The sequence below is a fragment of the Lutra lutra genome, chromosome 11 (genome assembly GCF_902655055.1).
Source record: "Lutra lutra chromosome 11, mLutLut1.2, whole genome shotgun sequence".
NCBI classification, from domain to species: Eukaryota; Metazoa; Chordata; class Mammalia; order Carnivora; family Mustelidae; genus Lutra; species Lutra lutra.
Window position 1 is genome coordinate 60,427,561 of NC_062288.1, and position 576,716 is coordinate 61,004,276.

Consider the following 576,716-nt stretch of genomic DNA (forward strand, 5'->3'; position numbering starts at 1 on the left):
GCAAATGCTTGTAGGTTAGCCACAGATTCAGCTATCACCTGCTTTCTAGCTCTTACAAGCTCAATGATTTGTTTATCCTTCCTTTCTTATATAGCTCAACTATTAAAAAAGATGTTGATAAGTCAAATCCAGCATTTGCAGTATCGGGTTCTAAATATTTCTCCAAACAGAACTTTTTCATTATTATTATTATTATTATTATTATTATTATTATTGATGAAGAAACTAAGACCCAGAACAGTTCATTGACTATCAAAAGGCACAGCAAAGTGGAAAGTAAAACAGCCTCTGAATTACTTGTTCACACTACTGGTGTAGATCACACAAAACAGCTCTTAGAATTGGCATTTATTGTGTCATTTCTAGTAACTCTGGAGATTACCCTGAAGCCAGAAGTCAATTCTCCCCAAATTGTGATAACTTGCTAAAATAAGTTGAGATTAAATCACTGTCACAAGGTCATGCGCTATATTCTAGTTGAGATAAGAAGTCTGCTTCTGACTTCCAAAGCTGTAGTGACACGAGGAGAAAATCGAGTCCTAACAATTTCTTCGGGCAGATTCTGCCTTCTGAATCTGAATCTGAAACCACCGATCATGGAGAGGAACTCTTTGTAGTTATCAAACAGCCACATTTTTAAGGATTCATATAGATGTATCTTATCAGCATCAGGACTTTCTCACATGAGGAAGCCTCCAGTTAAAAATCTTTACTGATTATTAGAAAAATAAATATAATTGGAAAGGTGCATACACTAGTTATTAATGCATTCTTCAAAAAGTGAACTGTTTGCATCTTAAAGGGAATCTGATGAGTAACACTGTACAATATTGCAACTAGCAAATTCAGAAAAGGGAAAGCTAATATACTTTTGAGATTCGAGTATAAAGGAAAAAAGACACATTGTGGATTTCAATGTCCCTTTCTTCAATGACTGAGTGTTAACAAACCATTACCACCACCACCAACAACAAAAATACCTATATGCACAGCACAGAGTAACATAGGGCCACCAGCTGTGGTTTTGTTTTGCTTTGTTCCAGATTCCTAAATGTACACATGAAATGGAGATGTCATCAACATTTCAGATTTTTCTTCAATTTATTAATTTTATTTAGTTTTTCATCTTGTGTCAGATGATGTTCCCCCTACTTAGCTTTTCTTAAAATGCAAGAAAACTAAAGTTGTGGGCTTGAAACTTCCTGTAGAGGGCGCTATTGATATTGTCAAGTATACCAAACATTAAAAAAAAAAAAAAAAATACATGGTTCATAAACTGTAGTCGCTGCTGAGAAGTCATTAGGTTGCTATTTGGGAGAGTTGAATGAAACCAAAATCCTAAGCAGACTAATAACTCTTAAGCTGTTTAATACTTGTGAAACCAGCGTCCCTCCGCTGCTGGCTTCTTGAACGCCGAAGTCTGAGCATTCCCTCCCCTCCCCCCCTTTTATTACTTAATGAACAATTCCTCTTCTGGTCTGTATTAACAATGGTGCTTGGAACTCAGCATCGATAACACACTGTATGCCCTGTTGTGCTGCATGTTGAATGATTTGTGTGTCTTTGAGAAAGTCCAGCTTCTCCTCTTAATCTGGTATCCTGGAGGCTCTGTAATTTACTCCCACAGTTCCCTGCCATAACATATTTCATGTCAAGTGGGAGGGTTTAAAAAAAAACCCTCTTAATAGAGATATTTTCAAACAAAGACAGAGGGCAAAGAGAATCTTCTTAGGATATTAAATGAGAACATAACCAAAGCTTATTTTTCTTTTGTATTATTATGAAGCAATTGATGATTGCCTGGGGCTTTGGGGATGAATCAGACTTTTAATAAGTTTCAGTGAGAACAGTGTTCACGGAGATAAGTTAATTAATTGCTGTGCTGTGTGAAAGCTCATGTAGATAGTGTTTTATTCTACTGGGTAGACTGTTCATAAAAAGGCACACCATTTTTTTTTTTTTTTACCACACTAATGCTTATCGACAAACCTTCACAGAACACATTCCTTTGCTCTTTTCGTTAAAAAAAAGCAACTGTTAATAACCTTATTAAACAAGAAATGAAATACATCACTGATCATGCTCCAAAAGCGTCACCAGAAAGAAAATTTTCCTTTTGGAACCTCTGATGTTTTTCATCTATTGTTTGCAAAACTCTCCTGGATGCTGACAGACACCTCTCTCCTTATTACTTTTAAGCTTGGAGTTTTGGCAAAGTGCTTCTTTTTCCTCTGCATCATTTGGTTGACTTTAAAGTAGAAGAGTTCTCTGTCCCATCGTTTACCCTGTTGGTATGGCAGCATTATAAAGGATGGTAAGAAAATGACTTTGAAAGCATCACTGGTAAGTGCAGTAGGTTTTTTTCCTGATGGCTACAATTTACATGCCATGGGCCCTATAAGCCTTCCAGCTTTTTCTTGATGCTATGAAGAAAAAAAAAAAAATCAAACAGTTTCTTAGAGTCTGGAATGCTTTCCCTGGCAATTGACAACAGAGTTCAAGTCAAGTTTATGATTTGGACTTAAATTTAGACTTTTAACTCTTTGAAAGATGGGTTGACTATAACATGTATTACATGCCTCTTGCTATATGTGTTTCATTGTTGACTGAATTTTTGAAAGTCTTGTTAATAACTTTTTCAGATTTTGTTTTTAAAATAGAGGAAAGAAAGCAACCCATTCAGAGTCTTATCTATTACCTTATAGCATTAGCTGTTAATTTTTTTCAGTTAAAAGTTACTCATAGAATAATTATATTTGTTTGTATCATCACTGGGTTATCTGTTCTATTTCAGATGTAGTACTATATCATAATTTTATCAAAAACATTTTTTCCCCATATGTGTTGGTACGGTCTTCAGCCCTTGTGCAGATCTTGGGAATTTATATGTAATTCTTGGGAATTAGGAATTGTCCTCATGTGTAAGAAGTATGTAATCATACCTCCCTTAAAGGGTGATGTGAGAACTAAATGAGCCTATCTGAGTCACCTAGCACCATGCCTGGCACATAAGAACTCAACACATGTTTTTCATTTTTCTCCCTCTTCTTTCCCTGATCTTAATTGGATTTCATTTGTCATTACTAATAGGCTATTACATGCTGTAGAATGAATCTTTTTGGAAAACAATTATATAAGCAAATAAAGCCTGTGTTTAAAATATTTTCATGCTTTCCAATAAAACTATAACATGAAATTCATGAAATCAGATCAACTGGCCATTGAAGAATTGCTCTGTGAAGACTGTGCTACCGTACGTTTTGGTGAGGTATGAGATCTGCTCCAATCTGCATTGGGCAGTCAGCGCCCCCTTTGGTGACAGGTGCCTCACCCTCTTTCAGCTCACCCTGAGTATCTCCGTGGTCTCCAGGAGAGATTGGCTGTGGTTCTTCTCATTATATATCAGAACAAATGAGGCTTCCATCCCTGTCTCCTTGTTTTCACTTCAGTTTCTCTACCCTGGTGTCCTTTGTTCTTCACCTGCTCTGTTCTAAGAAGAAATTTTATTTTCTATGTTTGGGGTCTGTTTCTCAGTAACTTTAGCATTTTTTAATAAAGATTTTATTTATTTATTTATTTATTTGAGAGAGAGAAAGTGGGAGAGAGTATAAGAGGGGAGACGGTCAGAGGGAGAAGCAAACTCCCCATGGAGCTGGGAGCCTGATGTGGAACTCGATCCTGGGACTCTGGGATCATGACCTGAGCTGAAGGCAGTTGCTTAACCAATTGAGCCACCCAGGTGCCCAACTTTGGCATTAAAAAAAAAAAAAGATTTGTTTCAGAGAGAGAGAAAGAGAGAGTGCATGAGTGGGGGAGGGGCAGAGAGAGAGAATCTTCAAGCAGACTCCCCACTGAGCATGGAACCTGCTGCCAGACTCCATCCCATGGCCCTGAGATCATGACCTGAGCTGAAACCACAGTTGGACACCCAACCGACTGTGCCACTTGGTGCCCCAGTAACCTTTGCATTTCTAGCCAGAGTCCATCCAGAGGACATCCTTCTTTTCCAAATATGGCTGTTTTAAGAATGTCTAAATAGCTCTCTTAGTCGACAAAACCAAAAGACAATTGATAGAATGGGAGAAGATATCTGCAAATGTCTTATCAGATAAAGGGCTAGTATCCAAAATCTATAAAGAACTTATCAAACTCAACACCCAAAGAACAAATAATCCAATTAAGAAATGGACAGAAGACATGAACAGACATTTCTCCAAAGAAGATATAAAAATGTCCAATAGACACATGAAAAAGTGCTCAACATCACTTGGCATCAGGGAAAATATAAATCAAAACCACAATCAGATACTACCTCATACTGGTCAGAATGGCTAAAATTAACAAGTCAGAAAATGACAGATGTTGGAGAGGATGCAGGGAAGGGGGAACCCTCCTACACTGTTGGTGGGAATGCAAGCTGGTGCAGCCACTCTGAAAAACAGTATGGAGGTTCCTCAAAAAGTTGAAGAGAGAGCTGCCCTAGAGCTGAGCAATTGCACTACTGGGTATTTACCTCAAAGGTATAAATGTAGTGATTTGAATGGGCACCTGCACTCCGCTGTTTATAGCAGCAGTGTCCACAATAGCCAAACTATGGGAAGAGCCCAGATGTCCATCGACAGATGGATGGATAAAGAAGATGTGGTATAATAGAATACTATGCAGCCATCAAAAAACCCCAAAACTTACCATTTGCAACGACCTGGATAGAACTAGAAGGTATTATGTTAAGCAAAATAAGTCAGTCAGAGAAAGACAATTACCATATGATCTCACCCAGATGTGGAATTTAAGAAACAAAGCAAGATCATCAGGGAAGAGAGGAAAAAAAGCAAAACCAAATCGGAGAGAAAGACAAACCATAAAAGACTCTTAACTATGGGACCCAAACTGAGGGTTGCTGGAGGGGAGGGGAGTGGAGTATGGGGTAACTGGGTGATGGCATTAAGGAGGGCATGGGATGTAATGAGCACGGGTTGTTATATGAGGCTGATGAATCACTGACCTCTATGTCTGAAACTAGTAATACATTATATGTTACTGAATTGAAATTAAAAAAAAAAAGGAAAAAAAAGTAAAGAGCCCTCTTGTTCTCCCCATTGTCCATCAGATGAAGGCTGCTCTATATTTCAGAAGATCCTGGCCTCTGGGACTCTGTGCTGTGGTTGCCTCTTCTTCAGTTCTCCTTAAGTGCAAGTTTTATTCTACATCCCATGGCTTTGCTTCTAGCCGACCAGGATTATGTGAGACTACACTTTTGGGTTTTATAGTATTTCTCTTGTAGGCTTTCATCCTTGGGTCTTTCCAATTCACTCTTCCTCTTAACCAATGATAGATCAATATTTCTATTGCAAATATACCTGACATAGGGTCTTAGAGGTTCAGAACAGAGTGATCTTGTAGTTGATCTAGTCAAAGACCTGTTTTCAAAGGTGTGGGGAAGGAATCTGGGAGAATGAAGAGATTTTTCCAGGTACAAGTAATATCTCAGTCCCATAACTGAGACCTTGTCTGTCTTGTGACCACATTTCATCATTAGTGAGTTCAGGCTTAGTGCTGCCTCTTTGTTTACTCATTTGTCCTTTTTAAGTATAGCAATCTTTTTCAGTCCATGAGGTAATGATGCTTTTTAGCAAAGAAGCATTAAATATTTCTGTTGGGTCTGGCTCTCCTCTCAAAAACTTTGTTTCCACAGACTGCATTTCATAAAGCAACAAGCTTAAAGCTTTAGATTTTTCATATTTCTTTTTATTCCTTCTCTCTGCTATATTTCCACCCATCTCCCTACTTATTTCAGCTTTTTTGGTTACTTTGATATTCTGATGATTGATTATGGATTCTGGATTGATTATGGATTCTGGTTTCATTGCTGTTTCTGCTGGATCGTAATTAGCCTTTCTCTGATCTCTCCTGGTCTCACTGTGATGTAAATTAAGGTTGACTTCTGGGTTCCAGTCCAATATGTAAAGAGCTTGGAAGTCATCAATTCCACTCTCACAGCTGAAAATCAACAACTATCTGACAGAAAACAGTTCGTTCAAATTAATAATAGCAACAATGTTTTGGGTGATTATATTTTATGAATAAGAGAAAAGAAAGCAAAGTTATAAGGGATGGGAGGAAGGAATTGGAGATTCTCTGTTAAAAGTACCTGGTTGGGGGGGGGCGCCTGGGTGGCTCAGTGGGTTAAAGCCTCTGCGTTCAGCTCAGGTCATGATCCCAGGGTCCTGGGATCGAGCCCCACATCGGGCTCTCTGCTCAGCGGGGAGTCTGCTTCCCCCCACCCCACCCCTGCCTGCCTCTCTGCCTACTTGTGATCTCTGCCTGTCAAATAAATAAATAAAATCTTAAAAAAAAAAAGTACCTGGGTTATGTCTGAGGGAGGATAGTGTTGAAGTGGACTTGGATTATGATGTAAATGTATATTGCAAATTCTAAGAGATCACTGAAATATTTTTAAGAAGAAGTATAATTGGGGGCGCCTGGGTGGCTCAGTGGGTTAAGCCACTGCCTTCGGCTCAGGTCATGATCCCAGGTCCTGGGTTCAAGCCCCGCATCGGGCTTTCTGCTCAGCAGGGAGCCTGCTTCCTCCTCTCTCTCTGCCTGCCTCTCTGCTTACTTGTGATTTCTCTCTGTCAAATAAATAAATAAAATCTTTAAAAAAAAAAAAGAAGAAGAAGAAGTATAATTGATAACTTAAGAGAAGAGAAACGAAGTCATATAAAATGTCAATTAAAAACAGGGAAGTCAGAAAAAGAGTAGAAGACAGAAGAAAAAAACCCCAAAAGAATAAGGGCAACAAATATGAAATATTTGCCAATATGATAGATATAATTTCAGTTACATCAATAATCACTCTAAATGTAAGTGGTCTAAATACACCAGTTAAAAGAGGGAGACTGTCAGGAGGATAAAAGAAACAAGACCAAACTATACTATATGTTGTATATGAGAAATGTACCTTAAATGCAAAGACACATACAGATTAAGAGTAACAAGATGGGGAATGATAAACCACACTAACATAAAAAATAAAAGAAAGCCAAGTAGCTCTATTAATTTCAGATATATTAGTCCTTAACACAAGTAACATTCCTCTGGAGAGCCAGGTGTTTATCAGAGCCTTTGCTTTCTTCTCATATAATTCATATAAAGAGAGTCCCCCATATTTCAATATTTGGCACAAACTTCACCCACATTTGACTCTGCCCACGGTAATTCAGTGATATGCCTTGCCTGTTGAGTGTTGGAGCTGATTTGGTTTTACCTAAGATAGAGCAGTGTTGCTGAAAACTTTGTCATGAAAAGAAGCCTGTTTGCAAATTCATTTTCCAACCCTTGCATTTTTATTTTATTTTTTTTTTTAAGGAAGAGTAAAGGAATTACTGTACTTTGCTGTTTTGCTTTAGCACACCTGTTGGTCTTATGCCTTTGAATGAGAGTGACTTTTATGTATTTGGAAATGTTCATCAAAATTATCTTCCATCCTACTTTGAAAGAACACAGCTTATTTCTCTTTCCTGAAGGAGGAAAGGAACTGTAGTTACTTCCCTTAGGGGATTTAGGAGGAAACTCTTTGGAGGTTTTTAGATGAAATTCACAATGTACCTGAAAATGTTTTCAAAATTTTTGTTGGAAAAGGGCCTGTGTTAGTCTCTTCTCATGGAAGATGAGAGCTCTTTTATATTTTAATTAATTAATTAATTAATTAATTTTATTTTATATGTTATGTTATGATGTTATTTTATTTTATTGTTTTGATTTTGTTTATTTGACACAGAGAGAGACAGCCAGAGAGGGAACACAAGCAGGGGAGTGGGAGAGGGAGAAGAAGGCTTGCCCCAGAGCAGGAAGCCTGATCTGGGGCTTGATTCCAGGACCCTGGGATCATAGGACCTGAGCCGAAGGCAGACACCTAATGACTGAGCCACCGAGGCACCCCTATTTTATTTTATTTTAGAGAGAGGGAGAGAGAGCGCGTGCATGTGTGCCAGTGGGGTGGGGAGGGGCAGAAGGAGAGGGAGAGAGGAAAGCTTAAACAGGCTCCCTGCTGAGTGTAGAGCTGGTTGTGGGTCTGGATCTCAGGACCCTGAGATCATGACCTGAGCTGAAACCAAGAGTCAGACACTTAATCGACTGAGCCACCTAGGCGTCCCATGAAAGCTTTGTTAAATGACATCTGCTAATTTTGTCGTAATCTTAGTTTCTAAGATTCACCTGGCTCGGGGTACTCACCTGCTCTTGAGGGGAACAAGCCCATTTCAACGCAGGATATAGCCATTTCCATCAGTGGTCAAGGACAGTTTCTCTCTATGCTGGTTTTGCAATATGAACTTCCCTTTTACACAGGCTCCGTTCAGATGACATGATTTAGAGTGGATGAGGGTGAACATTTGTTAGGAACAAAGTAAAGGAAGAAAGAAGGGCCCTGCTTTCTCACTGATCTTCCTGATGTTTCTGTTTTTAATTTTCCTTCATGCTATAGCCTTGGTGCATGTCAGGACAAGGTTGATGTTAACCCAGCTTCCCCCCACCCTTTTCTTTTTCCAACTGGCTCCCCTGGGTAGCAAATATCTGACTTGCACTCTTCTCCAGGTTGTAACAGGTTGGTCCACATTGTGGATTATATGCAGGGGGGTGTGCTCCAATTACAGAGGACATCCTAAGCATGTCTTCATTTCAATAAAGGCACAAAATGCCTTTTCCCTAATGGGGCTAAGAATCTTAAGCCAAAGGAGGTATTCTATGAAATGGTCTGAAAGGAGAGCAAGGAGTACCCGCCATTTTTTTTTTTTTAATTTTTCCTGTAGCAACTCTAGGCAAATTCCTCAGAAATCAGATTGGCAAGGGCAAAGAAGGGGTGGGCTGAAACTCTGGAATTTGGGCTTGCTGAATGCATGCCATTCCCTTGCCACGTAGCACAAATCAGTGCCAACTGTGGAAAATAAAGATCTAAGTCAGAAGTGTAATGCAGGCACAAGGCAATCATCAGCTCAATTAAACTGGTTATTCCACAAATAACCTAGAAACAGCAGGATTGCCAAACAATCTTCAGCCCCTGAAACATTTGCAAATGAGCATGACAACTGAGATTTTTCTTTCTTTGTAGCCATACACTGTCACATTTTAATGATGGATTATAGACATGGGCTTTTGGCAGCAGACTGTAGCAAACATGATTCTACACTTATTTTCTTTTAATCAGAAAATACAAAGGCTTATAGATATATGGCACTGTGCCCAAGAAAGAGTTAGATAAAGCTCTAGAAAGAAGAATGTGGGATAGTGGGAATACATATATGCAGACATACACACACACACTTGCCCTTCTTTTTGGATGTGAGACAGATATGCTTTTATTTTCATAAGATACACTTTTTATTTTTATTTTAGGTGGTATTTTCCTACTCTTGGGGATGTTTATAACAAAATGTAAAACTAGCTGATATAGCTTATGTATCTAATTCTGTAACATATACTAATCTGTATCAGTGCTATTTAAAAATTAAACATCTTTTTTCATAGGCCAGTAATCTCTTGATGTCATAAATATGAAAGTAACATGTTATTTCTACAGTCATGATGTCAGGAAGATATTATTTAAGTATTTAATGGGATCAGAGGCTTAGTGCACAGGAAATATATTTTTTTCTATATGTTTCCCGTGTCTGTTTTACTTAGTTTAATCATTTTAATTGCAATTTCTTTTTATTTTAAGACAGGACCATAACTCTTGGAAGCTATTATTTCTTTTTCTTTTTGGCAAGTTGAGGAATACCAGGTAACTGTAAGAACAAAGCTATATCTTCTATATTCTTCTGCGTTGTCCCTGTCGTGGTCTGTACCTGTCTCCTTTGGCTCCTTCCCCCTTGTCCTCTTTATATTTTGGATTATTTAGCCTTTATTCATTTCACTGGGCTGTGAGTGTAAAACAAAGAAAAAAATCTGGGGCTCCTTCTGTGAAGACAATTACTTTATAATACGTTCTAAACACCCTGAAAATATACAGACATTTTCTTGAGGTGTTTTCTTGTAGTGGCCTGGATTGGAGTGTTAAAGGATATGTGGAAACAGATTTCTCAAGAATTTGTTCAAAAACAGCAGTGTAATAAGTTTAAAATACAGAGAAAAAAAATCCAATATGTGGATTGGAAAAAAAAAAAATCCATAGCTCTGCTTTAGGTCCCATATGTGTGGATGTGTGACATCCATCAGTGGGATAAACAGCACCTGGTGGCTGATTTACAGAGTGGTATTCCTCCAAAAAGGAAGCCATTCAGTCCTTGACAACTGAATGAGTGATGGCAGCTGTATTCCAGAAGGCTCTATTTGGGAAAGCAAAATTTAGGATAGGGTGGGATCAACATAAAAAGATAAGGAGACGTAAGGATCTCATCTGTCTGGGTCTCTTGGGTTGGAGCCAGCCCCAGGAGGACACAGAATCTCTCTCTTCTTCCAGACTGTGGGATATTGAGGATTTGCATTGAAGAGATCCCTACGTGCCACAGCCACCCCCTTGGTCAGGCTATTTGGATTAGTCAATCATGATAAAAATTGCTCTTCCTTTTATTAAAAAATGGATTCATCAGCTTATCGTAAAACCTTGGCCTTCATGATTAGCAGTTAGAACTACCACAGACAAATTGAGGAATAGTTCAGTCAGCAGTGATAAGGCTTGACTTGTGCCTGGCAATCCTTCCTTTGCCACAAAGTCTCCCATGATTCTGGAAGTATTCTATGGCTGCTATTCCTTTACCGCGCAAGGACCTACTCATGAAAACGGGAAAACCTGCGTTTAATTCAAATGGACAATGAGGGAGAAAATGGTGGAACCAATCAAAGCAATAGATCCTGGTATTTAAGTGTTGGGCTTTAACCTCATGTTTCATGAGCTCAAATCTCAGTGCCAGGGGGAGAGGAAATGAGGACTTACTGTTTAGTGGGTACAGGATTTCTGTTTGGGATGATGAAAGCATTCTGGAAATACATAGTGGTGATCGTTACACAGCAGTATGAAGGTACTTTGTGCCTCTAAATTGTTACTTAAAACTGGCTAAAGAGTTAAATTTCATTTTATATGTATTTACCACAATAAAAAAAAATGAAGATAAGAATTCCAGTTCCACCGCTCACTAGCCATGCAGGCAAATTACTCTGTCTCTCTCCCATTATGTTCCTTCAGCTGTAGAATGTAAGAGGATGATAATAATGATACTTCCTTCACAGGGTTATCCTAATTGAATGAGATGTGTGGTGCAGACTTACAGTAATTCAAAATAATCAAGGTTAGCTGTTGTTCCAGTGATTTATGAGTGTGAATTCTGTGGCTAAAATCTCTCACATTTGTTGTGTAGTCCTCCCTTTGTAGAGTTCTCTGTAGAAACCACCAGTTTCAGTTTTGCTTATAAGATAGACTTTCGTCTTTTTTGATAATCTCACGTAAGACTTTAACTCTTAAGACATGCACCCTGTTGGCAAGGGTGCGGGCACCCTTGCTCATTGCAGTTTGGAGAATTGATGGGCTATCAAGCAGTATGTAACAATATTTAAGACAGGCATAGCCTGTGACCCCGCAACGCCATTTCTATGAAAAGTAGTCACATATGTTTGTACAAGTTCATGGACAGGTGTCTACTCTAGTACCGATTATAATAGCAACAAATTGGAAACTACATGAATATCCATTCCAGTGAATTGATTAAACCCAAACAATGGAATCCTATATAATCATAAATAAGGATGATGGCAGATTATAGCATTCCCACAGATGGATGTCCACAATAAATTGTGCAGTGGGAAAAGGCAGATTGGGAACAGAATAGGTTGATCACAAGCATGCATTTTATGTTTATATGTATAATATAATTTCTGGAAGAATATTCATCAAATTAATAGTGGTTATCTCTGGATGGGATCATAAGAGGTTTACTTTCTATGTTAAACATTTCTGTTGTACTTGAGGATTTTACAAGTGTGTATTACTTTTCTAATCTGCAGAAACAATAAAAAGATTTCTATTAAAAAAAAGAAAGAGGGGGTGCCTGCATGCCTCAATGAATTAAGTGTCTAACTCTTGATTTTAGCTTAGGTCATGATCTCAGAGTCATGAGATTGAACCCCATGCCAGGCTCCATGTTCAGTACACAGAGTCTGCTTGAGATTCTCCCTCTCCCCCCCCACTCTCGCACATGCTCTCTCTCTCTCTCTAAATAAATACATAGATAGATAAAATCTTTAAAAAAAAATGAAAGAGAGACCATCAGGGGTCTCTCTGGCTGTAGAGAGGAAGAGCAATTTCTTGTACTTCTCAAGGTGTTATCCTAATTTAAACCTTTTATTTTTATGTAGCATCCTCCAGATCTGAATCCATAAAAGGAAAATGGATGAATGACTATTGCAATGAAAGAAATAAACAGGACTCCAGCAACCTTAAGTGTTTTTGCATCTGTCTTCTTCTGGCAAATTCAGTCAATGTTTTGAGTCTTCCTCTAGCCTCCATACCAGCCACCTCTGCCTTGTCTGCTTTCACTGATTTGTCTTGTCAGTGGGGCTAAGGTCAAAACTATGTTTATAATACTCTCATGGTAAGTGCTGTGGGAAGCTGCTGGCTCCTTAGACCACAGTTCCCCAAACACAAACAGGTTAATGATATACCTAGATTACTTGTCCTACCCAAGATCTTGTTATGCAGGGTCTTCTGCCCATCATCAAATAGGTCTACTGTGCTCCCCGCCCCCCGCCACCAAACACAGGACTCAGTCTATGAAGGGATTCAACTCCCAACAAAATGATCGCTGAGAGGCACAGCAGTTTCTAACCTTTGCTTATGTATATATATATATATGTGTACACACACACATACACACACACATTGATGGGTTGCTCAACAGAATGGTAAAATCTTATGCAGGAGGGTTGAAAGGAGAGATGGAGTGTCTTGAAATAAAGGCTGCTGTAGCAGGATGGGATGGACAGTGGGGATTCTGGGGTCAGACTAGGTTTGAAACCTAGTTGCCTTATTTATTAGCTGTGTGACCTTGGTCAGATTACTTAGCCTCTCTGAGCTTCAGTAGTCCCATCAATAAAATAGGAGTAATAACCTCTTCCACTCAGAGTTGTCAAGATTAAATGAGATAAAATATATAATGGGCTTGAACCGGAGGTGGTACCTACAAATAATGGGGTTCTTTCCTTCTCCTCAGACTTTGGCAGCAGTCCTGAAAAATAGATGGTTTTTCTAAACAGCACAATGTCCCAGTGTACTGTTTGTACTGCATTCTCTTTAAGTGTCAAGTAAGGGCACTGTTGTGAAAGCTATAGGCAGAATATTTTAAAATCAGGGTGGGGGAGGAGAACAGGGGGATAGGGAAGCTTTCTATTTTCTGACTTCTTCAGTGGATAATTTTCATGATTTGAATGAGGCCGAGAGTAACTTTCCAGGTTTTAAATATTCTATATCATGTAAGAATGAGTAGGAATTGCTGATCAATTAGGTTTAAAAGCTACTGAAATTCTCAAGGATCATTTAAATAAGGTACTTAGGAACGCCCCTAAAGAGACAAGGGTAACCTTCCACGTCAGCGGTACATGAGTTAAACATGTGGTTCACGATGATATAAAAAGAGGTGGTATGTGAAATATCAGTTCATGTGAGGTGACGCTCAATACTAATTTATGGGATATCAATACTGTTTTAGTCTAAATGAACCTTCCCTATATATAAAACACTCTTAATTATTGTAAAACTGTTACTTTCCACTTACCATTGATCTTAAGGAAATGACTAAAATTTTTGGAGTGTGCTGACACAGCACTATTATTCTGGGTCATTATTCAGAGCAGGTGCCAATCTCTTTCACTTAATCTCAAGACAGGAAAAAAAATGTAGTTTTTCATTTAATCAAGTCTCTCAAAAAAAGGAAAGGAACACATTAAGATAAGTATAACTTTTATAGGGATGTTAACACTAATACACTTTGAGATAGGTGAAGCTTTTGATTTTCAGCCAGGTTCAAAAAGAAAACATTAAGTTTTATAAGGTGGTGAATACCATAATTCCCTACAGGGATAGGTCAAGCCATCAGCAACTGATAACCTTCTAGATGAGGTTCCCCAAGCTTGAGTCAAGTGGGTGGGCTGTCTCTTTGTTACACATTTCAGAGTTGCTATGCACTCTCACCTCCAATGCAAAAGCATGGCAATTTCAAGCTATACCTGTTGGGATTTTAAGGAATTATTCTAGAAAATCTAAACCACATAAGTCTTGATATAATTACACAACTGTGTGTGTAAAATGTTTGCATAGTGACCTATGAGAAGGGAAAGTTGTGATCGCTTCAACTAGAATGTCAGCTTGTATAAAATTGCTCTATTGTCCGCAAGCTCAGGACAGATTTGTGAATGTAACTGTACCTTCTCCTTCGAATATAAGCGACTTATACTAAGACCCTTAATTTGAGGACTAATTGGATGGGTTCCTCCATTCTCATGCACAGAACTTTAGTATTATAGCTTTCATGCAATTTTATGGAACATTGACTGAACACATTCCAAATGCTAAATAGGGCTAAGCACTCGACATAGATTATTTTATTAAATTCTTCCCCAAACCTCATAAGTCATAACAGCGTCTGACTTTGTTTTCAGTTATTATTGTGCACCAGACTTTGTTTTAAGCACTTTACATATATTAACTTACTCAGTTCTTGTAATATCCTGGCAGGTGTCTTAGCTCCATTTTACAGATAAAGAATCTGAACTTCAGAGAGGTTAAAAGACTGGCCATGGTCACAACACTAAGTGACAAAGCTGAGGCTATTAGACCTTCTCTTCTGCTTGCCTGTACTTTCGCATAGTGAGCGTGGATCTGGGGGCATGATGGATAGCACCAATTATTTGTCTGTACTTGGAGCTGGCTACACAATTCTTGGACCCAGTGCTAAAGAAAAACTCAAGGCCCCTTGTTCAAAAGACAGAGGGAAAGTGTCATTAAAGATATTAAATAGACGGGTGCCTGAGTGGCTCAGTCGGTTAAGTGTCTGACTCTTGATTTCAGCTCAGGTCATGATCTCGGGGTCCTGAAATCGAGCTCTGCCTTGGGCTCTGCACTGAGCATGGAGTCTGCTTGATATTCTCTCTCTCCCTCTCCTTCTACCCCTCTCCCTGCTCATACTCTCTCTCAAAAAGAAAAAGAAGACATTAAATAGAAAAGGTTTTCCTTGCTTTCAGAGCTAATCTCTCAACCTGTCATTGTGTTTTTAATTTGCTATTTAATGTGTCATTCTAAGCAACACAAAATTTAAATATTAAATTATTAGCATTCATTTTACGATTATTCTATTGTGCAATGCAATGCCAGTGATAAATGTAAATATAAATTAACTTGTATGTGGAATCATGGAACTCACACAATTTGCATTTCATGGCTCCTCTGTGTGCATGTATTTTGTTCTTACCAGAGCAGTGAAAACACGGCGCAAAATGGACTCCGCTGCCTTTATTTCAGTTCTTGATGTGTGCGCATTCTGCCAAAACTCTGCCTTCTGTTTACTCATGAGTAAGGAAAGACTGAAAGGAAAAGGAAGTGAGGGATGCCCATGTTTCCCTTTTCTTTTATGTCATCATTTTCAGTATATGTGATTTATTGGTCAGCACAGTGATGTCACATGAGTAAGACAGGGTTCCGTGTTTCTTCAAATGCCATGGGCTTTTCTTTCTGTGTTCAAGAAAGTTCTGGTTTGAAAGGAAAGCATGGCCTCTCAGGGATGCCTGTGCCCACCTCTTTCTAGGCCACTCAAAGTGGACGAAACAGGTTTACTTCACACTCGCTTTGGGTCTCATCCGATGTCCAGGCAGCATGAGTAGTACTGCATGCAAATAAGGTGGGAGGGAACAGTGGGAACACTGTCCAATCTCGGCTTCTGTACATGCTTCATGTCCCATCAGGCTTTGGCAGGTGCTGGTACTGGTACCAGTGTTCTGGATCCCTCTCCCATTTTGGCCACACCCCAGATGTGCTCTCCTGGGCAAGTTACTCGCTGCTCTAAACTATCTTCTCTATCTGCTCTAAACTATCTGGTATATATGTGTATATATATCCGACGGAATATTACTCAGCCATCAGAAAATGAAATCTGGTCATTTGCAATGATGTGGATCGAGCTAGAGTATATTATGCTAAATGAAATAAGCCAGTCACAGAAAGACAAATATCATATGATCTCACTCAGATGTGGAATTTAAGAAAGAAAACAGATGAACATATGGGAAGGGGGGAAAAAAAGGGAAAGGGAAACAAACCATAAGAGACTCTTAACGATAGAGAACAAACAGGGTTGATGAAGGGAGGTGGGTGGGGGATGGGCTAGATGAGTGATGGGCATTAAGGAGGGCACTTGTTGTGATGAGCACTGGGTGTTGTGTGTAAGTGATGGATCACTGAATTTTACTCTAGAAACCAATATTGCCCTGTATGTTAATGAAAATTTAAATTAGAAAAATAAATAAAACTATCTTCTCATCATAAAATGAGCATGGTTCCAACCACCTCATAGGGTTATTGCTAGAATAACTAAAAGAATACACATAAAGAGTAAATGCCTGTTAAGTGTTAGCTAGCCATGTTGTGGTTGTTGCTGCCTCTGGATACATTTTGCAGGTCCATTTGTTTGAAAATCTTTACCCCTTCAGATAAGGTAATGAAGCCACCGCTGGGTGGCTCAGTCCGTTATGCTCTTGATCTCAGCTGAGGTCTTGATCTCAGGGTTGTGAGTTCAAGCCCCACATTGGGCTCCCAAGCTGGGTGTGGAGCCTCCTCTAAAAAAGAAGAAGATAATGAAGAAACCTGGTAAAGATTCGTCTTAGAAGAGAGAGAGAAACTTTCCAGGGGAACACGGCTAGGGATTTCATGACAAACCTGACATCCTTTCCACTACCACTGCTAACTCAGTTAAAAAACAAAAAAACAAAAACCTTGAATAAAAAAATAAATGGGAAAATTCCCTCTGAGTGGGTGTGTGTAGAAGGGACGAGATGAAGCCTTCTCTAGGAGTACGTGTGTCTTTATGGGAAGCAGCTACAGGATTGATCTCACGTATGAGCCCGGGGTCATATACCTATTTTTTTAGTATTGCAGGTGGCAGACTCTTCTGTTCCCTCCCCAACTTTCTCCTGGGTCACAGCCCATATGAATTCACTAATCCAGAATCCCGCAGAGTGGGGTCCCAAGGTGCTTGCATCAGAATCACAAATGCAGAATCCTGAGCCCAATGCCAGAGCTTTGAACTGAAACTCCTGGGGAAACCTCAGGAGTTTGTTGTCCAAGTATTGCTTATGCTATGAAGTTTGATAACTTCTTCGGGAATCTAGAAACTCGGAAGAAAGAGATCTTTTTCTTCTTTTAATCCCTAGCACTAGAAAGACCTGCCACCCTTTGTTGAATTTGGAGAAATGACTGAATCCAAAGCACAAAGCTAAAGGATTTATTTTCTCATCTGAGGAATGGCTCTATTCAGGCCTGATATTCAGGAGGTAAGCACTTGGAAGGTTGCAAATTTATTAAAATATTAAAATTTCTACATAGGGGTTCGTAGATAACCACAGTTCTTGGCTCTGTAGTATCACACTGGCCGAGCTGTCCAGGCTTCTCCCTTGGACTGTCCTCTGATCCAGCAACTAAAGGATTAACCCTTTGTCTAGCGTGGTGTTCTCATCTATTCTCACTGGCCAATATGGGTGCCACTCAGCCCCTTATAGGTCCAACCAAAGTGGTGTTTTACCAGTGGGCCTGTGCCTATGCCCCTACCCTGGAGAGGAAGGTGGGATTGGGAAGGAGGACCTAGGGTGGGCAGTACCTAACCAGTTTCCCTTGACCCTGTTATCAGGATGCTCCTCTCCACATGTCCATGAGGCCATAATTTATGGAGTCCTACTGGGTGAAATGACATTCCTGGAGGTGGTGCTGGCACCCCAGTGGGCAAATGTCCCAGGTTATGGCCACTACCAGTTGAAGTACTACTCCTAGAGATGCTCTTCCATGGCTGCTTCTGGGAACCGTAGCCTCTGAGGATCTTCAACTCTGAGGAGTCCTGAAGGGACTGCGTGAGCAGAGCCATGTAGGAATTTGAGTCTACATACATGAGGGTTCTGTAGGCATGACTTGACAGATGAGAGCCTGTTTGGTACAGATGGTACATGCACGGGTTAGTGTTGGGGGGGGTGGGAGAAGTATGGGGAAACGGGTTCTCTTTTCATTTATTTGGTCAATTTCGCTAAAATCACTGAATGCCCAACTATCATGGCATTAGCCACGTTGCTTTTATTAATAAAAACGAAGGCAGGTATTCACATAGCATTTGTCCTGTGCAAAGTGCAATTCTTAATTCGTTTGAGTTACTATAATTATCACCATATTACATAGATGAAGCAAATGAGACCCAGAGGTTAGCGCAGGCTCAAGTAGCAAAGCCAAGATTCGAACTCCGGCAGTCAGACATTAGAATCCAAATTCATAAACACCATTTCTCTTCTTCAGTTTACATTCAGAAGGTTTTTTTGTGTGTGACTTAGTTGGTAACAGAGGTCTGTGTGTGTACACACACACACACACACACACACACACACACACCCTGTAATATAATGAATGGAAACATTTTGAATGAAATTGCTGTGAGTTCAGCAGATGCTGAGAGAGGGTTGTGCACATGAACAATATTGCTGATATTAAGAGAAATTCTCTACCGAGATTCCATGTAACCTCGTGATTATCAAGATAATGGTAAAGTCCCTGGAAAAGTTCCCTGTGTGTTTCTATGTCAGCCATGGCTCAGACAGGCATTGTTTACCTGGTGCAGCATGTCAAACAAAAGTTCAGCAATCATTTTTAAAGATCAATAAATGATTTGGATAGTATTAGAAATTGATGAGCTACTTGCATTAAAACTCATCTATATATGTATGCTTCTGTTTAGAGAATACTGGGAATTAAGTGTTTTAAATTTATATGTTGATTAACTACTTACACGGTTTTAAATATTTTATCACTTCATCTTTGCTTATTCAATACTTCATTTTATTCCTTTAGTCCACACTCGTCAACTGGGCGGGGGAGAAGATTAGCTCTCTGACTTAGCTCTGAGATGTTAAGCTGTATCTGTTTTCTGTTTCAAGTTTGTTCCCTGTTCGGCTCACACATCTTTGCGAGAGAAGGAGGTAGGCTACGTGCTTTAGGTGGAAAAGCCTATCCTCATTATTGAGTGGGAATGCAGACAAGAAGTCTGTTCCTTAGTCGGCTACTGCTTCCTTCTCTAAACCCAGCTAATTGAGCTGTCATATTTAAAGTTTTATTGGTTAAGATTTCAAGTTAGGGCTGGAGCCCTTCTTTTGCAGTTCCTTCAGGGCTACATGTGAAAAAGAACAAATGGAAAACTCAGTGATGAGCTCTGAATAAGGCTGTAAGAAATAGAGTTACCAGTCCCTGTGGTCTCAAGGAACACTAAAGGGCAGGTAGTTGTTAAAACACTTAAAAACAGAAAGGAAATACAAAGCTCTTCTATTTAGTAGGTCAAAATCAGCTCAGAAGTAGTATGTGACGATCTGGGCAAAGCATTACAATTCCTAGCCAGCCCAGTCATGATTCTCTGGCAAACTGCACAGTCATGGTTATGATGCATGGGATAAGAGGTGCTATATAAATGTTAGATATTACATAAATGTCAGGAATGATCATTGTTTGTTAATGGGGTCTAAACTGTTCCTAAGCAAAACTCTGACTCCAGCCAACACAGCGGTAGTAGAGATTCTAAGCACCAAATAACCCACCTGAACGGAATGCTCACCCCTCGTTCTAGAAAGGAGACCAGTTGGGATCTGGGGTTTGAAAACAGGGAATGGGGTGGTCCCGGTGCTACCACCTGCCCAAGTGACTTCAGGCCAGCTCCCCAACCTCCTGGAGTATGCCTTAGCTCACCTGTAAAATGGGGATAATAATAACACCTGCCCTACTTCTTCCTGTGCTCCGTGGTTGTGAGAATCAAGGGCATACATGTGGGTACCAGTGCTTTGTTAAGGGTGAGACACTGCAAGGATGACCATGGTCATCTTGGATCCTCTGGAATTTGGCCTATGCCTCCCTTTGAGTCCTGCTCACAAGGAGAAATCCGAATGGAAATTAAACTGGGGGCGGGGATGGTGACTGGCCCATGCTGAAAACGCCAGGCTCAGGAAGACACTGCAGACCAGGCGCCGGATCCTGCATTTCGGCTCTGGCTCTGCCACTTGCCAGCCTGTGAGCTTGGGCGAGTTACAGAGGAGGCTCTGGAAGTGATCGCCAAGGGCCCTTCCGGCTCTGACGCTGAGTCTAAATCAGGCTCATCACTTGGCTCTAGCTGTGATTCACCTTTCGCTTCCTGGAGAAACTCCCCTCCAGCTTCTCAGACGCATGAAGCAGGGGTCTTGGAAAAGGTGGGGGCCATGTATTCCATGTGAGGGTGCACAGTAAATAAGTTATTCCTTTGGAGGTGAGGTGGGGTAGGGGACGGTGGAAAGGGGTGCTGAGTATTCTGGGAAGCCAGGATTCAGGGAACACTCTAATGAGGTCACGACTGTCGCAGGCGAACAGGAGCTGGACATCTGCTGCTGGAGGAAGGGGGGGAGCGTCTTGCATTTCGGTTTGCAGAAAGTCTTCATCCCGCACCCTTTAGCACCCCCGTAACCCCCTACCCCTGTCCCCATCCCCACACCTTTCAAAGGCTACCAGGCCTTGCTAGGAGGACAGCCCGTGTCTGTGCCTCCTCCGTGGTCCTGTCTGAAACCGCGAGGATTGTTTCCAAGCTGACTCACACCACTAATGTCAGGGAGCCGTGTCACACGGCGCTGGGCTCTGCAAGCTGTTGCTTGCGCGGTCGCCGCCGCGGCCGCCGCTCCCCGGCGGGTGCATCAGGGTCCGCTCTTGGGGCGGGGGCGGGGGCGGGGCGGGGCGGGGCGTGGCCGGGGCGGAGTCCGCCCCTTCGGCGCGGCGGCCCCGCCCCTCCTCTTCCTCCCCCGCGGACCGCAATGATTTAGAAGTTCAGGAATCCCACGTGACGTCACCGGGGGGGTGATGTAATGCACTCTAAATAGAATGTATTGTAATCTTTGCTCAGTCCAACGTGGTCCCTTCACCCGGGCTCCGCTCTTGCCTTCTCCACACTTGTTTGGTAAGTTCCTAAAAATATGGCTCGGCCACTTCTGGGGCTTTTGCATTTAGCTACTTTTGTTGCACTTGCCGCGGGAGCCATCTCGGGAGCGTACTTGGTTTGCAGGGGTTGGTTCTCGGCAGCAGCCGCGAGATTACTTGGTCCAGTGGGCAGGTCACAGGGCAAGGAGTAGGGAAGATGCGGTGCATTTTTTTGGAGGGTGATCTATGTTTGTAAACACTTTGGCGGACCAGAGGGAAGTCCGGCCCCAAAGGCTGGTGGACTGTGGAATTCTGCTGTGTCCTGAGGCCACTCCAGAGACCCTACGCCGTGTCTGTTCCGGAGCGCGTCTCGGTGGCCGCCGCGCCGTGTGACTGGAGGGATGCTAACGTGGAGCGGGCGCCGTGTCCTCCCCGGCGTGATGCGTGTGTGGGAGCGCGCGTGTGTTTCCCTGACACGGGGAACAGTTATGAATCGGGGGTGTGTGTTTGCCTCCAGAGACCTGGCAAGGTGCGGAACCCTCCAGAAGTGCGGTCAAGCGGCGGTGGCAGCGGAGACGGCGAGCCAGGAGCCTCCCCCCGCGTCCCCAACTTCCCGGTGATGCGGCGGAACCCCCGGAGAAAGTTTGCAAACTTCCAGCGGGCGCGGCGAGGACGCCGGGTCACCTAGGGGGCGGGCGGGCGGGCGCGGGGGGCTCGCTCCCTCCCGGTGCCGAGCCTGCCGCTGCCACCTCTCCCGCAGGGCTGCCCGCCGCAGCTGGTGGGCGCGCGCGCTCGGGGAGGGGACGTGGCCCTTGAAGGGCACTTGGCTTTCGCTCCAGGCGCAGAAAGCTCGAGAGTGGCACGGCTCTGTTCGCTTTCAGTCCTGCAGCCGTCTCCTGCCTCCGTCCCGTTCTCGCTGGCATCATTACCTCTTCCCCGCCGCTGCCCCAAATGACAGCTCCCGCTTTTGCCGCGGCAGCGCGGTGGCAGTTCCCAGGACCTGGCGGCGGAGCCTTCCTCTCCTGCAGATTCTCCACGCAACCGCTTAAACTTTTCACGAAGTTCTTAGAGGGGCAAGACGCGAGAAGGAACCAAGGACACGTTTTCTTCCGGCAACTGCATCCCACTTCTTCTTTGCCGTAGAATTATTTCGGGGGGCGGGGAGAGGGAGTATCCGGTAGATTAAGCCTCAGAGCTTGTCCACCCCCTCCCCGACTTGGCCTGAAGGGGTGCCACCCCCACTTGATGCGTGTTCAAGGCCAGGAACTGGAGTGGGCTGCTTGTATGTTGCGTTGTCAGAGTCCTCAGAGTGTGTTTGATTTTTATTTTTCCCTCCCTCTCTGACATGTGTCAAGGAATAAAGGCTGGATACAGGTCCATTACGTCATTCTGCAGGCCAGCAAGTGTTTGATTAACAGCTTCAGATACTGAAGAGTTCGGGGTTTAGAGATGCTGACCAAGCAACTCTGCTTTCCATCCCACCCGCAACATACTCGTACAGTCGCCCATTCCGTGGGCATCTTTATTGCCCTCTCCTGCCCGGACTCCTCCTTCTCTACCCCCTCTTCGGCCCACACCGTAATCACTCTGGCCCCGCCTCCCCCTTTTAGTGCTTTCCCTGGGGCGATCACTGTCCCCGGAGTGTGCCTAAGAGCTTCTGGTGTCTGAGGAGAGCACGGTACCTGATCAACACACACACAATCTGCCCTTTTCTATTATTTAAGAAAGGCACCAGCGAGCCCTCTTCTCCAGGGCGAAAATGCTCCGTCCTGACAGAAAAGGCGTCTCAGGAAACAGAGTCCTTATGATAATACCCTGTCCCTTTGGTGACTTAGGAAAGCAACACACCCACTGCGAACAAAGTACTTAATTTGACATAGCGCCTTTCTCCAGCCGAGTAGCGGAAGAGGGAAGAAGTGAGGATGCTGATTAAATCAGATGTAGCCAAAAGAATCAAGATTCGACGTTTCATTTACAAAGTGAGGGAATGTGAGTCGTTGAACCCAAAGCACCTTACAATAAATTGATGTATATACTTCTTTCTCTTAATCTGAAGTTTCTATATTTAAAGAGGAAGTTGAATACCTAAGTTGTCGAATTGAGTCCGAATCTGCCTGTCTGGCAGTGGAAGTGGAAACACTCTGTGTGTGACGTGTGTAAGAGATAAAAGTAAAAAGAACTCTTAGTGGGGGAGGGTGCGTGCGTGCAGCAGAAATTTTAAAAAAAAATCTACTGACAGAGTTTTGGATTGAGTGGGGCAGAGGATTTGGGTGCTCTCTGATTTGAAGTTGGCGGAAGCTAAATTAAGGAACATTTATATTCTGAGTATGTGGGAATTTCGTGAAGAACACATGTTTTGTTATAATCAGATCTACTTTCTTCCAAGTGAAACAGCCTTGCTGTGGAGTAGGCATTTGTGAAACTCCTGTCTGGGGTCTAATTGACATCCTTCCCCAAGTTTGTGGCAGTATTTATTATTCATTCACATCTAAAGATGAAATAGTATAACCCCTGCAGAATGCATGTGCTTCTAAAATGTTAAACTTCTTGTTTGCGATGCATAGTCCTGAAGGAAAAAATGGCCTGGGTCACCAGCACGGGAGAGCGTGATTAATGATCAGTGATTTAGTGATCAGTGATTAGTGGTTTTATTCAAACTGTTACCTCTGACCAGAAGCACACATCAGAGGATTAACAGGCTCTTTAGATAAATGCTCATTAGTGGAAGGGGAAAAGCAAAGATAATAGGCATGCACCCAGGGACAACTTTCGAAGAAAATCATTCCCCGTCTTCAGAATAATAAGCTCTATTAACAGAAAGCCCTTTTAATTTAAAACTTGCTTTTATCTTGTAAATCAAAGTTAGATGTAAAAGTTTGTAGTGCCATTATAACCTAAATTTTCCCATATCCACTCGATGTGGATTATCTCAGTAGCGATATTTTTTTTTTATTTAAATAAACAATTGGACCTTCAGAGTAGCTGAACCCTGACAAGTTCTTAACTCCCAGGGTTTGAAGGTGTCCCCCCTTCGAGATCGGAGAGTGCAGCTTGCTAGCTAGATGGCGCACTGTTCTTTGGTGTTCTGTGCCGTTGAAATGCAGGCGTCTCAAGGAGCAAGTAGCTGCTTGCGAGGTGTTCTTCCTCACTTCCAACAAAGTTGATTCTGTGTAGGGTTGGAGGCTAGACAGTTCTACAAGTTTTTAGTCACATTTTCCATGTCAGTTAAATCTGGGGAGTTCAAGGCTACTGGAAAAATTAGTCTCATTACTAAAAGAAACTTAGCGAACGAGGGAGGAAAGGAGGTACCAGAGTCCAGGAGGTACCTCTTGGTTGCAGAAGTGATTGTAAAATACCAGACCTGTTCTTCTTCTTCTTCTCCTCCTCCTTCTTCTTTTCTTTATAACTCAAGAGCTAGTTTCATGATCTTGTGGTCTGAAATTGTGAAGCAAATACTCAAAGATTTATTTTCTTCCTAATCTTGCTGGTGAAAAAGAAGTTACTAGAAAGAAAGGAAGAAAAAAAAACCTGATTTGGTGACTGCAAGAAACAACACGTTGCTGATTTTATTCTGCGAATAATGGTAAGATGATGTTTCTTATGCTTATGAAGCAGAAAGGAACTTTGCAGTTAGTTAAATGAGGCCGAGCTTATGTTTTCATAGATGGAATTCAGAAATGGAATTCTTATTTCACACTGAATTTTAATGTTGCCTTTGTTGGTTTCCTGGGACTTGGTAGCATTTTGTATAGAAGGTGTGGTGTGTGTGTGTGTGTGTGTGTGTGTGTGAATAAGACCATTATTTCCTGGGTAAAATAATGTTCATGGGCGTGTGAACTGCAGGGGGTAGCTATGAAGCATGTTAAATAATGTGTCAGGTAAGAATTCCTTTTTTCACAGGCCTTCATGAATCACTTTAATAAGTACTTAAGTTTTAATAAGGGAGGCATTTAAAAAAAAGAAAACTAAAAATGAAAATAAAACAAAAAAACCATTCTCCACATCCAGACCTCGATAGGTATTCCCCTGAAGTAGGGTGCTGTTGATTGAATATCAGTTATTACCTGAGTTTTAAAACTTAAAAAGAAAACAATCGTAGAACTCACTGGTGCCTCCCTGTAAATGTCCTCATTTTCCTTTGCATCATTTTATATAGATCTGTTATTTTAAAATCCTGACTGAGGCAGAACGACTTGTATTTTTCAACTTTACTAAGGGTAAACATGTTTGCTCAATTGATAATATCTTCAGGCTGTTTTTGAATATAAATTGTTGATACCTGTAAACTGCCTGTCAATAAGAAGTCAGTTGTGATCTTATGTAGTTTCTACATGAGTAGGTAGTTTATTAGAACATTCCCACAAAAACATGGGCCCATCTTTGTGACATTGCAGCTTTGATTTGAACAGGAGGTTAATTGAATGGTAGTTTGCCCGAGAGACTTTTTCTCTATAGCTCTTCAATTACTGTAGGCTGAAGATTATCATACAACTAATTGTCAGTTTCCCACACCTTCGGATTCCAAACCAGTCGATCATGGCTGTTGGTACCACTGTCAAGTTCCTGGTCTCCTGATTTCTTACTATAATTTGCCTTTTAGCAAGGATGCATCACTTTCTATAGTATTTCCTTAGCCTTGGAGTTTGTTTCTTATTATGCTGAAAATTGTTTCGTGGGTTGGTGATGTTTGCTGTATCCTGAAGACGTGAACTTTGTGTTTGTAGTTGGTTTTCTTCTGATCGTGTTGTTAGATTAAAATTGGGGATTTGAGCAGACTTATTATGTTTGTCATCTTTTTTTTCCCCCCTCCTTCACTTCAAAGCAGTGCTGTTAGTCACAAAATTAATGTGATCATGGCTGGTGTTTCCCATCTATACACTTCTTTTGCTTCTTACAAATTGGATTTCTACAGCAATTTAAGATCTTTTTTTAGAGGCAGCTTTCTTGGATGAAGATGGAGCAATGATCTCAGTCAATTCATTATCTTGTCCAGTTTGACTACTAGCTGTATTATGGGAATCTACCAATGCTTTTTATAAATTAGTGCTTAAAAATGTATATCCAGTACTATCTCTCTGAATGCTATTTAAGAAAATTATGCAACTGAGATAAGGTAATGAACTGGGGGGGGGGCAATGGCCTCAAACATTTAAGTGTAAGAAGCACTTTCTGATATGATAAACAGACTTAAAGAATCTTTTTGTATTGTTATTTGTAAACTAAATAAGCTATCTATTTTGTGGTATTGTTTTAAATAGAAACTCTGACACTTTAAAAATGACATCATGTTAAAAATTCTTATATTTTGTAATTAGGGAAAAAATGGGCAATTAGTGATTTTGAGGATCTGTTAGTATTCCATTGTTGGAAATCGCAAATCATGGACTTAACATAAGAGAAAAAAGAACAAGAAAGCTTTTACAAATTTTCAGGTAGTGATAATAGTATATCAGAAATAAGAGTAGAATTTTTGAAGCTCATATTGAGACTCTGGGACTTTCAAAATAAAACTTACATAGTTTGGATAAATTTCGGAATGTATAAGATGCTTCTTTGGCATTTCTGTATTTCTTTCTGTCAAGCTCACTCTATTATTCATTTATATTTTCTGAGAACTAGATCAGAATCAACTTAACACTTTAAAAACACTTATTTTAGTTGCTTCCTTCTGTTTCTTCAAGGTTTACAGTTCTAATCTCTCTACCCGAAAATTAACAAGGATTGAAAACTACCATGTTGGCGTTTGGCTTGAATTCATCTTGGAGAGGAAGAATTCCTTTTGGACCAGGGATTCTGATGGCGAGCTAGAAAGGCTTGCTATCGTGTATACAGAGTTGGAGCTAAGGAGGTCTTCTCATTGATAGACTAACCTTGTCATTTTGCAGAGAAGAACCGAAGGCCTAGTTGTGTCCCCTGGCTCACTGAAGCCCACAGCTAGAGAGTGCCAAACTGAGCTGAAAAGCCAGGTCCCGGCCTCCAGGTCGGGTTCTCTTTCCATGAGCCAGGCTGCCATAAATGGTCATGAATGAGACATAACCCATGGCTTCAGAGGCTTTGTTCTTTTCAAACCTTTTGATCACTAACCTTTCACAGACAATTTTTATCAGATCTTTTGAATGAGTCCCCTGACCATAAAACTGTAGTTTCTATTCTGTATATTCTGATATATTTGTAATGCTAATTTTTTTTGTGTGTCGACCTCATTATTGGAAAGCCATTCTTCTTATTCTCCTTCATTACTATTAGACATGCCCTGTAAAACAGCACCCTCCAGATTTCATTTGAGACTAAAATCAGACAGAGCTTAAAGATGTTCTAAAAGACCTCTCTAGGATAAGGCAGGAACTTTTGTTACTTCCTTTCTTTTCTTAATCACCTTTGAAGAAGGGATCTGAAAAATTATTTAAAGTTAAAATAAATCATCTTTCTTTGTGTCGAATAGAGCAACAAGTGTTACTTTTACTCTGGCAGATGTACTTGTAAAGCCCAGAGTCTGTCTCCAGTGTTTTATCTTTCCAGGTCCGTGTATATGAGAGAGTTTGGAGGGGAATGTTACTGCATCAGAAGTGAGTTGAGTCTAGAAGTACGCTATTTGAGGTTTGCCTGGCAAAGTTGACTAATCATAACTAATAGAAATCATGCATGCAACATAGGGGGCTCCTGAACACCACACATTTGATTTAAGATGACATCTTGGTTATGCTGTATTTAGGATGGGGAACAAGAATATCTCAATAGAAATCTTGAATTCATCTACTGTATGTGTTATTTGGCATGACCCATAGTGTTCCTTTCCAGCTCTTTGTGTGAACACTTTATATCAGAATTTAGGTCTCTTTCATTCTCCTATTACACTGAGGAGCCCCTGTGTTGCATGATTCCTCAACTACAACACATTTCAGCCAATTTTATGCAGTTCTCTCTCTGCTGGCTTCCCAAGGGGGAAAACCACATGCAACAAAAAACATCTTTGTTTTTGTTTGAATTAGCTGATTATAAGAAGAAATACATTCATCTCCCATTGCCAGATCTGGTAGGACCCTTTTATTTTATCAAAACAAGATCTTCTTCTCTAAGTAAGCGATGATGCTGTTTGGCCTCTGAATGACCAGGTCCTAATCCTTGCACCAGAGGGGAGAAGGCATTGAAGATGAGATCTGTTTCCACCAGGGTGGCTAGGCGTGATGTGGCAGGCCCTCATGAAGAGCCCGATCTGCCTTCCTGCAATGACAGCGTTGTCCAGAAAAACACGGCCTTCTGGGAGGAAGGACAGTATTCTCAGTTCTCGAACTTCTAAATTCTGAGCAGGGACTGTGTTGAAAATGGCTCTCAGGATGCAGAGGGTTGTCTGAGGTTATTTACTAAACTGCAACATGGTAAAACATAAGCCAGAACTTAAAAGCTTTGAGGGGCTTCTTCATTCATTCTCTGCATTTACCTTATACCGATGTTTTTCTAGATTTATTTTAAGTATCCATTCTGGTTACTCTGCTTTCATGAGTGACTCTACAATAACAAATCACGAGTGTGTGCCTAACGGGGGAGGGGACATTTTTCCATGAAGGAAAACAGATTTTAATATCCAATCGTAGAAGAAATAAGTAGCAAGACAAAAGAGAGAAAGGTTTGAAGTTGAACTGATGGCATCCCAGGCTCTGCCGTAGCTCTACAAAACCGTGTTGTTCATGGCCACAGGAAAAGACTAACTAGAAGAGTGAATCCTCAAAGTGCTGTCTTCAACTCCTAATGCTTCTCTGCCTCAATTTCTTTTTTATTTTTAAAAATTTTTAAAATTTTTTTATTTTTTAAAGATTTTATTTATCCATTGGACAGACAGTAGTAGTAGACACAAGTAGGCAGAGAGGCAGGCAGAGAGAGAGGAAGGAAAGCAGGCTCCCTGCTGAACAGAGAGTCGGATGCGGGGCTCGATCCCAGGACCCCAAGATCATGACCTGAGCCGAAGGCAGAGGCTTTAACCCACTGAGCCACCCAGGTGCCCCTTTGCCTCAATTTCTTATGAGTGATAAAAGAATGCACTGTCCAACAGTGGGAGCCATAAATACAAGCCACCCATGTAATTATAAATGTTCTAGCAGCCACATTAAGGAGGTAAAAAACGGTTAATTTTAATAACATATTTTATTTAACCCAGTATATTTGAAATGGTATCATTTCAACATATAATCAATATAAAAATGTTGAAGTGATACTTTGTGGGTTTTTTTTTTTTTTTTTAATTGTTGTTGTTGTTGGTCCCAAGTCTTTGAAATCTGGTATGTAGTTTACACTTAACATGAGTTACAGGTCTCAGTTCCGGCCAGTCGCGTTTTTCAAGAGCTCTTGTGGCCACATGTTGGCCAAGTGACAGTGGTGTCAGGCAATGCAAATATACACTCTGGTCCAGTGGTTCTTAATCCTGGTAGCCCAGTGGAACCACCTGTGGGGTCTGTAAAAAGTACAGGTACTCCTCCCCATGCCCGATTCTGATCTGATCGGTTTGGGGTGGGGACCTTGCCTTTGTATTTGTAAAAAGCTCCGAAAGTGTCTCTAAAATATAGCCAGGTTTGAGAACTGCAGTTGTAACTGATCTCTATGGTGTCTTCTGCTCTAACATTCTATGACCTATTGACAGAAAGGGATTTCAGGAAAGCGTTCAGAGTTCAAGAGTGGTAAGTGGTTGCCTTAGGGATGCTGCACACTATGAAAAATATTTAAGGAAATATAATCAATAAAAATTAAAGTGCATGTGGGGCGCCTGGGTGGCTCAGTGGATTAAGCCTCTGCCTTCGGCTCAGGTCATGATCTCAGGGTCCTGGGATCGAGTTCTGCATCGGGCTCTCTGCTCAGCAGGGAGCCTGCTCCCTCCTCTCTTTCTCTGCCTGCCTCTCTGCCTACTTGTGATCTCTCTCTGTCAAATAAATAAATAAAAAATCTTAAAAAAAAATTAAAGTGCATGGATTGAATGATTTAGAACACAACTCTTTGTGCCACAGATGAACTCTGCTTTGCATGACTTTCAAATATTTTAAAGGGTTTTAAATGGCTGGCTTCCCCCCAAATCTTAACATTCAATTTGATTTGTATGCAGCCTCTCTAGAAACCCTCCCTGCTGGAAAAGGTCAAGATAGCCCCATTTCGGTTATTTTGCTAGTTTACTTCTTTGCCCCAGGTACTACTTGACTTTAGCTCTTCTTGGAGGGAAAAATCCTACTGCATTTAAGACAGCTGGATCCCCTTGTGTTTCCCACTAAGCTTTTTTTTTTTTTTAATACAATTTTTTTTTTTTTATTTGACAGAGAGAAATCACAAGTAGGCAGAGAGGCAGGCAGAGAGAGAGGAGGAAGCAGGCTCCCCACTGAGCAGACAGCCCAATGTGGGGCTTGAACCCAGGACCTGGGATCATGACCTGAGCCGAAGGCAGCGGCTTAACCCACTGAGCCACCCAGGCGCCCCCCCACTAAGCTTTTAACAAGCTTTGTGTCACTGCAGAGAACAGACTTGCCCTTTGCTCACGTCAAGATGTTAGTTACAGCTCCTTGACTTAGTTTATTCTCTCTGTCATCCTGTAAAATATTAGAAGAATCAGTGTTTCTCAATGCCCACCAGAATGTGCTCCTTTAATACATTTTTAACAATATGCCAGTTTGTGCATTCAGTACAAGGATGCAAAGAACCAAAAATTTAAAACAATGATTTCTAAACTCCTCACCATCTTCTTTCCAAGTCAACAAACAGTCTTGTTTATGGAGGGGAGAGATCTCGAGGATGGTCCCTTGTGACTTTGTGCTGCTGAAAGCCTCTGCATTCCCGAATCTGTGAGTCATTCCACCCTGAACCTCTCTCCTTATCCCCTGCATCGCAGTCTGTTTCCAAGTACATGTCTATGTGGCCATGTGCTTTTTAAACATAACTTACAACCATCATTTTTAAGTATAGAATGGCACATTTCTGTACATTTTGTGGTGAATATGTTTGTGTCTTCTGCCATGTTATTCACCGGAAAAATTTTAACCTCCATTTAATAGAAGAAACTGAGGGGTTGACAAGGCAAGGCATCGTGTTCATTAATTAGAAGGGTGTGAGACCAGGGCTCCCGTTTATTAGTGCCTAAAGATAAGCACGACTTCAGGTGGTTTCCAGGTAGGGATTTTCCAATTGTGTGTACAATTGCGTCTGTCTTTGAATTTACAAATAACATTTTTTCTGATGCTTTTGCATGTATTATTTGCACTTAAATGATTTCTCTGCTAATAACTCTTGCTTCCCAGCTCCAGGCTACATGTACCTGGATTGATGAACAAGTACATCTGGGTCTATCAGCCTCTTCACGTGGGAGCTATTTTAAAAGTTGCATGGAGACATCTGTTACAAACCTGTGTTTTTAGTGGTATCTAGGGAAACTTTCTCTAAGGCTACTTTGTGATCGACTGTTGAAGAGTTGGTGGAAAGACAATGAGATTAAAGATGTAAATTTTTCAACTCTTTTAGGGATTGAGAGTAAAGGGTTTGGGACATTCATTCACAGAGCAAGATAGAGAGCTTCTGAATCATCTTCAGGAAAACATTTTAGGTCTTGCTTTACTGATGTGCTGTCTTCACACTTGGCCTGGAGTCGTCATCTGCTTTTGAGTATTTTGTCTTTGTTTTCTCCTAATCATGACTAGGGTTGAACTTAGCTACGCACAGTTTCTGTCCGCAACTCTGGGTCTTCCACGCACAAGCTAGAAGCTATGATTAATCATGCAGTCTGTGACCTGTGCCAGGGATGGGTTAGTTCGGGGAGGCTTCTAAGCATTATACTAAAGTTAAAGCAATTTTAGTATCCACACATATATGTGGTTATGGTGGTTAAGCTTGTATAGAAATAAAAACCTTGGCCAGGGAGGACCCAGATGTGACTAGCATATGTATTTGCAAATGTGATTATCGTCTTTTTAAGGATGCCCATGGATGAACTGTTCTTCGTTTGAGCAGGCGTCTATTTGTCACATTGATTTAGATGTACACGTTGTTGATTGAAAGATATTGCTAGATTTAAAAAAAAATTGAAACCATATTTGAGACACTCTTCTTTTCTAATATGGCCTGGTTAAGCACACATTGTTTACAATTTCATCTTCCAGCTTTGCAAAGCCGGATGACTAACAACCACCATTCTTAGTGCCGTGCTGGTGGACGTCATCAAAGATGATGGCGCACAGTGTTTTGGCACCGTGAAGCAGCGTGTAATTTGAAATTGTACTTTTTGTTAAGTACCCATGCTAATCTCCAAATCATTCAAAACATTACAAAAAACAAAACAGTGATGTCTGCTCATTGGATGGAGGCAGCACTGGCAAAGATGAACATTTTTTTTTCCTCGTGCCTTAGTAACACTCACAAAAATCAGGCATTTAAAAAAGAATTATACGTAATTATTTGACATGCCCTTTGGGAGGGACAGTCTTAAGACAGACAAGTTAACCCTTTAACCCAAGACGTTTTTTTTACCATTTCCAGGAAAGCACAAAGCACAAAAACTATAAAACTATAGTATCTTTGTTTTTTAAATTAAAAAAAAAAGTTTTCTTTTTTTTTTTGAAGATTTTATTTATTTATGTGTCAGAGAGAGAACGAGAGAATGAGCACAGACAGGGGAGCAGCAAGCAGAGGGAAAAGCAGGAGGAGCCCAATGCAGGGCTCAATGCCAGGACCCTGGGATCATGACCTGAGCCAAAGGCAGGCACTTAAGCAGCTGAGCCACCTAGGTGTCCCAAACTATAGTATCTTTAAAGGAAGGTTGTAAATGGGATGCTTATTTAACGTTTCGGAGATATGTTAGGAGGTCTCCTTAGGAAGTCATATATTCCTTTATATAGTTGTAGTTTTTTAGTGTTTAAATCAATAGGAGATTCTGGAGACTGGAGGCACAACAGTGTACATATACTTCACACTACTCAACCGTACACTTAAAAATGGTTAACAGAGTTCATTTCACGTTATGTGTATTTAAACATAATTTAAGAAAAAAGAGAGGGGCAAGGTTTGCCTGTACCCATTTCCCCAGAGGGCAGAATGCCCAGACAGCTTATTCAGACTGAGGTGTAGCAGTTTTAGTAACTTAATGGCAGGAGCAAACATCTGAAGAGGACTTGTGCATTTCTGGTCGATGCAGTGGGATGACGGGTGTGTAATGGGATTCTGATCCGTAGGATAATCAGGGAGGACAACAGTTAGGCACATGGCACTGAATGGCTTCTTTTTCTGGAGACTGGCTTGGATCTGGATGGGCCCTGTGTGTAGAAAGCTGTATCATTTAATTTGAAAAACACACCATGTGGCATTATTTGAACATGTCTATTTGTATTGACTTGATTGCCTTAGTGCAAGGATATACTCAACTGGTATGTTCAAATGAGAAAAGATAGACCTGTAGTTTATGTAAGGAAATATATGAGCCCACACTTCCCTGCCTCCCTCCCTCCCTCACTTCTTTCTTCTCTCCCTCTCTCTTCTACTTTCTCCCTTCCTTTATTGGATATTTGCTGAGCATCTATTATGTGCCAGGTACTAGGGACACATGATCAAAGCCAGACATGGTCCCTTGCCTCCTAGAAATTACCTGTAGGGGAGACACCAAATAGTGAGTGCCACGGAATATTGTAGGGGTGCAAGTCTGGAGGCAGCCAGCGCTGGCAGGGGGCTAGTGTGGTTAGTCCAGGCCGGACATGATGGTGGCTTGGCTCCAATGGTACCAGATTTAAAAAAACAGATCGATGTGACTAGGGGATTGATTCCTGGAAGACGAGAGGAAGGAAGAGGGCCTTACTTATTCTAAGAGGAGAGGGAGCCAGGCAGGAAGAGTTCGACCCAGTACTGAAGCCTGGATTTTCCTTTTTGGTGGTAGAGGAATGGAGAATGTCCAACCCAGTGCCCATGGACATGTGTCTGAGTCCTAGAACGAGAACAGAAAAGTGTGAGCAGATACTCAGAGGGCAGCTATAACTAAAAACTCAGAGGGCAGCCGTCGGGTTATAGGCAGCACAGTCTGGCTAATTTCCATGGGAAAGTAGCCTCCAGGGAGAGAGGCCCTGGCCTCCCAGAGCAAGCACAGCTGAGGCACTCAGCGGGGTCTAGTGCATGGCTAGGTGTGTTCGTTTCCTGCGGCTGCTGTGAACGGCACACCATGAACTGCGTGGCTGGCAGAAATTTATTTCCTCATGGTTTTGGAGGCTAGAATTCCAAAGTCAAGAGGGCAGCAGGGACGGTTCCTTCTGAGGGCTGAGAGGGGAAATCGCTCTGAGTCTGTGTTTGGCTCGTAGGTGGAAGTCTTCTTTTTGCATCTCTTTGCATTATCTTCCTTCTGTGTGTGCCTGTCTCCGTGTGCATATTTCCCCTTTTTGTAAGGACAGGAATCATATTGGATTAGGACCCGCTCCAAGGACCTCGTTTTAACTTGACTACCTGTAAAGATTTTATCTCCGAATAAGGTTACATTTTAGGGTACTAGGGATTTGGGGACAGGGACACGATATAATCCATAGCAGTAGGTAAGCCTTTCAAGAAGCACCCAGGGCATGCAGTAGTGGGATCCCACAAGAGCTGGCAGATTGGCAATGAAGTGGCTCATAACTAGACATTTTTTAACACACAAAATTATTTAAAAATAAATTTCTGATGGACCCCCAGCAAAACTTGGAACAAGTCTTCAGAGTTGGGGGTACACACATTACCAGGTATGAACAAAGCCAACAAATCAAGGCTGTGCCTTAAAATAGATATATACACATTGATTAATGAATTTGCTAACATGGACATTGTCCTTGGTTTGGCCTTGAATTTGTCTTCAGAGTATATGAATGAGCAGTGCCAAAAGAGCAGTACCAACTTTTAACCTTGAGAACAAAGAATTAAATTCAATTAGTTTGTCACCCTGCCAGGCGTAATCATTGTTTTGATGTAATAATGCTTACTCATAAGGACAATAGCCACCAGTTTCCATATACAACACACACACACACACACACACACACACCCAGTTGAACATAGATGTTTCAATGCAGTGAAAAAAAATCAGCTTTTCTAGGTGTGAATAATTTATGCTTATGTGCTATCTTTATTTTATACAATGAAAGCATAGAGGACAAAATTCTGTGTTTTAAAAACATATCCTAATAAATAACAAGTAACCCAGTTAAAAATGGGCAAAGAATCTGAATAAGCAGTTCTACAGAGAAGATAATCAGGTGACCAATAAGCACATGAAAAGATGGTCAGTATCACTAGTTATCAGGGAAATGCAAATCAAAACCATAATGAGTTACCACTTTTGTACCCTGTAGGATGACTATAATAAAAAAGACAGACAATAGCAACTTTTGATGAGGATGTGGAGAAATTGGAACCCACATACATTGCTGGTGCGGTTGCCTAATGGCACAGCCACTTTGGAAAATAGTTCAGTAGGTCTTTAAAAAGTTACAACATAAACCTTGTGACACAGCAATTCCTCTCCTAGGTATACACTTAAGAGAAATTAAAATATAAGTCGACACAAACACTTGTGAATGAATGTTCATAGCAGTGTTATTCACAACAGCCAAAATGTGGAAATACCCCAAAGCCCATTAACTGGTGCATGAATAAACAAAGAGTGGTCCACCCATATATTGGAATATTACTTGGTCCTAAAAAGAAAAGAAGTATTGACACATGCTACAACATGCATGAAACTTGAAAACATTATGCTAAGAAAAAGTGTCATATACAAAGGATTGCATATTGTATGATTCCATTTACGTGAAAAGTCTAGAACAGGAAAATCCACGGAGAGAGACGGTGAATTAGTGGTTGCTAGGACTGAGGGTAGGACTGGGAACATGGGGGTGACCACTAAGCCCTTTGTGATTTCTTCTTGAGATGATGAAAATATTCCAAAATTCTTGTGTTGCTATTTGCACAAATCTGTGAATATTCCTAGGCCATTGAATTGTACACTTGAAGTGGATGAATTGCATGTTATGTGAATTATATCTCAAGAAAGCTTTTAAAAAAAGATAATACATCATGGAGAAAAATACAGGATGCTAAATGTAGTTAGGTTATATGCAAATAGGGTATTTTGATCCAATAACTTCTCTACATGTTTGGGATGAATATATCAAGATGTGGAGAAAGGTTGGTAGAAGCATTATAGATCTTGGAAATAGGAACGGTCAACTACTGAAAGTCTCAGAGCATATGCCATGTGTCTCCAACCCGTACATATATCCTGGGCCAGGAGCCCTGATTTCTAGGTTCACTCTGGACATTTCCTCCTAGACCGACTGCTGCTGTTCCCTAATTTTCATAATGTCCCAACAGGAACTAATCTTTACACCATTTCTCCTTCTGACACACCCATTTGAGTAAGGGCCACCATCATCCTCTGGGTTCACAACTTGAACTTCAGTTGCTGACTTTGTCTTTCCCTTTGGCCATCACAAATGGGTCACCACCAAGTCTTCTAGACCCCATGGAGCAAAGTCCTGTGATTTTTGTCCTTCTGCCCTGTCTCCTTCTCAACCTCTTCCTTCTGAGAACAGAGAATTAAGGGGAATAGAATTATTTATCTAGTGTCTATTAACCTGCTCTCTCAATCTACTATGTCAACCTTCATGACCAACATACCTAGGAACTGGACTTACTCCTTTTTACAGATAAGGAAAGTGAGGCTCAGAGGGTAAGGGAAAAACCAATTAATGGGACAAAGGAAATGTAACCAGTAAACGGAGGAATTGGGGTTTAGAACTGTTTTGTCTGGTCCCTGAGCTCAGACTCGTTCCATTGTAACTATGAAATAAATCCTTCTCCTCTGTGGCTGTAAATGTCTCATTTCTCTGCTCCAGAGCCTTCATCAGTGTCTGCTTTAAGCCCCCTAGGGCAATCACGACCAGCATCTCTGTAGGTATAGCCCATATTCAAGTCAGATCTATAATAAACTCTTGTTTGTGTGGGGTGCCTCTCTGCGAGGTTGAGATTCTCTTCCCTGCAGTATTTGTCTTTGTCCAGCACACCCTTTCCTCCCATCCCTTTACCTTGTGCCTGTGCAAACTCATCTCCTGATCTCTCAAAAATGGAATGCAGAATTAATTCCTTAATATTTTCTTAATATTTTTCTTATGATTAAAAAATATCTTCTACTATAATTATTTTTATATTTGTCATAATTTCCTTCTCTTGGATTATAAGCTCTATAAAAGCAAGAATTGACTCTTGCTCGGTGCTGGTTTCCCTTACAGAAACCTAGCATATAGTTCTTTATATGGAGTAGATAAATAATCTTGAGTGAATTGATGATGGGGTACTTGGACATTGTTCTTTGTCATGAATTTCCTATTACCAGAGGGAGACATTTGATATTTGGCGAGGGCTCCTGGGAGGACCAGCCTAGGGAGAGTCTTTAGGTATATTGATGGCTGTCCCTACAGCATAAAAAAACTACTGTAGTAATATTTCAGAACTTCAAAAACGGAATGAGATTAGGAAATCACAGAGAATTTCACAACCCCAAGGAATCGTTGGTTTTTCATTTTTACATTCTCTTCCATACCTGGTCCAGATAATAATTTTTAAATAGTTTTAATTAAAACATAGACTCCTTTTTAAAGGCTGCTTCCTTCACTTAAAACTATACCACAGGCATTCCTTCCCGTTGCTACGTAGTTTTCAAAACTGTGCTTATGCATCTTATTCCATGGAATTACTAGACCGTAATTTCTTAACTGTCCGCTGTGTTCCACACTGAAGTTTGTTGTGCATTCTTTTTTAGGATTATAAAAAAAACACGAACAATCTTTCAGCAGGGGAAATAGGTACTCTGAAGACCTTAACCTCCTTCTTCTTAGGCTGGCTGAAAATACCTTCCTCGAGGGTTGAGCTTGGGCACAAAAGTGACAGAGCTCCAGTTCGTCCTGGGCACTCTCACACTTTTATTCCTTTTATTTCTGCCCCTCTTCCTCTGGGCACATTCTGTTCCACTCCAGTGCCTGTCAAGGAGCTCTCAACCTGAGGGTCGCCCACCTCCCCCTGACACTGCTCTGTCTTCCACAAACCCTGGCCCTCATGCTCCTCCTCCTAGCCAGATAGTCTCTTCTTCTCTTGCTTCTCAAATCTTGCTAAGATATTAAATAATCTATTTGCTGGGAGTTTGTATTTTTATTACAATAGGACTTCTGGAGATGGTCACGTGGTAGGCCAACAAGGTGCATCATTAAAGGTGTACCTTTGCTCTCTTCAGATAGAACTCTTCCGGGTTCTACAGATATGTCAGCGAACCAACATACAAAATCTCTATACAAATAGGTAAATACATAATTCATCATATAGCAGTAAGTGCAAAAAGAAAGATGAGACTGGGTAAATAGATACCGTGAGCTCTTTCCTCCTTCAGCTGGAGAGTCAGGGAAGGCCTTTCTGACATGTGAGTAGAGAGGCTGGAGGGAGGGGCCCTTCCTGCAGGGGTGTGGAGAACAAACTTGCAGACAAAGGATCTGCTAGCACAAAGGGCCTGGTATGTTCAAGGGGCTGAAAGGATGCAGACATGGTAGTGGTGAGGAAGGACTGGGAGGTGATGGGTGGACTCACAGATGATGCTGTGAGACTTGGATGTTAATTTTAGCAACAAAGGAAGCCACTGGGTAGTTTTGAGAAGAGAATCCATCACTTCTAAGGACCTTCTTTGTGGTCAAAGAGTCGGCTTGTGTAGGCTAGCGTGGCAGCAGAGAGATGTGTTAGGAGGCTAGAGACTGGCAGCTTGGACTGGGTGAGCTGGTGAGAAGGCATTTGGCTTAATTGGAAGGTAAAGCTGAAAGGACTTGCTGACAGGTTGGCTATTAGCAAGATCCTAGGGAGAAGGATGCTGAGGTTATTGACCCGAGACCCTGGAAGGTTGGAGTTCCATTAGCTGAGATGGGGAAGATGGTTTGGTGGGTGAGAAATGGAGCTCAGCTGTGGGTGTGTTACATGTGAGATGTCCAATAGATTGGGGATGCTGAGTCTGGTATTCAGGGAGGGGGTTTGGGCGACAGGTAGAGAGTCAGGATCACAGTTTTGGCATTAGCTAGGCCATGCTCATCTCACAACACACAGTTCTTCATGCAGGGGGCCCCAACCGCATTGGAGTTTTAGGTCCTTGAAAGCACCAAGCCCTTCTCACCTATAGGGCCTTTGCATATGCTGTCCTTTTGCCTTGACCATTCCTGCTGAGACTATGCCTGCTTTTTCTGGCTTCCTAACCTAAATTAGGGTTCCCTGTTAAAAACTCCTGCTACCCTGAACTTTCGCTTCTTAGCATTTATCAGTTTTTTAGATTTCTATTTCTTGAAGTGATTTTTAATTTTTTAAAATTTGAAATCCGTATGTTCCACTAGAATCTTGAATTCTGATCATGCATATTTAGTTTATCACCATTTTCCCAACATCTAGTGCTGACACATAGCAGACAGTTCTTCAATATTTGCTGAGTGAATGGATGCCTGCTATTAATTTATTACTTTACACACAATATATTGCAGTTCCTCTATTTGTAAGCATATGATTTCATGAGTAATCATACCTAATGATTTTATTATCTTCTTAAAACATAGACTAATTGATTACTTAATGGCTCCGTGTGTTTTTTTGTGAAGAAACACTTTATTTGGTGTTAGAAGGGAGTGGGCTGTGGTTAGAGTGAATGATCACTGGACTGGGAGACTTTGAAAAGAAGAGGAATTTAAGGCTTATATAAACTTCCTAATCAAAATACCCCACCTCCTGTTTCCTTGTCAGCCTCTTTGTTGCATTTCTATGGACACCTCTATCTAACATTGCCCGAGGTTATTTTATAGTGACCTTTGACAAGACCTACTACTTCCTCCTCACCATGTTTACCGCCATGTTTATCAGGGAAAGAGGCCAGGCTGGCAGGGGAGGGGTGGGCGTGTGGTGGGGGATGAAGGGATCTGAGCTGGATGATGACTTCCTTTGGTGACTCTTAGAAAGGTCTGCTGTCTCCAGCCTCATCAGGGACAGTATAGGAAATGATATCTGAGGGAAGAGATTTAATTTACCGAGAAAGGGTTGTTCGCTTGTAAAAGAGCTCTAGGTCTCTGTCTTTGGCAGTGTAGAACTGTGTGAAAAACAGGATTAAATTAGAGAATAATCTTTGTACTATGTTTAAAGCTAGAGTTAGCTTTCAGAGGTGCCTATATTGTTTGAGAAACACATACACTGGTTTCATGAGTTACATGGGTCTCTATAGAGATTGATCGATGTGTATGTCAGTTGGGGAACTTTAGGGTCACAACTTTATAGATATAAGGTCACCAACTTTATAGATAACATTGTGGTGAGAAGCATCTACTCAGCAAATATGTGTTGAGCATTTATAGTGCTAGACATAGAGTGAGACACTGGGGAAGCATGGGGAACAAGAGAGAGGTCTTTGCCCTCTGGAGCTCATAAAATCTACTGAGTATCAGTCTCCTCATCTATAAGATGGAGATCCCAGTAATACCTACTTCATAGCATTTGTAAGAGGAGTAAATGGTCACTTATGTGAAAACACCAACTAGACTGAAAAATGGTATATAAATTATGAGTGGCTATTATGGTTGGTATACCAAATATAGTTATTGTTTCTTTTGGGAATAAATCCTGATTCATTATTTCTAGTTTTGAATATCCTTCATCCCTATATGACCAAAGATTTTATTCTTATAATTTAGGGAGCTTAAAGTTTCTTTCACTAACAAAAAAAGAAATGTGAGGTGTGTAGCTTGGGTTATAAACAGTTGTGTTAGTTAGCCATTGCTGTTTAACAAATCAGGCCCCCCGTCCCCAGCATATATCTATTTAAAAAATTTATTTTTACTTCTTATTTTTATTTTTATTTTTTTAGAGAGAGAGAATGTGTATGTGAGTGGGGGTGGGTTTGGAGGGGCATGGAGAAGGAGAGGGAGAATCTTAAGCAGGCTCCACGCCTAGCACAGAGCCTGACGTGGGGCTTGATCTCAGGACCCTGAGATCATGACCTGAGCAGAACTCAAGATTGGATGCTTAACTGACTGAGCCACCCAGGCACCCTTCTCCAACATGTACTTATTAACTCAGAGTTGCTGTGGGTCAGGAATCTGGTTATGGCTTAGCTGGGTCCCCTTGCTCAGGGTTTCTCTCAAGGCTGTAATCAAAACTTTGGCCAGAGCTGTAGTTTTCTTAAGCCTCATCTAGGGGAGGATCTACTTCTAAACTCATGTGGCCATTGCAGGTCTCAGAAGATGCACACCCAGCTCATTTATGTGGCTGCTGGCAGGCTACAAATAAAGCAAGGATTCCAAGAGGTAGAAAGTGAGAAATAAAAATCACAGTCTTTTTTTTTAATATAATCTCAGAAATGACATCCTGTCACATGTGCTGTATTCTGTTCATTAGAAGCAAGTCATTAAGCCCAGCTTGTATTCAGGAGAGGAGATTACACACATGTATTTTAGAAGACTGGGATCATTGGGGGACATCTCAGAGACTGCCTGCTACACAGTACTTGTAAATGATACTTGGAATTAATATTGTATCTATAGCATTAATAATGGACACTATTTAAAATGAAAGACATAAGGGAAATAGCACTATTTCCCTAAGACACCATAGTTAGGGAAGACAATGGAAGCTGGTGTTAGAGCCTTCTAGATTTTGAGTTGTAACCAGTAAAGAATCCTGGTTCATTCTTATACTTTTGGCATGGGCTCATGCTTGGATGTTTACAACCTTTCTGTTTTTTAAGAAAGCATTCGTGAGGCACTTTCAAACATTAGTGGTAAACCAAGGGCAGTCTCTCCTAAGAAGAGTATCAGAGTAAAAATGTTAATTTAAGTTTGTCATTTCACATGATTGGTTTCTCATCTGTTCACTTGATCACTTTTAACCTATACTTGAAAACAAAGCTGGTTCAATCATTTGGAGATTGAGGGGGAGAACATTCCAGGTATAGAGGAGACCTAGTGCTATCGGAATAAGCTTGCCATGGTTGAGAAAAAGGAAAAACCAGTGTAGCCCAAGTGTAGTGGACAAGGGGGCAAATGCTATGGGATGACATTGGAGGTGAGGTGTGCTGAGCCATGTTCGGGGTTTCAATTTCAATCTAAATGCAGTGGAGAGCCATTGCAGGGTTTGGGTGACTGCAAACAGCTATGGGTTATTATGATTTTTTAGTGATTCTGATTGCATTAGTTATTGCATCTAGCTGTTTGTTTTTTTTTTAATACTCTGAAATCTATTAACTAAAAGCCATACTTGGGCAATAATAAAACAAACATGGAAGCTTTGTAATAGGGTGTTATAATTATGCATTGTGTTAATAGAGTTGAAGAGTTGTGTATTTCCACCAGTCAATGACAAAAGCAGTGGGGTGGGTGCACTTGGAATGAGGTCCTCATAGCATAGGGATTCCTAGTATTACATTAGTTTCATGTGACAGAACTTACAAGAAATTCATTCAGAAAAACATTCAGTGTAGGAGTCTTTTTGGCATATTCTGTGCATATTTTCTCAAACAAGAAGCCATCATTTTTCTGTTGTGTCATTCATGGCTGTTGCCTCTATGTCGTCCTGGGGCTTTTTTCTAAGCCGGCAGACACCCAGATTTGGCAGTGTCTTCCAGGATTTTGAAGTTAGAACACACCATTTAAAATAGTGGTCTTGGTAACTTCTCCTTCCTCTAAATTCCCCCTGAAGCTGAACTTGTGAGAAAAATACCCCAAAGAGGAACAAAAGGGAATCTATTTTTCCTGAAATAGTCACTAGGCAGAGTATGTTCCAGAGTTTTAACATGGGAAATCAACCAGTCCTAATGCTCAAATTGACTTCTTGTGTTCCTTTCTGAGTAAAGATGTACTTTAGCTGGCTTGCACCAACATGGCAAAAAAAAAAAAAAAAATGTTAAACTGTATCTCAAGTTTAAGGATTCCCTTACTTTAAAAAAAAAATTTTTTTTTTAAAGATTTTATTTATTTGACAGAGATCACAAGTAGGCAGAGAGGCAGGTAGAGAGAGAGAGGAAGGGAAGCAGGCTCCCTGCTGAGTGGAGAGCCCGATGTGGGGCTCGATCCCAGGACCCTAAGATCATGACCTGAGCCGAAGGCAGAGGCTTTAATCCACTGAGCCACCCAGGCGCCCCACTTTTTAAAAATTTTGAAGAGAAATTTACGGTTTCCTGATTTTAAAAACTCATGGAAAATACAGAAACTTATAAAGAAATTCTAACCAAAGGTAATCACTGTTGGTAATTTTGATGTATAGTCTCATATAATCTATGTCTTTATTCATCCATATCATCTAGTTATAATTCATAGGGTATTTGTAGATTTGTGTTTGGATTTTTTCCTACTTAGCATTCCTTTGTGAACATTTCCCGGAGGTCATGATTTAGTTCTTGAAAATACAGTTTTAATGATGGTATAATCTTCTGTTTGTCATAATGTCCTTAAGATGTTCTATTATTGGACACATAGTCTATTTTGAATTTTTCTCTGATAATAAATAATATTGTGGTAAACCTTCCTACACATAACCCTTCATCTGCTGCATCTCTCATTTTTTCCAAAGGAATTATTCGAACAAGTGGATTTTGATACATTCTGTTAAATTGCTTACAAACATCTTATACCAATTGCCTCATCATCGCCGCGGCTATGCAGAGTACCTATCAAACTTGACCTTTAGCCAGGATTTAAATAGTCCTTAAGAAGGAAATACTTGCCAGTTTGTTAGTCAAAACTTATTTTAACTTGTTTTTATTTGATGAAAAGGAACATTGAACATTATTTCCATTTATTTGCTGGCAATTTGTCAGTTGTCTGTTCACGTCTGTTTTGTGCCTTTGGTAATTTTTCCTCCAGGGTATTAATATTTCAGATATCGAAATGTACATTTTTAATATGCACCCTTTATCCTTAAAACTTAGAGGCACAAATACAGCCGTATACTTTGAGTATAGAAGGTCAAAAACATTTGTGTGTGTAGTTTATATATGAGCCTGCAAATGTGTAAACACATTGCATTTAGAGTCACGTTATTCCTGCTTGTTATAGGTTCAGTTAGAGCAATCTTCCCTATGTTTTTCTGTGCATCTCTCCCTTTCACCTACCGTAATAAAAATCTCAAAAGATTCAGACTTCTACTTATGTCATTTTTTTTTAAAGATTTTATTTATTTGTTTGACAGAGAGATCACAAGCAGGCAGAGAGGCAGAGAGAGAGAGAGAGGAGGAAGCAGGCTCCCTGCTGAGCAGAGAGCCCGATACGGGCCTCGATCCCAGGACTCTGAAATCATGACCTGAGCCGAAGGCAGCGGCTTAACCCACTGAGCCACCCAGGCGCCCCTTATGTCATTTTATTCAACTATACTTTTGGGTGGCAGCCTGCCAACCAAGGAAACCACAGTCTGAGGAGAATCTCATGTGAGAACCGAAGGGGTCCATAGCACTAGCGGAGAGGAGTAGTTGACAGAGGGAGAAAGACAGCTTCCTGTTGATGCCACGGGAAGGCTGAGCTTCCCGATGCCAACAACGAGTGAGCGGGCTTCGCCAGTCAGGCTGCGGGGCTCAGGAATTCCAGGTATCTGACAGCCCGCTCTCTTTTCCTGCCTCTGGCCCGAGGCAATTCGCTCATCTCAGCTCCATCTCTGCTGCCTCATTTTATAATGGAGGTAATCATACCTCAAAGGTATGCTCTAATTAATTACTCTTAGAGACTCTGAAAATATAATTGCTAATTATTATAACTCTTAGATCATTAATTCTTCACTCCTTTTTATAGAATTGTAATCATCTGTCCAGATTCGCACCTGGTGTCGATCCAGGGATTTGTGGTGACCTCGTTGCCAATTTTTTTTCATAGCTTCTTCACGCTCACTGTAGCCCACTCTAAGTGAATTCCTTAAAATATAGAAATCTGAAAGTTGGTTGGAAGTGTTTAGAAAGTTTGGAGTTCTGAGAAGTGGGAATCCAAAAAAATGAGAAAAGTTTAGATCCCCATAGATCATTGTAACTCAGTAACGAAATAGCTAAAAATTGGAGACTGTGGGTTTTAAAACCACGTTAAACTTCTTTTTCCTTCAGTGTGAACTGTATCATCTGGTCACTGATAAATGTTTACACCTAAGACTAGGTATTGCAGTTTACCTAGGTATTCGGCAGGAGGGTCATGTGGGCACAAATAATCTAGCAAATGATGTGTTCTGAACAGCAGCCCTGGCTTTCATTGTGCAGTCTTTGGTTTGCAACTGTGTGTTAACTTATTAGGAATCTTTTTGTCAGTTTGTAAATTCATAAAATTAATGTGGCTCTGAGCTGAAAATAGTGAAAAGAATATACACTGAGCATTGGTAATTTTTTCTCAATGGCATTGTTTAATTTAACGTGTGAACATCTTATTTTTCTAATTAGGTCATGAGCACTTTAGGAGTAGAAACCGTGTGTTATGATTCCTCTAAAAGCAGAGAGATTCAGTGAGTGCTGGCATTATCTCCTAGACCACCTGGTTCTTGACCCTGACTCAACTTATGACCGACTGCGAGTCTCTGGTTACTTGGGTAACTGCATGCTGCCTCAGTTTCCCAACCTATAAATGGGAAAAATACTATTTTCTCAAATGTGCAGGGCTGTCGTGAAGTTCAGATGAGGGGTGCTCTGTAGGAGGGAGTGGATGGTTAAAATCTTCGTGTGGGCTGGTAAAAATTCAGTTCATTCTGTAAGGTGCTTTTATTTCCGGATTGTCTGTGGAGATGTGCCTTTTGACTTCTCCCCCTCCATTCCTGCCAGGGAGATTTTGCGTACTGATAAGAGCTGAGAGTTGACTTAAAAGGAGTTAATACCAGCTGTTTCCAGCTCCCGTGGCCTCTAGCTTCTCCTGGGCTGGCCTTACTATGAATGAGGGCCATAGGACCAGCCTCTTCAAGGTAACATCAGCTGCATCACCTTCATCAGGAGAAAAATTTCAAACATTTATTTTCTTTGCAAAAGGCAAGCTTTCGTGGTGGAGTCAATTTACTTCTGAAACGATCTCATTTACCTGAATGAGGAGCACTTATTTATTTTCAGGGTAACTGGTGAGGTTGTATAATTCTCAGGTGACAGATGAACCAAACACTCCACTGTAAATTACATTTGTGGAGGAAGATGCTCTGGTAGGAAACCACGTTTCTGCCTTGCTTACTTGCTCTTCCGGGGTTGGGGCTGGCAGCTGAAGGATTGGTGACTCTTGGATTTACCTAGAAAATGAGAAGCATTCTTTAGGGAAACCAGAAATTGGTGAGTAATAACATCTCTATGTATTTTATAAAAAAGGAGGATTTGGGGATGTGACCTGGGTCCAGCATCTCTCCAGCCTGGAGACTAGACGCATCACGGAACATGTCAGAATGGCTTGTGGCGTTACAGCTTATTTTCAAAGGCCTTTTGATAATACAGTTAAGCATTTCTCTTTGTTTTATCTGCAAGTTGCCCTTACCAGCTGCATTAATGTGTCGCAGAGTGGGATTTTTTGTTGTTGTTGTTTCTGTGAGCTCTCTGTCTCATAAAAATTAAATGTGTGCATTCCTGTAACCTGATCTGTCCTCTCCAGTGAAAATCAATGCTTCTTGCCCTTGCTGAGCGAGCTGCAGAGGTCTCCCTCTGTAGTCTGTGTGCTTTATGTGCATTTGTGCATATGGCCTTTAGTCACCCGTGTTTTGGGATGTTTCTGCAACATATCGGAGACCTCAGCGCTGCTACAAACAATCTGTTGGCTCGTGACTAGTCTCCTCGTGTGCTTGATAGAGAACAGGAGAGGGTGTGTTTTTCTCCCCAAAGTGTTCGCCTTGGGGAGTGGGCACAGAACGTGGCCAGATTATTACTTATCTATGTATTATTCCTTTGGTTGGCGGTAACAAGAACTTCTGAAGATGGGTTTCTGGAGGGGTAGCAAAATGTTAAGCCATTGAGTTCCTTTCAGACTTGAATTATACTCTCTTAACTATGCTAAGTACAGAGTCTGACTCTCGATGGCCAAGTATTTGCCTGAGCTTAGAGGCAATGATTTTTCCTAACCAAATGGAGTTTCCATCACAGTGATAAGTGGGACCAGCCCAACCACACATTTAAAAATGTGTGACCAAGATGATGGGGTTTGTGGGAGCAGGTTGCCTCTATTCTGCCACATAAAATTCCAAAAGTGGAATTGTGTACTGTGCTCTTGGGGCAACTCAAAGGTTGTGATAAAGCAAATGATGAACTATTCCTAATTGTCCTTGCCTCAGTTTTAGAAGAGTAAGTATGGGAAGGTCTCCAGATTGGTGAAGTCCAGGCATGATTTTATCGTCCCTTTGGCCTGATGTCACTGAGTCTGTAGGACAGCTTCCCTCGGCGAACTCAGATCTTATTCACAATGTTATGTGATCAGCAGAAAGGATTCTCCCTACCTGAATGACAGACAAGCACCTGTTAAGGGGCGTGGCTAAAGACTCCATATTACTGCCTGTTCATGCAGAGGAAATAGATTAATAAATTAATTTGATTAATGCTTCCTATATGCCAGGCATTATGTTAATACTTTAATTACACTGTTCTATTTAGCAGATGGTATTGTCTTTAGTCTGATGGGGAAACTGAAGTTTAGAAAGGCTGAAGATTTTACCCAAGATCATGTGGCTAATAAGTGGCAGAGCCAGACTTTCTGTCATGGGTACCTCCCTTCCTTGTGTTCTTAGTTATCGTACTGTACACATAATTTGAAAAACTTTCCAGGAGAAACCACCATGCCATCTTCTTCAGTGAAGCTATCTGTATGGCGAAAATACCATGGAATGCTTGGCTCCATAGATCTTATCTTATATCTATCACCTTTTGCTAATATGGGATTTTTTTTTAAGATTTTCTTTATTTATTTGACAGACAGAGATCACAAGTAGGCAGAGAGGCAGCCAGAGAGAGATGGAGAAGCAGGCTCCCTGCTGAGCAGAGAGCCTGATGTGGAACTCGATCCCAGGACCCTGGGATCATGACCTGAGCTGAATGCAGAGGCTTTAACCCACTGAGCCACCCAGGCGCCCGAGACTTTTTTTTTTCCTTTTACACCCCAAACCCTAATTTTAGTGGCCATGGATTTCGAAAAGTATAATAAAAACATAGGTCATTTCGCCTAGCAATAGGACACTGAAGGTATAGTTGGTAATATCGTCCAACTAAATGAAATTGTAACTATTTTTGTTATTAGTCATCATGTTATGAATAGTTCTATTTAGAGATCCAGGCCTGTCAACTGTAAACCATGTCATTTCACCCTCCTTCTTCAGTGCAGTCACTCAAGGATGAACATGTTCTGTATTTTTCGTATGGTTGTTTTTGGGCGTACAGTCCTAAATCTGTTCTGGAACAGAAAAGAGAATAGACATTTGCAAGATTAGAATCTGATAACTTTCATGCTCAGGGTGCATTTACAAACACTGGCATTCGTCCCTGTGTGATATTTTCCAGTTATCCAAAAAGGCTTTTATTCAGGATCCATTTGTGGTTGGGATGCATTGTGATGCATCATTTATGCAGCGCCTTAAGTGTTTACTGGGTAGAGTGTGCAAGAGACAGAGCACAAGAATCCTTCTTAAAGGCCTTGCTGTCTAGAGACACATTGACTGTTATGTAATAAAATTTCACCAAAGAGTAGACAGTGCTTAACTCATCCATTTCTCGAGAGTTGATGTTCAGGCTTTCCTTTGACATTTAGATAACCCCAAACGTGCTGAATTGTCTTTTCCCTTCTGATCGACATTCCCAGTAAAGAGGAGGTTTTACACTTTAAAAACAGGCAGGAGGGGGGACGGGAATGAGGATATACTAGCAAGGTCTGAGAACAAACCAGCCAGTTACTGCTAAGGGAGGATTTTGGGACAGACTGGTGAGGATGGACTAGAGACCACTGATTCCCACCTTACACTGTAAAGGACCTCTTCGTTTTCCTTTTTACATTTGACAGATTTTCTCCACTAGATAAATATTACTTAATACATTTTCTTTTTAAATTAAAGCATTTGTAATTGTCAGTCAGAACTTGTGATAAACATGAAGTGACTGATGTTACCATCCTGAATCAAAAATTCTAGCTGGTGTAAAGAAAGTTGACATTTTACTTGGCATGTGAAAGCATTTTTGTGAATGACTAAATGGTTAAATATATGGTAAGCTTTTAGAAATACTGGAAATAGAACTGATCTCTGTTACTACTTTCACAGACTGCCTAGGAATCCAGAGACCCCCAAGTAGGGACCAACTGGACCTAGCAATTGCCGTTAATTCCCTTCAACTTCTAACATTCTGTGCTTTGTGAACACCATTAAAGCTAATAAAATCGACTGGTTACAAATGTACATCCAACAGTGAGTTTTGAAATCCAGGTCCAGCGTTTTGTGGGGATGGAGGAAGAACCAAACTTAGGTACCTCCGAACCTGGAGAGCAATGTAAGGAAGTAGGAATAGTTGTCCTTCAGTTGTGTGCCACAATTTTTCTTGGTAAGCAGCTAAAAGTGGCAATGTCTACTTTGTCATCCTTGACCACAGACAGTTCTACTTGCGATAAAAACAAAAACAAAAACCAGACCCTTTATGTGATGCTTTGTCTCCACATCTGGCATGGGACCTTACCCATGCCAGCATAGGCCCCGCATTAGAGGCAGAATGTTCTGGAAAACAGAGCAGACTGTAACAGATTTTTGTTGGCTGTCAACTGTACTTCTGCTAAAATCTAACCTCCTTGGCTTGATGTAGATGGTCTTTGACAGTATGAACCTAATCTATACCTGATTCCTTTCCACGTATACATTATGAACCTGCTATACTAACATTTTCATCGTAATTGCAGCTATTGGACCTTTCATGAATCCCACTCTTTACACATGCTGTTCTGCTAACTGGTGTACTCTCTCTGCACGATCTCTGTTGGGTAAGTTCCTGTAATATCTGGCTAAGATAGTACCACTTAATATGTATCAGGCACTCATTTAATCTTTACAATGGAAGTGGTTGCCATTATTGGTTGCATTTCGCAGAGGAGGAACCTGACCCAGAGAGGTTAAATAAACTTCTCAGAATCACAGAGCCAGTAAATAGTGGAGTCAGAATTTGAACCTGTGCAGCCTGTTACTTCAGGACTGTCACTCTTAACCCCCTAGGCTGCCTCTCCCTTACAATGGCTCTGCCACAGGCGAAGGCTTTCCTGAATCCTTCAAGTGGTGTTTGCTCTTCCTCTCTTAGGATTCCCAAAGTGCTTCTTAAAGCATCCTTATAATAGCATTTAGCAACTTGCTTTATCATTTCTGTCTTTCTGTGCCTGCGTGAGTAATTGTGAACATCATTCAGCTTCATACACCCAGGACCTCGCAAAATGCCTGCCACCGGGTAAATATTTAGTAAATACTTTTCTTTCTTTCTTTCCTTCCTGCCTTCCTTCTTTCTTTCTTTCTTTCTGTCTGTCTGTCTGTCTGTCTTTCTTCTTCTTCTTCTTCTTCTGCTTTTTCTTCTTCTTTTTCATAAATATTTCTTGAGTGAGTGAATGAATGAATGAATGAACAAACTCACAGGAACACTTGTCTGTACTCAGATGGATTGGGATCATCTTTCCTTCTAGGACATACTTCTGGGATATCTTGAAAAATGTTTCCTTCCAGTAGGTAGACTTTACCTGTCAGGAGTGTGGAACGTTCTAACAGGAAAACTTAGAGCTCTCACTTATCACCGTCACATGACAATAAATTGCTTCCAAATCTTGCAGAGATGCCCATGGATTGTGCTGAGTACCCATGTGGTACTCCAGTCCGACAAAGCTGATTTATTTAAGTATAGGTTTGGTGCCCTGTGAGATCTCACCATCTGCCTAAGTTGTGTTTACTTTAAGTACCAGTCAGCGTTTTCCTGACTATAGAAAAATGGTAGTTGAACTTAATTTTTAAGTGAAGTCTGTTTAAGAATAATTTGTTAATTACCAGTTGGTTGATTCTGTTTCCTTAAATGAAGGGCTTCAGTTAATATCACATGCTTATTATTCCCGTTTGCAGGAAGCTGCTGCAATAGGGCCCACGCTTTCATGACATATTGTAGTCCTTTTCGATGCCAGCCCCTGCCTGGGCTTCTAAATTCATCTTTAGCTAATTTTACAAGCCTGGAGAGTAATCTGATGGTTTACTAGCTTTAGGATTGCAAGTTGGAAGCTTAATTTAATAGCCACTTATAAAACGATTTAGGCAAGGATTGGTTATTAGGCCTTCGATATGATGGGGTGCACAGAACCATTTGATTGAGGCTGATTCTTTGAAACACTGAGAATTGGAGTTAGGACCATTTGGGCTGAAGGTGGTCCCTCAACTACACATGAGACAGGATCCAAACCTGGCTGTGGGGTGGCTTGGAGTCCGGTAACTTTTTTCTGGCATGAAGGATATGTTTGGCAGCCTACTGGAGAGGTCCAAGGAGGCTGGCCATGGCCTTCAGAAAAGAACACATCAAGGTTGGGTGAATCTGGATGTGTAATGGTTTTGTAAATGTTTTGGTTTCAATAAAATCCCAAATGTATTTTATCAATGCATTTTCCCCCCTTAATTTTTAGACCCTTGTGTATTTTAAGGGAAATTCAGTCCATATGTTTTTGATTCATTTATACTTAACTCATCAAAATGTTGTTTTCTAAGAGTCATTTGGTGTCCAAGAAGACTTTAGAGCTTGATTTAAATACCTTCCAATGTTCTTTTTCCCTTCCTTTTTAAAAATAGAAAGCCATCTACTCTTGGCAAAACCTAAATGCAAACACACCAAAAGTTTGCATTTGGTTGAGAGCTTCAAGCCCATAAGGCTGTTAAGATGGGCCAGATGCATTCGCCAGGTCCTGGTAACATGTGAGCTCCGTTACTCAAAAGCACAGAGAGATCTTTACCTTTTGATAATCTCTAGTGGCTGTGCACATAGAAAGAAATTTTAAAAAATAAAATGTCTGCTATTTGCTTAATCTTTGCTCTTGAGAAAGCCATTTAACCTCCCTTAGCTTTAGTTTTCCCATCCTTAAAATTGGGTTCATACCTGTCTTGTCTACCTCCCAGAATTACGGAGAGGGTTAAGAGAGCTAACGTAAAAGTACTTTGGAAAATACAAATAGCTCTGCAAATAGAGTCACATCTCATTTTTTTAAAAAAGATTTTATTTATTTATTTGACAGAGATCACAAGTAGGCAGAGAGGCAGGCAGAGAGAGAGGAGGAAGCAGGCTCCCTGCTAAGCAAAGGGCCCGATGTGAGGCTCCATCCCAGGACCCCAGGACCATGACCTGAGCCGAAGGCAGAGGCTTTAACCCACTGAGCCACCCAGGCGCCCCCACATCTCATTTCTTGATGTCGTTGTTCTCTAAATAAAATAACAGGTGGATGTTTTTTATCTGCCAAACACTGTGTTAAATATTTCACAAGCTGCTATCTTTTTTTTCTTTAAAGATTTTATTTATTTATTTGACAGAGAGAGATACAGTGAGAGAAGGAACACAAGCAGGGGCAGAGGGAGGGGGAGAAGCAGGCTTCCTGCTAAGCAGGGATCCTGACATGGGGCTCAATCCCGGGAACCTGGGATCACAACCTGAGCCGAAGGCAGACGCTTAATGATGGTGTCACCCAGGTGCCCCAACAAGCCACTACCTTGTTTAGTCATCGTAGTACCTGGTAAAGGGTATATACTTTTAATTTCTACATTTGAGAAGATAAAACTCCTCTGCATAGTTTACCCAAGGTCTTATAGTTTGTGAGTAGAAGAATCAGAATATGAATCTGGTTCTTTATGGATTTTTAAGATTTTATTTATTTATTTGACAGAGAGAGATCACAAGGAGGCAGAGAGGCAGGCAGAGAGAGAGAGGAAGGGAAGCAGGCTCCTGCTGAGCAGAGAGGCTGATGTGGGGTTCGATCCCAGGACCCTGGGATCATGACCTGAGCCGAAGGCAAAGGCTTTAACCCACTGAGCCACCCAGGCACCCCCTCTTTATGGATTTTAACCACGAAGTTGCATAGTATGTGGTTGAAACCATATTCATCACTGTACAGTTGGGACCATGTATCAAAGTTTATCTTGAGTCATAACCAAGTCTCCTCATATTGTTATGACCTCTTATTCATACTTTTGATTATATTCTCTTACTGAATAATTGGAGTACATGCATGTATGAGGATATGCTCTTTGAATATATATATATATATATATATATATATATATATATATATATATATATGTATTAAAAGATCATTCATTATATAGGATAGTAATAGAAGCTACTTTTAATTGAATATTTACTTTGGATCAGACACCACAGAGCTTTGTACATGCTTATCTCGTTTAAAGTGCACAACACTATGAGGTAGAGATTGCTTTTTTCAAGAACTATGAAGATCTGGGATTTTACTGTGCATGAAAACTAATCAATCAGCCTGCAAGTTTCCTGGAGGCTGGTAGAAGGGATGAGATTTCTGGGATGGAAACAAAGTTCTTTATTACTTAAGGCAGGCAAGTGGTGGTGGCTTCATCTTGCCATCAGTCTCCCTAGCCCCAGGTCCTGCAAAGGTGACGTGGAGTGTGGCCCAGGTGGAAGCTGAGTGTGCATGGAGTTTAGAAATGCCGCTTGGAGTTTAGAAATGCCAATCTCTGTTGTGGTAAGCCTCCTTGCCTGTCCTCTGCCCCCTTGGGAGAGAATATTTGAATATACTGGACAGTAAGCAAACCTGCTTTCTGCCTCAGAGGGCCACACTAAGTCTACCTTCTGAGACTGTTCGCCATACAAATGTTTTTGAAAAGATTCTGAAACAAAAGTTTCTGTTTCTCAGATGTATGTAATAGTAAGAGATCCAAGGAGAATTTTTTCCCAACAGTTTTTGTCTCCATTTTATGGACAAGGAATAATGTGGGCTTGGAGAAGTTAAGTCATTTATTCACTCCAGAAATGTTTATTGAGCACGTGTGTATGTTAAGATCACATAGCTAAGAGGTCAAGAAGACGCGAGTCAACACAGGCTCCAAGCCGTTAACTTGCATCCTTTGCCTCTTCCAAGCCACGGGCCATCTTGCTTTCCTACCTAATGACCAATGACAGAAAACAGAAATGAACTTAAGATGATAATGACTTTTTGGAAGAAGTGCTTCTCCAGCCATCAGGTTCTCCCTCCGCAGCTTTGACCCAGCCCTAGACACCCAAATGCAGTAGGGTTGCATGCGGTGTGGGAGTGGTAGTGGTAGATTCTCAAAAGTCAGAATGGCATTTTGAGATCATATTTAGTAGCACACAGAAGACCGTGGTGCTGGGTCACTGGAAGTTAGATTCAGTGTGAATAATTTTGTTCTGGAAAATTCAATTTTGTAACTTGGAAATAATTTGGTTTCTGTACAAAATCCAGAAGGTTCTTTTTCCTGGTTGCCCCCTTCACCATTCATTTATCCTTCTTTAATGTTTGTATAATGATACCATTAAATGGCTTGTGGAAGGTTTTTGTAACAACTATGCTAGCTTGTGAGATTCCTCTTGATGTGTGTCTGAATCTATGTATCAGGAAATATTCAGTGATTAAAAAGTTGGAATCCAGGGAGAAGAAAAAGTCTTGGCAACAGTATGACTAGAAGTATCTTTTCAAAACAAAGAGGTCTTCTCCACCCTACAGAAATGCCTCCCAGGCTGCAGATTCTCTTCTCTCTCAGTAGGAGCTCCTGAGGGAACTAGTTTGCCAGTTTTCTGAGGAAAATAATAAAGGTGGACATGGAGTGAAGAGGGTTGGTAGCTAGTTTTGAACTGTGGTGAGGAAACAGTGAACCTTAGCTGGTTAACCACTGTCTCTTTTAACCAAGTATCCTCAGGGGAAACATTCTTCTACTGACATCTCTGTCAGAGGAGAAGCTGTACCTTAAAAAAATAAATGAAGAAGAAGAAGAAGAAGAAGAAGAAGAAGAAGAAGAAGAAGAAGAAGAAGAAGAAGAAGGAGGAAAGAAGCCTGACTTCAGCTCATTTAGCCCTGCCACCTTGTTCATGGATTAACCTAGAATGGTGAGAAATTCTCTCCTGTTGGCCTGCTCCTCAGCCCCTGAAGCAATTGGCCCTATTTCCTGAGCTTATTTCAACTCCCTTTGATGCCAGAGAAAATCTAATTAGTGAAGAATTTGAGAGAAAGAATTTTTGAGAGAACTCTGCCACCCCAAACCCACAGCAGAGTGGGGACATGACTTTTCCCTGTGAGACGATCACTGTCAAGGTTTTTTGTTTTTTGTTTTTTTCCCAAACCCTAAATGTTAAACAAGAAAAAAGGTGATACAGAAACTCTCTGTGATGGAGCCAGACCTCTTTCACAAACAGATGATTCTAGAGCCATCTATCTTGCAAAAGAATTCTCTCTTCGGACAGGCTCTGTCTATCTGATTTTAGACCAGGCTGCAGAAAGAGGAAATTCCTTTGTGTACCTCAACAGCAAAGTCCTGTAGAAGAAGAAAATGAGAATCTTTGGGGAAAGGGTTTTATTTAAGAATGAAAGTAGGCTTCAGAAGCTGGTATTCTCTCAGGGTACTTTTACGGTGAGGGAATGGTTGCCGCTTTGCCCCATCTGCCGGAGGCTTCTGCATGGCAGTGGCAAAACCACCTCAACAAACAAAACTATGCAAAACCCCACTAAGAACACGTGAAGCGTTACTTCCAGAATTCCTCGGTTCTGCCTCTTTCCCCCGACTGGAGCCCTTAGAACCGCCTGGGCGCCTTTCCTTGAGGGAACGATGAAAGATGCCCAGAAACACATGTGGCTCCAAAGGAAACTTCAGTGCCGAGCCTCTTCCCCTCCCACTCAGTCCCTTCCGACGCTTCTGCCCACGGTCTCCTTGTTGTTGTTTTTGGTTGATCTGTTTGTTTTGGGTTCCCCTTCCCCCCGGCTCAAGGAAGCCTTACACACACACTGGAGCATTTGGGGCTGACTTGGCAGGATGATGTGGCTGCCGACAGCTTCCAAAATATGACACCAGTGAAAATATGAACCAAATGTTCCTTGTATGCTAGGGTGTGAAGTCTTCATTGCGCCTCTCTCTCTCAGAGCCGAGAGCATGAAAGAACCAGACAGTTTTGGGTCTTGGTTTTTGCTCTGCTGGGTGACATCTCTGAGCGTAGTTCTTGATAATATAGCAGTCATCTCCCCTGCTTCCTAAGGGTGCCCGTGGAGATAAACAAAGTCACTTACGGAGTGCCTGCCGCCACGTGCCAGGCAGTGTGAGCTGCAGTAGCTTCCCTACTGAAGCACGAGCACCTCAGAGGCAAGGCCGTTCCTTGTTCCTACATGGGCCAGACAGTAGAGTCTGACTGGCTGGGCTTGGGTCTTGACTCTGTTCCTTGCCAGCTCCGTGACCTTGGGAAAGTGTCTAACCTTTCACTTGGGAAAGTAGAGATCGCCACACTACCTATCTCAGGGAGTTCTTCTGGAAGCAAATAAGGAAACACATGTAACCCAGGGCTTGGAAGGCCCTCCTTGAGTGTCAGCAGTGGTTATCTCTGTACGTATAAGCCCGGTGCCTGGCACATGTATGGTTTTTTTAATGAAATATCGTACGTAGTAAATGCTCAACAAAGGCTAGTTCTATTTTCTGTAACCCTTCTTCCACAAGTCTTCCCATTCACGGCTGACAGGTTATGATGGCATGTTCCCTGGCGACCGATCCTAAGAAAGGAAGATAGTGTTCTTCCAGAGGGAGTTTAACCCTGAATGGTCCTGTTATATGGGTTTATTCTTTTTATTGCTATAAACCTACAAAGGGGGAAATGCCGACCAACCAACTCAGTGCCTTAGGGCATTCATCCCCTTAATGTAGCCTTAATGTAGCATTAGTTGAACCTGTCCTCAGTGATCCTTCACCGTGTTTGTGGTGGAGAGAAAACAGTGCCCGAGAATGTTCAGTTGGCATGTCCCTGGAACACGGACCCCACACATGCCCCTGCTGGGGGTGGGGAGTGGGAGGTGTATGTTTGTGTGTGTTTGCAGGAGGGGGGCCTCAGAGCTGGGAGAGCAAGATAAAGAAGTTTATGACTCAAGGGTCTTTTATTTTCCCTGGCATTTCCAAAAGGTGGCTTCTTATTACACAACTAGCTCACATTCCCAGCCAACCTCAGGCACACCTCAGGCCTTCTCTTCTTCCCATTGGCTCCTTCCTTTGACTTGGAGAAGATATTTATAAAGATTGGAATCTACTGAAGAAAGAGACAAGAAGCAGCAAGAAGCCACTTCAGTGAGTGAACTTTTTTGGGGGGGGCGGTGTATGTGTGGTTTCATTTTTATTGCTTCCAACTGTTTTTCAGATCTGCTTAATTTATTGTTGGACACCTCAGAGTTCGTTTGGCTCTGACAAGCTCCCTGGCCCCCAGGCATTTCATTCCCCAGATTACACTTCCCATCTGGGCCGGGGAAGCTTGGTTGGTGATATGGAGCTGGTGGGTTTAGCTGGAGATTTTGCCACCTCCTTCATGTGTCTTTTGGAGGGCTCTTCAGATATTGAAGTGGGCCCTTCACCTTGTAAATTTTTTGGATTGCTTGACTGGTTGCCAGTTAGGACTTCTGACAACATGAGAGCCCTGAATATTTTTGTTGATTGAGCCCCAGCGGAGGGTGTGGGAGGGGGATTGATAAACGGTAGCATTTATCCCTGGATTTGCTTTCAAATCCTGAAACAAAAACAAAAACCCAACAACCAACATGTGAAGTATTTCTTTCAAAATTACTTGGTTCTGTTTTCAGGATTTGAATGGGAACCTAGAAACATGGGCCCTGGGCCCTGGTGGCATTAGAGATGATCTAGGCTAGCCTTTTCATTTTACAAATGTGGAAACTGAGGCCCAAAGGGGTTAAGAAGTAGCATGCTCCTGGTCACACTGCTAGGAACAGAGCCATGGCTGGGACACAGGCCTTATGATCACTTCTTTGGGCTTCTTTCTGCTCTTCTCTGCTTACACACCTATTGTTGGCTGTGGCAGAAATGAAACTTTGGCTTCTTAACCAATTCTTAACCATTCCCCAACCCCTCTTACTTTCTTTAAAATAGCATCTCCCTGCTCTCCATCTTAGCTGAATTTCTTCTTCTTCCCTCCTCCTTTTCCTTGTAATATGTGTATATGGAGGCAAAGTAGAAGAACTTAAGCTAAAAATGATTATTTCTGGCCACTTGCCAGAGGTAATCTTTTTTAACGGGTCTTGTTTCTGTTTTTGTTTTTGGAAATGACTGCCAGACTCGAAATAACACAATTATATCCATGTTTCTTTCTTTATCATCTTTTTACTACATCTATTGAGTTTCTGACTTCAAAATAGGACTTGAGCTCTATCTCCAGTCTTCTTTCAATGTTCCATTATTACATTTACTCCTTCTGTTGGTTGCCCCTGCCTTTAAATTATAACTTGTGTTGTGAATTATAACTTGTGTTGTGATGAGCGCTGGGTGTTGTATGTAAGTGATGAATCCCTGCTTCCTACACCTGAAACTAATAATACCTTGTATGTTAACTAATTGGAATTTACATAAAAAATTGGAAGAAAAAGCACTGTAACTTGCATGTTCCCTTTGTGTCCCATCAACTTTCAATGAATTCCTTTTTTTTTTTTTTTTGTTAAAGATTTTATTTATTTATTTGAGAGAGAGGGAGTGAATATGGGAGGGGATGGGGGGAAGAGGAAGAGCAGAGGGAGAGGGAGAAGCAGACACTGCACTGAGTGTGGAGCCCGACCCGGGGCTCAATCCCACGACCCTGAGATCATGACCTTAGCCAAAATCAAGAGTTGGACTCTTAACTGACTATGTCAACCAGGCACCGCCCCCCCCCCCAAATAATTTCTTAAGTTGAAGCTCTGAGTCCCCTGAGGACCTCTTCCTTATCCTACTCCCTTCCACATTCCACCTTTTGTCAGTGCCATAGTTACTTTCATGTTGTTTGGGTGAGTTACCTTTTCATTCTCTCTTGCAACCACTGCTCTGTTTTCTGTGTTTTTGGTAATATTAAAAGTTGAAAACCAATGAATAGAGTGTATATATTATGACTGCAGTTTTTGTTTATTGCTTGTTCATATTACATATTTGGTTCCTTCTTGAGGGGACTTAAATGTCATTCATTACTCGCTTGTTTGACAGGAATATTCCTAACATCAAGGTCATGATCGCCTTTTTTAAATGTTTCATCAGTTGCTTAAAATTATTTGACCAAGGTTAGTAATTGTCAGTTTCTCCTAAAAATGTTCCTGTCGGCCTTCCCTCTGTTTTGTTTTTTTGTTTTTTTTTGTACCCCTACTTCTTTCTCCTCTCTCCTTCTAACACTTCACAGTGAAATAGAGCAAAATACTGCTGAGTTTTCTTAGACTTTGAAATTGTCAGAATTTAAAGACCTGGTCCTTGAAGTAAGTTCAGCCAGTGATGAGACTGCATCTTTGGTCTTCCTTCAGACCAGTGGAATGAAATCGTATGCGCCCCGCAGTTATAGAAGAAGCTGCCATTTTGGAGAATCAGTTGGTTTTGCTGATGAGCTTCATTTTGTTTTCTATTTATTTATTTTTGGTCTTCTCTTCCCAAAGGAGGATGCCAGTATAGTACATGCTGTTTGTTTGATGGATCCCGTTGCGAGTGATAATAATGATTCTGATGCTTTCTCTTGGCCCAAGATAATAAAAAGCCCAAGGGCATTTGTAATGTGCCTAACTGGGTTTTAAATCAATTAGTGGGTATCTGAGGGCTTTGTATAATACGTCACCAGAAACAGCTACTTAAGGAAGAGCCTGGAAAATCTCAAAAATTATCCTGGTTCAAAAGGGTGATGCCTGCTGTTCTAAACTACTCTTCTGATACTCGAATTGTATGTTATGTGAAATATTAAAAGAGATAATTTGCCAACCTTACAATTTCTCATGCTGAAGAAAATACGCCATTAGGAAATGCCTAACATAGATTAGAAAAGGGTATTTGCAACAACTCAAATGGTTGACGTTAAATCATAATTTCCCCCAGATAATGGATTGCCGTGGGAGCTGAATTTGCTCAGCCAGAGCCCCACCTCATCATTGCTTTCCTTCCCCTTCTTCCTGCCTGTCTGTGGACCTTGGATGAGGGACGAGAAACCTGGGGAGCAGGAGATGAAAACTGGCCCTCTCAATTTGTCTCAAGTCTTAGTGAAGTGTTGAAAATGGGTTGTAACATCTATATTCTGCAATCAATCTGTCCCTTTGAAATGGTAATTTTCTGTTTAATATGATGCGGGATTTGGAGTCATGGATGAGGAGGTAGGTTTAGATCCCTAAGGTGGTATAACCCTGGGAGCAGGGAGCCCCTGCTATGTGGTGAGTAGACACCATTTGTGACTATAGCGAATGCCAGGTCTGTAAGGGAGAACCCAGCTCTTTCTTTGTGCCTCCAATCAGGATGATTTGGACAAAAACAGTAATCAATATTCCTATTATGCTTCACAAGTACTAGTACTTGCTGTGATCTGGAGACCTTTATAGGAGTCCATGGCACGGGTGTGGGGTGCACAAAGGGAAGAGAGGGAAAAAATCCAGTTGGGAGGGCCCTTGTCTGGAAATCTCTGTCCAAATTAAGGGAACTTCCCCTTAATTTGTGCATTTATTAAATAAATATTTATTGGAAAGTAACTAATCTGTATTGCGGCTGACATCTAACATTCCTCAGAATTAAAGTTATAGCAGCTGTGTTAGGCTTTCTGTAAGCCTTTCTGTGGTTTGGGCACAGACAAGTAGGACCCAGGCTGTTCTAGTCTTTTACAGTTGACCTGGATTCCAGCCACTTTTCTGGGGTGCCATTGTGGTACTTTGCCAAAATACGTGTGTGTGTGTGTGTGTGTGTGTGTGTGTGTGTGTGTCGGTCTGTCTGTCTGAAAAATTAGTATTAGGTGAAGCTGGTTGTGGGGCTGTAGCTGAAAAATAGTGGGATCTGAATTTACCCAGAGGTTTCACGGTGTGTATGTGCATGCAGGTACGATGGCTGTACCTCGACAGGGCCCAAGGGGGGAAGTCAAGGTTATGTGTGCACAGAGTACTGCATTCCTATAGGAGCATCCCTGTTTGGGTACCAGTCTCTAGAGAGTGTTGCTAACACTTTCCATCCTGGGTCCTGGGAACTTGAATATAAATAAGGATTGGCTTTAGATACAATTCAGTTGCCTTACTTTAAAAAGAACTGATGGTTTTGGGAGGATCCCTGAGTTGACGTTCTTGACTCACCTTCATAGGGTTTCCCAAACAGATCATGTATTTTGATGTCTACACATATGTGAATATACACATCTACAGCAATTCCAAGTTATACGTAAGTGTCGTTGCTGCATGTTCTGTTGTTAGCTGCCAGTTCCTCTCGACACGGAAATAGGTCTCTGCCCCCACCTTCTGCTTTTCTTGCATCATCTGTTGGTCTACCTCTGAGTCACTCCAGCCCATTTTGGACCCGTGATTTCTTCCTGTCATGGATGTTAGTGTACGTGGTCCCAGCTCTTTGCCTGCTGTTGCTCATCATTTTCCCTCATTCCACATCTTCTTTATCTCTAGCTCCATCAGATCCAAAGGATCCATCTTTAGAAAAATACTTTATAATAAACTGTTACAATCTTTTCTTTTCCAAGATTTTATGTATTTATTTGAGAGAAAGAGAGAGAGAGCACGAGAGGGGAGAAGGTCAGAGGGAGAAGCAGACTCCCTGCAGAGCAAGGAGCCCAATGTGGGACTTGATCCTGGGACTCCAGGATCATGACCCGAGCCAAAGGCAGTTGCTTAAACAACTGAGCACCCCAGGTGCCCCTAAGCTGTTATAATCTCGAAGTGAATCTTGTAAATTATAAACCTACCTTAGGGAGGCCTGGATGACTCAGTTGTTTAAGCATCCGACTCCTGATTTTGGCTCAGGTTGTGACTGCAGGGTTGTGAGATCCAGCCCCATGTTAGGCTACACACTGGGTTTGGAGCCTGCTTAAGATTCCTTCTTTCCCTCTCCCTCTGTCCTTCCCCGCCCCTCTATCCCTACTCTCTCTCTCTCTCGAGAAAAAAATAAAAAATTTGAAAAAACCCCATCCTAGACACATGATTTTAAAAAATGCCCTAAATATAAGGTAATAGAGACATGAAATAAATGTAATTTTAATAAAATAATATGTATTTACAGCATTCAGGATCCTAACAGGAAGGAGATGGCATGGTAAAGAGTTTAACTGAAAAAACTTGAAAGTGAGGACAGGGTTATGGGAACCAGCCAAAGATAGTGAGGGACCAGAGACTAGGGACAGGTAGAAGCTGTTTTCACCCCTAAGCCTGCAGATATCCTGTGAGCTGGAGCTGGAAGATGGGAGGAAACAATGTCCAGACCTTAGGGTGAGGAGAGAGAGAGTGAGGAATGTATACTCTTTCCTCAAACCCTCTGATCTCTTCCCACTGCCTCTCATTGGCTGAATGCTGGAAACAGAAGGCAAAGGAGCCTGGGAGATGCAGTCCATCGAGTTCAGCTTCCTGATGCAGGAAAACAGAACAGAGAAAGGCAGACAGTGGATCACTGGGGCAAATGGAGAAAGCAACACAGCATTTTGGTGCTACTACTCTGGAAGACTTAGTTAACAGAGGGTCGAGTCCTTGCACCTTTGTGTAGGATTACCCTGTGCATACGGGAACGTGACAGATGTATGGCCTTCTGCTGGCAACTCTGATGTTCTTAGGTGATGAACAACTTACAGTAAAATTCCAAATGAAAACAATCTTCTCTTTCCAGGTTACATTTCTAAAAATGCCAGCATACATTAAAATCATACAAGGGGCACCTGGGTGGCTCAGTCGGTTAAGGGTCTGCCTTTGGTTCAGGTCCTGATCCCAGGTTCCTGGGATCAAGTCCCATATTGGGCTCCTTGCTCAGCGGGAAGCCTCCTTCTCCCTCTGCCTGCCACTCCCCCTGCTTGTGCTTGCTCTCTATTTCTCTCTGTCACAAATAAAATCTTTAAAAAAAATTTAAAAAATCATGCAAAAATACATTTAGTTCATACTTATAAAATGGAGTTAGCTTCTCATATAATTTTCAGTGTCTTTTTTTCTACATGAATGGCATTTGAGAGTTGGGTGTGTGGGTGCAGGGCGAGGAGAGTCTTGTCTATTACAGGACAGTTGGCTTATCTGACCCCTACCCAGTAAATGCCCTCAGTTTTCCTCCAGTTATGGCAAAAAATAAAACGAAGCACCCAGCAATTTTCAGGAGCTCGAGGAGTAGGGCCTATCCTGCTATGAGCCATTACTCTGGATACGTCTGGTGCCATTGACTAGGTCATCACCCATGAGGCCCTTAGGGGTGCAGGTTTCCTCCAGTGCAATTGGAGTAAAACAAAAGAAAAGCTCTGTAAATGAAAATGCCACCTTCTTCACCTTGCTGGGTGGGGTGAGTGGGGTTTTGTAAACCTTCCTGGGAGAGGATATGGGTCAGGCTAGTGGCTGAGATGCTCCTCCACTTCCTGTTCCTATAGAAACTTCTAGATCACGTCTCTCCTAACACGTTCCCATCCCACACCCTCTCCCCCTGTGGTTGTAGCTAAAGTGGCTCCACCCCTGCTTCTGAGGCATTCGATTAGCCTGAAGGTAGGCTTCTGACACTTGTGATGACAGGTTCCAGCACTGGAGTCCCCGCTTCTCTGTCATCACTGAGCATTTCTCAGGCTTCTCCCATGACTGCTCTCTGACATTCTCCCTCCTCATCTGTGTTGGCCGTGTTGCCCCCCGCTGCCACCTCACAACATCTGTGGCTACCACACCTCCACCTGAGCCTGAGCAAAGGGGCCAGTCTTTGTCATGATTGGTCATGGACCATGACCAGTCTCCCTGGGACTCCTTCCTCCCCTTATTACTATGACGCTCACTCATCAGTGTTTGTGTCTCAGGGTCTCCAATCCCACTGGAGTGAATCATATTCTTGACAAATGCTGTTAAGCACGTGAAGTTCCTTTCTGGAGGACTGAGATGCCAATATGCCAGTACTGTTCTATAGTTTGAAAGAGCTGGAGTGCCACCTCAATGGTATTTTCATCCCTGGGAGGATCTGGCCCATTATAGTGAAATGTGTTTGGACATAGAGTGGGTCGGCCACAGAGGACCGAGCATACTGGCTCCCACTTCCACACTCCTTTCTTCATGGGTGCTGAAGAGATGCCCTTATAGTGGCTTTAGCACTCCACCTCGCTGGTCTGCAAATGGGGTTCCCCTGTAGTTGTGCAGTGGCATCTGACCATCCCACTAACATGCATCCAGACATACTTTAGTTCTTTTATTTTTCAAAAAATTTTAAAGATTATTTATTTTAGAGAGAGTGAGAGAGAGAGTGTGTGTGTGCATGAGCAGGAAGAGGGCAGAGGGAGAGGGAGGGAATCCTCAAGCAGACTCCCCACGGAGTGTGGAGCCTGATGCAGGGCTCAGTCCCAGGACCCCAAGACCATGACCTGAGCCCAAACCAAAAGCCAGACGCCCAGCCAACTGAGCCACCCAGGTCCTCCCCTCCCAACTTAGTTCTTTTAATCAGATAATGAACAGCAGCTTTAAGCATAGCATTTGATAGAGGAAGCACGTGGGAGGTAAACCTGCCTCAAGTCATCAGTTATGTGTGTTGGCATTAAAATTGTTCGCTTACTAGTAGGCATCTGTCAATCCTTTGACGTATTTGGAAGTGCCTATTATGTGGGCTAAACTCCATGGAGCCACAGAGATGGACAAGGATGAAAGTGCTTCCAATCTGGTGGGGGAATCAGGTGAGCAGATGGAGTGAGTGTTTTATTATGATTTGGGAGTGGACAATGGGGGGCATGGGGAGTCGAGGTTTTCTTGTGGTGACATTTGAGCCAAGCCTTGAAGGTAGAACAGGATTGTAATCAACATAGAGAGAGCAAGGGACGGTACCGCTTACAAGCATGAGAAGAATGCCGTTTGTAAATTAATTGCTAAAAATGCGTGGCAAGAGATTCAGGATTGCAGAGACATTGGACTGATGCAACTATGAGCCTTCAGGGGGTGAAGGTCAAGGCTGGACAGGAGGAGAGTGGATTGACTGCCCTGCTAAAGAGCTCAGACTAGCTTTGAGGTTTTGATGCTTCAGGTGGACATTGAAGAGGGGGCAAAGCACTGTCACGCCAGGGTTCTAGCACTATCACGCTGGGGGAGTGTGAAGGAGGGATCCAGGTGGTCAGCAGTCAGGAAGGAGATGTTTAGTAGGCTGTTGTAATAGCTCTGGCCATGAGGATACAGGCTGGTGGATACCAGTGGAGAACTGTGTGCATTTTATTTCTCTGTAATACTGGAGGGATGGCCGATGCCTATGTAAAGGGTATTAATGATCTGGTCAACTTTGAACCTCCACAGTCTCAGTGAGGCCAGTCCACACAGAGGACCCCATTTCCTGTGTCCTCTCGCTGGTGTTGGGGAGGAGGATGGGCTATAATCGGTAGAGTAAAACCATCAGTGGAATTCAGGTTGTTCTTAGGCAGTCTGCTGACTTAATGTTCTTTACCAATAGCTAGAGTTTACAGTCCCATCTTGGGGGGGGGGGGGATAATTTCTCTCCAAAGTGTGTACTAAAGAGAAAGGCTGAGAGGATTGATTTTTTTCCAAAGAATCCATAAATATTTACATAAGTGCAAGTTACAAATCTGTGGCTTTGAGATTATTGAATTTCACTGCTTTTACACCCACAGCATATAAATTTCCAGCAGGCATTTGCTGGTGGTGAATGCTCAGTCTTTGGAGAATTGTCTCCTAGTTTGTTTCCTTCACTCTCAGAAAACAAATCTCCCCTGTGCTGTGCTGTTTTAATGCTCTCACTTACGGTTATGGATTGGTCACTGACAGCCGTGTGACGATGGCCCTCGGTGGAGGGAGCGTCACTGTGATGGACTGCCCACTAATGGGGGCACTACTCCCTGAGCCAAGAGGCTGCTTTTAAAGACCCTTTTGGTAACACAATAATTCACCCCACCAGAGAGCCCTAGATGGTGGTATAGTTCCGACGTCTTTGTGCGGTTCTTGGGGAAAGGGGAAAAACTCTAAAGATCATGTCCCTTTAGCAGAAAGGCAGGTGAGCGGGTCTTTTGAATATATGGGTGTTGCGTCTTCTCTCTTCCACATGGTCAAAACTCACCTATTTTATTCTCGGGCCTCTCTTAACAGAACTGTCCCGGGAACACGCTCTCTTCTTGTTTGGCTATAGCCAGAGCAATCGCTGCTGAGTAAAGCTCTCTGTTTTACGACTGCTAGATTTTGGACTGCTCTACTGATCTCAGGAATGCAAGTCTGTCTCTGCTGACTAGCAGACTGCTGAGCGTGCAAGGGACAGGGTCCTCCTCTGTGTCCTGCATGTGGCAGACTGTCCGTACACCTTCATGGAATTGGGCACTCGTCGGCCCGAGAGTAGTTTCTCTCTGTCTCGTGCCCCTCAGATTTGTTTTTCAATTTGAGAAGGTGCTACACAAAAAGTAAACAAAATGAATGAAAACTATTCCTGGTAATGGATTATGCTAGGGACTGGATTTTATGTGCATATGCCTGGGTCTGTTAGATACATGCAGAAAAATTTGTTTGTAGAAGACTGGCTTTCAGCCAGAGAAACAAACGGGCCATTGCTTCTTGCCCTGGGACTCTGCTGAGTACAACCTAGTCACCAGCAAAGGTGGGATCGGTGGCAAGTGGGCTTAGAACTGGGGTCGCATCCTGCCAGTCCATTGAGTGAATGGGAAGCCTGGCACTTGGCACAAACTGGTCACCGTCCTCATGAGAGATTTGCAATGGGGACCCAACCTGTGGGGGCCGGGTTTCCCAACAAACAGGCACACTAGGACTGCGGAGCGGATGGTGGCTGTTGCATCAGATTTGGGGCTATTGGAGAGGACTCCAGGCCTGGAAAGGGGGCGTGAAAGGGCACACACAGCAAGACCCTGACCTTGAGAGGAAGCGGTGTTACTAATTAGGCCACTAGAACAGGGAGACAAGACTTAGAGAAGTCTGGAGTTGCAAGTCTTGCTTTCTGGGCATGTAGAAGCCCTGGTATTACACTAATAAATACCAGGGATGGAAGATTAGGACACGGTAACAGTGAGATGAATGAGACATACTTAGTTCAGGGGATAGCTCCTTAAAGAACCATTGCATCAGATCAGGCTTAGCTTTGGGTCTTAGAGGAAGGCCTGAGATCGTGTCTTATTTATTTTGTATCCTCTAGCATCTAGCAAGATGCCTGATCGTATAGTATCCACTAAATGAGTATTAGTATTGCAATGAGGGTGGCTTGGGTGGTGTTCTAAAAATTAAAAAAACAAACAAACAATGAAAAGTTATGTAAAGCTGGATTCAAATTTACAGGAATATTATAAAAAAAGCCTTTCACTCCTGTTGAGATTGTATAATTCCGAACCTAGGCAGACAGGAAAGGGTATTGTCAAGAGAGAGGTCCTGAATTTATTTGGGAGGCTGGGTAGCCCGGTAGAAAAAAACACACGGGCTGTGATCTCAGAGTGACCTGGGTTTGAATCTCAACTTTGCAAGGACTGTGTAATCATGGACGATGACTTCACCTCTCTGAGCTCAACTCAGTCACCAGTAAAATATGGATGCTGTTGCATTCCTGGAAGGGATGTTGAGGGAATTCAGTGAGTTAACACGAGTTCAATACTTAGGTGGTGCCTGAGACCTAGTGGCCACGGGAATAACAATTCTCATAGAAAGGCCTACAGGAACCGCGAAGGAGGGAGGCAAGAGGCTTTTAATGCCTTGCTGTGGGATGTGATGACCCTGGTGGGCCTGGTCCTTATGCTCCCTGAGTGATGCGATTCTTGCTGAGGTAATGGGCTGGGTCGATGTCATGCAGATCTGATGACAGGACACCCACACCCTGTCACCCTCTCTGCCAAGATGGGCTGTGCTCATTCAAGCCTCCACTCCCTTGCTGACTGCTCTGCGTGAACACCCCAATGGAATCTGGCTTTATTGGCGTCCTGAAAAAATGAGCATGGGTGTCTTGCCATGGTCACGTTTCTAGAGAGAGGCAGCCCCTCTTTGGACCTGGCATTCAGCCACCTCTGCAGTCCCCACCCGTCTCATCCCTCATCCAGGCTTCCAGTTTTCCTGTTTCATCAGTCAGAATCTGAGCTTGCCTCTTGATGATACTTTCTTTCGTCTGTTTGGAAGAGGGAGAAAGCACTGGAAATAAGAATGAGGAAATGGGGCCTTTATTTTTCCCTTGCCAGGGCCCTCAAGAAGTGAGATTCATTGTTGGATCAGATCATGTAGCACTGGTGTTTCTCATCAGGTCGCCCGTAAAGGCAAGGATCATGGGCAATTTTAGGTCCTGAAATCTTATCATCATGGGTTGCATTAAATTCCCTCTTCTATGCTCCTATCCTTCCATTCCACTACCCCCCCCCGCCCCCCGCCAGGCAAAGCAGAGGGCAGGCCCGGTACACATTTTTGGATGAGCTGACTGATGTGTTCTACTGAAAACAAGTCCAGGCAATGTTCAGGTGGGAGGGCGGGCTGTCGTGGTGGGAAGTGTACAGTCCAGCTTGGGTTTGTGTTTGGCCTCCCCTTTGACCAGCTCAATGACCTTGTCCCTGTGGGGTCCTGTTGTCATGAAATAATTTTTACTGGGTGTTCAGTAGGTTCCTGGCCCTGAACACAGATACTTTACATACGTTATTTTGTTTAAGACCGTTGCAGTCTTATAAAGTATATGTCATTATCCCCACTTTATGGTAAGGAAAATGACTCTCAGAGAAGCAAAGTAAGTGGCTCAAATAGCACTTTGAAGATGATGATTTTTCTGTAGCTGTAGTCTCTGCCACTGATGCTGTGTCTTCTACTGCTGTCGCGCTTATGAAACCTGACTACCTGCTAATTACGATGGTTCCACTACATTCTTGGGACTTATAAAGACATCTAACCTCTCTGTAAAGTAAGTAATCTGTTCTGCCTATTTCACGGACTGGCTTTGAGGATGAAGAATTTTGAAAAAGATTAAACATTTTAGAAATGTAGGGAAATCACACTAATATGAAATTTATACATAGAAAATGAAAGTTTGCAGGAATCATAGAGACAGAAATAAAAAAAGGTTAAGAGGGGATAATAAGGAAAAGTTTTACTTATTTTTTTTAAAGATTTTATTTATTTATTTGACAGAGAGAGATCACAAGTAGGCAGAGAGGCAGGCAGAGAGAGGGGGAAAGCAGGCCTCCTGCTGAGCAGAGAGCTCGATGTGGGGCTCGATCCCAGGACCCTGAGATCATGACCCGAGCCGAAGGCAGAGGCTTAACCCACTGAGCCACGCAGGTGCCCAAAGTTTTACTTATTGATGTGTATGCTTACCGTGTATAATTGCTTCACATGTAAACCTTATAGCAACTCAGTAAGGTGCATACTTGTGCTGTTATTACCCCGAATTTACAGATGAAGAAACTGAGGCACAAAGAGGTTAAGAATTTTGTACAAGGTCATCTCACTGGTAAATGGCAGGACTGGAACTGAAGGTGAGCAGTCGGAGCCTGCAGTTTTAACTCTGACGATTCGATGTTCTGCCTTCTAAGGGTTTTCACAGGGGTAAGGATGAGGGGCTAGGGAACCCATGAGAGGATTTCTTTACTCCTTTTTTCAGGTGGAGTGTCTCCTGTGGAGGTGGTGACAGCTATGGGGGTTTCCAAAGCACTCATAAGAATTGGTAATAAATAAGATGGGAGGGTTATGGAAGAACATCATCAGGAAGAACATTATTAAAGGGCTCATACTTTACCCTAGAGTGCAGTGAAGGGTCGTATGCAGGAGAGTGCTGGTTTCAGCTTTGAGTATTAGAAGCGTCACTGTGGCAGCCATGTTGGCCATGCAGCAGGGCTGGGGCAGGATGGCGAGATAGGCAGGACTGAAGGCCACGGAGTCTGACAGACTCAGCTGTCAGCTGGGTGGGGAGGGGGGCTTGGCAGCTTAGACTGTGTGAGTCTTGATTTTAAAATGGAGACTAGTGATAACCCTTACCCAGTAGAGTTACCCCGAGGAAGAAATGAGAGCTGTTTGGCACAGTAGGCACCTCATAAAGGTCAGCTATTCATACTGTGAACTGTTCCAAAAAAGCAAGTGAAGCTGATGATGGTTTGTCTGAAATGGAGGCAGTGGGAGTGGAGAAAAGTGGCTGGATTTAAGAGAAGTGGAATTGAGAGGATTTGACTATGAATCAGATGGGGTTGGGGAGAGGAGAGAAAGAGCTGGAGGGGGAGGAGAGTGTCAGAGAAAGGATGAGAAGGCATGAAAGAAGTGGGAGGGAGGGGTATCAGGGAGATGCAGGTCCTATAAAAGTACTCAGTGTTAGCTGAGGTGTAATCACAGGAGAAGATGTACAAAGGAAAGACAAAAACAAGAAGGAAGACTTAGCATTTGATGAGGGAAAAAGCCATGTATTCATTCAGCCATTGCTTATGGAGCACATGTTATATTAGACACCAGTCAACAAAACAAGATGTTCTGGTTACTGCCTGTTTTGGATGGGTATTTGCTCTAAGACTTGGTGCTTGTTAAATGTTCATACTCTGAGTTTAGTGTAGAAAATAGTGATATTTATTTTCCTGCATAAACACCATTTGGTAGTCACAGTTTTCCATTAATTCATCATGGCTACAGTCTAGAAATTAGTGTGTTTTTTGAGTGGTGAAATACGTATATTTCATGTGCACTGATGGTTGATCTATATGAGCCCCTACCTCTAGGATTTTCTGTGACAGCTTCAGTTTTGTGTCATTGTAACATATTCCCAACAGATTTATAAAATGGCTCGCTGTGCTTGAATATGTAGAGTTTTCATTTAAATAAATATAAAAGCAAATACCTCTCATGTTAGAATGTGTCCTGATTTTGTTTCAGAAGGCATGGACCTTAGAAAGCTTAACTAGTAAATCCACTGCCATTTTCTGAGCTGAAAAACTGGCATAAAATGTAGTGAACCCACTTGTAGACTTAAAGAATATGTAATAAGCTTTATTGTGATATAATTCACATACATTTAGTGTACAGTTTTTGAAGTGTACAATTCAGAATTTTTTCTAGTATATTCACAGAATTGCACAACCATTACCACTATCTAATTTTTGTACATTTTCATCACCTCCAGAAGAGACCCCGTATCCACATTCTCCCTTCACCCCAGCCCCTGGCCACCATGATTCTCTACTTTCTATCTCCATGGATTTGCCTACTCTGGATATTTCATGTAAATGGAATCATATAATACATGGGCTTTTGGGTCTTTGTTCTTTTACTTAGTATAATGTTTTTAAGGTTAAACCACACTACAGCATTTTTTTTTTTAAGATTTTTTTTTTTTTTTATTTGAGAGACAGAGATACACAAGTAGGCAGAGAGGCAGGCAGAGAGAGAGGGGAAAGCAGGCTCCCCGCTGAGGAGAGAGCCCGATGCGGGGCTTGATCCCAGGACCCTGGGATCATGACCTGAGCCGAAGGCAGAGGCTTTAACCCACTGAGCCACCCAGGCGCCCCTGCAGCATTTTTTGGTATGTCTTTCTTTTCCATGGCCAGATAATATTTCAACATAAGGATATACCACATGTGGCTTATTTACTCATCAGCTGATAGGCATTTGGATTGTTTCCACTTTTTGGCAACTATGAATAATGCTGCTATGAACATTCCTGTATGGGTGTACGGGGTTTTGTGTGGACGCATGTTTTCATTTCTCTTGGGTGTAGACCTAGGAATGGAATTGGTAACTCCATGTTTAACATTTTAGGCACAGCCAACCTGTTATTCAGAGGGGCTGCTTCATTTTACATTTCCCACCAGCAGTGTTCGAGAGGCTGTAATTTCTCCACCTTACTAACACCTGTGTGTCTTTTGGTTCTAGCCATTCTAGTAGGTGTGATGTGATATCTCACTGTGCTTTTGATTCAGTTATCCCTAGTAACAAATAATACTGAAGATTTTTCATGTGTGTTTTGGCCATCTGGATATCTTCTTTAGAGAAATGTGTATTCAGAACATTTGTCATCTTTCTGATCAGGTTACTTTTTAATTTTCATTATTGAGTTGTGTTGTAAGAGTTCGTTATTCTGGATACTAGATTTTTGTCAAAGATATGATTTGCAAATGTTTTCTCCCATTGTGTCATTGTCTTCTCACTTTCTTGATGATGTCCCTAGAAGGACAAAAGTTTTAAATTTTGATGAGTCCAATTTATTTCTCTTTTGTTGCTCAACTTTTGGTTTCATATTTAAAAAATCTATTGCCAAATCCAAGGTCGCAAAGATTTATACGTATGTTTTCTTCCAAGAGTTTTATAGTCTTAACATTTTTTAAAAAGTTTTAACTCTTATATTTAGTTCTATGATCCATTTTGAGTTAAATTAAAAAAAAAAAAAGATTTGAGGGCACCTGGGTGGCTCAGTGGGTTAAAGCCTCTGCCTTTGGCTTGGGTCGTGATCCCAGGGTCCTGGGATCGAGTTCCGCATCGGGCTCTCTGCTCAGCAGGGCTCTCTGCTCAGCTTCCTCCTCTCTCTGCCTGCATCTCTGCCTACTTGTGATCTCTGTCTGTCAAATAAATGGATAGAATCTTAAAAAAAAAAGATTTGATTTATTTATTTGAGAGAGAGAGAATGAGGAGAGAGCATGAGAAGGGGGAGGTCGGAGGGAAAAACAGACTCCCCACCAAGCAGAGAGCCTGATGCAGGACTCGATCCCTGGACTCCAGGATCATGACCTGAGCTGAAGACAGTCGTTTAACCAACTAACCAACCAACTAACCAACCAACCAGGCACCCCTTGAGTTAATTTTTATATATGGTATGAGGCAGAGGTTCAACTTCATTCTTTTGTATGTGGATGTCCAGCTGTCCAAGCATTATTTGTTGAAAAGACTAATTTTTAAAAAATATTTTATTTATTTATTTGACAGAGAGAGAGAGAGAGAGAGATCACAAGTAGGCAGAGAGGCAGACAGAGAGAAAGGGGGAAGCAGGATCCCTGCTGAGCAGAGAGCTAGATGCGGGCCTTGATCCCAGGACCCTGAGATCATGACCCAAGCCGAAGGCAGAGGCTTAACCACTGAGCCACCCAGGCTGCCCAAAAGGCTATTTTTTTTGTACATTGGAAGGTTCTGGAATTTTTCTTGAAGATCAATGGACCATAGATGTAAGGGTTTATTTCTGACTCTTAACTCTATTACATTGATCTGTGTATCTTATTTACTACTGCTTTGTGGCAAGTTTTGAAAGTGGGGTATATGATTCTTCCAACTCTGTTCTTTTTCTAAAAGATTGTTTTGGCTATTCTGGGAGCCTTGCATTTCCAAATGAATTTTAGGATCAGCTTGTCAGTTTCTGCAAAAAAGGCATCTGGGATTATGGTTGGAATTGTATTGAATCTAAATATCAACTCTGGTAGTGTAGTCTTTTAATAACATTAATCCTTGCAATTCATGAATTTGGAATGTCTTTATATTTAGGTGTTCTTTAATTCTTACATTGGATGGGGGATATCACACAGAAGGTTTTGCAGCTGGATCCAGGGCAGAATGTTCTGCAAGGTACTTGATGCTATTTCTTCAGGCTCCACAGTGAGAGGACAACTTACTCCCCATCTTTGGAAACACCCAGAGCCTAGGGCCTTCTAGAGCAATACTTGCGTATTGTGTCATTGGTGTATTTTTAGGACTCACTGGCACTTAGACTAATTCCCCCAGGTGTAGAAACATCCCAAAGCACTGGCAAATTGGTCGCTCTGCTCTGTTCTAAGAATATCTTAGTGTTTAGGAGTAGGGGGCCCGAATTCAAGTCCTAGCTCTGCTTTTCACAAGTGGTGTGACCTCAGGCATACTACTTTCCCTCTCTAAATCTCAGATTCGTCATCTGCAGAAATGAGAAAAAAAAGTACATCCATCTCATAAATCATTCCAAGAACCAAATTAAATTAATGTATGGAAAATGGCTTTGTAAACTGTTAAACTCCACAAAGGTTAACAAACAGCTCTTTTTCTCCCCATTTGGAAAAAGCCACTGAATGAATAATCTCTTGCATGAGTGTCCATTTATGTCAGCCTGCTGAGGTCATATGGTGTGGCTTTGAAGTGGAGAAAGTGTGACTGTCAGGTTTTAAAAAAGAAGCGGAGAGACTGTGTTTCTCTTCCCCCTGCATGAGCAAGCACAGCTGTAAAGGTGATGATTTCACAGAACCTGCAGCACCTCACTGGGCAGGAACAGTCACAATAAGGACAACTGAGAAACCAGACTCGGGCAAGTTGAAGAAACGAAATAAAAACAGACCTGAAGGGCATCATAGCACCTTCATCTATAATAAGCATTAGTAAAGTCAATAGGTTCTTATGTTTCTTTTGTGGTCTTCCTAATAAATTCCATCTAGTGATTCCCCAATCAGTTTTATCTTAAATAGATGAACTGAAGGGAAAAAAAAACAAAAACGAAAACTCAAGAAGTCTTTAGCTTGGTACCCTCATGAAAATTGAGAACAATCATGTTTCTCAAGATGAAATCAGATCTATTGTGGACTGTTAGGGAATTTTCACTGATTATTTTGGGAACCTTTCAATCCGAAAGAAAAAAGCGGCCAGGGTGTGGAAGACGGCAGGCAGTGGGGTTGGCAGATGCATGTTTGGTTCCTGGCTCCCCTTTTTCTAGCTGGGTCCTTGGGAAGGCTATTTTCCTCGGATTTTCTTGTCGGTAAACTAGGGGTCATAAAATACCTTTTTGATAGGGCTGTGATGAGGACTAAATAAACAGCAGTAAATCTCTCTTGCCTTCCCTGGCTTCTTCTGGGTTTAGCTTTCCCATATCATAAGGCCAACGTCTCTTAATGAGGAAATATTTGCAAACAAGTTCTTCACCTCATTCTAAGTACGTCCTGAATGGTCTGACATTTCTTGTCCTGGAACATCCAGATTCCGAATGCCATCTATCTGGCCCATTGACTCCCATAGAGAATCCTGAAGCCCTAGGTCAAAGCCTTGAAAACCTAGGCATAGGAACATGATGAAAGGTTTTCTCAAACTGAGACCGCTGTGTCAGGCTAGGTCCCTGCAGATGGCGCTCTCCAAGGGATAAGGAAAGAAAATGCAATGAAGGAGCTACTTTTAGAGCTGTGGGTAGGCCAACTAGTGTCTAGCCATAGCAGGGAACAATTCCCAGGGGGCCAAGGGCAAGAACCCACTCGAGAGGTGGTTGCCCGCCCCATGTGGAGACACCACCACCAAACCCCAACAGAGAGGCGGTATAGGCAGTAGACACCTGATTTCTCCCCTCTTCCACCCTCCAGCCAAGGGAATCTGGAGGCAGCCTCCTAACACGTGTAGAGGAGAGTCTGGAGGGGCAGAGGAAGACCATCCGGGAGAATTGTCCTCTCAGTGAGGAAGGGTCATCAGGACAGGCTGTGGCATTATACAGACTAACTCCAGTCCTTGGAACCACAGGACAAGGGCACTACACATAAACACAACTTTTTATTCTACCCTTTCATTTTTTTTTTTTTCCCTGTCCTCTAATACATCTAGAAAGGAAAAAAAGATCTAACGTGTCCCAGACTTGGTTCTGAGAAGTTGTATTTACTGTTTGCTGTGAATTCTTGGGCATAACTCTGGCAGTAGGGATATCAGAAGATGGCACCTGTTCATGAAATCACGCTGGCGCTGAGGACTTATGAAAATGGAGGAGTTACTGCTCCCGGTAATGCCTGCAGTCTTTCCTTTCCTTCTGTAGACAGACGACAAGTTGCCCTTGTGGGGGTGATACGAGGTATGCAAAAGTCCCTGGAGCTTCCATCAGCCTGCCTGTCAGAGTTTCCCCTCATGGCTTTCTTCTTGGGGGCCGCTCTGTTGAAACTGTTGTGCAAATGCAAACGTCCCCTAGGATGGGTGACAGGGAAAAGCCATCATCATCCTGACGCCTGTATCAAGTTGGCGTCCTAGGAAAGAGAGCACCCCACGAGAAGCAGCAGAAATGACCTGGAGGTGTTTGGTCTGTTCAACAGGAGTGGGGTGTGGTGAGCAGTTCTGCACGGCCTGCAGATAGGTGAAGCTCTGTCACTTTGTCCCGATGGCCCTGAGGATGGGAATGAACCCACTGGCTGCAAGTTACAGGGAGATGGGTTTAGTTCCCTGTGAAGGGGAAGTTTGTAAACAATGTACACAAATGAAGATGGGCCAGTGGCCTTAGAGGGTCATTCAGTGCTTGTGAGAGGGGCAGTTTATTTCAAGGGTTGGAATTCAAGAAGCTGTGGCAGAGAGTAGCTCCAGATACAGAGCCTGGGAACAGAGCCTGGTGCCCTGAACAGAAGTCATGAGTTGCAGATTAGGAAAGCTTCCTTTCAGAATTGAAATGAGGCCCCAAACTGCGATGGCAGGCAAATGACGGGCATGGGGTGCTGGGCTCATTTTTGGGATTGGAAGCCCATTTCTGGACTCAGTTCTACTCTAGGGGCCTGGGCCAGCGCCTGTCTGCTAATGCTGCTGAGCCCAGTGGCTCAGAGGGCAAGTTCACCATTATTGCAGGTCCTCCTGCTGGATCAGGATGATGAGATCTTTGGGGTGTTGTTGAATAGACTCCAGCATCAGAAAAGATAACCATGACCATCTCATTCAAGGAAGTCTGAGTAAGCTGTGATTAGGTCTGGGTCTAGAGACATAGAGTCAGGACCCTGAGACAGTAGCATATCTGCTCAACTGAGGATCATGGGCAGTGGGTTGGACAGACTCCAGAGTGGGGAACAGAAGGTGCTAAGAATACTAGCTTGATTCCATTTTCCTAAACTCTGACTCCTGCAGGTAAATTGAATCACTGCCTTTTCTGTGCTCTCAGAGTCTTCCTTAAAGCTTGATCTCACTTTCACATAGACATGTGGTTACCAGCTCGTGTCTTTCCCCTTTGAGACCATATAGCAATAGTTCACTCTGTTGAGAATTCACCATGGGCTGAGTGATTTATAGGCAGCCTCTCTCATTTAATCTTCATAACAAACATATACGATAGTTATTATTACTTATTGCTTATTTTGCAGGTGAAGGAACTGAAGTTCAAAGAAATTACCAGTGTGTTCAAGGGCACAGAGCTATTAGTGTTAAAGAGTAGAAGGACAGGGGGAGGACCAGACTCAGTGCTGTGTTACTTTGAACTCTGACCACTGCGTTATTGTCTGGGGACTACTTCTTTTTCATCTAGGTCTGTCCAGTGCTTAGCATGGTTCCAGGCGAGACAGGCTTCCAATAAAGATTGCCATATTCTGTGATTACACCCTCTAGCCAGTATGCATGCAGACTTACTGAGGGCTGTTCTGCACTGGAGGAACAGTATAAAGACAGAACGATGGCAAAGAAAATGCTCATTGGAGAAATTAGCTCAGGCAATTAAGAGTGTGCTGAGTAGTCCTGAAATTATAGCTTGTGTATGAATAGATAGAAACAAATAAGAAATTAGGACCTTGATTTTTTTGGACACATAAACATAACAAGTTCATACATGAATAAAAATTAGTGTCTCTGCCAAAGAGTGATACTAAAATACCAAGCTATTCTTGCTTGTTATTTTTGTCACCATAAAATAAACCATATTTACATGATTGTGTAACCATATGCTTTTCAGAAGTTTTAGATTCAGATTTCATAATAGTAATAAGAACTGGCAGTTACCACAGCAGTTACCACGTGCCAGGCGCCATTCTGAATTGTTTACATATGTTAACTCCTTTAATCCTCATAGACTCTTATACCCTTATGAGCCAAGTGCCATTATTGTATAGTATGAAGAAACTGAGGCACAGAGAGGTTAAGGGACTTACCTAAGGCCACACAGCTAATCAATGAATGATCCAAGATCTGAACCCAGCTACTCTTAAAGTCTACATCGTGCCAGGAGTTGTGATTTACCGAATCTTCACCATATACCTCATTCAATCTTTACCACAACCTTGAGTAAAAAGGACCGCTTTGTCCATTTCACAAACGAGGAAACTAAAATCCAGAGAGGAGGAAGAAATTTGCCCTCGATGGAACAGGTAGCTGCAAAGGGCAAGGCAGGCTCGTGGACTTTTGACAGTATCTCTGCCATCCTCGCAGGCTTTCAGATATATTATCTTACACTGATTTTTTGTTTTTGTTTTTGAAGATTTTATTTATTTATTAGAGAGAGAGGGAGAGGGAGCATGAACAGGGGGAGAAGCAGAGGGAGAAGCAGACTTCCTGCTGAGCAGGGAGCCCGACTTGAGGTGAAAGCAGATGCTGCACCAACTGAGCCACCCAGGTGCCCCTTTCACTGAGTTTTTGATTTATTTTGTTCACAACCGATGTTCATGATAGAAAATATATAGAGAAATACAAAACATGGAGGCACCTGGGTGGCCCAGTTGGTTAGGTGGCCGACTCTTGATTTCTGCTCAGATCATGATCTCAGGGCGGTGAGATGGAGCCCTGTGTTGGGCTTTGCACTCAGTGCAGTCTGCTTGAGATTCTCTCTCTCCTCTCTCTCTGCTCTTTTTCCTCCTCCCCCGTGCTCACACTCTTTCTCAAAAATAAATAATCATTTAAAATAATACAAGAAATGTATAACCTCATTGCCAAATGCAACCACTGTTACTCTGTTAATGTTTTACCATCTATCCCTCAAGGTATCCTTTATGTATAAATTCACAGCTTGAGATAAAACATGATTTGTCAATTGCCATAGTTTTCTTGACCAACCTTCAGTGGATAAACTGAGTTTTTACATTTAAAATAATTACTCAGCTCTGTAAAAACCGAACCCAAAAAACAAATCTAACCTACTGAGAGATAAAAATTATATTTGATGCACTTTCTCCATGCCAGTGAAAATGTTCTTTTAACCAATAAATTTAAAATATGGTATTTAGTAGTCCAAGTGAAAAAGTAAATAAGGTAGTTGAGATTGTCCTAAATTTGGCTATATGGGACTGAAAAGGCCTCAATGTCTTTTTTTTTTTTTTAAGATTTTATTTATTTATTTGACAGACAGAGATCACAGTAGGCGGAGAGGCAGGCAGAGAGAGAGAGAGCAGGAAGCAGGCTCCCCGCTGAGCAGAGAGCCTGATGCGGGGCTCTATCCCAGGACCCTGGGATCATGACCTGAGCTGAAGGCAGAGGCTTTAACCCACTGAGCCACCCGGGTGCCCCTCAATGTCTTTTTTGAAAGACAAATCAAAATTAAAAAAAAAAATTAAAGGGGTACCTGGGTGGCTTAGTCATTAAGCATCTGCCTTTGGTTCAGGTCATGATCCCCGGGTCCTGGGATCCAGCCCTGTGTGGGGTTCCCTGCTCAGTGGGAAGCCTGCTTCTCCCTCTCCCTCTGCCCTTGTGTTCCCTCTCTTGTTGTCTCTCTCTCTGTCAAATAAATAAATAAAATCTTAAAAAAATTTTTTTAAAAAGACAAATCAGAATCCCTTCTGATAGGAAAAAAAAAGTAATTATTATTATTATAATTACAGCTAATAATGTTTATTCAGTAGATACCAGAAATTATTCTATATTCCATATAGGATAATGAATGATTATATATTTATGTTGTATCTACATATAATCTTTAAAACAGGCCTATGAAGTAGGTAATATCTCCACATACAGGTGAGGAAACACGCACAGAGAAGTTAAGTTTCTTCCTCAATGTCACAGAGCCATGGTTTGAAACCAGGCGGTGTGATCTCAGGCTGCAACTAAAATGGTGACTGAAAGAATTAATCCCAAGGTGGGCTCTTTATTTTTTCGTGTGTTCTCTCTACCTCTTCCTCCTAGGACAATATTCTTACCTGGGGGCGGGGAGTCTAGTCTTCCTTGATGCAGGAGCAAGGCTGTGCTGTTTAGGTTATGAGAAGCTTAGCAGCTACACTGTTTCGGCCTGTGTCTTGTCCTGGGATGCCTTTAACCCCCGCCACAGCCCCAAAGTAAGTTATTAGGGTCCTCATGTTTCACGTAAGGATTGAGGAGCAGAAAAGTTAACTGTGTAGAGTCCCTCTCTCTATAGCCTGGAATTCTTCAGCAGTTTTCTTTTACTCTTAGAATAAATCTTATAAATCCTACCCTTGGCTGATTTGAGGCCCGTCTGCTTGTCAGTGACTCTGGGTCCCTCTGTCCCTCACCAGTCACCCTGGGGCGTCACGAGCCTTCTTCCAGTCCCTCAGACTCGCCAAGCTCTTTGCTTTTGCAGTCCCCTCTACCTGGAACTCCCCTCAGCTTCTCTCCTCAGGCTGTTCTGGGACATTCTTCAGCACCCAGGTGGTCTGCTCTGAGAGACAGACCTGAGTGTACCTCCCAGAAAGCTTTCTCTGTCCACCTTTCTGTATCAGATTGCTCTCTAGGTGTCTCTCAGCGGACTTCCCAAATGTGCAGCTTTTCACTTGCTTGTTCACTGACTTGATTTGTGTGCTTGTGGTTTTTGCTTTCGTTTGCTCTGTGAGCAGAGGGACCTCATCTGGCTCCATTCCCACTCCTCCCCCACCCACACACCTAACGAGGTCCTCCAGAGGCATTTGCTGGAAGACTGACCAGTCTCCTGCAGGAAGACAGGGGAAATAACGAAGGAGGGTGGCTCTTGCAGCTGCCTTAAAACCCTAACCCCTGCCCTGGGCTTGGGAGGACGAGGCTTGTGCTCCGTGGTCTGCGTGAAGCAGCCAGACCAGGGACGGGAATCTGGGGTCATCTGATGAGGGAAGACAGAGGCCGCTGTCCATTGTCTGGAAGGGCCCAGTGCTGGTTTAGTAGGCCAGATGTTCTTGGGAGTGTCTCATTGTCACCTTTGGGTCCATGACCCTGGCCCATGGCAGGGGAGCCTGAAGATTCCTGACGATTGCTTTGGGGTGTGCTTTTTAAGTAGTTTGTGTGTACTGTGGGATTTGGCTCCCAACAGCCTCATTTTTAAAGGGCTATCTGGAGCTGCCTTTTGCCGTTTGTTTTTCTTTCCTTTCCCTGTCTTCGCTCACTGAAGCACTTGTTTCAGGGGCACGTAGACGTCCAGGTTGACTCACTGCCTCGCGCTGACATTGAGCAAATTCTTTCGTTCTGCAAAGTCCGCGCTGGCTGTTGGTGCCTAGGGGTTAAGCCTCTCTGAAGAGCTTCCTCGCTTATGCTACTCCTCTCTGAGCTTTCTTTGGTACGTTATTAGCAGGAGCGGCCTTGCAGAGATGGCTTGGCTGTAAGTACCCGTTTGGGTAGGAAAGCTAGAGAATCAATGAGCTTGGACTTCGGGGCGCATGCCGGCAAATCCTGACCTCAGTGTCTGCAGGCGTTGATGGGTAACTCTTGGTTCCCAGTGAGAGAGGAGAGCCTAAATCTCGTGATGTGTGGGATGTGCCCCGTGGGGCTGTGTTTTGCAGGCAGTGAAGTTAAGGCATGCCCAGAAAAATAACATGTTTTCCTTGCCTGGTGCTTGAGCTGTTTGCCTGGTGACTGGCTGATTGGCGGTTTACGGGAAGGAGGGAGACTTTGGTTAACTTGGGTGTCCAGGGAATATTGTGTGTGTGTGTGTGTGTGTGTGTGTAAGTGGCTGTTTCTGTTTCTTTGGAAACAGTAGAGGACCGATAAAGAAATAATGATGATACTATTACTTTCAACTTGTGTTCACGGTCTTTGAGGCACCTTACAAACATTAGCTTGATGTCACTATTTAAATAATGCCTTCACTTAGGAAAGACCAGAATGTAGGCATGCAAAGGTGGATGGGAAAACTGAGGGTTTGGGAAATAACTGGGAATTTTGCCATCCTGATGCCTATTTGAACTAGTTTATCCGGCCATGTTTCCTACAGAAGTTCTCAGTGGAGAAGATAAAGCAAAGCTATATCTAATCAAGGCTTTCTTTTAACCTCAATGGAAAATGCTTTTTTGAGATTAAAAATGCCTGCCCCCCCAAAAATAAAAAAATAAAAAAAAATAAAAATGCCTGACCCATTGTATGTAGTGGTACACAGGAGAGAGATTTTCATTAAATAAAATTTGACTGTTCCCAAGCATTAAACAACTCAAATTTGTTAAGGTTTCTACAGTTTCTACACATACAGACCTTTCCACATTGGGAGGTGACCACCTGCTTTCAGGGACAGAGGTCTCAGACTGTTCATATCAGACTCCCCAGCATCCCAAGGATAGGAAATGTTGCTGTTACTGAGATATCATGTGTGCACTTTCCAATTGGATGAAATGACCAGATTTTTTTTTCCACAGCTCACTTGCACAGCCTATGCCTTAGTCAAAGTACTTCTATTAAATAATACATGGGGTAATTGGGGAAGGAAAAGGAGAGAAGAGAGAGAAAGTAAGGAAGAGAGGGACTAGGAATAAGCAGTAAGGTGATAAAAAAAAAAAAAAAAAAGACGTGACCTGCAAGAGAAAATTTAATAACAAAAAGAAGATTCAGTTTCTTTTTTGATAGTCCAAGTGGAGAGGGGACAATACCATCATCTCTCCTCGTCTTATTTCTAAAGACTCCGGCTCAGCCTATAAGCACCTACTGACAAGGAGGTGCTGAGTTTCCTGGCTTACCCCAGGCGCCTTCCAAACTCCACTCTTCCCTGCCTTCAGTGTGAATGGAGTCTGGACAGCAAGAACAGCATTACCAGGCACAGATGAAGGGGTGCACTTGCCCAGCAAAGGTCTTTACCTGCATTTCTGTGGTCGGGAGCAATGTTCCGGGGAGATAAACAAATTCATATGCAGTCTGGCTCTGGCTCTGCCAAGCGCAGGGCAGGGTGTCCGGTGATTTGCTCTGCCAGCAATACCCAAATTTATCCCAGAGTCAAGTGACCCATTGCCCAAGCTCATAGGTCAGCTGGTATGTCGCAGAGCTAGGGTTTGAGCACAGACCGACTCCAAAGCGTTTCTCAGCATCTCTAACTTTGTTTCCAGTTAGAAGACAAAGAAAATAATTCTACCTGGGAGCCTTCCCGTAAAAGGCTCATAGGTAATGTTTTGCTTGATAATTGCTAGATTATCAGAGAATTGTAGAAGGTCAGGCTGCCTTTAATCATCACCTTCAGAATCTTTCATCTCTTTACACGTGCTGTCAAGTGTCAGTGTAACTTTGCACCGACTGGTAACCCAGCAGGTCCATGAGCTTCCTACGAGGTGTGATGAAAACAGTAACAGTTTTTAATATATAGCGCTTTACAGTTTATCAACTGCTTCCCCAGATATCATCCTTTGGATCCCCCCAGAGTCCCTGTGAGGCAGATCATGCTGATACTATCTATAATCTCTTTTTTTTTAGTGAGAAAATAATGTTCAGATATCAGTCTGATATTCAGAATAATGAGAAATAACTTGGCTGGCTCCGTAGCTCAGGGGTTGGAGGGCCGGCCTTGTACCATGCACTAAGCTGCCCGAGATCACACAGCTGGTGAGCAACAGAACTGAGATTTCATGATCAACTTTCTGATGTGAAATCTGGTCCCCTAGACACATTATTAGGTTTACCACAAATAATACAATATTACTCATCAAAACTAAAAGCAAAAGAAAGCCTAAGTTTAAAAAAAAACACAATAAAAATTCTTATTCCTAGTTAAGAGATCACTCCATGGTGTGTGTGTGTGTAATGCACATGCATGTTTAATTGGCATTCTATTATGAGAAATATTTAGCTGTGAAAGGAGATGATATGGTGTTTGATGTAATTAATGAAATAGCCTTGTGCTCTCACGGTCTCACGACTCTCATTGAACTTTGCTAAAACGACTTTTTGGCTTCGAATTCTACCTTCCTCTGTAGACGTCCGGGCAGGTCTCACCTTCCTATTGGGTGGTCAGGGCTCAGTGGACAGGTTATTTTGGCGGAGCCCTGATGCTCCTAGCTTGGGGCTTCAAGCGTGGTAGGTTCTCAGCAGCTGTGCGAGGAAAGAATGAATGAATGAGACCAGTGTCCTCGGATTCTGATCCTACCCCCAATGCATGCCAAGGTTGAATCACTTTTGAACAAGCTCTCCGTGACAGGTAATCAATCACTGTCCACAGGCCACTTTCCCTGAAGCAGTCTGTGAACAATGCTTTGTGAAGATCCCTCATCTCTGTCAAATAAATAAATAAAATCTTAAAAAAAAAATCCCTGGATTCCTTCCTGAGCCACTGTAGTTTACCCATGTGGATTTGGGGACTTGCCCCTCCCCTTTCCCCTTTCCCCAGGCTTTCAGTGCAAATGTCTGATCGGCCTCCCTCCACATCCCCTCTGGGTGCTGCCTGCACCCTTTCCACCTTTTACTTTTTCTCTTGGAAGAGTCAGGTTCAGGGTATTTCCCAGGGCCTGACCTACACCTCCTGAGCAGAGAGACCACATTCATGCTTCAGGAGGGGCCCTCAGTTTTGGAGAGCGGGGCATTCCCTTTCTGTGCTGATTTGGAGTGTTGACTGAAAAATGGTGCTGTTGTCTGGGGCCCGAGCCCTGGGGGAGAGAAGTAGTTGGCCCTGCGTTTGTTTGTGAATGGCTCGGACCTTTTGATGAATTGGGAGTCTGGTACAGCGTAACCTCTCGTGGGTGGTGGTTCAAGGAAAAGGCCTTTTCTTTCCGTGTCCTTTTTCCAGGGAGTTTTAGTGGATTTGTAGGCTTTAGTGAGTGACTCTTTTGTTTAATAGGAAGTTGAGAAAGGCATTAAGGACTTTTCTAGCCCATGGAAACGATTTAGTGATCCTTAAAAAATACAGCTTATTTCTGTACTTCTAAAATACAAATTTAATGATCCTTAACTGTGGTGGCCTTTGTGCTGAGAGGCGGACTTGGATTTTCTTATTCTGCCCCTTGCGAGCTCAGTATTCTCCTCTGGATGACATTAGGGACAAGGCATCGGTTTTGAGGGTTGAAGCAGTTTATGGGGATGAAATCATCTCTGTAATGTGTTTATGAATATATACATATAAACACACACCCCAACTCCTCAGTAAGAAAATAGGCCAAGAGAAAAAAAAATTGTGTGTGTGTGTGTGTGTGTGTGTATTAGGCTTATTAATTCATTTTCTTAATAGGAAGTTGGTTAGGAGGCCAGTGTTCCCTAGTAAGTGTGCTGTGAGCTGATGCTGATGGTACCAGCAACGTGAAAACAGAATCTAGAAGCTTGTGGTGTTCTGTCCTTAAATTTTAAAAAGAAAAGAAAAACATGCTCTTTTGGATGGGACTATCCTCAGCAATAATATAAAATCAACAGGCAATTATCAGGAGTGAAAAGACATCTGAGCAAGAGCCCTGTTTCCACCTTGGGCCAATGCTTTATTTTGCTTCTGTTGAGTCAACACTACTTAAAATGGTGTGGTAAGTTAACTGGAGAGTGGGGACTGGAGGGAGCCAAACCAGGTACTTTATTAAAAAACAAACAAACAAACAAACAAACAAACAGAAAAAACCCCTCGGCTTTTTTTTTTTTTTCTTCTACCAGCTTACTTATCTGACTGCTCTGTGGATTGAACCTGAAAGGGTATGCTTATGCTTCGTTCAAATTTCAGCAACAGTCCCCACCCCTGCTTCTCTTGGAGAGGGAATGAGAGTTTCACACACTTTTTTGAATATTCATAACGTTTTCGTTGGCATCGAATTTAGCCCCATCCTAAGCGTAACTGTGTTTGAGTTCTTAGGAGCTCTTTGGAAAGTATAGAGAGGTGGATATGCATTTAGTCCCTTGTGCTCATTTCTTCTAATGTGTGCTGGGTTTGTTTTTATCGTTCACTCCTCACTATTCTCTTACCTGCTTTTTATCTGTGGAATGGGGGTGGCGTGGGCCAGGGGGCCGTGGTGCTCATAATATTGTTACTCTCGCAGAGCCTGCACCGTCAGTGTAGGGTCGGGAGACTTGAGTGCTGTCCTGTGCTATCAGATCTGCACGTTGCAGAATATCTCCGAGCCTTGCCCTCCACCCGTTAAATGCCAGTGGGGACCCCTAGGAACGGTGGCAACTGACAACTGGCCTCATATATTTCTGCATCCCCTCACCAGACCATGCAAAGAAAAAATGCCTTCTCTGGGAACACGGATGAAAACATGCCTTTTGCTAGTATTCAGAAAGGCACCCCTGTTAGAGTGATGACAGCACCGTCAGCTGACATTAGGGTTTTGCCTTCACATGGCCTTTAAGTGACCTGCTAGTACTGTCAAATGTTTACAGGCTTGACATTTGAAATACAGTGTGTTAGGAATCTGAAGCAAGTCTCTGAGCGTATTTTGACCTTGTATATGACACCGTGAGATGTGGTGGGCTCTGCGCACAACTGCTGACCCCGGGGGAACGCCCAGCTTTCTGCTGGAGTCAAGGGCAAAAGTATCTCGTTCCATATGGTCATTCACAAATGTCTTTTTTTTTTTAAAGATTTTATTTATTTATTTGACAGACAGAGATCACAAGTAGGCAGAGCAGCAGGCAGAGAGAGAGGGGGAAGCAGGCTCCCCGCTGAGCAGAGAGCCCAATGCGGGGCTCCATCCCAGGACCCTGGGATCATGACATGAGCCAAAGGCAGAGGCTTAACCCACTGAGCCACCCAGGCGCCCCACAAATGTCTTTTAATAGTAGGTCAGTAGTTGTAATTTTATGATGAAACAGCCTCTTGCCAGGCCCTGCAGAATGTAGAGAGGTCTGGCGTGACCACCACTGTGTTTATATACAGTCTCACATTTTGTAGTTCAGATTCATGCACAAGAGGGAAGCTCAAGGTTTCAAGTATTCAGCTCATACCTCAGGTGGACTAACCCTATAGTATTGCTTGGAGATGCAAGGATACTTAGATAGAAAAGAGATACAAAGGAAACTGTTCTACCCCGTAAAAAATCACTTGAATGTGAACAAAGAAAACCAACTAGAAATTTGTGATTTTCTAGGCTATTTAAAAATATTCATTGTTTATAAAAAGTTTAAAAACCAATGTACCCAGAATGTCTTAAAAACTACCCTGAAGCGGAGCAGAATTATTTGGGATGTGCTCTAATTTCAAAAAGGCAGATTTTACTATAGTAGAGCAAGAAAGGAGCAGAAAAATCTATACTGCTTTTTCCTGATTTTCTACAGGCAAGCCGCTTTTGATTCACAGAAAAAAGAGATCCAGTTTTGCATTTAATCTCTTTCTGTTAGAGTTTTTCCTTTCAGGATTTCAGGGGGCAAGTGTTTTTAAATTGTAGTGGCAGACTTTCTGGAAAGGTAAAGATGACAATGTCAACTAAACCCCAGATCACCTCGCATTCCAATTTAACTTTTTTCCTTCTAGTGCATTCATTCATTCATGGGAGCAGGTAAAGAGGAGGAGTTTGCTGCCTTCAGCATGTCTTCCGAGGAACAAATCAAGTGATTTGGTTACATTTAATATTTCCTGAGAATCTCTATCCTAGTGTTTTGTTAACCACATGCATGCCAAATACCTTTTTTTTTTTTTTTTTTTGGAGATGGAGTTTGTCCTGCAAAAACAAACAAAAAGCCAAAAAAAGGAAAAACAACAACAAAACATGAGAAAAAACAACACATGTGCAAAAGCTCTGCTTCATGGGAGCAAGAAGAGGAATAGGACCTAAACTCCCACTCTCAGGGACAGACACCCACACTGCAGTGTCTTATTCAGCTCTGCACGTCTATGCCCAACACCGAGGCTTAGCAAATACATTCTGACCTATTGAACCCATAGATAGGAAAGCTGTAAGACAGGATTGTGCAAAACGTAAGTAGAAATTAGCCAGCAACTATGAAAAGAGGCCTCATATCCAAAGAAACATATGGAAGACTTGAAAAAAAAAAAAAGAAAAAAGAAAGAGGAATCTAACATATGAAAACCCAATCCCACTGGAATGTTTCTTCATACACAGTATAAGCGCCACATAAATAAAACCACAAACCTCTTCAGAAGTCCATGAGAGGATGTGAGCCCCCAACACTCTCCTCGTAGGGCCTCCTTTGGGAAGTAAAGCCTGGGTGAGTTTCCAGAGACAAAAGCTGTTTGGAAAACTTCCTCCTGGAAACAGTGGACCTAGTTCAAAGGGGACTTTGGACAACCCCTTAGCGTAGCGTGATGCCGTTGTGTGAAATAATCCTAACGAAGTTTCTGATTCAGGTTGTAAGATCTGAACTTTGGGAGGACCAGTGGATGGATGGTGAATGTCTTTTAAGGGCGGTGATTTGCTGGTTTGAATGGAAGGGTAATATGTAACCGGGGCAGTATGTGTCAAGTTTAGGACTTCCGCGGAAGAGTTCTAGCTGTAGACCGCCCAGCAACACATCTGAGTCTCGCCAAGTTCTGTTGAAATTTTCACGTAGAAGGTATGGTCCCACCGTCACTCTTGTTCCCGATGTAAATCTGGTTTGAAAATTGCAGCATTCAAGGCGTTTCAAGCTTGAGGGCTGAAATGTCACTTTAAAAGCGGGGGTGGGGGGGTGGGGGGGTGTGAAAAAGGTCACACAGCTGCAAATAATAATAGCCCAATGAAATTCAGATTCTAGCTGCAGCCCACTTCAAGAATAACACTGAGACAGGAAACAAGCGTACTAGATCTTTTTACCAGTGAGGCTATGTAAGAACACATCTGATAAAATGTATGTGCGCACATGTTCATGTGTGTATGAGACAGGCACACAAAGAGAGACAGCGAAAGATGTACGTAACAAGACAAATAGAGACGCAGAGCAATAGGCACAAAAAGAGGGTTTTGGAGAACAAAGATATACACAGAAGAAAAGAGAGATACACACGAGGCACGGAGAGAGATGCAAAGACACACAAAATAATTGATTTTCTTGGACTTAAAGGGTGTTTATTTTTCTATTTGAAGTTACGATATTAAGGTTAGAAAACTAGAAGTATATTTGAGATAAAAGGATTTACTTTAGTATCATTTTGCAGTTAGCTTCCGTAGCTTACTTTTTCCAACGATAGGTCTTTGAACGGTCTGATTTTACAGGGTTTTACTGAAATGGTCCTGTTTTACAGATGAGTGAATAAGGTAGTGAAAGATAACAATGTCCCTCACAAAGAAAGAAAGTTCTTACCCCCAAACTGAATATATAATTCCCTTCCAGGAGCTAGGCAGGCATTGGGAAAAACCATCCTGCCTCCTTGCTGTTAAAGTAGAATCAGACATCTCAGAATAAAATAATTTAGAGTGCATTTTTGGTGCATTTATTATTGTCATGTGAGGCTGTTTGCCTTTCTGGCCAATACGTTGAGAGAAATATTTGCTTTTTTCACTCTCAGAAACACAAAGTACAAATTTGCTGTGCAGTTAACTAATTTAGTTAACAAGCAACTTCTGTTTTCAGGAAAAAAAAAAAAAAGACTGATCTGGACTCCCACACAGTGTGACTAACTCAGGATGCTCCTGTTTGTAAGCTGTCCTTGGCACTTTAGGAAGGACTCATTTTCCCCTCTAGAACCCCTTCTGCAGTCTCGTAACCTTAGCAAGGTAGTGAGGTCTCTTTCACATGAGTCCTGACAAGAAGGCTCTTTCCACACTCATAGTAGGCCAATAAATGCTGACAGATGTTGTTAACATCATTCTTAAAATTTGAGCCGTGCCCCCTTCAGATCTATCATGCATTGATGGTCAGCTTAAAAACGGCATAGCTGATGGGGACTCGTCAGTATTATTATTAGTGCTCATTTATATGCACAACTTCAGTTTGTAGCTTTGAAGTTTCCATAACTTTCTGTGTTGACAAAAGTGCATAAGGATTTTCAGGTGAAAACAACAGTGTTAGTGTCTTAATATTCCAAATCCCGCATCACTGTATGACTCCATCTGCTGTTTTCAAAAGAAAGTTGTGCCGTTCTAAGATTGGAGATCAAAGATTGGAGTTGGATGGTAACTAAGGATCAGTAACCGCTTCCAATGATGTAGACAGGGAAGCAGCGCTCCTGGCTGATTTCAACAAACCGAGATGATGGGGTTCTTTTCCTTTTGAGCTCTGTTGTTGCCCTTGTTTAAAATACATATTTACAGTATTTGGTGCAGACTCTCCACATTTTTAGTAACATTTGTTTTTTGCAATATTTGCCTTTCATGAAATGGTAATTCCAAGTATATCTCTAAAGGCCCAGCAAAGCATTTGAATGGATTGCATCAGCCATTGTGGAAGATTTCCCATTTTAGACCAGGAGGAATTTGTGGGGTCAAACGCTGAACAATGAAAGAGATTCTTGCTCATTTCAAGGCCAAGGAATCCAGTGGCAGTTGAGGGTTTGAATTGTAAATCAAGCCTGTCATCTCCTTGTCAACTAGGAAAAACCTCTACTCACTGTATGCACTATTAGGGTTTGTTATTCGGGTTTTGTGTTGTTTTCCAAAAATTTGAAGGGAAATTAGACTCATAGGCATTTGGTCTAAGTGAGCATTGAATCTGGACTTTGGAGAAGAGGAAGAAAAAAATAGAACTATTTAGAAACTCCTAAATGATTAGACAGTGTCTGCCACAATTATGACTGTATCTAACCAAATGTATGGGGTCACTCAGTATTTCTCAATGGGTGCTCTGTGGGGATCACAAGGAGCCAGTCCATGGCTAACAGGCTGGACTTTACTGGCTTCACTGTCCATGGCAATACTAACAGACTGAATTTATAATGAACGAATACATTTGCTCGTGACATTTAATGAAAACTAGCCTCGTCTCGTTGTTTTCACCAAAAGCCATTTCAACATTTTTTTTTTTTCCCACAAACTCTGGTGAAACTTCTCTGGTCCTAACCAAGAATGGGGGGACTAAGGGGTCTGCACAACCTCTTGCCTTGCTGAAAACTTGGTTCTGGGCCAAAAAGCTTGAGAACCACTGCCTTAGGAGTGGAGAAAAGGCCCGCTGTTTGGGGTGGTTTATGATGATGATTCAGGATTCATTATCCATTCCACAAATATTTATTGAACGCCTACCACGTCAGCTCGATGCAGTGGAGCCTGGGATATGGCAATTGCCAAACAAAACTCCGTCCATTAAAATGTCCCAGCTGGTAAAACAACAGAATGGGAAATCAGAGGATGAGGCCTGACTTCTGAGGTCTTAATGTGGAACAACGTGGCCAAAATCATGGCTGGGGGATTTGCCCCACTTGATGGATGATGCAAGAGTATTTGCAGGGCTTTCGGAGGAGTCTGTTGAGAGAATAGTTATTACACTATTTGCTAGGAAAGAACTTTAATAATAGGCCATAAAAATAGGCCAATGGTCCTTCACTAATACATCAGACCAGATCGTACTAGTTGATAAAAGTAATGAAACCTGTGTGGTAGAGTGGTACCATTTAGTAAAACTATCGCCAACACCCACGCGGCAAGGAATGAGCAAGGGCATGCTGTTTGCAGAGGGCGAAATGTGGGAACCGCAGTGCATCAAAATAAAGCAGTTGAGGTTCACACACTTATATATACACACCCACTCACCTCAGACTTTATTAATCGCTTAAGCCCATTTTATTTTAGCAACTGCCGTTTTACCTTAGGACTTTTATTCCAACACTGTGTTGCCAAAGCATTTGGTTCATGGCATCCGTAGCATGTAATAAATGGATACCAATTCATTCATGTTTAAAAAATACAGTAGTAGGTAGGGGCTCCTGGGTGGCTCAGTCGTTAAGTGTTTGCCTTCAGCTCAGGTTATGATCGAGCTCCCTGCTCGGCGGAAGCCTGCTTCTCCCTGCTTGTGTTCCCCTCTCACCGTGTCTCTCTCAGTCAAATAAATACAATCTTTAAAAAAAAAATACAATAGTAAAATGACAGTGATCGCTCAGCTGAATATATTGATGACAGAAATCTAAACTATTTGAAATCTGACTATATTTCTCAGATTAGTCATATTCCTCTAAATGTATTATCATACTCTGAGGGCTCAGTAAGGCAGAGTAAATCTGCATGCCTGGAGCTTATTCTTTCTTCAAGCATCAACACTGTAGAATAATTTGGTGGTATTCACTGCAGCTCATGTGTACATTACACCGTGGTTACAGCCCATGGTAACCAATAATTAAGATAAAGCAGCTAATGTTGATATCAAGCAGAAATGCTGTACTCCTACCATTATAGGCTTGGATTTATGGGGAAAGTCAGCATTTTGGTGAAGTAGGGTTTGGGGTAGAGTTGTGATTATGGTAGAAAAATGCTTTCTTTCCACCCTTACCTGGCAGGGCTTGGCCGAGCTCTTTCCTCACTTTGGATTTTTGATGAATCTCTTCTAACCTTCAGTAGTGGTACTTCCAATCTTGACCACTTCCATTAATTAGGCACTAATCTAATTATTATCACTAATTACTACTTTTAGCTGTATACCATAAATGTATTTATAAGGAACTTTCCCATTTTACTATCAGGTAATCTTAATATTGGTGAGTAATGTTACTAATGTTGGCATTCTTTGGTTACGTTAGCAACTAAAACTCTTCTGTGGTAGCTGAGAAAGACTCACCTTATAGCAAATTCTCTTTTTAATAGGGAAGAGTTAATGTTAGTACTGGTAATGTCAGTACTGGTAATACTTGCTCACAGAACCTCCCCCGCCCCACCTCCAAACACCACACACTTAAATGTGAAGACCTTTCTCCTTAATCCGGGCATGTCTTACAGGCCTCCGAACTGACCAGTGTGATTTTATGCTAAGTGAAATAACTCAATCAGAGAAAGACAACTATCATATGATCTCTCTGTTATGAGGAATTTTGAGAGGTAGGGGGTCGTGGGGGATAGGGAGGGAAAAAATGAAACAAGATGGGATCGGGAGGGAAACAAACCATAAGAGGCTCTTAATTTCAGGAAAAAACCTGAGGGTTGCTGAAGGGGAGGGGGATGGGAAGGATAGGGTGGCTGGGTGATGGGCATTGGGGAGGGTATGTGCTGTGAATTGTGTAAGACTGATGATTCACAGACCTATACCCTGAAACAAATAATACATTATATGTTAATTTAAAAAAAAAAGAAATGAAGGAGCTGAAGATTATGTTCATAGGCTTATTGTAAAGAAGGGGAAATTGAGGTTGAAAGCAGTTAAATGACCAGGCAGTGTAGTTAAGCAGATCATGGTCACAGAGACAGAAATGTTCCAGGAAAGCATTTAAAAATTTACTAGAAAAACAAAGCATATTTAATTAATGGATAACCCAGTTACTCTGTTTTTTTCTATCTTGGATCAAAATCACTTTCTAACCCTTTATTTTGAGGCTTAGATGTAAGCCAGCCTTCACGGGGGAGAGGAGAGATGCTTTGTGATAAGTGATGGCAAAATCAAATGAATAAAGAGATTTGAGAAGTTATTTTAATTACTCATGACTCTCCTCAGACAAGGACAAGTGGGAAGCTTCTAAAGATATTTGTGTTTTTCGCTTATTCTAAATGTAATAAAGTAATTTACACAATGTGTGCCTGATCCAGGAAAGCTGTAAAATTATGCTAAGTTACTGTGTTGTTAGGTGATGGGTGAGTGGGCTGTCATTCCAGACATAGAGTGGAAAGGGTCGTACTTAGTAAAAATTGTATAATGAGGAGGCAGCGTGAAGAAGAGTTTGCGTGTGTAAATTTGTTTTGTTCTTTAATATCTGACTAGGAGTGTTATCTAAGGCATGTCTTTTTGCTTTGCCTTTCAGGAAAGTGAAAGCATGCACCTATTCCCCAAAGAAAGTCTGTTAGTGTTTGGGGGAAGGGTATAGTGACGACAGAATAGCACTGGGGTTTTTTGCGTGACAGTAAAGCTTCCTTGGAGGAAGGGTAGCTATTTCTTGAGTAGAAGCAGAGTTCCCTCTTTCCAGGGTGAAGGTGACTTGCGATTCCTTTGGTATCACCTACAGACATCATTTTAAGGAAGCAAAATCCTTCCTGTGCTTCAGAGATAAAGCAATAGTTTTTAGTCCCTCGATAGAGCCATGTCCCACCAGCAGCCCATGTAGCTTATTTAAACTCAACTGTAAAATTAGCAAAAAGTAAGATTTAGAAAATGGTTTAAATTGTGAAACTTAAATTTCCGTAGTATTTTGTGATGTTTAAAAATTTATTTATGTAAAAAAACCATAAAAACCTGTGAACATCTCTGGAGTCATTTGAGAACGTTCCTATAATGAACGCCTTTGTTTTGTCAAAAAGCATTGTTTTATGTTACTGTAGGTTAGTGACCATGAAACTGTGTGTGTGTACTTATGTCAGTTTTAGGGAAGACTTGTAAAGGTAATTTTGATGACGCTCAATTTTTGCCTAATAAACTTACCTTAGAACCTACTCCCTACATAAGAAGGGAGCACACTGGAATGTAACATGGGACAGAGACTATAACATAAGGTTTCTCCCCACATCCCAAAGACTGGCAGGGTGATCGTGGCTGAATTATTGGACCACTGCTCAGGTTGGTCACCACACTGGTGCTAACCCTGTTTATTGTCCCCTCCCTTGCTTTTCTAAGTAGCCAGCTCCAAAGGACAGGTGTGAGCTTTGCTTTGGAATCTTCTTGCTCAGGTGCAGTCTTACGGGTAATAACACAGTCCAGGTGGTTTTCCAGAGGCAGAATTTCTGCTGCAACAGCCCCATGGCATTTTTCTTCAAAGTACAATAAATCTACACTCAGGCAAACAATAGGAGCGCAGACGGCAGAAAGCCTGGCAAACTTCAGCAAGGCGGGACCCAGGCTTGTGTTCATGTTTATCTTGTCTAATTTGGGGATTGGCATAGAAAGGGGCTCCGAGCAATTGCCTTTCTCAAGTTTCTTAGGTAGAAGCAGGGGATATTCATGGATTTCTGTTTTCCTTCCTCTCTCTCCCCCTGTCCCTACAGATTTATGAGGAATCCAAGATGAATTTAGAGCAGGAGAGGCCATTCGTCTGCAGTGCCCCAGGCTGCTCTCAGGTGAGTGTGGGGATCCTTTGGTCTGTTCTGCCAGGGATGTAGCTGCCTTTTGACGGGGAAACAGCTCTCACTGGGCAATCTCGCCTGCTGTAGGCTTTGTTTCTTCACTAAGTTATTGTGAGAACCCCCTCCACCATCACCACCACCACCGCCGCCATCATCTTCATCACCATCTTCCTCCTCATTATTACTATTTTCTACTTTGAATAGTTTGAACTGCTTCCCTCACAGCCCCTGAAATACATCAGCATTAGCCATTTCCATCCTTAACTTTTCCCTTGGAAGTCAGCCAGACACATCCTGCCCACCAGATGTTCAGGACTGTTATTTCAGAAAGGGGAGGGAGGATGCTGCTTTTACAATAGTCACTTGATACGGGGCCTCTGGATTACTGGTGAAACAGCTCATCATCAGAGTTGAATTCTGTTTTTTGTTTTGTTTTCCTCTTTGAGAACAATAAGCCCCCTGTAACTTTTCTAGAACCCACAGTTTTTCCATTTATCTAAACTTTAAGAGGGGAAGTCGGCATGCCGTGCTAGAGAGTAAACCTATTTGCCTCCAAAGGCTCCCATCAAGTGGAATCATTGCGAGGATTAGAAGAGATACTGCACGTATTTCATGTAAAGACCGCACATAATAAATGCTCAATTAACATTCATCATTGTTATTATTACTGCTGCTGTAATATGGGCCGCGCGGCAGAAATTCCCAAGCTTGGCACTGGTAACTCTTGGGGCAGAATAATTCCTCGTTGTGAAGGGCTCTCCTGGCATCACAGGATGCTTGACAGCATCCCTGACCTCTACCTTCTAGGTCCCAGGGGCCACTCCCCAGCTGTGAAAACCAAAAATGTCTCCAGGCATTGCTAAATGGCCCCCAGTTGAGAATGACTGCCGCCTGATGATTTTGTGTTTTGATTTTAGTTTTGCTTTTTTAAAATCCCTTCTCCTTTGGGGGGCCCCCTGATTTTTAGCTGATGCTCTCCCATTCCATTTTATGTGTTGCTGTAAGCTCTCTTTTCTCCTGTTTGGAATCAGGCAGGGTATAAATAAATAATGTCACAGACATGTGGTCACTGGTGTCAGACGCTGCTAGAGCTGGGACAGTGAGAGACTGAGCAGAAGCTGTTGGGTTTGGCAGTTGGGTCCTGGCGGGTGACCTATGAGAGAGGAGTCCGGGTGGGGGCTAGGTTGGAAGGGATTAATGAGTGAGTGGGTGGTGAGGAAGTGGAGGTGGCCAGCATAGAGGACTCTTTCAAGAGCACTAGGGAATGATGGGAAACAGTGATATAATGGTAGTCTGGGAAGGAAGCAGCCTTCATTTTTAAAATGAAAGGCTAGCTGGGCGGGATTTAGTCAAGGGCAAGGAGAAGTGAGCATGCTGGATTGAAGATCCACAACCAAAGCACAAACCCCCAGAAGACAAGGGTGTGCAAGAGCCCATGAGGGAGAAGGGGGTGCTATTCCTCTGAGGCAGGAAGGAATGGAAGCAGCACTATGAAGTTATACGCAAATTCTGAGGTAGAGACGGTAGTGAAGGTTGAGGAGTGCATTTATAATGACCTTGAACTCAGGGAAAGAACAGGTCATTTCCTTGAGAAGGCTGTGAGTGAACTGGTTGGACAAAATGAGAATTGAGGATTTCCATAGTTTCTTGGTTTTAAGGAAAAACTCCAAGCCTTTCCCCCCAACCCCTTGTGAAGCTGCATCTAAAACTTGATTTTTTTTTTTTTAAGGTGAAAGTGTTTCTTTTTCTGACAAGTTGGTTAAAAAATGTGTGCATCTTTCAATTTGAAGATGCATTAGAATTGAGGAAATGTAGCAGTTGACTAGTGATTCCAAGGGTCTCTTGGTGGGGTGTTAGCAAATCACAATTAAGTCCATTGTTGTAATCATGGCATTTACTGTAGTGACCTTCCAGAATCTGGGGACCTGCATGGAGAAGAAATGATGGCTGGGGATTGGGAAGGGGAGTTAATGTGAGTTACTAGTGTCTGTGCTACTTTGGCAGTGATGGAAGGATATTTCCCCCTTTTTCCTCATGGAGAAGCTCTGTGCTATTAGGAATGGTCTACAATACCAGGAAGTTTTTTTGTATGCAGCTTTGTTCCAGGAGTAACGAGAAGCTTCTCTTGCTCTTCCTGAGCACACAGAGTCCATTGTTAATTTCACCACTCCTTTGCCCTTGGCGTGAACATGCTTTGAGTTCAAGGGGTCTCTCTCAGCTGTGTATCTGTCATAGACTGGACATCTTGGTTACATAAAATTTGCTGCTCTTTTCCTGCTAAATTAAAAAAGCCCTGTGATGTCCTGTGTTGTCTCTGAGGAGGTATTTATAGTTAATATGACATATTATGGAAATTATTGTTATTTAGTAAGTAATCAGGTTAATATTCTGTTTTAGGATATTATTTTATGGAACCAAAAAGTGGCTTACAAATACGAAATATAGGATACTACCATGTTGTTTCTAGATTATATATAATCCCAATAAAAATTATAATATGGATTTTAACAGAAAGACTAAGAAGTTTAACTTGTCTCTAAACCACACATGGTAGTGTCCTATTTTTGATGTAGTCATTATAAGGTGTGATAAAGGAGCAAGAGAATAGATGAAGCTGCAGCAAAACCCCATGTCATTATAAATCAGACTTCTAAGTAGTTAGAACTTGACATTGTTGCCAGGCTTTGCAGAGTCTATATGCTCCAATTTATATGATACAAATGACAAATAACTAGGTGATATTTATTCCCCAAACTACTTCCAGAATATTCCAGAGGATTTAGCCCAGTGAATTCCCTCATTCACATGAACACAAATCTGTACTATTTGCAGAGAAGATTTCTACCACAGTATATAATGGTAATTGGAACTTCTAATGACTATCCTGAGGAAATGCGAAGCTCTGGGAGACTTTCTAAATTGTCAAAGATTCAGAAATGTTCAGCAGAGTTTATTGTCTTTTGTTGTGTTTTCATTTGACCTTGGTAAAGCAGATGCTCTGTTAAGTTCAGCTATTAAAACCTACCAGCCTGAGTCAGGAGAGGCTAGGATGTGCTACAATAACAAATCAACCCAAAGCTTCAGGGCTTCAAACAGCAAAGTCTTATTTCAATTGCCAGGCATACATTTCTATTGTAACTTGGCAGGACCCTCTTCGTAATCATCTAGAATTCAGAAATGCTCTTTGTAAATCTTCAAAGCTTTAGGATAATTGAACAGTCACTATTTCTAGTATTGTGAATTGCCATGTTAAAGGGGAGAGGGTCTTGCACCAGGAATTAGGTGCTGACATGTGAGTGACATGTCACTTCCATTCATGACTCCATGGATAGTACTAGTTACATGGCCCCACTCAACCACAAAAGGGCCAGGAAATCCAATCCTACCATGTGACCAGAAGCCAGACAACTGAAAACATTCGAGAGCTGCATTTTATTTTTTGATTATTTTTTTAAAAGATTTTATTTTATGTATTTGACAGACAGAGATCACAAGTAGGCAGAGAGGCAGGCAGAGAGAGAGGAGGAAGCAGGCTCCCTGCTGAGCAGAGAGCCCGATGTGGGGCTGGATCCCAGGACCCTGGGATCATGACCTGAGCTGAAGGCAGAGGCCCCAACCCACTGAGTCACCCAGGCGCTCTGAGAGCTGCATTTTAAACAACTGTAATATCACTCTCCAAAAATTAAAAATAAAGTGTTGGTTTACTACATGGTACAGAATATAGAATACTAAAAATTCTTTGTCATATGACTATAAGTCATCTGTATACTTCTAAAAGATCACATAATGAGTGTGGTGTGCAAGGCCTTCATGAACAGAACATACTATACAAATGTTACAGGCATATTTGTAGGTGTTTATGTCAAACAGTTAAGCATGACATGTAATTCTTTCCCAATGTCTGACATGAATCAAAATTCTTTTCCTACTTCATGCATTTTTCCTACTTCTGGTTAATCTATAGATAACATCTAGCATATTTATTATGGCTTAGACTATTTCATACTATTTTGTAGTATACTATTTTATATGTTTACATAGAACAGTAACTACAAGACAAAAGTTCCAAATAATCTTGCGAAACTCCAGTGCTACTTAGGTCTAAATTCATTTTTCTATTTGGACATATTTTCTTCTCATATATAGGTAAAAATGAGAGAATTTACTTTGTCATGATGTCACCGTTAATTTCTTTGTGAATATATATGAGCATTCATCCAAACACTCTTATTCTTCGAAGGTATAGCATAGTTCTATTGTATAGAATATTTGAATACTTTCAGCATTGCTCATTACCTTTTTCTCGCTTATTCTTTAAACACAAATTTAAAGTCTTCCCCAGATGCAAACCTCTAGTTCCTAAGGAAATACCCAGTTGACTGATGAGTCTTCACAGCTGATGATATTCAAAGACTATTTAGGAAGTCGAGGCCTTTGCAAGGAATTCCTGGGGAAGGTGTGAGGAGTCAGAGATGATGGCAGGCAAAGGTCTCCTATTTCTTATTACTATTCAGCCAGATTTTACTGCAACCTATTTAAGCCCCTGGTAAACTGTAAAGGAAATAATGATGCATATATTTGGGTGCAATTCAAAGGAACATCTCGGCACATTTGCTTGCAAAAAATAATTTGGCATTTAACTTAGCAAGCTTTCACACTTTTTCAGAACTGATTTTTTGTTTTGCCTGTCACATGTGCAATGCTGAATACAACTTTTTCTCTGTGATGGCAAATATGCATTATAAAACTGAATGGCTCCTTTCCCCTCCCCCACCCCTTTTTGTTTCTATTTGTCTGACAGCGCTTCCCCACAGAGGACCATCTGATGATTCATAGACACAAGCATGAAATGACTTTGAAGTTCCCCTCAATAAAAACAGACAATATGTTATCAGGTAAGCAGCCATCAGGCAAAAAGGCTCTGGGTGAGCGCATCAGCCACATGGGACATACTTGTTCTTACGATAACATGATTTCCACTGGCATATTCTGTGCCTTGAAGACATCTATTTCGAAGGTACAGCAGAGGCTTCAAATAATGGTAAGCAGAAGTGTAATCAGCTAATGTGGTGTTCACTCAAATAACCAAAGAGCTGTGATTTCTCATTTTCAGGAATGTAAAATATTTATTACTGTGGAAGTTGGCTCCATATAAGTATTTCTTAAAAATCACATACCTGTAATCAGTCAAGCAGAACATCTTCATTGAGCATCTGTGTTGCATACTGTGCTGCTCCGAGTAGCGTGGGAGATGCAAAGATTGGTGTCCTTGCTGTTCTTGAGGACACCACAATGTAGTGTACCTGTGGAAATGTAGCTAAACTAGAGGATGGGCTAATATCTATTTTGCATGAGAATTGTAAGGAAAATGGTATGTGTAGTAGAAGAAGCGCGCGTGCTCTCTCTCTCTCTCTTTTGCAACAGAGGTGATCAATGAAACTTTTTTAAAGAAACTATACCTTCCTCCTAAGTGGGAGATTAAATAAGGTGATAATGTAGGGAACCAAAGCAAGGGTTCAGCAGCTGTGAGCAGAAATAAATCAACATCACAATTAATCCATCAAGCAATTGCCATTCCTTCCCATTTTGATAGGTGGTGCAGTGAATTAAAACAGGGGGCAGGGCCAGGAGTGGGGAAACTTGAACTCTAGCATGGGGTCTTTCCTAAATGACCTTGGGCTGTGCTAGTGAACAATTTGTTTCCTAATCCCTGGCAGAGTAGTTGAAGCATTTCCTGTTACCCTTCCTAGGCTAGGACTATTTCATGAAGCCACTGTCTCCTTGGCATCATGAAAGAGATAATACACCCGTAAATATGCTTTAAATGATATCAGAAGAGAAACGGACTGCCCTGGCAGGCCCGGCTCATATAATTTAGCATTTCTATGGCACTTAAATTTTACAACTATTTTATTATCCTTATTATTAGTAAATCCTGTAAGAGTTTTGTCAGGCAGGTTAATATTTTTTTTTTTTAAGATTTTATTTATTTATTTGACAGAGAGATCACAAGTAGGCAGAGAGGCAGGTAGAGAGAGAGGGGGAAGCAGGCTCCCTGTGAGCAGGGAGCCTGATGCGGGACTCGATCCCAGAACCCTGAGATCATGACCTGAGCTGAAGGCAGAGGCTTAACCCACTGAGCCACCCAGGCGCCCCCAGGCAGGTTAATATTACAACTCGTATTTTACTGATAGAGAAGAAGGGGCTTAGGGTGACGGAGGAGCCTCCCCAAGCTGCCCACACAGGGCAAAGATGAGGGTCCTTGATGTGGAGTCCTAGCCCCCTGACTTGCTCAGCGGAGGCTGCCTTGTCCAGTTTCAGCAGTTGATACGCACGATCTCATACTTCTGGAGACAGAGCCAACCACACGTCTTCACAGTCCCACCAGTGACTTGTTAATGGTGCAGGTGTGTTGTGGTTTGGCAGAATCTCTAGTTGAAAGGCAGCCTCTTCCTTTGCCTCCCCTGCCACCTACCACCTCTCTCTCAGCCTGTTTGTTTGGATTGAACTAGTTGGCTCTTCAGAAATAGTTTTATCTTCCTTTAAGTCTAGAAACCGAGATGCAGAAACTTCAGAAAGTTCTGTAAGAATTATAAAAACCCAGCAGTGTTAGGAAGGATGGTCCATTCTTTCCATTTTATCATTGAGTTTTGTTCTATCATTTACAATGTGGTATAACTTCATAGTTAAACAATGAGCAGATATATATATGCAAGTAGGAGGTAGGAGGGCTGTAGACTGTGCGGCTCCTAGTATTTAAACTTATAAGTTCGCCTTTTATTTTTCCCAAATAGAATTCCAAAAATAGGCTCCTTGGTGGTAGGAGAGTGGGAGGTGGGTGTTAGGTTATGTGGAGATATTACTGCTTCGTAGTAAGTACCAGGCAGTATCTTTCAGGTAAACGGCTGGGGTGGCCCTATAAGGAGCCCCATCCAAAGCTCTGAAAAAAAAGGAATTAAGGATGTGTGAACACTTCTGTGTGCTGCCTATAAACAGGCTTTTGATTAAGCTCTTGCAACTTTTCAGTTGTTCTTAACCAGATCTTTGTTAGCTTGAAGACATTGCTGCCAGTCATTGTAGTGCCAGCTGGGAAATTATTGAGAGGAAATTCTCTCTAATTTTTATTATGCCAAACTTGGAATAAGAAAATGAAGGGAGAAATAAATATAAGGGAAAATAGCATGAATAAAATAATGGCGCATTTTTCTTCTGCTTTCTCATGGTTTGTGTTGAAGCTAGTATGAGGCCATTTCTTACTCTGAGTGAAATTAGGTGCTACATTTTTAAACTTTCTGTCCACTTTCCATGCTTGTAGTGTCATAGAATTTTCTTGCTGGAAAACAGAAACAGAGCTGTCCAGTGCGGCTCATTACTTAGCATTTAGGTGACAGAGGTCTACATTATGTCACAGGCCAGTGTTGTCCACACTACACTGTAATAGGCTGTCTGTTGGACATTTTTGCTTTGCTACTTTTTTCCCCAAGAAAGATTTTGATGTATGTATTTCAAATCTCATGTTAGTTTTAGCATATTAGATTGTGATTACAAATGTGACTGAAGTTTTACTTGTCTTATATCTTGATTTATTTAGATTTGAATTTATCAAAGGCTCCAAAATCTACTAAAATGTCTTTTAGAATTTTATTTCTGAATCTACTTTAAGCTTATTTTGTGGTCTATCTTAAGGATGAAAGATTTCCTACAGCTTGAGAGAAAGTAACAGAAACAATAAAAAATAATATAAATTAAACCTGAAATCAGCAAGCATCAGTAGAGCAAAAATCTTCAAGTCCCTTTTAGGCCACTTTTTTTTTTCCCCAAGCAATATTCAATTACACAAAATTTCATTTCGGATGAATTGCAGTTTGGCACATATTATGAAGAGGAAGTATGGTAGGAGTGTTCATTACTAATTTCAGGATATCTGGTTAACTTGTATTTTGGAAAATTACTTTGTCTTACATTAATTGCAAATATTTCAGTCAGCAAAATAATTAAGATGCCACAGACAGACTTTTTGAAGGTAAGTGTCCAAAGAGTTATGAAGATCTGAAATAATTTCCTAGCTTTGCCATAAAGTCCACTTTATTTAGACCAGGTACAATTTACAACTCAAAACGATTGTAAATGATCTTTGACATGCTGTAAGGCAGAGTAGTAAAAGTGACAGTCACAATGTTTCATTAAGATGAGTCTGCTCGTATGGATAGAGAGTAACCATAAAACCTCATTCCAGAGGGACAGCACTAGTTGGGGCATGAATGGGGTGGTGATGGTGGATTCTGAGGACAAAGACTTCTAGCCCCTGCCACCTTTGTCCTTCCTTTCTTATTTGGTCCTCGAGGTACATTTTCAGAGTCCTGATATGATGATGGGCTTTAGTCTTTCCCTTCAGCTGTTCTTTTTGCGACTTAAAATCATTTCAGTGTGTAAACCTGGCGATTCACAGACCTGTACCCCTGGGGATAAAAATACATTATATGTTTATAAAAAATAAATGGTGAGGGAAATTGTGATATCAGAGGTTTTAGGTGCCAAGTTTGAAATGGGAACCCACTGAGGACAATATACTTTACCACACAGGTTGCAAAATTATCAGCCATTATGTGAAAAGAGATCTGTTTGGTTTGAAAATTATGATCAAATTTTTGTACTAGAGCGAAACAGTATGGTATTTGGGTCTATTTTAATGGTATCATTGCTAGGTATTCAGGAATTTCCACATCTTGACCTGTCAGAAATTCCCACCCCCACTTATTGACAGAGTTCCCAAGTTCTGTACAGGAAAGAACCAGGATGCAAATCAAAGTGCAGTTTTATTTATAGCCAGACAAGCAAATAAGCAAAAAATCTAAATGAGAAGAATATGCGTGTGTGCCTCTGTGTGGTGGGGGTGTATGGTGGAAATAGTGATCTAGAAGATGATGAATTTTGCTTCATGAAAAGGAAGTGAAGAGTGTTGCACACCTTTCCTCAAAAGGTTAAACCCAGTAAACATCTCAGGTGGGAAGCCTGAGAAGGGGATGCATGAAACCATGCCTTCAAATACCTAATAAATCACACCAGACATCACAGCCCAGTTAATGCTGAAGGCAACTGGTGTGTGCTTGGAGGGAAACGAGGGCAGGCAGCAGCCAAGGTGTGGGAAGAGGGGCTGAGATTGCCCATCCATTTACACTTATTTATTCATTCAACAAACACTGAGCGTGTCTGCAAAGATCCTTTTGTGCTCGGTGCTGGGGTTGCTGCACTGACCAAGACAGATGAGGTCACTCTTCCATGGAACTTACTATACTCTACTAGAGGTAAGGAGGCAAGCAGAGAGATCATTCACAACACCCCTCCCCTGAGATTAGTAAACAAGAATGTATGAGTTAGTGACAAGTGCTCTGATGAAGATGAACATGGCAAGGTGAAACAGGTGCCCAGTGAGCTGCTAAAGGAGGTCAGGAGAGGCCTCTCCGCATTAGCAGCATTTCAACAGAGACCTGATGCTCAGCATGGTGGGTTCAAGTGACCTTTCTCCCTGTCTTCTGAATGAAGACTGAAAGCGGTGACGCCATCCCACCGGACATGGTGTAGCTCACACACAGAAAAGATGTGAGAGAGACTGGCATCCTCATTCCATCTTCCTACTCCCATCTGATGCCAAGCATCTATCACATATGATAAAATAGTTCTTCCTCTGAACCCAGTTGTGTCCCTGGATTAAGTCTAGAATTAGGGACTCTCTCTAGTTCCAGGCTCTAAACCTAATTCTCGCCATGGAGAAAGCAAGATTGTTGTTCAGTGGAGTAGAACACTTGTCTTCCAAGAGACTGATCATTATTAATCACATAATTTCAGAACCCAGAGCCATTGCTCATGGCTGTTTGCTACAAACCTACTTAATAATCTGTGGACATTTTATTTTTTAATTGTTTTATCATTTTTTATTTTTTCAGAGAGAGAGGGCAAGGAGGAGCAGAGGGAGAAGGAGAGAGAGCCCCCAACACAGGGCTTGATCTCACAACCTGAGATCATGACCTGAGCTGAAACTGAGTTGGATACTTAACCAACTGAGCCACAGAGATGCCCCTATCCATGGGCATTTTAAAGAGGAAGTCAGAGAAAAGGTGACATATCTCACTCCACATTCATTTTGGAATCCTGACTAAATAAATAAATCTCTCTCTCTCTCTCTCACACACCCACACACACACACACACACACACAGGGACCATATTTACCTCCTCTTCCATTGATGGCAAATGTACATCGTGATTTCTCACTATCGAAATTATTCAGATCTTTATGGAACAGAGGGTGGTGGAAATGGCTCACACCAGAGGGCAGCATGATAATAATCGTAGCTACCATTTATTGCCTTATCTTATGCCTATAATCATGCCTCCTGCTTTATATACATTATGTCATTTAATCCTGGTCACTCTTTTCATATGAGGAAACAAGATCGGGAGGATAAATAGTTTGTGCAAAGCTCCTGTCTGTGTATAATTTTCTCATTGTACATCTAGATTTGGTAAGCTCCATGTACTAAGAACATGTGTTAGTGTTAGATGTATGTTTGGATATACATCTATGAACTGTTTTCTCTTCTATTACTGGCATATTTATTCAAGAGTCATCAAATGGAAAAAAATAGTCAAAGGTTTTCAGAAGGAGATTATACTGACACATTAGCATATAGAGGAACAAAGAGTGAGTTTTTATATTTATTTATTTATTTATTTTAAAATATTTTATCTATTTGTCAGAGAGAAAGAGCAAGAGAGCGCATAAGCAGGGGGAGTGGCAGGCAGGAGGAGAAGCAGGCCCTCTGCTGAACAGGGAGCCCAATGTGGGACTCAATCCCAGGACCTTGGGAACATGATCTGAGCCAAAGGCAGAAGCAACTGACTGAGCCACCCAGGTGCCCCAAAGAGTGTGTTTTTAAATCAGATTTTTCCCTCCATTGTGACAAGTGGCAATCGGCATTTATAGTTAGCTTCTATAGAAGTTATAGAAGTTAGCTTCTCATTCATGTTTCTAGATGGTCAAGTAAAACTGAATTTCTTTTAACAATTCACCTGAACACCTCAGAGGCCCTGATCAGAGGCCTTTTCATATAGGAAAACCTGGCTTTCAGTCTATTCCATCTGGAAGGCAATCCTTTTTGACAAAGGCAATTAGGGAGTAAGTGGAAATTTGAAGCTTTAGCTTCCACAGTCCAGGGCAGGGCTTGATAAGAGATTCACCTTGGATCCCCTCTGTTCACCTAGCTTGCAGAGACATGATCTCAGTGTTCATAACCCTTTCTACTAGCTCAGCTCCTCTAACGTCAATTAAAATTGTGCTTTGATTGTTGTTGGAACACTCTGGCTAGACCATGGCTGACAGTGAGTAGGGGTGGATTATTTACCTGATTAATTTGAATCTCAATCTGTGTCTTCTGGAGCCATGTGTCATAGGAGATGCCCTTGTCAGAGAATTTTCTAGTTGACTCAAGGCCCTCTTAAGGGCATCTAGTCTGCCAGCTCTCCATCTTGACCATAAGTGGATTGCAGCGTTCTATTCCAAAGTTCTGCCAGTGTGTCTCATCTCTCAGGGACCTGGATCACCCAAGCCATGGGCAACCCTTAAACATTCCACAACTATTGTTTAAGAACCCGGAGTTGCCTTGGTTTGTGCCATGGAAGCACTGCCTCTTGGGATAGATGCAGGGAAATAGTAACCTCAGTGTTATGGAGAGGACCCCATTGCTCCTTTGTGTATTCACAGTCAATAAGAGGCACATTTATTGTAAAGGAGCCTGTCTACAATTCCATGGAATTCTGTCAGTAAGTGATTGTGCCCCTTATAAAGGAGGGTGTGTTTTAAAATTCACTTAATGTAGACTTTCCTGATTAAGACTTTATTAAAATTCACACAAGGATAGGAACTAAGGAAATTTTAAAGAAGGCATTTGCTGAAAAATTCACAGGATAAATGTAACTCTAGAAAGAATATTAGAACTGCCTGAGAAAAATGCCTTTTCTGAGAAGCCCAACTCTTAACTAAAATAGATATGCTAATCCCAATACTTTTCTCTATTGATTTGAGCAGCATTCTTGAGGAATTCCATTAAGCTGCATTTTGTTGGTTGAATCTGAGTCATGCAAATAATAAAAATGCAATACCTTTAAAAAATACCCTATAATTAGAATGGTCACCAATTCAAACTGATCTTTCTTATAACTGGTATGAATTAGTAGGGCTTTTATAGTATTCCCAGTCACTGTCAATTTAACACAAAATGATGTAAAATTACCTAGCATAGCCCTTTAGTGATACCACTGAGAATATTAGATCAATGGGAAAGAAAATTCTGCTTCAGAAGTTTGCATTCTTCTTCTCTGGTATATTATGAGAACTCTACTTTTACTTTTTTTTTTTTTTAATTGATGACTTGTTGCCTTGCCTTTTTATCATTGAAGAAAATGAAACATAGACAAACATGTAACTCAAGTGCAGCTCTGAAACGGAATAAGGTAGCAACCTATTATTAAATGTAGAGCAGACTAAACACTTTTTAAAAGAAGAATCAGGTTTCAGGCTTTAGCTTTGTGCTTGTCATTTAGACTTTGGAATAATCAGACTTGCTGGGGCTGAAGCACTTGACGCTAGGCAGACTAGGGACTGATTAGAAAAGTTAGTGAGGTTTGTTTTTTTTTTTTTCCCCCTCTAATAGCTGTAGCCACATACGTGTTGTCCTTCCCAGATGTAGTGGGGTGCAGGATTTCCTGTTGAGTAGCAGGTGGGTGAATTTCTAAATCATTACGTCAAGCTTGTAGCACTCTTTCGGGTAGATACACAAGTGGGGTCTCTGCATGGCAGGAATCCTCTACCTAGCTATTTACAGAGGCAGCAGTCTGTGAAAAGGTGCTCCTTTTTTGAGGTACAGACTCACTATTCCAGGAAGGGAGCCAGATATTGAAATATGACAACATTTGCAAGGGATTTTAAAAAAAAATCCCTTTTGCTGCCAGTCTTGTCTGAGCGGTAAAAGAATCCTGAGGACATATAAGACAGGTAGAAGTGGCTAAGCTGCCTTACTTGCACGGGTCCCAGCTGTCTGGGTGTCTTGAGAAGCAGCTGTGCTCTTTGCAAACTCCCCGCGAGAAAGCAGCCTGCAGGTTTTTTTGCAGGGCCAATTCTTGCGAAGGTAATAGCAGCAAAGTACTTTCAACTTAAGTAAAGCCCAAACTCAAAGTTATAAACTTTGAGTTTAGCTTGAGATTTGGGGTTCTTTGTTTCTCGCATTCAGATGGTCCTCACGCAAGTGGAAATACTGAAAGAAAGGTGAGCAGAAGTCCTCCAATGAGTATCTGGGCTCTGAGTTCCCACTGCAGCCAGTTCCTGTAAGTCCTTGGATGGGGCCTGTTACTACTGAACACACCTTAGATATTATCCACCAGTGTAGCACCAGCCCCTGTTACTCACCATACAGAAATGGCTGTGGCTGTGGCTGGTGCTTGCCCTTGGTTCTAAAGAAGGTGAGGTTTATCAGAATTTTAATTTATGGCCATGGATATTACTCACCTACTTCAGGTCTAATTTCAGCTGGAATATTTATTTGACAAAGCATCCGTGTGGCTGAGAAACTGACTCTTTTATTTAAGCTGCTGATAGATTTAACTGTCCCCTTTTTGAAGATTGGCTCATTTCCTGGCTTACTTGGAACTGGTACCATGTGGGATCAAAGACAGCTAGAGACCTTGTATTAATTCTATAAATGTTAAAATAAAAGTTAAGCTCCACTTTCTGGTTCCTGTTGTAACTGGAAAGAATAGTTCATTCACAAGAAGAAAATGAATTAAAAATTAAGAACAGTGTGCCTTATCTCTTCCAAATGTGGATATAGATATGTTTTGCTTTCCCCTTGTTATATCATACAGCAAAGAAAGTTGCATTTAGTAACAACGCCGTGGCCTCCATCTGGGTCTTCTGCTCCAGGGATAGGAGGGAACCAACTCTCTTTAGGGCCTATGGCTCCTGTTGCTTCAGGGATAATTTTGCTGAGAGAAGACAGAAGACATTTCTCAACTTCCCTGGGGCTTGGCCACCAAATGCCAGTCTGAATTCAATCTGATGGCCCATCTCATGAACTCATCTCAGAGTTCAGGAGTCCTATGGACCCCACTAGGATGACTGTTCTCTCTACCTGGAATCATGGCCCTCAACCTGTAAATCTCCAATGGAGAAATATAGAGGAACAGAAGAAAAATTAAAACCCAGCAAACTAAATCCCTACTGATGACCAAATGGTCTAATATGGCAGTTCTGTCCTGGGTTGTTTTCTCGGGTTTTTTACTCACAAAATGACCTGCGAGATAGTAGAAGGTCTGTAGGATTGTAACATGCTTCTATTATAGGGGGGATATAAATGATTCCAAGATATTTTAAAAGAGCCAGGGAGGGTTAGGATTGTCAATTACTGATACAGTTATGTGACTCAGTTTCTGAATGGGGCCTGGGGAGAGTTTTAGTTTCCTTCTAAGTAAAGGGGGTAAAAAGATTTCTTACCAAATGTGGTTGGTATGAAAATTAATGAGATGATGAATCATACACAACTCTTAGCATTATGCCTGACATGGAATAAGCACCCAATCGATGGAAGACTATGTACACACACACACACACACACACACACACACACACACACACACACATACACACAAATGCACACATATCCCTTTATTTCCACTCTCAGGTCTTGTCTGTTTACACATGCTGTTCAGGAAACTTTTTTTATCTCTCCATCTGGCCTTTACCTCTGGCCTAATTTCTAGTGTCTAACCAGCTGTTCCAGATGTTCCCATTAAGCTGTCCTTTATTCGGTCACGTTTCTTCGACCTACCGTGATTTTTAAAAAATTTAATATTATTTTTTCAGTGTTCCAAGATTCGTTGTTTGTGCACCACACCCAGTGCTCCATGCAATACGTGCCCTCCTTAATACCCACCAGCAGGCTCACCTAGCCGCCCACGCCCCTCCCCTTGACCTACATACAGTGATTTTTGAAGAGAACCCATCACGGTGGTGATTTTAGGATTCATAGAACCATGTAACTTTAGAATTTTATTTGAAAGATGAGGAATATGAGGTCCAGAGAAAGTAGGTAATTTTCCCCAAATCACGCAGTTTTTCAGGTCTAGATTTCTGGGTTGTCAGCGTGGTCTTTTCCTTCAGACCCAGAGGAGAGTCTGGGCAAAGCATAGGATTTAGATTGAGAAGGGGTTATGTCTGAAGGTGAAAGAGGACTTAACAGTGATAAAATGTTTACGAATTGTGACCTTGTGCAAGGTACTTATCTCTCCATTTCTGAAATAATATGTGCCTACTTATCTCATCAGATTTTGTGAGATCTAGACTCTAGACAGGCTGGGTGAAAATATTTGTAAACTGCAAAATGCTTGTAAATACTAATTTTATCTTTTATAAGCACATAACACACTATATATACGCATATGTGTATAACTATATATATGTATTATATGTATATTGGGGCATAGCTATATATGTGTGAATCTTAATAAATTAATGTGCTAAAAAACCTTTTTCAATCAAACCCAACTTTTGCATGGCTTTTATCTGTAATGTCTGATTTATGACCATCTGTGGTAGGCTCTCTGTATATTGAGGAAGAGAGCTCAGTATCTTGGAGTTCGGGCTAAGAAAATAGGAAAGAATGCAGAAGGGGATTTTTGCTGCTTTGATATTCAAGTCAACCAGCTAGGTGCTTAACAGGTAGAAAAGCCATAGGGAATCAGAAGACCTTATGTTAGAAGGGCTGACTATATGAGCTATCAAACTATTTTGAGCTTCATGAATATTAAGCTATTTCTTTGAATCTCAATGGATAATTTACTGGGATTAACTGCTCTCTGTATGAATTAGGAAAGTAAATACGATTCTAGTTCTTCGTCATGCGAGAATGTATAAAGAGCATGCAGAAATGGCACATTCGTTTCAACTAAAGGACACTCTTCAGTTGCCTGGTAGTGATGTGTTCAAGAACTAAGAAGAAAGAGATTTGGGGACTGAGTATGGCTCTAGGTGGACAAGTGCCATCATCAGTCTCACTGTGTGTGCTGTTGCCTTAAGTGGGAATAATACATGTGCATATTGGAAATGGTACCAGGGCTTTGGTTATAATCCTGGTGTCATCACATCTACCTGGGAGACCTTGAATGAGACCCCGAATCACACAGGACTTCCATTTTCCTCATTTGCAAAATGATTGGCATGGCCATCTGCTGTTTCTGAGACAAGGACAGCATACAGTGTTATTCAGGAGAGATAACCATCCTTAGTGATTACGAAGGTGTAATTCTACCCCATTTACCTGACAGTGTCTTGTGAGATCTAGATTATGGAGAACATGTGTGAAACCATTGTGTAAACTGCAATATTTATGTGGCAAAGGCCACATAAATATTAAGTCACCCCCCTGGGGTTAATAATACATTATATGTTTATAAAAAAAAATTAAGCCACCAATAGCAGCTTCAGATCCTCCACTTTCCTAAGTAGGCTGGTTAGACAGTCAAGAATATGAAAGAAATTCTATTCCTTTTAAAGAGTTTTCTCAGAACATTCCTTTGGCTATAGCAAAGGAAAATAAAATTAATAATTATATTTTTAATGGATGAAAGCTGAATGTGTTTGACTTGGAAACATTCATCATCCTCTGTGACTTTCAAAATGAGAGAGAAAATTGCTGTATTTTCCTTTTTCATTAAGAGAAAGGAATTAATGTGCTTGTTTGTTTCTTTTTGTTTTGATATAAACACTTACAAAACCTTTTTTTTTTAAACTCCCAGCCCCCTGAAATCAAGCTTAACATTGGCCCAGCAGATTTTTTTGGCCTGATTTTCGCTAAATCATGTTTTTTCTCATTTTTGGAAAAAAAAGTCATTCCACACATTGCAACATGTGTTCAAGTGATAGCAACCCCAGAACGTTGATGGTGGGCTCTCTGGCAATTGTCTGGTAGTTTGGAAAACCCTTACATATGCAGCTTGCTACACGTTGTATTCCTCCTATGAGATTTGTGGTTTTATTTTCTTCCATATTGTCATCTTATTTAAAAGGGTGGAAGATTAAGGATGACGAGTTGGCATCTTAATTAAGTTGAGGGGAGGAGATTTGTCAATTGAGCTCATGCTGGCTCCTGGCTTTTGAGGAAAGGAACCCACGTATGATCACTCGATCTCTGTTTTCAGATCAGACTCCGACTCCAACGAGATTCCTGAAGAACTGCGAGGAAGTGGGGCTCTTCAATGAGCTGGACTGCTCCCTAGAACATGAGTTCAGGAAGGCTCAGGAGGAGGAGAGCAGCAAGCGGGTAGGTTGGCTTGAATGGACACCTTGTAAGGTGCCTCCCCTAACCCCTGTGAGAATCTTCTGTGTGGAAACTTCGAGGGCACTGCAGATCGGTGCAAATGTCACCCTAAAACAGTATTTTATCCATTTGCATGTATTTGTCTGGTTTTTTTTTTTTTTTTTTTTTTAAGATGAATCCCTGATTCTCCATCATGGGAGAAACAGACATCTGAAATAGGAAATTCAAGCAAAAAAAAAAAAAAAATTACCTGATTCTTGAACCTTGAGTTGGATAAACACACAGACTTTTTGTATTCAAAACTAGTTGTTTTACTTTGCTAAATATTTCGTAGGAAGCCTTACATGGGTGTTATCATGTTAAGAGATGAGGTTTTGTCTGATTTTTAGTCCCAGGTTTTCACTGTCCAATTTCCATAATCTTCCCGGTAGACCTTCGCCACTTTCAGTTATGTCCCAGTCATATTACTGAACGTCTGTTATTATTGGGACAAATGGTTTAAATATACGTGTGGATTATTTGTTCTTTTAAATGTAGAAAACCCACTTTATGCATGCCTCCAGAATATATTCAATTTCTCTTAATGTTGTGCTTGCATTTTAAAATTACTTTGCAAGATTAAGGAAAGGAAACAGGGTCAAGGTAAATGTGATAATGAAGCTCTTTAGCATTTTTTCCATTGTTACCATAGAGCATTACTGAATGCCCACAATGTACCAAAGAACAAATTAGACACATTCCATGAACAGAGACTTAAAATGCGGAAGTGGGTTGAAAGGAAGGGCTGGTTAGGTTGTAATGGACTCTGAAGGTCCAGCTGTTCCATCTGGAGAAGATATTTTAAAAGGCTCTGATATTTCAAAACCTTCGAATTTTCCTCTACGTGAAATTATAATAATCCCTCTTCCACCAGATTTTTTATGTCGCATTCCCACATTAAAACAGTCAAGGGCTTGCCCTGAGTCTGGGCTGCTTTCGGAAAAATCATGATAATTGGTGGAGGATACAAGAGAGGTATAAAACCTCAATCAGTTCATTTTATTTATGTATAATTAATTTATACAGCCACTTCCCCCACTCCTCAAGTGACATGAAAGGCTTTCCCCTCACCTTTTTAATTTTTTTTTTTTTTTTTTTTTCTTTGACAGAGACAGATCACAAGTAGGCAGAGAGGCAGGCAGAGAGAGGAGGAAGCAGGCTCCCTGCTGAGCAGAGAGCCTGATGTGGGACTCAATCCCAGGACCCTGAGATCATGACCTGAGAAGGCAGAGGCTTTAACCTACTGAGCCACCCAGGCGCCCCACCTTTTTAAATGAATACTTTTTTAGCACTTACTTGCCAGGCACTGTTCTGAGCACTTAAAAATTTAACTTAAAAAAAAAAAAAAAAGGAGGGGTACCTGGGTGGCTTTAACTGGGTTAAAGCCTCTGCCTTCAGCTCAGGCCGTGATCCCAGGGTCCTGGAATCAAGCCCCGCATCAGGCTCTCTGCTCAGCAGGGAGCCTGCTTCCCTTCTTCTCTCTCTGCCTGACTCTCTGCCTACTTGTGATCTCTTGTCTGTCAAATAAATAAATAAATAATCTTAAAAAAAAAAAAAAGGGCGTACATTCTACATTTCACTGCAATAGAAACGTATTTTTTAAAAATGAAAATTACAAAGACTAAGAAGAACCAAAATGTCTAGTAAATTTTCTCTGAGTTCTACATTTAGTTCTGGTAGATGTGGTGTATGAAAAAAAAATGAGGGATTAAGTACGTTCATTCCCTCAAGATAGTCAAGGTTGGCTTCATAGATTAAACTGAACTGCAAGGAAAGTATATGCTTGTTTCTACTGGTTTATATTGTCTTCATTTCTGAGAGAATGGTTTTAACTGAAGTGTGTGTCGTTGATTTTCCTACATTTATCAAGGACAGCTTTAGGAAGCCCACAGTAGGGGCGTGGTTTTAGATGTTCTCCTTTACGTGGTACTCATGATCTCCTATATGAAGCCCCATGGGAGGAAATTCTTGCAGATCTGAATTCCAGGAAATCGTTTACTTCCCCGAAGGAACTGAAATATTTTCTCTGTGTGGACACGAGAATCATGTAACTGGTTCTGTTTCTCTTTTCGCTTTGACTGCTCGGTTAACAGAAAGCTGAGTTTACTGCTTAACTTTGAGAACTTTTTAGAACACTGTGATGAACATATTTTACTTCCCTTCAGACTAGACTTTCAGTTCTTGTTTATTATTTCCTTTGGTCCTGATTTTTTTAATTTAAAAAAAAATTTTATGCTCTACATTTTTTTTTCTGAATTGCTTTTGAGTCCTTGTGGGTTGAGAAAGAGTATAAATAAACTTTATAAATTAAAATAATCAGGCAAGCAACATAGAGAAAAAAGATAAAAATTACAGTTGTAGAAATACATATTTTAAATACGTATTAAAAATATTCTTTAAAAAGTATCTTTTGAAAGTTGCTTTTATTTTTTTATTTAAATTTTAGTTAACATACAGGGCAACATTGGTTTATGAAGTATAATTCAGTGATTTATAACTTAAATACAACACCCAGTGCTCATTACAAGTGCCCTTCTCAATGCCCATCACCCACCTGGCTCAGCCCCCACCCACTTCCCTCCATCAACCCTCAGTTTGTTCTCCATCCTTAAGAGTCTCTTACAGTTTGTTTTCCTCTCTCCCTTTCTTCTTTTCCCCCTTTCCATAAGTTCATCTCTTTTCTTTCTAAAATTCCACATATGAGAGATCATATGGTATTTGTCTTTCTATGATTTATTTCACTTAGCATAATGTACTCTAGCTCCATCCATGTCATTGCAAATGGCAAGATTTCATTCTTTTTGATGGCTGAGTGATACACACACACACACACACACACACACACACCACATCATCTTCATTCATTCGTTGCTAGACATTTGGGCTCTCTCCATAGTTTGGCTGTTGTTGATAATACTGCTGTAAACATGAAGGAGCATCTGCATCCTTTGAATCTGCATTTTTGTATCCTTTGGGTAAATACCTAGTAGCACAATTGCTGGATCGTAGGGTAGTTCTATTTTTAAGTTTTAGGAACCTCCATTTTGTTCTCCAGACTGGCTACACTAGTTTGCATTCCCATCAACAGTGCAAGAGGGTTCCCCTTTCTCCGCATCCTTGCCAACACGTTGTTTCTTGTGTTGTTAATTTTAGCCTGAATGTTGCTTTTAACCATATGCTGGTTTTGTGACGCGTATTCGGATGGGGAATTGGGAATTCTATAGCCAGCTTCCCTCGTGGTTTTTGGGTTGGGTGTCTCAAGAGATCACCTTCTCAAAACCCAACTTTACTTATACACACTGAAAACTGGACAGCATTGAGGTTGTTGAGGTATTCTCTTTCCTCACATCTTTTAAACCAGCAGCCAAATCAGCCTTTGGTGGCCATAACTTCTTGACACCTAATGCACAATGACTTATCCTCAATGGGCTGTGTTGGTGGCTTCTGCCTAGCATTTCTTTGGAAGCCACAAATGGGTAAAGGAAAGTTGGGAGATACTCGCCAATCTACCATCATACTTTTATCTAAACTTTTGACCACATTTCTCTAACTACCAACATCCCTGGCACACTGCCACCCCCTGCTCCTGCTTCATTTAGTCATCTTCTACTTGAAAAGTAGGAATAAAAGCTCTCTACTCAATGCATACCTTATTATTACTGAATGCTGTCTCCCTCCCTTCCTTTTGCTCTGCATTCAGATAATTATTTCTTTTCAATTCTCCATCTCTAACTTTCTTCTAATTTCTTTTCCTCTGAGTCTAATTATTTTATTTTAAAAATTGTGGAAAAATTATGCTAGTCCTTCCCTCCATCTTTAACTTTCTAGCTGCAGCTTGGTCTAGAAAATTCTATTGATCCTCACTTAGCCCTCTTGGTTGTCGATTGGGGAAAATTCTGTGGACGATCTCTAATCCTGATACCCTCAGCTCCTGCTTCATTTATTCATCCCCTGCTTGAAAAGTGGGAATACAAGCTCTTTATTCAGTATATCCCAATGTATGTATAGAATGAGGACAGGCTAGATGCTAGTCATGACAATGGAAAAAGCCTTAATATCTGTATCTATATTACATATAGAAGGCAACACATTCCACAGTTACCTCATTCTTCCACAGAAGTATAATAAGCTCATGGTTTCAAAACTCTTTAATAAGAGATTTTTTTTTTCCCTTGGAAATGCACCCATCACTAACAAGCATCACAAATCTCAGTTTGTCTGTGGCTTAGAAGTCAGGCTAGTCCACATCCTGAAATAGGTGAAAAACTTGTGGTCCTCATTTATTCATTCAGTAAATATTTCTGAGTGCTCATCACATGCCAGGCACTGTCCAAGCCATTGAAGAATACATTGTGGACTAACGCTCATTAAAAACAAAACCTTGCCTTCAGGTAGGTTACGTCTCGTGGCAAGACAAACAAGCAAGCAAAAACCGTAAGATGAATAACATGTCAGAAGGTGATGCGTGTTCTAGCAGGGAAGGGGCAGAGGCAGTGCTGGGGATGCTCAGGAAGGGCGCTGGCGCTAAGTGGACAGGCAGCAGAGGCCGGAAGCAGGAGAGCAGAGCTCTGCGTCAGAGCAGGTGTGTGTTGGGGAGAAGAGTGTTCTGAGTGCAGAGAGTAATAAATGCCAAGCCCTAAAGCTAGAGGATGCTCTGTGGGTCCAAGGAATCACAAAGGGGGGTATGTAATAACGCGGAAGAGTGGGCACGGGAGGGCAGAGTCCGGAAGTGAGATGGGGAACCAGAAACAGTTTCAAGCAGAGGAGTGATAGAATCTGACTTATATATTAGAAAATTCACTTTGGCTGCTGAGTTGAAAGTCAGTTGTTGGGGGACAGTAGCAGAGAGAGAGAGAGAGACCAGTTCCGGAGGCTGATGGAGGAATCTAGATTGAAGATGATGGCAGACTGGTCCAAGGTGGACATGGAGGAGGGGGTGGTTGTTGCATTCTGGGTCTGTTCTGAAGATAGAGCCAGCAGGATTTGCTGATGAATTAGATCTGGGGAGTGATAGAAAGGATGAAATCAGGAGTGGACCAGGTGTTTGGCCTAAACAACTAGAAGGATGGAGCTGCCCGTGGGAGGAGCAGGTTGGAGGGAAAAACCGTGGAGACTGTTTCTTGACTTATATCCATTGAGTGGGCACATGGATATAGTGGTCTGTAAATCAGGAAGAAGTGACCCATCTGGAAATATAAATTTGGGAGTCACAGGCTTGTAGGTGGTGTTTCAATATATGAGACTTGATGGAATCCCCTGGGCCTGGAATGAATGAAGATGAAATTGAAAAGAGGTCTGAGCATGGAGCTTGGCAGACCCCTCCAGAACCTCTGAGACAAGAGTATTCAATTCTCCTTAGTGACCAGAGATGACACAGAAGGCCCTGAGGTGTGAAGAATCAAATCAAGTGTGGCGAAGCTAGTAGTAATCCTCAGCAGAACCCAGTAACCAGCAGTCAGCCTGCTGATTTCATGTTCCACGTCAGAGGAAACAACAGAAACAAAAACAAAAAGATTTTTAAGAAGAAAAAGCAAGAGGAAGGTGAATTGACCTTTTACATTTGATTTTTTTTAAAAATAGAAGAAATAATGCTTGTCCAGGAAGTAGGATAGAGCTTCATCATATGATGGCAGTGGTGTGGGAGTGTGTGTGTGTGTGTGTGCGTGTGTGCATCCGTGTGTGTGTGTGTGTGTGTGTGTGTCTGTGTAAGAAAGGAAGGGCAGTTGAGAGGACTAGAAATGAACCCCTTTGTCTTGCTGAGAGAAATATAACGTTACAGCCTAACGTGGTTAAGGACCCTGAAGATGAAAAGCACGGTGTGGAAGTGCTGAGTGCTGCCATTCTCCCATAGGACCTAAATTTGACTCATTATGCTGATGGAGCAATAGCAAATGAGGACATTTCCATGCTCTAGAATTCCTACCCAAATGATGAAAAGTGCAATGTATTCCCAGAGGGTACTGACTGTTGAACACAAGGGAATGAGGGACAAGCTATAATCTTAAGATCTTGGATCCCAGCTCAGTAGGAGTCACGGAACAGGGCATGACCAGGTCAGCCTCAGCTCAGAAACGTAGGCTGCTCAATCTGATTAAATTCTGTACCTGGAAATCGTGTTACCTGACACCACCAGTGACTCGTGGACAGAGGGTACAGAGAGGGAGGCCTTCTGCCTTCATACACAGTCTAGCTCAGTTAGTCCCTAGCTGGCACGCCTGCCCTCTGGGGAAGGCATGAGCAACGCTGAATGGGAAAGGAAAGATAGAAAAGATAGAGAGTGGAGCAAACTCTCAACAGCTGCTCTGTTAGCCTGTTGCTTCTATGGCATTGGTGTAAAACAGTCCATCCCTCTTGCGGAAATCTGGAGAAGAAAACTCTCCGAAACTTAAAAACTTGGTTTTATTCTGGTTTTGAAAATGTCATCATGTTTGCTAAATCCTGGGAGATGAAACAAACTGGTTTTGATCTTGGCGTGTTTTGTTTTGTTTTTAATCAGCATGACTGAAAGGAAACACCCACTAGCAATGCTAGAAGAGATAACAATCTTATTTCTTCCCCCTGGAAAACCTAACCTTTATCTTACAAGGTTTATTTTTGTCCTCCTATCTCAGGACATGCCCAATGTAAAGCTTTTTTTTTTTTTTTTCTTTTCTTTTTCTTCCCAGATTTTTCCTTCTAGGTTTACACTATGCTCTCAGCTTGAGTAGACTTTGATACTGGAAGACAACTTGCCTTGGTCTTTGCATCCCACTCAGGGGAATGACTAAACCAGTGGAAAAGACCAGAAGCTGTTTCATGTGTTCTAGCTCCTAGAATTTAGGATTAATGTGTGCAGTCTTACCAGAGGTTATTTAGAGTTGGTATCTGTTGCCATGTGTGTTAGCAAATCAAGATGTGATCCGAGGCTCTGCCTCAATTTTAAAATGGAGTGGGAAATAAAAACTTACAGGGTTTTTTGGGGGCAAGGCGCCTGGGTGTCTTTGTTGGTTAAGCAGCTGGTTCTTGGGTTCCGCTCAGGTCATGATCTCAGGGTGCTGGGATTGAGCCCCACAACGGGCTCCGTGCTCAGAGGGGAGTCTTCTTGAGATTATCTTTCCCTCTGCCCCTCCCCCTGCTCACCTTCTCTCTCTCTCTCTCTCTCTAATAGTAAATAAATAATTCTTTTTTAAAAGACTGATAGGTGCTTTATTTAAATTGTGTGTGTGTGTGTGTGTGTGTGTGTGTGTGTGTGTGTGTGTGTGTGTGTGGAAAGTCAGGGTATCCTCCAAGTGGCAAATGCATGGTCTATTGCCTTGCAAAGATTGAGTACCTGATATCAAGTGTATTTGCTGTGGATGATGAGGGCGGGCCCATGGTTTGGAGGAATAATGACCTAGAGGGGTGCCAGGGGTTTGGTCATCTCTTCCCTTGGAGAATTTATATATTTGGATAATTTAGACTCAAATGGATGAGTCCTCACAACCTAACTTTCACACTGAGGAGAAAAAAATACGTTATCTCTTAAAGCTGAGGATCTAATCTCTAAAGCTGAATTATTTGGCAGTTCATGGCTCTGCCTCTAGCCCGTGTTCTAATCAGAATTAAAAGGGGTGACGGCAGTGCACAAATTACAGATAAATGTCTCAGCCTATGAGTGGCAGGTTTTATTGTGCTCTGAGTTCAGTACGAAGCATTTAAGTTTTTTTTTTTCCCCATAGGTCTTATTGGTACTTGTTATCCCATGGCATGTGTCCCGGCAAGAGAGAGGTCTTTGCCTGATGTCTTTTGGAGAACCGGTCACAAGGCTTCCACAGGCTAAAGCTAGAACAAGAGAGGGTTTGCACTCATTCTGTGCTGTGACAGGGGGTCTCCTATGAGGTACTCAGGTTTCCACTCAAAGCTGCAAGGCGGAAGAGATTGGGAGGCTCGGACGCTGAGAGCAGGAAGATAGGTAGAACTTTAAGATAGAATAGGAAGGTCACTGTTTAAGATAGAACAGGAACATTACTGGAGAGAACTGGGCATTGATTTTGAAAACTGCTACTTGTGTTAGGAATATCGTGGAATAAAATAGTATTTTCTTGCACCAGGATTTCCTGTTCAGTTGTGACAGGCTACAGTAATGATCAAAAAGTACTTATATATTCATGAAGTATATTCAGGCCCACGTATGACATTTTGGGCGTGTTATTCATGATCATCTGATTTCAGTCCCCTTCGTTCATGGGGATTAATTATGGGGGGTTATACCAGTACTATGTTCCCCATCGAAGTGCAGAAGGATGAACTATCAAGAGAGACAGAGTGTGGCTAGGCCCCACAGTGGGAAGCCGGCCGAAGGGCTTCTCTCCCACCTCCCTGTTTTGTCTCTGCCTCCTTGTCTACTGGCTGCATCCACTCCCAGGTGGTTTCTGTTTACACCTTCTTTTCAGAAAACTCATAAATTCTGACTTCGTAACAGCCCCTCCTGACAGTTCCTTCAACTATACATATAGTCTTCAGACTTGAATATTAGCCTCTAATCTCCAGCTGGTACCCACATTCCCATCTAATATACCTCTGCTCCTCTCAACTGCCCCCAAACTGTGCTCAGAGCTTCCCTGAGCCAAGCTGCCGCCTAGTCCGTCAGAGGCATGTTTCCCTTACCGCAGGAGTCAGCTCTGCCTTCCCAGCCTCCTCTGCCCCCTTCACTGGGTTCCAGCACCTTTCTAAGGAAAGGGACCTCCTTTCTTTATTTTCCCTTTCTGTCCCCTCAAGTCTAGACCATCATCCCTTCCTCCTGGGTTATTGCTGTGAATTCCAAGAAACTTTTTGACCACTAACGTAACTCCAGTGAAATACCTAGCATTAAGTCTTGAAACATTGAATGCATTTTTTAAAATACGTAAAAACTGACCAAAATTGTTCTTGCTGCTCTTTTGCTTCTGACCTGTGGTTAAGTCCGAAGTTCCTCCAGATATTGCCATTGTTAAGAGGGAGAGGGGTTGGTGTGGGCGGTCAGAAATATAGAAAGGTGTGCATTAGGAGCTGTTAGACATAGTCCTGATTCTGTGACCTCTTGTGCATGGAATGCATCTAAAAGGACCAAAGCAGGGATGGGGAAGCTCTGAAGGGATGATGAAAAGAGGACACCAAAAATAGCCCCAAACACAGGAGAGCCCCAAAGGTCCCCAGGCACAACCATCAGCCCAGACTCGGCCGTGAGGATGACTTGTTTGCCCTGCCTTCCCATCAGGCGGCCTTCCTGTAGTTGAAAATTAGCCCAATTGAATTATTTGGCTGGAAGGCCTCTCCCTAAAATGATTACGAAGCTCAGCTTTAAGGGCCCAGAAAAGGACAGCTTTTCCCAGCAGGAGACTTTCTCAACAGGGTGAATTTTCTGTTCCAGGTTGGGTTGGGTTCTCAGCGAGTTAAAAATCACTCGTTACCTGTCAAGCCCAGCAGAATCACAAGTGACTGGATGCCCTCCTCTGAAGGCATCCGTTTCCAGCTGTGAGTAATTCAGGCCTCGCCACTCGCCATACAGGCCTGGGGGAGGCTGGTGCGTACCTGGGCACGGGCCGGGGGGGGGGGGCGCTTTCTGCATCTGCAGAGGAAGCTCACACTGTCCTCTGGGAGGCCCTGCATGAATGCTCCCGAAGGCAGGAAGGAAAACAGAGCTGTTTGCAGGGCCGGATTAAAACAAAATGACTTAAAGATGAAGCTTCCGTTCTAGGCAGAAAACAGCACTCACATTTGGAAAATTGGCCCACATGTTAGACTCTGTGTGCATCTGTAGCTATGAATGACCTACCTGGGCCCCTCACAGAGATGTGAGAAAAAAAAAACTGACATTGTAAAAAGAGAATAGGAAAATAACATAATGGTTACAAGCGTCTGTGCCTCCATCATCTCATAAATCCAGGTGAACATTAAGTATGGTCCGGAGCAGGTATGGGAGTGATTTACTCTGGGAACCCTGCTTCAGCATTCGTGTGTTGTTAAGTTATTTCCATATTGATAAGGCTGAGGCCAGGAAGTGGCATTCCGAGCATTCCTCCTGTCCATATTTCCAGCATGTTGGCTGTCAACTCAAGCCTGTGGTGCAAGTACTGATTTTAGCCTCAAAACCCCCTAAAAGGACATTTTCTTTGTTCTTTACCCAACTACCACCAAAGCCCAAAGGCCTAGGAAATAGTGAGGCCCCCCCCCAACCTTGAATGACTTGTACCATGTTCTTACATTGTTGGGAACTGGCTATTCTGGTGACCCAGCGGGGCTGACCAGCTGGCCGGATCGGAGAGGTAGTCCGGCTTCTCTTCCGTAGGCACACAAAACGTCACCTGCCTGCTCCTTGATATTTGGCTGGGTGATCTTCACACCCCAAATATGATGGGATATCAGCCGCCGTCTTTTCCAGAATATCGCAGGGCTTCACTTTGTTTTTTGTTTTCTGGGATATTAGAGGCTATTTTTAGCCTGTTTGAACCTGTGACTCTTCCGTGTGACGAGGCCAGTTGTCTCATTTGGCTCTAGAGTGAACTGGAATGCCGAGAGGCCTTACCCTCAGCATCTCCTCTGAGCACGAATTTTCTAACAAGATGCACGCACACTGGCAAAATCAGACTGTTGTGTATGTCGAAGACATTTTGACCTTTGTCCTGAAGGCGAATGTGAGCTGTTTCATTTGATAATGTTGGAGCTAGAAGAAGGGATAGTCCCACCTGCAAGCTCTCCCTTCTTTGTCTGGCCCTGTGGGGGTGTCCCCAGTTCTCTCCGTGGAGTGGGCGGATGAGCCCCACATTTTGAATTTAGTGCGGCTATAGTCACAGCCATCTCTGGGATCTGAGCGATGTGCAGAGCATACCATCTGTTACATGAAAACTTAAGAAGTTGATCCTGGTGCTGTCTGAGCCCTGCCTGAGCTGGCGCCGGGCCCCGCCCTTTTCTGTGGCTTCATGTTTGGGTGGGGGGCTGATTTGGGCTCTGTAAGCAGTCAGGTCCCCCAGAGAAGAAAAGCAGTCGTGTTCCGTGTGGCTCTCGTGTGGCATGACTGCTGATGATACGGCACTGGGCGTTGTGAGTGGCAGCCCCTCTTGGAGAACCCTTCCTGGCTTCTCTTGGTGTGATTTGTCATGCACAGAGCTCAGGAACTTTCCCAGAGGATTGACAAACGTGAGGCTTTTGTTGGATCTGTTGGCACAGGGAGGAGGAGAGGCAGGCATTCCTGGGGCGCATGTGAGCTCCACCCTTCTTGCCCCACTTGATTGGTCCCCAAGAGGCAGAAGGGAAGAAGACAGCCCAGAATTCTGGTGAGCCCTTTTTGGTATGATGTGCCAAAGTGTGGTGTATAGGGTGGGAGTCGTGTGCTGCTGGTCCACCTGAAAATGGCCTCCCAGCACTCCCAGTGCTATTCCTAACAGCCCCGGCGTGGGTGGAGGAGAAGTAATGAATTCAGAACGGGGGCAAGAAACCCGACTCCGTTCCATCACTCTCTAAAAGTCATGCATGACTTCATTTTCTCAGTGCTAAACTGGGCCTTCTGACAACTTTGGAATTATATGCACACACATAGTTCGAACACAAAGTCTGGAGAATTAAAAAAAAAAGCTCATTCTTAGGTACATGGTGTTAGATGCACAAGTCACTAGAGCATCTCCCCTTGAACCTTCTTTCTGATGTTGATTGAAATAAGTGGTCAAAAAAGGGTTCTGGGACCAGATCTGCCAACTCCACATTCACAGAGACAGCACCGCATCAGGGACGTTGCTTCTTGAAGAAGCTTCTCTTTCCTGCACAACGGGGTAGGGAGGACAGTTTTTTTTGTTCTAGGTCTCTGCTAGATGTTTTTGTCTTTATCCATATCATAGTAATGCACACATATGTGCGTACTTGTTTTAGACAAAGTGGGCAACCCAGGCTTTGGGAATAATTCCTCCTCATTCTGATTAGGAGCTAGAAATGCCTACAGGGTCCAACACTGGCTTTTACAGACATTTAATGTCCAAATAGATCTACCTGCGGCCCTCCGATTTTGAAGAGGGCGCCACGGATTTGCCCACCAAGTGTGAACCTAAGAGCGAATCGACCATTCGTGGTGATGGATTTGTACAGATCCACACACACGTGCCTTCCCTTGGACCCCCCCACCCCACCCCTGTAAGCAGAGGTGCATATTGCCAGACAGCTGGCCAGGGCCAGGGGTGCAGGCTGGAATCGCAGGGGAGAGGAGCTGCTCTGACCCCATTAGCGCGGTTCTTCTAATGGAGGACTTACGGGCACAGGCTCGGGTTCCTGAGGCTGCGCTTGATACGATGAGCCGGTGCCTCTTAACAGAAGAGCAGTTGGGGAGACTGTCCAAACACCCTTCTCTTTTCTGAGATTTTATATTTTGCCCTGTGACACAATCTCACAACGCTACTGCAGGGCCTGCCTCAATCACATGGCAAAGAGGACTGAGAGCTCCCGTTTGTGCTGCCGTCACCCTGCGCATGGACACGTCGGGCGGTGGCACTTGGGAAGCTCAGAGGGAGAAAGGGGCAGATGTGGCTGTGATCTGTGTGTGCGGGTCCGTGCGAGCCATGAATGGCGCTTTGTGTGCACGCGGGGAAAGGCTTGAAAGGGTCTTAGCCACTAAAGCCCTTGGCTTGGATGCTTTGTGGGATGGACTCACTGGCTTTTTATCAAAGAGCACATACCACTCCAGCAGAGCCATACCCCGTGAGTGTAAAATGGTTGACTCAGTGCAGTTTTCAAACATCCGTTCCTGACTTAAACGGCGCTCACATGTTTTGACCCGGTTCCTCCTCCTCCGTTTTGAAGGCACGGCTCTTACTCCCTCATCCCCCCTGCTCAGGGTGTCTGCGGAGACTTTTTCTTTCAAGTCTGCCGCCGAGACCGTTTGACATATTAGCCAGCGGGAGAATGAGGTCGGAACCGAGATGACTAATATTTGCATTTGCTTTTCCTTGCCGCACAAGAGAAGAAAGAGACCAAGTCTGATCTTTAAAGTGGTCCTCATTTTCTATAGTCCCCCTGGCAGAGGGGACCTGCCCTGAGTGCCAGATGCCTTTCCCAACAGCTGTTTGGTGATTCCAGGTCACCGGGCTCACTGCAAAATCAGGCATAGCCTTTTAATTACCTGTTCATGTTTTAGCCGTGCCGAGCTCCATGGCACAGAGAGCGCGGCTAAGCCTTCATTGTAATGGATTTTTAGTAAGACTATCTCTGAGATAAGAGTCCTAAATCTTGGCAGTCTCTTTAGAGCACACACTCTGTGATTGCACACAAATTCTTGGCTCCCCAGAGCCGTGTTGTAAATGGAGTGCGCCGCACAGGGCTGGGTAATAAGATACTGCAGATACGTTTGAGAGCAAGGTGCACTTTTGCTTTATTTATGAAGATAGACATGCTGGTTGAGGGCTTAATCACAGCTGATAAATCATTTTAAGAAAGCCTATTAGAACCATATGCTGATTTTTTGCATTAATATAGTGTGTCTGTTTCCAGTCTAATAAGACAGGGTTTTCTCGAATGCTCTCTGTGTCTCTCCAGTGTGGACTATTTATCTGTTTAAGTGGTATCACTTGTGTGGGAGCATTTATCTCTTTAAGAGCTACCATTAATAAAAGAAGGTGAAAGGAAAGGGGGAAGGAAAAATGAGTGAAGGTGCCCTTCACACAATGCCTGTGTGTGTGTGCACGCATTGCGTGTGTGTGTGTGTGTGTGTGTGTGTGTATGGTATTACAAAGGAAAGAGTCCAAAAGCTGAGAGCAGGAAACATCTCAATTAGAGTTTCGGAAGACCATGGGTTGGTCTTCACTTGGCATAAGGTAGTCATTTCAGCCCAGGTGGTTATAATACCGTAGGAAAAGATTATCTGAATATGGGTGTATGCGCGCATGTGCATGTGTGTGTGCGCGCGCACACACTGACATTTTGGTTACCTCACTCCTCCCCAAGCTAGCAGAGGTCTGGCCCAGGAATAGGTCCCAAGGCTCTTTAATGAGAGCCATATTGGGGCTCCAGCTCCGAGCCAAGTTCTGTTGATCACTAATTGCCGGGGTGCCTTGCAGATCTTTTCTATTATTTCCTGAGCATACCCCTGCTCTTTCTATTATCTTGCCAAAATTCAAACAGTCATAATTGCATATTTATTGTTTATTTATAATCTCTTCTACTGCATCAATTGCTGTATTTAATAGATTTTTTAAAAAACAGCAAGAGCTTTTACCAAAAGACTAGATCTCTTTTACCTTCCATGGAGAAGTCATGTATCTCTGCATCCCACTTGCCATTCTTCAAAGCGCATCCACGGTACTCCTCCAGAATCCTGTTTCTTACCATATAAATAAGGGCTGTTTTTTGGTGCACAGAAAAAGCTTGTGCGCCAGAAAGATGTTTTAGGGAAGGATGTTAATTTATCCTTTAGGATTGCATCCAGGTTGGGTTATGGGACTCCTAAGTTTCTTTCCAATTCACAGTTTCCAAGTTTCTATGAAAACAGAGTTTAGAGATAAAGTTGAAAATCCCATTTTATACAGATTTAGAAATATGACACCAGATCATTAGAGGTGGTGATTAGAAACTAGTAATAGTCAAAATCACCACCGTTCATCGGGTTCCTGCTGTTTGTTGGGCACAATGTTAGAATCTTTAAAAAGATTTTATTTATTTGTTTGTTTGTGAAGGAGAGAGAGAGCCTGAAGGGAGAGAGAAACAGAGGGAGCGGGACAAGCAGACTCCATACCGAGCGTGAGCCTCATGCAGGGCTCGGTGGAGATCATGACCTGAGCCGAAATCGAGAGTTGAATGCTCAACCGACTGAGGCCCCCCTCACCCCAGGCGCCCCACAGTGGTAGAAATTTCATTTATATCATTTTATGATCATCCCAACAGTCCTGCGAGATAGATGTTTTTACCTTCATTTTCCATAATAAGAAGTTAAGGCTTAAGAGTGGCAGAAAGCCACAAAGCTAGGAGGTTACAGATCCAGTATTTGTATATAGAAGTGTCTGCTGGAAAGTTTCATGTGCCTCTTGCTACTTCAGATCACCTTTTCCCATCTTTATTTCCTTATGGTGCTTGTACATTTTAATATACATGTAATTTGCTGCTTGAAAACTGTTCACTGGAAGCTTTGCAAAACATCAAGCTGTGCTTGACCTTCACAAACACATGAACGACTCTGGGATGGACCCAGTATATCCTGGTCTTTAAGTATTCTAATTTAGACTTCCAGTCTCAGCTCCAGATTCTGCCATGTTCTGGGACTACAGACAGTAGGCTGGCCCCGAAACTTCAAGGGCACACAGTCCACCGTGAATGCCCTACTCACCGAAACCCATTATTCCAGTTCTAAACCAGGCATGGGACAGTCCTCTCATCTCTAGCATTTTGTGAGCAACGTCCTCTTGCTGTCGGGACATTTCCTTCCGTGCCTGGTCCAAGTGACCACTCTTTTCCCAGAGTAAAATGAACATGTGTCACATGGAGATGTACTTGGAACGTACATTAGATTTTAGTAAAGTAATATGTACTCGAACTACCACCTCTGAGAAGAGCACACTTAGAATGCTGTTATGGTCTCCCAGGGCATGCCTTGAGATTCAGGGGGTTGCTTATGCCATTATTTCTGGTGTCATAGGAGTTTTGACAGTAAGATAAAGAGTAATTTCTGGGCTATAGACTATGGGCAATATTTCATATTTAAACATTGGATTTTAAAGGACAGCATTGCTATGTACCTTCTCTTCACCCTTAACTTCCACCACTGGAAATGTTTCTATTATGTCCTCCCAATTCAATCCAGCAGACTTTTACTGAGGGCTTAATATGTCCCAGGTGCTGTGCTAGGTGGCTAGGTGCCAAAGCCGCATTCTAGTGGGGGAGCTGCTAGTTTTGGGGTCTGAGGGAATGTTTGGATTTCTTGATGGGTTCAAAGCACCTTGGGACTGTGTGTATGGCCAAAATAGCAATGGCTGTGGCTCCATTCTTCATGATTTGACCCTGACTTCATGTATCAGTTTTCTCTTTTGTGTCATTTTTTTCTCTTGTGTCTTTTCTGCTCCAGGAAAATGGACTTTGTCTCCCTTCCCTAAACCTATCTGTGGCCTCCCCACCTCGGTGTACTTGCCCATATAGTTGTCTTCACTGGGAAGGCTTTCCCCTTCCCCTCTTCTTTGACCAAATCTAATCCATCCATGAAAGCCTGTGTCAAGTGCCACCACCTCTGTGAAGCACTGTCTGTTTTCCCCTCGCCTGATGCAACCTTGGCCTCTCCTGAATCCCCATGCTGCTTTTCAAGTGCTTTTCGTGGCCTTCTAACTGCCTGTCTTGTGCTCTGGTATTTGCTGTGTTTTCCTGTCTCCCCCTGGACTGTAAGCCGTGCTCTTGCAAGGCTCTCCCTATCCCCTTGTATGGCGCCCACACCATCACCATACACACAGAAGAAACTCCATGAAGACTTGTTGGGAGTGGGTGAATGAAGGAGTGAGTGGATGTCCTTGCACATATGATCACATTGCCTGGTTTCTCTGTGCAGCAAGGAGAATGGAAATACCTTCTACCTCCAAGGAGAGGTGCCTCTTCGAGTTCTATTATCCAATTTCTTTTCAAGAAATGCGTTCATTCATGATAACTGAGGATACAAAGTATCTGATAATATGGTTGTCAGTTAATAGCCATTCTGTGCAGAGAATCTTGAGTTGAAAGCAAGAAGGCTTTGAATGAGAAATTCTTCTATTCATTCAACAAAGTTTTATATGTGTCAGTCATTGGGATACATTAAGATATCACTGAAAATGCCAGCACTTATAATCAAGGGTAACAAACGTCTTTGTGCCATAATGGTGTAATAGGGATAAACTAAGGATTTCCAAACCCCCATTACTCTGTGTGTGTGTGTGTGTGTGTGTGTGTGTGTGTTTGGTGGGGAGAATAGTAGGTGTCAGTGGTAAGTCTTGGTTAAGTGACCTAACATTATGAGCCTTGATCATCCCATCTTTTTTTTTTTTTTTTTAGATATTTATTTATTTGACAGACAGAGATCACAAGTAGGCAGAGAGGCAGGCAGAGAGAGAGAGAGGAGGAAGCAGGCTCCCTGCTGAGCAGAGAGCCCAATGTGGGGCTCAATCCCAGGACTCTGGGATCATGACCTGAGCCGAAGGCAGAGGCTTTAACCCACTGAGCCACCCAGGCACCCCTGATTGTCCCATCTTTAAAAGGGTGATAAAACCCAACTTGTGGGTTGTTGGTGATGATAAAGCAAAGCTCCTATATCAATTGTTGTAATGGATATGCAGCGGGGCTCGATGATTCTTGTCCTCTCCTCCTCGCTCTGCCTGCACCAAAGGATCAGAGGCTGCTGAGACTTTGATGCCAAGCTGGAATGGGAAATTAAGCAAATATTCTACGCCCATAATTTTTCCTGGATTTTGGGTGGCAGTTGTGACTCAGAAGTCCCTTTCACCACTGCAGTGGGCCAAGAGACTGAAGCCTTCCAAAGGTTTTAGTCACAGCTCAGAGGTGGGTTTAGGGTCTATGATCCATACCCAGTGGGAGATAGTCTTTCTGTTGTTACAGGTGATTCTTATATAAATCAGAAGTCTCAGGGCTTCTCCAGCATTTCCTTTCACAGTCCAGGTAACGCAGGATACCAGCTATTAATTTTTAGGAAGATTTGGCAGATGTTGGATAGGCCGACTTCCAGGTCAGAAAAAACGTCCAAGAACGAGTTCTTCAGAGCAATATGATAGAAATTCCTATGGGACAAATCGAAATTAAAGCATAACATCCTCAGAGCGCACTCGCCTCTTCCTCAGTTTTGGCTCCTGCTGGTACCATCTCATTTTGCCTTCTTTGGCATTTGAGTCACTTCTGGGAAAGACATCCTTCTTCTGGTGTCTGGGGTGTTTAGGACTACCAGAGTTTTGGTGACTACAGAACATTGTTGGGAAAGAAAAAAATAAACCCTCTCTTTGGGTACATCCACTCTCATGGCTGAGTTCAGGGTTTAGGCGGGTTTGGCCTGATGGGAGAAGAGCGTCTCTGCAGCCACGTGGGCTAGCCACACTGGGAGTTTCAAGGCCAGGTATGCACAGGAGAGGTTCTGCCTGCCTGTTAGTCCTGGTCCTTCTGGTGTTAGGGATCCAGGCCAGGATACTGGTCCACGCACAGGTCTACGCTAGCTTGGAACATGGGCCCTGCACCATACAGTTCATTAATTCTTATTTTCTCTTTTGTTGCAAATATTACAGACTCCAGGAGGCCCTTTCTTCTGTACTTAAGATACCTAAATCATCCGTGCTCTATTATACCTGTGATGACAGGTGCTTGACATTTAGACACACACTCTGCATCCCTTACCAAAAATGAGAAAATTATGAAATATTAAATCTACAATAGTGGCAGAATATGGACTTTTCCCGTTTGTATCAGATGAAGGCAACTTATCGGGAAATTAGAGCTGAGATATGTGTACACCCTGCCCTTTTGTGAAAAATCTGATTAGTTGCAGTGACGCATGCCTACGGGGCTTTCCAGTTTTCAAGAATGAGTTAGGGACCACCACAAGCACAATTGCTAATATCCCTTCCTAAGTAAGGCGGAAAGACCAACTTTCTGCTCCAGTAAAAGCCTGTCCTCTTGTCTTTCCATTTGCGGCTGGAACCAAATATTCAAAGGTCAGTGCCACACAAGTATTTCTATTCCAGTGTTTACCAAAATGACTTCCTTGGAAAATTTCTCCCGAGAAATATACTGCATCGGGATCACCAGCATCACCTTGGACCTAGCTCAAAATACAAATTCTGGGGCCCCACCTTAGACTGGTTCACTAAGTCTGGGTGTAAGTTCCACAATGTTGCCAATGCTGCTGGGCTGGGGACCACACTGTGAAAACCACTGTTCTAAGAATTTGCATTGTCAGATATGTTCACTGTTTGTTTAGTCCTGTTCTTCTCCTGGGGACTTATAATATACATGGACATTTTAAAGGCCTGAAAAAATGTTACGAGAAAGAAACTTCGTTCAACCCATTATTTTATTTATTTTTCTTACTTACTATTTGAACACAGAACTCTTTTCTTTGTGTGGAACAGCCGTTAACATCCCACAAAGCCATGACCCACTTTGCTTGACTGTAATGGAAAGAGCTTGAGATTTCTAGACTTACTGGTCATGTGCCCTTGCCAGGTTACTTTTCTAAGCCTTCGTTTTTATTCACCTTCCACATTCTTTATTATGCGGGTTTAGGCATAGTTACATGTAAAGGGTCTAGCACTTAACTTGAATATATTTATTCAATATATTGAATATATTGAACCTGGGTGCCTGGGTGGCTCAGTTAGCTGGGTGTCTGACTCTTGATCGCAGCTCAGGTCTTGATCTCATGGTCATGAGATTGAGCCCCGCATTGGGCTCTGCACTCAGTGTGGAGTCTGCTTAAGATTCTCTCTCTCTCCCTCTACTTCTGCCCCTCCCCCCTTCCCCTACTCCTTTAAAAAAGGAATATATTTAATAAATGGAAAGTATGCTTTCTTTAGTTCAAGTTAGAGTTATGTTGACATTTGTCCCACTCTCTTTGACATTTTGGATGTATCCAAAGATTTCTTGAAACTTGAGGCCCATAGTTTCTGTCTTCAAGTGAGTAGATCTTCTTAATACGAGCATAATTGAGTTTGCATTCATTGTTCTGTAATTATCAAGGGGAATGTTTTCATGATGAAGAAAAATGACCGGCAGGAACGTTTTTGAGGATGCCATGACATCAAGAATGTTTAGCATTTTACTTCTAAATTATGTGAAAGTCGTTTATAAGCTTCAATGTGCTATAAAAATGAGTGGCTGATTATAATTATTATACCTTAAAAATGTTTTAGATTGAAAAAAGAGGCTTGCCATTGCGGAATAGGGTGTTTCTCACTTTCCATGGAAGAATGTGGTATTTTTCTCCCTTTTTTGATCATCCTCTGACCATTATCTTTCTGAGAATCTCTTTGGGAGGGGCCTCCATAACTTTAGGGCTGTTCTGGGCCTGTTACTTCAAGGTGGGACCCCAAGGAGGCAATGAGAATATAGTACATCAAATGTCTTTGCGGTAAGTCCCGATAATCAAGGAAACAATCCAGTTGTTTGGAGGCAACAAACCTGGAGGCGGGGGAGTGCGAGTTCTGTGGAAAGACAACAGATTCCTGGTGAACAACACGGGCATAGGCGAGTGACCTTAAAGCTATGGTCTGGCGCATGCAACTGGTTTCTGTGACTGAGTTGTGTGACCAGCTAGCGTCCTGGAAAGAGATCTCCCCCCCAAAATGCAGGGAAGGCATGAACAGACTGCAAGGCTTACTGAAGCCAGAGGCCCAGGGAGTAGATGCTGAGGGCGGGAAGGGAGACTTCTCCGTGTGGCTCCCTACAGGGATCCCTGTTGGCAGGAAGAAAAGGGTGGATCAGGAAAGTAGGAAAGAAGTGAGGCAAGGGGGAAAAAAAAATCACAGATGTCCCAAGTTTCCACAATTTTATCAAAAAATTTTCCATGACTCATCTTGTGACTTTTCCCCAAATTCAATATGATAAAACCACGACTCTAAGTATAATTAAGCTGTAATTACCCAAGAGTAAGAGGGTGGTGCATTTTAATCAACTTCTTCATTCCCTTAACCACCCAATCCAAGGTGGGGAAAAACACAGAACAAAAACTGTCTCTTTTACTTCTTCCATCCTAACTCTCCCTGCTCCGTGGCCCTCTGGGTGGGGTGTGGGGGGGGGAGCAAAACAGAAAACATTCCAGAATACTTTCCTCCCTCTCCAAAGTAGTGAAATAAAGTGAGAGCCACATAGAGGGAGCTGGAGGACTAAGGTTTTCTGCTTGTTTGTTAACTCAACCCAGCTCCAAGCTATGTTTGCCTTCGGTACACTTTGCATTACCTTTCCATACGCTGATCTGCCGGGCAGGTCTCCTTGATGGTGAGGATATTTGGAACCCTTGATAACAATTTGATAATAATACTGCTTACTGAGCATCTATTATCAGCCAGGTGCCTTCTGAACATTATCTCTTATGCCAATATGAGGTCCACAAGCTTAATGGATAAGAAATGAAGCTCAGAAATCCAGTTACTTGTTCTTAGTCACCCAGTGGGAGAGCAGGGATTTAAAATCAAGATTGTGAGATTCTGAGAGTCCTCTCTGACGCTGGAAGGAGCAGTGGTGAAGGGTAACAGGAGCAAAAGCAGTTTGGATACGCTGTTAGCATTCGTGAATGCTTGCGGACTGTTTGTCATGGGCTCCCAACCCACCCAACCCTGTTTTCCTCACTACACCGGATAAGAAGGGTCAGGCTTGACCTGGAAGGTGTTGAAAGACTGGCCACTGCGTGCAGCTCATCCAAGGGGACAAGGTTCACCATTGCTGTGACCTGGGAAGGTGCTGTGGTCCAGCTGGACCCCTCTCTAGCCGCTCAGGGGTGGCTCGGGCTGCTGTCCAGAGTGCACTAAGCCATAGCCAATGTCAAGGGCTCCTAACGTCCAAGCAGGAAACTGTGACTGAAAAGCTGAAAAAACATATGATCCCATAAAAAGCTGCCTCTGGGGAAACAAGCCATTAGTCAGCCTTATTTATTTATTTTTCCTTCTTGCCTCAAAGTTCAATACAAACGGAGGAGCTGTGATTATCATATAAAAGGCTATGCAAAATTGCCCTCCCCTTATGATGCTGAAGAAAACTTTACCCTGGCCGTTGGCCATGTTAACTTTGTTTATATTCCTTAGATTCTGAATGCTTTGACCACAGTTGTGTCGAGCACAAGTGTGTCTCAAAATAAACAAGCAGAATGGGAACTCTCCAGAGCCCCCTCTCATCTCCACCCGCATTTCTGCCTTTTATCCTGTCTGATGACAGAGGCTGGAGGCACAGGGTGGCAGTGGCCTTATTAAGACAAGCTCTCCTGCAGGAAAAATGTGCTTAATGAGCTTAGGAAATACCTTGTGGTCATGAAAGAGTAATAAAATTTCCGCTTTCTTGGGCGAGATCAGGAAACCTTGACTGTCCACTCAGTTTTTGCCAGTTTCACTTGGGAATGTTCTTCTGGAAGGTCAATTTTTTTTTTTTTTTAATGCGTGGCAGGAAAAAAGAACAATATAATAGTTTGAGGAAAGCCCCATGGTCCATCCACGGATGCAGGATAGCAACACCTCCGGTCTTTTAGAGATCTCTTGGTATTGGAGATGTCTGTTTTTGTTTGTTTGTTTGTTTGTTTTTAATCTCTTACATCTACATTAGCTCACTGTCACTACTGTAATAAAGTGCCACAAACTGGGTGGCTTAGAACAATAGAAATTTACTGTCTCACAGTTCTGGAGGCTGAAAGTCCAAGATCAAGGTGCTGGCAGGGTTGATCCTTCTGAGAACAGTGAGGAAGAATCTCCTGCATGCCTTTCTCCTAGCTCTGGTGGTTTGCTCCACTCATGGGATACTCCTTGGCCTGTAGAAGTATCACCCCAATTTCTGCTTGCGTTGTCATCTGGGTTCTCCTTATGGGTGTGTCTCTGTCCAAATATCCCCTTTTTATAAGGACACTAATCCTATTGAGTTAGGGGCCCACCCTGTTCTATCTTAACTAAATACATCTGCAGCCACTCTTTCCAAATGAAGTCACCTTCTAAGAGAGGGGGGCTGGGATGTCAACAAATAAATTTGGGGAGGGACACGATTTGACCCATAACACCATCTGACAGACTTATCCAAGTTCTCTTTGACATAAGAATTCTGAAAATAGGCTAATAAAGAGGGGTGTGTACACACTAACTAAAAACCGAGGTTAAAACTCCATTGGTGGAGAGGGGCCTGGCTGGCTCAGTTGGGAGAGTGTGCAACTCTTCATCTCAGGATTGTGAGTTTGAGCCCCATGTTGGGTGTAGAGATTATGTAAATAAATAAAGCCTACAGAACTTTATTGGGGGAAAATTAATGGTTTAAGTTGAGACTACAGTATTTGCTTGTGAAGCAAGGCATTGTAGGGTTTGGGGGAAGGCAGTGTCATGTTGTGAGGACACTCAGATGGTCCTAAGGAGAGATCCATGTGGTCAGGAACTGGGGCTTTCTGCCAACACAGCTGTATAAATGACCCACCTTGGAAACATCTTCCAGTCCCAATCAAACCTTCAGATGAGTGCAGTCCTAGCCAATGTCTTGACTGTAATCTCATGAAAGACCGTGAGCCAGACCACTGACTTACATCACTATTGAATTCCTGACCTAGTGAAATAGTGAAGTTATAAATATCTATTGTTTTAAGAAACTAAGTTTGGGGATAGCTTGTTATGCAACAGTAAAGATCTAATATAGCACCTGGTACCCCAACCCTGGAAAAACAAAACTGTATTTACTTGGTGAACAGTAACCTGAACAGCAAGATTGTATAATGGTAAGAGCACAGAGTTCTGAGCTAAGATATCTGTGTTCAAATCCCAGCTATGTGATCTTGGGGAAGTTGCTCTACCTCTCAACTTTAGTTTTCTCCTCTATAAAATGGAATAATAATATTAGTACCCATCTCATAGGAAATAGTTAACATGAACAATAATTTAGAACTGTGTTTGCATGTAGTAAGATTAATTCCCTATTTTTGAGAACACAGGGGTGGGAAGATAACACTTAGGACATGAAATGTCTTACAGTTGAATTAGGGTGCGTGTTGAAAGGGATGACCTTTTAGAACTTGCATAATGAAGGTAGGACTGGCTTTCATAACCTACCTTCTTCAACCTTGGCAAATATATGAACATAATAAACATTAGGAGGATAAGTAAGATCCCTTGTTACAGAATAGATACTGAGACTAGATAGCTTGTTCGAGGCCATAACACACAAGAGAACAGTAATTGCAACATTGGTCCCAACCAAGCATCTATCCTTCTTTCCTTTCGTTTATACGTACACTTTATATGGATATGGTGATCCAAATCATCCTGTGGAGAATTCCTGTCAGAAAATGCCACAAGGATTTCCTGAAGGACAACATATTTAACCCACTGAGTCACCCAGGCGCCCCAGGACAACATATTTTAAACTCTACTTGATAAAGAAATTTCCCATTCATAATTTCTAAAAGGCTAAAGGATATATTTATAAGATTTTGAGCTCTGCATTTTACATGACATTTTCTAAGAAGCTTCCAATGGGCTTAGTCCTGTGCTGGGCAGAGACTGCCTCCTCCTCTGTTCTGAAGGACCTTAAAATTCCTACTCTTATTTTTACTTCTTGGAACAATAACCAAAGTTGAGTATATTGTGGGGTTCCCCTCCTGAGCCAAAGCCCCAAGAGGTTCGTGTTCACCCTCTTGCGCCTCCCTCCTCTCCCCCTCCTCCTCTTCTTCTCCCCCCTCTTTTCTCTCTCTCCTCTTCATTCTCTCCCGCCCCTTCCTCCTTCTCCTAAATGATGCTGCTCTATAGGCCAGGTCAATATCTCCTTTAAAAATAAAAAAACGGAGCACCTGGGTGGCTCAGTCGTTAAGTGTCTGCCTTCAGCTCAGGTCATGATCCCAGAGTCCTGGGATCGAGCCCCGCATCGGGCTCCCTGCTCAGCGGGGAAGCCTGCTTCTGCCGCTCTCCCCCTGCTTGTGTTCCCTCTCTTGCTGTGTCTCTCTCTCAAATAAATAAATAAAATCTTTAAAAAAAAAAAAACCCAAAAACAAGTGTAAACATTTAGTGAGTCACAGGACAGGTCACATTTGGGACTCTAACATTTGCTTTCAGCACAGGGTGTTTCAGTTATATTCTGGGGACCCGGTGCCTGTCACTCATCCATGGAAAAACAAATCTGTATCTGCTTTGTGAACAGTATCATCCTGAAAACCTCTGGTGAAAAGAATCTTGGACCAACGGTGCCTTGGGTCTCAGGGATAGGAATTTCTAGAAGAAAAAGAGAAAAATGAAGAAAAAGTCATTTTGATTCAGTTGCCCTTTCATATTATTGTCTCCCTGTCCAGTTTGCCAGAGAATTACCCACTGGCTCTTGGCTTGTTCTCAGATTGGAGTGCAGTCTTTCAGAGATTACTCTGTATCCTAAAAGACAAGGAACTCTTTATTAAAGAGAATGGGGAGCCCCTGGTTTCTAGGAAGGGCAGATGGATGCTCCCGCCTCCATGTCATAGCCCCGCCCTGCTCCTCCCGCCAGAGCCCTCTCCAGGCTCTTCCCTCTTCCCCAGTGGAGGGGAAGGACAGCGTGGACACCTTTACTTTAGGGAAGTGAAAACACTATTTTAAGCTACCTAGCAATTAAGGCAACCCCTCCCTTAACTGGGGGCCTCTCACAGAACTATTACTGCAGCAAGATATTTCCAGTCCCGCGTTCCAGTGTAAGGTGTGTGTTTGGGGCTTACTCCTTCTTGATCCACTTTTCTCCAACTTTGAGAATTTTTAAACAAGAGTAGAATTCTCAGATCATACTTTCTTCTCTTCACGTCCACTTCCTCTTTCGCTTCTCTTGCTTTTCTTCACTTAAAGTTTAACTAAAAGGCCTGGATTTTCCAACACCTTCTTCCTTATCCTCACAACAACCATTTACACAGTTCTTCCATGTGAATTCATTTACTCCTCACAACAACCCTATGAGGCAGGTGCTACTGTTTCTCCCAGTTTGGAGATCCGAAAACAGAGCCACAGAGAGACCAAGTCCTTTTCTTAGGGCCACACAGCTCCTAAGGGGCTAAGTCCACCTTTGAATTTCACTGGTCTGATGTTGGAGTCTGAGTTCTCAAGCCCCCGATGTCCCACGTCACTTCCATTATTACTTGCTTCCTTTTAGAAATTCATTCTTCCCTGACAATTTATTTCTCACTGGAGGGCTTCTGTGTTGAAGCTCCCACTTGAGGTTCCTCCTAGTCTTAGGTGAGTGAGTGAGATAATGGTGAAGCCTTTGGCAGTATCGGGATCCCCTGTCCGTTCCCTCTCCACAGTCACGTGGGGACAGCCATGCCAGAAGCATTGGGTCACTTTGATTTGATAACAAACTCACATCTCTCTGCAGGAATACTCATACTCTGACTGGTGTAGGCTTTGTCCCCTGCTGCCTGTAAATATCCCCTATAGTTAAGCTGTTTTCTTTAGGAATAGACAGGAAGGGAGGAAAGATAAAGGATGGAAGGAAGAGAGACAGGGAGGAAGGGGAAAGAGAAAGGAGGAGAGAAGGAAGAAAGGAGGAAGAGAATATTCACTGACATGGTGACCATGAGTTTCTTTGGAAGGATCTTCTTTCTGCCTTTCTATGCCTGGTCATCTCTGTAGCATGCTTCTTTTTCTTCTGGGTTGGGCCATACTAACTTCCCTCCCACTGAGATTGTACTTTTGGAAGCCTGGTCATGTTCTTTGGATTTCCTGTCTAAAAAGAAGGAATGAGGAAAAAAAAAGTTGAAACACATCAGTTCTACTCAAGGTTCCAAGCCCAGAGCTGTGAATGGGTCCCTCCAACATCCTGAGTCTTTCTTGTGGGAGCCAAAGTGTTTATTGTCGTGATTCACTGCTCACAGAAAGTCTTGATTCCCATCTGTGTTAACAGGCAGCCTGCCGGAGAAACCAGCAGGCCAGTGCTCAGAGAGCACCTGAAGCCTATAGAGCACTCTTTGTAGCTTCCTTCTTTCTATGTCAAAGACACAGAGTAGTTTCAAGAAAAGAGTGGGGAACACATGCTGTAGACTTTGCAGAGGCTCTCCAACATGGCGTCCGTATTTCTCGATCACCTCTCAGGGTCGGCTTCACCTTCCTTGGCTTCTCTTCCACTCCATGTTGAGGTGCGTCTCTCTCTGGCTTGTTTGTTGTCTTTGTTGCTGGCCTGACAAGTCCTGAATTCCCTTCCAGCTCTGAAAGTCCGTAATTCTAGGAGTGGGAACTCCATCTCGGCTGTTTCCAGGCCTGATCCAGCTCAGACCTCAAGTTCTTGCAACAGGGTTTGAACAGCTTCATGAGGCCGCAGTGTGCTGGTCTGACCAGCCTGAGGTTTGTGGAATCACTTAATGAGTGAGGTTCACTTCTGGCATACCAGTTCAGAGACAGTCATCCATCTTAAATTATTAAGGTTATTAATAGTATTAGTACCATTACGAAGAGTGTCTACCACTGGTTTCTTAACATTCCATAGGTACGGAGCATATACGAATTCCTTGAGAGTGTTACTTGTGGCCCATGTCATAGTATTTCATGCAAAATATTGTTTAGTTTCACTTAAATCCTCGTATCGTAGGGTCCTAAAAAGTAGCTACCTCATGCCCATTTTACAGATGAGACTGAAGCACTGGGCAGTTAATTAACTTGCTTAAGGTCAGTCAGTCCACCAGCAAGGAGAGAAATGTGAAGTCGAGCTCCTAAGCCTGGCTTGTTTTTCTCTGAAGCCAGTACTACTCTTACCTACGTCATGGTCCCTTCCAGACACCAGCTGTGTGTTTCATGACTGTGCTGGAAGCTTAACATGTTACACTTGGATTTAATCCTCAGATCATCCTGCAAGTTGATAGGATTAGCTCCATTTTTCAGGTGAGGAAACTGAGATTTAGAGAGGTGGAAGATGACTACTCTGGTGTATTCAGTGGAGTCCAATAAATGTTTAGAATAGCCCTGAATTTCACCACCAAACCACCAAAGGAGTTTCTATAACATGCATTTAAAGACTTTCTGTTTCTCCGCAGAGCAGAGTGTCTGCATTTATTCGGAGCATACGGTTGTTAAAAATTACACCCTGAGACCGCTTTACCGGATGTGGGGGCCTCAGAAGGGACAGGGAGGAGATGCAGTTTGCTGGGGTTACTTGGAGGGGTTTGCAACACGATTTAAAGATGGGCTGGGCCAACGGAGGCAGAACTGGGGATCAGCTTGACATTCCTGTCAGTGAAAAAGAGGGAGAGAGTAGTGAGAGAAACACGAACTCACAGCAAAGGGTTACGTTTACAAATCTTGAGAATTCACAACTCATCTGCTGCACGCAGGAAATACAGACCGTGGTCTGTCTTGAGAAAGGAGAACTGTATCTCAATTTCAAGGCTCCTATGTCACACTCCGTATATTCACCTCCTTCTGTTTCTCATTCAGTCTTTGTTTCGGGTGAGCAGTTTGGGGTCCAGTTTGAGTTTCTAACCATGCATCCCTTACCTTGATGTACAGAAAGGTTTAGACCTTTCACTAATAAATCCCTGTAAATGAAATGTGGCCAAGTTCAAGTAAAACATTTTTAAATGTCACTTGAAAACTACTGGGGGAAAAAAAATCTATATGTCGCCTCCATGGTTCCTTAACTCATTTCAGCTAGGCCCACGGACCCAGCCCCTGTTGCAGTCTCTCACACTGCTGTTTCCTGAAAGTATTTGTAATGGAGCTAACATCATTTGCTCAGCTGTAAATCCTCTATTCTGGGCACTATGTAAGTATTCAGAAAGACAGTGTGGTTCAAATGCCAATGTTTTTCTTTAAAGAACAGTGAGCAAAAATAGACTTCGGTTTTTAAAATTGAAAGCCAAGATAAAGTTGGAGGTGATGATGGACTGGAAAAGGAAAGACGCCTGACAGGTATATCTTGTTTTTTTTTTTTTTTTTTTTAAGATTTTATTTATTTATTTGTCAGAGAGAGCGAGGGAGAGAGAGCGAGCACAGGCAGACAGAATGGCAGGCAGAGGCAGAGGGAGAAGCAGGCTCCCTGACGAGCAAGGAGCCCGATGCGGGACTCGATCCCAGGACGCTGGGATCATGACCTGAGCCGAAGGCAGCTGCTTAACCAACTGAGCCACCCAGGCGTCCCAGGTATATCTTGTTTTTTATCGAGAGCTCAACTATGTGCCCATTAATGTTCTGAGCGCGTTTGTGTTACTTCTCCTAAAAGGAAAAAAAGCAAGCAATGGGGCGTACCTATAAGACAAATGCTGCTTTCACCCCCATTTTACAGATGAGGGAACAGAGGAAGAGATAGATTAAGCAGCATGCTCAGAGTCACGCAGCTGCTCAGTGGTAGGGCTAGGATTTGAACTCAGGCGAGCCTCACTCTAGACCGGACACTGTCTTTATATAACACTGTGAAGGAAAGAAGACCCTTGTGTCATCATTCTGGGCCACCCTTCTCTGAAACCCGTAGGAAACAGCAGTGCCCCAGCCTCAGCTGGCGCGACACGTGGCGATGCCTGCATCAGTTTTTCTAAAAGACCATGCTGACTCTGAATAGGTTACTGACTCATAGAATATTCTAGCCTTTGGGCCCTCTGGCTCTTGGAAAGAGCACTGAATCTGGAACCGGAGGGTTTGTGTTCAAATTCTAACTCCATCCATCACTGCCTACTGGAACCATGAACAAATCCCCTGAATTGTTAAGTATCAGTAATGGGGGCAACAGTAATATTTCTGTCTACTTCACAGAGTCGCCCTGAGATGAAATGAGAACTCTTCTCATGTAAACAAACTCTAAAAACTCTCCCATACTCTACAGAGATTGAGGGAAAAGAGGGAAGTCCAACATCATCGTAGTTCTGAGACCTTATAAACCTTAAAGGGATCTAGAGGCCATGTCTTTCCTTGACATTTGGGGAGAAAACTTAAAACTAATTTACACTCATTGGAGCTAAGGAGAAAACTTGGCTTTGGATTTTAATTTCTTTTAAGTAAATCCAAGTATTCAAAGGTTGATTTTGCCACAGACAGTGGCATGGGAAGTGTTGAAAATGCTTGCATCTATTTCAAATAATGGTCGCATAATCATATTTTAGCAGTGGCCAGATATATTTATACCCCTCCTTGGCAAAACAGTATCTCCAAACACTGCAGGAAGAATGTATCTTCTGTCTCCGTCTGTCAAGATTTTCTATTTTTTTGGTGTCAATTTTCTAAATTGGTATTATCTAGGAACCCATCCCTTTAAATAAAATTTCAAACTTGTTGGCATAAAGTTTTAGAAAATAGCCTCTCTTTATCTTTTTGTTGTCTGTGGCATATGGAAGTAATGTCCCACATTTTATTCTTGATATAATAATTTATGTCCCTTTTTTCCCCCTGGATAGTCTTGCTAGGTGTTGATCAATTTTGTCAGTGTTTTCCAAGAATCAAGCTTTGGCTCTGTCAGTTTTCTTAGCTGTATATTTGTTTATTTTATTGAGTTCTACTTTTATTTTCATTAAATTTCTTCTACCTCCTTTGAGTGTAATTTGCCCTTTTTTGGTAACTTCTCTCTCTCTCTCTCTCTCTCTTTTTTTTTTTTTTTTTAAGATTTTACTTATACATTTGAGAGAGGGAGAGTGAGTGAGCCAGGAGTTGGATCCTTAACTGACTAAGTCACCCAGGCATCCCATTTTTGGTAACTTCTTGAGATGGAGACTTAGATCGTTAAGTTTTTAGCCATTCTTCTTTTCTAATTATATAGCTAAGACTATGTATTCCCTCCTAAGCACAGCTTTAGCTATACTATATCTCACAAGTCCTGATATATTATATTTTTTATTATCATTCAATTAAAATATTTTCTAATTTTTATTGTGATTTTATCTTTAACCCATGAGTTACTCAGAAGCATAAAATTTCAGGTCCAAATGCTTGGGAATTCTCTACTCATCTTTCTGTTATTGATTCTAGCTTAATTTCATTGTGATCAGAGAGCACATTCAGTATAATTTTAATTCTCTGAAATTTGTAGACACTTGCTTTATGGCTTGAAACTAATAACCTGCTATTGCATTTTACTTAAACAGTTTTCCTCTGCTATCTTTTAGTGCCCTGACTGGAAAAGCTGTTGTATATACTACTGGCAAGTTGCTTAACCTCTCTGTGCCTCAGTTTTCTGTCTCTAAAATGGAGATAATAGTAGTGTCTTCCTCAAAGGGGTTTACATTAGATTTGGTAACATGTTAAAAGATTTTAGGATGGTGCCTGGTCCATGGTAGGTACTCAGTAAATGTTAGCAATTATTAATTAATGTGATTACTGGTTATTATGTTGATTTAATATAAATATTCCCTGCCTGTCTGTAGTGCACTGAGCCTGTCTGTTCTCATTTGCTGTTAAACTGTAAGGCATGTGTTTTGAATATTATTTAAGTCTTGCAGCATTCTGAAGTGGTAGATACTATTATTATCTGTGTTTTACAACTAAGAGGATTAAGTGCAAACTAGGTAAGAGACTTGAATGGAAGTCTCTGTTTCTCAAGATATTAGCAACAGCCTGTCCTCTAATTCACATCTATATTCTTAGCTCATATTTTATTCTAAACCAATAAAAGAAGGAATAATTTTGCAATCAAGTGTTTTTGTGATTGACATCTTTGTCAGGCATTCCCCATGGATGTCTCCATCCTTCAGGCCAGAGGGAGATCTTTTCCCTAATTGGCAGATTAGCCTCACCTCAGCCGCTCAGTTTTAGTTGGAGAAAAGGCAGAGTCCCAGTGAGCTGAAAATATGTCCGGGTTCCCAGCCCTTAACACCCTCCAAAGGCAAACCCCACCGTCGTCAGCTTGTGGGAACTCAACAAATGGTGGCTGATGGACCGTCATGGTATCGTTCTGAAAATAAGCACAGACATTTTTGGTTGCCAGTCCACCGTCGCCCAAGTTGTAAAGCAAGTGAAATCAACATTCTTTCCCATTCATTGGGCATAAATTGTTATGGCTGTTTCCAAGGATGCATGGTACACGTGTAATGTGGGGGTCTTTCAGGGAAATTTGACATAAAGCTGAGTCCTGAGAGACCAGTTTGTATTTTCAAGGAACATTGAAGACTTTAACATATTTTTTGAAGGGCATTTCCAAAACCCTATTGGTGCTAGTTTCGCAACCTATTTTATACTATGGAGTTCCTAGTTTCCTACCTAGGATGATTTCAAAGGGGCTGGTATCATTCTTCTGAGTGTCCTAAATCTCAGAATTGGGTGCCCTTTAATTGCATAATTTTAATCCTTTAGCATGTTACCTTGATACATTGTTTATTGGTTTTAATGTACAATCCCTTGGGAAAGACAGCATTAAGTTTCATTAGTTGTTCATACCGTGGGTGAATGAGTTTTTGATTGGCTCCTAAGAGAGTGTTTTGGTTTGGATTGAAAAGGGCCATGGGAGAGGGGGAGGTTATAGGTAGAATGGGCATCTGGGTTTAGAAGGGCTGGGTGAAAGGGTCCACTTGTTCTGAGGCTGGGCATGGGATAGCAGAGGAGGCTTCATGTTTTGCCTGGTGCTACTGTCCACATCCTACCATGCATCCAAATGCCATTTAGTTAGATAATTGTGGTAAGCCTGTAGCGGTACCGCCATCATTGTCATGTCACTAAATTCTGTGTCTATAAAACAGATTGCTTTTCTTCTGGTTCTTTGGTTGCACACAGGTATTCCTTCCTGGCATTAGACAGATCATAGGGTTGTATCTGGTATTAATGGCAAAGAAGAGTTGAGAATGGGAAAGGAAGGCGGGATTTTAAGAATGTCAGTAAGAACTGTTATAATGGAGGAACCTATGGCTCTTTCTCCCTCTGCCATGATACTCAGGAGCACATGGTGGAACTTCCCTTGGTGAACCCATACCGAGCCCAGCTTGCAGATTAACTGACACTCTTTATTCTCTCTTTAAACCAGATCTGCTGATGCCCACAACAGCTCAAATGCTTGCAACCACCAGTTCGTTAGTGTGTGTACCAGATATCTGTTGTATTTGTTTTCAAACTGTCGGTGCTGGTTGTATCTAATTAGTGCCATACCTTAATTAAATAACGTATACATGAATAAAATATGAGCATGAAAGGAAAGACCTAATTGGAATGCTTGCAAAGAATACAGGAGAATCTCTTAGAAATAGTATCAAATTGAGTATGGGCAAAAACTGTAAGAGATTGTGAATACGTTTGGGGAAATACAGACAGGTTCTCCACTCAGACTGTTTCTCAGTGGTCTTTGAGTTCTCACTGTTCTGTTAAAAGTCTAAAACTAGAAGTCATTGACTATACATTCAGGGTGTGGTTTATGTGAGAAAGAATTTGCAGACACCCCCAGCAGACCCACACTCAGAAAAGGCATTGGCCCTACATCAGAAGATTGGCACTGTGTGTGCGTGTCTATACATTTTAAGTTAACAAGATGCTTAAAGTATACACCTATCATTTTCATGGTCCTTCCCACTTTATTCAACTTTTTAGTTAATAAACTACTATTGTCAATGGCTTCTTCTGTAGTTAAAAACCTCCTTGCTTATGTTGAACTCAAAAGTTGGCATTCTCTTGATCCTTCTTTCTAGTTTCTCCTGAGAATCCTGTGATACAACCACGGTTCTTAAGTTGTTAGTGTCTCTCTTAAGGCTATTTATGGTTTTTGCCTATATTATCAAATATGTTTACTTGCTGTCAAATAAAGATGTTAATGCTGCTGGCATTATACTAATAGCCATACTTGCCAAGGGCTTCATTTGTATCTAGACTCTGTACTAAGCACTTGACTAATACTATCTCACTTAATCCTCACAACAACCAAAAATGAGGTTCCATTAGTATTTCCATGCAACAGGCAGTTGAGCATGGAAAGGGAAAGCAGGTCGCTCAAAGTAACACAGTCGGTAGATGGCAGAGCCAGACTCTAACCCAGATATCCTAACTCTGGTACTATTTACCTTTAAGTATCTGAAGTCATTGTTGCTGCTTATTATGTTTATGGTGGCTTTTGGGAGGCAAGGGTGTTGTGGAGCAAAACTGACCACCTGCCAATGTTCTTTTATGTCCAGAAGGTGAGAGAACACTGGTTGTTTCAGACACTGCGTTGTCTGGGACCAATTCTGTTAAATCTTGAGGAAGAGACACTGGAGAACATAAGCATTAAGCACTCAGACCAATAATCATTAATGCAGACGGTCAGGAGTGCATGCGCGCGCACGTGTGTATGTGTGTAAGCATGGGTGTGTATATGTGTCCCCTCTCCCCGCTGCTAATGAGGAGCTGGCATTTTAGTGCCCTTTTGTGCCACCGTGCTTTTAACTGCTGTTAAGATAAGGAGTAATGTCCCTCCAGCTGTACATAATAGTGTTGTAATTCCATCAAGGGGCTTTGATAACTTCATAAACCCTGACAGAAAAGCTTGAGTGGATTTTCATGTCACCATAACACCAAGATGGAATTACAGCCTTAATTTACTGGGTGTACATTTTGGGGGGTACATTACTTAATGTTTAATCCTGTTAAAAACAAATCAGCTGATGCCATCTGGCTATTTCCACTTCAGAGCGGCCTCCCAGCCTCCCCACAATTTTGGATCTTTGTTCTTCTTCAGGCTGCTCCTTCAGATTCTAATTTTCTTCACCCTGGTAATTACTCTGATCGGCGTCATGATGAATATCTCTTGTCCTTACAACTTTCTTCTTCGTTTACAGACCCTTTTCTCAGACGTGGTCCTGTTAGCCTCGTAAGAACCTCAGTACTTGCTTTCTTCTTTCCACTGGAACATCTGAAATTTAGTTATTTGTGTTATATGGAACAAATGTCTGTTGGCCGTTTTCTGAGAATAAAAGCAATGTGTGCACGTTGAAACTTTCAGACAGTGCAGGAAGGCATAAAATGAAAAAGTTTCCTTTCCTTCTGCCTTTCTAGAATGCCTCTCCCCACAGGTGATCCCTGTTAATAGTTTCCTTTTATATCATTCCAAAAAAATTATTCATCTACCATAATTCATAGCATCCCAGGAAAAATATTATGTATTTGTTTGGCTGTCTTTTCATTTATCTCTCTGTTTCTCCCTTTTCTCTTTATTCAAAGGAGATTGTTGGGGCCGTGTCATTTAAAAATAATTATATATCTGAAGCATCGTTCCATATCATTACAAGTAGCTTTCCATCACTCTTTGTAGCAGCCATGTAACAGTGTCAGTTATCCAAAAGTCTGTTTTTCAAATATTATTTTAGGTCATAAAATGTGTGGGTAAAGGATACCTAAGTTTGAAGAGATAGGCTTTCCTTGGTCCCATCTTGTCAGGACAGATCTCAACCCAATCCATCGGAGAAAAAGGAAATGGATTTTTTTTGTACTGAAAATGACTTCCTATATTTTGTGTTTAATATAAAAGTGGATCATTCTGAAACTGTCTTGCAATATGCCACATTCCTGTGGGTCTAGTAGGGGTTGAGACAAGGAATATGCAAGGTTTTTGGGGAGGCACTCTGGAGCAGTGCCTGGAGACCCAGTCATATAACCTGGAGCCTTTCTGGCCCCCCGTTTTGTTTTTTGGGTGGGAGAGGGGTCATTTATCGAGGCCTCAGTTTCTCCATCTGCAAAATCGGACAGTTTGGTAGATCTAATAGAGAGTGAATGGAGGTTAGGAGAATGGGCGTATTTCGAATTCCAGCTCCATCAGTGATTCGCCATGTGGGCAAGTTACTTAACAGATCAGAGCTCAGTTTTCTCACCTGTAAAGTGGGATTAGTCATATATACTTCATATGGGTGCTGTGGTCATTAAATAGGGTGATTATTTTTGCCTTGATAAAAGGTGAGTTTTATGAGTAAGGCTACTTCACCATCTTTAGCTGATGAAGTAACTTTCTTTGGAGGTGGCTGGATTTTTAATGGCTATTATCTTTCCTGGACTTAGCATTTATTGTTGTCCCATAGATTTCAAACTTCTAAAGTAATGGAATTGACGTTGAAAGGTGACTTAGAGAAGCTGGTCTCATTGCTTGATAGTTGCATGTTGTTTGTTATTTTCTCTCTCACAGCTTGGTACAGGGTGGCTGTTTTGTAATCCCGTCGCTCCAGAAATCTGTGAGCTTTGGGTGTTGTGTTGGAATGCTAGTTACAGGAGGCTTTCAGTGCACTCCTGACTTTGGGAGAAAGGTGTACACTCTCCGATGTGTGTTCTGACTCACTTTCCAAAACTCTAGCACGTTCTCTTTTTAACAGAAGAGCAGTCCATTGCAGAGTTCCTAGGAAGCGTGACTTTTTAATTTAACTTTTGCTCTAATAGACTTCCTGGGAGGTGATGCATACTCCATAAACACAGACACTTCAGCAGCCTCATACACTTGCCTACTACTCTGCAGTATGTTAAAAAAAAAAAAAAGTGGCAATAGATTTTCCTAGGAAAACAAGTTTCTCCAAAGGACAGGTCTCCTAAGATAAACAGTGCACTCTGGGGTGACGTACAGGATAATACCCAGGCTCATCTCTGCACAGCCCTGAGACGGCAGAGCTGTCATTTGGAAAGCACACTGTTGCCTCCTGAAGATACTGCTCGAGCTCGAAGCAGAGGAGGGAGTGTGGGGGCGGGGTGGAGAGATCCATTAACCTAGCTGATGTGCAGAGGCGGCAAGACACAATATAAATCTAGAAACTGCTCTGTGTGGTGAATGCCCCTGCAGGAGTTAGAGTAACAGACAAATTAGCATAATGTAATTGGTTGGCAGGGTCAGCCCCTCTCTGTGAGCATTAGCCATGGGGATGGTAGGAAGAAGCAGATAAAGGATTGCGGGGAGGGGGGCAGCATTTTGTCTGTCACCATGAAGAAGGAGCTTTCATTTCAGCACTGCATAGATCAGTTGCTATCGTGGAGATAACTGGATCCTTCAAGTTAGTAAAGTTCTGATCTTTGAAAAATTCCTTCTTTAGAAACAAAATCGAAAAAGTCTGCTTCATTCCCCTGGCCAAAGCCAAAATCCAAACCAAATAAAATCAAACAATGTAAGTTAAAAAAAGAAGAAGAAAGAAGAAAAGGAGAAGGAGGCAGGAGGAAGGAAGGAAGAAAGAACTGGAAGGAAGATTTTTATTTTTTCTTTACTAATCTATTTACTGACTTTTGGAAGCGCTTTCTGGAACTTGGAGGGCTATGTGTTATCTTTTGACTGATATGTCTCTGGGTGATTAATTTGTTGAAATTACTTCACTCATTGCCTACTTGTTGTGCAAGCACTACCTTATCCTTTCCAAGGGAGGCGAAGATCTATTTCTTTTCTTCTGACCTAAGTATCATACCAGCCTATGCAGAAAAGGAGGCAGAAACCCTCCCTTGTTCCCATAGCAGTTTACACCTGGGCCATTCGGCTGCTCATGTGATTTTTAGAAACAGAAATGTAAAAGATCACACTGCTGCTGCCATATATTTTTAAAATTTTCATTTGCTTTCTTTATCTTGAAGTTTTCTTTCCAACTTCAGGTGCAGAATTGAGTTAATCAACATTATTCAGTAATTTTGCAGGTCAGAGTACTTTGTCATCACAGGTTTGGGAAAATCTCCACTTCTGTTCTACTTTCTGTCTTCTGTCTTTAGTTCCCACACCATTCACCTCTTCTTCATAGCAACCCACTCCAAAATATTCATCATATGTTCTTTTTTTGTCTTTTAAAGATTTCATGTATTTAATTTTTTTAAAATGATTTTATTTATTTATGTATTTATTTGAGAGAGAGAGAGAGTACACGCATAAGCATGGGGGAAGGGAAAGGAACAAGCAGACTCCAGACCGTGTGCGGAGCCCAATGCGGGGCTCAGGCCCACAACCTCAAGATCACAACCTGAGCCAAAACCAGGATTTGGACACTCAACTGATTGAACTACCCAGGTGCCCTTATTCATTTATTTTTTTAGAGAGAGAGAGAGAGTGAGAGAGAGTGAGAATGCATGCACATGTTTGGGGGAGAGAAGTAAGAGGGAGAGGCAGAGATAGAAGCTCAAGCAGACTCCCCACTGAGTGCATAGTCTAGGCGGGGCTCAATCTCATGACCCTGAGATCATGACCTGAGCCAAAATCAGAGTCAGATGCTCAACCAACTGAGCTACCCAGGTGTACCATCATTGTATCTTTTTTTAAAAGATTTTATTTATTTATTTGACAGACAGAGATCACAAGTAGGCAGAGAGGTAGGTGGTGGTGGGGGGAGCAGGTTCCCTGCTGAGCAAAGAGCCCGATTCGGGGCTCAATCCCAGAACCCTGGGATCATGACCTGAGCTGAAGGCAAAGGCTTTAACCCACTGAGCAACCCAGGTGCCCCCATCGTATCTTCTTAAATCTACATGTACCCTTATAAAAATATAGTAGTGTGTATGTGTGTTGTTGAATGGTAATACACTATAAATCTTCTACTATTACTTTTCTTCATCCAATGCTGTTTTAAAGACCTATCCTTGTTGTGTACTTTTTCATTGCTTCTAACTGCTATATAGCATTTCATGGTATGAACCCTTTCATTCTATTTATTCATTACCACAGTCAATTTTCAAAGATTTTTATCGTCTCAGGAAAGAAACCTTGTGCCCGTTAGCCATTGTTCACCATCCTCTATCCGCTTGGTCCTAGGCAACTGTAGTCTTCTGTCTCTATGGATTTGTCTATTCTGGACATTTCATATGAATGGACTCATATAATATGTGCTCTTTTGTGACTGACTTCTCTTAGTATGATGTTTTCAAGGGTCATCTGTTTTATAGCACGTATCAGTACTCTTTATGGCCAAATAATGTTCCATTGTATGGATATACCACATTTTGTGTATCTGTTTATGAGTTGATAGACATTTGGGTTGCTTCCACTTTTCAGCTATTATGAATAATAGCGTCGTGAACATTTGGGTACAAATTTTTATATGGATGTAGTCCTCATTTGTCTTGGGAATATACCTTGGAGTAGGATTGCTGGGTCCTATGGTAACTCTATGTTTAAGGTTTTGAAGAACTGCCAGACTGTTTTCCAAAGTGGCTACAACATTTTATAGTCCTAACAGTTTGGGGCTTCCAAGTAGGGCCCATTATTGCAAGGACAGACTATATCACTGAACTTATATGTGGTCGGTGGTCAAGACCTTTGAGGGGTAGGGGATCTCCATGGAGCTTGTGTGTGGGCTTCAGTCTCTGTGTGGCAGTGATTTTCATCTAGAGTCACCTTTTCCCATCTCAGTAGCTCAGTTTTAGGGTTATTTTACAGGCAATTGTCTGATCAGTTTTATCCACTGAAAATGACGAAGCTGTGCAGGATTGGGAATCAGGAAAGCTGAATTCAAGCTCTGATTTTGCCACTTATTCTGTCTTCTCAGTAAATTGTCTGGGTCTTGGCTTCTTCGTTTATAAATTACATGCACATACATATGGCCCTGCCCTTAGCACAAATAGTCAGTGGTTGAGAAGAAAAGAGGAGCAGGTTGGGTATCAGAGCTAGAAACTAGAGGTAGAGCTGCAAGGAGTTGAGAATTGTTCATTCAAACCTGGCCTTCCAGGCCATTATGATTATACATTTGTCAAGATAGGAAGTGAACATACTTAAAAGTTGATTCGTGACTATAAACAATTTAGTCATGTGGGATGTAGACCTCCATTTGTATATTTGCCTTGTACCCTACAAATAGAAGGGCCTGGGTCATGACCATGATGTTTGTATGGCCCTGCTTAAAATTATAGGGACATATAGCTTATGCATATTTAATTCCTTAAATTGATCCTGGGTGATTTCCAGAATGACCACAGAAATGTACACTATGATAGCATATGGTTCCTAAATCCTCATGTCAGCACCAACCCTAGTAATAATCTGTGTTTCTATTTCATGCTGTTCTCATTTTAGTTTGCATTTCTCTGATTACAAGTAAGTTTGAACATCTCTCCATGTATGTTTTGGGTATTTGGGCTTTCTCTTTTTTTAATTCTTATTCATATATTGTATCTATTTTCTACTGGGTGTACTACCTCTTTTTTGTTTATTCTCAGGATATATGCACATAATAGGGAAAAAAAGAAAAAAGTCAATGACTTTTAAATTGTAACAGAGTCAGAAAAAATCCATAGCTTCCTAAAAAAAAGTCAGTGTTACTTAAAAAAAAAAAACAAAAACCCAACCCTATATCTATATCTATCTACCTCTATCTATATGAGAAGTATATGGCAAATTGTCTCCAACATAGATTCCAAGCAGTCTACTCTTTATAATTACATAGATTCAGAATGTATCTTTTTAGATTGCTGCCTTTCAGTTAAGATTATGTCCTTTTTTCTTAGGACAGGTTTGAGACCAGTGTTGCCTGAAACCCATGCAAGTGTGGAGATCATCTCCCTTTCACTCTCTTTTTTGTCCCTGCTCTTAGGAAACAGTGTCTGCATAGGGAGGCAAAGATGCTTTTGGATGTTGTGGGGTACTGCTTTGCTTGAATTCATGGAAGGGAAGTAAAGGCCAAGGAAGCTGTTCGTGGTGGCTGTGTCACCCTGGCCAGAGCTGGAGGAAGAATTCAGACAGAACCCTTCTTTGTATTCACAATAATTCTTTTGACATCTTGAAGTTCTGTGTTTGGCCAACATGACTTCCTCAGTCTCCCCTTTTGGAATAATACTACTTGTAGTGTTTGTCTCTCCCACTTTTTCTTTCTCTTTAGGTCAGGAGGCCACATCTTGGTTTAGTTTATATTGTTTCATCCCTTAACAGTGAGTACAGCAGTGATTAATCTCACCCCCATGGAAGTGCTACCTGATCTTCAAGATCCATCTTTAGTTCCTTGTTGAAGACCTCCCTGACTGCAGCAACCGACAACTGTCAGGGTCTTCCAGAGAAACAGAACCAATAGGAGATATATATCTACCTCTCTATCTCTGTCTCTGTACAGAAAGAGGAGAGAAAGAGAGAGAGATGGGAGAGGGGAAAGACTAGGAAGTCTGAAGCTTATAGAGCAAGCAGGCTGGCAGACTGGAAATTCAGGCAAGAGTTGATGTTGTAGTTTGTTTGTTTAAGATTTTATTTATTTATTTATTTGAGAATGAGGGTACACATGGGGAGGAGATGAGCATGGGGAGAAGGAGAAGGGGAGAAGCCCCAGCAGACTCAACACTGAGCACAGAGCTCAATGTGGGACCCCATCCCAGGACCCTGAGATCATACCTGAGCTGAAATTAAGAGTTGGACACTTACCTGACTGAGCCACCCAGGTGCTCAGTTTTGTGGTTGTATGTTTTGAGTCCTGGATGTTGTAGTTTTGGGTCCAGGATCTGCAGGCAGAAATGCAGATAGGGTTTCTACATTGCAGTGTTGAGCAGAATTGCTTCTTCTTTGGGAAACCTCAGTCTTTGTTCTTAAGGCCTTCAACTGATTGAATGAATCCCACTCACATTATGGAGGGTGATATGGTTTATTCAGTCTTTGGTTTTAATGTTAATAAGATTTTAAAAATGCCTTCACAGCAACATCTACATTGGTGTTTGACCAGACAACTGGTCACAATTGTCTAGCCAAGTTGACCATAAATTTTACCATAACACCTCAGGACTCTTGAACCACTCATTTGGCCTGTAATCATATGCAGGCTAATGACGTCTCTGGCGTTATCTTCTTTTGACATTTAACTTTTTCTAAGTGTGTGAGGTTTGTCTTGCCAACTTCTTGAGGACAGGGATCATATCTTCTTATGGGTGGGATGGTATACATGTTGCACTTAATTTTTATCCAGAAAAAATGAGTGCACAGAAGTGGCTTTTTGAAAATAACATCAAAGTGAATATTTAGAGTTAAGAATTGATCTTTAGTGTTTTGTGTCCTGTACTTTTTACTCCCTAGTTGCAAATCAAAAGACCTCAACAAAGTCTCCAGAAAATTTTTGATTGGAATTTTAGTAGGGTCAGCTTTTTTTGGCCAGGCAATCATATCAGTTCCCTTCTCTGGGAATCAACTTGACTTTAAACTCTGAAACTGGCCTATGAACTTGACACTGTTCTCTTGGTCTTTTTCATGCCTGAAACACCTGGTCATTGGTGTGACATTCTATGTTTCGAAGAACATTTCTCTGTTCCTTTTGGTTTGTGCGTTTACCTTTTTTAGCGTTTCTTAGCGTCCTCTTTCAGACCTTGGACAATTAAGTGCATGCTGGTCCCATGTATTTTGGGGCATTAGATCACAGCTTCAGTGAAATACAATGGACCTGAGTTCTGTGGTTTTCTTAGCCATTGGTGAAATATCCCCTAAGGTGTGTTAAGGCTGTATATCTCAGACTTACATAATAAAATGACTATTGTCATTGACAGATGACCTTCATGGTATAACCCTAAAAACAAAATATAATTATAGTAAGATAACTGAGTGCCAGGACATTTGTAGGGCCAAATGGATATAGAGAGAATCAAACATATGGTCTTATAAGTGTTGGCAACTTGCCAAACTTCAGACCATAGAACTCCCCATGATGCTAGCTAGCACAAGAGATAAACCTTCTGAAACATCTGAATTTCTACTGCCCTTTGGAAAACACAGCAGATTCTTCATATACTCACATGGTCAGCTGTCCTGAGGGCTAATTAACACAAATCATGTGGTTTTTTTTCCTTAATTAACTTCTTTGTTAAATATTACCACACATTATTTTTGCTATCCATTTTCCCCAGGCCAGAGGCTCCCCTACTTTGTCAGAGTTTAGGCACTCTCTGTGTTTCAGTATTCTTTTTACACCACGCCTTGGCCAAAAGAGATCATTCTGCGTAGTAAGTAGTTAGGTCCAAGCATTTTCGTAAGTATATAAACATCTCAGTAGCTATTTGAAATAAATAACATGTACTGCCATAAAAAAGAACATTTTTGTTTCATTTTAAAATAACCATAATGACCTGCTGATAGGATGTGTGTACCTGTTGGGCTCGGTGCAACTTCCCAAACCATCGAATCACAGCATCACCCTTGTTTTCTGTCCCACGTGTGTTTTTGTGTGGTATTTGCTTTTTATCACAGCAACCACCAAAAATCCAGCTTTGCAAAGTTGTGATATAATCCAGAGGAATGCAGTAGGATCTAATGCTGAAATACCGACAGCCTCTGAGTTTGTGCAGTGTCCAGTAAATGTCAAGTATTGCCATGTTTCCCTCAAACTTGAAAAGCTCCACGCAGCACCCAGGGGCTACAAGGCACACGATTTGGGAACTGCAACTGCATTAATTATTAATGAATGCATTAACTGCATTAAATGTGAATTATTAGGTCAAAGGTTAAAATCTGTTAACTGTAGGAAGAATGGGAATTTTTTTTCTTTTTCTTATTAACATGTAATGTATTATTTGCTTCAGGGGTACAGATCTGTGGATCATCAGTCTTACACAATTCATAGTGATCACCACAGCACATACCCTCTCCAATGTCCATCACCCAACCACCCTATCCTTCCCCTCCCCACTCCCCAGCAACCCTCAGTTTGTTTCCTGAGATTAAGAGTCTCTTATGGGGGCGCCTGGGTGGCTCAGTGGGTTAAAGCCTCTGCCTTTGGCTCAGGTCATGATCTCAGAGTCCTGGGATCGAGCCCCACATTGGGCTCTCTGCTCAGCAGGGAGCCTGCTTCCTCCTCTCTCTCTGCCTGCCTCTCTGCCTACTTGTAATCTCTGTCAAATAAATAAATAAAATCTTAAAAAAAAATTAAAAAAAAAGAGTCTCTTATGGTTTGTCTCCCTCCCGATCCCATCTTGTTTCATTTTTTCCCTCCCTACCCCCTATGACCTCCCGCCCTGCCTCTCAAATTCCTCATATCAGAGAGATCATATGATAATTGTCTTTCTCTGATTGACTTATTTCGCTCAGCGTAATACCCTCTAGTTCCATCCACGTTGTTGCAAATGGCAAGATTCTGTTTTTTTGATGGCTGCATAGTATTCAAGAATGGGAATTTCTGATTTGTACTTAAGACTGAAATTTCTGGGCGCCTGGGTGGCTCAGTGGGTTAAGCCTCTGCCTTTGGCTCAGGTCACGATCTCAGGGTCCTGGGATCGAACCCCGCATTGGGCTCTCTGCTCAACAGGGAGCCTGCTTCTGCCTCTCTCTCTGTCTGCCTCTCTGCCTGCTTGTGATCTATGTCTGTCAAATAGATAAATAAAATCTTAAAAAAAAAAAGACAAATTTCTCTTCAAGGGATCACATTCTAACACAATCAACTCTGGGCACCTAGCAGCTCTTCTCTTTCATAGGAAACTGTATGCCTGTGTTCAGGATAGCATTTTCCCCCTCTTCATTCTGTTTTTTGAAATACGCACAACTTGCCATGTTTCTCTTTGGTTCCAATCAATAGTCATATTTGCCAAAACAGCCTGGGGAGCAGTGTTGCTTATTTCATTGGATGCCTTTTGTTTCTGCAATGTCAACTGCCTATTTCATTCTGGTTATTAACCGATATGAAGTCTCCTGAGCATAAGAAACTTAGAGCAGTCCCTCCAGAATGGAAAGAGAGAATGCTGTTTTCTTGCAGAGGTTACACACCACGATACTTGTCACTTCTGATGGTTTGCTCCAGCCTTCAGCCAGCCGTGAGCCAGCAGAGGTCATATGAGCTCAGACCCCAGAGTGTATCAGCCACTTGGTTGGTTTCTTGTGCCTGTGCTCCAGCCTCTGCAGTGGATTTTAATACCTTGGCCTTTGGCTGCTTTTCTGAAGAAGTCTCATGACATCACTAAGTTTCAGGATTGATGATATTGTAGCCTCACTTTATGTCTCTATTTTCTCATAAAGATTTTGCTCCTGCTGCTTTTGCTCTTGTCACTTCTGCCATTGTGTCTCCTTCTTCTCGTCCTCCTCCTTTTCTCTTCTTCTTCCTCCTGTGCCTCCTCTTCCCCTTTCTTAGCCATCTCCTCCATCCTCCCTGGGCTTTATTTATGAACATGTCCACTCTTTCCCTCGCAATATCTTAGCCCCAGAGAAGGGAACACCAAGCCGTTGGATGAGTGGCTACTGCAGCTGGAGGTCAGCGCAGTCTCTCAGGTCCCTTGATCGAGAACATTTTCCCACAGGACAGAGAGGTTAGGAATAGGAGGGCTGCCCAGTTGTGGAGATGGTTTAAATCAATGCCCCAGATGGCCGCCATGGGCATTGTTTTCCCTTTCCAATGTAATAACTGTCAGAGGCTGACCCTGCTCGCTTGCCTCTGTCCCTTCTGCCTTCCCCACCTCCTCTCCTGGAGCGCCACCCCGTTCCCTCTCTCCCACCAGTCGCTCACCACCTCGACTTCTCCGCTTGAATTTTACATTTCACTTTTGACTCCAGCCTGTAAAATGTTCTCGTCGCCGTCCCCAGGCAGGTGGATGCCGCCATAACTCCCGCATGATATCAATAACCCACACTAGTGAAGCCAGTGAGGTAATTTTCCCTGAAGCTCTAAATATAATTTAACAAGTTAAACACTGTAACATTGTGGTGAATGTGCTATTAAGGGACCGTAAATTGCTTACAAACCATCAATAAACACAGTGCCCTAAAGCGAGGGGCTGTTAAGACTTTATAATCTAAAGCAGTATCACCCCGAGGCTGTAGCTTCACGTCAGATAAAAACAAAGCAGCTGAAGTCTTCAGTTGATGCCAAACGTATGGAGGAACACGACAAGCTTTAGGGGGTAATTACTTTTTGAGTACTTGATGTGGGTTTGCTGGGAAGCACATCTGTTATCAAATTTGCCAGTGATTCATAGGATTCTCCCATTTCCCCAGAAAGTGGGGGAAATACCGTTGCCGGTCCTAAGTGCCAAAGCTGTTGGTGTGTGACCCCTATAGAGTCATGCTGTGTCATTTTCTTGGGAGAAGAACAGGGTTTCAGTATGATCTACTGTCACACCTTGGGTTGTACCCTATAGGATTATGTGTGCAGAAAAATATTCTGTGTAATTAAATTATCTTTGGTGTTGTTCAAAAGATGCAGAGTTTTAAAAGTTCAACGCCCTCTGTTGGGAGCGAGGTCATTCCTATTTTAGATTTTGCAAGCCCTAAAGCTTCTTTCCCTTTCCTTTTCCTTCCCCTGATGTGCACTCAACCATAGTCAGATCCTTTCTCAGAACACACTCCTTCTGTAGTTCCTTCTCAGGTTCATATCCTCAGCCAACTGGTGACTAACCCTTTTTGTGTTTTAACTGTTATCCAGAGTATTTGGTTTAAAATATTTGCATTTGAGTTCTGGAAAGCTCTTAGCATTTTACAAATGTTACCTCATTAATCACACAGCCATCAGACTGACAGTGTTTGCCTTATATTAAAAGTGGTGGAAAAAGGAAAGCTCCGAGTGTCCCAGAGACCTGACCAAGATTGCGTGGTGCATTCAGGGTGAGAGGGAGAGAGCTCGCCATCTCCGTCACTGTTCCGTCCCCTAGTCCCTGAACCCTGTCACCACCCAATGCCACTCTCTGGGATAGGGCCTTCAGGTCTGCGCGATCTCAGGGTCACCTCTGGGATTTCTAACTGTTCTCTTCTTTATTCCTGACTAGCTAGCTGGGTTGCATCTTAAGCTTGAACAGAAGCCCCTGAGTAGGATTAAAGGTTCCTTTTCTTTTCTAATCATCAGGGCTCTCCCAAGATTATGGGGGCTTTCTACCTTGTGCCCTTGGGTTCTAGTGTGAGATACTGATTCCCTGATGACAGCCAGTAACTGTGAGAGAAGGAAGCCTCATTGGGCTTCTGAACAACATGCAGAAGGCCCTCTGTTCAGACACTACCATGGCCAAGGAGCAACTCCCCTCTCAGCTGGGCAGTCTTGAGCTTGCCCCCTCTCCCTTTTCAGCCCCATCCTTCAGGCTCCATCCCATGTTGTCTGGGACTTTGTCTGTTCATCTGGATGCATCAGGGTTCCTGCTGCCTGGGCTCATCAGCATGGAGGTTAAGAAGATGGTAGAGGAGGGAGAGGTTGCAGGAATATTGGATCTGGGCCTCATAGTCCACTAGGGATGGCTTTGGTTCTGGGATTTCAAGAATTCATTCTCTGTGGTAAAGTGTGAGGTGGACAAGATCCAGGAGATACTTCTTTTTTATTTTATTTTATTTTATTTATTTATTTATTTATTTGACAGAGAGATATATCACAAGTAGGCAGAGAGGCAGGCAGAGAGAGAGAGAGAGGAAGAAGCAGACTCCCCGCTGAGCAGAGAGCCCGATGTGGGGCTCGATCCCAGGACCCCGGGACCATGACCTGAGCTGAAGGCAGAGGCTTTAACCCACCGAGCCACCCAGGCGCCCCAAGATCCAGGAGATACTTCTTACACATAGATTACTGAAACTGTTTCCAGCTGGGAAACAGGTCACCGGCCAGGAGAAGTTTCCACTGATGCCAGCCATCTGGGCTCACTAGTCATATAGTCCCAAGCATGGCGGGCAAGATTCAGTTTTCTTGCCTGGCTTTCCTCATAACTATAGGATACACTCAAAGTGAGCTACCTACATCTTGAAGACAAATTACAAAAACACTAAGATCAAACAATTGTGTGAACAAGAACAACCTCATCTTATTTCTGAGTGGCTCCAGTTAATTTCCAAAATCTGTAGCAGTGTAGGACACCCCCCTTCTTACCCATCCTTAATTTATTTCTTAAAACACAGTCCAAATATATCATGGGAGATGCACCATAACTTTCCTTTCTTTCAAGTAATGCATTTTTGTGTAAACATGTTGTTTACGAAAGAACCTTTTACGGACTTTTTGTGTTGCCTTTGTGTTGCTCTAGAAAATACATTTTAACAGAATTCTCCCCAGCCTGGCATGTAATGTTTCATTAGCCAACATAACCTTGTTTATTTGCTTTTTAAAATTTTATTTGGGAAAGGAAATCAATTTGCACCCCTGACATGCTGCCAGGTTCCTGTTTATAAGCACACAATAGGCAACTTGGAGGGGGCAAAAATATATAGTTTATGATTTCAGCATTAAGTATGACACAATCTGTGTATGAAACCATAGAAGCAATAGTGTTTTCCTGTCCCTGAAGCCTTGCTCTGCAGGCTCAGCTTTTTATCAGAGTATTATCCAAGTGTGCACAGAATAAATGGTCTTAATTGTGCTGGGCACTTTTAAGTGTGAGGAAGAATTGTCAGGACAAGAGGAGCTCTTTGCTGGTTTTTGTTTTTGTTGAGAAAATATGAGGAGCCACTGGCTGAGACTCATAACTGTTCTGTATTTTGGGGATGCTCAACCTGTTCTTCCAGTGCAATTAAGAGGGTCCTCAGAATTTCTGCTGTCAGGGATTCTGAGTGGCTGCAGGAAGACTGGTGGGGCCTGAGGGCCGGTATGTCCATCGTCAAAGAGAATCTCTTTCCCTTCACTCTAAACGCTTAACGGTCATTCTGAGGAGTTGATGGGCATCTCTGGAGTTGACCCTAACTCTTGCCTCTTTGGGGTGCCAGCTTTTTGTTGCATCCCTAAGTTGAAATAATTACCTTATTAGTCCAACATATGAGGTCTGATTTAAATGCAAAGTCACTCCCTCCATTTCATAGAAATAAAACTCTAAAATCATTTGTCATGGTCAAAATAGCACTGAATGAGGAGTCAAGAGAGCAAGACTCTTGTCCTGCTTTGGCCTCCACTTAGATGTGGGCTACTCTCCCCTGACCTCCATTTTCTTTTCTGTCAAGTCAGGGAGTTGGGATTAAAGGCTCCCTATAGCATCTTTCACATTTAAAGTTCTAAAGGCAGGTACTCAGATGTTTCCTTAAAAAAATCTTTTCCTTGGGGCGCCTGGGTGGCTCAGTCGTTTGGACATCCCATAAGAAGAGGTCTTGATGATTTTAACCCCAGTAAATGGAAGGGAAAAGAGGTGTGTTTTAACCTTGACATAGGCCTACCACTGGACTTCTTCAAAAGTAACCAGACAACATTCAGATATTTAAAAAACAGAGACTTATCTGTGGAGCAAAAATAAACGAACACACATATATGTATTATCAGTTTATGGATGTGAGTATCAACACATAGGGAGAGCCACGAAGCCTTTTGTCCAAGGACTCACTTACTGAAAGCTCCAACAGTATGGGTGTGGTTCTTATCTGGGTCCCTGACTCCCCTAAGATCCCATCTTATCTTTACTTCAGATTTAGAAATATTATTTCTTAGTCTGTCAAATAATCAGTGACTTGTTCCTTCTTGAGATTGTCAGTAGAGCCATGGCACAAGAGGAAGCCAAGAGGGAAAAATATAGGATGTTCAAGTTGCCAAAGACCAAGGACCTGTAGACTTGGCATTCTGATACGAGAGTTGAAAGGTTACTGGGGGAGTTGATCTAGATAGAGACATTTCATTGGCCATAGTGCTTCTATTCAGGAAGCCAGCCCATAAATCCCGACAGTCTAGCGTAGAAAAATGCACCTTCTACATTCTCTCACTTTCCTGCCATCTGACAACTTCGGTGGAACATTGAGCTCAGCGCCGTCACGGCTCTATGGTACAGAGACACCAGGTGCCAAATTCTTCCCTCTGTGACTCCCACATAGAAAGCTGTTCTTATTCCAAGCTCAATTGTTGCACCAGGAGGAATGTAGATGAATTGGAAGCTGTGTCCTAAAAGTGAGACGTTGTTTTGAGGGTGTGTAACTGGGTTCAGAGGAGCCGTGCTTGCCCCAGCTCATCCTTGAGGGGTGGGGCTGGGTTACTTGGGCATACTGTGGGACAGGCTTCGCTCTGCCTTATATTGTTTTTATCAGTCTCATCATGATTTGTTAAGCACACAGATAAATGTAGAGCAAGTTTAGTTAGTGACAATCCTGTCCTTAGATGGTTTAAATTAGAGAGAAAGGAAATAAACATACCGATCACATTTTTTTTTAGTCATGGTAGGTGAAGCACAGACTGGGTCACTACGTCCCACTGGGGTTTCTGATCTTCTGGATCTCTTGCAAATCATAATGTGTGTCCATGTACTATAATGTGTGCATGTATATGTGTGTATATGCATATGTATAGAGAAAATATCTGGAGAGAGTAAAATGTTAGTTTTTTCTGCATGTTGGGATGATGGGTGATTTTGTTCCATCCTGTTTGTTTTGTTTTTTTGCTCCTAAATTTTCTCTAATGCAAGTACATTGCTTATGAAATAAAATAATGCAAGTTTAATCACAATATACTTGTACTGCATATTTTCTGTCCAGACCCATTCTTCCCCTTTTCCACTTTGCTCTCTGCCCTGAAAGGCTTTTTTTTTCCTCCAAGTGATGACATCTATTTATTTATTTTTTAATTTTTAAAATTAACATATAATGTATTACTTGTTTCAGGTGTACATGTCTGTGAATCATCGGGCTTACATAATTCACAGCGCTCACCATAGCACATACCCTCCCCAGTGTCCATCACCCAGCCACCTCCTCCCTCCCCTGCCCCCTAGCAACCCTCAGTTTATTTCCTGAGATTAAGAGTCTCTTATGGTTCATCTCCCTCTCTGGTTTCATCTTGTTTCATTTTTCTCTCCCTTCCCCCCACAACGCCCCACTCTGCTTCTCAAATTCCTCATACCAGGTAGATCATATGATAATCATCTTTCTCTGATCAACTTATTTCACTTAGCATAATACCCTCTAGTTCCATCCACATCATTGCAAATGACAAGTTTTCATGGTTTTTTGATGGCTGCATAGTATTCCATTGTATATATACATCACATCTTCTTTATCCATTTATCTGTTGATGGATATCTAGGTTCTTTCCATAGTTTGGCTATTGTAGACATTGCTGCTATAAACATTCGGGTACATGTGCCCCTTCGGATCACTACATTTGTATGAAAGGCTGACCTTTAACCTGTGTTTTCCTGTTGGATTTGGGCCAGTGGCCACAGAACTACCATCACAGGTTCCAGAGAGGGAGAAAAGGGAGCCTGGGTGTAGTGTCTGTTTTCCCAGCTGCTTCTGTTAGTTGTCTTCTTTGACCAAGGGTCACAGGTCCTGCCAGGTGCGCTGTCCCCAGAGCTCTCCCTGGTGTCCTGCTAACCTCTCTCTCTCTCTCTCTCCCCCTTGAGTTCTGGTAGCCCCTCCCCTCTCTCACTTCTGTATGCCTAGGGACACTAACAGATCCCTACTGAAATTGGCCCCAGGGTACTACTGCACAATGGCTTGTGGCTTCCCTGAACTCTGCCCACACCTTTACAAATAGTTCCTTTATTAATCACGCCCAAGTTATGCAATTTGAGTGTGCTGTTTCCTGCTGGCATCTGGAGTGATACAGTAGTCAAACTCTCTCATTGAAATTGTACATGGGTCTGCAGCAAGTCTGCCAGACTAATGAAAGCATTACTTTCTTTCTGTTTGACTAGAATTTTATCAATGCTATGAGATAGTAGTGTCTGATGGTACAATAGAGTGAAATGAGATTTTAGAAACTAAGGAATGTGAAAGCTTCAAAAGACTGGTATGGGAAAGCAAATTCAAGACTTTTAAAGAAGTATTTGCAAAACGTGACGTCCCAGGGAGAAAGAAATAAAAGGTATTTCTGCTGGTTAAAAAAAAAATGGAGTCATTGGATTTTCTGTGTTTTTTTCTTTTCTTGCATATTGTTTTAAGCAGAGGGATCAGAAGTGGTTTGGTGCTTTTGCATTGGAGTGAGTGAGGAAGGAATGGATGTCATAAATGGGAAAGGATGAGCTAAGTAAGGGAAATATGGATTCAGGCAAGCACAGTTGTAATTTCAGAGTGCCCAGCCTTAGATGTAAGCTCATTGGGAGGTAACATTTGAGCAACCATTTGGAAGAGATGACAGAAGGAACTGTGAGGATAATGAGAAGAAACCTTCCCACTGTGGGGGCGCAGCGAGTGCCAAGGCTACTAGATGTTAGCAGAACATTAGGGAGGTCAGCACGTGTCTAGAACAGAACGAATAAGGAAGGTCTGGTAGGAAGTGAAAATCAGAGTGGTAGTAGGTGGTATCATGTAGGTTTGGGGATATACCTTTATGCCCTGTAAACATAGAAACCATCTCATTGATGCCCATTGTATTTCCTGGATCCCTAAGGATCCAGAGAACCCAAATTACTGGTAGGAATTCTTATTTTAAACATCATTCTTTCCAGAGGCTTCTTTGAGGACTGTTGTGTCCAGCGGTGTCCAGTGCCTCTATGCTACCCAACAAGTGCTGTTTCGTTTGGTATAGTCAGAATAAAAATGTTATCTCTTTCTGTTAGGATTTCATCAAATAAGACAGACTAAATCTCCCACTGATATCCTGTGTTGCATTATGTAATTTGGTTTTTGGTCTCCAACAAACACCGGTAGCTATGATTCAGTTTGCTTGGAAGCAATGGCGATTGAAGTGAACTTGTCTTCCAGTAAAACATCCACTTCCCAGGGTAGAAGTATGCTGCTTAATTAATATCGATCATTAGCACAGCATAGCAATAACTTCTGTTTGTGAGTACCAAACAATTTACAAAGCAAGGCCATTCATGACAAGCCACCTGACGGGTTCCACCAGAAGCAAAACGAAGGGCAAGCACTCTTATTCTCTATTGTTTCAGAGGAGGAAGTCTATCTTGTAGCACATTTTCCTTCCCACTGAAGATCACATTTCTGTTTTATGTGAAGAGCATGCTGTTGCCAAATATTCAGGAATGCAGATATCCAACCAATGCTCCAGGCAGGGGAGTTTTCAAGCAAATTCATCTCATAGGCCAGCCCTACCCTCCAGCTCATTTGGCTTGGAGAGAAGAGCTGGGGAAGCAGGGCTTAGGGGAGGGAAAGGCAAAATCTCCTCTCAGATCTGCAATATATCATTAGCAGCTTTGAAAGAGTGCTACATTTTTATTTCTGGTCATTAAGTAAGTATTTGGTTCTCTTTGAAATGCTGAGGAAACAGACCCTCAGCATCCTTGTGGTGAGTTTTAGATGAACTCTTACTTCTGGTAATTTTACATTTTCTGGGAAGAAAGGAAGAGAGATGTGTTTAGCAATTCTAGAATGGGCCATTTGCCTCTTGTGTGGCTATACCAGGGAAGAAATGGGCCATTTGCCTCTTGCATGGCTATACCTATTCAGGAAGCTTTTCTTCCCTGTGCCATGCAGAAGTGTGAGCCTGGTAATGCCATGGGTGCCATTCACGTCCCTTGCCCATCCCTGTCTTGGGACCACAGTTCCTTCCTTGTTGGTCATCATTTCACTTTGGCTTTTCCTGTCTATTTACCTTAGGCAAGCTTGTCTTGCCTCACTTCACCCAGTGATTTGAATTGACCAAACACAAGGCAATTTGAGGAGACTGCTGTGCTGTTTCTGGCCTCTGTTGGTAGGACTTATGAGGATTCAAATCCGCCAAAGTTATCTCTTTCTATCTCAATGCTTAGGATGACCATGTGTCCAACTTAGACAAGAGGAAGTTGTAAATTGATTGCTCTTTATTCCTGTACCAACACCTCAGAAATCATGATGCATTTCTCCACTCAGTCATTGGTTGTCTAGTTCATTGTTGGCACTGAGCTGGGCACTAGTGATAGAAGAGAAAATGAGACAGACACTTTCCCTTCCTTCCAGGAATTTATCATATGTAACTAGGATCGATAATGGTAAAAATATATATGTATATCATTGGAAATAACCATGATAAACATTGCACCTTCTGACATGCTATAAAGGAAAGGGTTGGGGTGCTGAGGTAGAAAATAACAGGGAGGTTTCTTTAGTTGGGAAGGTGACATTGCGAAGGTGATGTTTAAGGTAAACCTAAAATGAAGAGAAGAAAGCAGTTTTTCCAAGAATGAGGGGATGTCAGAAGAGAGATCAGGAGAGGTAGGATAATCTATATGTTATTAAAGTTCTTTTCAAACCATTACTGTATCTTCACTTTATAGTTCAAAGGAAGCAGGGGCATATTATCCTCATTTGTACTTGAGAAAAACACTATCAACCAATTTTTTTTTCTTTTTCTTTCTTTCTTTTTTTTTTAAGATTTTATTTATTTGACAGAGAGATCACAAGTAGACAGAGAGGCAGGCAGAGACAGAGAGAGGGAAGCAGGCTCCCTGCTGAGCAGAGAGCCCGATGTGGGGCTCGATCCCAGGACCCCGGGATCATGACCTGAGCCGAAGGCAGAGGCTTTAACCCACTGAGCCACCCAGTCACACCCTTTTTTTTCTTTTTGTTTGGAGGATGGGAATTAGCTATGCAGAGAGCAAATTCTGGGCCTGGAGACTGTCCCCGTAAAGGTGTGAAGGGGAGACTTTGAACTCTTGAGTTGTGTAGTGAGTAGAGAAATGTGGCTGAAGTGAGGGTTGGTACAGGGGACAGGGCTGAGGGATGAGGCTGGATATATAGGGTCTTTGAAGGCAAGGCTAAGAGTAGGCTTTGGCGTTGTAATCAATGGGGAGCTCTGGGAGATTTTAGAGCTAAGGTATGGCATTTGGGAAAGTGCTGATTCATACCAGTTCATTGGACCATGAGGTCTGGAGTGGTCTGGGAGGGACCAGAAGGGTGGAAGCCAGGAGGACAGTAGGAAGCTGTTAGCGTGATCAGGATAGGAGGTGATCATCTGGAGCTCATGGGATAGCAAAAAAAAAGACAGATGCGGGGGTCATTATGAAGGCAAAATCAAGAGACTAAGAAGTTGAGCAAGATCATGTGCTTAATGGTGGCGCACACAGGAAAACGCAGACACATTGACTAGCCCTGCACCCTTTAGGCCATGGCTTTATCAACTCTAGATGACGTTGTCTTTCTTTGTCTCTATTGCTTGTGTAAGTTAAGGTAATTTTCAGATTCATTTGTTTTTCATACCCCTTTATCCCTAAATTTCCATATTCTCTCTAAACTGTAGGCCTTCTGGGAGAGTTCTTACTTTTTTTTTCCCTCTTTCCACAGCCCTAGTTTCACTCCCTACATGTTTATTCGGTAAGCCTCTACGTGACAGGTATTTTATTAGGCCCGAGGGACAGCTATGTGAAACCAGACCCAATTCCTGTTGTCAAAGTCTTTACAGCTAGAAGGGGAAGACTGACCTTAAAAATAGGTAAACATACCAATGTGTAATCAGAACTTTGAAAGAGGTATTTATGGGATACAGTGGAGGACAAAGGAATTATTACTTGAGTCTACCTAGTGTAGAGGTGGTGTTGGCATTGGTTGTGATCATAATGGTAATGATAATTATAGTAATGGCTACTAACATTTATTGGACATTTAATGTGTCCAACATTGTACTAAGTTCTGCATTTGTATTACCTAACTTAATATTTATAAAAATCTTACAAGGTACAGTTATTCCTATTTAAGAAATGAGAAAACTGAAGCAAAGGGAAACAATAAATTTGCTCAAAAGCACACAGCTTTCCTTTATTCACTGAATAATTGAATTTATTGTGCATCTACAAGGTGAACGTTAAGGAGCAGACACTGGTTGTCCTCAGATGAACTTGGTGTAATCCTTGCTGGAGGAAACTGTTGTGGAGATAAGTCAGGCTCTTTAATGGTGGTGTGTAAAGAACACTATGGGAGCATGAAATAGGAAAGCTAATGGGGTCAGAAGGAGTGGGAGAAGGCTGCACAGAGGAGGAGACATCGGCACTGGATCTTGGATTGACTGCAAGGAGGAAATATTATGTTCAAAGGTGAAAAAGAAACATGAAATGGTGTAGAATAGTCAAGAAGCATTGAGGTTTGTGTGTGTGAGTGAGAGGGGAGAAGATAGAGAAGATGGGTTGCCAGGAGGTGATATAGGAAAGATTGATTGAAATTAGATTGTGAAAAGCTCGAGTCCTACATCGGAGATATGGCCAGCAAAAGTGTTTAAGTAGGCTGGTGCCGCAGCTTTCTTGAAGAACTCTTGAGAAATGAGGAACTTTACCAGTGAGCTGTGAGTACAATATTTTCAGTGGGAATAGTTTCTAATTTCCAAGATAACTGTAGATGCATCAACCACGAGAATGTGCTCAACTGTAATTCTAGTAACCTGAATGAAGTGGCATCATTTCCTTCCTTTTAACCCATATGATTATACTTAGCAAGATTAACCAAGACAATAAAGTGGGAGGTGAGAGGAGAGACACCAACAGTCCATGGCACCAAGAATCAGAAGAGGAAGGAGCAGGATCTTTGAGAGACACCCAAAAACTGTTTCTCACAGTCCAGGGTGGCACCTGAGAAGACATTTATTGTCTTGAGCATTTTACTGTGGTATTAAATGAATAGCTATAAAATTCTTACAGGGATGGTTCGGGGCTCTGTTGTCTAAACCCAGTATTAGAGAGGATGACAGAGGTCTGGGTTGGAGGAGGAGAGCACAGTCCGGTCAGACTGATCTTGCTGCTCTGTATCCTGCAGACTTGAGTCTAGAACCCCACTTGGAGGCGGGGCTGCTTACTTCCTGAAAACGGGTGAGTAGCTAAAGGCCACTGAGGATCACATCAGTGTACAAGCTGCCTTTTCTACCCACTGTAAAGAAAGTTGCCTTGGAAATTGAACTTGATCCAAACTTTGGAGAGATTATCTCTCTCTCAGCCTATTTCTTAACTCTGGGAACTGTTGACCAAGGTGAACTAAAATCAAAGAATGAGTGAGTGAGAGTTGGTTGTTTTGATAGTTTGATAGAAGTATTGTTCAGCAGTTTTTGAATTACAGCTTTCTTCCCTAATCTTAATCTGCCCTGTTTGGTGTAACCCAATCTAGAAAGACCTATGCAGGCAACATAACCTTAAGATGATCACTAATCAATAACTTCGAAGTGAATTAATGGTATAGTCCCAGGCTTTTGTAGGTATGAAGATGGTGGTGATGACATTGACCCAAGTTAGTGGTATGACTGTAATTCTCAGGATCACATAGCAGCATTAATAACTTCTTTTAATGTCCTTAGAAAGGATATTAGATACAATTTTTTTTTGCCATGCCATTTTCCACTAGAAAATATTTTTACAGTAAGACTGTAGAGGCAGTATGGCTTAGTAGGTAAGAGCCTGGACTCTGAAACCAGATGGCCTGGATCTAAGCTCTTCCACTTCATAGTGGTATAACTTTGAGCAAGTTACTTAACCTCTCTGTGCTTCAGTTTCCTCATCTATAAAATGAGGATTAATCATCCTATCCACCTCCTAGACTGATAAGGATTAAATGAGTTTTCTGACAAATGGCAATGCTGTATGAGCACTAGCCATTATTAGTAATACTTCTGTTAAAAGCAGGCATGGGAAGTAGCCACCCAAAATGAACGCTACTCTCTGAGCTTCATATTTAGAACTATACACTATAGTAAAAGGAGAAAAAGTACATGTATGCAGTCGGCCTTCTGCTGGGGCCTGTGTTATCTCATACAAGACTCCCTACATCCCTGTCCATTAGAGGATAATCTCTATTTTAAAGATGAGAAGGTATGGCTCAGAGAACTTAACATGCTCCGGAGGATAGGGAGCTGATCTGAGCTTGAGTCCTATTCTGGTGCTCATGGTTTCGTCTGTACCATGGTTCCCTTTAGAATTCTTCTGGCATAAGTAGCAAACTCTGAAAAAGCAGAATTTAAATGTACATGTCACAGCTGGTGTTTTCACAATGCTCTGTGCTCTCCTCTCCCTTCCCCTCTTGCAAAGTTTATCTGAGATGGTTTCTTATCTTACGTGGTTCCTCTTTCACTGAACAGCTACACTAAGGAGAGTGTTATGGAGAGAGAGGCCACTGGCATGGTCCCTGATCTCCTCTCCAGCCCCACCATGTTCCCTTTAATACTTCACTGTCTCCTCTGTCATGGAGCAGCCTACTCTCTTAGTAGAATTCAAAATACACTGGTATTCTAGCTCCCAAGAGCATGTGGAAGGAGGAGTGAGAATCCTTCTAGAATCCTTCCTAGACCTCTAGAAAGCTTAGTCTCTTTTGGAAGGTTAGAACTTTTGTTATCCTGTGAATGTCTCAGACACCTTTTGGATGCAATTCATGGATGTTTACATCTGGGAAGTTCTGAAAGTCTTCGTAACTGCCCGGGCATCATTAAGATGCAGACAATTCCAAGATTGCACAACTCGACTTGTAAACGCGTGTCGGGATGACCCTGGCTCTTTATAGAGAAACCCATAAAGTCTCCACAGGTTGGCAGTTGGACAGAATATAGATTTGAAGATAACATTTTGGGACCTTATGGGAATCAACAACCTTTTCCTTGTATGCTCCAACTTTTACTTTCATTTGTGGTCCACTGCCCTTCATCCCTCATTACCACACCCTGAAATTATATAGGTATTTATAAGAACGTATATTCATATACATTGGTTGTTTTTTTGCATATTGTATTCCAAGCCCATGCATGCAGAAAGACAATTACCACTCTACCTCAAGCTCACGGAATATGCAATCAAGGTTCATTATGCCCCCAGTTCTCATCCCATTCACACCCTTTATGTCTCAGAACAAGAGTGAATGGAGAGCAAGGAATATTGCAGGATATGAAGGGAGTGAGAAGTCAAAGGAACATGCAGAGAAATTGGAACCAAAAAGCGAACAATTTAGGTGAAAATAGTGAAAATAGTTTGTGGAGTTTTCATCTTTGAAGTTTGAGAAATTTTACTTTGTGTTGGATCCGTTTCTTGAATCATGATCCCTTGGGTCTGGCATAAAGCTATAATTTTCAGAAGGCTCATTTCTGCAAAAGCTTATGGTTATGGAGAGAAATCAATGTCTGTAGGCCCATGAATCAGAGTCTAAAAAGTCTGTTTGGGTATTTAAGTTCTCATAAAATGTAACATAGAGAGAGACTTGTGGAGTATCTGAGCCGGAAACAATCTTGGAAACAAGGTAGTCCAGCCCCCTGCTTTTAGGGATGAGGCTACAGAGCTGGGGGAGGTTGAATGATTTATCTAGGTCCCATGGCTGCAAGTAAGGGTAGAGATCCAGAACAAGGACAGACCTCCCAACCCCTAAGCCAGTGTATTTCCAACATTATCACACATTACTAATTGTTTGGAAGCACTGAGCCAAAGCATGAACCATGGATCATGTAAGTGAGAGAATCTTAGCAATAGAAGAAACCTTGGAGGTCATGTAGCACCATTTCCCTCCTTGATGCAAAAATCCTCTTGGTGACATCCTTGACAGATGGCCACTAGTCTCTACTGGCTTAACTCTGATGCCAGAAAGCTCAGTGCTTTATAAGACAGCTTGTTTTGTCTTTGGACAAAAGATTAAATTTGTATTTTTAAAGGATCAGTCCAGAAGGAGTGAGGGTGGCTAGAGGTGAATGGCATATTTTTAGTGATGGTGAGGAATTTTACTCTCTTTATCATCTTAAATTGAGGATAAATATGCTGACCCTGTAGTGTCATTGCAAGGATTAGAGCTGAGTTTATAAAGCATCTACCATAGTGGTTGCTTCAAAATAAGAGCTCAAATTATAGTCATCATCGGCTTTTATCATCATGATCCCATTTTTTTTTGAAATTATGCCCTCTGGAGCAGCATAGACTATGTCTAATCCCACAAATATTTGAATGCAGTTAGCATGACCCTCTAAGTCTTTTCTTCTTCAGACTAAATATTCCCTGATTCTTCTACGGTTCTTCCTGTGATGCATTTTGGATGCCTTCATTGCTTTCATTCCCTGCTATTTGTCAATTTCCCCCTTAAAATGTGGTGGCCAAATGTGGTCAGTTCAGCATGCTCTCCAGTGGAATAATTACTTCCCTTGATCTGGACATTGCACTTATCCTATAGTAACCTAGATATATGTTAGCATTTTTGGAGGCTAGATCACAAATTTGGCTCAAGTAAAAACCTGACTCTACTACCCAGAACATAAGCTGTGCCTCCCAACATCGTGTCAACTGTAGATTTGACAAGCATGATTTTTACATCTTTATCCAAGCTGTTGATAAAAATGTTGAACAAGAGAAGGCCAGGGGCTGAGCCTCAAGGAATACCTCCGATCCTTCCCTGCATATTAACCCCCATCCTCTGGTTTGGTGACACTGCTTGGCCAGCCCCAAATCTCTGCACCTATACTAGCAAAAATAACTCTGCAAGATGTGGTCACTCATTGTGTTTTTGAAATTGGATATTTAATTTATCCAGAGGTAAAATGCCATTCTTTTTATCAATGAAGACAGGTTTTGAACCCATAATTGGGAAAATATGAACTCAGAAAATAATTTCATGTTTGAGTTACTATGTAATGTTTAAAGAAAAAAAAAATCTTCTCTTAATATGAAATGATAATGCTTGTCTAATTGTTTATATTTCCAAAACGTTTTGAAATTACTCTCTGGGTCTGGGGGAAGGAGTGTGGAGAATTTGTGGGTTTCATGTGTGGTGGAAAGAGGAGATTATTGAAGAATTTTTTGTTTTTACCATATATTCCAGGGATATGTATGGGTTTGTTTTTACATTTATACAGTTTACATTGCTTGACCCATAAATAGCACTCGTAAGATTAATAGGGCCATAGTTTTTAAAGAGTATTTACATAGCCCCACCATGCATACAGAGCCTTTTTAATATTGAAAAATCAAAAAATTTGAACTTTCCATCACTAGGCAATATAAATTTGACCATCTAAGCTTATAAACCCTGACTAAAATACAGGCAGAGAGAGGAGGAAGCAGGCTCCCTGCTGAGCAGACAGCCCAACTCAGGGCTCGATCCCAGGACCCTGGGATCATGACCTGAGCTGAAGGCAGAGGCCTAACCCACTGAGCCACCCAGGTGCCCCAAGAGAAACAATTCTAAAAGGAAAGTCTGAAGTCCTTCTGTGCCTGAGATTTATTACTGGCAAAGTAGATGACTGTGAGCAAGATGGAAAATTGTTGAGTATCTCCGAGGATCCAAACAACAGAGAAAAAATAAATATTTGTAACTGTTGACTTCATCAAGGCCTCATTAGGACCCAGGGAAATACGTTAAGGCTCACTTTCAAAAGAAGTAACACAATTATCTTTATTTTCATTATTATTTTAGTTCAAGTCTCTAGACCCTATAAAAAGAACTTAAGCGTATCCCTGCACTGCCACTCCAACACAAATCACCATTTTCTTTCATCTTGCTTTGACCAACCCCAATATTTTCCCACGTCAGAAAAACCTTCCAGTGTACAAGAGGAGCCTTTGGACCACGTGTGTGTATTTAAGCCTGTTCATGCCTCTGGGATCCCACGATAACACAGTCAGCTCACAGTCTAAGCCAGGTGCCCAGTTTCCATCTGGACTTCTGACAAACTGTGTGGTCAGGATTTAGAAATCAGAAATCTGGGAAAGGTGCAATGTGATGGACACAGCCACCCCAAATACCATATATGTTATCACCATCATTTAACACATAGTGCAGGAAATCCTGTTCTTTGCAGAAGAACTTCAAAGAACCACTTCTGGTTCTCCTGGGTAACATTTATTTTTTTCTTTGCTAACCCCAAAGCGCAGACAGATATATATTTTCCCTCTAGTAAATTGCTAGTGACACTCCATTTCTTTCCTGCCATCCTCAGCCCATTGTCCAACTGACCTCTCAAATTTCACTACCCTTCTAAGCTGAAGAGCTGTGCTTAGCTGTTTACAGAGGCCCACTTACTTGGCTTTACCCTATACTTTCCCTTTCTTTTTTAGGCTCTGAATTTCTTACCTGTTAGCTCTGCCATGTTGATGAGACTTCCTCTACCCCCATGTGAATCCTCTTCTTTTGTCCCAGTGACTTTTTTTTTTTAATAGGAAGAGCTGTCTTTTAAGACAGCTTGACCTTGCATGTTTCACCTTACTTTTGCATTTTAAACAAAGAAACCTTCATTCATGTCATCAGAAATAAGCACATGATGTTAGTTCCCTTAAGTGACTCAGATGTCTCATTTATGCCTTCACTAGTTTATTCATGCGACGTGTGTTTGTTGAGTGCCTACTGTGTTCCTAGCACCATGAGAGAGAGCTATGAACACAAATATTCTGCATTCTAGAGGAAGACAGTGAACGAGTGAATGAACAAGCAGTCATTGTTCTGTATTCCATTATTCCATTAAAATCATTAGAGATTGATTTTATGGAAATGCAGTAGAAAGTTGCAACTTTTGCTCTTGGCACTGGATTCCAGACACCCAGTCATCTGTTCTCGTTATCCATCCTCACTCTCCAGGTAGCTGAGGCTGGGTCATGAGGACCCAGATTATGATTTGGAAAAGTAGTAGTTTCCTAGGGGAAAAAAATAGCTGATTGGTCACTCTCCTAGGACTGCAAAAGAAACAATAACCCAGTGTGAGTGTCATTCAAAGCAGGTTGCTGAGCAGTTCTGCAGTAAATCATAGTATTGTGCACTTACAATGGAAATCATTTTCAAATGCAGTATATATCACACCAAGTCCAGGAAGATATGCACCAAATGTCTCTGATATAAACCTCACATCAGGATGGCGACAGAGTGATTAGTGAACTTTAAGGTATTTTCTTATATGCTTGACTTTAAACTGTTAGGGTAGGTAGTTATTTTTCATCTGCTCATAGTTGTAAGTTATAACAAGACAGATGGATCCATGTCTTGCCAGAAGCCGTAACTCTTTACTTAGTTGACAAGACCAGATTCTCAATTTTGTCCTCTGAGAGCTTAAGAGCACAATAAGACATTGACTTCTTCTGACCTTCCCCTCTGTCTTCTCTGGGCAGAATATCTCGATGCATAACACAGTTGGTGGGGCCATGGCGGGGCCCGGAGCTCACCAGCTTGGCAGCACCCGGATGCCCAACCATGACACCAGCGTTGTGATTCAGCAAGCCATGCCGTCACCCCAGTCCAGCTCTGTCATCACACAGGCACCTTCCACCAACCGCCAGATCGGGTAAGGAGACTTCCTCGGCTGTCTCTGGGGCCTGGTTGGAGCTCAGAGAATGTTTTGGAGTTTCTCCTTGTTTCTGGTGCTCAGACTGGATGAGACAGAAGTTGGTGTTCCTGGTTGGTGTGAGATCACCTGACATGTAGAATGATGTTTTAATGGGAGAAGGGAGGGGAGTCCCTATGGGGTGGAGACTGTTTTGTCCTGGACTTTAGGGGCCAAAGCAAGTCATTCTGTGCTATCATTTCTTCAGACAAGGTTTGTGACTGTGGAAAGCACCTTGGATGTTATGGAGAGGAGAACATAGTTTTCAGGCCAAATGCTTAAGGATGGTAGAGGGAAGTTTCACGAGTTTACTTCCCTCCCCAAGAGTGTGTCCCTTGGTTCCTAAGATCTGCTGAGCACATCCCCTGGGCCTTTCATGTATTTCCAGTCTTCCTTCCTTTGATAATTCTTCCTTGCTTCTTCTCCTTGTTAATACCTCTTTATTAGCTCTCCCCTTCCTCTGTATTGGCCCAGGCTCATTCCTGGAATAGACAAAACAAAACAAAACAAACAAAAAAGCAAGCCCTTTCCCCCTCATTTATGTAAAAAAGACAATAGTATGGTATTGAGCAAAATTGGCAGAAAGGTCCTGTCAGAATCCCAGACACTCTGTATTATGGGATGGAAAGAATTTTCACTTCTAAATCTCAGGTGACAACTCTAGCCCCTGGCTATTTAGAGTGTGGTCTGAGGACCCGCAGCCTGGGCATGAGTGGTGAGCTTCTCAGAAATGCAGAATCTCTGGCCTGCTTCCTTATCTTCAGGATGATGGTGGTGTGTCTTCTTTCCACCCTCACAAGAGCAGAGTGAAGAGGAAATAAAAGATTTAAGAGCAGTCGAGTTCTCAGGAAGAAAAGGTAGTAACTTAAGCCAAAGACCTCTGATAAATTTATATTGCTGGAAGCTGAGAACGACTTGCGGTACGTTCCCAGAATTCTCTCTCTTTAAAATAGGAAAGTGAACTTGTGGTGTTTGGTATGTTCATCAGAATTTAGTGTGAATATTCAGTTGAATATTGGATATGGTGATTAAAAAAAAGAGCATTAAAAGCTGACCCACAATTTGCCAGTGTGTCTTTCCCCTTTTGTTTTTGTTTTTGTTTTTTAAAGATTTTATTTTTAAGTAATCTCTACACCCAACATGGGGCTTGAACTCACAACCCCAAAATCAATAGTCACAGGCTTTACCAATGAGCCAGGCAGCTGCTATCCCCTCCCCTTCTTTATTAATGCCTGTAGAATTTCAGATCAAGAGCGAGCACCAGGAACGACATTGGCTTCTTCCTTCTTAGAATGCCCTGGAAGAGGGGGTACTTTGTCTCTCAACGTTTCTCAGCTTCCCAGATGGGCTGTGATTTGTGAAGACCCATCTTAACAAATGAATGCTCTGGGCAATGACTGTTTTGTGAGTCTGTCATAGGTACATTTGATTTCCCTTTTAAGAAACAGAATATTACTCTGGCCATTCGAATGCTTAGCTTTGTTGGAAGAAGCCAATACTAAATGAGCTAGTATCCCTGTGAAATATTTCTCTTCTTTTCAAATGACTATGGGAGCAAATATTGCCACCATCTAAAGCAAAAACCTATAATATACTAAGAGGGTGGGGTGGGTTCTTTAAAGACAGCATCTAAATCTCACTGGACTCCTTTACTCTAGTGGCTTGGCTTTAGGCAGACAATTCACAGTTAGGCCAGCTAATGATAATTATTTTATTTTTCTTTCAAGGGGAAAAAACATAAAATGTGTTGGAGTTTACTAGCAATTTTACAACATTCCTTCCCCCCTGGAGTTCTCCTGCCTCCCCCTCAACCCCCAACCCAACTACCCTCTTGGAGGCCCTTAGTATTCAGCCATTGTTAGTACAAGGCTGGGTTTTGTGAAACAATTTTTTAAGGGTTAGCACTCAATTCTGAGATGGGTGTTGACTCTGTCAACAATTTACCCAGCTGGCCCAGGGCTGTATCGTTGGGTGACATTTCCAGGCTATGTCACTGTGCCTGGATGGGTGGGAGTGTTTCTCTGGTACATGGGACCTCCCAACCCACTCCATCTTCTCATTTACTCCCAATCCTGGGGTGCTGTGTGTCTCTCCTGGTGTGTTCTAGGAGATAATTGTCACTTTTGGGACTCTGTGTCATTGCCAAGCTTGAGGGAGGCTGTTTCTTTTCTTCAGATCCTTCCCTGTCGTGCTTACAATGTTAATTTCAACCCACACATCCTGTCATTTCCATTTTCCCCATGTGACCCATGCAAAACCTTGCCCGGATGGCCATGGGGGCTCAGCAAGGAACAACCCAACCCATCTCACCAGTGGATTCAGAATGAAACTCTAGGTGGTAACATTTGGGGATGGTTGACTCTTTTATTTCTCCCAGCAAAGAGGAAATGAGTACTTATTTTAAAACATGAGTTCCCTCTGGAGACTGTGTCTTTAAATGAGCATTTGAAATTGCAGATAGTTTTTTTTTTTTTTTTTTTGAGACTGCACAGAACCATATTGTAGTAATATTCTGATTTTTATCACAACCTCAAATATTTAAGTGTCAAAATCTGGCCAAGCCACCTGCAAATGTTTGCCATGGCTACTGGCCAACAAAAACAGCAAACAGCAATGAAAGTCTTCATTCAGGCTCAGTGCTTAAGCTGCATCCAGGCAGGGAGGCTGGGACCCACCTGTGCCCACGCACAGTGCTTTTTGCTGTGGCCGGTGGGTGTGTGTTCACGACTGGAACTTTGTGGGAGAGGGAGGGGGCCGCCTGTCTCCTGCTCCCCCTTTTTCCTTCCCTTTTCCCGGTGCTTGGCTTCTGCTGCCAACCTTACTTTTGCTTTCTTTTCTGACCCTTCTTTTGTGCTGTATTTAAGCTTAGAGGCTTGTACGTGTGGGGAGTTGGTGTGGACAAGGAAAGGCTTGGAAATGGGAACAGCACTGGTGTCCGGGGAAGGTTTTTGGGGACCGAATTCATGCATTTTTGTAAGCATTTGATTTTTCTACTATTTGAGCAGGCACTGAGCCAGTGTAGACCAAAATGGGTGGAAATGCAAAAATCCAAAGAAAGAAACGTAAAATAGGTCGATAAGCAGCACAGGCAACTTCCGTGCCAGCCCATATCCTCCTCACCCCCTCCACCATGCCCTATGCCCCGTTCGGTCAAAGTAACGCTGTTATCCCGATAGAAACTAGAGGTAAGTATAAATATCCCAAATTGCACTCGTGTGGTTAGGCAGGCTAGAAAAACACACGGCGCTAGAGAGTGTGGGAGGCATCCCCAAACTCGAGACTACTTGTGCTTAGTCAGACTGGCAGACGCTCTGTCGGGAAGAGTGTCTTTGGCTGATTGATGGTAGCATTTTAGGAGATAAGTTTTCCAGATGGGGGGAAAAAAAAAAAAAGAGTCAAGCCATGGGCTGTGGGGGAGACAAGTGAGACAGAAAACAAGCATGTGTTAAATATAGATGAAATCGATTCGGCCTTGGACCAAATATGTGGCAGATTCCAAGCAGGATCTCTAGTGCAGTCATTTTTATTAGATATCATGTGACAGGCTCATTAATTCAGGATTAAGTCAGCAGAACCTGGGAAAAATGGTAGATGGACATGTAGTGGTGATGTAAATTCCCTTTCTCTGTCTCTCACTCTCTCTTTGTCTCTCTGTCTCTCTGTCTCTCTGTCTCTCCCCGCCTGAGATGTTTTTGTAGGAGCCAATAAGCAGTTGAGGAGGTGGCTTAATCTTAGTAGATCCGAGCTTTCCTAAAGAAGCCTATTGTCCTTTATGGAGTAAGTGCAAGCAAGTAATTCAGGCTCACTAACTCTTCCGGAGAACAATCAAGACAGTCTAGAACGTAGAGATCCATAAGGATGGACATGAGTACAGAATTCTGATCGGTTGTGGGAGGCACTGCCACTGTACCTCATACCTTTTCTTCCTGGATTCTTTCTGTATTCCAAATGTTCTACAGATTCTGTTCTCTCTGGGGATTTGGGCAAATAAGCAAGCTTGCCAGTGATTGGTGAAAATTACTCGATCATAATGGTTCACAATATAGAAATGTTCTATGCATAACATTAAAATATACAAGTGTTCCTACCAAGGCCCATATTTGGACAGAAGGTATCTGGCTCATTGTGGAATATTCTAGTTAAGGTATCAGGAAACTTGAAAATATGGTCACCAGCATGCATCTAGGAAGCCATGTATGTATGAAATTCCTCCTTGATTTTACATCACTTATATTCCTGGCACAGACGTGTCCATGTCTGTGTGATATCATAAACCCTATTTGCATGGGCTTGTAGCTGGGCAGTGTAGACTGAATACTTAGCCAGAAATTTACATAAAATGCCATAGAAGGAAATCTTGTTTTATGTAAAAATAAAGAGGAGTCAATACTCATCATGAATTGTGCCTCCTCTCACCCTTTCTGCACTCCTCTCTCTCTTCTCTTTGCAATCCCTGACGCTATGTATCATGCAGAATATCAGCCATAGCTCATTGGACATTACTAAGGAAAATAATAATAGTACCAATAGCAATAAAAGCTTGTTACATCTCAGATGTGTTGCCATCAAAAGCAGTGCTACCTTTTCTACCAGAGTCACATGGCTTTGTTGCAGGAGTTGCTGTTGCTGTTGGTGGTGTCCATTGAGATGGGAATGGTCATCGATCTGAAGATTTTTGTGTCATTGTTGCTCGGGGTGGTGGGGGTAGGGAATGGGAGGTCCATAAATGATGCTGTCACAGAAAAGAGCATTTAAGGAAGACTTCAGTAAGACAGTTTATCTTTCGGGAATGTGCTTGCTCTGTAAATGTGTAGGTGTGTGAAATCACTATTAAGAGTTTTCTTGAACTGGGCATGATTAAGACTACCGCTGCCCACCACAGGCTGATGTTAGTGACATCCAGGCCAGTCTTCTTTCTGCTGGAGGCAGCAGACCAGCAGGTCCCAGGTTGTCACTGGCCCATAGCCCTTTGCCAGGATAGCTTGAAGACCCTCTTGAGGAATTCAGAAGAGAAGCCATTACTTCCTGCTTTGTGTTTTGCTGAGTATCATGGCTATGAACATTGCTTTATTGTTAGAAAGTTGCTGGATCTTTCACAGCCCCAAGAACATTTACGAGGGCCCTTCAGGGGGATGCTTTCTGGGAGGGTTGACAGACTTAACCATATGGCTCCCGTTAAATCCCATGCAGAGCCTTGAGAAATTACCTCTGACAAGGGGGCCAGCAGCCTTCCACTCACAGAGTTTTATGTGTGGAACGAAAAATTAAGTACTGATACTTGAGGAAATATAAGGTTTCTTAACATTCAGAAGTTGTAATACCACATGGTATTGTGGCCAGATGAAGGGGGCAGAGCCAGAATGCCAGAGCACATGGCTGTGTATTCCAAGAGGTAGAAAAGTATCCTTGCTCTTGCCTCTGAATCTGGCTCCTGCCTCGGACTCTCCAGGCAAGCTTTGTGTGTTTTGGTACTATAGCACCTCACCTGGAACATAGCAAGCCTGGTATCTCAGCCACTTTAGAGGGGTAAAGTTAAATACCACAAACCTGGTAGCTTGAACAACAGATATTTATTTCTTGGAGTTCAGGAGGATTGAAAGTACAAGGTCAGGGACCTTGGTCAGCAGGTGTGGTTCTTGGTGAGGACCCATTTCCTGTTGGCAGACAACTGCTGTCTTGCTGTGTGCTCACCTGACCTCTTCTTTGTGCTTGGTCGGGGTTGTGGGGGTGGGGTAGAGTTAGTAAACTCTGGTATTTCTTCCTCTTATAAGGATATTGATCCCATTATGGGGACTCCACCCTCCAGACCTCATCTAAACCCAGTTACTTCCCAAGGCCCCACCTCCTAATACCATCACATGGGGGCGGGGGTTAAGGCTTCACCCTGTGAATCCGGGGAGTGCACAAGCATACAGTCCATAAACAGCTAGTGTTGTTGGGAGAGAACCTTGGAGGTCACTCCTCAATGGCTCAAACTTTTTTGTTAGAAATCTCTCAGTTACCAGGCTCATCGTGAAGACAAAGAAGCTGCCATTTATCTAACATCTGCTATGTGCCAGGCACTGATCTAGCATTGCATTTTGTTTCCTATCATTGCCCAAGAGCCCAGGGAGGCAGACGTTCTTTGCTCCAGTTTTATTGCTCAAAGAAGAGAAGTAACTTGTCGAGCATCATTCAGCCAGTGAGATGAACAGTTTTGAGTGTAGGTCTGTTGGACTCCAAAGCACGTGCTTTCCCTCTACTCCTATGCATAGCTACCCCAGTGCTGTGGAAGACACATGAGCTTATCTGACCATTTGGGAGAATCATCTACCCACAGGAGTTGGCTAATGCTCAGTCTGTCTGGTTCCAGTGTGAAGAGCTTCTGTGCTTTCACACACCTGCAACATGGTCAAGGGCAGAGGGAGACACCTTGAGTCTCCAATAGCTGCTTTAGTCCTCCAGGAGAAAGATGCAGGTGGTCCCTGGCCTCCAAGAAAGGGAGATCAGGGACTGTCTTGGGCACATGGAGCAGAGAGTTGGTCTCTCCTGGGAGAAACCAACTGGCCACATGCCCTCCTTTGTAAGAAAAACCAAAGTCACCACAGAGAGTACTCTTTTTTCATCCATTTGTTTGCTCCACATTTGGCTTCTTTGTCTGAAGGAAGACCCCTATTCCTTGCCCCAATGAAGAATGGCTTCCAGACTTGTTCGGATACCTGCTGTAGATAGGTGTCTTTGCCTGTGACCTCCTCCCCTTGGAGGAGGATTTCATTTCCAGATCTTACGGACAGAAGCCCTGCTCACAAAGTTCCAGAAGCTTCCATTTAAGTCTCTCCATGTGTATCTCCCCCCCACCCCATTTTTAGAAACAGATAGGCACCAATGAGGATCTGCTTCTAGAACAAATAGCCCAGGATCATTTGGTTTGTGTCTATCGTAAATCTGGACAATTGATCTTTTCTGCAGCGTATTGAAAAGACATGCCTGGAAAGCAAGAGCTTCCTCAGAGCTAAACTATGTCAGATCAGAGGAGAGTCTTGGGAAAGTATTGGCCATGAGTTCAGAGGTCACAGGTTTGGGATAGTCCAGGCTCTGTCATTTAATAGGTTTTCAGCCTTGACCCAGTGCTCCACCTCTGTGGGCCTCAGTTCCTTCATCTGTATATGAAAAGGTTAACTAGCTGGTGGTAAGTCAGTCCCAGCACCAAACTTCTCATGCAGTGCTACTTTTTTGTCTCAAATTTATTTTCTCTTTTGGTTTGTTTTCTTCCAGGAGCTGAGTTTGGTGAGAGCTCTACTTACATGTTCACAGATATGTTCACGTCCCGCTGTGGATGAGAACAGAATAGGGCTTGGGAATGCTTGGGAGGAGGGGGCCAGTACAGTCAGACTGCGGTCCCAACATACGTAGCCAGAGAGATCTGATTTCCAGGCTCTGTTCCATGGGAATGAATAGACCCATTTTACATTAGAGTAAAGTGAGGTTCAGAGATTATGTGACTTGCCCCAAGTCATACTGATAATGAATGGCAAGAGCCAAAACCAGAAGCCAGGCACCTACACTGCACTGTTCCATGGGTCTAAGTGAATTTAACTTCCCCAAGATTTGGTTTCTTCACCTGTAAAATAGGGCAGTATCACTAGAAAATTCTTGAAGTCTTATTCTGCACTAAAAAATGTTGTGATTTTCATAACAAGTTTAATTTTGAGAACTACTTGCAAGGCAGTTTCTTTGGAGACAGAGTGATACGTGCGTGGCTATGTGTAATTTCCTCCTTTGCACTAATATTCCCAATAAATTGTTCTTTTGTTGTCACTTTGCTGTAAGTATCTTGTTGTTGGAGAGTGAAGAAGAAAAATACCTAAACAACAGCACAATAGTGAAAGATATAAAACAAGTCTGATGCAAGAAGCCTAGAGCAGCTCTGTGGGAAAATGCAATTCACCGTCTTCTTTTCTAGCATTATCATCATTTTGGAGGTTACTTTGTGGAAGACTTGAAACAGAGGGCTTTAGCTTATATTAATATTTAACGTTTTCCTAGAGGTAAGCCTTGGATAAGGTGCCAAATAACTAGACAACGGGGGTTGAGAGTATATGTTTCCCATAATACAAAATCTGATAATTAACTGTACCTCTATGTACTTGTCTTAGTTTCTAATGGGGATTGGCTCAGTATTTCCTGTTTTGGGGACCAGAAACGGATGCCTTGCTGGCTCATCGCTGTCAGTTTACACGGAACCTGGGATGGTGTTAAAGAGAGTCCCAGGACTATGTGTAATCATTCCGTAGTGAATGCCAAAAGGGGTACTAACATGGGGGAAGTGATTAGTCTTTGCCGTGCTCTGCAAGGTATGTGTGTTAGGAGAAATGAATCTGATAAAGCAGGTCTGATCCTTTGTAACAGGAAGGACACTTCGCTCTTTTGAAGACTGAGCATGTCCACTTAATGTGGCAATGTCTCAAGTAGACATTTCTGATCATTTGTAGTTTTCATATTCTTAAGTCCTGTGCCTAAAGTGTAAATAACTCTCATCGGAACTGATTAACAAGTATTTTCTGAGTTAAGAGGACTGTTCTAGGGACTTGCAGATAGCCCATGGTACCCATTGCATATGCCATGTATTTATGTAACTGGACATCTTGGGATTCAAAAGATTAAATAATTCAATAGGTTCTCTCATGTGTATTTTTCAATAATATTAGATCAAATAGATTTTTCTCTACCATCATTTTTTTAAATATCCTTTCTAATGAGGATTGAGTTAAAGATTACATAAATTCTATGGACCTTTTGCCTTTGGTGGGATAAGAATAACACATAAACAAACACTTAATTTGGTCTTGGATTTTGGATGTAAAGGAAATCCTTGATATAAATTTCAGTTACATTCAGTTAAATTCTGTTTCAGTGAGGCACAGGGGCAAAGCCAATGCTGGAGACTGAAAGCCATGGCTGGTGGGTCTGACTACCACTCACAAGTTCTTTGAAAAGACCCCATGACCTCTCTGGGCCGTACTTTTCCATCTTATAAAAAGAAAGAATGAAACTAGATTGCTTACTGAGTGCCCTCTTCTATCTCTTAGGAACAAATCTGTTTCTTTATCATGACTAACACTCTACCCCAACACTGCTTGGCTGATACAGATTATGGAAGAAGAAACTCCATAAAATAGTTACGTTTAAATTTAGTAGGCAATCTAGTAATCCATTTGCCTTGTATGTTGTGCTTTGGGTAAATATTAACGTGAAATTCCTGTAGAGTAATAAACATTCTTAATGGTACCAGATACGTTTAAAAGAATTTGGAGTTTTATAGTTTCACCCCCTTTGGCAGAGTGCATTTGGGCTGGTGAATAGGGTGGTAAAGCCTGTAAAATGATAGGACCCTTGTGAGTGTGGGATAGAGACATGCCGGCATGTGCTTGGGTTGCTTTTGCAGGGTTCCAGAAGTTTGCAGAGAACAGATGGCCCCCAAACATCTTTGAAATGCCAGAAATGACTTCCCCAATAATCAGAGACCCATCGTATATTGGTTCAGATATGGTAATTCACAAACCAAATGCACAGCACTTCACAGCTGACCTCAAGTCTATTCTAGAAAACCCAGAAACATTTTTGACACAAGAATCATAATGACAAGTGCAACGAGAGACACCCATCATCAAGTCACCAAGCTATTGAACATATGTTAAATGCACAGTTTTGTTCTCAGAATCTGTAGGGGTTGGGAGCCAAGCATTTGGCAAATTCTCAGAGATCACTACGTAGCATGACATTTCTTCTCACTTTTCCCAGTGGCCTGCTTAAACTAAATATCTGAAGAGATAAAGTGTAAGTTGTTAGAGTAAAGAGAAGTAGAGGCTGCTTCCACTTCAGTATCGTTTAGATCGTTTGAATGGAGCCATTCTGATGAACCTGTAAATTTAGTGAAACCAAAGTCTACCTCTAACGTCTTTCTATAACCCTTTGCTGATCCAAGGTATATTTTTAATGAAAAACTAAACAAAAATGCAGCTTTATAGATGCATATTTCAAATTATAGCCTCTTAAAAACATTGGAAGAATGAATTAAGAATAGGGGCACCCGGCTATCTCAGCTGGGGGAGCATGCAACTCTTGATTTCGGGGTTGTGGGTTCAAGCCACATGTTGGTTGTAGAGGTTACTTAAAGATAAAATCTTTTTTAAAAAAGATTTTCAATTGTTTATTTGAGAGAGAGTGAGAGCAAGAGAGATCACAGAGGGAGAGGGAGAAGCAGATTTCCCGCGGAGCAGGGAGCCTGATGTGGGGCTTGATCCCAAGACTCTCTGAGATCATGACCTGAGCTGAAGGCAGATGCTAACTGACTGAGCCATCCAGGTGCCCCTAAAGATAAAATCTTTTAAGAAAATAAAAATAATCCCAACAAAACTGTACAGTGTTAAAGGAGAGGGGGAAATTTTAATGTCCAGTTATATCTAAATGAGATGTGTGTGTGTGTGTGTGTGTGTGTGTGTGTACATTCATTTCATAATATTTTGCTTTATTGGAACATAATTTAAGCCATTTGACATGTATATTATTTTATTCGAAATGCTTGAAGGATTTTTCTGGGTGTGTTCTGTATATTCTTCATAGCATGGTTTTTCATGATGCCCCGAATGTCTCTATCATCTCCTCCTTACATGACAATAAACTATACCAGCACCTTGGAACTGTTTGTAACTAAGAGCCCCAGTGATAGACAAGTATAATAAGATTTGAAGAAGAAAAAAAAACTCACATGGATTCACATTAGTTCCTTTACCTAGTTTTCAGAAAATTGAAACAATTTCCTCATTATCTAGAAAATGACCATTTGGCTGATGGATTACGTTTTCAGAAGGAGCCACTTTTTATTTCTCTGACCCCTTGACATCATTGGCATGTGGGATGAGATATTTAGGTGCTAATGCTGATGTCCCTGGAAGGTGGTGACAGCTGAATCTGAGAGCAGGGGAGGGAGAATCAACTCAGGTGGTGATTCCCTCCATGTGAGGAGGAGGGTAAATATTTCACAGAAAATTGGCTTTGCTACTAACTATGGGTTTGGGGCTTCACCAAAGAAGGATTTGATTTACCTGGAGATCCCAATTTATAGTCACAGTAGAGTGAGGGTGGGAGGGCACTCACCTAGAACCCTTTCTCTCCTTTCTCTGCCCCACCTTCCCTCCCTCTTTTCTCCCCATCTCCCTTAGAAAGAAAGGAGAAGACATCAAATTATTTGTATCTGCCATTTGACCATGGCTCTGGCCAAAGGTCTGGAATTGGAGAGAGTTTAAAACTTTTAACTAAAAGAAAAAGGAGAGAGAGAGAGGTGTCAATTACTAGACATGTCCCAATCCATCCTCATTGTGTGGATAGCTGCTGTTTATTTAACTCTGTAGTCAAGCACTTCGTAGGAAACTAGAGGAGTGAGTTTGTCCAGATCTCTTTTGGCAAATATGTGCGTGTCTGTGTTTGTGTGTGGGAAAGAAAGAGAAAGAGAGACAGAGAGATGGAGGGAGGGAGGGAAGGAGTGGGAGAGAGAAAGAGAAGGAGAGAGAGAGAGAGAGAGAGAGATTTTTATAAAAAGAGTGTGTGAAACTTTGGCTGCCCCACCGAAGCCACAGAAAACCAACCTTATATTGGGTCCACCCCGTTCCATAATTATTACTGCCATTAGGAATAATTATTATTTGCTTCATTGAGTTGGCAGTTTGGAGGCTGCCTGAGACAGAGGCTTTTCACAGGAGCTGTAGCACACAAAGGACCAAGCAATCACCCACAAGTACTTCAACATGTTTGGACGACGTCCTTCTCTTGGTTCACTTCATCGGGTTTCGTACACATCGAGCTTCAAATTGAATGAAAAGTTCATCAGATACAAACCCAGCAGGAATGAGGGCCAGCACCCAGAAAACTTTTTTTTTTTTTTTTTGATGAGGAATTCTTATTTTTCTCAAGTCTGGAGATGAGCATTCCCTTCACACTGCTGTGTTCCTTTACTTAAATAGAAAAGTAAATAATAAGTAGAGTCTTCACTGAGAGACTGGGCTGGAAATAGTATGAAAAGAAAATGTGGAAGAGCAATGGAAAAGCAGCAAGTTTATTTCGGAGGCAGAATCTTCACCACCTTAACGTCATTTTCCCCTGATTTGTTTTCACTCCTTGTGCACAAACTCTCCAGATTCCAGAGTCTGTATGGTTTCCTTTTCCCTTTGCCATATCCTTCTGAATCACCTGTGCTGTGGGCATCCCGCGTACCCTTTGCAGCTAGAATGTGGCCAGGTATTTTGAATGAGTGATGTGCTCCCAACAGAATCTGTGTCTGGCAAAAGGCTCACCGGGTCATTAAACTAAGAAGAGCATGATAAAATGTTCTTCCAGACGTTATTTTTCCCATAAGACTACTTTGGTTCCTTGCCAACGTCTGTACCCATCACGGGCCTGCGGGCACCTAAAGAGAGCAGCACACACCCTCAAGTGTGGGGTGTCTATTCCTTCCCCTTAACCTCTTCCTTGTATAGTGGCTGCTTGTAGCAAAAGCTGCTGATTCAGACCCCTCAGGAGCCTCCTAAAAGCTGCTGATTCAGAAGAAGAAAAAAATCACCCGCAGCTTCCATTTGACACATCAGACCTGACACAACTGAGTGAATGTCAGCTTTGTTTCTCCAGACACCCAAACAGTCTTCTGTCCATCCTGAAGCCAACCAAGATTCCTAGGCAGGGTCAGGGAAGACCAGGGCGACCTTGCGGGGCATGAGGGAGATGCCGTGTCTGTGTAATAAATACTCCTCAGTCAGTCAAGAATGGGAGCAACTGGGTACACACATTCTCCAAGATGTTGTGCCCCAGTGGAGTGAGTAAGAGGAATCCCCTCCCCTATCCTAGGCATTGAAAAGCGACTTCTATTATAACACATCATTAAATGGCTTCCTTGGGTGAACGCCCCTGTGTGAATAAGAAACAAGTCAGTTTCACTGCAATGATTTTCAGGGATTTGTGATCCTGGACATTATATGTACGAAAACTATTTAGAGGGAAAATTTTACAAAGGAGCATTCCTGTCCTGGTTTTCATAAAAGATGGCAAAATAGTACCGTAAAGAAAAAAGAAATCCAACACTTTCTTCATAGTAGTAAAGCTTGTCTTCGGGTAAGTTTTCCTGCTAGGGTAGAATTGCTGCTTTTTCGTTTGTCATTTGTTTTAGGGATTTAGGGGAGAGAAAAACCAGGGAAATGGTCTTCATTGGCATGGATTTTAATAAAGGTGGAACCTTAATTTGTTCATTTTCAGTGGTAACCTTCATGAGGAACCACGTCTTTACAAAGCTTTGTGGAGCGTATTGTTTCTATCAGTCCTTAATAAAGTCCCATTGTTACCTTTTTTATTCAGAGTTCCTGTTGTACCAAGTCTTACCATGGGAAGTGCTTATTTTAAGGATATTTCTGTAGAAAGCATTTGATCCGTTGTGTTTTAGTAATGGATTTCTCTAGAAAGATGGGAGTTTTCTGAAGTCTCATTTTTTAATTGGTTTTTATAGTGGTGGGTCCGATGTTTCTTCTACTGAACGTTGTCTCACCACCTATTGACTTAATTTTAGGTCCTTTTCTAGAGTTAAGCAATGAAAAGAACCTGCACATTTTGTTAATTGTTCCAGAATGTGGTGTGTGTGGTGAGTTTTTAGGGAGCTTCCAAACAGAACTAGGCACTGTCAAAAATGACCGTCACACTAGACAGCAGACCCCAAGGGAGAAGAGGTGACATCACAATCTGACATATGACGACATCAGGGAAATAGTTGTTTTCTCAGCTTCACAGAGATTTTTTTATTTAAAAACAAAACAAAACAAAACCGCCTACTCTAAAAGATGAGCAGGTAGACCCCAGTACATTATAGTGTGATATCTACATGCGTGTTATGAAGATAAGTTATTAGGATAGAAACAGCTAGAATCCACTACACTGGGCCCTGCAGAGCCTGCTCCAGGCTGCCAAGGTTAGGGAGGTTAGGAAGGTTAGGGAGGTGGGGTTCGGCCAGGTAAGCAGGCACCCTATCTCCCAGGTATTCCTTTACCCAGAACACCTCCACATTTTTTCACCTAGTCGAGTTTCTACCTAATCATTTCTTTGAATAAAGGCTCCTGCAGAAAGAAAGAAGTTTGAATGGTATAGAATTAAGAGATCCTTTACTCTTTATGCACTATGAGAGAAAAAGTGGAGTTAGGAGCATGCTTTCATAGGTACTACCCTGAAGACCAGCTTCCTAGAGAAGAAGTGATACCGTCACCATCATGGAAAAGAAATGGGGTTGGGAAAGCCAGCCATGGTTTCTGGAGTGATGGGGGAAGAATAAAACATGAAAGGACTTTCAGCAACTGGTTGGGAAGGAAGAAAATTGTCAAAAGGAAAACATAAAGCCTTCATGGGAATTTGTACATTTTAATCTCTCAGGAAAAGGTAGAACAACAACAACAAAGGAAGTCGGATTGTTTCAATTCATTGTTCCAGCAGGATACATTAACACGTGGGAGCATAAGGTCTGAAGTCCTGAGACCCAGCAGCCGGGAGAGGCAGTGTCACGGCCGGCGGGTGGAGGGGGGGGCTCGGACACCTGGGCCTCACCCTCCATCTTCCGTCTTAGATCTTCACTCTTGCACCGATGCAGTTGAGCTCTCCAGGATTTCACTATTATTTTTCTTCTTCTCTTCACAACCTCACTTTGCCCACAGTCTGGCCTGAACTCTGCCTCTTGGCATCCCTAGAAGGATAAATGTGTGTCTCTGATTTCTTCTCCCTCCACAGGATCAGCAGGTCCGGTGTCTTAGGCAAGATTCAGTGATTTCTATCTTTAGTTACCATACGTGTCCCCCAAAAGATCTGTTGAAACCTTAACCCCCCAGAACCTCTGAATTTGACCTTATTTGGAAATAGGATGTTTGTCGATGTCATCAAGTTAAGATGAGGTCATATTGAATTAGGCTAAACCCTATACTCATTGATGGCTGTCCTTAGGAGAAGGTCATGTGAAGACACAGGGAAAGGGCCGTGTGACAGCAGAGGCAGAGACTGGAGTGATGTAGTTCCAACCCAGTGAGAGACAAGGTTTGCCAACAACAACCGGAAGCTAGGAGAGAACCACGGAATAGATTGTCCCTTGAAGCCTCCAGAAGGAAACAACTGTGCTAACTACCTCAATTTCAGACCAATACCCTCCAGAACTCTGAGAGAATAAATTTCTGTTGTTTTTAAACCATCTAGTCTGTGGCAATTTGTTACAACAGTCCTAAGAAACCAATGCAAGTTTTCATGTAATTACAGACCTATTTGTTTTGCCAATAGAATTGTGGTAAAACAAACAAACAAATAAACAACAACTATCACTTTATTCTCCTTTATTCAGCTGCACCAGATGTGCAGATATAAACATCAAGAGAAAAAAAAATGCTAAGAGTAAAAATTCTACTACTCTAGAGAACTGGTATCTTTGAGTTGAGACCAGTATTGTGGGATACCCTCCAATTCTCCATTTGTGAGGAAAGGGAATGAAGAAGCCTGCTTTAAGTCAAACAGATCTCATTAATGTTTTCTGATGAAAGATGTCGTTAGAGATACATTTTTACCTGGGCTGCACACCTACACAGCCATAAAAATCCACTCTGAGGTAAATGGAAGAGCATGGGGATTTTCTTTAACCATTCTTTCTCCGCTCAGTGGTCTCTGCCGGATTCTGAAGGATGCACTTTTTGTCCATTAAGCTGTCTACCCCCATCATTTGCAATGAATGAGAGATCAACATTGTTCATAGGGGTGAAGCCTTCAAAAATCAACCTTCCAGAAGTTTTTAGGAGCCGGCGACATTCCCTGAACCCTGAAGGCCAGGGTACCAGCGACTGGTCAGAGGAAGGATAGCCCAGGGTGATGGGTTTTGTTTGCGTGCACGTGTGTGTGTATCTGTCTGTTTTCAGACTAATTCCTTTTAGCCCCTTAGCCAGCAGGCTAGTGCTCGTTTTCATGACTGATCATGGTTTTAGCTGCTGTTCTCCTAATACATGTTTTTGAAAAAGGAAGTGACACATGTGGCAGCACTGTTCTTTTGATCTGTTCACTTTTCTAAATTCTTCTTAAAGCATCCTTCTGCCTCCTTCTCTGGCTCTGAGCGATTTAAAGGAAAAACCCCAGAGTTTATATGCTCCGAGAAACCTAATGCTCCGAGAAATCCAATAAAGACTACCGCCAGCATTGTGGTGGGGGGTGAGGGGATACGAGATGACCACCCAGAGCGAGAGCCTGAGTGGGAGCGTGTTAAAAGCAAGTAGACACATACCTGCGTGAGGCTGCCTGGAGGTAGGGGTCATCAGGCTGCAGACACCTGTGAAAGTGGGACTCGACTAACACTTACTTTGGGTGTTAGAAAACTTCATGTTTTCCATCAGGGAAGTCTATTCACCCCTCAGTGAATGAATACAGAGTTCTCTTCTTGCCCACCCCCTCACCCCGCCCTTAGTAGCTTTTGGTTGGAATTCTCACCTCTTAGGAACTTTGTATTTTTGGATCCAGAGCCATCCTGGGTTTCCTTTTTCTTAATGGTCTCATCAAATCGTGATGCCACCTTGATTTCTTTAGTGTTTTTAATAAGCCAGAAAACCAAAGCAAGGCCCCCGGCCAAACCACTGAGCTGATGTGAAGTGACACCACCCAGAGCTCATGCTGCTTGCGGCCTTCATTCTTATTGGCTGGAACTCAGGTTGGGCGTTTTCCAAACACATGTTTCTGTCGGAGTGCCGGGGTGCCGAGTCCTGATGAAAGCGCCATCGGTGAGCATGGTGGTGGCTAGGGTGGGCAGAGAAGGGGAGGACGTAGAGTTCCCCAGAGCAGCTAGAACTCTGGGAGGGATCCAGAATGTTCTTAAGATTTTTTGTAGAATAATAACCGCAAAGAAACTTCCTGCAGTTCAGCCCAGTGAAAGCAACAGGGTCATTGTCCCTGCCAGCCCTCTGACAACTCCTGCTTCTCCCGTGCTAGGATCTAACATTGAACCCTCCATGGGGCTTAGTCTGTCCTTTCATAGCTTTCTCAGTTTCATAAGAAGTAGAGAATAATCAGGGTGAAGAAACAGGGTCAGGATAATTGAATCACATTCACCAGCAAGTGTTTTCCTTTGGCATGATAAAGAGAAGTAGGGCATGATAAAGAGAAGTCATGAATCTCTGACTTTGAAATGACTTAAAAAAATCAACCTAAACACAAAATAAGTTTTAATTTCCTGAGTCTTCTAAAAAGTGGCTTGTAGGCAAACTTCAGTAAGAATCACGTAGCAACACGTGGGAAAGAATGGGACGCCCCAGCGTGGCCTCAGGTGTGTTTGTCCATCCCACAAAACTGCCTTCTGGTTTAGCATCATTCTTCCCACCTGGCAACTTCCCGCCTGACTCATGAGGGCTTCCATCTAGAGTGCCTGGCAGCACGCCCCGGTAGGGCGTTCCTGTTGGGAAAAGGCCAGAGCTGGTGTGGACGGAGTGGTCCAGCCATTGCTTCTGGCAGTGAACCTCTTGGGGCGTCATGAACCCCGATTACAGGACCCACCTCAAATGTTACAGTAAAAAGTGGATTGTTAAATTCATAGGTTTCTAAATATTCAGTTCTGTATTTATATTGGGCTTTATTCCCCCCAAAAAAGGGATTTGAGGAGACTTGAAATACATACAACAAACTTAAATACATGAAAATCTAGGGAAGAAAGGAAGTGGTGTGAGAGAATTCTTAGACTGAACGAGATGGTTTGCTGCTGGTGACCTTTATCATGAGTGCTGCCATCTTCTAAGTAAAATTCGTGTCTGAGTCTGTCTGAGTCTGTCATGAGTCACAGACTTTGAGGGAAGCACTGAAGCTTGCCCAGGTCCTGTGGTGGATTGTTGGGGTGTACGCTCGGGGCTGGGCATCAGCAACACGCCGTTTTGGACCACGTGTTAATGAGCACTGAAAGAGCAGGCCAAAGGTAGCAGGATTCTCCAGGAGTTAAAAAAAAAATCAGTTTGGTGAAACTAAGCAGGCCATTGTAGAGGTGGATCAGGAGGGGGGTGGGAGAGGAGGGCAGACTCATATTAAAATCCTGATATAAAGTTCTAAGTGACGAATAAGAGGCTTAAATACATAAGGAGCAAGGCTAAATTTGGACCAATTTCCTGTGAAATCTCTTGTGTAATATTTTCAATTTGTGCTTGTTTAATGTGGTTTATTTTCCTAAGGTTCACAGTATAGGTTTTAAATTCAGCCTTGACTACACACATGTGTCGAGAGGTTATAAAACAAGAGCCAGCTCAGACCAGTCTCCAACTGGATACCCTTTGGTGGAAAACATTACCTCCTTTTCAGTACCTAAAATTTCTTCACAGGCCCTGAGTTCATCTTTTCCCCATCCAACTCCCCAACTTGTTTTCCGTTACCTGGTTTCACCAGGACATAGTTGGTTTCATTAGTTCACCTAAGGATGCTACAGGCCCCCTTCCATCCCAATCAGGACTCCAGGGTTATTTAGGGAAGGCCTCTGGACCCCTCTGTGAAATGCCAGATTCTTGACACAAAAGAATAATTTCAAAAGAATTTCACCCTTCTAATAAAAGTAGAGAAACTGCCTTAGGCTTTCCAGAGGCCTCTGATTTGTGGTACAAGGTTCATGTTTTGGTCTCTAATGTCCTAGATCATACCTTCTCTAGGATGGGGCCATTACCTGTAGAGCAGTATTGTTTCTGGTGACTTGAATGTAGTACCAAGGACCCGTATTGTCAAAGACCTTAACAAAACTAGATGGGATCTCTGTTGTACATGGCACTTAACTGTATCAGACCTTGTGTTATAGCTACCTGGTGTTCGTCTTAGACCTTAAAATAAAGATCGTGGCATATTCATTTTTATATCTCCTACAACACCTAACACTTTACATAATACGCAGGACTGTATGAGTGAAAGTGCGCTTATGCCTTTGGGCATAGAAGGGTTGAAAAGCGACATCGTGTCTATGCAGATTTCCCTCATTTAAATGGTAAGAGAGCTATAGGAGAGATAATGAGCTGTACAAGTGTTTCTTTCCATCTTTGCAGTGCCTGGGTGGTTTAGTCCGTTAAGCGCCAGACTCTTGGTTTTTGCTCAGGTCACGATCTCACGGTGGTGGGATCAAGGCCCACATCAGGCTCTGCACTGAGCGTGGAGCCTGCTTAAGACTCTCTCTCTCCTCCTCCCTCTGCTCCCTGCCCTCCCCCACCCCTGCCCCACTTGCACATGTGCCTTCTCTCTCTAAAATAAATACATAAATGCATAAATCAGTGTTATTATCTTCTTTACTACCACTCAACAAAATATTTTCATTCTGTCAGTCATTTTTCCATTCGGCAAACATCAATTAAGGACCTGTTTTGTCTGAGGATCCATGAACCTTCCAAGTGTAGGTTGCAGGACCAAAAAAGGACAATTTACAGTTCCAGCTCTCATTTCCAGCTCTGCCTATGCCACGAGGTGCAGTGACGTGGAAATCCTGCCTCTTCTCCTTGCCTCCACTACGTAGTTGTTTCCTCTGGGCCTGAGAGGCTTTCTCAAGATTGTGAATCTGGGCTCGAAGTCATCAAGAAGCTGTTCTCCAAGTTGCTATCTTCCCTAGAAGGGGCATGTAATTACTGGCTCCTGTTGGCTTTCTGACCCCGGATATAGTTTCTCTTTTCTCACCTGCCTGCTCACTTTCTACAACTTAAGTGTGGTGCCAGGAAACCAGCAGCACAGGAACGTGAGCCTCACTCTGTGGTCACTCACCTTACCCCCTGACATTCTGTTGCGAACATTTTCAAATATAAGAAGCTTAAAGAATCACTACTTCGATTCTACTATTCCACATCACTACACGTGCTTTGTCGTATAATTATACACTTACCCGTCCTCCATTCATCCGTCAATCCATCTTATCTTTCGAAACATGTCAAAGTAGCTTGCAGATCCTTACCCCCCGAGCACTTCAGTGTCTGTATCACTACAAGGCTCATGATATGTTTATGGCTCTTTTTTATTGTTCAGGTTTACGGAGAGTGAAGGCACAAATATCCAGTGTGTTCATGGCCACTTTTAATGTCAGATGTGATTTTCTTTCTTGGCTTTTCTCATTATCAATAACTAATCATGAAGATGAAAAATATTCTGTGATGTCTAAAGTTAGCACATTTAGGTGGTGAGTATTCACAAATTTTTTTCCTCTCCCTGACCATGTTTATTCAAATCAGGAAGGAGCAGAAAGAGAACAGGAGTATGAGGCTTGCATGTTCAAGGTCTCGTTTTGCAGACAGACTACCTGAGCTCCTTCTACCATCTCTGTAGTCACCTCCTTTTTCCCGTCTTAAGTCCCTTGTTGCTGCAACAAGAGGAGAGGCATTGTGTGTGGCGATCGGGGACATGAGTTTTGGCACCATAGAACCTAAATTCAAACTCAAGTTACCTTGACCTTGGGCAAGTTACACTTAATCCCTCAGTGCCTCTGTTCCCTCGACTGTTAAAATGGAGGTAATATTGTCATCCAAGGTTGTGATGATTCAGTAAGATAATGGATATAATTTACCTGGCACATAGTATGGCCTCAGTGACACTAACTATTACTATTGCCCTTCAAATATCAGGAAGTGAGTGGTCAGAGGTTAAGTGTATATTTGTGTGTAGTTAATTTAGAAGGGCTTCAATACTTTTCAGATTACCAAAATGAGTCTTTTGAATGATCAATGAACTTCTGAGGAAATACCAAACTGTGTATTCCCCACCCCCACTGTTTTAATGGAAATGAACACTGTGTAACCTCAACTGAGAAGTCTCCTTTTACCTCAGGAAGGAAAACCCCTGGATTTCCTCACAATGTCCCTGTCCTGTGTCCCCAGAGTCATGCCTTAGTAAGAGAAGAGCAATGGCCAAAGGACATCATGTTTCCTCTACATGGTTCCCAGGTCTTCCTTTGAAGCTTAAAATCACAAGGTGGTTTCTTTTTTGCTCAAGCAGCAGGCTTAGAACTCAGGAGTCTTCTTGGCTTCTCCTCTCTATGGTTTCTACTTTAGGCCAGCCACACGTTGGCTGGATTTTCCTCTCTCTTTCCCTCCCAAGCCTCACCTTTCACAGCAGCTTGTGTGGTAACCCTGCTTGTGATACTCAGACAACATTTGTAGATTTCTGTAAGTCTTGTGATTATTTCTTTAGAAACCAATGTGGGGAAAGTTCAGCCTTTTCTAGGAACTAAAAGACAGTTACTTCTTGCTTCCACTTTGCCTTCAGAAATGATAAGGAGACAAGTGTGAAGCTGTGGAAGCTCTTCCAGAATGTGAACAAGGTCCAAGGAAGACTGGCCACAAAGTACCATCAAGAGAGACCCGAAGAGGGACAATCTGAGTCAGAAAAGGACAGATATTAGGCATAATGGATTGTGGGGTATAGGGAAGGGAAAGTTGCAACTCTGACACATCCCTGATGCTATATTAGCTACTTCCCAGCAGTCTGTGCGTGGAACCTGCATGCCCTGCGCGTGCCAGATGCTAGCTAGGTCAGCACGTTGAAGAAGCCCGGAGACCGTGTGCTGCAGTTTCCGCTGAGTTGAGTTCAGACGGTCACACATGGGATGGAGTATAGGACAGCAAGGGCAGTGCTGGTTCTGAAACTGGAGTTGGAGCAATTTGGGTCCCTCAGCCCCTTCAGCTTAGTCTTATCAGATCAGGCCGTCACGGAGCAGATAGACAGGTAAGTCTCGAGGACCTCTGAACCCAATTAAAGTTATACCACAAAGAAATCAAACTCATGTGGTTTGCATTTCAGAAAGCTACATTTGGTGGGCTGTTCCTGTTTTAATTCGGTAACCTAATGCAGACCATGTGAACATTTGAAACGCTTTTAACAGTTAAACCAGCTCAAATAACACAAAACCAGAGCAGCAATAAAGAATGAATTAAAGCTGATTGCAACTGTGGCCAACATAATTTTTTTCTTGCAAAGAACTTGGGCGGCGGTGGAGGGGGGGATAGAATGCAGGACCAGTGGGGGAAGAGTCCAGTACCCCCACTCTCAACTTTGAGTAAAGCAGTGGGCACTTTGACTTCTTTTATTTCTTAAGCAAATGTTTGAAACAGATTAACTTAGAAGGTGTACTTAAATCTTGAAGGGATTTTGGATGAAGGAGCAAAGAGGGGTTGACATCCTTTAGAACTGACAGCTTGGTAGTTAGTAGCCCTGTCTAAGACAGTTAGCTCAGCGGGCAAGGGCACGGTGCTAAGCCTTCCAGAGGTCAAGAGTTCAACCCTGCACGGGTCACTTAGCCTCCTACTGGAGGAGACGGAATAGCAAACCTTTTTGAGTGCCACAGTCTGTACCTCCCACATGTCTCCAAAGGGTGACCCAGGAATGAGAGCTGAGACAACAACAGTACTGTGCCCTTCCACGTACACTCGTGCCGCTTACCTGACCAAGCTGCCAAATCCCTCTGTGTCCCAGTTTTCTCTTCCTTAAAATGGGGATACAGTTACAGTCCCTATTTTAGAGTTGGGAGACTGAGGCACAGGGGAATTAAATTCCTTCCTCAAGGTCACATAGATAATAAAATGGCAGGGCTCGTCTCCCCGCCTGGATAGTCCAGTATGAAGAACGTCAACATGACTGCAATATACCACTCTAGCAAGTCACACATTTCAGGGACAAATCCAGTCACTGCTGATGAGAACAAATGGTATGAGCCTCAACGGACCTCTTAGCCTCTCGCTGAGAGAGCCTTGACCTTGGTGGCAACGCAACCAGACTTACCACTGTGGGCAGCATAGGTGTACAGTTGTTGTTCCCTTCTTGTCGGTTGAGTTGCAATTTGTACACACATAGAAGATACCTCCAGAAGAGTGATCGTGTGCTCCATCAGTGGATGAAGACATTTCTGTGAATAAAATCTAGCAGCAATGGTGACTGTGCATGGGATTTACTTCCATGTAATTCCAGTTACTTGATGGGAGAGCCCTGGAATCTGACAGATGTTGCTTGGTCCCAACCCCATGAGATGTGCCTCAGGTGACAACTGACCACCTGCCACATTTTCCAGAATGTGCTGACTTTGTCAGACATCCAAAGAATTGAGGGAGGAAGGACCCATTAATTTCGGGTCCATTAGCGACTAAAAGCCTGCCAAGCGGGAAGGAGTAAAGCTATAGGAAGAAACTCCATTCTCAGACACTTGAGAGGTTATCCCAGCCTCAGGGAGCCGGGTAACCACTGGTGAGTGAAGGGGCTCCACTGAGCCCCTCAATGCAGGTTCCCTTCTTAGTGGTGGGAAGCCCTTTTGTTAGTCTATTCTGCAGGCAGTGCTGAGTTCACCTGTCTGTCTCTCACAGACACTCCTCTCCTGAGGATGAGAAGTCTGCCAACTACGCCCTTATACAATGGAAACTGGTATCAGTGTTGCCTGCTTGAAACCTTAAACAATATCTAAAATTAGGAAGAATAAATAAAAAGGTAAATCTTATCAGTGATTTCTTTCTCTTAAGGTCAAATTGTTAATTAAAGTATCTTAGACCAGGTAATTATTTTCACAGCCCTGTTCTGTTATTAGTGGGGAGAAGTGGGTTCAGACACTCAGAGAATATGATGCCTGTTTGACTTGAAGGTAAAGGAAAATCTAGTTACCTCCCTCTGCAACTCTGGTTACAAGGATTACAGCCCACTTCACTCTCTTTAAGGTCTGGATAAACATAGACTGCCTGGTCTCCAAAACATTCCTCAGATTATTGGTCTAGTTACAATGAACTTTCTAGAAAAGTTTCAAGTTCTCCTGATTTCCCCAGGCCAACTCTGCCCTCTTTCTGTAGCGTACCTGTATGTCTTTTAACATGTCACTTACCCAGCTAGATGGGGCATGTCATGTACCTGGAGCTCTGTAGACAATAAGTAAATAATTATTGAATAGTACACCTGGTGAATAGAGCAAGGCAGACTAAAATCCTGATTGACTTTATAGATAAAAATCCATTTTCTGCCTAATAAATTTTTTTTTCATCTCAGACTCTATTTCAGCATCCACTGTCAGTTGGCCCAACCTGTGACAGGATCTTCATACCTATGATGCCCAGCTGACCAAATCCTTGATGTACAAAGAGTTTTAAATTACATCTTCCTCCTTATTCTGTTTTCTCTGCTAGAATTTAAAATTTCTGTTAAGCAGTGTCTATGAGCCACTCTAGTTACATAAGGACACAACATTCTCTGAACTTTATATGGTTTAGGAACATGAGTTGCCAAAGATCTCTTTACACCCTACTTTAGTCCTTGAACAACCTTCGTTTTTTTTTAACTTTTGTTTTTTTAGTATTTATCATTCAAAAAATATTTCTTGAGCACCCTACCCTCCAACCCCACATCCAATGTCTATGCTCTCTATGAAAAAATATATTTTATATATTATACATATCTATTTTATATAGTTTTATAGATGTAAATAAATAATTAAAGCATGTTATATTATCTATATATTTATTTGACATTATGTGCCAGGCATGGTGCCAGGCTCTGTGGAAAGTAATGGAGAGAAATATAAATTGACATGATCACAGAATGCACAGTCCCATGAGGGGGTGATGGGCATTAGTTGAGTATTTATACAAATGCCTTAAAATTGTAACCCTCTAAAGCCTGTTGTTATGGAACCATCTAGTAGAGGAGCTTGACTTTGCTAGGAAGATCAGGGAAATTTTTCTGAAAATTTTTGAAAGTTGGGGGTATCACCATCCTATAGTAATCAGCTCACTCAAACTTTAAGGTGGTGTTGGAGACTATCTAAATAGATGAATGGCCACTCAGTGGTATAATTTAAAATAAAGTACTAAATAGTTCAACAGTTCTTTCTTTTTCCACCTCAAGTTGCATGGTATACCTCCTTTCCTTGGTGGGGTTCTGCTTATATCTTGCACTTTACATAGCAAGCACCCAGCTGTGCAAAAATGATAAATCACTTTTAACTTTAGCCAAAGTCTGAACGAAAAGATGCCTCCTCTTTCTACTTCTCAAGCCTTCCCACCAACGTGGTCTTAATTTCAAAGCTGGTGATGAAGATTGAACATGGAAAAAGGTCTGGCTTATGGCTTTTCTTTTGGCAGCAACAACCTTGGGAATAATTTAGAGATCACATTTCAGACCTATTTTGCACACCATCAAAGCAAAGGGGATAGGAATTGATGCTTTTGAAATTGGAGGGGCCAGGCCAGTTTTCATGTTATTCCCGTTGAAGTTCTCTGGCGTCACAAGTTCAGCAGATGGATATCTTACGCCTACCCCTCGTATGGTGTTCTGGGTTCCTTGGGAAATACGATCCTTGGCCTCACTTTCATCATGCCTACCACAGCGTTTAGGCCAAGACCTCCTAAATCACAACGTCATGCAGCCCACTCTAGCTGGTGGACCTAAGCATTGGGATTTCAATGACCCCTCCCAAAGGGCCCACCTTTCTAACTGGAAGATTCCTCTCAGAGATGATATGGTACAGTTTTTATTAGACTTGTGGTGTGCGACAGCTCCATGGAATATGATGAGTGAATGTGTGATGATGAGTGTGCACTCCCCCAAAATTGCTTTTACTAAATATTCAGGCAGTCATGGCATTGGGAGCAGAATAAAGGTGATCACTTCAAAGTCAGAGATGCTCTAAATAAAACAAACAAAAATTTTACTCTTTCCAAAGGGGAAAGAGAGGAGCCAACCGCCCTGAATATTTCAGCACTGAATTTCTTGTGTTGCATATATTATAAGAAAAGTATGATCTACCCTGCAACTTATTTCCATAACAGCACTCTGGGATCCAAAAGAAGTGAGTCACAGATGCTTAGAAGCATCTCAATTGCTCACTTGGAATAGTACATATTAAATTATTGAAAGGAGGATGCACTAGGATTGTTTTTTACTATCACCCTGTCCAGCTAAAGCAAGTTGTTTTGGTCACATGTGTAGTCTTTGGAATAGGTTAAAAGCATGAACTTATAGCAGTGTGGACCTGGGTCTAAGCCCTGGCCTGGCCAAATAACTACTGTATGACTTTGAACATGCTTACCTTTTCCATGTCTTAGTTACATCATCCTTAATGTGGGGATAATAGCAATCAGCTCACATAGCTGTCACCAGAAATAAATGAGATAATGCATATGTAAAGTATTACCATTATGTCCATTATAAGCACTCAGTGGTATTCACTATTATTATTATTATTATTTTTACTGTCATTAGCACAGGATGATGATTTTCAATAGTGAAAAGGATCCCAGTTTGTCTAAGACTTGTAAGTCTTGGCGCCAAGATAGCACTATACTGTGCTGATCCTTGTGTGCTCACTGGTGAAATTTGCACTGGGACCTGGCCTGTGATTTAGAATGAAACCTGAAATGCATGATGTTCTAACTTGAATTCAAGAATGTGGTTAATGGATAGTTGAACCTTCCTGAGTCAAACTCGGAAATTACTGGACCCATTATTTCCTTGGCAGGGTAAGCAGTGCAGCTCTTTTCCTTTCCCGGATACAAAAATAGATGTTGAAGGGACAATCCTGGAACCCAAGGGATGGATGAATATGAGTTGCATGAAGCCTTCCACTTGACCCTCCATGACTGCATTCTGATGAAGTGTAGACATTAGGCCACCAGGAACAGGCATTCTCTCAGGAGCAATACAAGAGAGGAGCACACCTCTTTGCAAATGGAAAGCTGATCTCTTGGTCCTGCTTATTCTATCACAATAGTGTTCAGATGTCCACCGGGAACTCTGACTGATATGTCATTTCCAGTGCATTCTCTACCAATAAAATGTGATAACAATACCTTTGGGAGTGTTTAGAGAGACTTGATGCCAGATCCAGAAAGATAGAGTATCTGGAGGGCCTAGCCTATATGCAAGTCATATTCTATGAAAATAATTTTTGGAAGAATCTATCTTAGATTTGGATGTTTCTTTTAATTTGGTGTCTGACCAGGTGGTATCTGACCAGGGTGGGGTGAGGGGAGTGAATGGCCTGTCCTTAGTCCCATCCGAGGACCACATCAACCCCCACCTCAACTCTGGAGCCTCCTCCATCCCCTGACTTGGGACCCTGATGAACCACAGCTTAGCTGAGGCTTTCTGACTCTGCTTAGAAAGGATTCCCAGCCTGTGTGGGAGTTAGGGTGGACTCTATGGCATGGGAGAGCGAAACAGCAAGGAGAGAAACAACATATCTCATGGGATGGACTGCCTTCCACTGGAGGGAAAGCAGACGATACTTGTTCACTACATTTGAATTCTAAGAAGGTGGGGAAATGAACCTAGGATTATACTTCTTTGGCAAAATGATGTTGACTTCCCTGTGAAGGAAAAGGCAGGACAGAGAGCTGGAAGTAAGATTTATTTATTTATGAACTTGCACTTTATGAGTAATGTCATTTAAAAGAAGATGTGTGAAAAGGATGGGTAATCATTCTGAGGTTTAACGGAACCTTTTGTGTGTGGCAAAAAAAAATTTTTTAAGATTTTATTTTATTATTTATTTAATAGAGAGAGGGAGATCACAAGTAGGCAGAGAGGCGGGCAGAGAGAGAGGGGAAGCAGGCTCCCTGCTGAACAGAGAGCCCAATGCGGGACTCGATCCCAGGACCTTGGGATCATGACTTCAGCCGAAGGCAGAGGCTTAACCCACTGAGCCACCCAGATGCCCCGATTCTTGATTTTGACTCATGTCATGATCTCAGGGTTGTGAGTCGAGCCCTGTATTGGTCTCTGTGCTGGGCATGGAGCCTACTTAAGAGTCTCTCTCTCCTTCTACCCCCCCACCAGATAGTCAATCAATCAATCAATAAAGGGGTCTTGATGTAAAGTAGGGCAGGATTATTTTTATGTTCTATGGTATATTTTAATGGAAAGAAATATCTTCATTTTTTTTAAAAAAGTGAGGGACACCTCACATCATCATTATCATTATTTGTATCTTAAGTGACTTAGAAAAGGCAAATGAGACTCATAGCTTTGCTGACTCAGTATGATCTGATACACAATGTCAACATTCCTTCTCTTTTGTGGACTGACAAATTTTGCTGAGAATTTTCTGTATGGAAAGATGCTTGCTTTCGTACAGTAAATTATGTGAGATTAGAAGCATTCCCTTTTCTTCAGACTGTGTTGGCAATTTGATCTGTAGGAGGTGATTGAAGCTCCCACTTTGAACTAAATTACTAGAGCTTAAGTGTGTCTCTTAAAGTTCCATTTTAAGTTTATTTGAAGTCTATACAGGAAAGATGAGAGAGGAGAGTGATTGAAACAAATATACTGTATTATCTCACATTTTATTTGAGGTGTTCTTCCTCAAACAATGCTAATTAGGAAAGATGTGAAAATAAGCTCATAAATACATATTCTTGGGTTTTATGCTTATCCATTAATTAAAACTCAACTGATGAGGATGTCTAGAAATATTAAAGTAATTTTATAAGATGATATTTGCAAGCATTTTATTTGATGTTAAGCTGAGACTGTATTTTGGGGAGAGAGGGGGGATGCATTCAGGAGGACTTTCACAGATACTTTATCTAGCCAAAGAAGGTGCCCCATTTTACAGCATAGCCTCTGTAAAGATGAGTCCTTAAGTGTATACTGAAAGGTGTCCATAGCTCTACACTACAGCAAACTAGCAAAGTTCTAAAATCTATTTCTATCTTATGAGTGAGGAACTTAGGTTCTTAAAGTTCCAGGGCAGGCCCAGTTTTTCTACACTGTTTTAGTGATAACTTCTTTCTTTGATTAGTTTACTGTCCTTGTAAGCCATTGAACACATCAGGAAAAGTGAGTCAATGCCCGGATATGAGAATCATTCCACAATGATCTTCAAGTTACCTATTGTCTATCCTTTTGTGATGTGACCTGCCTTTATAGAAATGTTACCTACAATTTAATTTCTGTTTCTTGTGATGTTCATAGGGACTCAATAGTTGAGCTATTAAAAGGGAGCATGCTACATTGAGAGGGTCGGGACTGAGGTGTTTGTGACAAAGAACTTATGCATAGGAGTAGGGGTTTGGTGAAGGGTGTAGGTAGCCCTTACATCATACTGATGCCTGCCTCCTCCCTGCCTGTCTTCCCCCCTCCAGTTCCATACCCCACCCTTTACATCTCTGTGTGCCTAGACCTGTCTTGGATCCTGTCCTCCTTGCCACGTGCCTCTCCTTCAGTTCTCTAATGTGGTCTGATTATTTGGAAAGAAAATGCTATTTGCATCCAGGTGATGTTGAACAAGAATTAAAGAGCAGTGCAAAACTACCCTGGCATAGCCTTGGTGTGCCTGGCCAAACACGCACGTGCAAGACTTACCAATCAGAGCAGCCTCATGAGGATGAGCCCATGGGACTCAAGTAATTTCATAGAGGCAGAGTCTTTTTAGCATGTTTTCCTGAGAATCTCTTTGTGATAAAACTCACTTTAGCAGGAAAATGTATTTGTTTGATGTGATAATATAAGAACCAAGGACAACAGTGAGAAGTTACTGGCTAATATATAATATTTGTGAGAGAGAAATATTCTGTAGGCCAGACAATCTTTCAAAGGTTTTTATTTGTTTCAAGATTTGGCGCAAGGCAAAGGGAAACTTTTCATATTTATATTTTATTACACATAAAAGGTAAAATGTGAAAAAAATGTACCACTAGCACTGTTCATATTGTGTGAAAGCCAAAGGTGTGAGGATGGGCATGGGAGCTATCAAAAAAAATTTTCAATACATATCTTAGGGTCTTTAAATATGTTTCTCCTCTAGAGGAGTTGTGGGACTCAATAACACACTCATAAATAAATAGTTCAACCCAAATTAACACATTTCAGGTAAGAGTTTTAACAGCAACAGCCTCTTGCCCCCTTCCCCCCGACACCTGCCAGAGTTTCTGTAAAGGGTCATTTCCACCAACACCAGCTTCATGTTCTTTTCTTTTCCCCTGTCCACTTTCTTCTTGGGTATATTTGATCCAAAATGTGGGAACCAAAGACCAAAGGAAGGGAACATATAAAATCTCCAAGACCGGATTATCTCCCTTCAAATAACCACCGTGTTGGTCTTCGTCTTGGAGGATCCTTAAGACCTTCTTCATTCATCTCTATTTGGGAGGAGAGGAAGTGATGCCTGGATTTACAGAGTAAACTTTAATAGATCCTTTCTATTTTAGTGTATGGGGAATGTAATATAAGAATTGTTTTAGAGACATACAAGATAACAATAAGAAAAGAAAAACCATGAGGGTAGGAGCAATATGAAACAAAAATGGAAGGAATAGTTGGAAACAAAAAAGGGCATTTGGCAAACTAGACAAACAGGGATGCACTCTTCAAAAGTGTTGAAGGTGCAGGTGTTAGAAACAGTCCTGTTGGGTTTGAATCCTGTGTCCATCGTTTGCTAAATATGTGACCAGGAGAAAGGTGCCTCAACCCCTCCTGGGCTGTTTCTTCATCTGTGAAATGGAAATGATGACAGAAGCAGTTTTTTTTTTTTTAAGATTTTTATTTATTTATTTGACAGACAGAGATTACAAGTAGGCAGAGAAGCAGGCAGAGAGAGAGGAAGGGAAGCAGGCTCCCCGCTGAGCAGGAAGCCTGATGCGGGGCTCCATCCCAGGACCCTGGGATCATGACCTGAGCCCAAGGGAGAGGCTTTAATCCACTGAGCCACCCAGGCGACCCGACAGAACAGTTTGAAAGGATATTTTTAATGAATAGAGGAGTTAATCCACAAGCATTGGGCATGGAGCAGGTGCTCATATGCGTGGTATCTTAAGGGCTTACAGTGACAGCAAAAGGAAGACAGCTCTACACTTGGAACTGCTAGTTACAGTGGGCATATTTCAGTGTATAAAATGGTTGACAGATTAAGCAAGGCAGATCAAAACCAGTCAGTACTCTTGGAGATTGTTAATTCAGTTCTTCTATCTGAAGAAAAAAAAAACCCAAACAGCTAATTCTGGACTCTGTGGAGGTCATGGAAGTATTACTGTAGTTAAATGAACAAATAAGAGTCTAGGATAAAAAGGTCTGTTTGGGCAGAAAGTTTTTAATAGAAGTGTTTTTATTCTGTTCTGTTTTGTTTTAAGTACAATAGAATTAGGACACATTATTGAGAACTTCATATGGTCACCAAAAGTAAAAACCATAACTTGAATGTGTAGTATTCTTGTATAATCAGGGATAGATTTGTGAGTAGATTATGGTATGATCTATTTTCCTCCATTAAAGAAAAATCTTTTCCTAATCCTATGAATCTGATTTGTGTCAGAATTCACACATTTGGATTAAGGGTATGTTTCTAAATGTCCTTCAATGGATGAAGAATTAACCAAACTGTGGCACAATTATACCATGGAATAGTATTCAGCATAAAAAGTAATAAGCTATTAATACACACAATAACTTGGATGGATCTCAGAAGTACAGTTCATGAAAAAAGCTAACCTCAAAAGATTGCATACTGTTTGACTCCATTAATACAACATTGTTGAAATGACACAGTTATAAAGATGGAGAGCCAATTAGTGGTCGTCAGGAGTAAGGTTGTTGGAAGGGCTGGAGGTGGCTATAAAGAGGTATTATGAGTAATCCTTAGGGTCATAGAACAGCTCTGGATCTTGGTCATAGTGACAACTATGCATGTGTTAAATTTCACAGAACTAAACACACACATACACATATACACACACATAGACATTCACACACACGATGAGTGTATGTAAAACTGATGAAATGATTTCTGTGGATTGTGGTAATGTCAGTTTCCTGGTTTTGATATCGTACTATAATTATGCAAGATGTTACTATTGGAAGAAACTGGGTGAAGATAGGGATACACAGGACCTCCCTGTACATTTCATGCAGTTTTCTGTGTATCTATAATTATTTCAAAGTAAAAAGTTCAAAAATCAAAGTTATATTTATTTCTTTTTTTTTTTTTTTTTTTTTAGCCATCAGGGAAATTCTTTTATTTATTTATTTATTTATTTATTTATTTATTTGACAGAGAGAGATCACAAGTAGACAGAGAGGCAGAGAGAGAGAGAGAGGGAAGCAGGCTCCCTGCTGAGCAGAGAGCCCGATGCGGGACTTGATCCCAGGACCCTGAGATCATGACCTGAGCCGAAGGCAGCGGCTTAACCCACTGAGCCACCCAGGTGCCCCCATCAGGGAAATTCTTTTTTTTTTTTTTAATTTTTTTATTTTTTCAGCATAACAGTATTCATTATTTTTGCACCACACCCAGTGCTCCATGCAATCCGTGCCCTCTACAATACCCACCACCTGGTGCCCCCAACCTCCCACCCCCCACCCCTTCAAAATTCTCAGATCGTTTTTCAGAGTCCATAGTCTCTCATGGTTCACCTCCACTTCCAATTTCCCTCAACTCCCTTCTCCTCTCCATCTCCCCTTGTCCTCCATGCTATTTGTTATGCTCCACAAATAAGTGAAACCATATGATAATTGACTCTCTCTGCTTGACTTATTTCACTCAGCATAATCTCTTCCAGTCCCGTCCATGTTGCTACAAAACTTGGGTATTCATCCTTTCTTTTTTCTTTTTTTTTTTTTTTTTACAGCTTTATAAACATATATTTTTATCCCCAGGGGTACAGGTCTGCGAATCGCCAGGTTTACACACTTCACAACACTCACCATAGCACATACCCTCCCCAATATCCATAACCCCACCCCCTCTTCCAACCCCCTCCCCCCATCAACCCTCAGTTTGTTTTGTGAGATTAAGAGTCACTTATGGTTTGTCTCCCTCCCAATCCCATCTTGTTTCAATTACTCTTCTCCTACCCCCTCAACCCCCCATGTTGCATCTCCTCTCCCTCATATCAGGGAGATCATATGATAGTTGTCTTTCTCCGATTGACTTATTTCGCTAAGCATGATACCCTCTAGTTCCATCCACGTCGTCGCAAATGGCAAGATTTCATTTCTTTTGATGGCTGCATAGTATTCCATTGTGTATATATACCACATCTTCTTTATCCATTCGTCTGTAGATGGACATCTAGGTTCTTTCCATAGTTTGGCTATTGTAGACATTGCTGCTATAAACATTCGGGTGCATGTGCCCCTTCGGATCACTATGTTTGTATCTTTAGGGTAAATACCCAGCAGTGCAATTGCTGGGTCATAGGGTAGTTCTATTTTCAACATTTTGAGGAACCTCCATGTTGTTTTCCAGAGTGGTTGCACCAGCTTGCATTCCCACCAACAGTGTAGGAGGGTTCCCCTTTCTCCGCATCCTCGCCAGCATCTGTCATTTCCTGACTTGTTAATTTTAGCCATTCTGACTGGTGTGAGGTGATATCTCATTGTGGTTTTGATTTGTATTTCCCTGATGCCGAGTGATATGGAGCACTTTTTCATGTGTCTGTTGGCCATCTGGATGTCTTCTTTGCAGAAATGTCTGTTCATGTCCTCTGCCCATTTCTTGATTGGATTATTTGTTCTTTGGGTGTTGAGTTTGCTAAGTTCTTTATAGATTTTGGACACTAGCCCTTTATCTGATATGTCGTTTGCAAATATCTTCTCCCATTCTGTCAGTTGTCTTTTGGTTTTGTTCACTGTTTCCTTTGCTGTGCAAAAGCTTTTGATCTTGATGAAATCCCAAAAGTTCATTTTTGCCCTTGCTTCCCTTGCCTTTGGTGATGTTCCTAGGAAGATGTTGCTGCGGCTGAGGTCGAAGAGGTTGCTGCCTGTGTTCTCCTCGAGGATTTTGATGGATTCCTTTCTCACATTGAGATCCTTCATCCATTTTGAGTCTATTTTTGTGTGTGGTGTAAGGAAATGATCCAATTTCATTTTTCTGCATGTGGCTGTCCAATTTTCCCAACACCATTTATTGAAGAGGCTGTCTTTGTTCCATTGGACATTCTTTCCTGCTTTGTCGAAGATGAGTTGACCATAGAGTTGAGGGTCCATTTCTGGGCTCTCTATTCTGTTCCATTGATCTATGTGTCTGTTTTTGTGCCAGTACCATGCTGTCTTGATGATGACAGCTTTGTAATAGAGCTTGAAGTCCGGAATTGTGATGCCACCAACTTTGGCTTTCTTTTTCAATATTCCTTTGGCTATTCGAGGTCTTTTCTGGTTCCATATAAATTTTAGGATTATTTGTTCCATTTCTTTGAAAAAAATGGATGTTACTTTGATAGGAATTGCATTAAATGTGTAGATTGCTTTAGGTAGCATAGACATTTTCACAATATTTATTCTTCCAATCCAGGAGCATGGAACATTTTTCCATTTCTTTGTGTCTTCCTCAATTTCTTTCATGAGTACTTTATAGTTTTCTGAGTATAGATTCTTAGTCTCTTTGGTTAGTTTTATTCCTAGGTATCTTATAGTTTTGGGTGCAATTGTATATGGGATGGACTCCTTAATTTCTCTTTCTTCTGTCTTGTTGTTGGTGTAGAGAAATGCAACTGATTTCTGTGCATTGATTTTATATCCTGACACTTTACTGAATTCCTGTACAAGTTCTAGCAGTTTTGGAGTGGAGTCTTTTGGGTTTTCCACATAGAGTATCATATCATCTGCGAAGAGTGATAGTTTGACTTCTTCTTTGCCGATTTGGATGCCTTTAATTTCCTTTTGTTGTCTGATTGCTGAGGCTAGGACTTCTAGTACTATGTTGAATAGCAGTGGTGATAATGGACATCCCTGCCGTGTTCCTGACCTTAGCGGAAAAGCTTTCAGTTTTTCTCCATTGAGAATGATATTTGCGGTGGGTTTTTCATAGATGGCTTTGATAATATTGAGGTATGTGCCGTCTATCCCTACACTTTGAAGAGTTTTGATCAGGAAGGGATGCTGTACTTTGTCAAATGCTTTTTCAGCATCTATGGAGAGTATCATATGGTTCTTGTTCTTTCTTTTATTAATATGTTGTATCACATTGATTGATTTGTGGATGTTTTACCAGCCTTGCAGCCCTGGAATAAATCCCACTTGGTCGTGGTGAATAATCCTTTTAATGTACTGTTGAATCCTATTGGCTAGTATTTTGGCGAGAATTTTTGCATCTGTGTTCATCAAGGATATTGGTCTGTAGTTCTCTTTTTTGTTGGGATCCTTGTCTGGTTTTGGGATCAAGGTGATGCTGGCCTCATAAAATGAGTTTGGAAGTTTTCCTTCTATTTCTATTTTTTGGAACAGTTTCAGGAGAATAGGAATTAGTTCTTCTTTAAATGTTTGGTAGAATTCCCCCGGGAAGCCGTCTGGCCCTGGGCTTTTGTTTGTTTGGAGATTTTTGATGACTGTTTCAATCTCCTTACTGGTTATGGGTCTGTTCAGGCTTTCTATTTCTTCCTGGTTCAGTTGTGGTAGTTTATATGTCTCTAGGAATGCATCCATTTCTTCCAGATTGTCAAATTTGTTGGTGTAGAGTTGCTCATAGTATGTTCTTATAATTGTCTGTATTTCTTTGGTGTTTGTTGTGATCTCTCCTCTTTCATTCATGATTTTATTTATTTGGGTCCTTTCTCTTTTCTTTTTGATAAGTCTGGCCAGGGGTTTATCAATCTTATTAATTCTTTCAAAGAACCAGCTCCTAGTTTCGTTGATTTGTTCTATTGTTTTTTTGGTTTCTATTTCATTGATTTCTGCTCTGATCTTTATGATTTCTCTTCTCCTGCTGGGTTTAGGGTTTGTTTCTTGTTCTTTCTCCAGCTCCTTTAGGTGTAGGGTTAGGTTGTGTACCTGAGATCTTTCTTGTTTCTTGAGAAAGGCTTGTACCGCTATATATTTTCCTCTCAGGACTGCCTTTGTTGTGTCCCACAAATTCTGAACCATTGTGTTTTCATTATCATTTGTTTCCATGAATTTTTTCAATTCTTCTTTAATTTCCTGGTTGACCCATTCATTCTTTAGAAGGATGCTGTTTAGTCTCCATGTATTTGGGTTCTTTACAAATTTCCTCTTGTGATTGAGTTCTAGCTTTAGAGCATTGTGGTCTGAAAATATGCAGGGAATGATCCCAATCTTTTGATACCGGTTGAGACTTGATTTAGGACCAAGAATGATCTATTCTGGAGAATGTTCCATGTGCACTAGAGAAGAATGTGTATTCTGTTGCTTTGGGATGAAATGTTCTGAATAGATATGGGATGTCCATCTGGTCCAGTGTGTCATTTAAGGCCTTGATTTCCTTGTTGATCTTTTGCTTGGATGATCTGTCCATTTCAGTGAGGGGAGTGTTAAAATCCCCTACTATTATTGTATTCTTGTCGATGTGTTTCTTTGATTTTGTTATTAATTGGTTTATATAGTTGGCTGCTCCCACGTTAGGGGCATAGATATTTAAAATTGTTAGATCTTCTTGTTGGACAGTTCCTTTGAGTATGATATAGTGTCCTTCCTCATCTCTTATTATAGTCTTTGGCTTAAAATCTAATTGATCTGATATAAGGATTGCCACTCCTGCTTTCTTCTGATGTCCATTAGCATGGTAAATTCTTTTCCACCCCCTCACTTTAAACCTGGAGGTGTCTTCGGGTTTAAGATGAGTTTCTTGTAGGCAACATATAGATGGTTTTTGTTTTTTTATCCATTCTGATACTCTGTGTCTTTTGATTGGGGCATTTAGCCCATTAACATTCAGGGTAAGTATTGAGAGATATGAATTTAGTGCCATTGTATTGCCTGTAAGGTGACTGTTATTGTATATTGTCTCTGTTTCTTTCTGATCTACTACTTTTAGGGTCTCTCTTTGCTTAGAGGACCCCTTTCAATATTTCCTGTAGAGCTGGTTTGGTATTTGCAAATTCTTTCAGTTTTTGTTTGTCCTGGAAGCTTTTAATCTCTCCTTCTATTTTCAATGATAGCCTAGCTGGATATAGTATTCTTGGCTGCATGTTTTTCTCATTTAGTACTCTGAATATATCATGCCAGCTCTTTCTGGCCTGCCAGGTCTCTGTGGATAAGTCTGCTGCCAATCTAATATTTTTACCATTGTACGTTACAGACTTCTTTTCCTGGGCTGCTTTCAGGATCTTTTCTTTGTCACTAAGACTTGTCAATTTTACTATTAGGTGACGGGGTGTGGACCTATTCTTATTGATTTTGAGGGGGGTTCTCTGAACCTCCTGGATTTTGATGCTTGTTCCCTTTGCCATATTGGGGAAATTCTCTCCAATAATTCTCTCCAATATACCTTCTGCTCCCCTCTCTGTTTCCTCTTCTTCTGGAATCCCAATTATTCTAATGTTGTTTCGTCTTATGGTGTCACTTATCTCTCGAATTCTCCCCTCGTGGTCCAGTAGCTGTTTGTCCCTCTTTTGTCAGCTTCTTTATTCTCTGTCATTTGGTCTTCTATATCGCTAATTCTTTCTTCTGCCTCATTTATCCTAGCAGTGAGAGTCTCCATTTTTGATTGCACCTCATTAATAGCTTTTTTGATTTCAACTTGGTTAGATTTTAGTTCTTTTATTTCTCCAGAAAGGGCTTTTATATCTCCTGAGAGGGTTGCTTTAATATCTTCCATGCCTTTTTCAAGCCCGGCTAGAACCTTGAGAATCATCATTCTGAACTCTATATCTGACATATTACCAATGTCTGTATTGATTAGGTCCCTAGCCTTTGGTACTGCCTCTTGTTCTTTTTTTTGTTGTGAAATTTTCCGCCTTGTCATTTTGTCCAGATAAGAGTTCATGAAGGAGCAAGTAAAATACTAAAACTTCCGGTGGCAACAACCCCAGGAAAATATGCTTTAGCCAAATCAGAAGAGATCCCGAATTGTGAGGGGGGAGAAAGGGGATAAAAAGGGGTTCAGAAAGAAAGAAAAAAAAAAAAAGAAACTATTAAAAAAAGAAAGCCGATAAAGAAAAAATATAAAAAGAGGAAAAAAATATATATATTAGATAAACTATTTAAAAAACGTTAAAAAAAGAAAACAGTAAAAGTTAAAAAAAATTCAGCAGAAGAAGAGAAAAAGAAAAAAAAATTGAAAAAGAAAAAAAAATTAAATTAACTGCAAGGCTAAAAAATCATGGGGAGAAAGCCATGAGTTCCGTGCTTTGCTTTCTTCTCCTCTGTAATTCCGCCACTCTCCTTGGTAGGTGAACTTGGTCCTGGCTGGATTTCCCGTAGATCTTCTGGGGGAGGGGCCCGTTGTAGTGATTCTCAAGCGTCTTTGCCCCAGGCGGAGTTGCACCGCCCTTACCCGGGGCAGCGCTGAGTCATCCGCTCGGGTTCGCTTTCGGGAGCTTTTGTTCCCTGAGCGCTTTCCGTAGAGTTCCGGAGGACGGGAATGAAGATGGCGGCCTCCCGGTCTCCGGCCCGGAGGAGCCGAGAGCCCGGGGCCCCACTCCTCAGTGCGCCCTCAGAGAACAGCGCCCAGTAACTCCCGCCACCCTGGCCTCCGGCCACGCTCCGAGCTGACCGAGCCTGCGACCGGTTCAAGGCAACCCCAAGCTGAGAGTCACTCCTCGGCTCTGTCTCTGCAGCCGGCTTCCCCCTTCTAATACCGGTAAGCTCTGCGACACTCAGACACCCCCGATCCTTCTGCGACCCTGCGGGACCTGAGGCCGCGCTGACCCCGCCTGGGCTTCCAGTTAAGCCTCTGGAGCGATGTCCCTCAGCGGAACAGACTTTTAAAAGTCCTGATTTTGCTCCGTTGCTCCGCCGCTCTCCGGGAGCCCGCCCCTCCCGCCGCAGTCTATCTTCCCGTCGCTTTGGATTCACTTCTCCGCCAGTCCTACCTTGCAGAAAGTGGTTGATTTTCTGTTTCTGGAATTGCTGTTCTTCTTCTCTTCAATCTCCCGTTGGATTTGTAGGTGTTTGCAATCTTTAGATAAGCTATTTAGCTGATCTCCCGCTACCCGAAGTAGTCTCAGCCTGCTACTTCTCCGCCATCTTGACTCCTCCTCGAAGTTATATTTATTTCTAATTTGATTTTAACTTTGTTGATTTCCACAACACTGTCGTCACACGATAAGTTAATTCCCTTACAGGCACCGATGATAATCACTTAAAAGACCAGCTGACCTACAGCTCTGTGAATATGAGCATCTAAGTGGTCAGCAACTGCATACTACTCCAAAATTCATAAATTCACTGTTTTCCGTTGCTACCAGATGAAGATTCAATGACAGAAACCTTTATGTGTAATTAGGCCGAGTCTAAAAAAACATGTAGAATAATTTTTCCACAGCCTTTGAGAACTTAGCCAATATGACCCAATATGTTTTGTTTTGATCACAGCCTATCCACGGAGGCCTTTTAATCACATTTAAGGAGGAATCGGGCAGTCCCTCATCTGAGTCCTTGTTCCATGTAGCATGGGCTCCCTTATCACTATTCCTGTAAGCTTCCTATCTCAACCAGATGGCAAAGCCGGGAGGAGATGCATTTGGCATGTGGTGGACTGTTCAGAACTTGGGCTTCCCAACCAGGTGGAAGTTGTCTCAAAGAAGGTCTTTGTTGGCAGTGGCCGCTAATGAGCAGTGACTGCAGGCTGAATGTGTGTGACATCCTGGTGTGGGAGTTTGTATTTAGCTTGTAGATCTTCCAAGGGGTGTGATGTTTTTGAGGAATAATAACTGATTTGTATGCAGCCCTTTTCTGCCCCTAGTTTGGATTTGGATTTTGGAATTTTTTTTTTTTCCATTCTGGTTCAAAACCTGGGAAGCTTCCATTTCTGGTTCAAAATGCTGATTTATGCCCCTACCTTTTCATTAGTTGGTTAGTCTATTAGTTAGCTGGTAAGTTACAGCCAGATGTGCTTTTAGTTTAGAAAACAGAGTGTAGAAGGTTTTGCTGTAGATTTAGGGGTCTTTAGGTAATTTGTAAATGTATTCACAGAGGTCTAACCATTGTTGATGTAAGGAGGAACGTGTCCTCAGGAGATCTGTGGCTGAGAGCTGGATTGTTCCACAAGTTTAAGGGCAGTGCTGACGTCAGAATCCATGTAGCATGTAGCATTTGTAGAGAGGTGTGCACAAAAGGGTGCTAATCCTCTGCATTGGGTGACACTTCGAAAGTTTTGAAACCATTACATGTGAATCTTTTTGTTATCTAAATCCAGGGAGGGCAGGTATGACACCTTCCACCTACACTTTTTTTTTTTTTAACAGATGCAGAACAGAAGACTGGAAGGGTCATGACTTATTCAAGGTCCCCAGCTCAGGAAGTGAGGAATCAAGGACTAGTTAACCCTTTTTTTTATTTTGGTGCTCTTTTCACCAGAACGTTCTACTTCTGCACCCATCCCGATACCAAAGAAACGTGATAAATTCTGTTTCTTCTTTTTATTGGCTTTAGATATTTGAAAGAATCTGTTTATGATGAGATCTGCGTTTATTTTCTGCCATCAGATACTTATGTGGGTGAGAGATTAGACTTGAGAAGTATTAGTGAAGAGATCATTTTTATGGCCATTGATCTTTTGAATATATGGTTCCCATAGAACTAGGTAATAGAAGGCAAGACTGCATACTAAGTAGTGCTTGGTGCCAACTTACCATTCCAAGAAATCAAACTTTCCTCTTTTGTATATTCACTCTATTTTAGTGGTTTGATTAATCTACTCCTTGGCTCTTTCATTGGTCAGATAATCTGTCCAATTAAGGAACTACTGCTCTGTCTAGGTCATGAATTCAACAGATAATTTGGCATTAATGATAAATATTAAAGGAGTAAATAAATAATAAAATTAGAGAGTAATAAAAGTCATGAATATAGCCCTCTCTGCAGTTCTTCTCAAGATAATATCATGTTGATTGTTTTCAGTTTTGTGCCTTAGTTTTTTTCATCTATTACACCGCCATAGATTAAAATAATCCTATCATTAGGATCAAAATTATTTTATTTGAAGTGGAGGAGTTCTTAATGACAAACATTACTCTTAAATAAATCATTTTAAACTAATTTATCCCCTTGCTTTATTTTTAAAATGATGCAAATTAATGTATTACTTGTATTATATTCCAGGACCCTGGAAGAATTAATATATTTTCTTTCAATCATTATGTGACAACAGCTTGAGGGAACATAGAAAGAACCCAGGAGCTGATGTTTGTAGACAGACTTAGGACACAGGAAAATGAATTCCTTCTCTTATTTAAAAAAAAAAAAGTTGAGATATACAGGAAGTTCTTGAAGAACATCAGGAAAAGGACTAGCCTAATAATTTTGATAATTTGGATTCTTCTAATCCTGGGATGGTTTATATAGAAGAGTATCAGGTCCAGAGAGAACTGGATATCACACACACCCAAAAATACCCTTGAGTGGTCTTGATAAGAAAAAGGAATGATTCATATTTGATGTTAAGTGTTGGCAAGTGAAAATTTCGAATTGTAAACCCAGGAGAATTCTACTTTAAGTGAGAAGAGTATTGTTAGATTCAGAAATAAGTAATCCATAATTGCTTTGTACTTTTGTATTTTGGTCAAATTCTTCTAGATATTGTGAGAAAATACAAATTGCCTTCTGATTTTATCATCAAGCATTAATCTTGCATCTCTTTGCAAGATTTGCATCTCTTTGCAAAGATACAACACTTCCAGGCATGTGTGGGAAAGAGCATCCAAAGGGTCTTCTTCTTTTCTGTTTTTGGCCTTCATGCTTGGAATTCCCTTATTCCAAAAATATCTTTTTGGGGAAACCCAAACAATGTGCTAAAATTAATACCCAAAAGGAAATGAACTGGAGTTGACCTTTGCTGTTTCCTGCTCCTTGTTTCCTGCTATTTTAGCAACTTTCTCAAAAGTGGCATCTGTCCATTTCTGTTCTTGTTATCAGAGTCAAAGCTGATTTCCTGACAAGGAGAGGCAGGAGTGAGGGGCACAGGGATTTGGGCAAAATAGTGGGTTTGGCAAATGGAGATTAGAAATGCCAGACACAGAAGAATGCGTTCGGTATGATTCTACTTCCATGAAATTCTAGAACAAGCAGGATACTCTGTAGAGACAGAGAGCATGTCAGTGGTAGCCTGGGAGAAAGCTGGCAGGAAAGGTGCAGGAGAGAACTTTTTGGGTGACAAAAATGTCATCTTGATTGTGTTAGTTGTGACGTAAGTGTAGATACCTGCTGAAATTCAGAAGCTATACATTTGAAATAAATGTCAAATAAATTTAGATTTAACTAAATCAATTTAATACAAATTAAATTTTCAAAATCAAATAAATTTGATAATATGTCATTTAAATCTCAATAAAGTTGATTTTTTAAAAATTACAATGAGAATGCAATTTGAAAAGCATTACTGCCAATTCCCTGCTAGTCCTCTAATTTTGTCTTTAGTGCAGAAGACATGACAATATTTTGGGGCAATATTTTGATAGTAACACCTACTTTTCATGTTTTATAAGGTGAAGATGTCCATGCGATACCACCAAAAGATAATGTATATCACAAAACAGGATTGTTCTACTTAATTAGAGGTGTTTACATTTTACTCCTCAAGATATCCCTTGCCTGTGGGTAGAACTATTATTTTGACATAAAAATGTTAATATATTAATTTCATTGTTGTCTTGCTAAGGGTGAATAATTACCTAAGAAGTTATCCCCATGTCCTCTCATTGAAATTGCACACCTTTTCATGACCTTTCCGGAAGACACATCCGGTGCACCTGCTCAGCTTTGGTGTGAGAATAGCTAGCTGCTCATCCTCGGAAAAGGGTTCTCAACAAGCAGACTTGGCTCGTGTTCATTTGCCCCCAGCCTCTCCATTACAAAATGTTCCTAGTCTGAACTGGTTCTTTGTAAACCTTCTCAGACGTTGATAGTTGGAGTGTGGTCTTTATGGTCCATATGCCCATTTTCCTCTTTTCTTTTGTCTTAAGAATACCATCTCCTGTTACTCATATATGGTCGTCAGAAATAGCGGTTTATTGGGTGACAAGTTTAATGATCCTTTTGAAAAACTAGGTTATGATTTCTCTAGTTAGACTTTAGAGGCAAATATAAAGTGATTTTCTAATTATCTTGCTGGACCCGTTTCAGGGATGTTCTAGCTACATGACAACCCTTTGACTACTATTTAAAAATACCTGAGGCTTAAAAAGGTATATGCCCCCTTATGTTCATGGCAGCATTATTTACAAAATAGTCAAGACACGGAAACAACATAAGTGTCCATTGATGGATGAATGTATAAAGATACACACACACACACACACACACACACACATGCAGGTACATATACTGGAATGTTTTTCTGCCTTAACAAGGAAGGAAATCTTGCCACTTGTGACAACATGAATGGATCTTCAGGGCAATAAAGTAAGTGAGTTAAGCCAGACAGAGAAGGACTAATACTGTGTGTTCTCACTTCAGTGCAGACTCTAAAAAGGAAAACCAACCCTAGAGATACAGAGAGCAGATTGGTTATTGCCAGAGGCTGGTGTCAGGGTTGGGGAGTAAGAGGGTCGAAAAAGATGAGAAGTGGCCAAAAAGATTAAAAAAAACCTGTAGTGTGAGGATAAAACTAATCTAGACATATGTAAAATGCAGGGACACGAGGCTGAATGTAAGGGGGAATAGGCAGAAGTTGTACAGGGGTCCTTTAAGTAGGAGCAAAGCAGTGCGTACCTACACGGACTGGGGGCATATGAGGCCTTCTAGGGAATTCCAGGGGAAGTAAAATGCCAGGACAATCCAATCCATAATAAGAGCGTGGATTTACTTTTTGAGAAAATAATACCCATTTTAACTGTTGCCTTATGGATCTGGAGACCTTAAACTAGGTGGCTCTCAGAGTTTTAGTGACACACACGACTCTGAGTTACTTGCTCAGAGTAATTCACTTGGATGAAACTCTGGAAGTCTGATGCATCGGAAGGGAAGTGGCTTAATGCCTTTTTATTTGCAAAACCACAAAATGATCAAGACCCCGACTTACCCAAAGGAAGACCAGTGCCCATAGGTTTTTCTTTATGATGTGCATACTTGAAAAGATACTCTCCTTGTTAATGAAATAAAAAAGCCAGACTTGGGATTTGGCTTGCTTTGAGAGCTCACAGCAGTACAGTTAAACTGCCTTTCTCTTCCTCCCTCCGGCTTCCTTTGTTTTTCTCCAGACTTTGCCCTTTGAAACAAACACTGAACAGCACAGGACATGGTATTTCCTGGGTAATGTCATTGGCTGTGAGCTTTGTTTATTAATCATGACATTAGGGCATTGAGAGATCTTACATGGCTTCCTCTTGCACCATACAGACACACACATGCACACACACACATATGCACGCACATGCACACAGGCACCACACGCAAACTCTCAAACTCCTTTGGCCCTTCATGTTTCTTTGTGTCTTTCTTCACTCTTTAAGACAAGGCAGGACAAGGAATGCTTTTTTCCCCCTTATGTATGTTTACGTGTTTCAGCTTTTCTGTTTTTTTTTTTTTCCTCTTTTCTTTTGGTTGTTATTTTTTTCTTTTGGTTGTTTTTTTTCTTTTGGTTGTTATTTTTTGATAGTGGTGGGGGGAGAGGAGTATAGATGGAAAGATAGGACTTCAGCAGTAAAATGCCAGAAAGATCCTTTTGACAATAACATAAATGTTTTATATTATTTATTAAAACAGAGGTTGGTGTGAGGAGGAGAATGTTAAAGGGGAAATAAGATATAATTGAAATTGTTAATTAGCCTATGGTCAGAGCCAGGTTAGAATTTAAGGATGCTGCTCTTAAACTTCATATTAAAGCAATCCCAGTCTCACTGCTTTCTTGACCCCTGTCCTTTCTTCCTCTCCATAGCATAGCACATTGAACTTGCTAGAATCCTGGGTATCAAGACTTACATAGGTGACCTAAAACTATTTTAGAAAATCATATTTCATTGTTTACTCCTTCAGAGGCCATTACAGCTTTTCTTAAAACTAGGGCCCTGAAATCTCTCAGGATAGGGGACAACCTGACGGTTTGACATGTGTTGACATATGAGTAATCCAGAGGTCATTAAAGGTTAATGATAGGGACTATTGGTTATATGTAAGCTTAAGTATGGCCTGGTTCATATATAGAAGAATGGGATCTCTACATTTCCTCTTAAATTAGCTTAACTTAAAGGGGGAGATTTTGTAATTTTTGGCATAAATATTAATTAACAATAATAGTCGTTACTATTCATTCCTAACCTGACCTACTTGTGTATCATGCTATACCTGTGGTTATAATAAGAAAGTCAGATAACTCCTCTTGGAGCTTACCCTCTAAAGTAGGATGTCAGAGGTATGACTTTAAATAGCCTTGCAGATAGTTTTCAAAAAACGTAGATCTGAAGTAATTATGCAACCACTGTGAGTGGTAAGCAGCAATAATGTGAATTACCATGGTAGTTCTTGAGTACTAAGTTGTATGTTTAATTTTTGAAAAATGCATGTTCTTGTGACTCATGCATTTTAGACATGGCTCAGTTTTTTTCTTTATGGGTTCTAGTTCTGTGGGACAGTATGTCTTTGCTTTGAAGCCATTTGCACTGCTTCTAGTGTCTGTCTTGTTGAATTTTTCAGCCCTGACCTCACCTGCTTCAGGCTCTTTAACTTCAGGAGCTCATTTTCAGCAGAATTTGCTTTGGTTGGTAGTTGAGCCCAGAGTGCGTTCTCTCTCTTCTTCAGGGCATATGGGATGGGCGTATGCACACCTTGAGCCTTGGGATGATTGTTACAGTTAGCACGTGCCCATTTAGAATACTATTTGTTAAATAATTGCAATGCCTGGGAGGGATTAGAAATATTTCACTATTCCTTAGCATAGGGAAAAAGGTAGGTTTTTTTTTTTTTTTAATAGAAGCCTGAATTTTCTTTTCTTTTCTTTTCTTTTCTTTTCTTTTCTTTTCTTTCTTTCTTTCTTTCTTTCTTTTTTTTTTTTAAAGATTTTATTTATTTGAGAGAGAGAAAGAGTGAGCAAGAGAGAGCACAAGCAGAGTGAAGGGCAGAGGGAAAAGCAGACTCCCCGCTAAGCAGGGAGCCCAATGTGGGACTTGATCCTGGGACTCCGGGGTCATGACCTGAGGTGAAGGCAGATGCTTAACGGACTCGCCACCCAGATGCCCAAAGGTAGTTTTTTAGAACAGTCTCCTTGCATGTATTTTTACTTTGTATGCTTTTATCTTTAGGTTAGGGAGAGTCATATGAAAGGTTTTTTTCCTTTCCTCCTGCCCCGCCTTCATTCAACGAATTGTTTTTCACCTTTTGGTTCCAGTATGTAAGGAACCAAGGCCAGCTTGTTGAGTTTGATGCCCTAGGGTGTGTGGTGGTAATTTGGTCGGCTGCCTGCAGCTGCGGTGGCCGAATTATGAAGTCTGCGTGCACGTTGGCTGAAGCCCACAGCTGTCGTGCACTCCAGCCTGTGGTCGACTGGGCTCTGGTACAAGTGCCAGGAAGGCAGATGGCAGAGAGGCGCGTACATGAGGTCAGAGGTGGAAGGGAGTGAGGTCAGCTAACAGCTAACGGCCTATAGGTTGTATGAGGTTATCGTGGCGAGGGGAATTTTGAGGGGCCTGGGATCTGTGCCCCTAGTGTCAGACAGTGTTGATTCGGATGGCTAAATGTTAGCATTGTTCTCAACCAAGAGTTGGAAGTCTTCTAAGGGTACCCTAGTAGACCTTTGTTCTTTTCCTTGTCATGAGCATCTCTTCCTTCCCCGGCCTCGAGAGCGTGTAACCCACACTCTTGGGTCTTCAGCTGTCTTCAGGTCCCACACTCAGTCTCTCATGGCACATGTGTTTAAAGGCTGTAGCCGTGTCTGCTAGTGGTTCGTCTTAGGTTTCTTTCTGTATCCCAGCTGGGTAAATGGGGGGAGCTGGCAGCAAGGGGAAGGGGCCATAGGGAAGGTGGTGAAAGGTGTGCTCAGAGGTATCTGGCTTTGGGTTTTTACAGAAGTTGATAGCATTCGGCTTAGTGACCACAATTCAATTATAAGCACTGCACAGCCATCCTGAGTGACTCCATCCTTGCCAAAAACTGCTGTGTAAAGGCGGCTGCATTTTTGTTAGCCTAGCCTGATGGATTTTTAAGTATATTAACCACATACATTCACACGAAGGGGAAAATTTACTGCCTCAACAGAGGGACCTAAATCCCCCAGGCTAAATAAACCCAATGAAAACACAAGAATTGCATTTACGGGCCTCCCGAAGATAAGAATTCAACCTTTAAAAAGGTTCCTTCAAATGAAAAATGGATGGCTGAGCTGCTAATGGCCCGGCAACCTGGGGATTTTAACTCTTCCCTAATGTGCGAGGACCTCGGATCAGTTCCAGCTTCTCGGGATGGGGGATTTTTCATCCCCCATCCTGGAAGGGCCAGTCGTAGCCTTGGAGATTTAATGACGACCTTGGAGGACAGACTGTTTTGGCAGTTTCGTGTGTTGCCTCTGTTTCTCTTGTGTGTGTGTGGGGGGGGTGTATGTGTGTAAGGAGAGAGAGACTGAATATGTGTGTATCTGTGGGGAGAGAGGTGGGGGCCGAGATTGGGAGAGAGTACGTGTGCTCCAGTTTTTCCCATTAGCATTTGGTCTAGGGGAGAAGCTGAGGGGAACTTGGTCTTTCCTCTTAAACTTAGGGGAAGACTAGAGGGCTAAGAATTTACCAAGTAGCATGATCTTGTGGTTCTCTACAGAAATGGGCTATCATTAGGGTACATTTGAGTCAGCTGCTGTCCCCGAAAGGTTCTCAATCTTCTGGTGCTATGGAGGGTCTCTGAAGCTTGTCACCCATAAGTCCTGCCACTGGGTTAAGAATAAGTTACGAGGATGTCCATGAATCGACCCACGGGTGAATTCATGGCTCTGTCTTAAGTTATCTTGGTATTATTTAAAACTAAATATGGTGGGTGGGAGAGGGGTTAACTACAAAGGGGGCAAGACAACTTCTTGAGATGGTGGCACTGTTCTGTGTTGATTGTGGTGGTATTACAGGACTGTCTGCATTTGTCAAAGAGCGAATTTTACTCCCTATAAATTACAGCTCAATAAAACTGACCTCCCTGAAATAACAAATGAATAAGTAAATAATCTGTGAATGAACAAATGAATATTCCTTTCCCTTGTCCCTGGCTGCTTTGCTAGCTAGGGAGTCGTTTAGATAATGCCTCCCTTTCAAAGGAAGGACACCACATAGTCAACTCCAGCCAATGAGCTCATGATGCCAGTAAAGCAGTTCCAGAAAAAGCAGAGATGGTGTGTGTTTCCTCCTGGGGCAGATGACCTAACCCTCCAGGTAGCAATGCCCTTGTATGGTTAGCACAGGTAGGGAAATACCTGCTTCATGCTGACTCACTCAATAAAAAACCATTTCTCTGAATGAGTCAGAATCACAAGTGTGTTCCCGAAAGTCTCGTATGTCCTGCATCGTGAAGGGCTCAAAGCACCAATCAGGGTACCGGCTTGCAGGGTCTTTCTGGCCGTATATGGATAATATCCACAATCTGCAGCTCTTACTTCCAGGTGTGATCATGTTAAATTCTAGCTCATTCCATCGCATACTCAGGTACAGGACAAACTGATTTAAATTTATGTTCTACTAATGTTGCTTGTTCAGTTGTAGGTAAACCTAATAATGGTAGAACAAAGTGCTTCAATGTTAAGTGTATACCTGGACATTGGGGGAGGGTGTGTGTGTGTGTGCATGTGTGTGTGTAAGGATAGAGTTAAAGCAGACTTGGGCAATGTAAAATACCACAGAAAGTAGGGGTTTCCAAGGAAAACATGGGGAAACTCTGTCTGTGAATCTAATGTATGCTATAGCTTTTAAAAGGAAACATTAATAGTGAAACATGCCCTCAAAGGGCAAGCCAGTAATAAATTTCGTGTCAGAAATTACCTGTCAGTAGGATTATGTTAAATAACGTTGAATTGTTATTAGTCGGAGGGGAAAGTGGAGAGTAGCCTTCTCAAAGAGTGTAATGTTTCATACACAAATCCCATTATTGTTTAGTGGGATTTGGGTGCTTAACCCTTCTTAAAGATGTTTTGAAAATTTTGGCTGTTTTTGTTCGTTCCCCAAATGGAATCATTATAGGAAAAGAAGCCACTCTTGGTCTGCAGGAATTTGGGATTACCTCTGATGCCCAGTGGGTCTTATAAGACATCCACTATAGTGTATCCTGATTGGTAAATGTGGGCCTGCTCATTGGAGTGACAAAGGAAACACTCTTCACTCCTATGCCTTAGCCAAGCAATAATGACATAGAGGGATCCCACTATTTCAATAGTTGGAGCGTTTTGCCCATTTTGGCCAAATAACTAAAAATATATGTTTCCCCTTGAAAAATAATCTCATTGCAAATATGTGAGTGCCTAAGAATTTTTAAGACTCGTTGCAAGATACTGGGTCTGAGAATGAGGACACTCCCTAGGCCAGGGCCTAGAAGCCTGCCCTAGATGCAGCAAGGATAAGGTACCATTGGGAACAGAGTGTCGGACACACTGAGACTTCAATGTGAGCTACTGCATTGTCATGAGACCCTTCACAAAGGGCCACTTATGACTCATAGGTGTCAAATCATCATCCCTACTCCCAGAATTAAAGATCATTTCTATTTTATGTGAACTGAATGAAAAATGATGGCTGCATTTGATTGGGTTTTTGAAGGACAAAGGCAGAGGTAAGCTTTGGGATCCCTCCCTGTGCTTTGATTTGACCCATTGATTACTGGTCATTACTTGCCCTAGGGTCCCTTTAGGGAATTGTCATATTTTATGACATATTCGATTTCATGACATTCGGACAAAATCTTGCCAGCGGATGTCTTCGTAAGCACCTTGGGCGTTCATGGGCTTATTTATTTCTTTAGGTTGTTAAATGTCAGTTTTAGTAAATGATCCCAGCAGTAATTGACAAATGGTCTTGGGGGCAGCTTAGTGTCATAGATAACCGTTTTAAAGCGTAAGCCAATGCATCCAAGTTACAGGGGTAGCTTGCAGTCTGGAGAGGCTGTTTGCCAGCCTGAAGCATTCAGATCTGCTTTGGAATGCTCTATCTTGGGGGTAAGGACAAAGGTATTTTAAAGCTCATTCAGATGACAGGCACTGGTGCCCTCCATTTGGGTTTTGATCTTCTGGTTATGGAATGATCTTTTCATTCCATTGCCGAAGACATAGTTCACGATGTCCTGTTCTGAGTTAGTCGAAACATACAGAGGCTAGGCTGCGTTTATTACCCATAATGTAGTGAAACTGAGACCAAGTCTGTGAATCCACACTTTCCCTTGAGATACCACCCTCACTGACAGCAGATCCTGTGTCCTGGTCTAGTCTGGCTTCGGTCAAAACAGACTGGATGTTCTTATTATCGCTTCTGAGAGATTCCTCATGCCCCACTCAAAATGAGGGTCCCTTGCATTTCCAAAAAGCTTCTGAACTTCCTGGGAAATCCCTTCCTGCCTTTCAGGTTTGTTTATCTTTTAACAATGGAGCAAAAGCTATTTTTTAGTTCTAATTCTGAACAAAACCCCTTTAAAATCTTTTAATTATGGAAAATTTCAAACATGCTCTAAGTACAGAAATAAGGATAATGACCTCATAGACCTGTCACCCGACTGAAGAGTTCTCGCCTCACTGCCAGTCATGTATCATTGGTGGGTCTGCCCACTTCCAGCCTGCTGCAAGGCTATTGGAAGCATATCTCAGCTATCATAGCATTTCTCCCCTAGGTATTGCAGCGTGTAGGTACAAAAGTGAGTATTCTTTAAGGAAAAGGAAACACAATACCATTTTTCCACCTACAAAGCTACCTGTGGTTTTGTAATATTTTAAAATACCTTTCAGATTTCCTTGATTGTTTCATAGGACTTTCGCCCTTTACTTTTTTAAAAAAATTAATTCACTTTATGTTGTTTTGTATAAAACACTATAGTGGTAGCCACAGCTGTTGTCTGGGGCCTCTGCAGGGGGACTCTAGTGTGCTTCTGAAGGAAGAGGTCCATTGAATTCCTGATAGGAGACTCAGTGAACACAGTCTTTCCAGAAGTCAGGGGTGAGGTAGCTGCTGGTCTCAAATATTGCATCAAAGGTGGCCTTGATGTAGTTGCCTGGGGTGACAGTGCAGCCCCTGGCTGAGGTGTGACAGTCATCCATGCTGGCCGTCAGCAGCAGCTTCCTGGCCACAGAGGCAGAGATGAGGCCGGTGCCCCCAAGGTGGGGATGAAGTGCTCAGTGTGGAGGCAGGCACCTTGCAGGGACAGTGTGGTACTTAACTGTCTTATCCCCCCAGGAGCCAAGCATGGCCAGGGCGACGGCCCCAAGCACAGCAGTAGGAACCCCCTTGGCGCACTTAACACCAACCAACATGGCCATGTAGTAGTTGCAGATGGTGACAGTTGCCTTGACCTTGGTCCACTGGGCAGCGCACATCTGCTCTGACATGGGCATATCTTCAAAACCTTATCCTTGAGGCACATCCCCAGGAAGAAGCCAGTGATTTTGGACTCCTTGATGGGCAAGAAGAAAAGAAAGATATCCTCTTGGTTAAATAGCCATGTGTTCATGCCTTTGCCCAGGTGACCCAGCTTGGTCTTGCTTCCTCAAGCCCCATGATCTAGGCCACATTGCCACTGCCTCCTACTCCAAGGCCCCAGGAGCACTGGTGTACCTCTGTCATTTGGTGTCTTCTCAGAGGAAAAGTGCCCTTTATTTTAATCAGAACTATTTAGTCCATACATTGAAACTGGTTAACATGTTTCCTAAGACATTTTTAAATCCCAGATCCATGCCCCCCTCATCTTGATTTTCCTTGCAATTGATTTGTTGAAGAGCCTATAGATTTTGTACATTCTGAATATTGTTGATTCCATTTTCATGGTGTCAGTTTGACAAGTTCCTTTGTATTTCTATAAGTTTGTAATTACTGGCTTTCTAGAATTGCTTTAGAGTCCAGTTCAGTTTTTTGTTGTTTTTGGTTTTGGTTTTGGTTTTGGTTTTTTGGCAAGAGTAATTCATGGGTGATGTGGAGTGGTACTTCTGTCAGGAGGCACCAATTCTCTGTCTTTCTGTTGGCAGTGACTGATAACCCTTGTCTGGACCCATTGTTTCTTTAGGGATTGCAAATTGGTGAAGTCTAATTCCATCATTCCTTCTTCATTTATTAGCTGGAATATTTCTATAAAGAGAACCTACCCACAACTCTGTGGCTACCCTGAAGTCTGTTGCAAAACTTCTTAAAGCCTGTGTCCCATTAACTTTAGTGTCCTTTTACTTAATAAGTACCCAGAAACACCTCTTTCCTTACAAAGGGAAGTATCGTGCAGGAGGAAGCACGAGGCCAGTGTCTTGGAGGTCTTGGTTCTACCTCTAAGATCTAATGTTGGACAAACTTTTAATTGATTCCTCAGAGTTGGTGGTCTCCAGGCCCTCACCTATGTGTTGATCAGAGAAGCAGTTTTTTTTTCTAGTGGCATTTGAACAAATCAGACCTTGACTCTTAAAAATTGTGTAGAGGTGCCTGGGTTGCTCAGTTGGTTAAGCGTCCAACTCCTGATTTGGCTCAGGTCATGATCTCAGGGTCCTGGGAATTGAGCCCTGTTCTACAGGGAGTCTGCTTGTCTCCATCTCCCTCTGCCCCTCCTCTTGTCTTGCATATGTTTTTTTTTTTTTCTCTCTCTCTCTCATAAATAAATAAATAAATCTTTAAAAAAAATAAAAAGTAAATAAAAATTGTGTATTAAGAGCTTACCACTAAGGTCTTTCTTTCAACTGAAACATTTTGTGATTTTCATTTAGGATAAACAAAATGTGAGTCCATGTCAGGATATTTAGGAATCAAATGACCAAGAAGGGCTAAAATGTTATCTCTAACAATGCACTGTCTGATGTATCCACTCATTAATTAATTAATTTATTTATTTATTTATTCTTTAAACAACAGTTTATACTATCTAAGTCCCTATAAAGTCTAAAACTTGGGAGTGGGCATTGTGAACAATCACCTTTTTGGGATCTCCTGAGGTACCATTCCTGAAGCTTTAGCCTGAATTTCAGGGAGTTGAGGAAAGGATGCTGGGATTCTTGAAAGTCTACTAAAACCATCCATAAGCATGATTCCATGTACTTGAGAGCCAAATTTGGAATTTTCCCCCATGGAAAGAATGATTCCATGTGCTTGAAAGCTAAATTTGGAATTTTCCCCATGGAAAGTAGTCTTTGCTATGCAGAGCCAACATAGGGGATATTTAATAACATCCCTGAGAGGGAAAAGCAATTTAGAAGAACATCTGGAGAACTCCCATTAGTTGTTTACATGATAAAGTTAATCTCAGATTGTAGAGGAAAAATCCAATCAGTGCTCCCCATTCTAAACTTATCCTTACCTTTTGTTTTCACCCAGTTACTGATTGCGTACAGGTTGGAAGCAAGGATGAAGTCTAGTTACCACAGAGTCCCAGGTTCCAAATAAGAAATGTGGACTCTGCTTTCTCATTGATGTGCCTTATATTCCATCCAGGGCATGGGGAGTAGAAGTGGCCCATGTGGAGGGGATGCTCAGGGGAAGGAAAGCAGAAAACACAATTCCAAAATCCGCCACTTGAATAATACTTGGCATGTGGCAGGAGCAGCACGAAAATAAAATCAACAGTCCTTGCCTCTGAAACTGGGGGCAAATGGGGGCCTCCCTTCTCCACAGTTGCACCCAGTACTTAATCGTAAAAGGTGCTGCTCCCCTGGCACTTAATAATTTCCTAATAGGAGCTGTTCCTGGCAGAGAGTGTTATGAAACAACCTTAAACAGGGATAGGAGGAGAAAAGAGCAATGCTCCATTAAAAAAATTTAGAGCCTTTCCTGGAGGCCAAGAAGTTCTCATTCAATTTAATTTTCACCAACAAATATTTACTTACTCACTTGATGAATATTTATTGAGTGGCTCATTTGAGCAGCGTGTGGTGTAGGTGTCACTGTGACACAGAGATGACTAGAAGCAGCTCCTTACAAGCCAATAGGGTAGAGACGGTTTGTACAACTCATTATGAAACAAAGCAAGCTTTAACAGCCCTGCATTAAAGGTACACAAATGAAAATTTTATGAGGACACAGAAGGAAGACATTAGTTCTGTAGGGAGGATTGAGAGGCAACTTAGTAAAGGAGATGGGCATTGAAGCTGAACTTGGAAAACTGAAGGGGGCAGTCAGGGTACATACAGTAAGCCAGGAAAGGATGCAGAGAACAGCTCTCCCCACTTGGCCTCTGGTCTTCCTTGAAGACATTAGAGCTTGGAATCCATGTGTGTGTCACTGGGTGAGACCAAGATGCTGAAGAAAAAGGAGGAGATATTTTTAAAGTTTCCCCTCATTTGTATCATCTGCACTCCTACTGAACTTGCCCGAAGTTAGCATGTCATTTTCGCAATCTACTGACATCATGAGCCTTTTCCTGGGAGGTGAAGGCCCCATCAAGCCTTGGGTGAGCACCCACCCTGGCCAGACAACACCTCCAACTTCTTGACTCCTGCCTCACAATCTCCCAACAGGGTCAGTCAGGAGATGAGAATATAAATGATTTTCTCAGTTTGATGCAGTCAGAAGACAGGTATAGCTCAGACATTGCAATTTTCTCTTCAAAACAATGGCATTCGTTCTCTAGATGCACAGTGTTTTATGATTGACAAAGACAGAATCTGTTTTGATTCTTGTTACATGATTTTTCCTTCTCAGTTTAGAGGTAAAGACATTGAGGGGCTCATTTGTTGAGATAATAAAAATAACTGCTCTCATTGAGCCCGTTGCCAACTCCTGTCAGGAGCACTTTACATTTATCTCATTGAAGCCCCTAAATTGTCTTGTGGAGTAGACCATTGTTGATCCCCTTAGAAAACAGGCACAGAGAAATTATAGAACTTGTTTAAAGACCCACAGCTAGTGAATTGTAGAGGTAAGATTTGAATTCAGCCAGCATGGCTCGAAGATTGTACTGGATGGCCCCTAATTTAGGTCTAGAAGGGAAAGGTTCTCCAAATCTACCATTCGCCCAGCAAACAAGATGCCTGGATATCACAGGGCACGTTCCCCAATGGCAGGTGTTTCTGCTGGACAATGCCTTCTCACTCATTGGCCTAATATAACAGGGTGAATTTAAAAAAAGCTATTGAGGAGAAAATTGTTTGGTGCCTGTTTATTTTCCCCTGTCATTCTACAATGAGACAGACACCATCCTCTTCAGTGAGAAAACCACATATCTAAACGTGTCTCTGTTCCTCCAGAATGACAGTAAAGAGAACTTTGGGGACAGAGGGCTTTTCCAAGTTTTTTGGGGAGCAGAGGCTCATGAGAAAGCAGCACTGAGCACAGTGCTAGAAAACCTGGATTGTGGTCAAGTGCTGTAAATGTGATTTTGGGCTAGTTGTACCCTTCTGGACCTCCACTGTATTAAATAATGACTCTTCTTCCTATCTCATGTAAAAAAGTTATAAAATTAGTGTTATCTGTAGAACATAATACAGATGTAATGAGTTACTCTTGTCCTTCATAGTTTCTAGCAAGTCGTTATTTTTCTCAGAGCTCATCCTCATGCCTCAATGCAAGAGATGTTTTAAAGAATGAGATTTGACAACAGCTTGTAAACTTCTGCATAATTTAGCCATCATTATAAAATGGACTTGATTTAATGAAGAGACTCAAAACAATAACTTTTATGATGCCACGATAATTCATCCCTTACAGTTTGAGCTAGGGATATATTTAATCTGTATAGATAAGAAAAATAAATTTTACAATCTTCTCATAGATTTTTCTAGAAAATTCAGAATAAGTTACTGTTTCAATGTCTTTAGATTTGAAAAGATTTGCAGTTGAAGAGATTAAATCTTCAGAGACAAGCAGAAGTTCCCTACAGCCAGTAGAGATAGGCTCAGGTGTGGGCTCTACCATTTACTGCTCTGAAACCTTAGGCAAATGATTGAGTTGCTCTTAGCCTTGTTTTCTAACCTCAAAAATGGGTACATAATAATAATTAACTTTATAAGTGTTTATAAGGCTTAAAGGAAATAAGGCGTTTGAAGTATTTACTTTGGTCAGGGCTCAAATATTGTTAATTTTTTTCTGAAAAGAACATGGCTTTGTTGTTGCATATTGCAGAATTAACTTCTTTTTGAAGATTGAATTGTATTCCATTGTATACCACATTTTCTTTATCCATTCATCTGTTAATGGGCATTTAGGTTGCTTCCACATTCTTGCTATTGTGAATAGTGTTACAATGAACATAGGAGTCCTAATATCTCTTTGAGATCCTGATTTTCACTCTTTTGAATAAATACCCAGATGTGGGATTCCTGAATCATTTGGTGGTTCTTTTTTTTTTTTTTTCTTTTTTTGAGAAATCTTCAATTTTTTTAAAAGATTTATTTATTTATTAGAGGGAGAGAGAGAAAGAGCAAGCAAGCAAGTGCAGTGGGGGTAGGGGACAGGGGGAGATGGAGAACCAAGCAGACTCCATGCTGAGCATGGAGCCTGACCCAACATGGGGCTCCATCCCATGATCCTGAGATCGTGACCCCAGCCAATATCAAGAGTTGGATGCTTAACTGACTGAGCCATACAGGTGCCTCCTGCCCCCTTCATACCATTTCCTATAGTAGCTGCACCATTTTGTATTCCCACCAACAAGGTGCAAGCATTCTTTTTTTTTTTTAATTAACATAAAATGTATTATTAGTCCCAGGGGTACAAGTCTGTAAATCCCCAGGTTTACATACTTCACAGCACTCACCATAGTACATACCATCCCCAATGTCCATAACCCCACCACCCTCTCCCTAACCCCCTCCCCCTGGTAACCCTCAGTTTGTTTTGTGAGATTAAGAGTCTCTTATGGTTTGTCTCCCTCCCAATCCCATCTTGTTTTATTTATTCTTTTCCTACCCCCAACTCCCCCATGTTGCATCTCCACTTGCTCTTATCAGGGAAATAGTTGTCTTTCTCCAATTGACTTATTTCACTAAGCATAATACCCTCTAGTTCCATCCATGTCATCGCAAACGGCAAGATTTCATTTCTTTTGATGGCTGCATAGTATTCCATTGTATATATATATCACTTCTTCGTGATCCATTCATCTCTTGATGGACATCTAGGTTCTTTCCGTAGTTTGGCTATTGTGGACATTGCTGCTATAAACATTCGGGTGCACGTGCCCCTTTGGATCACTACATTTGTATCTTTAGGGTAAATACTCAGTAGTGCAATTGCTGGGTCATAGGGTAGCTCTATTTTCAACTTTTTGAGGAACCTCCATGCTGTTTTCCAGAGTGGTTGCACCAGCTTCCATTCCCACCAACAGTGTAGGAGGGTTCCCCTTTCTCCGCATCCCCGCCAGCATCTGTCATTTCCTGACTTGTTAATTTTAGCCATTCTGACTGGTGTGAGGTGGTATCTCATTGTGGTTTTTATAAGGTGCAAGCATTCTTATTTCTCCATAGCTTTGCCAGCATTTGTTGTATGGTCGTCTTTTGTTTTGTTTTGTTCTGGCAATAACAGTCATGACACATGTGAGCTGATATCTCATTGTGGTTCTGATTTGCATTTCCCTGATAGTTAATGACATTGAACATTCTTTTTCATATACTTGTTGGCCATGAAAACATTATGCTAAGTGAAACAAGCCAGTCACAGGAAGACGAATACTGCTGATTCTATTTATATGAGGTATTTAAAAATGATCAAATTCATAAAATTAAAGAGTAGAATGGTGGTTTCTAGGGGTTTGGAGAAAGGGGAAATGGGGAGTTATTAATGACTGTAAACTGTCAGTTAAGTTAGATGAATAAGCTGTAGAGAACTGTTGTACATCGTACCTATAATCAATAATAATGTGTGATAAGGGGCATATTACACATAATAATGTGTAAAAAAGTATAATAGTACACTTAAAAGTGTATTAAGGGGTATATTTCATGTGAAGTGTTCTTACAACAATAAAATAAAAAAAAATTTAAATGGTTGTGAAAATTGGGAAGGTCTGACCCTGATTCTAAATATAGGGAAAAATATGTTCCAATATGGCTATTCATATAATCCTCCCAGAATTGTCTGTTCTTAAGTCTGGTAGGATGTAAGCCTAATAGTACATTTTTAAATTAGATGCAGAATTGGCTAGTGACCTTTTGATAATGTTTAATTAAGAGGCCAAACAAAAGAAATAATTAGAGAGGAAGACAAAGGCATTAAGTTATTTTGTACAAATTTATCAGTAACAGGACCATGGTACCTTACCAGGGGAGTACCCAAATAGTTGGTCTTCTGATAGCATTTGTAGGATAGGACCTCAGACTTGGATCCTGGGAAGCCTCCATCTTAAACTAAATCCTACTCAATAGCAAATAGATTTTGATATTATATCTTAAACTGATGAGTTGGCTTAAATTATTGTTTGATTTAAACAATAAATAAGAGTTGTCTCCATCAAACATATAGTTGGAACACAATCAACGAAAGACTTAAAAATTAATAGCTCAGTGGAGTAGTCAATGCCAAGTCTCTGATTTATTCTCTGTTATTGAGGTAGCAGAATAGAAGGAAACTACTCTTTGGAAATGCCAAAAATAACTATTCCAGAGCACTCTATGTTGATATTGTTTTTTTTTTTTTTTTTTTTTAAAGATTTTATTTATTTATTTGACAGAGAGAGAGAGATCACAAGCAGGCAGAGAGGCAGGCAGAGAGAGGGGAGGAAGCAGGCTCCCCGCAGAGCAGAGAGCCCTATGCGGGGCTCGATCCCAGGACCCTGAGATCATGACCTGAGCCGAAGGCAGCGGCTTAACCACTGAGCCACCCAGGCGCCCCCTATGTTGATATTGTTGAAGTCTTTTTTGGGGAACCATCTGATGAGAAAAGCTGCATTGTAAGAAATTCCTTTTATTTCTTCAATAACTAAATCCACCTGGAAGAGGTGTTTCCATTTATAATGAATATCTCAGTGAGCAGTGCTATAGGAGAACTCTATTTTATTTATTTATTTATTTATTTATTTATTTAACATATAATGTATTATTTGCTTCAGGGGTACAGGTCTGTGAATCATCAGGCTTACACATTTCACTGCACTAACCATAGCACATACCCTTCCTAATGTCTGCAACCCAGTCATCCTATCCCTCCCCCAACCCCTAGCAACCCTCAGTTTGTTTCATGAGATTAAAAGTCTCTTACGGGTTATCTCCCTCCTGATCCCATCTTGTTTCATTTTTTCCCTCCATACCCCCCACAATCCCCTGCCCTGCCTCTCAAATTCCTCATATCAGAGAGATCATATGATAATTGTCTTTCTCTGATTGATTTATTTCATTTAGCCTAATACCCTCTAGTTCCATCCATGTTGTTGCAAATGGCAAGATTTCATGTTTTTTGATGGCTGCATAGCATTCCATTGTGTGTGTGTGTGTGTGTGTGTGTGTGTGTGTGTGTGTGTGTATCACATCTTCTTTATTCGTTCATCTATTGATGGACATCTGGGCTCTTTCCATAGTTTGGCTGTTGTGGACATTGCTGCTATAAACATTCAGGTGCACATACCCCTTTGGATCACTACATTTGTATCTTTAGGGTAAATACCCAGTAGTGTGATTGTTGGGTTGTAGGGTAGCTCTATTTTCAATTTTTTGAGGATTCTCCAAACTGTTTTCAAGAGTGGTTGCACCAGCTTGCATTCCCACCAACAGTGTAGAAGGGTTCCCCTTTCTCTGCATCCTCACCAACATTGTCATTTCCTGACTTGTTAATTTTAGTGTCCCCTTTTTCCATGAAGCCATACCCTCCAGGGCCATGTCTTGGTATCTCCAGGTCTTCACACAAGCTTGGTGACTAATGAAAGATTATCATTGATTCTAGAAAGAATCTTCTTTTTTTTTTTTTTTTAAAGATTTTATTTATTTATTTGACAGAGAGAAATCACAAGCAGGCAGAGAGGCAGGCAGAGAGAGAGGAGGAAGCAGACTCCCTGCTGAGCAGAAAGCCCGATGCGGGGCTCGAACCCAGGACCTGGGATCATGACCTGAGCCGAAGGCAGCGGCTTAACCCACTGAGCCACCCAGGCGCCCCTAGAAAGAATCTTCTTAAGTTATAAAGTTGTTCATAATATTTGACATTTCTAGATAAAATTTATATTTGGCCTTATAGAGAGACTAGGAATCAAATATTCAGAAAATTCCTGTTCTCTTCACTTTTCCATACCTGACTCCAGGCTCCTCCCACTTTGACCCTCTTATTGGCATCCAGAGCCATCATGATCAAGAAGAAGGAGACCAGATTGATCTGTATTCAATAATAAACACTTTAGAGTTTGGAAGTGTCTATAGAGATTGCCGTATCCTCTGCCACAGAAATGCTGTTGAACATGATGTACTTGCTGGCATTAACATTTTACAAAACCAATGAGAAATCCCTAAAATGAATTCCACCAAAACTTAGTCCCAGATTTGGAATTGAATACTAATTGAAAAAGTTATGCTAAATCTCTACTTCCAAAACAATTTCAGAATGACAGGAACATTTCCCTGTCCTAATATGGCAGCATCTTCCGAGAGCCCCCAGAACTGAGTAGCCTTGGAATTGTGTATGGAGACTGGGGAAGCCCCTAGGGATGTCCCGTCTAAGACCATTCATGAGGTCCAATCTAGGCTTAGCTAGCCCTGGGGATTCAGAGGAGTCACAGGGATTCCTGCCTTTTTGGTAGAATATTTGCCTGGTCGGGTGGTGTGTAAACTATTATTGGAATGCAGGGTTACTGAAAAATGCTGAGAGCCAGAAAGTTTGTGTTATGATAGTTACAAACAAAGGAAAGTATTTACAATATCCCTTTTGCCCCAAAATAGATTTTAACCACTATACAGCTACAATGGAATGTGTCCATTCATTTCTAAATGGGTTGTCTCCTACCCCCATGCTTAGGTCATAGTTATTTCTAGACTTCCATGTGATAAGACCTTCACACACCAATTTCAGTAGTGTCACCTTCTGAACAAAGTAGCTGCATGCGCTGTGGTTTTCCCTTGTTTATTTTGTCTTGTTTCGTTTTACGCAGCCTGCATCAGTAGCCTCCCAATCAAGGTCAGTAGATTGAATTCAAACCCATTCACTTAAAAGAGCGATAAATTCACTTCAACACCATGATCTCACCCCCCTGAGTAGCAGAGTGTGTCTGTGGTGTGCAATGAAGTCAACGTTCCAGAGGCAAGTGTCCTTGTGACCCTGGAACCACACCTGAAAGACAGGATGGTGTCGTCATAACAGTGTAAATTCTGACTGCAACTTAATGTATTAAGGGCAACATGTATCCAGAGGTGAAAAGAAAGTGAAAATGGCTGATTTATTGTCTTAGTTGAGGAAGACCCTGTAATCCAAATAAACTATATCAATGGAGGAGACTCGTCCAAATACCAGCGTGCAATTTCCTAACACTCACTGCCAATTCACTATCAAGGAGGGTTAGGAAGTCTCAGGTGGATTCTGATTGTACAAGGGCCAAAGCAGATCTTATTGCCAAGCCGGAGGTCAATGATTAACATTGTGATATGAAGTCATAGTCTTTGCAGTGTAGCTTTTTATGCTGTGCCAGGTTTGAGATCTGTGTGCCGGCAATGTTGACATGTTTGCCTGTGAGTGAAAGTCGGGTGAAGAGGGTGACAAATTCCTCTTATCCTGACATGAATTCTTTCACACATAGACCTTCTCTCTTCCTTTCTCTCCCCCTTTCTGTCTTTACTCCCCTCCCAATGCCCCTCCCTCACTCTCATGTGCTCTCTCTCTCTCTACACCTCCCCGCCCCATACCCTTCTTCCCTCCGATTGTACATCCCTTACTAATGTTCATTACATCAGCTGTGCAGGAGGGGTGAGAGAACCCTTACTAATCTGTAGTCATCCGACATGCCTTGGCTCCTTACAAGACTCTAAAGACATGCTCTAGAAATCAAGGAGCACCCAAAGCAGTGGGAAACCATACCATCCTCTCAATGCCAGGGCTGAAAAGAACAGAATTACAGCTGACATTTCTTAAAATTTTATTATGTGTACTGAGTGCTTTATATGCATCACCTTATTTAAGCCTCCATCAACCTGAGATCAGGACTGTATTTATTTACAGCTTACAAATGAAAATGAGGCTCAGAGATGTTAAATGACTTATTATGGTTAAACATGATTGACTCTAAACTATTGTGCAATGCAAGTCAAAATACTCCCAAATACTTCTTCTTAGGAGCATGTATGGGATAACAACTTGTTCCCCTGCACCGAATATAGTCTCTCCCTACATGCCTAGGATGATGGATAGATCTATAGGAAGTATGGGTCCGAGTGTGCGCTCATGGATGGACACTGACAGCCACGCATACAGTTCATCCTGCTACCAAATGTTTTGACCTTAGGTAGCCTCTGGTCATATTCTAATATAATCAAAGAATCCTTGTGTTTCAGAATAATGTTACAGATCAAACTCTGCCCAACCTGACATGCTTCTTCTCTGTTTGGTGAGGATTAAACTGGTGTCTCAGGCCAGCGCTTAGTTCACATTCTATAAATGGCTCTTATTCCTTGATCTGACTCACTGTATGTATTACAGCAAAGTCACTTACAGATCAATTTATTTTTAGAATCTTAAAGAAACAGATTCTACAGGGAGTGTTTGTTTCTGACCGCAGACTAGTGTGAGTGAAAACATATCTCAGTGAGAAAATTTCTTCTGTTTGATTCCTCTGCCCATGCTTCTGTCTTTACATTTTGTATTAAAATGTTTTGAATTATTTAAATGACAGTATGGCAGAATTTTGTGCCAACATCTTACATAGTAAAGGAGTTTTGTGGTGTGGAGCTGGGAGAGCTTCTTGAGGTATAAGCAAAATAATAAGTCAGGAAAAAATGAACACAATTAATAATGAGAAAAAAATTATATGCCTATTTCCTACTTTGCAATGTTGCAATAGAAATTTTCTCTAAGCCTGAAACCCAGGAATCAGATAAGAACAATGGTGATGATGGTGACTACCACCTTTATTAGTAGGAATTCTATGGATCCACCTATTAAATAAATACGTCATACTGCCCTCTGCAGGTATTCAATCTAAACTGGATAGTTTTAAATTCATACAAATAGAGAAAGCATTCTCAAATACACAGACTAATGCAGAAATGCAAATTGAATATTGAGGCCAGTTAAATAAAAAATCCTTTATGCTCCACAGGTCTAATTTGTCTGAATTCTGAAGCCAGGAAAGAAGCAAGCATTTAGTAACTCATTTATTTTAATTTACTCTTTTGAGTTTTTGAGTATGTATACTTGATGTCAGAATCAGGGAAGAACAAGGGGAATTCGTGGCCTATACACCTGAGAAAGCGAATTGTTGTTTGGTTTGGCTAAACCCTATTGTTTTTTGTTTTTGTTTTTGTTTTTTGCTAATATATTTAAATGAATGGTTAATAATAACAGGTTTGGAAATCTCACCTTTTTTGCAATTCAACAGTTAGATTTTATACTGCATTTTGTGAACATCTTAAGATACTAAACTAACAGCCTTTGTACAAAAAGGGAGTCTTTCTAGCTCCTTCTTTACCCTTCTACCTCTGTCTTATCCCAGTCAGTATTCTTGTAAGTTTAGTGTATAAGTTGAACGTTTTTGTCAGTTTACTCTTTGTCCTTCCTTTGTGGGAATATCAGCCAACAAAGGAAAAATCACTGGGCAAAGAGTCTGAAGGACTGGTTTCCTGTATACTTTCTACCCTCGAATTTAGTTAAGATTAGTTTGGCCTGATGACTGAATAGCTCTTAATTTTATTCCTCTTCTGTTAAAGGAAAGGCAGATTCAGATGCAGAGTCTATTAGTTCTAACTTCCTGGGATTTTGTGATAAGGGCCAGTGAGTACAAAGGGCAGTGGTGATGAGCACCAACTTTGGAGCAGAAGTTCCAAGCTTCCTCCACGTACTGGCTGGGTGACTGTGGGCCAGCCCATAATGTCTCTGAGCCTCGGTTTCCCAACAGCAAAATGAGTACAATAGTGTCTGCCTCATGGGTGTTTCGAGAAGATTTAAAGATCGGGTGCAGTTTAGGATAAAGCTTTATAAACTGTCTCTTCTAATTCCCATGACTACCTTGTAAAGAAGAGGCTGCTATTAACCCCATTTTACAGATGAGGAAATGAGGCTTGTGAAGATTCAAAAACTGATCCCAAGTTACAGGGTTTATAGGTATGGACCTGGATCCAAGCCCAGGCTCAGGCCATGCTTCGAATACTGTGTCTTTCTCTTAGGTATCTTTATCCATTTTCCCCACGTAGGTGGAAGAAACAGCAAAAAGGATGAGTTTCACTCCTCTTTTTAAGATGCCCCTCCCTCATCATTCTGATTTCTTGCCAGAAACTTTGGTACCTCCAGCTATAAGAAGTACAGAGGACCAGAGAGTTGATCTCTGCTCTCAGTGCTTGGTAGACATGGAAAGACTACAAAAACATTCACGCTACCCTGTGGTTCTCAGAGTTGACTTATATAGTCAAAAAGAAGGGGATCCTTGTTAGTGGCTGGAGTTAAAATCCCAAAGCGCAGTCAGCCAAAACCTCATCCAGATGCAAGTGTGTGGTCACTGGTCATGCATTTCTGTTTGCTGAATTCCATACAGCCAAGGCAACTGCCTTGCCTCGCTGAAGATCCACAGGGGAAAAAAGTTATGTGCTCTAGTACAAAAAAACACGCAAGTGGAGTTCTCCCTCATCGTTAGGAATGTTTGATACAGCAGTGTTTATCCCGTGGCCTCCATCCATGGAAAATGTGCCATCAGTCTTCATGTGAGGAAAATCGACTCTGGGCTTCCTTATTGGCCTCTCATTTTGTTAAAATGATGTAGCATCATGGAGGATAATCTATTCCAATCAAAACAATTTTGTGGAATTATAAAAGTACATGCATTTTAGTGAAATAACTACTGTTAGAGTCTTCTTGGCTGTTGCCAGAGTAAAAATGTATATAAGTTGTCATTACCATATGTTCCTTTTCTTCACCTAATTTCTTACATCCTCTGGGGAAAGTTTATGATAATGATATCCTAACAGATTATTGTCTTTCTTCCTTATGGTGTACTCATTTTAGTAGCTTGTTCTTTGGGGGTGCACTGTCTTATATTTAAAATACGTAGTAGCTGTTTTATGAGAGTATAATTCATTATTTTCTGTATATTCTTATTATAGACCACTAGAATAAGTAACATTTGTTGTGTATGAAAAATGACACTCATTTCTGCCTTAAAATATCATTTCTTATGAAAGACTCCATTGGCTTTACTATTTGAGTTGTATGGTTTTTAATATAAAATCCTTGGAAAGAGTATGGAAGGGTTCGAATTTCAGTAGAAATTTCCTGGTATTCTCTTTGATAGTTGCATTAGCTAATCCTCATTGACGGCTCACTATATGCCAGGCCTTGTTCCAAGCATTGTGTGTCTATCCATCAGTCTGCTCAGCCATCCTATGAGATGCATTTTGATAATTATGCCCATTTTACAAACAGGAACACCGAGGCATGAGACATTAAGTAACCTGTCCATGGTGACACGGCTCCTTAGTTCTGTTTCTGGGGTTTAAATCCAAGGAATTGGGTTTTATTGCTTTTAAAGGATGTTTACCTGCTCTTTTTTTTTTTTTTTTTTTTTTAATTTGACAGAGAGAGATCACAAGTAGATGGAGAGGCAGGCAGAGAGAGAGAGGGAAGCAGGCTTCTCGCTGAGCAGAGAGCCCGATGCGGGACTCGATCCCAGGACCCTGAGATCATGACCTGAGCCGAAGGCAGCGGCTTAACCCACTGAGCCACCCAGGCGCCCTTACCTGCTCTTTTAAATGAATACAAGTAGATTGTCATCTTTAGCCAGAGAGAGAAGGAAGAGCCTATTCAAGAAAGGATCTAAATAAGCCAAGAATTAGGTTCTTTCTCCTGTTCTAAGGCCTGGTGAAGGAGGCTGAATGTGTCTTACTCCCCCTGGTGTTCAGAATGGGAGCCTTTGGGGGCTCTCAATTAGACTGGGGGAAAGGAGCCCCAGGAAGGCTTCATTTCCTTTCTGTTCCTAAGCTTGAGAAATGAAAAGCAGCCAGAATGTGATACAAGGGTTTCTCTCCTCATCTGTTTTTGCTCTCAGGCTTGCAGTAAGTTAGAAACAACGCAGCATCCAGTTGCAACCCTTGACGGTCAAGGTTATTAAAATTTCTAATTTCCTAAAATTTTTCCTGTTCCCCACCCTTCTACATTCAGCCACGCCCTTGGCCTTCTGCCAGAGTGTCTGGTTTTCCATAATTAGCATGGCAGTTCATATAATCTTTCTTTCCCTGTCTTTTGCCTCGACTGCTGGGCACTCGTTCCAAAATCCCCATTGCAGTTGCCTTGTTATTGCCAGCTTGGAGTTTCTGATAGCCAGCCTTCAAAATGGAAGATCAGCCTGAATTTTCAAGTCAGCTTGAGCTTCAATCTTTGTATCAGATAAGGTGGCACGCAAGCCGTTAGTTTAAAGTGTGGCTCAGCTCTGGCTACCTGAGGGACTTGAAAAGAATACCAGTGTTTGGGCCCCAACCCCAGAAAGTTTGAATCATTTCTTCTGGGGTAGAGCCCAGGCATCAGCTTGCTTTTCTCTTTTTTCTTTCTTTCTTTCTTTCTTTCTTTTTTTTTTTTAATGTGAGGTCATGGTTAAGAAACACTGGGCTAAATTAATCTTTTGGCTTAAATCTGAATACCAAGACCCTGAAAGGTCTTGGCTCAGAAATATATAAAATTCATGTAAATGGCCAATTGTAATTCCCATGACCTGTCTCTTGAAATGTGAAAAGGGTTTTTTCTATACAGTTACGGTCATCCCCAGATTAAAGGGAAAGGATCAAGTTCATGGCAACTTTGAAGTGCTCCTCAGACCTTTTCTGGCCACATCCTTTGCAAGAGCTCTGTGCTTTGTGGCTAAGATGTTCTGGCTTATCTTCAGCCTGAGGCAAACCAGGGCAATCACCAGAGATCATTTTTACAATAGTGCCTGGTACATATTGGCTGTTTAAGAAATCAAAATTGTAGAGCCTGCTTCCTCCCTCTCTCTTTGCCTGCCTCTCTGCCTACCTGTGATCTCTGTCTGTCAAATAAATAAATAAAATATTTAAAAAAAAAATCAAAATTGTATGTGGCTTAGTATGAAATGAAAGGGCTGCTATTACTGTGTTGAGTTTGGAGATGAGTCTAGTTCTTATCTATAAAGTAGATATACTAATGCTTATCTTCCAGGATTATTTGACCAATTAAATGACACATGAGAAAGCTCCTACCTACCTGCTACCATGCAGCAGTAATTCCTTTCTCTCTTATTCCCTGCAATGATCGAGAATGTTCCCAGTTCAGAGGAGGGACTTTCTCTCATTCTATCACTACTATGATCTTGGTTAACATTATCAACTCATCTCTCAGGGGTGCCAGGGAGGAGTGGTTCTGATATCTCTCATCTCTAAGACCCCAAAGACAGAGACCCACCAGGGACTTTTGTGGTCTGCACTTAAAGTACGTGAGAAAAGACCGTGCGGGTTTCCTGAACTGACTTCTATTTATTTACTGAAACCTGTTACTGCCCAGGCTGCCACAGTAGTGACACTGTTCCTGCTTATTGTCTGTCTCCTGTCTGGTTACCTCTCACAGTCCTGATCTGCTCTAGCAGGCTTAGCATCTGTCAGTCTACTTTGCCCTCAAAACCTTCCAGAAGATGTTTCAGGAACCACAGGAAATAAACAGGCTCCTCCGGAACCCAGGGGACATGGCCAGGAAATCAAGGGGTAAGAGGAGGAGGAGACAGAACTGGACAGAGGGAAAAGCGAATTCAGAGAACATCGTGTCCTGTGGGAAGATGGCTGGGTAGCATGGAAATCGGGGGACATGGTAGTCAGGTGATAGACTCATGAGTCAGTAGCACTTGAGAAATTGGAGATGATCTTGTGCATGCTAGTGCTTTTAGTATACTATTTGTCTGACTTTTCTAGGAAAATCCTTTTAGACATTGCCTCTACTGTGTTCATTGATTCAGCAAACACTGACCAAGTACCTATCATTGGCCAGATGCTCTACTAATAGTCGAGCAGCTGGAAGGACAGCCCTGACTCATGGACTACAGTCTGGTGGGAAACACCAGATTATTAAACAGGTGTCAAACATTGATAGATTCAACTACATTAAGAACAATCAAATTTAAAACAACAACAAAAACTATAAGCCAGACTTCTAATGCCTCTTCTCCCTCATGTCCCACTTTCCCTACCCAATAAGTGGATAGTGGTTAAGAACCCAGACTTCTACATCAAGCTATCTGTTTAAAAGTGGGTTCACCACTTACAACTGTGTGAACTTGGGCTAAATGATACCTCAGTTTACTTCCCTGAAAATTGACATAATAAAAATACTCATCCACAAGTTGTTGAATTAAATTGAGATTGATGGATTGGTAAAGGGGATTAAATGAGATAATATGTGCAAAATCCTTACGGAGGTGTTTAGCACATGGTAAGCACTCGACAAAGGTTAGATTACTGGATTCATCCACTGAAGTATGTTAAGAAAGAGGTGAGGATGGACACACAGAGGAAGTCCGTGTAGGGAAGTCCAAATGACTAATTTATTGCCCTATCCTCCTTTCACCTCCGCCCTTCCCTGGGAGAGTTGTTCTGGAATTGTGGACTCAGTGTACAGGTCAGCCAAGCTCTTCAGCAGCTGCTGGTTCCTGCATTCTTTTTTCTGACTTCTGTAGGCCCAGCCAGAGAGGCAAGGGGGTGGCCCGCAAACAGCTCTGTATCACAGCTGAACAGGCAGCTAGCGAGCAGGGAGCTTCTTTTCTCCAAACAATAGCAGGACAGCCAGGGGCTGAGGGGTCTGTGCTGCTTTCAGAAAACTCGTTGGCCTTCTGGAGTTAGAAAGGGTCCCTTAACTGTAGAGCCGCAACCTCCTCCTTCTCAGGTAACGTTTGCTTAAGAATCACAGGCCTTCTCAAAGTTTCTGAAGAGTTGTCTCAGCTTTGTATAAGGGATGGTGTCTGTTAACTGCAAAAGTTAGTTGTTGTTTACCAGAGATATCATTAACATGTAAAGGCTCTTGGCTATGTTGAATTTCCACCATTAGTCAGGGAAGCTTCAGTATTGAGTATGCATCTGTAGACATCGAACTTTTGACCAGTGATGGACCAAGGAGCATAGATTTGGGAGGATGGACTTCTATGATGCATTTAGAAAACATGGACTCCCAAAGTTGGAAGGACCCTCAGAGGTCTCCCAGGCCAACCTTCTTATCCAAAAGATAACTTCTAAACAGTCCCGACATGTGGCTACCCAGTTTCTGGCCAAGCCATTCTGTGACACTGTGTGCTCATTGGCTTCTACAGCACCTTGGGCCTGTCATGGCCACTTGGATAGCTTCTGTGGGGCCAATTACAGGCATACTTCAGAGATATTGTAGGTTTGGTTCTAGACCACTGCAGTAAAGCAAGTATCACACTAAAGTGAGTCAAGTAAATTTTTTGGTTTCCCAGTGCATATTGAAGTTATGTTTACACTAGACTGTAGCCTGTTAAGTCTATAGTAACAGTACATTTAAGAAAATATATACCTTAATTAAAAAATACTTTATTGTTAAAAAATGCTAACCGTCATCTAAGCCTTCAGTAAGTCATAATCACTAATCACAGATCACCATAACAAGTATAATAATAATGAAAAACTTTGAAATACTGTGAGAATTAACAAAATGTCACCCAGAGACATGAAATGAGCAAATGCAGTTAGAAAAATGGCAACAATAGACTTGCTCAATACAGGGCTGCTATAAACCTTCAATTTGTAAAAAATGCAGTATCTGTGAAGTACAGTATGAAACACAATAAAATGAGGTATGCTGTATGCTTTTCTTTTTTTTTTTTTTTTCCTGGGAGTTCTACCCATAGAACTGAGTTCTACTCATGTGATCTAACACTAAGCCCATTTATGCCTTCCCCCAAATGATAGCTGTCTTACTTCTCTTGAACTTTCTTTTTTTTTTTCAGACTAAACAACCTAGATTGATAGTTTTTAGAATTCATCATGATTCTCTAGTACCACCTGATTTGTGAAAGTAACAAATATTGTTCACTTCTAATATCAGCTAATTAATTACTTATTCCTAACAGCAACCTCAGGGTTGTTGGGAAATTTGATGGGAATGGGAAATTTTCATTTCAGTCTATTCTGTTTGAAAAACTTATTCTCAAATCTGTGCTTTTTGGAAAACCAAGAATACTTGAAACCAAGTGCTGAAAAAACATGTGTTTTTCATTTTCACCTGACATATTGCATCTTAAGGCATCATGCTGGGTGTGCAGCAGCTGAAAAAGTTTTTTAAAATGTAGCTGCTTGAAATTGTAGTGATACAGAGATACGTGGTAAAGTACAATGGTCAATGCATAAAGCAGTTTGCTTTATAGCCTAGGGATTGTAATCATTCTGATGAAATAGATTACCGTATAAAAGGACAATAGCATGCTTAAGAGTCTTAAAAAAATTCCCCGGGTATTTTCAATCATTTTCACCTTGATCCCACCCTGCTAGCTGAGAGAGTGACTTTTTACACGCAGAAGAGATATATCTATAGGTTCCTTCAGTATTGATTCAACATTTATTAAGAGCCTCCGTGGTATTCTAAGCAGAGTCTGTGGTATCAACACTGTGGGATGTGTATGACTATCTTCCCCACGTTACAGAAGAAGAAACAAGGCACAAACATGAATAACTTATCCAAAGTCACACAGCTAGTAAAGTGGTCTCCCTGGGGATAGAACCGGAGATCTGACCCCGAAGTGTATGGTCTCACATGCCACTTGAGACTAGCAATGGGACTTGGAGATATATGGAAGGAAACCTTTTTACCCTGAGCTGCTGAGTGTATCTTAGGCAAGACTGTTGATTCTGGGGCGCCTGGGTGGCTCAGTGGGTTAAGCCTCTGCCTTCAGCTTGGGTCATGATCTCAGGGTCCTGGGATTGAGCCCCGCATTGGGCTCTCTGCTCAGCAGGGAGCTGCTTCCCTTCCTCTCTCATTGCCTGCCTCTCTGCCTACTTGTGATATCTGTCTGTCAAATAAATAAATAAATAATCTTTAAAAAAAAAAAAAGATTGTTCCTCTCTGTGGTAAGGATATTTGCATTTTGATTCCAAAGTATCCTCTGCTTTAATCTGCTTCTAAACATTCTGCACCCCAGTTGCAATGTGTGGGACTTTTCCCTGCACATCCAAAGCAGTTCAGCACCTCCAGTGGGGTGTCCTGCATTCAACTCAATTCTGACACTGTCTACCCAGAGGTAGCATCAGATCCCACAGGTTAAGGGCACAGTCTCGAAAGACTGCCTGGTCCCCTGCCACTTCAGATCGCAGTTCCGAGTCCAGGCTGTCTTCTGAGTGACCATCTATAGATGGGAGGTTCCAATGACCCCCTCCTTGGATTTGATTAATTTGCTAGAGCAGCTCACAGAACTCAAAGATACATTTTACTTCCTAGATCACCAGTTTATTATAAAAGGATATAACTCAGGAATGGCCAGATGGAAGAGATGCTTAGGGCAAGTGCAGGGAGAGGGCATGGAGTTCCAGGCCCTCTCCAACTATGCCCCTTTTCCCGAATCTCCATGTTTTCACCAACCTGGAAGCTCTCTGAAACTCATCCCTTTGGATTTTTATAGAGGCTTCAATACATAAGCACGATTGATTAAATCATTAGCCAATTGGTGATTGATTTAGTCTCCAGCTCCTCTTCCCCTTCCTGGAAGTCAGGGGCTGGGACTGAAAATTCCAAGCCTCTAATGACAGTGTTGGTTCTCTGGACAGCCAGGCCTATCCATAGGTGGGGGTCCAAAAGCTGTCTAATTAACATAACAAAAGCCATCTTAGGAAATTCCAAGGGTTTTAGGAGCTTTGTGCCAGTAACAAGGAGGAAGTCCAAATATATATTGTTCATTATAAGTCTCAATGTCACAGCCTCCTACTGGGATACCTGGAAACTCCACGGGTTTTTGTTTTTTGTTTGTTTTTTAGTGCTCTTGATAGTCATTTGTGAGTTGCTTTCTGTATGGTGTGTGGCAGAAAGAGCCCTGAAACCAAAAGTTGGAAGCCCCGAGTTAGAGTCGCAGCTTACCAGATATGAGCTGTGTGTCCCTGGGAAAAGGAGTCAGTCCTTTGGGATTCAGTTTCTTGATTTGTAAAAACACCCACTTCTCAAGTTTATGGTATAGACTCTTTTATTCAACAAATATGGAGCATCTCGTATGTGCCAAGCATTTGGTAAAGCTTGGGGTATGTGTTGGTAGATAAAGTAGACGTAAGTGCTGCCTTTTCATAGAGCCTGCAGTCAAGTGAGGAAGCGAGCCAAAAAGAAGTAAGCAAACACATGCATAATTACACCTTTGGGTAAGAGTTCCAAAGGAAATGAAAATCCCAGCACTGGGAAATTTAGTGGGTGGGTGTACCTTTGAAATAAGGTGGCTGGGGATGGTCTCTCTGAGGAAGATGCATCTAGGAGACGAGAGGGGATCTGCCAAGGGAAGAGTAGGGAGAATTGCAAGTCTAGGACTGGCATTTTTAAGGGCTCTGAGCTAGAAAATGTGATTAAAATAAAATTTATCCTATATGTGTGTAAGGGCACATATAGGATAAATGAAACTAGACTAAACACATGGAAGTAACTTCTATTGCAAATTAAAAAGAGCGATGGCCCCTTGCAAAATACAGCTACAACCGTGTTCTTCCCATAAGAGTCAAGATTAACATTCCAACCTAGTGAAGTTTGTTCCATTTCCACAAGATAACAGCCTTTATCCCCCCACACCAAAATTTTAGGTGCCTGGACTGAACAAACACAAGCAGTAATGTTTTCCTTGATTTCCATCATCTACCAAGGAGCAGAACTTCCTCTCTCTCTCACTTTTCCATTTCCTCTACCTCCTGTCCTTGCAGATTGGGCAATGATTTCTAAAAATTTCCTGCAGTTGACTGATGACAGGACATGGGTGTCTGGAGTCTGAACTGCCTGAGTAGAGCAGGATGAGATGGAGGAACAGGAGCAGCAAGGGTCCCTCACTATTCTTTGCTCTCTGTCTCCTGTTGGTGCCTTGATTTGGGGTGACTGTTGGAAGGACTGAACTCCTACTTTTCTTTTCATATGTGTTGGTCTTTAAATGTTCTGTTCACTGCCCTTAATTATGTCTGTGGTAGGGGTGCCTGGGTGGCTCGGTGGGTTGAACGCCCCACTCTTGGTTTTAGCTCAGGTTATGATCCCAGGGTTGTGGGATCGAGCCACATGTCGGGTTCCATGCTCAGCAGGGAGTCTGCTTAAAATTCTCTCTGTCCCTCTCCCTCTGCCCCTCCCACTCTCTTTCTCAAATTAATAAATCTTTAAAAAAGTGTATTTATTATATCTCTCTGTATATATATATTTATATCTATTTATTATATCTATCTATTATGGTATATAAAGAACATCGGTGATGTTAAAGCAGAAAGAACCTACAGTAACAGATCTTTGGGGAATGGAGAATACCACAACTTGCTTCTGGTTAGTGTTTCTTGCGCAGGAGATGTGACTGAGGTCTCAGCATCAGTGTCATGAGGAGCGAATATTCTGCCCACCCACTTGAAGGTTAGCCAGCTCCTGACCCCAGCCCGCTTCTATGACATCACCCACTGGCATTTTCTTCATGACAGTCATCATTCTCTGAAATAAGGTTGTGTATTTATTTATTTTGTTTATTATCTACATCCCTCACTACAGTGTAAGCGCAAGGTGCTCATCTGTCTGTTCACCCCATGTCGCCAGTTTTCAGACTAGCATCTATCATGTAATGGGTACCTGAAGGCTGAATGATGAACGTGGTAATAGATCAAATTATAATAATGAGAGCTAATACCTCTGTTGCCCTTATCAAATTCTAGGCACTTCTGCAAGAGCTTTAAAGATATTAATTCATTTACTCTTTATGACAAACACATGAGGTAGGCATTAGTGTTATTCCCGTTTACAGATGAGTAAGCTGAGACACAGAGAAATGAAGTAATTTGCTCAAGGTCACACAACTAAGTGCTACAACCAGGATTCAGACTCCCACTGTCTGGCTCTAGAATCTGCACTTTTACCCACCACACTGATATTCTTCTCCTCCTCCCTCCCCTTTCACTCGTCCTCCCCCTCCTCTTCCTCCTTCGCTCTGTGCCCAGTGTAGAGCCCAATGAGGGGCTTGAACTCACCACCCTGAGCCCTGAGCTGAGATCAAGAGTCAGATACTTAACTGACTGAGCCACCCAGGCACTTTATCACACTGATATTCTCTTGGACATGTTGCTATTCCAAAAAAAAAAAAAAACAAAAACCCCCAAAAAACAAAAACAAAACTGACACTACCAAAACAAACCAAACAAAACTCTTTTACAATGAAATTATTTTCCACAAATGAGAATCTTAGTCTAAAAGGAGGATTCAGTCTTGTGTGTGCATGGGTGTGTGTGGAAAGAGAAGCAACATAGAAAACTTGGCACTGTGAATATTCTTTTAGCCTGAACTCTGAGGTTTTCAGGAGTTACTTTTGCTTCTGTCTGCATCTCATATCACACATCTAGAAAATACTTTTGAGAACACTTAGAGGGAGGGTAAGGAACACATCCCTTCTATCAATAAATACCATTTCCACCTGGTATAACGTGCTCGCTCACATGGTGGTCAGGCTAGGCTGAGAATGATGAGTTGGAAACTTACTGGAATCCTTTTGATTTGCTGGCCACTTTTTTTTTTTTTTTGACAGAGAGGCAGACAGAGAGGGAGAGAGGAGGAAGCAGGCTCGTGGCTGAGCAGAGAGCCCGATGTGGGGCTCGATCCCAGGACCCTGATATCACGACCCGAGCCGAAGGCAGAGGCTTTAACCCACTGAGCCACCCAGGCACCCCTTGCTGGCCACTCTTTGACATGGATTTAACAGTGATGACAGTGATGGTGGGGATTTGTGGTAGGGGGAGTGTGGAAGGAGGATTATGAATGTATGGGTTTTATGAGCTTGTCCAAAGAAATAAATACAGAGGCAGTGGCCCTGTGTTTCACTTTGGGTCCCCTTGGTCCTGCATCTTCAAATCTAAAAGATAATAATCTAGCCTGTCTCCAGTTATTGGACAGCACAGATTCTGTGCTGCCTATAAAATGAGACCAAATCTCTAAATCACTGTTATCTGAAGCCAGGAGTTTGGCTCTTAAACAAAAGAGTGAAAAGAAAATCGATGAGTCTGAAATCTTAGCCTGCCTTCTTGGCTATCTGATCAGTCAAGATTCCCAGAATAAAAAGTAAAATGGAGGTGATTGATAACAATTTTGAGCCTCATCTTTTTCTCTGAGTTTTGTAAGTGTGATCTTGGTGTTTCCCATTATAGCCTTAAAACATGGCAGACACATTTCCGCAGGAATTTCATTTGAGCTTTAATCTACCCATCTAGGCCGTCTCTGAACAGTGACTGGCAGCTCTTGGCTCCAGAGGGAGTTTCTTTTTAAAAAACTATTTTCACCTAACGCTTTAATCATGTCATTTCCCTTTCAGGCCAGTGGAACAGATAAACACATACACATGAATTAAAGTAAACCGATATTTTATAATGGCAAGGGCAAATAGATGCTCAAATCTCCTCACACACTTTCCTCTTTCCTTAAGGAAAAATATTTTAAAGTTTATATTGTTACATCATTTTGACAATTTTTCTTTAAAAATTATTATGAGCTAACGCACTAGGAAAATCCATTTTCATCCACTGCTCGAAAATCTTAAATGGCCTGACTTCTAAGGACATGGCAAGCCCTCTGGTATGTGTCTTGCCTTATTGTCTCAGTTGTCAAACGGGTTCTCCCTAGCGACTAATGTCTAGCACTTCAGTTATGTGGTTCCTCTCTCCTCTTTCCATAAACCAAAATCCTACTACTCATCCTTCAAGCTCTGCCTTCTTTTCTGGCATTTTAGCTCTGGTCCACCTTCTTCTCTGAACTGTTAGAGGAATTAGTCTGTATCTCTAATATCCTCCTTTAATTTGTTGTATCTTCATTTATTTTCTCATGTTTTATGCATATTACTATTGACTTTTCAAAGAGATATAAGTAGCTTAAGGGTAGAGTACTGTGTCCATTAGGAATGCATTTGCCTGCAAGTTAGAAAACACAAAAACAGGTTGTTGTTCTCATGGAACAAGAAACACTTAAAAAGGTACTAAAATCCATAGACCAATCTTGATGGATCTTTCGGTCTTTTCTTTATCATCATGGATCTTTTGGTCTTTATCATCATGGTCTTTTCTTTATCATCATATTTTTTTTTTCTAAAGATTTTATTTATTTATTTGACAGAGAGAGAGAGAGATCACAAGCAGACAGAGAGGCAGGCAGAGAGAGAGGAAGGGAAGCAGGCTCCCTGCTGAGCAGAGAGCCCGATGCGGGACTCGATCCCAGGACCCTGAGATCATGACCTGAGCCGAAGGCAGCGGCTTAACCCACTGAGCCACCCAGGCGCCCTATCATCATATTTCTTTAAGATTACTAGAAGGTTTGGCTCAGCTCTCAAGCTGCAGAAACAAAAAATGTTAGACATTTTGAAACCATAAACTGGCCAAATTAATCAACAATATTTTATCTTCATACGTCTTCTGTGCTTCTTTATCTATCTATCATCATTCTGTATTTACTTTGGTTTAGGGTGTCACTAGGGGTCCTGACTTCTTGATTTTTTAAAAATTCATTCATTCATATTCTCTTCTGGGCCTACTCACATTCCAGAATAATCTGTGTCAGTAGATATGGTGACTTTCAAACCGTTGCAGGCCACCTGAGGATTTTGAATTGTGCCCAAACCATGCTATTGATGCATTTACCTTGGACTTGTGAGCCAAGCTTGCTGAATAGTTGGGCAAAGCATGTCCAGCAACTTGTAAGCTGAACATGCCAAAGGAATCAAATAAAATCAACAAATAATTATTGAGCAAACAAAACAAAACAAAAACAAAAAACATAGGATTGCAGAACTGAATGAAACCCTAGAGATCATCTGTTCTAATTTCTTCCTTTTTTTAAGTTTAATGGACTGAGTTTTTATTTTCATGTATTTTTTAAAAGATTTTATTTATTTATGTTTCAGAGAGAGAGCACAACCAGGGTAATGGCAGGTAGAGGGAGAAGCAGACTCCCCACTGAGCAGAGAGCCCAATGCGGGACACAATCCCATGATCCAGGATCATGACCTGAGCCAAAGGCAGATGCTTAACTGACTGAGCCACCTTGGCATCCCTTTATTTTCATATTTTAATCATCTTTTCTAATAAGCAAATAATTTCTCACATTACCCTTCATTTGACAAAAGGGAACAAAGGAAGGTCAAGACTATACAGCTAGTGGCCAGAGCCATGTTTGTGCTTCTAGCTCATGCCCTACGTCCCTTTGAAGGACGTGTCTGAAGTTCTTTACTGGGAAGGATGAGGGACACAAAGGAATAACAGTAATTACTTTCATCTGTGTAATGTGCTTAGAACATGTTCACATATGATCATTGTCACATACAGAAGGATTGACAATGATTATTAACGTAACATTACTGATGACTTATCAATTTCTTCCTCTTACAGGTTTGCTCCTCCTTCTGCATTCACATACACCTGGTCGCCTTTTTTTCTAGATAGCGTTTACTTCCACTATGAGAAAATAATTTGCTTATATATAACTATTTGTTTATGGTTGCCTCTCTTATACTATAAACTCCATGATGCTTTTTATATCTCCAATTATTTGTTGAATGAATAAATCACTGTAGTCATCCTAGACTCTTCCCTTTCAGCTCTAACATACAACCTGAAAGTTTGTGTTCTATATATCATTTTCCTACTGTGAAAGTCTCATATTTGTCCTTTTGTCTTCACTCCTATCATAACTGCATGAGTTCAACCCCTTATTCCTCCTTCTCTAGTCTCCCACTTGGTCTCTCTTACCCAGCCTCCACAACTCTGCAGCGAGAGCTACTTTTCTCAAATGCACATTGGATTGCATGATGCTGTCTAGCTCAGAATATCTCCAGCATTAGTGGTGCCCTATAACTTTCATTCATTCATGCTTCCACTCCAGATATAGTTCTTGAGAGGCTATCATTTACTAGGCACTGTAGGAGGGACTTCCTAGGTAGAGGTTAGTTTGCTCTCAAGGAACTTACAGACAAGTGAGCAAGATTGATAATAAACAAGTATAAAGTGCATATGTGTGTGTGTATACAATTAAAATTAAAATTTGTGATGATGGTCTGTATGATGGAAACAGGTGGAGTTCTAAAATAGAGATTAATGGAACAGGGAAGGGAGGACAGAGAAAAGAGATGTTTTTGATGGGTTCAGAGGAAATGCATATACATCTGAAACATGACATTACACTTGAGACCCCAAGGATCAGAAAGCGCTGCCATGTGAAGATGCAGAGGGAAAGCATTTGCACAGAAAGAACAATGGGATGAAGGCCCATTGGTGCAGAAGAATTTGCATTGTTCAGTCTGTGAATTAAAGGTGTTGCAAGTCAATCAATCAAGAACTTAACATTTAAACATAAAGCATTGGGTGATTTACAGTTTTTATTTTTATTTTTACTGTGTCACTGTGGTTTTCCAATAACACTTGGTGAATAGTTTGAGCAGAGAAGATAAACAGATACTAGTTTTAGAAATGAAAAGGATTTCAGACAGATCAGTGTTTGAAACAGCATGGTTTTATCAAACTGTAAATTGGTACATCTTTTTTTTACTAACTTCATATGTGTCTCTTGGAATCTTCATTATTAGCCTCATTAGCCACAAGATCTCTTTCCCTAGAAGAACATTGTAAACACTGTTTTATAACATTTAATGAATAGTCTTTCCCAGATTTTCCCAGTGTTTATCAAATTTCTGGGCTTGTGAATGCTGGGTTCTTGTGAGGTTCTTGTGAGGTCTGTCAGCAAAGACATGGACTGAGAACCTATAATATTGCAGCAATCATTATAGTGTTGGTCAAGAAAGTCTTGGTCCAGGCTTCATTCAGCTTACTGTCTGAAAGAAAGAGATCAGCCCCATATAGGCTCACCTCAGACATACTGCAGGCTCAGTTCCAGACCACAGCAACGAAGCGAGTCAAATGAATGTTTTGGTTTCCCAGTGCATCGAAAAGTTACATTTACACTATACTGTAGCCTATTAGCATGCAGCGTCATTATGTCTAAAGAAACCAACATGCATGGGCACCTGGGTGGCTCAGTGGGTTAAGCCTCTGCCTTCAGCTGGGGTTATGATTTCAGGGTCTTGGGATTGAGCCCCATATCGGGCTCTCTGCTCAATGGGGAGCCTGCTTCCCCCTCTCTGTCTGCCTGCCTCTCTGCCTACTTGTGATCTCTCTCTCTGTCATGTAAATAAATAAAATCGTAAAAAAAAAGAAAGAAATCAAATGCATACCTTAATTTAAAAACACTGCTAAGAGAAGTTAACTGTTGTTACCTGAGCTTTCAGTGATCACAGGTCACCATCACAAATATAACAATGATGGAAAAGCTTGAAATACTGCAAGAATTACCAAAATGTGACACAGACATGAAGTGAGCAAATGTTATTAGAAAAATGATGCCCATAGACTTGTATGACTCGGGGTTGCGACAAACCTTCAATTTGTAAAAACACGCCATCTGCGAAATGCAATAAAACGAAACATGATAAAATGAGGTCTGCCTTCATGTGTCATACAGAGCTGGTTGCTACTAGAGTGTACATGTTCTTTCTCTCTTAATCTTAAATAAGAGACAATACAGCAATGCATTTGAGATTATTACAGTTTGTATTAACAATATACTCCACACAGCCTTTAGATATTAGTTCATTTTATATATGAGTAATCTAAGACTGATAATCTACCGATAATTTTCAACTCATATAGTAAATCAGAGAACAAACCCTGGACATTTTGCCTCCCCTGAGAAGGAGGTTCGATCATTAAGTAGAGAATATTTTGTATACTCCTTCCTTAATTCCAAAGAAGTGAAATGCCTACTCCTTCCTTAATTCCAAAGAAGTGAAATGCCTATATTCACTTTTCCTCTGATTATGTATTGTAATAGAGGGAAATTAACACATCTACTTATTTGAAATACATTTTATGAAAAAATTTTAATGGAATATATTGAACTAGCAACATGTAATGCCCACACCCCACCCAGTAACCTTCATGCTATGCTTCATGAGTGCTATATAACATTTGTTCCTCTGAACCCATTGAATGATAATGACTCAGTATAATGATTCCAATTTCCCCTGATACTCAATGAGGGATGGTAAGTTCCTTTGCCTTAGTCTTGTTTCTGTTTGGCCTTTAGCATTTTCTAGAATATGTCTAAGATTCTGATGCAAGCATGGGTCTCTTCTTTTTTTTTTTTTTTTTTTTAAGAATTTATTTATTTAGGGGCGCCTGGGTGGCTCAGTGGTTTAAGCCGCTGCCTTCGGCTCAGGTCATGATCTCAGGGTCCTGGGATCGAGTCCCGCATCGGGCTCTCTGCTCAGCGGGGAGCCTGCTTCCCTCTCTCTCTCTCTCTCTCTCTCTGCCTGCCTCTCTGTCTACTTGTGATCTCTCTCTGTCAAATAAATAAATAAAATCTTAAAAAAAAAAAAAAAGAATTTATTTATTTAACAGAGAAAGACCACAAGTAGGCAGAGAGGCAGGCAGAGAGAGAGAGAGGAAGGGAAGCAGGCTTCCTGCCGAGCAGAGAGCCTGACGCGGGACTTGATCCCAGGACCCTGGGATCATGACCTGAGCCGAAGGCAAAGGCTTAACCCACTGAGTCACCCAGGCACCCTGCATGGGTCTCTTCTTAAAATAAATCAGAATACAACCAAACAAAATTCCTGAAAACAAATGTGCTGTATTAAACTGTCAACAGACACTTAGTTCCAGAGGAGAATAAGCCTTTCAGTAGGTTTCATTTCTGTGTCTCCAGATATGCGAACTAACAAACAGAAATATGGATTTTTCTGGTATTTATTATGTTCTACCTCAACTATACATTTCTTATTTCTAAAAATGAGAAATGAACATATATCCAAATTCAATAAAAGTAATCCATATTTCAATTTTTCATAGTGTGTGACTGAATTGAAAACAAAACATCCATCATTCCTTGCTGCCGGCTTCTCACCAGAAGTAGAATAATGTAAGCTAGTCATTAAATGTGGACTGACGACCATACAAAGCCTTCTCTGATGGTCACCAAAACCAAACAGGGCATCCTGACGTCTTGTCTTAATCTGCTGTGTAGAACCCATTTCTCCACTGCATTTGAACTGCTACAAGCAAGAGGTGGTTCTGGCTGAGGTTCCTTTGCTATTTAAAAGCATTTCAACCCTGAGGCCAACAGTAGTTGTTGTAGAGTTCAAATAGAGGCCTCTCAATCCCGACAGAGACCACAGGGACTCACAACTTGTTGTGTTTGCGGTCTTCCATACACTGCTGCAAAAATTGGAGAGCAGGAGTGTGTGTACACGCACGTGAATCAGTTGGATATAAAAGAGAAATAGAAACCCTTGTTATTTCATACTCCTCTCCACTCCGGATGGAACCTGAGCCCCGCAGGTCTGGGAAGAATTTGTTTAAAAATGTTTACCTCAGAGATCGCCTGCACTGGAACCTCGTAGGCAAGTGAACACAGCGCTCTGTAGTGTCACCACAGCCCCAAATGGTGAGGTTTTAGACAGCAAATCAAGAGCCTGAGCCACAGAGCCTAACTCTCCACCCAGGCTGCTCACACCCAACAGACATGATGGGCAACTGTCACTTAGCCAACACGACTCGGAAATTTCCATTTTTACCACATGAACTCAATGACAAATACCTGCGGGGTGTTTTGACTTTGGTCACATCTGGACTAAAAGAATGCCCAAAACACTTTGATGTTGGTGGAAGGTTTACCAAACATCTTTCAAAATAACAACAACAAGGGCTGCCTGGGTGGCTCAGTGGTTTAAGCCTCTGCCTTCATCTCAGGTCATGATCTCAGGGTCCTGGGATCGAGCCCCACATCGGGCTCTCTGCTAGGCAGTGAGCCTGCTTCCTCCCCTCTCTCTCTCTACTTGTGATCTCTCTCTGTCAAATAAATAAAATCTTAAAAAAATAATAACAACAAGACAGAAGTAACAATTTCAACAACTACCCAGAAGTACAGATACATGGCTCTTCATGTCACCATTTGGGAAAAAGAGAAATGCTCCTTTTACATTATTATTTTTTTTTTAAGATTTTTTATTTATTTGTCAGAGAGAGAGGGAGAGAGAGCAAGCACAGGCAGACAGAATGGCAGGCAGAGGCAGAGGGAGAAGCAGGCTCCCCGCCAAGCAAGGAGCCCGATGTGGGACTTGATCCCAGGACGCTGGGATCATGACCTGAGCCGAAGGCAGCTGCTTAACCAACTGAGCCACCCAGGCGTCCCACCTTTTACATTATTTTTATCAAATGACTATTTGTAACAAAATTGGATTACAAAAAATTAGATTAGGGTCATTCTTTAATTTTATGGTGATTGTAAGGTAGAACTGTGGAAATAACTTTCAGATAGTAAGCTCCGTAATTAAAAGAGATTACAAAATAAATATGAGCTGGCCACATTCTGGAAGAAAATGAGCCTTGAAATTGGGAATGTGACAGGACAACATTTCAAAATTAAATACCCCCTATAAATGCATGAAACTCGTGTCTCCCCTTCTTCAAGCTGATAATTTTTGCATCCTCCCCAGAGCAAGACCCCTTTCCCACAGTACTAGACAGAAAATTATTTCCTCATCTTCAGTTGGTTGGTCACTATAGCAGTGTAGCCCTGAGAAGAGGTTTTAATATCTTGTTCTGTTTTCCCTCAGAGCTTTATTGGCAAAGCTTTTAAAATCAAGTCTTATTCTCGGACACATTTTGCTATTTGTCCCAGTTCTAAATCTTTGATGTAGCTGGGATTCCTTTCGGAAAGTTGTCTTTCTCCAAATGAGTGTCATCCTGAAAGGCATCTCTTTCACCTCCAACCTCGAGTCTGGGGCTGAAATTTCATTATTAGGGAAGGCTCATTCTGGCCTGTAAGAATCCCTAGTGGAAATGCAGTGTTCCTTGAGAGCTGACAACCTCAGGTTAATGTTAGTTAATACCTTGGAGGAGATTATCTGTCTCAGGTGATTTCCACAGAACACAGCACCTGACGGTTAATAAGTTCTAGGAGAACAATCCAGAAGTTGGATGTGAAGGACCATGACAAATATCCATTGGTGATGGCTAGAGTGACCATCTTTGGGTTATGGAAGATGGGTCTAATATTTCAAAGAGAAAAGCATAGAATCAAGAATATTAGACCCAAACAGTCCTCTTGGAAAGTCCCCCTGTTCAGATAAAGAAACTGAGACTGAAAGAGTTCAGTGATTTGGCAAAATCCACTTAGCAAATTTATGATGGGCCAGACCAGCACCTGGGTCTCTTCATTTCCGACCGATCACTTTCCATTCTGCTAGAGAGACTTATCCTCACACATGCAAGGATAGAGGAGTAGCCACATCTTCTTCAGGAAAAAAAAAAATGTACTTGGGGTATCCCGTATTTCTAGCTACATCATTTTCTCTGGGGGGAAAGGGAATGGTGAGTTATACTAAGATAAGAAAAGATTTTATAAATCCAGCTTAGGTAAGGAGTATTTTCATGTCCTTGTTCTTGTCCCAGATAAAATATCCTAAGTCCTTCAGGATTTCTCTTTTTTTCTTCATTTTTTCCTTCTCTGACCTCCACTCCCTGTCTCATTAGTTTTTATGGATGGATCATGGAAACCAGAAATGCACACACAGCAAACACATCTGACCACTGGGTAAGAAGAAAGACATGTGTGTACATGTGTATGTATGTGTTCGTGTGTGCGCATGCCATAATGGGAGGCAAGTTTAAGAGGAGCACCAAAATTAATGAGTTCTCCCACAAATAGCTGGGTGCAAGATGGCCTTTATTCAACCCAGCAATTGTGTTGGAACCCCAAATTAGAGTCTTCATTGTTCTTTGTTGCCTTTGTTTTAAGCTTAACACCAACTTTTTTTTTTTTTTTTGGCTATAAAAAAATAAATCTGAAAACAATAAGTCTTGTTCATTGACATAAACCGGCTGTCGGTTCCTTGTGGGACCTAGGCTGATAAAAACCAGGGAAAAACTATTTTATTTGCAATGTAAAGAATTTTAGCCTGTGGAGATTTTTCAGTTCAGCAGCCGTAAAGGTAGGGACAGCAACCAAATAAGCTGTTAAAAGCTGTATCCCCCACCCTTATCCTTCTCCCAGTCCCAAGAGACATAATTAAAACTGCAGAAAGTGAGAAGCTATTGCTAATACTAACATAAGTATTTAGTGCAACAGAATCATGCATTTACTAACTTCATTTTTTTAAATAGTTCAAGCTGAACTTTATTTTGCTATTTCACATACAAAGGCCTTTTCTCCACGTAAGTGCTTTAATGTGATCTGCCAATCAGCTTGTTAATACTTGTCAAAGGGTAGACATGTTGGTCAACTATGGGACATTACTCATTAGGGCCATGTGCACACTTCAGAGGTGAACTTCACTCCTTCCTCTGAAGATGTTCTAATTGGTAGCTCATATATTAGCCTTATCCCAGGTCTGTTAAAAAAAAAAAAGGATCTGTAACTCTAGCCAACCAAACTATCCTTTGTGAGTTTCTGTGTGCAACCAGAGTAGAGGTAGGAGCAGATAGAAGCATGCGTATGTAATAACTAGCATTTTTGTGGAAGTGGATGAGTTCAATCATGCCTTAACCTTGGCTCAGAGAATACACAGATCTTATTCAACATTTGCCAGAAAGAAGAGAGAATAGATTTTAACCCTTATTTTTCATGTTGGTGCACTATTTTTGAGGGATCAGTTTCCTCCTTCTTACACACCACACCACACACACACACACACACACGCACGCACACACACCCTGGCCTGGCTGGCCCTGGAAGTTCTAGACACCTTATGAAGAAGCCTGTTTTTTCAAGACTCAACTGTGAATTGTCAGGTTCTGGAGGTTTGCAGTAGCAACTGCTTTGAACTTTCAGACTTTATGAACTTTGCTTCTCCATTTATGTAATAAAGTGAGTATATCTGTGAATCAAAAAGTTACAGATCTGCCCTTAGAACCAGCTTTCCTAGGAATTTCTAAAAACACTTGCTAATCCCCAAAGGAATCTTTCAGCTAATTTTAGGACATATTTGTCCAAGGTCACTATAAGGGCTAGAGTCTCTGGGTTGAGTTTCTAGGTGTTTTGTGTATTTGGTGCTCCTGTTCCATTCCCAAGTGACTGGAGTAGAACCTTCCATTCTCCATTCACTTGAAGTGCCCACCCCATCCCCAGAGTGACCTGCAGCCACCCCCTACAAACACACATACACAACACTCTCAGACACACATCTTCTCTAACTTGAATGGAACTGTAATGACCTTAGAAAAGTTACATCCTTTCTGTGTTTGTTGATTGGTAATGGGGATTTAAAAATAAAAAAAGCATCTGTTTCCATAGTGTTGTGGCACTAGATGAAATAATACAAGTAAGGAGGCTGAAAAGTCCTAGCACATGGGAAGATTCAAGAAGTATCAACTTTTACCATCATCATCATCATCATCATCACTATATTGAGCTAGAGGCAAATGCCTATAAGAGAGGAGCTCATATAAAGCAACGCACCGTCTTGGGATGAGCGTATTGGTGGTAGATATGCTGCATACACTGGCCTTGGGCTGACGGATGGCTGATCATTTTTTTTCATGAATGCCTTTCCCTCAGGCTTTCTAGAATAGCATCAGAAAAAAGTGTTTACAGTTTACCAGTGGGAATTCCAGATTATTCAGATGTAAACCCATTTTGCGGGGCAGGCGGGGTGGCTAGACTATCAGTGAAATTGATTTCCATTATGGCAAAAATCCAACTCTATCTAGAAACGTGAGCCTCTCTCTGGCCTGCAACCTTCCACCCTGCTGCAAACTAGGGAACAAAAGATATTATATGCAAATGAACCTGGAGGGAGGACTGGGGTGTGCCAAGAGATTCAAAATTAGGATCTAATTTCAAATTCTATTGGCAGATATCACTGACGGTTAAAAAGAAAAGAAAAAGAAAAGCCAGAGCATTCTAGTGCATCTATCTGCATTTAAATTGTTTACCTAAGATTAAGAGTGCCTACTGACCCTCAATATTAGATTTCTTTTTTTTTTCCCCCAAAAACCTGATTAGTTTCGCGGTCCCACCAGTACCACTTTGCACCATTTTTCTAGATTCCTCTTCCTGTGAATGATGACCACTGTACGTAGCATGCAAAATCCAGGGAGGGTTTTTGCTTATTAGAACACAGACACATGAAGAGACATGGGTGAAACTCTCCCAGCAGTGCATAGCCAACGCTTTGTTTTCAGATGGAAGATCTCTGGTGCCATTTTTATGATGGGAATATCCAGGTCAAGTTCTGTTTCTATGCCAGTTAGTGCCCCTTCTAAGTCATTTAACTAGGTTTTGGTTAAGCCTTTAGGTGGGTAATAAAGAGTAAGCCTAGAAGGAATTGAAACCACAGAGAGGTGGGTGGCTTTCAGAATAATTTTCTATTCTTATCTGGAAAACTATGGATCTCTTGATACTATAATTGCTACATAAATTCCTAATTACTTTTGAATCATCCTAAGGAAGCACAAATGGCCAAAAATGCGATCTCTCTGGATGTTAGCAGAAAACTACAGTTGTTCTGTGGGTGGTGATTTTACCTTCTTTCTGAGGGATGAAGAGGAGGAGGAGGGGAGAATATCTACTCTTAGGATTGTTTCAAGATTTTTGTTTTTCTTGACGATCACAGGGAGAACTGAAATGGCCCATGATCAGCTGGTGATACGAACCAGGACATGAGGCTGCTTCTGTTTGGTGAAAAGTCTCTGCCAGGGACTTAGAAAAACTCTAAACTCCCTCTTTAAGGAGAAACCTTCCCAACCTTGTTTTTCCACAAGCAGTATTTTAGTCCAGAAATCCCAAGAAAACAGAGAGGAACAGAGAAACATCAGTCACATCTTTTTCTGGAGGCCCAATGCTGTCATCTCCTGAAGTATTTTGAGGTAACCCTTTGCGAGGATACATTATCTTTCAAAGCCATCCCCACTTGCACAGGCTTGGGTATGACTGTATTAACAGTGCAAAAGGCCATCCTCTGAGTGCCTTCAGACCAGGATTATTTCATGTGTTTTGAAGAGAGATAGTGCCAGTTACCATGATAGCATTAACCAAGGATGACAGAGAACAAAGCTTTTAAACTTAGAAGAAAGAAATCTTTCAGAGAGGGAAGAATGTTTTTGACACAGAAACCCAAAGGGCAGGTTGGAAGTACCACAAAGAATTTGAAATTGTTTTCTTTATGTTCCCTCATCTTCGTTTGTAGGCTGAAATAACCTTTTAAAAAGTAAGATTTCTTTTTTTTTTCAATTAGGCTTCCACATTATTTATTTCCATTAATTGTGATCGCAGATTTTCTTAAAAAGTAGCCCTTGATACAACAACAACAGAGTCCTTTGCATCTGAGTGTTTCTTGGGTTGAAAACTAGATTAACATGACTCAATTGGAATTGCTAACAGAATTGGGAATAACACGAGTGGTCACACGGGTGGTGTATCAGTGGGGGTTCTTGGTAGTAAAAAGAAAAAAAATTCATTGTTGCCTGAAGCAGAAAAAGGGAACATACTCAAAGGGTATTTGATTTCCCAGAATTAGTCAGAGACTGGAAGCAATCAACATTATAAGGGAAGCAGAGATCAGAGGAGCTCCAGATAGCCTCGGAAACTTGCAACACGAACAGCCTGGCCAGGATATCACTGTGGTGGCCACTGGGCACTCCACCCCCTCCCACCACTGGACACCATCACAGACGAGGCACAAATGATCCACCTGCTCTTTTTTCGCTTGCCCTAGATTTGGAGGCTAAGGTGGATCATTCAGTTGACCAAACTTGCGTACCCTGTGCTCCATCAAGACCTTATTCAACAGGAATTCCCCCCAAAAGAAGAAGGTAGATTGGATGCTGGGCAACTCCCTGAGATGGCATTTGTTGACCATAGCTGTATGATTAAAATTACTTTACTAATTCCTGGCACTGAACATGGGACGTAGAAACTTAAAGAGAAAAGCTTCCTAGCCTACTATTAGAGAGCAGGACTTGCTAATACCAACACATTGTTCATGCTTGTAATTTAAAAGACTAATTTTATTCTAGAGGAATAAAGAACTAGGTCGGTCAGGATAATTCTTAGCTGATATAAATAAATCAAGAAGATTGACTGTCATAACTGCTATCTTGCTACTTTTTCATCTAGATCAGCATGGTCCAGTAGCACTTTTGGAATGATGGAAGTGGAAGTGTGACTCTCAAACACTTGCAATCTGGCTACCGCAACTGAGAGATTGAATTTTTGATTTTACCTAATTTTATTCAGTTTAAATTTAAAAACAAATAGCCACCTATTGCTGGCAGATACTGTGTCTTATGAAAATCACAGTTTCATAGTACAGAACTAGAAGGGCTATTTGAGATTCCTATAGCACATTGGAAGTTTGTTATTTTTAATGTAAAGTATGTTGAGTTTTTCATGTAAAGTATGAAAAAGATGGTAGGGTTTACTCCTGGTGAGAGGGCATGGGAGGATGTAAAGACTCATCCACAGGGGTTAGATAAAAGATAATCAGGATCACAAAAGAATTTATGTTGGGAGGGGACCACAGATTAATACCAGAATGCATGGTTTTTCTTGGTAGTATTTGCTGTAGCAGAGATAGAAGGACGATGGGTTATGACCTTAGAAAAAGAGTGTCCAGTTCCTTTCACAAGCAAGAACACTTAGCATAGGGACAATGAACAAACTGCATTGCTCTCAAAGCTGGACCTCATGAATTAGAAGAGGAATAATAAGATGATAGCTTTGAAAAAGTGCTATTGAATATTTGGCTATAAAGAGTCACTAAAATATTATTGTGAGTTTCTATAATATACTTGAGAATCCTTTTACTGAAAAAGAAACAAAACAGGGAGCCTGTGCTTTTCTGAAGTTTCTCTTCTTTCACTCTTTCTAATTAAAGCTATGCCTTGAATACTTTTGATGTAGCAGCAAAGTATTTGTGCTTTGGGAATCTAAACAGAACACTACTGGCAGTTCCAACCACCAGAGGAAAAGGGACTGGTTTTCAGTAAGTGTGCCGAGAGCCCACAGTGCTTTCCCTGGAAGGCATGGATTATAAGGGTGACTTCACATATGTAGCCAAAGGTGAACTATACACAAAGCAGGTTATCGAAATTCCTGTGATTCCTGGCTACCATCAAGATTCACCAGAGAATGGAAGTCCCCAAAGTGCCTTTCTTCAAGCTAAGGCAGGCGTTGGTAAACTACTGAATTTGTTACCAAAACTGAATTTGGGCCAAATTCAGCCTGCCACCTGTGTTTATATGGCTCATGAGCTAAAAATAGCTTTTACACTTTTAAGTGATTGGAAAAATTAAAAGAAGAATGACATTTCAAAACATGTAAAACTTACAGGAAATTCAAACTTCAATATTGACAAATAAAGTTTTATTGGAATACACCCATGCCCAGTCATTGACATATTATCTTTTGCTACAACATAGAGGAGTTGCAGTAGAGACGGTATGGCCATTCAATGACAAAGGTTGCACTTTCCAGAAAACGTTTGCCAACCTCTAACACATGGCAGGAGGTGTGGATCACCCTTTAAGTCCGTAGGGAGTGTTCAGCCCACTTGGAATGTATTTGACTCTAAACTGAGGATAGTTTTGTTTGCCTTTTCATTCAAGACTTTTCCCTACCATCCTCCCAATGAACTATAATTTTTTGGAGGAATAGACCATGTGTTATTTTCTCTTATATCTTCTGTAGTGCCTCACAAATAGAAGGTAATTAATAGTTATTTGTTGAATGAATAGGTAGATAGATGAATAGAATGATAGATAGAATTTTAGAACAAATTACTTACCTTTGCATTATTGCTGTATATGAATGTCAAAATTATAATAGTCTCTAATGAGCTAATTAACCAGCTAATTACTTGAAAACAGGACAATATCAAGAACAGTAAAGTGTGACAGAAGTTCTGTTAATTGAAAACCATCCCCTTTTAAAACATGGGGACTAAAGGCTATGTCCCACAAAACGTATAAAGCCCGTGTGTAACTTTCTTCAGCTCCCATTTATACGTACTCCACCAGTTGGGTTGTATACAGACAATTGTCCCCAATATTTGTTTATGGTAGTCGTACTTTGTACTAAAAATGCATAATCCAGTGAAATAGTAGAAAATTTCTATGACCAAAATAAAGTGGGAGAAAAGTAACATTTGTTAAACACCTTCTTTTGGCCAGGTGCTGACTTGGGTACTTCACATATACCTAGAAACCCAGAGTCTCCAGAGCAAGATTTCCTGATGTACACATTGTTTGTAAATGATATCTACTTGCAGCCGCTGAGTGGGACCATAGCCTAGCTGATCTCGTTTTTTTTTTTTTTTTTTTTTCTTTCTTCATAAGGAGTATTGATTGCCTTGGTCAAATCAATTGTGTGGCCATTTCCATATACACATCATTTAGCTGCCTGAACTGATTGCTTCTGCCAGGCCACAGTTATGTTGTTTCAATCATGTCGATCCAGGTTGTCTCAAATCCTCCAAGTGGAACACTGAAGCATCAAAATACCAGGCTCTGGAGAATTAGCTGAGCATCCTTTTTTTCCCCCATAGGACATTAATGTTAAGATTCAGAGGAAACAAATCATCAGAAGGTTATATTGTTCCATAATCCAAAGAAAATCAGAAATTTCTGGAATACATATTCCTTAGTTACAAAGAAAAAGAATAATCAAACTAAGTTTTCATTCACCTAGACTAGAAAACACCTTTGGTAGCAGATGGCTCTTTAGATCTCAAATTCAATTATCTTTTTTGAAAACGAGGAAACAAATGGTGATTTTAATCACCTTTGATTACTGGGTGTTGGCATATTGGACTGGAGTTTTCTGATGTGTTTACTGGACTCACATAAAGATGGCAAGGGTCTGGGGCCTGGAAAACAAAGTACCATGCTGAATAGGAACAAAACCCCTTTTGCGGGTTATTTTCAGTAGTGGCAGTAATCCAGAGCTGGCAGTTGTGGTAAAAGGGAGAATGGAAATATAAAGACAGTTCATGGCTGGAGGACATGATTTTGCTTTAACTGTGGGGTTTTTGTTGTTGTTGTTTTGTTTTGTTTTTTTAATTAGTAGGAAAAGCAGCTTTTCACCTCCTGGAAAATTAACCTGTAAAAAAATTATATATATATGTTTTAACAAATAGACTTTAGCTTGGGGCAGGTAAATTTTATTGAAAATCACAGTAGTGACTAGAGGCTGATTTGGAAGAATACTACTCTTGCTGTCTTTCTCGAATGTGGTGGAGGCTATGCTAAAAACAACACAAAGGGCTCCAACTGCATTCTTGGGGGAAGGGGCACAAGGACAAAGAGTGTCCCTCAGTGCATATATTCAAAAAGTAGCCTCACGAGATGGTATATTAAGGTCGTGTCAGCATACGTGTAACAACATAGAGAACAAGCCTCAAATGGACTTGCAACACAAGCTTAGGAAGACTTCTGGGTCTTTCTGTTTCTGTTTCAACTTTTTCTGGTCCTATTTCATCCACCAGGTACTGGGGACCAGCTGTGCCAGAGGTAGGCTTTTGCTGAACTTTCTTTCCTGCCCTCCCAACTGTTGGAAGGTGCTGTTTGCGTCGTGAGCCGTGCCGGTCACATATTGGGACAGAATTTGTTAGTCCTTTGTCAGAAGTGCTTCACCTCTCTCTTGGGCTTTCACTGTTAATAAGCTTACTGTGCTGTGTCCTATGGCAGAGAATGCACTAGGTGGGAGTCCTAAGAGCTGAACAGCAGTTCTCACTCTGGTACTTTTTAGAGGCATATGTCAGAGATACTGCAGGTTTGGTTCCAGACCACCCCAATGAAGTGAATATTGAAATGAAGTGAGTCAAATGAATTTTTTAGCTTCCCAGTGCATATAAAAGTTATGTTGACACTACACTGTAGTCTGTTAAGTGGAAATAATAGCACTATTCTTAAAAAAAAAAAAAAAAAAAAGCAGTGCACATACCTTCATCAAAAAATACTTTATGATTAAAAAAATGCTAACAATTGTCTGAGCTTTTAGCAAGTCATCATCTTTTTACTGGGGGAGTTTCTTGCCTCAGTGTTGCTGGCTGCTGCTGGATAGGAGGTGGTTATTGAAGGTTGGGGTGGCTATGGCAGTTTCTCAAAACAAGATAACAATGGAGTTCAGCACATCAATGGACTCTTCCTTTCATGAACAATCTCTCTGGTAACATGTGCTGCTGTTTGATAGTATTTTATCCACAGGAGGACTTCTTTCAAAATTGGAGTCAGTCGTCTCAAACCCTCCCACAGTTTTATCAGCTAAGCTTATTGTCATCTTCTAAATCTTTTGTTGTCATTTCAACAGTCTTCACAGCATCTTCCCCAGGAGTAGATTCCATCTCAAGAAACCACTTTCTTTGCTTGTCCATAGGAAGCAACTCTTCTTCTGCTCAAGTTTGATCATGAGATGGCAGCCATTCCGTCCCCTCTTCAAGCTCCACTTCTAGTTCTAGTTCTCTCACTATTTCCCCACATCTGCAGCTACCTCCTCCACTGAAGTCTTGAACTCCAAGTCCTCCATGAGGGCTGGAATCAATTTCTTTCAAACTCCTGTTGATGTTGAAATTTTGACCTCTTCCTATGAATCATGAATGTTCTTAATGGCATCTAGAATGATGAATCCTTTCTAGAAGTTTTCCTCTTACTTTGCCCAGTTCCATCAGAGGAATCACTCTCTATGGCAACTGCAGCCTTACAAAATGTATTTCTTAAATAATGAGACTTAAGTGTTGAAATGACTCACTGATACATGGGCTACAGAATGGATGTTGTGTTATTAGGCATGAAGACAGTATTAATCTTATTGTCCATCTCCATCAGAACTCTTGGGTGACCAGGTGCATTGTTAATTAACAGTAATATTTTGAAAGGAACCTTTTTTTCTGAGTGGTAGTCCTCGACAGTGGGTTTAAAATGTTCAGTTAACCATGTTGTAAATAGATGTGCTGTCAGACAATCTTGGTTGTTCCATTTATAGAGCACAGCAGAAGAGATTTAACATCATTCTTAAGGGCAATAGGATGTTCGGAATGGCAACTGAACATTGGCTTCAGCTTAAAGTTATCAGCTGCATTAGCCCATAACAAGAGAGTGAGAGCTTTGAAACCAGGCACTGACTTCTCTTCTCTAGCTATGAAGGTCTTAGCTGGCATCTTCTTCCATTACAAGGCTATTTCATCTACTTTTTTTTTTTTTTAAGATTTTATTTGTTTATTTGAGAGAGTAAGAGAAAGAAAGTGAGAGTTGTGAAAGAGAGTAGAGAGAGAGAGAGAGAGAGAGAGAGAGCACGCACAGGGAGAGGGAGAAGCAGAATCCCCATTGAACAGGGAGCCCGACACGGGGCTCGACCCTAGGACCCCAAGACCATGACCTGAGTTGAAGTCAGTTGCTTAACCAACTAAGCCACCCAGGTGTCCCCATCTACTTTTAAAATCTGTTATTTACTGCAACCACCTTCATGAATGATCTCACCCAGATCTTCTGGGTCACTTGCTGCAGCTTCTCCATCAGCATCTGCTGTTCCCCCTTGCACTTTTCTGTTATGGAGATGGGTTCTCTCCTTAAACCTCATGAACCAACCTCTGCTAGCTTCAGACTTTCCTTGTGCAGCTCCCTCACCTCTCTCAGCCTTCACAGAATTGAAGAGAGTTAGGGCTTTGCTCTGGGTTAGGCTTTGGTTTAAGGGAGTATCATGGCTGATTTGATCTTCTACCCAGACCACTCAAACTTTCTCCAGATCAGCAATAAGACTGTCTCACTTTCTTACCATTTGTGTGCTCACTGGAGTAGCATTTTTAATTTTCTTCAAGAACTTTTCCTTTTCATTCACAATTTGGCTAATTTTTTTTAGTGTAAGAGATCTAGCTTCTAGCCTATCTTGGCTTTCAACATGCCTTCCTCACTAAGCTTAATCACTTCTATCTAGCTTTTGCTTTAAAGTGAGAGACGTGAGATTTTTCATTTCAGTTGAACACTTAGAGGTCATTGTAGGGTTACTGATTGGCCTAATTTCAATATTGTTGTGTCTTAGGGCATAGGGAGGCCCTAGAAGAGGGAGAGAGACATGGAACAGCCAGTGAGAACACACATATTTGTCAGCTGAGCTCCCCTATCTTATATGGGAGCAGTTCATGTTACCCCAAAACAATTATAGTAGTAACATCATCAAAGATCACTGATTACAGATCACCACAACAAATATAATAATAATGAAAAAGTTTGAAATATTGCCAGAATTACCAAAATGAGACATGAAGTGAACAAATGCTGTTGGGAAAATGGCACCCAGTGATTTGCTTGACACAGAGTTGCCACAAACTTTTAATTTGTAAAAAAAAAAAAAAAGAAAGAAAGAAAAAAAAGAGAAAAAAATTAAAAAGCTGTATCTGTGAAGAGCAATAAAAAGAAACACAATAAAATGAGGTATGTCTGTATCTATCTGAGCTTCAACCCTTCATTTATAAAATAAAATAAATAAAATTTGACCTACTTGTTTTTTGTAGTTAAAGTGAAATAATATATTGATGTTATTATTAGGCAAATTGGTAAAAATAACCAAAGTATGTATTTTGGCTATGAAGTAATCTCTCACTCCCCAAATAATTAATAAACAATTTAATCTTAAAGGTAAGCACATAGCAAATTTTATATTAATTTCTCATATCTTATATATTAAATAATTTTGCTAAAATCAAACATATTATTACAGTTAGAACAACTGGATGACATTTCATAATTCATAATTTCACTCCCTGAAAGCTCCCATTTTTAAATTGCTTTAAAGCCATAATGGAAATGTTTTCACATTATGGTTTTAAAGAAATTTATTCTAGTAACCGAAACTCTTAATGGTTCTAATATTATAAATGTCAGAAACATGACTACTTATGGAAAGCAGATAGGGAAGGGAGAGCATCATTCCATGGTCTTGTTTAGACAGCACCTGTATTGAGACAGGTGGCATAGTGAAAAGAGGCTAGCCTGAATTCTGTCTCCTATACTTTTTGTGTGATTCCTCTACCTTCTTTGAACATGAATGTCCCCATGTATAAAATGGGAATAATAATATCTTGTAGTAATGTGGTAAGGTTTAGAGAGAATACATGCAAGGACTTTTGTACACACCTTAGCTGCTCAATAAACTATTATTACATAACTATCCCTCCCACACATCCACCTGGCAATGAACTCTCTAAGGCTTAGGTGCCCCTTGCTAATGGGATAATCATGATGGATTCCTGTGACGCTACCCCGATATGTAGTTTCACTGAAGGCTGTCATGTAAATACAGGGAAAATCTGATTTAATGAAAGATGATTGGTGTCCAGCTGCCTTTGCACACATGCTCAAGAAGTGAAAAAATGTGGTGATAGATATTCCAAATTCAATCCTGCTTCTATCTATGAAAATCCTTTTCAATGAGACTTGGCATGGCATTGGGCCCTGTACCTCCAGACAAGAGTGAAACAAAAATTAGGAAACAACAAAAATTAGAAAGAAACTAAGATCAGGAAAATAAGTAATCCAATGTGTTTCATTTGGCAGGGAGCTAGAGTAATTACCTTGGATAATTTCCATGCAAACTGTTAACATGGACTAGAAAATGTTTCTTGTAATCAAAAGATGTGAAGTTACCACTTTAACAGCAACTTTTATTCTGGAAGAGCTACCCATAAATAATTAAATTAGAGTTACCGTTTGAAGAGTACAAGTGAGCGTTTTCACTAAACTGCTATGAACATGTGCCGTTTTCCCCTTGGAGGCATTTGGGTTGATGGGATTTTGAGGTGTGGGTGATTTTCTCAGGAACAGAAGTAATCCTGTAACTTGTCTATGTGTTGACAAGCCATGCCCTTTCAGATTTCCAGCATGAAGGCAAGTAGTGTTTTATTGAGGCTGACTGAATATGGGTGAAAACATTCATTATACATTTATTTTATTTCTCTAGAAGTTGCTATTTCCATGATAGCCATTTGCACTTTGGGAAAATAGGAGTTTTCCATTCATCCAGGAGAACATGATAGACATCCCCTTATATTGTTTGCCAGCTAGGTACAAAGATGTTTTTCCATAACAACTATCTGTGAATGAATCTATAACCTATTCAAAAAGACTCTTTTCAGAATCCCATAAAAATTAGGTTGAGAGGCAAACTCCACCACCCAGAAGGTGTATAGAAGCAGTGGCGTGTTGGCAAACCACTTTCTGCTGGGCAAAGTCTTCATTTGTAGGGTTTACCAATTTCTGTGCTCCTACTCCAGTCCATTTTAACCTCTCAACAGTTGAAGAATGGCTACAGGATTCCTAAATATTTAACAATTGGCTCTCACAAAGCTAGTGCAACACCTTTAACACACCTCAGCCTTTAGAGTGAGTTTTTAAATCTCAAGACCTGACCATTTGATTTCTTTTGGCTCCAAAGGCATCTTTGTGAGACCGACACGTGCCTATCACGTAGGAGCCTGTGGATTTTTCCCGTTTTCTTGCCTTTACTGCATCGTTTAAAGCTTTTCTTTCCAGTAGCAGATACACGTCACACCTGTGAGGTTTCCAACACAGCAGACTCCTAATGAACACATTGATTTATACGACTAAAAGATTGTCTCTCTACCCATACAGTTAAGAATCTAAGATATACTCTAGTGCACGTTCCCTCAGCCATTAGTCCAGGCTTGCTGCTTCCAGGAGTCGATGGGACTCACTCACTTCTGGTTCTCAGCTTGCTGTGGAGTTTTGCTGACACCACTCTAACAGCCGGGGCTTCTAACTGCCGCCTGTCAATGGCTGGCAGAGTGATTTGATTCCTTTATGTATGTAATACAGTAAAGCGCTTTGAGGCTTGCAAATGGCACTGTTTAAATCAATACATAATGATTTATTACATATTGTGGAGCACTTATAAATATATTATGAAGCCCTAGAGCACAACAGCATCATGGGGTAGTGGGGGGCAGGGCTGGACACCCTCCATGTGGTGTTTTCTGCTAATGAGATATGTATAATGTGTGACCCTGGATAATTCATTCCCCTTTGCTGGACCTCATTTTGTATGTTTGGAGAATGGGGTCACCAGGGATGAGATTGCAAATGGTTTAGAGACATGGGATGGCAAATGGGCAATTTTTTTTACAAACTAAGGAATTACTGGGGCACTTGGGTGGCTCAGTCCATTGAGTGTCCAACTCCTGATTTCAGCTCAGGTCATGATCTCAGAATCCCATGATCTCCTGGGATCAAGTCCCCCATTGGGCTATGCACTCAGCAGGGAGTCTGCTTGGGATTCTCTCCCTCCCTCTGCCTTTCCCCCTGCTCATGCACGCTCTCTCTCTCTCTCTCAAATAAATCTTTTTTTTTTTTAAGCGTTACTTTATTTTTATATCTCTCACATAACCAAGCATCACAATGGATACCAACTAGGCATCCCGGCTAAAAATTAGTGAGAGGTTCAAAAGTACACATGTATGTAGCAAAAACATAAAGACATATAGGAATGATAATCATCAAATCCAAGATGTTCTGACCTCTATAGCTGGTGGAGGGGAGGGATGAGGACCCGGAGGGGGCTACAAGTGAACATCCAACTCATCCAACTCTATTTGTAATACTTCTTAGTCTGAGTGGTGGATATTAGCTTTTTATGGTATTACTCTTTACATTTTTACCTGTCTATAAAGTTACACCAAAAAGTCTTTAAGTAAAATGAAATTTAATGTTTCTGTTAGTCATGAGTTTAGCTTTCATAACGGTGTCATATTTACAAATGAATGAATGGGACATGTGGCTTGTGTCCTTGTTTTACCCAACAGTGCAGTTTGGGAGCTGTCAGTGTCCTCAGTCAACGGAGCTGTGTGTAAAGATTGTAACAGGAATAACAGCCAGGTTTTAATTAATCCCCATTAAGGCTAACAGTTAAATAACACACTGTCAAACATTTTTTAAATGTAGGAAATTGACCCTTACAAAGGGTCTCTATTTCTATTGATTAAAAGAGAAAAGAAATGAGGGTATGTTTAGCCACTTGTCTAAGTTTCAGCCCATCTGTGCCCCTCAGTGGGTTGGTCATATGAAAATATCATGACAATTATAATAATAACCAGTAAGGCATTATGGACAAAAACTGGACTCTCATTAGACATAAGCTTATCTTTTTAAAGTAGTTCAACTGAAATTTTAAAAAAATTATGGAGGTAAAGGTTAGAGAGACTCCTACTGAGATACTATACCTAAAACAATGAAATGTACCCGCATTGACACAGAACCCCTCAGTCCCAGAATCAATCTGGTGATATGATTTAAGCTCTTGAGTCATACCACTGTAGGCAACCTTCCTATGAACAACCAAAAAGAAATCACTCCCATTTATTTGCACCTAATAATTACTTCCTTTGCTGTGAAAAATGCAGTATTCTGAGTTCAGACATTTTTCACAGCAGCATGGTGTATAAACAATCCAAACTGTGTAACATGGGGTCCCAGGCAGGCTGACTGGGCACAGCCTTAGTTGGTATTGCATATACCTTCAGTGGTTGTCAGTGTAAGCTCTTGGACTCGCCCGGGAAGACGGGGTTGTCGAGTGAAGAAATCAGACCTTCCGAAGAAAGTACATCTCTGCTTAGTCATACTTCCCCTCATGCTGGAGGCTTAGAGAGGAAACTCTCATTTTATTCAGGGCACTTTTTTTTTTCTTTAAAGATTTTATTTATTTATTTGACAGACAGAGATCACAAGCAGGCAGAGAGGCAGGCAGAGAGACGGGGGTGGTGGAAACAGGCTCCCTGCTGAGCAGAGAGCCCGATGTGGGGCTCAATCCCAGGATCCTGAGATCATGACTTGAGCTGATGGCAGTGGCTTTAACCCATCGAGTCACCCAGGCACCCCTCGAGGGCACTTTGTTTGTAATGTGTTCCTCCTTGATTTTAAGAAGCCAGTTTTCTCATCTTTATATCTGCATCCAAGAAGATTCTAACTCCTCTTTCAGTATCTACTTTTTTTTTTTTGATAAATACTGCCAGACAGCCAAATCATAGGGCAACACATGAGACTATTTATTGTGGAGGGAAGAAAAATAGGGAAAAAGGAGCTTTTCAAAGAGAATTTCAAATGATGGGATGCAAGGAATATGTTTTTATGCAGATATGATCCCAAGCACACATAATCCCTTCTGAAAATGCACCTGTCCCATCTGTAAGGCACCAGCCCCATTACCCACACCTGCCATACTCACAAAGGGTCTTAAGCATATGGTGGATGTTTTATAAAAAAAAAAAAAATAGTTTTTCATGCCATGCATTGGAGAAGTAGGTAACCAATTCATAGTTTCAGGGGGATGTCTCTGGACAATTGGTTTCTATATACAACCTGTCAGGTCAGGAGGAATTCAGGGACCAAGCCAGAGCCTGCTTTGACAACTCTGTCTATTGGCATTAGTGCTCAGTTGAATCCCTTTTGTCTCTGCAATTTTACTCCTCACCAACCCCCTCCCCACCCGTTGGCCTACAATTAAAAAAAAAAAATTGTCCCAAAGCTCTATTCTAGTCATTGTGTCTCCTTTGTAAAGTAGTGGAACCAATCAGCTATCCTAAGCCAGCTGCTTAGATATATGCCGGCATGGCTCATTAGAGTGCGGTCGTAAACTCATTCACAGAAATATTCTGAAGGATGTTTTTATTGCTTTATTGTGTGTATAAATCTCTTTGTTTGCACACAGAGAACACTGATTGAACAAAATGATGAACTGCTGGTTCCATTTCTTGTCCGCTCACTGAGCAGGCACATTATGGTCTATCTTCTGTTACTCTTGTGTAAACAGTATATTAGTGACTGTGAGCATCATTTACTCCACACCTTTGTCCTCCTTAATGCAGAGCATGCAATAGAAATAAATGCACTGACGAGGGTAGAGCATGGCTTGCACACCAGGGATAATTATGGCCCCAGACAAATGATAGGATGAGTTTTTAATTGCTTTTTGGAGCCATTTCTCCCCTGCATGCCCCAGACTTTTGTTTTCTGAAGAATAAGGGTAAAATGTCCCAAGTCAAGGAGTAAAAAATTCATTTCTTTTTTTTTTTTTAAAGATTTTATTTATTTATTTGACAGAGAGAAATCACAAGTAGGCAGAGAGGCAGGCAGAGAGAGAGGAGGAAGCAGGCTCCCTGCTGAGCAGAAAGCCCGATGTGGGGCTTGAACCCAGGACCTGGGATCATGACCTGAGCCGAAGGCAGCGGCTTAACCCACTGAGCCACCCAGGCGCCCCTAAAAAATTCATTTCTTGACCAACTCCGTGGTGGTGTGAATCCAGAAAGAAACAGAACTATTGGTCAAAACAGTGGCTCCTCTCTACCTCTGCCCATGAACTGATTTGGGTGTTTTGTTTTGTTTTGTTTTGTTTTGAAGACTTCTGTTAGATTGACTTTCATTTGCAATTTCGCACAGGTTAGAGATGCTTAACATTGGTGGAGGAGGCAAGAGTTTCTGTTCTGTGCATACAGCAATTATGTTCATTGCAAGAGAAGTCAGTCCTTACGGCTGCACTGGGGAGCTCAGGCATCCTTGAACAAAGCACGTCTGCACTCATGCACACAGAAACGTGAGAGACACTATCAAATAGACAGCTCGCTGAGGTCTGGCCAAGAAGCCCACCAGCAATTCATGGAGTTCCCAGGAGGATGCAGCCTGGCTTTCTCAGACTCCAAGCTGATTAAAGTAAGGGGTGATGGGAAGGCTATGTTGAGTCTCTAGTTTGGGGAGGGGGATAAGAAAAGGGCTGACAGCTGCTGCACAACTGGAAGCAAACACGGGTAGAGATAACAGCCTCCTGTTGTAGGAGAAAAAAAAATAATAACCCATAGCACCAAGATAGGCTGTAGACTATATGCAGTAAATGAATGCTTTCTCTGTAGTCCCACTATTGGCTAACTCTGGAAGCTTTAAGTCATTGCACTAAATATAATATATATGTTGTAATTTATAATGAGTCTAGATGTCGAGGGACCCCCAAAACGAGCATGAACATTTTATTTGGTTATCTGCCTCAGAACCCTGACCTACTGACTCATTCCTTTCACAAACGTGCAAGAGAGTCAATGTTTTAAACAATCTTCTCAATAAGTGTACTGGGCAGACGAGATTTTTCCTGTTTATTAGACACGCATGAGGAAAGCCTTTGCAGGCAATTATTTAGTATCTGGAAAGTCCCCTTAGCAGCTGGAGTCGGTTCCTGTGGCGCTTCAGAAGATGGAAATGGTGTTTGCAGTTAAATGCCTGATAGGATGTTGGATATTTTAAGCCAAAGAGGGTAAACTGGGCTCCAAATGAGGCAACAAGGCATTTTTCCCCTGAGGAGGAAGTTTAAGGTGTCAGCTGCAGAATGCTTTTCCTAAACCCATTTCCAGAGCTGTTTTATTCTTCTTTCAGTATGCTGTGACACTGTCCTCTAGCCAGATATGACTTGCATGCAAAGAGCCTAAAGCCTTGGACCAACATTCTATTGTTGAGCCTCTTGGTACCCTTTGGCAGAAAGAGCTACTAACCAAGTTATAAATACACATCATTTTGTGACAGCAAATTCTGTCTGCTTTTGTTTTTTAAATTTTTAGGCCGCCTCCTACTTTACATACAGAAGAAATCAATTTCAGTACAGATTAGATCAAACTGAATTAAATTTCATTATAATTTTGGTATCTCTAATAAATGAGTTTGAAATGAAATACAAATGCAGTGATTCAAGGTGGTAAACCAAGTGCACATACCTGCCTCCCCTTGAAATAATCCACATATATGAATGAAATAAAACCCATATATATCTATATACCTATATATCTATATCTATATACATATATATAATTTTACTCATGTATATCTATATCTACCAAGATATAGATAGATATATCTATCAAGATATAGATATATATGAGTAAAATTATAACAGCACAGGGAAATAACAAATGGTACCATTATTGGATCCAAAATTTTGAGGATTTCCTAGAAAATATGATCAGCACAGAGGAGAAAAAGTAGAGAAAACTGCTGCCAAAGACACCAGGAGCAAATGGGTTTTTCCCCAAGTCTCTCAGCCATCCTCCAAACTTAAAGTCAGTAATTCCAAAGAATAGGAATGGCATTAGGACAAAAGAACTGCATTCACATGAAATGAGATTACCCGGGCTCTTCCTTCTCCCTGTTAATAGTGTTTCTTATCCTTACGCTAATGTCAAAAATATGCTATGTAGAGTAACATAGCTGTTATGGCTTATGGCTTACCTATAAAAATAGAGAAAATTTTATAAGTTTTTAAGGGAAGGAAACAGGCCCTGATTACCAATAAAAGAGTAGGATTCAGAATGGCCTTAAACCTCTCATCAGCAACAAAGTACAACTGTCCAAAAAAAAGAAAAAAAAGAAACAGGGAAATTTACTTTGAACCTCGAATTCTATACCCAGCCAAACTATCGTTAATTCATTCCATAATTTTCTTGAGCACCTACTATGTGTTAGACACTCTGTTATCCACAAGAGATATAATGGTGAGCAAAGATAGACTGTTGGAATTGATAATCTAATTGGAAAAGTAAAGATTAATTACATTAACAGATACATAATTATAAACAGGCATAAGTTTTACCATCTAGTACTGCCCACACTGACTTGGAGATAAAATGTTATTTTATTAAAAACTGAGAAATCTTTCCATAAAACGCCTGGATAACTTTGTTTAACCAAATATTTCCTAAACATTTTTTGAATGTGGTATTATGTCTCCTCCTCCTTTTCTCCTCCCTACCCCTTCTTCCCATTTGTATTCTTAAATCAATATTTTTGGGAACTCATATTCCCTACACACATCCTGGGAAATGCTGGTTTCCAGAGGAAGAAGCCATTTTTCTTGGCACTACCTACAAAGCTTTTTCATAATCTGACCTCAGCTTACTTTTCCCCCTTTCTCTCTCTCCACAAAACTTGCCCTTAGCCATTCTCCATTACTTGCCAGGCCTTGAACATGCCAACGGCTTTGGCAGCTCCTTGCCTTCTTCAGTACTGTTTTCTCTGTCCGGATGTTTTTCAGCCCTCATTCATGAGCACCAATTGAGTCTTTGCTACAGGCTGAAATGTGTAATGTGGGAGAGGGTGCCATTGGGGTGTAAAAGATGAAAATATGGCCCTTCCTTCGATGGTCTGATATCTTCTGCTTTTGCTCTGTCTCTCTCTGGCTTCCAAATGTCAGTTCACATGTTACTTTGTCAGCAAAGCCTTCATGAACCTTGAATTGCTTCATTCCTCCTCATCCTTCATTCCCAGTGGCCAGTCTCCTGACACAACCTACTGTGCTCCCAGAGCATTGTATTAGACTGTGATTGTTTATGACTTATTTGTATAATTTCTACTGGAATCTCCGTGTCTGTTTGTTTGTTTTAATATACTGACTGGAGATAGAGATGTTCCCATACCTATTTTCTTTTTCTTTTCCATCCAGCACTCCAGCTTCCATGGAACATGGTTTCCATGTCATTGGAATTGTTTCTCCCTCTTTGTACTTGAAAGCAAAATTTTCTCAAGTCATTATCTATTTTCTCTTAATATTTGCATACCTACCAGCATAAATTACTTGCTAGGTTTAGAGAGACTTTAACTTCATAAATAAAACTCCTTGTCTTGATTGAAACAGAGACACAAAATTCATTAGAATGTTGGTTTCTGGGTGCCTGGGTGGCTCAGTGGGTTAAGCCTCTGCCTTTGGCTCAGGTCATGATCTTAGGGTCCTGGGATCAAGGCCTGCATCAGGCTCTCTGCTCAGCAGGGAACATGCTTCTCCCTCTCTCTCTCTTTCTCTCTTTCTGCCTCTCTGCTTCCTTGTGATCTCTTTCTGTCAAATAAATAAATAAAATCTTAAAAAAAAAAAGGTTGGTTTCTTCTGAATTTTCTTTTTCTCTGAAGTAAGCAACATTGATGGGTTTTTCAAGTTCATCCTGATTCTTTCTAGCTTCAAAGCATACTCATTCACCAGTCCTTAGAGTGAAGATCCCTCTTGGTTCACTGCTGTTCCCTTGCATTTATGCAGAGTTTGAAATCCAATACATTATTTTTATGGGGAAGATAATGAGGATTTAGTATGAAAGTTGCAGACAAATTGTAAACAGTGCAAATGACCACTGCCTCTCCTGTAACAATAGGCACACGTGCCAGCTGTGAAGGAAACTGACATGCTGTACTTGGGCAGAAACATCGTGTAATAGGGAAACACAGTTCTTTGTTTGGATCCATTTCCTATGAGTGCGTTTCATATTAGGTCTGTGCATGTCAGCCCCCGGGGACGATGTGCTTACCCTTTAGCGAACAGCAGGAAAATATGCCGCTCTTCCAGCTGCACACATCTCCTGATCAAGAGGATCTGTTCAGATCACTGCGAGGAAACAAAAGGGTACAAGCAGCAGAAAAGCCGGGTCCATCCTCTGATGATGGTCTGGTGAGTTGAAATGGTGCTTTACTGCTGTGGGTCAGCCACCAGCCTTGACTGAAAAGGGGAGAAAAGAAACCTAAGGCGGTTTGGACAAGATACTGGATGCGCCCAGCCTTTTATGAGGCAGAGACCTCCTGAGCGCCTAAAAAGCTCTAATGGTGAGTGACTTCACCAGGTGGCTTCCCACAGCTCAGTTTTTTATGCCACCGAGAGGAGTTCCAAACACAATGTGGGTTAAGTGCGCTCTGGTGCTTGCCTCAGCAGGAAATGGCGGTGGTTAAACTTGGCCCGCTGAAACCCGTCCTGCACAGGGTTGTTGATTTTTGCTCCCCACAGTCAGTCTTTGGGGGCCAAAGCAGGAAGCTGACTTGTCATCTCGCTCTGAACTTTGATTTAAGCCCTTACCTGCAAACGGTGACCCTCCGCCCTCACGTGCACGTACACAGCACACGCTCACACGTGAGTGCGCGCACACACACACACACACACGGCACGGTGGCCCCCATGAACTGACCTGTGAAGATGCTGTGAGGTGTGCGAAGAGGCTTCTCTGGAACCTTCTGCCTTGGGCCAGCTCTGTCTCTGTTTCTCTTAGGGAGAATAATGAAGGGACAAGAGAGCCTTTGGTTTATGAGGCAGCCACTGTCTGCCTCTTTGGCGGAACTATCAGGTTTCCTATTTAATCCTCATTGACGGATGCAGAGGAGCATGGAGGAGAGGGCATCATTATACTTGAAAGATCACTGTTTCCTCTATTACCAAAAATCCACTTCTTATGTGTGTCAGTATACGGGGACTATGATATTACCTGGAGAAATCGCTCTCCCCTTGCGTTCAAAGCCCAAAAGAGTCTCTAAGGCAAGACGGGACCATAAATCTTGGTTTAAAATTTCATTTTTGTATTTTCCAATTGAAACCATCTCTAGTTCCTAGGCCGAAGTATCAGAGACTGGAAGCCTGTTCTCATAGCTGATTTGATGTCTTTCCCAACATAGTTCTGGTATTTATTTTTCTTCTAGGCATTCAATGATTCGAATCTTCCCTGTTGATGTGTGCGTGTGGGTGTGTTTGTACGTGTATTCGTTTATTCTAGTCTTTTCTCTCATTTGCTCATAATAAACGTGTTTTTCTACACCTTGTCTTAGATTCTTTCATGGACTTTAACAGTACTGCTATTTCATTGAATGAGGGCTACGTAATGACTGTTCCTTCCCAAGTGCAGGCTCAAATCTTTTGGGGGAAGAGTGTTTACAGTGCTTCTCAAATTTAGCCTGCAGAAGAATTACTGGGAAGGCAATTACACAGATTCCTGGTCCCTACCCTCAGAGATTCTGATTTGCAGGTCTGGAGTGGGGCCCAAGAATTTGCATTTCTAACAAGTTCCCAGGTGATGCTAATGCTGCTGGTCCCAGGACCTCAATTAAGAGCTGTACTGCCCTAGAAACCCATCATACAGGACTTTTCTGCTTACTTAGCTTCTACTCTTTTTCCTCCTGAGAGCTCTCAAAGTAGTCATGAAAAACAAGCTGAACCAGTCATCTTGTTGATAGAGGTGGAATTAACATTGTCTCTCAGCTATGTATCAAATCAAGGAGTATCAAGATCATTCAACCCTTCCAATATGATTTGATATTTCAGATGCCAAATCTTTTCCAGTTACAGTTTCTGATAGGAAAGTTTTTGTCTATGGAAAAATGAAAAATATTACCTGTTGTTTTTATCCTTCCTCTCTCCCTTCCTCCTTCTTTCCTTTCCTTATTCTCTTTTCCTTCCTTTTCTTCTTTCTTTCATCTCTCTCTCTTCCCTTTTCCCTTCTTTCCTCCCTCCCTCCTTCCTTTTTTTCTCTTTTACTTTCCCCTTCCTTTCTTCCTACCTACCTTCCTTCCTTCCTTCCTCTGAGGGTAAGGGCTTAAATAAGTGAATTTTTCTGTTTCATTCTTCATTCATCGCTGTTGTGCCTGTCATTTTCCCATCATCCTGATTCCTGTGTTCTTAGGGAAAGAGTGACAATTGAGTTGGAAGACTTGATGCCTGTGTATTTAATGTTTTCTCCAATGTGATAATTGGTGATTTTTCTGAGTCTAGCCACAGAAAGTTATTTCAGTATGTAGTTTGTTTTTATATTCCAAAGATTCACCAAGAGGCACAAAGATTGGGAACAGAACTGTTATAGTCTTCATTAATGCTCTTCTGTGACAAAATGGACAGCTTTTCCAGGTGGGTGGGTGAGGGGCGGGGACGATTAATACCATGGAGAGCGAAAAGGAAAGGAAAAGAGTTTTTGAGACAGTATATTCTCTCCAGAAGTCCTAGGATGTGTACAAATGATGAGAGTTCTGAAAGAGGGACAGATCTGGCTAAGGATTGTGTCAGGAAAGTCTGTGATCTCAGGCTATTAAATATTACCCAGCTCTTTCTGGCTGTCATAATTCAGAACTACAGTGACACTGTGGTAGCTGCAAGTGGTAATCCTGCCTTTGGGGAAAAGACTAAGAGGAAGACAAAAGCTGGGAAAGATCAGAGAGCATATTGGGTTGAGATAAAGAGGTTATCTCATTTTTCTATGAAGTTTCATGAAATACTCAGCTTGACCTCTGCTGTTGGATAATGAATTTCAGTGAAGGAAAATGGGGGAATGCAAAGGAATGGGGGCTGGAGGGTGGAGGAGAGTGGGGGCCAGTGATCAACATTTCCTGGATCTCCTGGAGCCCAGCTAAAAGGACTGGGCAGAGTTGCATTAAACCTGATTGGGAAACTCTGCTTAATCCATTAAAGAAACAACTTGCAGAAACATCTACCTCCCTTCCTTCCTCCCCCAAACAGTAATGAGTCCAAATTGCTAATAAAACATAAAAACTCAAAGATGTTGTGCATGGGCCATTTTTCTGAGCTGGTTATTTTTTATGTCAGTTTTCCCACAGCTGTGAGCATGCTATAACTATCAACTTACCAAATGCCCCAGTTTAAATGAAACTTAAAGAGAATGCGTTTAGGAACTTTATAAAGAAGGTAGGGGGAAAAACAGACAGGCAAGCTCTATCATTTTTTTTCCCCCTTTTGGTAAGAAAGAGGAATTGGGAAGGATATGAGGTGGGGGAATGGCTTGAACTGATAAGTCTCAGCAACTAGTGGTTAAGATAAAGGATAGATTTATTCTTCTCCTGAATAATGGCAAAGACATTATTCAAATTGTGCTCAGCCTGAATGGTGTCTCATAGAATCTCACACATGTTACTGTGAGTGTGATCTAACTTCTGAGGTTGACTTACTCAAGTGGAATTAAGGGGCAGGTCTAAAGCACAAAGAAGAACAAAGAGTGTTTCTTACACCTTAAGCAAATACACAATCCCGTTTAAAAAGGCCATTCCACCCCTGATAGATCGAATGGCCTAAGCTGTCTAAGGAAACATATTTTTTGCTGTCTTTTTCATTTCCGTCTCTCAAAAAATAATAAACATTCTTATTTGGAAGTGCACGAGCATTGTTACAAGGAGCGATTGCCAAAAGTTTAGGAAATAAACAAGAAACGCATGTTGTGGAGATGAAACTTGCATGTTCCCCAGAATTAGAAATTGTGTTCCTTCACTCTGGGTCTCATAGCAGCATCATTCAAGCTACAAAACTCCTTAGGGATATTTAATGTGCTGTGCCCACTCCTTATAAATGTATATGACTCAATATCCCCGGTGAGTAATATGGCCAGCGGCCATACCACCTTCAGCTAAGCTCTCATAAGCTGAACCAGGCTGGGCTGGGTCAGTGTTCTTATGGGAGACCTCCAAAGAAACCTGGAGGTGTCAGCGATGATTCAGTGGGTAGTTCCCTGGCTTGAATCAGTCCCAAATCACTTTTCTTTTCTGGTGTTAACGGGCCCTTTATATATGCAGGTGCAGCTTTTTTTGAGAATCAATCCAAAACCTATTTCGTTGTGTGTTTTTTTTTTTTTTTAAGATTTTAAAAATATAAAATAAAAGTCAGGGGTGGGAGGTGGCCCAAAGAAAAGGAGAAGGACAAGGAAGAGAACAGCTGAAACCAGAGAGAAGGGATCCATTGCAGGCCACATTCCATGTCAAGAAACTCCTGGATGATACCCTTAAGTTACTGGACTGTATCAGAGCGCGGTTGCTTCAATGGAGTGGAGTCATCGGTGACAAGACTTAGGGATCTGCTTTAACATGGAGAGTGAAACAAGGATGGATGCTCTTGGGATCCTGTAGAAAGTTCTGACTTGCCCAGGAATGACCCACTCAACACAAACCCAGCAGATTTGCACAGCCTCATTAAGAGTTCTCAGATGTGTGCTGTCATTGGGTGGACCCATTCAGTCCCAGGGCAAACACTGCAATGCCAGCCAGAGCCATCAAAGATAATGTGGTCTTCAGCGTGTCTTCTGGTAAGCACGACACTGCCTTCCTTGTTGCTGGAAACTGCCGCCAAGTTTTGCTGTTGGCAATTAAAATGCTACTGTCCCCTCTCTAGAAGCTGTTTGGAGGGTGTTTAAACTCTTACCAAATGTTTTGAGGTTTTTGGAGTTGTTAATATGCAAGAAGAATTGTGAATATATTTCCTTTCCTCAATCAAATATAGTTAGGCTCCTTCTACCCATAGTAAACCCAAGGACAAGAATAAATCTGCCTCAATATTTTCTTTGGGATTAGGATCCTTTTCTTAGTAAATCCCATTGGATGATGTAAAAAAAAAAAAAAAAGAAAGAAAGAAAGAGGAGAAAAAAGATGAAACAGTTAAAAAAAAAAAACTTTCCAGTATTACAAAAGAGAAAAAATTATTCTGTTTATTTGTAAACTTGCAAAATATTTCTAAGTTTGCAAATAAAATAAACATTTTTCCATACAATTATTTTTGAAATCACATCCAGCTTGTCTCCCTAAAATGACAAAGCCCAGGAAAGAAAAACAAATATCTCTTCAGTAGACTTGAAATTAGTCCACATTTATATTTTTATTTGAGGGATGTGTTAGACTTTTTTGAAAAACTGCAAGTGGCCATTTTCAGTTCTTTTTTTTTTTTTTAAGATTTTATTTATTTGTTTGACAGAGAGAGATCACAAGGAGGCAGAGAGGCAGGCAGAGAGAGAAGGGGAAGCAGGCTCCCTGCTGAGCAGAGAGCCCAATGTAGGGCTCCATCCCAGGACCCTGAGATCATAACCTGAGCTGAAGGCAGAGGCTTAACCCACTAAGCCACCCAGGCACCCCAAATATTCAGTTCTTATTGATAGAATTTTCTAAGCATTTGCTTTACCTTTAGAAAGAAAAACAGTTATAGTGTGTAAGATAATTAAAGGTTTAAAAACTGCAGGTCTGCCTTGTAGTCACATCAAGTTAATCATACGTCTTCTTACATGATCTCCCCAGCCTTAAATACTGCATAGTCATATACAAAATCAAACTTTTTCATAAAATGCCCTACATTCAGGTTATATCACATTTTATTACATTCATGAGATTTCCCTTCCTAGCTCTAATGCATGATCTCTCTTTACACTGTTCAGCTTTGGTTAAATTTATTTGCTCACTTAAATGTTAAGAGATATATAAGAAAACTAATAAAGAACATAACACGTCTTTTCATTTGCAGAAATTAAATCCATGATCTGCATTCTGATAGGAGAGGTCACATCATACATCCTTTCCATAGTCTGGGTTTTGAAAACATCTCTAGATCTGTCAAACTTTATTTCTTTTTCAGTAATCATTTTTATTATATATCTGTAACTATACAAAATTTTATTGTAAGTATGCAAATACAGAGGTAAAATCATAAAAATACAAAACAATTGCAACAGTCAGTGATACATTCATGTTTTCCTCTGACGTGTGGCTCCAAAAGAAAAAAAAAATGTACTTAAATCACCTTTAATGTGGTCAAGAAAGGAGGACAAAACACAAAAATCTAAACAAAAAGGTTTACAAAGCGTTAGGTTTTCCTCTACATAGAGTTTGGGTGAAGACAGGCTTTATTCTGGTTAATGTAGGGGAATGTTATAAGTAGGAAGTATCCTACTCCTTTTGTTTTATGATATGATTTCACTCTATAGCTGAATCAAATTATATTGTTATGCCTTAAGCATTCTAAGGAGTTGGGTTATACCAGTGGGTGAGAGAGTGTGAAGTTTCTTCTTAAATTCACTGCAATGCCTACCCCCAGGGACTGCTGTTCTCTCCCTGTTGCAAAGGTCAGGGCCTTCTTTCTTGCTGACCCTCAGCTGCTCAAGCCTCACCCCTCCACCCTGCCCTGCTCTGATGTCTCATTTGGTAGTACCCTCCACCAATGCGCAAGCCAAGAAACACACCAATACTTCACCCCGGAGAGTTTAGGCAAGAACGCACACACCTGACTTGAGGCACTAGTAACGTCTTATTGAGGTAGAAAGCACTTGACTCAAGCCTTACAGAGAGTATAGAACCATGAGCCCTGGAAAATGTTTCCAGTAGAGGGACAAACATGAGCCAAGTGAGAGAGGTAGGAAAGATCAGGATATACTGAGAGGCAGCAAACATGGCCAGTTTTGCTCGAGCCAAAACTTATAGGGTATATGTTGGTGAATAGTGGCAGAGGAGTCTAAAAATATAAGATACAACCAAATAACCAAAGATCATTTACTCGAATTTGCAACAGAGCGCTTGTTTTTCCAAGGGAATAAAATTACAAAGGCCCCATTATGGTAGTATCCTGGGAAAAAAGAGAGAGAGAGAGAGAGAAATTACTGAAAAAAATAATAAAACCTATAGCTTAGTTAATAGTATTAAACCAGGAGTGGTTTCTCAGTTTTGATAAATGTGCCAGGGTTAATTAAGAAGCAAACATTAAAGGAAACTCAGTGAAGGGCATACAGGAAATCCCTGTATTATCTTGCAACGCTTCTGAACATCAGAAATAATTTCAAAATAAAAAGAAGCAACAACAAAACATCACTATGGGATTTTCTCGCCAACACAGGACCCTCACATAAGGGATATCAGGGGACAGCTGGCTGTGGCCACAAGCCAAACTCCAGGAACCAAATAAAGCCTTTGTTGTTTGCTGTAAGCTCTGGAAGTTTGTTTCCTGTGTCGGGAATCTTTGTTTCTGTCATTTCACCTGTTCTTCGGGTCTTCTTCCTGTGCCCAGCCGTGAGGGTGCACCTCTCAGCTGAAAGCCAAGGGCTGCCCCTTGGGGTCCCATGTCCTGGGCACATTGTAGAGTCCCAGCTCCCTGGGTCTTCTTTTCTTGCTTGCTTTCCCAGTTCTCCCCCCATCGCCTGTCCTCTTGACATCATTCCTAGTGTTCTCCGCCACACATGATAGAAAATAACATGGTTTTAAGACCCATCGGCATTGAATTTAGAGCACTTATTTGAGTTCATCGCCTTTGAATAGGGGATTTTTAAGGGTAGCCCTCCATTTAGACTATCTGCCCGAGTTTGGGATTCTAGGGGCTACTGTGTGTCTGTCACTGGAAATGTTTTTTGTAGTCATGAGTACAGGCAAAGAGAAGCGGACAGTTTATCCAAAAATAATATCAATGTGTTTCATCCATGAATGCTTACTTGTATACAAAGAGTAGGACATGAGAAAGTATGCAGTTTATGTGAGGTAATTGTTCAAAGTTTGTTTTTAAATCTCCGTATCTCCCATGTGCCATCTAAAAACCTAAGGGTGCACACCGGTAGGAGTCAAAATAGCAGAAGTTCACTGGTATAGAAATAGATAAGTGTGTACATATTTATATGGGTGTGAGTGTGTGTGTGTGTTTCCATCAGTCTCTAGGAGGTCTGCTTTTGTTGATGAAGTTACAATTACATTTCCTATAACAACCTGTTATCCAAAAGTGTGTGCTAGATCGCTTGAGTTATTTAGGGACATTTATTGCGAAACGAGTTCAGACACTTCCTATTTAGAAACGTGTTTCCTGCTTTCCATCATCTCTTCTCAAAAACACGAGGTCCTCTTACATTTTGCTTTAGGATAAGCATAATTTGAATACCCTGGGCCAGTCTTAGACATTGCTAGCTAGCTTTAGCCAGAAGAGAATGATCCTAATTGTTCAGATGGTCAGGAGAGAAGCAAGAGACTTTTGGCCTTTTTCCCCTGTTTCAAGTACTTCTTCTCAAATTCTGCTAGCACTTGAGTTGCTCAGTTGCCCATCAACATGTGAGGGTTCAAAGCAGAGAAGCCAAGAAAGAAGAAATGGGCCTTTCAGTTCTTCTTCGCTTTGTTTAACAGCAGCCCCAAAGGAAAAACAACAAGGTGTGGTAGATTAGAGTGGTGAATGCATCAGTCAGCTGCCTGGGTTTGTGACTTGACTGCCACAGCCAGCTGTGTGACCTTAGGCAAGTTACTTACCCTCTCTGAACTGTGTTTCTTTATTTGTAGGGAAAAAAAGAGTAAGAATTGCAACCAGATTTGCTTTTAGAATTTAGTGGGATATTGAAGATTAGCTCTTAGCACATTGCTTGGCATATAGTAAGGACTTATTAACTTTTATTTTTATAATACTTATCATTACACTTTCTTTGTTCTTTCCTACCACAAAAGTTCAACCATACCACTGCACTGTACATTTTAAAAAGTTTAAACTCTAAATTTTATGTTATGTATATTTTACCACAGTTAAAAAAAAAGAAAAGAAAAGAAAAAGGGAACTCCTACCACCCCAGCCAACCAAATACAAAAATCACTTTCCAAAATAAAATGACACACATTCAGGAGATGCAACAAGGAGAAAAAAATTATAGAAATACAGGACTGAGATGTCAAAAGACAGGATCTAGTTAACAGTTCTGTATTCTTGACCAAGTCATTATACCTTTCTGACCTCAGCTCCCTCCCTGGGAAGGGTTTTAGGACCTCATTTAGGTAACAGATTGCTTTGCAATAGTATAAATTGGCATCGTTGTGACCAGAGTCCTTACTGCTTTTTATCGACTCCTAAGAACAGATCCAGGATGTTGTAGAGAACTGCAGGAGAAGTGTCCTGTTCATAATGCATTTATTTGGTTACAAAAACATCAGGACATTTAATAATGTACTATGAAATAGGCCCTGACAAATTCTGACTGACAGAGTCTGGTTGTCTTGACTCAGTTAAGGGGAAATGCCCTGGGCCCCAGCTGTTGTTTCCATGGGCCATTTCCAGTGCCCCTCGACTGACCTTGTGCAGGGCACAACTTCCACTCCCAAGAGCCCAAATCCAAGAACAAATTCAGGGAATTAAATGAATGAGACCCTCTCTACAATCCAGAGATACCAGGCCTCCCAGGGCTGCAAAAGAAGGAGCTCTGAAATGGGCAGAGGGTCCCAGGGTGATTTTGAGTTAGTGCCACTTAAACTACGCGAGTTTTCATTTCTGCAAAAGGAAGAAAGTTAGACTTTAAAATCTTCGTGGTCTTGCGCTCTATGAGGTTGCGTGAATAAAGGACCTTGAAAATTCTAGAAGATTTTTCTGTTCGTCCCTCCACATTCAAAACAACTATTATAGCGCTTGGCCTCATGGACTACCTTGGTTGCCTGTGCCCCAGCACTCACCCCCATGCTCTTCCCTCCATTGCCCTTTGTAGGTCAGTAGAGGTCATCTTCAGGGGAGGGACAGATTCACAGAGACCCCATCCATTGCTGTTTAGGGAAATTGGGATTGACCTGGAATATAAGGGTCCTCATCAAAATGTCTACAATTTGGCTCTTACATTTTAAAATAAATTATTTAGTTTTTGAAATTTGGGTGGTGAATTTCTCAAGTCTCCCTTTCTTTTTCTCTTTCTAAATCCAGAGCCTCCTGGGCCTAATATACCGGATATCATCACACATTCCAAAAGGACCTCCCATTTTAAAACCCATCCCAGGATCCCTGTGTTCTCTCAAAAATGTATATTGGAAAACGCTTCTTACAACCTATTGAACAGCCCACATTCCCAAACCACCCTGGGACCCTCTAAAAGTGAGAAAAGCCCTAGAGCTATGAAAACCACATACGTTAGTCAAGTTTATTGTTTAAAAACATGCTTTAGAATGTTTTTTTTAGTCTTCTCCCTAGCCTTGAGACAAAAGAAGGTCTCCATTTTAAAATACTCCCACGGGTAATTTCAATTTTATCATTTCTTCTCAATCTCAAAAATGAGAATCACAGCAGCAGCCCTTATTGATCAGAAGTTCATCTCTTGCTAACAAAAACTACACACATTTATCTGGGTGTTAGAGCTGTGTTTTTGGTCCCCCACGAATAGCGATTGTAAAAAGGAAAGGTTCCCGTGCGGTGGTATTTAGACAATTCCGGCCCCAGGAAGAATTTTTTCTAAAACTCATTTTTTGTTGCTGGCAAGTAAAATCCTCCGGTTTTCTGCATTGCAATAGTTTCTCCTGTGATATTTACAACCAGAAGGGAAAAAAAGAGGTTGAGTGTTGGCAGGAAGGTGGGGTGAAAGAGGAAGTGTTCTCTCATTCAGCTGACTCTCCGTGTTGCCTTTTCATCTTTTTCTAGGCAGAACACAGCCAGAAGAGCAGCCGCATAGGTGATTTTTTTTTTAAGATTTTATTTATTTATTTGACAGAGATCACAAGTAGGCAGAGAGAGAGTGGAGGAAGCAGGCTCTCCGCAGAGCAGAGAGCCAGATGCGGGACTCGATTCCAGGGTCCTGGAATCATGACCTGAGCTGAAGGCAGAGGCTTTAACCCACTGAGCCACCCAGGCGCCCCCGCATAGGTGATTTTTAACAAATGGGTACTTCTTGGTCATCTGAAGCGACTCTTGTACTTACACTGACTTCCAGGATTCTCCCTTGCCTCCTTCCTGGTTTTCCTCCCACCTCGCCAGCTCCCCCTCTCCTGCCCGGAACTTACTGTAAGTGTCCCGCATGACTCAGTTCTGAGACTCACCCAGTCTGTGGCTTTAAAGACAGTCAATCAGAATTGATTCCCAACGGATGTCTTCAACCCTGACTGCCCACTGAGCTCAGCCCTTCCTATCCCTCCGCCTTCCTGATTTCTCTGTCTGTGTCACTAGGCATCTCACATTTAACTTGTCCAAAGCAAAACTCTTGACCCTTCTCGAGTCATCTGCAATACTGGTCTTCTTCATCACAGTGAATAGCAACAGCATTAACTCATTTGATTGGATCAAAAATCCAGTGGTCCTGGATTCCTTGTCTTCTGTGCTCTTGTGGCCAACTCCCAGAGTGTGGCTGGGTCTCCCTCAGTGGATCCCAGCTCTTCCTTCCTCTGCCATGCCTTCTGCTGCCAGCCCTGTGCCAGCCGTCATCACCACTTACCCCGACTATTGAAAAATCTCTTCACTGTTCCTCAAACTTGAATCCTTACTCTCGGACAATCCATTTTCCATACAGCAGTTAATGCAATTTCTTCAAAATAAAAATGAGATGATGTCAGTCCTTTCTTTAGACTTTCCAGTGGCTTCTCTCTGCCTTAAAATAAAATAGAAATGCTGTTGTGACCAGCAAGACCCCTCCATACCTTTCCCGGGTTATCTCTTTCCTTTCTACTTCTCTTCCCTTACTGACCTCCTTCCCAGCAGGGAGCACACCATGTCCTTTCCAGCCTCAGGGCATTGGTCTACCTTGTTTTCTTGTGCACACGTCTCCTGGGGTCTAAACGCACACCTCCATATTTCATTATTCAGTTTTCAGGTAAAATGTCGTCTCTTTGGAGAGGACTTCCCTGAACACCTTATCTCAAAGTCTTCATCATACCCACCGTTCCTACTTGGACTTGCACTTTATGAGGTTGTATTAAGAAAGTATCTTGAAAATTATATTTTTCTGCTCATCCCTCCACATTTGAAATAACTATTGTAGTGCTTAGCCTCATGGACTACCATGCTCACCTGTACCCCAGCAGCCACCCTCATACTTTCCCTCCATTGCCCCATAGCAGTCCGTTTTGTTTTCTGCTGTTTCTCTGAAATCTAGATCCTGAGACTGAGCAATATCCTTCCACCAAGATGTTCCCCTCCCACCTTCTGTCCTGGTGTCTCCAGTGACCCCATGACACCTTATGACTTTGCTTTTCCTGGAGTTTTCCTGGAGTTCCTGGAGTTTCCTGGAGTGATACATTTGCCTTTATCAGCTAAAATCTTTTGTGAGATGACTTGAAACTTGTTAAGAACAAGGGGTGTCAGGAAACGCAGAAAGCGATACTGAAAGGGGAGACAAGATGGAAACAAAAGGATCTCAATTTTGCTACGGTTTGGTCGGGTCAAGAGATAGCAGGTGATGCCAAACAGTCTTTGCTAAAATAACAGAAATGTTGACAATTAAAGTGGAGCTGCCCTAGACTAAGTCATGGGGCCTTCTAGTCTCTAAACCATCTCACCTTGCCAAATTGTGCTTCCCTGCACCCGGGAGCTGCAGGCGGAGTTTGGGTAAGGTATACGCATGCCACACGGCGGCATCTCAGGAGTGAGACAGGGAAGGCTCTGGCTTTGACTATGAGAAGTCAACAAGTAGCACTTGTTTTTTGGTGTTTTTTTTTTTTTTTTAATCCGAACAGAAAAGGCAATTTGCTGGCAATTACAGATTATTTATTTCTGAAAATATCCAGAACTTTAAGGAAGATTGGTATCCCCAAACTCTTTTAGTCAAAGACAAGAAGCATTAATAATGATCAGTGTCTCTTTACGCTCCACAACTTGGAGGCTTTCCTCTTCTGTCCACACAAAGCTCCTCTGAGTAAATGGATGTAAAATTTCAACAAGTGTCAGGATGAAAGGGGCGTAATGGCCCCTGGCTTAAAGGGTAGTAAGTGACCAAAGAAATGCTGAAGAGTCATCTTTCCTTTTGTCACCGCCATCACTGTTTTCCGTGTTCGCCGCCCTTTATGTCCTACAACCTTGGTACCTCCTGTCAAAGCATTGTTTTCCCATTTAGCACCTACCAAGGTTTTCCTTTCTGACTGTTCCCTGGACTTACGTGTGGTTTTAATCATCGTTCCCGGGCTCTTGTGCCAGTATTAATATGACAGAGAGTTGGTCAGACAGGAATTATACAGGGACTGTCATTGTAATTCAGACACTTAATTCCTACTTAGCAGTGGAGGCAGCCCTGGATGACTCACAGGTCGTGATCCTCGTTCCCCTTCATCCGTCACTCGAGTTTTTGGGTCTGTGGAAGGACCGGCACTTTCTCTTCTCATGTGGTCATGGTACTTTACAAGGATAAAAATAGAATACTTCTGAAAAACTCCAAAACATCCTTTCGAGAAACAGATGGGTAAAGAACTCTGGAGAAGGATCGCCTGGGTGGCTCAGTGGGCTCAGTAGCTGCCTTCAGCTCAGGTTCTAATCCTGGGGCCCTGGGATCAAGCCCCCTTTTAGGGCTCCCTGCTCAGCAGGGAACCTGCTTCTCCCTCTCCCTCAGCCCTGTACCCCCGCCTCCACTCGTGCTTACATTCTCCTTCTCTCTCTCAAACAAATAAATGAAATGTTTAAAAAAAGAAAGAAAAGAAAAGAAAAGAAAAGAACCTCTGGAGAAGGCGACAGACCCCATGCAGAATTCTGTAGCATTCTGTAGTACACAGAACCAACACTGCTGTTTGTTGTTCAACTAAAGTTCTAGAAGATAACCAAGTTAAGCCAGAGGTGTGGTGTGGTGGGCCTACCCCACTCAGTTGCATTCTTTGGCTACCACTATTATTTCTTCCCCTTCCCCAAAGCACCCACCCTGTGGCTGTCACATGAAGAGACTGGGAATATTGCAAAGTAAACATCTGGAAGCATTGATAGTAAACATAGGAGAGAAATGCCTTGCTAAGCCAGCCACAGGTCAGGAAACTCTAATCTTATCAGGGGTCCTGGGACCTTAATTCCACAGACCATTTAAATGGTGTCATGTTACTGCCAATATGTGTTTTATTTCCATCCATCGTAAGCATCCTGTTTTGGAAAAGACACTACAGCCGATTTTTATAGGCTTGATAATTTTAGGTCAGATTACTAGAACTTTTACCTTAAAAAATAAGACATAAGCAAGATCACAGCTCCTCTGTACCCTGAATTGCGAGGGAAACATACACACATTTAAGTGTGTTTTCTTTTACTTATTAATTTACTTGTAAAATTTCTATGACCATGGGATGACCAGGTAGAATTCAATCTTTTGTCAAGGGTGGTCTGTGGATCACTAGCTTCAAAATCTCTAGGGAGTTTTGCTTAAAAACACATGCTTTGGCTCCTCCTTGCTGTTACAGTCTTTGAGGTAGCACCTGGAAATCTGCATTTTAATCTGTTCTCCAGAGATTCTCAGGTACAGCAAATCTGAGAATGACTGAGCTAGAAAAAGACCTAGGTTTGCACGTTATCGTGCCAGGATCTGGGTCAGCCTTCAAAGCATCGAGATTCAGCTGCCCAAGGCTGCTTTGCTTTACCTGTAAAAGAGCATAGCTTGATGTTTCATACAAAGACAGCATGCTTTGTTTCTGTGGGGATAGTAAACCTGGGGTCCGTGGTTAAAAGGAGGGGGTATGGTTTTCATGAGCATCTCAAGGAGGCTTGTTGCTCAAGAAAGGTTATGTTCCAACACCAGCTGAAAGCATGCTTTCCAGTCTGGGTGAGGGCTAAGGGAAAGGAATTGGGCACTCGGACTCCCCCGGTGGTACTTGAATCTCTCTTTCCTTCCCAGTTCTGCTAATGTCAGAGGAATTCTAAAGCTGATGAAGCATGAGAAAGCTCAGATCTCTCACCCCCAAACTTAAAGACCCTTTGGACATCCTAATATTCAGTTTTGGTCTCATAGGAATGGAGAGAAGGAGACCAAGTTAATTATTAGTCCTACAGTACTATACTTCTAGAAAGACAGAAACATCTACCAGTGCATATGAAACTGTCCCTGTGATCCTTCTCTGAAAGTTTAAAGCTAAATTTTAGCATCAGGCGGGATTAACTGCACCTTTTCTCTTTGGGATTCTGGTGCTGGTACAGACACCGGAGTCGTGTCCGGGCCTGAGAGGGACAGTAAAATGTGGAAGTGGGCTTGGAAACCAAAATATTATGTCAGCAGTTTTCTCTTTCATTTATTCTCTCTTATCAAAACCAACTTTTAAACTCAGGGGCTCTGTTAATGAAAACATAGATAATTTCATTTGGAAGGCCCAAGAGCTTCATGTTTGCGGTTAAAAAAAAACTTCTTTTATCCCCTCCAGGCACAAGTGTTGGAGGGCTTGCTCTCTTTGCAGACCCCCTGAATAAATCAGGGCTGGTGAACCTCTCTGCTCAGAGGACGGGGAGGTCAGTTACTAAATACACACAGAGCCATGCAGCGGGAATCTCTGGGAAAGAAACAAAACCACAAATACAATTCCTGGCTTTCCGCCTTTCTTTTTTTATTTTTAATACCCTTCAAACGTCTCTAAATTCATTCTTACTTTTATAGTTTTTTAAAAATTCATTTAAAGAGGCTTAATCATGAGAACAACCAGGAGACTGTATTGTTCATTGAAAACAACCAGGAGAGTGTTTCCTCCAAACAACTAAGTCGTCTGTTTCAGAAAGTCCTTTTGTGCATCTGCAAAGTATTGGGGGTGAGGGGCAAACATTCAGATCGAAGATACCCCAAGACTTGGAATTTATAATATGCCAAGGCATAATGTCATTATGTGTGTGACCGTCCCCACGGGCTGCTTTTCCAGTTGTGGATACTCAGGAACATGACACTTGGGTTCCGGGAGGCACCCATTTTCCTCCATGTGAAGTGAGGAGCCCCACCAGGAAACATGGAGCTTGGAAACCAGTGGTGTGTGGTCACTTGGGGACCCGGGGGTATAAATTTGCAGTGCAGCTACCAGTTGGGGTCCCTGATGAGATTTCAGGGAGGTGGCGGAGGCCAGGTGAGCGGTCAGAGGCGGGCAGAGGCCTCTCGTTTCCTGACGGGGGAAGCTCCTGCATGTCTAATCCCTCCACGTTATGCCATACAGCTTCATTCTTCTCTGTTTCTACTCCAGGCCTCCTCCTTGGGAGAATTGGATCGGGAGCCTGGTGCTAAAAAGACCCACATTTCCCCTCCTGATTTCCAGGCCCCAGAACACAGCTTCCTTCCGCTCACACAGATTAGCCTGCTCACCAGGAGCATCTGGGTTGTGGAAGGCATTAAGGCATGGATGCAGAACAATCAGCGTCTCATCCCTGACCTGGGCATTAGACAACATTTATTACAACTCTCAGCCCCAGTGTGACATTTAGGCACGCTATTCAATCCCAAGTCACTTTCTTCATAATAGGGGAAAGATGGGAGTGCCTACTTCATAGTGTTGCTGGGTCCTGAGAGGATGAAAAAAATTAATATCTACAGGACATCTAACACAATGCACACACTGAATCAGTGCTCAATGAATGTTGGCTAATGATGACTATATATTTATGCATATATTCATATATATGTAAGTTTCCATGTATGTATGCATCATGTGTGCATATATGGACGTGTGTGGACTCATGAATGTATACGTACATATGTCAGTGAGACATGTATGATAGCTACAGAACTAGGAAAAATTCTCAGTTTCTATAACTTCTTTTTTTTAAAGATTTTATTGATTTATTTGACACAGAGAGACACAACAAGGGAGGGAACACAAGCAGAGGAAGTGGGAGAGGGAGAAGCAGGATTGGGATCATGACCAGAGCCAAAGGCAGACGCTTAATGACTGAGCCACCCAGGCGCCCCCAATTTCTAGAACTTCTAGCAGAGAGGATAGAGAAGGCCACAGTTTTAATGTTTCACACAACAATTAGAATGGGGGAAAAAATAGAACAGCAAGCTAAGTGACATGAAATTGAGAAGGAAGACAGATTAAAGACAGGTGACACTTCCAAAAGAAAGCTCAATCTATTGTAGGCCCCACCTCTCTTCCCCACAGGCGGCCAGGTAGACTTAGAGTTTCTCCCATATCATTTCACCAGTCTTCCTGGTGCTAATGGAGGACAGAGAGGAGTAAATCTCACCAATCAGGGCCCGGACTGAGTGAGGCAAGTGGGGCCCCTGCAGCTTCCACATCTAAGGAGGGACTCAGTCTCAGGATTACAGAATTACCGACCGGCATTTGCACAGCCCCAAGAGTGAGCACCTCCTTAAATTCTGAACCCTGTGCCCCTGACCTGCTTCACTCTAGAATGGCCTGGTCACCATGCTTTGTCAAAGGGACCAGGAGAATTTGGTAGATTACCAGGGTTATCCACAGAGCCTGTGGCAGAGGCCCATTTCTCTCACTTCATCTGGTGGTCCCCCTCTCCCAAGGGGATTTCTCCTCAACCAGTCCATTTCATCTACAATGCCGTGTCCCAGCTCCACTCAACACCGGAATATGAATTCATTGTAGTCAGGCAACCCCGGTAGGCTCTGATCCTCTCTATACTTCTACCTACAAATGTTTGAGTGTCCTTCACCAGTTTTTGGAGCATTCTTCCCAGAGTTCCAACTCTGAGTTGAAGGGACTGCTGGTTAGAACCGACACCACTGCTGCTTTGGGCACAAACAAGTCCTGGTGGCAGTCTCCCTTTCCCCAGGACACCTCAACACCCCGACCAATAGGAAAATAAGCATTCCCCTGACCTCAAGTCTCAGTTCCCCTGGGTGCTTCATAGAGGAAACTGGAGGAAACAGTCTAGTGTCAGCTGCTCTGATAAAAACTTCAGGGTGCAAATTCTGGCATCGCCATCATGCGGATCCAGGAAAAGGGGAGCAAGGAGGATCGAAGGTCCTTCAAGGAGAAATGGCACAGTGCACGATGGAGAAGGCCAACGAGAAGATTTCCTAGGATTTTCTTCTTCTTCCAGGTTTCCTAGTTTCCACATCTCAAGGAAGCCACAGAAAAAAAGGCTAAGGATGCAAAAGGAAAGAGGATTTTTGGGAGGGAAAATAGTCAAGGAAGACAGAGCAGCCTATGCTGTCAACACTCCAGCTGTAGTCACATTTCTTGAAGACCTACTGTGTGTGAGTCAGGTGCTTGCTAGGTGCCCGGGTGCTAATGGATGGATGGATAATCCCGTTTCTGCCCTGAAGAAGCTAGTGACTCATGAGGAAGACAGGCATGGAAATAGGTACCTTCCAGAACTGGCTTACCGCGGAATAGGATCTGGTCCAGGATGGCATGGGAAGCTACAGAAATGGACATCTATCCCAGCATAGTAGTCTTGCAAAGTGTTCATGGAAAAAGTGGTGCCTGAGCTGAGAAGTATAATCATTCACTCACTTGTTCATTTATTCAGCAAATATTAACTGGGTGTCAACTACCTTTCAGATACTGTGAGAAGTTCAAGGAATACAATGACATGTACTTTTGGTTTTTTTTTTAAATGACATATATATTTTTTAGAGATGGAGAAGTTAGAGCCAAAAGGCTCTGAGTAGGCAGAATCAATGATGATATTTTAGGGCCGTTCAAAGGGCTCTCATAACCTCCCAATGCTTACCCCTAAGGCTTCCTGATGCCTCCACCATTAGAAATTCATTCTTTTGTTTGAGCCACTCTTAATGTTGCCACTTCAGAACTTTACAAGTAGGCCTGGACACGGGAAAGGCCAGCAAGTTGCCTGAGAGCACCTGGAGCTAGGGTGGGATGTAAGAGCTGCAGTAGGTATGAGACAGAAGTAACCAAGGACTGAACAGTCTCTTTTTCTCCCTGGGAGTGCTGGGAGCTGGCTCTAACAGGCTCAGCCATCTTAAGCAGCTAATCCTGCTAGTACACACTTAGGATAGCATGCTGCACAGGTTCACCCAGACAGCCCCTCAGCCTCTGTCCACTGTGAAAACACAGGACACCCAAGTTGAAGGGAATGCTGAATGACACCACGTGGGTGTGCCGTGGTCTGTGACCGGAAGGTTCGCTGGAAACAATTTGCAAAGGAGGCCTTAGAAAACCACCTGGATGGTTATTGTAAATTAAAAAAGGAAGAGATGCCACTTTTTTCTGAATAATTTTTAATACTAGGTTTATGGCCGGGTACATATGATAGTCATTACAGCTTATTTAACGCTGAAATTATCTGGCCCCTCAAACTCCACTGGGACTGAAGGAATCATGGGTCAAATTTTAAAAACAACGTCTGAAAGAAGACGATATGCCTTTCCTTCAGGACAATAAATTCAAACCCTTGTAAGAGGAAAAAAAAAAAAAGATCCACTCTCTCTAGGAAGGATCGCTATCATTTCTTCTCTTTGCTGTGTGGGTTTCCATGTGTTTGAGCTCAGAAATTCACCCAGGCACACAGAGTTTACTTTAGCTGGCCCTTGCGCCCTTCAGTCCTGCCATCCAAGTGGTGCCTTTTCTAGTGGGTTGTTTTGGAGATGGTCCAAACGCATTCTGAACTCTGAGCTCAAATCGCGGAGGCTTTCACTTCTCCGGAGCCGAACATTTCATCAGGAGCTGGGAGTCTGGGAGTGAGTTACATGGAACAGCTGTGCGGTACCCACCACCCTCTCCCCAAGGATGACACGTTCTGAAAGGAGGGTGTTGCAAGCATTCCTGAGCGAGCCAGCTAATCTGGAGGCCTAGCCTGCTGGCCGAGAGCTACTTTTAAGAAGGCTCCCACTGGAATTACAGCATCTCACAAGCCCTATCTGCAGAGCCCCCGTTTTTCAGAAGAGCAGCTAGGACATGGAAGGGGCCAGGGGCTGGGAGGGAGGGAGGCAGTGTGGGGAGTCAACGAGAGGGCCAGATGGGTGAAAAAGGAAGCTCTGGAGTCCGGGGGTGAGGGGGTGGGGGGAATTTCCTTTTGGGAACAGGATATTCTCTATCATTAGCTGCTCACAGGAAGGAAAATGGGAAAGCAGGGTTTCTTTTCAAGTGGGGAGAAACCCAGCAGCCAGTGAAAACGCCTGATTTTGAATGGCAGGGAAGGGTACTTCTGTTTGGACCGGCAAGTGCAAATGTAAATACTCAGACCCCTTTGAACTCTGAAATTGTTTCCAACTCAGGCCAGCACTCCAAAGAAGTTTTATTGGAATGTCCGTGTGTCCTGCCCATTGTTGCTGTAGTGGCAGCATCATTTGGTACATCTTGGAATCTGCCTGGGTTCTAGAAGCTCTGAACCCAGTGGCTATACCACTCACTGATCAGAGCCACATTCACCACCTTGGAACCTCTTGGCCCCTTCCTTCTCTTGGCCAGAGCAAAGACGCTGTTGTGCCTCATGAGAAGTCTGTGCCTGGCTTTGGCCAAAGCTGCCATCCCCTTTGTTACTGAGACAGGAACGCTCCTCTTACATCATCTTTACCTACAGTACAGGGTCCATTTTACCTGTACCATTTTTCCACTGAAAAAAAAAAAAAAGGAGGGCAGGGACCCACTTTCTAGCTCCTGAACCCTGTCCCTGTGACTTAGTATAAGAAAAATCACAGAGAGATCATTTTCCCATTAAGGTTACAGGAAGATGTCAATTTGGAAACCGTCTACCACATATCCATTTTGAGATGCCCAAAATAATAATATAAAGAAAACAGTGAACTAAGAAAGCTAAGGCAAGGAGGGGAGCGGGCGGCGGTTTTGGCGGCGGCGGCGGGGGGGGGGGGGGGGGGGGGGTTGTAGGGAGCAGAAGGGGCAAAGGGAAAGTCCTGAGCTTTATATTAACCAACACCATCAGTGGCTCTTCAAAAAGGGAGAGAGTAGTTTATATAAAATCTTGTCAACCTACCTCGAAGTGGAAGGGCCTGTAGGAGTGATTGAAGAGTTTGTTTTATTTATTCCCTGCATCAGAAGAAAAATCAATAGCTGCTTGGCGAGTCAGACGTAAATGAGTTATACAGGCCACTGACATGGTGGACCAGACTTTATAACAACCACATTTGCCGCTGTCAGGCCACGGGCTTCCGTGGCGCCAGCTGTAATTACGGCTGATCACCTTTAATTCGGAGCTGCCTGCCTTGATAAAGGTGTCACTGCAGAAACTGTGGCATCAGCGTCCATTGGGGATGTCACGCTCCAGGCAGACTGCTGGAGAAAGCTCTTCCCCTCCCCACCCCACCCCCGAGGTCAGGCAGACGCTGGGAGCAGACCTTGCTTTTTAGCTCCATATTCCCTGAAGCTGTGATTTAAATTCCAAGGGACTCAGATTAACAGCCCTGTCCCCAGCAGCAGAGATCTCCATAAACTAAGAGATTGGGGAGTGGGGGAGTCGGGACCCTCTCTGCTGAGCTACAGGAGGAGAGGAGACCGATGTGCGAGTAGTGCCTCTTGGTTCCTAGGGCACAGAAGCTACGAGGGGCAATAGTTTGGCAAAAGCTATGATTGTTTTTGGAAACAAAACAAAACCTTGCAACCCCACGCCTTTCTTCTGCTTTTGTGGTATTTAAAAAAAAAAAAAAATTCTAGTCAACTTCCCATTTTTTTGAAAATCACTTTTTTTTTTCTTTTTTAAGGAGGCATTTAACGATGAGGGGAAGATTAAGGGAAGGGGAGGTAGGGTTAAAAAGCTGTGCTAACAGAGGACAGGACTGTTCTAGGTTAAGTCTGAGCAGAAGTGTGAAGTGAGGGGTAGAATCTGCAGTTAAAAGGGTTTCGGGGCTGTTGGCGAAGGGATGATGTTTGACTCCCCCACAACCCCACCCCACCCCCCCACCCCCCACCCCCGTTTCCACCCCAGGCTGGTTTTCCTCACTCTGTAATTAAAGAAGAGACACACATACTGTTTGTTCTCCCTGTATCCTTTTAAACTCACAGACAGCCCCACCTGCCCTGCCCCCCCACCTCAAGCCCACCCTCAGCAGGTAGAGGAATGAACAGCTTGTCATTCATCTTGAGGAGGGACAGGTTTTAATTCTTTCTTCTTTGGACAGCTCACCTGAGAGTGGAGTGCTAATCTCAGAAAGTCAAGCTTTGTGTTTGGAGACTGGGGCCCTTTTCCCTTCCGCCCATTACGGAGTGACCAACACAGGGCCAGAGCGGGGCGAAGCCACTGTGATTGCCCAATTCTTGATGGCTTCAGACGCAGGCGCGTGTTTGGCCCCGAAGTGAGTTTGCCCTTGCTGACAGGGAGGTCAGATGCGAGAAATCTCTGGAGGGCTGGTGGTTGGCATCCAGCAACAGAAAATCCCATCCAGCTCCAGGAAAAAAAGAAAAAGAAAAAAAAAAAGCCTTGAGCAATGGAAACCGAGTCACCTGGTTCTGAAGGAAAGCCCGGGCTGGGGACCTGTCTCAGTTGTTCAAGCCCCATCCTACCAACCTGACTGGTCACCCTTCTGGGTCTTCACCTCTCCTTGTGTCTCCCTTCCTATTTCTGAACACAGGGACTCTTTTTTTTTTTTTAAACCAGCATATTTAAAAAAAAAAAAAATCGGAACCAGTGTACCCCTGCCCACAGAAGCCCCCCAGTCCCTATCTGAGTCCGAGGCAACTGTTGGGCCATCCCCAGGCGGCACTGTTTCCCCCTCTGTTTACTCGTTTCTAAGGGCAATTGCACCACTAAGGCTCCCCGAGTCTGGAACTCGGCCTGAGGCTGTTTTGGTTACATTGAAGTTTTTGCTTCAGTTCTGCCAGATTTAAATGGTGACTTCACCAGCACTGAGCTAAAAAGGAGAAGGGGGAGGAGGGCGAGCCCAGGAGAAAGAGCGAACAAGTGAGCGAGCCGGAGGGAGAGAGCCAGAGCTAGGCGCAAGAGAAGGGCCAGCGCATTACATCATCGCTTGGCCTGGAATCAAGTGGGAAGGATATGACTCACTCAGGCTAGTTAAGCTTTGGCTCAAATTCTACACACACTCATTCCAGAGCTCTCATGTTCTGCACCTCAGGAGGGAATTCAGCCTCAGTGATGTCCATGAGGTTTGTTTTTAATTTTATTTTCTTTTTTTCTGATTTTATAGATTTTTTTTTTTTTTTTGCCCCTACTGCCTTCTTCTCTTCAGTCTTCGTCGTCCTCCTCCTCTTCTTTTTCTTCCCCTTCTCCCCTTTCTGCCCGTCTTTGTTTCTCCTCTTCTTCCTTCTCCTCGTTCCCCAGCCCCTCCGCTCCTCTTCTGGTCCCGAAGAGGCATTTCTTTTCACTTTGATAAGAGTTTTTTGTGCTAGCACAGCGACCTGAATGAGTTGAACCGAGGCCGGGGTTGGGCAAAAACAAAACAAAACAAAAACAAAAACAAGAAAACCCCAGGGCAAACCAGAGCGCGACAGGAGCAAAGAGGCCACAAATAAAAAGCGAAGCGAGAAAGAGCAAACTCCGGCGAAGTTTCTTTGCTGCGGTGTCGCTCCTAATCGGAGGAGACAGGGAGAGAGTTAAAATGCAGGAACCAATCGCTTGAATGGTGATGTCATGCTAGAACCGCAGGGTAGTTAAGTAATGTGAGAGCAAGGGGGTCAGGGTTGCAAAGCATTTACCTGCTCTCAAGGGGTTTTCAGTTTATTATCAATTGCAGTGACTGTAACTGGCTTCAGCCTGCATTCTCTAATTATTCACAGACGCCCCCTTTTTATCTTTTATTATTTAAAAGTAAAACTATATTATGGCATTTTTTAAAAAAAACATGATATTATCACAGCTGTGTATTATTTTCCAGCAGGATTCTCTCTCTCTCTCTTTCTCTTTCTTAAATGGCTCAAAACGGTTGTCTTTTCATAGAAGGTCGGAGCGAAGTGACGGTGGGAGTGGGGGGGTGGCTTTCTGAGTGTAACTGGCGAATTGCAAATGCCTGGAGAAAGATCTGGTGTGGTGTGCTGGTTGTGAAGAAGTGTGCGATGGCGCTTGTCATTGAGACTAGACTGTGGGCTCGTACAGCCCGTGTATGATGAGACTCCAAAGCAGCCGCTTTGCCTCTCATTTCAGCCAGTGTTAACGGCGACTGTGCATTTGCTTGAGAATTGTTAACTTTCTGTTGTTTCATGGGACAATTTAATCCAGTGCTATCTTTGGGACTTCAGTGTTCTTGAATTAATTTGAAGATGATATGCTGGGGTAGTGGGGGAGATGATGAAAACTTCCTGACTGATTCGTCTAGAAACAGCTAGTTAATGTTGGCAAGTCAGGAATCAATGCTAAATAAATGGGGGGAGGGCAAAGGATGGTGTTCTTTATGCTTTAAGGATCTAGTGTCCCCAGAGAGAGACGGATATTTTGAAAATTGCACCACGTTTCTGTGTGTTTCGTAGAAGGTATTTAGTGCTGTGATGCACTGCTCAGGCTGTGAACTTGCTGAAACCAGCCAGCATCATTAGATAGTTATAGAACGCAGCCCCCTGCAGCTTGAGACCTGGCCCCGTGAGAGCAGTCCTGAGTCCGGGCTACTCCAGAACTTCTCTTGCTCTTTTAGTTGTGATCACCATACAGTGAGAGGCATCATGAGGCATGCGGCACATACCAGGAAGGTGTTTATGTTTCTTTCCTTAATGCATGCCTTGGTTATAATTAATCATGATTTTTTATGGATTTCTTTCTCTCCTCTCTACCCCCCCAACCCCCCCCCCTCCCCTTTTTGGGGCAGAGATGGAAGGGGCAGGGGAAGCGGGGAAGCGGAGGTAATTTTTGGAAGAAGCAGCGTGGTGTGATAGAGGTCAAGAGGCCTGAGTGCAAATCCTGATGACCCTGAGCAAATCACTTAAAGCATCTGGGCTTCATTTTAAAATGAGGGAGCAGACAAGGTGGGCTGTAAGCCCCTCCCCCACGTGTGGAACCAATCTGAGATGGTCTCTGAAGTCCCTTCCAGCTGGAAAGTTCTGTGTCTGTGTCCGTGGTCTGTAAAAGTTTTGCTAAGAGGTATTTGGCATACTTTTCAGAGAAAAGTACATTTGAATTCAAGATGTATTAGTGCCTTAAATGAAAGGCGGAGGGCGAGGAGGAACAGGTCTTTCTCTACTCTAAAGCCTGTTTTCTGTTTTTGCTTTTTGGCATGGAAGAGTCCCCTAGTGAAATTCTTAGTGTTCAAATGCTACCTGCAAGGAGTCCTCAAAGAGAGATAATTACGTGGGCGAGTCTGTCAGAAAGAGTGCTGGAAGAGAAAGGGAGAATTACTAATCCAGCACATTTTTCTAAAAGACCCCACAAGTTTCCCAGATGCATAAAATGAAGCTAAAACAATGTCAGAGACATGAGTTTTCATTCGTTCATAATAATACAGAACAGTATTTGTAATGAATTTATTCCCCCAAAAGATCATATGACTCCTTGATATGTTTGAGGAATTTTAAGACAAACTTAAGTTTTTAGTTGAGATCGAAGGCTACATTTTAAAACTTCAAAGAACTTGAAAGGCAAAACTATATGTGCTTCTTAGAAAGATAATTTTCCCAAACAATATCCCTATTCTTCAGCCAAATTCCAGGGTAGTGGCCTTATTGTAAAGTGTGTATTTATGGGCCCAGCTTAATTGTGCATTGGGAGAAGGACCCCAACTCTGCCTATGTGGGGGCAAAAATTACTCTGAGCTGAAGCGAAACCACTCGTGAAGGTTATTAGTCATTGTGCGTAGTCTGATGAGTGCCAAATGTGTGCTTGAGACTCTTCAGGAATAAAGAGGGCATGATTTCTTTTTTTAGAGCATTACAGTTTATGCTGACCTGGCTCTGATTCGTTCACCCATAATCAGAAATGTCCTGCTCACAACTGACAGGGAGGCAGGGCAAGGAGCATGAGCCCAGCCGAGCTCTTAGGTCAGAGTAATATTATTTCACTTCATCCCTGTGGTGGCCTTGGAAGGGTAAGAATCCTCAGCTCCACTGTTTGGAGATTGTTTTGTTGTGTTTGAAGTTTTTGTTTTGATTCTTACTTTGTAACTGATATTTTTACCAGGGTGATTGTAGACTCACATGCATTTGTAAGAAGTAATAGTGACCCTGTGTACCCTTTACCCTGTTTCCCCAATGGTAACAACTTACAAAACTATAATAAATATCACAACCCGAATATTGACATTGCTGTGATCCAGTGCCCTTATTCAGCTTTTTCTGGTTTTATTTGTACTCATTTGTTAGTTTGCATGTGTGTTGTTTTTATCCACGGGAAAGCTGAGGGTCACACCAGCTCTAACCCCTTGTGTTCACTCCAAGCTAGGTCTACCTCGCCAGCACTGACAGACTTGCCATCACTGTTGTGGTGGTCAGGAGCCTAATGGCTGTGTTTGTCAATGGGAAATCTTAGTGATATTGGCCATGTTTTACGTTCTTTGGTGACATGCCTGAATGGCAGCTTTGCCCTCTATAGGGGCCTCCAGGGCCATGCCTCACATGTTAGCAGGTGAATGGGGAGGCAAGGCTTTGATGGGATGGCAGAAGAGGCACAAGCATATTCCTTCTGTCTGCCAGGCAGAGGGCTGAGGAATGCCAGCTGTCCGTGCCTCAGCTTAACCACAGCCAGTGCTGAACTCCGCGCTCTTCCTCTCGCCCTCTCAGTTTTTCTCTGGTGGATACACCTGTGGCACTAGGGGTCAACCATCTGTTGATCAGAGGAGTAGTGTACGGTAGGGTTTCCTGAAAACAGCATGGCCTCTGGGGCCCAAAGCCCCATGTTCAAATCACCCTTCCATTTACCAGTGTCTTGGGGTTAGCCAGTGCACCTCACTGTGCCGTCGTTTCTGTCTTCTATGTAAAATGAGGGTAACCGTACCTACCACATGAGTTGTGAGAAATGGGGGTCCGTTTTAAGCCCCCACCCCCCACCCCCGGCCTATAGTGAGATTACAGGAAGTAAGTTGTAGCTGCTGCTCCAGTGCCAAGGATCCACCCGGAGAAGCTTCCGTGTAGCTAACCAGCCTCAGACCCTTCCCAGGCAGCTGGTCCACACAGCACTCAGGCTTCTACCTTCCCCAGGCTGCCTTCTCTTAGGCTGCTTTTTATCCAGAAAATCAAAGCAGGTCTGAGATCACATCAGGTGTGAGAGAGGTGAAGATACCTTTCTGATTAAAGTAAGGTGAGGACTTGCCAAATTTCCAGCGCCCAGAGTGGAGAGAGATGAAGACGGCAGGTTGGGAAGAAGACTCTTGCATCCACACTCATGCCCAGCTGTGGCTTGGTGAATGGGAAATGAAGTGAAATGGAGATGAGTGACTTCGCTCCTGAGAACCAGCGTCCATTCCTGGCTTGAACAAGACAAGGTTATATTTGCATTAGCATATGTGGGCAACGTGTATCTTGAGTTGGCTGAGGCTGCCTTCTAAGCTTACTACTTCCCCTCATGTATCTTTTCTGGGGGGAAAACTGGTATTTTGGGGACTGAAGGGAAAGGGATTTCTAAGGTGTGGCAAATGGGAAAGTGTGACGATGGTGAGTTTCGTGGAAACTTATAACAGCAGTGGGGCCCAAAATGCACATCAAGGGCTCCATTCTCCATTCACTCGGATCCCCGAGTTTATGCCGGAAACGGGCCCCAGGCTGTCTCAAGTCCAGTGATAGAAACGTCGTCTCGGATTTTACTTAGTAAGCGTTGACCAGGAAGGCCAGGTCAACATAAAGAGGCAGAAATTAGTGTGGACTGAGCAAGAATGAGCACTGCCGTGTGCCTGATTGAAAGTGGAATGGGTGGGTGATGGGCATTAAGGAGGGCATGTGACGTAGTGAGCACTGGGTATTATATAAGACTGATGAATCACAGACCTGTACTTCTGAAACCAATAATACATTGTATGTTAATTTTTAAAAGTGGGATGAGCAAATCTGGAACTGCACTTAAAAAAAAAAGGAGTGGTTTGAACACTGGCTTCTCCTTTCTGCTCCCTTTTTGTGTGGCTTACATGGGCCTTTGACCTCTGGAGGGGAGTCTTTTTGCATTGATTTGCTCTCAGAAAGATGTATGTGCAAGTAGCTAAGTGAGTGATCATAGCTCAGGGATGTGAGAATAGCCAAGAGGAGGAAAGAAAATGGGTGACGTTGGTAAGGGTGGGCGAGGCCAATCAAAATTCCCTGGTCCACATTTTTTGGATTTTTAAGCAAACTACCCTAGGCTTATTAAACAGTTTGCTAATGCTTTCAGAGGTGTGTATTTCATGAGTCTCCCTTGTGACAAGCACAGGTCCTTGGCTACTTTCATCCTTGAAAACTGAAATTGACTTCCTTTAGAACTCCCAAGTCCCTGACATAGTACACATAGACTTTATAACAAGTCCATACATCTTTTCTTCCTGCACCTACTCTGGCAGGAGAGCTTACTTAATGATTGATGAAGCAACACTGTACCCAAGAAGAATTAATCAATAGTCCACAATCATTATGGAGAGCGAGAGTGAGTAGTTGTACAAGAGCTGAAGCCCATCTAACTATCAGCAGAGTCTTCCTTTCCTCCACAGGATACCAAAAATTGAATCCTACCTTATAATTTCTTTCTTTGCTGTCTGAATGACTGAAATAGAACCGGATGTGTCCAAAAAAGCCAAGCCTGGAAAAAATAATAATAAGGCTCCAAAAGAATGCCAAGGTATTTATCAATGCACGCACTCAATCACTCATCTTAATGGGAGGTGGAAATGGGACCAAGAGGCTGTTTTATACCCTGGAATACCTACCATGAGTTACTGTGTTCTAGGAGCCCGTGAACTTCTTTTTTTCCCCGGAAAATCAAAGATCTTTGAAGAATTGAGGTCATTTTGAGCTGCACACATGTTCGTATGGGGGAGAGGCAAGGCAGGCCTTTTCTAGCCTGTGGAGCTGGCTGCCCACTTGGCTGTGCCCCTCTACCCTCAGTGGGGTTCTGGTCACCGGAAAACAAAGGTCAGTAAAGTAGGCTCCTCTGCAGAGGTGGAACCTGTTTATTCAAAATCCAGTACAGCCCACGGGACTGTGCCCCACGAGTCTGCTGGAGTTCGATCTGTGTTCCCACTCTGGCTTTGCCACTTGCTAGCTGTTGAAACTTTCTGATCTGCAGTTTACTTCATCTCTGAGACAGAATCCATGAAATGATAACTGTAAAGCATAGCATAGACAATGTTCAGTAAATGTTAGTTATTTAATAATGGGACAGGATGGGACCAGTTGACTTCCTTGGAAGTCGGATAATGATATATTTTGGGCCTCCGTAAGGTTGAGAGAAATGCCGTCGTTCAGCAATTCCTTCCCAGACAGGTAAACTGAGTCACAGAATGGAGGTGGGACTGTGAGTAGTAGGCGAAGTGAGGAGAGAATCCTATCATGGACCCTGTTCTGTGTGACCAGCTCTCTGCACTAGCCAGAAAACCAGGTCTAGGACCTCACAGTAAAGCAGCTTTTTCAGCACCAAGAAGAGGCGGGTCTTTTTTTTTTCCCACCGCTTTTAGTTAAGTAGTAGGTTTCCTTTTTAGATGGCGTAAAGCAGTTTTCCTTTTGCACCTGTGTCTTCTTGACCTTCTTATTTATTTTAATACTCCAAGTCAGCTCAGCAGCAGTGCAGTGAAGGGCTGATCTCCTTTAATTCCTCGGGAATTAATCATAATAACAGCAATTATGATAAACCCATTTAGTGTAAATGTCGATGTAAATTACTCTGGCGTTGCATGTTCGCCTTCACTCTGCTCTCGGGTAGTATCCACCCTCGGATGATTGCACACTGGCCTCTCTCTAGCCACACTCTTTTTCTTAATTCAGGTCTTGACCTAGCTTAGAACATGGTTGCCCTGTGGCCCTTTCCTTCCATCTGAGGCAAAGAGGAAGCTTCAGTGTGCAGCTCACAAGGGATGCCATTTCATCAGGCTTCCCTCTCACTATCCAGAATTTCCACAGTGACAGAATCATAATCCCATACTTCTAAATGCATCAATAGGGCAGGAAACTTAGAGATCCTTCAGCCCAGCCACTCATTTTACAGATTCAGAAATTGAGGCCACCCAAAGATGTGATGAATTATTCAGTATCTACACAACAGAGAGGTGGATTGGCATAAAGCTATTTGGTGGCAGAAACAGGTCTGGGTTCTGATACAGTGAGGAGCCCATTTCTGTCCTGCCAGGCTGTTGGGCTTCGGGGGCCAGGAACTTCATCTTCTCTCTCAAATGTATGCTTTCCAGTCCTCTTTTGAGTTCTGGCTCCTGGGGATGACAAGGTGAGGAGAGTGCAAAGAAAGACTTAGACAAGCACAGGGGGGGCGGGGGGAGCCCAACCAGCTGGCTTTGAGAAGCTGGGAGTCCTTCAGGCACCTCACAGTGCAGACTCCACCCTCTGGTCTGGGGGGGAGGGATGGGGAGATGGACAAGATAGCTAGCTTTCCACCTCCTGCCAAAAGTTCCCAGGTGTCTAGTTAGTGGGCGCTGCGTGCTGTCCCTGGGCCATAAATGAGATGGGGTAAACGTCCAGGAGTCTGGCACTCTCTGCTTCCCACCACTCTCTCCTTCCTCCCCTCACAGCACTGAGCGCATGTCTGATGAGGACAGCATTTGGAATCCACCCCAGAAACAGCACCCACCCACCTGCAGGATGTGACCTCTGGGCTCTGAAACTCGCTGCTTCCTCCCTCTTCCTCCCCACCTAGGGACCGGTTTTAGACCACAATTCCCAACACAAACCACTTCACACTTTAATCCCAAAGAGACTCAGGCACTTTGTGACCACAGAAAACTTGTCACTTCATTACGATTCTGAAAAAGGAGAGCAAAGGGTCATTCATAGTTGTTTTAATGACTTTGCATCCTTTCCCATGGAGGCAGCTTTCAGCTGTTAGGCACAAAGGATGCCAGCTCTGACATCTCACCGTGCAGCAGGGGCAGCGTTTTTTCATAATGCTTTATCACAAGATTCTTCACAGCCAGTTAACCCAATTAATCTTCCCACAGTAATTATCCAGGTGCTGTACGATTCAGCTTCCCTAAAGTCTCCAAAGCTTTGCTGTGTGTAGATGAACTATTGTGCCTCCCGACCTTGAAAGGATGTTTCTAACTAATTAATGATTGTTAAGTGCTTGGAAAATGCACTTTGGAAATATGCTGGTGCTAATATGCCTGAATCGTCCCCTGTGCAGTTGCGGTGGAGGCAAGCTGGAAATCGTTCCTGCCGTTTGTAAATCACATGAGGATGAAGATGACTCTTTCTTTTCTCAGCCAGGTATCTGGCCCTCCTCCCTTCCCGCCTCCACCACACATTTGTTCCTTGTCCATTTCTCCCAGTCTGTGGATTAAGCTGTCTTTGGTGCACTAGGGCAGTGATTCATAGGATTTCCTCATTGAAGTGAGAAGTATCGTTTGGGCTCTGGTTAGCCACGTGGTCTTTAATGAGGCAAACTGAAAATGGCTACTGGCAGAACTACCAGTAAAAGAAACATGTTTTTCCGTACGGTAAAGTGGTTTTGAAACTTTTTTGATATGAACAGTGGTAAGAAGTATTATTTTACCTTGCAGCCCCGGACACTCGCATGTGTGTGCTTACGTACGTGTGGATGTGTGTGTACATAGTTTGATGAAATCATGCTTAATTTTTACTGTGTATACATTTTGGGGTATCTTATATTCTCTTCATTTTTCTAAGACACTAGTCATGTCAGATTAACTGATTTCACCAATTTCCTGCCAATTGACCCACCAATGAACTCCATCCAAAGTTGGGAAAGCGTTGGTAATTCGGAATCATCGCGAGAATGCAGGACAAGGGTCAGGAGACCTGCTTCATACGGCCAGCTCTGTCCCAACTCTGAGATTCCTTCCCTAAATCTGACGGTCCTCAGATAAAATTAAGGTAGTTGTTTTTAAACTGAATTTACTCTCAGAGTACTTTCTCTAAAAATCTCTTATGTGGAAGCCAATTACAGAAAACAGAACCCCAACTGGCCCATAGCAGCTATCTTAAGTCACCACCCCTCTTCCCAGGAGCCATTGGGACACAATCTGAACAATACTGGGCTAGAAATTTCATAAGTCCCTCTAGTCCTGGAATTCAGTGATCATTTTATCTCCTAGGTTAGATTTATCTAATGGAGCACCCCAGGTTTCACTTCTGTTGATTGTGAGCTAGGATTCTCTATTGGGGGTCTTCAGAATCAATGGGAATTTTTGCTCTCGGACCATTGTTCCTTCCTGCTTCAGCTTTATTGATTGTTCTTGGGCCCCATGGGCTAGGCTTCTTCAGGGAAAGAGGGAGTTTTTGAAAGTTCTTTGGGAGATGCGTGAGCAGGGAGACATGTGAAGACGTTTACTTATGTCATTGTGTCTGCTTTTTCTTTGCCTCCTAAATTCAGCAGGTTCCTGATTTTTAACACAGCTCAAATCATTTGGCTTACAGCTGGTAAAATACAATTTTCTGGTTCTCAGAAAGAAAGACTTTTCAGACTTATAAAAAGAGAAGCTCATAAGACTTCTTGAACATCAAATAGCTCTTACAAAACACCATTTTGATGAGTTAAGTGTAAATGAATCAGAAACATACGGATTAAATTTCCCTTGAAAGACACATGGGTTTAAGAATTAAGGGGGGAAAGTGCTTGGCAAGATGGATTTCAGGTTTTTGCCAAACCTCAAAATGTCTGAAAAATGGTCTGAGACATTTTTACTGAACGCAAAATGCCACGGAGTTCACCCATCCCAGACATAATAGCGAATCTTTTTGACAACAACTTTATGACAAGAAAAAGGGCCTGTGGGGCTTAGCCATTTTTTTAGTTCTCCTTCAATAACCTCCCACCCCCCACCACCACGACCAAAATAAAAGCATTTATGGGACTAAGAGAACTGTCTGATTGACAAACTAAAGTTTCAAGTCAGGCAATTACCAGAAAATAGCCCTACAACTAAAAAATACTTAGATTTTTCCCCCCTATACTACCCAGAGTCAATTATACCATTTTCTAAGTGGAATAATACACTCTAGGGATATGGAGTATTTGATATATTTTATTCATTGGTGTCTAGAGCAATGCACGGTTATTCTAGTCATTTGTCTGACAGTATAATTCCAGCTTCTTTGGAGAGGGGGAAAAGCCCACTAAAAGCAAACAGATTGAAGGGAAATATCCATTGGTTTATTAAAACAGCAGCAGTATGGAAATGCTATATATCATGGAGGCAGGGCATGGGTTGAGGTTTTTAAGTTGCTGGGACTGGTCTTGGAAACTTGAATTCTGTTACATCTTCTTTATTTGATAAGCTGTTTTAGAATTTCTCCATACTTCAGAATTCTTGCCGGCATGAGAGAACTCAGGGGCAACAGATTAAGGACCCAGGGACTGATCTTGGGGGAGTTGTGCATCTTATGGATGAAATGGCCTCCAATTATCTTTTACTGGCTATTCCTGCTAGCTGGTCAGAAGCCCACTGACACTTCTACAGCCGTATTTTTCATATGCAAAAGCACAGAAGGAGTGGGTTTTGAAGAAGTTGCAAGCAAGTGAGAGAAAGAATCTGGATGGGAACGCATGGGCCGGGCCACCCACTCTCTGAAGCTACCTTGTCTCATGCCCTTGTTTCCTCTTCATGGTTAAGCCGGGAGCACCAAGGTTTGCTTGCCTGCTTCCTTCCTTCCTTCCTTTCTTCCTTCCTTTCTTTCCTTTGAAAGAAAGGGTGCATTCAGTGACTGCCAATATCGATTTAGAAACGAAGGGACAACAGTATACTTTTCAAAAGGTTTCAAGTCATGTAGACCCCCCAAAGAACCTCAAAACTGCTAAAAACCAAAACCAAACAAACCCTATCTTTAAACCTATATGTTTAACTCTATGCTGGAAGTAATGGAACAGATCTATTATTTTGTTTGTACAGCATTTGACATAATGCTTTGAGGTAGGACTTCCTCCCTAGGAACCAAAATTAATTTGTTGCAAAAGGAGTACCCAAAGGGAAAGTAAAAGTCACAAAAAAACCCACAGAAAACTACTTTTGGCACCTCCGATGAAAATGCTATGTAAAAGTGATGGTTAAAATATGTGCCCACCCCCCCCATCTTGTGCCCATCTATGTTCATTGAGCTCAAGATAAGAAATGGAAACTAGAAATCTGGGAGAGAAAACTCAAGTGTTACCAACTTTCTGTCTTAGAAAGGGCATCAGAATCAGAAAAACTGGGGCCGAATTCTAGCTGCATTTTTACCTTTTCCAAAGCAATGTAATATAGGATAATAGGGCCAAGAAGGCTCCTTTGATTCTGAAAAAATGCTGAGCCCCCTCCCAGAGCTGCCAGTACCTCCCTCCCACATACCCCGTGCTTCTTTCTCCCTTTATTCCACAGCTCCCTAATTCAAAAAGGATCAAATTGTACAGTATAGTCTATCAAATGGTTCTCATGGTTTGTAACTCAGCCACCTACAGAAAATACTGGAAAATCAGTGTCAAAAATTCTAAATGTATGTATTTCCCAATTTGGCCCCTACAAGGGGATCAGGCTGAGTGAATGCGCATTAGATAGTATATATTTCTACATAGGATTGTTACGTTCTAAAGAGATCGCTTTCATCTCATGTTAAGCTATGAGCCACAGTAATTATTTACTATCTTTTGGCCTGTGTTGATGTACTTTAACAACCTGACTTGCACAGATGGTTAACTCAGCCCGGAGCCCCTACCACCAATATCCCCTCCCCCCAACACACACGTGTGTACATGCAGTTCAAAGCTAACATCTCATCTTTCCTGAAGCAGTTCTTGTGTTTCCTCTTCCAGGACTCACCCCTCCGAAAGCCCCTGTGGTATTAGATATCATTGGGGGGTGTTCTCCCATTACACCCCTGCCCTGACTTCCATGCCTTGTCTGTTTCTTTTAATAGATGATGGATTTCTTAAGGGCGGGGATGATCTTTTATTCACTCTTAGCCTCCATTCCTGAAACATAGCAGGAGCTGAGTAAATGTTTAAAAAAATAAACTTAAAAAATAATTTTAGTTGTGTTTCTGTTGGATCACATTTTTTTTTATTGAAGCCACAGAAAGTAGGTGGGACTGAAATTCCCTCTGGGTTCTCAGTTCTTGTAGAAAAACGCAAGGAGTAAAGTGCAGTGTAGTTTTTGCTCAGAAGAGCTCCCTGCCTGATTTCAACTTTCTCCCCTAACCTATGTTTATCTTGATGGTCTTATTTATATCTATTTCCTTCTGACAAAAATAGAAGCTCAAAAAAGTGAATTTACCACACAAGGGATGATACTTCTGACTTGTGTCTGAGTTCACAGATGTAGTTAAGATGTTGCCCTGTGTGTGGATATCCAGCTAGATGCTCATTTTCTGAGTCATCTGACTTCTGAGTTTTCACTTTTTTAAGAGTATAATTAAGATAGGTTCCCAGGGACTAGGGGAAAAAAAAAAACAACACAACAAACCATGAGTAAAGCAGACAGTCTATATGTTGAGACCCATATAAGGAGATCTGTGGGCACCTGACCAAATTGAGAGAAGCATTAAGAGCTATTCAAAACCTACTGAAATGTCAACACACTTTTGAAAAGCATCCATTAGGGATGCAAATGTGTGGTTCCCTGATTATGATAAGCACGGGAAAGAAAACAGTGAAACCCATTAGGAGGTTTTGAGAACTTGGTTTTGAAGATTGGGGAGGGCAACTCTAGTTTCTGCTAAGGGTTGGGCTTCATTTTTTGCCCCAGTCCTCGTCTCCACTCTGAACCAACAATTCTCATAATTTAAAGGACCCTAAAAATTCCTGCATTTTTGGATAAAGCTAGTTAACTCATATGTGTAAATGAACCAACTTTGTAATTCCATCCATGTCAGATAAAATTCATTTTCATAAGATTCAGTTTCTGGATTACAAACTATAATTTGTTTGTGTAAAGGATCTGACATCAGACCCTTCAGGCTTTTGATGTCTTTTGATTTGTTCTTGCAAAGAGAATTTTCTTATAAAAGGTCAATTGTAATTTAAAATCTATAATTCTTATTAGATACTCCTCTACAAATCAACTCACACTATGGGTGTATTTCTATTTAGTAACCATTAGGGCTTTGCTATGAAAAATAACTGATTAATCTAATCAGAAAGACACCTTTCATTCTAGCTGTCTTGTGTTGTTCACACATGACGTCAAATGATATTCATAGTAATGGATAAATTTTTGTGTAATCACTGTCAGTGTAAAAAAAAAAAAAAAAAAGTAATTGATTTTCCCATCTTCCCTGATCTGGAAGGAATTGTATCAATTTCCAGGACGTCATAAAACAAAATATTTAAAGTATGTTTCAAATAATAAAAAAAAAGAAATACTTAACTTAATAAAGATGTGGAATTCATTTATGAAGAAAAACACTGGCTGTGAACCAATAGGCCAGAAACTTTGCCAGAAGCCTGCTATAGACAGTCATTCCTATATGTCCACTCTCTCCCCGTCACTCTTGAGCCCATACCATATTAAGAAAATGAATTCTCTCAGCCACACTGGACTTTGAAATCATTGATTTTGTTTACTTTGTTTCTGAGTTAAAAAACAGATCTTTTTCCAGTGTTCTGCCTTATAAGGAAAGTAGTCCAAGGCACTTATAACTATAGGTCTTCATGCACTGTTTTAACTAAAGACGTTTTCTTGGCATATATATTCGATGCATGGGAACTTTACATAAAAGTTAATGGGTTTTGACCCTCCTCGAGAGCCTCAACCATTGAAACCACTGGCAAAAATGGAAGACACTTAAGTGTCATAAGAGCAGTTGAGTGTTTCAGCATTGACCTAAGGCAAAAATTATAAGCCCTGGGGGGCACCTGGGTGGCTCAGTGGGTTAGGCCTCTGCCTTCAGCTCAGGTCATGGTCTCAGGGTCCTGGGATTGAGTCCTGAGTTGGGCTCTCTGCTAGGCAGGAAGCCTGCTTCCTCCTCTCTCTTTCTCTCTCTCTCTCTGCCTGCCTCTCTGCCTACTTGTGATCTCCCTCTGTCAAATAAATAAAATCTTAAAAAAAAAATTATAAGCCCTGGAACAGACATTTCCATTTGGCATTTTTGCTTTTGTGCTTTTCAAAAGAAATAGCCTGCAGCTACAGAAAGGCGGAAAGATCTATTACTATTAGCATGTAGGCAAATACCATGGTACTCACTTCTGTTAGATCAATCCTCTTAACTTCTAGAACTCTTTTCAGCTGTATTATGGTATTTTCCTTTCTTCTCCATCCCTATGGGGTAGAATATTCCAGAAAGTAAGCACAGGTTTTCTCAATGGTTAAGAGAAATCAGAATGACTTTACCTCCAGCAATCAAAAGCTATATAGTCCCTGCCATCAGGGAGGTAGGAGCATAATGATAATGATTTACTCTAAATAGAGGTATCTGGGTGGCTCAGTGGGTTAAGTGTCCAACTCTTGATTTTGGTTCAGGCCATAATCTCAGGGTTCTGAGATTGAGAGCCCTGCGCTGGGCTCCGTGCTCAGTGGGGAGTCTGCTTCTATCCCTCTTCTTCTGTCCCTCTCCCCAAGGGCACGTGCTCTCTCTCTCTCAAATAAATAAATAAATATTTTAAAAAAAGATTGACACTAAATAATAATCATACCTATAAACATATTATTAGACATTGCATGAAGGAGAAGCACACAGAGTTATAAGACCCTCTAAATTGGAGGCACCTCTGATTTGGGGTCAGAGAAAATTTTAAGAAAGTGATATTTAAACTGAGATTTAAAGGATGAATAAGAACTGGTAGACAGAAGAGCAGATGGCTAACCTTTCCAGGCAAAGACAATAGGAGGTATTAAGGCCCTGGGGTAGGAAAGAGCTTGGCACATCCTAGGGAATGATTGAATACCAGGGTGGGTGAAGTACATCAAGTCAGATTAGAAAGTAGTACAATAGTCATCAAGAGGTAGAACATTTAAAGGATGATTTTATTAAATACCAGATGCTGAGGAAAGCCATGAAAAAATGTTGAGTAGGGAAACATGATTAGATCATTGGTTCATGGAGATCTTTCTGGCTATAATGCAGAGGCTGGACTGGAGAGGAGTGAAACTGAAGGTGGAAATTGTTGGAAAAACCAAGTGAAAGAAGATTGTGTTTTGGACTAGAATCTTGTTAGTGGAGATGGAGCCAAGTGGATTGATTCCAAGTCTATTTGGGGGGTGGAGTACATAGAACTTAGTGAATGACTGGAAGTAGAAGATGAGGGATGTCAAAGTTAATGCCTAGATTCTACTAATTTAAAGAAATATAGGACACATTCTAAAGAAAAGGGCCTAAAGATGAGTACTGTATTACTCAGGGTTCTCTAGGGGAAAAAAACCAATAGGATATGGAATATATATATATATATATATATATATATATTTTTATATATACATATATGTATATAAAATATTATATATAATTTCTTATACTATAATATATAATCATATATGATTTATTATAAGGAATTGGCTCATGACAATTATGGAGGCTGAGATGCCCTACCATCTGCTATCTGATGGGTGGAGTCCTAGGAAAACCAGAGTGGTACACATTTCAGGCCAAGTCCAAAGGCCTGAGAACCAAGAGCATTGGTGGTATAAGTTCCAGTCCAGGGGCAGGAGAAGGCTGATGTTCCACCTCAATCAGCAAGAGAGAGAAAGAGATAAAGAACTCAACTTTTTTTCCTTTTAAAAAAAAATTCTATTTAGAACCTTAATAGGTTGGGTGATGCCTAGATCACTTGGGATGATGCTCACTCACCCCTTTGGAGGGGGGCAATCTGCTTTACTCAGTTTCCTCATTCACATGCGGATCTCTTCCAGAAATACCTTCACAGACACACCTAGACATGATGTTTAACCAGCCATCTGTGTGCCACATGGCCCAGTCAAGCAGACCATAAAATCAACCATCCTAGGTACCATGGACAGGATCAGCCATGGGGCTTAACATAAGCACTTAGGGAATGTTATCCTAGCTCTTCAGTAGGTAGGGCAAGGTAGAGTTTTCTATTCAGTAGTGAAAATTTTTTTCCTGGCAGCTGTCAGACTTGGAGGACTTTTGTCATTCTCAGAATGCCCAATTTTTTCCCAATCCCAGTGTGCTGGATGGCACCACACTGAACAGATAGAACCAGTTATTTGAGGACCTGAACTAACCTCTCCCAAAGAATGTGATTCTGTTTAATAATAAGTGGCTAACTCTGGTATACAAAGGAGTGAGACCTTTATTTTATGCTAATTAAAGGGATCATTGTTCATGTTTGAGAAGAAACTAGCCCCTCTCTTACCCTTCAGCACTCCTTGTTCCTGCCCTACTTTGTTAAATGTTACAGGTACTCCGATCTGAGTGCCTTTTGTTCAAGGAAAGGGAATGTCCAAGAGAGGCCAGTGACAAGTTACCCATTTGTCCCTACCTTTGAGGAAAACCCACCCCAAACTGATGTGTTGCTTCCCCAAAATATGTAGTTTTGGGCCTCTCCATAAGTCAGCTTACCCACTCACTCTTGATTATACCTGATTATATAAACTTTAGAGTTGAAAAGGTCCTTGCAGATCATTGGCTGAGCCACCTTATTTTATACATGAAGAAACAGAAACTCTGAGGAGGTCTTGAGGACACAACCCAGGATCACGAGGCAAACCAGTGGCTGATGTTGGCTGGGGTATTAGGATTCAAAGCCATACCATGAAGGGCTCAGTTACTTCACTGCATCTTTTTATGATCTTCAGATCGACACATTCTCTTCTGATGAGTGGCTGATATTCAGAGGACTGAAGAGAAACCAGACTTTCGTCATAGACCAGTGAAGGGATTTCTTGGGGAACAGTCAACTATGAGCACGCATAATATGCTTCCCATCCTATAAATGTACTGTCATTTCACATACAATTTCCATTTCTACTAGGGCTTATTGTCGATAGCTGAAATTGACATTTACTATGACCATAACCCTACCACAAATTAAAATCAGATCCTAAATCCCTCTGGGGAAGATGTTTATTAAGCTGTAAGAAGACATCTGAAATGATACCAAATTACATTTTAAACTTGAAACCCCAAATACCACATTTGTTTGGAAGTAGGAATAGGGCTGTCTGGGGAATAATATGGGAAACTGAGCAAGTCACTCTTTCTTGCAAATGCCAGGCCACCAAGGAAGGGAAAAGTGCCTTAGAAGAGATGCTTAATGTATAAACCCCTGTATGTTTAAGCCTAAGCAAAATTTTCTTCGGAATGAACGTAAAGGGAAAATAAGCCCTTTAAAGCTTTGTGTCTTTAAATAACAGACATGGAATTTCCAATTATACCTATATATACACCAAGAGGGGGTTGAAAGAAGTATAATAAAACAAGTCTATCAAAATACCAATCTGCATTCCAGGGTTTGACAAGGCTGATACAGATAAGAGTGGGTTTGAAACAGAATGTCTGTTTATCACTTTGCCTCTTAGCATATAGATGTCTGGGGGTGTCTGTGGATAGTGGGTGTGTTTATGCACATAGTGTGGCCACTGTCTCAATCTCAGAACGTAATAACAGAACCAACTCTGTCCACGGGAAAGCTATACGCAATGGCTTTTTTGCTTGTGTGTCCAGCCCATGAGTAGCTTTGAAAATTGCAAAGCCCTTTGAGATCCTTGGATGCAAAGTGCAAAGTAAATGCCAAGTATCATTATTATGAACTTTATTGCTATTATTTTATTAAGTGTTTGAGATTAATATCAATTTAGCTCATGATAAGTGCTGCTGCAAAGTGGGAGAACTTGAAAGGTAGCTCAGGAAAGGTTGCTCAAGGAGGATACCAGTTTCCTAGAAACTGCCTCTCCCCCCAATCCCCTTGCTCAAGCCAATGATAAGTTGACTGTCCCTTTAGGATAGTGTTTCAAGTTATCATGACCCTTAATAAGAAGCCTGTCATGGATGTGTCATTGGGGTACTACTGCTGCTGGGAAATGAGAGACCATGTACAATGAGGTGACCTCATTAAGTCATTCAACAAACCTCTACAAGGCTCCTATTATGTGCCGAGCTCTGCGTTTTGTGATACTCTCTCTTGCGTCTGATGGAGATACTACCACGTGCTGTGAGAACACAGAGCAAGTTTTCCTGAGAAGATGATGCAGCACGAGACACCAGGTCTCATAGTGATGGAAAAGACACTCGGGTCTCTCAGAGAGCCTGGACATTTCTGGGTCTTTTTTCCAAACTATTTCACCCTAGGATTGAGAGCCATATCATTTTACTTTGTATTGTAAAATGACACTGGCAATAATTTTGTCTTCTAGAATAGATTCATCATCTCTTAAATATAATATACATTGATCATCTTCCAGGGGCCTAACACATATAAGATATTATCTCATCTATGATTATCAAAGCACCCTCACACCATACTTAGGAAGTGGGTGTATAACCCTTTTTTTTTGCAGATGAGAAAACAGAAAAGTTAAATGACTTGCACAGATCACACACTCAGGGGCCATGACAGGGCCAGCAGGCGGCCTGAATGTCAGCCACACAAGGCTGCTTTATTCTATTTACTGGTTAATGATGGCCACCAGCATTATCTCTATCATTTCTGTCAGCCACTCTGACTGGAATAAGTGAAAATAATAGCCCTAATTTAGGACTATGAGAAGTCTGCCAGTTCCTCGTCCTCCTCCCTAGAAACCCTGCCAGATGGGGACGAATCTATTTTTTAAGAGCCTAATAAGAGGAAATTCCAAAACTTCAGTAAGCCATTTAATTGTTTTACACTATTCATTCTTGGGAGACTCTCTTTCTTCTAACGTAAATCCCATGTGCTGCTGTTTTATTACAGTTATTATTCTGCTTTGGTTGGCTTTGAGAGTAACTGGTCACCATTCTCTGAATATAGTAATTTGGAAACTTGAAGCTTGCTCTCGTCATCTCCTGGTCTTGTTCCTTTTACTTTTCCATTTAGGTCTTCCCTTCTGGCCTCTCAGTACTTCTCCCTGCGTCTTTGGAGCCTTCTCCAGGTTCTCTCCTCACTCCCCCTCCCCCTGCCCTGCCCTCTTCCCCCACTTCGTGTTCAGCCCTGTCTGACTAGGCTTTCTCTAGGCTCTCACACCCTCCCCTACAGTTTCTGGTTATTTGAGTACCAGCCATGGTTTAGAGTTTGCGGCTGTCTGTCAGGATATAAGCTGGTGAGGAGTTTGCTGAGCCTTGAAGCAGTGCCTCTTTCCTTGTCCATGTTTCCTGGGAGGACAAGTTAGCCTCTCAGCACTTGTGTTACTTTATTGATAAGAACAGGACCTAAGGAGTCAGGCTCATAGCACTCTCCGTCCCTGCCTGCCACCACAGTCAGAGCCCCTCCTCCAGCATCACTGCCACAGCCCCTCTCCTGCTGTGGAGCTGAGTTTCTAGCTCCTCCTCCTAAGGAGTGAAAGAATCCTGGCAACTGGCTGGGTGGAGAGTGTTTTAAACTGGGTCTCCTCAGGGAGAGGTACTTGAAGACTATCTAAGAGACCCTGCCTTGAGCTTCAGGAAGAGGTTAGGTAAAGGCATTAGTGGGGGTGACCCAGGAGGGAGAACTTGCAAAGTGCAAGGATGGGTAGAGGTTGTCCCGATGATCTTTTCTAGAGCCCTTCTGTTTTTGCTGAAGTCTTCTGCAGTTGGAGCTTTTGTCCATCAGCTACAAAATGATGTTATGTATTTGGAGCATAGGTATGGGGCGATCGTACAGAGTGTGGAGTCCACCCCGACTTACCCATTAAAAGATGGTAACTGAGAAGCTGCAAGTCTAGAAGAAAGCAAAACAGAATTGCTGACTTAAGAGTTGGGGGTGGGGGTGGGTGTTTGTAAGCCCAGGGAGCTCTGCCCCTACAGAACATCCAGTCAAGTGTGTTAGTGAATGTTTACATGAATTATTCATTGATGGGGAATGAATGCAAGCAGGAATCACATGTAAATGACAAGGCTCATAATCAGAGGGCTCCTTATTTGTCCTTATGAAGCAAGGAGGAAGCTTATTAACGACTTAGAAACTGGAAGAAATTTTACTTAGAGATAGCTCTCTATAAAGAAAAAATTTTCCCCAGCCAGCCAGATGTATATCATTTATTTGAGACTGCATTCAAAATCATCATTTATTTCATCTCTTTTGATCTACATTTACTTGCCTTTTCTAAGTGTAACTTTATGAATAATTGATGCAACTGAGAAGTTATTGGCTAATTGAAAAGCCATCTTGTCATGTCTTTGAGCCTGACCCATGGCGAAAGCCAAACTGTTCAGACATTTAGGGTCGTTTATAAAGGGTCTTTTAAAAGAGACTTTAGCTCTTTACAAGGAAAAAATATCAGATTTTGGAATCAGATTTTTTTTTTTTTTTGGTGACAATAGTACATCAGAAACCAATCCAACCGTGTTTTTGGTTAACTTAAATGAATCAGGCTGACTGCATGACTAATTCAGATTAATGGTGCAGAAATCAGTCATTAAAGAGGGGGAGAAAAAGAGATTGATTTAATAGTCTTAACAGAATGGCCATAAATTTACATCTCCCTTTCTATTCTGCTCTCTCTGTTTAAAACACTTGAAAGCACTAGTAAATATATCCTCTGCCTGAGTAGATACAGTGTGTATGCTATAAAACCCAACACAGGCTCCAGCGGGATGCAGCTCTGTTCGCTGTATTACATTTTATGATCACCATTGGCTCTCTCGCAGCCAGGCTTTTATTTAAAGAAAACGAAGTTACATTTCCAAGATATCAGATACTACATCTATAAAATAAATGCAGCAGTAGGACCAAATTGATAAAAAGAAGGCCTAAATTTATCTTGCGTGGTAAATTTAATTTCCGACACCCCTGGTGATAATGATTACAAAAGTGTTCTTGTCAATATCGATAAGTCAGTGCAAAGCAGAAACGAGATGTTTAGTTGACCGTGGTGTGGGTGTAACTGGTACGTCCGGGCCCAGAGTTTTGAACATTACAAAGTACAGCCTTATTGCAGGGCAGGCATCCAATTTTTAAAACATTATATAGATTGGAGACAGATGAGTGTTCCTGAATTATTCTTGGCCTTTTCTTATGAAATGCCTAGAATATAATTTCAAATGGAAATTAACTTAATTGATGCAAAAACAAATGGGTCTAGAACTCATCAGAAAGCTTGAGTTTAAGGGGCATTGCTAAAAAGTACAGATTACCTTGGGGGTAACCATTTATGCTTTTCAAGAGCAGAAATGGGTTATATTAGGCTGTTAATGTAAATTGGAGTTTCACTTATGACTTGTAAATCAATTAAATTCTTCTCACTAGTTAGGAAAGATAATTTATTGAACCCTGTTCTTGCAATGTCTCTTGTCAAAGGAAGAGACCCTTAATATCTCTGTTCTTAAGAATTCGTGAAGTATTTATTGACACCTGCTAGGTACCATGCACTTCCTTACTTTTCTAAAGTATCTGCATTACTAAAAACAGAGCAGACGTAATCTCTCACTGATGCACTTTATGGTCTAGTGGGAGCAGAGACATTTTTAAAAATCACTCAAAATCACTGAAGAATTATAATCGGGGAGCTGAAGTGGTAAATTCCAAGAGACCATGAAACACATCTATTTTGTTTTTCATCAGATTGTCACAAATTGTGAATTTGTAGATGGATTGTTAGGCAAATGACCTAACTTGGCAAACTCATTTTCCACTCTGAAATGAGTGCGTACAGAGTCTGACTTGTCTTAGATACTTAATTTGACTTTTGGTTTATTCATTGATTGAATAAATGGTGAGAAAGTGTTACCAGGTCGAAGAATGCGGGGTGAGCACACTCCAGAAAAGGCCCTGACCTGGTGTGGTTATCCAGAGAAGGTGGTGAGGATTACTTACGTTCAAGGCTGTGGCAGGAAGGAAGGTGGCAATACAAAGAAGCCGGAAGGAAGTCAGCGAGGGCACCAGTCTGGAGCCCAGGGCCATGAGTGGGCAGCAGTGAGGGGCCGCTTGGTGTGATGGCCTTGGAGCCATGTCAAGTGTTGTCACAAGGAGCCAAGCTTACTGGAATCTCTGATGAGCTGGAGAGTTTGCTCTTTTTCAAAGTCAGGCTGTTTTACTAGCTTTTTAGGAAGGATATAGGTATAAAGGCAAAATTCTCTCCCCAGACACCCAAATGCCTGTGTCATCAAAGGAAAGGCGGCAGAGGAGGGAAGAAAGGCTGGGAGGGGTACAAATCATGCAGGGAGGTTCCAGAACTCTTTCTTTTTCTTTTTTTTTTTTTTTAGGGGGGTTCCGGATCTTTACCAGAGGTCCTCCCTTGAGCCTAAGAAAGCTTTGAAATGAAAAATACATATTTTAATTGAATTCTGCTGATATTTTGGTGCCTTTTCTCAGGCTAAATATTTCTACTCCTGTGTCTCAAAATTCCTCATTTGTTAAAAGGGGAAATATTGTCTTTGCCATCCAACTTTAGGAGCTTGGCAGTGAGACTTGGTGCAGAGCATGAGCTCATTCAAAAAAGATACTGGTAATAGGATGTCTTTTAAAATATGGGCCAGATAGCTGTCTTGTTTTCCCAATTATTGCTTCTGTTGGATTTTTGTCATTGTTTTCAGGAAAAACAAGATACTGAGAACCAATCTCTGGGGAACTAGTTTGGTTCCATTTTGAGGAAATATTTTCAAAGATCCTTTCTGAGAAATAGTGTGAATCATTTTGAAATTCTGTAAAACTGTGGGTGAGAGGAGTCCATTTGCCTCTGCAGAAGGGTTTGGGAGTCTAAAGTCAATGGGTTTTTAAAGAAATATCTTATATATGCCAGAAGTTTGGGACACTTTTACAGGCATTTGGTTAGGCTGTGGTTTCTTAATTAAAGTGAAGGATTGGTGTTAACTTTAAGATCCCAGCCTTAAGCCCCAGTTCCTTGATTGAAGTATAGTGATTACTCTGTTGTTTGGTCTGGGTTTCAGAAGAATAATAACAAAAATAACTAATTTTATTGAACATATTCAATATGTAGTTGACTCTTGAATGAGTTTGAATTATACAGGTCCATTTATATGTGGATGTTTTTCAATAAATACAGTACAGTACTGTAAATGTGTATCCCTTCCTTATGATTTTCATAATATTTTCTTTTCTCTAGCTTACTTTACTGCAAGAATATAGTATATCCAAAATATGTGTTAATAGATTGTTAATATTATCAGCAAAGTTTCTGGTCAACAGTAGGCTACTAGTAGTTAACTTTGGAGAGACTCAAGTTACACGTGGATATTTGACTACATAAGGAGTCAGGGTTCCTAATGCCCATGTTGTTCAAGGGTCAACTGTATTTAATATGTAGTAACTCATTTAAGGCCATAAGATAACAATCTCTGTCATCCCATTTAATAGTTGAGAAAACTGAGGCACAGAGAGGCCAAGTAACTAGCCCAAGTTTATACAGCTAGTAAGGGGCAGAGCTGGGATTCCAACCTAAGCAGACCATCTTCTGAACCCATGTCCTTCACTAACCCCATCTTACAATATAATTATCACCCATGGAAGAAATTAACTATATTATCTTCCCATTTCCCATTCTACTTGATTATCCTGTAGTTCGCTTTCTTTACAAAAATAGGAATTTTTAAATTCCACTTCAGAGAAGAATGATAGAATAAGCATTTCTCATTACAAACAGCCTTCTTTTAACATTTAAGAGTCTGTAATCCCGTCTTTAGTTCTTCAGTCTCCCCATCCTAGACAGAAACTAGTGGCCAGGTTAGGCCACAACAGTTCATTTAAGAAGGTGGAAAGAAGGCACATTTCTCTTTAGAAGCAAATACAGTGATCGTGGGCAATATTCTTTCTCTAGTCTGTGTGTGAAATTATGTTACATGTAGATGAGGAAAAGGTATGGACCCCTTGAGATGTTTCAAGCCCTTTTTAGCAACTTCTCTTGCTTTTTAGAGACACTTTCTATTTGCGGTTCATTGAGATTTCAAGTTTATTTTTGACATTAAGAACGAAGTGCTGGGGGCACCTGGGTGGCTCAGTGGGTTAAAGCCTCTGCCTTTGGCTCGGGTCATGATCTCAGGGTCCTGGGATCGAGCCCCGCATGGGGCTCTCTGCTCAGCAGGGAGCCTGCTTCTTCCCCCTCTCTCTGCCTGCCTCTCTGCCTACTTGTGATCTCTCTCTATCAAATAAATAAATAAAATATTAAAAAAAAAAAAGAACGAAGTGCTGTACTGACTCCGTCCCATTCAGTATGGACACTGACCCCCCACCATGTTGCGCGTGCTCGCCGAAGCACTGTGAACTCATCAGTGAGCTGTGAAGAGCTCCCTAATCATCATCGAACATCTATGCCTCATGAGATTAAAAACATCTCATTTTCAAGTTCTAGAATCTGAATTTTAGAGCTTCAGGGCATTTTCAGATGGCCTGTAGTCTGATCCATTCATTAAACAGATGATGACATGGAGAGCCCCAAAGCGAAGAAAGTCTCTCCCCCAGAGTCAGAAACTCTAATGGCAGCGACATCTGGATCCTTTGCTCCCTGCCCACTCTTCTTTCCATCTTATTGCTTTGAAGCTTTTCGTATTATTCTGCACACACCAAGTCCCGCCGATTCCTTTCTGTTGTTATTTATTACGTGCTCACCATTTCTCAGGTGTCTGTGGTTGGATTTTCATGCTAACTTTGATCTTCTAATTCTTTAACCTAATTTTTTTTTTTCACTGCTGGCTTCTTCTCTTTACCTGACCACACACCCATTAGATTTATCTGTCTTGAGTTCAATAGGCAATCTGGGGTGCCATGGACCTTTTGAAGACTTGGGCAAGGAGAACAGTCTACAGTGACCCTCCTGAGACTTCCAAACAAAATCACCAGACCCTCACTCCGTAAAGATAGTTGGGCTTGTCCAAGCGCAAAGAGCGGCAGACACAAAGCTCGCTTTTCAGACACCCCTAGACTGGAAAACATCCTTTGGGGGTAAAAATGAGGACATGAAATCGCTTGCTGTGGTACCTTTCATTCTGTTAAGGACACTGAAAACACAGTCTGTCATCCTTGACATTTTAATTGAAAGAAAAGCTTACATAGATTTCAGCCGTAAGCAGTATGTTTATACAAGTGTATAAAGAGGAATAATCTGTCAAGTTGGAAAACTCTTAATGCTACGGGACTCAGTTTAGTAATTGAACAATCCAACATGAGCTCACACATCTTACCTTGTTCCATGCCTCAATAATTTTTAGTAGAAATACTTTACCTAGAGGCATATGGTTATTAAAAAGGAGGCTCGGCTTGCTCAAAGTCTGGAATTATTAGCTCATGGCAACAAGCCTGCACTGGAGAAAGACTGTTGGGTCTTTGTTTTTACAACTTTGCTGCGATTTGCCATCTTATTTTCCGAGTCTAACTGATGTGTTGTTTGGGAAGTTTCTTGTTGTTGTTTTTTTTTTTTTTTAAAGGAAGAAAGCATAATTTCACATGGATGAGTGACTTCTCATGTTAGCAATACTGCAGAATTTTACTACTTCATTGCCCAGTCCAGGGAGCAGTGTGGATATCAAAGGAAATAGACCGTGAATTTGTTTTAGCATAAAAAATCAATAATAGCTTAGTTATGGGAGCCATCAAGGTGTGATGGGGGAAGCCCTGTGTTGCAAGCTGAATATGAGCCTTGCTTCTTTTCATGACCCATATGACCTTGGGCATATTTAAATGTTTCTGAATTCAGCTCTGAGTAAAATGGGGGTAATCTGACCTACCCACCACATGGCATTGTTTCAAGTCACAGGAAGGTGAAAATATTTTGAAAAATATGAAACTGTATAAGTGCAATATAAAAAGTTTCAAGCAAGTGCAATGTGTTAATAATTATTTCTATATACACAAAGGGAATTAGATAATTAATATAATTGTTCTGATACCACTCTTGCTTCAGTGATCAGGATATTCTGGACAAATGATTATTTATTGGGCCAAGCTACATAATTACCTCAATCTAGTCCTTTGTATACCCCGTGATGGGTAAGAGTAGATTTTTCTTTTCTGTCAGTTTTTGTAGTTTTAAAAGCCCAAGCAAGAAGCACAGAAAATCCCTCAGTTTTGTTCCCAGCAAGGGTTGGGAAAATTATTTATAGAATCTGTGGAGGGGTGCCTGGGTGGCTCAGTCGGTTAGGTGTCTGACTCTTGATTTTGGCTCAGGTCATGATCTCAGGGTCGTGAGATCAAGCCCTCTGTTGGGCTCCACACTGGGTGTGGGACCTGCTTAAGATTCTTTCTCCCTCTTCCTGTGCCCCTCCCTGCTGCATGTGCACATGTATGCATGTGTGAGCTCTCTCTCTCTCTCTCTCTCTCTCTCAAATAAATAAATAAAATATAGATCTGTGTAAAACAATAATTGAGAGTTATTTAGAATCCAAACATGCAGAGTTCTCAAATAGCCATTTCTCTTTCAACTATATATTGTTAATTGGTTTGATTTCTATCATTAGGCAATTATTATTATAATTCCAAGGGAACTCAGTACCCTGGAAAGCTTTTTTAATTAATGAAGGAATGCTTGGTATTTAAAAATCTGGTACATCTATGCATGGTATGGAAGTAAGTGTACCATTTCCCAGCTACTCTGTCCAGCTAGTTTTCCTTAGCTGTGTAAAGAATGAAAAGTCATTTTGAGTTTAATTACTTTTGCATCTTCATTCACAAAGTATGGTTTAATTGATTTCTTTTCTAAGAATGACTCAATAGAAACTGATCACCAAGATTAGCATTAATATATCATGTTGGAAACAAAATGTAAATGATGATAATATGCTGCCGTTTCTTTAGGAGGATGATATGACAAATCATCATTATAAAATGTTTTCAGTTGTCTTTTTTTGCTTGTCCCTATCTATACCCAAAGCATTCCTCCCGGTGACTAGGGGAAAAGAGATATGGTAGAAGGTTGTATGTCTGTACGTTTTGATGTATCTGTATGTATGCATGGATGTATGTGTGTACATCTCCCTGTCTGGGTATCTGTACACGAGTGGATGGATAGATGATTAACAGCTATCTATAGAGATGGTCTCAGTGAATTTTTCTCCTTATAAAACAGGGCAGTTTAGATTACTAACCTTGCACTTGCAGGAACTGACCATTATTAAAGATGACATATTTTGATATACAGCTATTTTCTTCCCAGCAAAGGTCACAAACAAAACATTAAGGCTGGAGAATATAGGGCACCTGGGTGGCTCAGTCATTAAGCGTCTGCCTTCAGCTCAGGTCATGATCCCAGGGTTCTGGGATCGAGTCCCACATCGGGCTCCCTGCTTGGTGGGAGCCTGCTTCTCCTTTTCCCACTCCCTCTGCTTGTGTTACCGCTCTCATTGTCTCTCTTTCTATCCAATAAATAAACATATTTAAAATAAAATAATAATAATAAAAAGACTGGAGAATATAAAGCAAACCTTGTCTGTTGACAGAGCCACCATTTATACCTATCTGACTGGAGCTATCCACCTCTGAATGAGGTAGGCTTTAAGACCCAGTGAAGGTACAACCTACTGTAGAGTTTTGGAGCAACTACAATTGGCAGTTTCCTACAGCTCTGAAAGGTGAAGGACCTTCAAAGACCCTGCTAATCCTATTGTTAATCTATACTCCAGAGGGCCCCAGGGCACATGTCAAGAAATACCTATAACATGCATTTGCTTTTCTGAAAACACTCATTTTATTGTTGCAGGCTACTTCTGGTTGGCCTCTCCGTGTAACTAACTGTTCATACACACATTCTGGTCATAAAGCTGGGTGACATTTGTGTACATCTGCAGGGAGTCTGGGTAAAGGTTTTATATTCTTTTATATTTTCATTTATATAACTTCCTGAACATATAAATATTGACTAATTTGTCACTAATCCTTCTAAAATCCATGCGCCTGGAATAGCTAGCTCTACTCAAAGGAGCTGCTAGGCGAAAAGAGTAGAAAACCTAATCTTTGAGATTTCAGCAACAATGCAAAAGAAGATCCTGTTGGCATGATCTCCCTGTTTCAATCCCCACTTCTCCCCAAGTCAGGCACGGGAGGTATTTGAGGTCCAAAGGAGAGCCTTCTCATGCTACTCTGAATGGAATTGTCCTTCCCTGAAGCTGAGAAAGGCACTGGGCCACACAGGACATCTTCATCTCCAGTCATTACCCAGCACTTAACATGAACAAATCTTTTTTTTTTTTTTTTTTTTTAAGAAAATGCATTAATTCTGGAAACAGTAGCTTCATTTATGGCATTCAGGATAAAGTACTTTAACATGGAAGACTCAGGTCTCTGCGGTGGTGGTGGTGGTGGGGGGGTGTTTGTTTATTGTTTTGTTTTATTTGTTAAATCTTTAATTTAATGGTTTGACATTTATACAGCTCCCCAGAGCAAAAGCATCGGGAGATTGAGAATTTAGCTGAGGAGGTCACTTATTTGCCATTTTTCATAAACACAAATAATTTCCTTTTTCCCTCAGACACACATTCCCTGGCTCATTAAATCAATTTAAAGTTCTAAATTTTTTTTTTTTCCTCTGGCAAATTGAAGCAAAAGCTCAAACTATGTACTCCCCAGAGGAATGCTTACCCAAGTTCTGTGGGTCAGGCCAAAATCAGTTTCTGTCAAACAGCCTAACACCTCCAGTTATTATAAAATGAAGGATTGGTTATCGGGAGCTGGGCTCTGGACTTGTCTGAGAAAGGCTGGCTGCACTGGCATGAACCTCATTCCTGCTACTTTGATCTGTGTCCTGGCTTTGTTTTTGTTGTTGTTGTTGTTGTTATTTTGTTTGTTTGTTTCCACCCACAGTGGAGAACTTCGAGAAAGTCAAAACAGATTTCTATTGGGAATTCATGGATCAAGTTGGCTTTACAATGCAGACAGTGAAAGTGTGTCCAGGAGGGCTTCTGGGCAGAGGCATAGGAGAGTCCAGATGACGTACACAGATCTCAGGGTCTAAGATCCTCCACAGGGCAGAGAATTCTGAGTAAACACAGGATCTCACCCCCAAGTCCCTTCCCTAAGAAGCAGGAGTTGTAGGAGATACGCCGACTTGTTGACTATTGAACATGAGTTAGATAACAGAGGTCAGGAAATGAAGTGGAATTTGGTGTATTAACTAGGAAGCAGCAGAGGAAGCCAGGCTTGTGTTTTATTTGTTATTATTTCCCTAATATCCTCAATTATGTGGTTCCCATCAGAGGATCTGATCTGTTGCTCTTGTAATGGTGTTGTTCCCGCTGGTTCTGGACACGGGGAAGCAGGCAGTGAATCCCCCGCCCCAAGGCATCAGGAATAATGTCTGCTTTTTCTGTGTGTTGCCAGGCCTGTCCCAGGCTCTCTATCTTCTCTGCTACATCTCCACAACAGACAGAGACAGCCCATGCCAGCCTCCATGCCTGGGACCCTGCCCAACCCGACGATGCCGGGTTCTTCTGCCGTCTTGATGCCAGTAAGTGCTTCTCATTGCCACTGAGCCTTGCTCTTTTGAAAGGAGTAAAGGCAAAGCTGAGATCGAAGCTGGAAAGACAGCAACTTCTGGGTGAAGAGCTGAGCTGTGTGCTACTTTGTGGAGAGGGCCTGGTTGTCTGTCCCTAGGCATCCTGCTGGCTCTCCCGCCCTCCAGTGCTCCCTTAGTGAGGCCTGGCCCCATCTTCCTGCTGGTGACAAGCGAGCTTGCCACACCCAGGGGATAGAATTTGTTCAAGGACACAGTGTTTTATGCCTAGCCCAAAATCTATATAGCTTGGGCTCTATACCGAGTGTCCTTAACTCATCAGGGAGTGATCTTGCCAGGACTCAGAGTAACAATTATAATAACAAAAATAATAGCGATGGTACAGAATATCTGCTAGTAGGTGTCCCTGTGTATCATGTTCTGTTACACATGCTCACAACATTTATTAAGGGCTTACCATGTGTTAGTCCCTTTATAGGCACTTCATGAATACCTGAAACAATCCTGTCAGGCACGTGCTATTTCTATCCCCGGTGTCTGAATGAGAAAAGGATGGCAAGTAGGTTGCTTGGCTGAGAAGCAGCATAACTGAGTTCTGATCCCAGGAATCCTGGCGCCAGAGCCCACTGGGTCAACCACCGTGTGATACCACTATATTCTCTGCTTTCACTGTCACAACAAACCTGTGAGGGATATACCGTTATTACCCCCATTTTACAGATGAGGAAGCTGAGGCACAGGAAGCTGAGTAGGATGGAGCCTAAAGATTTAAATGATGACTCCAGGGTCTATGATCATTACATAATATACCCCCCCACCCCTGAAAACAACATATTAGCCTAGAAGGGACATCCAGAGTATCCCAGGGCTAACCTTGCTCTCCTTCCACAGGATCCCCTTCCTGGCCTTGTGTCTTGGGGAGCCTGTCTGGTGTGCTTATTCCTGGGGCCACAGCTGTTCTCAAAAGCCCTAAGAGATGACATGACAATTCCGTGAAAACCCTCCCAAACAGTATCAACAATGCCTGGCATAGCATGTGCACATTTTAAGGAACCGTCTACATTTGTCACTTCACGTTGCTCTCATCGGGATCCTGTGGGAATGGGATCGCGGTAATTACCAACATGCTCATTTTCCAGATGAAAAGCTGACAGCTGTGACGAACCCCCATCTCAACTCACGCTGAGCAGCTCAGGTTCTCGAAGGTTGAGAGCAGTGTGCCGATTTATCTGAGTGGAGGCAGGGGTGGATGAGGGCTGGGAGCCCCAAGTTCAGAGAAATGGACCTGGCTGCTGTAAATATTGGGTTGTCTTGATGAGGAACACAGTCTTTGCAAAATCGGGCCGGAAGGAACAGCTGAGTTGACACACTTTCCCTGCCTTGCTCTCCCGAGACATCTTCAGATGAGCTACGACAGCGCCACCAATGCCACTTGCCCAGGTTTTATTCAGCCCAGCCAGGCGTACAAAGACTCCACCATAAGCATCTTCCTTCAGATGCTAAAGCCCCCTTGTCCCAAATTAGTGTCCTATCATAAATTCTATCCATCAGCCAGAAAAATACTACTTCAGTGACCTTTTTTTTTCCCATTTGGCTAAACTGTACTGTTTCCAGGACAAAGGTGGGACGCGGGCAGAGAGTGCGCAGTGAGTAAGTATCTGGCAGTGGTTTCCGCCATATCCTCTCACCGTACAACTTGGCCTCCTGTTAATGCTTCAGAATAGAAGGAAAGGATCAGCTACACGATCAAGAGCCAATGTAGACTGAAAGTCAAGGTTGCCACCCCCCACAGGATTTCCCCAGCCCATGTCACCGATATGCCCAGCTGCCATGACAATAGCGTCAGTCTAGAGCACTGATTCTCAACTCGGGGCAGTTGCTCAGCACCGTCTGGAATTGCTATTGTTGGTTGTCACCACTGAGAGAAGGCTGCTACTGGCCTCTGTGGGTGGATACCAGGGATGCTGTTCAGCATTCTACAATGCACAGGACGGCCCCCACCAGAAACTAATTATTTGGGCCCTAGATGTCAACAGTGCTGAGGCTGAGAAACCTTAGAGTGACACAAAGGTAACTCATGAAAACTGTCATAAAATCTTTAAAAACAAACAAACAAACCAACCCTAAGAGTTCCTGGTCCCAGAAATCTAGGTCCTTTCCTCCTTGTTATCAAGCTCCCTGCTCCTGGGCTCAGATTTTGGCATTATAAGCATAGTCTTCCTATAGAGGTCCTGCCCTCGGGGAACCATGATTCCCTTGGTAGAAAAGGTCTGTCTGTCTGCAGGCTGAGCTAATATTCTTAACTGATTTGCAGTGCCTGCTACCAGGCCACACAGTTAAATAAAATCCTAGGTCTGAAGCAAATAATGCATCTGTTCATTCTACAAACTTCTGTTGAATGCCTGCTAGGAGCGAAGGACTGTGCGAGATGCTGGGGTTCCGGTGAGCAACAAGGCAGGAGTTCACGGTCCTGTGGTTTCCTATCTTGAAAGTCCAGTGTTTACATCATTTGGGAATACGAACACTCATTTATAATCACAGAAGCCCAGTGAGGCTGTCGAGACTGTAGCTCCCGTTTTCTGATTTGTTTCAGAGGGAAAGGAGAAGCTCATAAAAAGGTGAAAAATCCTTTACCTGGATATTTTACCACCAGGGCTGATGTTGCTTAGTGTCTGGCAAAACCACTCCCATCTTTCTGACTTCTTGGCTCTAGCACCTCAGCAAAGCACACTCATGGGGCAGAACCTTATGCGTAAAAGCCAAATTGTTGCCTTGCAGAGGATTTTGCTGACCCCCTATCATCACTAAGATGGGAAAATGCAATTTTTTTTTTTTAAGTAGAGGAATCAGCCTGTTTTCAACGTTCTGTTGAATTTGTGAGTCATGGAGTAGGAGTAGTCACAGACTGTAACTTTTCCACAGAGTGGGAAGCATGGCTGATTCTGGATCCCAAGGCTGCAAGTAAGCTGCTCGCCCTTCTTTGTAGCTTGTAGCTTTGTACTTCTCAGTGACCTTCCTTCAGGAAACTGAAAGCAAAAGCTCCTTTGGACTTGATCTCCCTCTGGGAGATGGTTACCAGTTGGAATAAAGGGTCAAATGCCTTTCCAGCTCTTCCATCTCCCAGCCTCTGGAAGGGGGAATTATAAGCAACAAGCATTCTGTGGAGCAGTCTTCGTGACTTAACAGTAGACGGACGTACTTAATAGCACTGAACTGTACACGGAAGCCTAGTTACAGTGGTAAATTTTATGACATGCATATTTTACCAGAATTACAAAAACAATAATAAAAAATAAAATACCCAGACTACCTAGAGACTCAGGGGGCATATGGGAGTGAACATTTTATTTTGCTGAATTGATGAGGCCCCGAAAGGTTTTGCTGGCATTTTCTAGACTGTATAGAAAATTCTTCATCAGATAGCTCCTTTTGAAGCATACACTGCCAGATAACTGATATGCTCTTTCAGGCTAAGGGATGGCGAAGGGTGATTTGCTGTGACGGGGATTGTCCACCCGTCACTCGCGTCATTCCGTGAGCACCTCAGCTAACCCGCACATTAATGCTGTAATCGCAACCCCACACCTGGGGCAGACCCAGCAGGGATTGCAGGGTTGGAACCCGACCATGGCAGGGACCCTGAAGGGGCATTTACCTTGGCTTTCACTCTCCATTCTTGCCTGTGAGGTTTCTGTCCTGCGCTCTGGGAAAAGCCCCAGTGATAAAGAACTCCGTATTTATTTCCTCAGCCTCCCGGGGCTAACTTTGAGCAGAAACCGGATTCCCTCAAGTTTCTGAGCCGTTTTCCTTTCCATCCTTCGGCAAGGGGAACTTTTGCATTGAAGAATTTATTTTTTTCCTCTTGAGGAAAGTCTTCTGTGGAACTTAGTATTAAGTGTACTTGCTTTCCGCTAGTTCTTTGAAACATGCTTGATTTCTACTCAACAGAAAATATCAGACATCCCCTTCCTTGACTGAAGGAGAGGTTTTACTGCATTTCCTTTTTAACAGAGACAAAAAGGCCAGAAGTGTCCATCATGTGTGGTATGGTACCCTCAGCTGCTTTCTTCACCCTCAAAGGCCTCGCCTGTGAGGCCAAAAACTGCTGCTGTGTAGTGTCATGACTAGGTTAACAGGGAAGGGGAGGTGAACCAGGGGCAACAGCTCAGGTACCTGTTGGTCAGCTTTTTCTTTCTTTCTTTTTTTTTTTTTAAAGATTTTATTTATTTATTTGACAGAGAGAGAGACAAAGAGGGAGGGAGAGCACAGAGGGAGAGGCAGAGGGAGAAGAAGACTTCCCGCTGTGCAGGGAGCCTGACGTGGGGCTCCATCCTAGGACCCTGAGACCAGGCCCCGAGGTGAAGGCAGACGCGTAACTGACTGAGCCACCCAGGCGCCCCGCTCTTGGTCATCTCGATTGTGTTTATAAGTTACAGTGGCAAGAAGACCCAGTATATTCGAGAGTATTACTTTTTAAGTTAATTTAATGTTTTTCTTATTACTGAAATGATTAATGTTTTCATATAAAATTTAGGGGGGGAGAAAAGCCATGGATAACCTGAGATAACCATTTGGTATATATCCTTGCAGCATTTTTCTATGCATACGTTATTTTTTACAGTTATAAAAAGAAGCATGACTCGTGGCAGTTGGAGTGTTTGCAGAAGTGGAAATATTCCATACTTTTGTTTGTAAATGTACCATGACAACATGGTTCTCGTTGGCATGGGGCATCTCCTATAGCAGGCACAGCTTTGGATTAATTCTTTGATGTGCTGGAGTTCAAGGCTCAGAAGTGTGTTACTTATCCTTCCCCAAACCACAGTCTTTCTCTGGAGTTGTTCAAAGAAATTCTAAATGACCCACTTGAAAGAGAAATGCAGCTTTGTCTGGGACCTAGACCACATTTTTTAGACTTCTGATTCTGTTGCTTTCCTTTCTCTTAGATGGAGAGACAGATGTCAGTGAACTCCAACCTTCTGGGAATGCAAGGTCCAAATCTGAGCAACCCCTGTGCTTCTCCCCAGGTCCAGCCAATGCATTCAGAAGCCAAAATGGTAAGTAACAGTTATAATCATCGTTTTTTAAAATTTCATGAGTTTTTCTTTTGATCTCTACTCTGACTTCCAGATTTCAGTTAAGTCAGGTAGACGGCTTCGTCATTGTTTCAGTGAGTAGGTCTTTTCCGTGGAAAGGCAATACGGAACTTGGCTCTCTCTTTGAGGATATTTGTTATTGAATCTTGGCATCAGATGACCGTGTAATAAGCATTGGATCAGCTTCAGTGGAAGGGACATGTAGGGGTTTGGGGAGATCCATAGGAGTTAAGGTAGGATATACTCAAGTAGGTGCATGTTTTCTCATAATGTGAAATTAACAAAAACAATCCAGAGTGTCTCTTCTTCAAGGTGGTCACAGTTTCACCATCACTCTTCCTGTCCCCATATCCGTGAAAACAGACATGTGATTTTTAAGGACACACTAGCACGGAAATATTTTTCATTTTTTGTTATAGTTGTCAGACGTGACACTAATTCAAAGGATCACAGCCTTGTTTTTGCACAGGGTAATTGCACTTCTTACTGAAATACATGATTTCAGGCGACAACTTTCGGTGACTTTTAACATTTGAGATTTATGTGCAGGAAGGTCAGTCTTTCCAATCGCAGTGAAAGATTTATGCATTATGTTCTATCAAATATTAATAAAAGCAATGCATGTCCATCTTTGCAATATAAAGTAAATTTGCTGGCTGTATTTAGGAGAGTTACTTGAAGTGGGTTGTTCAGTTTTCATATAGTTAAATTCTGGCGTCACAATTAGTAAGGTCTCAGATGGCAACAAAATACACTGTATCAAAGTTTTTAGATCTGATATTGGATCAGGGTAGCTTTGCTACAAGTCGGAGATTTATTTGGTTTCCTGACTGACAGCGTTGGGGACTGTGTCTGGTGGCTGGTATGAGGATGTTATTGACAGTTCTGAAAATCAGCCACCAAAACCAGGTGACTTCATTTTCAAAGGCAGCAAGTTTTTTGGACGCCTGCTTTGGTCACTTTCTCTTGGAAATCTTACTCATTTGTCTTTCAGCTCCTTGATTCAAGGAAGCGCCCGAATCCCCAGTGTTGGCTACCTCGGGCAAATAAAATCTGTGGTTAAGAGAGTTCTCTTTGCTATGCCACAGTCCCTGTGACATGCCAGATGGCACCGGCATCTTCAGCAAAGCTCGTTAAATCTTTTTGGAATTGGCAAATATTTTTTCAACTCAAGCCCTGCAGAGCCAAACCAAATACTTGCTGGCAGAGTGAAGTTCAAACTGGCATCTGTTGTAGAGACCAGAGTAATGCCATTTACTTCTTTTTTTTTTTTTTTTAAAGGAAAATAAAAAATGAACTGTGAAGGTACTTAAGAAAAAAACAAAATTAAGTTATTCATGTGTATGAATAAGTGTTCTGGGTCTGAGCATCCAATGCCGCTCCCCCAGCTGGATTATTTCTGAATCATCTTGTTTGGTCCAGGGTCTGTATCCCTTTTGAGGGACCTCCCAGACAAACCTTAGGTGGATTCTTACACATAGTTCCAAACCAAATTTCCCTGCCAATTGATTTTCACTGGATTATCTGCCACCGCTTGACTCGGAAATGTCCTACCCCTCTCTTCGCACAGGCAAAGAAGGAGAATGCTTCCAAAGGGAGTACAGGTTTATAATTATTTATACGTATGAAAGAAAAACACATCACATGGCCACTTATTGTGACTAATATCAGCGGGAGACAAAAGGAAATTGGTCTGTACCTATAAAATCGTGTTTCCCCACAGATGTTTGCCCAGTTAAATTTACTGAGCAAGCACACAATTCTGCTGATTCACGCTCCGGGTGGATGGATGTGTCTTTCCAGATCCATGATGTCTGGGTTAATGAACTCTATCTTGGAGTTAAGGCTTAGGGAGCATAGTTGTTGTCTCTGTCCTGGGCTCCCAACCCTGACACCATTATTGCCAGTCCGTTATTCCAAGGGGGAAAATGGTGGTATTAGCCATTCACATTTTGGAGAAATAGCATTTACTTAGTAGCCTGGAAAAGTGTTTAGTAATTGGCTTTTAATACATTACTCAGCATTTCTGTTCTCATTCTGCTTGCTTTATTCACTGGAGAAGCCAGTTATTGCCTTCTACTAACTGACAGTATTTTCCAGCAGCTTCGGGCTGCTCAGATGAAAAGCTTTTACGAAACACAAAGTAATGGAGAAAAAAAAAAAATCTTCCATGATTTTAATGTCAGCCAGAGCCTCCCCAGGTTTCTCTGAACTATGGGCTTTGTTGTTCTATGCTTAATTTTCTTCCTGTGTAAGACTGGAATGGATTCCAGATTTCAACTAAGACTCCTGTTTCACTGTTTTCAAGGACTTTTCTAAAGGTCACACATGGGCTATTGTGATGAATGCACTCTGCGGGGTGTGTTCTCGGAGCACACGAGAAACCAGAGAGCGGCCAGGGAGGGTGTCGCCCACACCAAAACACTGCAGACCTATTCTCCTGGGGATGTTGGTGTCAGAGTGTCTATTTCACACTCTCTATTGACCACTGATAAAAGCCATCATCCTGCATCTCTGGTGAAACTTGGAGGTCCTGGAGGTGGACAAAAGCTTAAGGCAGGACTGCTTTAACTCTACAGCTTTGTTAGAAGCTGTCCGAATAGTGATTGCTCAGTAGGATGCATCCATCTTTCTTGCCACAAATTGGTCATTTCTATGGTGGAGGAGAGTAAAATAACTGTCCCCAGTAAGCTGTACAGTGTAATAATCTGGGAAACCCAAATCAAGTAGCACGGTGCTCTTTTTTTATTTAATGTATGTGGACATCAGGCAGTAGACTTCAGTAGACTAAAGTCACAGCTATCCACGCTGGTACTGTCATGATCCTGGCAGATTCTAATTGAGACACATGGATTCTTTTTCTGAAGAATCAAGGCTACAAACCTATGGCTTCATGTTATACAAGTGAATATATGCATATTGGATTTTGTCTTGGAGGTCAGAGGAGACTCAGAACTGTGAGAGCTTTAGCTACTTCTAACCACCCGAAACAATGAGTTTTTCCTCCTAGATTCCTGAGATCAGTGGGTATCTTCCATGAAAGTGGGGTCTGCTAGAAAGGAAGGTCACTGGATATACAACCTTCAGTATAGACAAACTTAGGGAAGCCAAGGGAATGTTGATACCAAGAAAGTACATATACCTGAGACCTGATTTTGCCCTCAGGACAGTGCCATGACAGGGCTGTTGTCCCCATTTTATAGTTGAGACAACTGAAGCTCCAAGAGGTTTAAAAATACTGGCCCAATGATGCATCACTAGCGAAGGCTAACTAACATCTCAGACTCCACCGACAAAGCTTTTTCATCACAATATTGACCCTTTAGATAAAAATATCTACAGCTTCCTGGTAACAGCAACCAGTAGATTATACTAAAATCTTCGGGGTTCATTTATACTGACAACAAAATGGGAGATAAGGATGGCAAGGACCTCCTGTTTAGAGGTTTAGACCTTCAAATAACCTGGAAAAGCCGAGGGGCGGTTGATAGTACCGAATGTCCAGGGCCTCCTTACTGGATTGATCTGGAGCACCTTGAAGTTAACCCTTGCATCATGAAGGTTCCTTGTGCTAAGATAGGCCCCATGATTGAGAACTGAATTTGATCAGTTGAGTTGAGTTGAATTAAAATAAGGAGAAGGAACCAAACAGTAGCAGTGGGAGTGGGGGGTGGGATGGAGTGGGTAAGGGGCAAGGGTGGGTCTCCGAAGGAGAAGATAAAATAGAGAAATGCTAAGCTAAGTAATCAACTAAGAAAGAGTATTTGAGGGGCGCCTGGGTGGCTCAGTGGGTTAAAGCCTCTGCCTTTGGCTCAGGTCGTGATCTTGGGGTCCTGGGATCAAGCCCCGTGTTGGGCTCTGTGCTCAGCAAGGAGCCTGCTTCCTCTTCTCTCTCTCTGCCTGCCTCTCTGCCTACTTGTGATCTCTCTCTCTCTCTCTCTCTGTCAAATAAATAAATAAAATCTTTAAAAAAAAAAAAAAAAGAAAGAAAGAGAGTATTTGACTACATCTGATTTCTTTGAAGGATATCTGGAAACAACCTCTGGCATGTTTTGTTTTTTTTTTCCTTGAAAGAAAAGCAATATATCTGTTACTTAGAACACAGAAGGTGGAATAACACTGACCTCCCAGGAATTGAGAAGGATCAATACTAAGTGCTATTTCTTCCATCGTGATAGGCTAACTGTGCTGTATTTCAATTGTCGACTTGTCAATAACTCATTTATAGTGAGGTTTACAATTTATTGAATAGGTCCATAAATATGTGCATTAATGAGTGAATGAAACAAACAAACAAACAAAACAGAGTCAAAGGCTTTTAGAGGTAGAAGGTACTTAGTGAAGACCTTGTCCAAATTCCTTCTTTCATAAGTGAGGGCACCAAAGGCAAGTAAAAACTTAGGGAAATCAAGCCATCATCTCAACACAACTGGGCCCCTAGTTCAGACTGTCAGGTTTCTACCTAGCATGGTGCCTTTTTCATCAGCTGTACTGATAAATTATTAACAGTGCTTCTTTTCTTGGCCCCTGGTTTTCTGCTGGCAGATAGGCAGACAAGAACTAGGGTGGTATAATGCGCAATCTGTGGTTCAATCTCCACTTTGTTTTGAATGTCAACCTGGGTGTGTTTGTGTTTGCCTTTCCCCTCCCTAATTATCGAGCTGGATAACTGTTTGCCTACGGTGCCCCTTGGCCACCCACTGTCCAACAGATAAATCACAGAGGAGCCTGGCTCCATATGGAGTTGCCTGGAAAGTTTATACACATGAAAAGACAGTCTCCAGGTAACATCTCCCTGACTCTCCTAAGAAATGCCGCTCTGCGATTTGCCTATTTGCTTTAATCATCCCCAGTTTCACTTCCTAAAAGTCCAGGAATAAAAAAAAAAAAAATAAAAAAAAAAAGTGAATGAATGAGCTGTCTGCTTCTCAGAAGCTTTGTGGTGAGGCAGGAAATACTGTTGACTTTAAAGAAACTCTCATTAACTTTTGAATCATGCTAACAGCCATGTGTCCCTCTAACCAGTGATCAAAACATGAGGATGGCCTGAGCCAAGGCGGCCACTTTTTTTCAGAATCCTCCTCCCTCACTGCTATAAAAAACCACTGTCCCATACCCAGATGAGCAGGAATTATGTACAATTCCATGACAACAAAGACAGCAACAAAAATCTACGCCCTCACTAATATGAACAGTGGGTCTCCTGTTAAAGGCACTTTGCTCTCTTAAAACACCCTGGTAGAAAATAGTAACTGTTAACATTAACTAAGCACTTGTATATATAGCTGAAGCTGAGTTAAGCACCTTCTGTTTTCTCATTTAATCCTCATATTAGTCTCATGAGGGAGAATACTGTTCTTACTCTCATTTTACAGATGAATAAACTGAGAAGTTAGGTAACTTAGGGAAGAACATACAAGCTGGTAAAATGTGCGGGGATGGGAACCCAGGCACTGGGCTCTTGGTCTTAGCTCTAAACCGTCATGATTTGCCAGCGGGAGCGATGATCACCCTATGGGTTTCCATTAATAGAGCCCTTTGCAAATTGCAAAGCTTTCTATATTTGGGTATCATCAGAGCCTTGCAGCAACCCTGTAAGGTCAACAGGGAAATAGTACTATCCTCATTTCATAGACACAGAAAAGTTAAGTGGCTTTTCCAGCATTGTTTGGTGGCATAACCAGGCCCTGCACCCGAGTCTTCTTGTGGGTTTTTGTCCTGTTTCTACTTCATCATGCCATCCCAGGTGTCCCTGTGGTAACCTGTCCTGAGTAGAAGCAAGTTCTTACAAAAACAAACGTCAGCGGTAAAAGGAAGATGAGGCTCAGACGAATAGCTCAGACCCAGCTACCTCTTCGCTTACGCCTATTAGACTCTCTAGTTCTCATCAGCTAAACCCAGGAGAGAAGGTTGATCCATATTTCTCTCTGGCCAGGACAAATGCTGAAGGTGAGCTTACTTATGGTTATTAAAGAGTTAAAAGCAGCAGTAGTTCTCTAACAGCAAAAGAAGTCCCAACTCCTTTCTGTCGGCTGAGAGTATACACGTTCATATCCATTGCCACTTCTCATTTAAACTACAGGAAATGTAAATTTTAGGAATATATTGTGTCGTTTTGGGGGTAACATCTAAATGATTCAATGATCAGATCCTTGATAAGAGCTGGCAACCACTTGTTTATATTTCTGTAGAACACAATAAATTCCTACAGAATGACATTTCATGTGCTGATCAGAACCTCAAATACATAGGATTATGCATTTGATTATATTTGTTTTGAAAATAGGAATTTGAGAGATTATTGATTGCCTCTGAATCACCAAATTCCAAAGAAGGAAAGGAGCTTGGAAATAATTTCAGCAAAATCCTTTCCCTTTGAGGAAAAAAGGCCTAAAGTTCAAGTCAGTAGCTTTTCCCAGGTCACATAGCTAATTAGCAGAAAGAAAAGGAATTAAAATTCAGTTTCTGGATTTTCAACTTTATGGAACTTCACTCTCCTGTGTCAGTCAGGAGTTGACAAGGAAAGCCATCTGCTAGCTGCTGTGATAGCAAACTTTCTAAGGGGAGTGTTTCCTGAAGTGTTTTCTACAGTTTGGTTAGCGAGGCAAAGTCCCCGGGAGAAGAGGGTCAATCAGCTTTTCCCTTTTATATCATGTCAACTGGGAACTGAAGCTAACCATCAGACTGCTCAAAAGAATGGGCCCAATTCTCTATAATTCTTCTTGAGACTGGGTGGGGAGAGGAAGGGGCGGGTCTTGATAGGATACTACTAAGCAATTCTTTTTTTTTTTTTAATTCAAGTTAGTTAACATATAGTGTATTATTAGTTTCAGTGGGATAATTTAGTGATTCATCAGTTGCATATAACACCCAATGCTCATTCTATCACGTGCCCTCCCCACTGTCCACCACCCAGTTACCCCATTGCCCCACCCACCACCCCTCCAGCAGCCCTCAGTTTGTTTCCTGTACTTAAGAGTCTCTTCTGGTGGTCTCCCTCTTGGATACCACTAAGCTATTCTTATTCATCACCCAGAGTGTGCATACACACCCAGTATTTCATCTCTTCGTGCTGAGGACAAACTGCCCTGATCTCGTCTGCCACCAAGCAAAACTAAACTTCCCACATCTCCTCTGTGGGTTCCTTGGGCTGTGGATCTTCCACGGGCCTTCGGAGGTCTGTATTGTGCCGGTGCAGAGAGTTGACTGAGCTGGCTTCTCACACAACACAAAGGGGTATTGAAACGCCTCTTTCCATCAGATCCCTTCTCTGGGCTCCCCCACTACCCTCCCCAGCAAACTCCTCGAGCACACATTCAGACATTCTCCTGGGATGCATTGTCTTCCCAGTTTGATTTCTTTCTGTCAGTATCCACCCTGTTTTGGTAACCATGGCAATAGGTGAAACACAATCCCAATATTTGCTCGCCGCCTCTGTCATCCAGCCCAGCACGCGCATTGCCGGGTCTTGTTTTTGTGTTTGTTTCATGTTCCCAAGCCTGAAGTCAGATGCATCTGGCCAAGGACACCGCACATGGTCCGGTTTGGAACACCCCCTCTCAGACAGTTTTCAGGCACGTCTTCTTTGTGTATCTGTGTACGTGTGCGTGTGCGTGTGTCCCTGTCTGCTTTGGAACATTGTACAAATAAGTTCAGTTTCTGTTAGAATAGCCCGGGGCCGGGGGGTGGTGGTGGTGGTGGTGAGGAAATCTTAGAAATCTTGTCACAGGGAAGTTCTGCTTTGCAGAGATATATTTTGGTCTTTTCTTGGAATTTGTGTATCTTTCCAAGATTTTTGCCAACACGACTAATAACAAAAGTTTGCTTTGCACTTTGGGCTGATGGCTCTGCCTTGATTTGGCATTTTATGTGGCAAGTACAGAAAATCTGTCAGAAAATTTGTGCTTTGAAGGTGACGGGAGATGGGACACAGGAATGGATGGAAGAAGTAATGTTTTCCTAAAGTTTTAGGATATTTCTTTTCTTAAGAAATAAAAGGAAGAATTTAATCTTCGAGTAAAAAACTAACAAAAAGTACATTTTCCCTCCTTGTATCCTTTTAAAATTGTCTTTTTTCTCCCCTGTTAGTTTGAAAAGCTGGCCGTACAATGTACTGGTGTACTATTTGACCGTTGTGTTTGCCTTGGTAGAAATAAGATGAATCACTAGCTTCTCAGAATAGTTAAGTCCCACACAATAAAACCAAACAGCAAGTATTTGTGTGTTGAAATGGTATTCACAGTCACCAGAACAGAAGACGTGTTTAAGGAGGACAAGATTTTCATCCAACTGTGGCCTTGGATTGTAGAGATTAAAAGCGCAACCAGAGAGGCAAGGCGTAACGTGATTCCAGTAGACAGCCAGGATCTGAAGTGGAAGAGGGAACAGGAGCATACTGGGCTAGAATTTCAGAGCTGGCACGTGTTTCACTTGCGCCCTTTCCTGGAACATCCTTCTCCCTTTTGGCACTTTGCATGGGAACGCGCCTGTGTTTCCATGGTACTCGAGGGCTCAGTCTGGACCTGTGTCCCTTCTAGCCTGTCCTGCCTGACTCAGCTCTGCACACCAGGGTCACTCTCTGAGAGCCCCTCCCAGGAGGCTGGCACCTTCCTGGAGGCTTCTAGCTCTCTCTGGCTGCCTTGCCTCTCCTATCTTATTCCTTCACCTCTGCAAACTTCACTCCTCCTTCCCCCCACCCCCAAGACTCGGCTCAAATGTACCTTTCCTGTGAAGTCTTCTCAGCTTCTTCAGGTTGGGTGCAATTCTTCTGCATGCCTTCTGCACTCAAGGGTGGACTCCATTTGTACCTTATTTATCTCTTCCTTGGGGAGCTTTATTATGTGTCATTGTCTGCTTTCTGGCCTCACGACCAGCCTATGATCCCTTAGAGCTCAGAGGCCAAATTGATTCAGCTCCTTGTCCCCAGGTTGGCATCTCTCCCGAATGTTCTAGGTGCCCAGGAAATGTTTGTTGCTAGAATGAACAAGGGAAAATCTGATCAGCTAATTTAGATGGGGATGTTACTGTGAATTAATATATAACCCCACCCCACACTGTGGATTTTTTTTTTCCCCTTAAGTTCCAGGAATAAGGTAGGACTTAACTTAGATGATTGATTCACAGTGATAGAATTTCAGGACCTTTGAAAAGTGGGTGGGAGAGAGATATCTGAGCAGGTGAGAATCCTTCCCACAACTCCCCAAATCCCTGCATTGGTTGGTGCCTGGGACTCTGCCAGCCACAGCCAAGTGCAGCTCTGCAGGGAAGCCCTGCACAAGCCCTCGAGGCCCAGTGTGGCCCCTTCTGACAGTTAGATGGCTTTATATTAAGGTGTTTTGATAGTTAAGTATTGAAATCCCCTTGATGTAGGCCCAAGACTTTAGTACTTTTTTAATACATAAATTCATGAATTTCAGGGATGCTTGGGTGGCTCAGTCAGTTAAGCATTTGCCTTCAGCTCAGGTCATGATCCCAGATTCCTAGGGTGGAGCCCCATGTCAGGCTCCTTGCTTAGTGGGGAGCCTGCTTCTCACTCTGCCTGCCTTTTCCCCTTGCTTGTGCTTTCTCTCTCTCTCTCTCTCTGACAAATAAATAAATAAAATATTTTAATGAATAAATTAATTAATTCATGAATTCCAGTGTACTTTTGGTCAAAAATTAATAGATAATGGCAAACTTTTAGAGATACATTAAAATGAAAATATTCTTGTTTCCCTGTTCATATATATAATATATCAAAAATTAGGTTCATACTGAATATATACTTTTTATCCTGTTTTTTAAAAATTTCACATATTATAAGCATTTTCCCATATCAAGTGTGTTTTGAGAACATTTTAATAATTGTATATTTATCTTACAGGTGTCACATAAAAATTTTAACTGTTATTTCTATTTCTGGATATTTAGAATTTCTCAACTAGAAAACCCTTTAATTATAAAAATAAATTTTAAAAACCATAGATTCCCAGAATTAGGAATATGAGGTCAAAGAGAATTAAACATTCATATATATATATATATATATATATATATATATCCAAATTTCTTAAAATTTACACTTATTTTCATTCCTATCTTTAATACAAGAGGATATCTCAGAGCATTTTCAGAAGTGTTCAGCATTATCATTTTTTTTTAAAGATTTCTTTATTTACTTTAGAGAGAGAGAAAGAGACGAAGAATGTGCTAGGGAAGGGGGTTAGGAGGGGCAGAGGGAGAGGGAAAGAGAGAATCAAAGCAGACTCCCACGACCATGGAGCCCAACACAGGGCTCAGTCTCAGGACCCTGAGATCATGACCTGAGCCAAAATCAGACGCTTAACCGACTGAGTCACCCAGGCACCTCAAGCATTATCTTTTAACAAAATCTTTGCCAGTTTTCGTTTGTATTTTTTTACAGTATGGGTCACGTTGCATGTCTTTTTCAATATTTGTCGGCTAGTTGATTTTCATCTTTGATACACTTCTGTACTTTACAGCAATTTTCCTTAATTAGGACTAATATTGGAATCCAGGGGAAAAAGGATAGAGCAGGTTTTCCTCCCTCTACTGCATTTTTCAAATCCTTATTAATTAACTGGCTTTCCTACCTTATTTCACTCATTATACATTTGTTTCTAAGACCTTAAAATGCATACTTTAAAATATAGCCAGTAGTTTTTTGGGGGGGAGGAGGTTGTTTCGTTTGTTTACACAACTCTTTTGCTTGGAAGCACAGTTTTGAGGGTTTTTAAAAATCTTCCTTAAGTTTTCTGGGTTTTGTAGCTATTCAGCTTAATATTGGCTTCCCTAGGAATATAAATGTGGCTCTTCCACATTTTCTGTTTATCTAGCCAAGCCTTTGTCTATTTAAATATATACCTGAGTACCTTAAATAAACTAAAGATATGTTTGTGTCTTTCACAATTACCTGAGGTAGGATTATATGGCTCCTGCTCTTATCCCATTTATGAGAAATCAACCCCTGACCATTTTATTTCACCAGTCACTATGTAAGAGGATGGATTTATATTGATTAAACTTTATCATCATGACTGGATGGTTAAATGTGGCTGATTCCATTCTCAAGCAAGAAAGTTAAACAGAGAATATATGAAAGAGCTGTAAGTCCCATGGGATGATATTAATGGAGTATTATTTTAAGGTTGAGTGAGTCTTCTGGTAACCAGACTGTGACCTCCTCACTAGTGCCTAGGCTCCCCAAAGGGAGGGCTCTGAATACCTAGCCCATAGTTGGCACAGAATATCCCTGTGTCGAATGAACGAATATGAATAATTATATAATATCAAACATACATTGAGTTCTGATCACGGGCCATATTAATTTGTGTGATTAATATGTGATTTCCACGGAGTGAAGACTTAGCAAGGCGCTGTATCAAGCACTTCATTTGGCCTTTCTATGTATTATCTGACTTAATTCTCACACCTGTCCTATAAAAATCGTACCCCTGTTTTTATAGGCAAGTGAACTGCCCAAGATCACTCAACCAACAAATGACAGACCAAGGATTTAAACCTAGCTTTGGGGTCGACCCTTCCAAGCTTTGGCAACCTAAAAACAAAGTGGCGACTGGATTCTAGCAGGGGTGGAAGACGCAGTGAAAATCAATTGACAAATGTTTATCGTTACCATCAACTACACACTAGGCCTCTTTTTTTTTTTTTTTTTTTCTTAAACAGTAGGCCTCTGACATTCCTGAGCAGTTTTGCCTGGCTTTGTTGTGACTCTCCAAACCCCCGCTTGTGGCCCATCATTTCCTGCACCCAGGGCGACAAGCAGAGAACAAAACCAAATTGTAATCCTGACCCTGAATGGGGGGCCAGACTGACTGTTTTCTCCCCACCCAGAGCTGTAGCAAATGCAGGACAAATCTGGGTCCCAGCAGAAGTTCAAATTACTGTCAGTTACGGCATCTGAGGGTTGTTTTTTCATATTTGAAACCTTGAACGTTAAACTGGAAAAGATCAAGTCTTGGTCATTAGTAATAATGTGAATAATGGCTTCTAGCTCATATTTTAAGATCTGCAGAACATTTTCACACCTTTCATATAGACTATCATGCTAGTCTCTCCATGGAGCCATAGCTCTCAAAGGGAATTAAGAATAAGGTGGCTCTTAATTTTTTTTCTTTCTCTGAGTAGCAGAATGAAGCATTGGTTACGAGCAAAGACCCAAGAATAAGACTGTCTGGCTTGAAATCCTGGCTGCATGACCTAGTTGCCTGACCCTTTTGTTCTTCATTTACTCATCTGTAAAATGGAGGATAATGGGAGGGCCTCTCTTAGAGAGTTGTTTTGAGGATTAAATGAGGTAATACAGGGTGATCATTGGGCACAGTAACTGGTACATAGTATTCTCACTCGCTCCCTCTATTTTTTCCCTCTTTTTTTTTTCCTCCTTCTAAGGTTACTTCTTTTTCTTTTATTGGTTTAATTCATGATGTTTAAAACATACTTGTACAAAGTCCATAGTCTCATAGTAAACTGAAACTGAGAGAGATTAAGTACCTTACCTTTGTTCATTCGGCAAAGTTGTGGTGAACTCAGTTCTAGAATTTAACTCCTAGTTTTGATTAATGCACTAAATTACTGTGTTCTTTATAGATACTTGGATGTAGAAAACCATGGGAGTTATACAGCTGTTGCTTCGAATTCACCAACTAATTGAAACATGTAAAAATGAAGATAACTTTAAAAACTGTTTGAAAATAGTTAAAAAATTATTTTTAGGAAACAGAGTTCAGTGTGGCATATTTTCGTATTTCAAACACATGCTATTATTTTATGGTTTGTTAGCTCACAAACACATGAATATGAAAACATTTTATAACATTAAAGTATCAGAGCTGAAATTACACAAAAGACCAAAGGCTCACCACGAAATATATGTTAAATTCCATTGCCTAAAATAGACTTTTACTATGTCTGTACAAATTACTTTAAATTATACAAATATTTAGAATACGTCTAGCCATGAGACTCAGCTGGGTACCCTAAAATGACACGAGCAGTGCCATGCCAACTTCTGGCATTTAATTTTTTCCAAAACACCTAGAGTCATTATTGGTTTGAATGAGAGCATCCCTTATGCTCTGTGAGTGCATTTAGAAGAAGTGCTAGTGAAGGAGAGAAAGAGTCCCTCAGTCCCTTGGGTGAAGGTAGTTGAGTCTCTAGGACATGGTTAAGAAGGCTCTTTGCCAGCATACCCTTTGGAACAACCATACCCGTGATAACAGAGTGTGAAGACCTGATTATTTTCAAATCTGATGAATGAGTCCAGCTGTTCTGCAAGCCAGTATGGGGTATGTGAGAACATGGGATCACAGCAAAAGCATGTTTATCTCACTCCATCATTGCAGTGAACTTTATCTCCTGGGAATTTTCTTAAAGAGCAAGTCTGGGCAGAGTCATGGCTTAATGACCGGGGGCTCTACAAGAGGGTTGTTCCTAAGTTCCAGTTATGCAAAGACAGCGCCTGTGTTTGTAAGGAAAGATAAGCTAAAAAGCCAAGCATGTTCCTCAGACAAAGATAATTTGCCACATCACCACCATTAATCTCTTAGTTCCCAGCTCACTTAGTTCCAAGAGATCTGTTTTATAGATTTATTACATATAAAGCTCAGTCCGCTGAGCATTCCATTCATCTGTTCATCCCTTTATTCAAAATTGAGCACCTCCAAAATGCCAATATTGTACTTGATTTGGGGGGATCAAACTGAATGAGACATAACTCAAGGCTTTAGGAACTTATAGTCCAAAGCAAGAGTGAGATAAATAAATAGGCAACTGAGGATATTGTGATAAATGCTATGATAAAGACGCATACAAAGCATGTGCCTAATTTGCCTGCAGGGTGATGGTTGTGAGGCTTCCAAAAGGGCCCGCAGGGAAGATTTCTCAGATGGAGGAAACTCCTGCACTCTCCAGTAAAGTAGCCACCACCCACATGTGACCATTTACATTTAAGTTTATCAAAATAAAATAAAACTTAAAATACAGTTCTGACTTGCAATAGCCACATTTTGAGTGTTCAATAGCCACATTTAGCCAGTGGCTACCATGTTGTACTACACAGATAAGGAACATTTCTATCATCATAGAAATTTCTACTTAAGGCCCTGGTCTGAGCAGATTGGACTGATGGGAGGGGAAGAATTTTCCAGGGAGAATAAACAGAATGATCCCAAACCTGGAGAAGCTGGGGAAGAAATGGCATTTAAAAATTATCTATTAAAAAATATTTTTTAAAAAAATTTATATATGGACGTTTGTATTGATGCAAGAAACATTTATTATGCTATAGCTGTGATCTTTGCAAAGAGGCATAGACCAAGTGCTAGCCTCTAAATAACTTACATATAAATGGGCAAGGAAGGAACCATACAAAATTACTGAAAAACTTTATCTTGAGTTCTGAGGAGAGACTCATTGATTATTGGGTGTAAAGAAGGACAATTGGAGAGGCAGGCCCGTCTCCAAACCTTCACGAATTTGTTGCTTTTAATTTGGGTCTTGAAGAGCTCTTAGGTTGAAAGGTGGAGTTAAATTCCTACCTGGTTAAAAAAACATTCAAGTTTCGCACAGTTACTCCAGCGTTAGGGTCCAGCAAGCAACTGAGAAGCTGAGGGCTCTCCTCACTGGCATATTCATTAATGTCTTTCTACTAAGACTGCCGTTTATACAATGGGGAGCCTATTTAAAATGGCTGTGCCAACTTACAAGGAATAGTCTCCCTTCTAAATGGTGTTAGCATGGATTAGTTTAGGGAAGCTTGAGCCAGATCTTGTTTGCATTAGGTGGTTGAAAAAAGGATCGGGGCTGTGTGTGGGGGGAGTGGGTATTAAGGATTATGCAAATTACTGGCCAGTATGTAGGCTGGAAACTAGAGACTTCTATAAAAAGCAGCTTTTATGTGCGAATAGGTGAGAGGGCTTGGAAGCAGTTGTAGGCGTATTAATGGGCAGAGGACTTAGGCAGAGCCAATGAAAATATCAGTAAATGCTTATGTACATATATAAATTCAAGTCTCTGAATTGTACAATCAGATCTCATGAAACTCATCCTTGGCCATTTATTCCTTGGAGTTACAGACAATGACCACTTCCCTTTCGTGTTTGTTATTTTTCCTCTGCTGGAAGCATCTACAAAGTGCAATTGAGGTCTTGCTTATCACAAAAGCCACTTGTCTTTCCATTTCTAGGATTATGATGTACTTTGTTGTTTGGGAAACGCCAGTCATAGGACTGTGTGAAGGAAATCTTCCAGCCATCCAGGAAGAGAAGGATTCGAGAGGGTGACAGAGAAAGATCTTCTTAATAAAAAACTGTTCTGATGTGTGCTGAGACTCAGGTTGAGATGAGGTCTTTAGAAATTGTGTAAAATGGTGGGTGAAAAAAAGGGAAAACCAGTTTTGCAGATGACTATTTAGAATCTCCTTTAAAATGGGGAGTAATCCAAGCTCTCTTCTTCATCCTTTGCCAGTAGAAAACCCTTCCAGAAGGTCTAATGCTTTAGAAAAACAGAAAGATGGAGCATCTGGGTGGCTCAGTGGGTTAAAGCCTCTGCCTTCGGCTCAGGTCATGATCTCAGGGTCCTGGGATCGAGCACCGCATCGCATCATCAGGCTCTCTGCTCAGCAGGAAGCCTGCTTCCCTTCCCTTCTCTCTGCCTGCCTCTCTGCCTACTTGTGATCTCTGTCAAATAAATAAATAAAATCTTAATAAAAAAAGAAAACAGAAAGATGATTGGAAAGATAGCATGAACGGTTTGGGAGAAAAGGAGAAATTTTTTTTCCATTATCATTTGATATATAATTTCTGAGCCTTATTTAAATGTAGTTTGATATTTATGCAGGAAAAAGAAATTCAGAAGGACAACATTCTAAGTGGATTTTATGCTTTGAGCATCTCAAGACCAAGAAGACATTATGAACATATTACTTGGATACATAGTGGGCTTTCTCCACACTTCTTAAACTAACTGATTTCTGTTTGGCTATAGGTTGTTGAGTTACCAAAAGTGCTATGGGGTTGAGCAGATTTCAAAAGGTTTTCAGTGCTGCCTTTGGAATTCCAAGGTGGATCTTCTGCAAATAATTCTGTTAAAGGCTGGCCTGACTCTCACACAGGAGTGGTGTTACCAAAGTGTGTTTAAAAGTCAGTCATTCAGAACTCAAAACACAGTTTTCCTCACGAGAAATGTCAGAGATTGTTACTTTCCCAGGGCTGCCCACAAAAGCCTTTTATTCTGTAATATATCTGAAAGAGCCTGTCTCCATGTGTTGAGAAAAGAATGGAGTAGTATGGGACAGGACTCCCCTCCCACTCCCCCTAAGGACAGCCCTTGTTATTTGCTGTGGAGGCGTCCACTGGGCTTCAGTAAGAAGGAAAGGAGGCATGTTTCTCTCTGAGGGGAGCCTATCCCTGAAATTATCCCTGGTACAGCCTTTTGTAGAGTGAACCTTTATTCGTCAAGTTGTACTACTTCTTTAAAATGACAGCACGATGCCTCTGGAATTGTGTTTTGAACTGTGTCTTCTTTATGACTGTGAGCTCAGTGGTAGCTATTCCACACCATCACTAGATTTAGAAACCAAGAGAATGATGATCATGTGACCACGGAAATCAGTGTCCCCAGGATTCATCGTTAGCAAAGGCCCGCATCTCCCACCAACTTAGATAGTGACATTTTCATAGCTCTTAAAAATAGCTGCTGTGTGCTGGTCTCACATTCGATTAAAAATTGTGACTTTTTGTATCTGAGCAATTGATTCATTGATTGATCCTTTTTAGCATTGAAACCAAAGACCAGAGTGATGGAGATGACCTAGAGAAAGGTTAAATCTCTCCCCTATGAAGACTGGGCTAATTGAAGCAATTCTATGTGTTTACTTCTTAGAGAATGAGCACTTAATCTCCTCCTCATCATCAATGGCACTACCATTCTCTAATATTTTTGCCCACCTAGAAAGTATATCTGATTCCTAAAACATGAGTTACTACCCCTGCAAACTTCATTCACCTATAATGATATACTTGGGAAATTTTCAGCCCGTCTCACAGACTATTGCTTTTTCTTGCTTGGCATTCGCTATAGGAGAGTTGAGTTTTGGATGACAAAATAGACCCTAAGGTACACTGGCTAGTTGTCCTAGTAATCAAGGATGTTTTTGAAAAAAGAAAAAACAGAGAAGTGGACATTAGAACACTTAGGAAACTAATTTGCTTCTGTTTTGGTTTGTTAGAGCTGCCATAACAAAGCACCACAGACTGGATGGCTCAAACAACAGAAATTTACCATCTCACAATTCTGAGGACAAGAAATTCAAGATCAAGGTGTCAGCAGGGTTGGTTCCTCTGAGGGGGAAAGTTCTGTACCAGGTCATTCACCTTTGTGATCGCCACCTTCTCCTTGTCTCTTCACATGGTCTTCCTTTGTATATCTGTGTCTTAATCCCCTCTTCTTATAAGGACACTGGCCATATTGGATTAGAGCCCACCCATAGGATTTCTGTAATTACCTCTTTAAAGGTCCTAACTCCAAATATGGTTACATTCAGAAGTACTATAGGTTAGGACTTCAGTGTATGAATTGGGGAGCAGAGGAGGGACACAAATTCAGCCCATAACAGTTTCCAGACGTAATCTGAAGATTACTTAAATCTTAAACAAAACCTATCCAAGACCCCATGATTCGCCTTTGCAAAATCAGATCTCGAATTCCAGGGGAAGGTCTGTTTTGGCCTTTTCAATAAAGAGCTCTCCCTTGATAAACATAGCCTGTAGACTAGCCCATTGCTAAAGCTTAAAAGGAGGGCTAGGACAAGAGAGACCAGAGAGGCACCCAGGGTGCGATGTAAAAAAGCACTCCTGGTCAGTGCTGTGCCATGACCCTGCTCCAACATATTTGCGTGACACTGAGAATGAGTATCCCCTTAAACCTTTGCCTTGGCGTCTCTCCTGCCTCGCTCTAGTCCCCACACTTCTCCGGAGGAAGGCAAAAGCTGTCCATGTGTCATCCACACAGCTCTTTCAACCAAGTTCTGGCAAACACCTAGTATTTAGGTAGCATTAACTAGTGTTTCAGAGATGGCTGAAAGTGTGACAGTGAATGGGTAGAGGGAAGCAGCCTGGGTCCCAAGTCCCTCCCTTGTTGTTAGCGACAGCCATGGAACCAGGAATAGGTTTGAGGGTTCATGTGCCTTATATCTACATCCATAACCCGATGGGGTACTTGCTCCTCTTTGGCTGTATTCTCAACAATGTGCTCAGTGGTCTAGAGGAAAGCATGGAATTTGGGAAGTGGGTCAGTGCCCCATGGCATGAGTCTACGCTCCGGCTCAGAATCGGCTTCAGTCGTCCATATTGCATTAGTGCCGTGATCCTCCCTAGAGTGCCCAGCTGTATTCTGAGAGCTGAGAAGGAACAGATGTACTCTTACCACTGCCTGTGGCTGTTGCCTCTGCTGTGAACTTGAGAAACCTGTTCCTGCTGTGGCAATGCAGAGCTCCCTGGCCCAGAGCATATGTGTGCCTACTGCCAGAGCACGCCGCGGCTCTAGCGTTGGCTCAGAACCATCTAGACATGAGAGAAGTTTCCCTCTTACCCCTGCAGCCATTAATCTGACCACTGAAAAATGATGATGGTTTTCTTCGGAAATGACATGATTGATGGGGCAACGAAGGCTGCTGTTTTCTAAGAGGCTGGAGAGGACAGCTCAGTCCAATGCTTTCAGGCTTCCATTTTCATGCTCACAGGACCCTGTGGCTCTTCCCTTTACCTTAGAACACATACGTCTTCTGAGAGCCTGCATGAGCGCTCCTTTAGGAAGTTCGGCTCCTTGCTAGCTCAGTGCCTTAATGTGAATTTGTAGAGCCTTACTAAATATTTCCTATTCTGAAGGAAAAATAAAAGCTATCTCTGACCCTTCCATCTGACTATTAAAAGTGTCATTGTAAAACTTCCTTAAGAAGTTGGTCTCTAAGGAGATTCAAAACTATTTTTACAATGGGCCCACCTTGTTTTAGTGTTACGGGAAAGTTTCACCATGAATATGAGCAGAAATAAGTTCACTAGTGAAAGGAGGAAAAAGAAATCTCACTTATAATGAAAGTTGGACTGTAACTTTCTCCTTCTAGCACAACACTATGGGAAACAAGGAAAATTATGTTCAATGTGGCATCCATCTGGAGCGCCCATTTTAACACCATGAAGGCTACTTGAATCGTGTCTTGTGCCTAAATTACATAATCTGTAATTTTCAAAGTGGGGTCCCTCAACCTGCAGCATTAGCATCACCTGAGAGCTTGCTGGGGATCCAGGACCTTAGGCCCCACCTCAGACTTACTAAACGCAAACCGCCATTTTCATAAAATCCTTAGGTGGCTCAGAAGCACAGTAAGTTGTGAGAAACACGGGTGTAAGAACTATTGAACCTGAGGAGATTCTGGCCCAAGACAGGAGTATTTGAATCACCTACTCTCCCCAAAAGGGGCTAATGACCCTTAGCAGTTGTGTTACAGAAGGCGGTTTTTTCCTGTCCACTCCTTTTGTGATTGGTTCCTGACTTATCCAATCTTTTTAAGACCACTTCAGTTTCTAATGAAGCTTGTTGATGAGCTCTGTTTGTGAAAAGCTCAGGCCCTAGTAAGTACACACTCCCACTGGGTACACAACTAAATAGTTTATGAGGTAATTCGTATTTTAATGTCTTTACTAATGAGCTCTTTCAGTAATGAAATCTCCTGAGAAAACGTTACTGGTTCGCAGACCTTTCTTAGGATTCAGTAGCATTGGGGCTGATAGAGCCAGAAGCTTAAGGTCCAGTGTAGAAAACAGTTCCAGTTAAAAAAGAGTCCAATTAAAAGAAAAAAAATCAAGTAAGGGCTGTTTTTTGTTCTTTTGTTTTTTAATACTTTATTTTCTAAGCTTCTATCTTCTCTATAATTTTTCATATTAGAAATAAGATTTTCTTTCCTGAAGCAGTTCTGGAACTCCTTACTTCTGCTGTAAGTAAATAATCTGAGAGCTGCCAACGTGTATAATCTTATATGAACAAGAAGGTCAGGTGGAGAGGAAGAGGAAAAGGGACACACACACACACGCACGCACACACGCACATGTACAAGCACACACTCTGCAGCACCTGGTCAGAGATTCAATGGTCTTTCATCATCTGTATTTTAAAGATTCTCAGCAGTATCATTTCTATAACAGATGACGAATGCATCAATCACTCCTCGTTAAGAGTAAAGTCAAAAAGAATCCCATAATAAGAAAAGAGCATTTAGATCTGCAAAGTAACTGAGCAACTTCACTGTTATCTGCAGCATGGCAGAATTCCGACCAAAGGGAGTTAGAGCCAATTCCCTTTAAGTGAGGGAGGAAGCAATGTCCTATGGGCTAGCTGGCAGCTGTCTAGTACCTGTCATGGTGGAGGGACTTACCTTTCTGCTTCCACAGCTGAGCAGAGAGAAGATGCACACACATTCTTGAACCCTAACTTGAAGCTGGACACCCAGGCAAGGAAGACCAGGCTTTTTTTTTTTTCTTCTTTTTTTTTTTTTTTTTTTTTTTTTTTTTTTGCCCTGTTTCTCCTTCTGGGCAAGGCGCAAGCCACTGGACCAGGCTGCTGACATGCTGCCTGTGGCCTGTGCTATAAATGATGGTGAGGCATGGCTTGATCCTACTTCGCATGACACAAAGATCAAAGCCTCCCAGCATGTCATGCATCATAAAAAACAGCCTTCCTTTACCAGTTTTGCCCTTTAATTTGTTAATAGCATCCCTCCCTGAAGGAACCAGCTGGATACAGGAGATGGAGAAGGTCCTGGAAGGTATCAGGAAAACCCCTTTAGAATCGCCGCTCTCAGTGATATATGATGTCTGTTCCTGTAGGAGAAAAGCCAGAAAGATATGACAGAGTCGGTGAATGTATTCCAGTTGGGCCTATGGCCATGTGCCTGGCTTCGGATCATCCCTTGTTACCTGATTAGGTTGGATAAGCAGGATACAAAATAATGATTTAATAGGCCATGTTTTAATAACATGTCTGTAGGTCACTTGGAACAGGGACAGTGAAGAGCTGAAGTGTGGTGTTTTGTTTTGTGTTTCTACAGGCAAAGCCTATAGTGCTTTCTGGGTAGTCTCTGCAAGTCCTGATCTATACAAGCCAAATGTAGCAGTAAATCCCTAGATCTGCAAGCATTTTAGATTTTTATGAATGAGGCAAGCACACAGATGTGTAAGACTCCTTTGAAATCCAAATTATAACTCTTCTTGTCATCAGGAGACAGAACTTGTGTGGGTAGGGGAAATCTCTTTCCTCAAAGCCAGAGTTGGTGATTTCGAGGGCAGAGCCTGCCTTCTGAGCATGACCCTTTGAAAGTAGAGAAAATATGCCCTAGCCAAGGGAGGCAAGGTGCTAGATCTTACTGTTGTGAAACAAGAAGGATCTCAGAGTTCTGGAGAAGACTCTTTAATTGCCTGGAGCAGGCTTTGGAGTCAACTTCATTTTTGAGAGGTAAGACTTCATTATCCATGGAACAAATGAATCTAGAACTTGGCATTGGAGCATATTGCTGAGCAAGGAAGTCTCTACTCAAACAGACTTGACTTACTATAGCATGCCAGTGAGGAAAAGAAGCCTGCCCATGCCCCAGCATGCAATTAGGATTTCAGAGTGGTTTGTGAGTCCTGGCCCTCTGGACATCATGAGCTTGTGTGTCTCTGAGAGATGCTGCCTGAAAAGCAACACAATAAAAGGGGGGGGGAAGAAAATCACAGTACTATTTTTCCTTCCAATGTCACACCACTTCTGTGCAGGGACAAAGAAAGCAATCAAAGAACAGGTGGCTATGATATTTTATAACAGTTGAGGATTTAATGCTCTTAAAAGTTCATGCTTCTACTGAAGCTATCTTAAGCCAGTTGCAACAGTCCTTGAGGAAGAACATTGGGAGGGGGCATTTGTAAGCATAATCTAAGCCTGGCTTTGTAAGGTGCATGTGCTAGCCCCTTATTCTCTGGGTATTTCAGCCTCTATGAAAACCAAGGCCTCAACACAGAGCGGTAATTTCAGCAACTTCCCAAACAGCAATCTGGATGAGACAAGTCAGCTCTTCCCATTTACTTATGAGTTAATTGGCATTTAAACTCAAGTCTCCAGGCCAGTGATTTATTTTAATAATATGTTAGCCCCATGGCAGGCCCATGACTTCATGACTGCAGCAGCGGAGAAAGGGCACACCGCCCTGATGGATGTCTCAGTGCTGCATGTGGCTGATTTACAAGGCACTCCGCTGACCTGACTCACTCTTGCCTCCTCTGCTTCAAGCCCTACTGGGTGGTAACCAGTCATTAGAGGGTCCACCTGCTTAAAGGGACAGCTGGAAGAAGTGGGTTAAACACAACTAACTTGGAGGAAATTATTCTTGGACAAGAAATCGTTGGATACTACAAACTGTGAGGCAGTTTGTTCACTGGTCAAATCTGATCAGTTTTCATATGTTTATTGCATGCTGCCTTTGTTAAAACAGAAAACCATAGATGCCAGTATTACATAGACTTTAAATGATCGTTTTTGAGTTCTATCAGATGTCATCTGCATTTTATAGATCTTATTACAAGTATCCATAATGATGGAATCAGTTGATTTTTCAGGGCAATCTTTAAAGTTATTTTGTGTTTATTAGGTTGCTAGGGGTACCTAATACATCATTATGAGTAGAAGAAGTGTTTAATGCAGTTGCCAGATTTTTGTGCAAGATAAATAGTTTTACATGTCTCAGAAGTAGAATCCAATTGGCCAAGAAGTTGGCTAAAAGCTGAAATTTGACATCATTCTTGGCAATGAATCACTTTTTTTTTCTAAGTGCATAATGTAAAAAAATACCCTGTATCTTTTCTAGATATATTAGACCCCAAAATACAATAATAAACCAATGTATACAAATAATCAAGTACATTTCCTAACTGTTGGTCATAGCAATAGACTGCATTTCAAATGAAAATAAAATTCTTTATTTTTAAAATGAGAATGTATGTCATGCACATGTATGTTACAAAGCACAGTGATATAACAAATATCTGTGAACCCACCACAAAGCCCCAGAACTAGATTGCCTGCCATTTGTAACTATGTATGTGCTCTAGACCATATTCCATTCTCGGACCTCACCCTGGAGGTCACCACTATCCTGAAATTCTTCATCATTCCTTAGCATCTAAAAAATAGTTTTATCATGCATATATGAGTTTCTTAAAAGTAATATTATTTAAGTTTGCTTTTCTTAGAGTTTTATATAAAATGGTATCTTGAATGGAATGGTCTAGACTTGCTTTTTGACTAATGCAAATTTCTGACAAGGAAACTCATGAATTTCATTTAAAGAAGAGGATAGCTGTATATTGATCATGTTAAGTCTATACCATAGGTGTCTGATATATAAGAAGTATAAGAAATACATTTTGAGCCTTGGTGTAAGATACGTAATTCTTTCTTATTGGGTTTAAGAATGCTTGTAGTTCCCCTATTTATATTTTTATTAGGAAATGATTAAAACATATGAATTAAATCTTATTTTGATGTTTCTACAATGTGGTAATTAAACACAGAGAAGATACATTTTCCATGATACACTAACACCTAATTAGTATGTAATAATTATCAAATTAAATACTCATTTTAAATATGTAATTGAGTGTCATGAGTTGAAATCTAATTTTTATGGAACAAATTTATTAGGCAATGAAATTTCAGGTTTCCTTAGCTTTCAGGACTGTGCTAAGCCTACGTCTAATTATCCCTATAGAATCTTTCATTACCTATCTGTTTGAGTGCAGATTCTGAAATTTTTAAGGGTAGAAATGGAATATTTGATAGTCTCATCAAGAATTAAATGACATATCCCTATATGAAAGATTTTGGATTAAGTTCTCTAAGTTACCTCCAAATATCAAGGCAATTTGGTACCTTTCTCATTAGCCAACATGGGAAGCAATTTGGTTGCCCACAGGCCTGGGAAATAACAGGTAGCACGAGTGGACCGAGTGTGGACCAGTGCGGGTGAGTGGGAAAGACAGACACTTCTTGTCCATGTATATTTGTTAACTAAGATGCTGTTCTCAGCATTCTAAGAAAGCCATGACTCTCTGAAGGGATTGCTATGATTATTATTTTGTCAGAAAAGAGAAAACAGACATATCTGGAATTTAAATAGCAATCTCAGTTCTAGCCCATTTAAAATATGGCTCGCCTAATAGGCGTTAATAGTAATACAACTTTTTGAAGCAATGTCTACTACAATGTCTTCTTTGAGGATAATGTATATCTTCTTAAATAACTCATGAATGTATTCTCATTCCTTTATAGGATTAAAATGATAAGTAGAATTTCTCTTAGCCTGGTAGGTCACTGAAAAAAAGAAGCTAGAGTTTATCTTCCACTCTTTGTCCTTTTTTTAAAAAGGGAAATCCTTTTTTATTGTCAGAAATAGATAGAGGGTGGGAAATTTTTACATTTTAGTGGAAAATGTTTTAAGAGATGCTATTCTATAACATACTTAATATCAAAGTAGATAGGCTATGAGGATGTCAATTATATGCCATACATATGATTTCACTTTCTGGAAAACAATCTGGCAAGATGTACCAAGCCCTTGGAAGGTGTTAGCCTTGAGGATATCTGTTCTATCTAAAAAAATTAGTCCTAAGAAAATCATTGCAGACCTACTCAGAGGTTTATGATCAAGGATATTCACTGCAGTGCTATTCTCAAGTATTGGGGAAGTGGAAATTGCCAGTAATAAAGGAAGAGTACAGAGGTGTACAACCATTAAAAGCATCTTTGCAAAACACAAATAATGTCAGAAGAAAATGCTCAGGAGATCACAATAATATACTATGTGGAAAAAATTGATATAGTACTGTCTAGATAATGCATCCCTTCTTTTCTCTCTCTCACATACACACACACCCACACACACACCCACACACACATACACACACCCCACCACTGGAAGGAATATGTCATAAAGTTATCTTTAGGTTTTAGAATAATGAGTGATATTCATTTTCTTCTTTATACTTATTTGTTTCCCAGTTCTTCCATTCTAGGCTTCTTTTATTAACCACAAGAAGATATTTTTGAGAAATTAAAATTAGCATTAATTTCATGGGTGTCCTTTGGGGGGTGGATTCTTTGAAACCTCTTTCCAAGTCCTCTTTTCAGCCCTGAGTAGATTATAGCCTTGAAAGCAGCCAAATGGCATACACTTCCTGAGTTTGTTCTCAGAAATATTTATGTGTCTATAGGCATATGCGCACATACACATTTGGGGAGTCATAACGGATTGCTTGGTTAAATAAAATAAAAGCAATTTTAAAAATTAGATCTATATTTCAAGAAAAAGATTCAGTGTCTATATTTTCTATGATTGACTTTCTAACAGTAAGTAGAAAATTCTATGGGATCTAAGCACTGTGATACAAGAAAGGATAAAAGAAGGGTAACTCTACCAGGGAATAGTTTTCTAGAAAAAAAAAAAAGTGGGAGGGATTTTTTTTCTATTATTCTTTTCAAGGTTAGTCTTTAAAATTAAACTTATTTAAAAATTTTTTTTCAACCCCATCTAATTGCAGAAAGCCAAATATCTAGCTTTCATTTTTAATCAAACAGGCTAAATATTCGTGTTTATGTGACTAAATGAAACTTTTGTATGCCGTGGTCCATTCCATCTGCATGAATAGTAGCATTGTGGCAGGGTGAGGTCACCACAGAAGGGAAAGTGAGGTAAGAACACAGCTGAATCTACAGGCTTTTCTGCTGCAGGGTGCACCAGCTCTTTCTTAAAGCCACAGAACGGCCATTCTCACATGGAAGGCCCTCAGTGTGTTTATGCCGGGCCGCAGCACCCCTTCCCTGTGTGTAGTGATGTACTGTGTATCATGAATAATTCAAGTGTTCCGGGACAGAGCCAGAGGTGCAAGGAGTGACATGTAGCCAGAACGGGGTAGTGTATTGTGTCTTCCCTTTAGCACATGCCCCTTGGCCACCTGCTCTCAAAGGAAAAGACCGCACCTTCTCTTCCCTACTGCTCAGTTGCAAGACCCAGGAGGACCCCCTGCTGTGGGTAGAGGATCCCACTGCACGGCGTCTCCCTCCCAAGCACTGGTAGGCAGACATGTCAGAGCCAGGTCACCAGAAGATAGGTTAAAAAGCATGTCAGTTCATATTTTAACTACAGTTCCTACTAACTTAGAGGAATAAGTCAGTTACCAAGAACTTGCTGGCAAATAGCACTTTGCCCACACCATCTTTACCAAGCTGTGAGAACTTGGATGAAACTCTCCTTTCCCTCCCTTCTTCCCGCCCCAACAAATTCTCCAGGCTTTTAAACTCCTGCTTTATAGTGGAGAGGGATTCCTCAGGCAGCATCCAATTTAAATAATAAGATATTTTAAGGCTAGCGGACACCATGCCTTTGCTTGTATCTGCCTCGGTATGTGCCATAAGAATAACGAGAGCTTTTAGAAGCTCTCCATGAAAGCTGTGTCTCCTGAGGCCTTATCTTATAAACCCCCATTACAGAAAAAGCCCTCCCTGAACATAAACTGTAAGAATAGGTAAGCCTGCTTCTTCAAAAGTATCATATCCTATATATTGCATTTCAGGAATCAGTACTGGGGATAAATGAAAGCTTAAGTTTGATTAGGTTAAGGTTAGGCATTCTGGGCCTCCTGATCCCTGCCCTGAAGAAGCTTATAGGTCTGCTGAAGTTGGGGGTGGGGAGCAGGAAGTTAATTAAGGCAAAGCTGTTTCTGACCAGTGTCCACGGGCGTGCTAGAAGGAGGAAGTGCTCTAGAAATTCAAGGGAAGAAAATGTGCTTCTGGACTTGGTGGACTTGGAGAGAAGTCCCAGTAAAGGAGGCAGGACACTGACAGGTCATTGAGGGAGGAAACAAGCTTGGCTTCTTCAGTTGAGGAAAACAGGATGAAGAGAGAGGTGGTGATGCCTCATTTACAACAGCTCTTCAAGATACCAATTATCAGATAGATAAATCCACCGACAGCAGACCCACTCTGTGTCTGGCCCTCAGTGGCAGATGTATTGACCTGACAGGTTCCATCCGTGTGAGAGAGATGGGAGGTCCAGTTGGCAGCACACTGGGTGCCAAATTAAGGAAACGGTCATTATCTTTTAGGCAAAATGAGTCACTGAGGATCATGAATAAGGGAGGGACACAGTGAAATCAGTTTTTCTGGGAGGTGAATCTGGCAATGATGTGTAAGAAGCACACAGAAGCCAATTAACAAGAAGGGGGAAACCTCACCAAGTCAGGAATATTACAAGTTCCCCTTTGGGCAGCATTACACAGTGATTAAACCATGAGGTCGGCTCATTTCTGTGGAAGGCTGTCGAACAGTGACCCTGACAGCTGCTCACTGTGGAAAGGATGAAATGAATGCTGCCAGCCAAAGACCCAACCACGAGGCAGGGAACCTCTCCAGTCTATATGTCTCAGAGGCTGACGTGCGACGTCAGAATGTCTCGAAGATCTTCGAGTCCATCCATTCATTCATTCATTTAGCAAGCATTTGTTCAGATCTGCTGTGTGCTGGGTGCCATGACAGCCTCTGGAGGTATGAGGTGAAACAGTACACATTCTATCTTCTCAAAAACTTATTCCTAATTGCTGTTGATTCTGCCCACAAATCATAGGAAGGTGCAGAAACCCAGAATTTACAGCATAGAGGATACCACTGTATGCAAGTTAAGACTCCATTATACACTTGGTCAATGAAAACACTAAGATGGTATGTTGACAAGCTGGGATACCTGTGACATTTTTAACTGGGTTTCCTTCAGAATTTTGTTCCTTCTGGTACAGTCAGGTGTGAAAGAATGTTAAATACACCTTGAGCAGTTTAGCTGCCTGTTGGCAAGCACATATCAGCCTTGCCAAGGGTCAGCGACTTGGAGGTCGGGCCTATACAAAAGCAGCATAATGGAAGGCCAACCACCATCATGGGAAGGGCCAGCTGGCTCCCTTTCTCAGTAAGAAGTAAATTGTATCCAAGGAGCCCTTGAGCTTTAGTGGATTGGAGACCTGTTTATTTTGTACCTGCAAAGGAATCTTTTCCAGACACTTTAACTGAGAACCCCAGACTTCCCTGACCACTGTGACTACCACGGGTGTTCCCCAAAATGGCCCTTCCTCACACACCACATGGACTATTCGTATCAGCCACAACCACAGACTTCAAACTCTAACTAGGGCTCTGAGACGTTTCTTGGGAGTTGACAGTAGTTTTCAGAGAGAGAGGTCAGTTGGCTGTTCTTGTGTCCTGTTTAAATTGTGGGTTACGACAATTCCAGCGGTTTTATGGATCATTGGTTCAGCCTTTCTAAAATTGTATGGCCAACCATTAATAAGCGAATTTTGGCAGTCTGCAATATGTTGTTTACAGGCACCAAGTTAAACAGTTCGTGCCTATCATGTCATGTTATTCCCACTTATCAACTACCCATGCTGATTTTTTTCTTCTAACATACCCCTACATAGTATTTTCTCTGAGCCAAACACTGTTCTAAAGACTATAAATATTAGCATGCTGAATCCTAATAATGATCTTGTGAGATATTTACTACTAGCACCCTTATTTTATAGAGGAGGAAACTGAGGCACAGAAAGATTTACCTTTCAAAGGTGCACAGTTAGTAAGGAAGCAGAACAGGATATGTAAATCTAGGAGACTCACTGCTCTAGTTCTTGCCTCCAACTATGATGCCAGCATAATGCTAGGCAGCAATCTGAGGATAGGAATATAGAGTGATAGTATAAATAGTGGCAGTAAGTGGTGGTGATGGTGCTGGTGGGAGTAATGTTGTAGCAGAGATATTGCAGTAGAATCATAGCAGTGGTGTAGCAGCAGGAACAGTGGTAGTGGTATTATAGCAGCATTGTAGTACTGGGGATGCAGTACTGTAGTAGGAGTAATAGAATAGTAGTAGTAGTAGTTGTGATAGTGGTGATGGCAGTGGTAGTATTGTAGTAGCAGGTGTAGAAGCAACTGCATAATAGTACTATAGTATTAGTGGTAGTAATAATGTAATTGTAGTAGAGTATAGTAGCGGTGGTGATGGTGGTGATAGTATGGTAGTAGCAGGAGAAGTAACAACCTTGTAGTACTATAGCATTAGAGGTAGTAATAGTGTAGTAGTAGTAGTAGTAGAGTATAGTAGCAGTGGTAATGGTGGTGGTACTATTGTAGTAGGAGGAGTGAAGCAACCACATTGTAGTACTGTAGTAGTGGTAGTAATAGTATAGTAGTAGTAGTAGTAGCAGCAGTATAGTAGTGGTGGTGATGGTTGTGGTAGTATTGTAGTAGCAGGAGTAGAAACAACCATATTGTAGTACTGTAGTATTAGTGGTAGTAATAGTATAGTAGTAGTAGCAGCAGTATAGTAGTGGTGGTGATGGTGGTGGTAGTATTGTAGTAACAGGAGTAGAAGCAACCACATTGTAGTGCTGTCATATTAGAGGTAGTAATAGTGTAGTAGTAGTAGTAGTAGTAGTAGTAGTAGTAGTAGTAGCAGCAGCGTATAGTAGCAGTGTGATGGTGGTGGTAATATGGTAGTAGTACTACTGCCCGTAGTAGAAGCGACAGCATGGTGGTACTCTGTATTAGTGGAGATAGTAGCGTGGTAGTACAGCAGCTGTCATTTTGTATATGTGCTGCTGAAGCGAGCACAAGCAGCTATCATTTTGTCTCTTGTCCTTGTCAGTGTATTTCCCTTCAGAAACGAGGATTATGAGGCTTAGGAAGGACTAATAACTAGCAAGGTTGGGAATAGGGTTTGTGCCCACGTGTCTCTGTGTCCTCTGTTATCTCTTGGGATGAATACATAAGAGGCAGCAGCCTGCAGAAATCACAGCCCAGATGCGCATATGCCAAGGACAGCATGGCCATTGGTTTTGCGATGGTGCCATACCCTGTGTGGTGCTTGGATGGGTTTGTTGTGCTGGTTGTCCTTGGTTGCAAGACTGTCCTATTCTGTGACCAGTTTGTTGGAGGTGCAGCTGGGAAGTATGAGGGCTGCTATGTGAAAGAAAGGAAGTCTGCTGGGAAAAACTAGTCAAATTAGTTGTGACTGAACTAACTTGTCAGTGCAATAGACGGATCAAGCCAGTAGCCTCATGTGGACACCACTGGGGTCTGAGCCACCAGTCCGTAGGTCACTGACTTGGGCCCCTGTGAAATCCCCCTGCCACTTAGAGCAGTAAAGACTGATTAAACATGTTTATATGTAATTTGAAAATGGTTCTTTCAGGAAATGTGTGGTTCTTTAAAGTCATTTTAAAACCTGAGATTTTACTTTAGTTTATTTACATTCTAGCCAAAAAAAAAAAAAAAAGAAGAAGAAGAAGAAGAAAGAAAGAAAAGAAAAGAAAAAAGCTCAAAGTCCCATGATGTATGGAGTCCTCTAGGAAAATTGTCAGAGCTGTTTTATATATTTTTACTCTATCAATATAGCCTTTCACAGTTCCTAATTAGTTTTGTTAGTTGACTTACAGAAAAGTGTATTTAAAGCACAACGTCAGTAATTCCACTGAGGGAATGGCATTAATGAAAAGCACACACCATCAGGAGGCCAATGAAAGAGCAAATGGTTCGGTTCTGAGCACCCCTAATTTGTACTGGGGTGATTAACTCAACTGTTACGCTTGTTAGAAAACACTTCAGTAGAAACCTCTAGAGATAATTCAGGCAATGGAGGTGTGTGTGTGTGTGTGTGTGTGTGTGTGTGTGTGTGTGTGTAGGCATACTCATACCATGGACATTCTTCTTCTTAAAACCAGTAAATAAGGATTAATTGAGCCTTTGGAATACCTATCAAGTGTCCTTCTGCTAACATATATGCCACAGAGATTGTATTGGAAATGCAACCAAGTTTGGGCTAAGGTGCTGTATAACTTGCCAAGTAGAAAGAAATAGCTCCAAAATAAAGAGAAGGAGCAATAAAATATAAATTTACCCAATTTTGACATTTACTTTTGCCAGATATGTGAAGTCTGACTTTGGTTATTTATACTTAACGTGGGATTTCTTAGATTAATGTATTTGAAGAATGCTGTCTCAGAATTTCAATAGCTAGAGCAGATGTGCCATGGACTTCTGTGGTTTTTACAGTAGATATGTGCAGTCTGCTGGAAATTATAGATGCACAATTAGATTTTTACAATGTACACATTCATGCAGTTCAAACCGTGTTCCTTAAATGAGGGCTTAGTTTTCTTTATTTCCTGCTGAGTTTACCAAGTGGAGAGTTGGCTGCCAGCATTTCTAGCTAAGAAGTTTGCTGTAAAACCATTTCCATTCATTTGTGCTCAGGCCAGGATGGAGGGTCACTTGCTTTTGTAGAGAGGATGGAAAAGAGCAGGGTCATGTGTCATCACTCCAGCCTCTGCAGCTCTGGCGATGAGACCTATTTGGCATGTATAGACCACGCATCTTTTCAGAACACACGACACGCTCAGGTTTATGTTTGTCTGTGGTATGCCATGGTTGTTTATTATGTGGAAGAAATGGAGAACTTGCCAGCCCACCTCACTAATGCAAGTTTGACTAATGACATCAGCAGTAAACTAGAACTTAGCTTCTAACCACATACAAATAGGTCTCAGGCTGCTGGTGATGCTATGATGTCAACCCTGATGCCCCCTTCATTAGCTGATGTGCTTGTCGAGGTCGATGCCAAGAGAAAGAATTTGGTTTTGTTTTCCTAATGCACCAAACATGTTTTGAACAATAGAAATACTTCTCTATCAACAGTTTTCTGGCTTGTTGATTTCCCAACTCTGTTAATTACACCCTGAGTCTGTATTTCCAGGTCTTTATTAGAACACAACATTACCTACAGGAGAGTTGATTTCTAAATCGGATTGAGTTTCCACACACACCTCTCTCTCCTCTCCCTGGAGACTCCATTGGGTATCTACATGTGGTAGCAAAACCAGACCAACCAAATTATTCCACACTCCTGATGCATCATGGCAGGTTAAGACAGTAGCCTAACCAGTGGGGAAACATGTTTACAAGGTCTTACTGATGATACCACCTTGAAGATCCGAGGGAATGATTCAGACCCGCCAGAGTTTTTGCTTCAACCAATGCTGTCTCTGCATGTTTGCATTCATCTGATGGGCAGTCTTGCCATAACTTAGGCATATATTATCATTTGTGGCCGTCTCTTTGTGAATCAGCATTTACTTTGCTGGTATACTGTTTTGCCACACACAACAAAGCTATTTATTAAAAACCATTTCGCTCTAAAATATAGCACTGACTTAGGAATATGTGCCCATTTAGGACAAATCTGGGTCTAGTGTCAAGAAGCTAAATAATTTTTTTAAAAAAGAGGAACCAGCAAAACCTCCCTGCAACTACCTCTCATAGTAATGCTTCTGGAGGCTACACAGCTCTATTTTTGGCACAGAAACAAATACTAAATGAAACTGTTGCTGAACATATAAGAGAGAAGTTTAATTAGGTGTAATAATAGCACTTTTCATTTTCAAAGCACTTTACAAATGCTAACTAATTAATCATCCATAATATTTCCAAGTGGTACGGATGTATATTCTTCTACTTGTACCGAGGGTAGCATGTAGAGGGTACTCACCTCACAGGAAGACCCTCGAGGACTCTGTCAACATAAACTTCCTCCTGCTTCCCACACATTAAGACAAAGTGAATTTTGTTCAGGGGAACTGTGGTGCATGGCAAGACTGATTGGGTTAGAAAGAGAGGCAAAGTGGATTCTAGTGTCCAGAAATTCTAAATAAATTGGCATAAGCCCAATGTTTTCAAGTTCAAGACAAAAGACAAATTACAAGAGAAAGAAATATATAGTTTACATACAGCTGTTTACTGAGGTGTGAGATGTGTTCCTTAGAGCTGGGAAGATCACATTTGCTGCTAACCAGTGGTGGGCCCTGGGGCAGGTTAGTAACTGCTCTGAACTTCAGTTTCCTCTTCTATAAAATTGTGGGTGTCAGACAAAATCTTTAAGGTCCCTTTTGTTCACAGATTCACGGGTCTGTGCTCAAGGCAAATGGTGAGTCAACGGGCATGTCTCCATTCCTCAAAGAGGTCTCTGCAGAATGTTTTCTGAGTGGGTACCTCGTTAGCTGGTGAGCAGAGACATGGTATAAATCTCCACACAGTACATTTATCTAATTAAATTTAGACTCAAGCCTTAATTAAAGATTTCTCTCTCGTGGTGCTATACCAGTATCACAACTACAAATAGGGTAGGGCCTTTTGCAGCTGGAGAAAGTCATATAGTTATTATTTTGTATGACTGGAAGAGACTCCAGTTTTGTTTTGTTTTGTTTTTCCTATCTGTATAGTCACTTTAAACATGTTGGGGATGGGTGGATGGGTGTTTATCATTTGTCTTATGGAAATATTTGCATGGGGGGGCGTAAAATTGATAATTCAAGAAAATAAACCAATCATATATGCCAAGACTTCAGAAGGTTTTGATGACTCCTTACATATTCAAATCATTTTTTGTAATAAAATGATTCTGGTTGTTTTTAGAAGCAGAATAATTTTTAGAAATGAATTTGTGACATCAAGATAAAATAGTGTGAATCTAAACTGTCACGTAACTAGTTGAGGATGAAACTGACTTCATTCTCAAACTTCTTGAGGAAGAGAGTTTGCAGTGAGGAGAAAGGTCAACTTGCCCGCCAAGTCATTTAATTAAAGCTTTATAGGTTTCCCCAAATGTCCGTGCAGCTCTGCAATGATGCAACCCATATTTGTGTTTTAAATGTGGTTACCACATTTGACGTAAACTATTATTTTGATTGTCAGTTTGGGTCAGTGAACTGAAACAGCTCACATTTGACAGAAAACCCCAAGATAAATTCTGTATGAAAAGAACTTTACAGATTTAGGTGTCAAAATGACATGCTCAAATGTTCACATCCCATAGATTAAGTTACTTTTGATTTTAAATGAATTTTTAATATGCTTGGTGGCTTGAATTTTGGGGCAAATATTTATTAAGCAACTTTTGTTGTTCTTATTGGTGTTGATGAGGATTTGAAATTAAACACTCACAATTAAAATGCATGTCTCATGCTGAAACACAAGTCATGCTGAGGAACTTAAAGCAAAATAATGCTTTGATATAATTTTAATGACCGTCCTGTAATTGTTTGTATTTCCATATCACTATGCACCTGGAACTCAGAACCCTCTTGTGCCTTGGACCCTCCTTCCTACACAACCCAAAAGCAAATACAAAAAAACCCCTGATAAATCTAAGTATATTTTTCTTTCCCTCGGCAGAATAGTTATCTACGCTAAAGTCTTGGTTTCTTTTTTTTTTTCTTTGTGAGACTCTCAGTACAAGAAGAGGTCACTCTAGACAGTAAGAGGTGGAGAGACATTACATTTCTTTTCATCCATTTATTTTCTTATACATCCTTAGTGTTTCATTGTGCTTGAGAGCTGAGAGATACAGTAAATCTGTATCTGTTAGAGATTCTTGATTTTAATCATGAATTAGTGTAAATACACAGTCCCAGAGGGTTTTATTTAGGAAAGCATTCAACTCAAATGTGAGGTTTGTGTCTTACCTTCCCTGACTTTACCCAGGGACAATAGAGATTGTTAGGAGCTTAAAAAGGAAGGGAGAAATCATAACAGAAAGGGCCTAATTTTGCTTAAAGGAGGACTCATGTGTTCATCCCCCTTGGAGCTTCTCAAGGCTGATCAGGTCAGAAGTTCTGTTTGTCCTGTGAACCTTTCCTGATGATCTGTTCTGCTCTTTAATATATAACATGCTTGCTCTCACTACCATGAAAATTCCTCACTTAGATTTCTGCATCCTTAGTGCTTATTAACAGGTACTCAAGTTCTGAGGTATGTGTGCATTGTATAAACATATCCATCTCTTTTTAGTGGTGCTGTAAGTGCTATTTCAATGCTTTTCTTTCTATAATTCTTTTTTTTTCTATAATTTGCTTTTCGTGATAGGACACTATTTCTGAGGAGCTTGGGGATGGGGAGAAAATTTTTGTTTCCAGGAATATGAAAATCCTGGGATTGTTGCTTTAATAGTGTCAAAAAATTGTGAAATTCCCCAAGTAATTAAACATCCTCTACCCCAAAGCCCCCATTATCCTACCCACTTTAGCTTTAAAAGCTGCTTCTGCTGGAGGGCAATTTTTCTGTGCCTAGATCCTTTGTAGCATAGACCTGACCACCTTAGAATATATTTCGAGTAGATTCTCAATATTTCTATAAATCATCCTGCTCTTTTTCTGGGATTCTGGGGTTTAGGGATTGATCACAGACATATATCCATTAGAAAGGTTTCTTGAGGGGCGCCTGGGTGGCTCAGTGGGTTAAGCCGCTGCCTTCGGCTCGGGTCATGATCTCAGGGTCCTGGGATCGAGTCCCGCGTCGGGCTCTCTGCTCATCGGAGAACCTGCTTCCTCCTCTCTCTCTCTCTCTCTCTCTGCCTGCCTCTCTGCCTACTTGTGATCTCTCTCTGTGAAATAAATAAATAAAATCTTTAAAAAAAAAAAAGAAAGGTTTCTTGATCTTTTAAAAAATTATTATTCATGAGATTAATTATTATTCATAACAATAAATACTGTTATTATGCATAATCAGGAGTGTGGGATTATTTTACTTGGTGAGGGTAGTACAGAAATACATTTCATGGCACTGGAGAGGTGTCCTTCAATAATCACTCAGTCAGATATAAAAATCATTTTTCTATTGACCTGAAGTAATCCCTAAATTCTCTATCATTTTCTTACATCACTTATTATTTTTAAATATTTCCACCAAACAATAAACGATACAATGTTAACATTATAAAAATTACACAGTGTTACACACAAGCCAGAGCTGAAATTCAGAGAAGGCCCTGATTTTCTTTTAAAAAGACTGACCTAGGGGCGCCTGGGTGGCTCAGTGGGTTAAGCCGCTGCCTTCGGCTCAGGTCATGATCTCAGAGTCCTGGGATCGAGCCCCGCATCGGGCTCTCTGCTCAGCAGGGAGCCTGCTTCCTCCTCTCTCTGCCTGCCTCTCTGCCTGCTTGTGATCTCTCTGTCAAATAAATAAATAAAATCTTTATAAATAAATAAATAAATAAATAAATAAATAAATAAAAAGACTGACCTAGAAGTTTACACTTTCAATCTACCTTTAGCCATCTGGGTTTTGGATGGCAAACACAACACTTTGCCAAGCTGTAAAATTCATGATGTTTAAGAGAAAGATCAAAACTAAAACGAGAGGGTTTATATGTACAAATATTTGCTTAGTGCAAATATTCCTGTTGGATGGTCTTAGACTATTTGATTCTGGTGGGTTAAAAGAAAGTCTGAGCTATAATTTATTTGATTTCTATTTTTATAGTGTGCTTTTCCACTTTTCAAAACTCTTTGCAAATATTACTGATTTATAAAGCTGCTATCTTTCTGTGAGAAAGGCAATCCTTCTTCATAGGTTAACTATTAGATTTTTTTAAAGTTTTACATATTTTAAGAAGTGAGAATTCTTTCCGTCTTTTCCTTAGGGTCTAAATATGAATGTTGATGGTAATTTCTCTTTCTCTGGTTGTAAAGAATCTATTTCTGAGGATAATGAGATTTGGAAGGGCCACTTACATTATGTTGATGTCACATAAATCATCTTTAGTCACCTCAGTGTCTTATCTGACCAAACACAATTTTGCGTTTATAGTCAGCTTCTCTGCCCATACAGCCATGAAATAGAATCTAAAATGTTGGTCATCAAAATGGTGACAAGGATGAGCTGAATATTTCCCTGGTGTTTACTTGAATGATGTTTTTGTTGTTTTGAATTATTAAGTATTGGATAGGATCCCAAAGTGGACTTTAATATAAATTAGGCTTCGAATATTTCACCTGTAGTTGTCACTTGTGTCATGATGGGAACCAGAAAGAGCAGAGACAAAAGTGGGCATATTTACATCGCCTACATCTGGTCTGATTTTCTTGAACACAATCTGAATTTTTTCTTAAAGGTCAGTGACACAGGACTCTACATCGCCAGATGTTTTACTATTGTACAAACCTAGCACTTTAAAATGAGAAAATATTTATCCAAGATTCTTTGTCAACATTTCATTCAAAGAAACTCAAGATGCATCTTAGATGTGCAATTTGATATTTAGCTGTTATTCCTTTGGCATTCCTCTCAAGGAAAGCAAATGCCATGAAATTGCATTTGCCTCACCTGTATCTTTGCATATACATCTATCAGTATCTTTCCCATAGAGCCATGATATAAGCAGGCGAGAAAGAAGAAAGAAAGAACGAACGAACAACTGAAAGAGAGGGTCAGCCCTGGCAGTAAAAAGAGAGGAAAATGTTGGTTAAGACATGAATGGCTAAAAAGAAGGAATCTCTTCTTTGCCAGTTGGTATTTACAGCAGAAAATCTGTTTCTCATACATTGCACCAGATCTCTAACCCAGCAGTATTTATGATGGGTGCACACCCATTTCCTCAGAGAGTAAATGGAGTAAGGCATAGCGTGTGTTTCCAAGTATGGCCCCATCCTGCTTCAGGCTCCCTCTGTCTACCCAGTGGTGGCAGATGGCTGAAGCTAATGCTTATGTTCAGGTCAGTTTGGGAATTAACCACAAATCATCACTGACTCTAATCTCAGAAGTTTTCTTTGGGTGGTATAGCGGGAAAAAGCAAGGGCTTTGAAGTCAGACTAATGTGAGTTTAACACCTTGGACAAGTTACTTAGACTTGGAGCTACAGTTTTCCTGAGTGTAAATGGTAACTCTTAATATACACCAAATAAAAAAATTCATGAGATCATATTTGTATGTTCCTTAGCCTATGCCTGGTGCATAGTAAGATCTCATTAAATATTATTTATTGGTTTAGCCACTAGACTTATTTTCTTTATGTTATACACCATCTTTTTGAACTTACTTAAAAATCATTTGGCTAAATAAATGAGAAATAAAACACAGTCTATGAAAAGAAGAAAATGTGGTGCTTTATGCCTCAAGATTTTTGCTAAATTTCCTGCTTGGTTCTCTGTAAAGGATTTAAACAGAGCTCTTGAACCCTGTTTCATTGCCTCTAGCTTCTTCTAGAAAGTGCAGGAGAAGCTGAATCAGTATACAGCAAACATTTAAGGATCCAGGAGTGGGAATATCAAGTTTCAGCCATTAGAATGAAGAATGTCCATCAGACTGTGGCTGTTGGTTGAGATGGAGACCTTAGGACAGCTTTTATGGATAACTAAGCCTTATGCAGAATAATGAGAAAGATCCTCTCTCAGGCTCTAGATCAGCAAGACTCGGTAAATCTAGATTTTTGGGTCCTCTTGCATGTTAATCTTCAGTGTAAAATATAGGGGCCACCTTGCCTCCTTGGCAAGGTTTCATTTAGAAGATAACTCTTGGAGTCAGGGTGATATCATGCTTTGAACCTCAATAAAGTATGAAGTACAAGTTATTTGTGTACCTGTTGAAACCCAGAGCCTGAATAGTATTTCTATACTAATGACTAGTTCTGCTTCTTTTGTTTGTGTGTTTGTTTTAACAAAGAGTAATACACATTTGGTTTTAAACTGCATGCTAGGAGAAAAGTTCTAGAAGGAGAATCGCTCAGGACCCTATGTTTTGTCTTCACATCATGACTTAATTTTGAAAAATTAAAATGACTTCATTCGGGATTTATGTACCCAAGTAACTTAGCCCATTTTAAAAACCCTCACTGCCCACCCCTCTATTCACCCCCATGTATGAATGGATTTTAAAAACTGTGATTATGTGTACCAGACTTGGCTATAGGCAGTATGTCACTGACAAGTCAGAACGCATGAGAGGGAGGGAGGAAGGAGGATAGGAGGGAAAGAGGAAGTAGGGGAGAGAGATGAATGGAAATTCAAAGATGGCTCAGGGAAGCTCTCTAGTTGCTGTATTCACAACACGTTGTTTTCTTTGTTTGAGCTTTGCTCTGTCCTTTCAGGAATCGTCCTATTAGTAAATATCTTAATAAACCTGGGTTCATTTTGCTTGGCAATGATTCAGATTATAGATGTTGCAAAATAACCATTCAGCCCAACATGGGCCTGAAGACTCAGAGTTTCCAAGATGAATCAGGACAGACATGGCATAGACTGATGAGCATTTTAACCTTTAACCTGAGGGGGTGGGGACGAGAGGCATACTGTGAATTGGCAAAAACCCTTTCTACTGCCCTCAATTTTATTTCTCTGGCTTTTTCCATGTAAAAGAAAGTCACTTTCAAAATTATGAAGTTGCAAAGCATCTGTATCCATCCAGCCTCTGCTTCAAAGCTTCCAGCTAGGGGACAGAAGCAGCTCATTTTGCCTAAAGTCTCTTCAACTTAAAGCAGTTCCTTAAAGATTAGGCCTCTCCTGGGGTGCCTGGGTGGCTCAGTGGGTTAAGCCACTGCCTTCGGCTCAGGTCATGATCTCAGGGTCCTGGGATCGAGTCCCGCATCGGGCTCTCTGCTCGGCAGGGAGCCTGCTTCCCTCTCTCTCTCTCTGCCTGCCTCTCTGTCTACTTGTGATCTCTTTCTGTCAAATAAATAAATAAAAATCTTTAAAAAAAAAAAAAAGATTAGGCCTCTCCTGACCCATCTAAAATTTAATTCCTGTGTAAGGGATTTTGTATCCTGTAAGGTGGCCTACAATACATTAAAGTTTAATTTTATTGTAAAAAAGAAATTAAAATTGATGAAACCTCCCTTATAAAAACCATCCAAATATCCTTAAAATATTTAGAAGTTGCTCAATTGAAAAAGATCCCCACAAGGATAGAAAACAATACTATCACTTATAAAATCGTGGGATTTTGCACATATTGGACTTACTTGGTAAAAATGCAGAACTGAGTCTGAGTTGCATGTGTCATGAAATGGAGGAGGGGATGGGAAAGGAAAAGCCTGAGGGGGAGTTTCTACAGTGTGTCGAGGGCATGAAGTGCCCATGTGGAGGGGAGGGACACTTCCTCCCTTTCCTCAGAAGTGAAAGAGGAAAGGTTAATAAAGAGAAAGACTCTTGAGAGAAGTAAGAGGGTGTGGAGATGGAGAAGATTCAAGCAACTGACTGGTGGCAAGTAGAGGCACTCATATCCCATGCTTTAGTCTTCTCATGAATGTAGAAATGAGATAAAGTCCTTGGGAGAACTTTAACATAACCAAAATTGGTAAAGAATCTGAAAACCTTGTTGCACGAAGAAAGAGTGAAGGAATACAAATATCTAATAAAAATGTAATTATTATCCTCATACATTTGAAACTCTGCAGTGTGGTGAAGGAGTTAGAGTTCCAGAAAGATCTTACAAAAGGCGGGAATAAGTTGCTCTATAGTCAGTGAGCTTTTCCTTTCTGGATCAGAGGCTAAAAGGGCAGCCTTCTGAGGATACTACATATGTGTTTGGGGAAGAGGGATTCCTGCATAAAGTCTCTTCTAGCTCTAGTTCTTCTATGAATAAGTTAAGGTTTTAAGTATTCATTTCTGAATGAGTATCAAGAGAGTCCTGAAGTTTGATCATGAGCTTCCATCTAAGCCTGCCATTTATGACGCCATGTAGAGAATTCCTCCCACCCAAATGAGTTAACCATGTTGGCCATCTTCCCACAAGGAGATCGTTTCAACCCGTTGATAGGATCTGAGTTAAGCAGCATTCACTGTGGGTAGCTTTCAGTCTGTCTCACCCCATCTCCTTCTCAGGCTGCCTCATGAGCAAAGCAGGACCTTTCTCATTCTTCTAGACCATTCAGTCTCTGTCCTATAAATGCACTGTGAGCTATCAGTCTTCTGATACTCTAGAGAAAACTGATCTCTTTGGTCTCAATGATGAACCATTAACCATTAACTCTAGCAAAGAGTTAGGGAGATAGCTAAAAAATGACATTTATCTCCTTCCTTTTTTTTTTTCTTTACTGAAATGCAAACAGATAAATCACAAATCACTTCTGTTTTGACCAGGCCTGTAGCTATAACCTCATTCAGTGGGTGCCTTGTTCACTTATGAACCTCCCATACATGTAAAGGACATGTCCTAGAGCCTCAAAGCATATGTCCTGTTGCAGCTATGGAGTAATTAACTGTACCCTAAAGTGGGTACAGTTAGGTTTCAAAGTTAACTTCTTATTAAGGAGGATGGAGGAAAGCTCCTTGGGTACCTGTCTGAAACACAATTCCTTAGACCCCATACAGTCAATTGGATATCACCATGACCAAAATTAAGAGGTTCATTATTTGGTTCAATAGGATAATCCAGGAAGCTGAAAACTGGGATCAGAGTTAGAAAGTGAATAGGATTTTAGGAGCATTCTTCCAGCTTTAAATCAGGCATTTCCATCACAACAAAAGTTGGGAGGGGGTGAGGGGGGCTATTGCCAATGAAGAAATGAGCCAGTTATTGACAGTAGGCCCCAAAGTTCTGTATAAGCATGCCCAGAGTGGGCTACTGTTGGCCAGTGACAGATGTGGAACCCACTATCAGACTGGGGCAAGGCCGCCACAGCAACTTCTCCCCACAGCTGCATTCTTACCTCTGGTAGAAAATTCTCTCTAGGAGGTGAGCTGTGAAAAGTGAGCTGTGAGGAAGGGGAGCCACTGGAAAGAAGGAGAGAGACTAGAGAATTGCATACAATAGAGCTTCAGCCACCAAGGTCTATTGTCCTGCCTCGAGCAGAACTGTGGCCACCACAAGCTGTTCCCAAGCTTTCTTAGGCTTCTGTAGAAGCCCTTTGTCTGGTGTACTAGAGCATCTGCTTTTAGTTTCTAGTAAGCTTAGTCCCAGCACCAAAGTTGGGAGTAGGGAAAGAGAAACACAACAAAACCCAGAGCATTTGCACATTCTCTTGCAGTCCTGCCAAGACATCTTTTTCATTAGCCAACCTTCCTGAATAAAGGACAAGAAGGAAAAGAATGGAACACTTTTGGTTGGATGTGAGGGGTACGTTTCAGACCTTTTGTCATGATCCCTTTTTTTTTTTCATTCGTTAGTCCACTTACTATTTTGGTTTTCATAACCAGAAAAATAACCCAGAAGAACGAGGGAGGAAAAATCTAGTTATGGTAAAGACAGTCACCCCAAGGATGATACGATGAGCTGATAATCTACTGATGGTTTTGTGAACAGAATGTGGGGGGGACTTAAATTTTGAGTCGCAACATCAGCAGTATGTTTTTCTTTCTCCCACTAACTGGGGTGTTCTCTCTTATGTTAAAAGAAATATGAAATAGTGGCAGGGCCAAAAAGAAGAGCTTTCTTACTAATGAGTTTCTGTCTTGAGTAAATCATCCTACATCTCCACACTTCTCTTTCCTCCTTTGCTCTGTGACAGGGTTTGGATGAACTGATCTCTAAGGCCCCAGGAGTTCTGTAAACAGAAACAAAAAAACATGGGTTTTCCTTTAGGGGAGAAAGACAAGGCTTGAAATTACATGGTCACAACTCCCAGGATTTTTTCAAGGGAAATATTCAGTCGGTTAATGTGGTTTTGTCAAGGAAGCCATCTTAGAATAGGGGGATCCTACTCACAAGTGAGCCTGGGCAAGTTAGGGCCCCTCTTAATCTTTAATAGGAAGATAATGACACCCACCTCCTGGAGGTGTTGTGTAAATACATGAAATGATTCTTATCAGGCTCCTAGCATGTGTTAAAAGCAGGACATTCCTTCTCATCTCATTCTCTCTCTATGTGGGCATTTCATCTAAAGCCATACCCCTTCCAGAAACTTCCAAGTATATTTTTAAATGGCAAGTGCCTAAAACAAAAAAGTATCTGTATTGAGGCCCAGACCTGGCACTTCATAATGTTTAAAGCATTGGCTGCCAATTTGCTGTGCCGGTAAAATATCTAATTTACAGCTCCCTGTAGGTGGGTGGGTGGATGGGTGGGGTCCAATCTCTTAGGAGAAGACATTCTCCTTGCTCGTAACTTTTTTCTTTGGTCATTGAAAAGAAGGTTGAGTGACTGTTCTCCACGGAATCAGAGAACATCCCATCCCTCCTTTGCGTGGTTCATGTGTGAATCTCTCTTTTCTCCTGGCAGTAAAGTTTTCATGAGGAGCAAGTCACCATTTTCTTTCTGGCCTGGTTAAAAGCTAGACAGTGAAGGGCAGTTTTCATTCTGAAACCCACCCACTTTCTTGGGCAGCCACCTACCTTGGTGGCCCAGCCTAGGCTTTAAGGAACATGGGGTAGTTTCACTAACGAAATCTGCTTCCTCAGACAGAAGACACTGGTAGAGTTCCCTGAATTTAGTAGAGTCTCTCTTTAGAGAGATTCCACTTCAGACTGACAGACACTGGAAACTGTGGGCTCAGGTTTAGAAAATGTTCAGGTTGGTGTACCTGGGTGGCTTAGTCAGTTAAACATCCAACTCTTGATTTCAGCTCAGGTCATGATCTCAGGGTCAAGGGATCGAGCCTCAGGTTGAGCTCCATGCTGGGTTGGACAGAGAGTCTGCTTAAGATTCTCTCCTTTTCCTTCTGCCCCTCTCCCCCCTGCCTTGAGTGCACACACAGACACGTGCCCTCTCTCTCCCTCTCTCTCTCAGTTAAATAAATCTATGAAAGGAAGAAAGAAAATGCTCAGGTTAACACACAGAAAGTGTTGGATGCTGGGGCAAAAGAGCAATGGGGGCAGCAGGGTGACCTGGGCATACTAAAGGGACCATCATCTTGGGGGAAAAATAAAAATGGGGTGCCTGGGTGACTCAGACGGTTAAGCATCTGCCTTCTGCTCAGGTCATGATCCAGGGTCCTGGGATTGAGCCCCGAATCGGTCTCCCAGGTCAGCAGGAAGCCTGCTTCTCCTTCTCCCACTCTGTCTGCTTGTGTTCCCTTTCTTGCTGTGTCTCTGTCAAATAAATAAATAAAATATTTTAAATAAATAAATAAATAAATAAAATTAAAATTAAAATGGGGAGCAGGACATCTATGAGGGCCCAAGGAAGTATGAAGCCAAACCCACCAAAAGAGGCTGTGAGTTCAGGATTACCTGAACCTTGACTCCTGGGGGCAGCAGAAGGTGAGGAGAGGTGGGGTTAGGTGCAGAATTTACCCCATACAGAAAACTACCAATTCTCCTTGCCAAATGCTTGAAAAGAAAGAAGCAAGAATTGTTATGAACAGAGGAAACATAGGAAGGTAAATCCTTTTTTAAAGATGTTTTCATACTAAATATAGTAAAATGTCCAAGTATCGGTTTCACAGTAATATTGCTTTTGTAGAACATATCACTCATTGTTTGATAAATGAACTGATAGCTGAAGAAACTAAAAGACTTGTCCAAGCTCACTTAGCTTTAAGATAAGAGAACTTGGTTTTCCTAAGCAAATCCTCCTTCTGTGGTTCCCTGCTTTGCAGGGCACAGTGGAGAATGGAAGCATTTAGCTTTGAAGGTGACTCTGGTGATCTGGTTCTGGTCTCCAATTTTGCTAGAGAAGTGATTATAGACAGCTCTCTTAACCTCATTGATCTCAATGTCGCCATTATAAAATCAACTGAATAATATGTAATGTCTGGGCTATTGTAAGGATTAAATGAATTATTATAAGGCAAGTTGTTAAGGAGATTTAGAAATTGTTACTGTTATTTCCAAGCATATAAATTCCTCTTTTAATCCTTTATTCCAGCATTTCTTTTTTAATTTCTTTATTAATAATCTCTTAAATCTTGGTTTTCAAAAAGGAATCATCTTAAGACTATTTGTGCCGAATTTGAGCTACCTCTATTGTCATTCTTTTGTGCAGAGAAAAAAAAGGACCTCATTTCAAATTTATAGCTCAATTGAATACATAATATAGATTTACTCTTAATTAGGGAAGCAAAAAAAAAAAAAAAGACACAGAGAAGTATCTTTTTACTCTAAAGCTTAAGCATAAACTCTTAATGGTTATGCCCAGTTGGATAGCTATTCTTATAAATTATTACTTTAAAAAGTTTTTAAGCATGAAAGCTATTCTAGATAACTGGTAAACTAAATCAAAAGTGGGCAAGTTGTTTCTGAACAGGGCCAGATAGTATCTTTGCTTTGTGGGCCATGTGATGCTTGTACCTACCCAAGACTACCATTATACCTCAAAAGCAGCCATAGACAATACATGAATGAATGGGCATGGCTGTGTTCCAATAAAACTTTATTTACAAAACCACACAGCTGGCTGGATATGGCCCAAGGGCCAAGCCCTGTCTTAAAGCCATATCCTTCCCTGATTTTCCTGTTTGGAATGGTTTTAATGGATACCCCTGTCCCCTGAGCTCACCTAGTATGGCTCTGCCCAGTTGAATGGTTGGAGGAACTTAGGGAACATTTAAATTCAGAGCTAATTTTTAATGAGGAAGTGAGCCTGTAAAAGCCTTAGTCTCCTAATATTTTCTTAGCATCTTTTATTTCTGTTCCCATGCCAGTGCTTTACAATACAGAGGTGGATGAAGAGTTGTTTTCCAACATGAAGATTTAGGCTGGAGTATTGCCCGGGTCATTTCTCTCATATTTCCCTCTACTCAGAGGTTGTTCATTAACTGATAGACTTCGAAGGGAGAGTTTCGTATTCTTGGTTCCTGAGGAATTCTTTCATCGTTCCTTTTTTTAACTGAAAGCTCTCCAATACTACGGGGTTTGTGTTGGTGGTGGTTTTTTAAACCTTGACTTGGTTTCCATTTCATAGTTGCTGTCAAGATTTGGAGAGTTTTCTGATTTCTATCAATAAGTAGCTTTCCCACTTTGAGAATTTTAACCAATAGGTAAAACCTGTGGCTACTACGGGTAATAGTTGAGAGTGAGTTCAAGTAATAAATAACTCGAGTTTTGTCCCGTTTTTTGGCATTCCTTTTGTTAGGGCCATGTCACCTCATTCATTCAGGTCTTTAGTTTCTGGATGACAAACAGTATTACCAGAGGCCAAACGTCATTCACAAAGGTGTCTCTGGACCCTTTTAAAAGGCAAACTTTCTGTCAGCTTCTCTTCAAAGCTCCTGCGTGTTCTTCCCAGAATTCTGCATTTACAGTATGGGCATTTGTTATTCTGAGACTTACTCTTGCCATACGGTATTACATAATTATTTTCCCTTTAGGTGTAATTACGGAATTGCCAACCCTGCGACTCTGTTTTGCATTATTTCACACGTATTTTCTAGTTTTGATTTAAGTCTCTGCGTGGTATGCCATAAATCAGCAGAGTGGGGGTGGGTAACGAAAGGACATCAAAACACAGCCCCCACTGCTATAGAATGTTACTCAAGTGACACTCCATAATTCAAATACCGAGAACCCCAGGGTAGCCAAAGCAGGGCAGTGCGACAGTATGAGTTGTTTTTGTTAATAGAGATGAAATTATGGGTGTAACTAGCTGGCAGTCCTCAAACAGGCTTCAGCAAACTGTTTACTCAGCTGTCCTCGGGCAACAACTTAATACTTGTGGATAAAATTATTCTCCCACCATCTCCCAAGTGATACATTCCGGGGATCCCAATTTGTTCTCACTGTTAAAAAGAAAGAACAAGTTTGCAAGTCTCCAAACACGGTTTGAAATTCTGGTTCTGTTTGGTTTATAACATATCAGGCTTTTCAGCACCACGATTCATAAAAATCCCCTTGTCCTTTGTGTTCTGCAGTTCAAAAATCCAAAAGAACCTGAGAGCTGAAATGTTTCATGTGGATTTATAACCCTAAAACCTTGTGATTTTAATTTGTTTGTACTATTCCCTTCACCCGCAGTGCCTTCCCTTTCTCTCTACCTATGGAAATCATGGATCCTTTTAGGTCCAGCTCTGGTACCTCCTTCTAGGCGTCTTCCCTTATCCCCCTAGCAATACCCAGTAGAATCCGACCTCTGACTTTTTCCTCTAATCTAATATTTTAAAATTATCATGCAATGTTTAAGACTATAATGCATAAGAAATAATCTAACAATCACTGATTTGACCATCATTTATGGTGCTGAGTGCTAGAAAAAAACCACTGACTTGGCATTTATCATTCCCGTGGAGAGCCTCATATAATTATATATTACATAAATACATTTATACATTATATATAAATATAATTTTATGTACATATAAAACATTAAGGGATCCTATAACATTAATAACGTAGTATTTTAGTATATTTTAAGCTTTTTATAAATGTTTTTATGCGATAAGTCTTTTTCTACAACTTGATTATTTGGGGAGGGCTCACATTTTTACTTATCAGATTTGTCACGTGGATTCTCATAGTTCATTCATTTCCAGTGTTACATGGTATCCATCATCCAAACCTATTTATCATTCTGTTGGTACACAAGGTGTTTTCATCTGAGCCCATAAAATTTTTTTAATTACTATTATGTCATCATTATTGTATCCTAAGATCTATTTCTTACCCTCTATGAGATTAAATGTTTCTTGAGGGCAGAGATTGCCTTTTGCTCATCTTTGTGTTTGCCACAATGCCTACTACAGTCCTGTGAGCCCAGTAAGTGATTCATAGATATTTGTTCTTTTGGATTAAATCCCTACACAGAGCCAGCACTATTACCACCTTTTTACAAATGAGAAAACTGGCACTGTGTTCGTGCCCCATGAACACAGTTTAGAAGCTAGATCTTGTGGTTCCCTGGGTTGGAAAGTTAAATGGGGCTCACTTAAAAGCCATCAGAGTTTACTAGAGAAGACCAAGAAATTTTTTCATCTCTATGTTTCTATCGAAATATATTCACAAAGTCTGAATTTTTTAGTCCAGAACTTGAAAATTCTGTGAAAAATTTAAAAATTGTATTCTCTCTGCTTTTTATTTGGAGGACATACAGCCCATCATAAGAAGGCCAATGAGAGTTAAAAACAATTTTTAAAATACACCATAAAATTTACCTTTTAAAAATGCACTATTTGGTGGTTTTTAGTATATTTACAGAGTTGTACACTTACCAACGCTCATCTCAAACATTTTCATTAACCCCAAAAGAAATTCCTTACCCAATTGAAGTCACTCCTTCCCCCTTCCAGCCCTTGACAACACTAATTTACTTTCTGTCTCTATAGATTGGCCTCTTTTGAATTTCTCCTGTCAATAGAATTATACAGTATGTGGCCTTTTATGCCTGTCTTCTTGCACTTACATAATGTTTCCAGGGGTCCCCCAAGTTACAGTATGGGCCAGCATTTATTCCTTTTTATTGTGAAACAATATTCCATTGTATAGTTATCCCATATTTTATTCATCCATTCGTCAACCAGTGGCCATTAAGCTTGTTTCCACTTTTTGGCTGTTATGAATAATGTGGCATTGAACAATTAGCATACAAGTTTCTGTGTAGATGTATGTTTTCAGTTCTCTTGCGTATATACCTACAAGTGGGATTGCTGGGTCATGTGGTAATTCTATGTGTAATTTTTTGAAAAGCCTACAGACTGTTTTCCAAAGTAGCTGCACCATTTTACCTAGTAGATCCTTACAAGGAGCTCACCACTCCAAAGACATTCCTAGCTTGTTATCATTGGTCCCAGTTTAACGTTCTGAATTAAAACAATGTCTGAACTCTCTATATTATTCCATGTCACTACTTATCACTATGCTGTCTCTCTAACAATTTCATATTTGCCCTTCCATTTGTGAATATGAAATAGTCTTATTCCAGGTTGCATTTATACTGAACCTCAATTTGATACAGTTTCCTTGTAGTGAAAAATCCATAGAATCATTTCCTCCTTAATTCCTTTGATCTTCCAAACTGAAATGGCTCCGATATAAAAAGGTTAGCAGAAAAATACCCCCCCCACACACAGACTTTAAAAATATAGAACTTTTCATGTAACTCACTGAAGTAACAATGTAGGTGATTCATACATGAATAAAAAAAAAAAAAAACAGACAGTGGGAAGTGGGAAGTCCTGTGAGCCCCACCGCAAAACAATCTGAACGAGAACAAAGTAATCTGCTGTCCAGATGTTTGCCCACCGAAAGTTCTAGGACTTGTGAATCATCTCTGTTTTGGAGGCTTTCTCTATTGCATAAATATGTCTTCACACTATTTCTTTTAAATTTTTTTTTTTTGCTTGGCGAATTGTAAAAATTATACTTATTTTTTCTGACTTATTTTTTCTGCTATATATTAATTGCAAAAACCATTTTGGGGAAATGCCAAAAAAATAGAGAGGAAGGAAAAATAAATAAAGGAAAATAACCTGTAACCCAGTTACTCAGAGATGACTACTGTCGATAGAATATTTTCTTTTGGCCTTTTGTCTATGCATAAATAATTCTTTGAAAACATGATTTCTCTGGTTGAACGACATGCCTTCATGTGAATGTACTGTGATTTATGGGGCCATCCCCCTGATGGAGAACAGTTTATTGGTCTTTTCTGTATTGTTTGTTGATGTTTCCATATGGGATTGTGGATACCTTTTACTTGTTTTCACATTATGGTGGGAAAGATGGCCCAGACATACAGAACCTACCTACTCTTCCCATGAAAAGAAAAGCAAACAAGAAAATTTCATAAGAAATTACTGGGAACTTGTAGGAACCAGAAAAACATTCTCAGGTATGTGGTTTTCTGGTTGCACTTTGTAATTTAATGTGCAATTAATAAAAAGTTGTGTAATATTTAAGTGTAGTAGTGACAAGGCAAGAAGTTTTGACTTAAAAGTAGAGGACTATAGTAACTGTGCATAGAAGGAGACCAAATAACACTTTAAAGACTTTTGACATATTAAATATGTTGGGATATTTAGGTGGGAAATTACCCCTACCCCTCCTTGAAGATTTGGCTATCAGTGGTCATTAGGACTGATTATTCTTATAAATCTGTGCTTCCCAATCATGTTGGAGAATGCAAAACTACTTAGATTTAATAAATATCTTCATGCCTTCCCATATGAGATCCACTTATAGATATATGGACTATTTCCATAGGCACATAAATAGTAAGGAGTATGAGTATAAAATGAATTCAAATTGCATTTATCATTATCATTTTCGGAAACTCCTTAAGGAAATGGAAAATGTCGTAGCATATTGCCAAAAACAACAAAATATGACTGGGAGTAGAGAGTAAAGATCACTATTAAAATTAATTAATGGGATCCAGGATAAGAAATATTACTTGGGTAATTAAGTGAGACCAAAAAAGAAAGTTAACAAAATAAACTTATTTCAAAATACTGACTACTTTTTTCCCCTGATTCTTCCTCATGACTCAGACATATCAAATATATTTTGACTTTATGTTAGGATTTAATAGCATATTTTTATAGATTTTAAAACTCATCTCATTCATTCTAAACCGAGGAAACCAATCATTTTTACCGTTGTTGTGAAATACCAGCCGTGCCAAGACAGATTTCTTCCTTCTCAATGCATTTGCAATCTTATAGAGAGCTTCTGGTGACTCAGAAAATCCCATGCATCAATTTTCCAAATTGGATTTTATGTGATTAAAAATAAATTTAAATCAAACAGAGACTTTGGTGTGCTTCTGAAAATTCCCATGTCAGGAGTTGGCAAGTGTCAACTACGTGTAGGTGTATGTGAGCTCACTAATACTGTATGAGCATTTAGGACCTTATTTGAAAAGTTCTTTCCTGGAAGAAGAGTAAAGGGTACTGTTTTGGAACATAGCCTGCTATATCCAGCACTGCTTCAGAGGAAAAGAAAGGGGGGTGGGTAGACACAAAGAAAGTCCACAGTTTAAAAATTAAAGAAATGGGCTCACTGGACTTGTTACCCTGGGATAGTTATTAACTGGAATTCTTTGTTTCTGCATAACCCACAGTAGGTAAAGGAGAAGGGAGGGAAAGGAGTATTCTTACAGCAAAAATAATGCACTTTTCTGAATTACACTCACTCTCCCTCATCCAGGCCTCTTCACCCCAACTCCCTTCAACTGGTGGCAGTGACCATGATTTTCTGTTTATAGGTGACATTGCAGGAACAAAGGCATAGTGAAAGAGAAGGCTAGGCCTACATATGTAATAAACATCTGAGGTCACTTTAAGTAAATAACGAGTCTTGGCAGGGAAGAGAGGAAGAGAAGGGGGATGGACTTCTTTCAAGAAGCTCATACTGGGGGCGCCCAGGTGGCTCAGTGGGTTAAGCCTCTGCCTTCGGCTCAGGTCATGATCCCAGGGTCCTGGGATCGAGCCCCACATTGGGCTCTCTCCTCTGCAGGGAGCCTGCTTCCTCCTCTCTCTCTCTCTACCTGCCTCTCTGCCTACGTGTAATCTCTGTCAAATAAATAAATAAAATCTTTAAAAAAAAAAAAAAGCTCATACTGTTATCTAGATTTCCAAGCTCGTTAGAGGTTCAAGCTTGGAGGTCTCCAAGCTTTGTTAGAAACCTGGAATTTGTCCCCTCGAATCGTCCTAGAAGACGCCTTGCTGTGACTCATCTTCCTGGCCGCTCCAGAAGCTGTCAGGCTCTGTTTCCTTTGACACTCTTTTTCTGTCCCTTCCATGGATTTGCCTGTTGGGCTTTGGTGTGGACACTTTTTGTTCCTCCAACTAGACAGTCAATGTGTTGAGGGTAGGAGCCAAGTCTTCTGCCATCTCCCACAAGCGTCTTTGATTGGCTTTCATGTCTTGGGCAAGGGGTTTCAGTCTGCAGTGTAATGCTCATGCCTGTATTCTTAGGAGGTAAGAAGCTAGATGTCAACTGATGTGTCCGAATAGATAATCCTCTGATGAAATCAGTGTGCTCTATGCCACAGAAAACCCCACTTTCCATTCTGATGGAGGAAATGGCCTTTATCCAAATAATAGAAGACCTTTCACAATTTGAAGCATAATTAATGCTGTGTTAAAATGATTCAAAATCAAACCTGTTTAAATCACCTGGACTTTAATTCTAATGGTTCTTTCAACTGTTGCTGCTTAAAATATACTGGAGTGTCTACCCAATAGACGCACAATGCTTTTCTTCTTTCAGCATTCGGTAGCTGCAAGCCATTCCCCCCTCCCTTTTGCACTGTAGTTTATATTTATGATGGCAGAGTAGTAAAATACATTCCAATGGTCTTAGCCAAAATAGTGCTAGATTCTGAATGCATTTTAAACTGGAACTGGAGAAATAGAATTATTTTATTTCTATAATACTGACCTCTAAGGGGAGAAATATTCATTCCTGTCAATGCTTCTCCAAACACTGTACATCTTAAAGGAGGTGCAGATTGGCTGTGTTACAATGTACAGGAGACCAGAGTGTAGCTGAGGTGACCTTCCTGGGGACAGATGCCCTGGAGGATCCAGAGACAGTAATGAATGAAGCCATTTGGAGAGATCAGTGCCCTTCGATTATCCTGCATTCAGCAAAGCAGATGGGATACCCATTCTCTGGGGAAAGCGCAAAGAGAAATCCTGAAAAATCCTTAATTTGCCTGATTTATATGGAAATTATAAGTCTTATTTGCACAAAGCTGTTCAATAGCTATAATGGGAAAATTAAGAATTGCTAACATGTTGATATGTGGTCTTAATGAATCTATATGAGTGAAATTATCTGGCAGTGTTTCCCTTTCCAAAGGAATCGGGTTCAAAGTGTAAAATTTGTGTTCACGGTGAAGAACCTTCTGGAAGCAAACACCAGAAGTCAATCTGAGAAATATCTATTGGGTTAAGCAAAGCTCTGGGGAAATCATCCACAGCCTTTCCTACCAAACTAAGAAGCCAGACCTACAGTGTCTAGGAGGTTTCCATACAATATAAAGGTATTTCCTTCAGTTTTATATATTTCTCTCACTTCTAAATGTGTATCTTACCATTTGAAATAAAGTGAGAGGCCAGACAAGATAGTTACAAAGAAAAGCTATGAATTCTTTCATGAAATTTCCTGTCAATCAAATAGTCTATCGTTTTGTATAATCGTTTACTTATTTTTTTCCCCTGGAAATATTATATCTAGAGTTTAAACTGTGCTAAAGCACAGGGTTTGGTCTATGATACCTTTTTAAAACTTGAAAATAAACTTTAGTAACTAAAATTTAGTAGAGATACTGCTGAATCCAAAAATACATTAGGTTTCCACAATGTGAAGTTTTAAACTGTGCAGCTTTTCCTATGTAAGTAGGAATCAACTTCTCAACCAAAAATAGATGTATGTACATACCCGTGTATCTGCCTCTCATTTGGGTGGAAAAACAGTAAGAATGTTTTTTACCCAAGACGGCTGAGTAAATTTTTTAAAGGTTTACCCAGAATCCTTTAAGATATAAAAAGTTAAAGAAATGCAAGGATGATCATTCTGTTGGCTCTGCCATCTCCAGATATAATTGTCACACAAATTTTGTGAAGTCTCATTTTGATACATAATCAGCAACCAAAATTGAGACAGTATGCTTAACTGGGAAATTTCAACACATATGGAAAATAGGAAAATACCTAAAGTTAGGTAAGATGGATGGGTTTAAAATTAACTTTTTTTTTTTTTACTTGAGTTGATCTGAAAATAAAAAGAAGAAATGAAAGAAATACTAGTACATCGCCACCTAAAATTTCCTTCCCATTTTTGAAAGCAGAAACTCCTAAGCAGTCACAACTGATGAGGCAAAAGATATTACTAGGAAGAGGGGATTTAATTCCCCTGGATTGAATTCAACTCAATAGACATTTTTTTTTTTAATTGTAAAGCAAGGGTTGAAAATACCATCAAGAAAAGCTCATATTTCTTGGGGCATTTTAGAAATCAGCAAACTGTCAAGGGACTGAGTTCAAGGAGCCAACAACTGAGTCAGTCAATGGTGAAGGAAAGAGGGATGATATAGGTTTGTTCACCGTTTGTAAGGAGCAGACACGCCAAAAGAGCCACAGTGAGGTGACACCGTCATGAGCTGTTCCACACACATTTGCCTGTGCAACTGACATTTTGTTTCACTTTCAGACTTGATATGGCATGAATGGGAGAAGGAAGGAAGGGGAGAAGAGAGCAGAGAGAAAGACGAGGTGACATTTCCAGAAGTTGGGAAAAGACCCTTGCCCCCGTGTAGTTAGTGGTTGATATGGAACAATGAAGAGGTTTAACTCTTAGCAAGATATAGAGAAGCTAACAATATATTCCCAGAATCCCAACATTCAATAGAATATTCAGGCAGGTGTGTTTCTCATCTTTCCCTAGATCCAGCCCTGGTGTAGGCTCACAGATTTCCCCTTAATATGCAATGCCCCCTTAGAGTGGTCATTTTGGTCTTATCATTGACACCATCTTCATGTCACATTTGCTGCTTGATTAACCAGTGGATTCACCCAGATATTTATATTTCTTACATTACTCTTCCTCTCCCTGATTTCTTAGACAGAGTAGCACTTGTTCCAAATTACATGTGAAAATTAGTATCCTTATATATTAGTCAAAAAGTTGTCCTCCTTCAAGTTTATGAAATACTTTGGTTGTAGGGCTAATGAGAGACATTGCTATATTCTGAATAAAAAAAATCAAATGTACACATCAGAACCATTTCTCATGGTGAGGCTGTTTTGAAACAAAACAATAAAACTGTAGACATGTCCTCCTTTTTCTCCCTTCTTTCCTACTAGCCACAATAAGATCAGCAGAAAATGTGTAGTCTGGGTCACCAAGGAGACATTTGGCTTAGATCAGCCAAGAGCAGGGTCAGAGGGAGAGAAGTAGTGACATCGGAGACATCTCATTTCAGATCCTCGGGGAGACCTTGGAGGAATCAATGAAAATTGCTACCTTTGCTGACTCATGGGAAGATAGGCACATCTTACCCACCACACGAGGATCCCGGAGAACCAGTACCCTCCATAAAAGCACTGTAAACAGAGTGTCTGTGATATATGTGATAAGCCATTTACTAAATGAATGAATGAATGAATCACTGAATGAATGATTTCTCTGATCCTGAGCAATCCTGGTCTGGGCAAACTGCTGATACACTGGCAGGCTTGTGCACAAATAACCACCAACCAATGAGTTAAAAAATAAGGGCAACAACCAAAATGAGTCCGGAAGGGATGCTGTGTTTTCTCTGAAAGCAGCCCCTGAGTGGGTGGGAAACACTAATGACTGTCATCACTCGGATGACTCTGTCCTGTTCTAGAGCATCTTCCCACCCTAGTCTTTCATTACAGTTGATGGGCTTTCTTGTCGCACACTGAGCGTTCAGGGTAAACACAGCTAGAGATGCTCCAAATCTTGGGGGTTAAGAATGCGCATCTCCACTTGCCTGCGGGGCCCGCCAGCGACAGCTTGACATGGGTGTCCTTTGGCCTTCTCACCGCCCCTGCTAACCCAGCCCTGATAAATAAGCCAGCTAATTGAATTAATAAACAACTCTCTCTCTCTCTCTCTCTCTCTCTCTCTCTTTTTTAACGGCCAGCTGGCGTGCACCCAAAATGTGTGATAAATTATCTGTCACTGCTTTAACCACAGCAGAGGGAATGTGGAAAAATTAGCTGCTCGAACCCTTTCTCACTGCTTCCAACCTTCCTGCTCAGTTTGCTTGGTTATAGGATTTTGCCCCTCCCGGGTCTTGATGTGTTGGCCAGGGTCCAGGACCGAGTCGCTGTGGGTGGAGGAACTTAGGTGGCGGCCCAATGATGGATTGGTAAGCCGGGCACTGCGGTGGGATGCCGAGAAGTCCGCACCAGCCTGTGGGAAAGCGCGAGTTGTCTGCTGCCCTGGCAGGGAGCGTTGGGTTATGAGTCTGTGGTTTAAGCCCACAAGATTTTCGTTAAGGGAGGGGAGTGTGATGTGGTTCACGAGTGAAGTGTTGTGATGTCTGCTTTTCCTTCGCTCCACCTCTAATGCCAAACAGCTTTGGGACGTTTCTGGAGTGGAGGCTCACCAGCATCTCAGGAAATACGAGCCTCAGCCTGCTGGGCTCTACCCCTCTTCACCCATATTTGCATCTTACCCCCTTTCTTCGGTGTCTCCTTCCACTCTTTTCTCTGAATCTCAAGGCCCAGTTTCATGTCACTGTTGTTAAAGGTAGTGATTTTTATAAGCTGTTTTTCTGGACTGTCCAACAGAATCACGAAACCTGTCAAAGTTTCTGTATAATTTAAGGAGACTTTTCCTCCTTCATTTTTCTGCTGGTCCCCGGGACCATGTCTCAAAGTCAGAAAAATAAACGGTCACCGTCAGGCTCAATGCATGTGTAGACATCATTAGACTTTTCAGAGTCGTCTCATTCTATGCGGAGACCTCCCGGGGTTCATTTCCCCATGATGAGAAGCATCTGGATTGTATGTCCCAGTCTAACACCGTGATTCTTAGAGGTGCTTTCATTTTAGGATGTTGTCTTGTATAATAATATACAGATCATCCGCAGAGAACAGTCTGGAGCTGACAGCAGATGTGGGCAGGCTGAATGTGGGGGTTCTTGATCTGTTGGGTTCGTGGACTTGCAAACACATTCACTGCTGAGGAGGTTTCCCAGGGCATGTGTGCCTTCTTGTCCGAATAGAGCAGAACCTTTATCCCCTACACTTAGCTGGGGCTTGGAGCTGATTTAAAAGGGATGGCTATCTTTTTAATCTTTTAGGAAAATAGGGCTCTTTGCGTAAACTTCATGTAATTGCTTGTCAGACTTTGACCATTACCAAGCAGAAATCAGGACTATGCTCCTTGTTAGTATTTGGTTATATTCTTATAATGGGATGCTTAGTGCAGGTCCTTTTTCTGCTCTCCTTGGCCTTTTCAGTCCCGGCTGAGCTGGGCCTTTCTGTGGATCTAGCAGCCTTCTTAATGGGGATGGGGGTGGGGTGGTGGAAAGAGGAATTAAAGTCATTCTGAACCAACAATGTGAAGTATTGTGCTTGTAGAACTCCAGGACATTCACACCTCTGTGGAACAGTAAGTGGCTGCCCTGGAGAATGCACTTGAAACTCCACGGGACGGAATCCAAAAATTCCAAGGATCCTGTTTAAAGGTCTATAGGAAAATCTCAGAGCAGACTTCTGCATTATTTCTGGGGCCTGGTTCTATGCTGTGGTACCTTCCCCCTCCGCTGTCCTCCTCCATCTTACACACACATTCACACACATGTACACACTCACACTCTGGCCCCATGCTTTGTTCATTTCTTGGTCATGAGGCAGATCAATAGTGTAAGGAGACAGATGGTAATTGTTTCAAGGAGAATCTTAGTGATAGTGTCAGGAGGCTGACAGAGGAGATAGCCAAGTTGTATGACACTTCATGACCACCCATTTTACATGCCTTTCCCCCCAGAAAATGAGCCACACAAAACAGAAAATTCAAACTAAAATATTGTTTCTGTATTTATTTTGCAGATATGAGAGGAGAAAGGAAGTAAAGAAAAGTCTTGTAGATACTTTGATTTCCATCTCCTAGGCCCCTCTTGAAATTCTCTATAAACAGAAGGTAGGATGGGGGTTGGAGGGAAGTCTCCCCCTCCCACCTTTGTTGACTAAATAGATGTCCAGTCTATGTACTAAAAAGGTGTATGAGAATGTGCATTGGAATCTCTGGATTGGGGGTTCATTATTTGAAAGTAGAACTATTAGATTCACTACGTAATACAGAGCTCACTTTTAACTGCTTTTCAGCAGACAAATGGGGCATATGTCTCTTTCCCCACTGTATAGGCTGTATCCAGATATATGCAAAACTAATAAATGACTTAAGAGAATATCAGGCCTGAAGCTTTATGTAATTCCCTCTGAGGACCTTCCCAGGGCTAGAATTGTTTGAGAGGTAAAAATAACAATCCAATAATCATTTTAGGAAGCCAAAGGAAGAAAATTGAGAGAAGTTCCCCCAGCCAACGCTGGTAAAGGAGAATATGGTTATGCCCCTGGTAACACTCCCCAAAAGGTCTTAGGAGCTGCCCTTGCCTTCTAGGTTGGCAGGTCCTACCAGGATAGCACCTGTCTCCAACTGAGGAGCTGCGGATGCCTCTGGGTTTCACAAACTCTGCCCCCGGGGCTCCTTGGTGGCACAGTGGCTGACACTGTCACAGTGGCTCCTGACAAGAAGTAGCCCAGCCTGAGGACACATTGACTGAATGCCATGGAAAATACACAGCACATGGACTAGTTCACATTTTCAGATGTCATTTCTGTTCCTTATTAATGTTCAAGATGGAGCTGAGCCCACATGCATCTCCAGGGTAGCAGAGGAGGACGTGGGCTGCAGGTCAGGAGGCATAGGCTCTAATTCGCTCGCCTTCAACCTTGAACCTGTCACCTGCTCGCAATGGCCTTTGATCTCTCAGACCCTCAGCTTTTTAATCTGTGAAATTTATCTTCATAAATAAATAAATGTTAATGGTTGGGTCCAGGTGGGCTCCGGAACTCTTCCAGTTATCAGAGCCTCTGGTTAAGAAAACTAAATTCTCAGTGTTGTGATTGTCACTACTATTCATGAGCCAAAGGGAGGTGACGAATTTCATTAAGGACCAAGAAGAAATGTTGCACAAAAGATATTTTGTTACTCACTTGGATTCTGATGCAAGCCTATTTTAATACCCATCCAACAGCGGTCTTGGGGTGTCCCCTTCAAAGTAATAAGACAGATAACTGGTAAGTGCCATTTAGTCATGGTTTGATTAACCCGGGGGTCAGGTTAAGGCAAGGTTTCTCAACCTTGGCATTAGTGACATTTGGGGTTAGATAGTTCCTGGTTGTGAAGGACTGTCCCATGCATAGGATGTTTAACAGCCTCCTAGGCTCTACCCACTTGACATCATAGCACCTCCCTCCTAAGTTGTGACAATCAAAAATGTCTCCAGATATGGCCAGATATTGCCAGGGACAGGGGTAAAATCACCCTTGGTTGAGAACCACTGGCTTCAACCATAACTAAAGTCCCAGCGTAGGCCAGGCGAAACTACATGTATCTGATACGCCGCAATTTAAGAAAGTCGATCAGCCCCGGAGCAGTAGCAATCTCTATTTAATTCACTCTAACCCTGAACTAAAAAACCTCACTAGAAATAGCCCATTTAATCTTTAATGTCATAGCACCTCACAGACGATGGAATCTCCTAGATTTCAAGCTTTTGGGGGGTGAAATGAACAGTATCGGCTTCGTCTTTGTATTTCTTACTGTGTACGGACTAAACGCTCAGTACATTTGTGTTGAAAGCATGAACGCTTCCCTCCAAACATCGGCCAAGTGCGGAATGAGGAGCTGCACCGTGCTCAGCCAGCCATTCTGCATGATCCTTATTCTACAGGAGGAAATGAAGCAAGCGATTGCCAGTTGGAAGCGTAGAAGGAATCTTTGGGAGGGAGGCTGCCATTACCCTAGCTGAAGTGGAGCCAGGTTAAACTTCTTCTGGTTAAAAAAAAAAATGTCATGGAACATTTAATGGCCAGCCTTAGTGCATCAGAGCCCCGGCTGTGTACATCACCCACGCTCCCCAAGAGCATAGAAGAGTGAGCGAGTCAATTACTTGAAGTCTTCCATATTCCTAAATTGGCATCTGTTTTGGCAGTCCGGGGTGTGGGAATCTCAGATGTGCATCTGACGTGTTAATCTCCCTAAAATGGTAGCCTCGCTGTTTTTCTAGTGTACTTAAAGAGTATGACTTTAAATCGCATTTGAAATGTCTCACTCAGTTGTCCTGACAACTGTATTTTCTCAAAATAAACAGAATCCTCCTATGTCTGTTGCTGGAGACGTGAGTACTACACTGAGTTTGTCTGCGTGCATGCTTAATGTTTTATAGGTATTCTTTGAACCAGCCCTGAAACTCAGGACAATGTTAAATCTAAATCTGAGTTATGTCTGATTCATGATATTTGTAACCATGAAGTTCTGAAATGATCACAGTTTGCTTAACGGGCGATGTTTGCCTCTTACGTAGGTAGTTACCGTCATTTAGAAGGAAATCAAGTAGGCTGATGCTGCAACCCTATCATCTAGTCACCTTACTACACTTCATTGGGGGGTGTCTCCATTTTAAAATAGGTCAATCTTACCAACAGATCCGTTCACTCAATTCAAATGGCCAGTGCTTTGGAAACACCACACCTTATTAGGACCAGGTGAAAGGTCGTGGTAACCTTTTGATAATGTACTTAAAATTAATTACCAACTGAATTACAAAGATCTGAATTCTGAGATAAAAAACAAGTCAAGGGCAGTAGAATGGAAGACAGTGCTTCTATCTCTGCATCTGAAACAAGGTCCAAAATTAGGATTCAAAGAAGCGTCTGGTGGCTCAGTGGGTTAAAGCCTCTGCCTTTGGCTCGGGTCATGATCCCAAAGTCCTGGGATCGAGCCCTGCATCAGGCTCTTGCTCAGCAGGGAGCCTGCTTCCTGCTGTCTCTCTGCCTGCCTCTCTGCCTACTTGTGATCTCTGTCTGTCAAATAAATAAATAAAATCTTTTTAAAAAAAGATTAAAATAATAATAAATACTGGTGTAATCAGCATGGATCATGAATACATACTCCTAGGGTTCCTGATTTTTGTCCTGTGATACACACTCTATCTTTAAATGAAAAACTAAGACCAGTGAAAAATTTTTAATCTGGGATGAAAAAAGAGATTGAAAAGAATGAAGACATGTTCCTTTTCCATCCGTTCTTCCTCTGTCTGTGTCTCCCCACTCTTCCATCCAAAAACACCAAGCGGAGAAATGTTGTATGCCCAGATCAAATTTCAGATTTTGAAAGAATGAACAAAAGCAATTAGATGTATTTACTTTTTTTTTTTTTTTTTTTTTAAAAGAGGGAGGCAGAGAGAGAGGGGGAAGCAGGCTACCCACTGAACAGAGAGCCCGATGTGGGGCTCGACCCCAGGACCCTGGGATCATGACCTGAGCTGAAGGCAGAGGCTTTAACCCACTGAGCCACCCATGTCCCTAGATGTATTTACTTTTGTTGGATTCTGATTTAAAGCCTTGTTTTCTCCTTAGGAAAAATTAGTTGGGGTCAGTCACAGAAGAGTATAATATTTCTTTCTTTTTTTTTTTTTACAATGGATTTTAGTACATATTCCTCTTACTTCTAGAAAGAATTTTGAACTGCTAAATAATACAAATTAATGCAGTGCATTTAAAAAAAAAATAGCCCTCCTCTAAATAACATTACCCAACTGTAAGAAGTTTAGTGTTTGACTATTGACAGTTGTCCTCTTTGGCAAAGTATACGATATTGGGTGTCCCACCAAGGAAGCTTAATAATGATATACTTCCTGTAGTGAATGGGTTTTGGAAGGAAATCAAAGGATACTTTGGAGCAGAAGAAAAGAAAGAAAGAGGAAAAACTAGCAGGCACTGAAATGGTACCAAGAAAAACAATCTACCTCCTACTTTAAAAAGATTCCCACTTGATGGGTTTGGTCCCATCAGTTAGTCAGACCAGAACTGAGTGGTGAGCTCACCTACAGTGGACACACTGGAGAAAATGTCTCAATTCATACCCAGAGCTGCAACATGTGCTCTGAAGGAGAAGTAGGCTATAAATGTAGACGGCCCTTCCCCTGGTTGGCTGGGCTTCACTCATGTGAAGACGACAGCCCCAAACCTGCTCCTCAAACATGACACCGTTCTGAAAGTCGGGCTGGATGCTGGGTGGAATGTGTCCCAAAAATGGGAGAACAACTCTCCAGTGCTTCAAATGCCATCACTATTTCCACTTGGCTTAGCGGTTGACACATTTGGTTAACCATTTTGTTAGCCTCTGGTTAACCACGCATGGTTTGAAAACCTCGCAGAAGTGGGAAAGTGTCTATATATGATGTTACCCATATAAAAACAACCCTATGAGATGCAATTTCTTCCTTACCTGCCACATCAAATCCAGACTGTCTTACTAGCACATGGTGAAAAGAAGAAACCACTTGGTAATACCCTTTGGTGATGAATTTATCTGGAAACGAGAGTGGAATGGACACTTCTTTAAAAAAGGGAATTGAACTTGTTGGAGTTTGAAACACTTTGACTCAATGTCATATTCACTTCTCTTTTACAATTATTCTGCCTTATCATTGTAAATTAATAAATAGAAATATTGAAGCCCTTGGGTAGAGCATGTTTCCCAGTTCCAGGTAGAGCTGACTTCCTTCCCCTCTTTCTATTCTTCTATACATCTTCTTCCCTTCTCTCTGTCCTTTTGCTTCTTTCCTTCCTTCTTGACTTCTCCACCATAGCCGTTTATTGTTGTGAGCTTTCTTCTAACCAGACAAGCTGTCAGGTTGCACCACAAAGAGCATCAGGTTCAAATCCCTTCTCTATTTATACCCCAAAAGGCAAAAACACTAATTCAAAGGGATACATGCATCCCGGTGTGTTTATAGCAGCATTATTTACAATAGCCAAATTATGGAAGCAGCCCAAGTGTCCACTGATAGGTGAATGGAGGCAGATGCGTAATTGACTGAGCAGCCCCGGTCCTCCAAGAAACAGGCTCTTGGGGTGTGTGGGTGGCTCAGTGGGTTTAAAGCCTCTGCCTTCAGCTCAGGTCATGATCCCAGGGCCCTGGGATTGAGCCCCACATCAGGCTCTCTGCTCAGCAGGGAGCCTGTTTCCTCATGTCTCTCTCTGCCTGCTTCTCTGCCTACTTGTGATCTCTGTCAAATTAAAAAAAAAAAAAAAATCTTTAGGGGGAAAAAAAAAGAAACAAGCTCTTGATGGTTACCAGAGGGGAGATGGGTGGGGGGATGGGATAATAGGTGATGGGGATTAAGGAGGGCACTTGTCATGATGAGCACTGGGTGATGTATGGAATTGCTGAATCACTATACTGTACACTTGAAACTAATATAACACTCTGTTAACTATACTGGAATTAAAATTTTTAAAAAAGAGCTTCTAACATCTACAAGAAAATAAAACAATATAACATAATCTTAAAACAAAAATCCTTTTCTCTGCACTGCCTTCTCAGCAGGGGACTTAACATGTCTTCACTGGAATTTCCTGTATCTCCAGAACATGGGGAGTGATCTTTGCTACCTGCCGTGGAGGCTTCCTATCTACAAAGTGCTTTGCTCTCCCTGGAATGAAGGTTCTGACTTAGGGCAAGCTACTATAGTACTGTCAGCCCCTAGTGAGCAGTTGCTTAAGAGAAATTTGGAGCCAGAAACGAAATTGCTTGAGCAAAAAAGAAGACAGATCATGAAAATGGCATTTTAAACTTGTTAGAAGATAAATTATTAGGCCATTTTCAATTAATCCACCAGAAAGCTTTCTAATTGGCATTTTCAGAATGGTACTCAGTTGTGACAATGTGATTTTTTTTTTAAGATTTTATTTATTTATTTGACAGAGAGGGACAGGGAAAGAGAACACAAGCAGAGGAAGCAGGAGAGGGAGAAGCAAGCTCCCTGCAGGAAGCCCAACATGGGGCTCAATCCTAGGACCCTGGGATCATGACCCGAGCTGAAGGCAGACATTCAACAGACTGAACCACCCAGGTGCCCCAACAATGTGATTTAAAGAGGTGGTTCCATATTCCCCTTCCCAGCACCCCCATTAGTTGTGTTTAGGCAGTAAAATGGTAGATTTAAATCTCTGGTTCATTGAGTTGTACACCAGGGAGACAATAGAAACAAAGAGATAAAAAAAGCAGCTTCTCAAGGGCCTGGGATTCCACTCTCAAAAATGAGCCAAACAATTCATGTTCTCTGTGGGTCAGGCCTCCTGAAACAAAAAAAGAAAAACTTCAGAGAAAACTCTAAAACTAGAGAACAGCATAGAATACTGGAAATGTTTCAATACATGGTTATTTTGTTGTTTGTTTGTTTTTTTTCCAATATGTGGTTATTAATGGAATTTTTTTTTAAGATTTTATTTATTTACTTGACAGAGATCACAAGTAGGCAGAGAGGCAGGCAGAGAGAGAGGCGGAAGCAGGCTCCCCGCTGAGCAGAGAGCCCGATGTGGGGCTCGATCCCAGGACCCTGAGATCATGACCCAAGTCGAAGGCAGAGGCCCCAACCCACTGAGCCACCCAGGCGCCCCTATTAATGGAATTTTAAAAATACATGTGAGAACGAACATCATTTGGATGCACATCAGCTCAGAAACAAGTTGTTACTTACTTTTTGTTTGGCAGTGCTCTGCACCATCATCTTCAAAATTCACCATCATCAGGGCACCATCATCAGGGCAAAATTCACAAACTCTCCTTATGCTTAACTTTCTGTACACACACCAGTAGCCAGGTTCTCCAGGAATTGTAAATGGCTCCTCTTGGAAATTGCCTATAATGTAAACACATGGGGTGGGGTGGGGTGGGGAGGGTGTCGATGTTTTTTTGTGGCTTCCCCAAGCACAGCTTTGTTCACCCTGGTGTGGTTTGCCTAAAACACCAAAGATTGTGCTGTGGGAGTTTTTGTTAGCAATGATGCGTCTTTATTTTGAGTCTGACAGGGATCTCCAGGTCCTCTCCGCACAGCAGGACCAGGCAGCTCATAGGTGGCAGCAAGGATCTTTTTTTTTTTTTTTTTAATCATATGATGTATTATTTTTCTCAGGGGTACAGGTCTGTGATTCATCAGTCTTACACAACACACAGCACTCACCACAACACATACCCTCCCCAATGCCCATCACCCAGCCATCCAACCCCTTCCCCTCCAGCAACCCTCAGGTTGTTTCCTGAGATTAAGGGTCTCTTATGGTTTGTCCCCCACTCTGGTTTCATCTTGTTTCATTCTTGATGTGCTCAGAGCCTGGGGGCTGTTTAGAGATGTGCTGTTGTATGGTCTAAGGGCTGCTGAGTTGACCACTATATAACCCAGATCTTTAACAGTCAGACCTAGAACTCTCCTTGAACAGTGTAGTGTAACTACCACAAGTTGATTTGACTATGGACCACTAACATTTGCAAAGCCTAAAAAGGAAGTTAAGCAACACTTTAAGAATCAGAGTTTATTACAATCTCCCTCTCTACCCGCACTGTCCACAATTCCTCTCCCTCCTCCCTTCTTCCCATTTCAGTGTTAACACACTTTAGAGTACTCAGGCAGGGGTCAGATCAGGAGGCAAAGGAGACCTGGAGAACCAGAAGATATCATTACCATTTTACCAAGGAGAAAGATAACTCAGGACACATATAGAACATGCTAGATGGACTTGGATATAGATACCAAGGGATAGGACACCTTTTACTTCATACAATCTACTACCCATAATTAGAGAGAAACACCTGGAGACTTCTTATTATAATAAGTTTGTGGTCCCCTTGGCTAGACATCTTATGTCTCTAACAGAGACAGTAATGCACATCTTGCCATCTTCCCACAACTGGAATGAAACCAGAGGACAACAATGAGGAACAGCTCTCTTGGACAAGTCTCTTCAGGACGAGGCAGAGGTGTGTCCGAGAAAGTCTTTTGAATCCCTAGGAGGCCTTCTAGTTAGACTTTCAGAAACAGAAGTTCGAGTATCTGAATTACTGAGAGATGTCCTTTGGCGGTAGAGCACAGGTGAGCGGGACAGTGCCCACTCAACACAGCTGTCCTCAGAATGGCATGGGTCAGGGTCCACCGGAGGGCCCCGGGGATGTGGTGCTGAGTGGCGCCTCTACCCAAGCAGTACATTCACAAGATCTGGACCTCCTTCCTCAGGCATTACAGTGACATCATTCATCATGAGGCTCACCAGGAACTGCTGTACGTTAAAAAGGATACAGTTTATGGAGCTAAGTGTTGACCGCTGTCCATCTTGCTTAGGATGATAGGAAGTGTCACAGTGAGGAGAAATCCTTTCTATCACTCTTCATTGCACCACGTTTTGCCAAATAATTAGGTCATCCCACTCAGGAAGGGTCCTGAGATGCATATAGGGAGTGAAGCTTGCTTTCCATGGGAACTTGAACTCTGAGTTCTCTTGACTCCTGTACAATTAAAATCCCAAACTTAATGTTCCCTTAGCATGGATTTTCCATAGCAAATTACAAATGCAAAGTTCTATGTTTCATATATATTTTTCTAACATATGTTACTGCCTATGTTTCTGATTAAAAGCTCGTCCAAAATAAAATAACAAAGGATTACTTTTTTCCAATAGAACTTTCTTCTTCCATAAAAGCTGGAAATAAGCCCTCACCTAAAATTACCCAGGCTTGCAGGTGCTGGGTTTTTGGGGGTGAGCAGTGTTTGCTAGCAAGACAAAGGGCATTATTCTCCCTGCAACCACCACCAGAAGGTGTTCTTTCTATGGAGAAAATTATAGGCCAGTGCTTCAAAGACATTCCATGGTTAGGCACTACTCCTGGAGACTTGCGGGCGGCAGGCAGGCAGGCAATCAACAAATATTTATTCTAAGCCCACTGTGTATTCAGCACCTTTAAAATTGCCAGGGAAACCAGCCAAGAGGCTGTAATATCTACTAGAGCCAAGTTTGTACCCAAGGTCATCCCATAGTGCTTACGGAGCTCAGTGACCTGAAAGGAGCAAGGAACCCTAAAACTATAATAAGGCAATATCTCACCTAGGTATGGGGGTATGGGTCGAATACGAAAATAAGACCCAAAAAAAGGCTCTTTAACTAGAGCTGATATTTGACAGGTGTCCCCACTTGCTTTCCTCTTAGCTCTCTGTTAACAGACCCCCAACCCCCATTCCTTGCATGAGCACACATGCACACACACACACACACACACACACTACCACCATCATCATCACTATCACCTCTACCCAGAAGCTAGACCCAACTGGATTGATCAATTCATTGTATTTTTTTTTTAATGAACACTTTTTCAAAATAGGTAAACATGCCACGATGTGTGGATATAAGAATGTTCATCGCAGTGTTATTACAGAGGGAAGAATGGTAACTGCATGTATGTCTACCAGTTGAGAATTGGAATATGGAGAAAATCCAATACCTATCAGACATAATGCTGAGATCTTTGGAAGAGGGGGAAGGGATGCAGGGACATGGGTTTGTATGGTGTACTTCATGGCCCCTGCAGAGGTGAACAGACAGGACTCTCACTCTCTTACATTATGTTCTGCAGTCTAGTTTCATTGATGCAACTGAAAGTCACATCAGCTATTTTGACGTGTGCATTACATAATGGTGCTTTATAAATTCGCATGAAATTCCTGCACCCTCTGTTATTCCACTAACTTGCCTTTGGACAGTACTGGGGTTTTGTGTGTTTGGTTTGGTTTGGTTTTTGTTAACCGAGCAGAAGATGTTACCCTGATCCCTGTTCAATTTCTCTCTTTAGACTCCTTGATGCCAGTCTGCCAAAATCTTTCTTTTTGTATTTAATACTCTCTAACAGCTTTGAACCATACACAGTTGGTGGCTATGGCTTCTGCATTTTCTCTTTAGTTTGAAGCCAGCTAGAAGATGACAGAGCTGTAGGGAAAAGAGGGTGCCAATGTCTTTGCAGAGGAGTCAAATTCCCTGAGACATAGACAAAAAATCTGGAATTGACTGTAGCCATTCTAGGGCAAAATATCTTTTTGCCTTTTATTATTCACAATACAGCGTTTTACTTAAGGTGACATCAAAGTGGGTATTAGTAATTCTCAGACCAAGTCAAGAGTTTCTATTGGCACCTTGTTAAAAGATGAGATTCTTGCTCTGCTTTATTTTTAAAATAATTTAATTGACATCCTAGTCATATAAAATCATATAACCATGAATTTGTAAAGTGTACATTTCAGGAGCATTTAGTACATTCAAAATATTTCGAAATCACCACCTTTACCTAGTTCCAGGACAATCTCTTGGCCCCAAAAGAAAACCCGTACTCATTATGCAGTCACTCCTCATTCTCCCCTCCTCCCAAGCCCTGGCAACCACTTATCTGTTTTCTCTCTGTGGATTTACCTATTCTAGGCATTTTGTTTAAATTGAATCATATGAGATACGACCCTCTGTGTCTGGCTTCTTTTATTAAACATAATGTTTTTAAGATTCATCCTTGCTGTAGCATGTATCAGTACTTCATTCCTTTTCATAGGTGATTAATATTCTATTATGCTTTACTATGAATTTTTAAAGTTGAGAGTAAAACATAGTTTAATGTTAAGGAAAAAAATATTTTTAAATATCTTATTTTGTTATTTTTCATCAGAAGCTGGTTGTACCACCTAGAAGACAACTCCACTCTGTTCCACTAATTATCCCATATGTCCTTATGGTTTATGGTTTATACATTTTCTTTTTTTTTTTTAAGATTAATTTGAGAGAGAGAGAGAGAGAGAGTGTGTGTGTGTGTGTGTGTGTGTACATGTGCATGTGAGAGAGCATGAGCAGGGCAGAGGGGCAGAAGGAGAGAGAGAAGCAGACTCCCCGCTGAGCAAGGAGCCCCCCGCTGGGCTCGATGCCAGGACCCTGGGATCATGACCTGAGCTGAAGGCAGACGCTTAACCGACTGAGCCACCCAGGTGCCTGGTTTATATGTTTTCTTATCCCATGATGTATATGAATTTCCTGGAGGAGGACTTTGAAACTCAGGGTGACTCCCCTAGGTGGAGAAGCCATGCTTCGAAACCAAGACTTCTCACTCCAAGGCTTCTGTTCTTTTGAAATCCTCTGAAACAATGAGTTTCTTTTGTTATTCTAGACATCCATGCAACTCACTTCTCCAGCAGATTCCTACCTCACAGAGACTTCAACTCAGATTCTTCCTCTGATGGGACTGGGAGCTCTGGATTCTGTCCTCATTTGTTGGGTAGATTAAGGCACGCAGAGCTGAAGTGGTTTACTTACCTAAAGGACTGAAAGCTGTCTTGTAGCAGAATTAACACTAGCGCCGGCTCTCAGAACATCAGTTTGTTCTGAAATTCACTAAAACGTACAGCCTCTTAAAATGCTCACCATCCTGCTGATTTATAAAAGGCAGCCACTGAGTCAAAGAGATGCAGGGAAGTGGTATCCGAAATAAAATAATTCTATAAATGTGCCTTCATTAACTTCTTCATTTAATAAGAATCTTCAAAGGCTCCCTCTTGCAGAACTGTAATTGATATATGATTTGGATATTAATAGGAAAAAGGCTGGCAGGGAAATTGCTAAGATTTCTCTCTGGGGCTTGGTTGGCTTTTTAACCACCACAGTTTAACATATCACCTAGCACTTAGGTCTGCTTTTCCTCATTTTACAAGTTATATCCACAAGTGGAAAATGGGAGAGTGAAATCAAACACCAAATCTTTTCCTTGCTTTCATTAAAACTGATGAAGTTCTATTTTTCTGAGGTCTCATTCTTTTTTTTTTAAATTTTTTAATTTTTTTTAAATTTTTTTATTTTTTCAGCATAACAATATTCATTATTTTTGCACCACACCCAGTGCTCCATGCAATCTGTGCCCTCTACAATACCCACCACCTGGTGCCCCCAACCTCCCACCCCCCACCCCTTCAAAATTCTCAGATCGTTTTTCAGAGTCCATAGTCTCTCAATGAGGTCTCATTCTTATTTGTGAGATGTCCTTCCATCATTTTCCAGTGTACTGTTGATTTATAATACATTTGTGTGGGGTTTTTTGTTTGTTTGTTTGTTTTAGTAATTACATTATCTCTAATATCTTTAGGGTTAATATTTTTTAGTGACAACATGACAAAAAGTATGAATATTTTTTCCTTCTTGACTTTCTAACATCTTGCCCTTCCCAAATCATCTCTCCTTCCAACCTGGTAGCCTTATTTGAAACTTATTCTCCAAACCAAACCTAAAGCAGATCAATACTTAAATTATGAAACCATCAGAGCTAAATAAACCACTGAGTTACATTATGAAAGTTTTGAAAAGAAAGGTATTTTATTCTAAGCAATTAATCCAGGTATAATTTTAGTTAATTATCTCAACGATGATCCTGAAATAAATGTGGATTTTAAGATCCATGATGCTATCAGAGTTATAGGATCTTTTCCAATGGATATCTTGATGCCCAGGTGTGAATCTGGGCATTAAAACTATTTCTAGGTGCACCTGGGTGGGTCAGTCAGGTGAATGGCTGGCTCTTGATTTCAGCTCAGATGTAGATCACAGATCCTTATATCAGACTCTGCACTTAGCTGGGAGTCTGCTTGGGGATTCTCTCTGTCTCCCACTGCCCCTCCCCCTGCTAGCACTCACTCTTTCTCTCTGAAATAAATAAATCTTAAAAAAAAAAAAAAAGAAGAAGAAGAAGAAGTATTTCTGTCTTGGCAAAATAAAGCTCAAAGTTTATGTGCCTGGTGTGTGGCATTATATGACTGGTCTCTTTCTGCCCATCCCTATCTCTCCTCAAGTTTGGGAAGCACTGGGGAATCCCACCTGGCCATGTAATAGTCATAAAATTCAGTAGATAAATATCAGGTTTTGTTTTTTGATTCTGTTGTTTTTGTTTTAGTTTGTTACTAATTCAGAGACTTAAAATCAGAAATCCTTGACACCTAGAACAAGTCACTGACACTCCAAAGCACCCCTCTGGTGAAGGCACACGGGCTCATTCCAGTGACCATGTGGACCATTCAGAAGCCTGTGTTGACCGTCCTACCTGATTAGTTATGTTTGGGGAAGAGAAAGAAAAAAATTACATTTCAAGCAATACCTTGGGGAGGCCGCTGATGGCAATTATCCTGTGTTCGAAAGGAAATACGAATATGGATTTTGCCCTTTTTATACAGATAGGCTCTTACTTGTGGTCAACTCCGCAACACTACATTTTGATGTTATCACATTTTTTTCTGGAACAAAACCCAACAGCCGTTTTTAATGAAAACCTTTCTCCAAAGAATGTTCCAACCTTCCCCACCCCCACCCAGCTGAATTTCAAATAATGTTTAATTCGGCTTGGCTTTCAGAGTCTGTAAAACATAAGCAATCGGCTGCGCTGAAGATGGAGGAGAAATGTTTTTACAGTTCCACAAATGTTTCTAATTGGCAAGAGCGAGTTGTTAATGGGAGATAAATTGCCTGTGGTGGGTGTGGGTGGGTGTGTCACGTGCGTGTGTGCTCACGCAGGCCCGCATGCAGGCAACCAGTGGCGGTAATGACGTGCTCATGTACCTGGGCTTCTCCAGGTGTGTAACACTGCCAACCACCCGGGGCCAGAGATTTGGTGGGGGCAGGGGGGCATGGTCGAGCCCCTGTGGCAGGGCAGAACCAGGATTGGGGACGGGGACAAGGTCCATAGCCAGTTTCTGAACAGGACTCAATCCTGGGCAGCGGGCCCACCACTCTCCCATCGGGAACAGTGAACAAGGATCTTGTAAAATACACAGACCGAAGGAAAATGACCCTTATTGACTGAAACCAGCTGTGTCAGGCTTTTCTCGCTGTCTCTCCTGATTTGCTCTCTCAAATAAATGGATGTGGTAGAGGATGAGAGAAAGTAAACAGAATCATTTTTTCTCTCTTGCAGCCACACCTCAGTAAGAGCCTGGTTTTTATAGCTGAAAAATATATGTTTATTTGCTCATTAATTTTCCTCTCTCTCCCTTTCCATTTCTTGGCATTAGGTAGAATGTTATTTAAAACAAGACACAGTTCAGCTTCAAAAAGAAAAACCATTCTGCAAAATACAGCTTGGACTCATTTAATGGTCATTCATCATCCCTGAAAGAGTGGGGTACAAATCTCTTTATTTGGTATACTGTGATGATTTACCCTGCAATGATTCATGATGGCACGAGGATACAGGGAACCAAGTAGGTTCTTTAGGACTTTCAGAAGTGCCCCAATAACCATTTAGTGGCACTGCTTTCCTTCAAAGACGACATCGGATGGTGGGCTCAACCCCAAGGCCTGAGGTTCTCTAAGGGGTGCTTGAAAATCATTTCCTCGCCAAAGTGTGCGTGTTTTCTCCCCAGTGCTGAGAAAGCTTTGGTTTTATCTTCCATTTCCTTCCGGTAGTGGCAAATAACAACATGCCTAATGCAGTGCCTGGCACATGGTAGAAGCTCCATCAATATTTGTTGAGGGAATAAATAGTTAAATGGAATGTTATAAGCTGTATTAGTATTATCGTCTTGGCGTGAAATATGCAACAATGGACTTGAGGCCATCAGGGAATTTCCCTTATCAGGATAAGCTAATTATTTGAGATGAAGATCTGGTGCAGAGCATTTATTGGTCAGGCTCCATTTGCTCCTAATTTAAGGTGAGAAAGTTGTTTGTAGGATTGAAGGGATAACATAGTGACCCACGACTAAACCGCTTTTCAATTTTCCATACCACTTTTTCAGAAAAGGATATCAAGAGAAAGTTAAGCCACATTCCTTTTGTTTCTTTACGTTTTTTTCCTTTACCATTTTTGGGAGGGCAGGCCAGGTGTGGAGCAGGAAGCTCTCTTGACAGTATTTCTACTGCCTGTCTGCCTGCATGACTTCTGTAGTCTTTTCTGCCGACTTTGGTTGACTGATGGAGTCATCCTCCCAGACAAATAGCACCTGCAGTGATCCAAGATGAAAATGCATCCTCATGAGCCTCAGAAGTTTCTTTTATTCATTCATTCATTCATCTACTCTTCGTTCATCTTTACTTTCATTACCAAACTATAAATTTAGTGCCTACTACATACTAGGTCTGTGCTAAAGCTGCCACTTTAACAGCTGCGCAAAATCCAAGGTGGGTCCTGCTCTCATGAAGCTTACAGTCTGGAATGGTTGATGGATATGAATTGAATAACCATATTAATTAATTAAAAATCATATTAAAATCATAACTACAGACTGAAATTAGAAGAGGAATATGACCCTACTGGGACCATGCAATAATAGGAATTGATTTTGACCAGGAGACCGGGGAGAATTTTACTAAGAAGGAACCAGAGCTAAGAGCTATAAAATATCTGAAGGGGGGACCTGGGTGGCACAGTCCGTTGAGCATCCGACTCTTTGGTCTCAAGTTGTGATCTCATGGGTCGGGGTTGGGAGCCCCCACCTGAGGCTCTGGGCAGGGCAGCGGGGGGCGGGGGGGAGTCTGCTTGAAGATTCTCTCCCTCTGCCCCTCCCCCCACTCACCTGCACTCTCTCGCTTTCTCCCTAAAATAAATAATTATTCTAAAAAATAAAAATAAAATGTCTGAAGAAAGGGAAAGAACATTTTAGGCAAGAAGACTATCAAATGCAAAGTCCTGTGGGACTGCGTGGGAAGAGCAAAGGCTGATGGGAAGGCAGGGCCACACCCCTCAGTGTCTGTGCAGATGCCACATTGTCTTCTGAACATTAGAAAGACAAAAGGGTCATAAACCCAAAGGTGAGGAGGAAGTGGGGACAGAAAGAAGGGACACATGGACTTTATCAGAGTTGGGGGAGGGCGAGTGGGAGGGGGGAAATACAAGTATCCATTCTTCACAAATATAACAGAGGAGGTGATCCCCTAAGCCCAGGATCCTTTGCTGCACTGGAGCTTCCTGAAAATTCTTATATTCGCGCTTCTGTCTGCCAAGTTTCAGAAAGAGTGTATCTGGATCTTCATTGTGTGTTTGAGTAACCATGCACTGGACCACGCAGCAATGGCATCTTGTCTTTTCATTTTATCATAGACCTATCTCTTCTTTCTGCCTTTCTTTGGATGATGAGGAGGTGGCATAAAATAGTTCATAACTGTTTTTGGCAAGTGTGCATGGTGTGCCTTCTGGCACCTTCTTTCTTGGTTTAGAGAATAGGCTCTGGAGGTAGCATGCCTCTACAGATCTCTCTAGTGGTGTGTGAGCTTGGGCAGGTGGCTTAGTCTCTCTTTTAGCCTTGCAGGATTGTTCTAAGGATTAGGGGAGACTGAGGAGTGGCGTGCGGCAAGTGCTTGAGTAATGCCAGCCATGGTTATTAGCTGGTTTTACTCATATAGAAAGGTGTCAAAGATCTATTGCTAAGGAGAACAAAGGCAAATTACTTGGAATTGGTGTTTAGCAGGAAAAGAGTAGGCAGATGCCTTTAGTCTTTCACCCCATATTCTTATAATAGTTGATTTTTTTTTACTACAGAGCTATATGTTTTCATAATAATGAAACTGCAAAAAATAGTTGAGAAAATTTATCAACACTACCCAATTTCAAAAAACAAAAACAAAAACAAAACAACAACAGTGATTTCATTATAATCTTTTCCATAATTTTCTTCACCCTTAAGTTTGGAGATCTCATTTGGAAACTTTTTTCTTGGGCTAGAGAAGCACATATCTAAAGTCCAACAATTCATTTTATTTTATTTACTTCTTTTGCTTATGTTATATTCAAAGAAGAATCTAAGTTCCATGCTATTACTATCCCCCTGTGATGAAATTATTCTCCTTATTCCTCCACCTCTACATATGCATGTAGAAAAATGCCATTCAGCCACCAAATATAAACAGTGTGTTTGGTTCATTGGTTGCTGACTTTACTTTCAACCATTGCTTAAATTTTTGTAACAAGCGTTTTTATAAAAATAATGAAATCATTTCAAAAACGAGTTGAGGAGTATGAGTTCACTTTTCTGTGTAGCAGTAAACACAATACCCAGCGTCTAATCTTTCCCAGGGATTCAGGAAGCTTAACTTCTACAGGATTACTACGATGAAGGTCAGGAGCTGATACTCATGAAAGAGGAAGCAAGTAGGCTTACTGGTCACTGAATCTGGATGTAGGAAACGTTTTCAATGATTATCCAATATTAGGATAAAGTCTGTCACATACTACCCTCCCTTTTATTTTATTTTTCAAGTGGAGGTTCTTGGGGCACCTGGGTGGCTCAGTTGGTTATGCATCTGCTTTTGACTCGGGTCATGATCCCAGGGTCCTGGGATCCAGTCCTGCTTTGGGCTCCCTCCTCAGTGGGGAGCCTGCTTCTCCCTCTATTCCCCACTTGTGCTTTTTCTCTCACTATCTCTGCCTCTGTCTCTCAAGTAAATAAATGAAGTCTTAAAAAACACACACATGGAGGTTCTTTGTGTTTAACTAAAGATTTTGATGAATTCAGTTGGTATTCATCAATAGCTTACTCTACCCAGTCGAGAATCATTAATATTATACAGGGCTGGAGCATGGTTGCTTTGACCCTCATTTAAATACAACTCTTCCTTTCTGCAGTGATCGTACACCACTGTTGTTAATTAGATAAGAATACAAATCTGGAGAGAACTTTGAGTCCCCTAGCAAATATTTCATGGAGCCAGCGTGAGCTTGCCAACCAGACTAACATCACTGTAGAAGATACGTTTCCAAGGAATAACTGTATTATACAGTACTTAGCACATTGTGCCCCTCAGGATATGATGATAATTGCCTGTGTACAAGAAAAGGCAATTTTGAAGAAACTGTGACTAAGCTGATTACCAACTGATTCTTTAAATCGGGGCCAACAAACTATGGCCCATGGGCCAAATCTGGCCCGCTGCCTAATTTTGCAAAGCGTCTGAGCTAAAAATGGTTTTTACATTTTTAAGTGATGAAAAATCAAAAGTAGAATAGCATTTCATGTCATGTGGAAATTATATGGGATTCAAACTTCCTGTCCCTGAATAAAGTTGTGTTAGAATACAGCATGCTCATTCATTTACACACTGTCTACGGATGCTTTTGCCCCAAAAGAGCAGAATTCAGTAATTGTGACAGAGAGCATAAGGCGTGCCATGGTAAAAATATTTACTATCTGACTTTTTCTAGAAAAGGTTTGCTGATCCCAACTTTAGATTCAGGTAGAAGTCATTTGTGTGCACGTCTGTGTGCTTGTTAATGGATAATGCTGTGGGGTTAGAAATATGCCCAATGATATGGCCATCAAAGAAGCTCTAGAATGCAATCCTCCAAATCTTTCCATGTCCCTCATTTCCTTCCCAAAATAAGAAGTTACTGCATGAGAAAAATTAGGTTATCAGGAAAGACTTTGAGAGATCTCATGAAAACAAATGGAGAAGACCTACCTACTGCCTCCAAAAGTTATAGATCATGAATCTAATTTAAAGCCCAAAATAACATCAGTACTATCCCTGTATTCTGAAATTTGAAGTTATTTCCTCTTTGTACTCAAGAAGTCTTTTGAGAGGAAGAAGTCTTTCATTCTTGTGAGCCTTACAAAATACAGTGCTGTATCAGATGAGCCGTTTGTTCAGTGGCGTTATCATATTAAATGGTTTTATTTGGTTTATGCTTATATTCAGCTACTGACAGGATATGATGATAATCGATAGTAGGAAATTAGTGTGAAATACCTTTTAGTAGACTGTCTAAATCTTGACAGGGTATCCTGCTTCTCTGCTATGACAGCTGAATTAACATTTCCAGCGGACATTGACCCTCCTACCTACTAAAATATAGATGAAAACTTGAAATTAATATAAAAGTCATACCACCAACCAGTAAACAAATGTTAGCATTATTATTACTAGCAGGAGCACCATAACATGGAATTGAAAATAGGAGTCCTTTTGATTCAAAATCAATCTTCTGTACACGACTGACCTCAGTTGTCCCCTCTTGTTTTGTTCTGTTTCAGAGGTTGAAGGCCGCGTTGACTCACCACCCTGCTGCCATGTCCAATGGGAATATGAACACCATGGGACACATGATGGAAATGATGGGCTCCCGGCAGGACCAGACGCCACACCATCACATGCACTCACACCCGCATCAGCACCAGACACTGCCAGCCCATCACCCGTACCCACACCAGCACCAGCACCCAGCCCACCACCCTCACCCTCAACCCCATCACCAGCAGAACCACCCACATCATCACTCCCACTCCCACCTCCACGCGCACCCTGCACATCACCAGACCTCGCCACACCCACCCCTGCACTCCGGCAACCAAGCACAGGTAGAGCCTTTTATGATCTCTTTCCCTCTTGTTGTTATCAGTGCAAGCTCTGATGCGGGGCCCTTTGGCAGCAAGGTGGTTTGACGAGCTTGGGTGTTCTGTCTGACACTTGCGGGAGCGCTGTTCTTTCTTAGGAGGTAATGATGACCTGTAAGGCCCTCCCAGATCCTAGTTTCTAGAAATAATACGGTAAATACTAGTTCTAGTCCCTGGGGGCAAATGTAAGCTTCAAGTTCTCCAAAATCTGTTTTTTGTTTTTGTTTTTGTTTTTGTTTTTGCAGTGAGTTACAAAGGTAACTCTAAAAAAAGTAATACTGATGGAAGGATTAGGAAAAACTGAAGCATCTGAAGAAAGATGTGAATAAAGAATGAGGAAAATAAGTTAATCCTAGCCATGTTTTTAACTGCAGTGCTTTCTAATGTAAAAACTCAATTTGACACCTCTAAAATGGAAGTTAAATACAATGGACAGTCTTCTGGATAAAACCAAATGCTAAAAAGCTAAAGAACAACAGTTCTAGGCAGACAAAGAAGCTGGGTAATGGATGATAGGGCATAAGGTGCTGGGTAAATGAGGAAGAGAGGTGACTCATGCCACCTAGTGTGAAATGCGTTGGAGGGAGCCGACAGAGAGCCAAACTCTGTAGATGATTGGTTCTAGAGAAAGGCCAAATCCCAGGGGTGGAGAGTCACCAGAAGTGGCTAGAAAGAAAGCCAGCATTTAGACGCAACTGAAAGAGGGTTGGGGGACCAGGCAGACGTTATGTCACCCAGCCCAAGAAGAGAGGCGGGTCCATGTATCCGAGTAAGTTTTAGTAAGTGGAGGAAGGGCATGTCTAGGGCTGGCCCTAGATACTTTGGATCTTCAAGCAGGATGACCTTTGTCATTCCCCTCCACCCATTCCACACTGCCAGGTTCCAACCAGTTGGGTCAGAGTGGTGTTGGGAGCTTGGAATCGCCAAATAACACTTATTCACCATCTCTTCCATCGTCTGCCTCCAGACCTCTCCCAAGGTAGTTTGGGACCTTTAGAACCCTCTCCTTTATTACACACCAAACTTGGACGGCCACCCACAAAATGGGTCATTCACAAGTACTCTCTGATCTATTCAATAGATAAGCTTGTTCATTAGGTCAGCTGACTTTTGCAAAGGTAGTTAGAGGAGTTCTATATAGCGAGGAAGAGTGCAGGCTTTGGAGTGAGAAATCTGTAAATTCTTTTCCCACCTTACTTGCTATGTGACTATGGTCAGTCAGCTAACTCCCTGAGCTTCCATGGTCCATTTGCAAAATGGGGTAATGGTAGACAAAACTCATAGACTTTTAGGAGTATTAAGAGAATGTTTGTAAAGCCCCTGACACAGGAATCAATACATGTTAGGCATGATTAATTTCCAAACTGAAGTAATACGATAGATGTTTAGCAAGTGGTTCATCAATAAAATGCCACCCGAAGCACCTTTTTAGTCAAATGTCATAGTAGGACATGGAGACCTTTAGAAGGGACAGAGAAAACTAGAAGTGCAAAGATAGGCAGATAAATTCACATGTGTACTTTTTTTTTTTTTTTTTTTTAAGGAAAAGGATAACATCAAGCTTTGGTTGCCTTGTCAGCTAGTTACTTCACAGACAAGTTTAACCGTTAGTTGAATATAAAAGCCATTCATTAGCTAATTACCAATTAGCCAATTGCCCTCCATTTCAAGTCAGTAAGCGGCCAATTGTATATGCAATTAGTTAATTGCTATTATAATTAGCTGCACAAACAGTTGCTTTTTAATCCCATACTAAAGAGAAAGAATACAGGTTACTCTTGTTAAAATTTGAACAAGATCATTCAGACAGTACTCAAAATGCCACTCTTAAATTGTATGAACTTGGCTGATTACAGAGATCTTGTCATATTGCTTAAGCGTACCATGATTAAAGGAACAGAAGTTTATTAAGGCCCTCCCGACTGAGATTCTAATATGACTTGGAATAAATTTGTCTTTATGAAATAACAAATCGTTATTTTTTAATCAAAACTTCAGAGCCTCTATGCCAACAGAATTCTATTTTAAAAATAAGTAACGATAATTACCAGGGGCATAAATTCTGGTCTTAGGGTTGCATTTGCACTTCCTCCTGGCTGCTTAGGATTCTCTTGCATGTACAGATGTGCTTTCTAAGTCCTGGTGCCACTCCTCAGTCACTAGAAATTCCTTTTATCCAAACTCCACTTTGAAACCTGAACCTGTACTGAGCCTGTAACCATCACATAACTTACCCTGTTGGGAAAAGGCACAGGACAAGTGTCAGAGATAGAGGTTGGTTAAAGTTGGAGTTGGAGAATACAGTATCAAATATGAGGCCTTGGCAATGGAGAGCCAAACCCAGTTTTACCTACTTAAGAATCTTGTCCAGTGCCGACAATTAGACATCACGAATTCTCGAAATGTATAGGCAAAAATAGGCAAGTTTGCAGGTTCCTTTCTAATGCTTTGCTTTGAGGTCATTAGCTCAGCACCTAGCACCTGAAATGACAAGTGCTATACCTTTGCCAGTAACAAGGATTACATCTTCACCAGCCACTCTGGTGAGTAAGACCGTCAACGGTTAATTCATTGTGTTATTTCTCTGTGATAGGGAGGAAAGGAATCACCAATAAGCAATTTTAGAAAATGTCTCTGGTTTAAATAAAAGACCAAGATGCAGTCCAACTTCAGTCCTGAGCCTGATTCTTCTACAGTGAGTCATATTTGCTTTGATAGAGTTTAAGATTAAAATATATCACTTTCAGTCAGCTGATGTCAACTAGTAGCCATGATTAGAACAATTACAATCATTCTGATTGATTTCAATCACAGAATTAGAATGTGGTAGGAAAGGTTGCTACGCTTTCTTTTAAACACTTTTTTGTTGTTCTTGGCTATTTCTGTAGGTTAAATGTCTCTTATAAAACAACTTTATAGATATTACAGCCATAAGTCTGAGTGACTGAGAAATGAGAAGGAAAAAAAAAAAAGCCACCCTTTATTGAGAGCGAAGAAAGGGGAAAGGCGTGTGGTGCATTAGGGAAGGCATTGGGTGTCCAGACACGTAAAGAGTCGGTCGTGGAAATTTCACTCAGTGCTATGTGTCGGCCTCATGAAGGGACATAAAGCTGTATGGGCAGGAGTCTCCAAAACTTTAGATACTGCTGAGCCCTTTGTAGTTCTTAGAAGGAATCTAGGAGTATAGTAAAAAGTTTTAATACAGTGCTTTGCCACTGCTAGGGTTTCCTTACGATATAAGTGTATGGTGACTCCCAACCATCTCTCCCTGCAGCACAGACAAGGTGTATTACAGAACTCAGGGCTGCTCTGGGCATCCCTCACATAGGCCCCCCTTCTAGCCACCTGGAAAAGCCTGTCTCCGGCAGAGCTCCAAGGAGCAGATGGACCCACCTGGAATTTGCAGGTCCAACTAGGCCCTTTGTGCTAAGAGCTCTGAAATGGAAAAAATAGGATTTCAGCTGCTTTCCGGGCTTCAGAGGGTTCTTTTGGTGGGAGTCACAGTGATGATGATGTCCCAGAGGTGTGTTCTAGGAACACGGTTTTAACACCAGGAGAATGGAAGCCCACAGCCTGCCCAGAAGGAGTTTTCTGCAGATGACAGAAGATGCAGCAGTATTAGGACAATAATCCTGATCTCTCTCTTTTCACCTGCAGCCCTGCGTTGGCACATTAAACCTTTATAAAACAGACCTTAACTAAAACATGTTTAACATCTGAAGGAGAAGAAAAAAAACCAGAAAAAAAAAAAAAGTTTCCTCTGCCATGATTCAGCCAAATGCCTGTCAGGGAAAAATCTCTTTGACTCTGTTTCACAAGTCGTTTCTACGTCTTGCCAAAATATCACAGAAGATAGTTCGGCAATGCTTTTTCTTTTCATGAGCGTGATTTCACTGTTGACTTTGCTCTTAGAAAACAAGTTTGATCTGCTTACTAAAGCAACCGACCCTCTGTGCTTTGTGTTCCAACATCAGCTTGGGTTTCCTCTCTCACCCAGCATGTTCCTTCTCTGCCCCCACCCCCGCCCCCGTGCCCAGCAGGTCTCACCAGCGACACAACAGATGCAGCCAACCCAGACAATACAGCCGCCCCAGCCCACAGGGGGCCGCCGGCGAAGGGTAGTGGACGAGGATCCTGACGAGAGGCGGAGGAAATTTCTGGAACGGAACCGGGCAGCTGCCACCCGCTGCAGACAGAAGAGGAAGGTCTGGGTGATGTCACTGGAAAAGAAAGCAGAAGAACTCACCCAGACAAACATGCAGCTTCAGGTGCAGGCCACTGTCTCTTTTCTCGGGACTCAAAGGCCCTGTGTATGGTTGGCATTTCCTGCCTGCTGGCGGGCACTTGTTGACCTAAGCAGTACTACCTCACATTCGCCCACAGAGCAACTGCACTTACTCCCCAAGGTTTATTCACTCTAAGACCCTGTACAAAACAAAATAAGTGTTCAGTTTTAACCTAGCCTGTCTACAAAGCTCTGAGGAGGGAGAGCCTGCTCAGCTGAGTTATAGGGCTGAGAGCACTGGCTGTGGTTGGACGGAGGTTCACACTCTTGTTCAGCAATTAGTTGTGTTTAACCTCCCTGGCCCTCAGTCTCCTCATCTATAAAATGGGAAACGTAGAGTCGTTGGGAGTCATAAGTGAACTCATGTCTACAAAGCAGTTTTCCCAGTTCCTAGCACATAATAAATCTTCAGCCCAACCGTAGTCTTTATATTCACCAGGGAGAGGGTGGCTTTGATTCCCACTAGATTACCTCTGTTTCAGTTTCATTGAAAAAAGGAACATTTATAGTTGTTGTTTTGCTCTATAAGAAAAGACATGTTCCCATCTCATTTTCAAACTCAACAAGATTTGAATGTTGTGGGATTTTTCCCTTTCGTGGGTGGCTCAGTGGGGGACATTTTTCCAACAAGGCCCCTTTAGGGAGCATTTGCGAGAAGGAAGAGAAAAGTCTCGTACCAGGGCCTCTGTGGCAGACTTCATGCCATACAAATGATACGCCCCGGGAGTCTGTTCTCACACAAAAAGAAATGCCCCCTCCACCAGCAGAAAGAGAGCAACTAAATAGATTATGTGGCAAGCATGCAGGGAGGGCAGTAGAAGTTAGAGATTATAGCCTGGTGCTTCTAGGAGCAGAAAGAAAGTCTGAAGAGAGGAGGGAAGGGGGGAAAGATTGCCCCAAATAGGGAGGATCTGTACCTTAGTAGTTTGTAAGTCACCTTTCCCTTCCCCTACCTGGTTCTCTGTGCGTCCTTAGAACGGAACACTAAGGGTACCAAACCCCCAAAGTTTTTGCATATTCCATGCATTCAAAGGAAATGGCCTTGGGGCGGCCAATGTATAAACTGAAAATATATAAAGGAAGTTTGGGTTATGCATGGGCTGCATATGGATGTTCACATTTTCCCCTAAATTTTTCATCCTTTTTGTGGTAGACATGAGAAAGAAACTGGGAAACATATAGAACAGATATGGGAGAAGTACAATAGTAAGTCCTCCCAGTACCTTCTATGTGGATGAAGGTGGAGGTGGGGGCTGTGTCTTGTTTTATTATCCTGTCCCCCTACTTCCTACCCCCTCTTTCTAGTACAGTGTCAAGCTAATTTGCTGAGTCCGTGTGTGTGTCTATCCTCAATATCTGCTTGTTGAGTAAATGAAGGAGTTCCCCATCTCTGGAGTGTCCAAGCACTGGCCACCTGACCACTTGGCCAGGATGTGATTGAAAGGAGTCAAGCCACAGTGGGATGGCTGGACTCTAACATCTTGAAAGCCGTAGCAGCTTGAAAAGTTTTAGTTCTAGCCACAGCCCCAGTGGTATGTGAGAAGCTTTTAGGTAGAAGATGGTAAGCACTTTAAACATGCAGAGTAATGTTTTTATTTGTATGTGAATTGAAAAATGTAATTAGAACATCAGACCTTCAATTTCACAGATTCTCTTGGTAAGGATGAGGCTAAAATATTAAATAATGAGTTAATTTGTACAAACACGTTAAGTCAATAAAAACTCTGGTGCATGTGGGTCTAGCAAATATTACAGCCACTGGCTCTGCAATGACCAAAGTGCGGGAATCCCTGGAATTTGCTACCAGTTCTGAGGTTTGCAATAGGACCATGAAAATGGTCAAGATTGTGCCATTCTTGGAAATTGCCAATCTTGGCACTATTAAATTTGGGGCTTGATAATTCTCCATGGTATCCTGTTTAGGTAGATAGTAGTATTCTTGACCTCCACCCACTAAATATGAGTAGCACCCTCTACCTCTCCCCCAAGTTGTGACAACTGAAAAGTCTCCACACATTGTCAGATCTCCCCTGTGGGGGCAAAATCAGCCCTAGTGTCTTGAATGAAGGAGCCATAAATAGCCAGCTGGCACCTATCAGATGCCCACATGTTTAAATCAGTTTTAACTAAAATGCATCCTTGCAGAAGTATTTCAGCATATTGACTGTGGTGCTGGAGCTTGAAAACAGAAGGAGGTCATAGTAGAGATCCAGAAGAAGCAAAGATGCTGGTCTACCTTGTGATCAGATATGTTCATGACTTGGCATATGCCTCTATGTCATTGCTCTTATAAAACACAGAAGGTTAATTTATCCTTTATGAGATCCAAATACATTAATTTTTACCACTCTTTAGAACCATCCATGGCTAAGGAAAAGAAGATACTAGAATTCTAGGCCCCGAAAACCCAGGGGAAAAAGTTCTATTTGGGCCAGTCAACAGGCACCAGTGTTTTGGGTTGTTAAAGGAGTGCCCAAGGAAGAGACAGACTCTGAAAAGACTAAAATCTTTGTATTTTCCGACCACTGCTTTGCTTCAGAGGGACGGAAACCACAGCCATTCCATGTTTTCGGTGATGCTCAGTGCTCCACATCATGCCTTGTGATGCTGGAGAGGATACGCAGCTTCTGCTACCTTTGAATGACCCTTTCCCTCCTACTGGACCTTTGTCAAAAGAAAAAGGTGTCTCTCTTGAGGCTGGTCCAGTGAGCCAAATTTTAAGTAAACAGAAATGGAAGGTGCTAAGCAAACAAACTCTAGCCAAACGGAATATCCAAGGTCTGGATGGCCAGCTGCCACTTCTGGGTTGTTTTTCAGCATAGAACCTTTTAGCTGGGCTGCAGAGTTTCAGATTGGAAAAAATCAGACCTAAGAAAACAAAAATCAAACTCCCAGGCTTCATTTCCTTGTCTCACAACAAATCTGTCCCCAAGAGGTCCACACAGGTATAGGAACTGAGGGAAATACTAGAAACCACCTGATCTGACATTTTTGTATAGGGAGAAACTAAGGCCGGGGGTACATGAAGAGTCTTCCCGAAAGTCACAAAGACAGCAGCACATAGTAGGATGAGTACGCAATCAAGTCTTCTCTTGACCCAACCCACAGCTCTAGGATCTTTGATTGTAGAGAATTCTTAAACAAGAAGAACCCACGTGCTTTTCTCTGACAGGGTAGCTAAGATCAGCTCTGAATTCATCATTGACTGATGTGGCACTCAGTGGATTGTTTGTGTGCAGTAGACGATATGGAAATCATCTGGTCACCCATGGAAATAATTGCTTTTCTTTTTTAGTGCAAAGACACATGGCCTAAGTCGCTGCTGAAATTTTAGACACATGAGCCCAGGTTTGGGACTTGGCAAGAGAAGAGGCCAGATGGGAACTGTTGCCTTACAAATTGAAAGTCCTTTGTTTTAGCATGAAACAAACCTGGCCTCAGCTAATCTACAAAAAAGAAAAAAATAAGCAGGGAGGGGCTATATTATAGGGCCCATTTTGATAATTATTTTTTTGGCACAGACTACTGCTTTGCATCAAAAAGCATTCTGGATTTCTCATATTAACAAAATGACATCCCCAAAGCCAAAAACTCCAAATGCAGCTATTAGGGACTTCTTGGAGTACTTGTTTAAAGTATGTTATTATGGTGTTGAATGTCTCTATAGGGGCGCTACTTCATCCCCCAGACAACCTTATGGATTAAAGAACAGATTAATTCAACCGCATCTAGCCTCCGACAGTCCCTGTCTCAATGGCTAACTGCTTTAGAGTAGCTAACCCACACGAGGTTCAAAAAGTGAAAAAACTGAAGGGCTGATTTCAATAGGATAATTCATACCTGATTATTAATACTTGTTTTTTGTAAAGTGCTTTTATATGAAGACCTAGAACGATTACTATAACCCACATAGGGGAATAAAAAAAAATGGTGATTCGCCTCAATTCATCAAGCAAGGTAATTCAGAGTAAGAAAGTGCCTCCAGAAGGCCTGGTTTTTACTTCCCTGCTAGAGCTGTAGGCAACATTTTATTTCTTTCATGCATTTTGAAACATTTGCTATCTGGTGGTTCTCTTCCAAAATGAATTCAAGGTGAATTCATACTTGTGTTCCCTTGAAAAGGATTTTTATTTAAAATACAGTCTGGCCTCTCCTGATCAGTCATTGTGGAGATTTGAAGATGATTATGCATGTGCACAGCCCACGGTACCCCCTGCTTTCTCTAGGGCAGTGATTCTGGACCTTTCTTAACCCAAAGTCTCCCTTGTGGAATCTGACGGAGGCTCGGGAGGCTGGAGAGGCTCTCTCAACACTATGAACCCATACAGGGACGTGAGGTTTTGTGCTACACAGAAACTATAGATAGAGCTTTGGAATCTGCCCTGATAAGATTTGGAAGCACAAAAGATACTAGAACTGGCTCCCTCAGGAAACTTGAGACTTGAAATACAAGCTTATCTGAGAATACTAAAAGTACTTAACTAATGAATAAAAAATAAAGATCAAGTCCTTCGTTCGATTATTAGGTAGCTAACTTTCTCCATAGAAGGCAAAACAGAGACAGTCAAAGAATAAACAACTACGTTGCCGGCAGGAACTAGGGAACTAGTCCCACCATCTTGCTTTAGGTCAGTCTGGTGTGGCCAATGGGGAGGCCAAACCGTGTTTTTCTGAAACCCCTGTTGAGAGCTCTTCTTCCTGCTGGAAGCTGCCCCATGAATTTCTGTTGCTTCTGTGGCCATTAGACTTTGATTTCCTCCTTATCAGCATCATAATTACATGTGTATGATCTAAACAGAGGCTGAGGGTTCTTCTCTATGGAGAATACTAATCAGCATTCATTTTCCAACCATAAGATAACTAACATAAATATTAACACATTATTTTAAGAAATATGTCCTTATTCACACATATCTTTAAACGATGATCAGTTATCACCATAGTCTTCAGGTTCCTACCCTTTTACAGACCCTCCAACTCGCAGGTTCTCAGTTCCTATACTTAAGAAGGACTAAAGTGCTTTGCTCTCTGTAGACAAAAAGTGCCACTCGGGTCATCTATTTTGTATGGGGCTTTGGTTAGAGGCCAAGACACCACATATGCTGTTCATAGCAGTGATTGGTGCTGTTTTATTGTGGCCTCTCATGCAAGCAAAAGCTTTCTTATGAAACAGCTTGGGGTGTGCCAAGTACTGTAGGCAGTTAGCTCCTTGTGATTGTAGAAGCCCAAAGAACGGAATTGAACGTGTTTTTTTAAGGAAGGGGCCTTGAACACTTTGTGCCTGGGAGATCGAACAATGCCTAGAAAAGGTGGGATGGAGCAGGACATAGTTGGGGAAGAAACGGAGACTAAAATCGACCTCTCCAAGATGGCTGCCAGGTGCGATTTTTTTTTTTCTAGACGTGTAAGAAAGCAAGAGAATCCTGTTTTGTTTTATTTTATATACTTATTTGTTGTTTCCTAGGTTACAGAAGATTATGGGAGGGTTTAGTAAAAATTGGAGCTTGACTCCATTCTCTAAGAACGATTGTCTGCATTATTTGCAGCAGAGATTAGAGTGCAGTTGTCTCAGCGGTTGTGATTCTAGAAAAGTACTATATCTATAATGTAAATGCAAATAATATGACATTTCATTTTGAGGCCAAAATATATATATATGTGTTATGTAATATATATATATTTTTTTTTTTCTTTTTCTCCACTTTCATTTTGGTTTTGCTTATTTTGTTTTAAAGCTTTATTTATTTATTTGTTTGCCAGAGAGAGAGCAAGTGAGCGTGAGCAGGGGGAGGGGCAGAGGGAGAAGCAGGCTCCCCGATGAGCAGGGAGCCTGATGCAGGACTTGATCCCAGGACTCTGGGATCATGACCTGAGCCGAACGCAGACACTTAACAACTGAGCCACCCAGGAGTCCCTGTTTTTTTTTTTAACTAGGGGTTGCCTTCTATTTAACAGTCTAAAAGTAACTTTCTTTTACACATGCCATTTTAAGCAGAGGGAATCTGGGAAAAGCAAGGAAGGCTGTCTGAATTTAAATGGGCATGAAATCAAAGAGGAAAGAACTGGTATTTAAGGCTACAATAAGTTGTCTTATAAATAAAGTTGTCACACTGACCCCAGAATTGACAAGGGTCAATTTTGGTTTCGATAGGGCCCCTTACCCATCACACTCCTTTGGAGGTGGGAGATGCAATTCACCCTCCTGAATGTTTTTGGATTAAGAGCAATTAAGTGATTTATTTGTCACTAATGCTAATTTCTCTGATAGGCATTTTTATTTTATAAAATTTGGAGAAGAGAAAAACTTTCATAGATTAGATTCTTACTATTTTGTTACTTACGTTACTCAACTTTTGATTACTTATATTTTGCAAATGAATTTAGAAATGTGGGGTAACCTTTAAAACAAGTTTCAAAAAAAATTTTTAATTAACTTTTAGAATCCCAAACTTACTTTTTTAGGTGATAAATACATGCCTGAAAAAGCCAAGTTCATAATAAAAGTGTAGATACAACTTAATGACAGCAATGTTAAAACACCCTTTTTTGTGTGCATGTTTTTTTAAAGTCTCCCACATGTGGAGTACAATGTCTGGCAGCCACAAATGAATATTGGCCAGAGAGAGGGTAATATTTATCACAACTATAAATTTATGGGTTGTTTTAGATAGTGCTATGTTTACAGTTTACTTTTATCAAGTGGAAGCACCTTAGAACCAACCAATCTATTCTACATTCATATTTGTAGACAGTGGTGCCAAGTACATTATTCTACAAAGCTATGAATTGGTCTTTGTGAATTACTACATAAAGTGGAGATTCGAGGCACTTATCTAAGTAAATAAGAAACACACACACACACACACACACACAATCCACAACACCCTGTTATTGATGGTGGAAAAAGTTTATTGACTGAAATTAGCCAAATTAGTTAATGAACCAAACAAATTAATTTAATTGTAGCCAAAACTTCATTGCCCCTCACCTTCCAGGGCTGACCTCATCCACCAGTAGAGGATCAACATTTGTTCCATGTGCTTCCATACCTTCTACTAAGCAGATGTCAGGCAGGGATGTGCTCTTATACCCCATTTGACAATTCTTTTGGGAAATCTGGTGGTAGATGGGTTGGCTTATTCTGAAGACATTTTGGTCTGAAGCCACTAATTCTGCCACTCGGTGCTCCCCAATGCATGTGCAACATTCACTTTCTTCACATATTGAATGTCAACCTGAGCTTATCAAGTGTGAAGATGATTATTATGAATAGCTAAATTCAGTGATTGCTCAGTATGGGCTAGGCAATGTTCTCAGCATTTTATATCTATTGTCTCATTCAGTCCTTACAACAACTCAAAGAAATTTATTCTGGTTTGATCTCCAATTATAAACAAGGTCTCTGAAGTTCATCTGGCTTACATTTCCTGCCTAGACTCACCCAGTAAGTGTCGGGTGAAGATTCCCACCTAAGTCACCTCACTCCAGAGTCCATCACCTAAAGGATATGCTCTGAACTTTTAATAGGATTCAGCTCTAGAGTCAAAATATGGTCTTTTCAATAAGTCCCTGGTAAATGTGAGGACCAAATTAAAAGGAAGCTACATATTTTCAGGTGAATCCCATTAAATATTATCCTTAATGTCATTCAGACACAATAGAAAAGTTTGCCAATATCATTGTTGAAAGTGCATGGGGACTTGTATTCTCTGGTCCTTTCAAACATTTTTGATATGTCTCTTTCCAGAATGAAGTGTCCATGTTGAAAAATGAGGTGGCACAGCTGAAACAGTTGTTGTTAACGCATAAAGACTGTCCAATAACAGCCATGCAGAAAGAATCACAAGGATATCTAAGTAAGTCATTGACTTTTCTTCTTTTCTTAGTGTCCAATTTTTTTTGCCACTAATTTTGCATTGGATTTTATTGAAAGAGCAAAAGTAAAGTGTAGATTGCACCAGGGGGATCCCTCTTTTCTGACCCCCTCCCCATGCCCACCACCTCCCAATACCTTCTGGCTAGAATTTCCCTGGAATTTCATATTGTAAAATCCTATCGAATTCCAGTTCCGCAGCCAGCAGGAAAATAGCTTGCGGGAGCCCAACTACCAGTGGGCTAGCCGTCTTCCAGAGAAATCCAGGGGCTGGGTAGAGGCCTAGGGGAAATCACATCCAATGCCTTAAGGTATGCTGCCTCTTATTCACTGGGCTGAAAAGCTAGTGACTTGGTCTTAGTTTTCCAATAAGTAAAGTGAATCCCTTTCTCTAGACCCCAGTTTCTGTATCTGGAATGTCAATAAGTTAAATGCTAGCTGAGTGGGGGATGGTGGGAGGAGCAGGGATTCATGGCTGAAGGTCAATTTATTTTCAAATAATTTTTTAGATTGAGCAACACAGATTCTCCCACCACATGTGAGTATTTTTCCACATTTGATATATGGATGGCTATTTGAAGATACAAACATGGGGAAGTTTACATCCCAAGACTCGAACACATGAAATCATGTTGCTGGTACAGAAAGCATGGCTTTGCTTGTAGCTATAAAGTGGGAAGGCATAGCTTTTGACTACAGTTTAAAATAAAGTTTTGAAATTAATGTCCAGGAGCAAATGTGTGAAACTCTTCTATCTCTAGTAAATGCGTAGTAATGTCTCCCTGAGTAGCCCACAGGTCCACCCAAGAAGAGCTATATTGGTATGTGTGTGTGTGTGCTTTCTCCTAGGTCCAGAGAGCAGCCCTCCTGCCAGTCCTGTCCCAGCTTGCTCTCAGCAGCAGGTCATCCAACACAATACCATCACCACTTCCTCCGCCGTGAGCGAGGTGGTGGGAAGCTCCACCCTCAGTCAGCTCACCACTCACAGAACAGACCTGAATCCCATCCTTTAAAATCTGCTGGTGGGTCAGACCTTGCCTCCAAGAAGAGCTGTCGCATATCATGCGTCCTTTCTTTTAAGGGCATTTTTAGAATTAACTCAGACCTGGAAGACTCCTCAGCCCTTCAGAGACTGGCTTTCATTTTTATAGTTATTATGGAAATGTCGTCTTTTATACTTAGTTATATAAGAAAAAAAAGGGAGTTATGCAATTAATTAATCTATCAGCTTGGGAAATGCTTTGGTGCTTTTCTCCAATTTTCTGGTACCAGTTAACTTGTTTATAAATTGAACTCTTTCTGTATATAGACACGGTTTCATTCTTATCAGTCCAACCCTTTGCTTGAAACATCGAACCTTGTTAAACCGCAGCTTTTAGCCAAAATGAGGCATAACCTAGATGTCAAGTAAACGGATGCGAGGTAACTGGGTGGTGAGTCTCATGACATTGTAACACACGTCGAGTTTGTGCTGTGATGTCGCCAGAATTCCAGATAAACACAGAGCCTTTTCCATAATTTTGTCTCTTCCTACAAAAAATCCTAAGACCCACTGATGTCCAAATAAAGCCACCGAGCATCTCACCCACCTCCACCTCCTCCCCTTGGTCCACTTCCTTGAATTATCCTCTGATTTCCTCCAATCTTCCTTTCCATTTCCACTTTTTCCTGGGCTCCCTGTGAACTCTTTATTTTTACTTTCTGCTGTTTTATGTTTCCCCCTTTAGAATTGCACATAAAAAAGAAAAATAATGCTTAAAGAGGAAAAAAAAGCAAATCTCAAAAATATGGATCTAGCCATTGCTTTCCTTGCCCATGACCCACAGCTGGAGTTCATTCACCTCTTGCTTTTTACAAAATAGTAAGCAGGAGATGTTTAATGTGCCTGATTTAATGTTTTTAATAATCAGAGCAAATAAAAGGTGGCTTAGCCATAGGTGAGGCACTGTTGAATGCCAGCTGTGGAGACACCAGGGAAGGGAGCCTTCTAAGCCTCGATTGTGAAGGTCCAGATTATGATGCAGGCTATAACATCACACCCTCGAATTACAACTGGTTTATATGGCCTGTCTATAAGGTTGAAAATCCATGTGCTGTATAATAATTCAGAAGGGCTCTATTCACTACACATATTACATTGTTCAATCATCAGCTGCTAATAGATTAAGATTTATTATTATTTTTTCTCTTAAGCCTATGGAACTGGCTCTGCTGTTCTGGTGGGTGAAAGTAGACGTACCACTGGAGGAGCAAAGAGAAAGAGAAAACCTAATGTTTCCACAGGGGTGCTTTCAGCCCTCCCAGAACAGCCAAAGCCTTTGGCTGCTGAACGAATCCCATGGATGTGGCTACTCCACTCTTCTGAATAATTCTGATTTATATTTCCAAGAACTTTCATTGACTTGCCTATTACGGAAAGTAGATAGTCCCGAACCACAGTTGTGCCTCATTGAAACAAGCCATTCTACTGTGTCAATGTTTTAATATCACATCTCACAAGTAACAGGGACTAATGTTTCCCTCTAGCAGTCTAGACAGGTGCTGGTGTTTCATCTCCATTTGAATGCTTGACCTAACATGAGAGAGTGAGTGTGTGTGTGTGTGTGCGTGCACGTGTGCACATGTGTGTATGTGTGTTCATGGGATTTAAAATAATATTATTTACAAAAGGTGTAGCTTTTATAAGCATTCAGGAAAGGGAAAGACATGTATGGGTGTGTGTCTATGTGTTTATCTCTCACTATAGCATAACAATCTATTTTGGAGAAAAAAAATATGAGGGTCATGAAGCATGATTTTTATAACTAGTTTCAGTTTTATCGAAAAACTTACTTTTCAAATCAGTATTTATCAGCAATTTTTTTTTTTAATGTATGCAGTGCTTTCAAAAGAAAGTTTTGAGTGTCCAGAGAAACTCATGACTGGCTATGTGATCTAAAAATCCAAACAAAAGCAAAAACAAAACAAACACACACACACAAACAAAAAAAAATTTTTTTTTAAAGAAAAGAAAAAAATGCAAAGGATTTTCTATTATATTTTAGACAAACATATCTCTTTTTAAGTATTTTAAATACTGAATCCATAGTTGTTTTATTTTGCATCCCAGCAGTAACAGCTGAACGATTGACCCTAACTGGCTTCCTAAGAAATATTTAAGATATATCTGTATTCTGATATTAAATTTAATTTTTTCAAAACTCCTTTCTAGGACCATGTATGTGTCTCTCTAAAAAAGAAAACTCATTGAAATGTTTGCTTGGGTTTTAAATTTTTTTATGTTTTTCTTATTTTTTGCTTTAAGTAAACAAAAACTTTTCTTTCTTTACTGCATGCATAGCACTTAATGAAATGGATTTTTTAAAAATCCACGGGTAATATCAGAATGTCCAGGGAATGGGCTGTCACTAAAATTATGGTTTACTTTACTTCTGTTCCACCTCTTGATTGAATATTTAGTTGTTAAGCTGAAAGCCTCTGTAGTGAAGAACTTGCTTGAGTTTCTTAATTCAGCAACTTGACAGTTTGACTGATGTGCATTATATAGAGCTCAATTATGTCTGTTTTTTATGCTAAATAGGCAAACTAACCAACCACACACACACACACACACACACACATTAGCAAACGGCCCTCAATGTACAATTAGAATAAACTGTCTTCTTGTTACATTTAGAGCCTTTAGGTATGTTCATTAGCAGTGTGGAAATACAGTAAAATGGAAGATGCCAGCTCGTTGTCAGAGTGTCTTGAAAACCTGAACAGAAAGGCTTGTTGGTCAAATCCACACTCAGCTTATCAATATTAAGTACTTCACTGGAAGGTCCAGCCTTCACCAGACCATGGAACAATCGGTCTGCCTGAAAAACCCCTCTGTGCCCTCCATTTTTTGCCAATCTGGGAAAACATCTTTTTTTCTGCCCCATTCTCCTCTCCCACTCAATTCCTGGTCATCCGCCTGTATCTTCACCGAGCCAGTGTAATGACCTTCAGAGCACCCATCCTGAGGAAGGAAAGGCCCTGCAACACCGCCTCTCCTCATTCGTGTGTGGGTTTTTTATTGGCAGCATCTGCCTTTGAAGTCACTGCCAGCCTACCTGAAAATTTCTACAGTGCTTCCCTTGCCTTCTGTGATGGGACCCGACTTAGGTACCCTGATGGCATTTTTACCAGGTGATCCTAAATTGAGGCGTTCACATTGTATTTCTTCTTAAGACATTTCCCAACATATGACGCCAGGACAGGTGGAGTAAATCCTAAGGATGAACGTACTCATTTTAAAGTCTGTCTTAAGCTGATGTTTTCCCTTTACACCTCCATTCACCCCTCCCTACCTCCATGTTAGTGTGCGCGAGCGCCAGTGTTCACATGGTCCGTGGGAGATGGCAGTTTCTGTGGTGTCACTGAATGAATGGTGATAATTTGGGTGACTCACTTGGAGCAAAGCTCTTTGGAGCCTAGCTGGTCAAAGAAATCAAATGCAGCACCTGTTCTGAACAGAGGGGTGTCAGTGATGGATGTTCAGGGAGTTGGGTCGCTGTTATGTCAATTTCAGTGTGTCAGTTGCGTTTGCCATTAAAATCTGAAACCAGCTGCGGTGAAAGACCAGCCTTTGGCTGGGGAGTTTTAAGCATCAGTAACTGCTATCAAACTAGCCATCCAGTTAGGATAGAATGTGCTTGTTTTTGGTTAATAAAAACCATCGAAGAAAATATATTTGTATGTATGTGTGTATACAGTGGAATTCAAGGACCAAAGCAAAATTTGAACAGGAATCTATTAATTTAGAATTTTATAAGATATTTATTAATAAATGTTATTTTGAAACATTCCATTTGAACAGTATTCTTCTGTAGGATCTACTTGTTTTTAAAGTATTAGTTCATAATAAACTACTCTAGATGTGTATATCTTCATTTTTCAGGGTTTCAAACAGCTATTCTCCATCATGTGGTGGAAGTATTTCGCTTAGATCTCTGTGCATAGAAATTTCAAGGATTTTTATTGCTCTGTGAGTTATTTTTTAATCTATGTTCTGAACGGTTTTTTTAAAACATTCTTTTCTCTTTTTGTCTTTTTTTTTAATTCTTAAAGTAAGCTCTTTCCTTTAGGAAGCAGAGTTCAGCTAAAGGGAATCAGTAACTATAACTGGAACAGCTTTCTTACAAAAGTGTAGGACCTCCACCTCTGCTTCTCTCCACCCCACCCCGATTTCCTAGAATGCCTTGCACTATTCAGCTTCCTTAGTGCTCCCTTTGTCCAGTCCCAAACAATGTGCCGTAGCTTTAAGCCATTCAAGTTCCATTATGCAGTATATCTGAGAAGGAAAAGGAAACAACCCATTTAAATTTGAATAAAACTGTGCCTATGCGAACAGTAGCAATTTAGAGTCTCTCTTCTGCTTTTAAAATAATTTATATTTTAAAATTGCACTTTAGCTTTTTCAATCCCTGTTTCTCTGGTTCTTTCTCAAAGACCCTCCCTTTCCTCAGACTTGCCTTCTGCTCTCCTCTTTCCAACTCCCCACCCTTCCCCTCAGGCTCTGAGCTGCATCATTTAAAATACTTTACAGAATATTTGCACCAGGTACATGTGCGTGCGTTCCTTAGTATCCTAGCAAAGACATGTTCCTCATGTCAGCCTAGATGAAGCCTGCTACGAGAAAACCAAGGAGAAGAGCCAGTTTATACTCTTTAACCCTTTATTCATAGCATGTTTAAAAAAAAAATGTTATATTATGCAACAGATGTGAGGCAGCAGCTAAGCTATACTTAAGAATTTTCTATCTCATCCTCCAAACCAAAGTGTCCTGAATGAGCCAGGAGACTTACTCTTTTGTGCACCATGGTGCATGTGGACTGTGGTCCCAGCCGTCGTCTCTCTGAGGCTGAGGAAGTAGTAGTGGCCCTATTTCATTCCTGGGTCTCAAAAATACAATGTTGCCTTGTGACATAACTAGGGACAGCACCTGTGTTTTACAATGATAATCTGAGAAAGGACAAGACGACACTGAGCAATAAACTTACCAGTAAAATTCAATACCAAAACAAAGAAATGAAAACAAAAACAAAAACCCTAACTCATGATGTTGTGAAAGTGAAAAAGCGTATGTCCACTCAAAATATTTTACTATTTCTTGTGGAGTTTTTCAGTGATGTAATGCTTATATCCAAATTGCTTAAAGAGTGTTTATATATTTTTTTCCTTATAAATTGTCTATTTTTTAAAAAAAGAAACTATTTACCACAAGTTGAAGAGGGGGGTAAGGCCAAATTGCCAGCATTTGTTAAATGATTAATATTCTTAAGTGGCACTCTGATACGTTTCCAAGCTTATCATCAGAGGGGAATCAGTAACGATCAGCTCTTGTATTTCGACCAACTTATAATATGTAGCTTATTAGAAATCAGGATTTAGAAAGCTCTTCATAAGCCATTTAGAATTTCCTACCTTGAGTTTCATATTATAGAAGTTTCTAGGATTTTTTTAAAAAGAGAATTATTTTAGCCTCAGGACTGAGAATGTGGAATCTGAATAAATTAGCTTTAACTATATTGTTAAAATCTTATGCACAATAAGCTCATTAGACTCTAGTTGGCTCCTTTAGAATACCGATGCCATTGACAGGAGATAATGGAAGGTATCAGCCATGCTGCAGTGAAGGGAGCTTCAGAGAAGGGGTCCTTCCCAACCAGCCAGCCAGTGGAAGAGAAGACCTACTCACCCTCTTTCCTTCTACAATCTGCTAAACACACCTGCCTCAGAGAGAGGAGTTCTGCGTTTTGAGGTTTGGCTTAGATAAATGATAAGCTTGAAATCTTCTCCCTGGAGAGTACCTGGGGTTTAGGATCTTCTGAAAAGGCCCAGAAAAATGGCTCTGTTCAAACACAACGTTCTAGGACAATTGGAATATAAATATTATCCAAAACTAGAACTTTAAAAAAAAAAAAGTTTAGCCTTGTGGAAAATAAGTGCTAACTAAGGAAGTCCCCCCACCTGCCCCCGCAAAAAAGGTGCTGTCACTTTAAGTTCTGGACTGGGGGGGGTTGTTTGTAATTGTAAACAGCAAAGCATTTATGTTTGTCTGTCTATTTGTAAAGCAACCACCTTCCTTACTGGAAGGAGAAAAAAAAAATTGGGAGTACATACATGTAAATACTTGCTACAGCATTTAATATGTTCAATTTTATGTTAAGCTTTTTGTTGCATCGTGAACACATTTATTGTTACCAATGGACAATGAGTTCATGAAGACTGTTCAACTAGGTCAGATTTTACATCTCTTTCGAGCAAGAGGAGACAAGATTTTGTGCATTTGTACAAATGTTAATAATATCACTGCAATTCCAATATAATAAAGCACTCAAATGCAAATAATACATGCAACTTTTGTATGATGAAATTCGGGTTTGGGGATAATGGTATCTGTTCTGTACATGGTCTCATTCCTGCCTTGTAAATCAAGGCTTGGTCTTTCAAGGTCATGATTCTCTAGGGACAGAAGGAGGTGAGATTTTCTCCTTCCTAGACCACCACTGTGCTCCCACTGCGTCCTCCATCCAACTTCCCAGCTGAGGCCACCAGTCTGACACATTCATAGTGGGTTGGCCACACAACTGAACTTTGCTTTGGGGCCAACAGATTTTAGCATTCAAGAAGAAGAGCCAGCATAAGTTCATATTCAAGATGTCTAGGAGCCACATCATGCTGGCCACTCAGGTAATCAAATCCTGGAGTTCTCTCCTTGGCTTCCAGAGAAGTCCTAAGGTCTTAGCCCCTTTAGGTATGCACTCTTCGAGATAACTCCCTCCCTTCCTTCCCTTCTACTTTCTTTCCCTCTGCTTCTTTCACTAAATGTTTTAGTCACTCTTCTCTTTGCCTTACATTCAATGTCTGATCCATCAGCGTAGCCAGAATCGAACCACCACAGATCCCTGACTTTACTATTATAGCTTTGTCCAAATTATCAACACCTCTCACCTGGATTATTGCAACATGCTCCTAACTGGCAGCCAGAGGGAACCTTTGAAAAGGGAAATCAGACCATGTCCCTCCACTGCTCAAAACCCTAGAAGGACTTCACCCCTGGTTCAAAGCAAAAACCAATTTCCTTACTCCGGAGTCTGTAAAGGCCCTCTGTGACCTGCCCCCTCATTAATTCCCTGAGTTCATCTCCTCCCATTTTCCTCCCCCACCCATCACCTCTCCAGCTCCACTGATATGCCCGAGATTCCCCAAACATTCCCTCTACCCAGAATATTCTTCTCCCAAATGTGAGCATCACTTCCTCACCTGCCTCCCAACTCTTTAAGCCTTTCCTGACCATCCTATATAAAATTACTCCACCTTCAATTCTCGTTCTCACCTGCCTAGCACAGATTTTATTTTCTATAACATTTACCAACATCTTACATAATTTTTATTTTTTTTTATTGCTGTTATTTTTTTTTTTTTGTCTGTCTCCTTTAAGTAGAATGTAAACCCCACAAGAGCAAGGGCATTTTCTGTTTCGTTCATCCTTACGACCCAAGATCTAGAACATAACCAATGGGCCCACAAAAAACATTTGGGGAATGGATAAGCTTCTGTTTCCTTTCTGTCTTCTTTCTTGATCTCAGAACACTCTAACCCAACCACCTGGTCCTGTGGCCCCAACAGTCATATTTAAAATCACGTACCAGGATGTGTCATCTGACACATAGCCCGACAGGATATTTGAAATTGGGACAGAAACAACAATTTGGGTGGAGAAGATGACTGCTGTTCTAATGGTAATCCCATCTGTTACATTTACATTAGACCACTCACTACACTCATAGTTCCCAAGAGAGTCTTTCTAATGCCCATCCCACACTCATTTGCAATTTCAAAGCCATTACTATTGGTTAAAAAAAAATTGTTATGATCCCACATTTATACTTTGAAGACAGGCAGCTCTAATCTCCATTCCGTTTCATCCCTTTGTCTCTGGAGCTTCATAATGTCCTTTTATCTTACACTCGTCATTGTGGTCAGTTATTGGTTGGTCCCTGGATCACATTTTAATTTTGCATTACATATTTTCTTATCCAACAAAAACAGTGTTTTATCAACACAACCTGCCTTGTGGTTTGGAACCTAAGTATCTTCGCTATGAGATCATAAAACTCCGAAGCACAATGAGCCCCCTTTTCAAAGTAATTGAAAACAAGACACTTTGTGAGATCTCTTCCCATGATAGTAATGCTGATTTTATCAAAACAGGCGTGAAAATTAGGCCTCAAAAGAGAAAAAACAATATATTGATTTTTAAAATATAGAGTCTGGCTTTAGGCTTGCACACTTTAAAAGCTACATCTTTTGGCAACTATAGATGGGTTTTTCAAAATGACTGAAAAGGATGGATCGATTATCTCATCTAAAAAATAGTAGCAGGGCACCTGGGTGGCTCAGTGGGGTTAACCCTCTGCCTTTGGTTCAGGTCATGATCTCAGGGTCCTGGGATTGAACCCTGCATTATGTTCTCTGCTCAGTGGGGAGCCTGCTTCCCCCTCTTTCTCTGTCTGCCTCTCTGCCTACTTGTGATTTCTCTCTCTGTGTCAAATAAATAAATAAAATCTTTTTTAAAAATAATTAAAAAATTAAAAATAGCAGCTAATAGACCTAGAAAAGCAATAATAATAATATTGAAGATGGTCGTATTTAAACCTGGAAAGTAATTCATAAGTCTTTTAGAAACCACTAAGTTTCATTCTATATGTTGTCAGGTACTGTGTCTTTGCTTGTATCATATTTCCTTGTACCGACTGGAAACTGAATCACAGCATTGTCAGCAATCTTCCATAAATCAACATAGACCCAATGGGCTATAAAAGGTCCCCTATAAGTCACTCACACTTCCCAGAAAGAGAGCTGCCTATATGTTTTTTTAAATGAATAAAAAAGGAAGATCCTACATTCACATTTCTTTAATTCCTTCATATCAGCAAGAAAATCGTTCTGAGTATCTGAGCATGATTGTATACACACAGTATAAATCTGTGATCTACTATTACTACATCTGCATTATCTTCAATGAGCACTCTTCTGTTAAGTTGGCTTGCTGACATTGATCAATCTTAGAGAGAATTTGCTTAAAGAAAGAGAAACTCTGCCAAGGCGGCTTGAGTGAAGTTGGACTTCTTCTAAGGATGTAAGAGGTCGCTCATGGAGCCCAACCAAGGTACTGCAGCAACTATCCCAACAAGTCTGGAAAGTCATTAAATAGCTCATCTCTCTGGCTTGTCTCTCTCGGGGCTGTATCATTCCTCATTCTGTTCTGTGTCTGCTTCTCTCTCTCCCTCCCTTTCTCTCCACCTCTGCAAACTGGTGTGTGTACTCACTTAACTTGTTTCCATGTGGGCCCATCATTTCTGCTCCAAAATGACAGCCTCAGCCTCCAGCATATCTTTGGTTTTCTAGTTCAAACACCAAAATCAACTCAGTCTCTTTCTATTCTGATTTCCCGGAAGAGAGCATCTCATGGACTGGATTGGGTCAGGCATTTAATTCTAGCACAATCAACTGTGTCTAGGAAAGTGGGGCTGCATGCTTTGAAAGCTCCTACTTCCAGGGGCAGAACTGGATTTCCAAAAAGGGACTGAGGAGAAAATGACTGCTAAAGGGAAATCGTTGTTCTGTCTCAAACAACTTGTAGAAATTTAGTCATTTACCCTTAAAACATACCAAGAGAAAAAAGTACAGAGAGGAGATTAATGTGAAGATGGGCATAGAGCAGATGTTAAGAAATGTTTGTTGAATGAATGAATGGTTAATGAATTATTGTTTTATTGAAAGCTTGGAATTGAAACAAATAGAGTATCCACTAAAGATTAAGCAAAAGTAATTTTATCAAGCTAAAAAATTTTCTGGGTATTATGGCTCAGTTGTTATAAAAACTAACCATCAAAAAGAGTGAGAATGATTTTAGTTTGTCATGTTTACCAGGATTTCCCATTCTCTTGCTTTGAGCTAATTATACTTACACTTTCCAAGAAAGACTTATTGCTATATATATTTTTAATATATAATCTCCATACCTGATTCCAGTGTCTTTGTGTTTGTAAGGATGTCAGCATAATGTCTCCAAGGTGAGGTTAAGAAACACTCTTATCGGGGCACCTGGGTGGCTCAGTGGGTTAAGCCTCTGCCTTCAACTTAGGTCATGATCTCAGGCTCTCTACTCAGCAGGGAGTTTGCTTTCTCCTCCCCCTTTGCCTGACTTTCTGCCTACTTCTGATCTCTGTCAATTAAAAAAATAAAATCTTTTAAAAAGAAAGAAAGAAAGAAAGAAAGAAAGAAAGAAAGAAAGAAAGAAAGAAAGAAAGACTCTTGTCTTAAAACTCCCTCAGGTTAGGGGTGCCTGGGTGGCTCAGTGGGTTAAGCCTCTGCCTTTGGCTCAGGTTATGGTCTCAGGCTCCTGGGATCGAGCCCAGAATCCCAGGAGCATTGGGCTCTCTGCTCAGCAGGGAACATTTCTGCCTGCCTCTCTGCCTACTTATGATCTCTCTCTGTCAAATAAATAAATAAAATCTTAAAAAAAAAAAATCTCCCTCAGGTTCTATGATAACAAAGCCTTTATGACAAGGAAACGGGGCAGTTTTTATCAATAAGCCTCCAAGAAAGCAAGAGAATTGCTACAAAGAAGACTAGAACAAGAGCTTAAAAGAATATAACAACCTGGAGTCAGAATTAATAGTTCTTCATTTTAATACCAAATTGCCCACTGCTTTCCTACATGACCTTAAACAAACACAGATTTCTGTTCCTTACTTATCTCCTTTGTCAGTATAAACATACATGGAGTAAAGTAGGAATTATTTCTGTGGTGTCTATCTACAGAATTCAGCCTAATACCACTACCACACATTTCTCTGGAAATTTCTCTTCTCCCTTTCTATTATCTGACTCCTCCAGGATATTCCATGGCCCAGCCCTCCGGCCATAGCTTCTTAGTCCAATACTCTGCTCCTAACTTCCAATGGAACAGTGAGCCCCAGCAACAAGATACTTAGATGGGAGACCTAGAGAGTCAGTCTCTCCTTTCTCTCTCTCTCTCTGGTAGCTTAGAATAAAAAATATGCAAAAGTTTAGGAGCTACCAGAATCCAAGTTTCTGCCAGGTAAAGGAACTCAGTCTAGAAGTCCAATGTGCTATCCATTGCGCTACAGAGCCAGGAACTCAGTCTAGAGTAAGAGAGAAATAAAACCAAAGGAGCAGAAGCAGAAGCAAGAGGCAGAAAGAGAGTTCTGGAAATGGTTGTTTCTTAATGGTTCACTGCAACCATGCCCCTCCTCCCAGCATGGTCTTACTGTCAGATAGCTCCAGGTCCGCCTGATAAATCTTTTCTTTTGCTTGAGCTAGTTCGGGGGAGGATTTCTTGGAAGCAATAAAGGTCTAGTTAATGCTCTATTCCTAAAGCTACCATGAGAAACCACTTGAAGGACTTCTTCAGCTTTTTGAGTATCTACCATACTGATGGAGGAAAGGAGATGTCATGTCCAGCCAATCCAAGAAGATGCAGCACATTCTCATTCCACACACCAGGACATCATGACACTTGAATATACGCGGAGACGGCTTCCGAGACCTACAAGCTGTATGTATTGAATGGCATCCATACTATTTTTCTGCTTAAGGAAAATCTGCAAAGCTAGCATTGTCTTTGCCTAGAAATGCAACTGCTATAAATACTTCAATGAATGGATAAAGAACTCTAACGTCTTTCATTCCCCATATGTCCTAAGGTACATAATAAAATGTTTGTGTAAGTAATACTTTTGACTGCAAATAATGGACAACTTGACTTTCAGTGGCTGAAACAAATAGGGGTTTACTTTTCTTACATAATAGGAATTCTAGAAAAAGGCTCTTGGCAGTGATCTGGAAATCAAATGATGTCAGTCCCAGCAGCTCTACAATAGTCTTGATCTCTCCATGCCTTTTACCTCCTGGTTAGAAGATGGCTGCTGATACTCTAGAGCACATCTCCAGTCAAGGTAGAAAGAAGGCAGAATGATCAATACCAGGCACACTCCCTATTGTCCTTTTTTATTTGGAAAACAAAAACTATCACAGGACCCCTCCTCCCCTGGTCAACCCATATTTACACTAGCTAATATTAGGTCATCTGGCCACTCCTAGCTTTAAAAGAGGCATGATAGTGAAAAATAGGACCATCATGCCTTCTTAGAGCCAAGCTTCCCAACTAGTATGCTGTGTTGCATAAGGCCTCTGGGTTACAGGTCAGGCAAAGTAAATGGATCTCATCTCCTGGTGTAGCAGGGCCTTCTGGCTGGTTGTCTCTGGCTTCAAACATGATCTTCCAGAACACCTTGCAGGATGGTTTGAGAGAGTGGTGTCCAATGACATACCCCGTACTCCCTTCAGGTGGTGAGCACGGGAAGTAGCATTTGGCTCTTGCTGACCATGTGCTGAGCTTGGCCACGGAGTCAGGCCATGGAGCAGCGGGCACAGAGTCCACAGTGGTGTGCAGGGACAAGTGGTCTGGGGTCTGCCAGAGAGGGTTCGAGAGCAGGTGTTCAAGGAAACTGCAGAGCCTCAGTTGTGATTGGGAATCAGGGAAGTCAAACAGGGGCTCCTAGTAGGACCAAGTCTGGTTGACTACTCCAATTTCAGCCTTCCCCTGCATCAGAAACTTCCGTCCATGTGCAGTTGCATACCATTTTAGTAACAGCCAACCTACCTGAGGCCAAGTGTGGTTTGAGGAAGGAACACATCATGTTTCAGTAGTTTCCAGTTCACAGAGCGCTCTAACACATTCCCATTGACATGTTCTGCAAATCACAGCTTCATCATGATTCTTAGATCCTTGGTATGAGAAGTTTGGATTTAGAATACATTCACATTATTACAGAATACTTTAACATTGTATCTGTCAAAAGAATGTTAGACTTCAAAAAAGTCATTTCAGCTGTTACAAATTTTGAATTGCTATAAATGTGGTTCTAGTTTTTTTTTTAGTCACCAATTTGAATAAGCAAAATTGTGATGACTTTCATGAATTTGAAGAGATTGTCCAAAAAAAAAAAAAACCCACTGGAGGCGAAATTATATTTAATCATTTCAACCTTGAAATCTGATTATTAAACTTTAGGTTTGAGGATGCAAGCTTGAGTTTCTCATTTAAAAAAAAAACTGGAAAATATTTTATTTGGAAGTTTTATCCAAATTTAATAATTCATTTCTTTGTAAATATTTTTTTATTTTTCTTATCATAATTATATAATATACACAGAGAGTGTAATAGATTTGTTTTCTCCAAGCCGCATACTGATGCCTCCAAATCCCCTCCAGGTTAGCACAGAGAACTGTGCAAATTTAATCATTTTCCATGTGTCAAGTCATGAAAAATGTTTGGAGGCACTGGCTGAGACCTACCATCCATTCCCAGGGGTGGACATGCCACCATCCTAAAGGCAGTGAGGTCCTTTTTTGCAAAGACACGGAGAATGAATGGCTGCTGGGCAGCCACCAGCATCCGCCACAGTGCTTCTAAGTTTCCCTTGTATTCATTTCAAGGCATTGAGTAATTGTGTGCTTATTTCCTTAGCTCTCATTTAAAGGTATGCTAAGACTTGGCCCCCAGTACAAAGTAATTAAGTGAAGCTTCTCCATGCACAGCTCCTTTCTCCAGATGTCTTACAGTATGGTTCAATTACCTTAATAACAACATTACGGAATAACTCCATTTTGAACAGATTTTTTCTCTTTTTTTGCCAGGCATAAGCCAAGCCAAGCATTCTAGCTGAATTGGGATGGCCACACTGTTTGGTGGTGTTCTCTTGCCATCTCCCAGCCTCTGAGAACAAAGAGTTTTGAGAGGAAAATTCCTGGTGCAAACCCCATCTGCATCTCATGGGGGGAACTGAGTCTGCCTTGATCCCCTTAAATTTTGTATTATCTATGGCTCTCCTTCTCACTTTCCTACCTGCGATTTAATTTGCCACACATTTATTTAACACTTATGCTGTGCTAGTGATGAGGGAGCAGAAGACAAGCTGAGAACAAAGCAGACGCCCAGGTGCGCTAAAATTAATGAAAGGGAAGAACAAATAGTTCACTAATAGAGATCACAGTCCCTCGGGACAGGAGCTTCCCTCAGTTTACAAATGTCCTAGTGATTTACATGGAGAAAGCATTCTTATCAATAGCCTAACTTACAGAAACCCATAGATTCAATTTCACGGAGCCCTAACATCACCCTCCCCTCCATACTGATGTAAGAAACAAAGGCAGAAGGAAATGTAGATAAAATTAAGTGTCCTAAAAAAAAAAAAATTAAGTGTCCTTATAACCTGCAGGTAACCTGCCCATTGATAAATCCTTGAGGCAGGCTGACTTCAACATTCCTCCAGGAAACTCCATTTTTTTTTTCATGCTATGTCAGCAAATTTAATAAAGAATGCAAAAAAAGTAACCCAGTGGGCTACTCACATCCCAGGAGTCATCTGTTTTAATGGTCACGGGACTGTCCCCTCTGACAGCTGCCAGGCCCTACATGGTCAGAGCAGCATCCAGATCCCACATGGCGCTTAGGCTGCTCCCAAGAGTCCCTCCTGGGGGTGTCGGGACCCCTCCCTCCGGCTACCTCCAGAGCTCCTGGCTCCACAGAAGCCCAGGTCCAAGCTGCAGGGCCTTGTGGCTCCTCGTGAGGTGGATGGCCATCTCTGCTCAGAGGCGGGCGAGCCCGTTGTTAACAGGAGTTCTTCCTACTCCTTCACTTTGGGGTTTTGTCACCTCTTGCTCCTATCGTCTTAAAGTCACTGCTTTGCTAGAGAGAAAAACTACCTTAGCTTGGCCATAGCAAGGTCTCCAGGATCTTGTAAGTCCACTTCAGCATATGAAAGTCCTTTTGAAAACCTCCCTTTTTCCTTACTCCACCCCCCCCCCCAGCTCCCGTGTTTCTAATCAGTCACCCCTGCCACTTACAATGCAGCTCTTTCTGCCCACAGGTCCTATCCCCATGCTTCAATAAAATCACTTTTGCACTGAAGACATTGCAAGAATTTTTTCTTGGCTGTTGGCTCTGGATCCCAACACTCTAAACTATACCAGTAGTATGGAGGGCACAAAGGTGATTTACCCTAGAGCTGGCCCAGAATGCCAGACGACGGTATACTGAAACTAGAGAGACCAAAGGCCTAGAATATTTGGATCATATTCTGGGGAGATGATTTATGGTGGGGTGAGATGAGGAGTGGAGACGGAAACTGAAGCAAGATGGTGAAAGTCTAAAGAATTTCGACTTTAAGCAACAGACAACAGGAAGCCTTCAAAGACTTTAAGGCCAAGTGTGGTTTGAGAAAGCAACATGCTATGGTCATAATGTTTCCCGGTTTACAAAGTGCTTTCACACATATTCCCATCAATAGGTTCCTTAATTTTCAGCAAATTAATTATGAATGGGTATGAAGGAAGTCACAGGGGGAGGAACGTTTCCACCAGTCAGGTACATGATTTCAGAGTAGCAAGACCAGAGTGTGGGCGCTGGCATCAAACTGCCTTGATTTGCAGCTTGGCTCCACCATTTTCCAGATGTCTGAACCTGGCTGGGCAAGGTCTTTAACCTCTCTGTGCCTCAGTTTCCTAATATGCAAAATGGAGATAATAATAACATCTACTTCCCAGAGTTACGGTAAGGCTTAAATGACAAACTATATAATCACACACATAAAGTCTTGAGAATGGTGCTTTGTGTATAAGTCCCAAAAAATCTACTATTACCTTGTGATACTATTTTCAATCTCAGAATTAATAGTTTTCTACATATATATTGTATATATACATGTCTTGTACATACACATATAATTTGCCACACTAGAATCAAGATTCGTAAGAAGAGAGTGGTCTGTCATGTTCCAGTGTCCACTACAGCACTTGATCCATAGTAAGCAGTCTCTTAATTAATATAGTAAGTAGCCTCTTAATTAAATGAATGAACTGTGGGTGAGACAATGCTATGCACTCGCCAAACCTTTGTATTCCATCCTGGGCGATTACAGAGGATCACATTTCCCAGGCTCACTTTATCTAAGTGGAACCATGTGACATGTGATGACCAGGGACCAGGGGAAGGTGCTCTGGCCCCTAAAACCTCCTCAAGATCCTCCAGAAGGTCCCTTCGCTCGCCTGCTCAGGCTCCTGCAGGGATTCTGAAACCCTGGAAGATGCAGAGGCACTATTTGGAATTCACTCAGATTCCTGAGTCTCTGCCTGTAGGAGAGGTACCCAGGGGAACTGACACAGCAGAAATAGCCATGCTGGAGTTTGCAGAAGCAAGAAGTAAACTTTCATTTTGTTAATCCACTAAGGTGTTTTTTCTAATAGCAGTTAACTTAGTTTGACTAATGCAAAAGAAAGAAAGGAAAGAAGGAAGGAAGGGAGGGAGAGAGGAGGGAAGGGAAGGAAAGTAGGAAGGAAAGGAGGTAGGGAAGCAAGCCCATTCATGTTCATGCTTTTGTCTAATAGGAATAATACTAGCAAAGTAGGACTTAGAACTAGAAGAAACCTTCACAGAGCAGCTAGTTAACTTCCTCACTCTGGAGTAAAGAATCAGTGGCCAGAAGTGGTTAGACCACTCATGCAAGATCACACAGCTGAAACTGGACACCAGAACTCCTGATTTCCAGGCCAGGGTTTTGTTTCATCTTGTTTTGTTTGTCCTATTGGCCCTATTGGTTTCTTACGTCAGTTTTCCTAGGAACTGGATACATTTTTGTCCTCCAAACTGAGCCCATAAGAATAAGGGCTCAAAATAAGGAAATTCTCTTTTAAAATGAAACAGGGAAGGGAGAGAAGGTGACATTTAACTAGAAGTCAAAGGTGAATTAAAACTGATTACACACTGATTTTTTTGGGTTCATTCAAATGTAAACCTTCCAACACTGTCCCAGTTATGCGGCCTATTTTGTGGGCCTGACTAATCTGTCTCTCAAATCCCAGGCACTTCAGACCAGAAGGTCCAGGGACTGCAAAAATAGTCCCTACACCAAACACTGTGCATTAAACATTAATGATGGCATGAAAATCCTTAATTGTGCCCGAGCCACTTCTTGACTAAATCATCACAGCATGTACCAACAAGAGATGAAAAGGTTTAGATTCAAGCTAGAGAGTTTCCAAAGCCAGTCCCCCAAAGTCACTTCGTTTTATTTATTTTTAAAACAATTTTTTTTAAAGATTTTATTTATTTATTTGACAGACAGAGATCACAGTAGGCGGAGAGGCAGGCAGAGAGAGAGAGCAGGAAGGCTCCCCGCTGAGCAGAGAGCCCGACGCGGGGCTCGATCCCAAGGACCCTGGGATCATGACCTGAGCCGAAGGCAGAGGCTTTAACCCACTGAGCCACCGAGGTGCCCCTATTTTTAAAACAATTTTAAAGCTCTTCCCAATAATAAAGTACAGAGCACATTCATCGAGGACAATAAAAATAGAAGTTGCCAGTGAACTAAGCATCGAGGAACCTTTTTTTTCAAGCACACAAATCCCAGGAGCCAATACGATGGACCTGAAGTCAGCATTTCTGGGCCTGGAAGCTGGTTCTCTCACTGACGGTTTAACCTGACCAATTAACCTCGCAAGGCCTTGGGTCCTGCATCTGCAAAATCAGGACAACAGTGTATATCTCGGGAGGGGTTTATGAGATGCTCCGTGAAGACCAGCACAGGGCTTAGGAAATAACTTGTTTTCCAAAAGCGAGGAAAAGCCTTCAGACTAAGAGACCTGAACTTGGCCGGTGGTAGCTGCAAAACCTCATCACTGAACATAGTGACTGGAGCAAATGTCGGTGAAAGTTGCAAATCCCATGTTAGCAGCTAAATCTATTTTTGCCTGACAGTGATGCCAAAGCCCCGATGGCAGGGGGGATTCTGAAGGGATCAGAAGGAAAAACGTTTATCCAATAACCCCAATTCCTGCCACCCCATTGCCTTTACACCAGCAGTGTTTATTTGCCCCTTCACCCAGCAACAGAACACTCTCTTTTCAGGCTTCACCCAAACAAATCCCCCTTCCATCCAAGTTTTTCTCCTAGGTTATTGCCCACCTGAGAACCCAGACAGGCATCCTCATGGGTGCCTAAATACATAAGACACTCAATAAAAATGTATTAAACTGCCCCGACCAGCAGCTCTCTGGGGCTGGGTATATGTCAGGCACTGAAAAGGACTGCACTTAGGGGAATGAAGAGAGCTGGCCTGCCATTCCCCAGGCTAGAGGTCGCTGGTGATTCCAAGACACTGTGGGGATCACCACCTGCTTTGTCTTCTTTCATCTTTGTGGCCCAGAATCACGGGGAAGGTCCAAAAACCCACAGGTGACTCCAAAACCCAGAACCCAGCTCGTAAGATTCATCTGAAAAGTGAAGTCAAACTAAGGATTTAGCGTGGGACAATGATGCCTGTCTTAGAGAGTGATTTGAAAAATAAGAGAGAGAGCTTTTCCTAAACAGTCTCCAGCTCTGACCTGGGCAGTATCAGGATCAGTTAGACAAAGGGAGAAAAACAGGACTCCATCAGCTTAGTCCTCTGCAGTCCTTATGCAAATGAGCCCAACATCGCTGGCTTGGCTGTAAGACAAGAAGCTAGATCAGAAGAAAGCAAGATGCCTTAAGTCTCTGCCCTGCTTGACAGCACTGGTGCAGACCCGTGAAGACCACCCTGCTGAACACCCACCAGCCACATCGGCATCACCTGGGAGCTGACTAGAAACAGACTCTCGGGCCCCGCCCCAGATGGAATGAACCAGAATCTGCATTTTAATAAGAAACCCAGGTCACTGGTAAGCAGTTAAAGTTTGAAAAGTGCTCGTATAGGTAGATTTTGTCCATCAGGTAGCCTCAGTGTGGAGACCTCGGTCGTGAAAGAAAGTAACAGGAAAGGAACCAAAGGGCCTAAGAGGACCACATATATTCACTAGCACAGATGCAGGTTTCATTCTCTCACAGACAAGCAGCCTCCTCTGCTAATTTCTAATTCAGCTTTGCTGTGCTCCTTCTCTACTCCCCACTCTGACACTTGCCTCAGACCTTCCTTTCATCCCAGTGCTTGGTTATAACTTCTGCCTTCCCTCGACATCAATAGGAAATATTATCCAACCTGAACACCTATTGTAAATTTATAAAGCAGTAAATTCATTCTGCTGATAAATAAAACTCACAAAGAGAAATTTCAAATAGTCAGAGGCACCTGAGTGGCACAGTCAGTTGAGCATCAGGCTCTTGGTTTCAGCTCAGCTCAGGTCATGGTCTCAAGGTCATGAGATCGAGTCCCGAGTCCGTTTCTGCACTCAGCGCACAGTCTGCTTAAGACTCACTCTCTCCCTCTGCCCCTCCCCATCTCTCTCTCTCTCTCTCTCAAATAAATAAATAAATCTTTGCGGGTGGGGGGGGAATTTCAACAGTCAATTAGCCCTTTTCTTGGGAACAGAATCCAACATTTAAAGTTATATCACTATACCATTGTTTTGTATTCATTCTTAATTGAGATGTAATTGACTTATAACATCGTTAAATTTAATGTGGATTTAACACATTTACATATTATGATTGCTATGGTAGCACCTCTGTCAGGTCACATAATTATCATTTCCTTTACGATCTAGTCTCTCGGCAAGTTTGATGACTGTAGTCAAGATCACTGTCTGTATTCACTATACAGTGCATTAGATCTCCAGGGCTTACAGATCTGCTAACTGTCCGTTTGTAACCTTAAACAACGTGTTTCCTATGCCCCTACCATCTAGTCCCCAGTAACCACCGTTCTACTCTGTTTTTAGGATGTTGGCTTGTTTAGATTCTACATAAAAGTCCTATCATACAGGATTTGTCTTCCTGACTTACCTCACTTCCCATAATGTCCTCAAGGTTTCTCCATATTGTTGCAAATACTCTACCACTACCCTACACAAATGCACTTGTGAAAAGTCTCCTTTCTAATAGAAATCAGATAGTTTTCTGATGGATACAAAATTATAAGAGGTTTTATTATTTTGAGTTGATCAGTTATCATGAGAAAAGAGCTTCCATTAAAGCTTATTGGATTTTCTAGTGCTGTTAGGGGAGATTAGCAATTGCCAAATTCAGTGGTTCTCAAAAGTGTGGTCCTGGGACCAGATACAGCACCTGAAAACCTGTAAGAAATGCAAAAAAATTCAGGCTCCATCTTGGACTTTTTAAACCAGACGCTCTAAGGATGAGGCCCAGCGATATGTGTCCTAAGCCCTCTGGTGATCCTGATGCCCATTCATATTTAAAAATTACTGATTTAATTTAAGAACAGATGGACCCATTAAGAAGATGGTTCAGGCCAAGAGAGCCAAGGAGTTTCCATAGAAAAATCTAAACCATACTCATGGCAAGTATTTCCAGCTAGGATCATGAGATTCAGAGCTAGTCAGTCAAAGGCAAACTTGAGGATTCCATTGTTTCAAGAGTCAGGTAGAAATACTGTGTTCTAGGATAATTATAGTTGGTTGGAAACAGTGAAATTTTCATTTATATGAAAATGTTCTCAAAGCAGACACTGCTTTTAAATCAGCTAGCTGTCTAGAGAAGACCTAAAAGGACCCTGGCAATTCTCTGGTGGTGTTTCTTCTCTCCTTTCAAGATTTAAAAAAAAAAAAAAAAAAAATTCTGCTCCTGGTTCATTTCATTTCATTCCTGTTAACTTAAGAGTTTCAGATTACAAAACACTTAATAATCAGATAGAGCAGCTCTCCTTCATCCTATAGTGCATTCAGCTTTTCAGCTAATGGATAAATTTCCACTTGGCTCCCAAGTGTTCACTTATCCTAAGAAGCATTTGAACACCATTTTGGTATGCAAACAGCCAAATCATGCAATTAGCCCATGCTTGGTTCTCCAGAACCAAGGGGCAGCATAGACACAGGTCAGGACTGTGTGATTTTTATGTTCAGGAGTAGATTATACTAGCTGAGGGGATGCACTTAAGTAAAGTGCACTAGGCTTTAATAGCTGTCTTTACGATATAGGGAAAGCCAATGTCTTAATACCTACAGTCTTGTTATCAACTTAATCAAATTTTTAATATCAGAATGTCACTTAGTGCAGGCCAAGACCCTTCTGCCTCCCTCCTGAGCCTGTTCTGCAGGCCGTACAATGCCATGTTATGGAAACTACCCTTTAAACCTGATAAAATATTTAAGACGCATGTGTCCTGATAGTGTTACGTAAGCAAACACCAAGAAAATCTAGTCATTAGTGAACCTGATCAGACCAATCTCCAAGGACTGGGCAAATAATCCAGCCAAGGCTACAGAGCTGATATGCAAGGAGAACCTCCCAAGGTGTGGACCCCAACAAGCTCAGAACCCAAGCATCCTGCATCCTCCACACTCTTTAAAAAGGAACCCTTAATTGTCTCTGATTACTTTTACTGGGTTCTGCATATTTATATTATATATAACATTTATAACATAAACAGTATAATTTATACTATAGTATCATTTATACCATATTATTTTATATATAAAATATATAATTCATATGTTTTATATAATACAATATAGGATGTATTACATAAATACATATATAAATTCTATATGTATTAATATAATACACATAGAATGTATCATATAAAACTTATATACAATAATACCAAATACCAAGAAAAATTCAGTCATTAGTGAACCTGATTAGACCAATCTCCACGGACTGGGCAAATAATCCAGCCATGGCTACAGAGCTGATACACAAGGAGACTCCCTAATTCCCAGGTTCAAGAGTCACTGAATCTAGGGGACTTCACCTAAGAAAGATTAAACACCCTATAGCATTGAAATCGTAGGAAAAGGCAAAGAAAGGGTGATCTTGAATTCAAGACAATTATATATATATATACACATATATGTATATAAATAAATATATTTATTTGCATTTTTATATATTATAGAATATAAAGATACTGTATACAACACAGTGTTACTCTGTATGTATGCATATGTGTATATATTTTTTAATATACATATTTAAATATATATATTTTATACAAATATATAGCAATTTATATAATGCAGGTCCTTTCTCCTGACTGGGGAGAAGCCCTGAAGCAATTGTTCTTTATTCCTTAGTCTTTTGCTTTGTTCTCAGCAAAAGAATTCTAAGGCTCAAGGAAGCTTTGAGGACTGGGAAATGAGATCATTTTATGAGACCTTCTTCCCACAGATGAACTTCTTCAGGATGAGCCATTCAGCCACCTAGATTCACCAGTCACTTCTAGAAGAACAACTCCCAGGTCTACATAATGTAGGACCCAATCAGTCTCATGATTTTCTGGCCCCAGTTCCCAGTGCCCTTGGAGCTGCATGTTATCTATCCTCATCCTTGACTGTATCCCAGTCCCCAGCTCAGGGCCTGAGCCCCTCAGTAACAGTCTGCAGCGTGCATTAATGAAGGGACGCATGGGTACTCACGGTTGTTCCTTCTCGTTCTCCATCTCAGGCCAGCTTCGTGCTGCGGGGCCCGGGCACCTTTATCCTATGCTTTCACGCCCTGCTCTAACGAGCGAGCCCTGGCAATTTTGCCTTCGTAATAAAACTTGAATCTGCCTCCTCTTTCCCAAGTGCTCTTAGTTTTCATAGAAACTTATTATCTTTGAGCTGGGTTACTACAGTATCCTGCTCACTGGTCTCCCCTGCTTCCGTTCACGTACTCGCACTTTCCACACTGCCAACCCAGCTCCTTTTCTAAGTGCGGAACTCCTCTGTGTCCTCCCTCCCTGCCCATCCCACCCTCATGCACACGCATGCGCGCGCACATGCGCACACTCTCCTGCCCACCCACGCGCACACGCGCACACACTCCTGCCCACCCACGCGCACATGCGCACACTCTCCTGCCCACCCACGCGCACACGCGCACACACTCCTGCCCAACTCCTATACTTTCAATGACTCTTACTCTTGTGCCAGGGAGAGGCCAGATTTAGTGCCCTGGTGCCTGCAGAGACGATGGCACAGGGTCACTCTGAACTACCTCCTTCCATCTCTCTGCATCTTCTATCTCCTCCTCCCCACCCTCACGCTCTGCTCCCACCCCAGCCCAGTGATGCCGCTCCCCCCGCTCCCAAGGCCAGCACCGTCTCCCTGGAAGTCTGTTCACACAGTTCCCTCCACCAGGAACCCTTCCACTGACCCCTCGGCCCCAAGGGAGACTGCCAAACTCACTCATCCTCCGAGCCTGCACTCACTGCCATTCTTCTGGAAAGCCTTTCCACGATATTGCCAACTCAAATGCATCTACCCTTCTATTCTACTTGCATATCCTGTTGTAGCACATTTCCCAGTGTGCTTCACGTCACGGTTTCTACATGATGGTCTCTGTCCCACCAGATTATGGCATCGATGGGATGGGCGTTGTACCTCACTCATTTCTAGCCCCCCTTATAGCTTAGCCTACAGCATAGCCCTGAGGGAGCACTCAGAAACGTTTTCAAGGGGCGCCTGGGTGGCTCAGTGTGTTAAGACTCTGCCTTCAGCTCAGGTCATGATCTCAGGGTCCTGGGATCAAGGCCTCCTTTGGGTTTTCTGGTCAGCGGGGAGCCTGCTTCCCCCTCTCTCTGCCTTGCCTCTCTGCCTACTTGTGATCTCTCTCTGCCAAATAAGTAAATAAAATCTTTAAAAAAAGAAAGAAATGTTTTCAATATATGCCATTAATTTCTATAACGTTGGAGGTATACATGTTTCTCTGTCGGGAGCCATGAGGCCTGGTTGAGTGCATTGCCCCACTAGGTTAAGGTTTGAACTAATGCAAGCCTAACCCTGCCGAGGCCGGGATCGCTCCGCAGGTGACTGCCAAGGGCAGGATAGCTCCGCAGACATAAGCACGGTTTAATAGTCTCTTGCCTTTTCCTCTGATCCCCATATCTCTCTCAAAGAGCCCCTTCCTAATAATCTGCCGCAAACATCTCTCAGGCTTGTGGGCCCGAGCAACTTCAAGGAGGTAAATTATTCTGTACCTAGAACTGTAGAGAACTTTATACATGTACCACGATAGATGGTTTCCTACCTAAATTGATGTTTGTCCAATGCTTTCACAAACCGAGCCATTAAAATACACCCTACCTCCTCCGAAGGTAATGCCTTCTCATTCCTACTTCTCTCCTATATACTTAGTTTCTTCAGATAGCTTCTCATTTTCCATGAACCTATACCTTGTTTTCCTACAGTTCTTTATTATCTAATTCATCCCTAAATCTTCTCTTTTTACATTAACCTATATCTTGTTTTACTGCAGACCCCAAAATAAGTTACCAAAAAGCACATATTTGTGCTACCTCCCATGGCTTTCTGAGGGACATGATTACTCAAGAAGCAAGACCCTGTGTCCCATCCCTGTCTGTACCATTATGGCTTAACTAAAATAACGTGTGGTGAACAAAGAGAAAGTATCTGATGAGTGCTTATAACCCCCTACCCCAAGTAAACTACATATGTAAGAAGCTCGATAATCAGAATAAAATGGAGATGCCTGGCTACTGACCAGAACTCACTCTGTGGCTCTCCCATTCATCTTGCTGATGCCACCCTTCCTTCAGGGACACCTGGACCTGCCGAGGCTGGACCCCGGCATTTCTCTTTCTCTCTTTCTCTCTCTCTCTCACACACTCAATTGGCCCCAGTGCAAAACGAGAATCCCACCTAAGGACTCTTTGGCCCACATGTAAGAATATTTTGTCTAACTGTGCACAGCCTATGACCTTACTTTTGTCACATAACTTCTTCAAGTAATTAGTTGAATTGATGGGTGACGAACATGGACCACGCAACCTTCCCGGAAAGCACGCGTGCTTGAGAACTCCCCACACAGCTCCTGGCCCTTTCCGTGATGACTGTACCAACTTGGCACTGGGAGAGCCCGCACTATGGGCGCCCTGCAGAGCTCTCCCCGGTAAGCCACACAGATGGGCTCCTTCAGGCAGTCAAACTGGGCTCCCTGGTTTGCCTTCAACCCTAACGGCGCCACCATCCCTTTGATTAGGTCGGTCTGCTCTCTCCCAAATCTGACATTTTCTGACTCACACCCAATGGGTGGCCCTGGAGTTAACAGTCTGTGCAAGATAAGCCTTCAGATAAGCTGGAGTCGGAAGGAGCTTTATGAGTCTCCTATAGCGTTAGATCTGCCAGTGACTCCCCAGATGTCTGGCTGTGGGGCGCTGGGCCCAGCACGGATTGCCAACGTGCCCTTGGGATCTGGGCATTCCAATTTCCCAACCAGCAAGCACAGACTTTGTCTACATTTTTCTTAATTTAGCAAATAAATGATTCATTCAGATAGTGGGCAAGTCTCAAAGGTGATAAAGAAATGTGATTAAGACACCAAAAAATTATATTAAAATTCTCGGCAAAAAATATCATTCAGTTTAGGGGTGCCTGGGTGACTCAGTCAGTTAAGCATCAGCCTTCGGCTCAGGTTATGATTTCAGGGTCCGGGATCAAGTCCCCCATCAAGTTCCCTGCTTGGCAGGCAGTCTACTTCTCCTTCCGTCCCTCCCCCTGCTCATGCTCTCTCTCTCTCTTTCTCTCTCTCTCCCCCAAATAAATAAATAAAATCTTTTAAAAATATGACATTCAGTCTAACATGGAGGGAAAAGTCACTGGAGAGCTGAAGATGGAATTTTAAAATTACTAAATGTAAGACCAAAAATATTTGTTCCCATATTTTCCCTATTCCTATTTTGAGGTGGAGAAAATTATTTCTCTTCCAGATCATTTCCTCCTGAGAGGTTGTCCTTGGCAGCCAGAGCGGTTCTAATCCTTTGATTGGTAAGGACTGTTGAAGAGAATGTTTAATTAAATCCTATTTTCTGGGAATAAATAGGCTAGTTAGCTGCGGCTCACCTCTCATTCACTTCTCTCTTATCAGTGGTCTTCTCAGTTGAAAAGATGGACTTGGTTTACCCCCAGTTCCAAGTAGGAAAGTCTTCCTGGCATTTCCTTAGGTTTTTCTTTCACTGGTAAAATGGGTTTGGAAAAATTTTTATAAATAAAATGCTTCATAATATGACCTAGATTTAAGAAGTGTTGGAGTCGTTCCATTAATTTTCCTATGACAAAGCTGTAATGTTTATTATTAATATTATCAAAGTCATATTTTAAGCAGCTTCTCTGTCTTTCTGTCTCCGTCTGTTTCACTCTCTCTATAGATAGATGGATATAGATAGAGATACACACACACACACACACATCAGTACATTTATATCCCCTAGAGGTTTCAGAAGCAGAAAATGTTTAGTCTAAATCAACTCAAGAGGTTTGGGGGAACCACATATGCCAGAGATTTGAGTAATAGAAGGAGCCCATTGGGTCCATCCTGACTGCAGCCATATTCCTGACTGAGCTGTCACCAGGCGCCTCTGTATTAAGAATGATGGAGAAAGAGACAAGAGCTGGTGGTCCCTGCTCTTACAGCTTCCACGTCCCCACCTCTGCACCTGAAAACACAGGTCCCCCATGCCCCTTCCACAGAATAAAACACTGCCATCGGGCAGACCAGCTTTTCATTTCCAATCTATACTCTCTTACCTGAGCCGATATGAATGAGCCAACTGGGCCAAGCTCCTGGAATCAGTGTGACACTGATTGACTTTTTAAGTCAATCAGCAGAACTCAAGTGAGATAAGATAAAGGAAGAACGCTAACTTAGAACTTATGGTAAGAAATAAGGCACAGCTTCTGCCTCAATTCATAGTCCATCAGTGAGGATGGACAGGCAGCTCCAGCACAGGCTGGCAGGTGATGTAACAGAGGTGAGCCCAGCACTGGAGCCCTAAACGAGGTATGGCAGATTGCCCGGTGGGCTTCACAGAGGAGGTGACCTGCTTGCAGATTCCCAGTGGACACAGATTCCAAGGAAGTAAAATTTAAAACAGAAATGTAGCCTTGGATATCAGAGTAAAAAAGGAAGACTTCATAGGTGATGTCTTTACAACAAAACATTCTGAAGCAGAGCTGTCAGCTTTTGTTTCTTACCCTGACAGATGATCGTTTCTAGAAATGACAATGGTACCCTCCATCCCCTTATGCAGTGTGACCTTGGCCATATCCCATGAAGAGGAGGACTCTATGTCTTCAGCCCTTAAATGTGGGTGGGCCCTGTGACTGCTTTCACCAGTAGAATTCTGTGGGGGTAGCTATGAGATCACTGGAGGCACAAGCATTCCCTGGCCTGGCTGCTTTCACTTCTTGCCTCTTGGAAGTGAGCTCGCGGGTGTGAAGTGTGCCTACCCTGATGTCGCCATCCTGGGGAAAGGCCGCCCCACATGGAGAGGACTTAGGGGAAGAGATGTCACACTGGTGGGGAGGAAGAAAGAGAGAAGGAGGAGAAGGAAGAGAATGGGGAGGAAAGATGCTAAAAAAAAAAAAAAAGGGAGGTACCAGATATATGAATGAAGTCACCTTGGAAAGCATCTCCAGGCCCAGCAGCCCCAGCTGACTTCATGTGGATCCAAGATGAACTCCCCAGTCAATCCTTTCTTGCATGCCAGACCCACAAAATTGTGAATAAAATAAATGGTTGGTTTAAGCTGCTGAATTTGGGGATAGTCTTCTTATGCAGTGGAACACTTACCAAAACATAGAGGTCTTAACAGTGCCACATGATGCCAAGGGGAAAAGAATCCTCACATGACTTAGGATGTCATCGTGTTGCTCTGTAAGCATGGAGATGAAAGAGAAACCCAAGTCCCTCTTCCGTTTTGAGCTTCCATACTTCCATTCCGGTGCTGGGACTAATCTTCTCCCTTTATGTAAGTCAAGGGCACACAATACAACAATTCATAATATTCCTTCCTAATGCCTAAAAGATGTTTTGTGGAAACTATGGGAGCTCCCAGGGTGTTGCCTTCCCTACGTAAGGAAACCAGCCTCTAAGTAAGGAGTCGTTTGAGTATTAGCCTGCCAAACAATGGAGAAAACACTATTTGTCCATTTTTCATCTTTGCTATAAACTCCAAAGGGTATATTCACACAAAGATTAATAGAGACGTAGGTGGCCATCACTCATGGGACCTCAGAACATGATTACCTGCTTTGAAGGCTTTTAAAATCTCTTCGAGAACAATGTAACATTTCACTGCACCTCAGGAGAGAGTCACTCGAGTTTTCTGCGTGATTAATGTGAAAGAGGGGAAACAAATCTGCTAAGGGCATTGAGTTTTACATGAAGCAGAGAATATTTTAGCCTTAGGAATACCAGAATAGGCTAAAATCACTCACTATGTGACTGTGGGTCCACACCTCCCACCAAAAACTGAGGTGCCACCCAGAACTTCCCAAAATACAATGAAGTCACTCAAACATAATGAATGCAGGAAGGTATAGTCAAGAATTCAGCTTTGTTGCTTCTCTCCCTGTCCCCATCCATCCCCAACCTCAGCTTTGAGTCCTGGATTCATGGACTCTGATTTCATTCCACTTGGAAATCAGCAAACGGTTAGACCAATCAAAAAAAACTCGTCTTCAGGCAGGACCCTTGTGAAATGGCCCTTTAATTAGCCATTTCATATTTTAGTTATTTCTTGAGTGATTCATGTTAAAAATATGCTCCGTGGATGCCAGCCTCCTAGAATGCAAAGAGCCCTTGTCACTCAGCAGTAGTTCAGTGAAATAATAAATAAGACCAACAGCAGCCTTGGCCCCCAACATTAGCTCTTCCCCATAGCTCCCGCACCCCTGAGCCCATGCGGCCGGGCTCCCCACCCCAATCATCCTCGAGCTCTGAGGCGAGCACGGAGCGGTCGCCTCAGACGAGACAGGGATCTTGCCCTCTTCTCCACAAAGATGTCTGGATGGGTAGGTCTCCTGAAGCTGAGGTCACACAAGGACTGGGTGTAAAAGGCTGTCCTCTTCGACACACTGTTATCACAAGCAGTGTATCTCTTGAGTGAAATTTCAGGAATGGAAGTTCCTAAGGGAAAGAAGCCATTTCATCCACTAAGCCAGATCGGCTGGAACTAGGAGGCAATGGCTTACATCTGTGGAACAGCTTGGACCAGGACCTCATGTTCTGTCAGCTTTTAGGTGGGGTCCACCCACTAGCTCGAGCCAAGATTTCAGCCGGGTCCTAGCCCCACCCTGGCCCACATTAATCGTCCTTACTGAGCATCTCAGGAAAGAAACAGTAACTTCCCCTAAGAGGCTCACCCTTCCTCATCAGTGTTAGAAAAATAGTACGGATCTATCAAAATATGACAGAGGAAGATGTTATTTAGGCAACCCTGGGCTACAGTCTTAAATGTTCATGATAGTAAGCCAAGTGTGGCTTTACATACCAGGCAGTCTGTTGGCAGGAGATGATGGAGATAGAAAGCAGCAAGGCAGCTTAACCAGCCTCCTCCCCCCCAACACAGAAGGCCAGATTTTCATTTAGGACTGAGGGTTTTAATTCCATCTATAAATGGAGATGGCAAAGAAATAAGAAAATTCTATAGCAGCATTTGAATCTATGTTCGCTCAGGGACACTCAGAAGCACTTCTGTTCATTCTAGAACCTTCCATATACAATAAATAGAGAGCTCTGATTAGCGATTCCCACGCCACCCCCACATTTTTTTGTATTCTCCTTAGCATGCACTTCCCAGGGAGTGGGTCTTGGATGCTTTTTACTTCATAGATTTCTAGATAATGTCAGTCTCTTGATCTAGAAGCTGTATGTGAATAAACCTGGAGACCACCACTGAAAAATGACATCTTGGGTGACAGGAAATGAGCAGAAAGGGTAGAGCTGAGGAAAGCAGTTTTCTTATTCCTTCAAGGTCCTATGGGATAAAATAAAGAATAAAGGCAGTTACTGAAATGTTTAGTCATTTACTTTTCTTTTTGCTTTCCTGATTTCTTAAGCAATAATTTTGTGATTGGGACATTAAAGAACATTCATCCTTTAAAAAAAAAAAAAAAAGTCCATTGTATTAATTAGGTACCATTTCTCAATAGAGAGTAGATTTTTCTTAACTTTTCTTAAACTTGGTCCATGCTGCCTATTTAACAACGTAATTGATTTTAGAAATAAATTTTATTTCCTCAAAGCAAATATGAGGTTTTGTCGAAATCTAAAATTGACAGTATTTTCTGAATATTTGGAAGAAATGTGTGGAATGCTATTGTTTTCTTTATAGGCAGAATGTCTCATTCCCAGACTCATAAGGAATGCAAGCAGAACCTATGTGTTCCATAATTTCTCTTCCTGATGCTCCAAACATTAAAGAAGCCGAATTCACTTTACAAGTATACGTCCTAGGGAGAAGATCCTTGGAACAATCTGGAAAAGCAGAATAAGGATGTGACCGCAAATGGCCTCTTGATTGCCTGCATGGAGTTTTTTAAAACTGGTTCTTTCTGAGGAGAGACAAAACACAAAGTTGCTGGTTTTAAATGATATTTCACACCAACCAACCATCTAAACAAACCCTGAAAATAATATAAATGGTAAATGACAGAAATTTGATTGAATTCATTTTGTTATATTTGTACAGTATAATGCTCTAAAGTGCATTTATTGACTTATTTTTTAATTTAAATTCAACTAATTAACATATAATGTACTATTTGTTTCAGGGGTATAGGTCTATGATTCATCAGTCTTACACAACACCCAGCTCTCACCACAACACATACCCTCCCCAATGTCCATCACCAAGTCTGAAATGCATTTAAAATAGTGATGGAGGGACACCTGGGTGGCTTAGTTGTTTGGACATCTGCCTTTGGCTCAGGTCATGATCCCAGGGCCCTGGGATAGAGTCCCGTATAAGGCTCCCTGCTCAATGGGGAGCCTGTTTCTCCCACTGCCTCCTGTTCCCCCTGCTTGTGCATGCTCTCTCTCTCTCTCTCTCTGACAAATAAATAAATAAAATCTTTTTAAAAATAAGATAAAATAGTGGTGGCTTCTGATTTTATCCATATCAAAAGATGCTCATGATACATTGTTAAGTGAAAAAGTAATAAAGTGTTAAGTGTTAAGTGAAAAGTAAAAAAAAATTAGATCGTATAATATAAATGCATGTTTTGGTTTTTAAAAGGTGCACATAGCACCTTGGTGGCTCAGTCAGTTAAGTGTCTGCCTTAGGCTCAGGTCATAATCCCAGGGTCCTGGTATCGAGTCCCACATTCGCAGGGAGTCTGCTTCTCCCTCTCCCTCTGGCTGCCACTCCCTCTCCCCCCTACTCCCACTCATGCTTTCTCTCTCTCTCTCTCTCTCAAATAAATAAATAAAATCTTAAAAATAAAATAAAATAAAAGGTACATATATATTCACCAAAAAATATCTGAACAAACATGTTTAAATAGCATATATATCGAAAAGCTAACTGGTTATTCCTGAGTGTTGGTCAGAATTATGATGGATTTTTATTTTCTTCTTTGGACTTCCCTTTATGATATGACTTCATTTTAATTCAGGATATCTCTTACTTTGTATTAAGAAGGATGGTAATTTCAATTAAAATATTTTTCCCTAAAATGTGGACTTTTAGCACAATTTTAAACTGTGTTAGCTTATGCTGTCATTCAGTGCGGAAGGTCCTGGACCAGCTATAAAGCTGTCTGTCCTCAGAGATACTTGTAAAGGGGAAGACAGTGCAAAACAAATGGTAAAGGTGATAAAGACACGTTCAAGATATAAAGCTGGCATAAAAGAGGGAATAGACCACATATGCAGGCTGTTTTAAAATTCTCAACCTAAAAGTTTTTAGAAATGTTTGAGAAATGTTTTATTAATTCAAACCCCACAAGTTCAGAATTCATAAAAATCTTTTGTTGCTGAGGGGAAGTTACTTTTGAGAATTACTTTTTAAGAAAGGCTTATAAAATAACAAGTAGACTGGATTACATGAAGACTTGGTTGATTTTTCTAAACAAGCCACTGGACTGTGCCTTCTAGGGGACCAACCCCATCCTTCTTGTTCCTTGTGGAAGCCCATGCTGTGGGGGGCCAGACAGAGCATAGGTACCTAATTAAAGCGTTTTAAATATTATGTCATATTAATGCACATAATAGTGCATTCTTTACATGCAAATAAAGCTATTTCTTACAAATGGAAGCTATCCATAGTCATTCAGTTAAACCCACTTGGAACTAACACTGAGAAGTGTTCTTTATATGGAAAAGTAATACGACAGGCTTTGCACTCAATTTTTTCCTTGATTAACCTACAAGATTAACAGGTTACATAATTTGGGACTTAATTAACAAAGTTCAAACTGCCAGAATGCTAAATGAGTAGTGATCAAATACAGTACATCTCATCTGAAAATTGAGATCCTTTTACATATTTTGCTTTTGACTGCTTACTATTTGATTTGAATACATTAACATTTTCTCTTCACCATAATCAAATCTAACAACTCCAACACAAAATGTCATTTTCCCACAAAGTATTCTTACGGTATAACATCCTTCCCATGCATAGCATTGTGGTCAGTATCGTTTGCTGCTGTCATTAAATTACATTCACTATAGGGAGGTATCAGTTTTGCAAAGAAAGAACATCCGGGTGCAACAAAGAATGAGATGTTGTTCCCGATTTCATTGTCCGCCAACAGTGACGACTTTCAGAAGGAAAGAAAATTGCGCAGGTATCACACACAAAGAGTAACAGAGGCTAGAAACATCACCTCTGAACAGTAGTGAAATAGAATAAATAGTTTCCTATAACTGACCAATTTTGACAAAGAAAGAAGGGGAAACTTACTTCTCTAAATAATATTATTTCTTAAATTTATTGTGAAGAAGACAGTAGAAAAGGAAGACATGTAATGTCCCAAAGCAGAAGCTTTCTGCATCCCTGATTTGTCCTTTCCCTCTTCCCCCTGCTGCTCTGTCTTCTTGTGCCCCCCATTTCCATCACACAGACACACAGACACACAGACACACAGACACGCACAGAGACACACACACAGCATTACAGTAGCTAGGAATTTGCCCAAATATAACAATAGTAATACAAATGAAGATATTCTCTGCACTCAACTCTAGGAATAGGCTGAAATTATGTACTAGAAAAGTCTGGATTCAGACCTCTGGCTCGGGTGCATGGGGCTTTTCCACACTTCATTGTGTGAAGTCAGAGATCTGTCATCTATGAAACACAGAACACTGACTTGTTACTTAAGAAATAGCTGGTGGTTTAACGTGCTCCCATCTTGATTCCAGATTTAAACATACAATTGAAGAGAAACAGAGCTCTTCTTGACTTGGAGAATCATAAATGGGAAAAGGGGAACAAAAATTCCCTTTCAAACCTGAATCTTATTTTTACTTTTCTCGTTAACTAATAGAGTCCAAATCGAGAGCTAAGCCAGCATCGAATGAAAATTAATCAAAATTCTGAGAACTGAAAATTTTTGTGTTTTAATTTTGTCTAAAAGTCTTAGTATTTTTCTTTTCTTTCTTTCTTGTGTTTATTTAAAAATCTTTTTAGCATAGTCAAGTGAAGAAATTCCAGCATAAACTCTCATCTTCCTGAAACGTTTCATTAGAGTAAAACACCCTTTCTTTGTATCTGGAGTTCACTTTTTTGGATGGAGGAAGAGAGGGTTAGATTCTGACGCAAGAGAAAGGCAATGAAAGATGCCTTCGGCCATGCTGTAGAGCAGTTTACTTTAAAATGTACGTGGGAGAAATTTTCTAGACTCTGCCTTTCCACACCTAATAACTCAACCTTCAAGTCTCCTTGCCCATACTTATCAAGGTTGGGAACAATTTTTTTTTTTTCGGTCATTTAAAAGTCTTCATTGCAGTAACTTCCTCTGAAACAGACCACCTCTTTCATTAGGAATATTTATGGGAAATAATATATTTGTACAGTTGAAAGCATCACCTGTTTTGCTAAGTTGGTTCTTGTCTGAATGCAAATAGACTGTGAGAGGGTTTACTCAACAACACTTGCTAATGGAAAGTACTAATCAAAATTTTGCTACAGCTGTAAACTTTTATATTTTTTAACCACTGGATTCCAATTAAATGTATTCAATATAGCACGCTTTGATTAAAAAATTTTTTAAAGAGATTATGTATACAGCACTGTGTAAAACAAGGCAGGTTAGGTATGCGAGCTCTTGTACATTCTTAATAGAAGTCTTTACCTGAAGGTAAAACCCAATAAAATGTACCCTATAACATGCTATGGACTCTATGTTGATTTACCTGGGTTACCCCGTCAGCAGAAACCAACTTTACCAGGTACACACTATGCTTATATATTTAGTGCATATAAAAATGCATATAAAGAAGCACTGAATTCATTAGGGCACACTTTTTCTTTAAAAAGTTCTTTGTTAACCATGGGATATACTGATTGCAAATAAAGGAAGTTATGGCACTCTGCTGATGCCTATAAAGGGAGAGAAAATCCTTAATGTAAGCTTATGATTTCAATGAAAAAAACATAAATTAAAGGGTTGGCCTTACTCAAGCATACATTATTAGCAACATCTTTCAAAAACTCTTCTTGCTTCCACCAATATAGCAATACTTTCCAAAAAAGATATTTTTTCATTCACTTGAAGTCCATGAGGATAGATCTGGGAATAGAGAGCTAAAAATCATGGATGTGGGGCAGGGGGAGGGGAATCTCAATTTTTCCTCATTTAAGGAAACTTAAACACAACATTTTGCACATTTCTTTTAAGAATTTCACAGGCCTTTCATATGTGGGATCCTTTGGCCCACATTTAAGTTTCAGGATTAGTTGTAGTCTTAAAAAAATATTTAATTCTCTCTGCTCTGTGACATGGCTTAATGAACCAAGTTGTGTTTCTTTAGGAAATGTAAGAACTTCTTGACAACTGAGAAGTCTCCCAGACACTCATTCCTGCCAGGGTTTTCCAAAACCACACGTAAGCTGAGGCCACACGGTGCCTGCATCAGACAAGAAAAGAAGAACACAGCTCCCCTCCCTGACCTCCGTTATATTTGAGCGAGAAATGTGTTTATTGCTCAGTCTCACTGAGTGTCTACATGACCCCATTGTGCAAATTATGAGTGCAACAGCCATTCTTCATCATTTCCAATGGTCTGATCTATTCTATTTGTCCTTGGTAACCATCCACCTTTGAGAATTGCAAAAAGCCACCCATGCCCACTATTATTTTTAATAAGGCCATTGTATTAAACCTCGGTGGAAGTCTCTAGTGATTTTTCTTGCCCTCAAAATCTATATTGCCTTTAAAAGCATTTAATTAAGACGCTACATTTTTAAGGAGGGAAGAGAACAGGAGAGATGGGTGATATTAGTCATGGGCAACAACATTCTTTTCATCCCAAGATTAAAAATAATATTAACCTGCTCTTTGCCTTGAACCCCTGATTTTTAGGGCGCGGGGCTGCCGACGAGAGGGGCTCCTGAGTGGGAGATGGATGCAGGTCTTCCTGGAAACTGCAGCAGCTGGGGTGCAGGGCACCCTGGCCGGGTCTGTGTGCACCCAAAGACCATCTCGGGAGTGGGAACTAACGCCAGGTGCCTTCCTCCCAGGACAGCGGACCTTCCTACACTCCCAGCACGGAGACAAGTTGCCTGTGGGTTTCAGGAGTAAGAGGTAGGGGCCCACCGTTTTGACAAGTGAGGCAAGAGATAGCCCTATCTCTCCTCACTTGTCCTGAAGCCACCACCTCCTTCCCCAGCAAACGCCCCATCACTCTCCTTACGAAGGAAATCGAGTCTTCTAGCTCTTGCTAGCGTCTGTTCATCCCTGACGTGCACATAAGGGTGCACATGAGGGTGCTAAGTATCCCTGGGAAGGGGTCGTCCCCGTCGTCTCTGTCTCTGGCATCGCAACACCTGCTTGGCTCCTCCTGGAGTCCCGCGGTGTTTCCCTCAGCTCGGGCGCCCTCTGGCGCCGCTATAGAGAAATTCACTCGGTGCGGGAAACCCTGCCGGCGGGCGGGCTGAGCGGGGAGCCGCACTGTCCAGCGCGGCGGCTTTGGTGGTCAACGAAGCCGGGTGGGCTGCTCGTTCTGGCCCATCACTTACCTAGAACATTGGACTGGGCTCTTCCTCAGTGCGTCAAAGCTATAGAACCTCGTGATTTCCCTGGGCAATACGTTAAACACCGATGACATTCCAGATTCCAACCGATGACTTCCACAATAAGCTTGGGGTCTCTCTCTACTCACGCGCATGCACACCTATTGTCTTTATTCATCCGCAAGGCGTCCAGCACATTATTCTTAAACCCACGTGTTGGTATTTTTGATGTCAGTTTGCCTAAGGTAAAGCCCCCAGTTATTACATTAGACCCTAATCAAGGTGTGCTGCTGTGGGTGGGGGTGGGCAGTTTGCAGATGTCATTAAAATCATTCATGAGTTGACTCTAAATAAGGGAGATATACTGGGTAGTCTGGGTGGGCCAGCTGGAAGCTCATAAAAGCCTGGCTGAACCTTCCCAGAGAGACAGAGACAGAGAAGGAATTCTGCCTGCGGACAAGAGCTTCCATGGTGCCCAGCAAGCTGGACTCTGCCTGTGATCCTCTCTTCCTGATTGCCGGCCCTACACATTTCGTATTTGCTTAGCCAGCTCCCACAGTAGTATAAGCCAATGCCTTGTAATACATCTTTTAATATAGATAGCTTCTGTGTCTCTGGTCCAACCACAGCTGACAAAACTCACGTGGCTTAAATCAAGAGGAAGTTTTAAGGAAATTCAAAGTGCTAGAAGATTCCATCTAAATTCCTCCCAACAGTCAACAGGTACTTTCTGAATGTCTCCTGGTAGTAGGCATAAGGCAATGTGTTCTGGAGATGGGACGAGGAACAGAGCTGATAGGCTTTCTTCCCTAACCCCGGGCTTCAGCATCTGCTACTAAGTGAGGTGAGTGAATGAGAGAGGCGGTGGGTATAACAATTTGTGATGCTCTTCTCCCACACACACCCAGCTCCATGTGGCCGCTTCAGACCCTTGAAACCAGGACTAGAAGCTAGCTTCAATTCGTGATTTGCTGTGGGTACTACGGTGGCAGGCTTGGAGCTATGCAAAAGTGTAGTAGGAAGAGGAGCCATGAGGAAAACCAGACAGCAGTGTTTGCCTTGAGGGCCCTCAGTCTATCACCACGAAAGGTAAAATGCTCATTTATCCCATTGCCAAAAACCCTGAGTCATCCACCCCCACAGGACATTTTCCTTGAGCTTGCCATTTCTATATATGGCAAAGGGGTGACACTTCCTGATAATAGATCAGAGCTGCAGAATTTGGCAAAAGCAAATCCAACCAGGCTAGGAAAAGGGAGTCTTCTCTCTAGTGTCATCAGCAGAAGCACTGTTCCCGGGCCAGACTGAGAAGCCCAATAAAAGACCTTATTCCTTCTCCAACATCGCCTACCCCTGCCTCAAGGCTCAGTCAAGGCTTATTCCACCATGGCAGTGACCCAGTGCAGTGCAATCCAACAACATTTAATGAGTACCTTCCATGCTACAAGTTCACCTCTACAGCATGGTGTCCTGAAATGGCTTTTCTAATCCCCATTGGCCTGCAAATCAATTGCTATATTTAGTGGTACCTTTCATGGATATCCTGTTGACATGGTTTTTTTTTTTAGCTTTTGGATTATTTTATTCACACCTTCCTCTGGGTTTGGTGAGACCTCTTTCTTGATTTTACCTCTGCTTCTTCTTAGCCCTCTTTGGAAGAATGTTCCTCTCATCACAATCCTCATGATTGTATGTGTGTTCAAGGGTCCTCTGTGGGTCACCCTGTTGTCTGAAGCTATTCTGTCTCCTGAAAAGATGAGCTGCAGACTGGGATTCCATATCAACATCTCAGGCTTGGGCATGTATTCTACTGGGCCCATGTATTCTACTGATGGGTACTTCGGTGTACCACGAACACCATTCACCAAATGAACTCGCCCCTGCTTCCAATCTGTTGCTCATCTTGGAAGCCCTAGCTGATGCCACAAACTGTGTCTGCCTAAAAGCCCACGTCAGGAACTCAAGAGGCATTCCAGATTCTCTCTGGCTTACCTTGTACATCCAATGGTATCTGTATCTGAATTTATCACCTCACTGCAGAACGTCTCAGTCTAGGCCTTACACATTTCACATCGGGGACAAATAGTCTTCAGATGATACCTCTGGCTCCCTATCTCCACAACTATGACTCCTGTGGACCATGCTTCATCAAATCTCTGAAAATTTGCCCAATTAACATGCAATCCTTTCTTTTTAAGTTTTTATTTATTTATTTGACAGAGAAAGACACAGCAAGAGAGGGAGCTCAAGCACGAGCAGGAGGAGTGGGAGAGGAAGAAACAGACTCCACACTGAGCAGGGAGCCTGACGCAGGGACCCCAGGACCCCAGGATCACGACCCAAGCTGAAGACAGACGCTCAATGACTGAGCCACCCAGGTGACCCATGCAATGCTTTTAGAAGCATTTGATTTGATTAAGGTAGCCCTGTTTTCTCCAGAAGTGCTACTCTTCTTAACCAGGGCTTCTTGACATTGATCGCAGGCTGGAATCCCCAGGGGAGAGATCAGAGTACAAATATCCGCATCCTGCCCCCAGCAATCCTGATGGCTGGGTGAGATACCTCCTAGGCCTGCATTGTTAAAAGCTCCCAGGTGCTTGTAATGAGCAGATGAGGCTGAGAACCTCCCCTACCTGCTACCCGGGGTCATTATCCCACCAGCCCCAGCAGTTGCTCCCACTGACTATATTCTGTGTACGTGCATGATCTTATCTATTCCTCAACACAATCTAAATATTTTTATTATCCCCATTTTACAGATGAAGAAAGTGACACTCAGAGGGGTCAATCACTTGCCCAAAGTCAAATAGCCCTGGGGCCTGCTGTTCTCACTAAACCACCGGTTTCTGCTACAACCATAGTCCCACCCCTTGATTTGGCTATGGCTCATACAAAGCCCAGGATTACTAGAATTTCAAACACCCCTAAAGAAAGTCACTGAAGCCTGGCATTACCAGGACTCTCTAAGACCCTGAGCTTTAACTGTTAACCCTGCTCTTTCTTGAGTCACTTGCTGAAGCTTGCCATGATCTCCTTGCCTGAGCTGCCGCCAGAGACTCTGGAAGGTGGAGTCCTTCCTGCCTTTGCCCCCCACACCCTCTTTGACTATAGGAATTATTCTTCTTAATTACATTCTTTAGCACTCTGTACCTCCCTCCCTTATCATACTCAACTGCCTTTTCCATTGCTCCCTGTCTTTTGCTCTCCTTTTCCTGCGTCGACATGGTACCATCCCACCAAATATATGGAAGACATACAGCTCAGCTCACACCACTGCCTCTTTATTCTCTCACTGCTCTTTCTAAGCAAGTGCAGGAGGAAAACATACATCTCTATTTACTCCATATACTGATTTCTTTATGGGTGTAATGCACAAGCTTAGCAATAGCATTCCAGCAACAGGATTTTACTGTAGGAGAAACCAAGTTGCACGATCTTAGAATCCTAGAACGTTACAGTTTAAAGGGATCTGGGAGATCACCTAGTCCGGGGATACTGCAATAACGGAAGTACTCAGAATTGAAATATGCAGCACTGCCTCAGTGGTTAGGCTGTAGACAGTGAAGAAACTAGCATCCAATTTGGGGAAAATAGTACTTCATGTTGTGCGAGTCTATCGCCTGCAATAATGTAGGCGATCCCAGGGTTGGAAGCCTACAGGTCCACGCAAGAGGCTGCCGTGAACTCTGTGTGGCAAAGTGTCAGAAGAAAGAGATGAGCTCAAGAAAGAACTGACTGTTTCATAATAAGAAAAGAAAGGAGATACATTCCAGAAATTAGAAACCCGTTGAATTTAGTCAAGGGACCACTTCATGATTCCTAAAGATACTGAGAAAGCATTCGACCCAAAGCAACTCAGGGAAAAGAATCAGACAAATGGTGTGGGGCTCAAGAAAGTCTTTCTGTTGGACAAAAAGACCCAGGGTAAAATTCTGTGAAAAGAGTGACCGTTCCACCAAAGCAGTGACCACTCTGTGAAAAGAGTGACCGTTCCACCCATCGTGAGGCTGGGACACAGAGAGTGGTGGAGGCAAGAAAGCAAAGCAATAAAGATTAAATTGTTTCTCTGATGCGATTCAACAACAACAACTGAACGATGGGTGTGGTTGCTGGCTCCTGGCATTGACTGGAAGCAGAAAGGTAAGAAAGTTGCCTTTGGTTTGAAAGAGACTATTTGAGACTTAATCCTTTACAAGCAGGAAATGGGCTGAGAAAGTCACCCATCTCTCTAGGCGAGCATGTTCCCCAATGCTCATTTTGTATCCGACAAAGGAAAATAATGAAAAAGGAAGGAACCTCCAGAGATGGAACCAAAGGTCCCATGGAACTCTGGACCCTGTTACTGAGCAGAGACTGCTCTGTATCTCACAATCTTCTCTTTTCCAAAAGGGAGTGTGTTTTGTGGTTGTCAGACCCTGCGCACTGCTGTGTATTGGGTGTGGGAGAAGGCAGATGATGTCACGGGGTAACGGGGTCTCTGGACCACGATAAGCTTCATGCTGCTCTGATCATGTAGCGCTTCCCCCGAGATCCTGCATGAAGAGTGGGTACAAGGACTAGATGGGAATTTATTTTTTTATAAAAGTTTTTATTTATTTATTTGAGAGAGCACGAGCAGGGGGAGAAGCAGGGGAGGAGGAAGAAGGAGGCTCCACGCTGAGCAGGGAGCTCCATGCAGGACTTGATCCCAGGACCCCAGGATCATGACCTGAGCCAAAGGCAGACACTTAACCGACTGAGCCACCCAGGCGCCGTACATGGGATTTTAACAAGCCCCCTTGGAGAGAGGTTTGCAGTTTTATGCATTCAAGGATGGACTGTTGCAAGCCATTTTCCACTCATCAAGTAGGCATTTAGACCTCCATAGGGCAAGCCCCCTTGGGATAACTCAGCCTTGTGGGCAGTACTTGGCTGGTAGGCTGTGGTCAGGCATGGAGTTTGTGACTTCTGGGCCAGAGCATTTAGAAGCTGCTGTGGGAACCGTCCGCTCACTCTTCACCTGCTGTGAGACCAGGAGGCCATTTACTGTGATGGTGGCATCATGACGTCAAAACAGTCTGGAGGTCTGCATTGGCATGTGGAGGAGAGGCACCCTGGAAAGTGACCCAGCCTGCGCGGGAGTTTGCGTAAGTAAAGCCACTGAGGTTTGGAAGGTATTGGTTACTGCAGCGTTGCCTCACCTTGCCTATCTAAAAAAAGGGTATTTTGACTTCTGGTGTGTCGTTTTGTTATCCACATGACTGGAAGGTCATGTCGCTGTGGCTGACCACGTTATGGATCCCACCAGAGAGGCAGACCCAGTCATTGGCTGACCCTGGATGCCACTCTGAAAACCATTCACCAGGCAATAAGAATGATTTTCATTACTACCCAGGGCCCAACCAATAAATATTCACGTGTGAGCCTCCTTTCACTCCTTCCCTCAACAGTATTTATTGTACCAAACACTCAGAGCTCTAGAGAGAAGAGGCCTGAGAGATATAAGGTCTCTGGTCTTATGGAGGTGACATTCTCATTGAAGATAACCAAGGCAACAAAAAGGACAAGAAGATAATTTCAGAACAAATAACCGCTACGAAGAAAATAGTCGGAGCATGGTGGTAGAGAACAAGTGGGCGGTCAGGAAGGGTCTGTAGCAGGAGGTGGTGGGTAAGCCAGTAACAGGGAGCAGCCATGCAAAAACCTGGAGGTGCAGGTCCCAGACAGAGGGAACAGTAGTTGCAAAGTTCCGAGGTGGATGAGTTCTTACTGGGTGCACTTGGGTTTTCAGTTGGACAAGAGTCTGGTTGGGCTGGAATGTCATGAATGAAGAACAGAGAGAATGAAGTCAGAGATAGACAGGGGATCATCTAGGGCCTTTTAAGCCATCACAGTGTGGCTGGATTTTATTTGAAGGGCAATGGGAAGCTGTTCGATGATTCAAAAGAGAAAAGGTACCGAATTTGGTGGAGACTGATGAGCGGGGAGCCCTAGCAGCAGCCTCAGTGAGAGAGGACAGAGTCTCAGAGGAGGTGGGCGGTAGTGGGTACATATTAAAGAAACAAGCCTTGCAGATGGTTGGCATGGTACAAATGAGAATAAGAGAGAAGGGAATAAAGAGCAACGTCTAGGTTTTCAGCTCGAGTGACTGAAAATGAGTAGTAGTGGTGCCATTTCCGGAGACAGGAAGGCTTGGAGAAGCCTGGGGGCCCCAGGGAGGGCACAATGTTAAGAATTCTCCGTTACAGATGCCATTAGCCGTTTACATGACTATGGGAGAGAAGCAGGTGGAGTTTCAGGGCAAGGTTTGGCCTGGAGATATAAATTTGGGGCCCATCAGTTTAAAAATGTTATTTAAAGCCACGGAACAGGATGAGATCACTAAGGGAGAGAGTGTAAATACAGAAGAGGTCCCAAGACTGGGGTCTGGGATCCAACATCTATCTAGAGGTCAAGGGGAGGAGGGGCCATTCTTCCAGAATACAGAGACCTTTTCCACTCCAAAGGGCTGTTTGCTTTTTAAAAGATGTCCTAAGACATATAGATTTTCCCACATATCTTAGTCATAAATGTTACATCAGAGTCTCCTGCGAGCGTGAAGTCACTCGTGTCATTGTGGGGAGGCAGCTGTGATAGAGTGGAGAATGCATGCCGACGGGGGTCAGAAAACCCTGGGAGCTTTCAACCACTTTGCTACTCACTAGGGATGTGATGAGAGTTAAGTCCCAAGTTCTCCAGGCCCCCAGTGTCCTCTGCCATAACTCGAGAGTAACAAGACCTCGTTGTTGGGTCCGTGTCAGAATTAAAGAAGGTAATAGAGGTGAATGTGTTTTGCACACTCCATGGCTGCCCTGTCCCTTACAGGAGCTGCTAGCCACACGTGGCCATTTAAATCTGAATTAAGTCAAACTAAATATTTAGGTCTTTGAAGATCTAAGGAGTAAATGCCATGTGGGATCCAGGATTGGATCCTAGACTAGAAAAAAGGGCAGTAGTAGAAAACCTGGTGAAATCAGAATAAAACTTGTAGGTTAGGTCACAGTATCATACCAATGTTGATTTCTTTATCGTGACACATGCAACAAGATTACATGAGTTGTCATTTTCCCAGGGAAGCTGGGAAAAAGATATGGGAGACGTCTTTGTGCTTGTACCATAAAAAGTGAAAGAAAATTCAGTTTCTCAGTCACACGGCCCACACTAGTGAAGTCCCGTTAGTCCCATCAGCAGGGCTGGTAAGGGACTATTTCCACCATGGCAGAAAGTTCTATTGGACCGTGTTGCCAACATTATTAAACAAATAATATGGTTTTACTGGGCAAGGCACTGACCACAGTACCCCAGCACTATTTCTGTGGGAGAAATTCAAGGACTTTGGTAAAAGGATTGAAGGCATGCCTAGAAATAAAAAAGTCTTGTCTGCTCTCCCACACCCAAATTACCTGTGTTTCTTTAGACTAACTTCTGTTCTCTCCTCTAATAGCTGACAGGGTTCAACCAAATGATCTCTAAAGCACCTTTTACATCGAACATTCTATGGATCCTGGGCAAAGAACATGGGATGGAAATAGCTCATTATCTCAGTAGCCCATGGAGAAGGTGCTCTTGTGACAAAACTGAAATATGTGAGGTGGAGGGGGGAGAATTCCCCCTCAGATTCCCCTCCAGATCTGCCTGGTTGCTGAATTTTAATTAAGGGACAATGGAGGAGAATAAATAGAAGGTAATTCTTGTTTGATGTTAGAAACATCCTATTTTATGCTATTTTTTTCTCATCAGTCTCTGTTTTAAAAAGTGAAATAATTCAGGTCTGACTGTCTAGGGATTTAGAAAACACTATTGACCAGGGAAGTTAGTTTAACTATTGATTTCTCTTTTCTTCATACCTCAGGGAGCAGTCAGTAATAATAATCTGCTGTTCTAACGAAACACGTTTCGTCCGAAGACATTTAAGACAAAGCATGACTATTAACCCATTTACTTCACCATGTTGACAGTAAGATACGGTCTTTTCCCATCTGCTATTTATAGAGAAGAAACAAGAGAAGACGCCACGGTTGAGAGGAAGATAATTTGGTGCCATGGAGAATGGACGTACATGCAAAGTTCCTTTCCCATTGGATCATCTTGGAATACTGACCAAAATTACTTCTTGGTTTTTCATCAGATTAAGTTATGGAATATATCTGAAATTCTAACCACTATTTATTTACTTATTTTCTTGTTCTTCATAAAGGGTAGATCACTGAGGGTTCTTGGCTAAAAGCAAAAGAGATTTTTTTTTCTGGCAAATTTAAGCCAAAGGGATTCTTACACCACACATCTCCCAGGAGACTGCCCTTGGGAATCCTTAATCCCCCCGCAAGGGAAATCGGAATGCCTGGAGCAAAGGGCAGCCAGAAGGGAAGGAATCCCTCAACACAAAGTTCAAACCATCTGTATTTTTGATGCACATGTCATTCATTTTATGAGTTTAAGGTAAGCATAACCCGAATGCATAATGTAGAACTTTCATTATTTAAATTACAGGCATACGCGCTGCCTCTGTGTTTGTGTGCTTTCTTCAGAAAAGAGATGTAGGGTCATTGCTATTCATCGTTGTTTTCCGTGAAGCAGCAAATAACCACCCAAGGAAAGCCCTACGTAACCAAACACTTTACGTTCTGTGGGACAAACAGAAATACGAACAAAGGAATAGAGATCAGTAGACTGTATCATTTGCTTAATAACTATGGGTTTGATGTCTTATTAAGTCACATAACAGAAACTACTGTTCAAACGACCACTAGGTTGAACAAATGTTAGAGGCACTTTCTCTAAAAGTGATTTTATTTATTTATTTGACAGAGAGTGGATTTTTTTTTAAAGATTTTATTTATTTATTTATTTGACAGGGAGAGACACAGCTAGAGAGGGAACAGAACTAGGGAGAATGGGAGAGGGAGAAGCAGGCTTCCCGCAGAGCAGGGAGCCCAATGTGGGGCTCGATCTCGGGACCCCAGGATCATGACCTCAGCCGAAGGCAGATACTTAACGACTGAGCCACCCAGGCGCCCAAGAGGCACTTTCTAGCAATAACTTGGTAGCTGAGGGTCACTAACCTTGGAATATATGTTACCGCTAGCAGGAAGGTCATGAGAACCCTGCTGTTCTTCTTGAATGCACATTTGCACCCTATATGTACCTGAAATCCACTTCTCACCTGTAAGTTCATAGCTGATGCTTATAAGCTGATCTTGTAATAACCTTTAAAAGAATTCCTCCTGTCTTTATCCCAGCTTTGAAGAAAGCGGTATTATTTCTCCTTGTTACAGTGCTTGAGTTTACTTTAACAGCAAGTTAGGGCAATAATGTTGCTTCCTCCCTGTATGCCATTGTTACAATCATCTCCGTCACTCCTTAGAAATTTTTAGTTGCATTTGTTAAAAATCAAACTGCCATGAAACTGCATGTTATTTTATCTGTCTTGAGATTAACGGTGTCTTCCTAAGAGAAATGCAAACATTTGTCACATTTCAGAGGAATGACAGAAAGCAGACAAGGAGATTCCAGAATTGATCACTGAGCATTAAGATGTGTTTCTGAGGGAAGGGTGGTGCTGTTTGTCTTCTACGTCCTTTTCTATGGGTGCACCATGCAGAACAGACCCAAGGAGCCATCGATGGCACGAACTCCCTCTCCCAGGAGATTCAAAACTGCCATTGACATTGCTAGTCAAGTCAGTGTTCTGATAACGTAGAAATTGTATCAGGGACATATTGAGCAGAAACAGCCACCTCTCCTGCATCCCAGTATCTTCTACATCTTTATTTTAAGAAGCATTCTTTGGCTTCTTGGCATTTTTTAATTTACTTGGCATTTTTGACATTGAAGTTTCCTCTGGAGGGCTAACCCTGAAAATCTATGAGATTACACCTCGGCAAGGATTGCTCATGTCTCACCCATACAGGCTCTGCTCCAGGAACGTAGTGAATTCTGAGGGAGCCTCTCTGAAAAGGGGTGACTGCCATGGAGAACCTGATCCCGGGTCAAGTCAACCTGGCAGCCCTAGGTTGAGTGTCATGGTCAAGAGATAGCAAGGACACTGTTGCAGTCAGTCATAGAGCATGAGGTGAGAACAGTCGAAAGAGAAAGGTGGGTGGCCAATGAAGTCAGGGTTAAGACAGAATCAGGTGTAATGCCGCTCAAAACTCCTGGCAGCTGGATAGTTTCATATAGGGTAACTGAGATTCCTCATGGCTTAAAGGAGCACAGCCTTCCCCCACCAGGCTCAAGAGAACTTACCCAGAGAAGGCAGAAGGAAAGCACCAAGGAGAGAGCAGTAAGATTTTAAAAACCTTACATATATCTTGGGGCACCTAGGCGGCTCAGTCAGTTAAGGGTCTGCCTTCAGCTCAGGTCATGATCCTAGAGCCCTGGGATTGAGCCCTGCATCGGGCTCCCTGCTCAGCAAGGAGTTGTCTTCTCCCTCTCCCTCTGCTGCTCCCCCTGCATGTGTTTGCGCACTCTTGCACTCTCTCTCTAGCATGCTCTCTCTCAAATAAATGAATAAATTATCTTTTAAAAAAAATAAAATACCCTACATCTGAAGAAGGCATTTGCATTCTTCACTGTTCCTCTATCAAGCACACTGCTGCCTCAGGGCCTTTGAACTTGCTCTTCTTTCAGACCAGAAAGCTGTTCCTCCAGGATCCACAAATCTCCTCCTTGACCCCATTCAAGGTTTTGCCCCATAAAGAGGCCCTTTCTGACTACCCTATTAGCACCTTCTGTATGGTCTCATCCTACTTAATTTTTTTACATTTCTCTGGCACCAGCTTATTTATTAAATACTTATTTGCAAATACAGAACTCAAGCTGTCTGAGAGCAGGAACTTAGAGTGTTTTAACCATTCCCGTGGCCCTAGCACTGAGTATAGTTCTTGGCTGGTGCTCAGGAAACGTTCTATTTGAATGAATGACCTGCAAAGTCAATCCTGCATGCTTATGTGAGTTCGAGTCACATGGCGCAACTCTCTTGTGTTTGGGATATAATCACATGATCTTTCTTTGCTTTTGTAAAATATTTAAATAATATGATATAGTCACTGTCTCTTCTTTTCCTATACTCCTTCCTTCTGACTCCCACCCATGCCCAAATTTGGCCATCAATAAAATATTTTTGCATCATGCCTTCATGAATCTGTTCAACATTTATTGGACACTCATGATATGCTAGGCACAATGCTGGGTACTGGGGACTTAATGGCCAAACAAGAAAAAAGAAACAATTACTGCCACCAAGAAAGTTATGGTCTAATTGAAGGAGCCAGGAATTAATTTTTTAAAAGCTTAAATAGATGGAAATCACCCCTTGTGGGGGCTGCTAGGAGAGGTGCGTGCTCTGAGTTCTATTCATGGGGGATGAGCTGGTCAAGCTTCAGGGACAACTCCCATGAGGACATGATGGGGTCCTTCGACGATGATGAGGGGTTTAAAGGGGTCAAGAAAGGCAAGAGCCTGCAGAAGTAGGTAGGGCCTGGAAAGTGACACTAGGGACATTAGCCATTATCCTGAGATATGAGGAGCCACGAGACTCCTTTGAGAGATCCGGTGAATAAGTGGAATAAGGAGAAAGAGAAGGAGTGAGAGAGAAAAATGGTCACATGGGTGGAAATTCAGGAGGTCCAGGTTAGACATTGGATTCATTCCTATAAAAGATACAAAGATAGGAGTGCCTGGGTGATTCGGTCAGTTAAGCATTGGACTCTTGATCTCAGCTCAGTATTGATCTCGGGGTCATGATTTCAAGCCCCACATTGAGGTCTTACTTAATATCAATCAATCAAGCAATCGAAGGTAAATGATTATTGTCCTCAAAAGCCTTAAATTCAGAGTGCCTCATTTGCTAGATAAAAGAAGAAAACAAATATAATGATTTCTGGCCAAAGTCTTTGAAAGAAATTGTTTGTTCACAGAATATCCTTGTGGAACTAACTTTCTGACCATGATCAGTGGACCCTGGATGATCCCTAACCAACCTGTTGAACCCTACTATTTTCAAATAAAAAGAAAACAGTATCTTCAAAGATTTAAATTTAAGGGGTGACTGGGTTAAGCGTCTGCCTTCAGCTCAGGTCAGGATCTCAGGGTCCTGGGATTGAGCATGAGTTGGGCTCCTTACTCTCTCTCCTTCTGCCTCTGCCTCGCCCCCAGCTCGTGCTCTCTCTCTCAAATAAATAAATAAACAAATAAATAAATAAAATCTTTTTTAAAAGATTAAAATTTAAGTTTTCTGTGATTCTAACATGGCAGATGGAGGAAAAAAAAAAAACCGTCATCTGCCATTTGTCTCTTATTAGCATCAGCTTCTGCCTCTTGAGGTTTTGTAATGAAAGGCTCTGGGTTTGCTTGATCTGGACAAACCCACCGGTCAAGTTCATTGCTAGCATTAACAATAATAAATGAAACCATCAATTTTACTACAGAAGCACAAGGGCATTCAGTGCCTTCTATGTGAGGGATATTATCCCTCTGTGAAATAACTTGGGAAAATAAAAAATGTTATTTTATGTCAGACTCATTTAATGTGTATTCATTTATTTGACTTCAAAGTTATTTAAGGGATAAAAGGGCTCATCCTTAATTTTCCTCCAGCATGCTGGAGTATTGCTAAATAAATCTGAGACAGACAATAAGAATGGAAGACAGGGAGAAAGAATGAAGAGCTGGAAAGAGGGAAGTATTGCGGTATACTAAAAACATTTAAAAATTTGTTCTTTAGTACTGTCTTAGATGTGCTGTTGTTTGATGTGGCCCTAATTTTTTTCTCAAACAAAATAAAACAAAAAAGGCCGAGTGGGGATTTAGGGGGAAAAGGAGACAAGATAATACACACTTTCCTTTTTGGGGGAATCCCTCTCTGCCCCCTAGAGTCCTTTACGCAAATTGAAGATATAAAGGGCATGAAAACCGTAGTCCTAACCACCACCGGAGGGGTGTGGGTTTTCTGTGACACTGGACTTCATTTTGGTTAGTATTTAATATTTTCTTAATCTGGACTGCCTTTTATCTGACATCCTGGAACATTTCCCTGTAACTTCTTTATTATTTCCTTCCCCACTAATGATGTTTCTGGAACTGAAGTCTGCTCTTGAAATGGGTTCTCTTCATTAAGAGAGGGAGCGCTGGGTTTGATTTATATGCAAAACCCTTGGGATGACTTTTGTGCTTAGATGTCAAAGAAATTCTCCAACTCCTTCTAAACCATTAATTTTATCATTATGGAAATAGCTTCCATAATTGATAAAACATTGTCAACTGAGTTTGACAGACTATTAAAACACTTCTGAAGATGTGTAATCTCAAGCTCCTGTCTCTTGGGGCTTGCTTAAAACACGCATACCCATATTTATATTCTCTCTTAAATGTCAATGGAAAAAAAAATCTTCAAGATAAGGTCATTGTAATGCACACAGACAGTGATCAAGAATAATTTCCCTCCTGTCCTGGCCAAGTCATGTTATTATTAATAAAACAGGGTAAGCCATTCATCTTTTCCCACTAGCTGAGAAAGTTAAAACTCTATCATAAATAGGAAAAGGACCACCCTGTAAAAGGGTGTTATGAAGTCTGGAGCAACTACTTAAAAAAAATTTTTTTTAATTTTAATTTTTTTGAAGATTTTACTTATTTCTTTGAGAGATAGAGAGAGAGAGAGAGAGCATGAGCAGCGGGGAGGGACAGAGGGAGAAGAAGCAAACTTCCTGCTGAGGAAGGTAGCCCCACATGGGGCTCGATCCCGGGAGTCCAAGATCACAACCTGAGCTGAAGGCAGACTTTAAACGACTGAGCCACTCAGGGGCCCCTGGAGCATCTACTTTTATAATTAAATTTTTTATTCAAAGATAATTATAGATTGACATCAGTTGTAAGAACTATTAGAGATCCCATGTGCCCTGTACCCCGTTGTGCCCAAGGATAACATCCTGCAAAAACTCTAGAACAGAATCTCAACCAGATTACTGACATGGATATTACTCAGATATCTGTGTGTGTCTACGTGTGTGTAAGTTCCATGAAACGTTATCCAATGTGCACCCTTGTGTGGGCACTGCCACAGTCAAGAACAGAACAGTTCCAGCACTGCTCGGACCCCCTCATGTCACTCTTTCATACTCACCCACCCACCTGCCTCTCCCTTCCCCATAGCGTATCTTACTTTTCTCAGAGCCTGTTTGAACTTCAGTGCACGACAAAGAGAAACCAAGTTAGTGAAGATTATTCGCCTTCAGTGAAAGCATCTGAGTTTTCAGAGAGAGGTGTCCCCTTGGGAAGGAGTCAGCCTTTACAAATATATGCTGTGGCTCTGCGTTCAAGGCAATGACAGTTAGGAAAAGAGGCATTCTGTGTTAGTAAGCTTCATTTTCTTTGCAAAATTCCATTTATAATATTCCATTGAAATGATTAATTTTCAGATAAATCACAAAGTCGCTTTCAATCTTCCAATCGCAAGGGTTTCTTGGAAAGTTATGTGTGAGAGCACCCAAGATGTATGGCCAGTTTCTAATTGGGACTAGGATAGTCTCACTCTCTGGAATTGCATATTTCCATATGGACTATATGGAAATATATGGTCTATATATGGTCTCCATATGGACTACAAGAATGTCCAAAATTCTTTTTTAAAAAGTACAGAAAGTCAGATTTGTTTCTATCCTTTGCTATAAGCTGATTTTACACACACACACACACACACACACACTCCCAGGCTGACACTTCCCATCTGCTACTGTAGGCATTTTTGCCCATCTGATAAAAATGCCAGAAAGTAAGTCCTCAAACCCAGCTCAATGGCTCCATAAAATATGGTCTTCTTGTCACCCCTGGTGCTTAAATCATTTGTTGTCAAACTGGGTGGCTTTCAGAGTTGACATTTACTGCTGTTTGCTGCAAAAGAGATTGTAGCCTCAAAGAGAGGGCCAGAACTGTCATTAAATACTGCCAACTATGAGAACAAAGGCCTTGGTTAATTTTTTGTGGTTTTACTGTTGCCCTGTGGTCCTTAAGATGGACGGTTTTTAAATGATGGATTTCCAACAAGAGACACTCACAAGATGTTTACCCAGTGGTCCTAATGGTCTCATGCTAACACAGACATTCAAACCCATACAAAGAAATATTAAAAGATCCTCCATCTTCCCTCTCCCTACCTTCTACCTCTCACTTTGTTTCATTTATTTTTTTTTCCCCCGAAGTCTCTAGGTTAGATCCAACATGGACAGGCCATCTACATGTGTGGAATTCGTATCAGTAGGGGGAATGAATTTAAAGAATCTTTCAAAGATTCAACTCAACAAAGATGTATCTATCCAGTGATACATCTACAATAAATTGATAATAGATTTGGTAGGCACCAGAATCCGTCTTTTCCCTCAAAAGGGAGGAAACCAATATTTATCAAGCATTCCCATGAGCTAAACATTTTGCATTTGCCATTTCATGCTGTTCTCATGGTGACTCTGTGATACTACGGTACTATGATTTTCTGCATCAGGAAACAGGAGCCCAGTCAGGTTCAGGAGCTTGCCCAGGGTCACATAGCTATTAAGAGGCAAAGCTGAGATTCACAACGCAGAGTACTAACCACTATACGATCACGGCCAAAGCTGAGATTCAAATCAGGGATATCTGACTCTGAAGTTCATGCTCTTTCCACATGGTCTCCTTTAACTCGCAAAGAAGGGAATCATAAAGGTATGGAAATATGGAAATGCAAGTGTACACAAAACTATAGTACAGAGTAAATTATATTAAATTATCTAAGAAATATTGAATCAGAGAGTTCCAAGGAAACTCAATATATGTGTGATGTGGTGGACATTGATGATTGGCTTTCAATGAAGTGCTCATTGTCCCAGCTGTTGGGAGTATTGAGGACATACAACCTTAGCTGGTAGAGATGATCCCATCCACAGAGAGCCATCTTGTCCAAAGTCATACCCCTCCCTGAGAAGCCCACATCCACTCACTGATTGATATGGAAAGACAGACTCAGCCATCTTGGTTCAACTGTCTTAAGGACAATTCTGGCTCCAGAACTCCCGTTGTGTTGCTTGACCTGTCGCTGAGCCTTCATGGGGCTCCTGCTTCCCTCCCTCCCTTCCACAGGTTTTAACCACAAGGACACTCCTTAACAAACATCCTGCATGCTGAGCTCAGCTCAGAGATTGTTTCCCAGAGAATCCAAGCCCTAATGGTTGGGTAGACCAGACAACTCTTCACGGAAACTTGGTACAGGAAATTGGTCTTGGGTGATGAGGACTAGTTCCACAGGACTATGTAGGTCTTGTTGAAAAGTCAATAGTGAGTGTTTTGGAACATCCCAAAGGCTAGTAAGGAGCCTGTATCCAGCTGAGAAATAGAGAGTCAAGAAGGCTTTGAGCAGAGGCAGGCTGTAACTCAGAAAAATGGCGTGGTCGTTTACAAGGACAAATGTTGCAGATGGAGGCAGAAGATGAGGAGCCAGTGGTCTAGATCATTTCCAGGAGCAGAACATTAGATTTCTGGCAGAAAACTTGGGTTTGAATCCTGGCTCTGCCACTTATTACCTGATGGATTTGTAGAAGTTTCTTAATCCCTCCAAATGCAATTTCTTCCTTGGCCAACTAAGATAATACTTGCAGTGTGGAATGGCTGGGAGTTTCGGAAGCATTACACACTCCTACCCAGCAAAAACCAGCCTCTAAATCCCTAAAGAAATTCAAATTTTAACTGTAAAGATAAGGAAGGCTTGCCTAGAGCAGGAGCTAGCAAACTACACCTCTCCAGCCGACTCAGGTGGAACATTTTTGTAAATAAACTGTTACCAGCGCACTGTCGTGCCCAATCATTTAGAGATTGTCTATGTCTGCTTTCAAGTTACGACGGCAGAAACACGTGGTTCCAAGAGACCCTACAAAACTTAAAATATCTATCTCACCCTTTGTATACAAAGTTTGCCATCCCTCACCCTGAGTATCAGAAGTCAAAAGAAGTGACCAATGTGAAGGACAGGATGGAGTCAAATCTATAAGACCCAGTAACAGCTTGGTCTTAGGAAAAGTAAGCAAAAGAAAGAACCCATAACCTGGAGGTTTCTAGCTCAAGACCCAGAGAGAGCAGCACTATTACAAAGAGGACACCAGGAAGGGCTGTCACACTTGATGGTTGGTTGTACTCTGGGCCTTCCAAGTTCCAAGTGCTGGCAAAAATGTGCAGCAAGAGAACAGAAAATATGAATCTGGTATTTTGGCAAGGGCCTATAGATGAAGTTCTGGCTTTTGGAACAGTGTGCATGGATGTGAAAAAATGAGAGAAAATTGATAATTCTGTAGACAGTATAATTTTGACTTTAAGCTTCTACTTTTAAATGGGTTAAGCTCCATCTTGTATTTGAGGAGTTACCCAAAGACATAATGCTTAGAACTGGAGAGTTAAAGTAAGGCTTTTTGACCATTATTCTATTAAGCAGAAAAATCAGAAGAGGGCAGTAAGTTTTTACTGTTGCCAGAAAGGAAACATTTCAGAACAGGCAAAGACTCCCCTGCATGGAAGGCATTTGACCATGTTCTTGGCCACTCAAAAACACTTGAAAACTGGTTTTCTGTCCCAAGTGATGTGTGTCCTGTAAGATATTAATTAAATGCTTTTCTGCAAATGAAAGGATTTCACAGTTAAACAACTTCAGAGAAAACCAGATTAAAGAAATTTAAAACTTTCTTTATTATAAAACTTCTCAGAGTCATTCATATATTAATAAGCACCAGGTATCCCCAAGAGGGAGGCATAGTAAGTAGATAAGAAAATTTGTGCTTAAAGTGGAAACTTGCCCAGGATTACAGAGCTATTAAGAAACAGAGCCAGGAATCCAAGTTAGAAACACTGCTTTAGAGCTGGTAGCAATTATGCCTTCCTAATGATGACGATGATAAGGGATGATGGTGGTGGTGGTGGTGGTGATGGTGTTGGTGGTGGTGGTGGTGGTGGTGATTGCTGGTGATCATGGTGGTGGTAGTGGTGGTGGTGTGGTGACGGTGGTGGCGATGGTGGTGGTGTTGGTGGTGGTGGTGGTAAGAAGCATCATTTCCACCAAGTGGTCCCTTTGGTACTTGATAACCCTTGGAGAGCTATGCAATCCTTAGACCAGGGTACCAGCCAGCTGGTGACAATACGACGCTGTGTCAACCCCTCAAATCCCAGTAGCATACAACCATAAGCATTTGTTCTATCACATGCATCTGCAGGTTGGCTGGGGTAACTCCGCTGATCTCATCTGGGTTTGGCTCCAGCCTCCGGGCTCCAACCAGGTCTGCTCTCAGCTGTCTGGGATGAGCAGACTGCCATGGGCCTAGGCCTCTTGAGGTGGGGGCAGATTGGCTCCGTTTGCTTCCCCAACTCATATGCCTACCTGCACCTGAGTCTAGGGGCAGAGATTTCCCCTCCATCTCTAGTGGGAAGAACTGCAAAGCCACACGGCAAAAGCTGTGGCTACAGAGAAGAGTGAAGCGTCAAGAAATGGAATCAAGAAGTCAATCTCCCATGACCCAGGTGTAAAATTCAGCTTAGGAAACTATAATAAAAAATTTAGTTTGTCTGTTTAAATAATTCACAGAACACTGGCATCATGAATTCAAGTTCAGTCAATGCACTATGTGACCATAAAACTGCTATTAGTCTTCTCCTCACTTATTCAGAATCTGCCCAAGCCTGGGCTAAGTACGGTGTGCACTCTTGGAATCGCGCAAAGGGTTTACTAAATACATTGCAAGATGATCTGGAAGTCCCTCTGTATTCCCTTTGCCTGGGCATCAGTACTGTTCACCTGGCCCATCTGCTAATGCTTCTTGGGGTCCTGCCACGCTTGGGGCCTGCCGTCCCACCTCCTCTCACAGGCCATTGGGGCTTGAGCCTCAATCCAAGGCTAGGGTTTTGGGACAACTGGGTCTGGCTGGCGTGTGTGTTTCTGAGTGTCCCCGAGCCTGTGAGGACTAGCTAGGCCAAGAGTCCAGGGGGGTGGTTGGAGAGATGAGGTTTTCTCGTCTTCGAGTTTTATAAAAGTGGTGTTTTAATTTGTGTTTCCCCAATTAATGATGAAGTTGAACATTTTTTCACAACTGAATTTACCACACATGTTCCCCTTCAGCAAAATGCTTCTTTATTTGCTTATTTTCTTATTTCTGTTAGTTTCTTATTGATTTCTTACAGTTCATTGTAAATAGCAAGTACTAATCTCTTTCCAATCACGTGAAGTGCAAATATCTTTTCCAACTAGGTGGCTTGTCTTTTTACTACTTCTGTGGTTCCTTTTGATAAATAAAACTTCTCAGCTTTGGAATAGTCATTTGTATTAAACTTTTCATCGTGTCTTCTTTAAGGGATCCATCCCAGTCCCAACTTTGTAAAGACATCCTCTTCACTTGTCTCCTAAGAGTCTTAAAGTTTTGCTTTGAACATTTAAATTTTTAACTTACTAGGGATATGTTTTGGCCTGGTTGGGAGTCATCCCAGTCATCCCCCATCCACCTCCTCAGTCATGCAAAATGTAGTGGCCTGGTGGACGTGGGACACTGATGGGCCCTCTGCTCTGTTGCCTTGACCGATCTATCTTTCCCTGCACCAAAATGGCACCATCTCTATTACTCTGACTTTAGAAGTCTTGATAACTGGTAGGGCCTCCCCCAGTAGGGCTTTCTAGTAAGTAGGTTACAACTAGAATTTTAGAAGGAGAATGAGTTTCAAACATTCTAAGTAAGAAAGTAGAAAAGATGTTAAGGATTTTAGGTCATCATTTATTTAAAAATAGTACCTGTTATCTAGCGTTAGCTCCTTAAGGCTAGAGTTACTGCTATTGGAAATGCCTGCTAGTTATTCTAGATGCCACACACATTGCATTGTCAGGTGCAATGCACGCAAATAATTCAGGTTTCCAAGTGATTCCAATGAAGTGGGTGAAATCTGACTTTACTTTTCTGTTTTTGCTTCAAGGCCTCAACGGAGGTATGTTGCGGTAAACGGTTGACCCTTTCTGCCCCTTTAGAAAATCAAGTCACATTAAAACGTTACTTTTGTGTTTATTCTGAAGTAGTTCTAATGCCAATGCGTCTTTGCATTTCTTCAGTGTTATTTATACAAGGTTTCATGTTTATAAAGCTAAGACAAGGTGATTGGATGAACTTGAAGTTTTCTGGGTGGGGGCAGGGGTCTTGGGCACTCTGCTATAAATATAAATTCTCTACTCTCTATGGACCACACATTTTATAACTCACTCTATAAAAACAGCACAAATCTTTTGAGCATTTTCCATCCAGTGAATGTTGAATAAATTCTTTTCAATGGTGACATTGCCTCCTTAGGCTGTTTATTTGGATTTCTTTGCTGGAGATAGAGTTATACACATTGAACAATCTTTTAAATGTTGTACCCAGGATGTATTGTAAGTCATGTTTATGAATGGAGTTTTATATTCTCTGTGAAGGTGCAGAAAGAAAGAGCAGGTAGTACCCACGGGACTTGCAGTTCAGTCCAGTGCGTGATAGAGTGCAGAAAAGGTAGCCTTGACCTTATTAAATGTGTGCCTAGCTAAAGGTATATTTTTTTAAAATTTAAAAATTGGTTTACAAAGAAATATTAAATGTGCAAAGAATTGGCAATATCCATTGAAACATTACCTGCCAGACAGAACACACTCGTGGTTCATGAGCAAGAATCAGTTGGAAAAATGGATAGAAATAAGAAAAAGGAACTACAGGCAGGAAATATATTCAGGGAGAGAAGTCACGTAAATGCAAAGAACAGAACTGAAACCAATAATCAAAATCCTCTACCTTAACAAATGTTTAAGTGTTCTAAATGATAGGGAAATGATTTTGCAGTAATTTAAGCTTGAGCAAGAAAACAGTGGGTTGGGAGCCTGGGTGGCTTAGTCAGTTAAGCCTCTGTCTTGGGCTCAGGTCATAATTCTAGGTTCCGAAGATGGAGTCTTGCATCGGGCTCCCTGCTCAGTGGGGAGACTGCTTCTCCCTCTGCCTGCTGCCTCCCTTTCTTGTGCTCTCTCTCTGACAAATAAATAAAATCTTAAAAAAAAAAAAAAAAAGAAGGAGGAAAGGAAAACAGTGGCTCTTCTATAGAATAGCACTTTTAATGTGTACCAAGACAGAAAAACAGTCACAATTAATGAGCATCAGCGGGGGTGGGAGGAAAGCAATAAAAGGGAGTTTGATTTTTGCTGTGGTTACAAATTAAATGAGGCTCAGAATCCAGTCTCTAAAGCCTGTGTTGGATGCTCCCAGCTTCCCACCTTCCTCTCTTCTTTACCATCCAGGGGCCTGCAGCTTGTACACACCCTGCTTTCTCTCCACTTGTAAAACCTTTTTTTTAGGTCACACTTCTCTTGGTGCCCTACAACCTAGGAAAATCTTTTCACCCAGCAGTCTATTAACAGCACAAATTGTATGTTTAGAAGCACTCTGGTCACAGTGAATTAGAAAAACATTTAACCATAGAAAATAAGTGTAATTTTAAATTTTTTACATTTATATGTATATTATATATAACATATATTTTATATAATATATATTTTTATATATTATATATATATAAACACAAATGAACACTGCAATGGGTGAATGATGGCAAGGCTGTAATAAAAATTCTTCCATGTCGTTTACAATTCTTACATGAATAGGATTGCAAGACTTAACAAATAAAAATACAGAATGCCCAGTTAAATAAATTACATATCAACAGCTAATAGTCCTTTCAGTGTAAGTTTATTCTGTTAAATTAATGAAACAAAGAAGCCATTAGACCGTAGCTCTAATGTTGTTGTGGCCCAAGTAAGCAAACCAAAATCTAAGCCTGTAAATGCCTCAAGGTTACAAAAGTAAGTGCTAAGGACAAGCAGTCACAACAAGCCAATTAAGCTCTAAGCTATAGCCAGTCAATAATGTCCATACTTGCCTCTTTCTTTTCTCCAGAAAAGTCTCTCCCCACACTCTTGCTGGTGAAGGGCTGCTAATCGCTACTGGTTTGGCGATGCCCTCTTCTAGTAAATTTTTGCCCATATAAACTCTTAAATTGTTTTTAATATGTCTCGGTTTATCTTTTAACAGTCCCATGCAATATTTAGGCTATGCTAACACTATAACGGAGTATTCATTCTTTATCTAAAACTCAAATTTAACTGGACATCCTCTGTAAAGATGCAATGACAATGAACAACCTAAAAATAATAAGTTGAACTAAATGATACTGAAAATATAACGTACCAAGAGGAATGCAGCTAAAGCTGCAATTAGAGGAATTTTTACAGTTTAAAATTCATGTGTTAGAAAAAAAGTCTTCTCAACCCATGGGTTATTCAAGTGTGTACTACCTAACTTCCAAACATTTGGGGATTTTTCCATAGTGGTTCTTTGTGATTATGGACTTCAAGTTTAATTCCAAGTTTAATTGTGTTCAGACAGCTTGTTTCCATCCTGTTAGATTTGTCGAGACTTGCTTTAGAGCTAGGTATAAGGACGTAATGTTCTTTTGGTAAATATCCCATGCGGGTTGGCAAAGAGTATTTGTTCTACAGATGCTAGATGCAGAGTTCTTTAAGGGTAAATTTTGAATCTCCTGTGTATTTAATGAATTTTATTCATTTATTCATTTATTCATTTATCATTTATTCATTTATTGCAGGACCCCAGGATCATGACCCAATTCAAAGGCAGAGGCCCAACCCACTGAGCCACCCAGGCACCTAGCAAAGTTTGTCTTTTATTTGGAGTTTTAAATCCATTTATGTTTAATTACCTATATATTGAGTTTGAATCTTTCACTGCCATTTGTTTTTTGTATGTCTCACCAGTTAGTTGCCCCATTTATCATTTTTTCTTACCATATTTTAGTTTAATTTCTAATTATTTCATTTTCCCCTTCTTATAACTTGTAAGTAATAGATTATTTTATTATCTTTCATGATCCTCCAGACAAACTCTCAAGATAAATCTGTTAAAGAATGTTTAAATGTATCTTCTTACCATTTTACCAATGGTGCTTTTAAAAGGGCAAAGTCACCAATACCCTTAAATGATCACACTAGAAAACATTTAACCATGAAATAAGAGTTAATTTTAGACTTAAGACAGAAAAGAAAAATCCTACCTTTAAATATTGGGCTATCGAGACTATATCCTTATTTCTGGACAATCAGTATAAATTACTTTGCAAATTTATAATTAAGATCTATTATAGCAGGGCGCCTGGATGGCTCAATCGGTTAAGTGGCTGCCTTCAGCTCTGGTCAAGATCTTGGGGTCCTGGGATCAAGCCCCGAATTAGGCTCCCAGCTCAGCAGAGAGTCTGCTTCTCCCTCTCCCTCAGCCTCTCCCCATGCTTATGCTCTTTCTGTCTCTCTCTCTGTCTCTCAAATGAATAAACAAAATCTTTTTTTATTTTTAAAGATCTATTATAGCTAAAGATTCCAATATGAGGGACCACTAGCTAAAGTCCTCTAGAAAACAACAACAACAATGTGTAAAAAGCAAAAGGACTGAGTTTCCAGGAAGGAGAGAAGATCATAAAGTTGGCATTTCCTAAGAAACTGAGGTGCTTCTGGAGACCCCTGAAGTCTGCTCTTCCCCTGGGGAGGTTCGTGCAGACCCCAGGGCACCTCCTGTTGTCCCCGATGGACCAAGAAGCCAATTTTCTGTGGGAGTCCTTAGCTCCCTGTGAGTATCCATGGTCACGTGGCAAGCATACCATTGGAAAATCGAAAACCCCCAAAGAAGTCAGAGTTTGGAGCAAAGATGCTTCTCTGTTGCCTCTGGCTCTTTTCCCGCTTGTACGAGGGAAGTGCCTGCCTAAGAAACAAAACTCTGCCGGAGTATAAAGTCCACCAACAGCCTTGCCAGAAGCTGGAAGGGCCTTGAGATGAGGTGTGATTCTTGTGTTGTTGGGCCCCCGCATGGACTTCCTTTGGGTGTGTCACACATCTGCAGAGGGAGGCCCACAGGAAAGTTTTACAACCTCTGAGGGAGGAACATGAACTAACCCATCTATACAGTTCGTGTGGCTTGTTTTTTGTTTTTCCCCATGTAGCCCCTTTCCTTCCTTTTTTCCTTCCTTCTTTTCTCCTTTTCTACCTTTTCTTCCTTGTTCTTACCCTTTCATTCTCTCATCCTTAACCTGATGGGAGTTGTGTGTGTGCTTGGCTGACCTAAATCCTTCTAGGCTCTCAAACCAGGCCTCACCTTGGCTCATGGCACATATAGAATAAACATAATTTTTCCTTTGGACAGTTTTCCTGTTCTGACACTTCAGTATTTGAACAGCCCTCTGGAGCCTATTCTCCGTTCTCTACGCTGATGTGGTTCTCATTATCTGCTGGCCAGGTGTCTTCCTATTTTTATTCCCCTGATGGGGCAGTTTTCTTCCCCACTTTGTGTATCCAGAGAATGGAGAAGGATATGTTCAGTGTCACCCAGCTGGTTATTTCATTAAATTCTCAGGGCTTGCTTCATATTAGCTGAAGAAAAATATTAACATTCTGTGGCTGGAATGTAAGCTAGTATAAATTACAGAATATTGGTTGCAGAAATGAAGTGTGCAATGGAAAGAGATTCTAATTGGGGATCACAAAGCATGAAAAACACTTTACCTGTGTCATTAGTATTGTAATTTATTCATCGATGCCTGGTTTGTTACTGATGCGTTCATAAGTACCTGTTTGGTCCATATCTGTCCCCCACTCTGAGAATCTGATGATGAGAAACTTCAAATTGTCTTCAGAAAAGCATGGATAACACTAATTTGAAATGGATGGTGTATTAGTTAGGGTAATAATGGCTAAGCTGCCATAACCTCCTTACCACCACCACCTTGGGAAAGGGAAAGAAAGAAAATAGAAAGCAAATGATTTTCTTTCACAAAAGTGAGGTGGAAATTGCTCACATCATGGCAGTTTACACTCTATTGGCAAAAAAACCTAGCCAGATAATTATTCCTAACTGCACAGGATTCTGGGAAGTTTAGTTTCCAGCTGGGAAGTCATGTTTCCAAGAAAAAGAGGGGGAACTTAAAGAGACAAATAGTGGTCTGTGTCAGGTACACTGAATATTAAATTTGAAACCGATTCCAATTATCAATAGCTCTTTAAGGCATGATAGTACAATGGTTAAAGGCTCTAGCTCTGGAAACAGAAAGCCATGAGTTCTACTTTGGCCTCTACCACTTGCTAGTTGTGTGGCCATAAGCAGGTTACTCAACTCCCTTAAAACCTCAGTTTCCGGGACGCCTGGGTGGCTCAGTTGGTTAAGCAGCTGCCTTCGGCTCAGGTCATGATCCCTGGGATCGAGTCCCACATCGGGCTCCTTGCTCGGCGGGGAGCCTGCTTCTCCCTCTGCCTCTGCCTGCCATTCTGTCTGCCTGTGCTTACTCTCTCTCCCTCTCTCTCTGATAAATAAATAAAAAGTCTTAAAAAAAAAAAAAAAACCTCAGTTTCCTCAACTGTAGAGTGGGAAAACATAATTTTCAAAAAAAAAAAAAACTTGTGTTATTAAATAAAAATTTGAAAAGAATAAAAAAGAGCTTGTGTTAAAGATCATATGAAATCTACAAGTGCTTTCATGGTAAATGTTCAATACATGTTTCCTTGACTAATTTTCCTGAAAGGAGGAATTGAACTCTTGTTAGTAGTAAGACTTCCAGGCTAACCCAAAAAAAGAAATTCTTTGTTTCAGCAAAATTGACTCAGTAAGAGTCTACTTCATAGAAGACACTGAGACAGTTGCTATTATCAGACAGTTCTGCACCTCAAATGACATAGATGTAGCAATGTCTTTTCTCACTGAATTTGGAGGGACACGTGAGATATGATTTAAAAAAATTTTTTTTATTTTTTATTTTTCTTTTTAAAGATTTTTAGTTATTATTTGACAAACAGATCACAAGTAGGCAGAGAGGCAGGCAGAGAGAGAGAGGAGGAAGCAGGCTCCCCACTGAGCAGAGAGCCCGATGCGGGGCTCGATCCCAGGACCCTGGGATCATGACCTGAGCTGAAGGCAGAGGCTTTAAACCACTGAGCCACCCCAGGTGCCCCGAGATATGATTTTTAAGAGCTTAACTCCCTGTCTAACATATAGTGAGCACTCAACACTTTATTATAAATTATATATGTAATATACATATTTAAGGTAAATGGCAATTGTTATTACAAGTAATCCTATGGGAATACAAAGAAAAAACAATTCTGACTTGGGGGGATAGGGAAGGTTTTGAGGAGGTGATGGCACTTCAGCTGGGTTCTTAAAAATGAGTAGGAGTTCAAAAAAATTTTTTTGTCTTAAAGATTTTATTTATTTATTTATTATTTTATATTTTTTTGAGAAACAGAGAGAGAATGAGAAGGGGTGGGGAGAGGGAGAGGGAGAAGCAGACTCCCTACTGAGCAGGGAGTCCGATGTGTGGCTTCATGCCAGGACCCTGAAATTATGACCTAACCTGAAGGCTGATGCTTAACCAGCTGTGCCACCCAGGTGTTCTGGATTTCAGAAATCTGAAAAGATTTTATTTATTTATTTATTTTTTAAGATTTTATTTATTTATTTGTGAGAGAGAGAGAGAGAAGACAAGCAGGGAGAGCAGCAGGAAGAGGGAGAAGCAGACTCCTGGCTAAGCAGAGAGCTCAAAGCACACTCGACCCCACTGGGATCATGACCTGAGTCGAAGGCAGCCACTTAACCAACTGAGGCCCCCAGGCATGCCTCAAAAATTTGAAAAGATTTTAAAAGGTTCTTTTTATTAGAGAAAACAACAAAAGTTAAAGTGTGAAGGTGAGCTATTGTGTGGTGCGTACAAGGATAGAATGTCTAGATCAGAGATTCAGGACATAAGAATGGGAGAGGTTGTGTAAGAGAATATAATATGAGATCAGATCATAAATGCCACACTTTCAATTTAGGACTTCACTCATGAAGCAGTGGGAAGGTTTCTGAGGAGGAGGTTTTCATCCTCTGAGCTGTATTAGAATGACCACCTCTGGCAGCAGCATATATTGCAGGTTAGATAATGTGGATATAGATAAGTGAAATAAAAACCTGGGAATCTACATAGATGACTTGCAACAGTCCAGGAAAAGAATGATAAGGTTTGAATCTGGACATTATCATTGAGGATAGAAAGTGAAAAATAGAAAAGAGTCACTGACAGAGATAAAATCAATAGGTCTTTAAGACATTCTTACTGAGAAAAAGAACAAAGCAAGGATGACCACTGTCTTCTATTCAGCATTGTCCTAGAGTTGTTAGCCAATGCAATGAGACAAGAGAAATCAATTAGAGGTATAAGAATGGGTAAAGAAGTAGTAAAATAAAGGATAATGATCTCTATTTGGAGATAATATGACAGTATATTAGTAAATCCCCAGAGAATCAGTGGTGAAACAAACTCAAACAATAAAACAATTCATGAAGGTAGCAGGATATAAAATTAGCATTAAATATCAATAGTTTTCATACACACAGACAATGAAAAGTTAGAAAATATAATGGTGGAAAAAACTCCATTTACATTAGCCTCAGAAAAACTACATAGGAGTAAATTTAATAGTAAATGTGTAAAACCTATACAGGGAAAATTCTAATAAACTCCTGATAGACTCAAAAGTAGATTTGAACACATGGAAAGACATCTTCTGTTCTTGGAAAAGATAGTTCAGCATTATAAAAATGTGAGTTTTCTCTAAGTTAACTTATACATGTAATGTAATCCCAACAAAAATAGCGACAAACTGTTCTTTGGAGTTCAGGTAATGCCAATGTTTATATGGAAGAACAAGCATGCAGAAATAGCCAGGAAACACAGAAAAAGAATATTTATGAGTGGGGTCCAGCAGACACTAAAACATACTATAAAGTCTCTATAATTAAAACGGTGTGGTACTGGCACAGGGCCAGGAGAGTACAGTAGAAAATCCAGAGATAAACTCAAATACATATAAAAATTTAGTATATGATAAAGGTGGCATCTAAAACTACCAGAGTAAAGATGAACTTCTAAAATAAATGATGTTGGACAACTGAATAGCTATTAAGAAAAAGATAAAATTAAATCCAATATCTCACACTACACATAAGAATAAACTTCAAATAGTCTGGAGACATAACGTTTAAAAAAATAATAAAGCCATAAACTACTAGAAGTTTATAGGGGGGAACTCTTCTGTAGCCTTAATGCAGGAAAGTTTTCCTGACAATGACTCAAACACCAGAGCCATTCTGAGAAGAGATGGAAAATAATTTCGACTAATAAAAACTAAAAGGTTTTGTACAACAAAAACAAACAAAATACCACTTTAAAAAAGCCAAAAAGCCACCTGACAAACTGGGAGAAAAATATTTGCAACATATACCACAGACAAAGGGCTAATATCCCCAATATATGAAGTATTGCATAAATTTGTAAATAAAAGTATTGATATCTCACAGTGCTGTACAGGTTGAATTCATTAATTTTCTTAATGCTTTTGAGGTGGGCGGCCATATTACATATGATACTTTCATATGGGGTAAAAGAGGCATCAATTCGACTGTTATAGCTGAACAGTGTCCCCTCAAAATTCACGTGTTGAAGTTCTAGCCCCCAATACCTCAGAATGTGACTATATTTGGAAAGAGGTCTTTAAGGAGATCATTAGTGTAAGTAAGGTCGTTGAGGGAGAGTCCAAAACCAATATGACCATGTCCTTAAAAGAAGAGATTAAGACACAGACACACAAAGAAGAAAGACCGTGTAATGATGCAGAGAGAAGATGGCCATCTACCAGAAGAGAGGCCCCAGAAAAAGCACACCCTGACAACATCTTGATCTTAAACTTCTAGCTTCCAGAACTGTGAAGAAATAAGTCACCTAAGTCAGTGGTACTTCATTATGGCAGTACCAACAAGCTCAGTAAATAATACACCAACTTTTTATAGCTACATAGACTACTCTGGTGAAAAGCCTTGTACGTACGTATTCGTGTGAGTCTTCCTTTAAGCTAGATTACTAGAAGAGGAATCTCTAGGCAAAGTATATAATGAATTTTTTATTTTGACAGATACTGTCAAATTGCCTTTCCAGAAATTTCATCAATATCATTTTCTCCATACTAGCTAATCCTCGACCTATAAATCCTTTCGATTTTTACCAGTGATGAATAAAATTTGGTATTCCATTGTTTTAGTTGATTCCTAATGAGGCTCCAAGTTCTTAAGTTTTTTGGCCACTTGGAGTACATCTGGTGTGAATTAACTATTTGTTTCCTGTGTCCTTATTCTGATAACTTCTTGATCATCTCTGATTAACAGGCATGGTTTATAAATTTTTAATATTGATCTTTTATCTATTACATATTATAGAACTATTTTTATAAACTTTTTTTTTTAAAGATTTTATTTATTTGACAGAGAGATCACAAGCAGGCAGAGAGGCAAGCAGAGAGAGAGAGAGGAGGAAGCAGGCTCCCCGCAGACGGGAAAGCCCGATGCGGGACTCGATCCCAGGACCCTGAGATCATGACCTGAGCTGAAGGCAGAAGCTCAACCACTGAGCCACCCAGGTGACCCCCATATTATAGAACTATTTTCACAAAAATTTTTTTACAACCTGAAAGGTAGACAATAGCACTGCAAATAGTGAAAGCCAGACCTCAAATATTTTTTTAAAAGATTTTATTTATTTGATGCAGAGAGAGAGAGAGATCACAACTAGGCAGAGCAGCAGGCAGAGAGAAAGGAGGAAGTAGGCTCCCCGCTGAGCAGAGAGTCCGATGTGGGGCTCGATCCCAGGACCCTGAGATCATGACCTGAGCCGGAGGCAGAGGCTTAATCCACTGAGCCACCCAGGCACCCCAGACCTCAAATCTTTTTGACATAATGAAATAGAAAACATTTCTTTACATTCTCCCTGCCTCAATCTTCACCATGCCCCCTAATTACCTTTGTCATTTGGCTTCTTTAAAAAAAGGCACATAGGAAGTCTTACATTTAATATATATGACGATCTTGTCACACAGAAGTTTCTCTTTGGGAAAAGCCCAAAGAGAAATCTATGCTCGTCAGCCCTCCAGCAATCATGACTGAGTACCTAGTGATAATGCAAAAAGTTCCCACTCACTGGAGACCTCTCCGTCCAGTGATGTTCAGAGTGCCAGGGAGCTAACAATGGGTAAGACACAGAAGCCTCACAGTCCAATGTTTGAATCAATCTAGTAATGCAAGTTGGTTATACTTTCCCGCAGATTCTGCTCACTTTGTTGGCAGTGCTTGAGAAAGGCCAGGTAGTATTTAATTACAAACAATTCTAGATCTTCTTGGCAGTGCAGAACTACTTGAAATGAGAGAAAAGCTAGTATACTACAAGATGAATAATATTAGGACCCAGAAGGCATTTAGGAGATGGAAAAAAGGAGTGGGTTAATTTTGAAACATTTTCAATTTCCATACCAGTCATTACCCACATTAGTGGATTTATTATGTTCTTTTTCTTCCCCTAATAAGAGCCTTGTAAAATTCAGCATATCATCAGGCAACCTAATAATTACTGTATTTAGGGGCAAATGTTAGATCCTAGACAGAGACCATTTATTATGTTCCATTCCCTAAAGTTTGACTGAATGCTCATTTTTCTGCTTCCTCATTAATAATTATAATAAGTAAACTGCAAGAAAGAGGAGGAAAGAACTCAGCAAATCAAAACGTAGAAAACTGGAAAGGTCAGCGCCATAAAGCATCCTGCCATTACTCACACGCTGTGTGAGATATTAGAGTTATGATTCTTAATTTTCATGACCAAAATTCTAAAGGGAACAAAAATGGCACCAAATGAATCCATTCAATTAATGGGGGAAGCCCACATGGAAAAAGAGCAAAATAAATAATTCCCTGAATCTGCCTTTTATCAACTCAAGTCCAAAATTGTAGGCCTCCCTGGAGCCTAAGAATCACAAAACAAAAGCTTAATGTGACCAGTAATTTAAGAGTTTGCTAACCTTTTGTCCTTCAAGCTCTGTGGAACAACCAGAAAAACATGACGTGATGAATTTGCTCTGGTTGAACACGCATGGGGTAACGGCATCAATCTTCCGATATTCTTGATTCAGGATTCAAGATACAGAAACAACTCCACCCCAGAGATTTTTATTTTATTTATTTTTTATTTTTTTAGGAAGCTCTTTTCTTTCTTTGAATCGCCCTCAAAGATTTTCTTGCTAATTTCCCAAAAGTGCATAAGTCGTTCACCAAGCTCACCTCTTGCTTTATCATGTTGTAGATACCTAAACTGTAATGCCATGCCATTCCATGGGAAGGGAATTTTTTTTTTTTTAAGATTCTATCCATTTATTTGACAGACAGAGATCATAAGCAGGCAGAGAGGCAGGCAGAGAGAGTGGAGGAAGCAGGCTCCCTGCTGAGCAGAGACACCCCCCCCCCACAACTCGGGGGTTTGATCCCAGATCCCCAGGATCACCACCTGAGCGGAAGGCAGAGGCCCCAACTCACTGAGCCACCCAGGCGCCCCAGGAAGGGAATATTCTTGAGCTACCAAATAATTTTCTGGTTACCCACTGTTTGGCTTCCAATCTGAAAATACCTTCTGCACAAATAGAAAGTTCGGCTCTGGAGGATTTTGCATTTTATTTAGTTATTTATTGCCTTTCTGTTTTCTTCTCCAAATGTGGAACCAATGGCTTCGTTCCTCTGATGGCTTTCTTTCCCTCCTCTGAAAATCTGGGCACTCTGAGGGGGTGTTTAAAGACACCTTCCTAAAGTATTCCCTAAGGCTAAAGCAGCAAGAACTCGCTATCTGTTTTTGAAAATCTAGAGCAGTTGGAAACTGTTGAACAAGCGCTTAGTGCCAAGGCTGCCCTTGATCTCTTTACAGGACGTGGGGTTTACATTTGGTGAGCCAGATTCAATCCCAGTGGACCTCTGCTGAAGAACACAGGAAGAAATCCCCCTGCACGTCTGCCGGGAGCATTTGCAGGCCAAAATGCATAAAGCATTGAGAATGTCTCCCGTGGAGTCCCTAAAAGGAAGATAATCCATTCCCCTCCAGGCATTTGGCTGGGGTCTGGGGTGCTGGGGAGCCCCCGCCTCTGGTGATAATAATGGGAGTTGCACTTGAAAATCTCTCAAAAGCCAGATCCTGGAATACAGTTTTCTCCTCACGAGGTTTTGCACTTCTCAGAAAGCTGCACGAGCAGAGATGGAGAACCAGAATATAAATCATGACCTTTCAGAAAACATATAAATCCAAAGAATGGATAAATATGTTCTATTTGCATAGCCTCTCAGAAGACATGCATTAGCTAGGTCAAGGCAAACCAGCGTGCCCCGGTTCCATAAAGCCTTCTCGCGTCGGCCACATGAAACCAGCCTCTCCCAGCGACCCTCAGCTTTAACACTTCAAAGTGAAGCACCGAGTGACTTTCATTATTACCACAGTATTTGACCACAATCCAGAGAAAGTCAATGAAAACCAGGACCAGAGAGAGTTAATGCTTTCATAGAAGCAAAATGCCTTCTGTGGATGCTGAGTGCCTGCACATCGTTAAGGGAAAAATAGGAATAAGGCCTTTGTAAGAGCGGACATTAAAAATTGAAATCCATTCTGTAAAAGACAGGCCTTGTGTATTTTTTAAAGTCCAAAGCCATAGCAGCTGAAGGGTAATAAAAATCGTATATAAGAACATTGTGGTGGTTAGATTGCTCCCAAGAACCCTTGATTCAGGATTTGGTATGAATCTACATAGATTTGGAATGTATCTACATAAAAATTCCACGCAGAGCTAGCAGAACTTTTCCAATTTAGAGTGAAGAAAACCGACAATCTGATAGAAAAGTGGGCAAGTAATCCAAAAGCATGGTGTTTGCCGAAAATGAAATATAAGTGGGATAGAAATATTTGAAAAGACATGAGCATAATCATAACTAAAGAAAAGCAATTTAGAAAAAACGGACTTTTGTTTTGTTTTTTTATTTGACAGAGAGAGAGGTCACAAGTAGGCAGAGAGGCAGGCAGAGAGAGAGAGGGAAGCAGGCTTCCTGCTGAGCAGAGAGCCCGATGCGGGGCTTGATCCCAGGACCCTGAGCCCAAGGCAGAGGCTTAACCCACTGAGCCACCCAGGCGACTCCGATCATTTTCACCTATGAGATAAGTGATAACGCACTAGTTTGTTGACACCCAGGTTAACAACGTAGGGAAACGGCAGGCTTATTTCCTGTGGATGGAAGTGTGACTTGGCTGTTTTTAGAGATACTCTGAGTATCAACAGACCCAATTAACTTGGCAATATTTATCAGAATTTTAAAATGTATATACCCTTTGCTCCAGCCATTCAGCCTCCAGGGGCTTACAAACAGACATGCTTGCACTCACATACAAAGACAAGGACACTCACAGCAGCAAGTTTTTTGTAACAGAAAACAACCTACAGGCTTAGGACTGGCTACATTAAACACGGTGCATTCACTTGTGGAATACTTGGAAGCATTGCTGGGTATAATGAAGCAGGTCAACAATGGATAGAGTTGTTTTTTGTTTTCGAATGTGATAATATTCTCCCCTTTGTGTAAAAAGAAAGAAAGAAGAACATATGTGCACAGGTTTATACCCTTGCGTGTCATAGGAAGATCCTGGGAGGATATAAAAGAAATCATTAATAGTGGTTGCCCAGGGAATGATACTGTAATATGTACTTGATTGTATGACTTTTTATAAAGTTTGGAATATTTTATCATGTCATATCATTCATATATATATATATATATGTATATATATGTATATACATATATATGTATGCAAGGAAGTACATACATATGCAAGGAAAAGTGTAGACATGGTCAGGTGGGTGTGAACGTGGGGTTGTGATCACTGCCATGGTGATCACATTGTTAGAAACAATAGGAAACCCCCTGATGGATGGCTCAGACAAGGAGAGGTCCTCAAGGGGCCACCAGAGAACAGTTCAGTCATACACGCACTGTACTCCTACAAAGTCTTTCATAGGAGAAACTACCTTAAACCTTTTTGTTTTTCTTTTAAACCATGGTCACTATGCCATACGTCACACCCCAGAACTTACTTTATCTTACAACTGAAAGTTTGCACACTTGACCACCTTCACCCATTCTGCCCTCTGCCCAACCCCCCATCCCTCGCAGACACTGATCTGTTCTGGGTCTCTGAGCGCAGGTTTTTTTAAGATTCCCCATACAAGTGAAATCATCCAGTATCTGTCTGTCTTTGTCTGAGACCTCACTTTTATTTGATACCCTGGGCCTACAGAAATAATTTCCATGTTTAGATCTATATTTAAAGTAGTGGGTATATCAATTCAGTCAAAGTAAATGCTTTCCCAGGTTTTGTTTCTCAGTGAAAGTATTCAACAGATTTTTTTTTTTTTTTACCAAAGAAATGCTTGTTTTCCAGACAGTATTTCCATGAGTGTCCGTAAATGTTTCAAATGCTTGCTGCCTTTAAATAGTTAGCTTAATCACGTTCTAAGGATGCCTACTATGGGTTTAACTTGGAAGTATTTGACCAGAGTATTCAATGGGGGAGAGGAACCAATAACTAATGGACAGTGGTGTTACAGATTTCCATGTTTAAGCAAGCACGGGGTGAAACACCAGGCTACCATTTTCCATTGAAAATCTTTTGTGAGTGTTGTATCAAGCAATAACCCATTCACCCAAATGTCCCTCACTGGCCAACTTGACTGTTTTGCATAGTCTGATTTGGAAATATTAAAAATGAAATAAAAGAGCTGAAGGACAATGAAACAATCACAGAACCATGAAGAAGGCAAGGTACATTTCTTATTTGTTCATTAAATTGACAGAGAAAGGAATGAGAAGTGACCACGAAGGGAGGCAACATGTGGCCATTAAGAGGCTCTCTGGATCCTTGATCTCCTGAAAAGGCTCCCCCAGAGGCAGCTGAGACTCAGGATGAGAAGGTCATCTGGCTGCAGGTCTGTGGCTGCACTGAAGGTCAGGGTCGAGTCCGTGGCTCTCCCCTTCCTCACGACTCAAGCCTGAGCTTCCTTTAGGATGGATGAGGATGTTTCTTCCATTTGGATAAAAGTAGGGTGGCTCTCTGGTCAGGTTTGCCAGAGCTGGCCCTGGTTTGTTCCTATTATTTTTAAGGTCATACATCCCCTTTCATGTCCCAAAGTGTCCTCATATGGATGGTCACCCTAATATAAATCGATTAATGTGGAGAGTGAGGAGACAGGGGCCCTTGGGTTATGACTGCTATACTGAGAACATTTTAAAATCACCTCCTCTAAATAATAAGTCATTGGTGAGACATTAAAAAATTATTGACAAAAATCCACTGGATTTCTCTGCAGATACCACTCGAGATGGCTCAGAAAAGGGCAAGGCATTCTTCATTGTTATTCACCCAAAGTGTTGTTGTCTGCAGCATGGAAGACACACTGTAGTGTATTTAAGCCTTACCATTTACTCTGTGTAGTAGGTGAGTTTCTAAGATAGTCCTGGCCTCCTGGTGTGTATGCTCTTAAACAATTTCCTCCTCTTAAGTGCCCTCATAAGATCCCCTCTCCTTGGCTAGACCAAGTGACTTGCTTTTAACCAATAGAATGTGGGGAAAGGGATGGTGGTCGCTTTGTAACTAGGTTACAGAAGAGCCTGTCTTCCATTCTGCTAGCAGACTAACTGTCTTCCTGGTTTTGGTGAAGCAAACTGCACATCAAAGAGGTCCAAATAGGGCCACCTGGGTGGCTCAGTTGGGTAAGTGTCTGCCCTCAGCTCAGGTCAAGATGACAGCTTTCCGGGATCGAGCCCTACATCCCACGTCAGGCTCCTTGCTCACCAGGGGAGTCTGCTTCTGCCTCTCCCTCTGCCCCACCCCTGCTCCTTCCCTCTCTCTTTCAAATAAATAAAATCTTAAAAAAAAAAAAAAAGTGGCAAGGGACTAGAAGATCTTCCAGCAAACAACTAACGAGAAACCGACGTCCGAAGTCCAACAAACTTAAGCTCTGAATTCTGCCAACAACCACATAAATGAGCCTGAAAAAGGGACCCTTCCTCGGGAGAGCTTTCAGGAGAGGCTCCAGCCCTGGCTGATACCGTGGTTGCAGACTTGGGAGACCCTGAAGCAGAGGACCCAGCTAAGCCGTGACGATTCCTGATGCACAAAAACTGCAAGACATCAAGTTTTGCAGGCTGCCAGATTTGGGGGGTAATTTGTGGCCGACGTAGATCACTATTAGATTCAGTGCGACACTGGGAAAAGCCACCGACCTCCTCTACGACCTCAGTTTCCTTCTCGGCCTGGTGCGCAGTAGGGCTGACGAAATGCTTGTGGCGCGAGTGAATGGGACACTGAGGTTGGCCTAGACGATCCCTAAGATCCCTCTGAATGCAAACCATCCACCGGGTTCTGTGGAGGACGTGACGACACTTGCTGACAGGTTTTAAATGCCATCTGTGCTACTTTTCCTTTGATGCCACAATTTTGGGTTATTTTTAAATCGCTTTAAAATTTAATTTGCTTTTAAAAGAGCCTCAAAACAGAGGCCTCTTGTTTGAAAACTCTCCTCACCGACTTCCCTTGTTTTAAAAATATTCTGGCCCGTGGGTGTCTGTGCAGGCTGGCTGAGGACCCTGCACCCCTCCCCATGCCTCCTTTGATGTAAATGGTTATGCAGCCTGGGACTTTCAAGTAGATATGTGTGGATTTTACGATCACTGTCTCACCTGGCTCCAGCGTGACACCTGCCTCTCATTTAACATGTAAGGCGACTTGTAGGCTGGCCAAAGGGTTGGACACATTTCATTTTGCCTCCCTCTGAATTCATCGGTGGAACTTCTTTTTTTTTTTTTTTTTTTAATCTTACAGGTCATTACCAAGAATCTCTGGTACTAAACTACCCCCGGTCTGTGCTAACCCTGCTTTCCTGAAGATTAAACTTGGCTTCATTGTGGATAAAAATGGTGTTTTATAGCCTGGAAACAATGTCTTTGATGCTAAAACCATTCCCATGGGAGACTCTAAAAAACTTTTTGGAGGCAACCCCTCAAAATTTTTACCAAAGTTTGTTGTGACATTTAAAAACGATCATTCTGTTTTATAAGGAGTCATTTAGATGGTCAAAGAAATAGGCTGCCCACCCGGTGCCATCCCATGTATGCAGTGGTGGGCATACAAGTTCCATGAACACAGCTTGCAACAGTCAGAGAGAGAAACACGCAGCCTGCAGCCGTCACCAAGGGCCTGGGCTCAGCGGAGCAGAGAGCAAAGATTCAAACGTGGTGTGTATTTTCTTTTGTTTGTGTCTTGGATATTCTGGCTTTATGCAATGAGCCATTGACCCGTCAGATTATTATTTTTTTAAAGATTTTATTTATTTATTTGGCAGACAGAGATCACAAGTAGGCAGAGAGGCAGGCAGAGAGAGAGAGAGGGAAGCAGGCTCCCTACTGAGCAGAGAGCCCGATGCGGGACTCGATCCCAGGACCCTGAGATCATGACCTGAGCCGAAGGCAGCGGCTTAACCCACTGAGCCACCCAGGCGCTCCCCGTCAGATTATTTTTAAAGTGGCAATCTACAAAAGACACTGACTTTGGTTTAAATAAACAAACAAAAACACGATGGAGAGATCTCTCCTTCTTGGATAGAATACGGGGGAAAACTATGAAATGTATGCACATGACAGAGGATAAGTCCCAACATCGTGTTTTCTAGAGTCATTACAATCTCCTTATTATCGTTTATCTTTTCAGAGAGTTTAAAAGATTTCTCTTACCTCCACTGCTGGATCTTGTCCTCAAAGCGTGGGTTAGCAGGTCAGCCACACGCTGTTTCCACAGAGGCCTTATGAGGGGGCAACTCTGAACCCCTTAGAAATAAGTGTATGTAGTGTGGACACATTAACACTCCCAGCCTGCCCAACGGAAAGAGGCATATTGGGGATATTTTGGTCATGAACAAGCACTTGACTGTCACAATGCCAGTGATTTCTGGGCTAAAGTCAACTAAGAGAAGCTGTTAGGAAGGACAAGTGATTAATGCCAAGAACTATGATTTCTGTGACCTGGTTTTGTTTGGTGATCATTGATAGTGTAATTTAAAAAAAAAAAAAAAAAAAAAAGGAATGACCCTGTGTGGCATTTCACAGAAGTATGGAGTTTCAAACTGTAAGAAATCAGAGAGTGTCATTCAGGGACCTCATTGTTTGGATTACAGAAGCCAAGATCGTCAGAGTTGAGTGACTCATGCAAGAACGTGTAACTAGTGGAAAATGCAAGACTCTGGTTCATAGGGGAGGCTAGTCCAAGGGCGAGTGAATCACGTATAAAAGAGTTAATGAGCATCCCAGCTTGAAGGTCTGCTGAAACATGAAACCTCTAAGTTTATAGTAATAACTATTTAAAAATATATTTGTGCAGAAGCTGGAAAGGTGTGGCCTATATGATATTGGAGGGAGTCCTGGTACCTCCAGCTGATGGCCATGGAGGAAATCTCTCTCCGTCCTCTCCTACATCTATCCCCCTTGACACATAATAGGAAGTCTCACAGCATCAAAGACTAAAATGAAGAGTCAAGTTATCACCATCACCAGGGAAGACTTTCCAAGAACTTATAGAGATCATGGAGCTGGACTGAAAATACGAGACCATGAGAGCCGAGATCTCGTCAAGAATGCAGAACCAACCTGCCAAACCAAAAGAAGGTAGAAATAAACTCTCCTGCTTCCTCTGTGGTCTGATTCCTGGCTCAGAGACTAGGAGACCAGCCAAAACACTAGAAAATGAAAATCACAATAGCAAAAATAAAACTAAAAGGGAAATGGCCAAGAGTGAAAGTGATGCTTTAGGACAACAGATCAGAGGTCAAGACATCTCTTAAGAGATCGGGAGGAAACACAAAATGAGGAAGCCGAGGAGAGGTAATCATTCTGGAGGCAAACACAAGACCAACCTATAAAAGGCAGGAAACTCCAGGAAAAGCTGCCACTGAGTTGACACCAAGGATATGACCGAAAAGACGCTAGTACTTGTACACTTACCGATTTTAACAATTACACTTATTTAGGTTTTAGGTGTTTTTAAGCAAATAGGAAACAATGAGAAAGAAAGGAAACATGGAATAATCAAAATGGAAAAGAGAAAACGAGGCCAAACCTATCAACTGTAACGATAATGACAAATGGTTTCATAAAACCCCTTTCTCAAAAGATGCTATTTTCAAGGTGGGGTTAGGAAATCCAAGTCCAGTTATATGACGCTCACCCTTGTCTTGGGGTTGTAAGTTTGAGTCCCATATTGGGTATAGAGATGACTTGAAAAACAAAATTGTAAAAAAAAAAAGACGTTTATGTTTATCTTGGGGGTAGTGTTCTGTCAGGGAAGGGGTTTGAGGGAACTTCTGGGATGCTGGTGGTGTTCCATTTCTTGACTCAGGAACAGGTTACACTGAAATATTCACTGTGGAAAATTCATCAATTATATATTCCCATTTTTGTATGCACGTTATACTTCCATATAATTTTTTTAATTTTAAAAGCAAATTGTGGGGCACCTGGGTGGCTCAGTGGGTTAAGCCTCTGCCTTCGGCTCAGGTCATGATCTCAGCGTCCTGGGATTGAGTCTTTCATCAGGCTCTCTGCTCAGCAGGAAGCCTGCTTCCCCCCCAACCCTACCTGCCTCTCTGCCTACTTGTGATCTCTGTCAAATAAATAAATAAAATCTTAAAAAAATTTTTTTGAAAAAAGCAAATTGGGGGCATTTTAAAGCAAATATACACTAAAAACAAACAAAACTAAAATGCCATTTTATACTGACAGATCGATCTACCACAAAGGTCATCAGTTGCAAACCTCTGCCCCTGAAATCAACGAGTATTGAATTATAGTAAGCAAAATATTGGAAAGATAAAATATTTGCCAAAAAATTTGTCAGGGGATCCACTGAGCCTTTACCATGTAGGTGCTCAATTACAAACATGTACATAATAATTGATGATGGTACGGACAGAGTCTGCTTGACTTGAACTTCCTCTCACTGAAGCTGATTACACCACTACCTCCTCCTTGGTCAGGAAACCCAAAACCTAAAACAGCTCTGTTCTTCATAAGGACTAACCAATGACCTAATGGCAGGTGCACTATGTGGACCTTTTCTAGAAGAGTGCCAATTCGCCCTCACTGTACAGTGCCTTTGAGAGGGGAGATGACACAATAGAGATGGGGCTGCGTGAGATGGGCCAAAGTGGGATGAGGGGGTTCCCAGGCTACTGTCAGCACTGATTCTGCCCCAAGACCATCAGAGACCTTGGTGTCTATGTGCCCACACCATAAAGGGTTTTGCTCTTAGACCTTGATCATCCATCCACTCATGACCAAAAATAACTACGGGAACACTGGTCCTAAAGAGAGTCTTCAGCTTTTGAATTGGCCCATCCATTACCTAGTGCCTGAAATTTGATGGACTCCGCACCACTTTCCTGTCTTCCATATAAGAAAACTGTGCAGCAGCAAAGAATGTCAGTGCCTCCACTTTTATGGGCATTTAGCCTAATTTCCTTGTACTGTCTGGGAAAGGAAATCTGGAGGGTTCCACCTATACCAACTCACAACTTTGTTTATTTTCCTTTCACGTCTGCTTCTGAGGCCAAGACGTTGGTGAGATGAATAGTCCATTGATTGCCCTGGGTTAGGACATCACGGTCTGTCATTGCGCAATGTGTTTTTGATGTGTGAACTTGGATGGCAAATGAACGCTTGAAGTGTCGGTTGGGGTAGGAGGGAGGGTAGAGATGACAAACAGCCAGTGGGAATGAGCAGACTCGTTTCAAGGTTTCAAGACTGATTTAGAAATGAGGGGGTCATGGTAGACTCTAACCTGATTATCAGTGAGCAATGGCTGTAAGAAAATAAACAGCTCTAGAATAAAATATGTCGAAGAGAGCACCAGGTTGTATTAAATAAAGTTGACATAATTTAATCAGTTAGGGTTCACTGGTGATCTCCTCAGCCAAAGGAGAATTTGTAAATACAGTAAAGAGTCAGAGAAGATGCTAACCAAGGTCGCCAAGTGGAATGGAACCATTGTTGTAAAGAATGAATAATGACACCCACCTGCCCAGCTGCCATTCTAAGAGCACAGAAAATAAATGCAAATGCCCTTTGAGGGAAGGGAACCCTTTATTCTTAATCACTTATACATGACTATGAAGGATTCTTACGGAAACATTCCACGGAGCACCGTCTGAACAGGAGGAGATAGAGAAAGCATAAGGCCCCCCAAGGAGAGGGTGGGTTACAGGTGAGATTTGGCAGACAAAGACTGGAGACCTCTGAAAACGGGCAGTGAAAACTTCTGGGGTTTTGAAGATTGATGAACAGTTGCTGTCTTGTCTGGAGCCCAGGATAAAGGAATGTTCCAACACTTGTATCCCATCTTCCTCTGCAATGGATGAACAGCATCTAGAAGGTTCTAGAAGCCAGTCAAGGGACAACTTTTTTTCCTGCTTTTATAACCTAGAAGCTGTTGTTTCTCCTTAAGTACTGATTAATTTTTGTCTTACCCGCCTGTGAGTCCTGGAATTTACTGTGTTTCTTTTTTATTTCAATTGCTAACAAACTCCAAACTGACCTGAGGATTCACCTTTCCCAAAAGCTTTACAAATCTTCATTTTCATTCATGTGCTTTATGGACTTGTTTCAAATCTGGTTCTATTTTATGTTCTTATCCCTTTCTCTTTTTTCCTTATCCCTTACACCTAATTTTTATTTTGTTATTTTGTATTCTATAGATTTTTTTAAAAAACACCTCAAATATTTTGACACAAAAGCCTGTTATAAAATAAATGACAGCACAGTGACTTTTACTGTGGTCTGTAAAACCTTGTTTGCCTTGTTGTGTCAGCTTTGTAAAGAAGAACATTTTTAAATAAGACCGACAAATACAGAAATAGTGAAATTGGGCCTTAGAAGAAGGCTTCCAGATTTCTTGTCCTAACTGCTGGTTCACATTCCACAGTAGGTAATGAAAATATTTTAGATCTATGGTCAAGTAAATTCCATTTCATCTTAAGAGGCAAGTAACATACCAGGGAATTAATACAAACCCCACCAAAACTAATAGATAAAGCTATACATTTTAAATTTCTAAATAGTAAAATAAATTACAACAGCTCGCTAACATTTTTAATCACATTTTCAGGTCCTGTTATATTTCAGAGGGGCATAGGTTTGTTTTGTTTTGTTTTTTAATCTGTTTATTTTATTTAAGATTGTCCTATGATAAAAGAAATACAAGTTAGTTAATAAATGAATGATAAAATAAAAAACAAGTTTTCATTTTCCTGCCCTCCTCATATGAATCCCCAAAGGTGACAATTATTAACAATTTTACGTCTATCCTTTTGCAATTTCCCATGTACCCACACATGCGCACGCTTGCATGTGCATAAATGTGGTAGGTACTGCAAAAAAGAGCTTTAAATGTTAAATGGATCAGATGAATACACCACAGTTTGTTTACCCCTTTGGTGATTTACTTAGTGCTTTCAATGTTTGCTCCCACGTGATTTAGCAGCTAAAATAGGAAAACAGAGAGTGGCCATGTCTGCCCATTGTTAGCACCCATCACTGCTGGCTGTAACTCCATGTTCCATATTAAATCCTAACACATTGGTGGATCTGAACACACTTGCTGACTATCTCCTTCATCTACAGCAGGGATTTAATGAGAATAAAGATTGGTTGTACTTCACTGATCACATACCAGTGGCTTTGGTTTCCATGGATAGGACTCCGCCCTCACCAACAGGCATCTTCCTGGTGCTTGTTTTGGGTTCATTGCCACAAGAAATTTCAGGGTTAAATTTAGAAATTCCCATAATGGCCACCAGAGGGCACCAACCATCCAGAGCGTCAACACTGCTGAATCCAGGCAACTGGAAAACTACTGAATGCAGGCAAATGCTTAGCTTCCAGTTTGAAGATCTCTTTCTGCTTCCATTGGCTAGGTTTTTGGTTTTTTTTTTTTTTCTTCTTTTAAAACTCCATTAAAATTTTCTAAAGGGCTATGATTGAACCCCCTCCCAAATTACTGAACTTAACAATGCAGGTTACATGCTTTACACAAATCCTTGCGAAATAAACCTTCAGTGAGTTATTGTTACTGTCATTCATATCCCACTGAAAAAAATAGCCAGTCCTTGCCGTGATATTCTCCCTAACAAATCCATCCTTGCTCAGGTTTTTCCATTTACCCTCAGTCCAGTGTTGGGTATCACACCATTTCCAAAATGCTCAGCCTAAATTGTGTAATTCAAGTATAGAGGAGTACAGCACTAAGTGCATTTTAAAAATTTTTATTCTTTTTTTGGTTAAATATGTATTACCTTATAGACCACCCTCCCTCAATAAAGAGTATTTTGTGAAATATGCACATCATACATAATTGTTAATCAGAGAATTGGAGGAGATGTCCTGGAAAAGGTATATTCTCATAGTTACTACCAACACGAAGGCAGAATTGTGACTGATATTAGGCTTGGTATCACTCAGAAATATTACTCAAGCATATCCATGCCAAGAACAAATGGATAACCTCTACCAAGTAGTTCACAAATGCAGCTGACAGAGGATTGCACTAAATTTCCTTAAATTCCCCTTAGTTCCTTGAATTTTACAGGTAAATATATGAAATGTATTTTTATTTAAACAGGAAATAGGCTTTCTGGCATTTACTTACCAATATTCATTATTTAAAATTCAAAGACGAGCAGTGGAGGGCATTATGTCAGTATACCACACGGTGGCGCTATTTCATTGATTTAAGAAATTTCTGAGCAACCTGCTAGAGAGAACCCAGCTGAAAACAAGACTATGAATGTATGAATTGCCTTCCCTGTATTACTCCAATTTGAATGAGAGAATCCAGTAGAGTTGAACATTTAGAATTAGTCCCCATAACCCATCTATACAATTAAGCAGCATCAAAATGCATGAGGAAGCCATTGCAGAAATGTGAGTTGTTTGTGAAATCATGCATGAAGTTCCATAGGATTAATTAGTGCTATTGACTTTAACAGTAATATTTTATAGCTCTCCCGGAATGTACAAAGTATGTTCACTTTCATTATTACATTTGTTTTCCACATGATCCGGTGAAGCAGGTAAGGGAGCTCTGATCCCCCATTTCCCAGCTAAGGAAGCGGAGGCATTAAGAAGTTAAGTGGTTAAAAAAAAAAAAAAAAAAAAAAAAAAAAAGAAGTTAAGTGGTTATTCCTAGCAACCACAGACTGCAACTCTGAGGTCCTGATATCTAAGTAATGCCTACAAGAGAGCATAAACCCCACAGACCCTCTGCCTAAGCCCTTTGAGCCCTCTAACTCTAGAGCACTCCCCACACCTACCCAGGAGAATATGGTTGGACCCTGAAGTCTCCATTCATTCCCCCTCGGCCAGCACAGACTGGCCTCCAAGGTGCTGATCACGAGGAGACCACAGCTTCCACCGTCCCAGAATCCCCAGAATCCCCAAGCCTGTCTTCCATCCCAGAAATATGAAATGATATATTACCTGTACCCTCCCTTCAGCCATTGGAACTAAAACCTGCATTCTGTAGCTAGTCCCTCATGATAGGCGACTGCTGAAAACAAAATGCCATCCCCTCATTTCTTATTCATAGAGAAGGCAATGTATAATATGATTACATTCGTGATGGATTGGATCTGACAGACGGTGTAAAAGGCGAGCCAGAGAACGTTAACTAGGGAATGGATTTTTCACTGATAGTCAATGTCTCCTCCAGTCAACAGGGAAGGAAGGTTTGGGGGGTGAGGCACGTTCAGAGAGACACACAAATATATTACTTTCAAGATCAAACTCTAAATTCCTCCGTCAGGCAAAAAGGCTCAGTGTGTGTTTGCTCCATGCCAGGCCCTCGGCCGTATGTTTTTTATGCTTCGTCTTCTTTGATTATCCTTGTTTTACAAACATGAAAAAAGAGGCTCTGAGAAGTGAAATTCACACCCAAACTGCTGGGTGCCTTGCGACTGGGAGCCACCTTCCAGCAGGCTGCCAGGACACCTGCTGTCCTATGCTGTTCGGGACCCACCGCCCAGCTTCCGGCTGCTTTCAGCTGCTGACCACTCTGAACAATGGAGGGCTCCTGAGACTAGAAGTGGACCTCAAAGAGTGAATAAAGCCTAAGGCTTCTTCAGCTCAGGTCCCTGGGAGGTCCAGGAGTCACCGAGTCACTCTAGAGAGGGGAACAACATGGAGCAAGTCAGGTTGCAATCAGAAAGCATTTCCAATTAACAGTTCTGGGCATTGCCGAAAGAGAGCTTCAGGAGCGACGACCTCACCGTCCACGTGTCCAGTAATTTGTGGTAATCGGTTTTCTCATTCTCAGTAAATGTTCGCTTTCATGCCTGGTTTTATATTTATAATCGCATGCCTTTTTTTGTTTTAAAGAGTTTCCCCAATTGAATGGCTTCAGACTTCACAGGGACAGGACCTGCCCCTACCTGTGCCTTTGTTGTGAAACCTTTTGCCTCTCATCTCCTGAAAGGCTGAAACAATTTCTCTGATGTCTTCAGGCTGTCAGTCCTTGGCATAGTGCCTGAAACAAAACTGTCCTGGAAAAGGAGAGAGAAGGAAAGAGATGAAAGGAATAGAGGAAGGGGGGGGGGCGGGGCGGAGGAGCTGGACGGGGCTATATGTAAAGTTAGTAATTGGCTTAATCTGTGAAGGGAGAGTCAGCAGTGAAGGATGCACCTCTTTAAAAGAAGTGACCTTTTCTAAGGACACTGGGTCTCTTCTTTTCTTATGAGAGTTCCAGCACACTTAGAGAAGCTTCAATAGGATATCCCATAATAAGCCAAAAAGGTCACATTGCCCCAGGCACCGTAGAGCTAGAAACAGGATTTAGACTTTGCTCCTATGATTTTTTTTTTTTGACATTTTGCTAACATGGATCATCTGATTATATCAACCACTGGTGATCAATCATGTATTATTTTTGCTTTATCCTGCTCCTCCATTTAGAGGGTTTAAAAATTCCTTAACACTTCGACTGCTAGTTATGGGAAGTTTGCAGCAGCCAGCTGTGACCTCTGTCACACAGTAGCTCCCTCCACTCATCTTGGGGACCATGTGGATGGAGCTGTAAGGCCAGTAGAGATCCTTGGATCAGAGGATGGCGAATTCAACGGCCATGCCAACCTCACTGGCCCAGGCTGCAGACTCCAGCATCCGTATTGATCATACGCACAAATCCCATCTTGATCGTATTGACAAATTAACAACTACTGAAATAGATACTATCTTTTCTTTCACGTAGTATCTATTGCCAGAGTGTTGGAGCTCAGGTTTCTGTGAACTTGGGGTCTCAGGGTCAAACCAAGAAGCAAGGAAGGCTAAGTAAACTTCAGAAATATAAACAAATACATAGGAGGTTTCTATCTTGTCCATTTCTTTTTAGAAAACCTCTGTGTACGTTTTATTGTTTTAAAACACAAGCTGTGGGGGCACCTGGGTGGCTCAGTCATTAAGCATCTGCCTTTGGTTCAGGTCATGATCCTGGGGTCCTGGGATTGAGCGCCGCATGGGGCTCCTTGCTCAGCAGGAAGCCTGCTTCTCCCTCTCCTCTGCCTCTGCTTCTGTTCCCTCTCTCCCTGTTGAATAAATAAATAAAATCTTTAAAAACGGCAACAACACACAACATTCACACCGAGAGGTGAGAAAAGAGGAGGGGAAATTTTTTTAACTGCAGGCCAGGGTAAAGGGTGTAGTGGGGTTTCTTCATCTGATGAATGTTCATATAAACCAGAAATAAGCAAGTGCATACTTATTCTATTAAGCCTATAAATCTTAAGGGTACCCAGCTGCAGCCCATCACAAGGCTTCTGCAAATTTCCCCTGCAGAGGATTTGACCCTCCAGACTTTTTTTTTTTTTAAGATTTTATTTATTCATTTGACAGAGAGAGATCACAAGTAGACGGAGAGGCAGGCAGAGAGAGAGAGAGAGAGAGGGAAGCAGGCACCCTGCTGAACAGGGAGCCCGATGTGGGACTCGATCTTAGGACCCCGAGATCATGACCTGAGCCGAAGGCAGCGGCTTAATCCACTGAGCCACCCAGGTGCCCCGACCCTCCAGACTTTTTGCTCTTTGTTGTGTTTTGGTGATACGGCCTAAAATCAGAACTATGTCAACGGCTCTAGATTAGAATGAAACTTTTTAGTTATTTGTTTGACCTAATTGCCAAAAGAATTTTCTATCTCCCAGAGCCCTCGATTAATTTTTACTCTCTGGAAATAGAAAACGTCCTTTGCAAAAAGAATAAACATCAATCGTGAATTCACCATCCAAGCTTGGGTGTGTTGATGTTCGAGTGCTATATTCTGAGACAGCTGAGCCTATCATTGAAGCCCGTATGCAGATATACATTCTAACAATGTTCTTCTTGAAGACCAGGTTCAAAATCATAGAGTAGCTTCTTTTGTCTCCATTCTTCTGGGTTTCCACCTTTTTAAAAAGCTTTATAGGATTACTAATTGCACAGTGTCACCTACTGACAGAAGAAGGCCATTAGAGCGAGCGGTCTCTAGTTCTCTGAGATGTCACCGGGCTCACCAAAGCTCTTAAGATGACAAATAAATGCATTTGCAGAGCTATGCCTGTCGCATCGGCTTAACTAAGTGGTCTGGAGCTGGGTGGGGGAACAGACAGGCACTTGCAAAGGAGCACTCTCCACTTGGGAGGAAGGACTTTCTGGGGGACGTTTTGAGATCAAGCTCAAAACCAGCGACAACAAATCATCCATATTTTTTTTCAGCTGAATCGTTTCTATTTTTCATGTGGCAGCTCTCTTCTGGGCATTCATAAAACGCTTTTTGTCGGATGTTTCTAGCGACAGGAGGCTCTTTCTGTTTAAAATGGAAACAGCTTTGAATTCTCTCCGCAAAGAAGAAGCCCGGTCTGAGGGCAGGAAGGAGCCAGGGGTCACTGAGCGCTGGAATGTGCAGGACTGGAGATGCAGGAAGACGGGTGGGGCTCGCGGAGGAAAGGGACGCGCTGGGTGGAGAAACCCGAGGGTCACAGTTCCGCCGAAGCCAGAAGCCTCAGTTGTTCGACGAACCCCGCCCACCTCCCCTGCGAGTCCACCCCCCCCACCCCGCCCGCAACCGCCGCTGGACTTCCGCGTTAAAAAGCCATTTATTTACTAACGCCTTTCTTCCGTGTGCTGCCAGAGTGACCGCTGGGGGGCAGTGTGGTGCAAGACAAGAACTTGATCACCCGTTCTGTGGACACAGCTAAATAAAGTAAAATAGAGGTAAAGAAGTATGCTGAGTATGCTTCCCAAGCCCTCCTCGCCACAGCCATACACTCCCCAAAACATTAAAAAAAAAAAAAAACCTGAAAGATAAAATATTGTGCATGTGAAGCCAACATTTTTTCCTCTTTTTTTAAGGCAAAGTGGAAGAAAAATTCAGGTTGAGGAACGCTGGTCTGGAGTGACTGCAGGTTGTAGAGGATTTCCACCAAACAAGGGTGTAATCTAGCCCTGCAGTACTTAAAACCTGATCCTCTTCTTGTCCATATGCATCCCCTAAGCACCGAGTGTCTTTGCCCTAAGCAGACCTGTCAGTCTGGTTGACCTCTGTTAAGGCAGCTGCAACCTTCTTCCAGATGCTTGCCAGCTCTGGGGGACCCTTTTACTGCAAGGAATCGGCCCCAGGACACCTGAACTTAGGACAGCCTTCTTGTCCCTGGCAAAGATGTCACCAGCTGCCCCCGCCTCACTGGGCCCCCTAGCCCCACCCTTGCAGATGGCCAGGCAGTGGTCTGGAGCACGAGCTGGGGATAATCCTGGCCCTACCTTTTCAGGGTGCTGGGAGGAGCAAATGAGCTAAGGAACCTAAGGCCTGGTAAGTCCATTAGGCATTCCCTCTTCCCTCTCTCACACTGTGTGATTCACTCTGTGTTTCTTTTCTAAAAGGACTTCACTCACGGGCATGCGCTATGTCTGTCATTTTTCTCATGCTGTTTAATTTTTAAAAAACTACTTGTTTTGCATGAGTCGTTCTTCCATTCCTTGTCTTATTATTATCAGCACTTTCAACTACTTTGCCCAGAGGCAGGGCAAGGTAAGGATTGCAAAAATCTAGACCCAGACTGCCTGAGATTGAACCTCTGTCTATCCCTTTCTTGACCGCTAACACCAAGGAAGTTATTCGACCCCCTGTGCCTCAGTTTCCCCATCCCTAAAATGGGCATGGCAACAGTACTCATTTTATACAGATCAAGTTAATTACTATTGCTAAAGCACCTGGAGCAGTGCCTGGCACGGAGTAAGTACTGCATGAGATCTAAGTATAAATGAAAACAACAGTGATGAGGTTAATACTATTTCCCCCAACACCTAAAACCAGAACCCAAATGCGCTAGAATAACAAATGAGGGAATGGCTGTGGCTAAACACAGAGCTCAAGCACTCCAAAGTCATCTGGTGTCTGAGGGTAAGCTTGACGGGAGAGCTTCCTTTGCATCTATGAACGTTCAGAGAGCAGGAGCTGCGTATGTGTTCCAGCTCTCTGATTTTACCAGAAGAAAACTTGCACACCAAGGCAATCAGTGCTACATCAAACAGAGGACCTGGAGCCCGAGCTAGACCCAGAGCTTGCCGCCTTCCCTGTCCCTTTAGTGAGTTCCATCGGTAACTGCTGTATTGATCTGACATTGTTATTGACCTTCTCCACAACTGGCAATCTGGCTTCTCCACATCCTGGAACAGTATTGCGTTTCTTATCCTATGGCCCCCTGAAAATATTTCATGTCTCAAGAGGCACTAAATTCAAAGTACCTAGAAGACATTAGCTGGGTTTTTTCCTTCTACCAGTGGGTTTCACCTTAAATAGAATACCATTAATATTACCAAAAGAAAAATTAAAAGGAAACAAAATCAACTAGTTTGAACACAAAACAACCAGAACATTACAGAATTTTTCTTGAGGGGCACCTGGGTCGCTCAGTGGGTTAAGCCTCTGCCTTTGACTCAGGTCATGATCTCAGGATCTTGGGATAGAGCCCCACATAGGGCTCTTTGCTCAGCAGGAGGCCTTCTTCCTCCTCTCCCTCTGCCTGCCTCTCTCTGCCTATTTGTGATCTCTCTCTGTCAAATAAATAAATAAAATCTTTTTTTTTTTTTTTAAGAATTTTTCTTGAAAAACCAGCTGTCCTTCAAGGGTCACTCCAATAACACCTCGTAGTTCCCAGATGCATTCTGTGCATTGTATTGTAACTGTTGTTTTATTTCTCTGTCTCTCCATTCTCTGAAATCTTCCCAGTAGGGACAGCCATCATCAACTCTGTGCTCCAGGCCAGGCACAGGGCAAATCTCATAAATATCTTTGCTGTCTTGGAGAGTGATGTTGACTCAAACCCAGGAAGGTAGCGTGTCCCAGAGCTTGGCAGGTGGACGTCGGCAGTGCATCAGAGGTTTTTAGGTGGAAAGAGAGATGATTTTAGATAGGGCGTGTGCAAGGTATTAAACAAAAACACTGATTCACATAATGAAAAAGTTATTCCCCTGTTTCAATGATCCTTCCATCTTTCTGATTCCTTCAGAGAGAGGCCTCTCCAACTCCCATATCTCAGTCTCCACCGTCCGCCCAGCCCCCGAGCGTCTCTCGGACAAGACAATAAATCTAAGAATCAGAATGGTTAGCAGACAAAAATATCTACTTAGAATTGAAGACATTGTTCTCACTACATCTCTTTATAACCATCTCTTATTCACAGCAAGCGAAAACAACAGCTTTCCATTCTGGTCCTTTCGGTGAGCGCTGGTCCTGCTCAGCAAATACCTTACATCCCCGCTCCATGGCCACGCCCTTTTGCAGTTAGGCGGGGCCGCGGGTTGCTCTTGACCTGCCAACTGAGTAGTAGAAAAAGCAGATGCTACTTTCAAGGCTGAAACACTCTTGAGTCTGCCGGCAGCCCCTCCCGCCTCTTCTGCCACAGGGATCTTGGAGGGCCACCGAAGGGGAGGAGAGCCCTTTCCTCCACCCAGCTAGGTGCGAGAGCTGGGTCTACAAAGTAAACCGACAACAGGCAGATTAACAGAAGAAAAGGTATGCAAATGTATCAATTTGAAATATCTTGTGCTTGGGGCATTGCAAGAGAAAACATGAATGCCCCCAAGTTCAGTGAGATTTGAGAGCTTATAGACCATCTTCGCAGGGGGAGTGGGGGAAGGGCAACTCACGGGAGAGTAAAGGATTTTTCAAAACGGTGAATGGGCCCTTAGAATGGGAGGTGTGATCCTTTGTGACCCAGTTTGTCTGGGTGTGGTGTCCCCCTCTATGATTAGAATCAGTCCTCTCTGGTCGGTGCAACTCTCAGGGAGGGGGTTTAGGACAGTTGAGTCCTTTTGGAACCTCTGTATTTAGGCAAATAAGGGGAATTCAGAATAAGCCTGTCTTTTCCCTGCCTTTGCTGTTTTTCAAGCATCTTCAACTCAAAATAATCAACATAACAAAGTGACACATAGTTTGGTAGCCCTTCCTGAAATTTCTCCAGCACACCAAGAGGGGGTGGCATTAGAAAGTGAGGGGCCCTTGTCTAGGAATCATCTTCCAGGACCACTGCCCTGGAAAGTTATCGGACTCACACTGGATTTCACATAAATAAAAAATCGCCCTTTGCTGTGTTAAGTCCCTGAGATGTCCGGGTTTATTATTGCAACAAAGCCCGTCCTATCCTGACAAATACAAGGATTTAAAATTTGTTTAAATTCTAAAAGGAGTGCATTTAAAGAAAATACGACACGATGGTCCAGGGTTTAACAGAATTGTGAAAGTGATACTCCAATGCCACTTAGTGTTGTGTCATCTGGAAGCTGGTCCTCCAAGAGACTTGAAAGCCTTGGCATAGGTCCCTGGGACGGGGTCAAGTGCAGCCTTAAGGCTACAAAGCACAACCCAGGGAAGTGGGAGGGTCAGGCACCAAACCTGAGCCTCTGTCTCCTAGGAACCGGCCTGGATTAACCAACTCTAATCAGGGGAGGTAGTATCGCTATGTCCATTACGGGCTGGGAGAAAAGATGGACAACATGAGCGTGATGTACTCTTTCTTCCTTTTCTTGTAGGAAGCTTGACTTCCCTAAGCCCTGTTGCTTCCCTGGGTTGCAGGTGTGATTCAATGCCATGTACTTCAAGACCAAGTTTTCCTTTCCAGTCCTTGTGTTCTGATTTGGACTGAAGTCCAAATTATTTGTTCATTCTCATTATACCAGACATGGAAATGGAGGCACACGTATGTTGATCTTGGAGGTGATCTGATACATTGGTCAAATATTATACTGTTTCAGAATGGGAAACAAGACCCATGGGGTTGATTGCTTCCAAATTAATTCTCTTCCCCGAAGAAAGGTCTGGGAGGGGGGGATGGATCTTGAGATTTACATATGTCTGGGGGCACCTGAGTGGCTTAGTCCATTAAGCATCTGCCTTCAGCTCAGGTCATGGTCCTGGGGTCCTGCAACGGAGCCCAGATCAGGCTCCCTGCTCAGCCGGGAGCCTGCTCCTCCCTCTACCCCTCCCCACCCCAACTCATGCTCTCTCTTCTCTTTTTCTCTCTCAAATAAATAAATAAAATCTTAAAAAAAAAAAAAAAAGACTTAGCTATGTCTAGGGCCCAGTGACAAAGGAGGAAAAATGCAAAACAAGTCTAATTCCAACACTAGTTTAGCTGTTTGCCTTTGAGCAAGTTGCTTTCCCTCTCTGTGCCTGTGTTTTCCATGCCCCAAATGAAAGTACTAACGGTTACCTCTACCAGGTAACTAAAACTGTTGTGAAAGCAGATGCTAGGTACAGCAGTGCTGTCCAAATGGCATCAGTTTGAGCTAATGTCTCTTGAGTTCTCACTACATAGTAGACGCTGTACTGAGTACCTGACCCACTGAGTAATTCGACCTTCAGAGCAGGCAAATTCAGCAACCGTCATCATTCCCTTCCACTGTGGAAAAACCAAGATTTAGCTGGAAAGAATGAGTAACCTCCTAGAATTGACTAAGTCCCTCCATTACTAAGTGGTGGGACCAGAAGTCAAGGTCAGGTGTGTTTGACCACGGAGCCCTCACCCATGGCACTTCCTTGCCCCTGGAAAGATCCCCCGGTGCTAGGGAATGCAAAGTGTAGGTTGCTGTTGACAGCTTGATGTGATTCTTGGGACTGTCACACAAGCCCAGGTTTTTAATCTATGTCCAGCCACATAGGGTTAATCTGAATAATGGGAACAGGGCGGGAACGGACAGGCGGCAGCCAGCACTGCCCGAGTGCACCAGGCTGCTTAGCAACGGGAGAAAACAAGCTGTGCTCTAGAAGGAAGGGAAATGAGCTTCGGGGGTGGGTAGGAGGAAGGAGGGAGGGAGGGGGCGGAACTGGGTCCTGCCAAATCTGGGAGGGTGCTGGCGCTTGGAAGGAGCGAGAGGGTCTTCTGAGGAGGACGCACCCACGGTCACTGGTTTCTGGTGAGGCAAGAAAGGCTCTGCCAGGTGGTTCTCATCCGCCTGTCTCCTTAGTTCTCTCTCCACAGCCCTGCGGATGCTGTAGGTGATAGCGGGATCTTGAAAGTTTAAACTTGAATATTAATTCACTTAACTGATCCGAATACCTTCTCCTTATTGTTACCTTGTCACTATGTTTATGGAATGTCAGGGCCAACAAGGAAGACAGAAAATGAAAATACCTGATCATCAAAGTGCAACCTTACCGTGGTATAGAGACTGCTCATGGGTGGTGAGCGGAGTGCGAGCTTTCGAAGGGCCTGGAGAGTGTGAGCACAGCCCGTGGGTGGGCCACCGAGAGCACGCAGCTCTCCAAAGCCAGCATCTACTGGGACCTTAAGAGGAGAAAATTCTAGATGATTTAGAAAGTTCTTTTTTTTTTTTTTAAAAGATTTTATTTACTTATTTGAGAGAGACAAAGAGAACATGAGCCGGGGTCTGGGGGAGGAGAAGAGGGGGAGAGGGAGAAGCAGACTCCCTGCTGAGCAGGGAGCCAGACGCGGGCTCGATCCCAGGACCCTGGGATCATGATCTGAGCTGAAGGCAGACACTTAACCAACTGAGCCACCCAGGAGCCCAAAGATGGTTATGAAAGTTCTAATGAAGCTCCACTCACCCAGGACAAAAAGTATGAGACATTTCACACTTCCATCTAAAATTTGTATGAAAGTAAATAGGCACACATCCTTCCTTAGAGGGGGTTATTCTGTTCTGTGATGCAATTAGAGAGTACAGAGAAGCTCCACTCCACCCCCTCAAATACCCCCAAGAAGATTTTATTACATTTCTAAGGAATTATTGTTCCTTTGGTAGGTGTCATTACATTAAAAAAGGAGGCATTTTGAAGTAGGATAAAATGAAATGCTGTCTGGAATGTGCTTTAAAATAATTCAACAAAGAATAAAAAAGAAAAAGGAAACGTCGCGAATCATTGATAATTGTTAATCTGCATGATGAATCTGTGAGGTTGTACTATTCCTACTATTGTACTGGTCTGGCTATTTTTATGTGTGTTATGTGTGTTTGAAATTTTTCATGAAAACGAAAATGAATTCATAAAACAGACACCAGAAAACTTGTGAATGTGCTCAGGATTTTTTCCTTCGGTTTAAGTAACTTTAAAACATCTGCAAATTCCAACAAAATCTTCACACCCAAAATCTCTCTGTGCTTTTAACACTTTGTGAAAATTAATTAATCAGAGGACACTGTGATTAAGGTAAGGAGTTAGGATAAAGACAAATTAAGGGAAGGGTTGCTCTCGGAAGAAAGAATAGGAACCAGGAAGCTGAGGTTTGTAGAAGTGCAGAAACCATGCTGTGGGTTCAGGGAGAGTTGGTGAGAATGTCCTCTCAAAGGCATTCTTTGATGGAAATAACAAGGTATCACAGATGGAAGACCGGATATCTGGGCACTAGCCTGGTCCTTGCTGTTAGCAGGCTGTGTTTCTTTGGACATGGCGTTTGTATATTCATTTGTCAAACATCTAAAGTGCGTGGGTTGGGGGAAAAGACACACATAGCACTGTTTGGCCCGGAAGTTGCTTAGCGTTACTTGGGGCTGATGCTAACTAAAGAAGCCCCATAGAGCATGGTTCAGCTGTGAGTGTGCACGGCGGGAAGGCACTACGGAGTTGTAGAGGCTGCAGTGGGATGTGAAGGGAGAAAGGAGAGCCTGAGCACAGGTAGAAAGGGGAGATGTGTATTGTGGGAGAAAGGAAAGGCACACGAAGATGTGTGGAGGTGAGCTACAGATCTTCACAGATCTAATGCAGCTGGAGCAGGGCATGGGGGTGGGGGTTGGTGACGGTGTTGGGATGTAGCATATGGAGAATCAGGCTGGCCAGTTCCACTTGACAATTCACTCAACAAATGATTACCCAGCCCCTACCATGTACTGGGCAATGTGCAAGGGACCCAGGAAACCACAGCAAACAAGGCAGAGAGTGTTCCCATCTTGGCAGAAATCACACTGGTGCAGGTGAAGAAAAAGACAGGAAAGAAGACTAATGAAGACAGAGTAGGAGAACAAGAGGTATAGAGAAGAACCGGAGGCTGGAGGTTGGGAGAAGCCTCCAGAGGCTGGCTGGGGAGGGGGAGGGAGAAGACCAACCCCCCACCCCCGTTCTGATTTCCACAGACAGAAGGGCTCTAGGCGGATGTTTGAGTTGACCAGCTACTAACTAGGCTCAATGCTTGATCCCATGTCACACCACTGGGTGACACAGCTGTCACCAAGATGAAGAGGACACACCCACAACCAGGGCTGCCCGTAGTCACACCTTGGCACACGAAGGGTTACTCCTCCTGCTTGAGGTTGCCATCTCTTTCCAGGTGTCCCAGCAACATGACCCCACTCCACAGAGAAGGACAGACCTCACCCCACCAGCTGGAAATCCTTCCTATTATAAAAGAAACACCTTATCCTAAAAGGAACACTGCAGCACAAATGGCAGAGCGTGGAAAGTGCCGTTGTGTCCTTTAATTAGCCCAAGAGCCATGTTCTGGTTCCTGGTGCAGGCTGGGCGTACAGCCGTTTGCATCCGTTCTGCTCCATTAGGCTAATTTGTTTTCAGATATAAATTAAAGTTGCTGTCCCAAACCCACGGTGCGGTCTTTTCACAGAAACACCCCATTCTGTGTTTAATGAGTTTGCAGGTTTTGGAGATGCTGAGATATCTCTTTGATTGAATACTCCAGCTAAAAGAGAAACACTGCCCACTGGAGCACAAGCATAATTAAGCCTTACGATCTAGGGTGGTACGTCCGGAAGCCACATGCCTGGGGCAGGTCAAGCGTCTAACTGCTTCTTGATGTGGCATTTGCCATGACACTTTCTGCATCCAAAAACACTTGGCCACTGGGAACGCCCCACAGGAATGCCACTGCCCCAGGCCCTATCGAGCAGCGCTAAAATATCAGGAATCCTCCGGAGGTGCCTGTAGCCTTCTGGGTTGCTTAGTGCGGGAGAACGCACCCCCTCACTGCTGTAACTGCCTAGGATGGCAGAACGCACCCCCTCACTGCTGTAACTGCCTAGGATGGCAGAAAGGCCCCTTCCCCCGATATGTCTTTCCTGTTATCTGTCTGGGTGCCACAGTTGTCACCATCAGTGGCTTTGTCAACACAATGGCTCTTGACTAGGGATGGGCTGGCCTGGCTAGATAATTTGTGGGACCCCGTGCAAAAGGCAAATGTGGAGCCCCTGGTCCAAAAAATAAGGGGAAAAAAAGTGCCCTTGGGGAACTAACCTATAGTTTTTTTCCTTCTGCTCCAGTCTCTACCTCAACTAGTTACGGTATTTTTTTTATTTGCTATTTAAGGCCATGCCAAATAAAGAAAACAAAAATTTAAATTGTTAGTATGAATTCTGCAATGCCAATTTTAAAGGCAAATAGAAACGCGTGGAACTCATCCATGAAATCACCAAAATTACACAATTTGCATGTCACAGCTCATACATGCATATGTATTTTGTTCTTACCAGAACCGTCTCCATCCTGCGGGAAATAATCTCAACTTGCTTCTTTTTTTTATTGGTTTAAGCGAAAGTCCCCAATCAATATAGCTTTTATTGCCTCTTTAAAATATCACAAATACGTCTGAAAAATCATCCATCATCTTGTCATTTCGGTAGCTGGACAACGTAGGCCTTACTCACCAGCCTGATGAACTCTTCCTTTTTCAGAAACCTAGACCCCATTCCCAAATTTTCTGATACCCTCGTTTTTTTAATGTTGCGTCTTGCCGAGTCAAGGCAGCTGAGTTGGATACAAGTTCAATGCCATTTCCTTCAAGAATTAACTCATCTCTCTAGGGCTTGAGATACTGAACAAGTCGTACGTGGCCTCATCCAAACGCTGTGGATGTATTTTCCACCCAAGAAATTTCCGATTTTAACAAGAGAAGCATTCTCCTGAATAACAACGTTGACGGGGAAGTGAGCACACGCTGACCTGAGCTTGTAACGGAAACCCAGTGCGACACGCTTGACTACTGATGGTGCGGACAATAGCAGTTCTTTTCTAGTTCCCACCATTTGTCAACTCGAAGCCTCTTTTTTTTTTTTTTTTAATTTTTCAAAGAGACCGAGTTCTACATTGATGGGACTGCAGTCCCTCTGCAGGGTTTCTCTGGTGCCCTTCGCAATAAGGGTGGATCCCTTCGGAGTGATGTCAACATTTTTTGGAATGTTGGCAGTCTGATTGCCAAGAATGGTGTTCTTTCTCACAATAGATGCAGCAAAGGTCTAAACTCAGTTTGCTTCTTGATCACACACCTTCTTCCAATCCTGTCTGGCTTCAGCTTACTTAAGAAAAAGGAAAGAAAAAGGAACTATGGTCTGGCTTGTCTTTCTCTTTCCTTCCACATCCTCATATCCAGGACAAGTGATCCTAACAGCTAATAGTCATTTGTCAGTGTTTGTTCCCACATTTTGACAAATGGACCATGGTTGTGTAAGATCTTCATGTGACGGGGGAAATGGGTGGGGTAAGGTGGGTGAGCTCTCTCTGCGTTATCTTTGCAACTTAGCTGCTTATCTAAAATTATCCCCCAAATAAAAAGTGTATTAAAAAGAGAAAATCCTGAGAAGCTCAGTCTATTGGGCATCTGCCTTCAGCCTGGGTCCTGATCCTGGGATTCTGGGATCAAGGTCCTGGGATCAAGTTCTACCTTGGGTTCCCGCTTAGTGGGGAGTCTGCTTCTCCCTCTCCCTCTGCCCTTCCCCCCTACTCATCCTCTCTCTCTCTCTTGTTTGCTCTCAAATAAATACATAAAATCTTTTTTTTTAAATAAAGGGGTTTTTGTTTGTTTTTGTTTTTGTTTTTTGCATACATCTTGCCAAGAATTTCTAAGTTAAAAAGAATTTAAGGCATTCCAGCAATATTTACCTAACTTACCAGGTCAGATTCACCTGGGGTAAATTACCATACCCGTCTCGTTTTCTTTTTCTTTTTCTTTGTAAGATTTTATTCATTTATTTGACAGACAGAGATCACAAGTAGGCAGAGAGGCAGGCAGAGAGAGTGGAAGAAGCAGGCTCCCTGCAGAGCAGAGAGCCCGATGTGGGGCTCTATCCCAGGACCCTGAGATCATGACCTGAGCTGAAGGCAGAGGCTTTAACCCACTGAGCCACCCAGGTGCCCCACCATACCCATTTCTAAGAGATTCTGGTTTATTAGATCTGCAGGAGGATTGGACCCAGGACCGGAGTTTTAATAAGCACTACCCTGAGGAGTCTTATCAGACAAGTTTGGGAAATATTGTACTGGAGTGCAATGGAATTAGGCTAGCTTTAGGAGTAAGGTAAATTCAAGGCCACATTCCAGCTATGTGACCTTTTATAAAATATACCAGATTTGTCACTTAACAACTTTTCTATTTGCCAGTTGTGTGGCCTTTGAGTCAGTCACCTAACTTCTTAGAAAATTTGTAGTGCTATTGTCATACTATAGAACCACTGTGACATTTGGATAAGGTACATGTAAAAAGCCCAGCACAGAGATTGGCCTATTTAGGTTTAGGTTTCAGTTGGCCCAAACACCTTATATTCTAATGTTTTTTCTCCAGAGGAGAACATAAGAGGTTAATAAACTGTGACCATAGTTCTTAAACGAGTGATACCAAGACCCATGACCTTTTTGCAGAATATTATTAATACCTAGGGAGTGGGAAATATGATCTCCTCTTTAAGTTCCCCTTTATTTAGACATTGTGCTTGCTAATTCGTTTCCTAATAGATAATGGAGAGATATTTGCCCTTCATTGTGCCAAATGAGGAGAGTCAGTCTGGATGTTTCCCTAGGCTTCTGCCTGAGGGAAGGTCGCTTGATTGCCTGTACAGAGGCCCCAGGCACAGCTGTGGCATGTGAGCAAAACCCTCCTGCGTGCGCCCCCTTCCAACCCAGCCCCCCCAGTGCAGACCCCAGAACAGCTGGGACATTGGATGAAATCCCTCCTTTGGCAGAGGACAGGAAGAGTGTGGGTAAAATATGAACCCTGCTCGGCATTGTATTTCACGGGAAATAAAGGGACAGTAAACTCCTCCTTTGGCTGCTTTTTGTCTTTTGATGTTCTGAAACATCTGTCTCTTTGGGATGGAAAGACTCACCCTTAATTTTGACAAGTTCTAAGACAGTGTGTCACAAATTGCCAGATCACTTGTCTCTGATGAAATAATACATTAAATTTTTATAATGTGTGGGTATTAGAGGAAAATGGTTAAGGCACTGAAAAGATGAATGTGGCACAGGCATTGGCCAAGAAGATAATTAGATTAAGAGGGAATAAAGGGTTGAGGTTAAAGATGCCGCCTTAGGCACAAGGTCTTAGCGGACGTAGTCAGAAGTTGAGGGTTGTTTGTAGAGAGAATGGAGGGTCATCCTTTATACAATGAGTGGACATCTCTGGTCTGCTTCTCTCAACATCTCTGATTCATGGCAAAACTTATCCCACCCCCTCACTTTCCACCTGTCTGCACACATGGCTGAAAATGGTGGCCCTAAAACCCAGAGCTCTACCTTCTCCAAGCTCCAGCCAACCAAATAGCTGTTTGACACTGCAGCTCCCAAAACAAAATTCTCTTGTGCCTAGCTTGAGTCAAAGATCAGCCAGCCTCAGGGAGTCATGGAAAGTAAGTGTGACCCAAGTTTACAGTCCTTCATGTGGTTGGTGGGGGGGAGGAAGGAGCAATTCTCCAAGAAAGGGGCTTGGTCTCTCAGAGACCCCAAAAGATACTTACCACAGGTGGAAAATGACCTGCTAGTGTTAATTCAGTTTTTTTTTCTTTTCTTTTCTTTTTTTTTTTTTCTTTTTTTAGCACCTTGGTTATCTTCTTCATGTCTCCTCTGTTCAGCAATCCGTCAATTCTGCATTACACTTTCGGATGTTGGAATCTGGATGAGAAAGGAGATAAAGTGAAGGAAGATAGCAATTTTAGCTTGAAAATTATCTACAGAATAGAGGCTACAGATGCATCCAGAATGCTGTCAATGTTCTTTCTCTCTCCATGCGCTTGACCTTCACATTGGAGAAGAAACACGCAAAGCCGATTTGTAGCGTGGAGGAGGGCAAAGGCACCTTCACCCACCTCCCCAAGAGTGGGCTCCCAGAGCACAAGTCTCCGACGGAAACCACAAACAGGAGATGCTATAAACTGTGCACAGAGGAAGAAAGGCAGGGTGGAAAGGTTAGAAATGAAAAAGGATCTGATAGCAGGAAAGCTGGTTCAAATTAATGAGACAGTGTGAGCCTTGATATTCTTGATGGATGTCAGTGGTTAAGTGCTAGCCGGACCTTCTGAGATTACAACCTCCATTCAAACCCCAGGCCTAGATGGCAACCTGAAACCCAAGGCCATGGGCGGCAGCGAGCATCTGTGAGCCCAGCATGGATTAGTGCTGTGGCCTTGGGGGACCCCTCCAGGCGGCTGCTTCCTCCCTGTGTACCACTTACCCCGAAGCCAGGTGTGCTCTGGGGGCGACGACAATACCAAGTAATTAAGATAAAATGTTCTTGGCTGTGTCGAGGGCACATTCTTTTCTGACAAGAACAAAGGGTTGGTTGATGAACTAATTTTTGGTGGGGAAAACTGCAGCATCTATTATTAAATGAATGCTTGGGATTTTTGTTTGTTTGTTTTTCAATAGCCCCATTATAATTTCAGTTCAGATACTCCAAAGCTCATGTTCCCTAATTTATTATCGCTCGCCGAGGTCCTCTGGGATACGGTAATTGAATTTTACTGGCGTCATTACCATATCCACAAACAAGCGAGTGTTCTGAGCTCAATCAGTCAAAGCCTGTTTGCAGGGCCCACAGGAGACGTGCCCAGAGCGGAAGTCGATCCCGGCCCAGAAAGACCAGCGGTGTCCCTGGCCAGGGAGACGGGCTACTGCTCGCTGCGAACCAGGCTCCCTGCACTCAGCTCTGCGGGAGCAGTAGGAACACGGGGGGCGCTTAAAAGAGAGGACAGAAAAATATGAGGCTCCAAAGACATTGCCGCCCGAATCAGCAGATTGTAATCCCATTGCAGTCAAAAATAGACGAGCTTCGAGAGGCGGGCTGTACATACTTGGTTGAGAACCAGGAAATTCCTCAAGGAGATGTTAAAATTCCATCTTTTAAAAAAACAAACAAAAGAGAAAAAAAAAAAAAACCCAGATGGACAGCCTACATCCTCTTCTTCTTACTTCCCAAAGAGGAAAATAAAGTCATAATTTTAGACACATGCTAGGGCTACGTGAATACACGGAGATCATTTGAATCTGGTCTCCTCATTTTACACCAGAGGCTCCATGGGGGTAAAATGAAATCTTACCTCACTGTGATAATAACATCTTTTTAAAAAGTCACATTCTTCAAAGATTTACCCTCAGATACTTAGGGAAGCAGCGAGGCAGGATGAAAGGAATACAGCGTGCATAACGATGGGCTCTGACTCACCGCCCGTGTGAGCCCCTGGGCAAGTCAGTGATCTCTGAGCCTTGATGGCTGCATCTAGAAAATTGGAGTAGTACTATAGGCTTCTGGGAGGACTGAGATAAGATATGCCAGCATCGAACAAAGCAGTTACCCGACCTTAGCTGAATATCATTCTACCTTGGCATTTGTCAGGGAGATAGATAATGTATTTTGACCTATTTCGTACAAATGGGGAAGCAAAGTGGCTGAAAAGACGGGATGCTTCTGCAGGAGCTGAGCCTCCTCAAATAGTTCCCACCATCTTTGAGAGCACAGGGAATGCGGAAGGCCCCTCCAGTAAGCACACCCATATTTCTGAAGGCATCAGGCCAAGGACTTTGGGTAATTTTTCTGGGCAGCTAGAATTCTCATACCACAGGGACTTTGCAAAAGCTTTGGGGACTTAAGTCCTCTTTGACCCAGAGATCATATTTCAACTCGGATACTGTCAGTGTCCTCAAAGGGATGACTGTCCTGGTAAACGCTGAGGGAATCCTACCCCTTTGCTCCACAGGCTCTGCTTTCCCATGTCTGATTCTTCGTTAGGAAAAAAATTTAACTGTTCCCCTGGTTCTTCTCTCCGTTTCCTGTGTCTTTCCTGTTGCCTTTAATTAATAGGAAGATATCCCCAGGGCGCCTGGGTGGTACAGTCAGTTCAGACTTCGACTCCTGGTTTAGGCTCATAGTCGTGATCTCAGGATTCTGAGATGGAACCTCCTATCAGGCTCTGCACTCGGTGGGGGATCTGCTTAAGACTTTCTCCCTCTTCCTCAGCCCCTCCCCTCTGTGCTTGCTCTCTCTCTCTCTCTCAAATAAATAAAAAAATCTTAAAAAAAAAAAAAAGGTACCCCCCAACTGAACCAACTCATTTCTGAATTCTCATGGGCTGGATTGTGTGTCCTCCCACTCTACAAATTCAGATGTTGAAGTCCTAACTCCCAGCACCTTAGAATATGACATTATTTGGAAAGAGGGCCATTGCAGATGTAAGTATTGTTAAGATGGGGTCATCCTGGAGTAGGGTGGGCCCCATACTCCCTCCAGTATGACTGGTGTCCTTATATAAAGGGTAAATTTGGGGGCACCTGGGTGGCTTAGTTGTTAAGTGTCTGCCTTTGGCTCAGGTCATGATCCCAGCATCCTCGGATCGAGCCCTGCATCGGGCTCCCTACTTGATGGGAAGCCTGCTTCTCCCTCTCCCAGTCCCTCTGCTTGTGTTGCTTGAGTTGCCTCTCTCACTGTGTCTCTCTCTGTCCAATAAATAAATATAATCTTTTTTAAAAAGGTGGGGGGAATTTGAACACAGGCACACGGGGAGAATCCTGCATGAAGAAGGCAGAGATTGGGCCGATGCATAAACTAAGGAAGGCCAAAGATCTCCAGAAGACCACCAGAAGCTAGGAAAGATGCATGGAGCTGACAGAATCAACCCCGACACCTCGACCTTGGACTTCTTGGCTCCAGAATGGTGAGACACTACATTTCTGTTGTTTGAGCCAATTTGGGGCACTCGGATGCAGCAGCCCAAACAAACTGAAACTGCGACCACTTCTTTCCGGAAACAAAGCCTCTCTCCCCTTATGAACCTTATCCCAGGACTGCTATGGACCGAGCATTTGGCCCCCGCCCTCTTGTACCCCTTTCCCCTCAACAGCCTCCATGGGGGCTCTGCTTCACTATCAGCTGAGCAGGCTTGGTGCTCTGTGTGCACTCAGGTCCCCAAATTTGCCTCTAAACTCCAGTCCAGAAAGCAGATAGCACTATGTGGGGGCGGTGGGGGAGGGGGATAGATAGCACCAGCATCATCCAAGGTCACATCCTTCACCTCTGGCCTCCTCTCTTCAGATGGCAATCATAGTCTGAGAGATGATAACACAGATTGTCTTTGTTTTTCAGCCTTATTCAGCTCCCTTATAAGGAAAAACTATGCCCCTTGAAGTCTTGCAGATCGGAGTGGTTATTAGGAGTCTGAGCTTGCAGACTAGAGATGGATGTCATGCAAAAAGTTAAAAGTGGAAAGAAAATGTAAAAAATGAAACATTCTTGCTCTCTTTCTGTCTCTCTCTCTCTCACAGACGCACACACACACCGCCACCACCTATAACTACAAATTGTCTCCCACTGGATTGTGCCTCCTTTTATGGATGTGTATTCGCAAGAATAGATACATTGGTTTCTGTCCCCTGGGGTAATGATGATAAATATGCCAAGGTCAATGGCTTCATCAGCCACTGAGCCCGCTTACTCTGGCAACGGCAGATAATCATTCACCTGGTGGGACTACTTGCCTACACTTCAGTTCATGCCTCGTGGTGTTGCGGAAATGTTTCTTATCTCACAAAAACACTTGTCTTATTGTGTCTTTCTGGTACCGAAAGAAATTCATAAATTACTGCTGGGCCTTGGATTCTTAAAAGAGTCTTGGTCATGATTCCGTAGGGCAAGAAGTTACTAAAGAATGGAGACAAGGTGGAAGATAAAGTCACTAGCATGTACACAACAATATTCCGTTCCGTGTCCTAGAAAGTAAAAACTCAGCTTTTGGAGACCCAAAAGATATAGTAACTTCTTTTCTAATAGGACTAAGCCTTAATTAAAAGAAAAAAAAACTACTAACATTTATTGAGAACCTACTATGGGAAACGCTCTATGCTAGATGATAGGAATACCATCATAAATGATGCATAATCCCAGAGCTGTTCTCTGTAACGTGAAATCTATAAATAGTAGACAAGGGGAAAAATGTTACATTTCCCAAATGTTCACCTTTTGAGAACTGTATTCCTATAATAAAGACAGAAAAAGTAGAGTAAAAAAAAAAAAGAAAAGAAAAAGTAGAGTCGTATCATACCACCATCTTACATCAGTTTCCCACTGTTGCTATATAAATGCATATCTGGGTAGAATTATGGCTAGTAAATGACTTGCCCCTCTACACAAGTGTGTGTCACTTATGTGAACAGTGTCTAGCATGTGTGTCTCGGTGGGAAAACGTTGAACAGCTGCCTTGCAGCACTCATCAGTAAGCAGGTAACCAGGGACTCAACTCGGAGTTCAGGCCCTGTGGAAACACAAGAAGAAATACAAAATGAGGTTCGTGTGCTAAGGGAGCTTGCAAACCAGTGGAAAGAGCTGACCCCGTGGTGCACAACAGTGACCCATCAGTGTCAAGACAGAGTGAAGCGTTTGTGTCTAGGAGATGGACGGCCTGTCTGTCATTAAATATTTAAGGACGAATTGATATCGCCCTTGGTGTATTACACAGGTTGAGAAAAATAGGCCAAAGATAAAGGCCCACCTGCTTTGAGATGATTTTTAAAGCGTTACATTGGAGGGTGGGGACAGGGATGAACTATTCCCAAGGACAATCCCTTGATGTTTTATCAGTGGTCATGTGTACACACGGGGCAGCAGAGGGTCGGGGTTGACAGCAAGAGCTCTGGAGTCAGGCAGTCTGGCTTCCCGTCCAGACTCAAACACCTCCCCACTCGGGATTCTGGGTCAAAGTACATAATTTCCCTGTGGCTCAGTTTCCTCATCTCCAATGGGGGGATAGTAACAGCGCCTACGTCAGAGGGTTATTCTGAGGACAGAATGAATTAGTGTGAAGAATGCTCTTAAAATAGTGTCTGACACAATATACGTGCTTGTGAGAATCTGTTAAATTAAGTAAATTCAATATCTTCTGTCCCCAAACAGCCAATACTTGGGTCTTACATGCTCACTCTACGTAACGTCCACCTTATATGTTTACATAAATGAAATAATCCATATATAAAGCCAAGATAAAAGTCTCAAATACAGCGTCTCCTTTCTGTAAATTGGTCCATGGCATCAGGTAATAATACCTTTGATGTGGGCAATATGAAAATTCAGTATTCTTATTTTCCCTGTGACAATGCACTATAATTTGTCTGTCTAAAATTTTGAGATCTGGTCATTCTTATACGGTGTCAAGTTTGCACAGTCCTTGCCAGAAGAGAGGCACTATTCCAGAAAGCACAAATCCTACTGTAGATCATTTCTTGGGCTCTTCTTCTACCAATTTGGTTTCAGACTGAGCATTTGTTTATAGTTCAATGTGTGCATTAGAAAATCATTGCCTTTTATAAGATAAGTTCCCTTCCTAAGCAAATGCACCACAAAGATGTCTAACTGAGAATTCATGATACCATGACTGGGGATTTTCTCAAGCTGACATGAAGAACCCCAAACACAGGGCTTTAAAAAGTGCATAGTTCTTTCCTCTCCTTCCTTGAACTCTTTCAGACATTGAAACGTCATCCCGTTCACAGAGATATTCATAACAAAAGGAGTCTCACATTAATTTTACTTGAAAGGGGTCCCTAGTCTTTACCCCATGTTGGAGAGAAAACAGTTAAGTAAAAGAAGACCTATCACTAGGCGTTAATCTGCATATATGTTAGCACAAACTCTTGCACAAATTTAACTTAAGAACATCTGTCTATGTGTACAAAATCTCCAAAAACAGTCTGCTGAATTAAGAAATCTTCTTACTTACTATGCATAACAAGTTCTTCTGAAACAAATGATTTTCCAAATTGAGGTTAAACATACTATTTGACAGATATATGTGCATGTGACTTACAAAACTTACAAAGGCAAAAAAGCACATAAAAGAGACTACCTATTGTTTAAAGATAAAACTAGATAACTATAGACTATAAATATACACAATAAAACTAGACTCAGAGATGACCAAGATGTTGAACCTTTCAGAAAGGGACTTTAATTCAATTTAGATTAATATATTAAAAGACGTAGTGGGAAGCTATGGAACATGCATGAACAGATGCAGAATTTCAACAGAGAATTATACATGTTTTTTAAAGGAAACGAAAGAAACGCTAGGGGAAAAAATCATATCAGAGATGAAGAATTCCTTAAAGGGCTAATTAGGAGATGGAACCTGTTGAAAGAAGATCAGTAAATATAAAGATAGGTCAAAAGAACTTAGCAAACTCAACACCCAAAGAACAAATAATCCAATCAAGAAATGGGCAGAGGACATGAACAGACATTTCTGCAAAGAAGACATCCAGATGGCCAACAGACACATGAAAAAGTGCTCCATATCACTCGGCATCAGGGAAATACAAATCAAAACCACCATGAGATATCACCTCACACCAGTCAGAATGGCTAAAATGAACAAGTTAGGAAATGACAGATGCTGGCGAGGATGCGGAGAAAGGGGAACCCTCCTACACTGTTGGTGGGAATGCAAGCTGGTGCAACCACTCTGGAAAACAGCATGGAGGTTCCTCAAAATGTTGAGAATAGAACTACCCTATGACCCAGCAATTGCACTGCTGGGTATTTACCCTAAAGATACAAACGTAGTGATCCGAAGGGGCACGTGCACCCGAATGTTTATAGCAGCAATGTCTACAATAGCCAAACTATGGAAAGAACCTAGATGTCCATCTACAGACGAATGGATAAAGAAGATGTGGTATATATACACAATGGAATACTATGCAGCCATCAAAAGAAATGAAATCTTGCCATTTGCGACGACGTGGATGGAACTAGAGGGTATCATGCTTAGCGAAATAAGTCAATCGGAGAAAGACAACTATCATATGATCTCCCTGATATGAGGGAGAGGAGATGCAACATGGGGGGTTGAGGGGGTAGGAGAAGAGTAAATGAAACAAGATGGGATTGGGAGGGAGACAAACCATAAGTGACTCTTAATCTCACAAAACAAACTGAGGGTTGATGGGGGGAGGGGGTTGGGAGAGGGGGTGGGGTTATGGATATCGGGGAGGGTATGTGCTATGGTGAGTGTTGTGAAGTATGTAAACCTGGCGATTCGCAGACCTGTACCCCTGGGGATAAAAATATATGTTTATAAAGCTGTAAAAAAAAAAAAAAAAAGAAAAAAGAAAGGATGAATACCCAAGTTTTGTAGCAACATGGACGGGACTGGAAGAGATTATGCTGAGTGAAATAAGTCAAGCAGAGAGAGTCAATTATCATATGGTTTCACTTATTTGTGGAGCATAACAAATAGCATGGAGGACAAGGGGAGATGGAGAGGAGAAGGGAGTTGAGGGAAATTGGAAGGGGAGGTGAACCATGAGAGACTATGGACTCTGAAAAACGATCTGAGAATTTTGAAGGGGTGGGGGGTGGAGGTTGGGGGCACCAGGTGGTGGGTATTGTAGAGGGCACGGATTGCATGGAGCACTGGGTGTGGTGCAAAATAATGAATATTGTTATGCTGAAAAAATAAAAAATTATTAAAATAACTAAAAAAAAAAAAAAAAGAAGTCATCCAAGCTGAACTACAAAGATTTTAAAAGTGTCAAAGGAAAAAAAAACTACAGACTATCCAAGAGCTGTGTAGGACAATATCAAATGATCAAACATACACATTATTAGATTTTCATTATATCTCAATAATCCTTGCTTAAAAAAAAAAAAAGAAGAAGAAGAATATCAAACCAAAGGAAATGGACAGAGAGAGAGAAAGAGAGAGAGCATAATAAGCTGACAACTAAATGCAATGCATGATCTACATTGAACAGAGGGGATAAAGCTTTTGAAAGGGTACTATTGGGACAATTGCTGTATTTTAAATATAGATTATGAATTAGAGAATAGCATTTTATTGGTGTAAAGATTTTTCTTGATAATCGTACTATGGTTATATAGGAGAATGTCCTTGTTCTTAGGAAACACAACTGAAATATTTAGGATAAAGGAACATGATGGCTGCAATTTACTCTCAAATAGTTAAGCAAGAGAATAATGAAGCAAATGGCTCAAAATATTAACAATTAGTAGAGCTGGTTAAAGGGTATACAGAAATTTTCTGAAATAGTCTTGCAACCTATTTTTAAGTTGAAAATCATGCTATATTTTTAAAAAATTTTTAGTTATCTCACTTTGGGTTTCTTTCTTTCTTCTTTTTTTCCTATCATGACAAATGTACTCTTTAACCTCCATCCCGTATTTCATCCATTCCCCAACCACCCTCTGGTAACCATCAGTTTGTTCTCTATAGTTAAGAGTCTATTTCTTGGTTTCTCTCTCTCTCTCTCTCCCTTTTTTTCCCTTCACTCATTTGCCTTGTTTCTTAAATTCCATATATGAGTGAAGTCATATGGTATTTTTCTTTCTCTGACTGACTTATTTCCCGTAGCATAATACACACTAGCTCCAACCATGTTGTTGTAAACGGCAAGATGTCATTCTTTTTTATGGCTGAGTAATATTCCATTGTACATATATACCACTACTTTATCCATTCATCTGTTGATGGACATTGGGGCTATTTCCATAGTTTGGCTATTGGATAATGCTTAAATAAAGATAGGAATGCATGTATCCCTTGGAATTAGTGTTTTTGTATTTTTTTGGTAAATACCCAGTAATGTATTTACTGGATGGTAGGGTAGTTCTATTTTTAATTTTTTCAGGAAGCTCCCTACTGTTTTCCACAGTTCAGATTCCCACCAACAGCACAGGAAGGTTCCTTTTCCTCCACATCCTCACCAACACATTAGTTTTAGCCGCTCTGACACGTATGAGGTGATCTCTCACTGTAGTTTTGTTTTGGCCTACGTCTGAGGATGAGTGATGTTGAACATCTTCTCATGTGTCTGTTGGCTTTATATAAAATTGTAAGTTTTGTTTAAAGAACCAAATAAGAAAGAGAGGAAATAATAATGAGCAACATTGACAAGATATAAAGAAGAACAGCCTAGGTAGAATTGAGTACAAGGCAAAAACCAACAAAAAGCTGTGTGTGCATGGATTCTGCAAGCAAAATAAAAATAGGAAAAGTAAATGACCCCACAAAGTGGGTGAAGGCAGTAAGAGTACATAAATAAGAACTTCCAAGAAGCAAACTATTCTCAGAGTGATGTTTTTGTTTGGCACACACAAGAATGCCGTGGAGTCCACGAGTATCAGAGACACCTTTACTGTAAAGGGGAGGCAGAGGCTGACACCACCTGAGCGTCAACCCAGAGCAGATGGGGGTCGGGGGTTACACTTAGCCGACAGCGTTGGGATATATTTAGCCATTTCTTCTTTCTAGGAGCCCTTCCTGAGAAACCAGGAATAGTGAGTGGGCGGAGGTAAGAGCCCCACATAGCTTTATTTTATTTTTTTTGTGTAAGTACTCCCGAAGAAGAACTACAAACTGTGCCTATGTAGCAAGGGAGCAAAAAGCATTCTGAATAGCTAGGAAATATCAAACTAGAGTTGTTAAAAACAAAAAGCTCCCCACCACCTTCTCCTTTCACGCACAGGGGCAGAGCCTCCTGCACCGATGATACAACTGGACTGTTAGGCATGCTTACCAGCTTCAAAGACAAAAGATGGGCCAAGGCTCAAAGTGGGTAATTTATGGCTTTGAGAGAATGGGTGGGGTCCCAGGAGGAGGATCTGGGCAGATAAAAAGCAGAGTTGATCTTCATTGTTTGCAGATTATGTATTTGTGGGCTCTCCTACTCACCAACATGTATTTGCAAACCCAGAATCAATACCCTGTGGTACCTTCACGGCCATTACAACTATTTGTGGACTCTTGCAGAGCTATGGGAAGTTTCAGTTGTCCACGCATGCCCCCTGAGGAGGCAGTGGGTCATCTTCCTGTTGCAGCTCTCCTCCTATAAGCAAGTGTCCCTTTCATAGTCTGTTTGGTGGTGACACAGTTCTCACACTTTCTTGCTTTTTGTTGATCTGCTGTTTCAAAATGCCCTCGAGAGTTCCTCAGTGAAAGATGACAACGATGTGTCCTAGAGAGCAAGTCGGTGTGTGAGGTCAACTCCATTCAGGCATGAGTTACAGAGCTGTTGGCCATGATCTCCACGTTAATGAATCAACAGTATCTTTTAAAATAAGGTGTCTTATTTAAACAGGAACAGGAACACTCACCAAATAAAAGTTATGTATCGAGACATTGATGGAAATGTGACCAGATGCTTGCAGGAATCCAAACCAGAATTTCCTCTCAGAGCAATGTCAGAATTTGTTCATTCAGTGTTTGCTGTGACTTTGTACAACATCACTTGTGTGAATGAGGGGAACTGACTGCTAGAAGGAAACATAGCCAACTCGCCTTGGTAGTTGATTTTGAAGACAGAGTAGGGGGAAGGAGCAAGCCTTATAAAGCTTTGGTCGGTTGGAAGAAAGTGTTACGGATTTAGAGTCAAGAGATGCTGTTGCTTGAAATGCTGGTGTATGACGATATATTTCTGTCTGGCATCTGATGCCATTTCACAGCCAAATTATAAAGCCATATTTCTGTGTCAATAAGGAATCACACCACCTGTAGCTTAAAATCTCTCAAACAGATGTAATGATAAATTTAGGTATTCTGTCCCAAGATAAAGCAACCAGATGAAGCTACATTTCCCCCTAATTATTTCAGCAATCAACATAAAAATAATCTCCAAATACCTCAGTCTCTCACGTAAAATGGAAAGATTATTATTTGCCACATGATAGAGAAGGACGAAGTGACCTGAAATCCCTGGCAAAAAAAGCATTGTTGTATGCCAAGTATCTTTTTAAGAAAACTAACTCAAAGGACACTTGGGGATGCTATCATTAAGTTAATGGGAAGCAAGGCCGTTTACATATCCTTAGTTTCAATCTACAAGATGAACGAGCTTATGCCAAGAGTTCAGTAAATGTAGAAAAGTTCGCTCAAATACTAGTATGTTCATTGTTTCTTTTTAAAAAATAATGAGGCGGGGGGCGCCTGGGTGGCTCAGTCATTAAGCGTCTGCCTTCGGCTCAGGTCATGATCCCGTTGTCCTGGGATCAAGTTCCACATGGGGCTCGCTGCTGAGCAGGAAGCCTGCTTTCCTTCTCCCATTCTTCCTGCTTGTGTCCCTGCTCTTGCTGTCTCTCTGTCAACAAAGTAAATAAAATCTTAAAAAAATAAAAATTTTAAAAAATGAGAGAGAAAAAGGAATAATGAGAAGGTATTTCAAGAGCTATCCTTCCACATTAAATGACACAAAAGCGCCTCCATATACTAGAACAAAGGGAGGGGTCACTGAATCTCATTATCTGAATTTTCTGATTGGTTAGGGCTTAAGCAGAACTGCCTTGTCCATGACATCTCTAAAATGTCTCTTACAATTTGTTGCTCTGTGCACAAAATACTGCCACTAATAATACATCTAACATTTATTGAACATCTGTTTTATAGCTGGTGCTGTCAAATGCTTTTTTACCCATTTATTCCTCACAAAGGCACTCTGCAGTCAGGACCCAAGATTCCCATTTTAACTGATGCAGAAACTGAGGCACAAAGAGATCAGGTTAATAGAAAGACTGCAATCCCAAATGACTAAAATGTTTTCATCGCTTCCTTAAAATCATACTGAACTTTAATGATGTTCTATTTCTCTAAGATGGTGAAGGTATAACAGTGGGTAAAAATCTAGCTTCATCTTAGATCATGGTCTCAATTTTTAATGCATTTCTGGCATGAGACTGCTTCACTATCACTTATTTCCAAGGCTTAGAAGCAGACTGGGGAGGAGTGAAGCACAAATACCAGGTAATCCAGTGTCTGTTTAAATGCTTTTTTTTGGTTAAATATTATTAAGATTTTATTTATTTATTTGACAGAGAGAGGCATAGAGGGAAAGGGAACACAAGCAGGGGGAGTGGGAAAGGGAGAAGCAGGGTTCCCGCCAAGCAGAGAGCCCGATTCGGAGCTCAATCCCAGGAACTAGGATCATGACCTGAGCTGAAGGTAGCCACTTAACCAACTGAGCCCCTGTTTTAATGCTTTCTTAACAAGCTGTTCACGTTGTTGTACTTCTGGAGAAAACCAGGTCTTTGCAAATTAGTGACGGTGCTCTCATCACAGGCCAATTATTTCCCAGGATAATCTTAACAGGTTGAGTTGAGGGTCCGACCGCATTCCAAACTGCTTCAATGCCGCTTTATTTTATTTTTAAGATTTTTAAATTTTATTTATTTGAGAGAGAGAGAGTGAACAAACAAGAGAGAGCACACAAACAGAGGCAGAGGGAGAAGCAGACTCCCCAGCTGAGCTGGGAGCCCGATGTGGGACTCTATCCCAGGATCCTGGCATCAGGACCTGAGCCGAAGGCAGACACTTAACCACCCAGGTGTCCCTCAATGGTCCCCTAAATGAACACTCCTACCTTATACAAAGTTTATTCTTTCTTGTTTTAGGAATCTTACCTTTTCATACACTTTGTAATGGCAAAAATGACCTCCAGTTCAAGGTACCTCCTTATTACTGACCATGGGAGTCAAAAGTCCTGATTGTTTTAAACAGCAGAAATGCTGGCTGAGAGATGGTCAGTCATCTCGCTGCCCCTGGTATTTTAACAGCATTTTCTTATCATGGCTCACCATCGGCTTTTAGAGTCATCTCATTGTTTCTTTGGGTATAAACTCTCCTAACTATTTCTGAAAAATAAAGTCCACACTTTCCCATAGAAATGGCAATTAAAAACCACCGTGAGAGGACCGACAGACAGACTTCAAGCATTTGTTTCACTGTCGTCAATGAAAACTGCTATAGAAAGCCAAGCGTCTAAGGTATTTGGAAACTCCAACAATAAAAGATCTCCATTAGTAAGTGGGTTTATTGACATAACTGAACATAACAATGTATAACATTTATTCATTTCCCACTGAAAGACCTTCCAAACTGTTTTTACATAGATTTTACTGTTTTTCCATGAAGTACTTTCAGTGATGTTCTGAAGTTGAAAGGGTGAGTGGTAGGAAGCATCAGAGGTCTCTTCCAGACTTTCAGTGGGGCTCAAGATTATACTGCTGTGCAAAAGGACTAGCTCAAGGATGCCATTGCTCTACAAATGAATGAAACTAGGAGCACGAGAGGGTCAAGTAAATAGCCCAAAATTTGCAAATAAGAGCAAGCAATGACCCCTCTCCCACATACTCATATGCTAAGAATGACAGCCTGTTTCCTGCGGTTTATTAAGTTTTGGCCTCACAGAGAAGATGGCCAGAGAAGCAGCTGCACTTTAAGTGGTCTGGACATTTATTCATCTGAACATAAACACAGATCTGTTCATTTAGAGCCCTGGGTCCCCCGTTCAGCTGTTGGGACAAGGGCAGGCTTGGCTCCATGGAGGCCAAACATAAAAGGGAGTGCACTGGGGTTGAAGGACCCCCGTCCCCCAGACTATGATAGATTCCCTGAGTCATCAGGACCCTCAGGGGCTTAACAGAAGATTCCTGGTTAGCCTTAGCACCATAGCAATATCCTCTGAAACAGCCCACTGTGAATAAATCCACAACCACGGCGGAGATCACCGCGCCGATCTTCCTCGAGGCTCTTCCTGTGCTCTTAGACCACACACAAAATTATTAATGTAAACCAAAGCACTACCTTTAGTGATAAACATGTACTTCATAAATATGAGGGAACGAGAGGGTCCCAAAGAGCTGAAAACAACTAAGCAAATAAAGGAGCCTAATCCTAAATTTAAAACAAAGACATTTAAAAGAAATACTGCAATTATTAACTAAAAGGTAAGATTTAATAACATGGTAAAACACAGGGTCGTGGAGAGATTAACTTGCAAAATAGATCATTATTTCACAGTGAGGTCTAAGTACTCCTAAAAATCTTCTGGTTTTAGTAGAAACAGACAACTACTGATGTACCCTTTTTCACATTTTTTCCCCAATAATTTCTTCCCCTCTATTTCATATAGAGTAAGACATTAAGGTGACCGAGGGTTACACTGTCAAGTGCGTATCACCTTTTGCTGCCCTATTAGGGAACTGCCTTGAACACTTAACCGTGCAACTCAGTAGAAGCAGGGCACAATCTCCTGCATGTGACCGATAAAAACATGAGAAGTACCACACCATATTTGTTCCCATCTGGACACAGTGTCAGAGATGCAGTTAAGTGAACTTGAGGGCTGCGGTTCCCTACGCGGCTATCGGTTACGCACACTTTACATTCTTTTCCCAAGTCTGGCACTGACATTTCCTTTTCCATATATAGGTTTAGAAAAACAAAATTAAAAAGCCACAGGAGCAACCCTGACAGAGAAGTCTTGCATGCAGCCTTCTCCTGAGAAAGTAGGTAATCTTAGTTAACCCCAAGGTCGGCCAATGTTCTTGGCGTGTTAATGTTAAAAAGAAAATACTAGTTGAACGGCTCAGCTCAACTAAGACAGTCCTTGAGTTTACTGTAAATTTGTTAAATGTCTGAGCTCTTCACATTGTTGAAAAAAAATAGCATCTCTAATGATTTAAACATTAAATTATCCTGAATGTTCTATTAACCAACATGAAAGAGTTCCTTGGCGGGTGTGTTAAACCTCGCCACCAGTTTACAACATCTACCTTCTTGGCAGAGACCACCAGCCCAGTGTAGTCAAGATGCCAAGCCTCCTTTGTAATACTGAGAAGTTCCTCTTCCCTTAAATAGGACAAAACTCCTCTGTTTCACACTGAGCAAACAAAAAGCATGCACACAAATCTCTTTCTGGCCATACTGGGTTAAAAGCCCCCTTCTCTACCCCAAAGGGGGCCAGACTGTTGCATCACGATCCCACAGAAGCCATATCCATGGTTGTGCCAAGGTCTCCATATAAAAGAAGGCTTCCCACCTCTGGACACTACCTCCCGTTTGTCCCCTGCTCTTGACCACCATGTGCCACCCATTCGCTTCACGAGGGGGCACTGGGAATTGTTGGGGGGGGGGTGTGTGTCGGCCGAACTGGTTTCGCCTTTGGCCTCTCTGGCAAGTGCACAAAAGGGGGAAAGGAGAAGCTCTGATAAAATGATATCTCCCCCTGAGGTGGGTTGAGGGGCTCCACAGAAAGTGGCTGGCTGCTCCAGGCCAATGAGATGGTCTCCACACCCCCTGGAGTCTGGCTCTAGTCAGCAAATCGCTGCAGAAGATGGTCCTCCCGCCTCAAGCTACCCCCTGTGCCGCCGCCCCCGCTGTCCATGAAGCGGTCGCAGGGGAACTCGATGAGGTCCGCCTCGCTGAGAGCACACACAGTGGTGCGCGGCCGGTGCGACTGGAAGCCAGAGAAGTCCGCAGACACGCCGGTGCCCATGGAGCGCAGGGGACGTCGGGTGGAGTACATGTGTCGAACGTGCACAGGGGCCCCACCCTTCCGCCGAGCCCGCAGCTTCCTCCGCAGCCAGCGGGACGCCCAGGCCGCCAGCGCCAGGAGCACCAGCAGCGCGTTGACGGCCAGCAAGACCAAGGTCAGCAGCTGGTAGTCAACACTGCTCCGGCTCCCAGGCTCCGGGAGGGTGACCAGCCCGGCGCAGTGGTCACGGGGGGCCACCGGGCAGACCCGGCCCCCGAGGACGCCCTCCACGCACACCAGGTAGGGGGTGTCTCCGCGCAGCTCGCGCAGCGTGGCCGAGTCGCTGCGCTCTGGCAGGTAGACGAAGCGGTGGAACTTGGGCTGCTGGCCAAAGCGGTCGAAGAGCAGGCGGAAGCGCGCGCCGCCCAGCAGTGGTGGGCTGCGGTGCTGGCGCACCGCCCAGCGCACCGAGGCGCTGTCGGCGCCCACCGCCTCCACGGTCAGGTTGCACAGGATGAACTTGTTGAAGTCGCAAGGGTCGGACACCAGCGGCGGCAGGCCGACTCCGCCGTCGGATTGGGCGGTACTTTCCTGCTGCTGCGCGGCCAGGCGCTGCTTCGCCGCGCGCTGCCAGGGGTCGCCCGCGGGCGGTGGCGCAGAGGCGGGCGCGGCCGTCGGGGTGGGCTTCGCGTGAGCCGCATCTGCCGGAGTCAGAGGTCCCCGCTCGGGTTTCTGGAGCAGGTCCAAGGGGTGTGGCGCAGGGCCCGCGGCAGCCGCAGCGGAGGGGTCCGGCTGCTGGAGGCCAGGGCCCCGTCGGCTCAGCTTCAGAGCGCTGCGGTTGCCCAAGAGCTCTCTGGCGGCCCCATCCCAGGCCACCCCAGGCAGAAATCGCCCGCGAGGCTGTGGCTGCGACTGCGGCTGCGGCGGCAGCTCCTCCGAGAGGCTACCTGCAGGGGGCGCCACCTCCTCCCCAGTGGCGGTGGGTAAGGGCGCCCGCGGGCCTTCGGCGGTCGGGGAATCTGAGGGCGAGAGATCTGCACAAGATCCGTTCTGCAGCTGCTGGTCATCCAGGTAATCCAGGTACTTGCCCCGCAAGGCCGGCGGGTGGCGACACTGCACGAACACGGTGAGAAGACGGCCTTGCGAATGCCAGTCGCCCATCCAGCGCTTCAGGCCCCGCAGACGGCAGTCGCAGGTCCAGCCATTGCCGTCTAGATCCAGCCGGTAGAGGGCCGGGCTGGCGGCGAAGATGTCCCCGGAGAGGGCGCTGAGCTCGTTGTCGCGCAGGCTGAGCTCGCGCAGCCGGCCCAGGTGGCCAAAGATAGTGGGGTGCAGAGCGGCCAGCGCGTTCCCGCTAAGGTCCAGCGCCTCCAGGCTGTGCAGAGGCTGCAGCAGCGCTACGGGCAGTTGGCTCAGCCGATTCCCCTCCAGGCGCAGCTCGCGCAGGGCCTCCAACCCCCAAAAGGCCTCCGGCGCGAGGTGTGTGAGTTGGTTGCCCCTGAGTGAGAGTAGGCCGAGACGCGGCAGGTGCTGGAAGACACGCGGCCCGAGGTGCTGGAGGCTGTTGGCCGAGAGGATGAGCGTGGAGAGGGAGCGCAGCGGTGCGAAGGTGGCTGCGTGGCGCAGGGAGGGCTGCAGCTCGTTGGCAGAGAGGTTGAGGAAGCGCAGTTTGCCCAACTGGGCAAACGCGTTCTTGCCCAGAAAGCGGATCCGGTTGGACTCCAGATGTAGGTAGAGCAAGTTGCCCAAGGGGGCGAAGACCGCGTCCGGCAGCGCCCCCAGGGCGTTCCCGTCCAGCCGCAGCTTGACCAGACTCTCCAGGCCCTCAAAGGAGCCGCGGCTCAGGCGCCCGATCTCGTTTCCATTGGCATAGAGGATGCGCAGCTTGCGCAGCGGGGCCAGCGTGCCCGGGACAAGCGCCTGCAGGAGGTTGTTCCCCAGGTAGAGTTCCTCCAGCCGGGAGAGCTTCTCAAAGGTCTTGGGGTGCAGAGAGCGGATCTGGTTGTACTGCAGGTCCAGCCGTCTGAGCTGGCCCAGACGGTGGAAGTCGAAGGCCGTGATGTTGGTTATGAAGTTGCCGCCGAGGCTGTAGGTGAGCACGTCCTGGGGGCTCGGCAGCGAGCTGGTCTTGGGCACGGCGCGGAGCCCCCTATTGGTGCACAGGAGGTGCTGGGGGTGCTGGCAGTCGCAGCGCTCCGGGCACACCGGCTGGGCCCGCGGCGGGAGCGCGAGGCAGCCGCACACCACGAGTAGGAAGCGCACGGCGCGGGCAGCCTCCATCGCCGCCCGCCCTGCGTGCTGCGGCCGGATCGTCCTCTTGGCCCGCCTGCTCTGTGTCTCCTCTGCATTCCCCTTGGCCTGGCCAGAGTCGCTAAATGGCCTCTTTCGGACTCCGCGGCGCGGTCCAGCCCCTCCTCCGTCCTTTGTCCGGTGGCTGGCCCGGGTCTCTGCAGGCGGTCTTCGCCCGGCCAAGTCAGGCGGCTCAGGGCGCTCCGGGAGCTCCGGGTGCTACTTGTTGCATTTCTGCGCAAAACTGTTTCTCCGGGTGTGCGTCGGGGGGCGGAGGGAGCGAGCCAGACCTGAGCTTTTTGTTTGCAGCTTGAGTCCGGAGAGCTGGATTCCCTGGCACGGATTCTCCCCGCCGAGCGGATTCCCCAGCTGCAGGCGGGAGCCCTTCCAAGAGCTCCTCGGGGCGCGGCTTGGCTGCTGCGCCCCGGCTGCTCGGTCCCGGCAGCCCGCGTCTCCTTCCTCTGGGTCCCGCACCAGGAGCGCGGCCCCCGTGGAACAGCCGGAGGAGGAGCCGGGGGTGCGCCGGCTGTGTCCGGAAGGGACCCAAGTCGGCGAGTGGCGGGCAAACCCGGCGGAAATTCGTTCTTCCCACACTCTGCCCCCCGGGGATGCAGGCGGAGAAAGAGGAGACGGCGGAGGGAGGACAGACCCCGACAGGGGGAGGAGGAAACGCTAAGTGGCTCCGCGTCTGGTCAGCCTGAGCCCGAGCCCGGGACGCAGAGTGAGAAAAGTAGGGATTAAAAACAGCTGTACAGGCCGGCCCTCGACGCAGGGCTGGGGGCGGGGGTGGATTACCGGGCTAGCAAACGGAATTTGCAGACAGAGACCTTTTTATTTTAGATGAGTACACCAGGCATTTCGGAGCATTGGGAGCGCGGCTCCTCTTTTTCGTTTTTAAGTCTCTTGCTCTTCCAAGTGTCACCCCGCGCGGGCAGTTGACGAAGCACGGAGTGCGCGAACATTCCGGAAGAAGTTTAGTTAGGGCAGCCCAAGGTTGTCTCCAAAGAGCTATTGGTGGAGTGCCGTCAGAGGAGGCCAGGTCAACCCCTCCGGAGTATGGTGTGTTTGGGTGTTTGACCTGGCTGTACAAGTGGCGGAGGGGAGGGATCGTCCCACGTAGGGATCAGAACTGAGCACTCGCTTGGCCCCGCCTGTAGATAAGAGCCTGGAGAAGCTCAGAACGGGTTCTACCACCGCGAAGGTGGCTCTGTCAGATTTTGGTGATTTAGTCCCGTTAGTCCTCCTCCTGTCTTAGAGCCGTTTGGGGTAGGGTCTGTACTTGTGCGCAGATTTAAAATCACCTCCCCAGACCCTGGTAACTTCACCTGCGGGCCTCACCGACTTGATGCCTGGACTTGCAGGGATCTTCAAAGACCCGAGGCGCAGAAGTCCTCAGGCCTGGCTCAGTGGGAGAGTCTCACCACTTATCAATATAGAATGGAACCTGTGTCCTTGGTGCCTTTGAAGGCAGCACCCGCTGAGAATGAGGATGGGCAAGGAGTAGCAGTTTTATATCATTTGTTCATGCAAACAGTCTTGGTAAAAATAAAGGCCCCTTCCACACACCCCCCACCCAAAATGTTCAGAAAATGTAATTTTAAGGGTCCACTCTGTGAAAAATTAAGGGAGACGTATCTTCACCTCTCCAGAGGTTGACTGTCTAGTGGGGAGGGCAAGTCATGGAAAGGTTAGGTCATCATCTAAGGCAGTAGTAGGAGATAGCTGCGCAGATACAAAGTGAGTTTTAGTAATTCCAGTGTTGGGTAGTGACTGAGTGCCTCACTGAGCGATCTGTGTAGGCAGATGATAGGGACGAGTTGGAAATTTCAGGAAGAGGAGATCCTTGGCTGCATGGTCAAGAAAGACTTACTTACGGGAGAACAGGTCCTGGGTTCCAGGGACACAGGCAGTGGAGTGCTGATGACAATCATCAGTGCAATGCCTACTCCAGGCACAGGGAGCAGACCCAGGCTGGCTTGTGATGTGCTTTGAGTTTTCAAATACAGGATGAATGTGGGAAAACAAGTATCTGTCTCAACAAGGTAAAAGGTAGTTTGGTTTTTTATTCTCATGGTAAGAAACTCCTGAAACCTTTTTAGTTCTTGACTGCAGTCCTCCTTGTGAAGGTACGGCTATCCTAAAGCGTGAAACCCAGGCTTGCACAGTGTGGCATAAGCTGGTCTGACCCGGGCCCTGGAGCCTGTTAAGAGGACTTTCAGGTTTTTTGAAGAAAAGAAGGCTAAGAAGCTATTGGCTATTGAACCATTAGATCTACCTGGGATGGAGCTGTGGCAGCATCGGCTTTGAGCCCATGGTGTGAGGACACACACACAGCCATCAGAGCAGAGAAGAGGCTGGAAGCTAGGTGAGGTGTAAGTGGGAGAAAGAGGGAAAAGCAGAGATTGGACCTCCTCCCTGAGTTTGCAGAGCGGGGAGCACAGGCCGCATTCCATCAGAGGACCTCTATAGTTTGCGTGGATCGCTCACTGCACTTGGAGTATCTTTGCTTTATAGGTGCCTCTAAGTAAAATTTACAAAGTCATCAGACCCCTGCAGATGTTCGGTATTTTTCAATGTTTTGACGGTCTTTGGTATTATTGCCCGGTGTTTAACATTTCTACCAGTAGTGCTGGCTTGCAGGTAGAAATAACATCATATGTGGTTTAGGTCAAAAGACGATTGCTTTTCCATAACATTCCATTTTCTTGAAGTAATCCATCTGCCACATGTAGTTAACCTTGCTTAAAATAGAGACAGTGTGCCATACTTCAAATAAGTATAAAGAGCTTTCGTAGGTGTTGTTGGGATTCTCAATCCAGTGTCAGTGAGATTGAGACTTTGAGATGGACAGATGAAGTGGAAACACATATGGGTGTGTGCATGCAGATAAATTCTTTCTGAAATAGTGTGATCATGGTCTTTTTAACAAACGCTTCCCTTCTTAACATGGAACTTGAGGTCCACTTTAAAATGAATGATATTTAAATCCTTCAGAGGACACTAATGCGTACTCCTGTGTGCCCCCAGCGGTCTCCACTGTGCAATGTGTAATGCTACACATTCTGGTGTTTTATTTTCAGACCATCTCTCTCTTCCAGGAGCTAAATGGTATTTTGCTTGAATCCAGCAGTACCTGGAGCCCCCAGTACTGCTATCACAGCAACTCCAAAGCTACATTGCTTTGAATGCTAGTGGTCCGGCCCATAGTATTTAATGAGAATCTAGCAAGTGACAAATCCCAGGATGAGTGGTGGGAATGCAGTGGCTGATAGGATTCGGTGCCAGGCCCCAGGATGCAACAGCTTGTTGGGGAGGCTGATGGGCAAGGAGGGCATCACCAGGGGATAAGCGCTGAGGAGTAGAGCTGTGGGAGCCCTGAAGAGGGTCCCTGGCCTGGACTGAGAGCTCCAGGAAGGTTTTCAGAGGAGGGAAGTGCTAGAAGCCTGCCAACAGGTGCAAGAGGGTCCTTTAGGCACCTCCAGATCTTCTGTCTTGGTTGATGAGGTATATTTTTTTTTAAAAGAGTTTATTTATTTATTTGACAGACAGAGATCACAAGTAGGCAGAGGCAGGCGGGGGAGGGGGGAGCAGAGAGCCCGATGTGGGGCTCGATCCCAGGACCCTGGGACCATGACCTGAGCCAAAGGCAGAGGCTTTGACCCACTGAGCCACCCAGGCGCCCCGGTTGATGAGATATTTTGGCATTTGTATTTTTCAACAGTATCACACAGCCTTGCTTGTACGATAACTTCCAAATACATACTCCCTTCTTCCCCTTGAAGGATTTCTGCAGGCAGATGACATCATCGTATTTGCACCGCAACGTCAAAAGGTGTCTCTGCCAGATAAAGTTGGTGCTATACAAAGAAAATGTTATCTATCTAGTTCTCATCTCTAGAACCTGGCTGCCACAGTGGTTTGCGGGAAATATGTGTTGATAGAACCTCCACACCCAGGTATTCACTTACTGAAGATATCCACGGGCACTGTGTGGATACCAGTACAGAACATCGCTCCCGGACCATGGCTGCCTGGGTCCCCCTACCCTGGACCTGGCACTTGAGAGGGCTTTGTTCCAGTCCTCCTCTGGTTGTGTCCCTCTCCAGAAGAGCACGGTTTCACGCTTCCAAAGGGATGGGCCCCCACACAGCCCATAGCCCCACTCCTGCTCAAGGCTCCTAGGACCTTGGAATTTCCTACTCAACTGCCTAATCGGTGAAGGCTTTTATCCACCTGTCCTCTTGGGGGCTGACTATGCCACAAGCGTGTATATGCCCAGGGCCAAGGAAGGCCACAAGGCAGCTGTGCAAAACGAATCTGGAGGTGTGAGTTGTGATTTCCTGTGGTATGCCCCGGGCTGGGGGTGGGGGAGCACTTCGGGGGGGGGGACATGGAGAATCTGCCCATCTACTGGGAGCTGAGAGGAGGGGCTAGGGACCATGGATCTTCTCTCATACTCTAACCCTGGGCTCCTCAAATATTAGAGACAGGCCTGTCCATGTGTAGCATTTTAGGAGGAAAAAGTACATATACTTGGATTTAGAAAGAAAAAGGAGAAACATTACAGGAGTGTGAAGGAAGGCATTTTTGAAAGTGTAAGTTCTACTTTATTATAACATAGCCTATACCAAATTTTCAATAAAAAGCAATAATTTTTAGTAAAAGCACAGACCTTGTTTCTCCTAAATTTAAATGCCTGTCTCTCAACTATGTAAGGTCTTTGTTTATGGACAGATCCAGGTTTGATCATGTTCCAGGAGATTCGAGTATTGATTATGCCTAAATGTATAATTTGGATAATCGCACATGGAGATCCAGATGGGAATGCTGTTCGTGAGAGAACCAAGAGCTTTTTCGTTCAATTTTGGAAAGCTTGCTCTTTAAATCTCAAGCGCACTGGGGGATGGTTGCAAAGGTCAGAAGCAGGAGCAAGTTTGAGCTGGTTCCATGACACATATATATGGTGTAAGGGCCCTAGGATGTTCTTGCCCAGGCCTGGAATCTTCTTGGGCTTGCCAGGGAGGTACACTGCTTTCTTCCCAAGCAACCTGTGGTTCCCTTGAACTTGAACTGCAGAGACAAGGAGGATTCCAGGCCATGTCTTCAGTAGCTCCTGGGCCTGGTTGGAGTTGGCTGCTCTTGGGCAGGAAGGGTTAGGGGGAGGAGAGCTCAGGCTCCCTGCTGCGGGGAGAGGTGGCTCTGCCAAGTCCTGCGGTAGCAGCCTCCTGGAGCTCACTCAGGGCAGCCTGCAGAGAAAGCAGCTGTTGGCTCACCCCCGGTGAGCCAACCCAAGACGGGCAGCATGGCCCCCGACACAGATGAAGTAGGAAGCCAAGAGTCCCTGTTGGTCCTTTGGCATGTTATCAAACCCAGCCCCCCAAACTCTCCTTCTCTGACCAAACCTCATCTTACTCTCTGTCTCAGAGTCAAGTTTCTTTGCCTTGGGGAATAGGAATGGGAATAAGAGGACCGGTGGATTACAGTAGATGGGCAGATTCTCCATGTCCCCCCTGAAGCAAATAGGAATGCTGATTCCCGGCGAGGTATCGGCCTTAATCAGAATCTCTGGGGGCAGAGCCCTGGCATCTGCATTTACAAGCCACCGGATGATTTTTATACGCACTTAAGGTTGAGAAAACTGATCGGCGCTATTTCTAAAACACCTGCTGATGATTGATTTGTTGTACTATGGTAATATCAGTAACTGTGACGGGCACTTATGTGGTGGGGCTGGTTGAGTGCCAGGAGGTGGTGTGCGCAGTCTGCGTAAAGTAACTCACTTACTTCCACAACTATCTTGTGAGGTAGAGACTTTTGTCAACCCATTTTACACAGGAGGAAACAGAGGAGCTTGCTAAAAATACAGGATCCTAGACCCGCCCCCATAGACTGATTCAGAATCAGAATCCGAAACTGATTCAGAACAGGGGTGGGGGATCTTTAATTAGCACATTCCTAGGGATTTTTTTTAGGTATTATCCCTGAAGGAGAATTCTGAAGGGCTTTTTCAGAACTTTCTGTGCCTCCTCTGCTAGGTGCCCAGGGGCAGAAAGATGAGCGAGACCCCTTTCTCTTTCCTCTGATTGCTCAAGCGTGGCTAGGGAATTAAATGTATGTAGGTAATAATCCGGAAAGATGGTACCATCATAGATAAATACGATAGGCACCATTTGCTGGAAGAGCAATTACGTTTTGAGAAGAAAGTTTTAACTGAAACCTTTGTAGAAAATATCAGCCCATGTAATCCTGTATGTGTTGAAGGCCATTGACACGTGACTGCTTCCAACACACTGGATTTTAGGTTCAAGGAACGTCCTTATCCATCCATTCAAAGATGCCTGAGTATTTGAAACTGACATGTCAAAGCACATTGCTTTTACAATCGCTACAAGAACTACAGTGAAATGTAGGTGCTCCTGGCAAGTTCCAAGAAAAAAAAAAAGGAGAGGCAGTTGTTGGCTGAGTGTGGTAACTTAAGAAATAAGGCAAATCCACATACTGTTTATGGTGGCAGGATAGAGTTTGTTTTTGTGTAAACTGAAACTTTATAGTGGTAATACAATGGTGTCCTTCCTTAGATAGAATTCAGTCAGTAGCCTCAGGAAATGCTTTAAGCATAAAAGTGTCTCTTATTCCTAAATACTGAAATACTTGTCATCTCGGGGAACCAGGACTGTAATTGTATTTTATGGTACAACTTTCCAATATTCTTTTATTTGGGTTTCTTCCCACTACAATAATAACATTTATTTAGTGATTTATATCCCACCCAGCTGGAAAGACAACAACAGCCTTATTTCATTTCACGTTTATGGTCCTCAACAGCTGTTGTTGACTTCTCCAAGAGTTTTCACAAAAAAAAATCTAGAAGAAAATTTTTTTTTAATGTTCATAGTTATTTGTCTTTCCACAGTGAGAAAACGAATAATTGTTTACATTCTGTTGTGGGTTTTTTTTTTTGTCATTTCCTAAATGATGTACAATCATTATATGTTGCTTTGAAATTAATGAAAAATACTTTACAAACGAAATTTTAAAGAACACATCGAGTATCTGGTTTTAACCTCAATGTAAGTCTCACCAGGCAATGAGGTGAGGATTATTCATATCCCGGTTGGGAGGAGAGGGTGCAAAGATCTAGAGAAGTTAGCTAACTTCTGGAATGATCCAGCGCTATAATAACAGAGTATAGACCACAGTCTAAACCATTGGCTTCTGACCTCAGGTTTTTATGGTTGGACCTTGCTGGGCTCCCTGTTGATACATGCCTCTGTGTATAACTAATGAAGCCAGTTGGGGTGATATTCAAAAATTTAGCAGTTGGTACAGTAAGAGCACCAGCCAGCCAAGTTTGGCACTGCCCCAGCCCGGACAGACAGATGCTATGAAAAACTAGCCCAGTGTGCCAGGGCCCACCAGCTGTAAGTGGACTCGCCTGTACTTGATTCAAGTTTTTGAATGGTGCTTTAGACATCCCTCTCTCTCTTTCTCTCTCTCTCTTTTTTATTCATAACTCCATTATTAAGAACAATCTGCTTAAGGCTTAGGCACAATATAATCAGTAACCATGAGAAACAAGACACAAAGCCTTCCTGGGTCTACATTCTTCCGAACGGCGAACTCGCCCGGGGCCTGTGTCTCTGGGCTCCAGTCTTAACAACAGAACATTGGTGAAAGGGCGAAGTCATCAGCGTTTCAGGAAACACGAGTTTTGTTTTCAGTTTATGATTTGGAAATTGTCTCCCCCTCTCTAGGGTGGGCCACCAGATATATTTGAAGGGAATTTTGTTCATAAAGAGCTTCTCACAACTTGATCTGAATTGTTATAATTAATGGCTTAAAAATATTTACGGGGGGCACCCCTTTTGAAGAGTATCGACTTCAAGGATTAGTAAGCCATCCTGTCGATTACCAATGACTTCTTTTCTTTTTTTTTTTTTTTAAAGATTTTATTTATCTGACAGAGAGAGATCACAAGTGGGCAGACAGGCAAGCAGAGAGAGAGAGAGGAGGAAGCAGGCTCCCTGCAGAGCAGAGAGCCCGATGCGGGACTCGATCCCAGGACCCTGAGATCATGACCTGAGCTGAAGGCAGAGGCTTAACCACTGAGCCGCCCAGGTGCCCCCCAATGACTTATTTTCTAAGCCCTGATGTGCGCGTGTCAAGCCCCCCATGCATCCCAGAGCTTCAGTGTCTCCTTAGTTTAATGTCATTGTCCACGGCTAAAATAAGGGAGGCGATTTCATTCCCAGGCCACTGAAGACTGTGGCTTTATTCTGGCAAAAAACAGTCTTTCAATCTCAACAATGGAAATAATCTTGGACAGTCAAATAATTGACTATATAGAAAGTAAACAACCTCAAAGTGTTTTCAGATTTCATCCAAAGGCCAAATGCTTTTCACTTAGGACCAGGAACGTGGCAGGAAAGGAAATTAGAGGAAGGGAGCACCCATCCCCTTTTCAGAGTCTCTGTAATTTTCTGTAAAGATTTGTACTTTGATTATGCTTAGTAACACCATATGTTGGAGTGGGATGCAAGATCAAAGGTTCCAGCCACAGCGCTTGGGTCGTGCTGTAGGCGGGATCCCATATTTCTGTTGTTAGAAAGCTAATGGATGCGTAGGACACTCCTCCAGCTACCCGTGCCTCCCTATTTAATTTCCGAAATAGAATTAATAACACTGCCGAGGGGAATGTTTTGAGCATCTTTTTCATGGTCTGCTTGAATACGCTGTAGGTTGAAAAAGAAAAGTGATTGTTACCACTTAAAGATATTTAGAGCTCAAGAATTTTCAAAAGCTTCATGTCAATTGTCAAGTTTTATAGTGTGTATGACCTTAAAAATTTGGGGAGTGAGGGATTGCTGAACACTGCTTTTCTTTGGTTGGTAAGAGAACAGATATTATTATCATTCTACTTTAGGATCAAAATTTTCTACAATGAACATTTGTTTTTGTGGCTAACAGTCTTTGCTAAGAGTATACATGTTACCATATTCAGTCTGCTTTCCCCCATGGCCCTGACATACCCCTCTTCCTTCCTTTGTTACAAATGGTTTTTCTTACAGACCTTTTAAAAAAGATACCAAGATTGCTTGGTAATGGAAATAATTTTGAATAGTGAATGTATTGTATACCGTGTAACCCGCCCCCCCCAAAATTGTTTGCAGATGTCATCAAAAAGCGAAACATTTGTCCTAAACTCCCCATGTGATGTGTATGGGGCGAGCAGAAGACAGAGTCCACTTGTTAGGTCTTTGACCTTGACCCATGTCTGTCTCTTGGATCAGTGGTTCATTTTCTTATCTATAAAAAGGGACAAATGACACTTGCCTAATGTATGAGTTTTTCGAAAAATGGATGGGAAGGTGCTTAGTAACTACCAGTGTTGTGGAATCAGGATTCTTGCTAACATTTCAACTTCATGCATGTCTTGTCTGGGAGAATCTGTGGCCCTCCAGGGCAGGACTATGCTGTATGCATAGGTTTTTGGTGTCCTCTGCAATGTCAACAGGGTCTTTTCTAAAGAGGAAAAAGGTGCATTCCAGGTAACTGTTTTTTTACCTTTCCTTGTAGATTCTGTTTCTATCTTTTCATGGTTTCCTCGCTCTACTCCTGACTGCCTGGGCCCAGAGCACCCAGTCTTTAGTGCACAGGTTCTCCCCAGTAGCTATCTGGGCAGGCCTAGATTCTGAGCCAGCTCTGCCATCAGTTAGCTTACATGGTGAATCACGTGACTACGCTGGGCATGGTGCTTTATGGAGTGTGGTTATAATACATTGGTGTTTGCCTAGAGGGTGTTACTATCAGTAGTAGCCCCTGTGAAGGTAAAAGATTATTAAAAGGAGGACTTCTGTGGCCAGCATGGACTATATGCCATGTCTCCGTCTTAGAGAGTCACAGCGCAAGATCGCGTGTTCAAGGCTTTGAGGAATCCTCCAGAAAACAAAGGGATGGTGGGGGCGGGGGTGTGTGTTGGTGTTTGGTGACAGGTAGGACCGTTAACCTAGTCTGAGACACACTGGGTTAAAATGATCACTAAAATCTCTTCCCGCTTTAAACATTAAGGAATCTGTTGCACTTCTTCCTTAGAACATTATTCAACATCACTAGAATTTGTTAATGATAAAGTTCTTGAAATATGGTGTTCTGTGTTGTGCTTGACTGATCTCAACAACTCATGGTATCTCATGGGTTTAATATTAATCCACAGTGGGCAGGATAATATATCCTGAAGTTGTCTCCAGTCTCTCACAGTCCCAGAAAATTGTTTGCTTGTCCCCCACACCGTCAGACTGGCAAATTATTAGACGTTTCGTTCTGTCACGATACAAGTGTTAGAAACCCATAGTTGTAAGCACCATTTGGCCCTATTGACAGTTCCGGGCAAAATAGCTGTTGGTGCTTCAGAAATATTATGTAGCCACTATGCTAGCGCCACTGGGGTGTTGCCTGGGAACCCAGCCATTTGGCAAAAATTCCAGCAGTGAAACCCTTAGGCTAATTACTCTAGTATCCTTGGGCATAAGAACCTCTTTGGTAATCAGCGCATGACTCTTGTGATTCCCTGAAGTGATGGAACATAAGTAACAGATTAAGTAAAATTCCAGAAGTGGTTTTCCATCTGACACAGGTGGCCGCAAAACACCTGCCAGGATCATCCCCGTTACTGACTAGCGTCTACAGGGTGCTTATGTGTCGTGTGCTAGACACAGTTCTAAGCCCCGTGCCGGTATTAAATCCTTTACTCCAACAACCCCATGTGGAAAGCCTCCTCTTTCAGATGATGCGATGTAGACAAAGGCAGGTTAAAGAGCTGGCACAGGTGGCCCGGGCTAGTTAGTGACGGACCTGGGATTTGAACTTACATTTGATGAAAATTGTTATTCATACTTCCCACACGTATCTTTGACCACGGTGTCCTTGTCATCCCTAGAGTCATTTTTTTTTGATACATAACATTTTCCAGAATATAGCATTTGCTTTTTTTTTTTTTTTAAAGATTTTATTTATTTATTTGACAGACAGAGATCACAAGTAGGCAGAGAGGCAGGCAGAGAGACAGGGGGAAGCAGGCTCCCTGCTGAGCAGAGAGCCTGATGCGGAGCTCGATCCCAGGACCGTGGGATCATGACCTGAGTTGAAGGCAGAGGCTTTAACCCATTGAACCACCCAGGCACCCCAGCATCTGCATTTTTATGCACATTATTGGAACTACAGCATTTTTTAATATGATTTTGTCAGTGGAAATTTTCCAAGCCACCAGTACCTATTAGGCCACACGTTTTCTGCATTCCTGCTAGAGGTGTTTCTTCATGATCCTCATAATACTCCCACTTCTAGTATTGCTTCCTCCCTCATCACTGTACTTATTTTTAAATGAAGAATAGCCTTTCATTATTACAGAAGCAATATATGAGCATTGTAGAAAGTCAGAAGATACAGGTGAGCAACAGTAGGAAAATAAACAGCACATTCTCCCTGCACAGTGGGCTCTCCAAAGGTCCTCATCCCCAGAGCTTGCAAACCTGTTAAGTTACAGGGCAAAGGGGAGTTAAGGTTGCAAATGGAGTTAAGATTGCTAACCAGGCGAGCTTGCGAGGGGAGTGTATTCTGGGTTATTCTGGTGGCCCAGTACACACAGGTCCTAATAAATGGAAGCGGGAAGCAGAAGAGAAGTTCAGAGTGATGGAGGTTGAGAAGGACACAACCTGCTAACGAGGGAGGAAGCTGGAGGAAGTGGCCATGAGCCTATGCAGGCAGCGTCTAGAAGCGAGAAAAGACGGGGAAATAGATTCTCCCTCAGAACCTCCAGGAAGGAGCACAGCGCTGCCAACACCTTGGTTTTAGCTCAGTGACACGCATTTGGGCTTCTGACTTGAAGAACTGTGAGATAATACCTTTTTATTGTTTTAATCCACCATATTTTTGGTAATTTATGTGGCAATAGAAAACTAATATACCCTCCACCCACAGACTAAGTGTTAATCTTTTATTATATGTATTTCCATATTTTCATACACATGTATGTATTTTTTACTAAAACAAGATCATAATGTTGCAAGCAGTTTGTTTTCTTTTCATAATCTTTCCCTTTCCCTGTCCATAAGTTTCCATAGCATCTAATACCTCAGTCATACTGAAATTACCCTAATGGTCGCACAACTATTTCCCCAAAGCTAGTTTGTCCAAATCATGGCTGAGGTCCGGAGCCTGCATTTTGTCCAGTTTGTATATCCCTTAGGTGTTTTGAATCTAAAACAGTCCTTTTCTTCATCCGGTAATTTTCCTGCTTGATGTTTGATCACTTCCTCATGCTGTCCCTTAGCCTGCTCCTCTGTCCCCTATATTGCCTAGAAATCAGAAGGTACATCTAAGAGCTTAATCATGTATGTTAATAAACTTTGTCTAGAATACATTTTGGGTGGCTTAAATGTTTCATATGGCATTTCTTCAGGAGGCACGTGCCATGTGGTTTTACCATCACTGAAACTCAGGCTGTCCTCTGGATCACGTGATGGCCGCCTGACCTGACTGCTCGACAGCAATGGGATTCCCACCGTGACCAGAAGGTATTCAGTATGGAGTTCCTTTAATACCACACAGATGTGTGGTTTCCCCTCAGCCATTCTCTGTGTGGCCAGTTCCATTTGGCAATCTTTGTCTGACTTAACATGCATTAGAAATCGCAAAACGATGACTTTTCTAATGTTGTCATTTCTCCTGCATTGATCAGCTACCACTCTTTTGTGAAGGAGAGTTTTCCCTAATCAGCTGGATCCATTTGGTTACTCAGAAAAGCATTTTGGACTGGGGCAGCAGGAGAAGGGCTTCTTCCTTGGTCCATTCGCAAAGGGAGGACTTTGTTAATAACAACCTCAGTGATGACCACTGATCTCTGCCTCTTTTCGAGTAGCACGAAGATCCCCTTGATTTTCACAGAATCGGTTTTTTCCTACAATTTTTTTTTTCTGTGTGATTATGTTGCCAATTTGATACAAGTTTGGGTTTGCTTTTCAATTCTAGGGTTTTCTCAATCGTAATTTTTTTTTAAAGAGTTTAACAAAATAGAGTAAATTTATTTCAACTGAACACTTGAGTTCTAGTTTTTTTTTTTTTTTAAGATTTTATTTATTTATTTGACAGAGAGAAATCACAAGTAAGCAGAGAGGCAGGCAGAGAGAGAGGAGGAAGCAGGCTCCCTGCTGAGCAGAAAGCCCGATGTGGGGCTCGAACCCAGGACCTGGGATCATGACCTGAGCCGAAGGCAGCGGCTTAACCCACTGAGCCACCCAGGTGCCCCGAGTTCTAGTTTTTTAATGGTAATGCATTTCTATAATTCATAATCAAAACTGTGTGGGAAAATATTCAGGGGGAAGTCTTATTTCTCTCCCTGCTCCCTCTAGCTAGGTTTTCTGTCCAACTACACTCGACTGTATTTTATTAGTTCCTTATTTATATGTCTATCCATTCTAGTAGTTTTTTTTTTTTTTTGCACATACAAGTATGTGTATGTGGGTAGACACATAGTCTTATTTTAACCCCCTTCTTTGTACACATACCCCTTGCTTCTTAAATTTTTTTCCCACTTAATGGTATATTCTGGAGATCTCTTTATTTCAGTACCTACAATCCTTTCTCATTCTTTCTTTAAAACTTCTTAGAACTCCATTGTGTTGGTGTACTGTAGCTTATTTCAACTAGTTTCCCCTTACTGGTTCCGTGCATTCCTTCTAACCTGTTATTGTTGCAAACAATACTGCGGGGAATAAAGTTGCACATCTATGTCTTGTACTTAAGCAGATGCAAATGTAGGTAGATTCCTAGAAGTGGGATTGCTTGTTCAAAAGGTTATTACAGGGGCGCCTGGGTGGCTCAGTGGGTTAAAGCCTCTGCCTTCGGCTCGGGTCGTGATCTCAGGGTTCTGGGATTGAGCCCTGCATCGGGCTCTCTGCTCAGCAGGGAGCCTGCTTCCTCCTCCTCTCTCTCCGCCTGCCTCTCTGCCCACTTGTGATCTCTCTCTGTCAAATAAATAAAATCTTAAAAAACAAAACAAACAAAAAAGGTTATTACACTTATAATTTTCTTTATATTTCTAGATTGTCCTCCAAGATCTCAATACTCTTTTTTTTTTTTTTTAATTTTACTTATTTATTTGACAGACAGAGATCACAAGTAGGCAGAGAGGCAGGTGGGAGGGGGCCACCTGTGTCTCACCTAATGAAGAGAGTTCTCTGGTGTCTCTTCTACTTCTTCTTCTTCTTTTTAAAGGTTTTATTTATTTGAGAGTGAGTGAGTGAGAGAAAGCATGAATGGTGGCGGCGGGGGTGGGGAGGGGCAGAGAGGAAGGGAGAAACAGACTCCCCACTGAGCAGGGAGCCAGACATGGGGCTCAATCCCAGGGCCCTGGGATCATGACTTGAGCCAAAGTCAGACCCTTGAAGACTGAGCCACCCAGGCATCCCTCTGGTATCTCTTACAAGGATACCAGTCCTGTCACGAGGGCCCCACTTTCATGACATCCTTTAAATCTAGTTACCTCCCCTTTTCTCCAAATACCATCACATTGGGGATGGGGGTTTCAGTATATGAATTTGTGAGAACACATTCAGGGCATAGCACTTGAGAAACACTAAAAAAAAAAAAATTAACTGGGCTTGAATTTCATCTCCAGAGGCTCTGATACAGTATCGGGACCTGGACATTTGTGTTTCTTTTAGGTTCCCCTGTAAGGTGCCACCAGGATTGGTGACCACTGCTCTGCGTTTTCCTGTTCAAGATGAGGTCTATGGACCAGCAGCATCAGCATCACCTGGGAATTTTTTAAAAACGTGGAATCTCTGATCCCATTCCAGACCGGTGAATCTGCCTCTTCAAGGTAACAATATCCCACGTTGATGGGTAAGCACTATAAATTTTGAAAAATACTGGGCTATAGCACCTTGCATAGACTTGCATACAGACATGAGAATGCCCCATCCATCAATTTCTGTTCGAATTCAAGATGAACATTTTGTCAGCGAACCAAGTTTCACCTTTTTTCATCTTGGAAGCCTGTCAAGGTGTGGATCTTGCCTGCAAATAATTGCATCGCAGTGTGAAGATTTTATATATAGCCTATATATCATTGTCTGTTAGCAAATAAAATGCAGCAAATAGACCCAATGTTTAAAACAAAATCTTAATGTTTTTGAGAATATACAACCATCCCAGCGATTCCGTCACAATGAATGATTACTTCCTTAGCTTCGGGTGAGCTTTAAATTGATAATGAAATAGAATATGAACTTGTGTTCCAGCTGCAGAAGGAGAGAGAAGTAGCACTTAGCACAGAGCATGAATACTGTGTAACTAATAAATAATTCAGTAAACCGGGGAAAGAAAAAAACACACAAGCTTAAATAAATAGCAGAGAATCCCTGATGCTTAAGGTTGAGAAATGAGAGGTTTATTATATATGATGCTATTCTGTAGCACGGAGTGCTCGTTTTCAAAAGATTTGATTACAGTAGGTATGCTTACTACTAAAAACGTAGAAAGGAATGCGGTCTGACTTGATATTTTAGAAGGCAGTTCAAGGTCTCGTCATCCATCAAAAGCATCAATGTCGTCTTCCATATGAATGTGTTTCACGAAAGTACTAAACAAGAGATTCCACACTGACAGACACTAAAAGTGATGAATTTCCACTTTCCCAGTTCAGAAGTACTTAATGGGTATCTTTTTAAGAACTATTAATTCGAGTACGGTATGTGTAAAATACCCTCTTAACTCAGGATAGGTGTATTTTAAGACAGCAATCTCAGAAATAATTTCTGCTTCTGGAAATGGGTCTTCCCTTCATTTTCCTTTTCTACCCCTACTTGATAACTTCTTAATCGTTAAATGATATGATTAGTTTGCTAAATTACATCAAGATAGCTTTTTGATTTAATTCATAGCTCCCTCATTTTCTGTGCAATAAACTGAAAATAAAAAGAACAGATGTTAATCTATAGTAAGTACACATATATGCATACATGCCTACAAACATACAGAGAAGGGGGCCTCAGTGCTTTGTATTTAAATTCCATTTCCCCCAGGCTTAGTGTTGACATTCATCTAATTAGCGATCTGATTTAACCCAACAAATTTTTATTGGATGCCTATTGTGTGCCCAACAGAAATACACTTTGAAACTAAAAATCTTTTACCTTGGGTATGCATAATGAAAATTTATGTTCCAGTATTGCAAAATATTGAATAAAGACATTGCTGGCTCAGTAGAAATCAATTTAGAAGGATTTGTTTCCCCCACTACTTTCCAAAACAGCCTAGAAGGGAATGGCTTTTCTCCCTTAAATGTTGTAGAAAGAAAATGTTCTTTATGTTAGTAACATAATGCACAGCCAGAATTGTTAAATTTGCTTTTTTTCCTTTCTAGCAAAGATATTTTTCTCTTTGTGTTAATCTTTAATCAAAAATAATAAATATACTTCCTAAAAATAATGGAAACTTTAGAAAAGGGATGTGCTATGGAAAGTAAATCCTTCTCTCTCAGAAATGTTCTATGTAACATACCCATGTTTTCTATGTAACTCTGCATATTGCCTTATCCCTGCTTTTTTTTTTTCATAGGTGGGAGCATACCGTGTATTCTTCTGTACCTTGGTATCTTTCAGTTATGTAATTTTGGAGACTTTCCAGAACAGAAAATGGAGATCAACATTATTTCCAAGGCTGCATGGTATTTCAGGTATGGATTTAACTATCCATTGTCAATATACATTTAAGGTTTTCCTTGCTTTTGATATCATATATAGTGTTCTGATAAATGACAGGTAGATATGTCTTTGCACATAGATGCTAGCATATATGCAGAATTGAATCTTGGAAATAAAAATGCTTTGTCTAGGGCACCTGGGTGGCTCAGTGGGTTAAGCCTCTGCCTTCAGCCTTCAGCTCAGGTCATGATCCCAGGGTCCTGGGATCGAGCCCCACGTTGGGCTCTCTGCTCAGCAGGGAGCCTGCTTCTCCCCCTCTCTCTCTGCCTGCCTGTCTGCCTACTTGTGATCTCTCTGTGTGTGTCAAATAAATAAATAAAATCGTTTAAAAAATGCTTTGTCCAAGAATACATGCATCTGTACTTTTGCTAATTAGTACCAACTTTCCCTTTGAAAACCTTGAACCAGATGTAGGTTCCCCGCAGTGTTTGAGAGTGCCTGTTTGCCCGGATGGGTTCTTCCTTTCCCTCTTACATCATCAGTGTCTCCTCTCTCCTGGATCATTCCAGCTAGAATGTGAACGTGCTGTCATTTCTTTCATCTTAAAAAAAGCTACTTATTGGGGCACCTGGGTGGCTCAGTGGGTTAAAGCCTCTGCCTTTGGCTCAGGTCATGATCCCAGGGTCCTGGGATCGAGCCCCACATTGGGTTCTCTGCTCAGCAGGGGGTCTGCTTACTCCTCTCTCTCTGCCTGCCTCTCTGCCTACTTGTGATCTCTGTCAAATAAATAAATAAATTTCTTAAAAAAAAAAAAAAGCTACTTATTGACTATACTTTCCCTCTCTGCCCCATGTGTCTGCCCCCTTTGCACTGAAACTGCTAGAAAAATGATGTCTACAGTTACTGTCTCTTCATACTTCTCTTCCTCATCGTCTTGAATCTTCTCCAGTTAGGACGTTTAGCCTCATGTTCTAGAACTGCTCTTGGCAAGTCACCAGCGATCACTGCCGCATCCAGTGGTGAGTTCTTGGCCTTCATCTTGCTCTTGTCTGCAGCCTGTGGTTCATCCATTCTTCTTGGACCGTTGTCTTCTCTTGGCTTCAGTGATACCGTGTTCTTTTCCAAGCATATAAGCAGTTCCTTCTCACTCTCCTTGCTGGTTTCTTTCCATCTCCATGCCACCTTGATGTTGGGGTGCCCCAGGCCCCAGTGTTTGGATCTCACCGCTGTCTCCTTTGGTGATCTAATCTAACCACATGGCATTAGATGCTGTGTCTATCTCAAAGACCCCAAATTGTCCCTGGCCTGGATCTCTCTTCCAAACACAAGCCTTGTGTATTAAACTGTCTGTTTGACTTCTGTCCTTGAATATCAGAGATCTTTCAGCTCAAACAGCCTAACATTTGGCCTTTTCCCTAAAACCTATTCCTTCCCCACTCTCTCTTTTTAGGCAATAGTCATTCCATCCTTCCAGTTTCGCACACAAGAATCTTGGAGTCATTCTTGACCTCACTCTTTTGTTTGCACTTCACATCCCATCCATTAGGAAGCCTTGCTGGCTCCCCCCACAGAAGATACCCAGATTTTCATCCTTCTTATCACTTCCACATCCAGCACCCTGGTCCAGGAAGCTGTCAGCTCTCACCTGGATTATTTCCATCGCTCCCTGCTTGCACGTACGCATCCCACAGCCCGTCCTCCATAGAGCAGCGCAGCAGCTGGAGCCATCCTATTAACACCTCTCAGATCACTTCACCGTTGGCTCAGAACCCTGCAGGGGCTTGCTCAGAGTTTAAAGGCCAAATGTGGATCTCCTTCCGCCCCCAAGCACATTGCTCTCTGGGCTCTCTCCTGCTCTTCTCTTCCCCTTCTCACTTCACTCCAGCCGCACTGGCCCTTTTTGCTCTTCTGGTGCCAGTGTAGGCATAGGCTCATGCATCCAAGGAAGAGAACAGAATCTAGAAAGGTGCTTATCTGTATATTGGAACACTTTATTTAAAGTACTTATTTTATCATTTCCTAAAAAGAGAAGAAATTGTGAACTTTTCAATGAATGGTTTGGGGGACTTGCAGGAATGAAACTCAGGCAGATCTAAAGCCTCAGCCTCCTGTAGGGTACTCCTGTGATACGGCCTTTCATTCCCCTCAGTTTCCTGGTTAACACTCCGTGAGCGTGTGGGCATTTAGCAGAGTCTCTGGGACAGTCAGGGCTGACGGAGGGCTAGGAGGAGGTAAAAACCCATGAATGTGCTTCTAGGCCCTGGTAAGAATCCTCATTGCTCATGATGGTGTCCTCCACAGCTGCCCATCTCTGTGGTCCTTTGTGGACCTGAGAAGACTTGGCCGTGTCTGGGAGCATGCTGTTTTATCTCCTGGCTTCTCTACGGAGATTTAACTATCTCTCTGTGTTTCCATATCATCTGGCATTGTAAGTCGGTACACTGAACAAGCAGGTCTTAGAGGGTCCAGTGAGAAAGCCAACTTACTTGTATTTTCCAGTGTCTTTTATAAGCCACTCCATGGATATTTCTTTGCCATCACCTGGATGGAAACTCAGGCAGACCCCTGAGTTCTCTGGTCACTCTTTTTTTTTTTTTTTTGCCTTTTATTTATTTATTTATTTATTTATTTATTTATTTTTTATTTTTTCAGCATAACAGTATTCATTATTTTTGCACCACACCCAGTGCTCCATGCAATCCGTGCCCTCTACAATACCCACCACCTGGTGCCCCCAACCTCCCACCCCCACCCCTTCAAAATTCTCAGATCGTTTTTCAGAGTCCATAGTCTCTCATGGTTTCTGGTCACTCTTAAAGGCATTTAAATGGATCTCCGGGGACGCCTGGGTGGCTCAGTTGGTTAAGCAGCTGCCTTCAGCTTGGGTCATCATCCTGGTATCCTGGGATCGAGTCCCACATCGGGCTCCTTGCTTGGCGGGGAGCCTGCTTCTCCCTCTGCCTCTGCCTGCCACTCTGTCTGCCTGTGCTCACTCTCGCTCCTCTCCCTCTGACAAATAAATAAATAAAATCTTAAAAAAAAAACAAAACTTTAAATGGATCTCCAGTCACAAAGCATATTCCTATTTTCGTAATTAAATCCCATGTAATAACAAAAACCTTGCTTTAAAGATAAGCCTCCTTCTCCATACCCTAAGCAAGCGAGAAGCCTTCGGTAGGGATGGGGTTGGGCTCGGTTTCATCTTTTCTTGCCCATGCGGTGCTTCTACTCTATGACCCCACCATGCTCACCATGGTCTCTGGTCCCTCTGGATGGAATTTGGGGAGACAGAGTGGTAGCCGTGGGAAGGGTCTTTCTTGATTGATATTACCATGGTCAGTCAAGCTTCTCCAGACTTGGGAGATGTGTTGAGCTCTCATTCTTTGTTCAGGGGTCCTTAAGAGACCCACCAGTGGGAAAAGATGTCTTCATTAAAGTAGACTTCTTGATTTTGGTGGATGACAGGCTTCTGTAGGGACAGAACCAAATAGCAGTGTCAGACCTGAATCAGTTCAAAGGTGTAGGTGTGCGCACCGATTCTCAGACTGTGGCCAAGGAGTCGCAGCAGTGTCACCTGGGCATTAGTGATAAATGTGGGTTTTCAGGCCCTCTCTGGCCCTACTGACACACATACTCTGGAGGCAGATCCAAGGGGACTGTGTTTCAGCAAGCCCTTAAACTGGCTCTGATGCCTACTCAGTTTAGAGAAGTCTAGCCATATGAAGAAGGGGCCAAGAAGCCTCAAGAAGGGGCTGGATAACATTGCCATGAGCTTCTAGCATAACTCTTCCTTTAAGTCCTTCTCAGAAGACCTATAGCCATTCGCTGGGATGACTGTAAACTGGGGAAAGGGGAACAGCCAGACCTAGAGGGGATTTCTGGACATTGGTTTGGAGACAGTGCTAATCCCCAGAGACCCCAAATGCCTCTGGACCACTAGGGGTTTATGTCACTTGTGGTCATCTGGGGATAAATGAAATTTTGGCCTGTACCTTCTTCGCAGGGTTCCAGTGGGCCTTTGACCTACTATGGTTATTTTCCCACTTCTGAGTACAGTCGTAATAGGTATCCAGCAACTCAAGGATCTCCCCATATGCATTCCCTAACCTGAGTAGTGAGCCTTAGGATAGCGGGCATGGCCTTGCAGAAGCTTCTTGGAATTTGCCCTTCCTAAATGAGAGTAAACTGAGAGCAATACTCTCAATACTCTATCCCTGGGGTCAGGGGTGGGGGAGGATTGGAGAGATCAGTATTCCCACCTAATGCTTGAACAATACACGGGTCATTCTGCCGTACCCTCATTTAACTTGTCTGTGTGGCATGTGCAGGAGTGAGATGGCTGTTGGGAAATGACTGTGGGTTCTTGTAACATTATTTGGGTCCTGGACCAGATGTCGTGTCTTTACTGGATGACACAACAGTGCTCCTGGCACTTTGTATGCAACTGTTGATCTGCCAGATGTTTTTTTTTTTTTTTTTCCCTCATTACCAAATTAGCAAAGATTACCAGCAGGAGTTTGCTTTCAACTAGCAGGATCAGGAAGACAAGCTCACTTTCCTACCTCAGGCACGAGTTCACTGTTTTGCTCTCTGACAAGATCTGGTCTTCTGGGTCCTTGAGCATCCCCCAGAATCTCCCAGAACAGCATGCTGATATGTTATTGACATGGAGAGCAGGAGGGAGCACATACCCTAGATACCCTAGTAAGGCATATGTATGCCAGAGGGTGGGAGATAAACCCTGAGAAAAAATCAAAGGCTTCCTCCCCGGTGGAGTTTCTAGGGCTCCAGAAGTCTGGCAAATTTGACATTTCCTCTCTAAAATGGAAGGCAAATTACTATACTTTGCACCACTTGCCACTGAGAAGGAGCTACAGGGTTTTGTACCTCTTTTGATCTCAGAGAGGACATATATACTTTTTTGAGTATATTGTTTATGGCAATGTTTTGTGTAACACACAAGGCTCCCAGGTTTATGTTGGGACCAGAGCGAAATAAGGCTCATTAGTAGGGTTTCTCAACTTCAGAACTCTTGAGATTTTGGGGACAGATCATGCTTAGATGTGGGAGGCTATCCTGAGAATTAGAGAATGTTTAGCAGCGTCTCTGGCCTCTACCCACCGGATTCCAGCAGCAGACCACCCAAGGCAACCAAAAGTGTCTACAGATTGCCTCATATCCTTGGAGGAGCAAAATTGCTCCCACTTGAGAACCACTGGTCTACAGCATGGCTAGTTAAACTTGAAGGGACTTCAACACTGGCTGACCACTTGACTTCAGCCTCTTGAGAGATCCTGAACCAGATTCTCCCAGCGAAGCTGTTCCTTGATTCCTGATTCCCAGAAACCATGTGAGATAACAAATGGGTGTCGCTAAGTTTGGGGGTAATTTCTTACACAGTGATAGATAACTAAAATACTGATCCACTAGGCTGTGAGGTTGGGCATGCACAGCAGCAGTCCATCACCCATTGTAAATAGTGTATACCAGATTGGGGTCAAGGAAGTCCTGAAAGTAGAAGAAGTATGAGCAGGTAGCTCAGATTCCCATAGCATCTCCTCTTGCTGGATTTTGAATCTCTCGCAGCCCACACCTATGTCCTTTTGCAATTGACAGTTGACAGAGGAAGACAACATTTGGACCACGTTCACAGATGGTCCCTTGCAATTGGAAGGCACTGGTTAGATTTGGACTGTTGAAACATTATAGCTCCCCTCAGGACGGTGGTAAGGGAAGTTCTCTTGAGGCCAACACAGCAGTTGGTCTGGTGGAGAGAATTGTGGAGATTTCCATAATTCAAGGGTGACTAATGGTGTGATTGGCCTGTTGGCGACAAGGGAGTCTGAGGAAGAGGTTTGCTGATGGACCTCTCCCTGTGGGCACTGGGCTGTTGTCAGTGCTACACGGGGCATCCAATGAGGAGCCTCTCAGTAATCTACTGGACAGGAGGGTCCATTCTATGGATGTCAGTCAGCCCTTTTCCCAGCCACCTGAGGCTTCTTCAGTAGGCCCATGGAGAGCATGGCCGTTGTGGCAGGAATGGAAGCTCCACATGGGCTCAACGATATGGACTCATCCTCTCCCAGGTGCATCTGGCTACTGTTGCTGCTGAATGCCTAATCTGCTGGCAGCAGAGACCGATACTGAGCTCTGACATGGCCTTATTCCCCAGGGACCTCACCGAGCCACCGGGTAGGGAGTTTATTACACTGAACTCTTTCCATTATGGAGAGCATGAATTTTGTGCTTACTGGAATGGATACTGTTTCTAAATACACTGTTCATCCCCTGCCTGCAGTGCTTTGATCAGTCCCACCATCTGTGGACTTTCAGAATGCTTTATTCAATGACATGATGTCTTACACAACATTGCTTCTGGCTGAAGATCTGATTTTACAGCGGAAGAAGAATGGGGCTCATGCCCCTTGGACTTACTGGTTTACCATACACTCCATCACCCCAAGGCAGTTAATGTTATAAAGTCTAGGAATAGATTGTTGGAAGTTTCAAAAATGGTACCATTGGGAGACCCCCTCTTTGCCATGTGAGTGACTGTCTTGCAGAATGTGGATGAGGCTTTGAATCAGCAACAAAAAAAGTGGTGCTGTGTCTCTTCGGGTCAGGATATGTGGATCTGGGAATCAAGCGGAGAGAAAGGGGAGTGGCTCCCCTCACTGTCACGTGTGGAACATCACTCAGAATATTCACCTGCCTTCTTCGCAGCATTGATCAGCTGGTTTATAGGTCTTGATTCCAAGGAGACAGTGCTTCTCTAGGGACATACAATTGTTTCGCTGAACAGGAAGTTGATAGTGCCATCTGCTTGCTCTAAGGTCCTCACGCCGCTGAATTGTCAGGTAAAGAAGAGGGTTACTGTTCTGGCTGGGGTGATCGGTCAGGGTTACCAAGAGGAATTGGGTTGCTGTGACACAGTTGTGGCAGGAAAGACTGTGTCTGGAGCCCAGGAAATTCTCCTGGATGCTTCTTAGCCCTTCGATGTACAAAAAGTTACTGGAATAATATTGCCACACAGCACATGACAAAAAACTCAGGCCTTTCAGAGATGAAGTGAAGTCACCCTGCTAGGAAAGAACCCCCAAAGCTGAGATTTTGGCTCAAGGAAAGGAAAAATGGAATGGACATTGGAAGAAGCTCATTGTCGATGATGACTCAACAATTATCCCTGTCAATCAGCTGGTTGTGTTACCAGTTACGCAAACAAGAGCTGTGGTGGCTATGCATATTTTCTTCTTTGCTTGCTACGAATTACATCGAGGGTTGGTGGCGGTTAACTTTACAGTTTGGCCTTCAGGTTACAGAATATCCACGGCGTAATGGTGATGAAAACAGAAGAGGAACTGACATCAAGCAGAGGTGGATATAGGGGCTGAGGCTGCCTCATCGCATGGTCCTGCTCTGTGTTCCCTTCTTTTGGGGACAGTAAGTCTGCAGTCATCTATGAGGAATATGGTTGCATTCTGTTAGGTGAAAGCCCGATGTAGTCATGGAATGGTTACAGTGAAATGTGCAGATCTGAGCAGTAAAGGGGCGCGTGTACCAGATGGTGTCTCTAGGCAATTGGGTCCAAGTTCATCCTTCTAGGTCCCTGCCATCCCTCTTCCCAGACTCACTCATCTGGTCAGTTTCAAGGTGGGTTCTTCCAGGGGGAAGCACCAGCTGTAGGTTCCGGGGTGAGAGGAAGAAATTGGCCGTTTCCTGTGCTACAGGCAGTGGCAGGAACAGGCACTGGGCCTGAGGGTTGGCACTCCGGGCTGCAGCAGCCTGGGGGTGGTTTCTGCAGTTTGAGAGGTGAGCGTTCACGCATTCGATCCAGCCAAGGAACAGCGGCAGCTTCCGTCTTTAGGCAAGAGCCTCCTCTTTCTTTGCTCCTTCGCCCTCCTGACGGTTTTTTTCACCAATTTCCTACATCACAGCCTTCTCTGCTTGAAACATGGAGAGCGGCTCCTACTCCCCTGTTGGGACACTGAGTGACACGGAGATTTTTCCATATCAACACAAAGCAAGCTTCCTCATTCTCCAGTCGAAAACCAAAAACGGAATGCATCATATTTATATAAGAAGACCCAGATCGTGGATATTTGTGTTGGTCTCAATCTCCTCTTTTTTTTTTTTTTTTTTAAATTTTATTTATTTATTTGACAGCGAGAGATCACAAGTAGGCAGAGAGGCAGGCAGAGAGAGAGAGGGAAGCAGGCTTCCTGCCGAGCAGAGAGCCCTATGTGGGACTCGATCCCAGGACCCTGAGATCATGACCTGAGCCGAAGGCAGCGGCTTAACCCACTGAGCCACCCAGGCGCCCCTCAATCTCCTCTTTTAATCAGTAGGAGCATTAAGAACATTTCCATTTTTGGAGAATACTGTCAAGGCATGTATTTGGCAACACGTTCTTGTCTTTTCCCATTTGGAATTATACCCGCCGAAGCTCTTGTGCAGGTTTTTAAATGGCCGGAATGGGATTAAACTAGACTCTGGAATCCAGCAGCTGGCTACTGATGGCTTAACGAGTATGCAAAATACTGGCCATGTGTGTCTTAGCCTTATCTTTTCCAAATGAACGGTGAACACCTTGAGGCTCGATATTATGTCACCTTTTGAATACGCATACATGGCGTGTGTTGGGGGGCCGGTTAGCAGTATCTGTCCCCTTTATGACTAATGCCATCGGAACGTGTCAACTCCTGGCAGCCTGGGAAGAGCCGTACATTCCCTCATGGGAATGGGCTCAGGTTTTCTCTTGAGGAAGGAGCCGATGACATTAGCCAACACCGCCTCATAGGTTCGTGGCTCACATTGAGGTCCTATTCATTCTATTACTGGTCTGATTCCAAATCCCTTTCCTGGAGGCAGAGTTCCTTAGAAACCATTTTTCCTTCACGATGAAGCATCTCAAATGATCTGTGGAGCGTGCGCCTCTTTAGCCTTCGTTCAGCTTGGGGCTGGCGGGCTGCGGGGACCAGTGCAGTGGCCTCAGCCCCACGAGGCCGCCTCGGGTCGCATCTCAACCACCTGATACCCCACTTCCGCTGGCCTGAAGAACGAAGGCCTCTTCAACCCTGTGCTAACACCACCCCACAGCTCTGTTTCCTGATTTTATCTTTCTTAATTCATTAAACGGCACTTCTGCTATCTTCTCAGCATTAAGGGGTTCAGATAGTTCTGACATTCTACCGCCAGCTCTTAGACTTGTTCAGATTCTCTCAAACGGGAGAGATTGGGTCCTCTTTACTGTTGCCACGCCAACTCCCATTCAGCCTTTTCTAGGAGGATTTTTCTTTAGCCATTCTCTGCTTTCACAGCAGCCTAGAGTGTGATGGGAATCCTCAAACGTTCCAGCAGCTCCACCAATACGGACACAGGGCTGTATTCCTAAAATGAATATCCAGTCTTGTTACAGGAGAGCTCCACGTTTATAATCTTTAGCATAATCCCTTTAAAGCACGACTCCCTGGCAAATCCAAGCTGCTCTGGTATGAACATTCTCATTAAGGGCAAAAACCAAAGCTGCTTTGGGTGGTAATGCTGTTAGACTGTCAATGTCAATGTCGGCCAAATTAACAAAATACATTTCTGCTAAGCCAGCTAATGCTGGTAAGGAATCAGGAGCCAAATCCATTTAACTCTCAGAGGCTTAAATGCTGTTAAATCACATTTCCTGTTTGTGAGGCTGAGTCCTAGAAGATATGCGTGGATTTATCTCTTTCCCAATAGTTGAAAAAATGAGAACGCATGAAAAGGAGAGTTTTTGACTTTTTATATTTCAGGAAGGGTCATGACATGTATCGTAATGTCTATTACCTGTTAATATTCCACCACAAATAGACATAACCATTATTTTGTCAGTTACTTCCGGAACATTTAACGAAATAGTTGGCATTGAACAGAGCAGTTATCCAAGGTAAGTGGTGCATTGATGTGCTCATGTTCTAGACAACCACCTTCACAGTTGAGGTCCACCACTGGATTGTACACAGATTTCATGGAGATTGGTTTTAAAAGTATCAAGACAGGAAGAACATGGAAATCCTACCTCCCAGTCCTCAATGGCACATTGGAGCTCTCTAAATGCCGATGCTTTTCCCTTCCCTGGAATTCCACAGGCAGGTTGGAAAGTGGAAGCCACTCTTAGAAGTGGCACATCTGATAGCATCACAGATTAGTTTTACCTCTTGGTGGTACATAGTCCCCATTCTTAGGTTCAGAGAAAACCCAGAAAACTTGTTAAGTCTCCATCTGAATTTTAGTCAAAGGATTCAGTTCTAACTCTTTGGTCCCAGCCAGTTTCACTGTTGGGAGTACCACCAAGCTTTCTCTTTAGCTGTCAACACATTTGGAATAGACTTTTCTCTGTGGGAAAAGATTGTATACAGCAGTCTGGATTTTAGTATGTAACTTCATTATAAATAAGACAGACTTCTAAAAACTCACTTAGGAACCTCTGCACAGCTTCATCTGGGATTTGGCCAATGGTTGTTAGAGGTCTATTAAATCAGCTTTTAGAGTCCTATTAAATCAGCTTTTTCCCTAACTGTGAAAAGCAGAGGTTGAAATTTTATATTTTCTCAAATCCTCAACCACTAGTTCAAATAGCTAGGGATGATTAAGAATAAAACAGTGTGGGGTATTTTCAAAATTATACATTCATTTTGTTTACCCAAAGGTGAAGAGAATTGATAAAATTTCATCTCAGCATGTTTAATTTGAAGTATATCTCCTTCTGGAGTCCAGACTCCTTTTTTTGGGTATGATGTAGGGGAGCAAATCTGTTTGTTATTGCTGGTGGGGCTTCGCTTGTAGCTGACAAGAGTGGTGCTAGACATGAAACTGGATTTTTATTTGTAGTGGAAGAAAGGGTTGACTTTCTACATACCGGAGGGCTGGTTTGCAAGTTCAAAGCAAGCTAGATAAACATCTATTTTAAGAGTCTCATTGCTTCTTAAGAGTGAAAGTAGGTCTGAATTTTAATTCTTAACTCCAAGACTCCATAAACACTTCTGTTTCATACCAAACACCAAAAGATTTAAGAGGTGGGCGGACTTCCATTCAGAAAATACCTCACTTATTCAACAATGAGTCTTGATGGACACTGAGGAAGTGCTGGGTAATCTGCTAGGAGCTGTGAATACAGGGTTGAACCCACCAGAGTCAAATCCCTATCTTTAGAGCTCATGTAGCTTCACATAAGGGCTTCTGGAATGAATTGAAACGAAGTGTTGATATGAATAACTAATGTTCTTCACTGAGCGGGTGAAGTGGCAGATGTGATAAAAACTATAAATAAAAAAGTACTGCACAAAGGACTTCTGTGACATTCTTTTCCTGTAATGGAGCACCAGGATCCTTGACGCTCTTCACTGTCGTGTGGATTGTAGTGAACAGAACTTTTCAATTCATTTGTCCTACAGGAAGGGTTGTTTTCTGGAAACCATCTTGCCAAAGGTGGGGGAGGGGGGCGGGGGGTGGTAGGGGGAGGGCGGACATCTTTCCTGAGGAGATTCAGACGTGGAGCTGTAAGATTCTGGCAGGCTGAAGGGAGTGCTGAAGGGAGAGGATGTCAGCAATTGGAAAATGGCTTGGTTGCCAGAGGCTACATATGATGACATTAGGAGCCACAAGATGGAATTAGACTGAGGACATGTGCGGGTCTGGTTAAGCTCAAAGCATCTAACAACACACCATGAGCTGATTACAGGACAGCCATTGCCGCAGCCGAATGCAACTTTTACTATCTCTGGATGGAAGTCTGGTTTTGAGATCCAAAGTCTGGGCAAAGTGTTGAGAAATCACGACTACACTCCGTGGTGCTTCGCCCTGTTCTGTCCACCCCACTCCTCAGTTTCTGTATGCAGCCGCGTCGGAGTGCCTTCCCATTCAGAAGGGCTCCGACCTAGAACATTCCCATGGCTACAGGGAAAGAGGAAAGAAGAGAAGCAGGAGGGGGAGAAGGAAGAAGAAAGGAAATACGTCTCTCCTTTGCAAGTCATCTGAAGGATTGGATCGTGCTGGTAATGCGCAGCTGCTTCTGTCCTTAGACAACCCCTCCTACCCCCCACCCCCCAGTCTGGGCACCTGGGCTCCCTTCTCCATCTGGCACTAATCATCTCAACCAAACAGGGTTGTTTGTTGGTGGTGGGGTTGCATTTTTTTTCCCCCTAAAATTTCCCGTTAGTTTTGTCCTGCCTTGGGTTTGTTTTCCTTTCAGTTATGCAAGACGAATAAATTCATTGGTTGCTCATGGGCAAAAGCAGTTTTAACAACCAGCCAAAAACATCATTAGGCTCTAACAATGGTGGTTCACTGGTAAAATCTGCATTCCTCCAAAAACACTCCATGGGCCTTCCCTCCTGGTCATGAACGTGCCCATCTGCCTCTCTGGGCTCTCAGAGCACACCTCAGCACAACACCCCCCAGCTCTTCCAGAAAGAACCCTCCCCAAAGCACATGCAAGGATAGAAGGCTGCATTGGAGAAGAATGTAGACTTGCTGCCTGATTTCTAGTAAGTCCCCTCTGATTTTGTTTGTTGTTACTCAGGCACATGTCTACTTTCATAATTGGAGAGCTTGTAATCCTGGACATTGAAAAGAAATACATCTCATGTTTTCTAACTTATGGCTGTAGCTTGTAGGTGGTTTCACTACCTTGGTTTGAGCTATGTGTCGTAGTGCTACAAGATGGCCTGGCTCCTTTAAGAAGCTACAGGTTGTAGACACAGAATCAAGCTGAGTCATTCACCCAGAGAGAGAGAATTAGGAACAGCTGGGGACAGCTACTGGCGTTAAAAGCAGAGACAGAAAAGGAACACACCGCCTCTCTAGGAAATGTTCCAGTGCCTCAAGCCCAAATGTGGAGGGGAGGGGAAAGTTACACAGGCACCGTCTTGCTCATGAGGACAAGCCCCATGCTCTGTGGAGAAAGGACACCTCCTGGGTTAGGGAGCAGACTCAGGCATCCCACGGCCAGGCGCCAGCAGGGGTCATATGGGTCCGCAAGCTGTCACTCCCTCTGAGTCTGCAAGGTTTGGTGGACTGGCATCTCCATCCTCATAAAATCCAGTGGCTGCTGATCACCACTTGTGGCCCTTGAAAGAGTCACTTGCTCCTGGTCAGAATGGCTAAAATGAACAAGTCAGGAAACGACAGATGTTGGCAAGGATAAGGGGAAAGAGGATCCCTCTTACACTGCGGCTGGGAATGCAAGCTGGTGTAGCCACTCTCGAAAACAGTATGGAGGCTCCTCAAAAAGTTAAAACTAGAGCTACCCTACGACCCAGCAGTTGCACTACCGGGTATTTACCCCAAGGGATACAAACACAGCGATTCAAAAGGGCACATGCATCCCAAAGTTTGTAGCAGCAATGGCCATAATAGCCAAAATATGGAAAGAGCCTAAATGTCCAACGACAGATGAATGGATAATGAAGATGTGAGATCTGTATGTCTATATATACCACATACACAGGAGAATACTACTCAGCCATCAAAGTGAAATCTTGCCATTTGCAAGGACATGGTTGGAAATGGAGGGTATTATGCTAAGCAAAATAAGTCAAAGGAGAAAATACTATGATTTCATGCATATGGGGAATTCAAGAAACAAAACAGATGAACATGGGGGAAGGGAAGGAAAAATAAAATAAGATAAAAACAGAGGGAGGTAAACCATAAGAGATTCTTAACTCTAGGAAACAAACAGGATTGCTGGAGGTGGGTGGGTGGGGAGGAGGGGTAATTGGATGAAGGACATTAAGGAAGGCACTTGCCCTAGTGAGCACTGGATGTTATATGTAACTGATGAGTCAGTAAATTCTACCCCTGAAACTAATAATACACTATACGTTAATTAAATTGAATTTAAGTAAAATATCTTTAAAAAAGAGTCAGTTGCCTTATGACCACTTTGCCCGAGTAACTGGAACCAGTTAGAGATGCACACTGCATCTCAGTGAGTTAAAAGATGACATTGAAAATTGCAGAGTGATTAAGAGAAGAAAATAGGACATAGTATTGTCTCAAATGTGAAAGAGATAGAATGTACCAATGATATAAGACTAGGACGACAGGGGGCGTCTGGGTGGCTCAGTGGGTTAAAGCCTCTGCCTTCAGCTCAGGTCATGATCCCAGAGTCCTGGGATCGAGCCCCGCATCGGGCACATCATGGGTACTCGGAAGTACTTTTCTCTACCTCAATGGAGAAGTTGTGATATGTGTTTTACATATATCATGAATGAGTATCAATACACAAATTCAGGTGTTAAGAAATATGGTGTGTCTATTTTTTACAATATTTTTAAAAATTCTGACTCCATCACAGCTGGGCCAGTAGAAAATTTCATTTTAATTATTGTTCTGCTTCCCTCCCGACCCATTCTCAGGGGACGGGGGGGTTTCAGGATTCTAAGAGTCTAAGGCAGCGACAAGGGACTCTGCTAATGAACCCACCACGTTTTGTCCTAATGGTGCCTTCGCGCCTGATGGTCATCTTCTGTTTCTGGCCAGGGCCGAGAACATTAGTGCCTCAGCTCATTAGAGAACATTAGTGCCCCAGAACATTAGTGGCCTCAGCTCCCCAAAAACTCTTCCTCTGTGGGGTCTTGCCCCAACATGGCCCCTGCCAGGAAGTAGAACCCACAGAAATTGTCCCTCCCCACAACTGGAGGGATTTCCTTTTCATCTGTTTCCCCCCTGTTTTTCCAAGTCTCTAAAGCTTTTCTCAAACTCTACTGTCTCCTTGGGCCTCCGGCTCTTAGAAAACAAGAGCCAGAATCCTTCTGCTTCTCATCTTGCCACTTACCTCCCTGAAGCAAAGGACGTGGGGAGTCCACTACCTGCTCACGTTGGGAGTGGAAAGGGAGAGCTTCAAAGAGCTTTGACACAAGTCAGAAATGGACAGGACAGGAGTGGGATAGATAATTCAGAGAAGAAAGGGATTCCACTGAGGCAGGGGTGGAAAGAGGGGAACCGAGACAAAAAGAAGACTAAAGCCATCTTGCCCTTGTGAGTGAGCCCGGGAGGCTGGGCAGTATTGGGCATATTATATGATGTCATGGAAGGTGATGGAGAGAGAGGCCCAAGCAAGTAGATATATTAGAGGTGGTGTAGCGCTGAAGGTAGATGATCTCATTTGACCTGATGTGTGAGCCGTGGGAAAAGGAGGAACCAAAAGGTAGGTTGGAGTCATTCTGTGACAGACCCTCAAAGTCAGAGCATTTTGATGTTAACTTAAAAGTCCCGTGGCAGCCACTGGGTCATAGAGTGCAGAGATGAGAACTGTGCATTAGAAAATGAGATAGCAGCTCTTTGGAGGATGGTGGTGGTCGGGGCTGGTGACTGGGAAAGCCAGAAATAGGAAGGCTGTTCCGCAGGGTATCCCGCAGGCAGTAGTCTAGAAACAGGAGGCAGGAGGAGAAGAGAGATGCAAAAGTTACTGAGGTTGTAGAACAAGCAGGGGGGACCACTGATTGCCTAGGAAAGGCACAGGGGGGATGGTGATGTCGGGAAAGGAAGCGTTCTCCGTGGAGGAGGGAAAGCCAAGAGCAGCTGCTGGTTTGTGGGGAAGGGCGACAGGCTGTTCCTGTAGAATCCAAGCGTCCGTTGGGCAGGTTAGAGATGCGGCGGGGGGAAAAGGGTGCCCAGAAGAGCAGTCCTGAGGTGGAGAAGGATGCTGCAGAGGGGAGCAGGGGTGGGGGAGGAAAACCAAGGGATCCAGTGTTGGCTTTGCTTTGATCGATTCAGTAAAGCAGGAAGCAAGGCACCTGGCTGAGGGGGAGGGGAGCAGTCCCTGGGTCACACTGGAGCTTGAACGTGAACACAGTTTGGAACAGCTGCAATGAGGAACATAAAAGAGAAGATCCATGCAACCTTAGGTTTTCTCTCTATAAATATAGAATCCTTTTAAACTTTTTTTAAAGATTTATTTGAGACAGAGAGAAAGAGAGAGCGACCATAAGCAGGGGAGTTGAGTGGGGGGAGAAGCAGACTCCCCACTGAGCAGGGAGCCCAGTGAGCTCCATCCCAAGACCTTGGAATTAGGGGCTGAGCTGAAGGCAGATGCTTAACCGACTGAGCCACCCAGGTGCCCCAATACGGAATCCTTTTATGGTGGTTTTATGAAATCTGTCCAGGCGGACTTGAGAAGGAATAGCTTTTAAACCGTATGTCTATACGGTTTGAGGCATATATTAATTATATCATTCTCTGTGTTTTCTGCTAGGCATTCTCTCTTCCTTACATGTTGTTATACCATTCATTAGAGGTTTCTTTTCTGGGAATCTGTTAAGATGCATAGTAAACCTGGAAAAGTAGCCGCTATTCATGGCCAGCTTTCCCGACACCTGTGCTGTCTTTCCCGGGATTGAACTTGCGTTCCCCGAGAAGCTCATCTTCACCTGCTCTGGTGCCAGCTTGTTTTTTTATTGGGTCGCTTGGGGCAGAGTGGGGAGGCAGCTCATCACAAAGACCGTGGTACTTGGGGCTTCAAGGTCACTGGTGCAAGGTCACTGGTGCATCTACAACTGGAGCGCGTGAGAAAGGGGGAGCAGAAAACCCACCTGGCTCCAGGGTGGGTACCACGTGCCGTCCTCCGCCCTCTGGTGGTGCGGGAACCCAGCTCCCTTTATCCCCTTTGATTCTTTGTAAGGCTTTCCACAACTCCCATGATTCTCTAGATCTGGTTTGTTTGTTTTTTTCACTTGATGGTACCTCTGTTGGGGACTAAAGGATTTATATGAAGGGGGAAGTAAGAAAGAACAGCAGAAACCTCTCTGCCTTCTTTGCTTACCGATACTGTCTTCACTAAAAGGACCGAAACTGTCCTCACGATCCCATGAGAATTGTTGGTACTGGTATTTTTTTTTTTAAGATTTTTATTTATTTGTTTGACAGAGAGATCACAAGTAGGCAGAGAGGCAGGCAGAGAGAGAGAGGAAGAATCAGGCTTCTTGGTTTACTTATGAGGCCAAAAGAGAATTGCATTTCTCATTATGTAAGAAACTAGAGCTTAAAGGCCTGTTCAGGTTGTAGCCTAACAAATGTGAAGATTTTCAGGGGCAGAAGGGGTATATATGAGGGAGCTGTGCCTTAGCAGGGGTCCCTTTTCCTCTGTCCCTCGTAACCTGGGGAAAGTACATGCTGGTGAAATTTCACCCTGAGCAAACTACCTCCCTTGACTAAGTCAGATCTTTCTCCACTATTCCCTCCAGCCTGTCCAAGATAAGTTCAATTTTCTAGTGCAGTGTCACTCCAAGCCTTTTTTTTTTTTTTTTTTTGGTTAGAATGTGCATATTTTTTCACTTTTGTTTATTTTTGCCCCAAAACCTTTGGCATTTGCCTCCAGTGAGTCACACTATTGGGACCATTTCAAAATGATCTGACAGGATGTTTCTCTTCCCAGGGGAGATGGGAAATGGGTAAATGATGGCCTGTCCCAAGATGTTACCATGTTGCATGCGGGGATTTTAATAAAGAAATGGCATCTCACTTGCCACCAAAGCCGCTTGGTGGATGGACTTACACGGAGACAGCCTTCTAGATCTTTCCCTGATTCCACAGACATAAGATGGGAAAACTAAAGCATGGTTGTTAGCGGTTTGTTTATATCAGTTGATTATGGGAATCAGTCCTTTTATTTCCTCTGTTAGAAAAGTTTAGGCTAGGCATTTGAGAACTCAGATTTTGCAACAAAATAATTGAACTATCAGAGTTGGGAGGTTACAGATGGGAGGAGAGAAGGCAGAAGCAGGACCCTCACCATCCCCTGACACTTAACCCTTATTCTCCAGGCCTCTGCCCCTGGAAACCCTCCAGCCTTACCTCTGCCCCCCCTCCACCCCGCCACTCCTCAGTGTGGAAAACTCCTTCTCCCCAGAAATAGCCACTCCCTTTTCTCCACTCTCAAAGGGCTTTGTGCTTTTCTCTGTTAGAGTACTTGGCGCTCTGGGATTATGGTCACGTGTGCAGTGGTCACCCACTTTGCCCCTATTTGGAGGGGCGGGGAAGTGGGCCAAATTTATCTCCGAATCTTCACCACCCAGGTCCTGTTGTACAGAGGTCTAATAGGGCATATTCTAATATAAGGTTGTGAGCGTGTGTGGGCCAGGGATTCAGGGGCATTTCTGTTCATAATGCTGACATGGGTATCTGCATTTTCCTAATCCCTTAAGACAAAACCCCACCTCCCCTGTCCTTGGTTCTCTCAGCCTATTTCCCTTTCTCCCTTTGATTCACATAATAAAAATAAAGTATCAGCAAAAGTTACTAGATGTGCCGGGTGCCTGGATGGCTCAGTTGGTTAAGCGTCTGCCTTCGGCTCAGGTCATGATATCAGGGTTCTGGGATCGAGCCCCACATTGGACTCCTTGCTCAGTGGGAGCCTGCTTCTCCCTCTCTCTCTGCTGCTCTCCCTGCTTGTGCTTGCTCTCTCTCAAATAAATAAATAAAATCTTTTTAAAAAGTTACTAGAGGGCTGCTTGGGTGGCTCAGTTGGTTAAGCAACTGCCTTTGGCTCAGGTTATGATCCCGGAGTCCCAGGATCGAGTCCCACATCGGGCTCCCAGCTCCATGGGGAGTCTGCTTCTCCCTCTGACCTTCTCTCCTCTCATTCTCTCTCTCACTCTCTCTCTCTCTCAAATTAAAAAAAAAAGTTACTACATGTGCATGTAAGTTTTGATTACAAATATTCATTGGGATTTTAGGAAGATTATCAGCATGTATTCCCACTGCATGTCAAAATGTAGGGGCTGGTTTTAATCTTTCTACTGAGTATTGACTTCTGCATAAGATGGGCACTTTTTTTGGTTCTTGGCTTCCCAGCATCCAGGCCCCCTTTCTTCCAATAACGACACCCTAGGGGTTTTTTTTTGGGGGGGGGGTGTAATTGTCTCCCCCCGTTGGGTGCAGCCTTGATGGCACTGAGTTCAAGGTAGCCCACTCTCCCTTGGTCTGGGATGAGTAATCAGTGGTCACCA

At 42.1% G+C, this 576,716-nt stretch overlaps 2 protein-coding genes and 1 pseudogene across 5 annotated transcripts; 1 reads left to right on the top strand and 2 right to left on the bottom strand.

Moving 5' to 3' along the window:
• The first annotated feature begins 21,134 nt into the window (after positions 1-21,134).
• Positions 21,135-431,332, top strand: CREB5 (cAMP responsive element binding protein 5). Of its 4 annotated transcripts, XM_047695013.1 has the most exons (13): positions 21,154-21,194; positions 24,651-24,737; positions 94,938-95,009; positions 99,817-99,910; positions 112,262-112,383; positions 174,612-174,784; positions 331,513-331,639; positions 336,592-336,702; positions 413,098-413,421; positions 417,498-417,725; positions 425,490-425,598; positions 426,125-426,153; positions 426,465-426,573. In XM_047695013.1, the coding sequence occupies exons 2-12, from the start codon at positions 24,735-24,737 to the stop codon at positions 426,127-426,129; spliced, it is 1,368 nt and encodes a 455-aa protein (XP_047550969.1). In that variant the 5' UTR covers positions 21,154-21,194; positions 24,651-24,734; the 3' UTR covers positions 426,130-426,153; positions 426,465-426,573. The 4 variants fall into 4 exon arrangements, with proteins under 4 accessions (XP_047550968.1, XP_047550969.1, XP_047550967.1 ...); XM_047695011.1 differs by lacking the exon at positions 426,125-426,153 and having other exon boundaries at positions 426,465-431,332; XM_047695012.1 differs by lacking the exons at positions 24,651-24,737; positions 426,125-426,153 and having other exon boundaries at positions 21,135-21,194; positions 426,465-431,332.
• An 88,536-nt stretch (positions 431,333-519,868) lies between these two features.
• LOC125080507 (60S ribosomal protein L9-like) lies at positions 519,869-533,225 on the bottom strand (annotated as a pseudogene).
• Positions 533,226-536,281: 3,056 nt separating this feature from the next.
• On the bottom strand, positions 536,282-541,024 carry TRIL (TLR4 interactor with leucine rich repeats). Its single transcript, XM_047694631.1, has one exon. The coding sequence runs from the start codon at positions 541,022-541,024 to the stop codon at positions 538,580-538,582; it is 2,445 nt and encodes an 814-aa protein (XP_047550587.1). The 3' UTR covers positions 536,282-538,579.
• Between the last annotated feature and the right edge of the window lie 35,692 nt (positions 541,025-576,716).

Bases quoted from the DNA above. Each gene is read 5' to 3' on its own strand.
- CREB5 (XM_047695011.1), top strand. The intron at 417,726-425,489 runs GTGCAGGCCACT...GTCTCTTTCCAG, and splicing joins AGACAAACATGCAGCTTCAG to AATGAAGTGTCCATGTTGAA. The intron at 425,599-426,464 runs GTAAGTCATTGA...GCTTTCTCCTAG, and splicing joins AGAATCACAAGGATATCTAA to GTCCAGAGAGCAGCCCTCCT.
- TRIL (XM_047694631.1), bottom strand. From the start codon at position 541,024: ATGGAGGCTGCCCGCGCCGTGCGCTTCCTACTCGTGGTGTGCGGCTGC.